General features: G+C 36.3%; 1 protein-coding gene and 1 long non-coding RNA gene across 3 annotated transcripts; both read left to right on the top strand.

Annotated features, from left to right (window-relative positions):
- The first annotated feature begins 10,302 nt into the window (after positions 1–10,302).
- Positions 10,303–370,557, top strand: LOC140754493 (uncharacterized). Of its 2 annotated transcripts, XM_073089515.1 has the most exons (6): positions 10,303–10,531; positions 51,201–51,237; positions 130,942–130,971; positions 231,817–231,850; positions 365,923–367,440; positions 369,150–370,557. In XM_073089515.1, the coding sequence occupies exons 5-6, from the start codon at positions 365,997–365,999 to the stop codon at positions 370,025–370,027; spliced, it is 2,322 nt and encodes a 773-aa protein (XP_072945616.1). In that variant the 5' UTR covers positions 10,303–10,531; positions 51,201–51,237; positions 130,942–130,971; positions 231,817–231,850; positions 365,923–365,996; the 3' UTR covers positions 370,028–370,557. The 2 variants fall into 2 exon arrangements, with proteins under 2 accessions (XP_072945616.1, XP_072945617.1); XM_073089516.1 differs by lacking the exon at positions 51,201–51,237 and having other exon boundaries at positions 10,303–10,535; positions 130,946–130,971.
- On the top strand, positions 227,249–228,405 carry LOC140754508 (uncharacterized). The gene is made up of 2 exons (XR_012103675.1): positions 227,249–227,458; positions 227,725–228,405. It is a non-coding gene; the product is annotated as an uncharacterized LOC140754508 (long non-coding RNA).
- Positions 370,558–487,587: the final 117,030 nt, after the last annotated feature.

Genomic DNA, 487,587 nt, shown 5'->3' with positions numbered 1-487,587 from the left:
GTTCTGCGAAGACATAAAGCTGAATGAAGGCTGGAAGCCCGACCTAATACGTTTGTTTATAGATATTGGCTCCCATCAAATACTTTCGACAACTCCCAAATAACAATGTGGATGTGTTCTATTTAGCTGAATTTATTTATTCTGTTTTGGTAGAATTGTGGAGAAGTAACGAAATGTGAGGTTTTGTTGTGACCTGGGGTTATGGGATTTATTCCAAAGGGTCCCGAGGTCGATTCTCGGGTGGGTTAAAGTCTGGTTAATGGATTTGGTCTTGGCATTTGTGGATTTGTGCATGTTAATTTTTACCCGACTGTGGAAGGTAAAATTTTCGAGCGTATGTATGTATCATTATCATCAACCCTTTTTACTTTTTTTATAAATGTCTCAGGTATGCAGGTTTCCTCATGATGTTTTCCTTCACCGTTTAAGCAAGTGATAATACGCATATAATTTTGAAAATAAGAGGTGCGTGCCTGGGATTTGAATCTCGGACCCCTCGATCGAGAGGCCGCGTTTCTTAACCACTGGGCTATCACTGCCTCAGTATGTATGTATGAGATATACATATTCCTTGGCATGCCCTTAGCCTAAACTGATTGACGGTACGTAACATATGGGTAATCGATGGAATTTTTCTAGATTGTGAGTGTGACATAGGATACATTACTTAACTTTTCATTTATTATTTTTAAGCTCAGTTGTTTTGTAACATATAAGTAAATGAGCATGCAGCACGAGTGACAGTGCCGTCTGTAATAAACCCCAGATAGATTTTATCTGAAGTCCGTCATAGATGCGTTGCTTCATCAAAGATGGAAAGTGGTGAATTTTGAAGGTGGTAGAACCCTTTGTGGTTCGACTCCGGCGGCACCACCGCTACACCTATTTCTACCTAATAGCGGCAGTGTTAGGCGCTGCTGTGTTCCGGTTTAAAGGGTGTGGTAAGGGAGACAGACTTTTCCTAGGCGTTCGAGCTTAGTCCTCAGGGGTAGCGGCGCATCTGTGGCCGACCTCAGGTAAGATTATCTAATCCTATCTGGGGTTGATTACAGATGTCCATGGGCTGCAGTAGCCACTTACCATCAGGTGGACTGCATGCTCGTCTGCTACTTCTATATTATAAAAAAAACGTATAAGTGTATCTCCCTTCCCACACCCTTGAAACCTGAACGCAGCGGCGCTTAACAATGCTGTTGTTAGGCAGAAATAGCTGTGGCGTTGGTGCGTTTGGCGTCTACCCAGGACAGAAGTAAGCGTAGAACATATTCTAATCAGCGTACAGGACTGCCCAGCAGTGGGATAACGCCATTAGTAAAATAAACAAAAAAGCAAAAACAAAAAGCGAACTCGGAACATAAAACAAAACGAGGCTAAATTAGTTGTTCAAAAAGTCCGAAGTCCTATGTTAATTAACATAGGCGCGGAATAATTAGCAGTTACACTACGCTCGCCGCCCGGGTTCGTCCGCCATTAGTCGCTAATGAGCCTCGTGACCCGTAGTGACCCTTGGAGACCCTTAGCGCACCTGGACCCAACGTTCTTTCGTGAATGTAAATGATCTAAGTTTTATTAACGTGTGTGGTATAATAGGTAATGTAGTAGGTTTCGGACGAAGTTAGAAGCCTGTGTTACTAAATATTGATGTAAATGATGCTGATTCAGTTTAACTCGATCTGCGTGGCAGAGCGGATACCGTCCTCGTCTCATTTGAAGCAGGTTCTGGATTCGATCCCCGACCAGACAAACATGTGAATGATGAATTTTGATTTCTGTTTTGAGCATGGATAGGTATAGGTTATTACAGATGTCCATGGACGACGAAAAGTGCAACCTCCTGCTTCTTAAATTTTTGAAAAAAAGTAAGACTGTGATGCACTTTTTTAATATAAAATAGCAGACAAGACAAGCTACAATCCACCTGATGGTATGTGGCAACTGCCGCTCATAGACACTTGTAAATAACAGTCGAGATTGGCCACAGATGCGTCGCTACCCCAAAGGACTCAGCTGAAACTCAAAAAAAGTATGTCTCACTTCAAACCAGAACGCAGCAGCGTTTAATGCTCCTATTATTAAACAGATATAGGTGTAGTGGTGGTGTCGGACTCAACCCACTCCGAGTTCTACCATCTTGAAAACTGGCAGTCGAACTACGAACATTATCGACAAGGCATAAACTATTAAACTAATAAGCGTTATAACGTTATGTTCCGCTGTAAGTTACTGGATGTAGATCTCAGTTCCTATTAAGGCCTTGAAGGGCCCAAACTTTGATCATTAGAGGCTAAGCGCGTGTACTGGGTCACCGCGAATACTGCCTGTGTTACGGTTATTTCGTACTAGCGCTTTAAACTTGTCTATGACGCGCGAAATATAAGATACCTAAAGATCTTAAAATAAGTTAGTTTTTTTTTTATATTTCGTAACCAATATCTATGTAAATTACAACTAATATCGTTTTCTCTGCATACTAGAGTTTGCTTCGCGTTTGTTATTGAGTTTGTAGTCCAATTGTTGGTTAAGTCACTGCCGCTCATAGACATCTGTAATCAAGATCATACAGGAACAGCATTGAAGTTCTACTTGCAGTCAACAAAACATGCGTTTCTATTCTCGAAATTCACGTAAATCGCATTCTAATTATGTATTTCTTCTCTCTTTTTTATCTTTCAAACCCGAACAGTTATACTGATGATGTAAGGTAGATATGTATGATGGTTATGGTGATGCTTCCAGAGTAGAACCAAAAGATCTATCAACACAAAATTAACAAGTATTATCTATCATTATAACAAGTATTATATATTATCTATCACTTTCATAAAGAATATTATTATATTTATTATTATTATATTATATTTGTTTACATTATATATTTATATTTTTTTATATTATACTTATTTATATTATATATTTATTATTATATTTATTACATATATCATTTAGTAATTATTAGTATTATTATTATTTGGTATGTTTTTTTTTCTGTTTTTGCACACTAATTTTGCCTTTCGCATGCACATTCCTGTCCCAGGGTTGCTGGAAGAAATTCCATTTTGGAATAAGCAATCCTTTGTACATCATTTCTTTCTCTTCTGTATTATTATCTTTTTTTTTTTGTGTACAAAAACTTATTAAATAAATAAAAATAAATAAATAAGTATCCCTCTTCCCTATATTATATTTTTGACCGAAATAAATGCGTGAAAAACCGCTAGTATGAAAGGTCGGTAACGACGTCTAGTCTATAGTTAGAACAAGTCGAGTGTAAGAAATATAAGTTTAAATGTAACGTAGTTAGATTGTAGGTGTTACATTTGCATAACTACATTTAGAGTAGAACTTTATAGTTCGGCACTACCGCCATCTCTGTGTCTGTTATAACAGTAAGGTAAGTTGTTCGGTTTATAAAAGTTGATAATTACTACAGGTATTTGAAATTAATAAATACGGGAGTTATCTATCTATACGCATATAAATAACATATGTGTAAAGATAGATAACTTTGAGGTAAGTACTGTGGTAGTTTGAAGGTGGTAGAACCCTTTGTGGTTCGACTCACCGCACACCTATTTCTGCCTAATTACAGCAGTGTTAGGTTCTGCTGTGTTCCGTTTTGAAGGGTGTGGTAAGAGAGACATACTTTTCCGAGGCGTTCCAGCTTAGTCCTCAGGGGTAGCGGCGCATCTGTGGCCGACCTCAGGTAGGAATATTTAATCCTATATGGGGTAGATTACAGATGTCCATGGGCGGCAGTAGCCACTTACCATCAGGTGGACTGCATGCTCGTCTGCTACTCCGATATTATAAAAAGTCATAAAAGTCATACTCTTCCCCTGGGAAGAGTTTTGGTTCTTAGGCACTACGCAAGGGAACACGGCACGCACCGGTGCGTTCTATTTGAGACCCCGGTGTTTCCCTAAGTGCACAATGTGACCACCGAGGGAGCTTAAATGAGTGAAATCCTACATAACTCGGTCTTTCCCCTAAAAAGCACGGAATACTTAAGAAGATTTCCCTCCTGAAACAAAAAGAAGGTCCATCCATTTTATTTTAGTGACATGAACTCACAACTACTACAACAATACCACAATTTGCAATATAATTTAAACAGTAGAACTACGACTCTCAAGCCTCTTACAGACTTTCCCTGTTACGTCTACATTTGTAGTCATAATCATGTCGAGTGTAAGACATTTGTAGTAAGTCACATAAAATAGAGTTCTAACATAAAATAAATTATTCCTCAAGGCATTTGTATGACTTCAGGTAGGAGACTTGTCCTGATTGGATTTGTAAGTTGTCTATTAGCGGTAATGACTACATAACATGGAAGGACTGCACGTCTAGAATTTGCAGGATTAAAATAAAACAAGTATTTTATAATAATGTGGTAGCAAACGAGGATGCAGTCCATCTGATAGGAAGTTGTCACTGCCGTCCATTTTTTTAATAATATAGGAGTAGCAGACGAGCATGCAATCCACCTGATGGTAAGTGGCTACTGCCGCCCATGGACATCTGTAATCAACCTTAGGATTAGATATTCCTACCTGAGGACGGCCACATGGGGAACGCCTCGGATGTCTGTCTCCCTTACCACACCCTTCAAAAAGGAACACAGCAGCGCCCATCACTGCTGTTATTAGGTAGAAATAGGTGTGGCGGTGGTGCCGCCGGATTCGAACCACAAAGGGTTCTACCACCTTAAAAATATTGACAGCTGTAACCAACTTCGTATAGAATATGAAGCTTATTTCTACCTAAAGCGATCACAGATGCGTTGGCACTCGTGGTTCTCATATATAAGGTATCTGGCATCCATACCCTCCAAAGAACGCAAGAACTTCCTCCTCAATCGAACCATACCTACTCATTTACCCTCTTTAAACAGGGAAGACTATGACCACCTGGACGCAGGCGCTGGAAAAGTACGGTCTAAGAGTCAGCAGGAGTAAAGCCGAATATCTAAAATGCGCATTTAGCGGCAAAGTGACACCTGAAACATTATACATTGGATCCACGGCTATCCCTGCAGTAGAAAATTTCAAATATCTGGGCTCTATGCTTTCATCAGATGCCAAAATCAACGCTGATGTGACACATAGGATCAACGCCGCATGGCAAAAATGGCGCTCTTTAACAGGCGTATTGTGTGATCCCCGCATGCCTATAAGAACTAAGGGCAAAGTTTATAAAACGGCAGTCAGACCGGCGTTACTATATGGCTCCGAGTGCTGGACAATAAAAAAGACGCAAGAGCAAAGAATACATGCCAACGAAATGAAGATGCTCAGGTGGGCGGGAGGTGTGACCAAACTTGACAAAATCCGTAATGAATACATACGCGGTAGTTGTAAAGTCGCACCAATCGCTGATAAAATCACAGAACAGCGCCTTAGATGGTTCGGACATATTAAAAGACGTAATGAAGACCATGTGGTAAATATCGCATTAAACCTACCGGAAGAGAAGAGAGGTAGAGGCCGCCCGCCTTTAAACTGGTGGTCAATTATCAAAAGAGACCTCAAGACAGCCCAACTGCCAGAAACGACAACCCAAAACAGAAGTGTTTGGCGCAATACTGTGAGGAGGCCCGACCCCAAATAAAGGGATCAGGGATGGGAAAAGAAAGAAAGAAACAGGGAAGACTATGCTATTACCTCGTGTGTATATGACTTTTATACAATTGGGTAAAATGTAAATATTTATTGTACTAAATACTTATCTATACTAATATTATAAAGAGGAAAACTTTGTTTGTTTGTTTAATTCTAATGAATAGGCTCAAAAACTACTGGACCGATATTAAAAATTCTTTCACCATTCGAAATCTACATTATCCACGAGTAACATAGGCTATATTTTATATGAAATATATTTGATAAATAGATTTTGAGGCGGTACAAAATTTGCCGGTTCAGCTAAGCAGTTTGTAATAAATTGGGACATTGTTGGTTTTTAAATAGGTATTTATTTACGGTAACTAATGTCAACAGAAAGTTACGCCCGTTAAAAAAAATACAAACAATTTTTTCACGAGAATCTTTACCAATTTTTTTTACCATTTTATTTTACCAATTTGCAGTGTTTTTGCCAGAAAATAAACTTGCAAAACTCTTAACGCTTAAAAATAATTAAATGGAAGGCAAAAGCCTTTGCCAGCTTAGGTTTTAGACAACTTCCCTATAACAAGATGTCAGCTTATCACAAAGATCTGCTATCTGCCACTTAGTGGAGAAACGGAAAATTGGCATACATTTAAAATTGGGTCAGCTGGTAGTTGCTGAGAACACAAAAAAACTTATCAACCGTGTCATATCTTGAATTAATGAAGCTTTGAAGTTTTTCTTGTTAAGTTTTCTGTAGTACTCGTAAACGTACAAAGGGATAAAGTATAAACCTTTGTTGTTTGAAAGGCACCGTGCTATGTATTTGCTTTAAAACAACAGTGTTAAGCGCTGCTTTGTTCTAGACTGAAGGGTTTGGTAAGGTAGAACCAATTAAGCCGGCGTTCTTTTTTTTTAGTCCTAGGTAAAAGTAGTAGGATGTTCCTGTAGTACCGGGACTAGAATAGGACTACGGTATCCCCTGCCTGTCGTAAGAGGCCACTATAAGGGGGCTTCCAGGGTTGCGGGCGACAAGAGTGGGAGTTCGAACCGTCCAGCAAGCAACCCCGGGAAGGACGGTGGTGTGTGTTGGTCACATACCGTCGTAAACACCAGGTGTGCGGGAGGAGCGTAAAGTGCTCCCCCCAGGGCAGAGCCCGGTCGGGGCATCGCGCTTGGAGGACTCCTGTTGTATTCAATTGGAGATGCCAGAGTACTCCACCAAGTGCTGAGAACGGCCACCGGGGGGGTTTTAGTGCGGTAAAAATCCCACATAACCCGGTGTCGCTCCCACGTCGTCGGGTACCTTTTGAAGGTTTCCCCCTTGCAAACAAAAAGAAAGGTAAAAGGTAATGTATGTTTGGCTGATTATGATAAGGCAAAAATATTTATAGACGACGTTTTTTAGTCCTTAAAGGTCTAAAGAAGGCATTTGTGGTTGAATTAAAGTATAAGGGTATATTCCAAACATATTTGTGATTGATTAAAGATATCTCTGCATATCTATTTACTTAGATAGTATATACATACGCGACAGTAACCATTTACTATCATTTGTTCGACAAGACTCGTCTTAAACTTTAGAGGTAGCAACACTTCTAGACCAATCTCAGGCAGGACTACGTCAAAAAACGTTTGCAACTTAAAAAAAATCCTTGGTATCACTTCGGTTACATGACAAATGTATGTATATAGGAGATAGATATAGTAAAGTGGAGTTTCATTTAGGCGTCACATAGCAGAGATAGCGCGGCATCAGCGGAACAGGAAGGCATAAAGAAGCGAGCGACTGCGTTTCGTGCGCGGAATATTACGTCACTAGCCTGTACCGTGGCGTTGCTTGCTATCTTGTGTTAGGGTAACAGAGGCTTGGGTTCGATTCCTGTTTAGGGGAAAATTATTTTTTCTTTACGGTCACATAACAGAGCAATATTAGTCAAATAAGAACGCATGAAAAAGTGATTGACTGCGTTTCGTGTGCGGAATATTACGTCACTAGCTTTCACCGTGGTGTTGCTTGCTATCTCGTTTTAGTGTTAAAGAATGGTGGGTTCGATTCTTGCTTTTAAGAAAAGTACAAAAAATAGAGATGTTAGTAAAATAAAAGGCATAAAGAAGCGAACGACTGCGTTTCGTGCGCGGAATATTACGAGTACGTCACTAGCTTTCACCGTGGAGTTGCTTGCTATCTCGTTTTAGTGGCACAGAGTTTTGGATTCGATTCATGTGTATAAAGAAACATTAGTAAGAAAAATTACAAAAAAAAAGAAATGTTAGTAAAACAAAAGGCATACAGAAGGGAACGACTACGATTCGAGCGGAATATCACGTCGCTGTATACGACCGCAGCGTCGCCTTTCTATAGTCTCCAGTACATCAGTCACGGGCTCTATTCCTGTTTTGTGTATATTAAAAATAATACTGACCATAGACTTAGAATTTTTTCGCTATGACATCCTATATCTATGATACTGACAATCCGCGTTTCCGAGCGATCTATGTCTGCTCTTCGAAATGTTCCGGGTTCGATTTCTAGCGAGATCTGGCTTTCAGTGTGATTTTTTATATTTTTCTGTACCAATAGTGCCAATCGGTATCATGTTACCAATATCAAAAGAATTTCAATATAGTATAGTATAGCATAGTATAGTGTAGCTTCAATGAATAGTAGCGACCCTTGATTAAAATTTTGTACAAAATATTTTCGTTCTGAAAATTTGTTGTCGAACTCTGCTCTACCAATATTTGACTTTGCTGTTTGTTTCAAACTTCGAACTTACAACAAAACTATTCTAACAAACACTGTCCGTGTAGGGAAACTTTCCGAAAATTATTTTGTATCGGTCGGAAACTTGTTAAAATAGGAAATTCATTAATATTAATATTTTTAGTTACTGACTTTATAACTTTTGTGAGGTACTCCTTATTTGTAATTTTAATTTCTTTGAAACAAACTTACATTGTGTTTAAATTTGAGTATTAAAGTGTATGACACTTCTACAACTTAGACGAATCCAACGACATCTCATACGTTAAAATCCGTCAAGCCGTTTCAATCCAAATGGCTTGACGGATGCATACCAAAGAATGAGATACAAACATGCATATGTTGAAAAAACATTACCCTCCACAGTCGGGCAAAAACATGTAACCGTTACTTTGTGTTTAAAACTTGTATCTGTACCCTTAGTATGAGTTTTTACGTTTTTCCAAAACTGATTGTTTTTGTATTTGTTTACGTATCAGCGCCTTTAGCCAAATGTTTGATACATTAAACTAATTGGAAATGTATGGGAAATATGTAAACAAATACAAAAACAGTAATTTTTGTAAAAACGTAAAAACTCATACTAAGGGTACAGTTTTTTTTTTTATAATATAGGAGTAGCAGACGACTATCAGTCTACCTGATGGTAAGTGGCTACTGCCGCCCATGGACATCTGTAATAAACCCCAGATAGGATTAGATATTCCCACCTGAGGTCGGCCAAAGATGTGCCGCTACCCCTGAGGACTAAGCTGAAACGCCTCGGAAAAGTCTGTCTCCCTTACCACACCCTTCAAAACGGAACACAGCAGCGCCTAACACTGCTGTTATTAACCAAACACTCAGTCGCAAGTGCTTAACAGTAACAGTACCCTGTTGTTACTCGTGATATCAAGACGATTTGAAAGACACCTCATATGTTAAATAATTTGGGCTTACCTCCTACGCACCACGTTAACCGCGGGGGCGGTCAAGCGCGCAGCTAACCTTTTCCAGTTTAATATACAACTATTTATTACTGTAGTCACATAACAGTACCCTTACCAGGAGTTTTTAAGTTTCGACAAATATGACTGTTTTGGTATTTGTTTACGTATTTGCCCATACAAATTCCAATCAGCGTCCTTAGCGGATTGTGTCAGAACTAGGAAATCGTATGGGCCAATACGTAAACAAGTACCAAAACAGTCATATTTGTCGTAACGTAAAAACTCCTCGTAAGGGTACATTTACAAAATGAAGAGATGCAAGCGGGGTTAACCGCCAGTGCGTAGGAGGGGTTAGAGTATAGCAAAGAATTTGACATACCTATATATTTTTTTTGATTTTTTTTATAATTGAACCTGACGATAAAGTAGACGTGCTACCTGATGGAAAGTAGTTAACGTCGCCTATGGACATTTGCAACACCAGTGGAGTCGCCAGTGCATCGCCGGGTTTGAAAGAGAGCTCTTTTTGCACCTTTTTTAAAGAGCCCATGTCATGTCCAGTTTAATATACAATTATTTATTACTGTAGGCACATAACAGTCAAAAAATTAAGAGATGCTAGCCGCGCGGTTAAGGCATACCAAAGAATTTGACATACCTATGTATTTATACAAACGCTCGAAGAATCTCAACCTCCTGCCACTTCTCTAAATAGTAAATTAAAATTTGGCATTGTGCAAGTGTATATATTGCAAAAGAACGGAGGTTTTTGCTCCACTTTACTCAAAAGTCCAATAACCTAGCCTTATTCACCGGATAACCCATTTTCTCGCGGCCACGGTCTAAACTTCAAAGATGCCTCAAATTGTTTCCGGCCAGCGGCTGCGAATTTTTAATTTCAATTTTAATTTGAATTAAGAACAGAATGTGTTGTTTCATAAATAAACAGGCGTTCGCGAGCCTACCGCAGTCACTCGTCAGTCGGTCGTTGGTTGTCGGAGAGGGTGCACGTCTTACCCGCTCACCGTATCATACAATATTCATTCGGAATTACGTTTAACCAAGTTAATAAACTACCACTTTCGTGAGTACGCGGGTGATTTGAACGTGTGAATAGTGGAATTGTAGTGCACTGTGAAGTGGTTAATTAGTGAGGTATAAATGAAATTAATATGTTTATAGTGTTCGTGTTCCTATGTGTGGTCGATTGAATTTGCTGTAAATAGGTAGGTGGCGAAGTTATTTTTAATTAGTCATTTAAAGTAGGTATTTTTTATAGTTTAGCGGTGAAGCAAACATCAAAATGTTATATCCGTTATAACGGTAACGAAAATATTACTCTCATGAAATCTATAAATATATTTTAAAAAGTTGTGAAACGCAGGTATTTCTAAATGTTAAGAAGAACTTTTTGGTTACAATTTACCAAAAGATTTGGGAGTAGTAAAATAAACAAATGAATTTAAATAAATAAATTAATAATTAATTTAATTACATATATAATTAATTTATGTTGAACACATATATTTTATTTCATTTGTTTAGTTATACTCGTATTTGACTGACTTTTGTCTACGCTCGGAATCGAACCTGTAATTCACTTAGTAACAGTAGCATTAAAATTCTACTAGAACTAAGTCGACAGTTCATTAAATTGAACTGCATATTGAAAAGCGACAATTCAGAACGTCGACAGAGCAAGTTTCTTTAAATCTAAAAAGTAATTTTCGTGCTATATTATATACTATTTTCATGGGGATTGGTCATCAATCATCATAATTGGCAGTACTATGGTGTCGTTTGATCCATTTTTGGGCCAAACTTTAAACCCAGACTAAGTCCCTGGACTTAAAATAAATTTTACCGAAATGCGATAAAAATTGTAGACCGTCATATCTTCGTCTACGATAAGATATTTTATAGTCGTAATGATTTACTTTAATAAATTTATTTATTTATACTTTTATGAGCACTAAAAGTACATATTACTTTCCAGAATATTTATTTTGTCTCAAACATTTATCATAAAAATGTTAATTGCATATTTATAAATCATATTCACATTGAAAATATTTACAACTTTAGAAATTTAGTATGGTTCTATGAATCCAGCCAAAAAGAGTCGACGATCGGAATCTCTACATTTATTTAGGTAATCGCTTGCGTGCGGCTCTACCGTAGAGGCTCTACGAGTCTACGGCAATCAGCATGCAATGTATGCAACCGTAATTATAAAACATGCAATTATCTTTCTGCTACGAGAATTTCGACTACAAAGGTCAAAGGTTTTCGATAGTTAATATTAAATGACTTTGCAGTGTCAACGAAGTTTTGCCTGACTTTTATTAAAATAAAATTATCTTTCTAATAACAAAAGCAAGTAAAATTTATTACCTCCAATTTTAACGTGATATACGGACGCCTCGTTATAATTTAATTATTTATGATATAGTATATTTTGGCTTTTAGAATATCAGTAATTAAAAAGTAAATGTTAAAAAAAATCTAAAAAAATACGAATACATTTTTTTAATAATTTTGTAAAGTGCTACTAATAATTATTTCTAGTAATGTTTTAGTCAAAAAAAAAAACCGCTTTCTACACTCACAGTTAAAGACATTTTATTCCTAGTAGATTTTTATAGAATTATTTTTGGCTTTAGACTAATGTTATTTCGGAATTGAGACATTTAATAACTCATGATAAGCGATTTCTAACGACAATCATTCCCCACTATTCGCAAGCTGTTTCGATATGGAGAAGGTAGGTTTAGCTCGAGACTCAATAAAAGGTATAAAATATATATTGTTAAAACACTCAGAAAGGATTCCAAATATATAATATTTTAATTGTATATAAATATCTATACAATAATACAACTTATTAAGATGACTTTTCATAACTCAAAGCAAGACTGAATATTCCAAAAATTTAAAAATAGAAAATGTATTTAACAGTGACGTATATTATTAATATCCATTATTTGTGTGGTAAGGGAGACGCACATTTCCGAGGCGTTCCAGCTTAGTCCTTAGGGGTAGCGGCGCATCTGTGGCCGACTTCAGGTAGGAATATCGAATCCTATCTGGGGTTGATTACAGATGTCCATGGGCGGCAGTAGCCACTTACCATCAGTTGGACTACCGTCAGTATGCTCGTCGGCTACTCCTATATTATATAAAAAAAACATTAATAACGTGGTATATACAAGACCCGTGTCATATGACTGTAACAATATGTATTGCAATATGATATAATATTGTGTTTTATGACATCATATTATATTCGCAAGTTACTCTACCGTGGAGACTATACGCTTACAATAAGGATCGGAATCAACACATTGTATTTTAATTTTATTTATCAAGTGTTTTAATCATGGATTTATTAATTAGACCCGAGTCGTACAATTGTGTTGTTTTTGAATAGCGGGTTTTTAAAATAGCTAGCTTTGGAAACAGATCCACTCAAGCGTTGGTATTGTAACGAGATCGAAATAGTGATTGAAAATTTTGTTTGTATGCCAACGCAATTAATTAAATTCAATGAATATTTTTAATTCCATGTAATTTCGTTTGTAACTATTTCATTTATTTTTATCTTTATTGAAAACGTGATGGGTTTTCAATAACATTGCAAAGTTTTTGTTAGGATTTTTTTAATATTTAAATATCGACAATCACCAGAAATACTTAAGATATTTAGTCAAAACCAAACTACTTCGTCATAGTCAATCAGTACCCTTACCATGAGTTTTTACGTTTCAACAAATATGTCTGTTTTGGTATTTGTTTATGTATTTGCCCATACAATTTCCAAGTTCTGACATAATCCGCTAGGGGCGCTGATTGGAATTTGTATGGGCAAATACGTAAACAAATACCAAAACAGTCATATTTGTCAAAACGTAAAAACCCATGGTAAGGGTACAGGTGCTTTCTCACTAGTGGAAACGGGTCTCGTCTCAGAGTGAGAGGCGTTAAGGCCATACTTCACCGCAATGATACATATTAAATTGGTAGACTTCACACCCGAGAACTTGAACTGACAACTTTTTATCGAACTCTTAGGTGAACAGGTTTTTTATTTACCATTTAAGCAAATGCTAATTAATACAAAACTTACATCCGCGATCGAAAGGCCGAGTTCCTAATCACAAGGCTGTCACTGGTTCCATAAACTCCACCTTCCACCAAATTATAATACGTTCTTCCAAAACCAAAATTTCGCTAATATTACCTGAGCGAAATAGCTTAAACATACAAGGGAGAATTCATTTAAGTAATGTAAAACTCATTATTCCTGAAAGACTATTTTATATAATAAAAGATTCAATAACAACTCCATTATTTATTTTCTCTGACAATCCATTCTATGACATCTTATTTTCCTAAAAACATATAATATCCTTCTTTCTTTTTATATAGTTTCCCGCTACATTGCTACTCACCAGAAATTAAATAGACTCTTATTAACAAAAAATAACTAAAAAGTATTGTAATGGAAATATACCCTTACAGTAAGTATTACTTTAGGTATAAAATGCAGCGGCTCTTTTATTCAAACTTCTTGTATTAATAAGCCTTGTAAATAAAGAGTCAATGATCTTAAGGCATTTCTCTATATTTATTTAAGTAATCGGTCGCGTGCTCTATCGTAGAGGCTCTACGGCAATCAGCATGCAATGTTCTCTATGCAGCCGTAATTATGTATGTAGCGTATAATTTTCATTTTTCATGCTCGTTTCGGCCGCAATTCTATTTGGTTTATCGTTTAAGGTTTTGACGTCAAAATGAAAATATAGAACACTTTTATCACTCGTATATCTGCATGTCTGTCTTTTTTTTATAATATAGGAGTAGCAGTCGAGCATGCAGTCCTACTGATGGTAAGTGGCTACAGCTGCCCATGGACATCTGTAATCAACCCCAGATAGGATTAGTTATTCCTACCCGAGGTCGGCCACAGGTACGCCTCTACCTCTGAGGACTAAGCTGGAACGCCTCGGAAAAGTCTGTCTCCCTTACCACACCCTTCAAACCGCAACACATCAGCGCCTAACACTGCTGTTATTAGGTAGAAATAGGTGTGGCGGTGGTGCCGCCGGAGTCGAACCACAAAGGGTTTTGCCACCTTGTTAAAACTTCAAAGATGTTATAACTTTAAAGAGATGGTGCATTTATGATGTTGTTGGATTCGTGTAAATTGTAAGAGTGAGATATTTTAAATAGTCTGTGTTTATATTATTTCTCTATTTGTAATATAAAGTTTACTACTTATATTCACTCACTCATCATATGATCACATGTGGCCTTATAATCATTAAAATAGCTGAAGAAATAAAAAACAGCGTTACTTCTTAAAATACAGAACCTTACATCTGACACAGTTCAAATTTATTTGTGTGATTTTAAAATGAGTAAGAATAATTATTCCTACACATATTCAAAAGATAATTGTGCCATTCTCAGGATTCTCCTGTGGAAAATAGTCATTAATATTTAAAAGTTGCAGTTACTAACATAAACTAGCATTTTTAATTAAAGTTCATAAATAAAGTCCCGTAGAACAGAGGTTCTCAACCGGCGACCATATTTTTATAAGACTGAGCAAATATTATGTGTTTCATCTGATGAATGGTTACTGCCGCCCATGGACGAATGTTATTAGACCAAAGGGTCTGCCGGAAGTCGGTCACGGATATTTTGTGACTTCTGAGGAGGAGGAGGATTTATAAAATGCAGTGATAGCCCAGTGGTTAAGAAACTCGGCCTCTCGTTCGAGCGGTCCGAGGTTCAAATCCCAGGCACGCACCTCTGATTCTTCGAAATTATATGCGTATTAGAAATTAATTACCACTGGCTAAAAACGGTGAATGAAAACATCGTGAGGAAACCTGCATATCAGGGGGATTTATATAAAAAAAAATGTCAAAGGTATGTGAAGTCTACCGATACACACTTGGCCAGCGCGGTGGACTATGGCCTAATCCTTCTCATTCTGAGAGGAGACCCGTGCCCAGCAGTGGGACAATAATGGGTTTGATGATGAGGATTAACTATCCATAAGTCAGCCGGAATGCAAATCTTTCAACCCATATGCAAGACCTATTTCATGCTAGAAATTCGTTTAGAGGTGGTCAAACTATACTGGGTCTACCATATTTCAAACTTATATTATTTTCTAGACAAATCTAGCAATGATCCATGGCGCCCGTCACCAATGAATATTTACAATACTAAATCGAGAATGCATCGTCGACATTGAAGGAGAGCTCATAGCCCTTCGGGAATACGTTGAAAGGAAGTGCATTCTACATTTTTATTCCGCACACTATACGAAATCCCAGAGAAATAAAATATGGTTTGCGAAATAGGCATTTAAATTTCAATTGAATTCGTTGTAAGCTGGTGCGACGAATATTGGTTTAATATTCTTTGAGATTGTCGTTTTTCAGAACGGAATATAATAAAGTTTATCTTATATATAAAATTCTCGTGTCACAATGTTAGGCGGATTATTTATTTATGTTTAAGTTTTATACTGCTGTAAACAACAATAAACTAAAAAAAAGTGACCGTACTCCTCCGAAACGGCTCTACCGATTTTCACCAAATTTTATATGCATATTCAGTAGGTTTGAGAATCGGCTACTATCTATTTTTCATACCCCGAAGTGATTGTTCACCCTTAACATTTTTTTATTTATATGGCAACACAATGTCTGCCGGGTCCGCTAGTTATTAATTAAATTTTAAATTGCAAGGTACATCTTCTTCTTCTTGGATGGAAATTAGTCACATTAGTTGCTTTGCTGGCTTTGAAGTACAACTCTTTTTATCTAACTGGGAAGGGTACCTAATGTTCTTCGACCGTTTACTTCACAGACCTGTATCTAAAAAACAAATACAGGTCTGTGGTATACTTATATATGCCTCATTCGTTGGCATGCCCTACAGTCCAAACGGCTTGACGGATTTTAACATATAATGTGTCGTTGAATTCGTCTAAATTGTGGGAATAACAGAGGCTATATTTTTCAACAGTTTGGTTTTGCACGACTCATGATGCGAAGCATCAGAGAGTGCTTTACGATCGAAAAATTTTTTTCGCTTCATTTTGGCGGCTATTTTTATTATTATAGCCTTGATAGTTCACGGAATCAAGATATTTTGCATACTATTGTCGAGATAATTTAATGGAGATTAATTCCATACTTTTTAAAAATTGATTTACTGCAATAGAATTGGAAAAAACACCAAAATAGGTCAAAAAATTTTCCTTTCCGTCATGTGTGAAACCTGAAAACACTGTAACTTGTGAAAAAATCCATCATTTGAGTTATTTTTTTTTAATTCTAATCGACGATTGTAGGTCACTGAATGCGAATGATTAATTAATTCAGTGTCGTTTAATTGCAATTAATAAAAAACGAAAACTACAAGACTGTATATCTATAGATATTATGTACATTTATTCCACCAGGGGCGCTTGTGCAGTACCTTCTTCCTAGTACAGCTGTTTTTTCGGCAATTCATTTTGAACGACTTAAGTTTTTTTTTTTATATTTCATAATTAAATGAGCATTATGAGTCGTGCAGTTTTGGATTTTCCAAACCTTTTTTTATATATAATAATCCACTAGTTTCATCTTTGTTTTAACTGCCCCATGTCATGAAGTTGTGAGACTAACTTTGGAAAAAAGTTCTTTCTAGTTAGTAGTAAAATTTTTGTAAAAAAATCTTAAATACAATTTTAAGAAAAGGTTGGGAATCGCTAGCGTAATCCACACTTATTAATATAGCTGTTGCAACTACAAAAGATTTTACTTTATAATCTTCTATCCTATTTATCCTTAGGGGATGAATTTTCAAAAATCCTGTCTTAGTTTTCATCTATACCTATTGTATAAGTAATTCCGGTTCAAGGTGTTTCTGGTCCTTTTAAATTGTTCATTTACTGTGTTCTGGTTTGATGGAAAACACTTGAAGGACGGTGCTGGCGTTCTTGGACTTCCGTAATCAACCCCAGTTTAGATTAGAGTCCTTTTTGAGGTCAGTTGCAGGTGCTACCCCTATGGTTTAAGTTGGAACATTCAAACTTCAAACCTAGCTATTCAGTAAATACCTATTACTTAGTGTTACTTTTATTAAGTTGATTTCGTACTTTAATTACATTAAAAAAACGTTCAAATAACATCACACTTATCCAGCGCGGTGAATTATGGCCTTAATCCCGCTCGCTCTAAGAGGATACGCATGTCCAACATTAGGACAATAATAGGATGCCCATTTGTAGTTCTAATCCCCTGCGCAGACATAAAAAAACTTGTAGCCACATACAAAATTCATAACTTGAAAACCAGACAACGCCACGATAATAACTAGTACAAACGCAAAACCGTTAACGTTGAAGCGTTCATATCTAATCATCATTATGCCAGATCGAGCCACACTAGGTGCTAAATTCGATTTGATGGAGAATCGGTTTGGTCTACCAATAATATCCTATAATGGTCCAATCGCGTGATGCACCATTCCCGGTTTATGTGTTAAGTTTGGATCGTAATTTAAGTTTACATGTAATGTGGTTCGGTAATTGGATCTGGAGTTTGAGTTCGTGGGAGTAAGTGATAATTAATTTGTGTATAGTAAGGTTAACGGTACATTTATTTTACAATAGACTGTTTTACTTGTTTTGTTTCTGATCATTTTGAAGGATTTCTTACATATTGTTACTGGAGTGCAGAGGGTAATGTTTTTCGAGCGTATACGTGTATAATTTTGTCTCATTCTTTGACACGCCTTATAGTGTAAATGGCTTGACAAATTTTAAGCAATGGTTGTCATTGGATTCCTATATATTGACATATATATATATATATATATATATATATATATATATATATATATATATATATATATATATATATATGAATAGCAGAACTATCTTATTTCTTTAAATAATTATTTTTAGTGAGTAAGGAAAATTAAACTTTATTTAGTTTTTATCATCTTAGTTCGCAGGAACGGCAACGCATGTAAACCTTTAGGTAGAACGCCTATTTATATGTTGTTGGTTACGGATATTCACGGGCGGTAATGACAAATTAACATAACATACAGACTCTACTTTTATTATTCTTCTATAAACAACTAAACAACCGTCAACCTTCTGCCTCCGCAGAATTTTTGAGTTTTTCGGCCACATTGCCAGGAGAAGAGGCGAGAACCTGGAAAAGCTTCTGGTAACCTTAAAAATTGAGGGCAAGAGACCCCAGGGGCGCAGTCCAATCCAATGCGTTTGTCTGACCAAATCCGCACAAATCTCGACAAAATTATATGCTCTACACATAGACGAAAATAGAGGCAGGTAGCGTGAGATCATAAAGAGAAAGATGACTAATAGAGACCACGACCCTCAGCATTGAGGAAAACGATGCAAGGAGGAGGATAAACAACTACAGACACTAACTAACCTGACAAATGCGAAGTAAAAACTACAATATACTAAACTAACAAATGTAAAACAAAAGTAACAACAACGTACTTATTGTAAGTTAGCAGTGCTTATAAATCGTACTGTATTTGCTTCATAAAGTTTACAGTTCAGGGTGTATCTTACAAAGCGCTCGAAATTGCATTTCGGCGCCGGCGGGGGTTGGAATAAAAACAGGAATGTATGAAACCCTTGGTCAGGCGGGATTGTTTAGCGATTGCATTTTTTATAGTTTTTTAAACTTCCTCATATTGAATAAGTTGCTTATTGTACTTTCTTCAAGATATATTGCAAAACGATAAAGCACACTCTTGGATATGCTCATGGCTGGTTAGTTTATATAACACTGGTAAGTGGACACTGCTGCCCATGGAAATCCGTAATCAACCCCAGACAAGATTAGTTTCCTACCTGTCGGCCACAGGTGCGCCGTTACTCTTGAGGACTAAGCTGGATTGCCTCGGAAAAGAAAATCTTAAGTGTTTTATTAAAATAACTATTATTATTTGCTATAACGGCGAAGGAAATCATCGTGAGATACCTGTACACCAGAGATCTGTTAAAAACGACGATTACAAATGTCACTGGCAGTAGCCACTTACCATCAGGTGGAGTGCACGCTTGTCTGTTACTCCCATTGTAGAATTCTTGTCAACAAGAACCTTGTGGGTAGAAGCAAATATCCACCAGAGTTGTCTTGCCAATGTCGCTTCGTGCGACCAGTCGTCGTCTTGCGCTCGGCGGGAGCCTACAGACGTTCTGTACGTGCCTTCTCGTCCCTGTTTTCCACGTGCTACCGCGTGTGCAGTGTGAAGTGCAGAGACTACTCGGGAAGATCAGGCCATGCTTGCTTCCTTGAGCCCCGTGACAGTGTCGTGCGCATCACCCCTGACACGATTCGAGTCCACAGATAGACTTGGATGGCAAAGTTGTTTGTTTTACTACTCATCTGCTGGGCCGAGGATTGAGTCTCTTACAGTCATACACCATATAGTTCACTTATATCCCCCCGTAGAATTGCGTGGCCGTGCCCTACCTACACCTCACGGTCTGGCCTTCGAGCTGGACCTATATTATAAAAAAAGCGTTTAAGCAATGTATCTAGTTTGGAAAAGCAGCTAAATCTTCGATCACTGATGCTAAAAGGAGCTTCGTCTGTTGGGCCCGTAACCATCTGCTACGTTATTCACGGGAAGAAAGAGACGGACGATATTCAACGTCTCCACACGTTTTATAATCTTAAATCTAAAATTTTATGCAAATTAATGTAAGACTTGATTTAATTTCAAAGTTTAACGACATCAACCACCCCTATCCTATTTCTATTTTGCTCTCGAATCGAACATTTCCGACAAAATTAGACAAAACTCGACAAATTATGAAGCGGAGGGCTCTCAATTTGTCTTAATTATGAGTAAGTGAGTTGGTGAACTTTTCGGCAAAGTTCAAGAGGCTTCCGACACTAGAATTTAGTATTACCATTAATTCGGAATGCAAATTTGGAGTAAAAAATCTTGCCAACTGCTGCAAAGAGATTTAGATTCATAACGGGTACAAACGGATTAAGATTTATTCATTTTTTTATTTTGTTAAGCATTATTTTTATATGCTACGCCTTTATTAATGAAGAAAGACAGTAAGCATTTTAAGTCCTATAAAAAGACTTGACTCAATGCTAGAGACTCTACAATTAAGACTCAGTTGTCGAGTCCTTTTAGTTTCAAAACGAACCGAATGTAAGTGTAGTTTTGAAGTCTATCTTCGATTTAAAAACATTGTCTGCCAACTTGTCGATGAGTCCTTTAGAGTTTTACAAATCTTTTAAGAAAAAACTCGGTTCTAAAGTTAAAAGACTTCAACAATCTTTAGTCTTATGACTCAAGACTTATGACTTTTCGTCGACGAGTCTTGAGGTACAAATGAGTGGAGTCTATTCAAGAGGACGTAAAACGCTGAGTCTCTTTCATTAATAACAAGTATGGTATATTTTCTTAATATTTATTTTTGTAGTTGTTTATCTAGAACTGTGTAGTATAAAACATAAATTAAAAAGCAAAGTGTTTAATAATATAAATAGTAACTATTATATATAATTGTATTAATTGAAACTTCATAGAATTGTTAATCTTTTTTCTGTTATGTATGCATCATTGTATTTTTTTTTCTTATTATAAGTGAATACTGGCAGATATGGCAAACGTTGTGTTGCTATATGAATAAAAAAATAAGGGTGAACAACTCTTTATCACTTAGGGGTATGAAAAATAGATGTAGCCGATTCTCAGACCTACTGAATACGCATATAAAATTTGGTGAAAATCGGTAAAGCCGTGTCGGAGGAGTACGGTAACTAACATTGTAACGAGAATTTTATATATAAGAATAAATCTCTAAGTGTTGAGAACGTTACCTAATAACAATATCAATTTGTATCACGCAAACAATTCGAAGCAAAACAAATCTTTTCCCTCTAAACTCGGAAATAAATGATTTCCTCCACTCGTATTCAAAGTAGTAAATAACCGGGCATCCCTTCAGAACTATTCATCCCCTGCCGTGACGCGGGCTGACGTTTATTTGCTTGTCCTGTTGTTTGACTAGTCGATTAGGGTTCTTTCCGAGGGTGTTAGGGATTTTACTTTGTGGTCACAAAGGTTTTCATTCATCCACTTAATTTAAGGAATTTACCAAGGTAACATTATTGTGGGTTTTGAAACGATTTCGTTTTGTGTTTGTAAATTCGCGATTCTTTTAGTTTGGGTAGATTCAATCAGCAGTATTATACTTTGTTGTTAAAAAAGAAGTCTTCAAATTTCGCAGTGTATCTGTGGGCGACTTAATCTAACAATACTTTTTGTACGAGGGTGGTCGAATCCCTTATGGTTGGGCTCCGTAGACACCATTGTCACACGTATATCTGCATAATAATAACAGTGTTAATCGCCGTTGTGTTCTGGTTTAAAAGCAGGGTGCGGTAAGGGAGACATACTTATCCGAGGTGTCCCAACTTACCACGTCCGCTTTTTCAATTACATAAAAAGATTCACATTCCAATTTGCTATTTTTATTAAATTACATATTACGAAGGAAAAGGCCTTCATATATAATAACTATACCCAATAGGCGTTTGGGAAATTCCAAAAAAAATTTGCTAAGTGAAATAGGCGTTCCGGCGTTCAAACGATTGCATTTACATACGAATGCTTGAAACAAAGTCGACTTCGGAATGTAAATCGGGGTGAAGCGAAACATTCGTTTTTTGTTCACAAATTTCTATGCAGTAACAATTAGACGAATGGATTTTGTTACGTGATCGTAATGTTGCTAGCTTCTGGATTTTACCCTAAAATTAGGGGAAAATGATTTATTAACATTTTTACGCCCATTAATTAATCCTCGGATATGTATCCCTCACCACACCTTTGAAACCGAAAAGCAGCAGCGCTAACGTTGCTGTTATTAATCAGAAATGTTTTTTTTTATAATATAGGAGTAGTAGACGAACATGGACTCCACGTGACGGTGAATGGCTACTGCCGCCCATGGATATCTGTAATCAACCCCAGATAGCATTAGATATTCCTACCTGAGGTCAGCCACAGATGCGCCGCTACCACTGAGGACTAAGCTGGAACGCCTCGGAAAAGCCTTCAAACCTTTCCTTCAAACCAAAACATAGCAGCGCTTAACATTGCTGTTATGCCGCAGAAATAGGTGTGGCGGTGGTGCCGCCTGAGTCGAACCACACAGAGTTCTACCACCTTCAACTATATAGAAACTCATTTATGGTTTAGGATACTCTACAGGTAAGATATCTCCCATATCTTAGTCTGTGCTCGAGTCACTCCCGAAATCCTCTCTAGGGCTCCCCTACTATTATCTCTGTTATTAAGCAGAAATAGGTGTGGCGTGTCTCCAAAGTCGAACCACAAAGGGTTCTACCATCAAAGTCTACGAAACTGTAAAGTACCTTTAATTAAACGAAGTTCAACGGCGGTTAACCTTGCGGAATTCTGCTAAAGATCCGGTGAATCAATCTTCCTTAATTAGGTGCTCTCAGCGATCGGCTGTCGGAAACGTCGCCGTAATACGCGAAGTATAATTGTTTACTGTTAGAAACTAAATGGACAACAAATAGACAAATGGACAACAAATTATTAAACCTGAAATATATTGGAGAGGCAAAAGACCATGCAGTATAATGGTCAGACTTCATAGCCGCCTATGGAACTCTATATAAAATTATGCACTTTTTGAACAAAAATAAATAAATGATAGTTTAAAAACTAAAAACCACGCTAAAATCGCACAAGGAAAATCGTTAATTCTGATTTCTGATGATCCTGATGAGGAGAATGGGATAAAATTATTAAAATCGTGTATTGTCATCGATACTTGATAATTGTTCTAAATTTTAAATTAATCGGACCGTTCAAAGTGAGTAAAAATCTAGTTTAAAGATTCTGTTATATACATACATACATACAACCCAAGCTAATAAAAGCGTGGTAATAAAATATGGGTTCTATGTATAGTCGATTGCAGATGCGTTTTCGCTCCTGAAGAGTAAATATTCATCTCCTGCGTCAGTCCTCCCAAAGTAATATTCCTGCAAAGGTTTAATGAGTAATTTTGAAGATGTATATCATTTATCCAAATATTTCGACAGAACTTGCGTTAACTTACATAAAACTTAAACACTATTTTTTTTTAATTTAAGAACCATGAAAATAATATTTTTTACGGAAAAAAATAAGTATTGAAATCGTTGCGTTCGTATTTTGCCCTTAATTTTTAAGAAAGCTAGGGTTAAAGCTCCCGGAGCTTTTACCGTGTCACGAGCAGATTAAACGAAATGAGCTTTAGGCGGTATGGTGGAACACTTTGGTATATCACCCTTTGTATTAAGTTGAGCTTAATCTTTTCTGAGGTGATCTGGGTTAAATGACCCATACCGTTATTAGGGAGCTTTCAGAATGTTTTGTGTTATAGCACAAGTTAAAGGGTCTGTATGTGTATACCTGTGTGTGTAACCGATGTAACCATATTTAAATCCTAACTAATATTATAAATGCAAACGCTTATTATTTTACGGCTTATTATTTTTCTTTTCATGAATTACATAGAAACTTTTAACATAAGTTTGTTTGTTTGTTACATTTTTTAACCGACTTTAAAAAGGAGGAGGTTTCTCAATTCGACCGTATACAGTTTTTTATGTTTGTTCGGGGATAACTTCGTCGTTTATGAACCGATTTTGATGATGTTTTTTTGTTGGAAAGAAGATATTATATCCAAGGTCCCACTATAAGGAAATCAGGGTTTAATGATGGCTGACCAGAGAACCGCAAGCGAAGCCGATTGTAAAAGCTAGTTATATATAAAAATAGATTTGTAAATTATAATCCAGACTTGTAGTTGACCTCATTCTCACAGTGGAACACAAATAAATATAATTACAACTGAAGGTTAACATACTGGTTCCCACAACCTGATCAATAAGCTATCGCAGTCAGTGGGATTATAGACAAAGTATGTGTAATTGGATCAGTTGGTAGTTACCTCAGGATTAAGGCTGTATTACCTGTGATTGAAACTAAACAACTGGCTTTATATGACTAGGGTTACCACCCTTTGTAGCCAAAAAGAGTATATTTACTATGATAGTAAAATTAAATGGAAGGTACGACTCCGGTGACACCACTGCCATACCTATTTGTGCTTACTAACAATAATGTTTATTTCTGACAGTTATGTTTCTGTTTGAAGCCAAATATAGTATATTTTACTAAATAGCAGCATATGACTATCTTGATAGTCAATTAATTAAGGTAGGAAATTAATAAAAGATACATGTGGTTCGACTACAGTGACACCACTGCCACACCCATTTCTGCGTAATAACAGCAGTGTTAAGTGCTGCTGTGTTTTATCTTATGTGCTTATCATCAGATGAAATCGCCTGCTGCTCTTACTTGTATATTTTAAAAAAAGCTATGGTGTTTGAAAGATGTGGTAAGGGAATACTTACACGAGGCGTTTCAATTTAGTTCGCAGGTATAGAAGCGTAAGTAACCGCCCTGAGGCCCCTAAAGTTGGATTACAATCCTATGCCCACTCAAAGCAACATCCATGGGAGGCAATGACCACTTGACACCAGGACACATATTATTTCATTTAATACAAAAACAGACCTACTTTTGCCTTATATTAAAACCGCGTAAAATGTTAAACATCGTTAAAAGTAAAAAATACTAAATGCATAGCAATTATTTGCATTCAAATGCATACCCCATTCCCTTAATGAAGTCCCCTCGTCAGCGTCTGTTAATTTTTAAACGTAGTAATTAAGTTGAGAAGTGCCTACTCCATAGAGTATATAGAGAAGTGTAGGTTTTAACGTAAATATGTCAACGTAACGTAATATTACGGTGAGTTGCACCGTAAGCCTTAAAGGTTGCGTTAAAGTTAACTATGACAATAACTTTGACGATAGCGATGGATAGCAATAGTTCTGTGATCCACCAAGTTTTTTTTATAATATACATAGGTGTAGCAGACGAGCATGCAGTCCACCTGGTGGAAAGTGGGTACTGCCGCTCATGGACATCTGAAATCAACCCCAGATAGGATTAGATATTCCTACCTGAGGTCGCCCACAGATGCGCCGCTACCCCTGATGACTAAGCTGGGACACCTCCGAAAAGTCTGTCTCCCTTACCACACCCTTCAAAACGGAACCCAGCAGCCCCTAACACTGCTGTTATTAGGTAGAAATAGGTGTGGCGGTGGTGCCCCCGGAGTCGAACCACAAAGGGTTTTACCACCTTCAAAAAACCAAGTTATTTGTCATTAACGTCATTTGTATCAAAATTTTTAGTTGAAACATACGGAAGTTGAAAAAAACAATAACTTTAACCGATCGAAATCGAGCATTTAATGTTAAGTGTTAGTTATGACGTGAAATTACGTCATACGTTTATTGAAATGGTGCAATTAATAAATTGTTTAACCATGTATTTAACGGTTATAAGGCTTTTGTAAGGTTGTGGTGCATCCCACGCTTTAAGTTATATTTTCGTGGTTAACAGCGCTGTTACTGTGTTCTGGTTTGAAGGGTGGGGAAAGTGAAATGAATTGTACTGACTAGTTAGCAGTGTCCGATTGAGTCCGATTGGCGATTTCCGGTCGAAATCGAAGCCGAAGCCGATAGTTAAAAAAAAACAAAAATCCAGATTTGTAAAAAGCGAATAATGGATACATATAATGATTTAAAAAAATCTTTAAAATCAGTGGTTTATCTTGCTGCCCAGGCGCATTTGTATCATCATCGACCCATTACTGTTTTACTGCTGAGCACGGGTCTCCTTTCAGAATGAGAAGGATTAGGCCAGTCCACCGCGCTGGCCAAGTGCGAATTGGTGGATTTCACATACCTTTGAACATGTAGGTTTTACGTGATGACGACCTTACACGCGTTGCCACTGAAGATTAAGACGGCCATTTAATTATGTAAGTTAGATGCAAGTGTCACACTCTTACCACACTCTTTAAACTATAACACAGTAGTGCTAAACTCTGCTGTTATCAGGCAAAAATGCGTAACGGTTCCCTTGGGAGTTAAACCACAAAGTTTTGTCATATATTTTTTTTGCAAATTCTGTTACATAAAATCAATGCAAAATACGAACGCAACGATTTAAAAAACGGCCACCATTACAGAAAACATTTTTAATGTATCAATAATTCAGTCTTTTTATGGTTCGCTCGCCTTCATGGTATCGATGGGTGCCGGGGGTTCGAATACGGAAGTAATTCTGAGCCCCTTTGCGTATTTACGAGAACGAAGGTACCGCGGTTAATTCGAATTAAAGTAATAAGAATTTGTTTACTCGACTGAATGCCTTTCCCAAAAGGTGTTCTAAAAAAGTTTTTAAAACGTATTGCTGGTAGATATATGTGGTATTGGTATATGTTGGCCAATTTGGTAGAATGTGGCTTAAACTCATCTCATTCTCTGAGATCCGAGCCCAGCAGTGGAATAATAGAGGGTTGATGGTTAGCAATGTATTTTACAATGTTTACACCATTTCCTTATAACATCAAATTACACTTTAATATAGTAACATGTATCATTTACATTGGTGTAATTTGTAGCCGACTTCCCAAAGTAAAAATTTATTTATTCATCGCGTATATTTTTTGTTTTTATTTAACATTAATTACATTTTCTTTTCACAAAAAAAGCGATTTAACTTGTATTTCCTTATCGTTATTTTACGTAACGCTTTACGATTGTCTTAAAACCCAGGTAAAGGCGTGATAATCCGTCAGTGCGCCGAATTACGTTTGACGACGTCTTATTACGACGTCTTTACGTCCCGAAAGCGTAAATACAAAGCGGATAAGAATTATCCTTGTTACAACTCATTTTAATAATGACGTGGGGTGGGATTAGATTTTGTGTATAAATAATAAATAAAACACAAAATTAGTTTTGAATATAAAAAAATAAGCTTGCAATTTATTCATGTTAACATATTATTTGACGGTATTGCTTAAATAATTTTAGTCCAAAAATATATAGATCTAATAAGATGTCGTCAAATCACTGCTGTCCCACTACTGGACATGGGTCTCTTAGAATGAGAAGGGTTAGGTCAAAGTCTATAGCGCTGGCCAAGTGAGAATTCGTTAAACACTTTTGAGATCTTTTTTAAAAACTCAAGCGTGTATTTATCCTCGCTGTGATTTTCATCGATAATTAATTTCTAATACGCACATAACGTGCTTAAATCAGAGACATGGGATTCGAATCTCAGACCCCCGATTGGGAGGCTACGTTTTAAGTATAGTTCGCGCCAAACTGCTAGTCCGCTCTAAAGTTGTTGCGAGCAGGTGTAATCATATAATTTGCTATAGTGACGCGATTCATTCTATATTCAAAGCGGACTAGCAGTTTTATGCGGACTATAGTATATAACTACATCTAATAAGTAAAATAACTAAATTCGCCCACAAAAAACTAGAATAGACGAACGGAGAGTTCTGCCTTGTTAAGAGTACAAAAACAAATTATAATTTAAATTAGTCTGGGCGTTTATTTGATGAAAAGCAAATTTTCCCAGTAATCAGTCATAACTCCTTATCTTAGGAGCCAGGCGCATTCAATTAAGGGAATCTGTCAATATTTAATTCCGTACGTTTCTTCGTAAAATGACGTCTTAACTGGTAGATTGATCGTTTTATATCGTTCGACTTAGCTTCCACATCTATTCCTGTCTTATAAAAACTGTGTCAAGAGGTGTTGTGTTTTGTTTGCGTGTGGTAAGTGACACTTAGTTTTCCGAGACAGCAATATATTTTTCGAGTTCAAATATAACTCCGACGTCCAGGGTTAATTACTGATGTTTTACGACAGTTACTTACCAGTGGGTATATTGCACGCTTTTTGGTACCTCAATTTCAATTGAAATTGAATCATCAACGTCATCAACTCATAATTATACCACTGTTTGACACGGATCATTTTTCAGGATTAGAAGGATTAAGGTTTATCCTGACGCGCTGGCTAAATGTTAAAAAAATCTCTCAGATATAAAGATTTTCTTACATACCGTTAACGTAAGGTATAATTAAATACTCAATACTAATACGCACTTGGGTTTGAAAAATTAGTGTGTGCCTAAGATTTGAACCCTGGATCCTCTGAGGCCGTGCTTCAAAGGCTGTTAAGGTACTGAATACTAAATATAAGAGAAAATGAATAGTGGACGTTTCCAAATCGCCGTGATATCACGTCATGTAGATTTGTACGTGATACGAGTCTAAACTACCGTCCAGGGGTCACTCGTAAAATATTACGAGCGAAAAATATGGACGAATTGAAATATGGGTAACGGGTTTGAAAACGTTTACGTGTAGGGGCTGTTTGGGTAATATATATTTTTATAATATAGGAGTAGCAGACGAGTAGTCTACCTGATGGTAAGTGACTACTGCCGCCCCTCTGCAATTAACCTCAAATAAAATTATATTCCTACCTGAGGTCGGCTACAGATGTGCTGCTATCACTGAGGATTAACCTGGAACGCCTCGGAAAAGTATGTCTCCCTTACCACACCCTTCAAATCAGAACACAGCAGCGCTTAACACTACTGGTATGAGGCAGAAATAGGTGTGGCGGTGATGCCGCCGGAGTCAAACCACAATGGGTTCTATCAACTTAAATTCTTGTAGTAACAACTAAAGTTAAGAGATCCGGTCCCAGCAGTGGGATATAAAAAACATTGCAGTCAGGAATAAACCGTGGTTGAATTAAAAAGCGTTCCACATCCAATTATTTCAGTATTTCCAATACAAATGCGTAGACTAAAAATAAAATAATCTCCAACAATGACAGCTGTCAGATATCACAAAAAAATAAATAAAAACGCTATATCGGATAACTACGGTGTCACGCAGTCAACCCAGTACTATACTAACTATGGTACAATAACTTATAACTAACTATAGTACTCTGAAACGATAATATTAGCCGCAGTGGGGTCGCATCGCAATAGTATTGAAGCGGCAACTATTAGGGGCATTCGCAGACTAAAGAAGTTAGATAGGGCTTTTTTCCTGTCACGCGGATAACGTTCGCAAGTCCTGAATGCACACAGGAATTAATTCGCTGCAATTTCTTCGCAACCTTCGTTTGTGTGGTATGTATTACAGAAAAAGTATCTATGAATTAATAGGACGTAAGTGGCATGAGTTTGGGTCACGTGCTAGTGTATACCCACGTGACAGAAAAGAGTGTCGTATAGTTCAGAAATTGACATTTTTCAGGTCCTGTGAATTAAAATTTGTGTGCAATGTCGCTGAATTCGCACTGGCGTTAATAAAAATGTGTAGAATTTTATCCCTGCATATAAACAAAAACCTTTAGCAATAGTAAATGAACAATCATAGGCAGAAATAGGAAAAACTTTGGAGTCTCGGGAACCACCAAAGATTTTACCACTTGAATTGGACATAACTAAAAAATATGAGATATTCACACAAAACCACGGCTTAGTCTTACACAAGTACAATTTGTGTTACAATACAATTTCCGCGCGGCGTTATCTTTTTATTTTAATCTGAGGTCGCAGTGCAGAAGGCACGGTATTCTGCCGTATTGTGCGGCATTTTTGTACTGCAATGGTAATTTCTGTTTGACGATTGTTCGATGAATAAATTGTTGCAAGACTTCTTGCAATGGACAAGGATTTAGATGCAATTGGCTACTGGAAACGACATGTAGCTTTTTCAAATAAAGATTGTTGTGGGAAGTGAAAGCCTAGTGATTGATACAGTGTGTTGATGAGAGTTCTTTAAGAAAGAATAATCTCAAAGGTGTGTGAGGTCTACCAATTCGCACTTAGCCTGCGCCTAAATCCTTCTTACTTTGAGATGAGACCCATGCGCCGCAGTGGGACAATAGTCAGTTGACGATGAGGATATTGTATTTATTTTTTTCTGTGAGTTTAAGTTTTTTTTTACCCGACTGCAGAGGATTTTGCGTGTGTTTCATTCTTTGGCACACCCTGGAACTTAAACAGCTTGACGGATTTAAAAATTGGGGTTTTCTCAGTCCACTTGATGGAACGTGGCTACTGCCACCCATGGACATCTGTAATCAACCCTAGATAGGATTAGATAATCCTACCTGAGTTCGGTTACAGATGCGCCGCTACCCCTGAGGACTAAGCTGGAACGACTCGGAAAAGTCTGTCTCCCTTACCACACCCTTCAAACCGGAACACAGCAGCGCCTAACACTGCTGTTATTAGGCAGAAATAGGTGTGGCGGTGGTGCCGCCGGAGTCGAACCACAGAGGGTTCTACCACCTTTAATCGTATCGTTCAGGTTCAGGTATCGTTGGATTCGTCTAAACCGTAGGATTTTTATGTTAAAAATAATTCTTTAATTACAACGATTTTGAAAATCAGATATGCTTGGATTCGAACCCCGACCATTTGTTTGTGAGGCTGAAACTTATGCTACTAGGCTAGTACAACTCCAAATTCATGTTTACTCCATTAATAAAATAAAAATTGTAGTAGTACTTTAATTAATAAAATGTAATTTACTGGAGTAGGCATTGAAAGCCTGCGTAATGAATTAATGGTTAACCCAAAAAATCAAATTCAATTTTTGATAACTATTCGTGTTTACAATCTACAAATTTAAATAGTATTAAAAATAAGTTATATAACGCTTTTTTAACTTACTATAAACTTGCGTTTGGCTCAACGTTACCTGATGTTAAGTGAGATGCAGCCTTTAATACCCGATCTCGGAGAATAACGTTTTTCTACGAGTATGAATGTATGTATATTTTTAAGCAGTCGGTTTTTTGTTTTTCATAATAATTCTGGTTTTATAAATAATTTTATTAAATACAGCAATTTTCAAGTATTTCATTCATACTAAAGGCAATGGCTGTCAAAATCCTGTCCTATCCAGCCTGTATTATCCGTGGAAATCTAAAAAAAACAAAAGTACGCTGAATGGCGCGATGTACACTGGCTGGAAGCCAGTCGCGGGGTCGGTGCGATAAAAAAAGAAACAGTTCGAATTTTAAATGTCTATGCCTGACGTACGGTTCTGGAACGTGACTCCGTTCTCGTACTGCAATTTTGAAGGCAAGTTAGTTGACGTTTTGCCTTTATTGCAACTTGAATGTACGCAGGCACGATTTGCGTTCTATTTTGAAGGTGGTAGAAACCTTAGTGGTTCGACTCCGGCGGCACCACCGCCACACCTATTTCTGCCTTATAACAGCAGAGTTAAGCGCTGCTGTCTTCTGGTTTGATTGGTGTGATAAGGGAGGCATAATTTTCCGAGGCGTTCCAGCTTAGTCCTCAGGAGTAGCGGCGCATCTGTGGCCGGCTTCAGGTAGGAAAATCTAATCTTATCTGGGGTTGATAACAAATGTCCATGGGCGGCAGTAGGCACTTACCATCAGGTGGACTGCATGCTCGTTTGCTACTCCCATAGATTAGTAAAGGTACTTCGCCGCCTTGAAATTGAATGAAGCCACAAACGGCTTATTTGTAAGTTCTTTTTTTGAATTAAATAAAGACATTTTTAGATATAATTTACGAATAAATAACTAATACTGCTTAATTTACATAATAAATAAATAATTATTTCAAATATTTTAGGGACATTTTAGCACGGAGACGTGGCAAAACTTTTTTACGCAACTATTTCAATTGTTAAAACTGGTTACGTTTTCTTGTTAGGAGTGAGTCATCTTTGCTAATCTATGGCTACTCCTATATTATAAAAAAAAAAGTAGTACACGATTTATAGTTACTTACTATTAACCTATTTAACTAAGTTATAAACAACCATGTGATTTTATACATATGATTTTATACTAATATTATCGCATAAACGGAACCCTATTACTAATCACAGAATTCTTTTGAACCGTAATAGATAGAGACTTGATATTTTTACAGAGTATATACAGGATGTCCCGTAAGTACCACGACGGACTTGGGGAGAACATAGGTGAGGGTCTGACCTCTCCGGGGAAAAAAAAATCGGTTGTCTGTAAAGTCGGTTTACTGACGATAGTTGAACGTGACAACGTCATAAGAAAATACTGATGGAATGGTTGCATTTTTCAAAAGAAAATTTCAATTTTATATGTTAGATAGATATTTTATATGAATATTGAGAAGGAGGTAAATAAGCGGAGGCCGATTGTGCCTCTTTGTCGCTCGTTTCGCGCTCTCGCTTGCACTTCAAGCCTTAAATGGAACGCCTCAGAGCGAGGTAACGCCGCATGAGTCATCTTTTTTGGTGCGTGCAGCCGGCTCCATCGAATTATAAGACGTTGTCACGTCAAAAATACCTTAGTAAAAGTGTCACCGTTTTGCATTATCGATTATATTATATATATTTTTTAATTCAGCCCTCTTTAGATTCTTTCGTTAACTACGTCTACAAATTTGTGAGGCAGTGTTAATTTTTTTTTAAATACTATCAGATATAATAGCCCTATTTTTTTCATGATTCCTTCACATCGTTTAACCAATTATTATAGTTAGTGTAGCCACTTTGCATAATCTTGAATTTACCAAAAATGTTTTTTGGATTTAGATTCGAGATACGATGTACGAGCTTCGAACGTGACTCTGACTTTTGAGTATCTTTTTTCGCTATTTTTTGTGGCTTTTAACGTATTGGCTGTATTAGCATAGCGTTAGCGTAAGCCAATAATTTGCCATTAGCCAATAAGGTTTAATGTTTAATGTACACGTACCGCACCGAGAGGTTTAAATTAAGTTAATGTTAGTTTTTTCCATATTACGTGTAGAGTTAAAGAAGAAAAATAGAGAGAGAAAGTTAAAGAAAGATACTTCTATATGTATCTTTTTTCTTTATTTTTTAAATATTTTTGTTTGCTTCTGTTATTTCATGTGTGTCACAATTATCCGAATAAAATGTTTCTTTCTTTCTTTCTTTCTAATTTGATGCTACTGTTATTTAATACTTACTCAGTGTGAAATTAAAGTAAATTCATAATTGCTGTAAACTTATTGATATGATATATAAAAATACATAGTTTTATTACATCGCGGTAATCCTTTGTGGTTCGACCCCGGATATACAACTTATTACAGGCTTTACAACAAGGATATACAACAGCGATAAACAGCAGTGTTTATCGCTGTTGTAGGTACTCTAGTTTAAAGGGTGTGGTAAGAAAAACAAATATTTTCAATGTATGTCTTTACGTTTCAACTTATTTCTCAGGGTAACTTATTTCCCATAGAAACCTAAGCCGTGGTTGATTACAGATGGTCGTGGGCGGCAGAGGCGATTGTCATCAGATGGACTGCATGGTCGTTTGTTACTTCTATATTGTATATACAGCAAAACAGCAAAATATTTATGAAAAAAATTATATAAATATTGTTTTTCGCTGAAAATATGTGTGGCGGTGGTACCTTTACTGAACCATGTTTACTGATTCCTTACAACTATGATGACATTCAAAAAGTGCTCTGTAAAGAACCTATTTTGAATAAAAAAAAAATGATGTGATTTGATTTGATTTGATGTACTTAATTTTCCGGAACCGTACGCTTCTTACATTGACAGCTTCTTACATTACTTCCTAGATATTCTTCCTATTTACGTTGAATTTACAGTGAATTTACATGCTTCCAGGAAATTCCTGGAAACGTGTTAAACTGATACTTTGCACTGCGTGTTGTTCCCACAGGAAGTGTGGGATAAATTCCGCAGTATGCAGATGTCACATTGGTGTCGTTCAAAGAAAATGAAACAGTCAGAAGGACTCTTTTACCTAACTTTTTTATAATATAGGAGTAGCAGACGAGCATCCAGTCCACCTGATGGTAAGTGGTTACTTCCGCCCATGGACATCTGTATTCAACCCCAGATACGATTACATATTGCTACCTGAGGTCGGTCACAGATGCGCCGCTACCCCTGAGGATTAGGCTGGTACGCGTCGGAAAATATGTTCCTTTACCACACCTTTCAAACCAGAACGCAGCTGCGCTTAACGCTGGTATGAGGCAGAAATAGGTGTGGCGGTGGTGCTGCCAGAGTCGGGAACCACAAAGGGTTCTACCTTCAAAACAGCGGAGGGTAATGTATTTTCTTAGTCCTCGGTGGCGATTCACCTGTGACCGGCATCAAGTGGAACCCTCCGCTAAATGAAGTTGATTGTAAATGTTTCACATCACATCATCAACCCATTACAGTCCCACTGCTGGGCACGGGTCTCCTCTCAGAATGAGAAGGATTAGGCCATAGTCCACCGCGCTGGCCAATTGCGTATTGGTAGACTTCACATATCTTTAAGATTGTTTTTTTATAAATCTCTCAGGTTTGCAGGTTTCCTCACGATGTTTTCCTTCACCGTTTAAGCAAGTGATAATTAATTTCTAATACGCACATAAATTTGAAAACCAGAGGTGCGTGCCTGGGATTTGAACATCGGACCCCTCGATCGAGAGGCCGCGTTTCTTAACCACTAGGCTATTACTGCTTTTTTTACTGTAAATGTTTATATTGTACATATTGGATACGGTTTACAACATGATCTGATATTGAGCGACTATTTTAACTAAGTACTAAACCAACATTTGTATCAATTTTGTTTTTATTTTTAGTGACATAGTCGGTTACTTTTTTTTTAAATGTTCTCCTTACTAGCAATATACGTGCAAGTACCCAATTCATCTATCATTGATAAAAATCAATAAACATTATATTTACATCAGAAAATTGAGTTGTTAAAATCTTGAAATTCATCCGTAAATTAGGCACAAAACGTATGAAATTCGTGTACTTACTCTACGGCATATGTCGCTAAAGCTCGCGGGATAACCGAAATGCATATTTATGATTCCCGTTTCAAAATATACAAGGATATTCTTGTGTAACGCCGTATTTTATAGAGCACCTTTGACTCGCAAATTGTTTTGTAAGCAAATTACATCGGCTTGTTTACGAGTATTAGGGAATAAAGTTCTGTAAACAACACCTTGTGTCGTGAAAAGTTATTCTTTATAATATAGTAGTAGATATATATGTAGATAGATATAAACATGCAGTCCACCTGATGGTAAGTGGCTGCCGCTACCCATGGATAATTTATCAATTCCAGATAAGTTAGATTCTTATCTGCGGTGGCCACAGATGCGCCGCTACTCCTGAGGACTCCTGCTAGAATGCCTCGGAAAAGTATGTCTATAAGTTATTTCAGTGCGATAGGAATTCCACACAACCCGGTGTTCGATGCCGTAGTACGTTTCGAAGGTTTCCCCTGTCACAACAAAGGTTATTGACGTTTCAAAAGAGTTTTTGAGGTAGGAAATAAATTAGAGATTACGCCTGAGGACTAAATTTGAATGTCATGGAAACTCTCTTACCATACTTTCAAACCACAACCCACCTTCTAGATACTGAATTTTTTTTATTAATAGTAGAAAATCGTTTGTAAATGACCACTTCTTAACAGTTGTAAAAAACGTCGAAAAGAAATAAATGTATATAGGTATTTTTTCTATAGGTCTACGGAGGCACTTATAAATTATTGTATGTTTACCGTCTGTGCCTATTAACGTGCCCTTCGAAGCACGGAAGGACGCATAAAAGCTATAAGAGGTCACGTAAAAGAATTCATATATTAAATATCGGACCCTACATTGTTCGATTTTGGGCCATTTCATTATACTTATTATATACATAATACATATATTTTTGCTTTTAGACTAAAATTATCGCGGAATTGAGACATTTTATTATGTAACGGGTACTCTCAAAACGTTTATCGTGAGTACCCGTTACATAATAAAATACATATATTTTTGTCTTCAGCAATATTGGAGTTTCTGGTTTGAAAACGATGGTTATGGTGATAATACGTTATGTCATCAAACCATTTTTGTCCCACTGCTGGGCACGGGTCTCCTCTCAGAATGAGAAGGATTAGGCCATAGTCCACCGCGCTGGCTAAGTGCGTATTGGTAGACTTTACATACCTTTAAGATATTTTTATATATATCTCTCAGTATCACGATGTTTTCCTTCACCGTTTAAGCAAGTGATAATTAATTTCTAATACGCACAAAAATTTGAAAATCAGAGGTGCGTGCCTGGGATTTGAACATCGGACCCCTCGATCGAGAGGCTGCGTTTCTAAACCATTAGGCTATCACTGCTTTTTTAATGATAATACGAGACGACAAGTCTCGTATTATCATATCAACTTAGTCTTCAGGTAGGACTCTATCTAAAGTTTATTACAAAAGCACATGAGCGGCAACAGCAGCTCGTTTATTTCTTCTATCAGATCAGAGGTCCTCAAACTTTTCGCTCACATAGACCTATCATAAATCGTCATCGAACCCATGGGGTTGATATAAACCAGTTTGAGCATCAACGATTTATTCAAAAAAATCCAATAGTTGGGAAATGATTAAATAATATAGCCTTAAATGTTAGAACCTTATGTTCTGACGGTATTCGGGCCAGCCTTGACGGCTGTGGTTGCCGTGACCACAGACTATCATCAGGCTGCGAATAGACCGCGATACTTTACACAACTTTCTCTATTATCTGTTTCGGGGAATTCTAAATTATATTCTTCCACTAAACTACGAAAATTTGACTGTGAAGTTTATGTTTGAACACAGCACCGCTTAACTCTGCTGTTATGAGGCAGAAAAAGGTGTGGCGGTGCCGCTGGAGTCGGACCACAAAGGGTTCTACTTTCAAGTTCGTTTATTATTAGTATGAAATGAATTATAATATCATTATTGTCCTATTGCTGGGCACGGGTCGGTCGAAATAAGGTATCTTGTTGATCAAAACGAATTTGTTCAGAAGTTTTATTTGCACTATATTTCTTCACTGAGGGTTTGTATTATTCTCTACATGAATACGGTACTACTGTTTAAATCCATCCACCAAATCTAATTGTAATTTTGCTTGTTTTGTAAAAACAAAATTTTGATATTCCTGCTTGAACCACTTGTGAACAATAAAGAAACGAAATTAGAGGAGGTAGAAAACGGCCTAAATTGCTTCGAGAAGAGCCTGGTATGGCCATGCCGCTTTTTTATCGACTTGGCAGAGGCACGGCCGTGCCCCCAGATACAAGTGTGTTCTAAATAAAGTTTAGTTACTCAAGTCCGAATTAATAGGCTTCAAAAATCTTTGACAAAATGGGATTCTGACCCCTGGGTCTAAGAGGCCAAAATTCACACCATTAACAATAGCTTATAGGAAGTCCGTGCCTAGCTGTGGCCGATTATAATATTACATTGTAAAAAGGTTAGACCACAATCAACTGAAATAAACATCACACAACAAAGTAAAATACCTTATCAACGACATAAAATGAAACTTCAACGTATAAATCTGCTATCACCCTTATTTTTCGCGTGGGATTTTGCCCAACTGTGGTTTTATTACGGACCCTTGTTAGCGAAAGTGTCATGCACAAAACATACACAACGCCCGACGCTGCCCGTTTAATTTATCATGATATTGTTGCCAAGCGGGTGAGTTAGGGTGACTGTACATGTGCGATTTTGCGACAATCGTATTAAAATAAATTATTAATCTGATTGTCGTAAAATCATCGCCAAACCTATTTCTGCACTACAAAGTATATATGTTGGTGTGTTCTGATTTTAATGGTTTGATAAAGCAGATAATAGGACTGCTACTAGTACTAGTACTAGTAGATACATAGTACTACTAGTACTAGTACACTATAAGCATAACGCAATTTCAATTATTTGACTCGTCCCGGCTTAGTTACCAAGAGTCAGTTATCAGAGGATTACAACTAATTTAGAAGAGTTATTTTCTACGAGTCATTAGTTACAGAATAACAATCAATCCCAAAAACATTATCAAAATTTCCATCTTATAAACAAAGGACGGATAGGTAGAATATTTCTAATAGCGAGCGTTAGATGATCTTGTATAAGTATCTCACTTACCAAAGCCATCAATGACGTCTAACCTCAACACAATCGTCCTTGATACTGTCGTTTTAAAATAGAAATCAGTACGAGTATACCGATGCACACATGTTACCAAAATATCAACGGTTACACTCCGGGAGTGCCGGCAGAAGTGAACACTTGAATATCAGCGTTGTGCATGTTTCATATTCTGGAATGATTAGGGAATAATTTAGCACGAAATGCTTGAATTATCAGTATAAAAGTACTATAATTTATGTGGTAATACAATATTCATTTATTGCGCTATCATATATAAACATGACATTTTTATCACATTAAAAATTTCATACTTCAGAACTATAACAACATCTTACGAATTTTCGATCAGGCCATACGATGCGAGTTTAATTTTTACTCATCACAAAAAGTGCACAACGGCGCTGAAGAAGTTTTGGATAAAATTCCGAAAAGCGCACACCGCCGATCAATCTGAAATTTGGTAGACTAACGTATTTTGACCTCCTGATCACGAATATCAACGAAAATTGGCGCAAATGCCATTTTGAATAAGAAGAACGATGGAGAACCTCTTTTCGTTCGGTGTGCATGATCGCGCATTCCTAACCGATTTAGACTATTTTTTTAGCTTTCCCCACAAAGCGGTATGCGCTTTTCGGAAGTACACCCCAAGTTTTCACTTCACAGTCGCAAGTGCATAAACGGCCTAAGTTACAGTTTTTAAACGCCTGACTCAGCGAAACTCGGCAATCGACTGTGAAATTTGTTGCTTTCAATGTTATGTAAAGAGATTCAGCGATTCCGAGGACATTAATAACAAGCGTTTACTTACTGTTTCGGAAGGGAATTTCTTTTAAATGTTTGCTCGGGCGGAAACGGCCATCGTTTTGCATTTTAATAAGGATGGAAGTTTTATTTACTTTGGAAAAGTATGTTTTTTGTATGTTGAAATTGGAAGCAAGTGTTGCCTTATCACGAGCTTTTAATGATAATAAAATATCATATTTGGCATGTAATTTTATGCGACCGCGCAGCGTCATAACGAATTGTCTGCTAATTTGCCTAATATGTTGTGCTAATATTTAAAGATTGAACAAAATACACGTTCCTTTTAATTAAGATGGATCCAATGTTTAAAGGTATAATTACCTTAATTCTGGTTCTATTTTGTTTATAATAAATGTTATGTACGACAGTAACTACTTAATTTGGGGTAGGGTGTGCACTTATTTTCTGCTTTAATTATGAAATACATGTACATACCATAGTACATTGAATAAAAGATTGACTTATATATAAGCCAATCATTTTAAATCTTAGGAACAGCAAAGCATCTTTGATCATCTTCATGCAGACCCTTTTTTATAGCATGGTTTTAGATTCCCCTTGCATCAGTGACGCTACCATCAGATCGACTGCAAACACGTTTGCTACTCCAATATTATAAAAAAAGAGTGATTTAGATATCTAGTATCCAGTACCCACGTAGAAACTCCTGGTAAGGGTACAGAACTACGGACATTACAAAGTCCCGACAAGGTTTATGAGCTGGACATCAAAATAAAATAAAAAATTCAAATTCAGCGCGTCAAAACCACTTCAAACGCTACGTACCTCTATATAAGTCTAAAGTCTAGTCTAGATAAAGCAGGGTTCAGATAGGATCTAGGGCTTTACGTGTTATTGTTTACTTTTTTAGTCTGTTGTCTGATGGACAGGTAAAGTATTTTTGTGAAATTAAACCTTAAATGTGGTCTAGCCTAGATAAGTCCAGTGCCTTGGTTTATTTCTTATTGTTAAACTACACACACCTTTGAGAATCTTTTTTAAAAAGAACTTTTAAACCTGTAGGTTTCCCAACCTGCCTAGGCCTGAAGTGTTCCTTCACTCTTTTTAGTTAAAATAATAAATAAAACGCTTTCTACACTCACAGCCCCATACTAGGATTCCCTGTGTCGTGGATGCCATGTACATAGACAAATACACAAACACCCAGACCTAGAAACAGAAATCTAAATTCATCATTTAGATATCTGTCTGGCCGGGGATCGAACCCGGGACCCTTTGCGCGTCAGACCGGTATGGTGACCGCTCCGCCACTGATAAATTATAATACGCAAATTACTTTCGAAAATTACAGACGCATATCTGGTATTGCAACTGATACCCCGAATTACAGGCTGAATTTCAAACCATTAGGTTAGGTTAGTTGCATTAGTCACAAACAATATTATGGCGACGGCTTACGTCAAAGGTGTGACGTTGATGCCACCGCAATGCCAAAAACCACCGATTTTATTTCGCGATAAAAAAATGTGAAAAATATGTGACGTCACGTCCGTTTGAGGATTTCGACCCCCTGCCCTTAGATTTTATCAGTCAGAGTGATTATCCCTCCCGTTTTTGTATCATATAAACCACCCCATGTATTTAGCGTAATCCCCGCTCTGTATGAAAGGGAACTGGAGAAACATAAAGGCGGCTAAGATAAAATCTATTGTATACACTCTGTGTACGTTTCTATCTGTGATTGCATCCTTTTTGAGATTGTATAGGCGTTATGATGGACAACAATCTGTTATTATGTACAAGCTCTGCCTACTACTTCGTGTGCGTGGAATCAAAATAGGTATAACATTAATTATACCTACAACGCCATCTATCAAGCTCACAGAGCACATCGGTAAACTCGTGTATACAGTACCCTGACCATGAGTTTTTACGTTTTGACAAATATGACTTTTTTGGTATATATTTACGTATTGCCCATACAATTTTCAATCAGCGCACCTAGCGGATTGTATCAGAACTATTGTGTTAGTAACGTTTAAATGTATTGACAAAATGGCGCTTTATGTTTTGTCTCTCTTTTTAGCGAACATGCGAGACAGACAAAAAATTTGAGCACTTATTTATTGTTACGTTTACTTAGTTTAATAAAGCAAATGCAACAGAATAATGGATTGAGTAAACGTAACGTAAAATTGTAGGATGTTTTGAAAACTCATGGTAAGGGTTCTGAATTCTCCGCAACGCATACGTAATGCAATATTATAATAATAACGCGTGTTAAAAATTACTTATTGACTTTAAATTTTAATAACTTTTTTAAAGTAAATCGATTTGAATGAAATAAAAACTAAATGGTAAGTCTAGATACGGACTATGAATATATTGACAACTCATTGAATTCAATTTAGTAGTTTTGGTTTGATGCTGATGATGTTTCAAACAAACAGACAGATAAAAATTCTAAAAATGATAGAAATTGTTACTCGTATTATTACTATTTCTTAGCTCTCCTGACTACTTTTTTGCAAATATATTCGGTGTACAGACCAGAAGTTAACATTATTATCTTATATAGAAAGATAATATCAAAGCTATTAGTATCCATTTGTTGAAATAGGAAACGCTAATTATTATCGTTAATGTAACTCTTTATTACAACAGAATAATCTTGTTTAATCCTAAACTCATTAGGGAAGTCCTTAAAATGAAAAAATATCTTCTTCCGAGCTAACTAAGCCTGTTCAAATACTAGTGGTGGAGCTTGTCGATACTTTTTATCGACACTTGAAGTTTTCTATTTGAGAAAAGAAAAGGAATAATTAACAGAGTAATTTTAATGTTGTCCGTTTCTCTAATTGATTCCTTGTTTTCTTTAGTATTTATAATAAATACTGAGTTTAATTTTTGCTTGTCTATGGTACTAAGTAATTATGAGTATTACAGAACCAACTTGAAACTGAATTGGATGATTATAGAAATTCAAATTCATTTATTTGTCAAATGTCAAATTCATTTAGTTGTAAAAGTGCATGTTTTGAAGATTTCCAACTGTATTTTTGTACTGTAATTTTTTCTTTGCTTTCATTCTTCCTAAATACCTACTTACCATTATACTTATACTTTTACTTTGTTAGCAGACACTATTAGTTAAAGGTAATATCGACGGCATGTTATATCATTTAACGCGATGCACACGGAAGACATCGATAAAATACTTTCGCCATAGCACATCACTAATGTAACGGCGTGCAACTAAATAACCTTTTCTTTACTTAGTTTTTCTCAAAGGGATTAGTCGGCTGCTTATTTTTATTTACGGAAACAAGGATTTCCCTTAAATGAATCTAATAAAAATATTTTATGAGTGTCATAAAGCTCTTTAAAGCTGTTAAAATGTTTATTAATAGGAATATTATCGTAGGAAGTTTTCAAAATATGGGAAAAGTTGTTAAGTCAACTTTGTATAAATTTAAGTTATTTTATGGGTGTTGCGGGATTAAAAGTGGATGTTTTATGCGTCATCTAAAGTTAGTAAAACTCTTCGTGTAGGCAGGGTTTTTACTCAACTACTAAGAGGGAGGGTAATGTATGTTTGAATGAGGGAGGTATGTTAGAAGGTGGTAGAACCCTTTGTGGTTCGACTCCGCCGGCACCACCGCCACACCTATTTCTGCCTTATAACAGCAGTGTTATGCGCTGCTATGTTCTGGTTTGAAGGGTGTGGTAAGGGAGACATACTTTTCCGAGGCGTTCCAGCTTAGTCCTCAGGGGTAGCGGCGCATCTGTGGCCGACCACAGGTAGAAATATCTATTCCTATCTGGGGTTGATTACAAATGTCCATGGGCGGCAGTAGCCACTTACAATCAGGTGGACTGCACGCTCGTCTGCTACTCTTATATTATAAAAAAATATGTTTCGGTATAGGATTGTAATATATGAGGATTAAAAGCTTTATTTTGAAGCAGTGGGTTTTTTGTTTTCATAATAATTTTACGATATTGTCGAGGCTTAAACAATATATTGATTATTGCTATATTATTGGGCCCGATCTGAGCAGATTTTTGAAAATATGGACTCTAGGTGTAGGTTAGATTAGGTTAGGCTATTCCGGGTGTTACGTCCAAGCCAAAACGTGCAACCAAAATTCAGTAGTATTTCAAACGTGTACATTCGTCTTTTAAACCTCCACCGTAGAGAACTATCTAGGGTCGGTTTACATGTTGTATGCTGATGGCTTGACATTAGATACCTACTCACACTATGTACTTACAAGGTACAAATATGTCAGTAACTTTGAAAAGTCATCGCCTAGTGGATTCATTATCGCAGATCGGTGGTAGAACCCTTTGTGGTTCGACTTCAGCGGCACCACCGCCACACCTATTTCTGCCTCATAACAGCAGTGTTAAGCACTGCTGAGTTCTGGTTTGAAGGGTGTGGTAAGGATGACATACTTTTCCAAGATGTTCCAGGTTACTCCTCAGGGATAACGACGTAACTGTGGCCGAGCTCAGGTAGGAATGTCTAATCCTATCTGAGGTTGAGGTTGGAGTGATGGACAGATGCGCCACTACTTACATGGACATATGTATGTCCATGTAAGTAGTGGCGCATCTGTGGCCGATATCAGGTAAGAATTGAATCTTATCTGGGGTTGATCACAGATGTCTGTGGGCGGCAGTTACCACTTATCATCAAGTGGACTACATGCTCGTCTGCTACTCCTATATTATAAAAGAAATGCTATTCGTACGCTAGCTCATCACATGTAAACCGACCATTAACGTAACCGCGGGATAAATGATTCATCTGGTGTTTAGGAAGCTGATCTGTATCCCTTTCTAACCTTTGGGAGGAAAAGAAATGGAGCAAAAGTTATTAATCTGCCGCTGGGGTTGGTGCACGCTGTATGAGATGCTAGCTTTGCGATAAAATGGAGATCTTCCCGTATTTTGGGGAGATTTTATCTCAAGATCGAGGTGAGCACGCGGTCAGTATTTATGGGTTGGAAGAATAAATAAATTTTGTCTGGGAAAACTTTCAAGGTTTCGTAGACTTTTTTATTATTCTTATTTTTTAAATTCTCGTGTCACAATGTTAGTTACCGTACTTCTCCGAAACGGCTTTACCGATTTTCACCATATTTTATATGCATATTCAGTAGGTCAGAGACTCAGCTACTATCTATTTTTTCATACCCCTAAGTGATAAGGGTTGTTAACCCTTAACATTTTTTTAATTATATGGCAACGCAACGTTTGCCGGATCAGCTAGTATTTGTTTTATAACATAGGAGTAGCAGACGAGCATGCAGTCCACTTGATGGTAAGTGGCTACTGCCACCCATAGACATCTGTAATCAACCCCAGATGGGATTAGTTATTTCTACCTGATGTCGGCCACAGATGCGCCGCTACCCCTGAGGACTAAGCTGGAACGCCTCGGAAAAGTATGTCTCCCCTACCACACCCCTCAAAACGGAACACAGCAGCGCCTAACACTGCTGTTATGAGGCAGAAATAGGTGTGGCGGTTGTGCCGCCGGAGTCGAACCACAAGGGATTCTACCACCTTCAAATTGATACTTTAAACGATTAAAGTGATACTTTAATCGTTTTATTTACACTTATTAACATTATTTTTTATATACTATTATTACGATTCAATTGATTAATCATGTAATGATTCTAACGGCATTTGGACCACTATAATAATTTCCGATTCAGCAACATTATCTCTATCCAACCAATAAGCACACGGTCGATAAAGTTAAACACACTTTATGTAAAACCGATGCAAATGCGTTTATCCGGTTGAAATTAATTACTATTGTCATTTGTAGAAACTAATTGAATGTATACGCGGATTTAGGTTTATGATTAAAACGCCTATTTCAGTTTAATTTATCGATATAGATTTTTTTAATTGAAATGACAAACAAGTATTAAGTCCAGATAAGTTTAATAGTGCCACGAATGTGAAAAGTGTGAAGTGAAGTGAAAAGTGTGAAGAAAATGTTTTTATAATCTGAAATAAATTAGTATTTATGAGTTTATTTTTGTTATTATGTGTTAAAGTATTTCTTTTTGTATATGTATTAATTCTTTACTTATTAGTTTTACTTTTTTTCTTTGTTTTTTTTTATTTAATTTACGCGTGTGGGCCCGTTGGGTGTTTTACAAAATCTGAGTAAAGTTATTTACCGGATTGTTGTTCAGTTATTCTTCGTTTTGAACTTATGTCATTTAGTTTAATATAAAGATTTAAACTCGGCGTTACCTAGTATATGACCTTTGAGAAGTTTTGGACTTTAGTGAAATAATAATTATAGTTTAAAAACTAAAAACCACTCTAATATCGTACAAGGGCAACCGTTAATGCCGTAGATCCTGATGAGAAGAATGGGACAAACTAATAAAATCGTGTATTGTCATCGATTCTTGACATGTGTTCAAAATGTTAAATTAATCGGATCTTTCAAAGTGGGTAAAAATTGAGTTCAAAGATTCTGTTACATACATACCTACCTAGATACATACAGGTCAAGCCAGCAAGATAAAATGCCCTCACTGTATATCAAAAACCTACTCTATATCCCACTTTATATGATATCGAAAAATCCTAATTATCAAGTAATTTAAATAAATTACCCCATACAAGTATCGTACTCGTATTATTACAGAATATTCACCGACAAAGTCACAAAACAAACTTCAGAAAGTATTAATGAGTGTTTTGCATATAAGAAGCCAAGTCGGGTCGTCCGTGCGTAAGCCCATAGCAAGTAAACCGTCACGTTATCCTGTTATTTCAAACTTTTCTTTTGATCTTTTTGTCGTTTGGAATATTAAATTGGCTCGAATTCTTTATAATTATTGGTATGAAAGATACTTGTTACGGATTAAATTGATATTTATTTATTTTAAAACAATTGTATATAATTATTAGTATAGAATAAAAACAATTGAAATTTTATAGAAAAATGATACAACATTACATAAATTGCATGTTATTTAGTAAATTGTTATATAGAACGGTTTGATAATATATGTAAAAAATTGATACGTACATATGATATTTTAGTACGAAGTGATATACAATAATATACATACGTATTGAAAGTGAAGGTGGTAGAACTCTTCGTTCTACTCCAAAGGGACCACCGCCAGCCCTTTTTGTGCCTAATAACGGCATGGTTTAGCGCTGCCGTGTGCATTTCTTAAAATGTAAGGCAGTAAGGGAGACATGTCATCCGTGCATTCCGACTTAGTCCTCAGGCGTAACAAATCTACTGTGGCCGACCTAAGTAGGACACTTATCTGAAGATGATTACAGATGTCCATGGGCGGCAGTAGTTACATATTTACTTACTTACACCAGATGGACTGTGTGCTCGTTTGCCATATTAAGTATATAAAAAATACAAAACCGGTTTTATCCCGTGTCTACATATTCTAGTATCATAAATTGCGGTTAATATATTACGATACTGATTAACAATGTTATGTTGCGTGTTTTACTTTGTGTGCGTCTGGCCTTTTTCTGTAGTCGACCTGATGACTATGTATTCTAGGGTTTGTTTGTTTGACCCGCTTCACCTAATTGCGTAGTAGATTAGCCCAAACCAAGTGAACTAAAAGGGCCAGTCAGTTTCACGTACTCAGGTTCCGTATGATCAAAATTCGACTATAATAGTTATAATGTGATATGGTTATTGTTAAGCTGTGAGATTTTTTTTTATTATAATTGGCAAAGTGCGAGTCGAACTCGCATTAGGAGGGTTCCGTACTCTAAAATTTTCAAGTGTCTATGTATTACGGTTCAGGAGATAGATCCCTGTAACAGACGGACAGACAATGGGGAGTTAGTAATAGGGTAGGTACATACTTTTCCGTTCCAGCTTAGTCCTCAGGAGTAGCGGCGCATCTCTGGCCGACCTCAGGTAGGAATATCGAATCCTATCTGGGGTTGATTATAGACGACCAAAGGCGGCAGTAGCCACTTACCATCAGGTGATTTGCATGCTCGTCTGCTACTCCTATATTATAAAAAAAGGGTTTTTACTCTTTGGGTATAGAACCCTAAAAACGGCCCCGTTTGTATTTACAGCCAGTAAACGTGTCAGACACGGGCAGTAGCAGACAAAATCATCATCTATACAATACTATTTCGAAGGCCCTAGTATACGCCGCTATGTTACTGAAGATAAAAACAAGTATACATTCTTTCTATACGATTACACTTTTTTATCTGTCCTTCTGTGAAATATCGCATAATGCAGAGAAAATGGAAACAACCAGTTTTCAATTAAGCTATAAGCTATGACATAAAATGCGCCTTTATCTAAGATAAATACCAGTAGAAAAGTTATAACAAAGGTAATTTTTTCTTACAATTCCATATATTAATAAACTCAGTCCCTTGTTACACAGAACAGCTTTGTTTTGATCTAATTCGCATATGTGTCGCGTTCCTCGCAAAGTACTATCCTAATTAATGTACTCTGTTGGAAGAAGTCATTTGTCTGTTTACTTAAGTACGTTTCATTAGCACAACATATATCTGCTTAATAACAGCGTTAAGCTGCTGTGCTCTAAAGGGTAAGAAAGACTTATATAAGACAGTAATATTTAGATTTTATGGGTAAAATGTATTTCTAAACGATGTCAGCTAGTACTTTCATTCTATCTGGAGTTGGTTACAGGTCTCCACGCGTGACAGCTTCGGTCATTTACCATCAGGTAGACTACATATTCTTTTGTCATTTCTACTTATATTATCAAAAAACAAAGAAGGTAAAGTAAGGTTAAAAAAAAGAATATACATTTACTTAAGTTAATTTAACCAGATAATGATTAAAAACCTAACTGCTTAAATACCACACCCACGAATGAGACTAATGCAAAGACACTTCATTAGTTAAAATCTTTAATGTCATTTTATCTACAGGGCGTGTAAAAATGATACATACGTATATGCATATATAAAACCGAAAACTTTTCCCTGCCCAGTTGAATAAAATTGTATTCAACACACTGACCAAAATACGCTTAAACAGTAAATACAGGAAGATATTATTTTCAACGTATTTTCTTTGCATACAAATGTCATCGTTTCTCAAAAGATGCGTAATTCGCAGTCAGTCCCCTGTTATTTGTACGGAACGCTTTGATCTCATTCGCGTATGTGCCGCTGCTCGCAAAGTCGATGTAAGACTATCCTAATTAATGTCGTACCCTGTTGTTGCAGGAAGTCATTCCTCTGTTTGCTTTGCTCGCAGCTTTAACTCTAGGGTTATTTAATGATGTCAGGATATGAGGCGATGACACAATATGGGTGGAACGTGTTAAGGGTGAAGTTCACACGTTAACTGTGCATGAAGAGGTGCGTACGTGTAGATTTCCTGTTTTATATCCCTTTCCTATTTTAAATGTTGGTAACATGACGTAAGGAAATTATCAATATGTTGAGAGTAACTAAATAATATTTATCCGCCACTATGCCTATTTCTGTTTGATAAGACTTTTGTGACCTGGTTTGTAGGATGTAGTAAGGCGGATCCTAAATAGGTAGAGATCCACAATAAAGGTAATTTGATTTGAGGCTAGGCCCACCTATCCATTAATTAGACCTAGCGTATTTTCGCATGACTGTGCATATCCTGTGTATTAACGTATCCTGTGTTATATTCCTTAGTCGCATGTTATAACATTCTCGAGAAGAAAGAGAATCGTTCTATTTAAGGTTAAAACTACAGCGCCATTGTTATGTTCTTTGTTATATAACTACATACTATGCTTTATAAATCATTCCCCTGTTATTTGTATGGATTGATTTTGCTTTGATGTTATTTGCATGTACCAAGAATTTCTCGTAATGTTGCGATTTTTCCGAAGAATTACACTCGGTTGCTTTAGGTATTTTTAGGTATTATCTTTACTTAGTATTCATTGTATAAAATAATATTATCATTGTATATATTATTTCATTTTAAGCTGGTATCAGTCCCCTGTTATAATTATTAAGGTGACCCTCAAGACATTACAGAGCCTGGATTTTATCTTCTTCCTTTTATCAGCATTCTTATAATACTTACAAAAATAAGACATGATTATCGTCTCACAAAATACTTATCATAGAAATCATTCCACTGTTGTTCACAGAATGGCGCAGCTGTCGTAATGACTTCGTTAATTAATGTGCACCTTGTTGTTTTAGGAAGTAAGCCCGTATATTATGCATAAACTTGGCTTTTCTCTGGATAAATTAGAATAGGAATTATCATTGAGTCGCCCTTTTGTCCTCGTAATGAAAGTATAAAGGTAACGTAGGGTTAATTAAATATATGTATTAGTTAGGGTTAAGTAAATAATGTACACATGATATAATATGATATATGATTTAGTTTTTTAGACATATTCTACATACATGGTATGGGGAATACGATTGTCGCTATTATTTGTAAATACATTTAAAGATGTGGCAGTGAAAGAGCCAGTGTGGTATGACCACTGCCACATGTATTTTTAGTGTGTTAGTGGTACCCACAGGAGTCTTAAAGGTTTGTAGTTTCATCACATGAGATGACACATTCTCGTTTATTGCTTCTATCATAAAAATATCAGTGTGAACATAAAGATATGTAAAATGGTATTCCATAAACGGATAAGAACGAATAAGAGTTTCACAAGCTTTTAAATATCAGAATTGGCTACGTTATCCAAATTGTTTTCTTGTCTAAAGATCTAAAGGAAATCTCAGACAGAGTCACGCTATGAGATATATCAACACAATGGCCTGGAATCGAGCTTCAAGATATTCAGAATAAGTTTGGTCCGAATTCGAATTCTATTTTATAGTGTCGATCGTGCGGCAAACTTTGTCTTATTGGTTCTGAAATAGGGTAGACATTCCGAAGCCCAGGTATGTCTGGACCTGTGCCAAGATTTTTGCATTTCGATGCGCAGATCTCCATACGAGATGTAACCGAGTTCCACTTATGCTGGAGGTAAATATGAAGATGATAGCGACCTATTCCATTCAAAATATCAAAATGTATGCGTCCTGTCGTGGAGTAGTGCATTCGTTATTTCCAAACGTTTGAATGACGAGGATTCAGTCGTTTGGTGTAGTTTTTTACACACAGTCGTTTGGTACTGGAAAAAATAATTCAGAATCTTAGCATTTAAAAATGCTTGTTTTATGTTTTTCAGATTTGCAAAAAGATATAGATAAAGTATATTCCAGAATAATCTAGTTCGATAAATAGGTAATAGCGTAGCGGTCACCAATCTTTCACCTGATGGTAAGTTCATTGCCGTCCTTGGATGTCTATAATCAGCCCCAGATTAGATTAAAGTCCTATCGGAGATGTGTTCCTACCCTGAAAGACTAAGTTGAAACTTCTTAAATAAATATGCTTACCTTACCGAACATTTTAAAGTGGCACCTCTAATGACAACAGAAAATATTTTAATTTTATTGACAACTAACATGAGGTCTAGTTTTTGAAATCGTAATGTCTAATATATAAAATTCTCGTGTCACAATGTTAGTTACCTTACTCCTCCGAAACGGCTTTACCGATGTTCAACAAATTTTATATGCATATTCAGTAGGTTTGAAAATCGGCTACTATCTACTTTTCCTACCCTTAAGTGATAAGGGTTGTTCACCCTTAACATGTTTTTTATTTATATGGCAACACAACGTTTGCCAGGTCAAATAGTTTCATTATATTATTTGAAGAATCACTCATGAATCTGACAACAAATTACTGTTTCCGAAAACCGCTACACACAGTAAAGTTTGTTTCACGTTTCACTACAATGATTTGTTTAAACATTTTTTTGGTAATAAACAGTTTACATGATAGCAGATATTACGAAACAGTTATTATCTCATGTCATTTATGTTGTACGTTAAAATTCGAATTTAAATACCGAAATGAATAATTATTAATTAAAAGCAATTATTTGAGCCGTGTTCATTAATCCGCTGTGGTTTTTGTGTTAAATGGAAACCTATCATTTTTGAATAGTTTTTTGATTAAATGAAATGATGTATTTTATTTCTTTTCAGATTGCATTCGGTTGGATATTTTGGGAATACATAATAGGTATGTTTTTATTATCTTTATAAAACTTAATAAAAACTTATTAATTATTTTATTATTAAATTCGTTATTATTCCACTTTATATAACATTGAAGCAGTAAAAATCACCAAGTAAAGTGCACCAGATGGTAATTTATGACTGCTGCCTATGGGTATCGGTGACCAACTCTACCAGAAGCATAGATTAGTAAAGATTACTCACTCCTAACAAGAAAATGTAACCAGTTTTGACAATTGAAATTTTCGTGTTTGTAAAATATTAAAAAAATGTAGTTTTTAGAGCATTTACGAATGAAACGATGTTTCTCCGCACATTTTTTTCTTCGATTTCGTGTGTTTGCACCACTTAACGGCACATGTGGTCATCGTTCCGCGTAAATTACACCATGACAGCCATTAAATGGCTGACACATTGTTAGCCATAAAAGCCATTTAATGGCTTCCTTCAATTACAAGGCGGTGAGATATCTATACTTATCTATGACCTGAAGCCGATCACAGGAACGCAAAACTGCTCCAATTTCTGCAATATTGGCTTTACCACCTACCACGTTAATGGTTAACGATGGCATGTACTATTAATGGTGGCAAGTATAGTGGATTGATAGTTTATTATTGGACGCGCACGAATCCTATGAGGGCGGGAGGGTGGTGTAGGCATCAGTGAGACATTAAAAGGTTGATGATGATTAATGATAGGTTTTTTTTTCTAAACATAGAAGTATAGAATCAGCTTAATAATAATAGAATAAAGAGTTTAATATGCGTTTAAGTTTTTAAGCGGCTCACAGATATCTTGCGGAAAATTTTATCGGCCTACCTAGCACTTAGGGGTGTTATTTATTAATAGGGTTGTCAACAGAATTCATTTAAAATATGTTATTTTTAATTACCTGTCTATTACTGTGTGTAAAACACAATCTGGCAGTAGCCACTTACCATTATTCTCCTGAATTATAAAATGGAACAATCAAAATATGCCCTGAAAATAAAATCTTGCGATTCAGTCTATACATATATAAAAATGAATGTCTATCTATATGCCCTTTATAGAATCGTTAACTATGCATTTGATTATGTGATGATCTATAGCAAAGTTGAGGTACGTGAGCCCACGAAGGTTTCTGAGTTGGTACCAATTTTCAACAGATGGCACCGCTGTCATTCCAATGAAGATTCAAATTTTCAGTATATAACTGAATATGTCATGTTATTTTTTTTAAAACGCAGGCGAAGCCACGGGCTCTACTAGTTCCTAATAGAAAAACCCTAAATAGGAAAGGTCAAAAATAAAAATATTATATTTATACAGGATAGCAATACTCAATTTTGATTTCCTCCGCAAGTTTTATTTATTTAATGTCTTTTTTAATTATCTGGCAACCCTAGCTTAGGTAGCGACCCCAAAGTTCCTAAAAGGATTACAAATAAGTAGATAGGTATCTCCAGTCTATTATATTTATCGGTGGTCCCCAGGCTGAACACGAGTGGCTATTTAAATATTCCACCAAGACGCTCGTCTCATTACAGGCGAGCGATTATTTTATGCGTAGTGTTTAAATATTACAAAGATCTTTACTGCACCTTAATAGGTTTCACATTAGTTTAGAACTTTGAAAGGGAGACAGACTTTTACGAGGCGTTCCAGCTTAGTCCTCAGGGGTAGCGGCGCATCTGTGGCCGACCTCAGGTAGGAATATCTAATCCTATCTGGGGTTGATTACAGATGTCCATGGGCGGCAGTAGCCACTTACCATCAGGTGGACTGCGTGCTCGTCTGTTACTCCTATATTATAAAAAAGAACTTTTCACTCTATTACCAAGGGTATTGTTTGTCACATTTTGCCGCGTACGTACAAAATGTGGATTGAAATTCCTTCTGAGGTATTCCCTGAGCGCTATGACACGGGGCTTTTCAAGAGGGGTGCAAAAAGAGTTCTCGTCCAAAGCCGGTGATGCATTGGCGAGTCTTCTGGTGTTGCAATGTCCATAGGCGCCGCTGACTGTTCCACCAGGTAGCTCGTCTGCCTTGTCGTTAGGTATAAATATAAAAAAATAATTCAGAGTTGAGGATTTGAGTATATAAGCTTTTGTAAGAATTTAGTGTTTTTATGTTTGTGTTATATAACTAAGTATTGTTGAAAATTTACGTATCATTCGTATCACCCCAACGCCATCTATTGTTGAGTCCTATAACTAAGTATTGTTGAAAATAATAAAATGAATAAAAATAAATAAAAAATAATGAACATTTGGTGGTACGGAAGCCTCCATTTGCGAATTCGACTTGTAATTAGCGAATTATTATTTAAATTCCATTTGTATTAAACAAATGGATTTTTTATTAACGAACGGTTTCAAATATTTCGAATTCAAAGTTTGCTTCTTATTTCACTGCAGGCATAGTATCCACCTTCAAAAGAAAAATACTCGATTTCGATTTAAAAGAAATGCATTGACAGCAAAACTTTATCCCACCGGTGTCGTATTTAACGGTACTTGTTTAATCCCACAGGAGTCGTAGGCAGAAAGGTTAGGTGTTAGGGATGTCGATTTGTGATCGATTGATCGGAAAATTCGTTTTTGGGACAAAACTATCGATCCTTTAAATCTATATTAAGCAATTTATTAACCACTAGCTGACCCGGCAAACTTTTACCGCCTTAAAATCTATTTATCAAATATATTTCATATAAAATATAGCCTATGTTACTCGTAGATAATGCAGCTTTCGAATGGTGAAAGAATTTTTAAAATCGGTCCAGTATTTTTTGAGCCTATTCATTGTAACCAAACAAACAAACAAAGGTTTCCTCTTTATAATATTAGTGTAGATAATATCGACATTTTTTTTTGTTTTTGTTATACAATTAACAAGATGGTGTTATATTAATCGTACCTACTTATTTTTTTGTCGATCTAATACCTGAGTTGTCTAATGAGCGAAATTTAAAAAAAATGGACGATCTGTATTTAAAAAAATCGATTCTCTAATTTTATATATTTTTGTAAATCAATTATTTTCTTCCAACTTCGAATCGAATCGGTTTAATCTTATGTATAAAATTTTCGCGTCACAATGTTAGATACCGTACTCCTCCGAAACGGCTTTGCCGATTTTCACCAAATTTTATATGCTTATTCAGTAGGTCTGAGAATCGGCTATTATCTATTTTTCATACCCCTAAGTGATAAGGGTTGTTCACCCTTAACACTTTTTTATTTACATGGCAACACAACGTTTGCCGGATTCGCTAGTCATCGATAATTTCAGCCCTAATCGCCACCCCTATGCGGTGGTAAGAATTATTACTTCCCTGTTTTGTCTCATGAATATTTTCTCGCGTACCGTCGTTAGTTACGTGTTACTGGTGAAAGTTCTTTATTATGTATATCAAGAACACTTATGTGTTAATACTGTGTAGACATCAAGTCAAAAGCCTTTGGAATTCTGTTAGCTATGAATCAATTTTGTGAACGTGAGAGTATCGTTTGTGGTTCGACTCCGGTAACACCACTGCCACACCTGTTTCTGATTAATAACAGCAGTGTCTTCCGGTAGCAACGCATTTGTAGCCGAACTCATGTAGGATTCTTATTTCACTTGATAACAAATGTCCATGGGCGGCAATAGCCACTTATCATCATATGAACTAACATTTTGTCTTAATAAAATTATCCTGTATATATTTATTTGTTTTGTTTCAATTGTATTTCTTTTTAATTTCATACAAGATTCTGGAAAACATGTTGTTGTAATAAAAATACGCAATGACGTTCTAACCAAAATTGCGGCTATATTTTATAGATTAAGGCTTTTTCGTGCTTGATTAAGTCTATGTTACCTCCAAAACAACCTTGAATTAACGCATTAGACTAAAAGCTTAAGTGAAACTTTCCATTTTTCAACGGAAAATTCTATACAATTTTTTGTTACGTTCCTTAAAGGTTTTTTTTATGAACCTAATTGATTATATGCTTTCTGTTTTATGTAATAAATTTTGGAGGAGCATTCTTCCTTATATTCTTAACGGTGGTAGAACCCGTTTTGACTCGGTGGTACCACCGCCATATCTTTTTCTGCCTAAGAAACAGTGTTAAGCGCTGTTGTGTTTTGTTTCAACTTAGTCAGATATAGCAACGCATCTGTGGCAGACTAGGAATCGCATCTTATCTGGGGTTGATACAGATGTCCATGGACGGCAGTAACCATACACCATGCACACTTGTTTCCTAATCCCATCTTATAAAAGCAAAAACGATAGATGATACAACCTAAGCAATTAGCGGTAACAATTTTAATTAATGCTAGAAGAAAGGCGTGCTACGTCACAGGCAATGTATGGCGGTATTCGGGTAGCTGGGCGAGGGGGGAGCGTGAAATTAGCAATCCAGACAGGCGGAACTAGCAGGTACATACATAAGTGGTAAACAGTTACGAATCCGTAAGCTATAGAGCTCAGGGATATTTGAAACTATAAATAGGATAAGAAAGCTACCTACAACGTAATTTGTCATTCAGGATTAAAAGTAAGTGGGACGGACATATTTAAGTCATAAAATACATAGTTTTAAAACCAAATAACTATTACGATGATTTTATTTGAGGAACAATTGATATATTTAAGAAAAACAGGCAAACAAAGGTATTCGATAATAAGTAGTAATTGACCGGATCGTCAACAACCCATTACTGTCCCACTGCTGGGCACGGGTCTCCTCTCCGAATGAGAAGCATTAGGCCATAGTCCACCGCGCTGGCCAAGTGCGTATTGGTGGACTTCATATACCTTTGAGATTTTTTTTTATAAAGCAGGTATGCAGGTTTCCTCACGATGTTTTCCTTCATCGTTTAGCAAGTGATAATTAATTTCTAATACGCACATAACTTTGAAAATTCAGTGCCGGGGATTTGAATCTCGGACCCCTCGATCGACAGGCCGTGTTTCTTAACCACTAGGCTATCACTACTTCCGACGTAGTAGTAATTGACCGGATATAGGGTAAAAAGGTTTATCTGCGATTTATTACCACTTGGTTGTAACTTGCTCTTAATAAAGTTCTAACCCCACTTATTTTGAAATATAATTATATGTCAAATATCAATCAATTGTAGATAATGTGATAATATTATTATTAAAGTTGAAAGTTTTCTAAATCTTACCAAATACCATAGTTAGTTATCGTACTTCTGTTAAACATCGCATGCTGTGACTATTTATAAATGGAATTACATGTAAGTTCTAGATATTAACACGTTCCCTGCGGCACAGATTTTTCTGTACTTTCCATTACTGCGTTACGAGTTGTTTTAAACCTCGTCCTATATCCGACATTGTGGCGGCACGAGGCGTGTTAAATCCCACCGCCCGAAGGAGACTAAAATCCTTTTTTTGGCGCCAAATAAGACAAAATCGACGGATTTTGTCTTGATTATTATTAACAATGAGTTGATTAACCTAAAACTGCCGCCGCCCTTGGTTAAATTCGTTACTTTAGATTCTATGGGTAAAATAAAATGTGGGTCTAATGCACCTCGGACCGCACTGAAAAATGGCAGGTTTCCATATAATTTAGTGATGGGAAAATAAATATCGATTTTATTTTATTGTCTTTATTTATCAACGTTATGGACAGAATGATTACAAAAAGGGGAAAAGTTATGGATGTTTTTCATTGAAACATTTCAGACAATAAGGTTTTTTGCAAACAGTGCATTCCGTGAGATTTTTTTTTTGGTTTTTTTGTCTGCCTCACGACATGTCAAGAATGTGCGGAGTTTTTCGTAGCATCCGACACATCTCTTCTTCTTTGGACCCTTATCGAGATGATGTGCTTTCTTTGCAGTGGATTCTGAAAAGTAGGAGCGAGTAGATTAGGGTAAAGAGTAATCGGAATACTCGGTAACGATTTTGCCTACGTTTCCTATATCAATAATGTAGCTACTTAACTTTTGTTTGAACCATAACAGGAAACGTAATTATCTATAATGTAATTTCTTACTATACGGATATACGCCTAGCCTGCCAAGTCTCACTACTGTAGGACTACCATGAGTTTACAAAAGTATTACTCGCTAGCGACTGCGTAAAATAAATGTATGAAAAATTGTACAGCGCCTCTGGTGGTTACTCGTAGAACTAAAATCCGTAGTGACGTAACTCGATACGTAAAAAACCTATCGAAATCAAATCGCTAGCGAATGTCATTATGATCTATTGCCATACAAATTCGGTCCCATGAGTCATTAATTTGACAGACGTTGTCAAGAAATACCGTAACGATAGTAGTTATGTTATTCACTAGCAAAATGACAATAGTTTTCTATTTACCATTTCTATAGTGGCGTTTCTATGCCAACTCATGGTAATGCTACTGGACTTTCACCTAGACAGAGTATATTTGTGACTTACCTGTTTTTGAAATATCTTCCTGTATTCTGATTCTGGCTCAGATTTTTCAACCGGTTTTTCTTCATCTTCCTCCATGATCAACTTTTTTCGGCAACGTTTCGACATGATAATTTTCAACATAAAGACAGCGGTCCTACTTCGTCGCTACGCAGCCTCGACTGCGTTGCACAACACTAACCACGTGAAGCTAGCGTGGGGTGCGGTACGAGGTGCGTGGGGAAACGAGGCGTTCCCAACCTCGTTCCGCACTGTGTTAGCATTATTATTTGTTCAGTGCGGTACGAGGTCTAACAAACCCGACATTAGGTTGGTGTACCATAGAACTAGGAATCAGTAGCACATCACAAACATATAGTATCACTCTCCTACACTGAACCAGACGGAAGTTATGCCTCTCGCACCACAGAGAAGTTAAAGTTTTTTCTTATCGCTATAACGACCAGACATGGACGAGGTGTTTTAAGCCGCGTTCCGCAGCTAACGTGTTAAGGACACATATTGTTACATCATAATATAACATGTATTTCTGTTAATAGTCCAATAAAATAAATAAATTATGTCAGTGATCTACCTTCAGGTAGATTAAAGTTTTTGCATAAAAATATCTGTATCTTTGAGTATTTTTTCATTTTCTCGACATATAGTTATCATTCAAATTAAACGCTTAACATTATTAAACAATTAAAATAAAATACTTCAACACATTTTTTTAATATGTACAGTACGACTCAAATGATAAAACGGGTTACCAGTTTCTGTATAAACGCACCTCGTACGTGAATGTCGTTTGTAAAGAAAGAACAAAGCCAGATAAATGATTGTCGTGTCGCGAGTAAATCCGGAGTCGCTCCAGGGGACTGAATATTGATTCGGAGTTTACAGGGTAATGTTACAACGGTTTTAATGTTTAGATAATGTGGTAAGGTATGCATTTATTTAGTTTTGTTTAATAATTTATGTATTTTAGTGTTTAAATATAAGAAGATTTAGGTATTTCGGTATTTGAGTTGTGTATTTGAGTAATGAGTGTTTGTCTATACGGGCATTTGAGTATAAGAGTATTTAGTATTTTAGTATTACGTGTTGAACTTGGAAGCAGTAGGAAATTATATGTTTTATAGGGATGTACCATAGGTACATCCATTTTGAGCCTCTGTGAGCTGTTGTGTTCTGGTTTAAATCCTGTAGTAAAACAAGAGGCTTACACAAGACGTTCCAACTTAGTCTTCAGGTAAAGCATCTGAAACTGACTTGAGTCAATCTCATATGCAGCATTATTCTAGGTAAATTGAATGATCATATGCTACTTATTTTTTGTAAAAGACAAAATAAAATGTTTATCGTGTCGTGAGTAAGTCCGTAAAGTCACTCCAGGGGACTGAATATTGATTCGGATTTAACAGGATAATGTTACAACGGCCTTAATTTTTAGATGTCGCGATAAGTTTTGTATTTAAGTGTTTTTATTCGATTATTTTCGATTCGATTATTCGATTATTATTTAGGTACTTGAGTATCTATTTGAGTATAATGTACTTAAGTAGTATTTAAGTTTCTTGTAGTTCGACTGGGGAAGTTTTACTGCCTTAAATAATTTGAACTTATACCTGCTGTGTTGTGGTTTGAAGTCCGCAAGTATTGAGTGAAAAGTAGTGATAGCCTAGTGGTTAAGAAACTCAGCTTCTCAATCAAGGGGTCCGAGGTTTAAATCCCCGGCACACACCTCTGATTTTTCAAAGTTATGTGTGTACTAGTGGTGTCCGCGGCTTCGCCCGCATATCAAAGATATAATAGGACATACATAAAACAGAAAATTCGTACCTTCGTTGGAATGACAGTGGTGCCATCTGTCGGTCTTACCAACTCCCAAACCTTCGTGGACAACAACTTTGCAAAAGATCATCACTTGATCCAATGCATAGTTTCCGATTTTATAAAATGTATATAGACAAATATTCATTTTTATATAAATAGATAGATGATCGACTAACATGGATAAGTAAAGTAACTGTAGGTAAATTATGAAAAAATCGAATTTCGATCTTCTGGGTTGAAATATCGATTCACTGAATCGATCCATTACTGGAGATCAATTAAAATAATTGTTTTTTTGGTTCAAAAGATCATTTCTCCGATTAATCGATCTCAGATCGCCATCCCATCCGTAGTTCCCGTGGGATTTCCGGGATAAAAACTATCCTATCTCCTTTCTCGGGTCTCAGATTATCTTTGTACAAAATTCCATTCAAATCGGTTCAGTGGTTTAGCCGTGAAGAAGAGACAGACAGACAGAGTTACTTCCACATCTATAATATTAGTAAGGAAGTAAGGATTTGCTGACGGATACATAATTTGTTTGATCCCGATAACCTTTTTTTTCGCTATCCTCGAAAAAAGATCGAAGATAGAATCGATTCTTAGGGCCTCGATTTTTTTGTGAATCGATTTATTGCACTTCGATTCGAATCGATTCAAAAATCGATCTTTTTCGGAAAGAATCGCCACCTCTAATATAATCCCAATAAATCTATATAAACAAATATAATGTTGCAACCGTCTTCGATTGCAAGAATTGATATTTTTAAACTCATGGTTATTTAGAGTATGCCAAAAGACCCACTAACGTAGGTAGGATCCATTACTGGAGACCGATTAAAAAAGTCGACTTTTTTTCGTCAAAAAGATCGATTCTCTGATTAATAGATCTAAGATCGCTATCTGGGATAAAAATATTCCTATGTCCATTCTAGGGTCTCAAGACTATCTTTGTACAGAATTTCATTAAAATCGATTCAGTGGTTTAGGCGTGAAGAAGAGACATACATACAGACAGAGTTAATTTCGCATTTATAATATTAGTAAGGATATCGATTAAAATAATCGACTTTTTGGTCCAAAAGATCGATTCTCCGATTAATCGATCTTAGATCGCCATCCCTAGTTCGCGTGGGATTTCCGGGATAAAAACTATCCTATGTCCGTTCTCGGGTCTCAGACCATCTTTGTACAAAATTTCATTAAAATCGGTTCAGTGGTTTAGGCGTGAAGAAAAGACAACCAGACAGACGGACAGAGTTACTTTCGGATTTATAATATTAGTAAGGAGTAAAGATTAAAAAATAATTATCACTTGCTTAAACGGTGAAGGAAAACATCGTGAGGAAACCTGCACACCTGAGAGATAAAAAAAATCTCAAAGGTACGAGTATGTGAAGACCAATACGCACTTGGCCAGAGCGGTGGAATATTGCCTAATCCTTCTCATTCTGAGAGGAGATCCGTGCCCAGCAGTGGGACTATAATGGGTTGATGATGAAGTAATTTATACTCTCAAATGCTCAAATTCGTATATGAGTATAAAGTACTTCAATTGTATTTAAATATTAAGTTTATAATTCGACTGGGAACGTTTCACTGCCATACCTACTGTGACTTTGACACAGCTGCTTTGTTCTGGTTCGATGTTTGAGAACTTACACGAGACATTTCGTCTTTGTCCTTACGGCAATGCATCCTTAGCTTACTCTGTGTAGGAATTCAACCCTATTTAGAGTTGATTATGTCCATGGTTAAACGCTTTATACACTTACAGCTTCACAGTAAGATTTTCTGTGTCGTGGGTGCCATTGACACAAAAACTAATACCCAAGAACGTAGACACAGAAACAGATCTAAATTTATTATTTACGTATTTGTCTGCCTAAGGAACCAGGGTCTTTCTGTGCGTCAGACCGGAATGGTGGAAACTCCGCCACGCTGCACGTCATACAAGAGACCTAGATGAATGCATATTTACTCATTTGCCATTTTTATATTGTTAAAAAATATTGTCGAATAGCGACTAAACCCAGAGCGAGTCGCTCCAGGGGACTGATTATTGATACGGAGTTTACAGGATAATGTGACGTCTGCTTAATATTTAAAATGGAAGGAAATATGGATAAGACGCGAATTTCAAATATTTTCAAACTCCACAAAATTACTGGCAAAGTTTAACGACTGCTGTCTAATGATAATATCCGGGACTGACGTTTTCTATGGATCGTCTAAATCATAAAGCACTTGCGATCGCGGTTAGGAATTGTATGAGTGACAGCTGGCAGTGGGGGCAAAATAGGGTTGAAGGGTTGTAACTAATAGATTTAATTATTTATTTATGAGAGAAAAAGCAGTGATACCCCAGCGGTTGAAACTAGGTCTCTCTATCAAGGGGTTTAAAGTACGACATCCTTTTCTTTCAAAGTAATGTGCGTGAAAGAAATGAATTATTATTTTACCACGGTGAACGTACACATCTAAGAGTCTTTAAAAAAGTTCTCAAAGTTGTGTAAAAATTCCTATTTAGTTTGGCCAGTGCGGTAAACTAGATCCTAAATTCCTTTTACTTTGAGAGGAGACCCGATCCCAGCTGTGGGACAGTAATGGAAGTAACGGATATCTTTCTATTCTCAGTGTGACGTCAGTACCAACTATCCATATTTTAACTGAAACAGAGTACAGTTACCCAGCAAGTTGAACTATAGTATAATGCAGACAGTAATGAAAGTTGTTACAATGTTTAAGGTCTTGCTCCATCGCACACGGTAAGCGAGAGGCGATGAAAATTATTTGTAAAACGTAAAAATACTATAATTGTTTTAATCGTGCTGCATACATTGGATGCGTTTGGGTCGTTTCATGTAAATTTAAAAGCGCAAATTTGAGTGTAAAGTATAAAGTACCGACTGTAAAGTATTATTTTTAAATGTAATATAAAACAGTGTAAAACTTTTTCTCTAAAGTGCACTGAAATCTATGTATACTTTAGTTGCATTAACGAAGAAAAAGCTATTTTATCGTTTATCGTTAGTATGGATCAGTGTGACATGTCCGTAATACACATAATGGGGGTAAAATAAAGCTGTTTTAATGTTATTGCAAGTTTTATGAAATTTACACACCGCTTTCTAAGCTTTCAGGTGCGATTTTAAAATATTCTTTAATGTGCTTTAAATAGTACAAAGTAGTTTTTATTTAATACACACATTGTAGATATTTTTGAAAGTATTAAGGGTTGCTCAAATTGAGAAAAGCTTAGTTTTGAACAAACTAAGCCTTTCTCAAACGTGTAAGTTTCAGGTGTTGTCTTAAAAGTCCGTTATTCAACATTCGTGTAGAAGTACGCAAACGTGATGCAGATTTTATCGTTTATCGCTCGTATCTGTGTATGAGACAGGTGCATAATATCATAATGGGGGTAAAATAGAGCTGTTTTAATGAAACTCATTGCGGGTTTTATTAAATTTACACATCCGGACGCTTTGTAAACTTCCAGTCGGTAGCGGTGCGGTTATGCTCCAGTTTCTAAATTAACGGAAATGGTTTATTTCTCTAGTATTCTCATAGAAGACAATGTTTTTGAATTAATGTTATTGATAATGGAATTTTGTACAGCAGTGACAGAATTCAAGTGGTAGAACCCTTTGTGGTTCGACTCCGGGGGCACCACCGCCACACCTATTTCTGCCTGATAACAGTGTTAGGCGCTGCTATCAATATGCGGTTGGCCAACGCGGTAGACTATGGTCTAATTCTTCTCATTATGAGAGGAGACCCGTGCCTGCTGGGCACATGGGAAAGTAATGGGTTGATGATGATGATTTTGAGAAAAGATGTATTTGTTATACAGGGTTTTTTATTTGTATTACCTATCATTGTTTAATATGGTATTATTTTACTTTTTAAAATATACTATAGTAGTAGCAAACGAGCACATTAGCCACCTTTAGCTATGGCGAGAATAAGTCAGACTTTTTACATTTGTTTACGAGGGGGAAACCTTCCAAAGGTAACCTATGCCGTAGGAGCGACACGGGGTTATGTGGCATTCTTACCGCACTAAAACCCCCTCGGTGGCCATCCTCGGCGCTGCGTTGAGGACTCCGGGATCTCCAAGGAAGGCAATCGGAGTCCTCTAAGCGCGTCGCCCCGTCGGGCTCCTCCCAGGTGAGCATAAGCTTGCCACATCCTCTAGTGTGTACAGCGGTATGCGGCCACACATACCGCCGTCCTTCCCGGGTTCGCTGGCCGGGCGGTTCGAGCTCCCACTCTTGCCGCCCACTACCCCGGAAGCCCCTTTTAGTCGTCTTACGACAGTCAGGGGATACCGTAGCCCTATTCTGGTCCCGGAACTACAGGGACAGAACAAGTCAGACCTAGAATAAATATACTGACTAAATCGGGGATGAAACCCATAACACTTCAGCTACGGTCACTCAAAGGCTGGAATGGAAAACAATAGCTTAACTGGACTAAAATAACAGTGTCCTTTCATTTTTGAATAGTATCACCTCCATAATTGTATGTATCATTTAAATATTTAATACATACGTAATAAAATGTTAAAATAAGGCTATTTACAAACTGACAAATTAAGTTCGTGGTAATACTTGTTTATTAGAAAGAACATTACAAATTTACAAGACGACTCGCGTGGCGGAGCGGTCACCATCCCGGTCTTAATTGCGAGTTCCAGAATCGATCCCCGGCCAGATAGATATCTGATGATGAATTTGAATATATGTTCTGGTCTGGGTGTTTGTGTATGCGTTTTATGTGTGTTCATAGCACCCACGATACAGGGAATCCTAGCGTGGGGCTGTGAGTGTAGAAAGCTTGTGAGTTTTTATATAAGTGAGATTCGATCTTTTTGGTTACGTTATTATTTGTATGTTATTAAATTTTACTTTGCGTAAATTTTTAGTTCATGTATTTCTTACAAGTATTTTTTTTAATATAAAAGGGTAGCTATAAGTTTGTCGGGTTAAAAAAAACTATAGTATGTTGCTCTATTTTGTTTGAAAATCTCGCGATATTTGAAAGAGATTCTTCAATTCACCGCCTCAAAACGTAAAGGTATTTAGAACAATAAAATCAGGCTTTGCAACTTAATACATCTACATCATCTATAAACAACTCAACAACTAGTAACTTAATGTTGCACACTCAACAAATTTCGTAGCAACATGAAGTTGCTAGCAAAATAGTGTTGCACACTAAACAAATTTCGTAGCAACATGAACTTGCTCGCAATTTAATGTTGCACACTCAACAAATTTCGTAGCAACATGAAGTTGCTAGCAATTTAATGTTGCATACTCAACAAATTTCGTAGCAACATAAAGTTGCTAGCAACTTAATGTTGCGTACTCAAGTTTCGTAGCAACATAAAGTTTCTAATGTGCGGGCACCCTAACCGTTCTTAAAACGTACGTCCTTGAACGCCGACCGCAATGCGGGCGTGCCTTTAATATTTTACTAACATTTCGTCACGTGTACTACCTTAGCTACTAATTTAGTTACTACGAAGGATTTAAGGTGTAGAATAATTTATTATATCTATAGGAATGTTGGTTGTACGTATTTACGTGTAAATAGATCACGTATTATATTACTTTGTAGTTTGAAATAATTATGCATGTTTAATAACTCGTAGGCAACATTATATTTATTAAATGGTATTAAATTTAATTATAAAAAGTCTGTTCCGTCGCGTATCAGTCGTACTGTTTGTACAGCTAAATCTAGATCTAGATGGCAATGTGTGGCATTGACAACTTGCCAGTAGATGGTCTAATCTAATTTAATCGGGTAAGCCTTTGCTGCGCCGATCCTAAAAAAATATTAATGGACTAGCTCATTCCTTCGTCCATCCATATGTTCGTTCGTTCGTTCGTTCGTCCGTCCGTTCATTTGCCTGTCCATTAGAAGGTAGAACCCTTTGTGGTTCGACTCCGGCGGCACCACTCCCACACCTATTTCTACCTGATAACAGCAGTGTTAGGCGCTGCTGTGTTCCGTTTTGAAGGGTGTGGTTTGTAAGGGAGACAGACTTTTCCGAGGCGTTCCAGCTCAGGTAGGAATATCTAATCCTATCTGGGGTTGATTACAGATGTCCATGGGCGGCAGTAGCCACTTACCATCAGGTGGACTGCAAGCTCGTCTGCTACTCCTAAATTATAAAAAAAATCTTTTGTCTGTTGATACATCAATCCTACTATTCTGAACTGATTCCAAAGATGCTTACAAAGTTTCACAGTAAAAATTAAAAAGCAGACAGAGTCAGGTGGCAAACTAGAGGTACTCTTGTGTACTGTATTTATAATTCGAACAATGCTCTTAATAAGCGAGTGCATGCTTCTAATATACGTTGAATATCTTCATTATTAATTAGCACTAATATTGTTGATCGAAGCGGAGTATTATATGTTTAATTATTATATGTTTAATTAAATTGCTTAATAAATTAATAATTAGAAAACTAAGAGGATTATTAAGATGTTTTAAAGTTAATTGTTGAAGTATTCGTGATATAGGTATTAACTGTAATCTTAAAAATGAAAAAATACACAGGTATAATCCGTGTCAGACTGCTAGTCCGCTCTGAAGTTGTTGCGAACAGGTATAGTCATACGATTTGCTACGGCGACGCGACTCATTTCTATATTCAAAACGGACTAGTAGTTTGGCGCGGAATTATACATACGCTATTATAACTAACTTGGATAATACATGTAGATTTATATAGTACAACACAAATATATAAAGTTGAAGGTGGTTGAACCTTTTGTGGATCAAATCCGTTGGCACCACCGTTACACCTAATTCTGCTTATAACAGCATTGTTAAGCCCTGCTTTGTTCTGCTTTGAAGGGTATGGTAAGGAAGACATACTTATCCCAGGCAATCCAGCTTAGTTCTCAGGGATAGCAATGCATTTGTGACCAAGTGGGAATTTAATCGTATCTGTAAATAAGCGGCAGTAGCCACTTACCAGCAGGTCGACTGCGTGGTCGTTTGCTACTTCTGTATTATAAAAAAAAATACAATTTTAAAACTAAAAATCAAATTAGTAACTTTGCGTGAACTTTCTCTAAGGCGCTTTCTCTTTCGCCTCGAAAATCGTTAACCCTGAAGATGTCGATAAGGACAATGGTACAAAATTATTAAAATCGTGTATTGTCATCGGTTTTTGATAATTCTTCAAAATTTTGAATTAAACTGAACGTTCAAAGTGGATAGAAATCGGGTTTAAAGGTTCCGTTACTTTGTTACATATATACATACATACAACCCTAAGCTCATAAAAGTGTGTTAAAAAAGAAGTCGGTTGTTTTTTTGTCATCACTTAAGTGTGAAAAAAATCACACTTAAGTGATGACATATTAATGTTTATATTAATATAATATATAAAAAAATACTTAATGAAAAAAACTTCAAACACACTAGTCGCCCCTACTATTTTTGAAAGTTCCCCTCGATTTATCTGGTCTAGCATAATCAGATCCTAATTTACTTATAAAAGAACCACCGTGGAAATATCTTTTTTCCAGCAAAAAAAGAATCATCAAAATCGCTTCATAAACAACGAAGTTATCTGCGAACAAACAAAAAAAAAATGTACATATATACGGCCGAAGTGAGAAACCTCCTCTTTTTTGGAAGTCGGTTAAAAATAGTTGTACATAGTGTAAAATTATCATAACAACCGTAATTTACATCCGTTAAAAAGCGTAGTAAAATAGCAACTTGACTCTTCAAAGTTGTTAAGTAAAGGTTAACGTAGTGGAAACAAGGAGTTAAAACAACATTAGGTGTTTCGAATCAAGTTTGTAATTAAACAAGCTGATCTCAAAGATGACGAAGACGGATCTGCGTACACTTGGGACAACATCGATAGGACAGTTTTAAGGCATCGTTTAGATTTACCGGGCCTTAATTTTTATAATAACAAACGAAAATAATATATTTATGCATAGCACCTTGGCGGAGCCCGACGGGGCAACGCGCTAAGAGGGCTCCGGTTGGGTTCCTTTGGAGATTGTAGGACCGAGGACGGCCACCGGGGGAATTTTAGTGCGGTAAGAATCCCACATGACCCTGCGTTGCTCCCACGGCACCGGGTACCTTTTGAAGGTTTCCCCTCGTGAACAAAAAAACGGTAGGGAGGAATTCTTGCGTTTCGGTGGAAGAAAGTGGATTCCTGCTGATTTACATATGAGGCGACCACCTTAATCCTAAGGCGTAACATCTTAAAGGTAGTAGTTTAAAGGTGGTAGAACCCTTTGTGGTTCGACTCCGGCGTCACCACCGCCACACCTATTTCTGTCTAATAAAAGCAGTGTTAGGCGCTGCTGTGTTCCGTTTTAAAGGGTAAAGGAGACATACTTTTTCGAGGCGTTCCAGCTTAGTCCTCACGGGTTGTGGCACATCTGTGGCCGATCTCAGATAGGAATATGTAATCCTAACTGGGGTTGATTACAGACGTCCATTGGCGGCTGTAGCCACTTACCATCAGGTGGACTGCATGCTCGTCTGCTACTCCTATATTATAAAAAAATGGCGATAAGTAGGCGTTACGAAGAAAATTGACTGCAGCACATCGTCACATCGATATCTGCCTAGCAGCGGCAGTGTTAATCGCTGTTGAGTTCTGGTTTGAAGTGTGTAAAGGAGTCATACTTTTTCGAGGTGTTTCAGCGTAGTGCTCAGGACCAATTGAGCCCGACCGCATATAAGAATCTAATCCTATAATGGACTGATTTCAGATGTCTATAATCGACAGTGACCGCATACCATTAGGTCGACATGCTAGTTATCTCCTTCAATATAATAATTTAAAAATACATACGAAACGACCATAAGTCTTATAAAAAGCTAAACATAATGCAGTGTACACGCGCCCTTACATACAATTTGCTTGCCTTAAACAATACCGAGGGATGTCGGCGTTGATTAATTAGATTTAGGTCCCGTATTTAGCTTTGATTGTCAAGTTGTCTAAAAAGATTCGCTTCTTGCAAATTGGTTTCGGGCGTAAGCGTTTCGTAACTTAGCCTGGGAGTAATGAGGTTTTTTGTTGGTATTTTTTTGGGAATGTTTTTTGGTGGAACTTACAACTCACACCCATAGATAAGTATATATATCACCGCCTTGTAATTGAAGGAAGCCATAGAATGGCTTAAACGGCTGACAATTCTCTCTGTCATGGTGTAATTTATTCGGAAAAATGCCGACATGCACAGTTAAGACGCAAAATCGAAGAAATATCTTTTAATTTGTAAATGATCTAAAAACTACATTATTTTAATATTTTCAAACACGAAAATAGATGACAATGACAATTTCTATTGTAAAACTGGTTACATTTTCTTGTTAGGAGTGAGTAATCTTTACTAATCTATGCTCCCACCAAAGACATTCTGAAAAGAATATTAATTATAATTTATTCGACTGCGATACCAGTATTGATTTATACTGTGTTCTGGTCTTGTTGATCAGGCAGAGGTACTGTAGGCATACGAATTAGCGTCCGTTTTTATCTACATAGATTAAACGTGACACGAGCCGTGTCAGATAGGTCATATTTTTCTAAAAATATTTTAACAGGCCCGACATAGCTGATGTATACGTGACTGTATTAATATAACATATAGAAATATTTTAATACATATTGTATAGGATAGGTGAATTCTATTTTGTTTGCCACGGAACGCGTCTGTCACGCTCTATGTAGACGTGAATTTTAGCTCCCAGATTAATTTATCTTCATCGTCTTAACGTGGAACTGGATTCAGATTTGTGTCCGATAGCCAAAACCTAAAATAACATCACAGATAAAATCACAGACAAAACTAATATTCTTTCAGACTTAATAACAGATTGGTTGGCTGTCACGTACCATCGTACTTATATGTAACGTAGTTTCATTTAATATAATTCTAAAATAAATCCGTATTATAATAATTCCCAATTATCTTCCAATTTCACTATGAACTAATGCCATTAATATAACGAGATTAAACAAGTTTTTCGGGTAGTGAATAAATAATCCGGCATGTTGTTTGGAGTTTTCCAAAAGTTGGCTAATGGCCGCTGTTTTGGTTTCAGTTGCGTGATTAAGTAAGGCTTAATTACCTGCTGGGTTTTGTCCTTACTGCGTGGGCTTTGAGCGCCCCTGGCAAGATTTGAGGTTGCGGTGGACTTTTTTTTAGATAAAATAGTTTTCATGATCACAAAATTTTGTTTGTCAAAGGTATGTCAAGTCTAGCAATTAGCTCTTGACCGACGCGGTGGATTGTGACCTAATCCTTCTTATTTCTGATAGGAGACCCGTTTCCAATAGTAGAACAGTAATGTGGATGATGACTCAAATTTTTAAATCTTGACGACTTTATTCCGATTACTTTTTAAAGATCCTCGATCGACGTCATATGAATACATGGTGTATGTATTTATGTATGTACAAATTAAATATTTGTTTTATAATCTAGAAGTAGCAATTAACCCCAAATAAGATTAGAGAACACAGGTCGGCCAGGTGCGTTTCGTTTCTTGAGGAGTCGGAACGTCGTTTAAGTATGTCTGCTTTACCATACCCGTCAAACCAGAACAGCAGCGCTGAACACTGCTGTTATTAGGCAGAACAAGGTACGACAGTGGTGCCTACAGAGTCGATCCAAAAAGAGTTGTAGCATCATCAAAATTTTCAATCAAAGCAAAATTCGCTTGGTCTAGTCACCTACGCTTTTTCTATAAGGGTAGTTATAAAAAAGCAAAATGTCATGAAGAAACAAAGCGTAATTTTGGTCATTTTCAATTAGTTCTATCGTCAACACGCAGAGTAAATTGAATCCACATAAAACATGGTACGTATATACTGTAACAAACTGTATTACCTCTAAATCAACCAACAAAACTGTTAAGTTATTTATCAAAATAGCTCTATTCTCGTTACCTTCCAGCGAAAATATGGACGATTTACATAAACGGTACTTTTAATGACATGCTTTCGCGTGACTGCAGACTGTTAAGCTGGTGACTTGGAATAAAGAAAAAGTAGAAGGCGTATTTATGTATGTAGTACATTATGCCTTGAAGATCACTTGTGAATTAACTAGGGAATTGTTAGAAGTCCCTGTAGTTCCGGGACCAGAATAGGGCTACATTATCTCCTGCTTGTCGTAAGAGGCGACTAAAAGGGGCTTTCGGGGTCGCGGGTAGTAAGGGTGGGAGCTCGAACCGTCCGGCCAACGACCCCGGGAACGACGGCGGTATGTGTGGTCGCATACCGTCGTGTACATCGAACGGTGGGGTGATTCAATCTCATTTGGGCGGAGCCCGACGGGGCAGTGCGCTGAGAGGACTCCGGTTGCGTTCCTTTGGATATCCCGGAGTCCTCTACGCAGCGCTGAGGACGGCCACCGAGGGGGTTTTAGTGCGGTAAAAATCCCACATAACCCCGTATCGCTCCCACGGCACCGGGTACCTTTTGAAGGTTACCCCCTCGAGAAGAAAAAAAAAAGGGAATTGTTAGAAAAACAAAAGACAAAATCAAAAGAAGTTGGGCCTAAAAATATACCCCATGTGAGTCTTATAGTTTAGCTTTAGACTAATTAAACGACACCTCATAAACAATATCCTCGACAGTCGGGTTAAACTTCAATTAATACTATCGCGGTTCTAGACGGCAAATGATTTAATAGGTGCATTTTTGTACCAGATAATAATTATGTCTACAAAGTGGTTGATAGAACGAAGGTTCTGCTACAGCGGCACCGATGTACCTACATGTTATATGCGTAGCAGCAGTCGTATGCTATTTACTTATATTTTGTGGCTTAACACGTTTCAGAACAGGCCAGGCGGATTGCTACAAAAATATGTGTTACAAAGTGTTAAGTTTGAATAAAACAACTGATCTGCGATTTTTAATTCGTAAATATCAATATATTGGACGTATGCCCAAACGGCTTTTTAAATTACAAAGTCACATTTATTGCGGAGTCTATATAATTTTGTTATTCTGCGGTCCCTAAGCCTCTGGGTATAGGGTATTTGCAGTATGGCGTTAATGGGAACACTCCTTCCTAACCGCGGATGTACTTGCCGTGGGTTCCCCGGGGAATTCGGGAACCATTATTTATAGCACCTCGTTGTGAATTGGGCTATTATATTCAGGATATTTCGTTAATATATGTGCTAAATACACCTTTGGAATTTTGAAAATGGAATGTAGTTTTTTTTTTAATAGAAAACGCTACTTCCATGTTATTACACTTCCATATGCCCGTTTGGGAATGCAGTTTATATGATGGTATGTAGCTATGATCGTCCATGGATATCTGTAATCAATGCCAGATTAGATAGGAGCCCTAGCTGAGATCGATCACAGATGCGATGCTACCCCTAAGGATTAAGTTGTTTTTTTTATAATATAGGAGTTACAGACGAGCATGCAGTCCACCTGATGGTAAGTGGCTACTGCCGCCCATGACGTCTGTAATCAATCCCAGATAGGATTAGAGTTTCTTACCTGAGGTCGGCCACAGATGCGCCGCTACCCCTGAGGACTAAGCTGGAACGCCTCGGAAAAGTCTGTCTCCCTTACCACACCCTTCAAACCGGAACACGGCAGCGCGTAACACTGCTGTTATTAGGTAGAAATAGGTGTGGCGGTGGTGCCGCCAGAGTCGAAATCAAAATCGTTGTATCGTCAAGGATAAATATGTCTTCCATACCACACCGATACACGAATACATATGTCCACGCATAATAGTGACGTCATAACATCAGGTGGACTGCGTGCTACTGTGTTTTTAACAACTACTGAGGGTAATGTATTCGAACGTATGTATGTACGAGTACATTTCATTCTTCGGTATGCCCTAATACCCAAACGGCTTGACGGATTTCAACGAGGTGTCGTTGCATCCGCTTAAATTGTAAGGCGACATAGATTACATTACCTCCCTTTTCAGTTAATTATATTGAAGAAAGATTTTTAGTTTTTATATACGCTTACGCTTTCTACACTCACAGCCTTACACTAGGATTCCCTGTATCGTGGGTGCTACGGACACACACAGAGACAAATACACAAATACCCAGACCCAGAAACAGATCCTAAATTCATCATTTAGAAATCTGTCTGGCCGGGGATCGAACCCGGGACCCTCTGCGCGTCAGACCGGCATGGTGAGCGCTCCGCTATGCGGGTCGTCAAATTATATATTAATGACTATTATGAAAAGTTGATAAAATATGTCTCTCCCTTACCATATCCTTCAAACTACCACACAACAGATAAATAAAGAGAATGTATTACATAAGCCACAACATAAATTCTTCACAAAAGCCAATACTAACTTCATCAAAACTTCTCAACCTTTTCAGATATAAAAAGTAACTTACTCCAAGGGACCCGATCTTTTGTAAAAGATATTCCAATAACTTTTTGTGGTGTTAAACATAAATCAATTTGCAAAGACAGCGAGATAGACAAACTTAGAAAATAGATATAGTGAGAAATTTCGAAATTTACAATTCAAAAGTTCGACATACCTAGCAATGGATGATAAGTTACTGATAATCCTAAATAATAATGAATTGTTGTTGAATAAATATTTTAATTTTGATTTTGAAAATGAGTAAGAAACCGGCACGGCGCATTCAAAATACCAGCATGACACACTATGTTCCGGCTTCGATTCCCGGTTAAGGCTACAACTAAATAAGGAATTGAGAATATAGTTCTGATTGCTTGCGTTTTTGCTTTTATGTAGAAATCAATATTGAAATGATTTAAAAATGACGATAGTGGAACTAAGTACTAAAATTGAAAATAAAACTAACAAACTGACACGTGGATTTAATTTATCTCTATTGATTTAAATAATTAAAAATAACAAGTCATTAAAGAATTTATCTTGTAAGATAACTTTTATTCATCTGTACTCACTAAATGAGGCTACGGAGGTTTAACGCTATCACAAGCCTCATCAACCCGAAGAATACATGAATACTTGGCTTGAAGCGTATCTTTTGTATACACCCCTCGTCACACGTCTTTACTTTGAGAACCATTGTACTTGCTAAGACTTTACTAAGGTACTCTTTGATCAATGTTGTTTTTAAAACTGCAATTATTTTATAGTGACAACAAGCTTTGAAGGTAGTAAACCCAAGCGCGTGATAAACTAGTTATTAAGAAAGCCACTTGATCGAGGGGTCCGAGGTTCAAATCCCAGACCTCTGATTTTTCAAAGATAAGTGCGTATTAGAAATTAATTATCATTATTATCACACTAAAAAAAACTTTAAAGGTATGTGAAGTCTACCAATACGCACTTGGCCAGTGAGGTGGACTATGGCCTAATCCTTTTCAATCTGAGAGGAGACCCGTGCCCAGCAGTGGAACAGTGATGTTGATGATGAGCTTCCCTATTTCCGCCTAATTATAGCAGTGGTAAGTGTCGTGTACTGTCTTGAAGGGTGTGTAAAAGAAAACATACTCTTGCGAGGCATTCCAATTTAGTCCTCAGGGATATCGGCGCAACTGTGGCCGACTCTGTAAAAATAGTGTTTATTGAAATTTTGCTAGTGATTTATAATAGACTAGCTGACCGGGCAAACGTTGTACCGCCTCAAAATCTATTTATCAAATATATTTCATATAAATTATAGCCTATGTTACTCGTGGATAATGTAGCTTTCGAATGGTGAAAGAATTTTTAAAATCGGTCCAGTAGTTTTTGAGCCTATTCATTACAATCAAACAAACAAACAAAGTTTTCCTCTTTATAATATTAGCATAGATATATTCATGTTGTTGCAATAAAAGTGTATAATATTAATACATGTATCTTTTTTAAGTGTAATAAAAACAAGATTCGATTCAAAATACTGCTAAATACTTTTACAGACTGAGTATAGAATCTAGACATCATGGTCTAACAAAAATTAGAGCTCTTCAACGTAGATAGTATATAAATAAAACTAACAAATACTCCCGGAAAATAGCCAATCACGACATCCAATTACCAGCCGGTACGGCACAGAAATATCTAGTACAAAAATATCTTATTTAAGAGCTTGTTTACGTCAATTTGTTACGTTGTTGGTATATAAGTGTTGGTATATTGGTGTTGTTGGTTTATGAAGGTAGTAGAACCCTTTGCGGTTCGACTCCGGCGGCACCACCGCCACAACTGTTTCTACCTAATAACAGCAGTGTTAAACGCTGCTGTGTTCCGGTTTGAAGGGTGTGGTAAGGGAGACAGACTTTTCCGAGGCGTTCCAGCTTAGTCCTCAGGGGTAGTGGCGCATCTGTGGCCGACCTCAGGTAGGAGTATCTGATCCTATCTGGGGTTGATTACAGATGTCCATGGGCGGCAGTAGCCACTTACCATCAGGTGGACTGCATGTTCGTCTGCTACTCTTATATTGTAAAAAAAAATATATATATATAAACCGTCTACTATTAACGCCTGTTATTTATAATCAATCTAACCATTGTTTTTCCTAGTAAATTCGAAATTTGTCAATTTTTGCTTGCTAAGTGAGTATTGGTAGATTCACACATCTTTAAATAATTTTCTCCACTGCGGAGGTTTTTCGAGAGTTTTTGTATATGTATGTCTTGATCCTGACGTATTTTAACATGTGCTTTGTCGTTACTTTAATAATTTTTAAGCAGTCGCATTTTTGTTTTTGTAATATTTCTTAGTTTATTTTACCAGTATATAACGGACGTAGGTCTTCAGGCTATGTATCTTCACCGTTGAAACAAGTAATTAATACTAATACCCACATAACTTCGAAAAATCAATGGTTTATTATTTCGTCTAAGAGGACCATCTTTTTTTTTTTTACGAGGGGGAAGCCTTCAAAAGGTACCCGACGACGTGGGAGCGACGCCGGGTTATGTGGGATTTTTACCGCACTAAAACCCCCCCGGTGGCCGTGCTCTACGCTTGTTGGAGAACTCCGGGATCTCCGAGGGAACACAACCGGAGTTCTCCAAGCTCGATGCCCCGATCGGGTTCCACCCTGGGGGAGCTGTTTTGGCTCCTCCCACACTATCTGGTGTTTACGACGGTATGCGACCACACATACCGTCGTCCTTTCCAGGGTTGCTTGTCGGACGATTGGAGCTCCCACTCTTGCCGCCCGCAACCCCGGAAGCCCCCTTTTAGTCGCCTCTTACGACAGGCAGGGGATACCGTAGCCCTATTCTATTCTCGAGACTACAGACAAACGCCCAATGCAATGACGAATTCTTTGAAGAATATTGCAGCAGCCTTTACGCTATATAAAAACCGTTTACTGCCTGTAGATCAAATAAACGCTCGCAATAGGGGGCCACCCTCGAATCCAGGTCACCGGACGAATCTAATTCCGAGCCATTTTGGACGAAATGTATTGGAACTCTTAGAGCCCGCGGACGGACAAATGGACTTTTAGAATGGAATTGTTGATGTTTTCTGTTGTCGCGTGGAATTGATTCTTAAAATGAGTTTCAGATATAGAAATGCTATAAGTGATAGCGTTAGTTTGATACTCATTCTCAATCGGGAGGTCCGAGGTTCGAATCTCATGCACGGGTCTCTGATGTTTCAAAATAACGTGGTAGAAATTTATATAATTTACTTAAGCCCTGAAGGAACATACACGAGGGAACCTACATGCCTCGGATTTCTTTAAATCAATCTCTCAAGAGTGTGTGCTGTCTGCCGATCCACGCTTGACCAGCGCGGTGGATTATGGCCTAAACTCCCCGCACTCTGAGAACAGACCCGTGTCTAGCAGAGGGACAGTAATAGGCTAACGACTGTAGTATAAGAAACTATTTTTCAAAAAATCACACAGCGCGTATAATTCCCAAAATTTCGACATTGCAACTTTTGCCTTTTAACGGTGCGGCACCGCAAGGCTTTTATGTGTTACAGTTCTAACAATTTCAATACTAGTTTTCTGTCTAAAATGACTCGGAATTAGATTCATCGGACTGGCGTCCGACCAAGTTTCATTAATTTTTTTAGCACGTTTGATATGTTTGCTTCGATATGTTATTTGAAAAAATTAGACAGTATTTGAAGACGAAAAGCTAATAAGCGCGATTGAGAGCTAGTAAATAAGATAGTACTATAAGATGGTGATACTATTCCGCAGAAACAATTCAGAAGTGATAAAACCCTTTGTGTAGCTGAAGACTAAGTCGGAATGCCTCGCATTTATCCCTCTCTCTCATCACAATTATTAAACATGAACCTAACAATGAACCTGAATTGAATGACTGTTTGAATAAAAATGAGCCGTAGAAATATAAGAATCACCTCATAATCTCTCATATCCCCTGAAACAATTTTCAAGTGTTTACTAGAAAATAAGCCTACCAATGAAACCGGGTCATCTTTAGCGTCAGTCCGATGAATATTATTCCGGTTTAAGAACAAAAATACATACAGACTTACATAGAACAGTTACTTTATTAGAAGACAGTTTTAAAGGCAACGTCGCGCGAATGAGTGCATTGAACTTAAGAATAATTATTATTTGCATGATGTTGAGTTATATTTTAAGTGTGTAACATCTTAAAAGAACAGCGACAAGATTATTCGTTATTATAATCGTCAACGACGTCATTTGCATTTTCTTTTTGTATTTGGTGTGCTTTGAAATTTTGATTGCATTCTACCTATACAGTATGTACGTTATTTTGTGGATTATAATAGTTATGCTTCCAAATGTTGGTTGAGGTGCTTAGTCTATTTTTTTTAGAAATGTGTCGGATCCTTCAGATTTCTTCGAAGGTTTTCTTAAATATACTCTCTGGATATCATGCCAAAGGATGCAATTTTATAACTTATTTTACACACGAACCAGAATCAATATCCAATTTTAAAATACATTTCAACGCGACAGTCCAGAACCATCGTATCCACAATGGAATTGTTGGAGCAAAAAGTCTGAAGGAATGCCCGCGGGCGCTAAGATTTCCAATACATTTCGTCTAAAATGCCCGGGAATTAGATTCGGACCAGCGCAAAGGTAGCATTCAATGGCAGCAAACACTTGAAATGGGTTTCAGAAAGTTTGTACGGCAATATACACTTTGATATTTCTAGTCAAGTGTAGAGTTTCAAATAATATTTCCAATCACTTCTCCGGTCGCAGTTTATTTTTAGAATTGAAAAAGTTTATTTCTGGAATTTCAACAACGTGCATAATGGATGGTACCCACTTTGGGCCGCAAAAATATTTATCTATAAATTAAGGATAGAATTCTTGATGTAAATCAAAATGATGATGATTCTTATGTTTTGATTTCACAGATGTAGAAAGGCAGAGACACTTTTGCGGGGTTTCGTCTTACTGTTCAGGGTAGAAATGCATATGTAGGTGACCACAGGTGTATATTTTGTAGATACACAATCTTACTTGAAATACATAATCTCCAATGTTCCTGGGTAGTAAGCACTTGTCTACCTTCAGAGTCAGAACGAGAATCAATTTCCAATTTTAAAATACATTTCAACGCGACAGTCCAGAACCATCGTATCCACAATGGAATTGTTGGAGCAAAAAGTCTGAAGGAACGCCCGCGGGCGCTAAGATTTCCAATACATTTCGTCTAAAATGCCCGGGAATTAGATTCGGACCAGCGCAAAGGTAGCATTCAATGGCAGCAAACACTTGAAATGGGTTTCAGAAAGTTTGTACGGCAATATACACTTTGATATTTCTAGTCAAGTGTAGAGTTTCAAATAATATTTCCAATCACTTCTCCGGTCGCAGTTTATTTTTAGAATTGAAAAAGTTTATTTCTGGAATTTCAACAACGTGCATAATGGATGGTACCCACTTTGGGCCGCAAAAATATTTATCTATAAATTAAGGATAGAATTCTTGACGTAAATCAAAATGATGATGATTCTTATGTTTTGATTTCACAGATGTAGAAAGGCAGAGACACTTTTGCGGGGTTTCGTCTTACTGTTCAGGGTAGAAATGCATATGTAGGTGACCACAGGTGTATATTTTGTAGATACACAATCTTACTTGAATTACATAATCTCCAATGTTCCTGGGTAGTAAGCACTTGTCTACCTTCAGAGTCAGAACGAGAATCAATTTCCAATTTTAAAATACATTTCAACGCGACAGTCCAGAACCATCGTATCCACAATGGAATTGTTGGAGCAAAAAGTCTGAAGGAACGCCCGCGGGCGCTAAGATTTCCAATACATTTCGTCTAAAATGCCCGGGAATTAGATTCGGACCAGCGCAAAGGTAGCATTCAATGGCAGCAAACACTTGAAATGGGTTTCAGAAAGTTTGTACGGCAATATACACTTTGATATTTCTAGTCAAGTGTACAGTTTCAAATAATATTTTCAGTCACTTCTCCGGTCGCAGCTTATTTTTAGTATTGAAAAAGTTTATTTCTGGAATTTCAACAACGCCATTATGCGTTATGCAGGTGGTACCCACTTTGGGCCGCAAAAATATTTATCTATAAATTAAGGATAGAATTCTTGATGTAAATCAAGATGATGATGATTCTTATGTTTTGATTTCACAGATGTAGAAAGGCAGAGACACTTTTGCGGGGTTTCGTCTTACTGTTCAGGGTAGAAATGCATATGTAGGTGACCACAGGTGTATATTTTGTAGATACACAATCTTACTTGAATTACATAATCTCCAATGTTCCTGGGTAGTAAGCACTTGTCTACCTTCAGAGTCAGAACGAGAATCAATTTCCAATTTTAAAATACATTTCAACGCGACAGTCCAGAACCATCGTATCCACAATGGAATTGTTGGAGCAAAAAGTCTGAAGGAACGCCCGCGGGCGCTAAGATTTCCAATACATTTCGTCTAAAATGCCCGGGAATTAGATTTGGACCAGCGCAAAGGTAGCATTCAATGGCAGCAAACACTTGAAATGGGTTTCAGAAAGTTTGTACGGCAATATACACTTTGATATTTCTAGTAAAGTATACAGTTTCAAATAATATTTTCAGTCACTTCTCCGGTTGCAGTTTATTTTTAGTATTGAAAAAGTTTATTTCTGGAATTTCAACAACGCGCATAATGGATGGTACCTACTTTGGGCCGCAAAAATATTTATCTATAAATTAAGGATAGAATTCTTGATGTAAATCAAGATGATGATGATTCTTATGTTTTGATTTCACAGATGTAGAAAGGCAGAGACACTTTTGCGGGGTTTCGTCTTACTGTTCAGGGTAGAAATGCATATGTAGGTGACCACAGGTGTATATTTTGTAGATACACAATCTTACTTGAATTATATAATCTCCAATGTTCCTGGGTAGTAAGCACTTGTCTACCTTCAGAGTCAGAACGAGAATCAATTTCCAATTTTAAAATACATTTCAACGCGACAGTCCAGAAACCATCGTATCCACAATGGAATTGTTGGAGCAAAAAGTCTGAAGGAACGCCCGCGGGCGCTAAGATTTCCAATACATTTCGTCTAAAATGCCCGGGAATTAGATTCGGACCAGCGCAAAGGTAGCATTCAATGGCAGCAAACACTTGAAATGGGTTTCAGAAAGATTGCACGGCAATATACACTTTGATATTTCTAGTCAAGTGTACAGTTTCAAATAATATTTCCAATCACTTCTCCGGTCGCAGTTTATTTTTGTGGTGGAGAAGTATTGCTTTTAATTTCAAGATTTTGTACGAGATGAATTTGATATATTATTATTTTAAAGCTTGATGATAGAACTTGACGTTTGATCACCTATTTGTTTGTTACTACTGTATTAAAGTTTTACTATGTGGTAAGACGGGGTCTCTCGAGGCGTTCCCATTTAGCGCTGAGAGGTAATAATGCATAAGGTCAATCTCTATATCTCCAAATATATCACAAATGGCCAGTAAGACATATTATTGTAAGAGATTTAGATAAGAAATGTAAAAGTATACTATTTTCAAACATCGTGAAATAAATTAAGAAGAAAACCTTTATAGCTGTATGCAAATAAAACAAAATAGAAACACCCTGTACTCGTATCTGTAGCTAAATTAATAAAAAAAGTTTAATTTGTGTCGCGGAAAAACTTGTGCTATATTCTTCGGTAAAATGGAACAAGCACATCCACAAACACCGGCCGGATGAAACAAAAGTTGGTCCAAATATTAGTATGAATATGCAAAACAGTCGACCCGCTGAATGAAAAAGTTTGGTCTCGACCGCAGCTGTAGCTACAAGTTCGGTATACAGGGCGTTTTTTGTTTGCAAATTTTTTTCGTACTTCTTATTTTGTCGTTATATTTTATTTGTTAGTTACATGATCGCAAACTAGTGGTAAATAAGTACCGTTTCTTAACAAATACTGATGAAAATAATTATTTGCGAAGCGTAAATTACGACGTGATTTGGACCAAATGTTACACATTAGTTAATGAAAAACATTGAAATAGATAATATTTATATCTTCCTTAAAATTTTGCTACATAAAAAATAAAAGGAGCACTCTGTACTTGTATCTTGCGGGTGAATTAATAAAAAAAGTTTGCTTTGTCTCGCGGAAAAACTACTATTTTCTTCGGTAAAATGGAACAAGCACATCCACAAACACCGGCCGGATGAAACAAAAGTTGGTCCAAATATTAGTATGAATATGCAAAACAGTCGACCCGCTGAATGAAAAAGTTTAGTCTCGACCGCAGCTGTAGCTACAAGTTCGGTATACAGGGCGTTTTTTGTTTGCAAATTTTTTTTAGTACTTCCTATTTTGTTACATTTGTTAATGAAAAGTATTGATAAAAATACAATTTAGTTGTAACAATTATGTTCAAAAACGCAATCACAAAAGATTGCGTTTTTTATAACACTTTTTGAAGTTTTTCCTACATATAAAATAAAAAGGAGCCCGCTGTACTTGTATATGTTGCGGGTGAATTAATAAAAAAGTTTGCTTTGTCTCGCGGAAAAACTACTATTTTCTTCGGTAAAATGAAACAAGCACATCCACAAACACCGGCCGGATGAAAGAAAAGTTGGTCCAAATATTAGTATGAATATGCAAAACAGTCGACCCGCTGAATGAAAAAGTTTGGTCTCGACCGCAGCTGTAGCAAAAGTTTGATATACGAGCTTTCGTACCAATTTTTATACCAGGCTTTTATACCAATAATTAGGGACATTAAGGATAAGCTTTCGCTACATTTTGGATTTTTGTATTACCTTTTCTGAATGGATTACTATTTGTTAGGTTAGGGTTGAATTTTAGATGTACAATGCCTTCGGTTACTGAGGTTACGGAGTTTGGTTGCTGGATTATAATCTATGTTATTATAATTAAAAAAAAAATAGTTAATTAAGAAAATGTCAAAGTGTAGCGTATCTTGCTGAACAACAACTCTTTTTTAGATAAATGTAAAACAAGATACTGAAGTTAATGCTTTATTAATTATATGTAAAAATGATGGCAATAAAAAAAGAGAATAATTATTATTTGAAAAAAAAAAGACAAACCCACTGAGTTACTTACCGGATCTTCTTAGTAGAGGTCGCGTTCCGATCCGGTAGTAGTTTAAGAAAAATATTGTAAGTGACAATTTGTAAGTGCCGTCGTCGGCCTATACAAAATAAATATATTTCATTTCATTTCGTTTCGTATAAAATGTATGTTTGCTTTTCCGTATCCGAATCCGAAACCTGCGTTTTAATCTGGCAAACCACTTCCAAGCTGATTGATTCCAAAATCGAATTGGTCTTAGACCTTAGTAAATATTACCAAAAGCTTTTTGCTAAGCTGCCAAGATCACACGTAATATATAAAATATATTAAAACATTGCAAACATTTAGAAATACAACTATCTTTACAAAAGAAAAAAAATCAGTCTCGGGAACGAACCCTGGACTTTTACCACATTTATACTACTTTGCGTTTTAATGTACAGGAACAGCGAAGAGTTGGCCAGGAGCCTAAATATTTAAAATATGACTGTATGAAAAACTTTCCCGATACAAAGTTTTGGCAGCTTGCTACACGATAATAGCTCTTATTGCTAACGTCTTGCTTCGGACACCTGAGACTTTGGCTAAGTAACTTCGCGAAGCCGGCTACTTTCGTAAAAGCCAAGGGTCTCGGCTAGGGTGACAAGTTTTTGTTTTAAAACAGGATAAGTCTATTTTTGGTGGGATAAAGAGCGTGTAGTGCACCTGTTGGTAAGTGATCACTACTCTTCTTGAATAAGGGTACTAAGTAGTCTGTCAAAACAGGATAAGTAAATTAAAAAAGGCGAAAAAACTGCTTTTAATGGAAAAAAGCTTATAGCCCACCTGTGTTAGGACTGCTCCCTACAAAAAAATCCTACAAATTCGTAACTTTAAATAGGATATTCTCTGCGGTTAATCGCTGATGCGGTGTTACCCTTGCACAGCTGTATGCATACTACCATCAGACTGATGTAGTCTTGCTGCAGTCTAACCATGAGGAGTTATATGTATACGTGTACGTTTTAATACATTTTATGGGCGTTCTTTTGCCTCTCTCCCAAGCATTATTTTTCATATAAGTAGCAGACGAGCATGCAGTCACTACACATCATGCGTGTTGTAATGATTAACACCGCTGTTATTTTGTAGAAATGGTTGTGGCGGTGGTGCCCCCAAAGTCGTACCGCTGTCTACCTACCTGTAATTTCGTCTACTACTAATTTCTACTATCTACTACTCTTTTCGTATTCCTAACGTTTCTTGTACGACAGTACTATTCAGTGCAAAATAACTCGTTTCGTGTTTCGACTGTCATCTAGTAAGCTTCTAAAAGCATTATTCATTCAGACATGATCAGTTCAGCAAACACTGACACAGCGAAGTGATTTACTCCATGTACTCAAGTTGAACATGTCCAAACAACTGTTTGTTTTGCATGTTTGCCTTATTATTTGCGAGACAGGACTTATTTAAAGTCCTGGACATAAATTTTACCAATTTAAATTTTACAATACAACATTTGTATTTTTAGTAAATACATTTTTCTTATATTAAAAACTTATAATTTTGTGATATCATTTTTTATTAGTAAACGGGATTTATCTTTTTCTTTTTCTTAGCTTTTAATTATAGACAATCTAGTTATTATTACAAAGAAAATACTATGAGTTGTAAAGTCATCGATTTGAGTTGGGTTTGATTTTTGACTCTATCGGAAGGGCTAAAAGTCGATGGATCGGCGAATGGACCGATGGATCGCTGAATCGATGGCCTGATCGATGGATGGTTAATGTGGGGAATGAACGGATTGACGATTAAACAAGTGGACGGATAAACTGATGAACCAATGGAACAGCGAACTGAAAGAATCGATGGGCCAGTGGACCGTTGGAACGATGAATGTATAGAAGTACTAGCTGCCCGGTAAAGGTTGTGTTGCCATATAAATAAAAAAATATTAAGGGTGAACAACCCTTATCACTAGGAGTATGAAAAACAGATAGTAGCCGATTCTCAGACCTACTGAATATGCATATAAAATTTGGTGAAAATCGGTAAAGCTGTTTCGGAGGAGTACGGTAACTAACACTGTGACACGAGATTTTTTTATATAAATGTCCGGTAGAATATTTTTCATACTTTTAAATAGTAGGTACTCTAAAGCCCTTAATCTTGGCTAAAATACTTTCACAGCGGTTTTCTATCTGCAAAGTTTGGTAATAAGCTGCCCTAACCAAACACTAAGCACTAAACTATTTTTCTAACTTATTATTAAGTTTTACATTGTTCATTGTTTAGTGCTCTTAAGAGTGAATAATAACGCCATTGTAGTAAGGATGTATAATAGATAGGATGTATAATAGATAGATAGGTTTGAAACTTTTCCTCTTAATACGTGGTTTTAGGCAAGATTTTTCCTCCTACTCCCCCTACCTTCTAAGTTTTCAAAGTTATGTGAGCATTTGAAGTTAATTATCATTTGGTTTAAAGGCGAAGGAAAACATCGTAAGCAAGCCTACATACCTAAGAGTTCTATGAAAAAGTTTTCAAAGGTGTGTTTACCAATCCTCATTTGGCAAACATGGTAAACTATGGAAAAAATCCGTGGTCAGCATGAAACATTAATCGGTAAAACCGTTTACCACTAATGTTTCTAATAAGCGATACAAAAAGTGTACTCTTTTTTATTATATTGCAGTAGCAGACGAGCATGCAGTCCACCTGATATTAAGTGGCTACCTCCGCCCATGAACACCTGTTATCAACATCAGATAGTAATAGATATTTCTACCCGAGGCCGGCCACAGAGGCGCCGCTATATTTGAGGACTAAGCTGGAACGCCCCGGATATGTATGTCTACCCTTCAAACCAGAACGCAGCAGCGCTTAACAATGCTGTTATTAGGTAGAAATAGGTGTAGAGGTGCTACCGGAGTCGAACCATAAAGGGTTCTACTACCTTCAAACTCATCTTTTACAATTTTTGTTAAGCAAAATCCATGTTCCATTCATTGACTCATTTATCCAAGGGTATTGCAGTTTACTCTGAAGCTACTCGTATGTTAGTTTCACAAAGTGAAGTTAAAATACGTTAGCGTAAGGTTTAGTTAATCGAGCAATCCTCGATCCTTTGTACTTAACCGCGGTATTCACTCAGACTAGCGAGCATTCCACGAACTAACTGGAATTTAACTAAACAAGGAAAATTCCAGTCAATTTCTTTTACGTAAAACTGATTTAACAGCTGAATAACATACTCTTACCATTCCGATCTGAAGCTCAGAAGCTTTCGGGTTTAATCTCCGATATTTTTATTAAAATAAATTAATAGAAAACAAGTATGCAGTCCACCTTACGATAAGGCACTTCTGCTTATGGACTTTAGTCTTCAAATCCAGATAGAAGACGTACCTAAGGTCGACCATGGACGTGTTACTACTACTCGCTACTCCAATTTAAAGCAGTCATATCCTAGTGGTTAAAATTTGTCTTCTCTATCGAGAGGGCTGATATAGAATCTCAAGCGTGCATCTGTGGTTTTTTAAAGGTATGCTCAGTAAAAAAATATTGTCACTATTGAACAAAAACATTATGAGAAAACTTACATGCCTGAGTTCTTAAAAGTTGTGTGACGGTGATCCCGCTTCTGAACTATCTAGGGTTATACATATAAAATCACTACCAAATTTTTTAGTCTTCAAATACACCGTCATCTAAAATATTACAAGTTCAAGGTCTGTAAGCACAGCCGTTTCCTTACAAATTGTCTGCGTACTTTGAACAGGTGTTGTGCCAGTTTTATTTCCAAGAAACAATGTGTTTTTCATCTGGAGAGACATTTTGCGAAGCTTATGCCCCTTTGTTTAATAATATAGAAGAAACAAGCGAGTATGTAGTCTATGATGATAAGTGGCTACTGCCGCCAATGGATATCTGTAATCAATCGTAGATAAGATTAGAGTTTTGGAAAGTTTAGAACCCTTCGTGGTTCGTCCCTGGCGGCACCACTGCCACACGTATTTCTACCTAATAACAAGATTGTTAAGCGCTGCTATATTATGGTTTGAAGAGTTATGCTAAGGGTGACATAAGTCTTCGAGGCTGACCTCAGGTAGGAATCTAATCCTATCTGGGGTTGATAACAAATGTCCATGGGCGGCAGTAGGTACTTACCATCAGGTGGACTGCATGCTCGTCTGTTACTCGTATATTATAAAATGAGTAAGGACTTAAGGTCGGCCACAGATGCTCCTTCTCCTGAGGATTAGGTTGGAAAGCGTCGGATTAGTATGTCTCCCTTATTACATTTTTCAAACCAAAAAAATAGCAAAATTTCACATCCAAATCGATAAATTACAAGAACTACATATTGCAAGGGTTTTGTTAACTTTAACATACTATTTTAATAGTTTAAAGCAAATTTTCTCAAGTTTGCTCCATAAATAAAATAATTACGGAACGTTTCTAAATATTTAGGTCCAAAGGTCCAACGCAAGCAATAAAAGCGGCAAGTAGTGAGTTCACTCGCATAGGGAGGGTTCTGTATGAATCGAGAAATTGAGAAACATGCTCTCTCATATGTAATAGACGAAAATAAATATGTACTAACTGAAAATATATTTCTTATAGCTTTTCTGAAATATATAAGCAAAGAACTATTTTCTGTATTTTTTAATTCGATCCTCAGTAGATTCGGAGATAAAAGAGGAGAATGGTCAATTTTTGGTCTCTTTCTTGAATTACTGTAAAACTATATACCTAAATATTATAGAAATATTACAAAAATATATTTGAAATGCTAATAACGAGCTCTTTTTTACATTTTTTATTTTACCCCGCAAAAGACACCCTTCATTTCAAAATTCGGTTGTTTACCTTCTCTGGGTTACAGAAAAACAAAGGATTATCAAAATTCTACTCATTTGGTCCAATACTTCTGGGGTAAATTGGGTGCGACAGATGGACAGACAGATGGACGAGTGACCTTATGTGTTCTGTTTTTTATTTTTTCGCATGGAACCCTAAAAATTGTTAGGGAAAAGTTTCACCATAAACGCTATAAGCACAAAACGTAATATCTCGATAACTTCCACTTAATTTCCGAATAAACAATAGTAATGGACGAAAGTTTTTTAATATTCACTCAGTTATGGTGCTAACGGTGTTATTACCATTGAAATAGGGACTGAAGTCCCTTGTGTGTTTTATATACACGGTACTGATCAAGGATTTGCTTGTGTCCCTTCACTATAAGTAAAACGTAACTTTGTGGTTCGACGAAGGGCGTGGTAAGGGAGACATACTTTTCCGAGGCGTTCCAGCTTAGTCCTCAGGGTTGGCGGCGTATCTGTGGCCAACCTCAGGTAGGAATATCGAATCCTATCTGGGGTTGATCACAGATGTTCATGGGCGGTAGTAGCCACTTTCCAACAGGTGGACTGCATGCTTGTCTGCTACTCCTATATTACATATAAAAAAGTAAATAATTTAAACGAAGTGATTAGGGTTTATATCTTTAGATAGATAGATAAAATGATATTTTTCTGTACAATATTTTTCTAAACAACCGGATCGTTCAGACACCGACAGACACAGACCGTGCCTTGATAGGAAAATAATAATTTAGTTCTTAGGGTTAGCGACGCTTTCACCGATCTCAGATAGGACTTCAAGCCTTTGGAATTGAACAGAAAGAAAGTTCGAACAAGTCATTAAAACATTGTGTAAAAGAGGGTGTCATGAAACTAGTGATAAAATTGTGAGGTATGAAGTAGCTCCAGTTCCACGTGCTGCATTAGCATAAGCTGATATTTTAAAACGTAGTTTTTTTCTGTAAAAAAACTATATATATGTGTAATGCAGTTTCTTTCATCGCTTACAGAAATACTTGGTGAAGTCGTGGTAGATCCATGACGCTGGAAAATAATTCTGTCAAGAGTCTACTTTGGATAAAATATATAAATTTTAATGTCTGCGGCTGGCAGAGCACTTACAATTAATCCGGTATACTCATTTGTTTCCACAAAAAAGTAGATTCAACCTTAAATATTCTAATTCAATTCGGAAGACGTAAATAAATCTAAATAAATACATAAATAAAATTCAATCGAGGGTTAGCTTACATACATTAACTTATACGAAAATTCGATACCTTTCCGGAGTGACCTTCTAATCCCGGGGCACGGTATGCGAATAAATTTTCTATTGAGAGAGGAATCAAAGCCTCTACGGAACCCACTAGATTTACTTAATGCTTACGGAACCCTTTGGCTCGGTTATGCTGGCAAGGGTAGCGATTAAGCGTGGTATACGCTTATGGGAATTTTATAGCTCGGAACGCTTCAAGATTGCTTGCTACATAGAGTTTTGAGTTTTAGGGAAGATTGTGAAAGTATTTTTTGGTTCTGTTTTTGACATGTAAGTAGTGGGGGAATTTTTCAAGTGGATGGATAAATCTGAAACTTTAAGGAGCTGTGAAATGATGAAAGACTAGTTACGAAACTGATTTTGATAGCAATTAATGCCGTGCAAAAAAGCAGTGATAGCCTAGTGGTTAAGAAACGCGGCCTCTCGATCGAGGGGTCCGAGGTTCAAATCTCAGGCACGCACCTCTGATTTTCAAATTTATGTGCGTATTAAAAATTAATTATCACTTGCTTAAACGGTGAAGGAAAACATCGTGAGGAAACCTGCATACCTGAGGGATTTATATAAAAAAAAATCTTAAAGGTATGTGAAGTCTACCAATACGCACTTGGCCAGCACGGTGGACTATGGCCTAATCCTTCTCATTCTGAGAGAAGACCCGTGCCCAGCAGTGGGACAGTAAGGGGTTGATGATGAATTAGTTACAAAAAATCCGTAGGCAGGAATCGGACTATGTTATGAGAAAAATAAACAATCTATATTTTTGGGAGATAGTGTCACTTAAAATGATCAAATTCTGTCAAGTAATGATATATGACACCCTAAAGGAAAAGGGTCGTCATAAAGGAAATACATTTTTTATACATATAGCGACTATATTACGGCAGTAGTGCTTTTTAAAGGAGAGTTTTGTCCGACAAAACTGTAATGGTTGATGGATGGATCATAACACTATTAAAAAGGTAAACTTTATAATATCGTCTTTGTAACTAAGGTAATCTTAATGTCAATAATGGGCCTAATATTAGTTGTTATTTTTACTAGTGTCATCATCAACCCATTAATGTCCATTACTGTCCCACTGCTGAGCAGGGGTCTCCTCTCAGAATGAGAAGGATTAGACCATAGTCCACGGCGCTGTGGACAAGTATGTATTGGTAGACTTCACATACCTTTGAGATTTTTAACCACCCATCCAACGTCCCACCTCGACCAACGTTGCTTAACTTACGTTTTAGTAATTTGAATGTTGATTACAACTGCTATTTTAATGTTTTTGTCACTAGCGGTCACCCATCCAACGTCCGACCTCGACCAACGTTGCTTAACTTACGTTTTAGTAATTTGAATGTTGATTGCAACTGTTATTTTAATGTTTTTGTCACTAGCGGTCACCCATCCAACGTCCGACCTCGACCAACGTTGCTTAACTTATGTTTTAGTAATTTGAATGTTGATTACAACTGTTATTTTAATATATTTTTGTCACTAGCGGTCACCCATCCGACTTTCGACCGAGCCACCATTGCTTATAGTACGTTTTAATAATTTTAATGTACATTACGACTGATAGTTTAATATGTTTTTGCCACTTGCGGTCACCCATCCAATTTTCGTCTGCACCCACCGTTGCTTAACTTACGTTTAAGGAATTTAAATGTTGATGTTTTTAAGCTATTGCATAGCTTCTATCGCGGGCCTTGAGCGTGGAGACCGAATCCAGAAATTCCGTAACGAAAAAAACTAACACCCACTCCGACCGGCACAGCGGTGATACTTTTTAGAAGCGATCTGTGCGCCCCGGGGCGCACACGCCAGTTGACGGGTTAATGACTTTTTGAAATATCACGCTTGCAATTTGCATAAGTTGATAAAAAATGCTATGCAATAGCTTTACCGCGGCAGTCTCCGAGTGCCACACGTAATTTTTTTTTTTATAAATATCTCAGGTATGCAGGTTTCCTCATGATGTTTTCCTTCACCGTTTAAGCAAGTGATAATTAATTTCTAATACGCACATAAATTTGAAAATCAGATGTGCGTGCCTGGGATTTAAACCTCTGACCCCTCGATCGAGAGGCCGCGTTTCTTAACCACTAGGCTATCACTGCTAGGTAAAATTCATCATTTAGATATCTGTCTGACCGCGGATCGGGGTATAAAAAATAGATAGTAGCCGATTCTCTGACCTACTGAATATGCATATAAAGTTTGGTGAAAATCGGTAAAATTGTTTCGGAGGAGTACGGTAACTAACATTGTGACACGAGCATTTTATATATAAGACGTTATTAGACACACTAATTAAATGGCTATATCTGTATGAACTAACCATAGTTTAGTGGTCTTGTGGACTTTATCTTGGTTGTGTTTTTGAAGTTCCAAACTTTCCCACTAAGGCGAAAAGTCAACTAGAGTTCAGGCCTTTGCCGCCACTGAATTGCTAAAGTTCACATAAGGCGCAGACTGTCTTGCTGCGGTCAAACTGAAGGAACGATTAATCAAAATTTCGAATTTTGGTTTAGTTGCTAGAACTGTGCTTCTAAAAAAAAAAAAAAAATTGGATTCAAACAAGTCCGTAGGTTTTTGCGCCTTGAAGTTTTTTGACAGTGCTTCGATTTAATATAACCAGATTTTTGATGTTTTTTTTTTCAAAACGCCGTTCTTTGGGTACGATTCGATTTAACGGGGTCTAAAGTTTATGCTAGCCTTATATTATTTTATTAAGATCTTCGGTTCTTACTTGACAAAAATTTGATAAACCTGGTTTTTGAAAAGTTTACACAATACTATTGTATTGTGTACAGAATTGTTTTCTTATGCACGAATTTATGAATACACACTCATTAAAACAGAAAGTTAAACAATCATGTGATAGGTAATAGATGTTATAGACTAGACTGGCGTTAAAAATTGGGTATACAAAATTTATCTTTTATTTAATTTATCATACTATAATAGGGCTGTTGGCATAAAATATGACGGTTTTGTGTTGACGGCCGTCAGAAACTGCAGAAGACCACCACTTATATTCTACCAGTACCACCGCTAGGTCTCGACTCGAAAGATGTTAAGCAACTGACCACTTTACTACCAAATGATGCGCATTCTCATTTACGATCTCAATTTCAAAAACAACATAACTATAAACATACGCTTTCAAGAGAAAGCGCGGAAATTTGTAAAACAATGGCTCACACAACACATACTTACCTTGAGTGCAGTTCAACGGAACTACGAATGTGCATTTAACTGGGGCACGTGTGATATGACGGACATGAAAAATATTTAAAGATATACGACATTAATGATAACACTATTTTTATGATATAGGAGTAGCAGATGAGCATGCAGTCCACCTGATGGTAAATGGCTGCAGGTCGTAGACATCTGTAACCCCAGAACTGATGTCGGCGACAGATATGCCACCACTGAGGACTAAGTTGGATCGCCTCGGAAAAGTATGTCTCCCTTACGCCTTTCAAACCAGGATATAACAGTGTTTAACACTGCTGTTGTTAGGCAGAAATGAGTGTGCGGTGGTGCCGCCCGAGTCGAACTACAAAGGGTTCTACCACCTTCATGAGGAACTTTACCATCAAACGAATTGCGTACTAATTTGCTATCTAAATTTCATAAAAAAACATAACTATATCAAAACTATAAACATACGCTTTCAAGAGAAAGCGTGGAAATTTGTAAAACAATGGCTCACACAACACATACTTATCTTGAGCGCAGTTCAACGGAACTGCGCCGAATGTGCATTTAACTGGGGCACGTGTGATATGGCGGAAATGGACATATTTAAAGAGATATCACTTATGACGTCACTATATTTTTCATAATATATGAGTAGTAGACGAGCATGCAGACCACCTGATGGTAAGTGGCTACTGCCTTTCATGGATATCTGTAATCAACCCCAGATAGGATTAGATATTCCTACCTGAGGTTGGCCACAGATGCGCTGCTACCCCTGAGGACTAAGCTGGAACGCCTAGAAAAAGACTGTGTCCCTAACACTGCTGTTATTAGGTAGAAATAGGTGTGGCGGTTGTGCCTTTGGAGTCGAACCACAAAGGGTTCTACCACCTTTAAAATGTATGTTCGTCTGCTTCTTCTATATTATAAAAAAGTATGCCTCACCACACAAATCTTACCTTACTTTAACGAAAAGAACCACCTTTAAGCAACTTCAAACGGAATTTCTACGACGGAAATGTAATAGAGGGAGCAAAGACATACTCAGGTGATTTACTTCAAAATTTCAATAGATTTGACTGAAGACAAGAAATTTTCAACTAAAACTCAAGAAGTACGTAAGTCCTGACCGTTATTTCAATTCCAACGACTTTGTTCAGCCAAGTTTGTTCTTGTAAGATCTTGTTACAAAAAGAGCTTTCACTAAAGCTAACTTTTCGCGAGAATAAGCTCCGTGAGACTTAGAAGTGGATGAAGCCTGCGAACTATTATTTGAAGTCTTTCATGGTATGTAAAGTTGATACTGAGCGTGTTTTAGAAATTTACATGTGATTCCGATTTGCGTATTAGGGGTGGCAACGCTAAGAAAATGTATGAAAATGTTCTTCCGGTATAACATCAGCGCTGCAGCGACGTTAGGTAGGCATCGTAGCGTCGTCGCGTCAGCCACTACGTTAGCCATTACGTTAGCGCCATTACGTTAGCGTCTTAACGTCGTTACGTTAGAGTCATAGCGTCGTCACGTCTGCGTCGTAGCGTCGTAGTGCCGTCACGTCTACTCACGTCGTGAAGTCATAGCATCGTCACGCTACGCCACATCATAGCGTGTCTTAGCATCAGGGTGATAAGACTTATGAGTGCCCCTAGCAAGATTAGATATAAGCGTCTTTGAAAAGTTTTGAAGTTTGCGTTCCCCGGGACGTTTTGTAGATAACGTAGTTTGCGTTTCTTATGTTGCAAAATATGGCCCCTGAAGGTTGATCCTGGCGCGCCCTTTAGGCTATAGCTAAGACGCTATTGATATGTGGCATTTCGGTCGGCAACTTGAGTCTTATTAGTGCGTTGCCCAGTCGGGCTCTGCTCAGGTGAGCTTCACGCCTGCCACACCGTCTTGTGCGTTCGACGGTATGCGACCACTGGGTAGGCGGTTCGATTTTCCACTCTTGCCACCTGAAACTCCAAAACTAAATCTTTCCTAACATCCAGTTAGATACATTTTTAGATACATTTTCATAGAAAATATATCATTATAAACGCTTGTTACTCCGCTACCCGCTCCGCTAATCACCACAATATCACCCAAGTATTCAGTCGGGATTCATAGGATTCAAGTTCGGCTTGCTTAACTGAAATATGGGTCCGACTTATGCGTGGCCCTTGATTTTGATTATGAAAGTTGTGATAAACAAGTCCATATTATGCGAGTCCTATTCTAATGGGACTTGAGGGCTTATGTGTCTTTGAAGATTCGGTTTGAGATTAAATTAATGGAGGTTCTAGTTGTGACATTTATCGTTTAACTTTGATGTCCAGTTTGAATAGACAATATTAAATAAGTTTCGTGATATTATAGAACTTTTTCTAATATTTGAGTAGCAGACAAGCATGCAGACCACCCGATTGATATTTGTAAACAATCTCATATTAAATTTGAATAGACAGACATACACATACTTCTCCGAGGCCTTCCAGGGATAGGGGCGCATCTGTGGTCGACTTTATGCAATCTAATCTTATCTATGGTTGAAGCATATGTTAATGGACTGCATACTCGTCTGCTACTCTTATATATATAATAATATTATAAAGAGGAAAACTTTGTTTGTTTGATTGTAATGAATAGGCTCAAAAACTACTGGACCGATTTTAAAAATTCTTTCACCATTCGAAAGCTACATTATCCACGAGTAACATAGACTATATTTTATATGAAATATATTTGATAAATCGATTTTGAGGCCGTACAAAGTTTGCCGGGTCAGCTAGTAACACATAAAGTAAAACTACTACTGTAGTACTAATAGAATAAAAATTCTATAAACTAACAACATGTACCTATTACAATCCTTAAGGCATGTTGCCGTATATATACAATAATTTTATTTATTCCTTTGTTTATTGGTGGTATTACAGTGTTACAGGTTTAATAGGAATGGATAACCCTTGTTCCAATTAACACCCCGGGGATAACAATGTTGTACATACGAGTATGTGTTAGTGCTATGTGTATTTGATGTATTAACACAGTTAATAGCAAACATGGTTGTGTCAAGTCTTGGTGTTGGGATGTCATTTGTAAAGTATAACCTTAGTCGGAAGCATGTAATTATTCTGAAGATAGGTAGCTACTGTCGTTTTTGGCTAAGATAAGGCTAAGGGTACTGTTTGTGGTGGCATCCTAGTGGTAGGTACTTGGCTCAATCTGAGGTTCGAGGTTTGATCCCTGGCTTTACAAAGTTATTTTCGTATAAGAATTTTTTTACCACTTGGTAGAACGCTGAAGGGAACCATCGTGATCAAACCTTTATGTCTGAGAGCTCTTAAGAACGTGTAGTCTACCTATTCCTACTTGGCTAGCCGTAGGACAATAATAGGTAGACATCGAAATATTTGTAGTCGGTCACAGACGCATTTATTACGTATGAAAGCTAATTTTTAACGCCTCGTATATTAATCTAATATATAACAATAAAAAAAAACACGGTATGTGTCGTCAAATTTGAGCCGAACGCACGCAATGTTGTACCCTTACTATACAAAATTATTCAGTCTTTTTACCCCTATTATATCTTAGTTATCTTTCCTCTAAAACAAAACTCTTTAAATTATTCAAATCAAATCAAATCAATTTTTTTTTATACAAAATAGGTTCTTTACAGAGCACTTTTTGAATGTCAATACAACTACCACCACTTCACAAGGTGTTTCGTTATGGAGAAGAAGCGCGAATTATAATGCAGAAGCTAATACCTCGGATATAAGAAACAGTCGTGATGCTTTTTACAAAAAAACTGTAAAGGTTTTATATGAAAGGTTGAACTAAGTTAAGTTGCGAAAAGAATCGAAACAAACAATTAAGAACATAATTAGTAAAGCGATCAATTGTGAAATTGTTAAGTTGACTAAAACGGCTCCGATCTTAAGAGCTTAAAAGCTTCGGCGACTTATCCTTAATTGTCCGAAGCTTGTTTCCAATTTGTTGATTAGCGGATTTGTTAGAACTTTTCAGTGTCTTTTACTCAACTGTGGAGAGTAATGTTTTTCGAGCTTATGTATGTATTTCTTTTTATTGGCATGACCTGTCAAATTTAAACGGTATTACGGATTTTAACATATGTAACGCAGTGATAGTCTAGTTAAGAAACTTGGCCTCTTGGTCGAGGGGTCCGAAGTTCAGATCCCACGCACCTCTGATCTTTCAAAGTTACGTACGCTTAAAAATCATTATCACTAGCTTAAATGGTGAAGCAAAACATACTGAGGAAACCTGCATACCTGAGAAATTTTAAAAGAAGTTATCAAAGTTACTCGTATGTGAATTCTACCACGACGCATTCGGCCAGAGCGGTGGACTATGGCCTAATTATTCTCATACTGAGAGGAGACCCGTGCCCAGCAGTGGGACAGTAATGGGTTGATGATGATGATGATGATGTGGTGTTATCGAGAATTTGTCGAAATTGTCGTAATAATATAGGCAATATTTTGAAGCGGGTTTTTGTTGTTATAAATATATTTTTGTTACAATAATTATGCCACTAAATATACTTACGAATTCATCGTTATGCTTGATTTACTCTAAATATAATCGTGTCTAGATTTACTCCAAATTTAACCTTATTTTACTAAACGCCTATCGCTTCTGTTTATGATATTCGGGTAATCCAGCTTTGTAATCGGCAAATTAAACCGATCCTATCAAAGACGTGCGTATTGTTACAGTTACTTTTACAATAAACAACAATTTAACTTTTCAATCCAAAAACATCAGTTTAATATTTTTGACAGTTTAAGCTAAGCTATATAATCCAGCCTAGAGTGACGATTAAAACGTTTCTACTTTCACGTGCGACAATTTAATCCAGTACATAGCAGAAACTGTTTCACACAGATTGTACACAAATGTAAATTTGGGTTTATCGACGAACACAATGTTGAAATCATATACACCCTTGTGTTTAGCAATAGTTTTACACACATACCCAGAATACAACACAAAACAAATATTTCAGCATTAGTAGTAATATATTGATGTGTATAAGACAATGAGTAAATTGCTACCCGCTTCTAATTTATATATGTTTTTAAGCCTCTTTTACAAAGCAACGTGGAACTCAACAAATCAAATATATCGGCATAAAAGTAAATTAGTGACATGTATAATACGATGATTAACTCGCTTCCCGCTTCCGCAGCACACGCTTGTGTTTAGCCATAGCTTTATAAACCAATCTAAAACACGACACAAAAAGAAAATTTCGGCATAAGTGTAAAACAACAGATGTAAGACGCTAATTAAATTAATAATGAAATCGCTTTCGCTACACACATTTGTGTTTAGACACGCCTTTATAAACCAATTGAGAATACAACACAAAGCGAATATTGGCATAAAGATAACATACCGACGTGTTAACACGATAATTAAATCGCTTCCCGCTCCCGCTTTACCCTTCAGTTTAGCCGTAGCTTTACGATCCAAACTAGAACACCACACAAAACTAAAATTTCAAGAATATCGGCATAAAAGTAACATATGGACTTGTATAACGTGATAATTAAATCGCTTTCCGCTCTCGCTTTGATCGTTAGTTTAGCCGCAGGTTTACGATCCAATCTAGAACATCCAGCGTGTTCTGTTTGGTAACAGAGACGGGTAAGAGGCTGGCAACGCTCCAAGCGGACTCTAGTAATGATTCGAACATTTCAAAAACAAGTTTTTGTACCTACTAGTTTTTGCTTACTACATTTATGTGTTTTGATGACGATGAATGTTGATGTGTATTTTTAAGTTGTTTAGTTACTATGTAAAGTTTTGAAGGTGGTAGAACTCTTTGTGGTTCGACTCCGGCGGTACCACAGCCACACCTATTTCTAATATAGGAGTAGCAGACGAGCATGCAGTCCTGATGGCTTGATTACAGCCGCCCATAGGCATCTGTAATCAAGCCCAGATGGGATTAGATATTCCTATCTGAGGTCGGCCACAGATGCGCTGCTACCTATGAGGACCAAGCTGGAACGCCTGGGAAAAGTATGTCTTCCTTACCACACCTTTCAAACTAGAACACAACACTGTTATGAGGCAGAAATAGGTGTGGCGGTGGTGCCGTCGGAGTCGAACCACAAAGGGTTCCACCACCTGAAGCCGATCATAGATAGTTTGCCATTCCTGAGGACTAAGATGGTCCCCTTATATGTGAATAGGATTATTCTTAACTGGGGTAGACTAACAATGCGTTGCTACCTCTCAAAAGTTGGCCTCATGTGACCTACCTTGTGTCTTGCCTACCAAATAACATCATCAACATTTATTATTTTCTGCCTACTAGGTTAGATTGTCAAATTTCAATGGTTGCTAGGCAAAATTTAGACAGATTGATTATAAATAACGGGCGAAAGTATCTTAGCTATAATATACGTTTAAAAATAGCTGCTATTACAAAGCAGAAATACGGGTGTCACCACGCTTGAAACATGGATGTTTCACTAAGTTTAAAAATAAATTCAATATTGCATCTTTAAGCATACTGAACAAACAAATATATAACATATAAGTAAAATTTGAAGGTGGTAGAACCCTTTGTGGTTCGACTCCGGCGGCACCACCGTCACACCTATTTCTACCTAATAACAGCAGTGTTAGGCGCTGTGTTCCGGTTTGAAGGGTGTGGTAAGACTTTTTCGAGGCGTTCCAGCTTAGTCCTCAGGGGTAGCGGCGCATCTGTGGCCGACCTCAGGTAGGAATATGTAATCCTGTCTGGGGTTGGTTACAGATGTCCATGGGCGGCAGTAGCCACTTACCATCACGTGGACTGCATGCTCGTCTGCTACTTCTATATTATAAAAAAAAAACAAGTTTTCAATATTCTCTGGGATTCCTATTCTCGTGCACATATCACAATTGATACATAATATTCCATATTGCTAGCATACTTTTGCTCAAAGCAAGCGATATTCATAAAGATATTATTTGCAAATACTCTTTATTTGAATACCCATTGACTCTGCTAATAGAGATATAGAGACATGGAGATAAAAATAAATTCAATATTGCATCTTTAAGCATATTGAACAAACAAATATGTAACAAATAAATAAGCAAGTTTTCAATATTCTTTGGGATTCCTATTCTCGTAACTTATCACAATTGATACATAATCCTTAGGGCTCGAACACAAAACTGCGATGCGACGCGATGCGAATTCGCAACGCAGAAAATTGCGATGCGAATTGCTGCGATGCGATATCGTGCGGCGTAGCGTCTCTCAGGGTGACCAACAACAACAACCACTGTGCGATGCGAATCAATTCGCAAGTTCTTGCGATGCGTCGAGGGAGCTCGCAGATTTTTGCGATGCGACGTCGCATCGCAGTTTTGTGTACGAACCCTTACTCCTTACTAATATTATAAATCCGAAAGTAACTCTGTCTGTCTGTCTGTCTGGTTGTCTCTTCTTCACGCCTAAACCACTGAACCGATACTCTGAGACCCGAGAAAGGACATAGGATAGTTTTTATCCCGGAAATCCCACGGGAACTAGGGATGGCGATCTAAGATCGATTAATCGGAGAATCGATCTTTTAGACCAAAAAGTCGATTATTTTCATATCATAATCGATTATATGTCATATTATTTTCTTTTAAACGCGGGCGAACTCGCGAGCAAAAACTAGTATTCCATATTGCTAACATACTTTTGCTCAAAGCAAGCAATATTCATAACGATATTATTTGCCAATACTCTTTATTTGAATACCCATTGACTCTGCTAATAGAGATATAGAGATATGGAGATATCAAACAGAACAAATCGTATTGTTTAAACTGAGCTTGGAAGCTTTTATTTGCACGGAATAATTAATGTATGTGTATTTCAGGAGGGTAATGTTTGGTCGTATATAATGTATGTATGTGTGTTCAATATGTAACGGTTACGCAGATAGTTAGTGACCATGTGCCATGAAACTGGATTAAAATATTGGTAATAAGGAAATTAAAAAAAAACGTTAATATCTCTTACATTGTTGTATATAATATTAATAATTTACTTTTCTTTTTTTTTGTAGTCGGTCAGTAACCACATCGAAATGCAAGAAAATTGTTTCATGCTAAAAAAGGTGTGTCGGTCGAAGCAAAGTGTTTTAAAAACCTATAATATTGTAAAGCGTTTGAATGACACTCAAACTAATAAGAAGGTGGAAGGAAATGGGTGGTGGTAGAACTCTCTGTGGTTCGACATCGGCGGCACCACCGCCATACCTATTTCTGCCTAATGCCACAGTATAAGGATATACAGTAATTTAACTCGGCCCTGTCCTTGAATTAGATACCTACGGTTGCGCTGGGCACGGTAACGCGTTAGGGCTGCCTGCCTACAGTTTTTTAATTACATCTGCATACTTGACTTTCTTTTTAATTTTTTGATTGTAAATGTTGTATTTTTTTATTTATACAAATGAATGCTATAGTTAATTATATAGAAAGTGTTGAATGAAAATGCATGTTATGTTTTTTAATATGTATATATTACGTAATAAAAACTATTCTTATAATTGGGTACTTGACAGTTACAACAATAAAATATGAAATATGTTCGGCATGATAGCTTATAAATGAACATAAATTATGCAAAATTTAGTTTAAATATTTAATAATAATTATAATTAGAGATGCACCGAATAGTGGTTTCACCGAATAACCGAATACCGAATATTATTCGGTTTAACTTTCACCGAACTGGATATTCGGCCGAATGATTCGGTTTACCAATTCATTGTTTTGCCGCGTAAACAGGTTCTAATATTTCTTTTATAGTGTCCATCATTGTCAATTTGCCAGTTACCTGTGTTCATTAAAACTTTGATTTAAGTTGTAAAAAGAAATACTGATTTGAGGTTTAAAATAAATGTTAACTATACTAACTTTAGAATCTATACAAATAATTAAAATTTAAGTGTCTGTTTGTAATGTCAAAATAACAACATTTTACTAAGACCATATAACATAAAAGGAAAATATAAAATATACGGTACATACGGTACTTATAACGAAAAAAATATTATTTCAAATTTGGTTTGTTCCGGCTAATCTTTAAAATGGCTGTACTGATTTTGATGGGACTTTCACTGGCAATTAGCTGATGTTATAGACAGTAACATAGGCTACATTAATTTTGGAAAAAGAATTAGGGATAAGCGCAAAAAAGTTAAATCCCATGAAAACTTCAGAGTATTTACACTTTTAACGCGGGTGAAACCGCGGGGCACAGCTCGTAAGTAATAAATATGTTCTTTTAAGGTTTCAAAATAAATGTTGATTTGAAGTTTAATTGCTTTATGTTATTAAATTATCATAGGATTTCTTTGACTTAAAATATAACATAAATCTTACATAAGAAGTTTTGTGTTTTAGTTATGTACCGTGTCGTGTATACACGAAAGTAGACATACCTACTCGAACCGAATATATTCGGCACCAAAACCGAATAATTCGGCCGAATACAAATACCAAAAAAGATGCCGAATACGCCGAAAACCGAATACCAAACGAATATTCGGCGCATCTCTAATTATAATCTATACTCCGATTCATAATTGGGTGTCCAAAATGTAAACAAAGGTGTTGACCTATCAAGAAAATACCTTTCAAATGGTAGTTTCTTATTTTTGACGATCTTAAAATAATACAACAATAATAAAATATTAATCTAAATAAATTAAGATCAATTCTCATTTTCTAATATTTATATTACCTTATTCAGAATAGTCCCTCGGCGGCATATCGCGCGAACAAACGGGTGCCGAAAGGCCGCTTAGCCACGCCCTCAGCCTTTGTTGCGCCGCGCGACGTCGAATAAATACGACGCGTGCGTTGTGCAAGCAAGCCCTTCGTTTATCAACAGTTTCGAGTTTTATTTTGCGCGGGAATAATAAAAGTTGTAGTTGTATTGGTCGAAGAAATAGTTTTATTCTATTAATTCAGAAGAGGGATAACCTCAACTAACAAGCTCTGACACCTGTCTACTGAACCAAAATTACAACAATCATACGTATTTTTTTAAAATATCAAATTGTATTAATTAAACACTAATCTAATTTAGTAGTAGTAGTACCTAGTAGATTAAGTATCTAGTATTAACATAAAAATCATTGTAATTGTCTTACCTTTCGGAGTTTCCAGGCAGTTTATAAAAATGTTATATCTGGATGTGTTATTGACGAATTGAAGCAACCAAAAACAACACAATATAATCTATAACTTTTCTTCGCCATATTATTCTTGAAACAACAAAATATCTTACAAAACCGTCACATCACCCGCTCGTCACCGTGGCACATTCACGAATGTTCGTGTACCGAGTTAGTACCGGCCCGAGGCGAGTAGGCGTGGCTTGCGTTTCGTGCGTTTGTATGAAGATAAAATACTGTATATCCTTATACTGTGCTAATGCCTAATAATAGTCAGAAAGGTGTGATAAGGGAGACGTACTTTTCCGAGGCATTCCAGCTTAGTCGTTAGCGGTAGGTTAGGCTTAGGTAGCGGCGCATCAGTGGCCGACCTTAGGTTGGAATCTAATTAAGATTAGATTCTGGGGTTGATTACAGGTGTCCATGGATCGCAGTAGTCGCTTAACATTCGGTGGACTACATGCTCGTGTAGCACCACCACTTGTGTCCACACTATTAAAAAAACAGACCAAACCCAGCTTTATGCCTGTATAGATTTATGACAAAGAAATAAAAAACTCACAATATTTAAATCCTTTCAGCAAAAATGTAAAACACTTGCTTTAAGCGCTACAGAGTTTCAGGGGTTTAATAAAACTGGCACATAGGTGCTATATTGAAGCGGATTTATTTGTGGGAAAACGCTTAAGCTATATTTTTGTTACCCAAAAGGTGGTTTAATAAATGGCTTTGCATAAAAATGCACAAACATTTATTACACTGCCTTTTTTACTCGGCTGCCAAGGAAGGGCTATGTTGTTTGCGCGTATCTTGTATGTACTAATCTATGCTTGTATGTTTCATCATCATCAACCCATTATTGTCCCAATGCTGGGCACGGGTCTCCTCTTAGAATGAGAAGGATTAGGCCATAGTCTACCGCGCTGGCCAAGTGCGTATTGGTAGACTTCACATATCTTTGAGATTTTTTTTTATAAATCTCTCAGGTATGCAGGTTTCCTCACGATGTTTTCCTTCGCCGTTCAAGCAAGTGATAATTATTATTTAATACGCACAAAATTTTGAAAAATCAGAGGTGCGTGGGATTTGAACCTCGGACCCCTCGATCAAGAGGCCGAGTTTCTTAACCACTAGGCTATCACTGCTCACACCACGCCGCGTATTTATTAAATACAAACATATTTTTAAATACATTTAACTAATTTTCCAGTACTAAAAGCAAGGCTTTGCGGAATAGTATAACGCTGAAGTCGTAAGTTACTCTTGGTAAATTATGCTTATGAGTGGAACAGATTGTTTTAACGAGATTCTGGACCAAACTTCAAGTTACAGTCCAACTTAACGGTTGTATTAAGTGCTACGAATGAAATAAGTTTAAGGAAATAAAGTTTTAATGAATGATCTTGTAGCAATTTTTTTTGTTTTAATTATTTTAATACTAGTAAAGATATTAAAAATGATGAAATTATAAAACAATCACATTTAAATTAAGATATAAACATAAAGATATAATCATAAATCCTAACTAATATTATAAATCCGAAAGTAACTCTGTCTGTCTGTCTGTCTGTCTGTCTGTCTGTCTGTCTGTCTGTCAGTCTGTCTGTCTGTCTGTCTGTCTGTCTGTCCGTCCGTCCGTCCGTCCGTCCGTCCGTCCGTCCGTCCGTCTGTCTGTCTGTCTGTCTGATTGTCTCTTCTTCACTTCTTCTTAAACCACTGCACTGTTTTTTATGAAATTTTGTACAAAGATAGTCTGAGACCCGAGAAAGGACATAGGATAGTTTTTATCCCGGAAATCCCACGGGAACTAGGGGTGGCGATCTAAGATCAATTAATCGGAGAATCGATCTTTTGGACCCAAAACTTCGATTATTTTAATCGATATTAGTAAGGATTGAACTGTAAACTATGTATTTGATCAAGTGATGATCTTTAGTAAAGTTGAAGGTACGAATTTACAGTTTTATGTATGTTAGTATGTTATATTATTTTCTTTTAAACGCGGGAAAAAACTAGTATTCCATCTATTCACTATTTATTGATTTTACGCTTCTTATTTTTAATCCTTTCCAATTTTTGCTTATCAAAGATCGTAATTTTACAATTTTGAATAGGCAGAAATTGTCATTTTTTCCAAAGTTTAATAGACAAAAATTGGTTAAGTTTGATATATGACGGGTGCTAGTCAACGACCAATCATTTTGATTTAGTCGTCAGTAATTCATAAATATTCTGTAATCATATTTTATGTATAGGATATTCATATGATATCCAAAGACATTAATCTTATCCATATCTCATATCCATTTATTCTTATTAATGTATGATAATGGTCTTATAGTATTTTTATTTTTCCATGCGTCTATTAGACTTTTGGTCTTAGTCTCAGTGGTCAAGTGCCACACATAGTCCTCACTTAAACAGTGTGGTCTTGTGCCTTTTGAATGCAAAGGTTTCTTCTGTGGGTTTCGTACTGACTTCCACTTTTCATTATTCAACCTGATTGGATCTGTACTTCCCTTGTCTTCTAATTTCTATTACTTAATTTAAATATATTATTTTCTTGGTATGTAATCAATAGGTGAAGGTGGTAGACCCCTTTGTAGTTCGACTACAGCGGCACCATCGCCACACCTATTACTACCTAATAACAGCAGTGTTAGGCGCTGCTGTGTTCCGCTTTGAAGGGTGTGGTAAGGGAGACAGACTTTTCTGAGGCGTTCCAGCTTAGTCCTCAGAGATAGCGGCGCATCTGTGGCTGACCTCAGGTGGGAATATCTTATCCTATCTGGGGTTGATTACAGATGTCCATGGGCGGCAGTAGCCACTTATCATCACTGTATGCTCGTCTGCTACTCCTATATTATAATAAAGAAAAGAAGGATCCTAATCATATTTTGGTTCATCTTTACATATCACATCAACATTTAACTTCAAAGCACTTTTAAGTATACTACGAGTATTATTTTCTCTAACAATTACAAAGTAAGCATTTCTTAAAACTATATTGTATCCAACTGAAACGAAATCCTTTGAAAAACCCCCAACTTCCCAATTTGTGGGTACACAATGGAAGGTCAGTTTATAGATAAGGCAAATTCCGTCTCCATTCGCGGTACAATCGCGACCTCTTTATCGAAGGCCTTTGTTGATTCTGCTATTTACGCGTCAAAGGGTGCGTTGGGTTCAGGATGTTTTCCTAAGATTGTCTGCGGATATCCAATTACGAAGGGCTCACGTGATAAGGTAATCAAATTTGTGGGGAACAGGTTATCTATCGCTTTAACTTTGTTTAGGTATGTTACTTTGTTATGGGAAAGTATAAAAAATCGTACGTGCGTATTTGTATTTCAGAAATTGACGTATTGTTTCTTGAAATGGTCGTCTTTTAAAATTTAGCTACCATAAAGAGTTGAGGTGAAATAATTCTCCTTTAAGGACACTTTCATTTTATAAAAATACCGACATTTTCAATTATTTTATATTGTTTAAAAGTTCCAGTACATGATTTTTTTATTTATATAGAAATATATGTCCCCATTCCACGTAGAATGGAGATTTTTGAATACGATTGTTTTTAGCTTTCATTCGTTTTTCTTTTATGAAAGTTCAAAGTGTTGTGTGTAGCGAAACTTTAACGGAAATCTGATTTATATTTTTTTAAATTTAAAATAGTGTAGTTAAATTACTAGCGTACAGTTCACCTGATGGTAATTGATCACTTCCACCCTCGGACATAATTATTCTTGATACCAAATATAAATATGGGGTATATACCCGACCACATTTTAAATCTCACAGAAAAAAAGTTCAAACATGTCGTTAAGCAAATGCTATGTAAAAAAACGTACTATAAACTAAGTGATTATTAATTTGTCTGACAAAACGGTGTGGTCTGAAGTAGTTCCAGCTTCATACTCGTATGTACCATTAGGTTAAATTTAACATTGTAAAAAACATTTTTGAAAAGATTTCTGTTATGGAGTTTCTTTCGCCGATTCTTCTCCATAGCGAAACACCTCTTGAAGTGGTGGTAGTTGTATTGACATTCAATAAGTGCTCTGTAAAGATCCTATTTTGAATTAAAACAAATGATTTGATTTATAATATGACCATACATCATTATGTATCATAAGTACTTTCTACAAGATAAAATTTTCTGTTATGTGGATATTTCTCAACCTATACATGAAAAAAGGTGGAACCAATTATAGAAATTATGTTAAAGGTATGAATTGTGACCACTTAGGACTGAGAAGGAAAGTCTGGGATAAGTACGTCTCGTTACCACATCCTTCAAACCAGAAAAAAGGAGAACTTAGGGAGATAAGGTTATCTTCCAAGGAAGAAAGCTTCCTTTTTAAGAAATTAAAATATATCACAACAGCTGAACAATCAGAACATTATCGGTTTATACTAAACCAAACAAAGTTGTTTCTCTTATTTACGGCTCAAAGGATGCGACGGGTCGCGGATGTTTCCTAAGATTGTCTGCGGATATCCAATTATGGGGACATGTGTAACAAATTTGTCCAGGAATAATGGTTTATCGATTCCAAACAAACTGATGTGGTCTGATCCTGATGGTGTTTTTAATTTGGAAAAGGGTTATTAAAGAAATATATCTACACTTATACTACGTTTATTGCATCATCACAGAGTGGCAGATTTCATTTAAATAGAGACAAGTTTTTTGATTAAAATATTACTTATAGTAAACGAACATGTATTTGCCTGATAGTAACTATTGCCGCCAATGGACATATTATGTAATTCTACCTGAGATCGGCTACAGATTAGTTGCTACCCGAGAGGATTTAGTTGGAAATCCTTGGATTAGTCTGTCTTCCTTTAAACCAAAACTTAAACTGTTTTTATTATATGGCAGCACATTATGGCAGCACATGGTACAATAGGATCCAGCCCCAGAGCAGAAAAAGAATTTCATAATTTATGAGTATGTTGCTTGGCGACGGATAGATGAAATCTGCTACATGACACGTTGGTCTGCTTAGCAATGCGCCATGCGATTTATCAATCTTTGTAGCAACAACGATAAGATTGGATAAGATTTGGTAAGATTGGATAGGATACGATTGGAATCCTACCTGTCGGCCACATATGTGTCGTCCGGTAGGCTAGCCCTTAGGAATATAACGCTTCACTTAAGTTCTTCTAGTTGAAGCACGTACGTTTCTGCTACGTTGTAACTTTATTTTATCCTATCATCATCATCATCATCATCATCAACCCATTATTGTCCCACTGCTGGGCACGGGACTCCTCTCAGAATGAGAAGGATTAGGCCATAGTCCACCGCGCTGGCCAAGTGCGTATCGGTAGACTTCACATACCGTTGAGATTTTATCCTATGTACTTTTGTAATATAAATCGTGTGTAATTTTAAGCACGCGCATATTATTAATATGAAATTCGTTTTCTTAACTTAAAACGTGACTAACTTCGAAATATGCCTTACTTGTACCAAACACAAAGTTTTGACAAGCCCGACATACTAATTACGGAAAATCCTTCAGTATACCATCTCAGCCCAAAAACGAAATTTCTCAATTATGATATGCACGTATTCTCAAAGTAAGTTATTTTTACCTGAGAAGGGTTCTAATTACGTTTGCGGTGGGAACGACGTATGATAAACTTGCAACCAATTTTCCTCTCGGAATCCCTCAAATAATTTTCTCCCGCATAATTCCAAATTCCCTTAGACCCACGAGGACAGCTTTCCAAGCTTTATTACATAATAATGTGGACCGAAAATGGCCCTTTGTCTCTTATTTGCAAAGAAAAAGGATAAGATATGACATTTGAATAAGGTTGGTTCCTTTGGAGGCCTAAGATCACAGTGATAAGGCTTCAATAGGCAAATTACTTTTGGGAAAAAAGGGACCAGGAGAATGTATGACGGGTTTGTTCTCGGGACGTCATTTTCTAAATAGCTTATGTGATCGACATATCGAACCTCGAATTACATAGAACCGAAAAAAATGGTAATCGTATGTTCCCAATGTATCCCCTGAAATTATGTGAAAACGATAACAACGTTTTGATCTTTTCTCGTGAAGAAAACCAAAATAACAAAGATATACTAGAATGATATTGTGGTTCTCACATATGGATGATTGAGGGAATGTTGAATTTTCTAGATCTAGAGATTTTATAGATCTAGTATCTGTAGTGATGAAAAGAACTTTTGACTTGATGACTTGTAGGGAAGTTGGTATCGACAAAACAGCCATTTGGTGGTTAAGAATAGCACAAATTTGGCTGTTCTTAACCACCACTTTGCATTTTGGTAAAACATTTTTTTTTTAATTAAGACATACTTATCTTTGGCGTTCCAACTTAACTTTACTTAACAAGGAGTAACCACGCATCTGTGCCAACGTCAGGTAAGACTCTAGTCTTACTTGAAGTTAGGTATAAATTTGCATGGGCAGAACTATACTTGTATATTAAATAAAAAATAATAAATGAACAAAGCAAAGCTAAAAACTTCTATTACAAAACAAAAGGACGTCGACGGCTTATTTATAATTACATCTTTTTCTAGTAGCAAGCATTATGCTTTAGTAAAAGTTTTAAGTAAAACCACGGGAACGTTTATAACTTCGGTAAATTTGTTATAACTTGTTTCATAACTACCGTCCCACTGAACTGTAGCTCAAACAGTTTTTATAGATTTTAGTTCGAGATTTAGTTAATCTTATTTCTAAGTCGCGAAGTAAACGTAGATACTTTTAAGTGGTAAGTCTCTGTAGATTTTATTATCACTTTTTTAGTTTTTTGATATTTGGTTTTTAACTTTATTCTAGGGATTTTTGTGTTGCTTTTTTAATATTTAAGGTTACAAGGTTGTTACTGGACGACGCTATGTGTCTGTCTGGAGTTGTGTAGTAAGTTCCGAGATTTAAAACCAACACTTCTGATTTTCAAAGTTATGTGCGTGTTGGAAATTGATTAAAGGATGAAGGAAAACATTTAGAGGAAACATGCGTACTTGAGAGATATTAAAAAAAGAGATATTCTAACGTATGTGAAGTATACTAATACGCACTTGGTCAGCGCGGTGTACTATGGCCCTATCCTTCTCATTCTGAGAGAATACTCGTGCCCAGCATGGGGCAGGAATAAGTTGACGATAACGTTGTCTGTCAATATACTCGTAGTGTGGTGATTAGCATAATTTACTTGAATATGTGGTAATTTGTTCACAATAGCTCGCAGTAATACAATTTTATACGATTTCATATTTTCTTTCTATAGTTCATTATTTAAGAGCTAACTTCAATTCCAATTACAATCCAATATAAAACTTCTATAATCGGTGCGACACTTTTCTGTTACTTGCTGAAAATCAGTTTTCCCAATGCGCTAAAAAGTGCAACTTCAAATATTTGACTCTCAATATACTGAAAATACTTTCACATCTGTTTGTACCAGAAGACAAAGCAACACTGCTTTAATAAGTATTCGTGCTCACAAGTGTATCGGGCGGGAATATCAGAATTTTGTGTTTACTCTTGTATGTCCTGTGATGCAAGATAGCAAGCGAAATGAAATTGACTTGTCGGGTACGATCGAGTCGTATTGTATAAAATGCGGTCCTATGATCCTCTAATCAACGATGTAGAATACTATCCCTGCAGTGAAGTGAAGAAGACACAAAGTGTAAGTAAAATAAAGTTGAGAATTAAATCGTTGAAATAAACAATTGGCCAAGTCACAGTTGATTCCGCGTACGAAAGGTTTGGTATTGCCAAATTTTCATTTATTTTTTATTTGTTATCATATTAGTTATAAAATTAGGTAAATGCGTTGTGAACGGAATTTACTTCTATGGCTGTTATATATTACGACTGTCTACCTAATACGAAAAATAGCTTATTTTGGAGATATTTATATTTTTAGTCATTGTTGTTATAGCTGCTACCGTTATACATACTCTGTAAAAAATTCAAGTGGCCATTTCTTATCGTTAAAGAGATAAGAGACCTGTGACAGACAGACAGACAGCAGAAGTTTAGTAGTAGGGTTCCAGTTTTTACCCTTTACGGAACCCTAAAAAGACATCATTTCTATTATTCGACCGAATTAAGTAAGTTAGAGTCCGCGCCAAACTGCTAGTCCCCTCTGAAATTGTTGCGAGCAGGTGTTATCATACAATTCGCTATGGCGACGCGATTCATTTCTATATTCAGAGCGGACTAGCAGTTTTACGCGGATTATACTATTGTCGCAGTCAATCCAAATATATACTATGCTACTTTTTACCAATGAAAAATACAGTCTACAATTCAACGTTCCATTTTACAGCTTATACGTGCCCATTACAGCTCCCTATCCGGAAATAAACACATTATTTACTGTCCATATTAAAATACATTTCCACAGCAAACTGTATGGGACTTATTAAAATAATGGTTGTAAGTGGTACGTTTATTCAGTGTTCGATATTGAATGTAATTGTTCGAATGGGCACTTATTGTGGGTTTTGATATCGTTCTGTTTTAAGGGCGTTGTGAATTGAATAAAGATGAAAATCTATTCAATATGTTCGATTTTGTGCTTATGGTTAAAACAATAGTCTTTCAGTCAAGAGAGTTGAGTTTACAGGATTATTATCATCATCATCAACCCGTTACTGTCCCACTGCTGGGCACGGGTCTCCTCTCATAATGTGAATGATTAGGCCATAGTCCACCGCGCTGGCCAAGTGCGTATTGGTAGTGTTAAAAAATAGGATCGTGAAATACTTTAAATAATAAAATATTATTTTCTTAGTTTAGACACATCTTTATTTCTCTAAATATTTGACAAGAAGTAATATATCATAATACATTACCAAAGAGTTTAGTAACCTATAACAATACTTTTTGGATATAAAGATTATAATATTTACTTATTTACAACACGCCTCCTTAAATATATAATCTTATAACATAACTATTACATACTAGTAACATATCTAAATCAATCTTAACTCTAACCTGTTCTTCATAAAACTTGCCTTATTTAAACTTTTAGTTAATATGTCTGCCAAATTAAATTTAGTATTAATTTTTACAATATCAATTATTTTCTTTTCATAGTTCTCATTTACATAATGATACTGAACTTCGATGTGCTTCGAATTCTTTGTAAAGTTGCCGTATTTAGCTATTGCAACTGCACCTGAGTTATCTACATAGAGTTTTATTGGATTACAAAATTTTACATCAAATGACTCACTTAGTAAGTTTCTAATAAAAAGTACTTCTGTTACTGCTTCTGACATAGCAGTATATTCTGCAAAAGTTGAACATTTAGTTACTGTATTTTGTTTACGTGATTTCCAATAAATTAAATTTCCATACAATCTAATAATAAAACCAGTTGTAGATTTTCTATCCACATTATCTCCAGCAAAATCAGAATCTACCATACAATCTAATATTTCAGTATCCACATTATCATTATAAGTTAAACTTAGATCCTTAGTATTATAAAGGTATTTTAATATTCTCATTGCATATTTATAGTGTGTTTCGTTATAGCAACTTTGGTATCTACTCAAATAATTAACACTGTATGCTACATCTGGCCTTGTGCCTGTACTAATATATAACAACTCACCTATTATATTTCTGTACTTAATAGTTTCATCTATTTCTCTAGCTTGTTCTAGTTTTAAATTTGTTTCCATTGGAGTATCATATAACTTAGTATTTTTCAGATCATATTTTGCAGCCAAAGATTCAATATATTTTGTTTGGTTTAGAGTCATTATACCTTTATCCTCACTATAATCAATATCTATTCCAACATAGCTTTTAACTTTACCCAAGTCTTTCATAATAAATCTTTTCATTAAACTAGTTTTTACCTCATCTATTTTAGTTTTATTTTTACAACAAATTAAAAAATCATCAACATATATTAATATATATATTGGATCTTTGCTTGCTCTATTAACATATAAACAGTTATCATAGTTACTTCTAACAAAATTCAACGTTTTAATAAATGTATCAAAACATTCGTACCATACTTTAGGACTTTCTTTGAGACCATAGAGTGCCTTTTGCAATTTGTAAACTTTATTGTCGCCAATTTCATAACCTTTCGGTTGATTTACATAAACTTCTGATTTTACATGAGCATTTAAAAAAGCTGTTTCTACATCCATCTGTTCTATAAATAAATTATTCTTACAACTGTATGACAATAAAATTTTCAAAGTTTGCATTTTTCCTACCGGTGAGTAAGCATTATCAATGTATTCATTTTGCTGAAATCCTCTCACAACTAATCTAGCTTTATAAATATTGTTGCTTTTCTTTCTGAAAACCCACTTAACATCTATAACCTTTTTATCTTTTGGTTTTTCAACAATTTGCCAAGTATTATTTTTATTTATGCTATTTATTTCTGAGTCCATTGCTATTTTCCATTGTTTATAATCATTGGAGTCCATCGCCTCCTCAAAAGTATTAGGTACATTGGCATCAATATAGTTAACATATATAAAATGTGAAACTGGATTACCATATCTAGAAACTGGAATTCTCTTTCTCTTTTCTACTACATTCTTGTCTCCATTATCATTTAAACTATCATCAACTACAAGATCCTTCAAGGTATTATTAAAATTAGTCTCCTCCGCATCTTCATATTTTTCATCACTTTCCTCATTTACTATTTCTTTTAAAGTTTGGTCTAATTCTAAATCTTTATCTTTTGGATCATCTAGTTTTTCTAAGCAAATTAGTTCAGTATTTTCTTCGATTACCTGTACATGCCTAGCATTAATTATTTTGTTATTTAATAGAACTCGATAACTATTTTCATTATAACCTACTAAAATACCTTTTTGTGCTTTATCATCCCATTTACTTTTTCTTAAAACTTCTGGAACCCTAACATACACTCTACTTCCATATATTTTTAAATGTTCGACATTTGGTTTTATTTTAAAAAATATCTCATAAGGTGTTTTATTTTCTACCGTATTTGCAATTGTACGATTTTTTAAATATGCTGCTGTTTTTATAAATTCAGGCCAATACCTTCTGTGAATTTTAGCTTCTCTCATTAAACACCTAGCTATGTCCATAGCAGATCTATTATATCTTTCCGCTACTCCATTTAATTCATGAACGTAGGGTGGACATGGTAATAACTCTATACCCTTATACCTTATAAAATTGTAAATCTCTTTATTTAAATATTCTCTACCATTGTCACACTGAATTTTCTTAATTCTTTGGTTGAATTTATTTTCTAATAAATTTACAAATTCTATGAAACAACTCGCAACTTCAGCTTTACTTTTAATACAAAATATCCTTGTGCATTTACTATAATCATCGATAAATGTAAGAAAATATTTCTCCCCACCATAACCAGTTGTATTATGTGGACCATTTAAATCAGTATGAATTAATTCTAAAATTTTAGTTGTCTTTGTTCTATTATTTTCAAAAGGCACATTACTCATTTTACTTTGTATACAATTTGAACATTTCATTTCTGTGCTTTCAATTCTATCAGGCAAACCATCTAATAATTTATTATTTATCAATTTATTCAAATACTGAAAATTGACATGACCAAGTGCCCTATGCCATTTTTCTTTCTGAGTCAAAGTTATTGAATGTGCATACATTTCTCTTTTGCATAAAAAACCTTTGATAGAATACAAATTGTTTATTTTATTAGCAACAACTATTAATTCTCTGCGACCATTATAAATTTTTGCATTTTCATTTTTTGCTACTATAGTGCAACTTTTAGTTATCTTTGAAAAGCTTAACAAATTTTGTTTAATGCCTTCAACAAAATAAACATTTTTTAAACATTTTTTAAATCTACATACTTTAGATTGTAATAGTTTTTAAAATAAATTTTAACAGTGCCTACTTTAGTGGCTTTTAACATGTTACCATCTGGCAGTTTTACATAAACAGGACTTTTCAGATCTATAAAATCATAAAAATATGTATCGTTTTTTATTATATGGTCGGTACACCCGCTATCTAAAAGCCAATTAATTTCACCATCATTATCATATTCTTGTGTTACCTGGTTTATCTCCGAATTACATACTTGAGCTGTCCATGACTCCCCTGCAAAGTTGTTTGAAGATTTACCACTGGACTGACCTTGACCCTTAAAATGTTTTTGACCTCTGCCTCGGATATGACCTCTATAATATTCACCGCTGTTGTAACCTCTCTGTGATCCTCGCTGACCTCTAGCAGTTTGTTGTGTTTGATTACATCTCTGCGCATACCAACAGTCCTTCTTGAAATGACCAGTCTTTCCACATACAAAGCATTGAGCGATAGTTTTGGTTGCAAATGTACTTATATTATTTTTCTTATCTAAGTCTCTAGTAAACATATTTTTCTCTTTTATTTTAGAGCATACATAATCAACTGTTCTTTGTTCTTCTGGAATTACATCGAGAAAGTCTCCAATATAAGTATAACTTGGCGGAAGCGCTCTTAGTAGGTATCTTAACTTCTCAGGTTCATTAATTTTTCCTCCAGCCGTTTTAAACTCATTTATTGTTTTCTCAAACTCCACAAAAAAGTCTTCTATAGTATTATAATTGTTTAGTTTCATCTCTTCTATTTTCCCTCTGCATATAATTTGCATGGCTGTAGACTGTGTTAGGTATATCTTATCGAACTTACTTAGCATTTCATACGCTGTTTTGCACTCTGTGATGTATTCCAATTGCTTGTCAGAGATTGTACTCATAATTATTGTCCTTGCTTTAAGATCCTTCTTTTTCCATTCTGTGCCGGCTTTTTCCATTTTCACAATGGCGGCCTCGTTGCATTCTATGTACTCCAACAAAGTTAACAATCTGAATTTCCAGCTTGAATAGTTTGCACCATCAAAAATAGGTATCATAATATCTTCAATCTTCGCTTGTTTAGCCATTTTATGACAGTAACGTTTTCCTAGCATTTAAACAAATTTTTATTTTCTTTCTTGCACGCGTCTTTTTATCACACTGCGTTTTTCTTGAAATTCTTATTCTTTTTATTAACCACGCTCTGCTACCATGTTAAAAAATAGGATCGTGAAATACTTTAAATAATAAAATATTATTTTCTTAGTTTAGACACATCTTTATTTCTCTAAATATTTGACAAGAAGTAATATATCATAATACATTACCAAAGAGTTTAGTAACCTATAACAATACTTTTTGGATATAAAGATTATAATATTTACTTATTTACAACAGGTAGATTTCACATATCTTTGAGATTTTTAAGCTATTGCATAGCTTTTATCGCGGGCTTTGAGCGCGGCGACCGAATCGAGAAATTCCGTAACGAAAATAAGTAACACCTTTCAACAACTCGGTTGCCTGGAGACTTGATATCCAACTATCAAGTCTCCAGGCAACCGAGTTGTTGACTGTCAATAGAAAAATATGGATATAATTGAAAAAAGTATTATTTTACATTCCTTATTATTTTATTTGATATTGGCGACGAGATGTCGAATGAACTAAAAAACAATAAGGAAATACGAGCCACATTACGTGGGTTAATGAAACGAACCGAAAATTACATTTCGGGAATAGAAAAAATTGACATTGAAGAAATAAATATACGACTGAATTCTTTACAAGAAAATTTGAACAAATTCTACGCGATTCAAGAAAAAATTGAATGGCTTACAGAAGAAGAAAATTTAGAAGAGGAAATAAAATACAGGTACGAATTTGAAGAAATATATACAAAGCTACAATTTAAATTTTTGAATGTACAAAAAGAAAATAATCGGCTAATACCTGAATGTTCTTTTATATCAGCAAGAGCGGAAGTTTATTTGATAAACTGTTAACTGTCAAGGCACGCTTGAGACGTACACCTAATACAAAAGAGTTATCACCTTATCAGTTAATGTTCGGCAGAGAGGTAAGAACCTATATGCATGCCTTATTTAAGAAATCCGCCCCACTATCCAGATTACATTACAATGCACCGCCAACGCAGGAGTTCGGACAAGGTGATAAGGTACAAGTCCGCAGTTACACCAACCCAAGAGTTAAATGGGAGTTCGGAGTCGTCATCCGAAGATTAGGTAGACTCCATTATGAAGTCAGAACTGAAAATGGCATACTGGTGCGCCGTCACCTTGACCAAATGCTGCCGGCGCCCCTGGTGGTGTAAGTGAAAATAGCGGTGGAGGACTGTTGGATATCAAGTCTCCAGGCAACTGATTTGTTGACTGTCAATAGAAAAATATGGATATAATTGAATAAAGTATTATTTTACATTCCTCATTATTTTATTTGATAACCTTAATTCGTCAACTTGAACACAGATGGCAGTAATACACATTTTTTTATAATCCGTGCAGAAATCTTAAAATTGCGTGAAGTATATTTTATATTCCCATTATAAAATTCAAAATTATATTACCATATTATCCAAATAATATGTTTTATCAACATAAGCTATGTTGAATTCTGGATTGATAAAATAACGTAAAAGAGTGTTTGTTATTTTTAAACGTACAATTACAACTGACAGACTTGACAGCACAAAATCAAAACGCCATTATGATTTATGGTACAAATAATTTGTGTACAAAGTGTTTTAAATATGAATAAACAAAGTGCATTTATTAATGAAAAATGCGATGTACCTGTAACATTCGGCCAAATGTCACAGGCACATCGCATTGATCCATTTATATTGCTGGTTGTTAATACTTTATGTCACTTATTACATACTTTTCTATTTTATATTTTAGAATGTTCAGTCTTGCTTGGAGTTATGAAATGTCAGCTGATATTTGCAATGTCTTATATAATGGAGATATGATAAAATAGTGGATAAAGATGTATTAATGTAAATGTTGATGATTATGGAAGAATATATTGTATTTCTGGATTCCTTCTGAGCGTTTTCATAGCATAAAAAATGCTATGCAATAGCTTTACCGCGGCAGTCTCCGAGTGCCACACGTATTTTTTTTTATAAATCTCTCAGGTATGCAGGTTTCCTCACGATGTTTTCCTTCGCCATTTTAGCAAGTAATAATTAATTTCTAATACGCACATAGCTTTGAAAAATCAGAGGTGCGTGTCTGGGATTTGAACCAAACCCCTCGATCGAGAGGCCGAGTTTCTTAACCACTAGGCTATCACTGCACTTACACTTACAACATTAAGTACTAGCTTTATTATGAAATTATGTACTTGAAGGTGGTAGAAAGTTTTGTGGACTCTGAAGGTATCACCACCACTACGAGTATTTTCGCCAAATAACGGCAGTTTTAAGCGCTGCTACGCTTTGGAGGTGGTGGTTAGGGAGACATATTGTTTTTTATAATATAGGAGTAGCAGACGAGCATGCAATCCACCTAGTGGTAAGTGGCTACTGCCGCCCATGGACATCTGTAATCAACCCCAGATAGGATAAGATATTACTACCTGAGGTCGGCCACAGATGCGCCGCTACCTCTGAGGACTAAGCTGGAACGCCTCGGAAAAGTTTGTCTCCCTTACCACACCCTTCAAAACGGAACACAGCAGTGCCTAACACTGCTGTTATTAGATAGAAAATAATAAGGGAAAAACAAATTAATTACTGTATTCTAAAATAAGGGCGACCGACGACATTCGACGACTGTCGTCGACTGTTGTTATTGTTGACTGTTGTTGTCGACGATTGACATGACGCGGGACAGTCCTGACACGACTTTCACAAGTGTTTAATTCCCAGTCGCTCGTGTGTTACCTCTCTAATAATGCAGTAATATCTTGATATCAAAAATAAAACTACCACGGGTATTTATTATAGTAGAAATAAGTGCTTAATAGTCGACGATACGGTCCGATTAGTTTAGAAATATTTTTCGAACAAATATTAAAAGTGAAGGGACATTTATTTTTGATTTGTGATATTAATATCTACTTTTATTATAGGGGTAGTGTGACCCTTTGCTTGACTACAGAGGCATCACCAACTTACTTATTTCTGTCCCACATAATAGTGTTAAGCGCTAATGTGTTCCGTATTAAAGAAAATTAGTTGTATTGATATCCTACCCCTAAGGGGTTGAAAGTTTCTTTAATCTGCTAATATGAGGTAAGGTCTATACTTATGATTTGAATTTCTGGTTAAAATTTATGAAATACCTTGTTCAACGTTTTTGTAAAATGAGCCCTTAAAGGGCAAAATAGGAGTAATGTTTGTAATATACCTATTATGTTAAGACTTACGCGTACGAAGTTATTAGTAAAAGCTAGTATTTATAAGCAATTTAGACATTGAGCTAGGCCCGTCTAGGTATTAAATATTGAACCAATTAAATTAGGACTCAACCGTCAAAACACAATCAATTATTTAACTGTCAATTATTGTTTGTAGAAAACTGAAGCCTGACGACTCGATATAATTGAACCTAAACCTAATTGTTGTTATTATAAGTTGTTTTCTATATTTTACCAAACTTGTTATTAAACTTCAAAGTGATAGGTGTATTAATAAGACATTCCCTTAAATTGATAACTATTAATATGGTTATAGTTAGCTAATATGATTAGTATATTTACCTAAATAAAATTTTGTTTATTAACGCACAATGCGTTATTTGTCAATTTTAAGGTTTTTGTAAAGAATTATCTGAGATTATTCTTCTTTCATTGCATCTTAAACTAGATTTAAAAATATAATTTGAAGTGGCAAACGAGTATGTCGAATACCTAGTAAGTGGTCGCTGCCGTCAATTAACATATTAAGTCAAATCTAGATAAGATAAGATTTCCACTTAAGGTCACAGGTGCTTTAAAACCCTTGACAACTAAGTATGCCTCTTACTACATCCTTTTTTTTACGTGGGGGAAACCTTCAAAAGGTACCTGACGTCGTGAGAGAGACGCCGGGTTATGTGGGATTTTTACCGCACTAAAACCCCCCCCGGTGGCCATCCTCAGTGCTTGTTGGAGAACTCCGGGATCTCCGATGGAACACAACCGGAGTCCTCCAAGTACGATGCTCCGATCGTGCTCTGCCCTGGGGGGAACACTTTTGGCTCCTCCCACACCATCTGGTGTTTACGACAGTATGCGACCACACATACCGCCGTCCTTCCCGGGGTTGCTTGCTGGACGGTTCGAGCTCCCACTCTTACCGCCCGCAACCCCAGAAGCCCCCTTTTAGTCGCCTCTTACGACAGGCAGGGGATACCGTAGCCCTATTCTATTCCCAGGACTACAGGGACAGCACCCTACAATCCAAAATACAGCAGCGCCTAACACTTCTTTTATTAAGCAGAAATATACGTGGCTTTGTCGCGTTCAAATCTTCAAAAATATTTTTTATTTATATAATCAGTTCACTTCTATTAAAATTGAGGTAGGGTGATATGATTATGTTATTCGATATGTTTGTCTCACCTCATACCGCGGATTACAACAAACGTATCATGTTAATACAAAGCCTGGCGCAATAAGGTTCATTTACTCTGAACAGATTGTAAAGTATTTGTTTCACCACACGCGAGTAACTGTTGAATGATAAGCGATAAAAAGTTAGGAGATATTTTAGTACTTTTGTTATAAAGGATGAGTTTTATGGTTCGAATTTTATGACACCGCATAAGATTAATTTCAACGTAGTCCTCAGGTATAACACTACATCCGACTTTGGTTTTCAAAATCTTTTGTAAGGTTCCGTTTTCAAAGGGATAAAATATCTATGGTTCTACTGGAGTGTTCGTGTGCGAGTTCGACACGTACTTGCCTGATTTTATTTAATCGCCCTTTCGAAGTCGTCGTCATGGTCAATCCATTACTATCCACCTTGTGGGCACCGGTCTCCTCTCAAAGTAAGAAAGTTTGAAACCATAATCCATCGCGCTGACCGATTGCGAATTGGTAGTCTTCATAGATACATCTTTAAAACTGTTTCAACGAACTCTCGCGCGTTTAATTTCATTTCAAGTGATCAATTATTTCTAGCTTATAGATACTCGTGCTCAATGAAACACGTACCTAAAGCTCTCAAGTAGTACATTTACACGCCTCACCACGTCACTCATGACGCAGAAGCATGAAATCTTTCGACAAAGCGGAAAAAATTTCGAACGCGCACTCCGCACTTATTTTATACGAAAGTTGGCAAAAAGAAAAACAAATGAGGCCCCCAGTAAAAAGGTTTTCGTAGCGAACTTTTTCTCATAAGAACGATTTATGCGCGACACACGGCTTGGTCGGATGTGGAGTATGGTAGAATCTTCTTCACTTATTTGATATGAAAGGAAAAAAATATTTAATATTTGGAAATTATTGTCCAAGCAATAATTTTATTTTATTACTATTTAACTAAATATTATGGTACGACGCTTTTTCACGTTAATGAAAACTATGCAAATAATACAGGTAATTCTGCTTTTGTCATACTAATCAACGTTTTATCGCAAATGTTAATGAATATCAAATATTTAACGAAACTATTTTTTTTTTATTATGAGCAAACATTTTAGACACCTCATATGTGTGTTAAAATCTATTGAGGCGCTTGAGCTGTAGAGCGCGCTAAAGAGAAATACGTACGCTTTAAAAACATTACTCCCCATCGGTAAATTTTCAATCGTTTCATTAATTGACTACATAAATACATTTCATGCATTTCAAGTAAATGAATTAAAAATTTTCTCCGCAGAGAAATTTATCAGTATCTAAACATGTCTGTCGGTTCCCCGTTCTACCAACCCGTGTGTGTAACGCCTGATGTAATTCGACACAACTTTATTCCTCGCGATATGAAACTCGAAGATACCGCCACATCACCCGCGGGGTACGGCGCGATACTTTTGTTTTACCTACCACATATCGCGTTATGATACGTGTCTTTCATACTGTGTTTTATTATATAAATATTGAGTCAATTAATTTAGTACTCAACCGTCAAAACATAATCTATTATTTAACTGTCAATTAGTGTTTAACTGAAGCCCGCTGAGTACTCGATATAATGGAATCTAAATTTTAGGATTATAAGTTGTTTTCTATATTTTGTAGAGATTAAACTTGAAATTTACATTAATATTAAAGCCATTTATTAGAAATTAATTTTCACTTGCTTACACGGCGAAGGAAATCATCATGAAGTTACCTGCACAAATGAGAGATCTTAAAAAGATCTCAAAGGTTTGTGAAGTCTATCGATAGGCACTAACCTAACCTAACCTAACCTAATCCTTCTCATTGCAGGCACGAAGTGAATACTTCTCTGATAATAATGTTCTCCGTTCTACCAAGACAAATATGTTCTCCATTCTGTCAAGCCTTGTTTCGTCTGATTAATTTGACACAACTTTATTCCTCGCGATATGAAACTCGAAGACACCTCCACATCACCCGCGGGGTACGGCCCGATACTTTTCTTTTACCACATATCGCGTTATGATACTTGTTGTGTGTTTTTATTATCTAAGTATTGAACCATTAAATTAGGACACAACCGTCAAAACATAATCAATTATTTAACTGTCAATTAGTATTTTACTGAAGCCCGCTGATTACTCGATATAATGGAACCTAAATGTTATTAAGTTGTTTACTCTATTTTACAGTGAGCTTGTTAGTCAACTTCTTAATTACACTTATATTACAGTTATTACAAATTAATCGACACTTGATTTAACGGCGAAGGGGAACATCGTGAGGAGTGAGCTCTGCATACCTGAGAGATCTTAAAAAAAGTTATCTAAGGTATGTGAACTCTATTGACACGCAATTGACCCGCGCGGTGGACTATGGCCCAATCCTTCTCATTCTGAGAGGTGAATGATACATTCTCATAAATTGATAATTATTGATATAATTTGAGTTAGTGAATAAGTTAGTATATTGCAAGGAAGTGGAATTACATAACACTATTTCTCAAATTTAAGATTTTGTATTTACTATATAAGTGTATATCACTACAATAATTATTTTTTCCATTCTTGTAACCCGTGTGTCGCCTGATGTAATTCGACATAACTTTATTCTTCTCGATATAAAACTCGAAGACACCGCCACGTCACCCGCGGGGTACGGCCCGATACTTTTGTTTTACCACATATCGCGTTATGATATTTGTTGTGTGTTTTTATTATCTAAGTATTGAACAATTAAATTAGGACACAACCGTCAAAACATAATCAATTATTTAACTGTCAATTATCGTTTCACTGAAGCCGGCTGACTACTCGATAAAATGGAACCTATAAATGGTATTATGATGATGTTTTCTCTATTTTAATGTACACTTGTTACTAAACATCAGTTATATTAAGAAGACATTTATTACAAATCAATAATCACTTGCTTTAACAGTGAAGAAAAACATCGTGAGGTTTCCTGCATATCTGCGATCTTAAAAATACTTCTCAAATGTATGTGAATTCTATTTATACAAATTGGGCCAGCGCGGTAGACTATGCCTTACTCATTCTCGTTCTGAGAGGAGACCCGTGCTCAGCTGTGGGTCAGTAATTGGTTGAGGATGAGTAAGACATTATTTAGCATAAGTTCAGTTAGCTAATGAGTTAGTATATTCAACGAAATTTATCATAATGTATTTCGATTAAATATAAAGTGTATTCTTAATGACAAATATCTTCTTCGTTCTGGCAAGCAGTGTGTGTCACCTGATGTAATTCAACACAACTTTATTCCTCGCGATATGAAACTCGAAGACACCGCCACATCACCCGCGGGGTACGGCCCGATACTTTTGTTTTACCACATATTGCGTTATGATACTTGTCTTTCATTGTCTTTTATGTTATGAGAATAGATGGCTTGTATTAATGCATACATCTTGTTTGTTAGTTATTAATATTAAAATTAAATGTACCATGGAAAACACGCTATCTTTTCATAGGATTCCTTGTGTTGTGGGTACCATGATATATACCTAATGATAACATTGTACCTAATGCTCGGGTACCTAATTATACTTTATTATAAATCTGATTTCATTATATTTTTCAAGGTGTTATAACCTTCTGTGATGCGACTCCGGCGGCATCACCGCTACACCTATGTCTGTCTGATAACAGAAGTGCTAAGCGCTGCTGTGTTTTGGTTTGTAGGGTGAGGTACGGGAGATATACTTTTCCGAGGCGTTCCAGCTTAGTCCTCAGGGGTAGCGGCGCATCTGTGGCCGACCTCAGGTAGGAATATCTAATCCTATCTGGGGTTCGTTACAGATGTCCATGGGCGGCAGTAGCCACTTACCATCACGTGGACTGCATGCTCGTCTGCTACTCCTATATTAAAAAAAATACTCTTCTATTATGGAAGCTACGTTATTTTCACAAAAAGTCTCTAACGACGCTCCACTGAAAACTCGTAAATATTTTTAACCTCACACCTACCTAAGTTTGCAACGACCTATATTCCCGGGGACATTTACACTAACAAACGACTGAAATTCAGGCCTATCTAGTTATAACTTTGTTTTTTTGTACTTGAAAAATATTTTGATGGTTACATTATATGACTGTTTTTTGTTATTTTTATGAATTGTCTATTGTTATGTATAAGGTTGTTTTATAAGAGACTTTTCTTAGAATTTTTGATCCATTATTTTATGGCTACCTTTTGCTTTTATTATATGAAACTAGTTTTTGCCCGCGGCTTCGCCCGCGTTTAAAAGAAAATAATATAACATACTAACATACATAAAATTGAAAATTCGTACCTTCAACTTTGCTAAAGATTATCACTTGATCAAATGCATAGTTTACGATTTAATCCTTACTAATATCGATTAAAATAATCGATGTTTTGGGTCCAAAAGATCGATTCTCCGATTAATCGATCTTAGATCGCCATCCCTAGTTCCCGTGGGATTACCGGGATGAAATTTATCCTATGTCCTTTCTCGTGTCTCAGACTATCTTTGTACAAAATTTCGTTTGTTTGTTTAAAATCGGTTCAGTGGTTTGGGCGTGAACAAGAGACAACCAGACAGACAGACAGACAGAGTTACTTTCGGATTTATAATGTTAGTAAGGTCAAGATGGTTCCGTAAAACCAAATTTTCTATTTTTATGCACAGTATTATGCTATAGAAGTACAATTAAATTTCATCAAAATAAATTGTGAAAATTTAAAGTGTTTATAGATTACGCTTTAAGAGATAAAGCCCTGTGACAGACGGATATGGGAAGCTTTGTATGTAATAGGGTCTTGTTATTACCATTACGGAACCCTGGTAACACGGCACAAGAAAAACTATGTTGCTCCATGCCTACAAAGTACAAGAAAAATAACAAACAACTGATAGCTAACCATTCAGTAATAACCTTTCAATCGTTATCAACACTGGTAATATTGACACGACACTGACAATATTGACATGGGTACGATTCAATTCCTTCCCACCCAATGTTTGACTGACAAACATTGGTACAAGTATTTGAGCCAAAATGTGTCTATAGTATTAGGAACCTTAATTTTTAATTTGTCGTTTTACCTCTTTGTTTAACGTACGAGTAGGTAACTCTCGCCTTTTTTTAATAAGTAGGTTAAACCTTCATTTTTAATTAGGTATCCTTTTTTATTAACGTAATTCTCGATGTTTTGTATTTTTATAGGTAGGTTAGGTACGAGTATATACTGTGATTGTAAATGGCCGCTGCCGCCTACAACTATACAACTACAGGTAGAACAGAGATTCTACTCAAGTGTTCTACTAAAACACCCCGGTGGCCGTCCTCGGCGCTGCGTAGAGGGCTCCGGGATCTCTAAAGGAACGCAACCGGAGTCCTCTTAGCGCGTTGCCCCGTCGGGCTCCGCCCAAGTGAGCTTGGCGCTTACCACACGGTCTGGTGCGTGCGACGGTATGCGACCAAACATACCGCCGTCCTTCCCGGGGCCGCTGGCCGGGCGGTTCGAGCTCCCACTCTTGCCGCCCGCAACCCCGGAAGCCCCCTTTTATTCGCCTCTTACGACAGGCAGGGGATACCGTAGCCCTATTTCGGTCCCGGTTGTAGTTGTAGTTACAAGGGCAGCGTTGCCACATCTGTGGTGCCACTAAGGTGGTCGCCTCATAGGTAAGTTAGCCGTTATTAGAGCACCACCCCATGTTTATCATGTCTGCCTTATAACAGCAGTTTCAAGTGCTGCTGTGTTTTGGTTTGAATGTGATAAGGGAGATGTGCTTCAGGCATGGCTCTATCTTATTTCGAGTTGATTACAGATGTCTATGGGCGGCAGCGGCTACTTACCATCAATTGGACGGCATGCTTGTTTCATCTCTGCGTTACAAAAAAGCATATCTTCTTTGTAACCAAAATACAACACCGCTTGACACAAATTTAGATAGAAATATACCGATGGTGCCGTAAGGAGCACAAAGGGCTTAAAGGTACTTTAAAGCATAACACGTAAATTAAACATGAAATGTCCTCAACAATTAAATATTTTAGCGTCGGGTAATTTAACCGTTACCAAGAATATTTCTTACGTACACCTGAATATTTAAAATATAAACCGAAAGAGGTTTATTCACCCGGAAAGGCAAAGGGCCGAGCCGTAATCCCGAGGGACGTTCCGCCCCATACCTCCTTTGTAATGTATGGACTGAAATCTAAATGTTACCAGTAAATATGCGTTAAATAAATCTTGGGAAAACCTCCACGTTTTTCTTAATTTTTTTATGAGCGATAGACTGCACTAATTTAATAAAGGCTATTGAGCCAAACAGGAAACAAAAACTATCGAGCGGATATAACAGGTTTTTTATACATAAACATTCATCCCGCTTCAAATTGAAACTGAAACTGATTGCTGTTTGACATATAGGTATATCAGAAAAAATATTACCAATTGGTAACAAAGTAATGGTACCTCACGGATGACACTTATCCTTTTTCTATCCGCGTCTGGTCTATAACTACCGTGCTATAGTTGAATATCTTTGGTCAACCAGCACTTGACCCTCGTAGTGGATTGTGACCTAAACCTTCCTCAATTGGAGAAAAGTTCCGTGGGACAGAGGTACAATAACCACAGTCGAATCTTTCTTAATCGATCTCTATATTCTATCTCATACGCAATATTAAAATACTAATATTTTATTACTCACTATTAATAAAAAAAACATTTTATGTAGCACGCATTTTCAATATAATACACTTGTATTACTTACAAAAAGCGGTTTTAGCACAATGTGTTCCACCACCCATAGTGTTCAACAGTTCGGCGGTCCCTGTAGGAACGCTCTCCCGGCTTTATCCTGCAATTTGCGAATCGCGATACCCGCGGCGTTTTTAATTTTCCATTCGTATCTCGCCTCTGGATTCTTTTGATGTTTAACATACATTATCCCACTGCTGGGAAAAGTTGCTCATGACTATGAGCAACTTTTCCCATGGGTACTGGGAAGCAATCATGCTCTTCAAATATGGCGTAGATTTTATAAGTTACAAGTGGTAAACTTGTAGTCCACCAGAAAAAAAACGCTTTCTACACTCTCAGCCCCACACTAGGATTCCTTGTATCGTGGGTGCTATGGAACAAATACACAAACACCCAGACACAGAAACATAACCTAAATTCATCATTTAGAAATCTGTCTGGCCGGGGATCGACTCCGGGACCCTCTGCGCGTCAGACCGGTATGGTGACCGCTCCGCCACGCGAGTCGTCAGGCGTCCACTCCCTTTCACCAAAACTCAGAACTGCTTCACTGCTGTTATTATGAAGAAATTGGTAGAGGTATAGTCGAATAGTCACCAATGGAATAGAAATCTTTTGTGAATTTTAAGTCAAGTCCAGTTTGTAAAATTTACAAAAATACGAGTTTTATCCGCTCCATCCTAAAAACTGACCGGCTCTCCTTATGACAGGCTAAGGTCTAAATCCGTGCAAAAAATGTAGAGAGACTCGATAAAGCCTTCAGAGATAGGATTCCCAGAGCTGTCGTCACAAATCCGATCAGCCGTCATGCGCTACGCTTTGGCACAGATTCTTTTAACAGTTAAATATTTGTACTAACTTGTACCGAAGCGTTGCTTTTGAATAATTGTAGCAACATTACAGCTATGAACCACGGCCGTATGAAATTCCCTCTTATTATCTTACGCAAAGTTGTTTGGCCATCATCTTTAATGATCTCCTTTCTGTTTGTTTCAGTATTTACATTTTTGTATTTTACGCCTGCGCGTTTTTCAAAACCAAAAACTTATTCACGTCTGCGTTCGCAGGCGGAAGAAAACACTCCGTTAATTCTTACTTCTCTTTGTGTCAGCAGATTTTTCAAACCATAACTCAGTAGCTTTACATTAAACTTGGAAGATTTGAATAGGTATGGAATGGTGCCGCTGTCACATCTCTGGTATCCATGACACGAAAAGAAAGACATATACTAAGTCTACTGTTGGTGGGCAGCGAGGCAGTCCCTTATTCTTCAAAGATAGGAAATTTTCAGCAGAGATGTCGGCTCAAATCCGATTAGTCATCAGCGCCTCAGATAGGTATCTCATCTAGGGTTGATTACAGATGTCCAGAGGCGGCGGTAGCCACTTACCATCAGATGGAATTGTTTGCTACTCTTATCTTACGAGTATATATAAAATTCTCGTGTCACAGTGTTAGTTACCGTACTCCTCCGAAACGGCTTTACCGATTTTCACCGAATTCTATATGCATATTCAGTAGGTCTGAGAATCGGCTACTATCTATTTTTCAAACCCCAGAGTGATAAGGGTTGCTCACCCTTAACATTTTTTTATTTATATGGCACAACAACGTTTGCCGGGTCAGCTAGTATTTTATAGAAAAACAATCACTACTTGGGTGAAAGTGGTGAAAACTTGAAAGTGGTATGAATATTAGTGTATAATATTAGGCGTTCGAACTTAGTATTTACGCAGCAACGTATTTACGACCCATCAACATGAAGATTTATTTGAGGTCAGGTACATATGTGTCTATGCGCAAATAACCTTTCAACATTAGTCGAGCTGCATCGTTTGCGTGTACCATATAAAAAGCTACACCAGATGCTATAAACAATACGTAGCAGATCTTAATGCAGCCCTCGTAGTGATCCAATGAATGTTTTATGGTACGTAGGCCGTAACGCGAGAACCATAGATCAGGGAAGAAACAGAGCGCAGCGTTGAATTTCCGATTAGTTACTGCCTACATAAACACGTTTATGTACAGAATATAAAGGTACTTTTACGAATGAGGTTGCGTTTGTAGTTTTATTATTCTATGTCGTGTTGATGTAACGAGATGATACATACACACGACGAACCGGGTGGTAGAGTGGTCACTATAGTTTGACATGGAGTGGGTTCCAGGTTCGATTCCGGGTCAGACAGATATCTGAATGATGAATTACGATTCTATCCTTTTTATTTTAGTACAGCTTTAGTGCGACTAAAGCTTAGCAGCAACTTTATTATTTTCATAAGATTTTCTAGCTTTTTCTTTATCGTTTTATCGCTTTATCCGTTCAATTCCAAAAGGACATTTACACTCCTGATACACAAAGTCTACGCTTCTTTCATAAGGCTCTCTTTCATTTGGACGACATAATATGCCATCGACAGCACGACAATGGCAGTAATTTACACTTACACTTAGATCGACACAACAAGTGAAGGATAAAGTGTTCTGTGTTATGGTAACTAGTATTCTCATGTATGTATAGTTCCCGCCAAATTGCTAGTCCGCTCTGAACTTGTTGCGAGCAGATGTAGTCATACAATTTGCTATGGCAACGCGATTCATTTCTATATTCAGCGCGGACTAGCAGTTTTACGCGGACTATACACAACACATATAAAGATGCCGACACGACATCTACATGCCGTTGCCGCCAACGACAGCTGGTGTCGAGTCTAGCCAGTCAGACACCGTGCTCTAAAATTTCACGATTCCACTGATGTCGTTGCCGATGCCGTGCCGGTGTCGTACCAACGAAGAAGCCCTTTAGAGTGAAGTCAACATGTTTCGACGCGTCTGCACGTTTCATGATCGTGTCGAAACGACCGCCATTTTTACTTTACAGTTCAGAGTGTAAACTTTACGTGTCATTCAACGACCCGCCTCTCAATTCTTGGGTTTTTTGGATGGCGCTTTCTTAAAAGCGTATTTCTTGCGAACAAGAATGTAAAGCATGGATATATGGGGATATATTTTGAATTTTTACTGCCATTTTTGCTGTTGGGTCCGTAGTTATGTTTGCTTTATGGTAATAAAATACGGCTGTGTTGTGGAAGACTGGTAAATCTTAGGGGTTTGTTTTATTTAAGGTCTTAGGAATTTTGGTTTAAAAGAAGGTGAGGCTTATCTGAGGCATTCCAACATAGTACTAAGTATAGTAATACATTTGTGATTGACTTTAACTTAAATTACATCCATTTTGCCAATGTATACGATGATGATGATGAAAAATTTATTTTTCATTTGTGGTGGCTCCACAATTATACCTTAAATCAATAATGTGTTTTGGTTTGAAGGTTTTGGTTTTGGTATTGGATACACGTGGTTTCAACTCAGTCCACAAGATTAGTAACACAACTGTGTCCAGTACCCTTACCATGAGTTTTTACGTTTTGACAAATATGACTGTTTTGGTATTTGTTTACGTATTTGCCCCTACAATTTCCAATAAGCGCCCCTAGCGGATTGTATCGGAACTATAGTGTCAGTAACGTAACATTAAATGTCTAAATTGACAAAATGGCGCTTTATGTTTTGTCTCTCTTTTTTGCGAACATGTGAGGTAGACAAAAGACTTGAGCACTTAGTTATTGTTACGTTTACTCAGTCTACTAAGCAAACGGAACAGCATAATGGATTGAGTAAACGTAACGTAAAATTGTGGGATGTTTTGAAAACTCATGGTAAGGGTACAGTATACTCCAATTCCGTTTTGAGTTGAATCTGAGTACTATTGCCTTTTTACCACCATACGTCCACTATGCTCGTTTGCTACTAAATCTCATAAAATATACTATTTAAAAAGATGCCTCCTACACACATAGTCCTCCTAGTCCCACAATAGGATTCCCTGTATAGAAGGTGCCATGGACACACACATAGCGAACACCCAGACCTTTTTTTTGTTTACGAGGGGGCAACCTTCAAAAGGTACCCGACGACGTGGGAGTGACGTCGGATTATGTGAGTATTTTACCCCACTAAACACCCCCCCTCCCTCCCCGATGGCCGTCCTCAACGCTTGTTGGAGAACTCCGGGATGTCCGACGGAACACAACCGGAGTCCTCAAAGCGCGATGCCCCAATCGGGCAGCAGTTTTCGCTCCACTCACACCATGTAGTGTTATACCGCCGTCCTTCCCGGGGTCGCTTGCTGGACGGTTCGAGCTCCCACTCTTGCCGCCTGCAACCCCGGAAGCCCCCTTTTAGTCGCCTCTTACGACAGGCAGGGGATACCGTAGCCCTTTTATATTCCCGGGACTACAGCGACATAACACCCAGACGTGGAACAGAAATCTAAATTCATCATTTAGATATTTGTCTATCCGGTAATGGAACCAGGAACCTTCCACACGTCAGACCGGTATAGTCACTACTCCCTCACCCACAAAAAAATTACAATTTTAAAATTATTTAATAAAGTTTTTCATCTAAAAATACTAGATCTTTCTATTATCTGAAATGTTAATATAAAGGAAGCTTTTTAGGTCCAAAAATGTTTGAATTGGAGTATTTTCGTAGGAAAAAGGTTCAAATTACTTTTGGGGTATTTTCATAGAGTTCAGGTTCTAAAGGTCGGGGTATTCATGAATAATTTGGGATCGTTTTAGCAATTACTGACCTTTGGGACGATTTCTTTTATTTTAAGGGAAATCTACTTGACACTTAACGGGATTGACGACAATTGATAATTGATTGACCGAAAATCGAAATTTGCCTGGTAAATTTTCAAATTCCTTTGGTAGGCAAAACATTGTATAGATTAGTTATTTATTGATAACGGGAATTATTGCCGTAGACATTTATCTATATGTCAATACAATATAAGAATAGCGTCATCCATGTCTTACTGCTAATTAGTAATAAGTTGTTTTAAAATATATGCCAAACTTCAGTCAATACTTTTCAAAAAAAAATTTAAAGTATAATGATAACAATTGTGTAACAAGAAAACGTTAATTAACCAAGTGTCTGTTACGTTTGGTTAATTAACTTTTATTTTAATTTGGAGCCTCCTGCTACAGGCATTTTTAAATGCTTACTAGGATGGCACCAATCACTGCATAAATAGAAAATATACAAAGAAATGTTTAGTATTAACGATGTTTTGTAATACCTAGTTATAAGCATTTCTTGAATAAATTTTTATTTATTTAAAAAAAAAAAAAAAATGTGGAATTAGTAAAATTTCATTATAATTTGTATTGAGTTATGTTTATTTATTTTCAGGTAGTTGCTGCTAAACATGGCGATTTAATGGTAAATATATTTATATAATTTTGTAAAAAGTTCTATATACTTTTCCCTAGTATTTATTCATATATTTTTAATTATATCTTCCTCATGAGATACGTATATGTCATAGACGAAGAATTTGTATTTTTTAAATTTATTTTGAACTTTGTAAGGGCCATCATATTGTAAATTTAAATTTTAAATCGACTCACTTTCTTTTTAGACTTCTCCTTTGAGAACGCCTTTGCGTGTGATGTTCACTAATTCATTATTAGTGCGGTAGTATACGGCCTAAATCCTTCCACGCAGACAGGAAATCTATGCTCACTAATAGAACAATAAAGGCTTGACCACAACATGCATATGCACTTCACATATGATACACTATGCTTTTGATACTCCCATTGTACCTACCGTAACAATACCCACTTGATTCGTTACACGTATGTGAACGTAAAACTAATGGATTTTTCATGGTGATTGCTACAGGACAAAAGATTTAACGGCCTACGTGAATGCGATATGGCATTTTTTTCGACAGGGGCGCTATTACGCAATGCTGTGTAGTATTGTTGTGCTGCGAACAATATATATGCCACTGGGAACCAGATTGCCTAAAGGCTTCCAACGGGGCTAAAGAATTTTGTCATATGATCATAAACTATACAGAAATAATTAACTTAAAAGAGAGGTAACAAATCTATGTCACTCACACAACTTAGGAGAATCTGAAGGAACTTCATATGTTAAAATCCGTTAAGACGTTTGAACTGCCAAGGACATGCCCACGGACAAGACATACACACATGCACATTGAAGGTGGCAGAACCCTGTGGCACCACCGCCACACCTATTTCTGCCTAATAACAGCAGTGTTAGGCGCTGCTGTGTTCCGTTTTGAAGGGCGTGGTAAGGGAGACATACTTTTCCGAGCCGTTCCAGCTTAGTGATTAGTCCTCAGGGGTAGCGGCGCATCTGTGGCCGACCTCAGGTAGGAATATCTTATCCTATCTGGGGTTAATTACAGATGTCCATGCGGCAGTAGCCTCTTACCATCAGGTGGACTGCATGCTCGTCTGCTACTAATAAAAAAAATACATACATACATATACTCAAATAAAACATTATTCTCGTTCTGAAGCAGTCGGGTAAAAATCAAATTTATCTTGCCTGTGGGGGCCCTTGCAAATTGCAGTTATACGAGTAAAACGCTTATAACGATGGAGACTATCCCCTTTAAGAAAATCACGTATCCACCCTCCGACGACAGTTGATTGAAATATGGTTCAAAGAGTATTCACTCGACAAATATCGTATTCAATTTTTGCATCTCCAACCTTTTGTGACCATGTGTCCACTTCACTCGAATGAATGGTAAGAAGTCATGCTCATTCAATGAAACGCTCTTTCTGAAATAAATTAAGAGGCTTATGCTCAAGTTTCTCAGGTGTTAAGCTTGCTCACTTATTTATAAAGAAGCAGCTCTTACGTTTCGGTGAAATGTGTCGGATGTCGGATTAACACTTTCTACACTCACAGCCCCACACTAGAATTGTGTCGTGGGTGCTATTGACACACACATAGACAAATACACAAACACCCAGACCTTCATCATTTAGATATATGTCTGGCCGGGGATCGAACACGGGACCCTTTGCGCGTCAGACCGGTATGGTGACCGCGCCGCCACGCGGGTCGTCAAAATTATATATGAGGCGACCATTATTCGAACTCCGGCGGCACCACCGCCACACCTATTTCTACCTAATAACTGCAGTGTTAGGTGCTGCTGTGTTCCGGTTTGAAGAGTGTGGTAAGGGAGAAAGACTTTTCTGAGGCATTCCAGCTTAGTCCTCAGGGGTAGCGGCGCATCTGTGGCCGACCTCAGGTAGGAATATGTAATCCTGTCTGGGGTTGGCTACAGATGTCCATGGGCGGCAGTAGCCACTTACCATCACGTGGACTGCATGCTCGTCTGCTACTCTTATATTATAAAAAAAAATATATATATAGTTCGCAACGCATTTGTGACCAGCTTCAGATAGGAAGACCGTTCTGTACGGTGTTGGTTGCTAATGTCTATGGGTGGCAGTGACGACTAGCCATCAGATGGACTGCATGCTCAGGGCCTAAGTTAGAACACCTCGGAAAAGTATGGCTCCCGTACCACACCATCAAATCAGAACACAGTAATTATAGTCGCCTATTGATATTTGTAACACCAGGAAACTCGCAACGCATTGCCAGCTTAAGAGAAAAGTTCTTATACACTTCTTGGAGAGTTTCATGTCATAGCGCTCCGAAAATAACTTAGGAGGAAGTTCATTCTACATCTTAAACGTTTGCAGCAAGAACATCTGTGCATACCGTAGGGGATCGCCACGAATCCAGTTGTTGTGGATGGAACTTCATCCATGTGTGAACCATTGTATTCATTTTTCATAATGTATTTTGAAAATAGGTTTACAAAATATGAATTGGGACTGTCCCCATAACCCGAAACACATGGTCACCCTCCCGAGACAGTTGACGAGAAATATAGTTCAAAGCGTGTTTACACGACAAATATCTCGTATTTACTTCTTGCATCTCCAACACTTTGAGAACGTGTGCTCTTCGCGTTCCATTGAGTGAATGAAGTGGTGAATGGAATGAAATTCGATTCGTTCACTTCATTCAATGAACTCCTTCTGAAATACTTATTCAAGTACTTGAATAAGTATTTAAAAAGTTAATCATAAATTCGTTATAAACGAAAAGATTAGGTTTGTATGATATCCTTATGAACAAGTATTGAATGAAGATGCAGTCTACCTTATGAAAAGTAGTCACTGCCGCCTTGATCACCAGTCGTAGACAATCTTAAATAACATTTAAGTAATTTAAGTTCTTCCAGAGTCTTTCCATGCATGCGTTGGAAGCTCTGAGGACTAAGGTGTAACATTCGCAACACTTATTTATATAGTGAAATAGGTCGGGTTCGAGTTCGAGTTCGGGTTCGAGTTCACACACACTCGCACGTACGCACGTACACAAGCATGCATGCACACACACACACACACACACACACACACACACACACACACAAACAAATACATACGTTCAAAAACATTACATATTAAAAATAAGGTTATCCATCATTAACATATCAAGCTATGTTCCCAGTGTCCTATATTTAAGAATGCGTCCCATTTATGTCAGCTTCTCATGACATTTAAACACCTTGTTACCGCGTCAAAGCAACGCATCCTTTATGTTTAACCAAATGAGGTAGTGTAGCATGAAACGAAATTATTGTGCTAGTAAAATTATCTTTGCGTCTAAAATTCCATGCAGGTAAGTATTATCATATTATGTACATATGTCTTTGTAGACTAGCCAACAATACCTCAACACTGTTTTAATGAAAAATATGTTTTTAAGACAAGCTTTTAGTTAAATGCTCAGAAAATAAGAAAATACTTTAAATGAAACTAAACCCATAAATACATTACATTACACGATGTTCGTGATATAAAGTCTGTCGCTGCATAGAAATTCAACTGCATAAAATATAATAATATATCTCCAACATAATTATATGAATCCAACGACTTTTCATAGATTATGTTGAAATCCGTCAACCCCTCCAGGCTGCAAGGCATGCCAAGATAGTGACATACAAACATACATACATGCATACGTACGTACATCATACATACATAAACATAAACATAAACAAACATACAAACACTCATACACACACACACAAACCTACACTTGAAAAACATTACTCTCCGCAGTAAAAATAAGGTTAACCATCATTAACATTTCCAGTGTCCTATACTTAAGAATGCTTCTCATGAAATTTAAACACCTTGTTACCGCGTCAAAGCAACGTATCCTTTATGTTTAACCAAATGAGGTAGTGTAGCATGAAACGAAATTATTGCGTTAGTAGAATTATCCTTGCGTCTAAAATTCCATGCAGGTAAGTATTATCATATTATGTACATATATTTTTGTAGAGTAGCGAACAAAACTTCAGCAGCCAGCACTGTTTTATAAAAATAATAGTAAATAATATATTTTTAAGACGAGATTTTATTTCAATGCTCTGAAAGAAAAATAAGCTTTAAATCAACTAAACCCATAAGTACATTATATTATACAATTTTCATGACATATAGGCTGTCGTTTCATAAAAATGAAAATAAAAAAATAATATCTTCAACATATATGAATCCAATGACATTTCATATGTTGAAATCCGTCAAGTCGTTGGGGATGAAAGGCATGCCCAAAAATGTGACATACATTAATGCATACGTACATCATACACACATATACACAAACAAACACATACACACACACACACAAACAAACATACACTCGAAAACCATTACTCTCCGCTGTAAAAATAAGGTCATTAACCATCATTAACATTCCCAGTGTCCTATATTTAAGAATGCGTTCCATTTATGTCGGCTTCTCATGAAATTTAAACACCTTGTTACCGCGTCAAAGCAACGCATCCTTTATGTTTAACCAAATGAGGTAGTGTGGCATGAAACGAAATTATTGTGCTAGTAAAATTATCTTTGCGTCTAAAATTCCGTGCAGGTAAATTTAATACATAATGATATGTATGCTTTTGTACAGTAGCGAACAAGACCGCAGCAATGAAAACTGTTTAATATAATATTATAGTTTAAAAATTAATAGAAAAACACGCTAAAATCGTACAAGGCAAATTTATAATTGTGATGATCCTGGGACAAAACTATTAAAATTTTATATGATCATCCTTGATAATTCATCAAATTTTTGAATTAATCTAACCGTTCAAAGTGGGTAAAAGTCGAGTTCAAAAATTCCGTTACATACCCAGACTCATACATACATATAGGCGAAGCTAATAAAAGCGTGGTAAAAAAATAAAAATAACTAACTATGCTATCTTTTAAATGTGAAATTTCAGCCCTAATTATTGTTATAAAATAAATTTAGTCTCTACTTGTCATTCTTTGCCTAACAAAAATGAAAATTTGACAATTTCTGATCGATAACGAACGAACTTCTTCTCCATAACGAGACACCTTGTGAAGTGGTGGTAGTTGCTTTGACATTCAAAAAGTGATCTGTAAAGAACCTATTTTGAATAAAAAAAATTGATTTGATTTGATTTTGATTTGATAGATTGATTATTAATAACGGACATTGACTCGGCAATGACCACTTACAGTTGCACTGCACTAGTTTCTTACTTCTTTAAAATACTCGCTTTGTGTTCTAAAATGAATAAATTAATATGTAAATTGTATCTGTTCTATATTATATATTATGTTTATTTGGACGTAACGCATTGCAGCATTTTACTGGGTTAACGAGACCTTTACGCCTTGTAGGTCACGATAAACCTGAATCTATATTGTGTTAACTTTTTTGCAACAAACCCATTATTGGTTAGGTTTTATTTTATTTGGCCGTATTATATCATCATATTACCTATAAAATCACGAAAAAAGTTTCAAGTCTTGCAACTTCTAATTAAGTAGTTTTTTCTTAATATAGGAGTGGCAGACGTGCATGAAGTCCACCTGTTAGTGAGAGGCTACCGCCACGATGCTAGATATCTGTGATTACCCAGATAACATTAGATTCCTACCTGAAGACCTTGGTGACTAAGGCGCTTCACACACTTAGTTTTACGCTTCAAAGTTTTTTTTTTTAATTTTTTTTATTATAATATAAGAGTAGCAGACGAGCATGCAGTCCACCTGATGGTAAGTGGCTACTGCCGCCCATGGACATCTGTAATAAACCCCAGATAGGATTAGATGTTCCTACCTGAGGTCGGCCACAGATGCGCCGCTACCCCTGAGGACTAAGCTGGAATGCCTCAGAAAAGTCTTTCTCCCTTACCACACCCTTCAAACCGGAACACAGCAGCACCTAACACTGCAGTTATTAGGTAGAAATAGGTGTGGCGGTGGTGCCGCCGGAGTCGAACCACAAAGGGTTCTACCACCTTCAAAAGTCCCAGGTGTGGGACTGCGGGGCAGCGGGATATAAAAATGGCCAAATAAGAGTCGAACGTGCTTATGGAGGGTTCCGTACCACCAAATTTTCACGTTTGTTATGTTTAGTGTTTCCATTTTCTAATAGATTAATTTAAAGGAGGCTTAATCCTTTGTGGTTCAACTCCAAAGGCTCCACCTCCATACCTATTTCCACCTAATAATGGCAGTGTTAAGCGGTGCTATGCTCTGGTTTAAAGGAAACGAAGATATACCTACTTATCTAAGGTACTTTAACTTAGCGCTCAGGGGTAATAACACGTGTATCAACCTCAGATAGGAAACTAATCTTATCAGAGGTTGATACAGATGTACTTGGAAATTATTCACTTTCCATCAGGTGGTATAATGTTTGCATGTGGGCTACGTTTGCTGCTACATTATAAAAATATAAAGCTTAAATCCCTTGCATGAATAGTTCTTACATACATAAAACCATGGATTGCGTACATAAAACCACACAATTTTTTTGTTTTCGGCGTCGCTCAGCCGAGACTCGAATCCGTATCACCGCTCATATCCGCATGAGTCGGTTTGCGGATTTGCATAGAATTTTATTGGGAACTGACGCAACTAGTTCTACGTATTGTTTGTTTTTTGGAAGTTTTATTTTCATTTTTCGTTTCGATAAATGAAAAGTTTTCGACCGTTTTCTAAACCCCTTTTTGCCTCCTCTATAAAAAGTATGTAAGATGTGTGGTAAGAGAGACAGACTATTCCGAGGCGTTCCAGCTTAGTCCTCAGGGGTAGCGGAGCATCTGTAGCCGACCTCAGGAAGGAATTTAATCTTATCTGGTGTTTATTACAAATGTTCATGGGCGGCAGTAGCCATTGACCATCAGGTGGACTGCATACTCGTCTGCTACTCCTATATTATAAAAAAGCTAAGTATTCTAGGACTTGTATATCTATCGCTATTATGTATTACATCGCATGTTCTGACAAGTGCCTGTTATGTCATGTCTGCTACGACGAGTTTATTCAATTATTCCCAATTCTTGGCATGTCATGCCAACTGAGCTGTTTTGAAGTTCACTATGTTATTATTTTTGTTCCTTTATATATTTTGTGGATATGTTATAGTTTTTTATTCACATTTTTTATAATATAGAAGTAGTGAATGCATGCAGAAACCTGTAACCAACTTCAGATTAGATCACAATTCTACCGGAGATTGGCCGCAGATGCGTTGTTACTCCTGAAGACTATGTTGGAACGCCTCGAAAGTGTTTCTTCCTTACCGAACACTACAAACTGGAATACAACAGCTCTACAACACAGAAGAAATTTAATATAACGCAATATAAATAATAGCAATATAAAGAAAAACTCGTTATGTGCAGTTTCCAACGCATTCCATTGAATGCGTTTTAATTTTCGTTTTAATTTTAAAAAATATATATTCCACACTGCACTTGTTAGTATGGTCCGCGCGTAACAGCCGCGCCATCTACATGCATAATGGAGCACCATCAGCAAACGAAACGTCGATTTGATGATGTTGATCTTGTTGTGTGTAAAGTTTATGATGCTTAAAGGCTACTTTTAAACTTTTAATACGAATAAATAAAATGTTTATAAATAAACTGATTAGCTTTTTTAAACAGCTTTGCATAAAACCGCTCAACAGTTATAGTTATGTTTTTTTAAATACACTTGTAGAGAGATGTGACTTAAATATTCTATTCTATTCTATTAATTATTCAATATGGGTATTCGAGTTTGATAACTGAAAGACAGATATAATACAGACTTAAGTATAACACTGTTTTCTAATTCATATTGCGGTATCCAAAAAAAAATAACAAATAAATTATTCACCTTCCTCAGTTAAATTACACACTGGATTTGAAAAATGTATTGCGGTGTTCCACTGAATTTACATTCCGACCCTGACGTTACGAGGTGCTTCTGAAGTATATAGAGGTTTCGCCTTAACGGCTTCGATTGCAAATGGCGTCACATTATGCATGTAGATGACAGGGCTGACGCGCGAACCATAACAAGTGCCGTGTGGAACGCACCTGGTATAATATCGTAAATTGGGAAACGTAATACTAATTCCAGCTTATTTTAAATATTATTATTATGGATTAATTATTTTCCAACTGCCATCTTCTGTGTACCAAACAGCGTTACTAGGATGTAAAAAACACTTTTTTACAAATATATATATATATATATTATAAATTATTATTATATATATATATATATATATATATATATATATATATATATAATTTATAATATAAAAACCGATTGTTTAAAAATGAACCCTAGATGTCACACTTTTTGAATTTAAACGAATTTAATAACATCTCATATTATGTTAAATTCGTCATGTAAAAGAATAAGACATACACTGAGAGGAGACGCGTGCCCAGCAGTGGGACAATAATGGGTTGATTATGAAGAGTGTCAATGATCACTAGCCTCAGAAATGCATGCTTACAAATATGTATGCCATTTATAGTTTACTTGATTATGAAAGCATATTGATGTTAAACGCAAAAACCGCATTGAAAATTAGTCCACACAATAATGGTTAAAGTTATTAACTGATTAAAATATATCTAACAAACCGGCAATATTGTATGTGGGTCAATTCCGTGCCTCGCAGGTGACATGACGTTAGACGGAATAAATTGTATGTATTACTTTTCCGAGGCGTTCCAGCTTAGTCCTTAGGGGTAGCGGCGCATCTGTGGCCGACATCCGGTAGGAATATCTAATCCTATCTGGGTTTGATTACAGATGTCCATGGGATTGAAAGGATTTTAAGTTTTACATATTAAGTTTTTTTTAATATATTGGAGTAGCAGACGAGCACGCAGTCCACCTGATGGTAAGTGGCTACTGTCGCCCACTTTGCTGGATAACCGGATGTTCATGTAATTATTAATAATAAATACTCGTATATTATATTCCGATTTATACATGTTTTTAATAGCTTGTATGCCAACTGGAATATTTGTATGTCTGTATGTATGTCTACCATAATATGACAAGCTTCACAGGAAGCTTCTATATCTGCTTATATAAACGATACCAATATGTAAAACAGAAATACTATTTGATTTAAATTGGTCCATACAATAGTGGTGACAGTTATTAACTGATCAACATATCCCTAACAAACCGGCAATATCGTATGTGGGTCAATTCCGTGCCTCGCAGGTGACGTGACATTAGACGGAATATAAATTGTAAGTGCCGCCGCAATATATCTTTCGACCACAGAGCTAGTAACGCGTAGAAAGGGTTCTTTATCGCCATGCTGGCACCACCTATTTTTGCCTTATTACAGCTATGAAGGTTGTAGAAGCCTTTGTGGTTCGACTCCGGTGGAACTACCACCATACCTATTTTTATATAATAACAGCAACGATAAGCGCTACTGTGTTACGGTTTGAAGGGTGTGGTAAGGGAGAGAAAGTTTTTCGACGTGTCGTGTCGTGTCTTTGTGCGGCAGTAATGACTTACCATCAGTTGGACTGCAAACTTATTTGCTACTCCTATATTATAAAAATTTTTCGTTTTATTTCATGTTTGTTAATATACAAAAAGGCTGAACTAATTTTGAAACAAAATTTATCAGAATCCATGGGTGCTTTTTTACTATTTAATTATTAAAAAACACAATTTCCAAGCAACCTACATAAATAATGTAACAAAATTACTGTAGAATTATTTGGTGGTGGTGGGTACCAAACGAAAGAAAATCAAGTAGAAACTAGTATGAGCAAAAGTTAATACACATCTATTTATTCTTTGGTCTGTGATCCTCTACAAGTGAAATGTAGATTTTTATGCCTAGGTCTAGGTCTAGGAGAGTATTTGAAAAATTGGTCCTTAGAACGATCTTTGGTTACAAATAGCTGAGCTTTTTGCTTTGATAAATAGATGGAAGTTATTCATCACTTTGCCTAGGTTAAAAGTTATATTGGGTATGAAAACGAAAATATATTATTTAAATATTTTCTATACCTATGTGTGTAATAACAGCAATGTGAAGCGTTGCTGTGTTATGGTGTGGTAAAGGTATACTTATACGAGGACGTTCAAACTTATTTCTCAGTGGTAGAAACCCTTCTATATCCGACTTCAAAACTCTAATTATATCTGAGTACAAATGTCTATGGGGGCAGTATCCACTTATCATCCGGTGGACTCCAATTTTTTTTTCATATAAGAGTTCATATATATTAAAATATAGAGCGTATCGGCCAAACAGCGTATTTGAAGGTGGTAGAACCCTCTATGATTCGACTCCGGCGGCACCACCACTACACCTATTTCTACCTAATAACAGCATTGTTAAGCGCTGCTGTGTTCCGGTTTGAAGGGTATAGAAAGGGAGAAAGGCGTTCCAGCTTAGTCCTCTAGGGTAGCAGCGCATGTCCCTGTAGTTCCGGGACTAGAATAGGGCTACGGTATCCCCTGCCTGTCGTAGGAGGCGACTAAAAGGGGGCTTCCGGGGTTGCGGGCGGCAAGAGTGGGAGCTCGAACCGTCCAGCAAGCGACCCCGGGAAGGACGGCGGTATGTGTGGTTACATACCGTCGTAAACACTACATGGTGTGGGTGAAGCGAAAACTGCTCACCCAGGGTAGAGCCCGATCGGGGCATCGCGCTTGGAGGGCTCCGGTTGTGTTCCTTCGGAGATCCCGGAGTTCTCCAACAAGCGTTGAGGACGGCCACTGGGGGGGTTTTAGTGCGGTAAAAATCCCACATAACCCGGCGTCGCTCCCACGTCGTCGGGTACCTTTTGAAGGTTTCCCCTCGAGAGAAAAAAAAAGGGTAGCAGCGCATCTGTGCCCGAGTTCGGGTAGGAATTTAATCTTATCTGGAGTTGATTACAGATGTTCATGTAGCTACGTATCATCAGGTGGACCGCATACTCACCTGCGAATGAGTATTGATAAATTATTATTTATATTGTCAAATATTGCATAGAGAAATAAGATTTTACCTGCTTGTGTCTGCCATTTGAAATATCTGTAGATATAAAGGACCTTACACGTGTCTTTATTATGTAAATACTGTAATTTTCTACAAATCCTTCGGGTTCATTAAGGAACGTATTCAAAGATAACATGGCATCGTAGGATACACAATATAAATACTGGAAATCTAGGTTCCACCGAAATCCGTCCTCAGATCAATCTTACGTCAAGTACCTTCCATTTGTCTGACGGTCTGACCGAATACTGATAAGCGAAAACGATTGGTTGGTTGGATTGGTTGGAACGGTTGGATTCTCGCTGGAGGAAAAATATTTTAAGATTTAAATTAATATTAAAATTCAATGTGTTAATAATTTATGTAATATTGAAGATTGATTATAAAAAATGTGGAATTGAGTTGTTGTTCCTTTTTTGAAGGAGGTTATTTAATTGATCCACAAAAATTGATTCAATAATCTAATAACTATAAACTGTAAAAAGATAGCCATTAAAAATAAACAAGATCTGAAATAGAAAGATAAAAAGAAAATACTTTTACTTAGAGCGAAGTGAATGAAAAAAAAAACAAATATTTTAGTACAATCCCTGTTTAAACGAAATGAGCAAAAAATACCCTCTGTAATTGTAAAATTTCAAGACTGGGATTTCTATGTACACAATAACAATTATTTTTTTATTCTTTTTCATCTGTCTTCACAGCGCTTATCTTTTCTCGCTTGTATCGATATGTTTCGAACTGGTATCGAATTCAGATCTAGATTGAGACGTTTCTAGGTACAAGAGGCTATCCATTTCGTGACAAATTAGAACTGATATACGGATCTAGAATGGAAGTGTATAGGAATGTATGTATTCTGTATGAATGGATAAAGCTAATTCAAACAAAATTACCTACAGTAAAACCTGTGATTTCTGTCTGTTTGGAAACTCACTCTTAATCCTCACGATTAGGTCCGAATCCTAAGCACCACCAATTTGTCAAAGGTGTGCCTTTTAGAAATAGATTATCACTTGCTTAAATGTTGAAGAAAAATGTTTGAAAAGGACGAAATGACCCAATTACTACCGTAATGCGGTTCTTGGGTTTTGATGGAAGAAAGTGGATGCTGGGTGTCTTATATATTTGTCTCTGTAGTACCGGGACCAGAATAGGGCTACGGTATCCCCTGCCTGTCGTAAAAGGCGACTAAAAGGGGCTTTCGGGGTTGTGGGCGGCAAGAGTGGGAGCTCAAACCATCCAGCAAGCGACCCCGGGAAGGACAGCGGTTTGTGTGCTCGCATATCGCTGTAATCACCAGGGGATTTGAGAGGAGCGTAAATTGCTCCCCCCAGGGCAGAGCCCGATAGAATGGTATCGCGTTAGGAGTGTAGTGATGTCGCAGGCTCTTGTAATTGTCTTACGCACACTACAGGAGGACTCTGGTTGTGTTCCGTTGGAGATCCCGGAATTCTCCACCAAACGCTGTGGACGGCCACCGGGGGGGTTTTAGTGCGGGTGTCTTACATATAAGGCGACCCGAGGAGTGGCAACCATTTTATAATGACCACTTACGAGAGCACTGCACGCATAAATGGACTGCACTTGGTTGCCACTAAAATAGAAAAAAAATATCAATGTACATATTAATTTCTTCTAACAGCGATGCCATATATTATTAGCCCACCCGGGCATCGAACTTTACAAGCGTAATGCTTAGAAGCACATAGTCTATGAAATGGTATGAAATTGAAACCGATAAGTTATTTCGTTATGCTGAAATAATTTTACATTTTCCAATAATTCGTGACCGATTCACCCAGGAATCGAACCTGAAACGCTTTGCAAAATAATATGGCGACGTGTGTCGAAGTATTCCAGATTTACTTTGAAAAGTGTTTCGAAAATATGTTTTCTGTATTCATCAGGTTTTCATTTAAGGACGGAACCATCCATTATTATAATATTCATGAGTTTAAGGACTTATACATGAAATTATCATTGTAATATTTTCTATGAATATCTTGTGCTTGTTCAAACCATTATGAGTCTGTAATGAGATTTAGGCAAATACTTATTATGTTTTCTCTTTGAAATGGAATCCAGGAATTGTATAGTCCTTGAGGTTTTCTCATCAATTAAAATACTAAAATTCGTGATAAGAATATCGTATTAAAGCTTTGCTTTATTCGTTTTTAAGACGTACATTTTTTTTCTGAGAGTTTAAGAGAAACTCAAAATTATACAGATAAAAGATTTTTTATTACTATCACATTTTATTATCATTTTTACAAATTAAGGAAGTATCAAGTGAAGTGTGGCTAAAAAAATATGCTAAAATGCTTGGCTATGCCAAGATCTTATGATTATTATTCTTAACTGGGCAAAAAAAAATCTCAAAGGTATGTGAAGTCTACCAATACGCACTTGTCCAGCTCGGTGAACTGTGGCCTAAACCTTCTGAGAGGAGACCCGTGCCCAGCAGTGGGACAGTAATAGGTTGTTGATGATATGATGAGGTTGTAGTTCCTTTACGACCACAATGCCATACCCATTTTTATTTCAAAATAATTGATATAAAATTTTATCATTTCGTAGTGCACATAAAATCGTAGACGCTTGCTACGCAACTATAAGCTACGGATTTGCTACAGCTGTGATATTGCGACGGGTACGTTCTGCTACGAACTGCTACGCTCGGGGCTACGTAGTCATTCACATAAATGTTTTCTGTAGCGCATACAATATTTATAATTGCCACAAATTTTAAAATTATACCTAATAAAAATAAGTCACAGCGTCCCATTTATCATCTTGAATTAACACAAAATAGAACAGGAAATCAACTTGAAGTCAATCATCAGTTTTGCTTCTCCAAAGATCTATTTTGGGGCCCTACATAAAAGCGCGTGGGGCAGACTTGCTTATGCAGTATTCCAAGCACATCCTTCAACTACAATCCGACTTAACTTTTGTATAAGAATGGAGTAGCAAACTAGCTTACAAGCCAACTAATACTAAGTGGTTAAGCCAATAATAAGTGGTTAAGCAAATAATAACTAGTTACTGCTGCCTATGGACATCTGCAATCAACTTCAGATAAGATTGGATTCCTACCTGAGGTCGGACTCAGAAACTGTTACCTTTGAGGACTAAGCTGGAATGCCTTGGAAAAATATGTCACCCTTGCTACGCACTTTAAACCAGAACACAGAAGCACTTATCACTGCTGTTATTAGGCAGGAATAGGTGTGGCGGTGGTACCGCCGGATTCAAACAGAGGGTTCAACCATCTTTCTTTTAATTTATCTATTTAACGATAAAATGCAAAGAAGGTCCGTCCGCTGATTGTAATTATACAGAAGCAGTAGCGCGTCTTGAATATTTTCGGCGCTCCTTAAGATGATTCAGATGATTTCAGGTTATTTAAGGTAGATTTAACATGGAACCACAGAGGATTATTTTATGAAGTTTTCTTTTATAATAAAGAAAAGTCAGTTGAGCATGAAGTCCACCTGATGGTAAGTAGCTACTTCTACCTATGAACATTTGTAATCAACCCCAGATAGGATTAGATTCCTACCTAAGGTCAGCCATTGATGCGCCGCTATCTCTGAGGACTAAATTAGAACGCCTCGGAAAAGCATGTCTCATTAACCAGTTTCTTCCAACCAGAACACAGCAGTGCTTAACGCTGCTGTTATAAGATAGAAATAGGTATGGCGGTGGTGCTGCTGGAGTCAAACCATTGTGGGTTGTACCACCTTTAAAACGGTAAGTATGGCGTTACTCAAGTAGAAGGTTTTATTTTAATTTACCTATTTAACGATAAAATGCAAAGAAGGTCCGCTGATTGTAATTATACAGAAACAGTAGCGCGTCTTGAATATTTTCGGCGCTCCTTAAGATTTATTATACAGTTGGCCCCCACTTTCAGTTAATTAGCGTTTCATTTATGATTTGAGGTTATTTAAGGTAAAACTGAATAATGGAAGAGCCTCCGTGGTTCGATATTTCATGAAGTTATAGTAACAAAAGATGTAGAATGCATAATTATTATTTTGTTTACCCTGCCAAGGAAGGGTTATGTTTTTCGCGCGTATCTTGGAACATCGTCTTTTTTTATTTGATCGGATCTAACAAACGGCTTGACGAATGTCGGCAATTAGGGTGTCATTATATTCATCTCAATGACCCGAGTGTCCTTAGATAGGTGTTAAAAAAATTCCAAATGACAACACTTCGAGATGACTGTTTGACTAAATGAGTAAGTTACTGTTTTTTTTTTTTTTTTTTTTTTTAATAATATCAGAGTAGCAGACGAGCTTGCAGTCCACGTGATGGTAAGTGGCTACTGCCGCCCATGGACATTTGTAATCAATCCCAGATAGGATTTGATATTCAGCAGCAGCGCCTAACACTGCTGTTATTAGGTAGAAATAGGTGTAGCGGTGGTGCCGCCGGAGTCGAACCACAAAGGGTTCTACCACCTTCAACTGTGTCAGAGATCAAAGCAAAGGGAACCCGTTGGACTATAGAGTGCTGGAATTTTACTCGTAGGTTATTTATATAGCGTAAATGAGCACTACGAGGATAAAATATATTGTTTGAACAACTTTTGTTTTGAAGCACATACGCACTATGAAACTTTGTATTTGGCTCTCTGGATAAAAATAATGAAACACCTATTTCATTGTTTTTGGAAATTCTACTACAGCCTGTGTTTTTTTTTCATAATATAAGAGTAGCAGACGAGCATGCAGTCCACCTGATGGTAAGTGGCTACCGCCGCCCATGGACATCTATAATCAACCCCAGATAGGATTAGATATTCCTACCTGAGGTGGCCACAGATGCGCCGCTACCCCTGAGGACTAAGCTGGAACGCCTCGGAAAAGTCTGTCTCCCTTACCACACCCTTCAAACCGGAACACCGCAGCGCATAACACTGCTGTTATTAGGTAGGTTGATTTGTGTAAGCGCGTTATAACAGTAACGGTCAGCGCTGCCGTGTTCTGGTTTGAGGGGTGTGGTAAAGGACACATACTTATCCCAGGGTTTTTAACTTAGTCCTCAGGGGTAGCAACGCTTATGTAACCGATCTCAGGTAGGAATCTTATCTGGTATTGATTCCAGATGTAGTGGTCCTTGGGCGACAGTAGCTATTCACTATCTTGTAAACTGCATATTTATTCGCTACTAGAATATAATAAAAAGTAATTTAAAATAAGTTATCTAGAGGCATATCTTGAGTAAATTACTGATGACCAAGTCAAAACAATAGAAACGATTTATTTGTTATATCGCTAACGAAAGCTGTTATTAACTACTTTTATTACCAACAATATCACGTTAATATAATTTAATCTTTTGAAAACCAACAAACGTTTTCATCTTTTTAAGGCCGTTGTTATCAGTTAAAATGAATTTCATCTTCTGTTTTTAACCGACTTCATGTAATATAAGCCTTACAAAGCAGGTTAGGCTCACCTCAATAGCCGCAGGCTTCAGTCGCCTTAAATTTTAAATGCGGTCTATATATTTTAAGGCTCGTGATGTAAAATAATAAGCGCGGTGTATTTATAATAAGGTTTTAGAGAGTTGGTCTTTCTTGCAATTAGTAAGTAACCGATAAGTCGGTACATCATTTCAAAAGTTGCAAACTTCAGTCTTAAATTTTAAATGCGGTTCATATATTTTAAGGTTCATAATGTAAAATAATAAGCGCCGTGTATTTATATAATAAGGTCTTAGAGAGTCTTTCTTGCAATTACTACGTAGCCAATGAGTAAGCAGCTCACCAAATTTGAAGCTACTGGCTAATAATACAAGAGTATTTTTTTCAAAATGGCTCTTTTAAAATGTATGCTGCATTATTACGTTATCTGATAGTGTTGCTCATAAGTATCTGCGAAGTAATGCTATATGACGGTATTGAAGGTGGTAGAACCTTTTGTGGTTTGCGGCGGCACCACCCCCACTCCTATTTCTACCTAATAACAGCAGTGTTAGACGCTGCTGTGTTCCAGTTTGAAGGGTGTGGTAAGGGAGATATACTTTTCCGAGGTATTCCTGCTTAGTGCTCAGGGGTAGCGGCGCATCTGTGGCCGACCTCAGGTGGGAATATCTAATCCGATCTGGGGTTGATTACAGATGTCCATGGGCGGCAGTAGCCACTTACCATCAGGTGGACTGCATGCTCGTCTGCTACTCCTATATTATAAAAAAATGATAAATTTAAGGAAAATTATTATATTAATGGAAATTAAATTTTTAGCTGAATTTTCATAAGAACAATTTTTGAATTTTTTAATAACCATATTCCGTCCAGGATATTTTTAGCCTACCCGTTTGCGATTTTTTTAACATGCAACTGATATACAATAGGTTTCACCGGTTTCAACAGATGGGTGAAGGTCCCTAATTCGGATCTTAGACAAGTAGGACGGAAAGGGATCGATATTTTGCTCAATGTAGCAGGCCCGATTGTCTGCTACAATCAGGCCACTGTGAAAATAATTGAATCAAATAAATAAACGAGTGAAAACGCCAAACAGTCATTCACCTACATTATCTAGATGCACGGGTGTGTAGCCACCAAATTCCGGGAATGTATGCAATTGCAGAGACACACGCAATATCTCCGCCAAGTCGAGCCAAAAAAAAGCGGCACGGCCGTACCATTCTTTTCTCGAAGCAATTCGGGCCATTTTTGACCCCCTTGTAAATTACACGAAACGTTTCAGTGTGCTGTTCACTCCTTCTATTTTTACATGTGTTGTGGTTTCGCGGTCATGCGCGGGAGGGTACGATAAACATTCGGCGAATCCTAATTCAAACCCGTGGATGGACTTGGTTTATGCAGGTTTGCACGCGCTTTGTGCATAGCTTTTATTAACGCAAAACGTAGATGTTTGGATTTTGCGGCAAACGCCTAGCGTGGGGAAACGATAAGAGAGTGTTTTTTAAATATATGAGTTGCAGAGGTCCATGCAGTACCTGATGGTGGCTACTACCGCCCATGGACAAATATAATCAACCACAGACAAGATTAGACTTCTAAATGAGGTCGACCACAGACGCGTCGCTACCCCTGTCTTCTAAGCTGGTTTTTTTTTTATAATTTAAGAGTAGCAGACGAGCATGCAGTCCACCTGATGGTAAGTGGCTACTGCCGCCCATGGACATCTGTAATCAACCCCAGATAAGATATTCCTACCTGAGGTCGGACACAGATGCGCCGCTACCATTGAGGACTAAGCTGGAACGCCTCGGAAAAGTCTGTCTCCCTTACCACACCCTTCAAACCGGAACACAGCAGCCCCTAACACTGCTATTATTAGGTAGAAATAGGTGTGGCGGTGGTGCCGCCGGAGTCGAACCACAACCGGTTCTACCACCTTCGTAGGTATGCCTCGGAAATGAATGTCTCCCTTACCATACCCTTCAAACCAGAACACATTAGCTTAACATTACTGTTATTCGGCAAACATAAGTGTAGCGGTGGTCCCTCCGGAATTTAACCACAGAGGTACAAAAGAGTGCCGTCTTTTGGCAAATAAAATGTCATGCGACTCCTCTGCGACGCGTCATCAACTACTGTATCTACGATACTCTTTACTACCATCGATAAAGTACCTTTAATGCAGTAGCTGAGTTACTCCCAGTAGTACATAGTGACGGTTACTTACACGGCCTAAAATTTATGATGTTCAGTAAATTCTACTTGGCCCACTTCCAAACTTATACGTATACATGTGTAGTATGAATAATTTAGAAGTTATAGAGTTAGGGACTTTGTCTTGCTCTTTCAGGTATTTGGGAATAAGATTTGACTCTGGTTAGGAGAGTTTTTTATGGCATTGAAGTAGGAAACGGGCATGCCATCAAGTGGTCAATGTATTCATGAAAAATCTGTAAGCTCATTATTTCCCATACCTTTCAAATCAGTTCTGATACAGTCCGCTAGGGGCGCTGATTGGAAATGTATGGGAAATACTTAAACCAATACAAAACCAGTCATTTTCACGGGCAAGGATTCTACGTATGACACACGAACATATACGGCAATCGCCACTTATTATTGGGTAGACTGATTGCTGTTTTTTTTTGTAAATATAGTATTAAAAATTATTAAATAGAAAATTAAGAGATTCTATGCTATTTTAGGTGCATTGCAAATGTAAAGCTTTAGGGCATTCTTCTCTTAGCATATGACAGAAACCCAAATACTTTAGATACCTCCTATTTAAAGAATTTGGTTTGACCTTGAATTAACCTTGTGTTTCCCGAAAAGTTTTAGAGACAATTATTTGTGGAGCCTCTCCCCTTAAGCATCGGCAAGAATAAAAACGATTGGTTTTTTTCGCCGACAAATTTCTTGTAATTTACACCATTGTCTTTTACCTCATTTATTTAGAAGTTACCATTATTTTGGGACACCCCTTAACAAACCTACAGCCTGTACAGAATATATATATATATATAGAATTCATTGTGCAGCACTGACCACTTACAATAAGTTACTTGTTTATATCTATATATACATATATAACTCAAAGGTGACTGACTGACATAGTGATCTATCAACCCACAGCCCAAACCACTGGACGGATCGGGCTAAAATTTGGCATGCAGGTAGATGTTATGACGTAGGCATCCGCTAAGAAAGGATTTTGATCAATTCTACCCCCAAGGGGAAAAAATAGGGGATGAAAATATAACTTCGTAACGCGAGCGAAGCCGCGGGCAAAAGCTCGTAAGTCATAACTAAAGTGGTAAAACATTTTCATAAACAAAACATTTACAAAAATAACTAGACTTAAATTTACATACATTTACAGGAATTGAATGGCCTACTTACTATAGGTATTATGATCTACCCTTCAAATGTTATTGGAAATGAAAATTGTATTTCGCGTTTTCTTCATGTTACCGTGGAAATGGCCGCAGGTGTTACATTTTCCGAATTGAATGCAACTCAGATTTTCCTATCAAAATGTCGTTATATTTGCAATATTTAGGTCGAAGGTATTTTTCTATATAGGTATATGTGTAATAATGTAACGTAAGCTCTGGTTCCCTTTTATTTAAAGTTATGGGTACTTATTCTACAATATTAAGTTATTACTTAGAAATGGTAAAGTTTTGCTTCATAACAGGACTGTAAAACTGCTGTGTTCTGATTATAAGAATAAGTAAGGTTTCATAAAACTATTACTGTCCCAGTGCTGGTCACGGGTCTCCTCTCAGAGTGAGAGAGTTGAGCCATAGTCTACCGGTATACTTCATACACCTTTAAGAACTTTTTTTGATCTGTCAGGCTTGTAGGTCTCCTCACAATTTGGTTCTGGGGTTGCGGGCGGCAAGATTGGAAGGTCGAGCCGTCCGGTAAGCAACTCCGGGAAGGACGGCGGTGTGTGTGCTTGCATACCGTCGTAAATACCAGACGGTGTGGCGAGTCCTGGAACTCACCTGGGTGGAGCCCGAAGGGGCAACGCGTTCAGAGGACTCCGGTTGCGTTCCGTAGGAACGGTAAAAATCCCACATAACCCTGTGTCACTCCCACGGCATCGGGTACCTTTTGAAGGTGTCCCCCTCGTAAACAAAAAATAAAAAAGGTCTCCTGACAATATATTCTTTCGCCGTTAAAGCAATTGATCATTATTGGGACATACTGCGTGGCGGTCGGTCACCATAACGGTCATACAAAGGGTCCCCGGCCAGTTAGAAATGAAAAAGTTGTATTTACATTTCTGTCTGGGTGTATGTGCATTCCTCTTTATGTGACCATAGCACCCACGACACGGAATCCTAGTATGGGGCTGTGAGTGTCGAAAACATCTTTATAATAACACTTGCAACGTATTTTATGTGCCAATATCCAACAAATCCCTGAAGCCATACCAACTTAATGATCGGAATTCCCTCCGCCATAAATATTTATTCCCACTGAAGAAGCAATCTCCCCCATTATTTTTCAATTTGTAACCTAAAGAGCTGTCATCGGGGCAGTTATCGTAAAACTCGATAAAGGCCTCCCCCTACATCTACATTTAGGTAAATGTATTGGTGGAAATACGACACTTAATATCGATAAAAAGGTCGTAGGTTACGTTTGTAAATTCTAACGTCTTGTAATATCATTGGCGTAACGTAATAAGGATGGAGGCCTAAACTAAGTACCTTTTAGTACATTGCTGCGTTTTTTGTCGCGTAAATGTGGTTATCTTTACTTACTTCAGTCGTCTTTTTATATATGCCTAGTTATTCACGTGTAAGCATTTACCCAATTATAATATATAGGCCAGGAGTTCTTTATTTGTCTAGTACATCTGGCTGTAATGTATGAGGCGATCATCGTAGTCGTCAGTGGCAACGCATCTGTGATCGGCCTTAGATAGAACCCTTCTTAAGGAATTAACTTCATTCTAAGGTTTTCTAGAGGTGCTATATGAATACCCCATGTATTAAAAAAGTTATAAAAAGAACTCCCATTCAAAGCCGGCGATGCATTGACGATTCGTCCCATGTTGCTAATGTCCATAAGCTATGATTATGATTACTACTCGTACTTTCCATCAGGTAGCACGCCTGCTCAATCGTTAAGTTAAATACGAGAAAATAAAAATAGTTACAGATGTCTATGAACGACAGTCCACTTAGTATCAGGCGGACAGCAAGTTTGCTACTTCTATCTTTAAAAATATTGTTAGAAATGTATTGAAATTATTTTATTATTAGTATTATTATAATTTATTATTTTGTGTTATTTTTATATTAATAAGTTCCCATTTATATAGTCACAGGCTGGAACGATTGTATGAGTTAGAATAAAAAAGAAAAAGAACGCGTCAGGACGTTCGATGTATTGTGCGAGGGAATAATAAATGTTGTAATGTTCAAGAAATAGTTTTATTCTTTCAATATGTAAAAACATTTGGTCATAAAATGAAATGTACGGAACCGCAGAAATTCCAGTACTTTCTCTCCAAATGAACTCCAGAATATTACCGCAAAGCAGTGATCCACGCAATCGCATTGAGGTCGGTTACATCTCATTTCGTTCATTCGTTCAGCCATTCCATTAATTCAGTTAGTCAGTTTTGCCCCTCGCTTCAATTTCGAAATTCCCGGTCCGAAAGATAGGTCGGGAGGTATTAAATGTTTAATTTTACTCAGCTTTTATTATCTATAAACGTTATGTCTTGGAGTTCAAGATCTATGCTTCGAAATGGGTGATTTGAAGTATTTTTCGCCTGATGGTATTGCTCTTCGAGTTCTATAGATAGATAGATAGATAGATATTCTTTATTGCACACTTCAATAGAACTTAACAATAGTACACAATTATATTAGTTAATTATATGCAATAGGCGGCCTTATCGCTAAGCAGCGATCTCTTCCAGACAACCTATGCATGGAAAAGGTAAGGAGGGTAGTGAGGAAAGTGGGAAGTAATAAAAGTAGTTAATATCTTCTATGCATATAAAAATACTTGTGCTCACTGACTACCTCAGTCACACCGTTACAGTGCCTAAAATATTGACAATAGAAGTGATAAATTTAGTCTACTGGTTTCTTTTATGACGTAGACGACTACTAAGGAATAATCTTTGATATTCATTAGGTAACCCTTAAGGTTTGTATATGAATTGAAAGTAGGTTTCCATGTGTTTATGATATTTTCTTACGCCATAATAGCAAAAATAATTGATTTTTAATACGCATATATCTTTGTAAAACCAGAGTTGCGTGCCTGGGATTTGAACTGCAGACCCCCATTTAAAAGGGCGAGTTTTAACAAGGCTATTACTATTTTAAAACTCAGACACCTTGAATTCGAATCAATAACTTCCGAAATCAATTTAATTTCATATATCATTATTACAAATCTCACGAATCCATCCATCAGCCTTTTGAGGTCCACTGCTGGACATAGGCCTCCCCTAATTGGCGCTACTCCAACCGGTCCCGTGCCCTTTAAATCCAGCGGTTTCCCGCCGTCTTCTCTCAATTCAATGAAAATCTGAAGTCCACACCAACATATTTTATATTATAAAGAGAAAATAAATAAGCAGATAAAATATTCATGCGATCCAGTATGTACACGTAAATCTGATCTGATGATTGATTGATTTTCATCTCACGAATATATCCGGCTATTATATATCTATTTCAATATCAATTTGTATAATACCTACCTGCATCCAGCTCTGAATGCTATGATTAGTCAAGCGAGAACACGGTTGGCATGGTTCACTAGTCACGACTAAGCGTTAATATTCGCACGTACTGCAGACGCAGTATGCTTATTTTTCTTAACACAATAATGTGAGAAGTATTATTTTTTGTTTTGTACCTGTTATCTTATTATTGGGATAGTTTATAAGTGATATGCATTATCTAATACGCATATGAACCCTTTGAATTTGAATTAATTACTTCCGAAATCGATTTAATTTCATATCTCACGAATATATCCGCTTATCGTCTATATATTTCAATATCGATTTGTATAATACCTACCTGCATCCAGCTCTGAATGCTATGATTAGTCAAGCGAGAACGGGGATGGCACGGTTCACTAGTCACGACTAAGCGTTAACATTCGCACGTATTTCAAATGAGGTATGCTTATTTTCCTTAGCAAACAAATATGAGAATACTTCTTTTATTTGTACACTGAATTACCTTTTTTTGTTTTGCACATGCAATTATATTAGTAGTTATATGTGCTATTTACTTCCGTTAGGATACAATTCGAAAAAAAAACATGTTATTAAGCCTATTAACATTATAATAAATAAGAAATTGTTGTGTACATTTTGTTTTTAGCCCATTCATTTAGGCTGTACGTTCTTATCACTTAGTCCTTTACAGTTTTATTGTGAACTTAAAGGACTGAGTCTTTAACAAAAATCCTTAACATTTATCGCTGTTTATAACTAAAATCTACTGGCTTCATAAAAAAAAATTGACATTCATTAGTCACTTAGTATCGAGCTTACGTAGTTATATATCACGTAGGAGCGTGCACATGGTTTTGGGTTATCGTATTAACTATTCAAAGTCCAGTCACATGCTACCTAACTCCATATCCAAGTTTGAATGCAGTGATTAGTCATGCGAGAACTGGTGTGTCGCTTCACGTAACACGACTAGGCGCTAAGATTTACGTGTACATACTGGATAGCTTGAATATTTTATATGCTTATTTATTTATTCTTTATAATATAAAATATGAGGTTGTGGACTTTAGATTTTCATTGATGGAACTAGGTGATTGTAGAATAGAGTATAAATCACTAGATAACAGGAATAAATATAATTAGATAAATGTAACACAATGGTGTTGATTTTTAAGGATATTTTATTAGTCCGTATCGAGCCCTTGCCGACGACTAAGTGTTAAAGCTCAAACTAAAACTGAAATTTAATAGTTTCATGTTTTTTTAGATATTATTAGCTTAGGCATATTAACGAGTTCAAAAAGGAGGTTCTGCATTCGACCATTACGCCTGTAATGTTTGTATATCCGCGATTTTTTTCAAAAACTACTTATCCGACTTGGATGGTATTTCCATAATTATATTCAACTAATTATTAATTTATTTAGGTTTATCAATAATTTGAATAGGTAGATGTAGGTTGATTTTTTTTATTGGACTTACAAAGAGAGTACAGGACTTGTCGAAGGTCAGGTTTTATCTACCAGTCCCTCCAGACTCCAAGGGCACTTTCAAATAACTAGAAACATTTGCTTGAACATCTCCGATATCTAGGTCCACTATTTCTTCAACAGTAAGAGATTTATTGTCATCCTTATCTGAAATGAATAAATGGTTAGTCACGCGCGAACTTTGATGCTGCGCTCCATTTGTCAGAACTATGATAACGATTATATGTATGTTTATTTGAGTTCAAAACTTTGATAAAACTTGTGGAAGTGATTTCAATGAAAATTGACAACTATGATTAAGGGTTATATTTATGTATTTTTTTAGAGTTAGGTGGATCTTGTAGGAATGGATCTCAATGAGAGTTACCAGTGCACTGTTGCCAGATTTTTTCAAAAATAACGCTGCGAGTCGGGTCTGTTTTGTACCTTAGCTACCAAAGTTCATCGTAGTTACACTGTCGTGAAATTTTACAGAAATACAATACGCAAATGTCATTCGATAGTAGCTCATTGGTGAAGCAACTAATGGGTTGCCAACCAAAAACTATACAGACAATAGTTCAACTATGAAAGTCCGTCTGAAACGACCATTTGTAAGTAAAAACTTAGGACTTTACGACACGACGTCGTTTCGACACGTTACAACGTAACGTATCATATTAGCACACTTACAGCCTATTCTTACTACTTCTTTAGTATTTACTCATACAATAACATTAAAAATATAATTATTAATTTTTATATAGTTTCCCATTATCGACTTTTATTAAAACAACCATTATTATTTTCAATATCATTATGATAGTAGAATAGAATATAATATCCTAAACAACTTTTAATGGATTAAAATTACCTAAAACAATTTCGAATGTTCGTGTAATCAATTTTCAGTATTTTGTATTGTACTAAACCCATTATTTGTAGGCCTTGAGGACTTTCAGTCATAGTAATTACCATTTCAGTACTAGTATTATATTATGAGGGACATTAATTGTCCCGAAACTCGTATAACAAACTATATTAAAATGGAAGTTTCAATGTGACTTTTGGCGAAGACAAAGGGTTTTATTATGTTTGGTTTGGGAGTTTAATAAAACAAATCATATTTTTATTAGTACACAAATATTTACAATTTTATACCTCAAACGTTGATCCGACAAGATAATTACTGAATGGACAATGGTGAACTACAAAGGGACTTACTTTTTAAAGTTTAACACTCTTGATTTTATTATGTCACTGGTTAATAAATATAGTTCAAAAAACTAAAAAACACGCTTTTATGATAAAATTAACTAAAAAGTAGAAAATCTAAATGAATCTAGGAATCAATTAAGGAACAGTAAATAGTATAATTGTGAAATAAATCTACAAAGTTTGAACGAAATCTGGCCGTTTAAAGTGGGTCAAAATCGCGCCCAAAGAAGTCGGTTACAAACATACAAACAAACATACAAACAAACATACAAACATACAGGTGAAGCTAATAAAAAGCGTGTAAAATAGGAATAAATTTCGAAGAATAGGTACAAATGTAAAATTTCTTATCGAATTCAGTAACTGAAAAATTAAGTTACAGCTTATTCAAAAAACGTTAAATGAAGGCTTCAATGCTATAAATGTGGTTTTTGAAACAAATTTTAAAACCGCACGTCGGTCATGCGGTTTTCGGTATAAAAATAGGAAAAAGTATTTTCGACAGAGCAATGGCGACCTAACTGACTAGGTGGTTGAAACTTTCTCAATCAGGGGTGCAAGATTCGAATCCCAGGTACCTCTGATTCTTTAAAGATGTGTGTATAGTAGAAATTAAATACCACTTGCTATAACGATGACGGAAAACATCGCAAAGAAACTTATACGCGAAAACATACGAAGATGAAACAGCAAGAGAACATGCAGTCCACCTGATGGTAAGTGACCACTGCATGTCCATGAACATCTTTAATTAACCCCGGATAAGACCAGAATTCCTACTATCTGAGGAGTTCAGATAAGTATATATCATTTACCACAATTAACACTGCTGGCATTAGGCAGAAATAGGTGTGGCAGTTCTGTATTAGAAGTCGAATCACAAAGGATTACCAACTAGAATTCTAATCTACACATACATACAAAATACACGATAGCTTCGCAAATGAGCCCCCAAAATCCAGTTTTGGTCGTTTTCGTGTTCACGCCCCAAATATCGTGCGATGTTTTGCTACCTTCTGGCTTAGTTTTAATTACTGCGACCTACTATATTAACTTAATTTAGGGTTGTAGGTGTACATGGTAATGTGCTATTTAACGCTGTATATATGTACATATGAGTATGTACTCAATATATGTATATTATGTACTAGTTTCATTGTAAAATGTTTTATTTTTTATAATATAGAAGTACCAGACAAGTATGCAGTCCGCCATATGGTAAGCGGCTACTGCCGCCCAAAGACACCTGTAATCAACCTCATATAAGACAAGATTCCTACATAAGGGTCTCCTTCCTTAGTAAGAGGGGTGCAAGCCATAGTCCACCGCGCTGGCCAAATGCGAATTGGTAGACTTCATACACCTTTCATAACTTTTACAAATCTCACAAGTGTGTGTTTTAAGTCACCATTTAAACAAATGATAATGAATGTAACTTTTAATAGGCACATAACTTTTAAAAATTAGAGGACTACCGGAGATTCTTTCTCGAATGAGACCGAGTTTCTTATTTTAAAGTATACTAACTCCGAGACTACTCGCTTCGAAAACTGAAACTTAAGTTTCATAAAGATTCGAATATATTAAGGTAAACACAAAAATATATCCATAAACTCGTTTATATTTCTGCAAACACTAATAAAATATTTATATATCACAGTTGCTTCATTTCCTATTTCAGTGCGAAGCATCGCGAAGCAATCGAGAAAACTTTCCGCTTGCTTCTGACGCTTCAACTCCGATGAAGCTTATATTGAATGCAAAAAGATTAATGCAGTTCATAGCGTATTATTTGATATAAATGCCTGTGTTATGGATATATTAAATATCATTATTTGCATTTATATCAGTTTTCTTTCTTTGTATTTGTATCATTGTTAACTTTTTATGGAGATTATTTTAATGGCTTGGGTTGAACTGTTACGTAATTCCGAGATTAAATATATTTTATCTTTGAATGTCTGACTTTTACATTAAAGGTTTCGTAGTAAAGATTGTTAAGAATATTTTCACAGAAATGCAATAAAATTAGATTCGTATAATATTACAGTTATCTTGAAGTAATATTATACGACTCTAATTTTATCATATTTCTATTTATCTATTAAGAAATGGCAAAACAGATACGATGATGTCGGTTTCTAGGACTTACTCTATAATATATGTACATATAATCTGTTAAAGTGATTCTCTGTATATTTTTTATATTGTCTATTCGGTTATTATATACATTACAATGAGTTTTGTGTCTCAAACGTGTGACACCAATATTTAATGGTGTAATCCGCCTAAAAGTTTTCTACTCAAAAGATAGAAATAGTTAATATATATATAGTTGTAGAGTTAACAGACTTGTTTTTAATGTTCAATGTCAGTGAAAATTAGATTATTTTCTGTCAATATAACAACAACAACAACATAGTTTACAAAGTTTGTCAACAACAAACTACAGAAAATGTACAATTACTTTTCTATTTCTGAGGGACAAAGAAGCAATTGAGAAAACTTGTCTCTCGTTTCTTAAGGTCTCGTTATACATGAATAAGTAAATATTGTATCAACAAACTTTTTAAGTACGATAGAAATAACATCATTACTATAAATTGTTATTATAAGTGTATAAAAGCTAGATAGTTATTATACTAATATAAAACCTGACTGCACAAGAACATAGCATATGGCAGTTCTACAATTCAGACGAATCCTCATATGTTAAAATCCGCCCCACATACATCGAGAAACATTACCGTCCGCAATCAGGCAAAATCTAAAACATTATATACTTATGTGATTGAACAATATATCTGACGCGTTCCCAATTAGTCCTTAAGGGTAGCAACCCACCTGTGGCCGGCCTAAAGCAGCACTCTAATCATATCTGGGGTTGATTACAGATGTCCATGAGCGGCAGTAGCCTCTTACCATAAGATGGACTGCATGCTCTTACTTTTAAGATCTTCCACTTGTAGCAATATTTTTCCATTTACCTAGAACACTTCCTTATTCTTTTTCACTTTAAATAAAATCCCAGTAGATTCAGCTCCATAAACATGTCCTCAGGAAACGCTCGCGAATGGAGTTATTTAAAGAAAATATTGTCTTTCAGTCGTCTATGGATTATTGAAAGCCTAGTCGCATTCTGCAATATTCATGAAGACTTCTCCAATACAAGTCATAAGCGGAAGCGAGTTGAAAAAACTTGTAGCTTTCTTAATGTAATATAGTGAACTTATGCTTCCATTTTGTGTATGCGTTATTTATTTAGAAATGGTTTAAAATATTAGCTAATAGATATCTTTAAATTATATAATCTTATAAATAAAATTCTCGTGTCACAATGTTAGTTACCGTATTCCTCCGAAACGAACGGAAAATATTCAGTAGGTCTGAGAATCGGCTACTATCTATTTTTCTTACCCCTAAGTGATAAGAGTTGTTCACCGTTAACATTTTATTTATTTATATGTCAACACAACGTTTGCCGGGTCAGCTAGTTACGTATATAATTACTATAAATTATATAATTTTGACATTAATCGCTGACGTTGGATTATTAATATTGGTTGTATTTATAGTAAAGAAATCGTGATCAAACCTACATACCTGCGAGTCATAACAACTTCACATTATGATTTGTGTAGTGGGTGCTGTGGATATATATTATTATATTACAACAAACAAACATCCAGACCCAGAAAAAAAAATCATATAAATTTGTTTGACCGGGGATCGAAACCGTAACTCGTTGAACGTAAGACCAAAATGAAGGCCACTAGTAATCAAATTGCATTGAAAGACGAATAATAATTCAGAATAGCATTAAGTAATGTAAGGCTGACTGCCCATTGGCTGTGATAGTTACTTATAGTCTGATTCAGAATTAGGTGTCCAAAATGTAAACAAAGAAATGTCACTGTCAAAATTAACAAGAAATTATAAACTAACAAATTCAACAAAAAACGAAAACTACCAAATATACACAATTTAACAAACGCGCTATTAAAACGAGAAAACATTAGACTTCGATCACAATCACGAAAATGAATAATATTAGCTACGAAACTTATAAATGACGGCACAAGAAATGTGTGTTACCATTATCACATTTTAATTTTCTACCATAAATCTTGTTTTTTATTATTATTACTGTATGGAAAGAAATTGAGGTAATATAAATATTATGAAATGTGAATTAATCCTAACTTATTTAGATTATTATTTTATTATTGTCGTATTACTTTAATATTGCCAAATATAAGAAACTACCATTTGAAACGTATTTTCTTGATAGGTCAACACCTTTGTTTACATTTTGGACACCTAATTATGAATCCGACTATAGTCAAGATGGCTGACATCTTGTCACTTAAGCCGCTGCCGCTCGAGTGCCCAATTTATTGTTTCAGCGACCGACGGCAAATGTTTTATTTTATTCGAAAAATCTAGCAATTGTCAATCTCAAATAGATGCATATGCACTTGAAGGTGGTAGAACCCGTTGTGATTTCTCCACCACCACCGCTACGCCTATTTTGCTTAATAACAGCAGTGTTGAGCGCTGTTGTGTTCTGGTTTGTAAGGTGTGGTAAGGGAGACATACTTTTCCGAGGCGTTCCAGCTAAGACCTAAGACGTAGCAGAGCATCTGTGGCCGATCTCAGGTGAGAATCTTATCTGGGGTTGGTTGCAGCTGCCCATGGACGGCAGTAGCCAGTTATCAGGTGAACTTCATGCTTGTCTGCTATTTCCATCTATATATATATAAGAGATTTCCACGTATATAGTCACTCATCACGATATCTCTGGAACCATTAGAGCTAAAGACTTGAAATTTGGTAGGAATATTCTTTTCACCGAGTAGAGGTCAGCTAAGAACGGATTTTACGAAATTCCACCCCCAAGAGGGGTTGCGGGGGGTGTTAATTAAAAAAAATTCACATTTTAAAACTACAGCTCTTATAGGTATGAAACTTAGTCAGGATATTCTTTTTGGCATGTTTGAATTTACTAAAAACTAATTTTATGATATTCCACCCCCAGAGGGGAGTGCGGGGCGTTGAAAATTAAAAAAAAAAATATCTTCCAATCTATCGCTTTTAAAACTCTGAAACTTGACCAAAAAATTTTATGAAATATAGCTTCATTTTATAATGTAGATGCGCACTAAGAACGGATTTTTTTATATTCCACCGTTAAGGGGGTTAAATGGGGGTTGGAAGTTAATATGAAAGTCCGTCAGTTTTAAAGCAAACTAGATGAAAATTGGTATTTAGCTTTCTGTTTTAAAGTAATAAAAATCTAATCTAAGGGTTTTTCCAAAATCAACCCTAAAGGTGGTTAAATAGGGGTTGACAGGTTATTTTAAATTTTGCCATTTTGGAAGCCAGCACTATGAAAGTTATTTTTTTTTTTTTTTTTTTTTTATATTTAACCTAACGATAAGGCAGACGGGCTACCTGATGGAAAGCAGTCACCGTCGCCTATGGACATTTGCAACACCAGAGGAGTCGCCAATGCATCGCCGGCTTTCCAATGCATCGCCGGCTTTAAAAGTTAGCCATTGCTTTGCTGGTTAGATATAAAATAACTTTAGTTCTACCGTTTTTGGAAAATCAACCCCTATGTGGGTTAAATAAGGGTTGTAAGTTTGTATAGAATTCCCCCAGTTTTGATGTAAACGCTATCAAAATCGGTATTTAGGTTTTCGATTAAAAATAATTAAATACTTATTTCACCATTTTTGGAAAATCAACCCTTAAGTTGGTAAAATAAGGGTTAACAGCTTATTTTAAAATTTGCCAATTTGAAAGCCAGCACTATGTAAGTTAGCCATTGGCTCACTGGTTAGATACAGTGGAACTATAATTCTACCGTTTAGAAAATGAACCCTTATTTGGGTTAAATAAGGGTTGTAAGTTTGTATGAGAGTCCCCCTGTTTTGATGTAAACTGTATAAAAATCGGTATCTGGGTTTCGATAGAAAATAATTAATCATCTATTTCATTGTTTTTGGAAAATCATCCCTTAAGTTCGTTAAATGGGGGTTGGAATTTTATTTCAAACTCCGTTAATTCGGTAGCAAGGACTATAAAAACTTGCATTTGGCTTTCCTGTTGGAAATAATAGAACTTTTTTAACACCACTTATGGAAAATCTATCCTCAAGAGGGTAAAATAGGGGTTGTAAGTTTGTATGAAAGTCCACCAGTTTTGAAGTAAACTGTATAAAAATCGGTATTTGGGTTTTCGATAGAAAATAATTAAACACTTATTTCATTTTTTTTTGGAAAATAATCCCTTAAGGTCGTTAATTGGGGGTTGGAATTTTATTCCAAACTCCGTTAATTCGGAAGCAAGGACTATAAAAACTTGCATTTGGCTTTCCTGTTAGAAATAATAGAACTTTTTAACACCATTTATGGAAAATCTACCCTCAAGAGGGTAAAATAGGGGTTGTAAGTTTGTATGAAAGTCCTCCAGTTTTAATGTAAACTGTATAAAAATCGGTATTTGGGTTTTCGATAGAAAATAATTAAACACCTATACCATTATTTTTGGAAAATCATACCTTAAGGTCGTTAAGTGGGGGTTGGAATTTTATTTCAAACTCCGTTAATTCGGGAGCGACCACTATGAAAAATTATCATTACAATCAATGAAGCATCTGAGTCACGGTTTTTTTTAGATTTTTAGATCAACCCTTAAGACTGCTATAGAAGGGTGTATGCATTATGCCTTTCTGTTTACACATCTGTTTCAGCATTTTAGCAACTCAACAATCAACCACCATTAGGGTACTATTTATTTTTTTATACTATAGAAGTAGAAGACGAGCATGCAGTCCACCTGATGGTAAGTGGCTACTGCCGCCCATGGACATCTGTAATCAACCCCAGATAGGATTAGATATTCCTACCTGAAGTCAGCCACAGATGCGCCGCTACCCCTGAGGACTAAGTTGGAACGCCTCGGAAAAGTCTGTCTCCCTTACCACACCCTTAAAAACGGAACACAGCAGCGCCTAACACTGCTGTTATTAGGTAGAAATAGGTGTGGCGGTGGTGCCGCCGGAGTCGAACCACAAAGGGTTCTACCACCTTTAGAAACCTATAAGTAAAGGAAGATTCTTTAAAAACCGTTGTTGAAGTTACTTCCTTTGGCGTGTCTGGGAAAAGAACAGAGTGCAGAGAGGTTTAGTGTAGGGTGAAATTCCACGGGCCGTCGTAACATATATTTTTAACATGGGAATGTATTACGCGTGTTGAAGTGCACATCGACGGTTTTTTAGGGTTCCGTACATAAAGGATAAAAACGGAACTCTATTACTAAGACTTCACTGTCTGTCCGTCTGTCCGTGTGTCACAGGGCTCTATCTCTGGAACCGTAATAGATAGACATTTGAAATTCTTACAGAGGATGCATAACGGTGGCCGCTATAACAACAAATACTAAAAATAAAAAAGTTGAAAACAAAAAGGGGTCCCCATACAACAAACTGCTATTCGATATTTTTCCAACTAACTTTTAAACCGTTAGAGGTAGACAGTTGAAATTTTCACAAAATGTGTAAATAAAAATTTTAGTTTTACGGAATGCTCAAGGTGCGGGTTGGACTTGCACTTGGTAAATTATTAGTAACGCGCAGACCCGCGGGCCACAAGGAAAAGTCGCGGGCCATACACCACCCGTGGGTGTCGGCTTGCCGACCGCAGGTGTTGAATTAGCTTTCAGAAATTTGATGATAAAGTATTTATTGATACATATGTTCATAGGAATGTTTTTGAAATTCTACTAAGGAGGTAAAAGAAGTGTTATATGTATATATACGGGAATCTTTTAGGTTCGAAGTTAGAAACGTAAAATTTCAGATAACGTCTAATCAGACAAATACACGACAACGTGGACGGGTGCAAATTTCATATATGATAATGTGTAATTTTGGTATACTGATTAGGTACATCGCAACTACTTTGGACACACTGCGTGCCAACATTTTGTCCTGCCGTGGGGTATGGTTGTGGTTATGCGTGGATTAGTGATGGTTATGTGATAGACACATAGACCTTGGATTAAAATTTTTGGGCTAGAACAGGGCTACAGTATCCCCTGCCTGTCGTACGAGACTAAAGGGGGACTTCGGGAGTTGCGGGCAGCAAGAATGGGAGCTCTAACCGCCCAGCCAGCTACCCTGGAAAGAACCACTGTGTGTAAGGCCGCATATAACATGGACGGTTCCTATAGAATAGAGTAAATAATAATTATTGTATCCTATATGAAACTTATATTTTAAAGAAAGTTTCATTACAGTCCACTAATTAGAATTTTAGTGTATGTTTCTGAAGAAAGCTTGACCAATTTAGTTACACAGTGAAGAAAAAAAGCTTTTATTAATTAAATATTAATGCTATTTTATCGTTAAAATTGTTAAAGGTACAAATTTACGATTACAGTTACGAGTATTTGTCTGTTATATCATATTTTTTACGCGGGCGAAGCCGCGGGTTCTGCTAGTATTATATAAAAATATTAGTAGCATTAGCCACTAAAAATCGCTTAATAGCTACCAGTTTCTCAAGCGATAAAAGCAAACGTGCGATCAGCCTAAAGGTTAAGTAAACGCATCGAGTTGATTAAAAAAAATCAAAATAATTTTTAAAAATACAACTCTACGTATAAAAACATACATCCATTAGTGGTAAAAAGCTCAATTTTCTTATAAAATGGCAAATATTGTAGCACGCTGAAAGCTCTGACGATTGCTTCGGGCGTTTCAGTGTTATTCTAACCTTTGAGAGTATTTATGCTTTACCGCAGAGTGTTAACAATGTAGAGTGCGTAGCTTAGAGCTTTTAAGCTATAAACTTATTTTTTTCTAAGCTAACTGATAAATTAATATTAATATTTATTGAGATAACACAAAAGTATTTACATTTTGTATAACTTAATATTCTTAACTATTTATATTATTCTACACTAATTTAACTATTATACACATAAACAAAAACATAATAAAAATAAATAAACTTTACTAAAGCAAAAAACAAGAGTGTTTTATAATTATCAAGTAAGAAGGGAAGGGATATAGTATTTTTCACTTCCCCAATTCGACTTCAACCCTCAGATTATATTAAAAGCTGATAGGGCCGTATGGGATACCAAAGAGTGAGACCCAAAAAAACATAATCCTCCATATTTGAATTAGTTTTTAATTTAAATTTAACAGCGGAATTTGTTCCGTTTTTGAAACTCATACCGCAAAATTTTAGTTTCGATACGGTACACGGGAGCGCTGTATGTTTGAAAACTTAAATGGCGACCTTTTTCGAGAAAACGTAAAATCTCATACTACTACAGTTCTCATATATATAATACATTACATGCATACACACACATACACACACACAATACTAGGCAAGTATCCATACTTATATTATTAATTAATGTTAAATTAGGTAAATTAACTTAAAATAATTATTGTACTGTATTTCATAAGTTTATATTGTTCTCGGAAGAGCAAAGGCTCCTAATACAGACACTGTGTCCTTAAAGGGAGGCTCTAGCCACTTACTAATGTAACACACCTTATGAAGTAAAATAAATAAAGGTTTAAAAAAAAATTAAATCTTGCTTGCGTTTAACCGCAGTGCGTGCTAAGCCGTAATGTATACTAGACGTGTACTGTACCTCTATATTTATTATCACTCCATGTTACATATGTAGACGGTTCTATTTTGAAGTCGGTTCCGCCTACGGGTTCTCGTGTAAACGTCGTTCTAAGCACTCTTCACTACGTGCTACGTTTCAAAATGTTTGCGATTTTTCGCCAACTCAGTGTGCGGTGACATTAAGTCAAGAGTTCTATTTTTTTAGAATATATAAGTAGAAAATGAGCGTGCAATACCAGGCGTTAAGTGGCACTTGCCGGTGTGGACTTATATTTCTTTTTGTGTGCACGATTGCAATCGGATGTAAAATTGCCGGAAGATGCGAGTTGTACCGGATTAAGTAGCAGCCCTATGAAGCTTATTAACTTGATGTAGATAATAATAAAAACAAAGTTGTGTATCAAATTATTTTAATAAAATATAGTCTTTGGCTCTACTCATTCACTCTTATGTTGTCGTCTTAGCAGCAATGATTGAAGAATAAATATTAAAATAGTTAGTTTGATAATAAAATACACTTATATTGCGGGTAGTATGCATCTAAAATCCCTATAAAAGGCTGTGATAACGTTGGCTCGGTTAGTCGGTTTGTAGTCGTATCGCAGACAGCTTGTAAGCAAGAGGAAACTATGTAAGATAAGTAATTGATGTGTTAAAGGTAAATATGGTGGTTATTATTTTAAAATACAAATATTATTGTGTAAAAGTAATCAAGTAGAAATGAGGTAAAATCTGTAAATGTTTATGTATGGTATAACCGATATTACACTTGTGTGATAAGCTTGGTTAGGTGAATATGTTTCGTATAAATAAACATGCTTTGTATTCATATTTGATTATATATTCTAACCTGGAGTAGTAAAAATGGTAAAAGGTTATTAAATGAGTATGTACTAACTGTGTTTCTTTCACTTAGAAATTTATTATTGAAAAAAAACTAAATAAATTATAAAATAAGGGTTATGATGAAAAAACTTTCTTAAAACATCACCAACATATTTATTAATTTGTATACGTATATTAATTATTTGCTACGAAATGTATGTTTCTAAAATACTTTATTCAGGACCCCAAGACTAGGTCATCTAATACAGAAGACAAAAACAGTACAAAGTGTTTCTATAACAACCTAGGTGTTGTTTTATAGAGCGCCTTCCATTAACCTATTTAATATAGCGCAAACAAATTATCAGCTTGAAAACATTTAGGAGCTCTACGTAGAGTATTTATCTAATACAAAGCTCGGACAATGTACATCTCAGGATCTAAAGATCACAAAGAGGTCCATTGTTATCGCTATACGCTTAAGTAAGTTTAGCGTATTTTAAAATATTTTTAGCGGCGCTAAATAAAATGTTAGTGGCAATATAAATGTTAGAACTTTAAACTTTTGAAAAGGTAATCGGTACACCTATTTCTGGCTTATAAAACTAGTAATAAGAGCTGCTACGTTTTTATTAGTCCGTAGTGTTTATGAGTCCGAGCTTCGAATACCAGGCTTGCACCAATGGTATTTTGTGTGTAATAGAAATTTATTGTCTTAGGGAACATCGTGTGGAAACCTTTAAAATTGACAGTACCTTACAAAATAAGCACTTTAATGCGTGTGAAATCTACCAATACGCATTTGACCAGCGCGGAAGACTATGCCTAAACACTTTTCAATCTGAGAAGAAACCCGAGCCCACCAGTAGGACAATAATGGCTTAACAAATAACCTTTATTATTATTCATTTTGATAATTATTCCTAAATAACCTTATCAGATCACTAATAAAGTTATAATAACAGATAACTTGGTTGTAATAACGGATAATTATTGTAACGGCTGTCGAATGACATCATTCGTAATTGAGAGTGTATTATATTATTTTTATATCCAGAATTATTTAAAAAATACTATGTTAATATTTAAACTAGTAATCCTTGAGCGTGTTTTTACCCGATTGTGGAGGGTAATGTTTTGAGTGTATGCATGTATGTATGCATGTCTCATTTTTAGGGTTCCATACCCAAGGGGTAAAAATGGAACCCTATTACTAAGACTCCGCTGTCTGTCCGTCTGTCCGTTTGTTACAGGGCAATATCTCCGAAACCGTAATAGATACACACATTATTTTTTACAGAGGATGCATAACGATGGCCGCTATAACAACAAATACTAAAAATGAAATAAAGTTGAATATTAAAGGGGGTTTACATACAACAAACCGGTATTTTACATTATTGCAAGAGTACAAATTTATGGACGGTGAAAAGTCATAAAATATTAAATGTGGAAAGAAATTACTTATACCTCGTACGTATTGGAATTCCACTGATGTCCGTTCGTTAGTCAGCATTAACTATGTTTGCTTGGCACCCCGAATGTAAGGCAGTGTAACCGACCACACCAACGGCGAGAGTGCGATGTTAAATGTATCGCTGACCGATTTAGTAAAAAAATCTTAAATTATCAGCTAGCAGTTGATATTCCGATGTTTAGCTCAACAAAGGTGATGCAAAGGACCTGGGACCCCAGGCGACCGGACACAATTATAAATGAATTTAAATCTGTTGTGTGTCTATGTGTTTGTGTGTCCGTCTTAGTGTATGTTATGATAGTCAAATTAAATTTTAAAACGCCTTATATGGAAGCTTATCAGCAAAAACAGAAAGCTTTGAAAAAAAATAGCATTGCATGACTATATCATATTTTATAGCATAATGTTCAAATAAAGGATTCTATCAACCTACTGCTATTTAATATGCTGCTATGGTATATTATCTTATTTAATTACTAGCTGACCCGGCAAACGTTGTGTTGCTATGTAAATAAAAAATGTTAAGGGTGAACAACCCTTGTCACTTATGGGTATGAAATAATAGACATACTGAATATGCGTATAAAATTTGGTGAAAATCGGTCAAGCCGTTTCGGAGGAGTACGGTAACTAACATTGTGACACGAGACTTTTATATATAAGATAGAAACTCGCTTACAGGTGACACTCGCTTCGTTCAATTTACTAGTAAAGTGTTCTATGAGACAGGTGACTAAAAGCCAATTAAAGTAAAGCCCAGTGGAATATAAACTGTGATTCCGGGCACCGGTAAAATTCTCAGTTCAGAATGGAAATGGAAACTCAATTGCCTATTACGTGAAGTTTTAATTTTACAGAAAATAGCGTTTTAATTATAATTTTGAAGGCGGTAGAACCCTTTGTGGTTCGTCTCCGGCGGCACCACCACCACACCTATTTCTGCCTAATAACAGCAGTGTTAGGCGCTGCTGTGTTTCGGTTTGAAGGGTGTGGTAAGGGAGACAGACTTTTCCGAGGCGTTCCAGCTTAGTCCTCAGGGGTAGCGGCGCATCTGTGGCCGACCTCAGGTAGGAATATCTAATCCTATTTGGCGTTGATTACAGATGTCCTTGGGCGGCAGTAGCCACTTACCATCAGGTGGACTGCATGCTCGTCTGCTACTCCTATATTATAAAAAAAAATGACTCTACTTTATAGGGACAAGTTACCTGATAAAACCGTCTAGCAAGCGACCCCAGGAAGGACGGCGGTATGTGTGGTCGCATAGCGTCGTAAACTCCAGACGGTGTGGCGAGCCCTGAAGCTCATCTGGGCGGAGCCCGAAGGGGCAACGCTTTCAGAGAATTCCGGTTGCGTTCCCTGGGACATCCCTTAGTAACGCTGAGGACGGCCACCGGAGGGGTTTTAGTGTGATAAGAATCCCACATAACCCTGTGTCGCTCCCACGGCACCATGGTACCTTTTGAAGGTTTCCCCCTCGTCAAAAAAAGGCCAGTTACCTCTTTCTATCTAATTCGTTACAAAAAACTTGATAGGTAATAGGTAGAACCCTCTGTGGTTCGACTCCGGCGGCACCATCGCCACACCTATTTCTGATTAATAATAGCAATGTTAAGCGCTGACGTGTACCGATCTGAAGGGTGGTAAAGGAGACACACTTTTCCAGGATGTTCCAACTTAGTTCTCAAGGTTCTTGTTAGGAGTGATTAATCTTTACTAATGTATGTTCTATCTCTTAAAAATATTAAGTTACAATTTCTAAATATCTCTAGACCTACAAAAAGGAAAAGTACAACATTTCTCTTAATGAAGAGCCCAAGTGACTGTCTAATATAGGGCTGAATACCCTTCTGTTTGCTGGCTTTGACAAAACGCAAAATGTAGTAACATCTGTCAGTCTTGAGTCTCAAGAGATCTGTCTTTTTAATAAAAATGTGATTCAGCGTTGTGTATTTGGGGTGTATGGTCTAAGTTATGGGATAGCGGCGATTAAATTAATTAATTAATATTTTATTCTGACTGTGGATTGTAAAATAAGTTAATTCTATGTAATGTGTAATATGTTAAATCTTTTCATATATGTTGATAATAAAGTCTTATGTATTTTAAGTGTATGTATATATATATATATGAGTATTTCTCATTTTGTGACACGCCATGCATTCTAAACGGCTTGATGGATTTAATGAGGTATAATTTATTAGTTTAAATTTTAGGATTATTATATAGGCTGCATTTTAAGCAGTCTCTTTAACACGCTTTTATTAGCTTGGGTTGTATGTATGTAGGTATGTTTGTATGTAACTATGTAACGGAATCTTTGAACCCGATTACTATCCACTTTGAACGATCAGTTTAATTGAAAATTTTGAAGAATTATCAAAAACCGATGACAATACACGATTTTAATAATTTTGTACAATTGTCCTTATCAATCTCCTCAGGATTAACGATTTTCGAGAAGGGATTGTTCAAGCGCCTTAGAGAAAGTTCATCGCAAAATTACTAGATTGCAACAATTATTGCTTTTTAGTTTCAATAACTGTTATAGCGTGTTTTTTAGTTTTGAAAATAATAATGTTATTATATAAATATTTGCATAAAACGTATTATCGAGACGAGACATAGTTCTTCATTGAGACGAGTTATATATCTTATGTATAAAATTCTCGTGTCATAATGTTAGTTACCGTACTCCTCCGAAACGGCTTCACCGATTTTCACCTAATTTTATATGCAGATTCAGTAGGTCTGAGAATCGGCTACTATCTTTTTCATACCCCTAAGTGATAAGGGTTGTTCACCCCTACCATTTTTTTATTTATATGGCAACACAACGTTTGCCGGGTCAGCTAGTAAAAAATAAAAGACAGTTCAAAATAGTTTATCGCTTCCATTTATACCATACGCTAAGTTTTTGCGAGCTCATACGAGTTTCTATCAATATTGTCTTACGAAGTCTATTTCAAATATCTCTCATATGAAATCTTAAATATGATGTTCTTGAAGGTAAATATTAAAACATCAATTGTTTTGGTAGCAAAATGAAAAAATCATGAAAACTTTTTCTCGATATAAAACTTTAATAAATAAAGGAAATACGTTTTTATTTTGGTTCCAAAGTATTTATAAATAATTCTTGTCTGCTTTTAATTTTAAAAGTAATCAAATATTACAATTACAAATAACGGAGTCTACGCAAAAAATGAATAATCTTATATTGCGAAGAAATGAAATTAAAATAAAAGTTTGTAAAAACCTACAACCGTGAATAAAAAAAACAAAATTGCTATTTAAAATTATAAAAGTAACCAAATATTAATAATAAATTTTAATTTGCTGCGAGTTGAACGAAAGAGACATGCATAGAAAAGAAAGAAAAAATAATAAATATTGAAAGAAAAGAAAAGTAATCAAGAAATACAATTCAATGTGTACCATTAAATTTCATTCATTCGGAAACTTTCAAAGAATGATATTATCGTATGAAGAACGTGAATATTAGCTCGAAGCTCGAAACTTCGGAAGTCTCCAAAGTTACTGTACAGGGCGCTCCAGTTAACTTATTAACAGGGTGCTCCGTTCGGTTATTAACTCATCTTACAATATAATGACGTCAGTTAATAATCATGCTGTGTTGAAAACAGAATAGTTGGCTTGGAAATTTTGATTTGGTGTTCGTGAAGTTAAGTTAATGTGTGTTTCATATATGTATTCTGTGTGCTTCTGTCGCCAACTTTAAATATATGCATAGTTGTATTCGTGCAGCAGCTGTTGATGTTGGATTCTGCCTTTTAATAATACATAGAAATACTATAACAGCAGTGTTATATCTTATAACTAGGGTGTTAGCCTTGTGAATTATTTTGAAATGTGGGAGGTTAAAGGATTGGGTTGCTCGCTGACAGAACTCTATTTTAATCATGTAAACTTTTCCCATTAGGACTGCATGCTTGTTTGTTGCCTTAATTTCATAAAAAACACATTGTTGCGATTAAAAAAACAACCTGTACGACCTTAACATAAGTTCTTACACTTTTGTATGCTTTTACTATTACTATTATTACAACAAAGATACCAATAAAATGGCGAAAATAATATATATATGTAATTCCACAACTTACAAGCATTTCTCTTTAAAACTACACCATGTATAACGTATAACTGGTATAATAATTAAATGAACACCCTCTATACATTGCAATACAAAGTACGATCGTGACCTACTTATTTGTTGCTGGCAATGTTAACCATAAATTAAATCCTTGTGCCATCAATTATTTATATATAAGTTGACGGCGCTGCTCCGAGGTTTGGAGTAGTTAATGCACGGAATTGATTGTTTACTGAATGTTAATTTGACTAATCAGGACGGTTTCTTGTGTACAAATAGTCATTTATCATTATAGACTGTAAGTATATGACAGGTCATTGCTTTAAGAATTTCCTGTGTGATATTTTTAACACGTTTTTTTTTTATTAGCTTGGGTTGTATGTATGTATGTATGTATGAATGTAACTAATTAAAGGAAATTTTGAACCCGATTTCTATCCGCTTTGAACGTTCAGTTTAATTCAAAATTTTGAAGAATTATCAAAAAACCAATGACAATACACGATTTTAATAATTTTTTACCATTGTCCTTATCAACATCCTCAGGATTAACGATTTTCGAGGCGAGATTGTTCGAGTCGGTCAACTATTTTTTAAGTAGCAAATAAAATGCATAAATTGTAATTGTGGAACCTGTCATTGCTAACACTACTGTAATAATTTATTGAGAAACTTATGAACTTGTGATTTTGTAGGCTTTGTCTGAGACAACTTTCTATAATTTATTATCTAAAATAGTTTTGATAAATTTGCAAACAAAATTTTATCATCGCTATAAATTTCTGAATTTAATTGAAGTTAAACAGTGTTGCCATTAATTAGTGCGTCTAATATTAGCGTTTAATTACGCTGACTCATGTTAAATTGTGAACTAAAATAGCTAATCGTGAACAGCATAATTATTTGTGTATATTTCAATTTTATTAAAATTATGAAGATGTTATTTGTGATGTCAGCTAATTCTGTTTGATGGTGTAATATTTTAGAAATTTTCGTTCTTATATATTTTTTAATTTAATTACTCACCATGTTGTGTAGCATGCATGTTGTATGCATATAAGAGATACATTTTTATCGAAAGCGTTCCAACTTAGTTCTCAAGAGTAGCAACATCTCTCACTAACTTCTGATCGGAATCTAATGTTATTGGGGTTGTTTACTGTAGCTACTTACTACTCGTACTTTAATATATACTACATAGATTAGTAAAGATACTTCGCCGCCTTGAAATTGAATGAAGCCACAAACGGCTTATTATCGTAAGTTCTTATTTATTTATTTATTTACAAATTTGTGTACACAGAACATAACAAAGAAATAGAGTATTAAAAAGAAATGTAGTACAAAGGACTACTTATTCCAACCTGGAATTTCTTCCAGCAGCCCCTATGGTCAGAAAAATTGTATGAAAGGCAAATAAAGTGTGCACAAAATAGATAAGTAGGATAGATATCATATACATATACATATATACAATTATATACACATAATATATACAATAATATATACATATGACAATATATACATACAAATATATACTTAATTATGACAGTGATAAGTAGTGCTCTTTTACTCTTCTTTTGAACAAAGAAATACTGTTGGAAAGACGAATATGGGGCGGTAGTGAGTTCCATAGTCTAACTGCATGAACGGAAAAGGAGCGGGAGTAGAAAGATGTTTTGTGAGAAGGATAATTAAGAAGGGATTTAAGATGAGATCTACAAGGTGCAAGAGAAGGACGTGTATATGAAAAACGGTGTTTCAGATAGGAGGGAGAGGATGGACTTTTCAGGATATTATAAAGGAGACAGAGGATACGAGTATTCCTACGAAAACGGATTGGGAGCCACTTGAGATCCTTGCGAAAATGGGAAACGCGATCGAACTTTCTTAAACCAAAAATGAATCTAATGCAGAGATTTTGCAAGCGCTCAAGTTTATTTAATAGCTCCTCTGTGGCATCCAAATAGCAAGCGTCCGCGTAATCTAAAATCGGCTGAATAAGAGTTTGAGTTAGAGAAATTTTTGTTTTAAAGGGCAAGAAACCTTGAAGACATTTAAGCGAGTGTAGAGAAAAGTGGACCTTGCGACTTACTTCTCGCACGTGTGAATCCCAAGATAAATTGGCATCCAAAACAACACCAAGGTTTTTTACTGTGTTGGATAATGGGATTGGAACGCCATCAATAATTATTGTTGGTAAAGTACTATAATTCAGTAAGTTTCGATGGTACCTACTACCAACAATAATTGCTTGCGATTTTTTGGGATTCACCAAAATACCAAAAGCTTTAGCCCATTCACTTATCCGAGAGAGATCATTATTTAATATGTTAATTTCACTAACGGCGTTAGGTACAGTGAAGTGACGGTATAGCTGTAAATCATCTGCGTAAAGATGGAAATTTGAGGAAATAATTTTTGTAATGGAGTTTATGAAAATAGAGAAAAGTAATGGAGAGAGAACGCCACCCTGAGGAACACCAGCAGTGAGCTCACACCAGTCCGAGAAATACTCCCCTTGGCGGACTCGCTGTGATCGTCCTCGAAGATAAGAATTAAGCCATGTAACGGCAGAAGATGAGACATTAATGGAACTGAGAACTCCAGAAAGGATGTCGAAGTCTACGGAAGTAAAAGCACTGCTGAAGTCCAACAGAACCAGTACGGTAAGAGATTTGTTCTCAATTGCCCACCGAACATCATCAGTGACATTCAGCAGCGCAGTTACGGTGCTATGACCGGGCCGGAAACCAGACTGGTAGGGGCTAAGAAGAGAATTATTAATTAGGAAAGTGGAAAGTTGCTTGCGGACAATGTGCTCAAGTACTTTTGAAAGAAATGGCAGGATAGAGATAGGACGGAAATCCGAAAAAGAAACGGGGTTCGTGTTTTTCGGCAAAGGGGTAATGTTCGCCTGCTTCCAGACAACAGGAAAGGTACAGGAGGATAAAGAAAAATTAAATATATGGGACATTATAGGAAGGATATTATCAAGGATTAATAAGATCATCTTTGAGCACAAATTGTCATTTCCAACCGCGGTCGAAGTTATAGATTTAATTGATTTTTTAACGTCTTCTTCTTCTTAAATTCTTCTTAAGTTCTTTTTTTAAATTCTTGACAAATAAAAACATTTTTAGAGAAAATTTACGAATAAATAACTAATACAGCGTAAATACATAATAAATAAATAATTATTTCAAATATTTTAGGGATATTTTAGCACGGAGACGTGGCAAAACTTTTTTACGCAACTATTTCAATTCTCAAAACTGGGTACATTTTCTTGTTAGGAGTGAGTAATCTTTACTAATCTATGATATACTATAATAATATTATAAAGGGGAAAACTTTGTTTGTTTGTTTGATTGTAATGAATCGGTTCAAAAACTACTGGACCGATTTCAAAAATTCTTTCACCATTCGAAAGCTACACTGTAATAATGGTTGTTCATGCTTAACATTTTTTTTTTATTTATACGGCAACACAATGTTTGCCGGGTCAGCTAGTATTATATAAAAAAATCTTAAATGTGGATCACGTGTCATATCGATATAATGACCACTACTTACGCCGATTTAAAATAACCATTCAGCCAACGTAAGCTTCTAATTGTCCTAAGAAATAAGTCATCAAATTAAATAGCCTTCAGCTCAAGACTAGAAAGCTAGTATATTTTTTTCCTTTTGCGACAGTCAAAGGGTTATGTTGTCGATTATATAATTATGTTTATATGTTTAGTGTGGGATCAGGCCTAAGCGGCTTAATGTTTTTCAGCATATAAGATGTTTTTTGTCGAGTGACACTAAGTACTTTAAAATTTCCGAAACACAAAATGACATATTTTAATTTGCTTTATAATCCCATCGTATACAAATTGTTTGCGCAATAAATTTTCGTTTTTGTGTACGACTTATTAATTATTTATTGTGACTAGGTTCTTACCAACGTCGCGTCAAGTGGCAGTTATGTAATAAAATATGACCTTCTAGATAATAACCGTCTACCTACGAAAGTATTAAAACATTTGATGTAGGTCACGTTTCGTGAAATAAATCTTGATAAAGCAAGGTCGATTGCAAAGGGCTGGTTAATGTCAAACATTCTGGAGTGGCAAGATATTAGGACTTTGCATGTGTCTGTAGTTTGGTATGAAAGGTCTTCTGGAGGTCTCAGGTTCGAATCCCTGGAACATATCTCTGATTTATTTAAATTATTTTTGTTCTTATTCGAAATTAATGATTTAGGCTTGCTTCATAATAACGCTTGCTAATAATGCTTGCTACATAATGTTGTAAGTAATCTACGTAATTTTATTTTGTTTTGCGTGTAAAGTCCACGTGGCGGACTACTACTACTGTTCTTATTCCTCAGAGGGTGCTGGGTTCGATCCCCGGCCAGACAGATGTCTGAATGATGAATTTAGATTTCTGTTCCGGGTCTGGGTGTTTGTGTATTTGTCTTTGTGTCTGTCTATTATACCTACGACACAAGGAATCCTAAGTGAGTGTAGAAATCGTCTTTTTCATAAAAACGTAAAAAAAACGTTAATTATGTATTTGGTAACCACCCAAAACAGTCAAGTCTACCTGAGGTCGATCACAGATGACCTTAAGACCTTCGAAATAAAACGCCAACATCCCATTCTTTACGACAGCTAGTAAGGCCCAACATGTACGTACAGACATTAACTTTACATTTTACGGTAGGGTACTATTTTGTCCAATAAAGACAAACAAGATATTTTACATTCCACCCGCTACTGTCAAATTCTAACCCAAGGTTTTTTGGAAATAAAGTGTATTGATAAGGTAAAACTCTATGAAACAAAATAACGAAGTGAAACGGAATGTAATACAATTGAACTAAAAGGAACAGAAGGCGACTGATTGAAATGAATCATAACGGCTCAAAACAAAATGGAACGGAATGGAACGGAACGTAACGAAAGAATGTGTAATTACAAATGTAATAACAATATTAAAACATTTTCAGCGTAAAAATTATTATTTATTCATATTTTGATTCCATGTAACTGTTCTTGCTACTTACATGAGTGACATCGTTTTACAAGATTTCTTATAAAATTGAAGTGTCAAACAAGTGCGCAGATTCTCAAGGCTGTTGACGACAGAGATTTCATCTTAGTACTAGGTTTTCAACATCTGTGATCCACGTAAAATTGAAGTTTCGTTAGTTGGCTTTTATTAATATTGAAGTAACAAACGAGTGTATGGTTCATCCTATCGTAAGTGGCTACAACAATCCATGGTCATCTGTAATCAATCCAAGATAGCATTACATATTTGTACCTTAGTTCGGCCCCAAATGATGACTGCTGACTAACTTGGAACGCTTTGGATAAATGTCTCCCTTTACGGCGAAACACAGTAGCGCTTAACATTGCAGTTATTAGGTAAAAATAGGTGCGGCTGTGGTACCTTTAGAGTCGAACCACAAAGGATTCTACCACCAAGTTCTCTAGCAGGAATTGCCACTTACGACGAATCTGTTGCTGGAAAAACATAAAAAATAAACTATTTCATTTGATAAAAAGGTATCGTTAAATGCAAAGTTAATGTCACACCATACGCTGCACGTTATGGGGCAGGTTACTGCTATCGTAAAAAATGGGGTCATGGCGTCCCTATGCGAGGTTCTGCTCTATGTTATATTTGCTAAATGTCAATGTTTTCTAGTTTATCGTAGAAAAAGCAAAAATATTTTTTTGGTGCAGATAAGTTGAACTTATGAAGTCAAGCGTGATCAATTGTTGATTGAATATTGAAAATGTATATATTATACAGTACGAAAATAATAAACAGATGTAAACTTCATTTAACACCTTTAAAATATGAATTTTCAAACAAATATTTCCCGCAATTACCCAAAAGAAACGATACAAAATATCATTTTTCAATACCCACTACATTATACCACCACATTATATTTTATATAAGTAAACATTTTTAAATTTGTCCTGTCTGTGTATACTGAGGTCTTAGTGGTCTTACTCAAATTAGATTCGATTTTTTCTGACTGAATTTATTCGAGACATATTTGACCGAGTGACCTAAATTTTAATTTCGTTAAGAAACCTACATACCTTCATAATATCCGTTAAAGTATGTATTAAGTTGTATACTTATATGCAACTAGCCAGCATGGTGGATATTCCCCGTCTAGTTCAGAGAAGAGTCTCTTGCTTTTGATAATGTAGGTTCGTGGTAGTAAAGGTTTGTGGTAAATTCCCGTACAAAATCGGAACGCAAATAAAACTCCGAAAGCAAGAAATAAAAGATTGATGAGTGAGACATTTATTTTATTCATTCATCAATTCATCAAAACCATTCAGTGAATGAATGGATTGAACGGTCAGAAAAGAATGTCGAACGAGATTCGTAATTAAAAATTGCAAAAAATGAAGCTTTGAGTAAACAGCTCGTAAATGTCTCGTGCGAATTTTTAGGCACATATTCATTACATAGACGTCATTAACCGATTATTGTCCCAGTGCTGGGCGCAAGTGTCTTCTCAGAATGAGAAGGATTAAGCCATAGTACACCGCGCTGGCCATGTGTATTGGTGGACGTCACATAACTTTGAGTTTTTTCTATAAATCTCTGAGGTATGCAGGTTTTCTCATGATGTTTTACTTCACCGTACAAGCAAGTATAATTAATTTATAATACGCGTATAACTTTGAAAAATAAGAGATGCGTGACTGGGTTCAATCCTGGACCCCTCAATCAATAGGCTGCATTTCTATCACTAGGCGATCAGTGCTAATATATAACGTACACGTACATTCTACTATGGGTATCTTAAGGAAACTCATATTTCCGTCAGTCGCGGAATAAAATGCAATAAAATTTATGAGAAAACTGCAAGCAAATATAGACAAATACAGGCAAGAATCGAGACGTATTTACGCATGAAAGTGCAATATTAAATGCATAATAATATGTCCATATCTGCATACTTCCGTAGAGTTATTTGGTTAGTTTTCTCCTGATGTCTATTTTGTGTACCATGGAAGGCAAAGTTTTTATTTGTTTTGTTTAAATAACTCTTTTGCTTCTTTTACTGACAGACGCAAAAGAGATAAAAATTCTAGGACCTCAAAAACATTACTCTCCGCATTTGTATAATTCATTTGTTTTGTATGATAATGTTGAGTATATTTGAACTTTCAAAGCAACTTTTAGGAATTTTGAAACGTGCTAAAATTATCTTTGGTTCGACTCCGGAGGCACCACTGTCACACTATTTTCTAAAAACAGTAATGTTTACTTCATTTCAAAAGGAGACATGCATTTTCGATGTGTTTCAAGGCTAAGAAACTGTTAAAACGATCATCCAGTACACCTCATGGTAAATAGCCTCAGCCATGGACTCCAGATATAACAGACCTACTTGAGGTTGACTACAATAGCAACGCATCTAAGGACTTAGTCTGAACGTCTCGTATAAGTATCTCCATCAACGTACCATTCAATTCAGAACCAAACAGTTAAAATTGTTGCTATATGGTAGAAATAAGTGCAGCAGTGGTGTCACCAGAGTCCAAACACAACGGCTTTACCACTTTAAATATGGTCGATGCTTCAAAGAAAAAAGTATATCGAGTTATAAAGATCAGCTAATCGTCAAAGGACCGACAAATTAACAAAATGACGGATTTAAGCAAAGCGCGCTAAAAGTAAATATTTAAGACAATCAAAACTTTCTTCATCGCCACACTTTCTTAATTCACGTTACTCCAGAATTGTTAAGGTTATAATTAACTTCAAAGTTTTGATAAATATTAAGACATTTTTTTAACTCCACTCCCATAAAAGTACGGAAGTAACTTCGGTAATAAAAATCTCCTAAAATTACAGTTTTCTTGAATGAATTGGTGTATTTTCCGCGTTAATGAACTTTGCAATGAAGCGTAATAGAGCGTGGTATAAAAATCGTGTTCTATTATGGATGTCTCAGAAATTAAATGAAAGTGAAGGAAAATATCGCATGGAATCCTGCTTTTGAAGGTATTTATGTACTGTGTAGAGTACAAGTGTACTCTTAGATTGACTGCTGATTGGTTACTTTGCTTGAGCAGCTTATCAACTGCTATCTATCTACTAAGCTATCGCTTTAGCGATTAACGCCCGTTATTATTAAGCAATCTATCCAAAGTTTTGCCTGTTTAAGGGCGCAATTTGAAAATTTCTTCATAATAGACATTTTTCAATATAATTGTATCAATGTTTAAATTAATATGGTTATTAATAATTTAATGAATACAATCAATACTTATGAATGTAAATTATGATAATGACATTTTTTTTCTTTATTAATGATTTGTAATAAGTCTTGATAATTATGATATTTGTATACCTGAAAAGGTGGAATATAGCGCACTATATGTAACTTTTTAATACCTGTGTTTTAATACCTGTATTCACGAATAAAGAGATTTGATTTGATTTGATTTGATTCAATTTTCAATCCCGTCGAGGAGAATGGGAAAAATTATTAAAATCGTGTATTGCCATCGGTTCTTGATAATGATGCAAAATTTTAAATGAATCAGACCATTCAAAGTGGGTAAAAATCGAGTTCAAAGATTCCGTTACATACAAACATACATGCCAAGCTAATATAAAAGCGTGTTAAAAACGTGGTAATAATGGAATTCAATTTAAAAAATGGACTTTATTACTGTTTTATTTATAAAAACATGCTTACAGAAGGTTTTACGTACTCATAAGTTAAAGCACAGACTTGTATAAAAGTATTTATCTACGTTACATAAGGAACAGCTAGACGTATTTATTTTTTCTTCCATACCTTTTTTTTTCCGAGGGGGAAACCTTCAAAAGGTACCCAACGTTATGGGAGTGACGCCGGGTTATGTGGGACTCTTACCGCACTAAAACCCCCCCGGTGGCCGTCCTCGGCGCTGCGTAGAGGACTCCGGGATCTCCAAAGGAACGCAACCGGAGTCCTCTTAGTGCGTTGCCCCGTCAGGCTCCGCCCATGTGAGCTTGTCGCTCGCCACACCGTCTGGTGTGCACAACGGTATGCGACCACACATACAGCCGTCCTCCCCGGGGTCGCTGACGGGTGGTTCGAGCTCCCACTCTTGCCACCCGCAACCCCGAAAGCCCCCCCTTTTAGTCGCCTCTTACGACAGGCAGGAGATACCGTAATCCTATTCTACTCCCGGAACTACAGGGACGATGCTTCTATACCTACCGGCTTAACCTACGCGATGTCTGCCGATATTGAAATTTATGTAAAATATATATTGTACTAATTTTTTTCATTATTGTATGAACGATATAATGAGCAAAAATATCAGCAAATTGTTGACAGCCGTTTAATGTTTTTTCAAATGGCACACTCTTAAATAAAGCCAAATGTTCCAGTTTTGTGCTTGAATAAAATCGTGTCGAAGAACGTAGGGTTGCAAATCAAATCAATTTGAATGAAGATGTACTCGAAAGCAAATGAAATTCCATTCTTTTTAAGAATGTTTCAACGTCACAATGAATATTTTATTTGGTCTTTCCGTTGCTTAGAATGGAGTTATTCAAAGAAGTCTCGAGATGATCTAGTTCTTGTAGCTTCTATTACGTAGGCAAATTCTTAAATAGTTATTTCTGAAAAGCGACCCTTTTTAAACTTGATGTAGTGTAATTCTTTAGACTTTTGTATACAATTTATAAATTTATTCTAAAAGCAGTAATAGTCTTGTGATAGGTATTTTCCCTTAAATTGGGGGGTCCGAGTGTCAAATCCCGGGCACCTCTGTTTTTTGAAGTTACGTGCATCGTCGTCAAATATTATTTTCCCACTAATGGGAACGGGATTCTTTCTTCAGGCGTGTAAGTTTCTTGAAAATCAGAGATACCTAGAATTCGAATGTTGTAAACCCCGGATGAGTGGCCGAATTTCAACCACTGACCCTTTTTCCTTCAGCTTGAGTCCTTTACACAGCGCCAGGACGGCCATAGGGGGGGTTGTAGTGCGATAAGAATCCACATAACTCTGTGTCGCTCCCACAGCACCGGGTACCTTTCGAAGGTTTCCCCCTCGAAAATGAAAAAAAAGGCTATCACTAAATATGTAGTTAACTACTTACCTATTACTTGATGGAGAATACAAACCCTAATTATACCGTCATTCCTTCCATAGAAACCGGATATTTTCAATCACCAAGTGTTTTAAGGCCAGCCGTAACACTTTGTTCAGCTTGTAAAGCAGTGAAAAGAACTAAAAATCAGTTCTAGTTTACGGTGTTGCGAGCGAAACGGACATTAAGTGAGATTAATAGTGCTGCCGGTCACCTAACAGTGTAACCAGGTGGCCTGATTTATCTAGGATGTCTTGGTTTTTACTGACCTCAATGAAAAATTAGTTTGGAATCTCTGATAGCAAAAAGTCAGTCGATTGTGTTGGTCTATTGTACAGTACGCTTACCAGGAGTTTTTACGTATCCAAAAATATGACTGTTTTGGTATTTGTTTACGTATTTGCACATACAAGCGGATACTAGCGGATTGTGTCAGAACTAGGAAATCGCATGGGCCAATACGTAAACAAATACCAAAACAGTCATATTTGTCGAAACGTAAAAACTCCTGGTAAGGGTACAGGTAATTTTGTGTTTGTCGATAGATGTAGGTACTTAAAATTATCGCGGATTATTAAGCTGTTTTTAATTTGTTTATTGCCGATAATTCGATTCAGTTGCATGGATCGTGGTCACTCACTCACAATTCAAGCAATAATGTATTTTAAAGATTGAAGGTAGACTTTTTATAATATAAGATAACAAATGAGTATTTATTTGCTGGTAAAATTATCGCCCTTGAAGTATTATCGCAACCTTGAATTGGAATAGGATTAGACTACTTCTTGTAATCGGTTACATAAAGTTTGACGACTGAGTTCATAAAGGTAAGGTCTCTAATATACGAGCTACGAGTAAATAGCCAGCACCGACGAACGTCGAAGTTGCCGTTGATTGCCGTCGACTATCTCCGCCTGTCGTAAGCAGTTGCTAGCGACAGTCGACGAATGTCGTCAGCGAAGGCTTTCGCTTGTATAAACTTACTCGTATGTTACTTCACTAAGAGTAAGGTCACATAAATATTTTAACCATATAAAAACGGTATAAAGCTGCTGTATGTTCGAAATTATTAATTAATATCATCTTCACATGCAAAGTCGAAAACTTCCCTGTCATTTCTATCGCGTGTGGCTTACAAATGTCCAATGTCCATGAGCGCCAGAATACTGAACATCAAATAAATTGCATGCTTAAACAAAATGTCTTTCCAACAGCAAAATCCTGCAAATCGTCCCATCGATCTGGCTATACCAGTGCTAGCTATTTTGTTTCCTAGCCGAGGTGAAGAGTGATGGGTCCTCATGAATTTTCATTTACGTGTTCTAGAACCTTTTATCTTTTTTAAAGGTACGCTTTTATAACGGTTCGATTCATAGCTCTACTGGGTCTCCGTGATGTTCTAGTATTTATGCATTAAAGTGAAGGTTTATTTCTTTTTTATGTGATTGCAGAGGAAACGAGTAGGGGATCCACTTAATGGTAAGTGGTAGCCTATGGATATATTGGTCGTGTGATAAGGGCATTGCAGCTTACTGCTTAAGGGCAACGGCGCGTCTGTGGCTGATTTTAGAAATATATTAGGTAGGAATATCTAATCCTATCTGGGGTTGATTACAGATGTCCATAGGCGGCAGTAGCCATTTACCATCTGGTGGACTGCAGACTCGTATGCTACTCCTAAATTATAAAAAAAATCTCGTTGAGAAGTCATAGATGGCTTGATAATCCAATCCACAAATGCCAATGTAGCCGTGGTTCAGTATGGTCCATACGTCTCCCAATTGGGGAATTTTCCCCAGGGATTCGCCCGGGAGCAGTGGGAAATTTAAAGAATTACAGCCAGATTTTAGACAGCTACTTAATATTACATATCAAAAATTTAATCATTACTCACAAAAATATTAACATACGGTCACTTCTATAAGTTTTATAAGTAACTCTACAAACAGTTCATACCTACACACTACAGTGTATAGTTACGGCTTCATGTTTCCCAATACCGTGACGACACGCATAACGCACGGGAATATATTGTGAGTGCGTGACACCTGGAGATGGAGTGGTATGCGCAGCTCTATAAATATATTTATTACTAGATTTCACCGTGACTTTGATTTTTGGAACTTATAAAGTTTTCGTGGTTCAATTGATTTTCAAGGGTTTGGAGGGTAATGATGTGTGATGTACGTTCAATGGCACGCCCTGCAGTTCAAAGGTCTTGTCGGATACGAAATAAAGCATGTGGGAATATAATATGAAGGCACGAAATACCTTCGAAGTCCGTGTGACTCTATAAATATATTATGTGTTACTAGATTTTAATAACAATAATACATAGTACAGTCGACTATAGAACATTAAAACATTTAAAACTGAATTAAATAAATTAATAGAAAATATTATAAAGTAGTCAGTAAAAGGTATTTTATGAGTTATGAATAACACGAGCAATGACGAGCATGCAGTCCACCTGATGGTGAGTGGCGACTGCCGCCCATGAATATCTATAATCAACCCAAGATAAAATTAGATTCCTATCTGAGATCAGCCATAGATGCGTTGCTTCCCATCCAATTTGACCATAGAAGCTCTTAACAGTGCTTTTAAAAAGCAGATAATATTGGTGTGAGCATTGTCGCACCATTGAGTTTGCAAAGTAGAATACCAAAGGTTCCGCCTTCAAAAAAGGTACATAAATGAAAAAGAAAATATATTTATTAATACTTTCTACGATATATTAACCCTATAATCGTTTATAACTACAATAGAGCCATGTATTAAAAGTCAATTCCGTGACGGCACGCATAACCAACACCGGAATATATTGAAGGTGCGTGACACGTTAAGGCGGTGTACGCCACTCTATAAATATATCGAACATAGCCTAATAAATCTGATGGTATAGGCTAATAGATTTGTAATTTTTAAGCGAAGCTTCAAATATTGATGTATTCAATTATATTGGCTACATTTACTGTAGTTTGTACCTATAAGTTTGCGCCTTTGGCAAGATTTCAATTTTGCACCCCTATATGAAGTTTGCATCTCCTGAGACCTCTAAAACAGAATGATCCTAATCAATCAATGTCGACGCCCTTTTTCGAAGACTAATATATAATTATAATATATTATTAATATATAATATATTATTGTAATATAAATTATATAGTTTTATAAATTAAAAAATCAGTCCGTGACGGCAAACATAACCAACACCGGAATATATTGAAGGTGCGTGACACGTTAAGGCGGTGTACGCAACTCTATAAATATATCGAATAAGTCATAGCCATATTTGTAGTAGTTTTAAAGCAAAAAATATTATTTTAATTAATTAAATTATAATAAACACTAGTACTAGTAGTTTGGTGATAATTGAGGGCTGATAATGTTAGTGTTCTGTTGGTTTGTGTTACTTCTAAATAAATGACAATTCTTAGAATAACTTAATAATTTATAGGCGGGGTACGCAGCGTCGTAGGACCATAAGCGTTTCTGGGAAGATCTGTTATTTTGTGCCACTGGCAAGATTTTAATTTTGTACCCCTGGCAGATTGTAATTTTGCTCCCCTGGCAAGGTTTGAATTTGATGCCCCTGAGGATTCTATCAATAGAATGGATCTAATCAATCATGACGGCCGGCAAACATAATTAACGCCTGAACTAATCAATCAAGACATAAGTAATGCCTGAATATTGAAGGTGCGTGACACGTTGAGGCGGTGTACGCCACTCTATAATTATATCGAATAAAGCCTAATAAATCTGATAGTATAGCCTAATAGATTTATAATTCTGAAGCGAAGTGTATTATTTTGATGTATTAAATTATAGTAACTATAGTCGTCACAATTTAATAGGCCCATTTTGACACATGCCATCGCTACGGCACTAAGCATGTGCCACACAAATCGATTACAACTCCATATCGAACTGTATAGACTACTTAATATTTTGTAAACAGAATATTTTTTTAGTATTTTTCTAAATCATCTTAAGATTTAATAAAAAAGAGAAATGAAAATAAATTATTTGGCAATTTAAAACAAAAATCAGAAGATTAAATAAAGACTGTCCGTGCTATCGTAACCTGTATTTTTTTTTTCATTAATCATTCACTAAGGAACAAAGTCTCGATTATTTTATTGTTCTTATGATGAAAAAGCGATAAAAATAATTATTGGTAATTCTAAGTTTCGATTATTGGAAAGTTAATCCATTATGCTTTCTTCCGAATGGTTTGAAGCCGCAAGCTGTAGCCGTAAATTGTCGTAAATTGCTAAATTACCTGACTGATATAACATTGCAACGACGTCCTATGATACTTTTTGATTTAGGATAAATTGGTTTTTGGACACATTAATTGCAATAAAATGTGTAATACAATTTATAAATTTTATAAATTATTCTTGTTAATAAATTATTTCGTAATTGTACGTTTAGAAGTATTTGACTTTCCAATTACGTGTTATACGTTCATACAAAGTTAGTTCAAAAATTTTATGACATTAGGATGGCATGTATCAAAATGGGCCTATTAAATTGTGACGACTATACGTTTAATGTAGTTTGTCCCTATAAGTTGGGTTATAATGCAGGGTTGCTCAATTTAGTATTACTTCTAAATAAATCAATATTATTAATATAAATTAAGTATTTAATAGACGGGGTACAGAGTAGTTATTTTTCACCCCTGGCAATACTTGAATGTTTGCGCCTCTGGCAAGATTTGAATTTTGCACCCCTATATGAAGTTTGCAACCCCAGAGACTTCTAAAACAGAACGATCCTTTTCAATCAATGTCGACGACCTTTTTTGATGAGTAATATATTATTGTAATACAAATTACATAGTTTTATAAATTATACAATCAAACCGTGACGGCAAGCATACGCTTGAATATTGAAGGTGCGTGACACGTTGAGGCGGTGTACGCCACTCTATAAATATATCGAACATAGCCTAATAAATCTGATAGTAAATGGTAATACATTTGTTATTTTGTAGCAAAGGGTATATTTTGATGTATAGTAACTACATTTTATTAAAAGTTATACCAACTTAGGTACAAACTACATTTAGTATAAGTTAGGTTATAATGAAGGGTTGGTCTTATTAGTGTTCTCTGTTTGTGTTACTTCTACGAGTAAATAAATGAATATTATCAATATAATTTAACTATTTAATAGATGGGGTACAGAATTTTGTACCCCTGGGCAATACTTGAATGTTTGCGCCTCTGGCACGATTTGAATTTTGCACCCCTATATGAAGTTTGCATCCTCTGAGACTTCTAAAATCGATCAATCCGACTTTTTTCGAAGACTAATATATTATTGTAATATAAATTATATACTTTTATAAATTAGAAAATCAAACCGTGACGGCTAACATACGCTTGAATATTGAAGGTGCGTGACACGTTGAGGCGGTGTACGCCACTCTATAATTATATCAAATAAAGCCTAATAGTACAGGCTAATAGATTTGTAGAAATTTTGAGGTATAAGGTATTATTTTGATGTATTAAATTATAGTAACTAGTTTATATCTAGTTAATGTAGTTTGCGGCTAAGTAAGGTGACAGTTGGTTTAAAATTTAATATTTCATAAATTAATCATATATTATGTCTATGTCCTATATATAATATATACTATATAATATATAATATATACCTATAACGTAGACTTACTACTATAATAAGTCTACGTTATATGTATATAGGGAATATAAATGCGACTTAAATAAAAACTTAGACGTATAGATTATTTTACAACTTTCCGTCCAGGTTAAGCCAAGCGATAATTAATTTCTAATACGCACATAACCCTAAAAATCAGATGCCTGAGATTTGAAACTTGACCCTTGACTGAGACCTCAAGCACCAACCTTTTACTGCCTTTTATCACATAACGATAACGATAAGCACTTTATCAATACGACAATAAATAGCCCACGGGATAAAGAACTCATTTATAACAAGGAATAACTCAATTCCGTGACTGGCATTCATAAAGGTTGCCCTACATCATACCTAAATGAATGGGGCTAGTCAACACGAAACGGTGACAGTATGTGCCACTTCTCTATATCTATTAGTTGCCTGTGTATTCCACTATACATATTATGTTTATTGTACGTTATACATGATAGAAAACACATAGAAAAGGAGTGACATTTACCTAATTACAACTCGCCATTTTGATTAACATTTTTATCCGATCAATTTAACCCATTATAAATGGTCATATTTAATGTTATTAATATCTAACTTCTTCTATTTTTTATACAGATATACACTTTGACAATTAAAATCATAGCAAAATATTTAATATATATCAACTATTTCTCCCACATCGTCGGGTGTCCTTCAAAAGGTACCCGACGCCATGAGTGTGACGCCGGGTTATGTGGGACTTTCATTGCACTAAAGGGGGGAGCAATTTACGCTCCTCTCAAATGCCCTGGTGATTACAGCGATATGCGACCACACAAACCGCTGTCCTCCCCGGGGTAGCTTGCTGGACGGTTTGAGCTCCCACTCTTGCCACCCGCAACAGGCAGGGGATACCGTAGCCCTATTCTGGTCCCGGTACTCCAGGGACACTATCCAGTGTACCCACCAGAGATTAAAATTTGACAATTTCTCGTTGTCAAATCTATGTCGATTTTTGGTAGTCAAAACAGTGGATAGATTGGATTTTAATAATGGGCGCATATATCAATTATATTGATGTAGACCGGACATAGACAAGATTTTCACTTGCTTCACACTGACACCATCTTGTATTTATTCAGAAAGACTCGTTGCCAATTGGTAATAACTCCTGAATGACACTTTTCGCCTCCATATCAGTTATATTGCTACTACCTGAATATCTTTGATCATATTTCATTTTAGTCACTAGTAGTAGAAGATCCGAAGCTAAGTCGAACTGGACCGAGCTGATAATAGAATGAAACTCATTTTATAACGAAATTAGTACATTGGGTAATACATTAAAAATGGGTTTGCTAAAAAAATCCTGGACAGGATAATTTTATTTTTTTTTTTGAAAAATTAATTTTCATTTTGCAGACAACCCTATATCAACGTGTTCACAATAAAACAGCGCTTCTACTGATATAAAATTTTATCTATTATCATCATGAGTGAAAGTACTTGCCAGCGAAATACCTGTTTATACCTGACCACCCAGTAGTTCGTCCACGTAAATAATAGGCAACCCAAAGCCTGCACATTCTGTATGTTTTTAACATTCACTCAGAATAGAAATTTCTTATTATCTTGATGTTGCAAAATTTAATTTTCAATTAAATTTTAATTTTTCAAAAAATAATTATAATTATCCTGTCCAGGATTTTTTTAGCAAACCCATTTTTAATGTATTACCCAATGTACTAATTTCATTATAAAATGAGTTTCATTCTATTATCAGCTCGGTCCAGTTCGATTTAGCTTCGGATCTTAGACCATAGCTTGTGTTATCTATAGGAACATTCTGAACACTATAAGGGTCTTAGTTTGCAATCCGTAGCTGCAAGCGGTTTGCAGTACTCAGTCACGTGAGTTATTTACGGTCCAGGTGGATTACAGCTGGACTTGCACGGCTTTGGGTTATTCACTCAATTTGACAGGTTGAATCCGCTTTTCGTCGAGTAAGCAGTTGGTTATATTTTATTGAGTTCACCGTAAAGCTTTTTAACTCAATCGTCCTAGACTACTTGAGGGTGCTGTGGAAAAGGTAATTTAAGTTTTTAAACACCCAGGCGTAGAAAATATCGTAAAATCGAATATTCGCTTGGTCGGGGATTAAACTCTCGACTCTTACTATTTTTCTTCTGGCATTTATATTAATATTAATCATCAAACCCCTCTTGAAACTCTGCTGTTCACACCTCTATTTAGAAAATGGGAAAATCTAAACCATAGTCCACCACAATATGGCGCTAATTTTGTTTAATATATTTCGATTTTTTTCTTATATGTAAAAAAATTAATAAATTTTCTAATACATACACAACCTTTTTTTTTTTTGTTCACGAGCGGGAAACCTAGCGGGGTACCTTTTGAAGTACCCGATGCCTTGGGAGCGACACAGGGTTATGTGGGACTCTTACCGCACTAAAACCCCCCCGGTGGCCGTCCTCAGCGCTGCGTAGAGGACTCCGGGATCTCCAAAGGAACGGAACAGGAGTCCTCTTAGCGCATTGCCTCTTGCCACCCACGACCTCAGAAGCCCCCTTTTAGTCGCCTCTTACGACAGGCAGGGGATATCGTAGCCCTATTCTTGTCCCGGAACTACAGGGATAAATACATACATAACCTGGACAAATCAGAAGTATTCGCATCTGGTATAAAACCTACCATCATATTTTAGTATAACATGATAATGCCTGCACACCAACGTAGCAGACACTTAACGCACTCGCCTTGCCCTACGTCTTTCATGTAAAGACAAAGAACCATTACCGCTACGCACTTCGTGTGCCAGTTTTGTAGTAGCTGACTACAAAGGCTTAATACGTGAAAGATTGTATGAGATGGTTTTAGGGTTCCTTGCACAAAGGGTAAAAACCCTATTACTAAGCCTCCGCTGTCTGTCGATCTGTCTGTCTGTACGTACATCACCGGGCTCTATCTCTGGAACCGTAATAGAAAGAAACTTGAAATTTTTACAGAGGATGCATAACGGTGGCCGCTATAAAGACAAATACAATAAATAAAAAACTTCGCTATACAAGAGACCGCTATTTTTCGGCGTTTGTCGCTTTAGTTCTTGAACTGTAATAGGTAATAAATTCAAATTTTCACAATGCATGTACTTCTATGGATGCTACGACAACATATACTAATAAAAATAAAAAATAAATGAAAATTGGCTGGTACGGAACCCTCGATATGCGAGTTCGACTAGCGCTTGGCGTATTAGTATAATGGAGTATGCAGTTTTGATGGTAATTGAAATAAATTGCAGTTTATGCGAACAAACCAAATTTTGATTATTTTCGCTTTTACTAATATTACCATAGAGCCATCAGAGCTGCTCAAATCATCTATTCAAAATGTTACTAAGCTAATAAATGCCCGAATTAGGTTTCTGATGCTATCGCAAAGCGTATCCGATTCCTAATTAACTTGGTTCACATCAAATTGAAGTAAAATTGATGTATTTAGGTACTTGCTCTATAATCAGCGTGGAAGATCAAATATTATCTTTCATTTGCGCCAGAAATTACTTTGGATCATCATCAACCCATTAAAGTCCCACTGCTGGGCACGGGTCTTCTCTCATAATGAGAAGGATTAGGCCATAGTCCACCGCGCTGGTCAAGTGCGTATTGGTAGACTTCACATACATACATATGAGATTTTTTTTATAAATTCCTCAAGATGTTTTCCTTCACCGTTTAGCAAGTGATAATTAATTTCTAATACGCACATAACTTTAAAAAATCAGAGGTGCGTGCCTGGGATTTGAACCTCGGATCCCCCGATCGAGAGGCCGAGTTTCTTAACCACTAGGCTATCACTGCCTTAGTTAGATAAACGTAACGATAAGGCAGACGGACATGGATCCCCCAATGCAGAGGCTTTGGAGGAGTTTTCTTTTTGCAGCTTTTTTGTTGCTTTCAGTACTCCTTAATATAAAACACTCATCTATACTTGTTAAGTTTATATACAAACAGATCAACTTGTAGATTTATCTAGATCAATACAATATGATAGTGTCGCAATGTGACTTTCAATGAATAATTATGAATGATTCGGCCCTGACTCGAATCATTCATCATTATTTATCAGTCAATAATTTTGTCTTATTTTCGAAGATTTGTCTTACTAGAAATTTATCATGAAGAGAAGTCAAATCAAGCAATTTAACTAAAGTTAATGTTTTATTTGAGAAGGTGTACGAGGTCTACAATTGGCCTTACAGTTGAAGTATGATCTCAAATTATCTAATTCTAAGAGATCCGTGTCCAAAAATAACTATAAAACCACATAAAAGTTATATTGTTACTTAGATTTATTTAATAATATCAGTACTGGGTATATTCCAGTAAGGTGGTTAGTTAACAGTTTCCCAGACAGCCCGCCGCGTTTACGCAACGTTAACGCAACATGACCGCTGCGATCATACAACATTGCATGCGGGAATTCAAAGGCTTAGTTTCGTACGCAACGACCACAGTACACGTTTGAAAATACCGATTGTGATATATGTAAATATAGATATACTAATAAAGGCAGCGATAACGTAGTGATTGACACAATCTCTGAATCGGGGGATCCGGGTTTCGAATCCCAGGCATGCACTTCTGTTTTATGAAATTTATATTAGAAGTAATTTTATTATCACTTGCATCGCGAGGAAACCAACATGTCTGAGAGTTCCTAAAATAAAGTTCTTAAAGGTAGCCAACGCTGTGGACAATGCCCTCACTCTGAGAAGAGATCCGTGACCAGCAGTGGAGACAGTAGATGGTGGACTTCACCTTTGAATTTATTTTAAGATTTCCCAGGTGCAAGTTTCCTCGTGACGTTCCTTCACCGTTAAAGCAAGTGATAATTAATGTCTTACGCGCCATAGATTAGTAAAGATACTTCGCCGCCTTGAAATTGAATGAAGTCACAAATGGCTTATTATCGTAAGTTCTTTTTTTGAATTCTTGACAAATAAAAACATTTTTAGAGAAAATTTACGAATAAATAACTAATACTGCGTAATTTACATGAATTTACATAATAAATAAATAATTATTTCAAATATTTTAGGGATATTTTAGCACGGAGACGTGGCAAAACTTTTTTACGCAAGTATTTCAATTCACAAAACTGGGCACATTTTCTAGTTAGGAGTGAGTAATCTTTACTAATCTATGTTACACGCATTTAATTTTGAAAGATCAGAGACCTGGGAATCGAACCTCGAACCCCCCAATTGAGAGCGTTTCAATCACTAGGCTAGCACTGTTTATTATATACGATATCCTTAAATATTATATACCTCTATATCGCGCAATCAATATTAATTTCGCATAATATCTATATTTAGTGTATCTAAATGATCTAATTGTAGCTATCAGTAGCGTATCGGATTTCTAATAACGTTCACGTTAGCACCTAATTAAAGCCTGATTTATTGTTAATCTGTTTAATTTAGCAATTTTGGTTAATCGGGCTTTGAATCTGTTTACACTGGGTTTGGCGATGTAATTAAACATGTCGAACTCATAAGTAACAATAACTGACTAATAACTGGAGTGTTAAGCGTTCCTGTGTTCAGTACCCTTAGTATGAGTTTTTACGTTTTTACAAAAATGTTTCGGTATTTGTTTACGTATTTGCCCATACATTTACCATCAGCGCCCCTAGCGGACTGTATCAGAACTGATTGGAAATGTATGGAAAATACGAAAACAAAAACAAAAGCCACCTTTATAAAAACGTAAAAACTCTTAATAAGGGTAGGTACTGGTTTGAAGGGTGTGGTAAGGGAGACAATTTTCCAAGGCCAGCTTAATCCTCAGGGGTAGCGATGCTTCTGTGGCTGACCTCAAGTTGGAATCTATTCATATCGGGGGTTGATTAGTTACCATCAGGTGGACTGCATGCTCGGCTGCTACTCCTAATAAATAACCTTATATTATGATAGCCGTTATTTGAGGTTCTAAACATACACACAGAGACAAGAACAAAAATTCATTATTTATTCATAAAGGCAAGAGAGATAATGGAAGAGAAAAGAAGGAAGGAAGAGTGAGAAGAACAGAGAAACAGAAATATATAGTAATAAGAGAATGAAAATCTGTAGGAGAGTGATTGGATGTAAGACATAATCGAAGACACAAGTCAAGCATGCAGTTCACCTAATGGTAAGTGGTCAGTGTCGCTCATGGACCTTCGTAACCAGTTCCATATAGTCACGTGGTTCTACAAATGCGTTGCTACCCGTGAAGACTAAGATGGTCGTTTCACATATAAGTCAGCCGGCATACACAAATCCACGCCCGAAATAGGTTTTTTCTTTATAATATAGGAGTAGCAAAACAACACTATAGGAGTAGCCTAAAGTGTGCCAAACAAGTATACCCAGAATGCGAGTTTTCTTTATAATATGACGAGCATGCAGTCCACGTAATGGTAAGTGGCTACTGCCGCCCATTGAAATCTGTAATCAACCCTAAATAGGATTAGATATTCCTACCTGAGGTCAGCGACAGATGCGCCGGTACCCTTGAGGACTAAGCTGGAACGCCTCGGAAAAGTATGTCACCCTTACCACACCCTTCAAAACGGAACACAGCAGCGCCTAACACTGCTGTTATTAGGCAGAAATAGGTGTGGCGGTGGTGCTGCCGGAGTCGACACACAAAGGGTTCTACCACCTTCAAACATGCACAAATCCACGCCCGAAATAAGTGTGACGGTACTTACCCGTTCAAATCATACTGGTTCTACCATACTTAACTTATTTTTTTACGATTACACACATTATATAATAGATTTATTCGGCATAAATTAAAAACTACGAGATATTTGCATATCCAAATATGTACAAATGATCTACAAATACGAAATGCAGAGTGTAATTAACATATAATTAACGCAATTCAATCGTGAATTTAATCTACAATGTTGCCAAATATGTTAATGGGTGGTATAAAGGCGGCGAGGGGTTATAATAATATGAAATTTTATGGTCTATTTAGTCTATAACAGAATGAATTTTCAAAATTTCTTAGTGTTCAAGTATGATGGAGTACGAATGTTTGAACACACTTTCTACACTCACAGCCCCATACTAGGATTCCCGGTGTCATAGGTGCCATGGACAGACACAAAGAAGATTAAAAAAACCATCCAGACTCAGAACAGTAATCTAAAATCATCTAGTTCATTTAGATATCTGTCTGGACCGGCATCGAACCTGAAGCCCTCTGCGCGTCAGACCGGTATGTTAAGCGCTCCGCCACGCGGGTCGTCAATTTATTGAAGGTGGAAAAGTGGAAAGTGGAAAAGTGGAAGTGGTAAAGTCCTTTGTGTTTCGACTCCAGAGGCACTGCTTCAGTCACCAGCAGTCAGACAGCGGAGCCACACCTTCCTCTCCCCAATTACAGCAGTGTTCAGCGCTGTTGCGTTCCGGTTTGCAGGGTAACAGGGTATAAGAGAGACATATTTATTCAAGGCGTTTCAACTTAGTCCTCTGGTGAGGCAATGCATGTAACCAACCGTACGTAGGCCTCTTATCGTATCTGGGACTGATGAACGATGTCCACGGTAGTCACTTACCATCAGTTGGAAAGCATGCTCCTTTTCTAGTTCTATATTATAAACAAACATGAACTGAAAATATTCAAGTTATACCCGAATTATTCATGCGATTTAAAATCTTGTCCACATAGTTTTTTATTTCCTTCTTGGTCATATAAAAAGTATACAGCACAAACTTGAATTACATTATTTCGACTATATATCAATAGCTTTTATTGTTTTATTATTGTAGCCGAAGTAATTTACGCTTTTATAAAGCTCCATTTCCGTCTCTGTTACTTGGAGAAATTAAAAGCTATTTTTAACTGTGACACGGCAGCGCTATTAAGAAAATGCACATAAAAAGTATGTTTTATAAACATTCGCGAATATCGTCTGCGCTTTGCACGGAATTGTGACTTTTACGTACGTGATTTTTCATTTAAGGTCTTATAAAAATACTCGTATACTATAATATGAATGAAGTTTACTATACGATAGTGATGGTACGCTAGTTTTTAATAATAATCCTATATAATTAATATATTATTGAATTTTATCTAAGGATGAGGAATAAGATTACTAATGACAAGTTTTTATTCATGTTAAATTCAAATATTACTGTATATAGACGTAAACATTTATCAGGTTTAAATCCAACCACATTTATATATGATAACGTTATAATACTTAAAACATACCGTAAAAAAATAATTATTAAAATCGGTCCACTAACGGTGGAGTAATTCGTGCACATACATAAAAAAAAATACCGGCCGAATTGATAACCACCTCCTTTTTGAAGTCGGTTAAAAAGTAAGCAAAGTCTTTTAAAACAGTTACTGTCGTGTATTTAAGACTAAAAAAACGTGCTTTTTCAAATAAATTATAAGATTTTATTAACCCGCACGATAAAGATCTCTCAGTCGTAGAATCTATAGACACACACAAAGACTACAAAAACACCCAGACCCAGAAAAGAAATACGAATAATTGAACCTGGGACTTTCGCTACATAAACCAATATATTTTTTCAAAGCAATTACTGTATTTTCATAAATGATTTTTGTCCAACACGTTACCATCAATTGGGATTTTTGCAAGCAAAATGGGTGGGAGTTATCCAATTTGACAGCTGTCAAATTGTAAGGGGATTGACGAAGGTTTGCCCGGGTACAGCCTACAGGCAATTTACATACAGCCTTTTTTAGGGTTCCTACATCCATAAAACAGGACTCTTATAGGAATACAAGCGTATGTTAAGCCATTTTAAGAAAACCTATTTTTTCCGAATTTATTGGATGTTCATATTAAAATTTAATAACATGAGGCTATATCCTTTCTCTCCTCCATAAGAGGCATTTCTCAGAGGTAACAACATATTTATGCCCGACCTCATGCCTTCAATCCTTTTTACGGTTGGTTTTATTATGTGTGTGTCATTTTATCCTCAGATAAAATGAGCATTTGATATTCAAACTTAATGAAAAAAAATATACACAAAGTCAAAAGAACCAACTGGTCCAGATTTTTGTCATTGCCACTTTTCTCATTCCGCTGATGATTATAAATAAAGGGAATATAACTCTTCAATAGTCACTATAAAATTGTAGCATAAATTAGATTCAATTAGATTAGATTTCGAAATTAAGTAAATTTTATTAACAATTTGCAAAAACTAAATTTTATTTTTAAAATGAATCATGATGTATAATTCCTTGAACCAAATAACAATATTTTTACGTTTGCATACATTACTGTTCTTGTCTGCTCAATTGCGGTATTGTTTTAAACTTAATGTAATTCTCGTATTTTGAACAGCAGACACGGACACCCTGTATATGGGTCCGCAAATAAACACCAATCCACATAGACAACACTACAAATGTTTGCGCAAACAAACGCTTGCCTTCTACACACTTTCTGTCTTTTACACAAACATTTAAGTTCGAGTCTCGTATTTATTTTAGATTTATATTTTTAGACGCTTCCAAATTCGTGGTAGTGTTTCGATAGTGATTATATGAGTCTTAAGTTTTTTACATTTTCTATGTTTTTATGAGTATTGTTCATATTTTGGTCAAAATATGACGTTTTATCAAAAAAATGTTGGCGAATATTAAATACGTAGGAGTTGTTCAATTTAACCAAAATCAAAATAAAATCGAGATATACGCATTGAGGTCAAACTTTTACGCCAAATGACAACTGATCTCGTGATACTGGTTAAAATATTACAAAATATTTTACATTTGTAAAGTATAATTTATGTATAAAACTTGTGCATCTTATAACAACGAAATATATTAACCAGTACAATTTGAGTATACAAAATTATACATCTTGTAACAACCAAATATACTTATACATCAAAAGGCAATTTAGGTACAGTTAAAGCAGATATCAGCGGTAACCGTTTACAGCATTTATGCAAAACAGTTAACAACAAACCGAACCAATTATGACCAAAGGATTCACTCATTAAATACAAGCGAGCTAATCACAAAGCGGAAATCCAATCTTGGCTGCAAGACTCCAGCGTGGGAATTTAAGGCAACATCGGAGAAGCTTATGAAACGAAATTCCCATTAAATATTCCGTTTTGATCGTTGGCGAATTCCGGGAATATCCTAGAGAGCATAATGAACAGAATCAAAGGGAATGGACCCGGTGGTGCGCGAAATGAGACGGAATCTAGAAATGACAGGCGTTATACGTGGCGGTCTGTGACAGACGGGCTTCGGGGATGGTGGTGAGTGAAATGTGATTGAAGTTGTACTTCGTGATGCGATTGAAATGAATTTTACTGATACAAAGATACAGCGTGCTCCGTTTCATTTTTATGAAATAAAAAGATATATTTTATTAATAAAAATGTAAACAGTGTTCCAGTGTATACTATACCATACTATCCTATACTATATAATATAAAGAGTGTTCAAGTGTAAATTTTTATGACAGAAGTTTCACAAGTTTTTGTGACGGGATAAAAATATTTTATTAACAAACAAAATACAAATAATATTTTTGATGTAAAAAAATATACAATAATGTGTAAAAAATCTCATATTTTTCTTTGTTAGGTACCTCGAATGTGAAAAGTAATTTGATCTTTTGTTTTCAATGTCTACAATTATAAAGGCAGAAATAAATTTATTCCGCTCGCCGCTTTGTCCAAATATACTCATAATTCATCCCATTGACGTCATAAACGTATCATGTATCCTACGTCAACAAACGTATTTGTCCGTGAATGACCCGTAAAATAATATCAGCCAATATTTTGAATGGAATCCATGTCTATCGCTCTGATATCCTATATCTCTGGAGAAACAAAAAAGCCTTAAATCCACTTTTTTTCTTGCTTTTTTTATTTTTTGTGAAGTTCAATAATGTTTTATTACACACTGGACATACGAAGATCGAATACTAGACAAAAATACTAATTTTTACAGTAATGTGCGTAATAGAAATTCATTATCATTGCATTTGTTTTGGTAAAAAAATCTCTAAGGTTTGTCTACTAATAGTCTATAAATCCTTGCTTGGCCTTCGTGGTGGATTATAATAATATTATTTAAGACCACATACGTTATTTCCATAAAATTGTGACAATTGTGATCATGAATATTCATATTTACTATACTATATATACTAGATTTAAGAGATTCCTGTACATGCCTATAATTGGCTTACATATAGGTATTATCTGTCTGGTTGTATGTTTAATGTAAATGTGTTTATATGTTTTGCTGTTGGTATGTCTAATTAATATATAAATAAATATTTATATAATTTTAGTATTACCCTAATTTCTATTTTAATTACTTATTTTATGTTATTTTAATTATATAACTAATGTCGTTTCTTCTTTGTTTACTTAATTAGTGTAAGTTTAAGACCGTTCTAATGAACTGAAATAAATAAATGACCTTAATCATTCCCATTCTTAGAAAAGACGCACGAAAACGTGTTGATAATATTTGCTGACCATTTTCACAGATCGTGTGTAGTCATCACGTCATATCACACGTAATTCGTGAGGAACGTTAAAGATCGTTCAGCAAGATGGTGATCTCTTATTCAAATTTACATTGTACGTCCAATCTGAATTGCTGATGGTCTTGTCTACAACATTCTTTTTGCTTTTGATATTTAGCGTTTCTTCTCTTACCTTGTTATTAGAATTCTATTTTTGGTTCGTATCTGTAGATTTCATCAACAAAATAAGTTTGACACGTTCTAATAAGAATAAGTTGAGACATATTTTATAATACCCGGCCAAGAATAAACATGACAAATATTTGGTCTCTTTTTTCTCAGAATTTCAATGTCATCGTCTTTAGTATCTTAATGGTCTAACCCAATTAAACTTCGGAATATTACACATCAAAAAATTTAAATGTCTTAATTAAAATAAAAGAAAAATCTCAATTAAAATTAAATATACCTCGTCGAACTATACTGGATTTAACATCTTAAAAAAATAGTATTTTTTTACATATAATATAGGAGTAGCAGACGAGCATGCAGTCGACCTGATGGTAAGTGGTTACTGCCGCCCATGGACAAATGCAATAAAGCTTCAAATCAGAACACAGCAGCTACTGACACTACTGTTATTAGGCAGAAATAGGGGTACCGCCGGAGTAGAACCCCTAAGGGTTCTACCACCTTTAATGTTGCTTCGTTATCATCATATTCTGATGACACTGTAAGTATGTGTTACTTAGCTTTTGAGAATAATTCTATTTAATCAATTACATTAATATTTAATATGCATAACATAGTATCGTAAATAATAACCACAATCTTGTCTTACTCAGCAAAGTCTGCATGCACGGCCGAGCGTCACTTAATATGCAACATGACAACGCAAGTTCACGGTTCTCTGGCTTTGATCTTGAATTACTCCTGTTATTACTGGTATTATAGTGTAATCTTTAGGCTTTTAGAAGTAGCACCCGACCATGCAATCTATTTAGATAGAATTTAAATCCTACCTCAGATTGGTCAAAGTGGCGTCGCTGCTCCTAAGGTCTAAGTTGGTACGTCTCTGATGAATATGTCTTCTTTACCACACCTTATTCTGTATATATGTTAGTGGTGTTTCGAAAATAATTCTATACAATTCATAACAGTAAAATTTAATATGCATAACATAGTGTCGTTAATAATAACCACAATATTGTCTTACTCAGCAAAGTCTGCATGCACGGCCGAGCGTCACTTAATATGCAACATGACAACGCAAGTTCACGTTAAATACATAAACAATATAATACATAAAGCATAAATTAATATTATATTTTATACATACATACATAAATATTTTTAAAATATAATAAATAAATATACATATAAGTGATAAAAAGGGAAGCTTTATTTGTCAGATGAGTGGCTCAGAAACTCTCGGACAAGTTTTTTTTAACGGCTTTGCTGTGTGTTTTCCTGATGTGCACGGGCAGGGCGTTCCAGAGCAGAACTGCCTGAACAGTGAATGAGAAATAGAAGAAGCCACTCTTGTGATGGAATGTGTGCTAGTAAATTATGGGACGACCGAAGCGTTTTATCATGTGTTAAATTCCGGTACTGGAAGGAATTCTTCTAATACGAGTAAGAAGGAGTATTGGTATAATGTAAGATAGAATAAAGAAGGAAGAATGCCCTAGAGTTAGGCCTCTGTCGAATAGTAAGCCATTTAAGTTCGCGAAATAGAGAGACATGATCAAATTTTCGAAGACCAAATATTAATCGAATAGAGTTATTGAGAGGGCGCTCTAGTTTATTAAGAAGTGCTGCGGCCAGATCTGGGTAGAACACATCTGCATAATCAATAATAGGAAGAATAAGAGCATTGACAAGCATTAGCTTAATCTTAACTGGAAGAAAGTGCTTAAGAGGATATAGTGATCGTAGTAGTAACTAACAAAAAAATATTAGTACCAGACACTAATTTTCCATGTGTAGAATCAATTTAGTTCAATCGAATGGAAACTTTGTTAATCTGTTGGGATTACTAATCTGGTCTGGATTATCAGACTTTCAATGTCACATTGAGAAACTATACCAAATACACGATAAACTGTTCAGACTACTACTTGATGGTAAGTGATCAATGATGTGTTTGTGATCATTTGAAATCGATAAAATGCTTGTTATGGGACGGAATTGAGGGATGGACGCATACGACTGTTTTTTTCGACAGTTTCGTAAATTGTCTTTATTATTTTAGACACACTAAAGGAATTTATAGTTTTATCTTAAAATTAATATATAATTATAAGGTTATTTGGAAATATAAATTAGACAATTTGTGCATACTTTGTATTTTAAAATTTCGATTGGTAAGAAAAATTTGGATAGCATTTAATAACAGGCGTTGAACATTTAACTCTGTATAAGTAAATATCAGACTAAGTTTATTTTTTGCTAAGCAATTTTTGGAAAAATATTAACAGCTAAACACGGACAAGGATATCGTTTTTATCTAATAAACGGACCTCTAAACCATTATTAAACCCCCGCAACGCCTTGAAAATTATAATATCCCCACAAGACAGTTATATTAGAATTCCCCGACATCTAGGCCACAACTTTATTTTCTCAAATGTCAGCAAAAGCGAGTGACGTCTCATTAAATGATATTTATTCATAGCCCGGCCACGGCAGGTTAGACCTACGTCGGCTTTGTAAATGATAGAGTTATGACTGAAATTCCTCTGCAAAGGAGTAATCTTTGAAGGTAGAATCCTTTGCGATTCGACTCCGACGGCACCACCGCCACACCTATTTCTGCCTTATAACAGCAGTGTTAAGCGCTGCTGTGTTTTGGTTTGAACGGTGTGGTAAGGTAGGCATACTTTTCCGAGGCGTTCCAGCTTAGTCCTCAGGGGTAGCGGCGCATCTGTGGTCGACCTCAGGTAGGAATATCTAATCCTATCTGGGGTTGATTACAAACGTCCATGGGCGGCAGTAGCCACTTGCCAACAGGTGGACTGCGTGCTCGCCTATTACTCCTATATTATAAAAAAAGGAATATCTAATCCAATCTGGTGTTGATTACAGATGTCCATTGGCGGCAGTAGCCACTTACTATCAGGTGGACGACACGCTCGTCTGCTATCCCTATATTATAAAAAAAAATCTACGTCAGCTTTGTAAACGTTAGAGTTATGACTGAAATTCCACTGCAAAGGAGTAACTAATGCCTAGGCTACGGCATTTCGGGATTTAATAAAGACATACCAGAGAAAATATCTAGGCTGGAAATATGTTGGCCCAATTTGTTAAGACGAGCTTGAGAGCTTCGCTTCGCTTTATAGAACGACAAGTTGAGGCAAATATATTAAAAATAAGACTCAATATTGTGTAATATTACTGACGGTAGAGCCATTTGTGACCATTTTATTTGTTTACGAGGGGGAAACCTTTGAAAGGCACCCGGTGCCGTCGGAGCGACGCAGGGTTATGTGGGACTCTTAGCGGTAAAACTCAGTGGCCATCCTCGGCGCTGCGTAGAGGACTTCGGGGTCTCTAAAGCTGCGTCCTTTTAGCGCTTTGCCTGGTCGGGCTCCGTCCACTTGAGTATGAAGCTCGCCACATCGTCTGGTGTACACGACGGTATGCGACCACACATACCACCGTCCTTCATAGGGTCGCTGGCCGGGCGGATAGAGGTCACTCTTGCCGTCCGCAACCCCGGAAGCCCCCTTTTAGTCGCCTCTTACAACAAACAGGGAATACCGTAACACTACTCTGGTCCCGAAACTACAGGGACAAACTTATCTGTAACCAATTGTTAAAGTAACTTTTACTAAATAGGTAACAGAGTCCCAACATATTTCAACCAAGCAATTAAAAGATAAATACGTTTACGTTTAAGGGTATAAATGTTAAAAAAGGTTCAAATGGAAGGTAAAATTTGGTGTCGGAATAAAATACGCAAGGACGATCCGATTAGCGTCGGGCAAACTTCGGATTATTTACACGTTCGTATTTTTAATCTATGGTCAACCGCTGGTTCTGTAAGGGTCTTGTTTGATGAATAGCGAAAGAGAACTTATTTATTTTATCACGTTTTTATTGTCTCGCGCAATAAGCCATCACTTTTACTTATTACTAGCTGACCCGGCAAACGTTGTGTTGCCATATAAATAAAAAAATGTTAGGGTGAACAACCCATTTCACTTAGGGGTATGCCAATAGATAGTAGCTGATTCTCAGACCTACTGAATATGCATGTAAAATTTGGTGAAAATCGGGAAAGCCGTTTCGGAGGAGTACGGTAACTAACATTGTGACACGAGAAATTTATATATAACATTTTATTTATTTATATTTTACCATCACTTTAATACATAATGTATTTCAGTAAAATTCTACTTTTTAGTGTGTTATAAACATGTGTATTATTATAAAAAAATATCTAAAATTCTAATTTATCTAAAATTCTATTTAGTTGATGGGATAGTGAATAATACTGTATTTAGTTATAAGCAAAGAACATTTTTTTTATCTGCGCAAGTTCGCATCAACATTGTTTGATAATGTAAGACACCCCACTCTCCCTCCTCCCTTCTCCATCTCCCTTAACACACTTTATAATATTCGCTTATAGTTCATCCCATCGTGGTGATCCGCTAAGTCGACTGGGAGGGTATATTTGTTTGAAATATCGGCCGTTCCCGAATCGCGTCCCTATTTATCGCAACGTTGCGAAATCGGTCCCTGTGCAATACATTTGTTTGTTTGGTTATACAAAGGGAGATAATTAAATTTGTATTTAGGGGAACAAATATCAACTAAATACTTTAATGGCTAGGTTTGTTGTCAGCTGTTTTTGATAACTATCTTTTGTTTCGTATGGAGTTTGTGTTTTAGGATTGTCAATTGTTTTAATAAGATAAATGTGATACGTACTTAAATATTTGTTTCATTAACAATGAAAAAGCATGTGTTGAAATTGTAATTAGTTCTTATTGATAAGCTTCTTTGTCAACTTATTCAGATTTTTAATTACTTTGACGACCTCCTAGTGCATTCTACTTACCTAAAAACGAATTTAGTTTTTTTGGTATTTTTGGTATAGTTGGGTGTTAAGCGGTGCTGTGTTCTAGTTTGAAGGGTGTGTGATAACTGAGATATATATTTACACAAGGCGTTCCAACTTAGTCCTAAAGAGTAACAACGCGTCCATGCCTGATCATTATCCTATCTGGTGTGGATTTTAGATGTCCATGCCAGGCATGGCCAAAAAAAAAGGCAGTGATAGCCTAGTGGTTAAGAAACTCGGCCTCTCGATCGAGAGGTCCGTGATTCAAATCCCAGGCACGCACCTCTGATTTTTTAAAGTTATGCGCGTATTGGAATTTAATTATCACTTGCTAAACGGTGAAGGAAAACATCATGTGGAAATCGACATACCTGAGAGATTTGTAAAAAAATCTCAAAGGTATGTGAAGTCTACCAATACGCACTTGTCCAGCGCGGTGGACTATGGCCTAATCCTTCTCATTCTGAAAGGAGACCCATGCCCAGCAGTGGGACATAAGGTTGATGATGATGGCCGACATGGGCACTTAGAATCACATGCTCGTTTGCTACTCGTAAGTAAAAAAAAACATTTTAGCTTTTTAAGAATATCTTAAAATATTAATATACTTAAGGTTAAGTTTAATAATTATGACTCTTAGGAGAAAATCCATTAAATTCCCACGAACAGTAAATTGCAACGCTTACACTCTATTTGGGGAACTTACTTTGACCAACAATCAACTAACTATACTGACGTGTTCGTTACTTGTTTAACTATTCCACCTTGTGTTGTTCTAGTATAATTATTGTGTGTTCGTTGATTAAAACATTATTTTAATTAATTCGAATAGTTTAGGCGCGCCCCGCGGCTTGTGTGCTTTAATTACAAAGTTAAGAATCATCAGGCGTGGTCAGTAGTTGGATGGGTGACCATGAGTGGTCATACGCGCTTATATATTTTGAAGGCACTATAAGTCATAGATTCCGGTTGTTATTATTAGATAGCCAACATTACATATCACTGTCTTGTATGGCATTGGTTACACATATCCATTGATGGCAGTGGTCATTTACCATCAAATGGACTGTGTGCTCGCGTTCTACATCAAAAATATTTTTTTTCCAAAAATACGAAATATACCAACGCGTTCCGGCCAGCTTGGTTGCCTTTACCCTTGACCCTTACTCTAGAATCCTTCAGCAGTGGGACAGTTATCGAAATTAATCGATCTAGCGGCTAGATTCTAGCCTATGTAATGGAATACAAAATAGCCCAGCGTTATTGCGACCTAGCTCAAAGGCATATCATGTAGCTGCAGATTAAATTACCATACAGATGAGTCTATAGGTATTTCGATGTGATATGAACTCGATCTGAATTCAATTTCGTTGCAATAAAATTTTTAAAAGTAAGCCCCTTAGGGGACAATTATCCAAAATCGGTTTTAGTGTTCATTTACCTTATTTAATTCAACTACAAACCACCAAAATCAACTGAGATTCAATTTAAAGTTGAACACAGATGCCTCGCCACTCCATAGGTCTAAGATGATTGCTTAATATGTAAGATAGCCGGCATCCATATCCTTTTAACAAAATGCAGAATTTCTTCACACTAGGAATGAAAAGTGGTATCCTTCCGATTTATTCATACTGGTTCTGCCGCCTTTCAATCAAGAAGTTTATAAGAGATAGCTAGGTAACAGTAATAGCCTACTGGTTGCGACGTTGCTTCTCATTCGAGGGGTCCGAGTTTCAGATCCCAGGCATGCACCTAGAATTTTTCAAAGTTATATGCGTATAATAAATTAATTATCACTTGCCCTAACGGTGAAGGAAAACCTCGTGAGGAAATCTGCATAGCTAAGAATCTTGAAAATAGTTTCAAAGATATGTGAAGTCTACCAATATACACATAACCAGCGTGGTGGATTAGGGTCTATTCCTTCTCATTCCGAAAGGAGACCCGTGCCCAACATCCGGTTATAAGGAGAAATGTTGCTAATATAATATAGATTAAAATAACTATCTCATAACACAAATACCACATTACGGATTATGAAAATTCATGAGCTAAAGGAAATAAGGATATCCTTTATTGCTTATCCGACAATAAATATTGACTCTTATTATCCCTTACATTTATTTTCATCAGAGTATGGATGAGAATCGTAATGACAACACAAACACAAAGAAAGACATGGCAAGTGTTACCCCATTTCTAGAATGAAATAAGTGCAGTGATAGTCTTAATTAATTTTGGCTTCTTATTTTTGAGTCCGAGGTTGAAGTTCGAAGCATCACTGGTTTTGTGCAAGTATAACATCAATGTTATGTGTGTATTAGTAATTATTTTCAAATAATTTTATAATATTAAAAAGTTTAAAAAAAATAGTACGTAAGTGTATTTTATTTTTTTGTATTTTTCTCAGAAAACTCTTTCATTAGAGATTCCTGTGATCCCCATGACTGTGGATGATTAATAAATTGCCTCGCAATCTTGGGCATCCATTATATCAGTCAGAGTCATTATATCATCCATTATTATCATCATTATATATTTTCAGTGTACATGTAAATTTCAGTACAATTGGTTGGTATTAACTGGATTAAAAGTCATTTTGGGCCTTCTCAATGTTAATATTAGAGATCATAATTATGTCAGATATGAACTGAATATTAAAAAAAAGGCAAAGTTATATTGTAAAAAGGGATATGATATAATATTATTTGCTTTTCGCTACTCTTATTTAGTCAGACGCGTCCTTTATGGCTAAAGAGGCAAGTGTCATTGGCACAGTAGCATTGAATATTCAGCTCACACTTGGCTCTTAAGCTAAATTGACCTTCTTAACAGCCACTAAATTTATCCCGCTTCCAGACATTTACGAGATCTTACTCCGGCTTAAGATCTTTTGCGAAAATTCATTTGAAATGTATTTCATAGTTGCATTGCAGTTTTTGACGTCATTCTTGTTTATCAAACATCTGATTTTGACAACTTTAGTTTGCAAAAATTGTTAAATCTTTGGTGGGTTGGTGGGGACCAGATTGAATATTAATAACGGGCTTTAAAAATGTTAATCTAATGAATTAAATGGAATTAAAGTAATGATAATAAACAAAATATCCGTTCATATTGTATTATAGATATATACTCTTATGAAAAGTGTTAGGGAGTTTCTTTCGCCGCTTCTTCTCCATAACAAAATGCCATCCGAAGCGGTGGTCAGTTGACGTTCAAAAGTAATTCTATGAAGAGACTATTTTAATTTAAAAAATCAATTTTGATCCAACTGCCTAAAAATAACTAAGTATTAAAAGAAAGAAAAAAAACTAAATTCCGCCCATCTTTATGTACTTTTTGGAAAGATTTGATTTTAAAAACTAAAATGTAGTAAGTCTATAAAATATAGTTAAGACATTCCTGGAAAGAAGATAAATCTAAAAACGACTCATACGTTAAAATCTAGGTCGTTTAAGCTGAAGAGAGTACCAAAAATAGATAAAAACTACACTCGAAAAACATTACCCCCTTGAGACAGATGTTGAAATAAAGAGTGTCACATGAATATTTTTCTTGTTACTTTTGTACGTGTTATAGCATTTTTAACGTGGAATTAATACTTATTATTTTTTTATAAGACAGACGCGATAAGTGGTTACTGCCGCCCATGAAAATCAGAACAGAAGGTATTTCTACCTAAAGTTTTTTTTTTTTATAATATAGGAGTAGTAGACAAGCTTGCAGTCCACCTGATGATAAGTGACTACTGCCGCCCATAGACATCTGTAATCAACCCCAGATAAGATTAGATTCCTACCTGATGTCGGCCACAGGTGTGTCACTACCCCTGAGAATGAGCTGGAACGCTTCGGAAAAGTATGTTTCCCTTACAGGTGTGATAGGTAGTGATAAGTACCTTTGCGGTCCAACTAAATTATCTTTATCTCTAATAATTTTCTCAATCAATTAAATGTAATAATGTTATATGCGTGTGTGTGAGCGAAATTGTTTCAAGATTATTGAAGAAAAGATAACAGTGAGTTAGTTACTTTTTTTAAATGCATTTTGGCACATGCAAGTGGCTTAATCCTATTTTAATTTTCCAGAGAAAGAGATGATATAAATAAATAAGGTTCTACATTAATTTTTAACACAAAAACATAAAAGCAACCAAAGTAAACAAACAGTAGAAAAAAAATTACAAAACAACACCGACTATAAAACGGACAATCAATCTCATTTTAATTTAACCGAGCCTGCATAGCCGAAATAATTACAATTACAAGGGAGGTCGGCTCCAAATATCTTTCCGAACCATTAAACTGAGCTAATGTTCCTTTTCATCATAATCCGAACGGATTACCATACGTTCAGCTCCTGAATTTCAGGCATAAATTATTCATAAAAAACTTAGTTACTGTAGCTGTGTTTGCAACTTTTTTAGCGCCACAATTTTAGAAGCAGAATTGTGAATAATCGAAGTGCTTATATCTGCCTTAATAATAACAGCGTTTAGTACTGTTGTATTCCGATTCAAAGGCGTAAGAATTCATAAGAGTACAAAGATGTAAGGAGAGTTTTTAAGGTTTAACCCTTTGTGGTTCGACTCTTGCGACTTGCGGTGTTACACGCTGCTGGGTTTTGGTTGAAGGGTGTGGTAAGGGAGACTACTGAAAAAGATACTTTTCCAAGGCATTCCAGCTTAGTCCTCAATGGTAGCGGCTCATCTGTGGCCGACCTCAGGTAGGAATATCTAATCCTATCTGGGGTTGATTACAGATGTCCATGGGCGGCAGTAGCCACTTACCATCAGGTGGACTGCATGCTCCTCTGCTACTCTTATATTATGAAAAAATGTGTATGGGCAGTTGCCACTTTGACTGCATAGACTGCATTTCCATTGCTACCTCTTTTTTATTGAGAAAAAACCTTTCTACTTTTATATGAGCTACCCTATGTTTAGTTCGTCTATAGTTTACGAAGAAAATGTAACAATTTGTTTTAGTTTATTCCGTACAACTGCAAAGTTAATCTTATATCCGTGTACGTTGCATTTGCTTACAAACGCTCTGAGGTAATGAGGGAGGCACGAATCATTCGGTGAATTGAATTCGGCGCGCTCGCCTCAAAGGGGAGTCCGAACTCCCAGAGATGTTGTATTTATGGTAATGTTATTCGAATATCATTGGGCTGGCCTTTACGTGGCTATGTAGTCACAGTTACTGATCAACTTGCATGGAAAGGGATACGAGAGACAGATATGAGAGACTGGAGAATTTGTTTAATGATTAAAGTTGTGAGAACTTTTCATAGTTTCAAAACAAGACTACTGGTACTGATATTTCGACTTTGTATCAGTAGTTTACATTGTTGCTTATAGCTTGAAGATTATAATTATAATTAATAACTCAGAATATATTAGGCTTAGAATCACGTAGCGGTTTTCTTCAGGCCCCGCGTCACGCTACACGAAACAGCTGTTTTCAAAACACGTACGGGTAATATATGAAAATGTATATACCTACTGAGGCAAAAAACGTTCTATGACTTCTCACTCTTACCGCAGCTTCAATCATAATATTTAGAATGTCGAAAACATTTATCATATTTTAACGTGCAATATAAATGACGAGGGTTCCAAAGATACGAAGTGAGTGCCTACAACAATTGCTACAAACCCGACCACTCGTCAGCAAACAGGAAACGAGGGTCAAATTGGAAAACAAAGCCAATTCAGCAGCCTAATGATCGCTTCCATAACTGGCAAGGCAATTGAAAGTCAGCCCTACTTTCGTATTAATAGGGGCCATAATTTTGAATAGTGAATGAAATTAAGATTCGAGGGCTTATTGTTCCGTCAATAAGCCTGACTATGAGTGCTTTAGGTTCGCCAAAAATGCAATTTTCACCGAGTTGTTAATTAAGTTAACTCGGTTATTAGTGGTTTAAAGGGTGGTAGAAGTATGGTTCGCTTGGGTAGATATTACAGCTACACCTGTTTGTAACGTGAAGTTCTGCTTTTCGGAAAATAGGTGTGTACCCCGGCTGACTTAAATATGAGGGCACCATCTTAGGCCTCAGAAATGGCAACGATTATGGCCATCTTAAGATGGAATCTGTGTTACGTGGCGCCAATGTCCATGTCCACGCCTATTTCTGCAGCAGAATCAACTCAGTCTCTTGTGTTCTAGTTTAAAAAATATAGTAAAGAAGATATACCTACTTTAAGGGCTAATTATTCCTCTAGGGTGGCAACGTATCTGTGGCCAAATAGGATTGAAATCTCATTAAAGAATTCGTATTGTAATACAACTACAAAATACTTACTACAATTTCAAAATGTTACAACTTCAATTTAATTCGATAAAAAATACGTTTCGTTTTTTCAAAAAACATTCGACCAAAAATAAACATTTCACGCGACAACACATCTCTGTCACATAAATATTTGGTACCTCCGGGAATTGGGAACTGGTGTAGCAATAAGTGTAAGTGAAAAGACTCAACGCCACTAATAATAAAATATATAAATAACGCTAAAACTCTACTCTACATTTCTCTGTGGGTGTGATAAATACACAAAGGACGAATATGAAATGGGCGTCACTCAGGATAGAAAGATTCATTTACATTTGCGGTAATAATATAATCAATTTTAAACAATATTTGCCTATGTACCAAATTTAAGAATTCTTCTAGGCAATAATTATAAAATTACTAAATATGGTAGGCAAAAAGTGGTTACAATTGATTTCTACTAACGGGTGTTACAATTATATATATACGTAGATTGATTCCGAGAAACTCTGTTTAAAACGCAAATCATCAATTATTTAAAAAATTACAATTAATTACACGCGTTTCCAAGTAGTCAATTTAACACAAATCAGATAAAACATTGACATCAGATTAACATTGAATTATTTATCTAATTAATCATTTTCATCAAAATTTTATTTTTATAATAAAGGAGTAGCAGACGAGCATGCAGCCCACCTGATGGTACTGCCACCCATGGACATATGTAATCTACTCCCGATAGGATTAGATATTCCTATCTGAGGACGGTCATAGATGCGCCGCTACCCCTGAGGACTAAGCTGGAACGCCTTGGAAAAGTCTGTCTCCCTTACCACACCCTTCAAAACGGAACACACTAGCGGCTAACACTGCTGTTATTACTGGTGCCACACCTATTTCTACCTCATTGATTGATTGAAGATCATTGAGATCATCAGACATGAAGTGATTTATTGCGCAAATATAAACATTATAATTATATATAAACATTAAAATTTGGACTTAATTTAAGACGTTTTTTATTTACATATATTTTTCGGTTTAAAGGCAAAAGAGTACCTACTCATCACTAGAATTTTGCAATGGAGAAGCAACGGTTTGTATTACAGAAGTAAACATTTTATTTCGCAAGTAGCTGACTGAACAGAGACAATGAAGTGTCAACAGACCGCTTCGAAAGAGCAAACATTGTAATTCACCTCCACTTGGTCTCTAATCTATTTCCATTCATTGTTACGGGATTGAGTTAAAGATATATATTTATCCAATACTTCGACAATGGCTAATCGGTGATTAATTCGGGAAATCTCGTTGATGTAGATGACTCAAGATTATGGGAGATAGCGAATAGAATCAAAATGAATTTAATTGCTCATAATAGTAACATTTTAGATGATTTGGAATGTTTGAAACTACATAGTATTGTAGTTTGAAAATAAAAGTGGATAAAAATAACTTCTAGAAGTTATATTTGTTATGGTGCGTTTGGGTAAAATAATGAAAGAGAATTTTTACAACACCGACATCTAAAACCGACACCATAAAGTTGGGTAGCAAATGGCGCAAGTTTTGCAGAAATGGCTGCCAACAAAGAAGTTCTTTATACAATGCGATGCCTTACAATACGGTAGGAGATAATGAGTCTTATATTTTTTTTAATGCGCTAAAGGAGGAATTTATGTTCTTACATGTGCACATTATTATAATTGCGTTTTTTAGGTTTGGAATTTGATTTGATTGATGATTTTGATTGAGTCTAAAGATTGGATGACTCTTTTCAAGAGTAGTGAAGGCCAGACACAATTTTCAGGACCTTGTTATCCAATTCAAACCCAAAAGGGATTGGTGAAAGAAGATATATATTAGTGGCCAATGTATTAGGTGTTTTGAAGCTGTAATAAGACTTTAAAAACTGTTGTCTAATGATAACAATCAGGGCTTTAGGTGTTGTCCAAACTATGTAAGCGCAAAATTTATCCACACATTTAATTATTGGAATGAACGTAAATAATGAAGTGTTTATGTTATTGGTAAACCTTAATAATATAGAGACGTCATTCTAACTTGATTACATTCAAAAACACTGCAAACACCTCATTTTCACGCCTTTCCAAGTGGCCAATTACACAAAAAAAGTTTATTGATTTTTCAAGAGCCTCCTTGCGCCGTTCCTTATAAGCCCGCCCTGAAAGGGGAATCGACAAAGTGGCTATTAACCTCATTACGGCTTCCGTTCACATGTGGATTTTATTTCTTTTCGAACAACTTTCCCGATGATTGCCCGGAACGATTAACGTTTTATAAAACAACCTCGATTGCCACTTTGCTCTTACTGTTATCGATGGACGATGATAAATTTACTCGCTAAAGGATTGGCTCTGAGTTAACTTGATTATTTTAGGGCGATGTGATTCATCTGCGGATTCGTTTGTTTCTTTAACGTTAGATTTTATGGTTCATGTTTTATAAAAAAGAACCCTTAGTATGAGTTTTACGTTTTTACAAATTAAATGTTTTTGTTTTTATTTACGTATTTTCCAAACATTTCCAATCAGTTCTGCTAGGGTGCTTATTGGAAATGTATGGGCAAATACGTAAACAAATACAAAAAAAAGTCATTTTTGTAAAAACTTAAAAACTCATACTAAGGGTACAGTAACAATGTGACTATGTGTTTTACTGTTTGTTTGTGACTTTTAATTATTGTTACATATCACTTTCTATATCATTAAGTATAGGGTTACTTATGACTATCAACTTTCAAATCAAATCTCTATTTCATTCATTCGCTTTAACGAGACGGTTTTATAAATGTATCTTTACTAAAGCAAGATCAATGTCCTAAGATATTGATTTTTTATGAAATTAATTTAATCAGTCTTTAATTAAATCTTTATCATTCCTTACATTTCCTAATTCAATGTAGCGATATCGTATAATAGCTTCTACATGTTCATCGTTAGCAGTGAGAGTATCTTCCCTCTCGGCTTTCGTTTTACCGATTGATTTTTATGACTGTACTTTTCGGATTTTCACCGTAACTGTTGCCGATTAGTCTGCGCTTTGTCTGGCCATTACTTTAATTCTTTGCGCTTTTAAAGTGAAGCTCAATGGAGCTATGTTGTTCGATGGATCCTCGTTATTGTGTGCTAATGGGTTTAGTGTTTGTAAGTTCTAATTTACTTGTTTCTTGTTCTTATTTTTTGGATGTGAACTGTACTTTTGTTTACACTTCATTTGCATATTAGCTGCCGCGTACATAGCGGATGTAATATAACTTTGTGCGTCTTGTGAAAATATTCATATCAATAATAAAATATTTTTTATAATAGGTTCAGTACTTTTAGAGGTAAATTACAAAATAATCTGCGGTCTTAATATTATTGTACATTAATATACTAATTAATAAATTAGGCTACTCTTAGTTTATTTTGATTACGATGTTAAATACTTGTACACTTCAAATGTAATTATTTTAATTAATTCACATATTTTCTATAGACTACCACCATCTTTGTTTAAAACAAGAACCACAGTCAATTCATTTAATTTCACACAAACTTCAGAAAAGGTGATGACGTCTAAGTTCGAAGTGAAATAAAACTTTATATCTCGTCTTTTCTAAGAATTCGCAATTTCAGACGAAGTTGTTACATAATAATGTCCTAGCGACCTTGAACTTCTGTCTGTTTATCTCTTGGTTTTATTGACACAAGATAATTAATCGGCCGTGGATTACTCCAGTTACATTATTCAGTTTACGATTCATAAAGTTGCAATGACTGAAGTAAACATAAATATAGTAATGACTTTGTTACTCGGAATCTTTCGAAAGTCCCTATAGTACCCTTTGGGGAGTTTGCTAATTAGCTTATAGTAAATTGAGTCATTCGACCAGCTCGATTAATAGCTTTATAAAGTAAAGGTTTTTGTGCTAATATCTAACAAATTAACCTTGTGTAGCCCATTTACGTGAAAAAAGACCACTTTTTTTAAATCCACAGCCCCACAATGGGATTCTCTACGCCATGCACACATACTCGTACGTAGATAAATACAAACAGTCAAAACTAGAACAGAATTCTAAATTTACCGTTCAGATATTTGTTTGGACGGAGATTGAACCCGGGACCCTTTGCGGGTCAGGTCGGTATGGTGACTTTTCCACCACGCGGGTCGTCAAGCGAAGCACGCCTACTTGCTTTTTCTTTATAAGATTGGGGTAGAAAACGCTTCTTACGCCGCTGGACTTTAGAAATACCTTTTGAAGATTAGTAGTTTGTTGACGTTCAAAAACAGTTCTAATTCAAATCAATTTTGAATAAAAGAGATTAGAAATTAAATTGAATTTTACTTGCAGTCGAATTGATGGTGAGAGGCCATTGTCAAATCTGTGATAAACTTCATATTGGTTCATATAGGTTCTATCTGAAACTGATCGCAGATGCGTTGTTATTTCTGAAGACTAAGGCGGAAGCTTGTAAGACTGCCGAAGTCCACACTCTGCCACCAAAACGTAGAAATGCTTTTTTTATCTTATAATTATACCTAAACGATGAAGTATACGGGCTACCTGATGGAAAGCAGTCACCACCGCCTATGGACATTTGCAATACCAAAGGAGTCACCAATGCATCGCCGGCTTTTTTACACCTTTTTTGAAGAGCCACATGTTCATTAATTTTTATGCAAAGCAAACTTGGTCTCAGGGATAGCGACGCATCTGTGGCTAACCTCAGATAGGAATCTAATCTTATCTGAAGTTGATTACAGATGTCCATGGGCAGCAGTTGTATTTAACATCAGGTGCCCTGCTCAATCGTTACTACTTTTATAATAATCTTCGCCAGGCAAAAAGTAAAAAACGATATATCAAGCGTGAGTCATAGTTATGACGACTTCGTTACGGGACGCTCGAAGTCCCAGTAGTGCACTTCGGGGAGTTACCGTTAATGAGTTATTGTTACTAGAGCTGGATCAGTTCGATTTGAAGGTTAAAGTTGATGTGCTAGTTCGTATATTGGTGTCAAGTTAGGAGTGGTATTTTTGTATAGTAGGGCAGACGACCTAAGGGTGCATGACAGACGTCATAATGACGTTTTAGTTTTCTGCCCGAACCGATTTAAAGTAGGCATAATCCTAGTTTATGGTGCCAGCGACCGATGAGCACTATCCATCCAACCTCGAATATCTATAATACCTATCTTAGGTTATGTATCTATTCTCGTATTATTGCAATTGATTGTTTAATATATAATTTAATCACCTCCACATACCCAAATGAAGCAGTACATCTGCCGATGTTCTGTATTAAGCGAAAAGGAGCAATTTGTCGTTTACAGCTAAGAAGATTGCGACCACATTGAACACAAATCTGATTACCGTTAAGTGCAGCTGTATGGATTCCGCGCCCTATTTTGAGAATGTTGCCCTATGTTTATAAGGAAATACTTAGGGAAGTTACGTACTGTGTTGGCCATTATTGTCCTACGATTTGGTAAGGGTCTCCTTTAAGAATGAGAAGGATTGGGCCATAGTTTACGGCACTGTCAAGTACGTGCGTAGACCTTATATGCCTTTGAGATTTTTTTTATTTTTAGGGTTCCATACCAAAAATGAAAAATCCGAACCTTATTATAATCAGTTGTGTCTCTACCCGTCCGTTCGTCATAGTCATTTGTATCTGAAGTTACTGGACTAAACCAATTGACATTTGGTACTCATATGCTTTTATGTGTCCCAAAGATGAAGGTATAACATAAACTAGTACATTTTGAATTGGGGATTGACTTTTGGGGGCGAAATAAAAATGAACGCAACTGGTTAAAAATAATTACCTGAAAAGGAAATTAGCCTATGTCTCTCCTATAATTTAGACGAATCCAACGAAATCTTGTAATTATGTTAAAAATCGTCCAGCCGTAGTGTAGCCGTGGTGTAGGCATTCCAAAGAACGAGACATACTTACCTAAAATCGTCCAGCCGTACCGTGTAGGCATGTCAAAGAACGAGACATATTTAATTATATACGCTCGAAAAACATTACCCTCTGCAGTCGGGTAAATACAATTATGGTTTTTATGGTTTAAGAAACTTTATTCTCATTAAGAATTACAAGAGATTCAGTTACATGAGAACATACATATTTGGTATTTATTCTAAATTACAATTTAGGTACAGTAGCATTACCATGAGTTGGCATAGAAACGCCACTATAGAAATGGTAAATAGAAAACTATTGTCATTTTGCTAGTGAATAACATAACTACTATCGTTACGGTATTTCTTGACAACGTCTGTCAAATTAATGACTCATGGGACCGAATTTGTATAGCAATAGATCACAATGACATTCGCTAGCGATTTGATTTCGATAGGTTTTTTACGTATCGAGTTACGTCACTACGGATTTTAGTTCTACGAGTAACCACCAGAGGCGCTGTACAATTTTTCATACATTTATTTTACGCAGTCGCTAGCGAGTAATACTTTTGTAAACTTATGGTAGTCCTACAGTTCAGCGTACACATTTATTATACTTATACATTTTCTCGTAACTAGTATTAATACATTTCTTATTAAATGCACACAGATTTAACATTATTCTAATAATTAATAATTATTATTATTTGGTGGTAGAACCCTTTGTGGTTCGACTCCGGCGGCACCACCGCCACACCTATTTTTGCCTAATAACAGCAGTGTTAGGCGTTGCTGTGTTCCGGTTTGAAGGGTGTGGTAAGGGAGACAGACTTTTCCGAGGCGTTCCAGCTTAGTCCTCAGGGGTAGCGGCGCATCTGTGGCCGACCTCAGGTAGGAATATCTAATCCGATCTGGGGTTGTTTACAGATGTCCATGGGCGGCAGGAGCCACTTACCATCAGGTGGACTGCATGCTCGTCTGCTACTCTTATATTATAAAAAAAAAAAACAATGTACGAGTAATACGGTACAAGTGACAAAAGCTAAAGAGTTTTGTTAATATTGTATTGTACGCATCAGACGGTTAGTAATGATCAGTGTTTTATTAAAAAAAAACATGAAAGTTTCTACCACGTTTCACGTCTATATTTGTTACATAAACGTAAATAAAATTCTACTTGAGTTTGCGAAAGGCCTTCACGAGCGTGTGGTTTCAACAAAGCCTTTTAATTAACTTTATGTTAAATATATAAAATTCGATTTAATATCTCAGTATATTGAAAAAGTTTTGAATTCCATCTCATTTAAAAATCGTTTATTTTCAATTAAATTTTCAATTCGCTTACAGAGTTGTCTTATGATAAGAGATAAGCGAGAAACGATAATCTTTTGGCGCTTACATACATATAAATTTATTGATTTTTGTAAGTAAAAAGAGTAGTAAGTATGTAGATTATTATATTTTTCAGTATGTATTTTTAAAAATAAATCCCTCTTTTAGGGAAAAAGAACTATGCCAATTGCCCAAAGCTCTGGTGTCTCAGACAACTTTTATCGTATTGGTTTTGTTTTTTTATACTTTAATCTATTTATATGTTTTTTTTTTTAGTTATTTTTATATAACCACCTCTTTTAAATATACATATGCTTTAGAAATAAAGATTGATATGTATACTTCTACATACAAAATCTATTATTTGACCTTCTCTTCATAGGTACGGTGGCGCGTGTTATGAAAAGGTCATACTGGACGACATCAATCAAATTAATTGTTATAATTAGTCACACTGTAACGTTACTAACGTTACTGTATACTTTTTAATTTTATAATATTCACTGAATAATCTGTTCTAAATATTTTGCCATGAGAAAAAACCAGAACAGCAATAAAAAATATATATTTTACTATATTATTTATTTCTTATTGTAGTATTTTTTAGCCTTCAGTTAATTGTCTTAAGGCGGTTGCGATATTCTATGTTAGAATTTGTTTTTATGTTTTAAGTAAATGGAAAGCATGAGAGTAATTTTAAACTCTTTTAATTTTTATCTCTTTCCGTTACTTATTGAAGGTGAAACAAGTGTCTTATTGAATACCATAAGTTAATTCCAAATTGATTCGCGCGTCAACTTCAAACGATTGTGTATTGAAGACAAACATTGCTGAATTCAGATATCCCGTTCAGCTGAAATAACTGAAGGGAAGTTCCCCAAATTACATAATAGCAACGCATCTGCCAGTTCTCACGTAGGACTATCGTGTCACAGCAATGAGCCATGAGCCAAATACAGTATCTAAGAGCAAGACATGTTTTGCTACCTTTGAAGACTAATTTGGAATGCTTCGTGTAATATCTCCCTTACCACGCTTAAAGGCGCAAATCAGCAGCGCTTAACACTGCTGTTGTTAGGCTTAGAAGTTGCTAGGTTCCGAAATAAGTGTAGTGATGGTGCCTTTGACAAACGACAAAGAGGTATAACCACCTTCAATTTTCTATAGTGTCCATTCTATGTCTATTACAGCTCTTATTTTCTTGGAAATATAATTGAAAATTATTTAGCTCGATATTCTATCTTAAAATAATTCAGTCATTTAGCATAATAGTCTTATTAAATGGTCATGTTTAAATCAAATTAATTGCTCATTCCATCGCTATCAGCTTTCGCTGCTTCAATGAGTTTTGACAGAGTCACAACTTGATAGCTGATAATATTTACCCGTTAAATTAATTCTTTAATATAACTTTGGTGGAAGTAACTCTTAGAAGACCAATGACATTTTGACGCCCTTTATAAAGTTACAATCAACGATTTGTATAAATTTACAAATTCAAATATTTTTACGATGGTGTTACGGAATAATAAAATACATGTAGTAGGTACATACAATTAAACTTGAAGAATATTTTAACAAATTATATAATATTAATTAGGTCTACTAATTTAATTCGTTTTAGTGTATGTATTTGTATGTAGAAACATTATAAAAAAAACCCTTTTTGCCAGACTACTTGAATATACTTATCATTCTTGTAAATCGTAAACGACAAAACAAGTATTCGCGTAACAAAAGATAAAAGGGAAATACAAATGACCGCAAAATTATAGTATAGGTCAATTTAAAAAATTACAATGATATCAAAAAATACATTAAAAAAATAAAATATTACAACCGCCAGGTAATACACAATTATTCATTGTCAGTTCGGATTATACAAAGCGAGTACGTACGAGACACTTACAGCGTTTTGCCACGTAGTAGACAGTCGACATAAGCCGTCCAGTTGGTAAAGCTACAATATTCCTTGTGTCGCTTGAGGCTGCGGATTATCTTAGTATACTATACGATACATCAGGTTTATAAGGTAAAGTCATGGCGTGTTTCAGACTAGACTCAACTTAGACGGGTCTCAGAAGAAATGACATGGCCGCATTTACTATAAAGTTGTATATTTAAAAATATTTATTACCATTAAAACACAGTACTTACGTCAAATTAAAACTTACACATGTGTTATTATAATGTAACTTTTATGATTAGAAAGGTAGTGAAAGACAACACAAATGCACACACACCGTTCGATTTTTTTATTAATTATTCATTAAATATGCAACAAAATGCGAAACGAAATGCGACATGCAAAGTAAAATATAATATTGGAGAGGTAAATGAATAAGCGATAGTGTTAACATTACAATGAAATCAAAAATATATCAGAAATAAAACTAACAGGTACTATACAATTATTCATTGTCAGTTCGGATTATACAAAGCGAGTACGTACGAGACACTTACAGCGTTCTGCCACGTAGCAGTCAGCCGACATAAGCCGTCCAGTTGGTAAATCTACAATATTCCGTGTGTCCCTTGAGGCTGCGGATTATCTTAGAACAGCAGGCCTATACGATAAAGTCGTGCTTCAGACCAGACCCGACTTACGCATCTCCGATATTACGAGTAAGTTGGGTGACCAAATGGAAAATCAACGGGAAATCGTTATTTACCTTTTAAGTAAGTCACATGTTTGTTACAAGATAAAGTTATTTATCGCGTGAAAAAAGATGTTTCTGTTTAGAGATGGAAATATAGTAATTAATATATTTGGACTATGGTTCAACGGTAAACAGTGGTAGCCTTTTTTTTTGTTTACGAGTGGAGCGGTGGGAACAGCAGTGGGAGTGGGAGCGGCACGGGGTTATGTGGGATTCTTACCGCACTAAAACCCCCCCGGTGGCCGTCTTTGGCGCTGCGTAGAGGACTCCGGGATCTCCAGAGGAACGCAACCGGAGTCCTCTTAGCGCATTGCCACATCGGGCTCTGCCCAGGTGAGCGTGACGCTCGCCACACCGTCTGGTGTGCACAACGGTATGCGACCACACATACCGCCGTCCTTCCCGGGGTCGCTGTCCGGGCGGTTCGAGCTCCAACTCTCACTACCCGCAACCCCGGAAGCCCCTTTTAGTCGCCTCTTAGGACAGGCAGGAGATACCGTAGCCCTATTCTGGTCCCGGAACTACAGGGACCCCGCGCCAAACAGTGATAGCCTAGTAATCATTTTTGTATTATTTCGAGGTATGCGGTTGAAATCCCAACCACTTAATTTTTTAAGTTATGTGCGTATAAGAAGTTATTATTAGTTATGCTTAACGGCGAAGGGTGTCGCGAGAACGTATTGTTTATAGACATGTTGTTATATGTACGAGACCTTGAGAGGTCTTTGAAAAACGTTTGACGGTATGTGAAGTATACCAATTCACACTTAGGGAACGAGATAGACTAGGTAGGCCCGACAGATCTTTTTTAGAGGAAATCCGTGGTTGGGCATTGCCAGTGCTAGCTCTATTGCTAGTGAGTTAATAACGGGTTATTGCATGTATGAATGAATAACCGGATAAAATAATGAATCACACGAGGAATCGAGGAAAACATGTTGCGTTGAAATTAATTGGAAGTAAAGCAATTAAATAAATTAACACTTCACGCTCAGAGTAACTTCTTGTATGGTGCGTGGAAATATCATTTAATTGTTTTGTATACCAAATATCTGTATCTGTTTTGTATTTTATTTCAAAAAAGTAACTGATAGAAAAATGTATTAAAACAGTTATGTATTATCTACGCTCAATATTTATTAATAGATTCTAATGTTTTGCGTACCAAAGATCAAAATTGAATAATTTTCGCCTACTAGAAATAGTCAAACTTCGATTATTGGTAACGGATGTTAGTGACTAAGTAGTTTTATAATTTATGTATCTATTTAATAGTCGCAAATTACAGATTTTTTAATTAACTTAAACACGATCGGGAGCCAACTTGCCATTGAAGTTAAAATGAGTGATTAAACTATCATCTAATAATATCAATATTTCAATGAATAGTCAAGTACTTTATATACAAGATAATCGAGAGTATTTTCCGTATGATTCACTTTTACAATAGTATATCTAGCCAACAGATTTCGCTTCGAAGTTATATCTAATCCAACGTCGGTCGTATAATCCATAGGCGCAGGGGACAGAGAATATTGTATCTGTCCCAAAGCTCGGGCTCAGCGTCGGAACACACTGACATCTGGGCACTGGCCGTTTTGTTGTACATATTGAGGATTGAGATAACAATTTACAGTGCTCGCAACAGCTTTTTTCGTTATATCTTAAAATAAAGTCGTTTTGGTAATACTACGTATAACATTTAAATAAATTTTGATTAGTTTTGATTAATTGTATATTTAAATTACAGCTTCCTCGTACTTGTAAAGGTTTGCCCATTGTTTGTTGGTAAAATTCCAAAACAAAAATATCAAGTTAAGTGACAGTGCTTTTAGGAAATTGTCTCGATTATTTATTCAGTTTCAGAAATGTTTCTATAATATTTTTACAAAATTGTTTTGTGTTGCTAAATTTTTCAAAAGACACAAGTTTTGATAACAATGTGCCGTTAAATATAATTATTAATTTCTTTACATAGGTATAGAACCAATTTCCAAATCCTTTGTTCTAATCCAATGTCCATCATATAATCCATAGGTGCAGGACATAGAATATTGTAACTGTCCCGAAGCTTTGGCTCAGCATCGGAACACACTGACATCTGAGCACACAGTGTCGTGTTGGATTATTACGGACTGAACCGCGATTCTGTACAGCATCAGTTGTTTTGATAACGCTACGAACTACTAGTACTACCACGCTACTACACTACTACTACGCTACGCTACTACGAGTACTACTATTACGCTAACAATAATAATAAAATTTAAGAGATAAAGATTCCACTCCAAAATCTTTTGTAGTGGATCCTTTGTAGTAATCCAACGTCCATCGTATAATCCATAGGCGCTGGACATAGAATATTGTAACTGTCCCGAAGCTTTGGCTCAGCATTTGAACACACTTACATCTGAGCACAGAGTGTCGTGTTGGATTATTACGGATATGTACCGAGATTCTGTTCTGTATCGATTAAACCGAGTATTTGTTACATGTTAAAAATTTCAAATATTTTTGATATACTTTTTCGAGTCATTCCAGCTTTATCCTCAGGGGCAGCGGCGCATCTGTAGTCGACCTCGGCTAGGAATATAATCTTATTTGGGTTGAATAGATTTCTATGGGCGGCAGTGGCCACTTACCATCAAGTGGCCTGCGTCCTCGTCTGATACCCTAATATTATTAAAAAAATTAACATGGAAATAAACTTAATTAAATACATATAAACAAACTAGTGGTGCCCGCGGCTTCGCCCGCATTTTAAAGGTATAATATGACATACATAAAACAGAAAATTTGTACCCTCATTAGAATGACAGTGGTGCCATCTGTCGGTCTTACCAACTCCTAAACCTTCGTGGGCTCTTGGACAACAACTTTGCAAAAGATCATCACTTGATCAAATGCATAGTTTCCGATTTTATAAAATGTATATAGACAAATATTCATTTTTATATAAATAAATAGATGGATGATCGACTATGATCGACATGGATAAGTAAAGTAACTGTAGGTAAATTATGAAAAAATCGAATTTCGATCTTCTGGGTTGAAAGATCGATTCACTGAATCGATCCATTACTGAAGATCGATTAAAATAATCGATTTTTTGGTTCAAAACATCGATTCTCCGATTAATCGATCTCAGATCGCCATCCCATCCGTAGTTCCCGTGGGATTTCCGGGATAAAAACTATCCCATGTCCTTTCTCGGGTCTCAGACTATCTTTCTACAAAATTCCATTCAAATCGGTTCAGTGGTTTAGCCATGAAGAAGAGACAGACTGACAGAGTTACTTCCACATTTATAATATTAGTAAGGATTAGTAAGGAAGTAAGGATTTGCTGATGGATTTGCTGACATAATTTGTTTGATCCTGATAACCTTTTTTTTTCGCTATCCTCGAAAAAGATCGAAAATAGAATCGAATCGATTTATTGCACTTCGATTCGAATCGATTCAAAAATCGATCTTTTTCGGAAAGAATCGCCACCCCTAATATAATCCCAATAAATCTATATAAACAAATATAATGTTGCAACCGTCTCCGATTGCAACAATTTAAATTTTTAAACTCATGGTTATTTAGAGTATGCCAAAAGACCCACAAACGTAGGTAGGATCCATTACTGGAGCCCGATTAAAAAAAATCGCCTTTTTTTGGTCAAAAAGATCGATTCTCTGATCTAAGATCGCTATCTGGGATAAAAACTATCCTATGTCCATTCTAGGGTCTCAGACTATCTTTGTACAGAATTTCATTAAAATCGGTTCAGTGGTCTAGGCGTGAAGAAGAGACAACCAGACAGACAGAGTTACTTTCGCATTTATAATATTAGTAAGGATATCGATTAAAATAATCGTCTTTTTGGTCCAAAATATCGATTCTCCGATTAATCGATCTTAGATCGCCAACCCTAGTTCCCGTGGGATTTCCGGGATAAAAACTATCCTATGTCCGTTCTCGGGTCTCAGACTATCTTTGTACAAAATTTCATTAAAATCGGTTCAGTGGTTTAGGCGTGAAGAAAAGACAACCAGACAGACAGACAGACAGACAGAGTTACTTTCGGATTTATAATATTAGTAAGGATAACGGTGTCTACACTCATAGCGCCGCACTGTATTGTGTCGTAGGTGTCATATACACACACAAAGACAAATATATAAACACCCAGATGCAGAATAGAAATTTAAATTTAACATTAAGATATCTGTCTAGCTGGGAATGGAACCCGGAACGCAGAACATGTCACACCGCTTTGATGACCGCTTCGTCACGTGGGTCGTCTCTACTTATTTGGATTCTAATAAGTCTATTTTCAATTACCTTTTTTTAATTATTTTGTAATATTACCTGCACCACATTTATCATTGAAGTTTGTCAAGATTTACCTTTTACGGAATAACCTACAAAAAGTTCTACAACCTTTTCTTAGCATACTATTACTCTACCAATATTCCTATACTCTTTACCGATACTCCCAAGATTATCTTTAAGAATTAACATTACATTACATTACAATGTAATGTAAGTACTAACCTAACCTAACCTACAAAAATTCTACAATATCTTCTTACCATTCTACCAATATTCCTACTTTCTCTGCTGATATTCCCAAGATTATCTTTTACATTTTAGTTGCTCTTAATGTAAGTAGCAACCTAATTTATAGCCGCATCGAAACCTTCCTCGTCATGGAGGCAATTTCCTCGCATACGTCGAGTACACTATTCGGAGCGACACATAATGAACGACCAACCTTATTCGTTTATTCTGTGGAGTTTATCTAGTATATATATATATATACATATATATAGGATATGTATATGTTACAGGTGAATGTATTGGAGTTAGTGTTTTATCACATTTGTTATTATGTTCATTGAAAAGTCGTATTCAGGCATACATATTCATTGCAGCTTTTTGTAGATTTCGATTTAGTTTCGTAATTTCGTTTTTGTAAGATTGTTTTGATCAATAAAATAGACCAGCAAATATTGTTTGTCCCACTCCTGGGTATAAGTATTTTTCTATTTTCTGGAGAGTACCACTATACTGGTTGTATCACTATTCACACCCGACGTTACATAACTTTCATCAGGTTGATCTATAAAACTCTATGCTGCACTGTTAACTACTTTATCGACAACTCATTGCTATGCCAATACTTCTGCTGAGTACGGGTTTACATTTCCGAGAATTCACACACTTTGAGAACTTTTAGAAGTCTCAGGGGTGGAGATATCCCTACACTGTTTTGCTATACCATTACACAATTAATTTCTAATAGGTACGATTAATTATAACTAAAAAAATCAGAGGTACGTGTCTACGATTCGAACTTCGGATCCCGCGATCGAAAGCCCAGTTTTCGCTAGGCTTCTACCTATTAGACGGTAGTTATGTAGTTATTAAGGCTTCGCACATAACTACACAACGATACTAATCGAAGTGCGTGCGAAACTACCGCGTCACGGAACTAATTTCCTCAGACCGACCGATACTCTATTTGGAGCAATACGTAATCAGGACCTAGCCTAGCCTTAAGAGGTTAGGTATTCTTAATACATTAGGAGCTCTTCGTTATCTTATATGGATATACTTAATTAAAATGCTATTAATTTTTTATAACATGTCAGCGCATCTGTGGCTATACTCAGAAGTATGATATCACCTGGTAGATGCAAATGTCTATAGCCCTTTACACCCGAGATGATATGAGCGTGAGTTTCACTTTAAAAAAAATCCCACGTGATAGCTTCTTATTTTTCGAAACGCAACCGATGCCGATCGATCGTGAGGAGAGTATCGCACGTGATACCGGCTAAGTGAGCGGGGTGCAGGCGGTCAGTTGTGCTAGGGACTCGTCCAAAGATGGCAGATTTTTTCGACCCGCGCACTGTCACAGGTATATAATTATTTTTGGTATTAAATGTTTAGTATCTATCATTAATTATAGCTAATTTGAAAGCTAAAAGAACACTAAATACGTGGAATTTAGTAGTTTATTTGATTAACTTGCAATTTAGATACAATTAGGTTGCAAATTTCAACTGTTACGATCGTGTGCCTACGGTTGTTGGTGCAGAATAACGTTTGATGAAAATGCTTTTATTGCTATTACCAGTTATGTGTAAGTTTCGTCAATATCAATTTTGTTTGTTTCAATTTTAGGGGTACATTTAAATGATGATCAGATTTTGCCAGTGCGGGGTGAGGAGAAATGTATCGGACATTGAAGATCTTCATGAAAGTGAAGAGCTTCAACCAAATAGATTAGAAGAGTTTCAATTTGAAGAATTGTGCCCTGAAACAGATCCAGAAGCACATGCAGACCCCCAAATAGAAACTGACCTAGAATTGGATCTGGAACTTGAGCCTGAACCTCAACCATCTACTTTAAAATCATCCCTAGAAATTTCTCCCCGCCGAGCATCTTCACGTCCAACACATCGAAAAAAAGCTAGGAAAAGAATACGTTTTCTGTCTTGAAAACGTCTATACATCCCTACCAACATCTCCAGTAAAGTTTCCAAAGAAATATTTTTCTTAATATTTTAATTATGAGGCTCTTGATATGTAACCAGATGCACAAATTTATATTATCTAAGAAGAACCGGTCGAAAACTTAATTTAATTGCAATAGATATGGCTAAAGTTTTCTCCATCTGCATTATCATTGGATGTATTCCCTAGCTAAGAATACCTACGCCTTGGAGACCTGGATTGAAGACGGAGGCAATAACGGAAGAAAGAAGAATGTTGATTTTCATAGAATTACGTAGTTTAGGTTTCATTGTCAAGACAGATTTTTTATAAAGACTAATGAAAATAAAGACAGTGATGTTAAATATCTCCAAATTGTTTAAATTTTGTAATATTTTTTGATAAAAATCTAATTTTTTTTGCAATTTTCACGATCGTGAGTGTGACAGTTCCCACCGGAGACTCACGATCGTGCGGGTCGATTTCTGGATTAAGTATAAACTCTGGATTTTTTTTCGTATTTTTTGTGGATTCCTTAAGCTATATAAAAAGCCGTAATAAACGTTTTGAATCGGAAATTGCGAAAAAAAATCTTCGGGTGTAAAGGGATAGGCGGCTACCCATTTAAGTAAGGTGGATTGATACTCAAAATTTTTAGAGTAAATATGTAACAAGCGATCATGCAGTCCACATGATTCTACGTAGTCACTGCCGCCCATGGACATTTGTAAAGCCCGCTCCACGTTCTTGCGAGAATCTCGCGAGAACGCGAGAAAAATCCATTTCGAATAGGCTCCATATTCTCGTTTCTCGTGCTTTTTTCGCGTTCTCGCGAGATTCTCGCGAGAATGTGGAGCGAGCTTAATAAAATCCAAGAGTGAGAGTAGATCCTTCTGAGATCGACCAAAGACGGGCCACCCTTGAGGACTAAGTTGACCTTTGTGTCTATTTATTACGGTTCAAGAGATCCCTGTGAGAGATAGACTGACAGCGAAGGCCCCTAATACTTTTACCACGTTTTTATCCTTTGGGTACGGAACTCTAAAAACGGAGCATAGATAACTTAAGCGTACTCAAACATTATCTGTGTCACGTACTACTGCGGTAGAGAGCTCCTTCTATACTATATACTTCTAGCTAGCTGTGTTTTCTTAGCATATTCTTAGGGGAACTTAACGGGACTTACGACTGATCTTGTAGAAGATTTTGTTTTTCGTCTGCAATACTACTCTTTTTTTATAATATACGAGTAGCAGACATGTAGTCCACTTGATAGTAAGTGGCTACTGCCGCCCATGGGCATCTGTAATCAACCCCGAATGGATTAGATATTTATACCTGAGGTCGACCACAGATGCGCCGCTACCCCTGAGGACTAATCTGGACCGCCTCGGAAAAGTATGTCTCCTTGATCACACCCTTCAAACCAGAACACAGCAGCAGTTAGCGCGTCTGTTATGAAGTAGAAATAGGTATGGCGGTGGTGCCGCTGGAGTCGACCACATAGGGTTCTATCACCTTAAGCCTCTCTACCAATTACTATACCAATCAGACTGGAGTGAGAGCTGACTGTGTTCTGGTTTCGTGTGAATAGCTAGATGTCGCCACTTCTTTTGCGTCATAAGACATACATCCAATCTGATTTTCGAAAAACAAGATAACCGGACGATTCAGGTTCGAATCGGATAATCAATACTCGAATCGAACCCTTAGTTCATTATCATTATTGTTGTTCTGCGGTACCGAGAAATAACGAAAGACCGCTAGAGAAATAACCACATTAACGAATAACTTTATTACGAATAACTTTATTAACGTATAAATCACGAATAACTGATTGGTGTCAAGGCAATAACCGGATGACGTCATCCAATCAGTTAAATGGAAAATATGCCGCGATCTCGTTTTCTTCAGTCGTGTGAAAATATACGAATATTATATTTTTTTAATGGGACACGCTGGGATTTTTGTTTTTCATTTTTTTTACATATTTTATATACTCTTAAATATCCAATTTTATAAATGACTAGCTTACCCGGCAAACGTTGTGTTACCATATAAATAAAAAAATGTTAAGAGTGAACAACCCTTATCACTTAGGGGTATGAAAAAAGATAGTAGCCGATTCTCAGACCTCCTGATTATGCATATAAAATGTGGTAAAAATCGGTAAAGCCGTTTCGGAGGAGTAAGGTAACTAACATTGTGACACGAGAATTTGATATATATGATAATGCGTTTTAAATGATCATAGTTAGCATCCCAATTGTCCTATTTATAACATTTGTCAAATCGTCACAAAACAAACGTGTGGATAAACCATTTGAATTTGTTTGTGTAGGTTTGCAATCACTTGTATTATAGCTTTTGTTCAAGCCAAACGTTTGTCGAGGTTTGGAGTTCGCGGCAAATGACAAGTGTAGTCATTGACATTTTGACAGATCTATTTCAGAGAAATGTAATCTATTTCTAGTGATGATTTTTATGTTGATAACATGGTAAATAAACGACATTTTATTTAACCAACTTCATATATTTTTTCACTTTACTTTCTCAAGATAGAATTTACTGAAAATTATGAGTTTCTTTCAACTACCAAAGATTTAATTTTATTAAAACACGTTAATTTACAATTTTGTTCTAGTTACACATATCGGGTTGATTAGAGTTTCATAAGACCTCAATTTAACATGGTTCTGCGACACAAATCTTCCCGAGAAGTCTATGTAATTTCATTTACAATCTGACATATGCCGCGATATACATATAAGAGACCTTTATAATTTCATTTACAATATTTTAGTACAACATTCTGATATTCCTACTCGATCCACTTGAAAATGAAGAACACAAGCCTGTGTAACACACAGGCGTCAAGTATGAAGGTTTGGTAGACTTCTCACCCCTAAGAATAATGTAGACCCTTTCTTCATACAGGTTTTACGACGCTTACAAAATATTATAGTACTAGTTTTTGCCCGCGGCTTCGCCTGCGGCTTCGCCCGCGTTTAAAATAAGATAATATGATATACTAACATACATAAAACTGAAAATTCGTACCTTCATTGGAATGGCAAGTGCGCCATCTGGCGAAAATTGGTCGTACCAACTCTGAAACCTTCGTGGTCAAATGCATAGTTTACGATTAAATTCTTACTAATATCGATTAAAATAATCAATATTTTGGTCCAAAAGATCGATTCTCCGATTAATCGATCTTAGATAGCCATCCCTACTTCCCGTGGGATTTCCGGGATAAAAACTATCCTATGTCCTTTCTCGGGTCTCAGACTATCTTTATACAAAATTTCATTAAAATCGGTTCAGTGGTTTAGGCGTGAAGAAGAGACAACCAGACAGACAGTCAGACAGACAGAGTTACTTTCGGATTTATAATATTAGTAAGGATAAGGAAGTAAGGATTACTATGTTGAGGCCTTGTACGCTTTTTTATAAAATAAGAGTAGACGAGCATGCTGTCCACCTGCTGTTTAGTGGCTACTGCCGCCCACGGACATCTGTAATCAACGCCAGATAAGATTCTTATCTGAAATCGTATCAGATACCACAGATGCGCCGCTCTACTCCTGGAGGCTGAATCGCCTCGGAAAAGTATGTTCCCTTACCACACCCTTCAAACCGGAACACAGCAACGTTTAACACTGCTGTTATGAGGCAGAAATAGGTGTGGCGGTGGTGCCGCCGGACTCAAACCACAAAGAGTTCCACCACCTACAAACTTCACTTATCTGTTATTTATATTAAAATGTCTTGTTTCAGATGATGCAGACGTTCTTCAATGAAATTTAAAAAGGTATTCCTTTGTTCTTCTATATTAAATTTTATGGACCTAAAATGAAATCTAGATTTCAATTTTCATACTAAAGTACTTTTTTATAAATTGGAAAAACTAAATGTGAATGCAGTTCACTATAAGTGACCTCTGTCAACAATCAACATATGTCGTTCACACCTTCATTGTCCCACTGTTGGGCATAGGTTTCCTCTTTGTGGAAGAGGGGATATAGGACATTGCCCACCATACTCAATTACTCACGTCCCACGGCTGGGCATAGGTCTCCTCTTTGTGGAAGAGGGCATATAGGACATTGTCGACCATGCTAAGTGCGATTTGGTAGATTTCACACAACTTTAGGAACTATTCCTTAATGTAATGTATTTTAATAAGTTTGTTATGAAGTACTGCGTTGGCTATTAGTTTTCCTGTTTACCTAAGAAAAAATCGAAGTGTTCGAGAAAAGTTATTATACAGGAAAATAGTGTTACTTACCGCAGTTAATCATGCGTTTAATATTAATTTGTCAGCGAAACTATGACGCCCTATAATATCAAAGTAGATAATACTCGATGCTAAATAGTAAATAATATATACTGAATTATTTATATACTGGAATTTAGTGAAGCACTCCGTTCTTCATGAAACTCGAAAAAAAACCTTTTGTTAATCATTTGTGTGATGATGATCTGCGTGGTGAAGCGACTGTACGTGTTTTATATAAGGTGGGTTCCGGGTTTGATCCCGGCAAAAATAATAATAACAATAACATCATTCATTCAAGACAATTGCAGCACGCACTAGGTACATTTTTTATATAGAGATACAATAGAAATGAAATTAGATACAGGACTGAGTGTTTGCGCATACATACTTGTTTTCACGTTGTGTTGCCATATAAAAAAAATAAAAATCTAACACACAGCGGTATGAAAAATGATGAAATTACTGAAATGGCTATTAAGAAGTAGGGGTTGGTGATAAAAGGGTAAAAATTTAGGGTTGTATGTATTTTAATGCTACATTATAAAAAATAAAAATAAAAATTCTTATATGTAAAATTCTCGTGTCACAATGTTAGTTACCGTACTCCTCCGAAACGGCTTTACCGATTTTCACTAAATTTTATATTATTATGCATATTCAGTAGGTTAGAGAATCAGCTACTATCTATTTTTCATACCCCTAAGTGATAACCCCTTAACATTTTTTTTATTTATATGGCAACACAACGTTTGCCGGGTCAGCTAGTTTTATATATAAGAGAGATACCGTAAGATAAAACATAATATCTTCATGTGTGACGCCTCACACACTTCTGCGTCTAGTGTGACATTTTATAAGAGCGCTTAAGAGACTTGGCATTTTCAATTTACAACAGACAACTCGTTACAAGAACATCCTGTTTTATTTAAAGGAATAGGAGAAATATAGGATGAAATATTGTTGCTCTCTAGCCATAATATTTTCTTGAAATTTCCTGGAATTTGTACTTACTATATACCTTTGTAAGTGAAAATAAGCAGTGATAGCCCAGTGGTTAAGAAACTCGGCCTCATGATCGAGGGATCCGAGGTTCAAATCCCAGGCCTCTGATTTTCAAAGTTATGTGCGTATTAGAAATTAATTGCACTTGCTTAATCGGTGAAGGAAAACATCGGGAAGAAACATGCGTACCTGAGTAAACTAAGTTTCCCAAGGTATGTAAAGTCTACCAATACGCACTTGGCCAGCGCGGTGAACTATGGCCTAATCTTTCTCATCCTGAGAGGAGACCTTTGCCTAGCAGTGGGACAGTAATAGTTGATGATGATGATGATGAAATAAAGAAATCGGCTTTAATATTTTATGTGTTAATCTTACTTTTAATTGCGAAAATATACAATGGTAAGGCCCTGTAGAGAGAAAGAGATACAAGATACGTACACGATGTATCTTTTAAAGTTTTACTATTAAGACCATTTCAGAGAGTGCTTTCATACCTACCCGTAACATTTCCCTTCAAAACACTTGGCACATCCATTTCAGCGGACAGAGCATTAGATACGTTATTTACGGCAACGTAAAACGGAATTTTAAGAAAATATTAGTACCAATGCACTTCCATTTGTGGAATTGAAGGCCGAAGTAAATGCAATAGCTTACGGTACGTTCCGATGTCAGGTATTTTACCGATTTCGAAAAAGTAGGTGTATTTGGCTGTATGTTTTTTTATGTTTTCAATACGTAGTAATAATTATTATCTAACCAACATATTTTATGACAATTATAAATAAATATTGTGTTTAATATTATAATAAGTGTTGTGGACGGGTTGTACGGGTTATAACTACGAAAAGATTTAGAAAGCAATATTTAACGTATTTATTTAGCAACTCAAATATATCGTGACAAGGCTCTCTGACAACTCCAAACTATTTAAAGGAAAATCACAAAACACAGATGAAATATAAAACAATATAGATATTATAAAAATAAACAATTATATAAATTCAACTACGCGTCTACAATAAGAATATAATTAATAATCATTTGCTTACTTTGCTTTACCACACCAATTAATAACACTACCACTGTACTACTACTAAGAAAAAGAATGAAAACGTTAGTTATAAATAGATTTATTAGATACCCTGAAATTATATATTAATTTGATAATATAAGAGTAGCAGACGAGCATGCAGTCCACCTGATGGTAAGTGGCTACTGCCGCCCATGGACATCTGTAATCAACCCCAGATAGGATTAGATATTCCTACCTGAGGTCGGCCACAGATGCGCCGCTACCCCTGAGGACTAAGCTGGAACGTCTCGGAAAAGTCTGTCTCCCTTACCACACCCTTCAAACCGGAACACAGCAGCGCTTAACACTGCTGTTATTAGGTAGAAATAGGTGTGGCGGTGGCGCCGCCGGAGTCGAATCACAAAGGGTTCTACCACCTAAATTTTGTCACGTCGTAAACAAAGAAAAATCCGTTCTTCTCTGCATTTGGTGACAAAGTATTCGAGTTGGTATATGAAAAAACAATAACAAAACCAATTCTGCTCCAAAAATCAACGCCTACGTGTTACTTAACCGATCGCGGTATCACTGGTGAATTTCTTGACAAAAATGGGCCAAGCCAAGTGAGATACCAGAATTTGTTCCCGGGATCCCGGATACCGAGTATTCCAGTTAACTTCAGGATTAAAATTAACAAATGTTAAGATTACGGAGTTAATTTTTTTTTATGTAGTTTGTTGCTAAGAATTTTATTTAACTTAATTTAGTATCAATATCTACCTGTATTTGTTTTATACCCAATTTAGACATTCATTATTTGTTTAAAAAAAGAAAAGCTTTTTGTTTTTTCTTTTTCTATTGTGTCAATAAAAAATAAAAAGCTTATGATGTAGTACTCCCGACTTTCCAGTACTTGTCTACAATCTTTTGGGATTACGGGATTATCTGTACAATCCCGAAATCCCGGGATTAGAAAGAGCAGCCGGGACCGAATTGCCTAAGTGCGACACTCAAATATGGGGAAAAATCCGGGGAAATATTGGAAAAACCGAGACCGGCGACTGAATGGTTCTTCACGCGGAATGAGAGCCATTCAGAGATATATCTGGGCAAAATAGTGGAGATACATTGTGGCCAACGCTTTTATTACGCGCCAAAATATCTGCTCATTGGACCGGCTGAGATTGGTAGCTTCGGCTACAAATTCACTGAGGAATTACCGAGGCATCGTATTTGTCAAGGTAAATAGTTCTATGGCGAAAAATGAAATGCTAATAGCATTTCATTTTAATAGTTTTAGATAGTTTTTTTTTTATTATATAGGACATTTTTATATACTATAGGAGCACCAGACGAGGATGCAGTCCACCTGATGGTATGTGGCTAATGCCGCCCATAGATATCTGTAATCAACCCCAGCTAAGATTAGATTCCTACCAGAGGCCAGCCACAGACGGCCACAAATATCTTGAGGACTACGGTGAAATGCCTAGGAACAGTATGTCTCTCTTACCACAACCCTTAAACCAGGCACAGCAGCGCGTAACACTAAGGCAGAAATAGGTGTGGTGGTGGTACCATCGTACCACACCGGTTCTACCACCTTCAGACAGTGATAGTGACAGTGGCGCTTAGAATCAGGCGGGCATGCAGCCCAGCGCAGTTCGTTTTAGTAAACGAAGTAGTCTTCAAACTTAGAACATAGATTAGTAAAGATTTACTCCTAACAAGAAAATGTAATCAGTTTTGAGAATTGAAATAGTTGCGTAAAAAAGTTTTGCCACGTCTCCGTGCTAAAATGTCCCTAAAATATTTGAAATACTTATTTATTTAATATGTAAAATGCGCAGTATTATATTAATTCGTAAATTATCGCTAAAAATGTTTTTTGTTTGTCAAAAATTAAAAAAAAAATAACTGTCAAATCAGCCTTTTTGTGGCTTCATTCAATTTCAAGGCGGCGAATTATCTTTACTTATGAAAGACTTATAAAAACACTTATTTTAACATACTAAAAACTGTAGACTAATGGAATTCATGTTAACACAACAAATTCGCCCAACTTGGAATAACTTGGCGGTACACCAATACTTGGCGTGTCCGTACGTTCCATCTAATTGGCATTCCGGGAATATCCGTTGCTTAACCGAAGCTAAGGCTAACTTGCGGTCAAGTTTCGTGTGTGATCATACTAAATTAGACACCAAAAGTCTGCTATTTAACGAATAAAGGACTGTAATGATGTATAAAGTGTTTTTTCTTTATTTATACGAATTTAATCACGTTTTTATGTTCACTTTTTTTTCTTACTACACTCATCAAACTGGAACATTGCAGCGCTGAACAAAGTTGTATTTGGCTATGATTTAGGCTTAGGCTTGAGTTGAAATCTATACTTAAGTACTTTATATTTTGCTTTTTTATGAGTGGTGTTGATTTCATAGTGAGGAAATCTGAAATTTTAAAAAAACATGTTCTCAACGGCATGTACATTCTACTTATTCGCATTTGGCCAACGCGCTGAGTTAATGCCTGAGACCTCTCTTACTCTGAGAACTGTGCCTAGCAAGGGGGCAATAATGGGTTGATGACCCTTCAAATGTCTTTATAAATTTATAATGGAAGTTCTAAATGAGCAAATAACACAACAATCGATCTAGTCTGCCTGGAATAGAAGCATTGAAAACTACACGGCTGAATACAACAACAAAGTAACTCGAAAACTTACAGATTCTACGCGACTTTTCTTTTCTTTTAAAACTGGCTTGACGCCACGTCGCCGGTTTGTTTTGAAAACTCAAAGAAAACTCCACGCAATTCCAAGAACGTGGAATATGGAATTCTACATAGGAAATTAGAAGAGAATCTCAATGAAGAATCCTATAATATCGAAAACAACGTTACTGGTATAATATAACTTTATTTTGACAGTACATACAAATTTATACATGATTTTTACACGTCTGTGTATAAGATAGAAACAATTGCCATATTCTTGAAAATCTAAATATAATATATAAATATCTAGCTTATGTTTCCTATTCCCGCCACACCTATTTCTGCCTTATAACAGCAGTGTTAAGCGCTGCTGTGTTCCGTTTTGAAGGGTGTGGTAAGGGAGACAGACTTTTCCGAGGCGTTCCAACTTAGTCCTCAGGGGTAGCGGCGCATACAGATGCGCCACATGCGATTAAATATTCCTACCTGAGGTCGGCCACAGGGCCGACCTCAGGTAGGAATATTTAATCCTATCTGGGGTTGATTACAGATGTCCATGGGCGGCAGCAGCCACTTACCATCAGGTGGACTGCATGCTCTTCTGCTAAATACAAATACAAATACAAAGTCTTTATTTGTAGAATAAGGTGTATACATTGGTGTTACAGTCAAGAATTTTCGCTCATTCTGCCATAAATGGCGTACAAATATAATTTTAAGTCGCATTTTATTCAAATTATTAAATTGTAGATACTAATTTCCAATATTATTAAAACGTTAATAAGATAAAATGTCAATAAGAATAAAATGTCACATAAAGATAAAAATGAATAATGTCAGTGGTATCACAATAGAAAATGTCAAAGAAGCATCAGTGGACAATAGAAGATTATTATTGTATTTATAGTTCAATGTTAAGACCAAAACATTTCAGACCACTCAGCAAATCATAAATAATCATATGTAACTATTCGTCACCGTAGTTGAGAAACTCGACTAGACTATAAAAACATTTCTCAATTAAATATGTTTTTAAATTTCTTTTAAAACTGATAAATTCCTCAATATTGCGTATATTTTTTGGAATTTTATTATACACCATAGGCGCTATTCCAAAGAAACTTTTTTGAAACCAACGACTTTTTGCTGGGATTGCGCACAACTTATCTTTGTGGCGTGCTCTTGGGATAAATCGAAATTTTTCGCTGTTCGTTCGTATGAAAATGGCGCATTCAAGAATGTAGAGTGATGGCAATGTGAGTATTTCATGTTTGATAAAATAAGGCCTGCACGAATCTCTCGGCTTGAAATCCCACATGGCCCTCATGCATCTTTTCTGTGATTTAAAGGCGAAGTCACGGTACATGGAGTTGCCCCAGAAAATAAGGCCATATCTTAGTGTTGAAGTCACAAAACTATGATAGGCTGTTAATACGACAGTTTGGTGGACAAGATTTCTTAATTTACGTAACATATATGAATATTTACTAAGCTTACTACACACCATATCAATATGATTTTTCCATTTTATTGCTTTGTCAATATGAAGTCCTAAAAACTTTATTACATCTGCGTCGTCAATTTTAGTTCCTGAGTAATTTATGTTTAAAATTGTATTATTATTAGTATTGGATGCTTTGTTACTATTAAAATTCATTATTTTCGTTTTTGATAAATTAATTTTTAAATTATTAATTTGAAACCATTGTATTATGTCAATAATTGATTTGTTAATGTCATTTTCTAATTCTCTTTCATCGTCATTTGTAAATAATATTGTACTATCGTCAGCAAATAGGGTCATAGGGTGGTGTATTTTTGCCGGTAAATCATTAATGTACATCAGGAACAGTAATGGCCCAAGTATACTACCTTGCTACTCCTATATTATAAAAAAAAATGTTTGCCAGAGCTAAGCTTGAAATTGGTTGGACCGTATTTTTAATACAGCTTTTGAAAAGGTAGAATATGGTAGAAAAAAGTAGAGCTACGAAAAGAGAAAATAGTTTATACCACATTCTAAAAATGTAAAATAATCTACATATCCAACGCAAATCTAAGTTACTTTTCTTTTAATTTTAAAATTAAAGTCTTTGTTACAAAGTACTTTATTATATCACAGACTCTACACTAACTAAACTTAAAACTCAACTCATGACTATTACGAAGTGATTCAAATAAAAAAAATGCAATTAAAACATCTTTATAAGACAAAACTAAATTGAGAAACTGTTTTCAACACTAAACCCCTTTTGTCAAAACAGAGGCCATTATTGACGCCGCAGGGATACCTCAAAGCGATTGTGGAACTTTCTTTTCTTTTCTTATCTTTTCCTTTTTCTTTTGAAACTAGCTCGGCGCCACTAGTCACTTTGTTTTGAAAACTCAAAGAAAATACTTTTAGCCTTTTGCAATATGGATGAACATTTGGATTAGTGAATCATATAAATTGTGTTTTATTTTGTGCATTGCGTTTATAATCAAAATAAATGGTTAATTAGTATGTGAGAGCTACTGCTGCTAATGGACATCTATAATCAATCCTAAATAGGATTAGAGTCCTACCTGAGATTGGCCATAGACGTGTTGTTAACGTTGAGTACTAAGTTGGAAAGCCTCGTTTAGTAAGTCTGCCTCTTCCTTTCTATAAAAGCAAACTTCGAATTTTTATTATTATTTGAAATGAAATGAAATTTTAAGTACTAGAATATGCGGTTCGATTCCGAAGGCTCCACCGCCACGCCTAGTTCTGCTTTACGCCTAGTACTGTTGAGCGCTGCTATGTTATGTAAGGAAGATGCATTTATCCTAGGCGTTTCAACTTAGTCTTTAGGGGTAAGACTGCATCTGTCGACCTCAGGTAGAAATCAAATCGAAAATCATAATTACATAATATATCCGGGAGCCGTAGTAGCAACTTATCATCAGACTATGCTTTAGAAAGTACGCGGTATTTTGGGTCGGGGTTTTTATGATTTTTAAAGTATATACTTACATAGATTGGTATAGATATCTCACCGCCTAGTAATTGAAGGAATCCATTAAATCACTGACACGTACGTAAAATGGCTGACTGTTTTCCCATTACGTCTCCGACTGTCATGGTGTAATTTACGCGGAATGCCGACATATGCAGTTAAGTGGTGCAAACACAACACGAAATCGAAGAAAAAGTGCGGAGAAATATCGTTTCATTCGTAAATGCTCTAAAAACTACATTTTATTAAATATTTTTCAAACACGAAAATAGATGACAGTGACAATTTCAATTGTCAAAACTGGTAAAATTTTCTTATTAGGGGTGAGTAATATTTACTAATCTTTGAGAATATAGTTATAGTTATGTACAACGTAGCGAAACCTTGTATAGGTTACGTGTATTTGTGTAATAAGCGTTATTTAACTAGCACTTTAATCGTGACTAATAAAGCTTATAGCAACTGTAGAAAAAATATTATATGCACGCCACATTTTCAGGTCCAATCAAGTGCATTTTCAAAGGCGTTATTAGTTATTACCTACTTCGTTCAGTAATGAGCGAAGCAACTAACATTTATTTCTATTTCAATCCAGATATTAACTTCTAAATAGAAATATATTTTATGAGGCTGCGAGTAATAATATTAATTGGATACTGAATCGAGCAGTAATTTAGCGTCATTGTATTTACTTATACAGTGCTAAAGTAAATAAATTAGTTTCTCTTATTATGTTATTTGCGATTTAATGTCTCGTTTTTAGTTTGGGTGATGTCGTTCATACTAATAATATGAATATAAAAGGATTCTGTTTTTCTGTTACTCTTTCGCAGCTAAATGACTGATCTAATTTAAAATAAATACTAAAAAATACTATACAGTGCACTTCATAGTGATACGACATGAATTATTATAAAATTAATTGTAAAAATCATCTCCTAAGGGGCCGAACTTGAAATCAACTTTATTATGCACGAAGTCTCGTCGAAGCCTAACCTAGAAATTCTAAACATTTAATTAATACATTTAGCAATAAACCTAAATCAGAACAATCATGATTAATGACCCAAATAAATCTAGATATAGCTTAGCTCCAGCTGCAACTGAACCGCAGCACCTACAAATTAATTTCGACAAACTAAATTCATTTAGACAAAGCTGTGGTTTGTCTAAGTTTGGACAGTTACTGTTTCTAGTTATAACATCTCAATGATTGTTATGTGATTGTTGTGTAAGGGAGATTTTACTTACTACACTTGGTAAATTACCATGCAGTCCTCATGAATTTAAATGGACACAGCAAATCTCATGGTGGTAGAACCTTTTTTCGTTCCACTTGTTATTTACCTCCGCCACATTTCTGCCTTATAGGTAACAGTACAATTAAGCGCTGCTGATTTCCGCATTGAAAGGGAGATATACTTTACACACCTTTTGTTAAAGAACTTTCAGGTACGCAAGTTTCCCAAAGATTTTTTCTTTCGCCGATTCAGAACAGCTTTATTAATATCTGGTAATACATAAATACACAGATCATCTTGAAAACAAAGGTTTGTGCCTAGAATTCGTACCTTGGACCTCCGATTTGAGAGATCTTGTTTCTGACTTCACTTCTTCAATTATGGTTATCACTGCTTCTTATGGCTGTATATAGTACATCACCAAGTATTGGTTTTTCTACTTCTGAAGACGTTCTCTTTCAGAACGAGAATGATTATAGCATTGTCCCTAAATGATCGAGTATAACTTCAAAGTTACGTTCATACAATATCCCAAAGTTCTAGAAATGCACTGCAGCCAGATGTTATTCATAAACCTGGGAGCGATGGCAACTGTTACAGCGCTTTGTTACGGAAACTTCTGTTGTTGATTGCACTTGTCTAACTGTTGAGTGTAGTTGAGTGTTGAATGTTGAGTTAGTCTCAACAATTTTATTGTTGATTATAGGGGATTTAGATACTTAGATTAAGTTTAGTGTAACAGGTGATTAGTGATATCCCAATATTATGATGCCTACTGCAACCATAAATCCAGCACTAAGTATACATAGGTTACAGCCTTTATTCTACTCCTGTAGACGTTCTCTTTTTCAGAATGAGAAAGATTATCACTGTCCTTAACACTGACCAAGTATAACTTCAAAGTTACGTTCATACAATATCCCAAAGTTCTAGAAATGCACTGCAGCCAGATGTTATTCATAAACCTGGGAGCGATGGCAACTGTTACAGAGCTTTGTTACGGAAACTTCTGTTGTTGATTGCACTTCTCTAACTGTTGAGTGTTGAGTGTTGAATGTTGAGTTCTACTCTATAATTGTATTGTTGAGTATAGTGGATTTGGATACTTTGTTTAAGTTTAGTTTAAGACCTGAATAGTGATATCCTAACAGTGTGAAGGTCACGTTTTTGTTTTATAAAATTGAGGTAAAAAACTAATATGCAGTTTACGTGATGAAAGGTGAGTACTGGCGTCCATGGGCATCTGTCCAGACGCGCAGAGGGTCCAAGGTTCGATCCCCGGCCAGACAGATATCTATATTAATAATTTTGTTGTCTGTTTCTGGGTCTGGGTGTTTGTGATATGTCTCATACAGACATCCTATGGTACCTACGACACAGGGAATACTAGTGTGGGGCTGAGAGAGTAGAAAGCGTTTTTATTTACTGTCGGGGACCATGATCCGTCGAATTTTGAAAAAGAATTGTTCGGTATTGGAAAAGTAAAGAGTTGAAAATATGACATAAAATAATTTCTCTTGAGAATATCTGTCACAGGTACGATACGTGTTAAGAAGTCTAGATAAAACTGATGGTGATGGATTAAAGATTTCAAATTGTGTTTTCGATGTAGATGAAGATACAAGAGAAATAAAGAACCTTTGAATTGAAAAAAAAATGTGAGCCGTCACGGGACGCCTGGCAGATGTGAAACATCGACATTATTTTGTAAAAGTAATATGCAGAAAAGAACATATTGTGATAGGAACTAAATATGTCATAATGATAAAATAAAATATTACGATTTTTTTCCAGATAACGATGACTATTTATTGAATAAACATTTATTTTCATTAAATACAAAAATTTACGAATTTATTTCAAATCGTGACTACTTAATTCGTTTAATCAGTGGTCGATTGCGCATGGCGACGCGTCGCCACACCGTACACACTACTGCATATAGACTGTATATATTACGTGCGGCTATAGATGTTTCACATCAAAAATATGTTATTAAAATATACAGAAAAATTTAAATTGGCTCCAATATATTAGTAAACTCAAGAATCTTAGCTAGTTATTTCAATATATTACTAAAATCGCAAATTATAAGTATCAATAATGAATGTTTCACAATAAATGCCACTATGATTAGAAAAAATAATTAATTTTTTAATGTTCATATTTATAACAAATAAGAAAAAACTTTCGTGCGCTGCACGCCATCAGCTGATTTTGAAATACAATTCTGTCAGTCTTAATAAATTTATTCTCTGAGAAGAATGAAATTAAAATTAATTAATAATTTAAAAACATTGTATGCAATGAAATTTATGTGAATTTTAATCTACCAAGATAGTAGATTTTACATTTGCTGGCGCTCAAAACACACCAAATATACGCGTGCTTAATGCACAGATAAATGCATACTTTAATTATAAAAAAAATAATTAACTTACTGATGACTTGATGGTGTGTCATAGTGTGATTTTGCTTTCTTTGCAGGAGGCTGATCACTTTCACTCTCTAAATTATCACGGTCAGACATTTTATTATTAGAAAAATAATTTGTTTTCAAGCATTGATCTATAACCTGAAGTTACGCCGCAAGCGGGCAAAACTTGAAACATACAAAATACGTCAAGTGGTGTAAAACGAGTTAAAACGACTCCAGTCGCTCTCGCGCGGCGTAGTAATACACACTAATGTCACTGAACACGTTAAACGTCATTATTTTAAATTTTAAGCCTCAAAATGCCTTCTTGTGCAATGCGTAAATGCAAAAATTATGCTCGAAAAAGAAACAAGCTTCATGGAATCACCTATCACACGTAAATAAAGAGAAATTATTAAATTTTGTTTATTTTTCGTGTTCGATCCGCCATGATTACGTGAGTAACCAGAAAGAGACAAAGTATGTTTTTGTCAATGAAAGTGATAAAGACGCAAAATGCATGGTCATAGATCAACAGAACAGAAGTGACATTTTATTGAAGCTCACGATGTTCATATGTCGTATGTTATAGTTTAAGATCCCACTGCTTAATTTTTATATTAGTGTGTTTTTAGTCAAAATATAACTTTTTATAGTTTATTTTAATAAAATAAAAGCGATATATGGGAAATTCTGTATCCTAATCTCTAAATTTTCTTCGATACCTGTGGTAAATAATAAAAAATATTACCATAAAATTTATTTAAAATTTCTTTAATTGAATAAATTAACATAAACATAATTTAATAAACAATCTTTGTATAGCCAGAAATTAATCCTCAAAAAGACCACGGTAAGATTCGAATCTTATATATAAAATTCGCATGTCACGATGTTAGTTACTTTACTCCTGCGAAACGGCTTTACTGATTTTCATCAAAATTTATATGCATATTCAGTAAGTCTGAGAATTGGCTACTATCTATTTTTCATATCTCTTAAGTGATAAGGGTTGTTCACCCTTAACATTTTTTTTATTTATATGGCAACACAATGTTTGCTGGGTCAGCTGGTACATAACATTTATAAAATGTACACAACTTTGCAATTAATGGTCGTGTGTAAAATAAAACTGAAAATAATAAACATAAATTAGTAAAGATACTTCGCCGCCTTGAAATTGAATGAAGCCACAAACGGCTTATTAGTAAGTTCTTTTTTTTAATTCTTGACAAATAAAAACATTTTTAGAGAAAATTTACAAATAAATAACTAATACTGCGTAATTTACATAATAAATAAATAATTATTTCAAATATTTTAGGGACATTTTAGCACGGAGACGTGGCAAAACTTTTTTACGCAACTATTTCAATTCTCAAAACTGGGTACATTTTCTTGTTAGGAGTGAGTAATCTTTACTAATCTATGATAATAAATATAAACAATTTTTAAATCGTATATTTTAAACCAGTCGATACATCTGTATAGATACATTCTTTCAAATTATATATTTATATAATAATAATTTATTTAGTTAAACTGTACTATAACATTTCTACGTAAACGATGTACTAAAACTATTATCGACAGTTTTGGACATTTTTTACCTTCTGTTCCATTATTTCATTGTCTTTGACAAGCATGCGTATCAATGGGAAAACCACCATACGTCCCGTTTTTAACGGGACAGTCCCTTTTTTCGATGCTTCGTGCCGTTGTCTCCGAAATGAACCGTTGCCATTGTCAATTAAGTAACAGTAAATATTATAATTATGAAAAAAACATGGGGTGCTCCATTTATCAGTTTTCATAAAGCGCCCCACATTTTTTGCACAATTATACTATTTACTTTTCCTTAAATGATTCCTAGATTGAAAATTATTTTCTACTTTTTAGTTAATTTTATCATAAAATCGTGTTTTTTATTATTTTTAACTACATTTTTTCAAGTAAAAAGTATTTGACATAAAAAAATCGATGTCCCGTTTTGACTGAAGTAATCATTGGTCACTATATTCCATTGTCAATATTTACGTTTGCGTACACTTGAAACGCAAGGTCAAACACTAGTTGTCTTTTTTATCACATTGTTCTAATAGCTCTGTCCCTTATATAACATTTGTCTATGTAGTTAAAGGTAAGCGTCGCCACGCCAGAAATCTTTTTTACGTGCGGCTATAGATGTTTCACATCAAAAAAAATCAATAACATACTTAAATATAGGCAGGTAATTTTCGCAAAACATATAACCATAATAGATAAAAATTCTTATAATAGCCAGGTCTTCATAAAATAGGAATTGGATTAATAGGCACCTTTATGGAATTTTGGATTTTGGTATATTTTTACATAAGCCCAACTGTATAGTTATTATATAAACTTATACTTAAATTTTAATTTTACCTTATGCCAGAAAATTATTCAATTGAAAATCTACGGCTATCAGTAGGATCCTGCTACCAGTTAAGAAGAAAATAGGGAACATGATAACCCGATCATAATTCTCAGCTACAGTTGAAGATATCTCCTCGATTAAGTGTTTGCAAAGCATATTATCTGTTGGTGTTCTTTACAGGCACGACACGACACCTACATAGTACGACAATTATCAGTGGACAGTTCATACTACGACACTGCACGAAATTCACTGGTCCGGCACGATATGTCGGTGTGGTACTGAAATCATAATAATATAATATGTTATGTACAATATTTTTCCGAGGCGTTCCAACTTAGTCCTCAGGGGTAGCAGCGCATCTGTGGCTGATATCAGGTAGAAATATCTAATCCTATCTGGGGTTGATTACAAATGTCCATAAGCGGCAGTAGCCACTTTCCATCTGCATGCTCGTCTCCTATAATTTATAAGAAAAAAAAGTATAATTCCATGAAATAAAATGAAAATTAAATGACATATATTTATTTTGTATAGGCCTGCGGTGGCACTTACAAATTGTTAGTTGCAATTTTTTTTTAAACTACTACCGGTTTGGAACGGGACTTCAACTGAGAACTGCATGAGGAATATTTGTTAAACGTACACTTCTCTTATCATACATATTTATCTTAATTAATAAATTAATTGTCCTTCAGTTAGTAAATAAGTTAAACATCGAGTTAGAACTCAACTATCTCATACGATATTGTGTCAAGCAAAAATAAAAATTAGTTAATGTCGTGCTGTCGCCGATGTCGTGGCATGTCGTGTCGTATAAAAGCCCTGCCTCGTATATCCGCAGTTCTCACAATAGACTGGAAACAATGTATTATGGACCGAATCAATAATGCATCAATTAATACTGAACTAATCAGCATTGAAGGGGTTAACAAAAGGGATTGAACGTGGAATTCAGCTTCAGTTTATCGAAATGGCGTCTTTAGTGCTATTGTACTCAATGCGTGTTCATTTCACAGGTGATTTAACTAATTAATTTATAAGCATCGTGACGTAAGCGTACTTAATAGTGTTTTAAAATATTGAAGTAGTCATTAGACGAGCATTCAGTCCAACTGATGGTAAGGCTACTGCTGTCTATGGACATCTGGGGGTTACTACTATCTCTTAAAATAATATTATTTTAATCATACATTCAAATTTCATACCACGACCTAGTTAAAGTACGAGTAAGATTGTTTTTATAATATTACAATAAACAGTTTTGTATTATGTCGGTCGAAATTATTAGTTCTTTTTTTGCAAGAAATTTAACTTTTTAAGCAAAATATGACAATTTCAGTTGGTTTTATATACAATGGATAAGCGAAAAATGAATAACGGTTTAAGTTTGTGCAACTGCGTATGACGGAATATTTTACTGTTTTGAGGAGGTCGTGGTACGAAATAAAATAATGTTGATGCAATATTGAAATAAAACTTTCCTGAACTATGGTTTTTAAAAGATGGTGGTAGGCCTGTAATCAATCCCAGATAAGATTACATTTGTACGGCAGGTTGGCAGGTACGCAGGTTGCGTTGCTACTCCAAAGGAATCGTAAGCTGGCACCTGGAAGTATGTCTCCCATGCTAACCGTCGTGGTTCAACCTGGAGGCACTAATCGCCATACTTAAACTGCCAAATAACAACAACGTTAAGTGCTGCTGTGTTTTGGTTCGATGGGTGTGAGAAAGGAAATATTCTTATCTGAGTCGTTCCAGCTTAGCCCACAAACGAAACATCGCGTCTGTGACCGACCTTAGGTAGGAATTTAATCTTATCTGGGGTAGACTTATCATCGACTGGATGCTCGTCTGCTACTCCTATAATATAAAAAAGTAGATTGCATGTTCGTTTTGCTACTTTCAAAAGTATCTTAAGTTTTTTTTTTATATTTGAACCTGACTATAAAGCAGACGTGCTACCTGATGGAAAGTAGTTAACGTTGCCTATGAACATTTGCAACACCAGTGGAGTCGCCAATGCATCGCTGGCTTTGAAGGAGAGCTCTTTTTGCACCTTTTTTGAAGATTCCCATGTCATAGCGTTCCGGGAATTCTTCAGAAGGAAGTTCATTCCACATCTTGCACGTCCGTGGCAAAAATGTCCGTGAAAAACGAACCGTGGAGGATCGCCACGAGTCCAGCTGGTGTGGATGGAACTTCATCCTTCGGCGAGTGGTACGATGGAGGAATGGTGACGTAAGCACTAGGTCAAATAGTTCCTGCGACGTTACCTTAAGTAATTACCTAATGGACCGTCATATAAAAATGGATTACTTGATTTAGTTAAAGAACATGGCTAGGCGGTTAACACAAAGGGAATTTAACGTGGAATTTGTTTCAGTTCAATAGTCCCTTTAAATGGCACCTTTATTGCCATTGTACGTTAGTGGGGTGAATTAACCAATCAATTGCTTTTGTCCTTCGCCGTGACTCTATTTTATAAATTGAAGTAGAAAAGCTAAAAGTAGAAAGGCATAGCATAAAAAGCGGTGCTAGCCTAGTGGTTAAGAAACCTTTGATCGGGGGGCCCGAGGTTCAAATCCCAGGTACCTCTTATATTTCGTTTTTCAGTTATGTGCGTTATAGAAATTATTTATCGCTTGCTTAAGCGGTGATGGAAAACATCGCGAGTAAACCTGCATACCTGAGAAATCTTAAAAAAATAAGTCATTCGACTTCACATACCTTATTTTTTTAAGATTTCTCAGGTATGCAGGTTTCCTCGCCTCGGTATTTATCTTACATACCTTAGTATGTGAATGAATGAACTTGCGAGCCATCTTATGATAAGTTACAACACCCTTGGACATTTTAATTCATCCCAAAACGATTGTTATATCGGACAGAGGTCACACTTATGTCATTTTAGGGTTCTGTACCGAAAGATGCCTTCAGAGTCAAACCATGGCCTCTCTTGTCTATTTTATTTAACATATATTTTAACATATATATAACATATATATAAGACCGCCGCCATACAAATCTTTACTAAAATTGTCACAAAATACAGTATGTATTTTTTTTATAATATAGGAGTAGCAGACGAGCATGCAGTCCACCTGATGGTAAGTGGCTACTGCCACCCATGTACATCTGCAATCAAACCCATATAGGATTTAGATATTCCTACCTGATGTGCCGCTATCCCTGAGGACTAAACTGGAACGCCTCGGAAAAGTATGTCTCCTTTACCACACCCTACAAAACGGAACACAGCAGCGCTTAACACTGCTGTTATTAGGTAGAAATAGGAGTGGCGGTGGTGCCGCCGGAGTGGAACCATAAAGGGTTCTACTACTTTCAAATGTAATATGATACATATTAAGTCTTACTAAGATTGACAAAAAAAGCTACACACAACTTTACACACTACATACCAAAACAAAACGTTCCTATTGTTATTCAAATAATGCGCATATGTTTATGGCTCTTCAAATCGTTTAACAAGTAACCAAGCACGATCATGTAATAAAGACGATGCGTACAAACATCAGGCAACTTCAGTGCTATCAAACTAGCTGAACCGTGTTGGGAATTATCTGGTTAGACTACACACGGGCGGGAAGGTTGGCTAACATCTTTTTATTCACTTATTATCATATTATATATCATATTTAATTAGTAACAGACGAGCATGCAGTCCACCTGATCGTAAGTGGATACTGCCGCCCATGGACTTCTCTAATCAACCTGATAAGATTATTTTCTATCTGAGGTTGCCCGTAAATGCGCCGCTACCTCTGAGCTGAAAGGCCTCGAAATGTATGTCCTTAAATTGCCACAAACTTGATCTGACTGCGAAGGTTAATGTTTTTCTTACACAATAATTTTATTACAGAAGTATTTTAGAGCTCGTAAGTGCCAATTATAGGCATAATCAATTAATCAATGTTTATATGAGTAAGTTTCTATAGTCAGCAAGCACAATTAGGGAAACATTGTAACCATGCATGCGTAGGTTCCATGCATTTATCAATTTACAATTTAGTACTCTTTTTTACCCTTTTTTTACGAGGGGAAAACCTTCAAAAGGTACTCCACGCCGTGGGAGTGACACGAGGTTACGTGGGATTCTTACCGCACTAAAAACCCCCGGTGGCCGTCCTCGGCGCTGGTTAGAGGATTTCGGGATCTCCAAAGGAACGCAACCGGAGTCCTCTTAGCGCATTGCCCTGTCGAGCTCCGCCAAGGTGAGCTTGTCGCTCGCCACACCGTCTGGTGTGCACAACGGTATGCGACCACACATACAGCCGTCCTTCCCGGGGTCGCTGACGGGTGGTTCGGGCTCCCACTCTTGCCACCCGCAACCCCGGAAGCCCCTTTTAGTCGCCTCTTATGACAGGCAGGAGATACCGTAGACCTATTCTACTCCCGAAACTACAGGGACGACAATTTAGTACCCAAAAATATTAATTTGCGCTACAAGTTAATTGTCCGTGTGTCCCACCGTTATTGCAATCCCGGGTATCGTTCAAACACCGGCATAATATCATAACATTTGAACACCGCTGTTAAATGCTAATGATCTTATGCTACTTGTACCCACGAGTTGGGTGTTTCATTGAAACTGGTAACTTTGAGCAAATAATGATAATTATTACATCTCCAAGTTACTATCTGTGTCATTAGTTGATAATGTTAGTATGTCAGTGAAGTGGTAAGGTTAATTAAATATCTTAGTCTATTTATGGGTCCCTGGTAGCCCTTTAGTTATTTCAATTAGATGTGCTTCAGCGAATTGAGGATTTATAGAGAACATTTGGAGAACTTTGAGGTATTAATGTTTCGCGATAAACTCAGGCATTCATATTCCTAACAAAACTTACCTTTTCAGTGTTTTCAGGATAATAATATGTAGAGCACAGTCCGGCATTTATCTTTCTTTACCATATTTAAATCTAAGGCATGTTTGCATTTAACGATATTTACTTTCAATACCGCCAGCAGTGATCACCAGCAGTGATAACCTACTGGTTAAGAAACTCAGCGTCTCGATCGAGGGGTCCGAGATTCAAATCCCAAGCACGCACCTCTGATTTTTCAAAGTTATGTGCGTATTCGAAATTAATTATCACTTGCTAAACGGTGAACGAAAACATCGTGAAGAAACCTACATACCTGATAGATTTATAAAAAACTCAAAGGTATGTGAAGTCTACCAATACGCACTTGGCCAGCGCGGTGGACTATGGCCTTATCCTTCTCATTATGAGAGGAGACCCGTGCCCAGCAGTGGGACAGTAATGGGCTGTTGATGATGATTGATGACTTTCAATATTTTCTCAAAAGATTGGAGAACTTATGAATTGTTTCCTCGCGATGTTTACCTTCATTGTTATTTTAGACATAGACATTTGTAGAATAGCTAGAGTGTCGTGAACCCATTACAGTCCAACTAGTGGGCACGGGTCTCCTTTTGAAGTGTGGGGTCTAGGCCATAATCCACCACGCTTGCCAATTGCGAATTGGTAGACATCACACACCCTTTAATTATTTTTTCCAATTCTCAAGCATGCAGGTTTCTTCATGGTATTTTCCTTCCTCGTTTAATAAATTGATAATTAATTTCTAATACGCACATAACTTTGGTAAATTAGAGGTGCGTGCCTGAGATTTGAACCTTAGACCCCGTGTGAGAGGCAGAGTTTCGTAATTACTATATATCACTGCTCTTATAATAGAATAGCCAGACCATAATCTTTTAATAAACAAACACGAGACACCTTTTTTAACGAGGGGAAAAAGGTACCCGACGGCGTGGGAGCCACGCTGCGTTATGTGAGATTTTTACCGCATTAAAACCCTCCCGGCGGCCTTCCTCAGCGCGTGGTGAAGAACTTTGGCATCTCCGATGGAACTCAACTAGAGTCCTTCGAGCGCGATGCCCCTCTCGGGCTCTGCCCTGGGGGGAGCAGTTTACGCTCTTCGTGCACACCTGGTGTTTACGACGCTATGCGACCACACACACCGCCGTCCTTTCCGAGGTTGCTTACTGGATGGTTCGAGCTCCCATTCTTGCCACCCGTTACCCTGGAAGCCCCCCTTTATTCGCCTCTTACGACAGGCAGGGGATATCGTAGCCCTATTTTAATCCCAGGACTACAGGAACGAACACGAAATATCTGCTAAGTCCTCTTAAACTACTATATACCAATTTTCACACATAATACCTCCAATATACCACCAATAATACTCCTCATCCTAGGGTTGTCTGGAAGAAACCGCTATTTTAGCGATAAGACCGCCTTTTGTATCGTCCAAAATTGTATGTTTTATTTTGTGTTCTTCTTTTGGGTATTTACAATAAAGAATATTTTTACTATTAATATTCTGGTCATGGCAACCTCACCAGGTATCTCGACAGCTCATCTACGTCAACATCATAAAAAATGCAGTGCAGCTACACATCAATACGCCACGCCGAGCGAAGACCTGCCAGATGGGCGCGTGTGGCAGATGTAATTGTGTTTGCAAAGTTACTTGTTGCGTGATCGGTTGTAACTTTGTTAACTGTGACATTAAACCTACGGGATGTCTGGCTAAAGATAATGTAATACGAATTATGAAGGTATAGACATGATCTATATAAAAGCACTGATAGTTGGTAAGAAACTGTGCCACTTGCTCGAGGGGTCCGAGGATCAAATCCCAAGCATACACCTCTAATTTTTCAAAATTATGTGCGTATTTGAAATTAATTATCACTTGCTTAAACGGTGAAGGAAAACATCGTGAAGAAGCCTGCATACCTGAGAAATCTTAAAAAAAATTTTTAAAGGTATTTGGAGTCTACCGATTCGCGCTTGGCCAGCGCGGTGGGCTATGGCCTAATCCTTCTCAACTGAGAGGAGACAGCAGCAGTGTTAAGCGCTGCTGTGTTCCGGTTTGAAGTGTGTGGTAAAGGAGACATACTCATCCGGTGCGCATGCGGTATGCGCATTTTTTGAACCTGTGCAGGCGATTAGCGCAAGATCAAAAATCAATTCTTTCGTGACATCGTAAGGCGCGTCATCGTTTCAATTGATGCCATGGCTACAGAACTGAACAACGTACGGTACACCGGAACGTCCCCATACAGACTACGGACGTGTGTTTGACCTGTACAGGTAAATCTGCGCAGGTAATCTGTCCAGTAGACTGCAGGGTGTATGGCTTACATAAGGTAATATAAATCTAAAACACTTTTAAGAAAAGTTACATACTTTACATGATTTTTCATTTATTCGTCTCTAGCACGGAACCCGATGCTCGTCGACAAAAAACTTCGCGTTTTTTCAGTTAAGATAAAAAGTCCTTTAATACATAATAATTCCAGGTTCTCAGCACCTCATTTTGGGGTTAAATACACAGTGGAAATAACCCCGCCATTACCGTGCTTATTTGTTCAGCGCAAAAGTCATTAAAACAACGCTACAGAAAGTAATCTGCTGTAATACTTGCTGGCTATTACACTCAGGTTTGCTCTTCAAGACTTCAAAGCCATGAGTGGGATATTCTAACTGCGAGCCAGGCGAATTTATATACAAATTATTGTACCTCCCATACTTAAGACAAGTGCGATAGTGAAAAACAGTTTTCAGTTGCGGATGACCTTGTGCTGCGAACAGGTTTTTTATAATACAGGAGTAGCAGACGAGCATGCAGTCCACCTGATGGTAAGTGGCTACTGCCGCCCATGAACATCTGTAATCAACCCAATAGGATTAGGTATTCCTGCCTGAGGTCGGTCACAGATGCGCCGCTACCCCTGAGGACTAAGCTGGAACGCCTCGGAAAAGTATGTCTCCCTTACCACACCCTTCAAACGAGAACACAGCAGCGTTTAAGACTGCTGTTATGGGGCAGAGATAGGTGAGGCGCTGGTGCCGGAGTCAAACTACCACCGTCACAGCTTCTTATAAGAATTGTCTCTTGTGCAAGATGAAATCTGAATAAATAAATAATGAAACAAAAGAGTTATATCACAAAATATAAAGAATTTTATATTGTAGTCATATGGTGCCTCGAATAATTTATTTAAAACATGAATAAACATGTTATATATGTTATTTCCAAACTCATTTATATCAAGAGGATAAATTTTAATGACCCGGTTCATTAGTTTCCTTAGTTACAGCTTGGTATCATTAGCTGCCATAATGATCATAAAATAAGAATATACATATATTTGTATTGTGCTAGCTTAGCTAGCTAGTTATATTTGTGTGTTTTCTTTAAAGATGTGTGTTATGGAGTATGTACTGCATCTTCGTCTGCTACTCTTATATTATAAAAAAAGTTATTAATTTGTGTGCGGACAGCATGAAGCAAAGTGCAGAACTTAACAATAACAGCCGTATACGTTCTGAAATTGTTTAGAGAATAGGAAGACAGGAAGGAAATATAAGAATATAAACGATATAATAATTTGTTAAAACTAATATTGAATCATAATAATAATACAGCGATAAGCATTGTATCATATGTATGATGTCTGACCGGTCTTATGATAGATTGTGTGTAGTGTTTTCGCTATGAATAATTAGTTGTCCTACACATTTGTTTTCGATTTTATAAAATAAAACAATGATTAATTCTTTTATTATTATTATTTCCATTTAATTCAGACATAGTCCAAATTTTGTTAGTATTTACATTGTACTTAAAAACCTATGTTAGTTGAATTTATGATAATTAATAAGAAACAAAAAATTAATAGTAACAAATGACAAAGAGAACAATACAACTAAAATTATTTTCTACGCGACATTTCCATTTTTACAAATACCGAAATTTATCATGCATTTTTACAAATACCGAAAATAAGACATTGTAAACTACTTATATATTTTTTTAACAAGCAAAAAGAATATATAGAGCGCCGACTTCAGAAATATGTACTAAACCAACATTTATTTGAATTATTTTTTACTTTGTAGTGACATAGAAGTCGGTTGTATTTTTTTTACGCTTATGTTTAGCGTGATGGTCAATCTGAAGGTAGAGGTCCATCACATATAACAGAACTTATTAATATCTTGGCGGAGATTGTTTTCTTTGTTCCTTCAAGAGGTCTCGGAATTCATTTAGGTATTCATCGTATGGTTTGAGGCGTTGCTGTATAAATTCACGAAAATTATGTTTGGGTTCACGGAGGTGTTTGGTGTACTCGACATTTGTAAAATCTATTGTAGGTTTTTCCGAAACTGACCCTTTTTTCAGCAGACTGAATATAACTGGAAAAAAATGAATTGGGAATAAATTGATGTTTTTAAGTCTAATTATAATATTGAAAATTGATGTACTAGATGGAATAAATATACTTCCAACACTTCTAATCTATACCAAAACGTTTATATTGTATTAATATAAAAAATACTTAATGAAAAAACTTACAAACGCACTAGTTGTCGCTACGATTTTCAAAAGTTCCCCTCGATTTCTCTGGTCTGCCATCATCATACCCTGATTTCCTTATAATGGGACTTTTGAAATATTTATTTATTTATTTATTTGATAATGGTCACTAACATACTGTTCACTTTTACATAATTACATACATTATTGTACTGCCATACAATTATGAGTGACGACATCTTGCCAAACATCGTAAGCTTTGCTTTTCTCTAGCTAATTGTATTCTCTTATAAATCTATTTATCGGAGCGTTACGGCCTAAGTTAGAGTCATATAAAATGTTAAATCTAGAGTATCTAGGCAGCTTGGAACAAAAAGTTAATGTTGACTATAATTCACTTGCATCTAGTAAGCCGTAAGTTTGGCGAGAAACATTCCGTTACTTATTCCAAAAAAAAAAACATTAAAATTCCGTTACTTATTCCAAAAAAAAAATCATTAAAATCGGTTCGTTTCGGAAGTTATCCGCCAACAACAATAAAACATAAAAAAACATATTTACAGTAGAATTGAGAAGTTTCATCCACTTTTAAGTCGGTTAAAAAATACTTACTAAATACAATTACTCCAACGATGAACGCTCCAACGCCAGCGGTATATTTGACACAAGACATGTTAGCACTACTGTTCGGGCGGAAGTGACCTTAAACTAAAAAACCCCAACCTAAATAACATGTTTCATCCTATTGTATGATGTGTGAAACAGATATAACGTATAACCAAAATTCTATAAATACAAGTAACTATTATGATTCATGGTGCGTCAACAAGGATAATAGTAAAATCAATTAATAAACCCATTGCTTACCACTGTCCCATTTTGAAATATATTTTTTGGCAGTGAAACTATTTGATGTTATTTCAATATATTTTTTTTAAATTGATTAATTTTGCTACTACTACATATCATCGAAATGGCTCCTCCTATAAATATGACACTGGCGATATGTGAAGAGAATATCCTCAATCCTTGGCATGGGTAAATGGGTACGATTTTATTAATGACTGGTTTGTTGCGGGTCCTCTGTTTAAATAAGTTAATATTAAGCCCCTTACATCTTATGGCACGATTTGATGTATAGGTATATTGATAGGTTGTCCCTGTAGTTCCGGGACCAGAATAGGGCTATGGTATCCGCTGTCTGTCGTAAGAGACGACTAAAAGGAGCTTCGCCGCTTTCCACGATTTTTCAAGTTTTTTTTATAATATACGGGGTAGCAGTCGAGCATGCAGTCCACCTGATAGTAAGTGACTACTGCCGCCCATGGAAATCCGTAATCAACCCCTAGATATTCCTACTTGGTCGGCCACAGATGCGCAGCTACCCCAGGGGACGAAGCTCGGAAGCCTCGGATAAGTATGTTTCCCTTACCACACCCTTCACATCAGAACACAGCAGCGTTTAACACTGCTATTATGAGGCAGAAGTAGGTGTGGCGGTGGTGCCGCCGGAGTCGAACCACAAAAGGTTCTAGCCCCTTCAAGTAAGATCTGACGCACTTACATTGAATGCTTCCATGAAAGAATCTTGTAAATATTGTGTGAACAAACCATTATCCGGTCTCGTCAAAAAACCTCGGTCTCTGCGTTTTGATGTACAGGTGTGATACTGGCTAGGCATCGCGCTTGGAGGGCTTCGGTTGTGTTCCATCGGAGAACCCGGAGTTCTCCACCAAGCGTTGAGGTCGGCCATCGGGCGGGTTTTAGTGCGGTAAGAATCCCACATAACCCGGCGTCGCTCCCATGTCGTCGGGTACCTTTTGAAGGTTTCCCCCTCGTAAACAAAAAAAAAGGCTGACTTACGCATGAGGTGACCATCTTGGTTCTCAGGAGTGGCTTCAGGTAGACCATACGTTTTTACGTTTTGACAAATATGTCTGTTTTGGTATTTGTTTACATATTTGCCCATACAATTTCCAATCAGCGCCCCTAGCGGATTGTATCAGAACTATAGTGTCAGTAACATAACATTAAATGTCTAAATTGACAAAATGGCGCTTTATCTATATATATAAAAGAAAGTCGTGTTAGTTACTCCACTTATAACTCAAGAACGGCTGAACCGATTTGGCTGAAAATTGGTGGAGAGGTAGCTTAGAACCAGGAAACGGACATAGGATACTTTTTATCCCGTTCGACCGCGTTTCCGTGAAGTCATTTTATAACTCAAGAACGGCTGAACCAATTTGACTGAAAATTAATCGAGGGGTAGCTTAGAAGCAGGAAAAGGACATAGGATACTTTTTATCCCGTTCGACCGCGTTTTCGTGAAGCATTTTATAACTCAAGAACGGCTGAACCAATTTGACTGAAAAATGGTGGAGAGGTAGCTTAGAACCAGGAGACGGACATAGGATACTTTTTATCCTGTTCGACCGCGTTTCCGTGAATAAATAAGAGTTGAAAGTTTGTATTAAAGTCCCCCAGTTTTGATGCAAATCTATATGAAAATTGGTATTTGATAGGATTTCGATAGAAAGTAATTAAATATCTATTTTACGATATTTGCAAAATCAACCCTTAAGTTGGTTAAGTAGGGGTTGGAATTTTATATTAAAATCCGTTAATTTGGAAGCAAAAACTGTAAAAATTTGCATTTGGCTTTAGAAGACACTTCGTTTAGAAATCGGCAGATTTTAAAGCAAAGTCTATGAAAATTGGAATTTAGCTTTTTAATTCAAAATAATAGAACACATTTTTCACCGTTTTTGGAAAATCAACCTTTAGGGTCGTTTAATCGGGTATGGAACTTTAATTTAATATCCGTTAATTTGGAGCACTAAGAAAATTATCATAAGACATAATGAAGCATCTGAGTCACTGTTTGTTTTTTTAGATCAACCCTTAAGACTGTTATAAATCGCCTTTCTATTTACACACCTGTTTCAGCATTTTTAGCTATTCAACAACCCGATTAGAGTACTATAAGTAAATAAACTTTCTTTAAAAAAAACCGTTATTGAAGTTATAGGTACTTCTTTTCGCGTGTTTGTAAAAAAAATAACAAAAAATACAACCGACTTCTATGTCACTACAAAGTAAAAAATAATTCGAACGAAATATATTGAGCGCCGACTTCAGAAATATGTACTAAACCAACATTTATTTGAATTATTTTTTACTATGTAGTGACATAGAAGTCGGTTGTATTTTTTGTTAAAATTTTTTTTACCCTTTTTAGTGATGACATAATAACATTTATATTAATACAATATAAAATTGTATAAACGTGATCATGACTTAAGGTACGGTCTGAATTTACATTGATTGGAACCGCCCGCTCGCAGGGCGCTATCGCGCCCTGCCCGCTTGGTTTTATATTGTCTTATGTGTTCCAACCTAACCTAACTAAATAGTCAATGATTTGCAATTTCATTAGAACCTCCTACACCAAATATCTTCAAACACGACTCAATTATTCCCATCGGTTGAGGAGTTACATATTTTGTCTCCGAGCCACATTATCAGACCCTTAAATAGTCAATGATGAACTGACTTTACAATTTCGTTAGAACTTACACCAAATATCTTCAAACACAACTCAAATATCCCCATCGGTTGAGGAGTTACATATTTTGTCTCCGAGCCACATTATCAGACCCTTAAATAGTCAATGATGAACTGACTTTACAATTTCGTTAGAACTTACACCAAATATCTTCAAACACAACTCAAATATCCCCATCGGTTGAGGAGTTACATATTTTGTCTTCGAGCCACATTATCAGACCCTTAAATAGTCAATGATGAACTGACTTTGTAATTTCATTAGAACCTACAATAAAAAATAACACAATAAAAAAATAATTATTAAAATCGGTTCACTAACGGCGGAGTAATTCGTGTACACACATAAAAAAAGATACCGGCCGAATTGATAACCACCTCCTTTTTGAAGTCGGTAAAAAAATAACAGAGTGCAGAGAAGTAGAGTGAATTTTATTTAATTGTATTTTTTATTTTCCTGTTCTCCTGTGGCCATTTCCTAATATTTACCAGTAGTTTATGGACATAATACATAAATTACACGAGTGAAACCACGAGGTACAGATAGTCACTCATAATTAGGTGGTACGAAGTTCACCGGGTCATCTAGTATGAAATAAAATAAAAGACACATTTCATTACAACTTTTATCAGCTGTTTAGTCAAAAATTGTTATTTGTGAAGGTTAAGTGTCACAAAACTGCAACGGCGAACTCATAACTTCAAACTGAAGCGTTTCGTCTAGAATTTTTAATAAAAACAAAAAATAATATTTGCAGTTATTTTCACCTGTATTTGTACTCGTATATTTATTTAGTTAGCAAGACTCGTTTAACTTGCCACCGTTATACTGACGCTACTGGGAAAGATATGAGGTTTTAGTAAATACTTAAATTAGACTTGATAATTCTACTGTACGTAGAAAATTAAATACGTAACGTTATGAGTTTAGAAACGCTTACATCCACTATTTAAAAGCAGAACTCTTTGTGGTTCGACTCAAGCGGCACTACCGCCATACCTATTTCTACCTAATACCGCAGTGTTAAGCGCTGCAGTGTTCTGTATCCTTACCATGAGTTTTCAAAACATCCCACAATTTTACGTTACGTTTACTAAATCCATTATTCTGTTCCGTTTGATTCAGTAGACTGAGTAAACGTAACAATATGTAAATGCTCAAGTCTCTCAGTGCTAATGCTCAGTATCTCTTTTGTCTGCCTCACATGCTCGCAAAAAAAGAGAGACAAAACATAAAGCGCCATTTTGTCAATTTAGACATTTAGTGTTACGTTACTGACACTATAGTTCTGATACAATCCGCTAGGGGCGCTGATTGGAAATTGTATGGGCAATTACGTAAACAAATACCAAAATAATCATATTTGTCAAAACCTAAAAACTCGTGGTAAGGGTGACTTTTCAGAGGCGTTCCAGCTTAGTCCTCAGGGGTAGTGGCGCATTTGTGACCGACTATTCTCTCTAATAATATTACCCTCCACAGTTATAAAGAAAAAGAGAAGCTACGCCTTTTCATAATCTTCTGAAGATCCAAAATACTCGTAGATTATTTTAATTAAAGTCAAATCTTATAAACATACATTTAGTTATACTAGTCTTGTGCAACGCCGAAATATTTAGCCCAAATAAACACTGAGTATAATCAGCGTAGTTATTTCCATGTCTACACTTATTTACTCGGCGCAAAAGCCATTAAAATTCTCCGCAGCTTAAGCAGCGCTACACAAAATAAAGAAGGTTTCTAAAGCGCTGTGAAAATAAACATTGGTAATAAAGGGAGTTTTGCTACATTTAAATAATCTCAGCCGCTGTAGAATTTAAAGAATCTCGTGAAGTCGTTCTAGAAGTAAGTAAGAGTATTTTTTTATCCTCCATAGTAGGATGTTTTGAAGGTAGAACTCTTTGTGGTTCGACTCCGGCGGCACCATCGCCACACCTATTTCTGCCTTATAACATCAATGTTAACCGCTGATATGTTCTGGTTTGAAGGGTGTGGTAAGGGAGACATACTTTTCTGAGGTGTTCCAGCTTAATCCTCAGGGGTAGCGGCGCATCTGTGGCAGAGCTTAGGTAGGAATATCTATCAAATCCTATCTAAGGTTGATTTTAGATAACCATGGGTGGCAGTAGCCATTTACCGTCAGGTAGACTGCATGCTCGTCCGCTACTCCCATATTATAAAAAGATACTCCTTTACCGACATGAAAACCGACTATGACAAAATTCGTCTACGAAATATTTCGTTTACGAAAATTCGTCTACGATGAAATGCAAGTACGCAAGAAGGGTTGACCTCGTCAGTAATCGTTAGGCAGGTCGCAAACGTAACTCAAAGCCTTGGCTACAAACTTCTGCCAATTAGGTAGCCACTAGCATACTCACGTTAAAGTGTTGAAGTACCTAACAGGGTCTTTCACACGGGAAACCTAACCAGAAAGATAATCATAATCATCAGAAAGATTTATAGAGTTTATTTATAATAAAGTAGTAGCAGACGAGCATGCAGTCCACCTGACGGTAAGTGGCCACTGCCGCCCATGGACATCTGTAATCAACTCCAGATAGGATTAGATATTCATACTTTAGGTCGGCCACAGATGTGCCGCTACCCCTGAGGACTAAGCTGGAACGCCTCGGAAAAGTCTGTCTCCCTTAACACACCCTTCAAACCAGAACACAGCAGCGTTATACGGTAGAAATAGGTATGGCGGTGGAGTCGCTGGAGTCGAACAACAAAGGGTTCTACCACCTTTAACGTGGATTTAATAGTTGAAATGGTATGCATTTTGAATTATAACAAAGGTCTCGTCGGTTTCAACAAAAAAGTATTTCTTTCAATTTGCGTAAAAAAATAAATAAGTTTAGTATTTTTTTTCTATCAAATTTTAATTAATATTTTTTTGCTTTCATCGATCTTTGGTAGGCATAGATGTTGTTCTTGTAGTCCCGGGACTAGAATAGGGCTACGGTATCCCCTGCCTGTCGTAAGATGCGACTAAAAGGGGGCTTCCGGGGTTGCAGGCGCAAGAGTGGGAGCTCTAACCGTCTAGCAAGCAACCCCTGGAAGGACGACGGTATGTGTGGTCGCTTCCCGTCGTAAACACTAAATGGTGTGGGAGGAGCGAAAATTGCTCCCCCAGGACAGATCCTGATCGGGGCATCGCGCTTGGAGCACTCCGGTTGTGTTTCGTCGGAGATCTCGAAGTTCTCCACCAAGTGTTGAGGACGGCCAAGACTTGGTGGAGAACTTCGAGTAAAAATCCCACATGAGCCACATAGGACGTGGGGTAAACATAGATTTGGATAGATAGATTATTAATAACCGGTGTTTTTTCCTCAGAGTTGAAACATGTCTGAGGCAGATCTCAAGTAGATCTTATCTTGTCTAGGGATCTTATCTAGGGTTTATTAGATAAATCTATAGGTGAGAGTGACCACTTACGACCAGGTGGATTGATCATATTATAAAAAGAAACTATTTTTGACCTATTAAGTAATTAAAGTAGACAGACACATCCGAAGTAAGTTACGTCTATCAAGGAGAACTAGTTAGAACCAGTTGAAACCAGAATAAGCCACGTGACTGACGTCTGTCAACGAATTCTGGTTTCAACTAGAAAGTTTGGGTTTGAACTATTCCTAGTTTAAATTTAAAGTTTCTTTGCACGACACAGGCAATTAATGGGCTTTGAACTTTGTTATTTTTATAACTAGATAATATGTTAGGTGATAAATGTGACCATTTCACTTCATTACTTATCACAATATGGGCTATAACAATAGTGTGGTAAGTATGAAATCAAATGAAAACTTTTCTTTAAGTACATTTTTAGAGAATTATTTTTGAATGTCGCAGTATTTTTCAAGGTGTTTGGTTATGAAGACAGGAGTCGTTAGTCCTCAGGAGTGACCCTCCTATTTCAGATTTGCAAATGTTGTTAGTAAAGGAATTGTTGTATAAATGAGGTAATGATAACACTGCCTGGGAAGTTTCTATTAAAATTTTATTATATTAAATGGTTTCAAGTATAAAAGGGTTTTTTCATTAACCCATCCTCGTCGCCAATAAGTTATTAATTGAATACACGCTATATTTATTCCAGACAGTGATGCCCTTACCTTGAATCTCATAGAAAAAAAGATGAAACGTGTCGTTAACGCTATGTAAAAAAGCTTACTATAAACTAAGTGATTATTACTCTGATAAAACGGTATGTTCTGAAGGAGCTCCAAGTCCACATGTACAATTAGGTTAAGATTTCCATGTAAAAAAAACATATATATTTTTTTGAAAAGATGTGTGTTATGGAGTTTCTTTCGCCTCTTCTTCTCCATAACGAAACACCTAGTGAAGCGATGGTAGATGTAATGACATTCAAAAAGTGCTCTGCAAAGAACCTATTTAGAAAAAAAAAAAAGATTTGATTTGATTTTCATTACCTTATTAAACAGTAATAATAAAAATGTGACGGTGACGTCACAATTGTACCAGAATTGTTTCTAGAAATTTTCCTGTTTGTGACATGAATATTTTTAGAGTCTACAGTTACCTGATAGTTCCGAATTTTCAGCAACACATCCACATCCTATTTTTGCGAACTATAAACTGCATTTATTTGCGCTTGTTATACCATGCAGTCGCGATGCGAAACTGGCTTAGTATTTGTAAGCCGCTTTCCGTGTGACTTATATTTAAACACTTATATTATATTACGGACATTACAATTATAATCTAATCTAATTTATAAATTATGATATTTGTGTGTATTATTTTGTATTTAAATAATAATAATTAATACTGTAACTTTATAATAATTTTGTAAGTCAGTAATGACAAAATGCATAGTATTGTATAAAATAAAATAAATAAATAAAATATGTATATTAAGCATTTCACAAAATAAATTTGATTTGATAAGTTTTACTAATTAGAGTTTAAGCAGTGATAGCGCAGTGGATAGGAACTTGATCTCTCATTTGGGAGGTCCGAGGTTCGAATACATTTATTTTGGAAAATAATTAGGGTTCCGGAATCCATGAAATCTCCCTAATATCTACACTTTCAAACACGAGAAAGACCGCAGGGCATAGTTCGTGTTATAATAAAATTATATAAGGCCTCTATAATTTTATAGTTCATGGAAAATATATTATGAGGTAAGATTATCAATCTAGACTTTTATGGAACGTAATAATACTTAATGAACTTCTACCTTATTTTATTAACTGTTAAAATGAGACATTTTACAACTAGTATATCATATAGTGGACAGATGAGATAAGGAAAATAGCGGGCACAGACTGGATAGAGAAAGGGAAAGATAGAGGAAAATGGGGACGTCTGGAGGAGGCCTATACCCGCAAAGGGGCTTTAACTTAATTATTTTATTTCTCGTTTTTATTACTAAACTTTTATTATATGTATCTAGGTTAGGTTAAAGATAAATAAAAGGCTTATTATTATTATTATTATATCATATAGTAGCAAAGTGGTGTTAATTACTCAATCTTAAGTCTTATGTTCGGATCCAGCACGCACGGCAAATTTTTGGAAGTTGCGTGTTTCAAATTGATTACATTATCACTTTAATTTTAACAGTGAAGGAAACATCGTGAGGTAATCTATACGAGAATAAAATTATTATACTCACTGCTAGGCATCTCTCAGTGTCCCTATAATTCCGGGATCAGAATAGCACTGCGGTATCCTCTGCCTGCCGTAAGAGGCGACTAAAAGGGGGCTTTCGGGGTTGCGGGCGGTAAGAGTGGGAGCTCTAACCGCCCGGCTAGCGACCCCAGGAAGAACGATGGTATGTGTGACCGCATAGCCTCGTACTCTCCACAAGGAGTAGTAAACTTCATGACCATCTGGGCGGAGGACGCGTTAAGAGGACTCCGGTTACGTTCCTTTGGGGATCCCAGAGTCCTCTAAGCAGCGCCGAGGACCGGGGGGTTTTAGTGCGGTAAAATTCCCACATCGTCGCTCCCACGACGTCGGGTACCTTTTGAAAGTTTCCATTCGTCAAAAAAAAAGGCACCTCTCAGTATGAGGCTGTAGCCCATAATCCACCGCGCTGCCAAGTGCAAATTGGTAGACTTCACACACCCTTATGTTTTTTTTAACTCACAGACATGTAGGTTCAGAAACGATGTTGTCCTTCACCTTTTTACAAGTGACAATCAATGTCTAAACATTGATTGAGGATACGAGCATATCTTTAAAAAATCAGAGGTGCGTGCCTAATTTGGATTTGGACCCCTCCAATAAAAGGCCAAGTTTCTTAGAATAGTATAGAATACTCTGTATTGCACACATACAGTTGAATTTTGACAATAAGCAATATAAATACACAGGTCAAGCAGTATGCAATAGGCGGTCTTATCGCTAAATACCAGCGTTTCAGGTGACTAAGCTTACCTGAAACATTAAAGCTCAGTTAAGCGGAGACTTTTGCGGTTAAAAAAAAATATAATAATTTTTTGTATACAATTTTATATTTGTGTTTTTTGTATATTTTTTTGCCAAATAAATTCTTCTTTTCTTTCTTTCTAAATAGCGATCTCTTCCAGACAATCTATGCATGAAAAAGAAAAGAGAGCCAAGCGAAGAAAAAAGGTAGGCGACGCACTATTTGCTTATTTATATTATTATTTTAGCGCAGAAGGTTGTATGTATTTTTCTTTTAATACGTTCTTATGTATATTGTTTTTTCTTTGTCATTCCTTCCTTCAAACATTGTCATTAAATTTTCATCGGTACTTCTGCTTTTTCTATGAATGTTCCTCAAATTCCACTAAACCCTACTTTTCTATATGCCTATCACCTATAGTGTGCGTGAAGTGAAGATAGTGTCTTAACTATGTATTTGCTTACCACAACTATAATTGATCGAATAACCGACTCATGCTACCAAAAAAGTCAAAATATCGACTATAAGAGCTATTACCCAGACAGATTTATATACACCGTGCAATTTAATTCTAAAGCAACAGATCTTATCTAAGCCATAACTACTCGTGGCAATTTTAAGCAATTAAATTTAGCCCGTAAGGCGGACCTATCTGGGATCTAAGAACTAATTCTGTGTTTCGTGAGACGAGGCAATGAGTTCGTGTAATGAAAGCTATTCACGCGAGCTATTTTGAATTTGTTTGAAGAGTTTCTTGGTGTCCGATTTTAAATTGTTATTTACGTGTGTCTGCGACTTAAGTTCGTTGTTTATTACATTAAATTTTATTGTTTGAAGCTTGTTTTAGTTTAGATTTTCTAAGTGTATAGTGTTTAAAGTGTTCAAGTAGTTTGTAAGGGAGGTAACACACGAGCGACAGTTCATATCTGATGATAGTGGGCGACAATCGATGACAAGTGGCAGTCATGATTAACGACAGGCGGCAATAATCGGTAACAGTCGATCACGACAGGTGGTCGTCTGTCGCTCGTGTTACTTCTCTACTCTTTCTACACCTACTATAACGTGTTTGTATTGTGAATGATTTAAATAGAAAACAATTTTTAAACTCTTTGAAATACTACAGACAACAAGTATACAGCTACTGTAAAAATAATACAGTCCTTCAAAATTTAGTCTTTTGTATAGACATAATCTGAAATTTAAGATCTGCAGACTATCTTCTGGGTTGAATCCCGTTGAGTACCACATCGGAGCGAAGAAAGACTGGATGTGAAATATCTAATCCTATTTGGAGGTGATGACAGACGTCCATGGGCGGCAGTAGCCACTTACAATCAGGACCGCATGCTCGTCTGCTACTCCTATATTATAAAAAAGTAGATGTGAAATATAGTTACAACAATAATAATCATTGTTCTCAGTACCAAATAAGTAAAAATCCAATTTGCCGTCAGTGCAGAGCTAAAGCGAATTTTAAAACAACAAACGTCCATTGCGTTACCGTTGTAATTATGACATTTATAATTCAAAACACTGACTTCTGCAGAATGCACCAGGGACTATAAGTAAACTGTTTTTTTACTTTTTCAACTTTTATATTTGGTTTTAGATGTAAAGGCCTTACGGCAAAGTCTACGACTTTTTTTGGAAGCTGATATATCGAAAATTTAGATAAATAAATATAGCAAAAAATAAACATTATTTTATGTATGTGTATATATGTAACACTGATACCATTTTACATTGATATAATGTAGGAAGCATGGACATAAAGGGCGAACAAACAAAAATTCAGGCCAAGAAGAAAAAAAACATTTAGCTGTTTACTTGACCGGGGATCGAACCCAAAACCCTTAGCATGTTACAAGCATGAAGACTCTCCACGCATTAAGTACTCTTGAACTTTATATTCCCCGCAAACTACAAAAATATTAAAGAAGTGTCAAAAAAGTTGAAACCAAACTAGTTCCATATTCTGGAGCCGAAACACATTTTTTATTTTTTTTAGTTATGTCACTTTTGCTTTGGGACGTATGGGTAGTGATGATGAAAGTGCCTTAATTCGCTTTCCTAGTTATCTTTACTTTGAAACGAGTTATATGCAGTAACTGTAGATGTGATCGAAATACATTATTTTAATTTTGTAACTTGTCGCATTTTTCTTGAATATGAAGATGAAATAAGCTAAATGAAGAAATAAGCTGGAATGCCTCGGAAATGTATGTCTCCCTTACCACACCCTTCAAAACAGAACACAGCAGCGCCTAACACTGCTGTTATTAGGTAGAAATAGGTGTGGTGGTGGTGCCAACGGAGTCAAACCACAAAGGGTTCTACCACCTTCACCTACTCTAAAACGTTTAAAAGGCCGTTGCATAGTGTGTATGGCACTGTTCATACTATTTATCAATGCAAACATGCATGCATGTACATTGCACATGCGTCAGTTTTAAAGGACGGCCTAAAATATATTGTCGCACTTTTCTAGTGTGTCACTTTTGCTTTGAACGTATGTGTGGTATGAAAATTTGATTACCTCACTCCGCTAATACAATTGTGTACATTGATGGATCCCTTTTATTTCGGGACCTTTGTAACCAAAATGTTTATATAACTTGGTCCAATAAAGATTGTAATTCGAAATGGCAACATTTTTATCAGTGTCTCACTTGTTTTCTATAATGTGTGAATGAGAAAAGTCTGTAAGTGTAATATTTTTAATGAATTTGAAGTTGCAATTTAAATCACTGACTGCGTGATTATCAATGGCTATACTACTTATGAAAATCTGCAATCAATCCTAGATAAAATCAGACTAAATCAGTAGTGCCTCCAGAGTCAAACAATAAGTATTCTATCACGTTAAAATTATAATTATATTATTTCCCACATCATTCAAATCAGAACGGCAGCACTTAACACTGCTATTTGTTAACTAATACTTAACTTAGAATATATCGTAAAATCGAATTAAACGGCACATCTGTTAAAATCCGTGAAGCGAAAGAAACATAAATATGTAATAACTATGAGATAAACCGTGTCTTTAATACATAATATTTTATTTAAGTGTATTTTTATTTGGGATTTTGTATTTTAGAATGAAATTATAAATATTTAAAAGAATAATTATTATTTCACACGGCATTTCCCTTATTATACAAACAGATTGTTAAAACTGTAAGATAATTAATTGTATATTTACGGTCTTATTCATAAAAAAATGCTTATAGAAGGTTTTAAGCACTCATTAGTTAAAGTGTTCGATAAGCTTATAAAACGTTCTATAAAATTGCTTATTCATAAACGTTCCATAAACCTCCTATAACTAATGTGTCGCTAAAGTCAACTATAAATGAAAATGTTGCCATTATAGTGAAGTTCGGCGAACAAATTGACAAATATCCATAGATAAACACCATTAAATGACATTATTTCGTACTAAAAAAATATACTGTCTTGACATTCTTGTCAATGCGTTGTCAATAAAACCAAATAACATGTCAGTGTCATTGTATTTGTAAATACCGCGAATTTAAAAATATTATTTGTTAAAATAGGATATTAAGCAAAAGTTGTTAAAAGATAAAGGATTGAAAATTGGTTGGATATAAATGTTTTGTTAAGTTTCGTTTTGTTAACATTCGCAATATCTTATGGCAGTAAACATTGTATTTCAGAAGGTGTACCAGGATCTCTGCGATCTAATTTACGATCATTACGTACGAGATCAATTATAAAATTTACTGCCGATTTATTAAAGCGATAACGCTTCCGAAAGTCTTCGTCGTTTAAAGAAAACGGATCACTCTTTGGTGCAATGTTCTTCGAAGTGGACGGTTTTCTAGATTATTAATAATATCTAAGCTTTGTAAAATTTGCATTGTAATTTGAAATAGTGATATAATAATGTTATTTATCGGATATTTAAATAAATTATTTCAAGTTTATATACAAAACGGACATTGCCATTTAAAATTTATTCAAAACATATTGTCAAATTAGGTTAGTAATCACTAATCAGCTGATGAGAGTCCGCCATCTTTGTCATAAAGCACTGTTATAGTAGGGTTCTGGCCTCTATAAGTTATAGAAGGCTTATAGAACGGTTTAGTGCCTAAAATACGTTTATGAATAACACTTTTTGACAATCGTACTATAGCAACGTTATAAGTGTGCTATAACTTTTTATGAATAAGACCGTTAACATATAATATTTTAATAATGTATTTTTATTTGTGATTAGTGTATTTCCAAATTAAAGTAGTTTTTTAAACAATTAAAAGAATAATTATTATCGCTCACGCTATTTCCGGTATTATAAAAGCAGTTCCTTTTCTTTAGTTTTTGTTCCGGTCACAAGGGTAGTTGGGTAGAGTGCGAAAGTGGTATTCGACTTTTAGTTCTGAGCGCGAACGGTCGTTACTGTGTATGTCAGTGTAATTGGTTCGAATTTGTAAAAGAAGCAAATAAATTATTGTTAAAAAGGTGAAGAGAGTGTTATTATTTCAACGTCTAACACATATATACACCAAAATCATTACCCTGTGCAGTCGGGTGAATATATTGTGACGTGAGTCCGGGCTAAGGAGTCAAACCTGGAAAGAACAACGTCTGTTACCTTTATTGGACCACGTGCTAGCTTGATCCTAAGGGTAGTGCACGAAAATAACATCCGTCTATTCTAATGCAGTTACTGACAGTGATGGATTTGTTTCAGGATATTTGGATCTGATGCAGTCTCTGGGGGACTTCAATAGAAAATGTCTAAGCTTCGCTACGACATTTGCGTTTTATTTGACACGTGTAATGCTATTTGGCAAATGTAATGCTGTTTAACAAGTGTCATATTTGCTTGGCAAAGGTAACATTATTTTGTAATGCATATTTAGGTGCGGGTGCGCCACCGGGCTTAAGGTTGTCACCTGACCTACCTACCGTTTCTACCTAGAAATATATGCGGTGGTACCTACGCGTTCAAATCCCACTGGCTCTACCACCTTCCAAAATTGGTTGAACGTTGTGTCTATTTTGAAGGTGATAAAATCCTCTATGGTTCGACTCGGGTGACACCACCGTTTTACTTAATTTTGCATTATCACAGCAGTACTAAGCGCTGATGTGTTCTGGTTTGAAGTGTGGTAAGGGAGACATACTTTTCCGAGGCACTCCAACTTAATCCTCAGGGGTAGTGGCGCATCTGTGGCCGGCCTCAGGTAGGAAACTGATCTTGTCTGGGGTTGAGTACAGATGTCCATGGGCGGCAGTAGCTACTTACCAGGTGGACTGCTCATCTGCTCCTATATTGTATAAAAGTGGAACGACGTTTTTCTCCGTAATGATACAGACACTCATGGAATCATATATCGATGAACACAAATATATTCAGTCTGCCGTGAGTCGGCGGATCGGTACCTGAATAATTGAAAAGTTAATTAAAAGTGCCTCGACAGTCCACATTCGGATTGTTTTAGCGAAAACAGACCAAAATAAACTAACATTTTTTATTAAACTAGCTTCCATTACTTGTTAACAAAAAAAAAATGTAAAGTAACTTTTGAAATATCATCAACAACCCATTACTGTCCCACTGCTGGGCACGGGTCTCCTCTCATAATGAGAAGGATTAGGCCATAGTCCACCGCGCTGGCCAATTGCGTATTGGTAGACTTCACATGCCTTGGATTTTTTTTTATTTTTTTATAAATCTCTCAGATATGCAGGTTTCCTTACGATGTTTTCCTTCACCGTTTAGCAAATGATATTTTTTTTCTAATACGCACATAACTTTGAAAAATCAAAGGTGCATACCTGGGATTTGAATCTCGAACCCCTCGATTGAGAGGCCGAGTTTCTTAACCACTAGGCTATAACTTTCGAAATATAACACGCTTTAAGATATTTTAAAACTTAACATTAGATTAAGTACACAAACATTTAATGGGAAATTTAATAAAGTAAAATATATTATTTCCAATCGGAATAAAGTTATACTTAAGTTTCTATTTATTTTGACTAAAAACTAATATAAGATTTAGCACCCTTGAAATATTTACGTTCCCGATAAAAATAAAAGAAAGTTTCAAAACAGTTTATTTAAGATTTAAGCAAAACCTGATCTATGGTCGAAAGCTATATATACAAAACGTGACCACAGGTTACGTTTTGTATATATAGCGGAACTGTCCTGTTGTAGCTACTCGAGCCTCGTGGCCCGAAGAACAACTTAATTTTTTTTCGATGACAAATTGATTGAGATTACAGAATTCATATTTAGTATTTTCAAGTGTTCAACTGTTTCACCCGACACCGGGGGTAACATTTATTGAACGTATTTTTTTTAATAATCTCTCCTAGCAGACGAGCATGCAGTCCACCTGATGGCAAGTGTCTACTGCCGCCCATGGACATCTGTAATCAACCCCAGATAGGATTAGGTATTCCTACCGGAGGTCGGCCAGATACGCCGCTACCCCTGACGACTAAGCTGAAACGCCTCGGAAAAGTCTGTCTCCCTTACCACACCCTTCAAACCGGAACACAGCAGCGTCTAATACTGCTGTTTCAAGGCAGAAATAGGTGTGGCCGCGGTGCCGCCGGAGTCGAACCACAAACAGTTCTACCACCTTTACATGTATGTTTACGTGTTCATGTTTCATTTTTTGGCACGCCCTACAGATTAAATAGCTTGACTTTTTAGCAAATGAGGTGTCGTTGGATTCGTCTAAAATGTGGGAGTAACGCAGGCTATATTTTAAGTCCGGTCTTTTGTTTTTGTTTATTTGTATACTCCACGACTAATTATTTTTATGATGTGGAAAATCAAACTTTGTCGCGGGTTAAAATTTAAATTAATTCCATAATATATCTTTTTTTATGTTTAACCAAAATTGTTTACAAAGCAAAGGAGTCCCGTTTTAAAGAACAAATTAAAAAAATCTACTATATTGTTACTTTATACACATACATTTAACTATATACATAGCACAGCCAATACGGGCCAGTAACAATCGCGGGAAACAAAAACTGCGCAACACAATGCAACAATATGCAATTTGTTTTTATTTTCCTAGTTCCGCTCTGTTTTGGTTTAGAAAAATGTTGTGTTTGAAACTAACCCGAAAACAAAGGTTTTGAAGGTGGTAGAACCCTTTGTGGTTCGACTCCGGCGGCACCACCGCCACACCTATTTCTACCTAATAACAGCAGTGTTAAGCGCTGCTGTGTTCTGGTTTGAAGGGTGTGGTAAGGGAGACATACTTATCCGAGGCGTTCCAGCTTAGTCCTCAGGGGTAGCGGCGCATCTGTGGCCGACCTCAGGTAGGACTATCTAATCCTATCTGGGGTTGATTACAGATGTCCATGGGCGGCAGTAGGCACTTACCATCAGGTGGACTGCATGCTCGTCTGCTACTCTTATATTATATATAAAAAAAAAAAAAAAAAAACAATATGTAGAACAATACTATATTTTATTTCGCCCAAAAGTTACCCCTCATTTAAAATTTCAGTTGTTTACGTTAGCGTTACGATATATCTTTGGATCACGAAAAAGCATATGAGTAACTCTCAATTTATTTGGTCCAGAGAAAATTACCTGTGACAGACGGACGGATAGATGTGTATCGGATGATGATGTTAGTTATGCGATGAGTGCTCTTATAAGTATTCTGGTTTTTTTATTTTTGTACGGAACCGTGAAAAAAAAAGATATTTTCATTTATAATATTCGTAAGGTTTGTTTTTATAACGTAGGAATAGCAGACGAGCTTGCAGTCCCAGGTGGACTGCAAGCTCGTCTGCTATTGGTTTGTAGTGGTGCTATTGGTTGGTAAGTGGCCACTGCCGCCCATGGACATCTGTAATCAACCCCAGATAGATTAGATATTCCTATCTAAAGTCGAACACAGATGCGCTGCTAACCCTGAGGACTAAGCTGGAACGCCTCGTAAAAGTATGTCTTCCTTCAAAAGAAAACACAGCAGCGTTTAACACTATTATTCGTAAAAAATCCTCTAATTATGATTTTTATATCCAAAATGATCTTTTGCCCGCGGCTTCGCTCGCGTTACGAAGTAATATTTTCATCTCCTATTTTATCCCCTTGGGGGTAGAATTGATTAAAATCCTTTCTTAGCGGATGCCTGCGTCATAACATCTACCTGCATGCCAAATTTCAGCCCGATCCGTCTAGTGGTTTGGACTGTGCGTTGATAGATCACTATGTCAGTCAGTCATCTTTGAGTTTTATATATTTAGACGATTTTACGTCTAAAATGAATGACGTATTCGAATTATTCTCTCAGTACTACAAAGAAACTATTTAATAAAAGTGAATAGATGTAGACTAAAAGCTAACAAATTGTTCAATTACGGCTTTAAGAAATTCTATTTGTATTTGTTTTATTACAATACTTGTTTTTGATATACATTTTGTGAACTTCTTAGAATAATTGCGTAGTTGTTCCAATTTTATTTAAAACAAAACACTATTAAGAACAATATAGAACAGAGAACTTGGTATAGGCAGCATTTCGAAAATAAATATAAGAGCGTTTACAATGTTTATTAAACAATGATGACCGGCGTCTGACGCGCAGAGGGTTCCGAGTTCAATCCCTGGCCAGACAGATGTCTGAATGATGAATTTGTATATCTGTTCTGGGTCTGGGTGTTTTTGTATTCGTCTTTGTGTGTCTCCATGGCACCCACGGTACAGGGAATCCTAGTGTGGGGCTGTGAGTGTAGAAAGCGAGTATTTATATTTAATATTTTTAATGAATTTTGACATATGGATGTGCTGCCATTATTAAGATTTAATATGTAGTAAATACAACGAAACAAACCTAATTCTTGTATGGAAACTATTTCTAAGCTTGTCAAGTTTTAAGCTTTTTACCCCACTGTAATGAAGGGCGATGTTTTCTGTATGTAGGTATCTAGCAGTCGGTTTTATTTTTTTATAATATATTTTTTGGTTGATTTTATTTATTTTTAGTAGGTAGTTTTTTGGACCCAATCCAAAAGATCGATTCTCCGATTATTCTATCTTAGATCACCATCCCTAGTTCCCGTGGGATTTCCGGGATAAAATGTCCTATCCTATGTCCTTTCTCGGGTCTCAGACTATCTTTGTACAAAATTTCATTAAAATCGGTTCAGTGGTTTGGGCTTGAAGAAGAGACAACCAGACAGACAGACAGAGTTACTTTCGGATTTATAATATTAGTAAGGATGTGTTACTATTTTTGGAATCTTTTCAAAATTATTTCATTCAATTTTGTTAAATTAAGTAAGTATAAATTATTTACTATTTCCGAAATAAATATAAAAAACAATGTACTTCACATTACATAGAAACTTCAAATTGGTCCTCCGAGCCGGATGCTGAAAAACAAAATGGCGGCCTTTGTTACGTCACATACGGTAATAAATGCACGTAACATCCCGTGCCGTCATTGTTCACGTCTACTGAAAGTTCCACCCATATTTTGTTAGGACCTACAAGAACTAATCGATTTTGATTAATGGCGTGAAAATAACCCTTTTGTATTGAGCGCTATATACAATGGGTAATGGATTTTTGTACTTAGTTCATGTAATGGAGAAGTTTGTCCATAGACTACATATGGGAGATAGAAGGCGGTTGCTCAGGCCCTTAACGTAACAAACAATGGTACCGAAGACCCTACAGTTTTTTTTTGTAGCGTAGACGTATAACGGGCATATAGTCTACTTGATTGTAAGTTGTTTTTTCCTTTAGAAATACGTTTTTTGAAGGTGGTAGAACCTTTTGTGGTTCGACTCCGGCGGCACCACCGCCACACCTATTTCTACCTAATAACAGCAGTGTTAGGCGCTGCTGCGTTCCGGTTTGAAGAGTGTGGTAAGGGAGACAGACTTTTCCGAGGCGTTCCAGCTTAGTCCTCAGGGGTAGCGGTCATCTGTGGCCGACCTCAGGTAGGAATATGTAATCCTATCTGGGGTTGATTACAAATGTCCATGGGCGGCAGTAGCCACTTACTATCAGGTGGACTGCATGCTCGTCTGCTACTCTTATAAAAAAAAAAGCCTTGCTTTCTGGTATTTTTAAGCCGCGACGTGCTGTGTGGTAAGAAAGGCATAGTTATGAAAGGTGTTTAATTTAGTCCTTAGGGGTATCAACGTATTTATAGCCGACTGCACATAGGATTCGAATCTTATCTGAGGTTAATTACAGATGTCCATGGGTGGCAGTGACCACTTACCATAAGGTGGATTCTTTGCCAGTTTGCCATTTTTATTGTAAAAAAATGTAAGAAAATGTAACCAGTTTGGACAATTGAAATTGTCACTGTCATCTATTTTCGTATATCAAAAATATTAAAATATGTAGGTTATAGATATAGGTTTACGAATGAACCGATATTTTCCCACACTTTTTTTCGATTTCTTGTTTTTGCACCACTTAACTGTTATTAATGTAATGCAATTATTTTTCCTTACTCTAACGCATTAGGTATAAACCTGTAATGTTAGCTGTACATATGATTAAAATAAATAAATGTCGGCATTGTTCCGCGTAAATTACACCATGACAGACATTAAATGGCTGACAGCCGTTTAAGTCATTTAATGGCTTTCTTCAATTACAAGGCGGTGAGATATCTATGCTTGTCTATGATAATGAGATAATTGTTATTATAAATTTCCGTTCTGGGTCTGGGTGTTTATGTAGTCTATTTATGTGTCCATGGCACCCACGATACAGGGAATCCTAGGGTGTGGATGTGAGTGTAGAAAACATCTTTTTTTTTTAAAACAGTTAAAGTTTCAATACATTTGTGTTGTTACAACAATAGTCTGTGGTATCTGAAATAGATGGAAATGAATAATTCCATTACTACCGTACATCTCATGGCATGATTCATGACCATCCAGCTTAATTACCTAACTGGATGATGGATTGGTCAATTCGATATCACACTACGTAGGCAGTATCCATCCAAACTATCGCTTCGTTAGCGTGAACGTGTTGGTAAATGGATTATAAAAGCGATATGTAAAACGAGTTGCCTTGTGACTAAACAAATTAAAGCATTTTAACGTTTAAACTGACTGACTTACGCTCTAATGTTTTGGTTACCAAAAATTGTCATTTCACAGTTTCTTCATAGTAGACATGGTCTTCGACCTTTAGTAGGTAAGAATTGGATAGATTCAAATATTGCAATTTTTTATAGGAAAAAACAATCTTTCAAGTAGGTAAGTTTTTAAATTTTCTATCAGTTCTAACGATTGAAATGAGCGATTGAAACAAAATAATATATAAAATACTAGCTTATAAAAATACTAGCTGACCCGGTAAACGTTGTGTTGCCATATAAATAAAAAAATGTTAAGGGTGAACAACCCTTATCACTTAGGAGTATGAAAAATAGACAGTAGCCGATTCTCAATTCTACTGAATATGCATTTAAAATTTTGTGAAAATCGGTAAAGCCGTTTCGGAGGAGTACGGTAACTAACATTGTCACACGAGAATTTTCTATATAAGATTTATTTTATTTAAAGAATTGGAATAATCATTTCCGATGCCATAATAAAAGCACCCATTGATTTTGGTATTCTTGATGTTGACGCTATAGTCATTTCCCTCACGAATAACATTTTCGTTAGTATTGGTATTCTTCACTTCATCGGGAGTAATACATGGTCTGGCCCCATGAATAACTTTTTCTTTAGGTTTGGTATTCTTCTCTTTATGGTCACCAATCCATGGTCTGGCCGATGCACCTTTTTGCACCCCTGTAAAAATATTATTTGTTTTTACTTTGTTTATACGTTGAAATAAATATATCTATTTGTTATATAAAATCTCTAAAATTAATAATTGAAGTTACCAAACCGATACAAAGCTATCAAAACTGAGAATTATTTAATATTTTAAAAACATTAAACAAAACTTGGCAAATATCTCCAGGTGCAACTTCTGTATGCAGATGCATTTTTTAGATCTCAGTGTACTATAGTCTAAAATATTATAAAATATATGATTCGTATAGTCCGCGCCAAACTTCTAGTCCGTTCTGAAGTTGTTGCGCGCAAGTGTAGTCAGAGAGTCAATGCGGTCGAACACAATTACAAGCATATACTCTGTAGCAAAAGTAAGGGCACACTAACGCAGTTATGTCACAAAATAAAAACTAAAGTTTTTTATTAAAGTGAACGAGAACGGTCAGGGGTCGGGTGGCGCGGGGATCCCGCGCTGTCTTCATCCCGCTAATATCTATAATTTGCTGTTGCAACACGACTCATTTCTATATTCAGAGCGGACTAGAAAATTGGCTCCGACCCTACTTACATGAAACCGCGATGAGTGCGAGGGCGAAAAACATGAGGAGGTTCTTGAAGTACAACATGTTGGGAGCAGTTGCGGGATGCGTCTGTGCTGCTAATGAGCCATTCCCGTATATTTAAAGGTATAATTCTATGACGTATGCACGATAAGAAAATAAACTTTTTTTTCCTTATCATGCAGGTCATAAAGGTCAAATGATGAATGATCTATTTAAAATGATGAGTAATCGTATTGTTTTCGTGGTTACTATCTATTATTAATGGTGGTAGAACCCTTTGTGGTTCGACTCCGGCGGCACCACCGTCACACCTATTTCTGCCTAATAACAGCAGTGTTAAGCGCTGCTCTGTTCCGTTTTGAAGGGTGTGGTAAGGGAGACATACTTATCCGAGGCGTTCCAGCTTAGTCCTCAGGGGTAGCGGCGCATCTGTGGCCGACCTCAGGTAGGAATATCTAATCCTATCTGGGGTTGATTACAGATGTCCATGGGCGGCAGTAGCCAAATACCATCAGGACTGTATGCTCGTCTGCTACTCCGATATTATAAAAAAAAAAAAAAAAAAAAAAACCTCCTTACCTTTTCCATGCATAGGTTGTGTAGTGTGTGTAGGATTCATAGTTATATAAGTTAGGTTAAGCTTAGTATTAAGTTCCCCTATATGGGCCGATGCCCTGAATCGCCGAAACGTCGCTCTGTTAATGCGAGTACAGCGAGTGATGGCGATCAGGGTTATACGGGGCTATCGCACGATCTCGTGTGAGGCAGCCTGCGTGCTAGCGGGTTCTCTGCCCTGGGATTTGGAAGCGAGAGCCCTCGCGTCGCTACGTCAGTGGCGTGAGGAGGCGCACCGATCCTGGGGCCGCCCGCCCGCACAGCAGGAACTGGAGGGGCACAGAGCTGAGTTGCGTCAACGGGCTATCGAGACGTGGAGGTCCAGGCTGGCGGATCCTAGTGCCGGCTTGCGGACAATCGAGGCAATTCGTCCGATTTTTCTACAGTGGTTGCGTAGGCGATTCGGCGTCATGTCCTTTCGTCTGACTCAGATACTCTCGGGACATGGTTGTTTCGGGAGTTATCTGTGTCGGATCGGGCGGGAGCCGACGGCCAGGTGTAATCACTGCGACAATTGCCTCGATGAGACGGCCCAGCATACGCTGGAGGTATGCCCTGCGTGGAGTGCGGAGCGCAGCGCGCTCAGCTCTGTATTGGGGGCCGACCTCTCGCTCCCGTCCGTGGTTCACGCCATGGTCGAGAGTGACAGGTCGTGGCAGGCGGTGCGCTCCTTTTGCGAAGCAGTAATGCTCGCGAAGGAGGCGGCGGAAAGGGCCAGGGAAGCTATGTCTGCCCAGCCAATCCGTCGCAGGCGCACGGGACGCCGTAGAGCGGCTTTCGAAAGCCGCTCTTTCCCCGTTCCCTGAGCCCACGGAGGCGGATTCGGGGGAATCCAATTCCGGTCTTTCGGGCTCGAGATGTCGTGTGTGCGTTCCGCACGCTCTTCTCATGAGGAATATCTCTGAGAGAGGCCCCTCCCTCTCGGGACGTGGCTGGCGTTAACATCAGCGCCGGCCGACGTTGTCGGGTCGCGAATGTAATGCTAACGCTTCTCGCGACCCGGCATCAAGCGTCCAGTGGAACGCCGCGGAGTTTTAGTCGGTAAGAGTCCGACATATCACTTTCGCTCCCCCGGGCGGAAGTGAATCCATGAGGATTTCTCCGCGTAAAAAAAAAAAAAAAAAAAAAAAAAAAAACCTTAGTATTAAAGTTAAGTTAGTAATAATAAAGACTTTATACAAGTAACACGCCTGTCAATACCTACAAGCCTGCTCCTTCACTACATGGCGACCCTGCCTGGCCGGTGCGCGTGTGGCGCTGTCACGTTGCACGCGCACCGGGAGGCGTTAGGAACGGATAAAAATTAAAAGTATAACAGTATAACAAGAACAAGAAATTAAAATTTAAAATGAAGCTTGAAAGTCACATACATTATAGAAGAAGTGAAAAAAAATAAGAAAAATTGAAGATCACGAGGAAAAGAAAAAAAAAACAAAATGAAGAAAGAAGGAATTACGCATCAAGAAGTTAGTGGAAGAAAATAAACGATGAATGAAGATCAGCCACATCTACATCTTGAAAAACATAAAATATAGAGGAAAATGTCTTCGAGCCCCTCAATCATTTTAAAACGTAGACGAGAAATTAAGAAGACTACAAAAAGAAGATCTACTCTTCGTCATAAATGGACACCAGTCAGAGTAATTTTACTGCCGACGAAGACCAACCCTTGCAAGAATCCTTGGCGTAGAAGATCGGCTCAAGACAACTGGACACGACAACCCTGGTTACAGTCATCATACAGCAGGTATCGAAAAAAAAACAGCATAAAAGTAATTATATTGATTTTAAAAAGATAATTTGTGTAGTATAATATAAAGTAAATACGAGTATATGAACCAAATTTTCCGTTTCTGTATGTGTTAAATATGTATTAGTCAAAGTTTAATTAATTTCTGTTGCAAAATGATTGATGATTTTTTTTAATCATATAAATTTCAAGTTAGATACTATGTTGTTATTTGCATAGTTATTTTTTTTTTTTATTTTGAATGTTTTACAAACCACATTTCATACATTTTGTTTAAGAAATTGATTTAATGTTGTAAAGTAATGAGTAAACCCAGATAGTAACAGTAGTTTCACTCAATCCGCGTTCTAATTACGCTTACTTGCAAATAGTTCGTTACGAGTCTTATTACCCATCCTTTATGGGAATGGAATTTGTTAGTTTCGGATTGCAAGAGTGATGCAATGCCGGTGCAGTTTCGTTTTACATGCACACTTGTTTAATATGTTCCTTTGTCTATTTTAATAATCACATCGTTATGAATTTAGCTATCTGTTAATTTGAATTTGTATTATTAATGTTTTTATGAGTTATGTTTATAAAAGTTAAAGGTACATGTTTAGAAAACTATGACTGTATGTAAATGATTATTGTCTTTGAAAGTATATTGATTGATACTGAATAATTATGACAAGAATGTAAGTACGAGAAATTAGGAAGGATTCCATTCGTAAGTTAGTACTTTTGGTAACGATCGGGATTGATCCCCCGAGGATTAAGAAAGTATTAACATGCGTTTGAAATATTGTGTGTTGTATAAGTTTTATTTAAGTTGGTTTTATGAGAGGAATAGTAGTAGAATTCTATGAGTGAAAGAAATAATATATTGTGTTGGGAAATCTTGATCATACTGTACGCGAGCCGTCTGTGTGAAAGAAATCCAGAGGTAGAGATTTATGAAAGAATAATGAAATGATTTGAAAGAGTTTAATACTTTAGGAAGAGTGAACTTAACCCTCTTTATGCCATGTTCTTGATCATGTAGTTACGCGAGTCGTATACGTGAAAGAAATTGTGGTTGGAACACTGAAATGAGAAATAGTAATGAGGGAATGAAATAATGTAATGATTAAGGGAAAGTAACCCTAGTACGTACTATAGAAGTAAAGGAAAATGTGAAAAAGAAATTAATACTATGTTAAAATGTAATAAAGATATAAGGAAAGGACAAAGACTGCGATAATTATGGAATTGAATTATATAACTGGAAATAATATAAGTAGCTACATATTAACTCGGATTTGACTATTGGTACCTAAAAAGAAATATATCTAACAAGAAATGTATACTTAATAAGACTAAAACGCATAAAACGTCAGCGTAACGTTATGTGTAAAAATGGATATGACAATATTTTTTTCCGGATTTGATTTTTGTAACTAAGTTAGTAATCTAAGATCTACATTTAACGTAAATAATAATATTATATTATAATAATTTAGTTCGTAAAAATACTATTATCTGTTATCTTTTTATTCGTTTATGTTATTTTTACTTTGCAGTTTTTATATTTGTAGTCTTAACAAATATTACACCATCCTTACTATGTATTATTTTCAAAATTTTGAGTGCATTTAAAAAAAAATATAAAACAATGATTTTTTTTCAATAACCCGTGGAGGTGTAGTGTGTGTAGGATTCATAGTTATATAAGTTAGGTTAAGCTTAGTATTAAGTTAGTAATAATAAAGACTTTATACAAGTAACACGCCTGTCAATACCTACAAGCCTGCTCCTTCACTACAGTTGTCTGGAAGAGATCGCTGCTTAGCGATAAGGCCGCCTATTGCATACAATTAACTAAAATAATTGTGTACTATTGTTATGTTCTATTGAAGTGTGCAATAAAGAATATCTATCTATCTATCTATCTACGTCATGAGTGTATGACGTACACATGACCTGTAAATAAATTTTTCATATAAAGTACAAATTTAAGGAATAAATTAATTAGGGTTTCCATTTTTTATTTTTTAGGTTTACTATAAAATATCCTTATTGTTTATGTATACGGCTATATTTTTAAATATCAATTTAAAATAATAAGTAATCGAATTGTTTAAGTTTCTTTATCAAATGGAATTATTTCACTTTCTATTACGTCATGATTGTATGACGTATTCATGACCCGTGAAGGATCTTTTTCATATAAAGGTCAGATTTTAAGAAACAAATTAATTAGGGGTTTCCATTTTTATTTTTTAGGTTAACTATAAAATATAGGTTTATTTATACGGCTATATTTTTTAATATCTACTGAAAATAATGAGTAATCGATTTTTTTCAGTTTCTGTATCAAATGGAATTATTTTACTATCTATTTCGTCATGATTGTATGACGTACTCATGACCCGTGAAGGAACTTTTTCATATAAAGGTCAGATTTTAAGAAATAAATTAATTCGGTTTTCTCTTTTTATTTTTTAGGTTTACTATAAAATATACTTTTTGTTTATACGGATATACATTTTTAATATCTACTTAAAATAATGGTAATCGAATTGTTTAAGTTTCTTTATCAAATGGAATTATTTCACTATCTATTATGTTTTGTTGTATGACGTATTCATGACCCGTAAATGAACTTTTTTTTCATATAAATGTCAAATTTTAAGAAATAATTTAATTGGTATTTCCATTTTTATTTCTTAAGTTTACTATAAAATACACTTTTTGTTTATACGGCTATATTTTTAAATATCTATTTAAAATAATGAGTAATCGAATTGTTTCAGTTTCTTTATCAATTGGAATTATTTCACTATCTATTACGTCATGGTAGTATGACGTACTCGTGACCCGTAAAGGAACTTTTTCATATAAAGTACAAATTTAAGGAATAAATTAATTAGGGTTTCCATTTTTTATTTTTTAGGTTTACTATAAAATATCCTTATTGTTTATGTATACGGCTATATTTTTAAATATCAATTTAAAATAATGCGTAATCGAATTGTTTAAATTTCTTTATTAAATGGAATTATTTCACTATCTATTACGTCATGATTGTATGACGTACTCATGACCCGTGAAGGAACTTTTTCATATAAAGGTCAAAAAATAAGAAATAAATTAATTGGGTTTTACATTTTTTATTTATTAGTTTTACTATAAAATATACTTTTTGTTTATACGGCTACATTTTTAAATATCTATTTAAAATAATGAGTAATCGAATTGTTTAAATTTCTTTATTAAATGGAATTATTTCACTATCTATTACGTTATGATTGTATAACGTACTCATGACCCGTAAAGGAACTTTTTCATATAAAGGTCAAATTAAAAAAAATAAATTAAATGGAGTTTCTTTATTTTTTAGTTTTACAAAACTTTTTTAAAAAACTTTTTATTTTCTTATCACGCATATAAAGGTCAAATGACGGCTATATTTATAAATATCTATTTAAAATAATGAGTAATCAGTAATTTTCCGTGTGTTTTTCTACCAAATTTAATTATTTCACTATCTATTAGGTCATGTCGGCAAGTTTTCCTTATTATTCATCTGTGTAATTTTATTACCAAATTTTAGGAATAAATTAATTGTTTTTTTACAAGCTTTTATTTAACTTGCAATTTAATATGTATGTATGTTAGTTTCGGTCAAATGTGCAAACTAAATTTGAGTCACTTCCAGGTACTCGATTGAGCCGAAATTTTGCAAACATGTGTAAGTCGCATAACAATGCAAAATTATAATGATATGGAGCTGGTCTGATAATGAAGGAAGGTGGCAATAACAACTCTCTAATAAAACAACGCAATCCCATCGAGTTTGGGCTTGTTTGATTTGTTATAAAGGACTTTTTTCCTAAATGGTATCCAGGGTCTGATATAAGAATAGAAATATAATTATAACCAAGATATCGTTTACTCTGTCCCCGATAATGCTACTTAAAAGTAACTCCCAAGAGCTGTTACCCCAAAAACATTTTCCTGAAAACATCCGAGGCGAGTAATCATAAACTTTTATCAGAACTGACTAATGAAGCTGAAGTTTTGTGAAATTATTTAAGCGAAAGTAATTCACGTAGAACAAACAAAAAATTCCAAAGTCGAAGATAAACAGAGCGTCCGAGGTTGAGGAAATCTTGTTGTTTCATAAATTTTCAATTTCATACCGCCGTTGTGCCTTTCTACAGGAAACGTGTGTTGTGCAATTTGTGGGTAGCAGCGTTGGTAGTTTTGTAACATAAAAGTGAAGACTTCTTTAGTGCCGTTGCGCCATTTTTGTGATGAGTAAAAAATGTTAAACTCACGTCAGGACAATGATGGCCTGATCGAAAATCCGTAAGATGGCAAAGCAAACTGCAAAAGTCAAGATGTCATCCGGTGTCAGCATAGAAAAAATATGTCAATGGGATTCAGTTTCATTTTTTATTTAGTAACAAGTACTGTGTTTCAGTTGTAGGGAAACACACATATATAATATATTAAGGCATGTTAATATAATTGTTAAAGTTATTTACAAAGTAAAATTTTAATAATTATCATATTATTTGTGAAGACAGTGTTACTTATTTCAGACGAAGCTCATTTGGTTCTTCATAAAAAAGCACGCTTGTCATTCATCACTTGCACCAAACAACGCAGGTAGGTCAGCGAACATTCGAAAGTGGCAACAAAACCTGAAATTTCTCGGTTAGCACGCCCCGTGGTTCATATTGCGGCATAAATCCTACAGAATACATTCGGGGAGCCACGGCGCAAGTGTTTTATTACTGGGTTGCTTTAAGTCTTACCTTAAATTTTTTAAAGTAAAAGTCTACTGGTTGTAGCTGTTGTTGTTGGGAATGTAATTGCAGAGGTGATGTTACAAACAAGGTACAAATAATATTGCACAAGGTCATGTTTGTTCTTCTAACAAGGGAAGACTTTGGTAAGGGAGACATACTTTTACGAGGCGTTCCAGCTTAATCCTCAGGAGTAGCGGCGCATCTGTAGCCGACCTCAAGTAGGAATATCTAATCTTATCTAGGGTTGTTAACAGATGTCCATGGGCAGTATCCACTTACCATCAGGTAGAATTTCTCGGTTAGCACGCCCCGTGGTTCATATTGCGGCATAAATCCAACAGAATACATTCGGGGAGCCACGGCGCAAGTGTTTTATTACTGGGTTGCAACTTTAAGTCTTACCTTAAAATTTTTAAAGTAAAAGTCTCCTGGTTGTAGCTGTTGTTGTTGGGAATGTAATTGCAGAGGTAAGACAAGATAATGTTACAAACAAGGTACAGATAATATTGCACAAGGTCATGTTTGTTCTTCCAACAACGGAAGACTTTGGTAAGGGAGACATACTTTTACGAGGCGTTCCAGCTTAATACTCAGGAGTAGCGGCACATCTATGGCCGACCTCAAGTAGGAATATCTAATCTTATCTAGGGTTGTTAACAGATGTCCATGGGCAGTATCCACTTACCATCAGGTAGAATGTCTCGGTTAGCACGCCCCGTGGTTCATATTGCGGCATAAATCCAACAGAATACATTCGGGGAGCCACGGCGCAAGTGTTTTATTACTGGGTTGCTTTAAGTCTTACCTTAAATTTTTTAAAGTAAAAGTCTACTGGTTGTAGACGTTGTTGTTGTTGTTGTTGTTGTTAATTGCAGAGATAAGACACGATGATTTTTGTAATCACATGGTTAATTTGAAGCACAGATACTATCGCACAAGGTCATGGTTGTTCTTCTAATAAAACGGAGTCGAACCCCAAAGATGGTAGAACCCTTAGTGATTCGATTCCGGCGGCACCACCCCCACACCTATTTCTGCCTAACAACAGCAATGTTAAGCGAAGCGCTTGTGTTTTGGTTTGAAGGGTGTAGTAAGGGAGACATACTTCTCCGAGGCGTTCCAGCTTAATCCTCAGCAGTAGTGGCGCATCTATGACCGACCTCAGGTAGGAATATCTAATCTTATCTGGGTTGCAACTTTTAGTCTTATCTTACAAATTTTAAAGTAAAAGCGTACTGGTTGTAGTTTGTACACGTGTTGGGAATGTAATTGCAGAGACTATCTTACTAGATTTTTGTTAGCACTTGTAAGTACAGAGAATGTCATGAGAGTTATTGTTTGTAACTTCAAGATCCACTTTAAGATCATCAGCCACAGATGCGCCGCTACCCCTGAGGACTAAACTACACCTCGGAACTACACCCTTCAAACGAGAACACACCAGTCCTTAACGTTGCTGTTAAGAGGCAGAAATAGGCGTGGCGGTGGTGATGCCTAAGTCCACCCACAAAGGTACGTTCAAATTAGTGAGCTAATACGCAAATCCGAACATTTCCTTGATGAACGTGGCCTATTTGTCGCCCGCATCGTGTTCAATCCTTGTCAATCTGTCTACATGTGGACGTAATTATCCATTTGTATTGGTGATAAGACTTGATTGAGCCCATTCACTCGAATAGCTAGTGGTTAAAACAGCCTCTCATTGGGAGTCAGAGCACCTACGACTTTTTAAGGTTATGTGTTTAATTAATTATCACTTACTGTGAAGGCGAAGGTAAACAGCGTGAGGAAACCTATACAATTCAGAGATCTTAAAGAAAAACAATAATATTTTCTCAAAAGTTTGTCTGAACGAATTCCTACCAACTCTCACTTGTCTAGCGCAGTGGACTGTGAAGTCTATCAATTCGCACTGGGCCAGCGTGTTGTAAATCCCTCTGTTAATGGAGACATGTTCCCAGGTGGAACGGTAATGGGTTGACGAATTCACAACGTTGCCATTTCTATTCATCACTCACTCATTTGCTATTATATGTGAAAGATAAACATATAAAAAATATTTACTTAAGATATATTTTTTTGAACTCATTTATACCTAGTAGGTACTTATTTTGTAGGACGAAATAATGTGCCAAATTACGTTAATTCTGAGGAATTGGGCATTCCAAATTAGTTCGTGTAAAAGTCAACGCTTTTATCAACGCCTATTGATAACGGTTTTCCAAGAATCGAAGGTACGACCTATCCCATATTACTAAGGCACTTGGTAAACCAATAGCGAGTAATGACCAAGCGATACGTACTATAAAAGTAAATATGACGGTATTTTGAAGGTGGTAGAACCCTTGTGGTTCGACTCCGGCGGCACCACCGCACCTATTTCTACCTAATAAGAGCAGTGTTAGGCGCTGCTGTGTTTCATTTGGAAGGGTGTGGTAAGGGAGACAGACTTTTCCGAGGCCTTCCAGCTTAGTCCTCAGGAGTAGGAGCGCATTTGTGGCAGCCCTCAGGTAGGAATATCTAATCCTATCTGGGGTTGATTACAGATGTCGATGGGCGGCAGTAGCCACTTACCATCAGGTGGACTGTATGCTCGTCTGCTACTCCTATATTATAAAAAAACATGACCCTTTGTGTAAGATAATAACGAGCGAAATACTTACAATTTATTTATTTTAAAACTTAACTGTTAATTCACATAACATTTTACCTTTATATAGTTTCAATTACGCACACACTTATGCTCACAGTAAAGCAAAGGAAACTCTCCTACCTGGGCCACGTTCTTTGACATCCACGATACAATCTCCTTCAGCTCATAATGATGGAAAAGGTCACTGGAAGAAGGAAGGTTGGCAGGAGAAAAAAGTCGTACCTTTTTTTTATAATGTAAGAGTAGCAGACGAGCATGTAATCCACCTGATGGTAAGTGGCTACTGCCCCCCATGGACATCCGTAATAAACTCCTGATAGGATAAGATATTCCTACCTGAGGTCGGCCACAGATGTGCCGCTACTCCTGAGGATTAAGCTGAAACGCCTCGAATAAGTATGTCTCCCTTACCTCACCCTTCAAACCAAAACACAGCAGCGCTTAATATTCCTTTTTTGAGAAGAAATAGGTGTGGCGGTGGTGCCGCCGGAATCGAACCACAAAGGGTTTCGATCATCTTTGGTGTTCGATTCCGTTTTGTTAGAAGAACAAACATGACCTTGTGCGATAGTATCTGTGCTTCCTGATTAAGTTGGAACGCCTTGGAAAAGTATGTCCCTTACCACACCCTTCAAACCAGAACAGCAGCGCTTAACACTGCTGTTATGAGGCAGAAATAAGTGTGGCGGTAGTGCCTCTGGAGTCGAAACACAAAGGGTTCTACCACCTTCAGAAACACAGTCACGTAACATCAGAGAGTGGACCAAAATAGCCAGCGCTGCTGAGCTATTCCGCAGAGCTAAAAGCAAGGAGGAGAGCAAGAAGCTGATAGCCAATCTTCAATAGTTAGAGAGGCACTTTAATAATACAACTCTTAAAGCAAAATAGAACAATCGAACAACAAAGACGGAAATAAATGAACATAATTTGTACCCATAAACGTATTGTATAACTACATTAAGTAAATGCGCAATCTCTTACCGCTGGTATTACACAAAAGAATTCCCATCCAACTGAAGGTTCAGTAAACAAAGCGTTGATTTTCATTGTACTGCTATTTGCCGGGAACAGGTAACGGAATAGTTGTAAAAGTAACAGCATTTACAATAAATAATGAAGTTCTAGTCTGTTAATGTCTTGATTAAGACAATATAATACACATATTTTATTATATATGATTAAAATTGAAAACAAGAGTTAAAATGGAAATATATCAATTATAGCAAATGAAAAAGTTCCAGCTGATGGTAATTCTGATGGTAAGTAGCCACTGCCGCCTACGAACATTTCTCAAAACTTTTCCGAGGCGTCACTACATAGTCCTCAAGGCAAATAATGCGTCTGAGGACAACCTCAGGCAGGAATGTAATCTTATCTGAGATTGATTACAGAAGTCGATGGGCGGCAGTAGCAACTTACCTACTTAATTTTGAGTGTCACAGAAAAAAAGTTCAAACATGTCGTTAAACAAACGCTATGTATAAAAGCGTACTATAAACTAAGTGATTATTTGACTGACAAAACGGTGTGGTCTGAAGTAGTTCCAGCTCCACATGTACCGTTAGGTTAAGTTTAACATTGTAAAATCCATTTTTTTTAAAGATGTGTGTTATGGAGTTTCTTTCGCCGCTTCTTCTCCATAACGAAACACCTTATGAAGTGGTGGTAGTCTGACATTCAAAAAGTGCTCTGTATTACCTATTTTGAATAAAAAAAAATTGATTTGATTTGATTTGAATTAAAAAAAATTGAGTGTGACCAAAGTAGGAAATAACGACTAAAATGGAAATACACCTAATTCTTACTTTAAGTGTAGCAAACAAGCCAGCAGCCTTTTTTATAATAAAGGAGTAGCAGACGAGCATGCAGTCCACCTGATGGTAAGGGGCTACTGCCACCCATGTGCATCTGTATTCAACCCCAGATAGGATTCGATTTTCCTACCTGAGTTCGGCCACAGATGCGCCGCTGCCCCTGAGGACTAAGCTAGAATGCCTCGGAAAAGTCTGTCTCCCTTACCACACCCTTCAAAACGGAACACAGCAGCGCCTAACACTGCTGTTATTAGGTAGAAATAGGTGTGGCACTGGTGCCGCCACAAGGAGTTCTATCACCATCAAATGGCGAATAGTAACTGGTTCACAATTGTAGCACTTTTTCCCATTGTATCACTTTTATCTCGGACATTCCTGAGCGTAGTCTATTAGTCGGCAGCATACAAGCTCTCCCGCAATCTCATTCCATTATGGGGGCCGCGGGGAAATCAATACATCTATGAGTAACGTTTCTTTCTACTTCAGAATCTTATTTAGCTCTGTTAGTTCGAGAATACTATTGTATTCCATGTTAAAGTTCAAAGGATTGATATTACCTCTTCTTTGTTGCGTTTTGTTATTTTTCCAAGTAAAACTTCTTTAGGTAATTTTTAAGTAACTTACTTATATACGTTTTTTTGAAAGGAAAATGTTAAGTACCTATTATATTTTGCTTACCATAAATTGATTAAGTTAATAATTAAGTTAATTAAGGTAATTAAGTTTATAATGCCATCGTCAGCCCAATGTCGTTCTGCTAGGCACGGGTCTTCTCGTAGGGCGACATGGTCTAATGCCATACTTAACCGCGCTAGCCAAGCGTGGTTATAAGACCTCACACATCTTTGAGAACTAAAGAACTCTCGGGCCATTAGGTTCAGTCACATTTTCCTTTACAAGTTGAAGCAAGTGATAATAATAATAATTGTTACTTTTATTATAGATAAAATAATAGTATTGCCTATAAACCTAGTTAATTATTGTGAGTGACCCTGTGTCTCTTTGCAAATGTTAATTAACACAGGGAGGCGATAAAAGCTTTTAACATTGCAAATGTAAAAACAATGTTAATGTAATCAACTGTATTGCACAATAAAAGTCTAGAACACGCCTTAAATTTTGTTTCATGTGGAGAAATCAGAGGAACTAAGCTTAGAGATGCCTTGAACCATGCCTTGTTGAACCTTTTTTAGTAGAATATAGCATTTTTTCACTGCTGTTATAAGTCAAAAATAGATAACTATTGCAGTGGTAACTAAGTAGGTGAATTATATTGTTTTTTTTTTCTATCTCAATATACAAGTAATTGAGAATTCATTTCGAGTTTGCGTTCCAAAAATAAAATTCGACAAAATCTAAAGTAATAATCTCAGTTAAAGATATTAAGACTCAGTTAAATACAAAAAATAGACCAAAAATGGTAAAAAAATATTGTAATTACTATATTGTAGTTTGTATTAACCTTATATTCACGTACTTAAAAATAACGTTTCATTTTGCAAGCATGAATAAAACCACTTATAGAATATGAATTATACTTAAAAATACTTAATCATCTACACGTTGCCAAGTAATTAGCGAAGCGCAAACGATCGTTCAATTAACCGCTTTCCGCTCCGAAGCGGAATGTTTACGGAATTAAAAGTATCTCGCAGCACGTTGGTTTTTCATTAAGTTCTATAGGATTTTTAACTAATGTTTCCTTTAAAGTACGTGTACGTTATGTAGGGATGTGACTACTAGTGGAGAAAATAGATTTTCTTTTGCAATATCAATGGATTTGTAATCTAGAATTTATTTTAAAAGGGCTTGAAATTAAACCCTATGTTACTCTCTAAATTTGGACGAATCGTACAACACTTCATATATTAAAATCCTTCCAGATCTTTGGGCTATATATTATTTCATAGAATGAGATATACGCTGGAAAAACATTACCTTTCACGGTCGGGTAAAAAGTCTGAGCATTGCATTTTGCTGAACATTAAATTTGTATCCCAAAACAATTGGATTTAGATAAAGGCTAACATTTAACATCACTAATAATAATATTAATATATTTCAATTACTATATTCTAGAATACTTAAAAATACTTAATCATCGACACGTTGCCAAGTAATTAGCGAAGCACAAACGATCGTTCAATTAACCGCTTTCCGCTCCGAAGCGGAATGTTTACGGAATTAAAAGTATTTCGCAGCACGTTGATTTTTCATTAAGTTCTATAGAATTTTTAACTAATGTTTCCTTTAAAGTAACGGAAATGTTTACGTTATATTATATTAGTAGGGATGTGACAAGTACACAAAAACGATATTCATAAATATTAATGTGTAAACTAGTAAATGCTATAAAAAAAATAAACTGCGTAAAATTAAACCTAATACTATGTTACTGTGTAAAAAATACTATGTAGTAATATATATATGTTAAAAACCGTCAAGATCTTTCGGCTTAAGGGCAAGCCAAACAAACGTTGGAAAAAACTTCCTTAGTCTACTATGGAAATCTGAATTCTCAATTGGCTTATGAAGGAAATTTACTTCTTCATCAAATTTACTCTGTAATTTGAAATAATACGGGTCAGAAATTTGGTACTAGGAAGACCGCGAGTTACTGACCGCTCATTTAAATAATCAATTATACCTAATAGTCGTGATGTTTTTCACATCCCTAACGTTGTGTAGATATTTTCTATAAAGCTGTGTTTTATCTTATTTACTGTGAAGCGTCCATTTAGTATGTTTTATACATTTTTACCCTTATTAGTGACATTTTCTCACGTAAATGTGATTAAAGAAAATTTGATTAATTTTCATAATCTTCTAACGCTTTCCTAAGTAAGAACGTTATATTTTTTTAACTTGTTCATTAGCGTTTACTGACTTTAATTTCCTGCCATTATTACTAAAAGTAAAATTTATACGGAAGAACCTTGAAGTAAAGGTTTGAGAACATCCAAACTTCCCACCAGTTTACCTGAAAATATCTTCAAAGCGGAGAAATCTCATCTATAAACAGAATGTAAGGAACGTGACCTTGAACGGAAAGTAAAGACATAAACGGAAACAAAATGGAGGCGAATTTACGAGAGAAGTTGTTTCGTAACGGAAAAATAAATAAGGAATTTCAAGTTTTTTTATGAACTTGCGTCTACCTGCCTTTCATTTCAGGCTTTTGATCAATCAAAAGTTTTTATACAATAAGAACAAGAAGATAAATTTGACACTGAAAAAAAGATATAGTCGGTTTTGGAAAAATCTTGTTTTAGGATTCAACATAATGTCAATAAAAAGTTTTTTTGGTTTAAACTTAAAGTTAAAGTTTAGATAATTTAAATACAAATCAAATTGAGCCTTTAGCTTAACATGGTGAAATTGACATCACTGCGCAACATATACGTACTGTAGGTGTTAAAATAAAAAAGGTGCAAAAAGTTCTCATTTTTGTGTACTCTTTGATAACTCTTAATACATTTATTAAACTCCTCACCAGTTTACCTGAAAATATCTTCAAAGGGGAGACGCGTAATCTGTAAACAGAATGTGAGGAACGCGCCCTTGAACGGAAAGTAAAGACATAAACAGAAACAAAATGGAGGCGAATTTACGAGGGAAGTTGTTTCATAACGGAAAAATGAGTAAGGAATTTCAAGTTTTTTATGAACTTGCGTCTACCTGCCTTTCATTTCAGGCTTTTGATCAATCAAAAGTTTTTATACAATAAGAACAAGAAGATAAATTTGACACTGAAAAAAAGATATAGTCGGTTTTGGAAAAATCTTGTTTTAGGATTCAACATAATGTCAATAAAAAGTTTTTTTGGTTTAAACTTAAAGTTAAAGTTTAGATAATTTAAATACAAATCAAATTGAGCCTTTGCCTTGAAATGGTGAAATTCACATCAATGCGCAACATATACGTACTGTAGGTGTAAAAAAAAGGGGCACAAACTCATTATTTTTTGTGTACTCTGATAACACGTGATAGATTTATCAAACTCCCCACCGGTTTACCTGAAAATATCTTCAAAGGAGAGACGCATAATCTGTAAACAGAATGTGAGGAACGCGCCCTTGAACGGAAAGTAAAGACATAAACGGAAACAAAATGGAGGCGAATTTACGAGCGAAGTTGTTTGGTAACGGAAAAATGAGTAAGGAATTTCAAGTTTTTCATGAACTTGCGTCTACCTGCTTTTTATCTCAACCTTTCATATAACAATATTTATTTTGAAAATTGTTGACTATTTTTGCAGCGAAAAGTTAGTTGATTTCGGAAATTTTAGAAGTTAGTAGATTTTGGATTTCGAATTCTCGATTTTGGAATTAGCGTAATCTCAAGACAAAGTTTAAATGAATTAACTCGTAATTGAACTGAGCCTTTGGCAACAAATGTTGTAATATACATCACTGTGCAACATATTCGCACAGTTCTAAATTCTCTCGCAAAAAGTTCTAAATTTTGTGTTTGTTCTTTGATAACCCTTGATAAATTTATTAAACTCCCCACCGGTTTACCTGAAAATATCTTAAAAGGGGAGACGCGTAATCTGTAAACAGAATGTGAGGAACGCGCCCTTGAACGGAAAGTAAAGACATAAACGGAAACAAAATGGAGGCAAATTTACGAGCGAAGTTGTTTCGTAACGGAAAAATGAGGGAATTTCAAGTTTTTACCAACTTTACTCTTACTTAACATTAATATCTAGGATTTTTGATATCGTTTTAATATAAACAGAAGTTGAGGACATATTGGTATTCAAATTATTAGCATGGCATTGCTCATATGAAATCTTAATACATCAAGAGGTTTTTAGAAATAGCAAAACAGCCTGTAATCTACTTGTTGGTAAGGTTAAACCACGTTAATCAAGCGTAGGTTAAATGGAAGCTATCTAAAACTGTAAACATGAATTTTGAGCATCAAATTTTCACAATTTTACGCAAGCTACTTAAATTGTCAAATTTCTTATTTTTTTTTATAATATAAGGGTAGCACACGAGCATGCAGTCCACCTGATGGTAAGTGGCTGCTGCCGCCCATGGACATCTGTAATCAACTCCAGATAGGATTAGATATTCCTACCTGAGGTCGGCCACAGATGCGCCGCTACCCCTGAGGACTAAGCTGGAACGCCTCGGAAAAGTCTGTCTCCCTTACCACACCCTTCAAACCGGAACACAGCAGCGCCTAACACTGATGTTATTAGGTAGAAATAGGTGTGGCGGTGGTGCCGCCGGAGTCGAGCCACAAAGGGTTCTACCACCTTCAACCTTACCTTAAGGGTTCTTATCACCTATGTCACATTCACTAATGTTCCCTTATACCCTTCAAATCAGAACACAGCAGCGCGTTATAATAGAAATAGGTGTGCTGTGTCCCTTCGGAGTCGACCCACGAAGGGTTCTATCATTATCAAAGTACTCCCACCGTCCTACTTGTTTAAGTATACCTAAACAATTTAATTATGACTATTCAAAAATAAAAACTAAAATTAATTTATCAGGATATACTCGTAGATAACGTAAAAATATATAAGCATTTGGATTGATGAGCTCTTTTTTGAAAACTGCTACAATTGTGGTTTGAATTTAACGATTCACGATTGACTTATAACATAAAAATTGTGGAGCAATTCTCATCTTTAGTCCCTTGTAATATGTATCATTATTGAGTGCTGTTTTCGTGCCAGGTTAGTTAGCCAAGTTATTTCTCTTGTTACGATTCTGTAGATAAATAGTATGAAAGCACGAATGGTATGTTTTATACTCTGAGCTTAGAATATGAAAATATATGGAAGCCGCCTTATGTTATTCATAAATTGAAATATATCGAAGTTGGTAGAAATCTTTTATTTCTACTTACCTAATAACAGTAGTGTTTAGAGCTGCTGTGTTCCGGTTTAAAGGGTGAACTCAACCAGAAATGTTATTACTGCCAATTTGATGACGAACTGATCGAAATTAATTAATTATGGATTTAAATTGTCAAAAATTAACCCACTATACCTATTACAAAAGTCGCCAGAAAAGTTGCCAATTTCGCTTGTAAGGCAAAACTAGTCGTCGCTCGCCTATCATACTGTTGGGAATGATGGTAAGAGTAAGAAAATTTAATCGTTAAAAGCGGGTATTAACTAAAAGTGGGCGTATAAAAGGGCACTGTATACCGTCTTTTTTTTTTTTTTTTGTTTACGAGGGGGAAACCTTCAAAAGGTACCCGGCGCCGTGGGAGCGACGCAAGGTTATGTGGGATTTTTACCGCACTAAAACCCCCCCGGTGGCCGTCCTCGGCGCTGCCTAGAGGGCTCCGGGATCTCCAAAGGAACGTAACCGGAGTCCTCTTAGCGCGTTGCCCCGTCGGGCTCTGCCCAGGTGAGCTTGACGCTCGCCACACCGTCTGGTGCGTACGACGGTATGCGACCACACATACCGCCGCTCTTCCCGGGGTCGCTTACCGGGCGGTTCGAGCTACCCACTCTTGCCGCCCGCAACCCCGGAAGCCCCCTTTTAGTCGCCTCTTACGACAGGCAGGGGATACCGTAGCCCTATTCTGGTCCCGAAACTACAGGGACAACTGTATACCGTCTACTGGGTAGTTGTTTCCCGATCTTTGTAAAGAACGTTACTCTACCAGTTTTGTTGCTCATTTGCGTTTAATTGTTTTTCTGTTAATTTATGTAGGAAAAGTTAAGTTTCTCGGCTTATAAAAAGTTGGTTTTTAAATAATTTCCTGACGAGGTTCTTAATAATACATTAATTCTTTTGTTCTATCATTATGGCATTATGCGCCTTCTATGTTTTCTATATTCCAAAACTGTTGCTTCGTTGTGGAAATGGTGAGATTTCTACCTTATTGCGATGAAACCATTAAGGGGAACCTTTCGTGCAGCGTTTGAGGCAGAAAGAAACGATATATCTTGTGATATTTTGTTTTTGAAGCAAAATACAAAGTTTATTTAAATTGGTTCATTATTGGCTTTAAGTGGCAATGAAGTATTTTCTGTGGCAGACTTTTTTTTTATATTTCGTGTGGACTATATTACAACTTGTTGGTAAGCAAAGTTGTTCTGATTTTTACCATTGCTCAGAGGGTATCGGGTTCGATTCTTGACCAATGTGTGTAATGTGTATGACTGTTTATTTTTGTTTGATGGTATGAACATTTTTGATTTTCTAATCGGAGGGCTGAATAGTTTTGTATATAGCATTTTTCTCATTTTGGCTTTATGACTTTTATACTTACCTAATTTGTTGTTAAGTATACCCTTTTGAAAAAGTATTTTTAATGATAAAAGGCTAATAAACCAACATTTTAATCTTAAACGTTGTTTGTTACAAAATAATATTCAAATAGTATTTATTCAGTGCCCAAACATTCAGTGCTCAGAAATTGGGCATAATAGCAATTTGAGGATAGACTTTAGGAACTTAATCTTCTTTTATTGCGCTAGCATTTGCTCCAATTTGTCTCTCGGCTTTGTTCATTGTTCTCATTCGGAACGAATTTCCAAAATGCTTAATGCTCACTTTAATTTTCCTTTTAAGCGTTGTGGTTACGTCGTGGTACATGTTAACTGATATACAGAGGAGTCCGGGTTCGAACTCCGGCCAGGTAAATGTCTGTTTTTATTTAGATTTTTTATCTAGAAAAACAAAATACCGGACGATAAAGCTTGTATTACTCCTATAATTTAAATGAATCTGACGACACCTTTTTTAGGAACCTTTGTGGTTCGGCTCCAGGGGCCACAACCGTCACACCTATTTCTACCTCATAACAGCAGTGTTAAGCGCTGCTGTGTTCTGGTTTAAAGGTACGGGACATACTTTATCGAGGCGTTCTAGCTTAGTCCTCAGGGGAAATAGTCCCAAGTAGGGATATCTAATCCTATCTGGGTTTGATTACAAGTGTCCATGGGCGGAGAAGCCACTTACTACCAAGTGAACTGCATGCTCGTCTGCTACTCCTATATTATATGAAAAAAACCTTACATGTTAAAACCCGTCGAGCCGTCCAGGCCAAACGATAAGCAGTCGTATAAAAATATTAACACATAGCTAATTTAATACAATAAGATATTAACTATTTGCCGCAACTCAATTGCCCCTATTTGAGTGAGGCCGATTCTCCCCATTTAATTAGGGCAACGTCGGCCCTTTTTTGCCCGGTGTAATCTTTGCCGTTGTTTGATTGTGCTTTTTATAGTTCTTTCTGGGAAAGGAATTTTCTAAGTTTTACTAATTTCGCATAAAATTCCAGGAATACGTATTATTATGCTTTGTGAACGACTAGTTCAAAGTGACTATGTACGCGTAAGTCATAAGACGCTTTCTACAGTCAGAAGTTCCACAGTAGGAGTCCCTCTTTCGCGGGTGTCACACACACAAAGGCGTAGACCCAGAACTCAAATCTAAAGTAATCATTTAGATTTATTTGTTTAGCCGGGGATCGAACCCGGAACCCTTTACGTTTCAGACTAGTATATGTGTGTCTGTGGTGCCTCCAGTGTAGAACTACAAAGATAAATACAACCTTCACAGATAAAAAAATGCAATTTGAACCACATACTGTGTTAAAGAAATTATGTTTAAAAAGTGCAATTAAATAACATTAATCGCAAATTCCATTAAATTTCCATATAATTGACTTCCAATACATTTTAACAATTATTATTAAATCGATTATAAAATAAATTGAAACATGAAATTGATATTATATGTTTTCCGAAATATTTCACATGAATAACAAACAGGTATGATTCTGACAACATTGTAATAAATGTTGTTATTGTGTTAATTTTACGTAATGGAGCTTAAAATTACCCTTAATTGGGATATACTGATCATCCCCACTTATTGTCATTTATATAAACCCCAAAAAGCATAAGTTCTACCTTTTTTCTAACGAAGGAAAAACCTACAAAAGGTACCCAGTGTCATTGTGGAACTGTGACGCTCTGATTATCCCATTGTTTCACACAAATATTGCTAATATAATTCTATAATATTACTAGCTGACCCAGCAAACGTTGTGTTGCCATATAAGTAAAAAATGTTAAGGGTGAACAACCCTTATCACTAAGGGATCTGAAAAATAGATAGTAGCCGATTCTCAGACCTACTGAATATGCCTATAAAATTTGGTGAATATCGGTAAAGCCTTTTCGCAGGAGTACGGTAACTAACATTGTGACACGAGAATTGTTTAATTAAAAAAACCTTTTCCCGCGGACTAAATTGTGAATTTTAAACCATTCTCATGTCCCCTTGAATATACACAACAAATTTCATCAAAATCAGTCCAGTCGTTTAGGAGGAGTTCAGTGACATACACACGCTCATAAGAAATATATATATAAAGATTATACCACTTTACATACAGGTAATGTCGCCGGCAGACACGTGCACGCACCCATGTGTGCATGTACACACACAATCACGCACATACTCACACACACAACACCGATATTAATGTAAATCATTGTACAATCCCTGGACATCGAATCCTCATTCACAACTACCCAAAACCACAAATTGGCACTCATATGAGCCTTGTTGGTATAAGAGTGTTTTTTAATATGGGAGTAGCAGACAAGCATGTAGTTCACTTGATGGTAAGTGGCTTTTGTGGCCTGACAGATATAATCGACCCCAGAAAGGATTAGATATTCCTACCTGAGGTCGGCCACAGATGCGCCGCTACCCCTGAGGATTAAACTGGAATGCCTCGAAAAAGTATGTCTCTCTTACCACACCTTTTAAATCAGAACACACCAGCGCTTAAGACAGCTGTTATGAGGCAGAAATAGGTGTGGCGGTGGTGCCACCAGAGTCGAACCACAACGGGTTCTAGCTTCAAGTTATGTAGTATATGATGTATTGTGTGTATAGCTGTTGGCATGTTAATAAATAGTCAAAAAAACTCGTCACCCAAGAGACGTGCACAATAATCTTTAATTTCAAACTTTTGTGTGCAATATATCACAGAGTTCGCGAACTTAAAGTTTAATTACACCCGCCGGCTAACCCACTTAGGCCACGTAGGCGAATTTGTAACCGGACTGAATTTGCCGCGATTAATAAAATTTGCCGTAATTTCACGGATTTTTAACGAGACTTGTTGTTGTAATAAATAGTATTTTAGCCCAAGAGCCGACAGATACAGAGTAAACAAAATGTTAATAATAATAATGATATTTGTGCCCGTTTACTGTGATATAAGAACCACTTTGTTCTTTATTAAAGGGACAATAAAAACAATGTATATAATTAATGTTTTCATAGACAGAAATGAAAAGAGAGAAAAAATAATTATGCATTATCATGCTAATTCTGCTTTCGAAATATTTTAATAAATACTTAGGCCAAGTTGGCGAATTTGTAACCTGACTGAATTTGCCGCGATTAATAAAATTTGTCGTAATTTCACGGATTTTTAACGAGACTTGTTGTTGTAATAAATAGTATTTTTGGCCCAAGAGCCGATGGATACAGAGTAAAAAATAAGAATAACATTTTGCCCGATGACTGTAAAATAAGATCACTTTGTTCTATAAAGAACACTAATTTGCACTTAAATAATTCAGTGCAAATAAAGACATTGTATAGTATTGATTTCTTTTCGACTGCGGAGGGTAATGTCTTTTAGCATATATCTGTATCACGCCTGCAACCCAAAAGGCTTGAAATGCTCGTGTAAGTTGTGGGAGTAACTATTTAAGTAGTCTGTTTTTTTTTTTTTTTTACTTGTCCCTGTATTTCCGGGACCAGAATAGGGCTACGGTATCCCCTGCCTGTCGTAAGAGGCGACTAAAAGGGGCTTCCGGGGTTGCGGGTGGCGAGAATGGGAGCTCGAACCGCCCGGCCAGCGACCCCGGGAAGTACGGCGGTATGTGTGGTCGCATACCGTCGTGCACATCAGACGGAGTGGCGAGCACCACTCTCGCCTGGGCGGAGCCCAACGGGGCAACGCGCTAAGAGGACTCCGGTTGCGTTCCTTTGGAGATCCCGGAGTCCCCTACGCAGCGCCGAGGACGGCCACCGGGGACCCCCCCGGTGGCCGTCCTCGGCGGTTTAGTGCGGTAAGAATTCCACATAACCCCGTGTCGCTCCCACGGCATAGGGTACCTCTTGAAGGTTTCCCCCTCGTAAACAAAAAAAAAGAAGTCTGTTTTTTACTATACTAACTAGTGATCTCTATTGAATCAATTATATTCATATATTTACTAACCAGGAAACGAATCTAACACCACATGACAGCTAAGCCAACCCATCATCCTTAAACCCTAAAGTATTATGAACAACCATACATTATAAAGTTATAAACTAAAAGTTTAATTACATCCGCCGGTTTATCTTTAAAGTAACACAGCAAAATTTACCGCATAAATTACCCATTTAATAGTTTGTTGCAAACTTCTACCTTTTTATCATTATTATGGGCCTAAGTTTTAATCCGTTGAGCGAGTTTTACTTATAAAATGCCTGTCCTTATTTTTCTTTTTAACCGACTTCAAAAAGGAGGTGGTTATCAATTCGGCCGGTATTTTTTTTTTATGTAAGTACACGAATTACTCCGCCGTTAGTGGACCGATTTTAGAAGTCGATTTCTGAAGTCGGCGTTCATATTAGACACGCGGGTTACATGGTTATCCAACGAAATATATAGAGCGCCGACTTCAGAAATATGTACTAAACCAACATTTATTTCAATTATTTTTTACTTTGTAGTGACATAGAAGTAATATACAAGTAATATAGGAGTAGTAGTCGAGCACGCAGTCCACCTGATAGTAAGTGGCTACTGACGCCCATGGACATCTGTAATCAACCCCAGATAGATTTCTGAGGTCGGTCACAAATACGCCGCTACCCTTGAAGACTAAGCTGGAATGCCTCGATAAAGTATGTCTTCCTTACGACACCCTTCACACCAAAACGCTTAATAATGCTGTTATTAGGTTATAGGTGTGGCGGCGGGGCACTCCCGGTGAATCCTGCGCTGTCGCCCGAGTTAAGGATTCTACTATCTTTTATGTTTTTGTTTAGCAATATATCTAGAAATTTAAAGCGTTTACTTCACGCGCCTTGTTGTCATATGTATGTATGAGAGTCAATAATTGCAACTGAATTTTAAATCCCAACCAATTTAGTTGAAATTTTGCTTACACGTCTGGATTGGATCATAATGCGTGTTTAGAGTAGTAACGTTATTCTAAACCCAATATGGCTGACTGGCTAAGATGGCTCTCTACTTATTATTGAGCACCGTCATGTCAAAATACGGATATGGACTCTTGCAACCGACTCCATATAGAACAGGGACTCTAGCTTGTGGACTGCGGACGAGTGCTACTAGCTTACCCGTGGTCCCGAGAACACCGTGAAGTTTTAGCCGGTAGAAGTCCGGCATATCCTCTCCACTGCCACCGCGGCAGAGAGCAACCCACGCGTTTCCCCACGAAAAAAAAGCAGCTCTATCTAAAGACAGATGTGTTACCCAGGATTATGATGACCACATGTAAGTCTTTGAAGGTGGTAGAACCTTTTGAAGGGTGTGGTACGGGTGACATACTTTTCCGAGGCGTTCCAGCTTCGTCCCCTGTCCATGGGCGGCAGTAGCCACCTACCATCAGGTGGACTGCATGCTCGTCTGCTACTCCTATATTATAAAAAAAAGTCAATTATCCATACCCTTCTACCAAAACGTCACAACTACTAGAAATAGTTGTGACGGTACCGCACCGGCTCTACCTTTCATGATGTATTGCAAATCATTTTATATCCAAACCTTTATACAACAAAAGTTAGCGAACCAAAATTTACAATATTCGCATGTTTGGATACAAACTTTACGAAAACCTATTTTCGTCACACGGTAATAACATCCTGGTTATTACGGGCAAACTTTTTTGTAAAACTTTTGTTTTATGTCATTGTCACGGGTTTTATGGAAAAGCGATCAGGATTATATAATAAAATGTGGGTGTATTAAAAAAGTTGGGAATTTTAATTAAGCCAGATTTCATATTGGATACTGTAGAACAAAATTGCGTGTACACGCCGTTTTTTAACACGCTTTTATTAGCTTGGGTTGTATGTATGTAAGTATGTACGTAACAGAGTAACGGAATTTTTGAACTTTGTGTGGGGTGCTTTTCGAAAACTGATAAGTGGAGCACCCCACGCTTTTTTCAAAATTATACTTACTGTTCCTTAATTGATTTCTAGATTGAAAATTATTTTCTACTTTTTAGTTGATTTTATCATAAAAGCGTGTTTTTTAGTTTTTTTAACTATATTTATTTATATAGAGGTAGCAAAGGAGCATGCGGTCCACTTGATGGTAAGTGACTGCTGCATATTGACATATGTGTAATCAAACCCAGATAAGCTTAGAGTCCTGAGGTCATAGATGCGTTGCAACCCCTGACAGCTAAGATGAAACGCCTCGGATTAGTACTCGTATGTAAAGGAGACATACTTTTCCGAGGCCTTCCAGTTAGTCCTCAGGGCAAGCGGCGCAGCTGTGGCCGACTTCAGGTAAAAATATCTAATCCTATCTGGATTACAACAAATACCCATGGGTGGCAGTAGCCACTTACCATCAGGTGGACTGCGTGCCCGTCAGCTACTCTTATATTATAAAAAAATAGTTCTGGTAACTCGCAGTCCTAACCTTTATCGCAGTACCAAATGGTCATTACTTTAACCTTATTACAACAAAGGGTGATAAATTCAACTTAGGCAGTTAGTTAAAAGGCTGCAGTTGTTAAGGCAAACTAGGTCAACATTGAAGTTACATTTTTCAAAAGATAAAAGATCAAAGCGACAGAAATAGACAACATCGTTATAATAACTCATAGTTGGAAAAGAATGATTCTGAAGAGGATTACCATTAAACATCTACCTCTAATTTTAACCATCTAGGGATATCGTCTACAGGTCATTAGTGTCCCATTGCTGGGCACGGGTCTTCTCTCAGAGTGAGAGTGTCAAGGCTGTAGTCCACCGTGCTGGCTAAGTGCTGGTTGATAACTACACACGAAATCGACCTCGGGTTTCTTTTCACTTTGTTTTTTTTTACCCTGCAAGGATCATAATTTGAAAAACAGAGGCTTTCTATACTCATAGCCCAACACGATTCCCTGTGTCATGATTGTTATGTACATTGTACACATACATAGACGAACACACAAACACCCAGACCCAGAACTGAAATCTAAATTCACCATTCAGATATTTATCTGACCGGGAATCGAACCCGGAATCCGCGACCGGACCCGGACCGATATATTCGCCGCTCGTCCGGGATAGTTAGCAACCAAATACTGAGAAGGATACTAAAATACCTTGCTTTTTCAAACTTGTATTGTTTAGTCAATTAACGAAGTTATTTGAAACTTTAAAGGTATCAATTGACCAAACCAAAATAATTTAGCCCAATCTAATTCTCATTGATTAAAAATCATTTCATTGTTTTTGTTATTGTATCCAAAGTTGGCAAAGGAAGTGATCGTGAAGCCTAAAATTGTTGAAGCATTCGGAATAACAATAGACCCAAATAATTCCAGGAAGTCTTTGATCTTGGCATTTAAGGCCCCATTAGTTCGATTCCGAAAACAAATAGAATATATTGAAGTATTTGTGTAATAGAAGAAGTGTTTAAATATACTTATTTGAGTAGTTTTCTTTTAACTTTTTGTTATGTATGGTAAATTGGACTGGCTTTGTGCTGTTTACCACCCTGCTCCAATGTGGTGGTAAGGTTACCCACTCACTACTATTACATAACAAATAAAAAAGCTACACTCAACACTGCTCTTATAAGGTTGTAACAGGTGTGGTGGTGCCATACTAAAACAAGGACTCTTTAAAAACACTAAGTACTACTTAGCAAATAATAGCCAAATGTGCTAGTGAGGTACCACCACACCAACTTCTAACGTAAAGCAGTCGTGCGTTTCAGTGGAAAGCCATTGATTCCAGCTGACTAACACTCAAGACGATCATCTTAGTCCTCAATAGTGGCAAGACATGTATGATCGGCTTCAGAAACCCTTGTCTACATGGAGTCGGTTATAGATTTTCATTAGCAGAAGTAGCCATCAGGGGGACTTCTCGCTTGCTACTTCAGTCTTAACTAAAACAGAATCCCAAGCGGACTGTATCAGAACTGATAGGAAATGTATGGGAAATACGTAAACAAATACAAAAACAGTCATTTTTGTAAATCGTAAAAATCTGTTTACTTTTCTTCTTGTTTTACTGTTTACTTTTTCAAAAAAAATTCTAAAAACCTTTTCATACATTCACAATGCATCCTGTGTAATGAACCAAACTAAAGTAATAATATAAAGTATGGTAACAGATAAAACTGGGTTACATGAAACTTTGCAACTCGCATAAAAATAGAAGTTTTGAAGTATTGTGCAAATATGCATGGCTGCCACAATAGGGGGTTGAAAAAGGGGTGCATTAAAATTATGATAATGGAGTCTGAAATAGAAACTTTTGATCCTATACACAAAACGAGGGAATTCTTTGAAATATTTTGATTTGACGGTGACTTTTGTAAGTTTTTATAATGAGTTTCTAAATAATAGCATGAGCTGTCTGTGTGGTTTTTAGGGTTCCGTATTTAAAGAGTAAAAAAAATATCCTATTACTGAACATCGGCTGTATATCTATCTGTCCGTCTGTTACAAAATTGCTACCGGAATAGATAACCACTTAAAATTTTGCAGTGTGAATTGCTGCTAAGTAAAAAAACAAAACTAAATAACCAATAAAGGTAGATTTAAAGGTCCCGTAGAAGGACATTAAAAGTAGATTTAAAGGCTCCGTAGAAGAGAGGCTCCGTATAAGAACCATACTGAAAGAAGGCATTTCTCCGAATTTGACGGCTTATCTTTTGAACTATAATAAGTAAACATTTTAAATGTTCACAATGCCTAATCTATACCAAAACACAAATACTAAATAATTAAAATAATATACTAAATAAAACATGTAGAAAACCCTTAATAAAAAATTTTGAATTTAAATACCAAAATCAGCTTCTTTGGATAAAAACGATAATGCGCTGACATTCCTTTCTATTAACTATATCGGGCACCCGAGAATCCAATTCAAATACGGCAATTCTGCAGAATGAGAATCGGGCTCAGTAGAAATTAGAAACGACTAGAGCAGGAATCCGCTTCTAGTGTGATAACGTCGCGGTTAGTGAAGTGCAAAATGAGAATCTATTATATATTCACTAATGTTTTCTTTATATACTTTCGATAGGCTAAAGTTTCCATAATGAAAATAACGTACATTGAATTTATTTCGATAAATATTTGCTGATTTCCAATTATAGCATAATTTCTTTTGTAAGATTATAGAATTGCGATTGATATATTTTATAGACTTATTTAAATAGCTTACCAGAAGAATTATCCGCAATGTGATGTGATTAAAACATGTGATGAAAATTGTATGAAAATTTTCCGAAATAAAACCTACCGCACTGAGATAAACAGTAATTCTCGCATCCCATAACCCGAATAGCCCCAATCATACAATTGCGGAATCTCAACAAAATGAGAATCGACTCAGCAAAATGAGAATCATCTCAACAGAATGAGAATCGACGTCGTCATTGTGATGAGCGGGGTTCCGGTTGTCAATGCCAGGAAAACGTGTGCCCATTGAGGGATGAAATGAGTGTCCTTTCTATAGTACCTATTGTGCTCCCAACGCCGCACTCGGTCTGAAGACTACATGTTTATAGACAAACATATTATTTATCTGTATATAAGGATCTCCTTTGAAGTTTTAACTTATATTTTAATAAAGAGATAACAAAAAATGCAAACGAAGTCTCTCTAATAAGATGGGTTCTATTACGTTCAAAACTATGTCTACTACTAATAGTTTCGTACTACGTTTAACAGGTAATGTAGTATGTAGTATATTGATTACATCAATTTCGTTAGCGTAGACATTTCGGATACCATATATAATATAACATTACAGTTATTACGTTACTATGTAATAGTATATGGTCGATTAAACTTCGCTCTGCTTGTTTAAACATCACAATTTTATTTAATATACAAGTGATTATACACGATAACAGTGTTGTTAAGTTACTGAAAAGCCACAGGTTCATGAAATTAAAGCTATAACACATATGTGATAAAAACATATCGTCACAACACAAACACAAATCGCTAGAGAAACCAATCCAATGAAAAATTAATCCTATATAAATTGCGTTACGGATATTTATGAACGACAGTCTGGCGCTTGTCATCAGGTGGACTGCATTATAATTTGGTACTTTATTTGCAATGATTGATTGATGACGATACGACGACCCGCGTGGCAGAGCGGTCTCCATACCGGTCTGACGCGCAGAAGGTCCCGGGTTCGATCCCCAGACAGACAGATATCTAAAAATGATGAATTTAGATGTCTGTTTCTGGGTCTGGGTGTTTGTGTATTTGTCTATGTGTGTGTCCGTCGCAACCACGACATAGGTAATCTTAGTGTTGGGGTGTGAGTGTAGAAAGCGTTTTATGAAACAATAAAAATAAATAGAAAAGTAGCACCAGAATCTTAACACTTAGAAAACCGATTCGCACCAATCGATAGCATTTAAACAATCGCTCAGAAAAGGTTCGAGCATCAGATTTTTCAACACTTTAGAAAAAGCTGAAATTTTGCCTATAAACGATCAAGTTCTAGTGGAGTTAACACAAAATCCGAAGTGAAAAGTGCTTTTAGGCCGTTGTCGGAAGTGAAGTGAGTTAAACGAACATTTTCCAATTAAAGCAAATCCATTTTTGCGTTCACAACTTGATTTTGTGCTGGAGCAACTTCGGAACAATATTTTGTTCTAACTCCTAGTAGAGTACTGTATTCACTACTTTATTTGAGTAGACGACTAGAGTTACTACTACGAGCAAGTAGTCCACCTGATTGTAAGTGGGTGCTGTCATGTACATCAGTAATCAACCACAGATACGATTCCTATTTAAGGCCTGAGGGCTTAGTTGGAAGACTTTGAATAAGCATGTCTCCACACAGCAGCGCTGAACATTGCTCTTCTTAGGCACAAATAGGATACGAAATCACTCATAAATATTTTATTAGAAATTAAACATTACTAAAATAAAAATTTAAGTTTTGTTTTCAAGATCAAGTCATTTTTGGTTTTTCTTACCATTTAAGTGGCGAAATGGCAGTGTTGTCTTGAATTTTACTTACTGCAAGTATTGTTACTATAGTGAAAGAATGAATGAATGAAAAATTAATCTCATCCACGTAGAACTAGATAAAGCGGCAGTTTTCCACACCACCGAAGTACTCAACAATAGCGTCTCTGCCTCATTGTTCGATAAGTGACGTCTGGATACCGGGAAGGGGAACACGATACTTGTATAGGATACCATTACTATCTGACATACTAACGTTATTAGTACACAAGCTATTTTACCCAGCGGAGGGTAATATTTGTAATCGCCTTCTCATCAGTACTTAATTTTAGCGGTGACATCTTAGTATGAGTTTTTACGTTTAAAAAACTGTTTTTGTATTTGTGTACGTATTTGCTCACACAGTTCCAATCAGCGCCCTCCGCGGATTGTATCAGAACTGATTCCACTATTACTTTGACACCATCTTAATTCACACGTCACTCATGTCTATCAGTACCTAGTATATTAGTCTGGATATAAAAAAACGATTCCCGACCAAATAAACTCAAATTTAATTCACGAAGCAATCATTCCTATAAAACTTCAAACCGAATAATATACCTCACTAAAAGTTAGGAATCCCATTTCCGTGTGTCTGTCAGGAGCATTTTTTCCAATTAAAGCTCTGGATGCAGCCGTTCCCTCGGGAGCTCCGGCTTCTTGCTATTACTCCTGCAGCCGTGTTATGTAATGAGGTTCTATTGCTTGTGAAATTGGCAACGATCACGTAATCTGTCTGCGGAATTTTCGCAAGTTTCTCTTGTAGATTTAATGTGTTAAGTGTAAGTAGTTCGAACAAAGTCTTGAAGAATGATATTCTATGCGATCGGAGTATAAGCAAAATCTGATAGTGTTTTTATAGGCAAAATCAATATTTCATTTGATTTCAGTTTCCAGTAGTACGGCAGAAATAGGCAGGGTTTTATTTGTACATAATAACAGCAGTGTTAAGCGCTGCTGTGTTCCGGTTTGAAACGTGTGGTAAGGGAGACATACTTTTCAGAGGCGTTTCAGCTTAGTCCTCAAGGGTAACGGCGCATCTGTGGTTCTGTGGCCGACCTCAGCTATGAATCTTATCTTATCTGGGGTTGATTACAAAATTACCATCAAGTGGACTGCATACTCGTCTGCTAGATATTCTTTTGTTAAAACAGGGCGCAAAAGTGATGTCATCGGACATACCATATTCTGACATATTCTGTTACCTACAAAACACAAATTGTTACGTAAAACTAAATCCATCAGTTGAAACGATGCTCGCAAAATTTAATTAATGAAGTAATTATTTTTCGTTCACAAGTAATTAAAACGGGCGCTTCAGCTATTGGCATGAAGAATTTCGTCTCAATTATAATTAAATTAATGAAAAAGAAGGGTTGCAAGCTTCAACAACAATTTCGTTTTTGTTAAAATTCGTTTTTAAGCCACTTAATTTTTTCGAGACAAATTGCTTTTTGTATGGCGATTAAGATTCTCGACTGGTCATGATTACGAGTTCAAACGATATCTATCATATATCATATATTAGTCTTATTTATCATAAATCATTAAAGTTTATCCCCGTAATAGATAATCCAATGATTATAAACTACAGTTTTAGAGCCCTTTGATAGACGGACAGACAGCGATCTTAGTAATATTCATTTTTGCTCTTTGAGTAAAAATGAATGAAAATCCATCCCAAAATAACTGAGTACCTACTTAGGCAAACATAGAGAAATCGGGCTTTAAATTCTAATCTATCTTTTGTCAGGATCCGCAATTTCACTATAACACAGGTAAGGTAATTCTTATAAGCACCAAAGTTTGTTACAAACTCCAAACTCCTAATCACGTGTGGCTTGATCAAAAGCTATGCCACCAGCCCTTGTAAACCAACACAAAAACGTTCTATCCACATGTTTAAAATTGTGACAGTTTGGCAAGAATTCAAACACGGCATTCCACAATATTATCTTTTCTCTCGCCGATCTAAATTACAGTATTACAATAAAACTAAGCGAAACGGCGTACTCGAAGTATTATTCCAACGTTTCTTATTCCAAGTATTGCTAAGTTCGTTAAAATCGACGGAGTGCAAGATGAAAATTGGTTTAAGTCTGCCCTGAATAAGTACGAGAACAAGACCCGGTTCCGCCATTTTGCGTCCGGAATAAAATAATGGGTTCGCTCTGGAATGATGTTAGGCAAATGTTTGAATTACGAATTCCGTGTTACCGACGCTTGTAGTAACTTCGGTGGGAATGTTTTGTTGCCATCTTCGAGCGATTTGTTCCATTGGTAACGTTTTGGTAACTGGTTTTTAAAGAGAACTCACAATCGCATATCGACTTCTTTGTGATGTTTTTCGTTATTTCTAAAGCAATAAATAATGGTCAATGTCAACCAACTCAATACTGTCTCACTGCTGTACCCTTACCATGAGTTTTTATGTTTTGACAAATATGACTGTTTTGGTATTTGTTTACGTATTTGCTCACACAATTTCCAATCTGCGCCCCTAGCGGATTGTATCAGAACTATAGTGTCAGTATCGTAAGATTAAATGTCTAATTGACAAAATGGCGCTTTATGTTTTGTCTCTGTTTTTTGCGAACATGTGAGGTAGACAAAAAGACTTGAACACTTATTGATTGTTACGTTTACTTAGTCTACTGTAGCAAACGGAACAGAATAATGGATTGAGTAAACGTAACGTAGAATTGTGGGATGTTTTAAAAAACACATGGTAAGGGTACTTGGCGCAGGTCTGCTCACAGAAGGAAAGGTCAGAGGGGCGAAGGCCAGTTAAGAAGTCCACAACACTAGCCACGTCAGAATTAATAGACTCACGCCCTTTAGGACTTTTTATAAAGTACTCTCTGGCATACAGGTTTCCACGCGATATTTTCCTTCACCATTGCAGCAAGTGATCATTAATTCATAATTTCTAATATACAGGAATAGACAATTTCCTAAAAATAATGTACCTTATTAAATATTCCAGTATAGGTGGTAATATAGGGTTTTGCACTGACTTTCCTCTTGATTCTGAAGTGACGCTTAGACAAATTATTTATTAAAACTTACAAATAATATAACAATTTGCAACCACCAATGCCAGTATTTTAAGACCTAGTTAGTATTTAAACAGTTAAACGTAAGTTCATTAATTCATGACCAACCAAAGCTCCGGTCAAAAGCTCAACTAACTTCGAGCATTTGCATAATAGAAATCCGTGGAACAAACGTTTTTATGAGCTTAAATAGCCGTGAAAGCTCGAACTAGGTCCTGATTTAAACAGTGGGAGAGCTTTTGCTTGTTTTCTCTGTTTGTGCTGTTATAATCATCTGCTAATTAATGTACCATTGTTGGGTAAAGGTCTATTTGCATAATTAATAGGGATGACGATTCTTTCAGAAAAAGATTCGAATCAAAGTGTAATAAATCGATTCACAAAAATATCGAGGCCCAAATAATCGATTCTCCAAAAATCGATTTTCGATTTCGATATTTTCAGCTAAGAAAGGGCGAAGATAGAAAAAAAACAGGTTGTCAGGACCAAACAAGTACTGAAATACGTATACGTCAGCAAACGTCTATTGCTAGATCGATTAAAATAATTGATTTTTGGCCCAAAAGATCATTTCTCCAATTAATCGATCTTAGATCACCATCCTTAATAGTGAAAAGAATTAAGGTTGTAACCCATTAGGGTGGGCATACATTACCTATATAATATAGAATTTCCATTGTATTTTATCTTGAAGTACCCAATATTAGTAATTTTGGAGATATTGACCGCTATTTGAATCTACTTTCAACTTTCAACTATCCGGATTAGGTTTAGTTAGGTAGGATGAGGTTTATTATAATAGGATAGGTACCGTACCTATCAGACCGGTATGATGACAAATATTATTTACCTTAGATATTTTATACAAATATCAGTATCACGATCATAAAACCATTTTGATATTGTTTTAATTTATTTTAATAGATTATAGATACTAAAATTGGATTTACACGCAGTAACGGTTATGGTTAAAACTCGGCTTCTCAATCAAGGGGTCCGAGGTTCAAATCCAAGACCTCTGATTTTCCAAAGTTACGCGCGTATCAGTAATTATAGATCACTTACTACAACGATGAAGAAAAACATTGAGAGGAAACATACAGTCCTGAGAGTTCTAAAATTCAAGTGTCTATCTATTATGGTTCAAGAGATAAAGACGGACGGTCGGATAGACGAACATACGGACAGACAGCGGAGTCTTAATAATAGGGTTTTGTTTTTACGGAACCCCACAAAGTACTCCAATGCGTTTAAAGTCTAAAATTCACACTTGACTAACGCTGCACTAAGCCTAAACCTCTCTGAAAGGTAACCTGTTCCTAGACAATAGCGGGTTGACTCCGTCTCAAATTTGAAATATTTTCACAAACTTCAAAGTGTAATGTAATTTTTTCACGAATGTAATGCACAGGCGCCACGGAGTTCATTATTCGTCACAAAACTCCACGAAATAATGCCTGAATGGACCCTCGACAGTATTCGTGCACCTTTTTGTTACAAGTGCTATTGTATAAATACAATACTGTAATACAAATTTTGGTCTGTATTTTGTGGCAACCACGGGTTAAATGTGATGATATTAATATTTGTGGTTGTAATAGTCTGTATATTTACCTAAATATTTTTATATTTACAATGTGATGAAACGTCGTGGTTTCAATTTTATTCTTAGTGACAATGTATTTGTAAATAATTTTTGGTTTAACTCCAATCTAGTTTTTAATCGAAGGGCCCGAGGTTCAAATCCCAAACACTCCGATTTTCCATAGTTTTGTGCGTACTAGAAAAAAATTATCACTTACTATAACAGTATAGGCAAACATAGAAAGGAAACCTACACTCCTGAAAGTGCTAAAAAAAGTACTAAAGTGCGTGTCAAGTCTAAAATTCACACTTGACTAACGCTGCACTAAGCCTAAACCTCTCTGAAAGGTAACCTGTTCCTAGACAATAGCGGTTTGACGCCGTCTCAAATTTGAAATTTTTTCACAAACTTCAAAGTGTAATGTAATTATTTCACGAATGTAATGCACAGGCGCCACCGAGTTCATTATTCGTCACAAAACTCCACGGAACAATGCCTGAATGGACCCTCGACATTTGTATTCGTGCACCTTTTTGTTACAAGTGCTATTGTATAAATACAATACTGTAATACAAATTTTGGTCTGTATTTCGTGGCAGTAACGGGTTAAATGTGGTGATATTGGTAATACTTGTGGTTGTAATAGTTAAGCGTTGTGATAAAATTGTGATAAAATCGTGGTTCCAGTTTAGTGACAGTTACAATTTCTTTTGTGACAATATATATGTGATCGACTAATGCTTTAAATACAATCTTCTTTGAAGTTAAGAAATATTTTGGTGTGAATAATATTTTTTTTTAAATGAATTATGTACTCTCGATTTTCGATATGGTTGCTAATATAAAACCTTGTAATAACATGAATTGTATTTGTACCTATATCAATATTGAACAGTATAATTCAAGCAATATTTTAACACGGATTTATAACAAAAATATTTTAAATAATATATTTTCGTATTAAATGCTGAAATCGATAGATTTAAGTTACATATTTGTTTACTAACCGCATACTGGATAACATCATCAGCCCCAAATATAATAAAAAATAATAGAGATCGTTGTAGGAATTACACACTGCTACGCGAATATAAATGCATTTCAAATCAATTAACACAAAACATCAGTCCCAACTCCAATATTTTTACTCTAAATAAATATAATTTGAATACTAAAATATTATTGTTTGTATTTAATTATTCCACGAATGTAACGCAAAGTCTACCGAGTTTATTATTCATAGAAAAAACTTACCCCTGAATGAACACTCGATAGTTGTATAATAAAAGTGTCATTGTACTGAATTACATTTGTATTCCGAAATACATATTTGTATTTTTGTACTTTTTATTGACGTTTAAGGGTTAACTAAATTCTAAATATTATTGACATACTTTTGTAATTTAGTGACATTACATTTTCGTTTTATTGAAACCATTGTTAATGCTAACTTAATTTAAACTATTGTTTGAACTATTTTGTTGTCGAAGGTGGTAGAACCCTCTGAGGTTCGACTCCGGCAGCACCACCGCTACACATATTTCTGCCTCATAACCGCAGTGTTAAACGCTGCTATGTTCTGGTTTGAAGGGTGTGGTAAGAGATCCATACTTTTCCGAGGCGTTCTAGCTTAGTCCTCAGGAATAGCGGGGCGTCAGAGGCTGAGTTCAGGTAAGAATATCTAATCCTATCTGGTTGATTACATTTGTCTATGCACGGGAGTTAGTCACTTACCATCAGGTGGACTGCATGCTCGTCTGCTACGTCTATATTATAATAAAAAATATATTAAATTGGACAAAAACCAATTATTTTTACAATAACTATAATTATTACAGTTTGTTTTTGTAATACAATCAAATAATTATTTCACCCCTTGTATAATATTAATATCACTCATTCATACTGAAGTTTTTTTGTATATGAAATGTAGAAAGGTGCAATAAAATAATAAATAAATAGTACATTATTATTTTGTGTTAATAATAATTATAGCTCTAACGTTAATAATTTTTCTATTGAACTATAATTATTTTGTAACTAGACATCCGATTTTATTTATCTCAGTTTTAAGCAAAAATAACTTAGAAATAGCATTCTTAAATGAGTCATTTTCATGCTACAAAAATATGAATAGAAATATAAATAAATCCAGATGTTGTTAACCCTTTCACTGCGCAGTGTTTCAAGTGACAGATAGCACGTCACGTCGCGTCACTTTTCACTTATGAACCTCGTAACACTACGCTGTGCTACTAGAATTTATTGTTGCGTATTTTTCATACACTCGAAATGTTATTTTATCTTGACAAATTTGCACTCGATGTATTTGTATTTTTTTTATAAATATCAAGTGATAAATGTGCAAATCGATAGATGTTAGGTGTCTGTAACTATAGATGCTATATATTAATTCCATAAAGATAACGAAATATTTGACATTGAAGAATATGACAAGACAAGTGATGTTCTAATTTAGTCCTCACGGGTAACAACTCACCTCAGATACCTTCAATTCTATTCTTCCTTAACTGCAAATGTTTATACAGTAATCGCTTATTGCCAGAACAGCACCCTGGTTTAAAACTGCAATTTCATAAAATGCTCATAGTTTGCATAGATTAGTAAAGATACTTCGCCGCCTTGAAATTGAATGAAGTCACAAACGGCTTATTTGGTCCAATAAAAACATTTTTAGAGAAAATTTACTAATAAATAATTAATACTGCGTAATTTACATAATAAATAAATAATTATTTCAAATATTTTAGGGACATTTTAGCACGGAGACGTGGCGAAACTTTTTTGCGCAACTATTTCAATTCTCAAAACTGGTTACGTTTCTTTGTTAGGAGTGAGTAATCTTTACTAATATATAGGTTAGGTTTAAAGAATTTATTCTCATACAAAACAGAGTTTCATTTATATATGATATATGATAGTGCATACTATCATATATTAGTAATGAGCTAATGCTAAATCATATTCAGGCTATTTAGGCCTCTTTCTAGTCACAGGGTCTACACACGCACGTTCGTATTACTTGCACGCGTGAATTAACTTGCTGCGTTTACTTCGTACGTGTCACACATATGACAAGAAAATCAACGGTAATAGGGCCCGCGTGGCGGAGCGGTCACCATATCAGCCTGACGCTCAGAGAGTTCTGGGTTTGATAGCATCCGCGACACTATGAATTATGCGGCTTTAAGTGTTTAAAATGAAACAATAAAATGCAATTGGTATCAAATTCACACGCAGTCACAATCCCGCGTGACAGGAAAGAGCCTATCAATCGTAATTAGAATCAACGATAACAAAAGCAAAACAAATGAACATCGCTTCGAATAAATAGTGACGTCGCAGTAACGAGAGCTGATCCGTTGACAATAGAAAGTGGTATAAATATCGTGAATCAGATCCGATGTTCAAGAGATACGGAGATCAACAAAGGCTCATCTAATTGGTGCCAACTTAGCGAGGTCGAACCGATAGGGCATGTTCTGCTAATGAAGATGAATCTGAACTGGGATAGATTTTGTTTTTCAACTCGTATTAGTGCTTATTAGCGAAGTCTCTTTAATTATTTATAGTTATATTGTTGAGCGTATGCATGTCTCATTTTTTGCCATACCTTTCAGGGCCAAACAGCTTGAAGGATTTTGTTGGGGTGTTGTTGGAATCGTCTAAATTGAGGGAGTAACATATATTATATTTATAAGCAATCAGAATCTTGTTTTGATAATATTTATCCCCGATAAGATTAGAACCTTACATGACATTAGCAACAGATGCGTTGCTATTCTTGGACTCAATTGGAAAGTTCGGATATATATCCGGACCCCTTACTTATCCGAACACCTTTTAAACCAGAACACAGCAGCGCATAACACTGCTGTTATAAAATGGAAATAGATGAGACTATGGTGTCGCCGATTTTGAATAAATTATTTATGGTACGCCAACACTACAAGTGTATCGCATTTTAACTATTAGAGCTCCGAACGTGTATAGAGCACGTGAGTCATCAGAAAAACAACTGCAACGGAGATGCAGAAACTGACAAAAGTTGGAAGTTCAGCGGGGAGGTATCGTTCACACTTCATTCGTTATTTCGCGGTGACACACTGCTGTAATGAATAAACCGTTATAAAACTTGAACTTTTAATGTGTATTGACGTATATTTACGACTACGGCGTCGATACATGTCCATCAACATTTTAAATAGAAAAGTATACCTTTTTTTTTTGTTCGAGGGGGAAACCTTCAAAAGGTACCCGACGACGTGGGAGCGACGCCGGGTTATGTGGGATTTTTTGTTTACCGCACTAAAACCCCCCCGGTGGCCGTCCTCAACGCTTGTTGGAGAACTCCGGGATCTCCAACGGAACACAACCGGAGCCCTCCAAGCGCGATGCCCAACGGGCTCTACCCTGGGGGAGCAGTTTTCGCTCCTCCCACACCATGAAGTGTTTACGACGGTATGCGACCACACATACCGCCGTCCTTCCCGGGGTCGCTTGCTGGACGGTTCGAGCTCCCACTCTTGCCGCCCGCAACCCCGGAAGCCCCTCCGCTCCCTTTTAGTCGCCTCCTACGACAGGCAGGGGATACCGTAGCCCTATTCTAGTCGCAGAACTACAGGGACACCGCGCCAGTAGGCGCTATCGACGCCTACGGCGGCTCCTTCTCCGCGCGGGATCGGCCCGCTCCCTGGCCCGTTCGGCGTCCTCTTTAGCGAGCATAACGCGGTTGCAGAACACGATCACGCTATCCCACGCTTTGCCAGAAAGAAACATATACCTGGTTTCAAAATCATATATATATAAAAAAAAAAAATCTCGTGTTAAGTACCGTACTCCTCCGAAACGGCTTTACCGTTTTTCACCAAATTTTATATGCATATTCAGTAGGTTTGAAAATCGGCTGCTATCTATTTTTCATACCCCTAAATGATAAGGGTTGTTCACCTTAACATTTTTTTATTTATATGGCAACACAACATTTACCGGGGCGGCTAGTATATATATAAAAAATATATAACAAAGGCACACGAGAAGATTATATACGAACGTGAACATAACCGGATAATTACTTTTAAGTCCTAAAATAGAGATCATAAGCCACTGAACTCCAGAACAACTGTAACCAAGGAAGAGAAAATGGCTAAAGTTTAAAGTTCAGCTCCTACGCTGTCTCCGTTCACACTTCATTCGTTATTCCGACATTTATGTGAACATACTGCTTGAAAGGATAAGAACTATTTTAATTAAAATTGAAGAGATAGGTACTCGTTATAATTATCCTTACTTAATACTCATATCAAATTTTGATCTTATATTATTACTAGTTTTTGCCCGCGGCTTTGCTTGCGTTTATAAGAAAATAATATAACATACTAACATACATAAAATTGAAAATTCGTACCTTTAACTTTGCTAAAGATCATCACTTGATCAAATGCAAAGTTTACGTTTCAATCCTTACTAATATCGATTAAAATAATCGATGTTTTGGGCCCAAAAGATCGATTCTTCGATTAATCGTTCTTAGATCGCCATCCCTAGTTCCCGAGGGGTTTCCAGGATAAAAACTACCCTATGTCCTTTCTCGGGTCTCAGACTATCTTTGTACAAAATTTAATTAAAATCGGTTCAGTGGTTTAGGCGTGAAGAAGAGACACTCAGACAGACAGACAGACAGAGTTACTTTCGGATTTATAATATTAGTAAGGATAACAAAGTTCAAAAGCACGGAAAGGAGCAATTTCATTATCATCCCGTTATTCTCCCATTGCTGGGCACGGGTCTCCTTTAGAATGAAGATAGGTTTAGGCGATGAGATTTAGTGCTGATTGGTAGATTTCACACATCTTTGAACACATTTTTTTACGATTCCGAAGTCTTCTCAGCATGTTTGCCTCTACCGTTAAAGCAAGTGATGACTATTTTGTGTATCCACAGGTGAACCACCTGTCATAAGAAATATTATGGTGAACATTACAAAGGTAAAATATTTTTGTCAGACATTTTTACTTTTATACTGTCTGGTTCACTTAATTGCATCAATAGACGTGATAATTATATTAAGGCACGATATTTCGTAGTTAAATTTGTCGGAAGCTTCCAGTAGCTATTTTTGTTCCTAAATGAAGAGAAATGAGACGGTTACTGGAATACTTACTGAGTTTAATATTTTATGATCTATTTTACTTGGTAATAGAAATAAATGTTACTATAACAGAATTGTTATGCACCTACCGTTTCGAGGACTTCAAACTATTGTGTTAATATTTATGTCCATTTATAGCGAGTCTCCTTTCAGAGTGTGAGATTTAAGACATAGGTTTATCGCACTAGGAAAACGAATTGGTAGATTTCACACACTTTAATGACTTTTGTTTAAAGCATTCTTAGGCCTCTCAGGTTTCTTCACAATGTTTTCGATACATATACAACTACTACAAGTTTTCCAATGAATATAATATTAATTACATAATTATTATAACACCAAAAACTCCGAGAAGCTAAAACCTAAATTATAGCATATATCAGTCCCACAATTTAGACGTATCTGATGATACGACACATGTATAAGTCCATCAAGCTGTTTGGGCTGTATGGAATGCCAGATAACGAGACATACATACATACTAAAATACACTCGAAAAACTACTATGTGGTGGTAAATCTACAAATTAAAATGAAAAAAAAAATAATGTCATTTATGCATACGTTCTATCGGCCCGTGTGTATCAACATACAAAGCGGCTCTCGACGACATATTTCACGTGGCGCTTGCAGTTAAACTTAGTGGGATATTCCATTAGAGTTTTTGGAGCTGAGAATGATGAGAGTGCTTACGGTATATTTACTGAGCTCTTGCAAAGTAGTGCAGTATTTTTGATACAGTTTAAAATAACTCCAGCTCCACTTGCTGATTTTAATTTTGTGTCGTGATTTTTTATGAAAAGATGTAGGTTAAGGATATTCTTTAAGCTTTTTATGATTACCTGTGAAGTGGTGGTAGATTATTAATGTTAAAAAGTTGCTTCTCAATTCAAAAAAAATTGAACAAGATTTCCTTGAAAAGTATTTGAAATGTGTCTAATAAAAAACAAAAATAAAATTAAGAGTAATAATATTCGTAAGTCATAAGTCATAATTATTTATTTGCATAAATGTGGTTAGTAGGTTGTACAGAATTGGAAAGTTTCTCACATTTGCCATATTTGGCGTGCAAAATACATTTTTATAGTGTTAGTACAGCATTGTTCAATTTATGTCAATTATATAATAGAATAAAATTATGATTAGGGCATAAATTATTTCAGATTATAAAAACATTTTTCAAGGAGCCACTCACGTAATTTCTTTTTAAATTTATTTACAGTTAAATTTTTATATTTATTTGGTATTTTGTTATATATAGTAACACACATATGATATGCGGTTTTAGACTACGTACATATGGGCGGCGAGACCTTTTATAATATATAATATTAATTATTATCATGTTAATTTTGATTGTCAATGTGGAATTAATATTTAGATTAAAATATGGACGACTTCCGGTAGTACTTCAAAACACTTTGTTAGTCATACCAAATAAAATATATGAATTATAATAATATTAAAATATTTACTCTCGTATTTTTAAAACAATATTTTAAACATAATGTTATTTTATTAATAGTTAAATTTATTGTGAATCACGTCACTTGTTATAACAAAACAAGTGATGTGAGAGGGTAGTATTTACGCTGTTTGTCACTCGAGTAGTATTTAAGTCCACGCGCTGGTAGAGCGTGATTCATTCGCATTTAATCAGTCGTGTAAGCCATTACTCTGCCCGAATTGTAAATAAAAGTGAATAAAAGTGATTCTCATATTAAAGACGTTTCGTTCAGTTTATTAATAAAGTGCGGTATTGGGATATCGCCGACATACATATAATACTACGTACTACGTACATATAACTTATTAGGAAAAATACAAATAATCAACGAAGTTAATATTCGTTATAACTGATATACCTACTATAAAAGGGAAATTAGAAAAAAAAATGTTTAACCTTAAAAATATCAGAACATTTTATGTTTATAGAGATATACAATATCTCTAGAATAAATAGAGATATACAATAGAATATCTTTTAAACTGTAACGTTAATTAATCTTTAAACTTCAAATCGAACAGTAATTATCAATATAAATCTATCAATATAATCAATTCAAACAGTATGTATACGATACAAAACATTAAAAATAACATTTTATTTTATTTTTTAACGTTATTTATATCACACATTGCTTTTCAAAGTATGTCAATCGATCTAGCCGTGTGTATCAAGTGTATGAAGCGGGTCTCAGCAATATATTTCACAGTGTTTGCAGTAAAACTGGGGATATTCCATAGTTTTTGGAGTTAAGCGGAGAGTAATGAGGATGCTTACGTTATATTTACTATCTTCCGTACTGGTGCAGTATTTTTGACTAGTAGGGTATATTTATAAGAGACGGGATGGTATTTAGCTTCTAGTCGCGTCGTTGCCAAACTGTCACGAATTCAAACGTATGGATAGAACGGTTGATCTGATTTGTGTAGGTTTGCAAGCGCTTGTAGCATAGCTTTTTAACATGTCAGTTCATGAACATGTAGGGTTTTGGGGTTTGTGGCAAAGCCAAGTGTGTGTGGTCATAAGATAAATAATAGATACCTCTTATACAAAACTTAACCTAATATTTGCAGCAATGTAAAACGCAAAGGGTTTTACATTGCAGCAAACATTTGGTTTGGTTTTGGTTGGTATTTTGGTTTGAAGGATGTGGTAAGGGAGACACACGTCGAGGCATTCCAGCTTAGTCCTCAGGGCGAATGGCACGTCTGTGGTCGACCTCGGGTAGGAATATAATCTCATCAGGTGTTGATTACAGATGTCCATGGGCGGCAGTTGCCACTAACCGTCAGATAGCCTGCTCGTCTGCTACTATATTATTATTTTAAAAAAGTAAATACGTGGATTGAATTCTTTTACTTCATAAAAGCATAAAATTTTCATAAAAGCTTAGATAGCGAGTTGCGTGCGAAACCATATATCGCGATAAAATATGTGTATTCAAGTTATTTAGGGCAATGGGGTGTAATCGACACCGGCAAGGTCGTAACACGATAGGGTAGTCATGCGAGTAGGGAGCATATGTTGTAGGATGTTATGAAATGGACAGAAACCTGTAAGATGTTGGGCATTTTGATAGAGGTATTTTGTTTTAGGTTCCGTATCCAAAGGGTAAAAATGGAACCCTATTACTAAGTCTCCGCTCTATGTCCGTCTGTCACAGGGCTCTATCTCCTGAACCTACTATTTTTCGACATTTTTCACGTTATTTATTGAACCATAATAGGTAGACAGTTTAGATTTTCACAATGCATGTACTTTAATGGATACTTTAATAACAAAAATTAAAAAAAAATGTGGTGTTGTACCCAGCGTAAGCGAGTTCGACTTGCACTTGACCAATTATTGTCTGACCAGTTATATCTCGTGGCCTAAGATATCCGCTGAACAGAAAGATTTTCTTTCTATGATCGGAGTTGAAAACAAGCTTGCCATCCACTTAATTATGCTCAATGCTGCCTATGAACATGTGAGATCAATTCCATATAGAACAAATTCTAATACATACTTCATATATGAAATGAAATGAAATATATTTTATTTTGTATAGGCCAACGGCGGCACTTACAAATTGTCAGTTACAATATTTTCTTAAACTACTACCGGATCGGAACGTAACCATTAATAACCAATCTATCCAATGTTTGCTTACAAAGGATCGACATTCGACAATTTGTGCCTACTGTGCGCAAAATCTGGATCGATCCATTATTACTAACAGGCTTCACCTAAATCTTAAATTCACTGTCAAAATGTACGAAAATTAATAGACGTATAAACGTCAAGTAGAAAATAATATAGTGGAGTATAATAATTATTTACGAAGTGTGGGTAGCACCGTGTAACTTTAACGTTAACAAAAACCTAACCAACTGTCGAATCTACGGTAAAGTATTTAATTGGTTGCACTATTTTAGCTAAGGTTAACATGAAGTCATAATTAACGCTTAACGTTAACCGGTCGATTTCGGTCGGTTAAAGTTATTGTTTTTCCATACTTCCGCATCTGTAAACGTCCATTAAAATGATAGCAACACAAATGACGTCTTCTTAACTAATATAATAAATACGAATGTGATTTTTTCTTTTACATTTTCATGCCTCACTACATAACCGATTTTCATGAAATTTTGTCATGAACGTTGTCAGGGGCTCAGAAAAGAACTAAGGGTAGCTATATCTTAAAAAACTGTTCTTGAAGGTTCGATAAAAACCTCTGAATGCAAGCAAAGCCGCGGGTAAAAGCTACTAAAGAATACTTTGGTGCAACACAAAATTGGTAAATTGTATCGCTATCGCCAAAGTTATTGTTATAGTTAACTTTAACGCAAACTTTAAACGATTACTGTGTAACCCACCATAAGACTCTGTGTAATCTTGTCAGCGTGTCTATAACGTGAACTAATACGGATTAACTGGAGTGGAAATTGTCGATATCAATCAATAGATATTAATTTATGATGTGGACCGTGACTTAACAGATTCTGTGTTAATAGCTTCCTGTTCCGAGGGAAGGGGTAATGATCTTTTGGAGTCAAGGGTTCGAATCCAGTGCGCGAATTGCTGTTTTAAGAAAGTTTAGTAGATTTAATAATAAAATTGGATTAAGAATAACAATTTAAATTTAATGTTATCGATTTTTCGAAACTATGGTAGATTTAAGTGGCTACAATGGAGCAGAAAAATATCTCGAGAGTCATAGATATAGTACTAATAACGTCTTTATTAGTAGTATATCGATAGTGAGAGATGGTGGTATTACCTGGATTTTTTTTTAATTATCTTTTTATATTTTTTTATATAATTTAAGTAGGGAATAGCGCGCTTATTGATTAGATGTCAGTATTTTCTGTGGACATAGTAATATATCTGATCAACTCCAATTGGAGTATTTATTTTCCTACCGATTCAATAACATTTCTAAAAATGATTTTTTTCACTTGAATATGATTGAATTGATGACAATAATCATTTAAAAATATTGAAACTTATCTTGTATGTAAATATATTACTCATTTAACGTATTGCTTTCATGTAAGTCTCAAACACTTCCTTTAAAACCTAAATTACTATATCTTACACAAGTTAACTAAATAAGGAGTTGTACCTTTAGGGATGATAAGCAGAAGCTGAATCATTGGAGGTAATCAATCATTGATTAATATTATTCCCGATGTCCCCGTGTTTGTGTAAGTCAACATAACTAATTATGGGTTTACTTAATCATAAATTATGGTAACTTGCTGTGAATTATGGTCTCTGGTTTGCAAGGGATCAGCGCAATAGAAAGCTCCTACCTTTAAGAGAGATGCCTGTGCCCAATTGACGGTTTTAACGGGGGAGCGGTTGGTTAAAAGAAAACAAAAACATATTTATTAGAAGGCTTTTTAGTTTCTGTACTTGTTCATACTTTTTGCACGTTGGGAAAAAGGGTTCAAAATGTATTTTTAACGGGATTGGAAGTTGCTCGCGCCGATTTAACACATAAATAATTGTAAAGTACATACACAAAACCACTTACGTACATAGGTACATGCATGTTCATATCATCACCATCCCATTGCTGTTCCACTGCTGGGCACGGGTCTCCTCTCATAATGAGAAGGATTAGGCCATAGTCCACCGCGCTGGCCAAGTGCGTATTGGTAGATTTCACATACCTTTGAGAGATTTTTTTTTATAAATCCCTCAGGTATGCAGGTTTCCTCACGATGTTTTCCTTCACGTGATAATTAATTTATATTTATGTTGTGTTTAGAATGCTCATATGCTATATTGTAAAAAAACTTAAATGTTAATTTTTTTAAATAAAAAATTGCCAGGAAAGTTGTAACACATATTCTTTGTAATAAATCAATCAAAATGTTAAATCAACAAAGTGAAAAGTGTGAGTGGTGGATAATGTCACCTGAATCGTCTGTATAATGACGCATAAATTGATGGGATGATTAATTAGGACCCTAAATTAGGTCAGGTGTCTTACCACTTGCGAGTAGCGAGAAGCGAAGATTTCAAATACTATAATTAATATCATCGCAGCATCGTCATCATCATTATCTTTATTATTCGATTCTTTACGAAATCGAAGTATAAATGCATGAATCCATTTGTTTTTAGTGTCAAAATATCAAAAATTTAATTATTCAAATAATAACAAGTGATTATACTTGGTAATCATGGTTTTTTTTCTGTATATAAATAATTAATATCAATCTAGAATTATTTTTTAATCATTATTAGTAATATTTTTGTAATAACTTAAAATCCTTATTTTTCATTATTTTCTGTTATCCTCTGTGCATTGTTATTTGCGCCTATAATTGAGGTAACACTTGATTTGTGCCTTGTGATAATTTGTACCTTTATTTATTGTTGGTATACCTTCTTGGTGCAAGAAAATAAATAAATAATGTAGACTTCTGTACTCGATCTGAAGCTGATTACCGACGGGTTGCCTCTCTTGAGGACTAATAAGAATGTCTCATACGTAAGTTCGCATTCTTCCCCTCGCTAAATCTGTTTTACACTAGAAATAAATGTGGCGGTGGTACCATACTTGCTCTTTCAATATTCATTAATTACTACACCGCTTGTACCATAATTATTTCCACAACTAAGATACGACTCCTGTTCCATGTAGATATATGTTGGTACACACCCTAGCGGCTAAAGGGGGTTGGAAGGCGTGGTTTGCCCCCGGCCCCCGATCCTTGGGGGCCCCTAAACGCTAAAAAAGGTCGTCAAAAGTAAACAAAGAAAAAAGGTCAAGGATCACAAGCGAATGGCGATATGACACATTTGTCATTTTGTAAAATCAAATCAACTTTTTACATAGGGGGCCTCCATTCATCTTTCCACTCCGGGTCTCCGACGACCACTGGGTCGGCCACATATCCATGAGATTAGTAAAAACAAAATGTTACATATAGCGAATTTTTTTAATCCCAAAATTTCCATAAAACATAAAGACCTCTCAAACGGTGAGACAAAGGTCTAAGGTTGGTGTCAGCAGAAATCGCCATTAAAAAGGGTGACGTGACATCCTCGGCTTAATATAAAACGATTTGGGGATCCCGCAGAGCCCTTCAATCCTTTATATTCCATATCCACTTGCTGGAATCCGGCTCGAAGGACCAGATCCCATACTTGATGCCCTGCATTTAATCATTACTGTTAGGAATGTTTCCGGATATAACCGGATATTTCCGAATTTAATCAAAAGGAATTAGGTCAGCCTTGTAACGGACGATTGTATAGAAAATTACATTTAATGTGTGAAATGACATGAGTTGACCTTATAGGTCATGCCATTTGATCATTTTTCAGTGGTAGACTCGAAAATCTTAGAAGGAAAAGGATTTAGGCATCCAACAACGTAAAATTCAAAACTTTTGACTGCAGTAGGTGCTAAAGAATGAGACATACATACATGCATACATACATACACACATACATACAAACATACATACATACATACATACGTACATACATACATATATACATACATATGCCCAAAAAGCATCCGTCCGTAGTTGGGTAATAAAAGTTCGTGGGTGGAGACGAGGACGAGAGATATCAATTTGGTTACAAAAATTCGATATGACGTCATCAGTCATCCCGAATGATTTACAGGACACGGATCATCCTATCCTCGGAGGGTTCCCGTGAATTTGTCAGATGAATCTGGTGACAAATGCGTTTCGACGTAATATGTCCCTTTGGTGTTATTCCGTTTCTTTGGGCAATTTGATATTTGGTGGAATTGTTTTATTTCTTCGTGCTATCTTTCGTTTTGTTATGAAAGCTTTGAAGTTTTTTTTTATGTTGAAGTAGCATATAAGCATGCAGTTTACATAATATGAGTGGTTATTGCCCATTTTTTTATACTGGACCGCCGCCCATGGACATCTGTAATCAACCCCAAATAGGATATTACTACCTGGGGTCTAAAGGCAGAAATAGGTGTGGCGGTGGTGCCCCTGGAGTCGAACCACAAAGGGTTCTACCACCTTCAAATTGTAATGGTCATATGTAATCAACTCCCGATAAGATAAAATTCCTACCTAAGGTTGCTAGGGATGAGGACTAAGTTAGAACACCTCGTTTAGGTGTGCCTCTTTTATCACATCCTTCAAATATCCTCTGTAGTTCGAAAATTAGTAATTACTGTAAAATTAGTAATTTAATTTGAAAAAAAATACATTATAGTTTTTTTACCTGTTTAACCCTTAAAGAGTCGACTTTCTAAAAAAACCTTTCTGCTTGCTTATCTACATCGTATAAAGAACTTTGTGTAAAATTACCTAGTGAGCTCCGCTTTGAAGGGTGTGGTAAAGGATACATACTTATGCGAGGTGTGTCAACTTAGTCCTGATGGGTAACAACATATTTCCCCTAGAGAGATGAATTTCCAAAATTCCCTTTTCTATGATCATTTCCCTTGTATAAAGAACTTTGTAACATTACCCGCTTCTAGACCCACTAGTAAAACTGTGCAATCGGTTAGTTAGTGTTAGTTTCATTAGTTAGTTAATGCCGCTCTTGTTATGAACTATAATGAAATTTTGGCCCGGAATTCGTTGTAATGCTATTATAAATAACCTTCACCTACTTCAGATTTCTCGCGTTAGCACCATTCCCCGAGGCGTAGAATCACTTAACTGTGTAATTTAGCTTGAAATATTTACAAGGTAGTGAAATTAGTTTGTTTCTGTCACACCTATTTCTAGAGTGAAGCTGTGCTTCGTTTCGGTGAAAGGGTATGTATGCCGACTGACTTACATATGAAGCAAACATCTTAGATTTCAAAAGTGGCAATCTGGCAATCGCATCTTTTTTTTCCTTCTCGAGGGGAACCTTCAAAAGGTAACCGGTGCCGTGGGAGCAACCCGGGATTATGTGGGACTTTAACCGTACTAAAACCCCCTGGTGGCCGTCCTCGGCGCTGCGTAGAGGACTCCGGGATCTCCAAAGGAACGCGACCGGAGTCCTCTCAGCGCACTGCCCCTTCAGGCTCCGCCCAGGTGAGTTTGTATTACCTTTGGACCAGAATAGGGCTACGGTATCCCCTGCCTGTCGTAAGAGGCGACTAAAAGGGGGCTTCCGGGGTTGCGGGTGGCAAGAGTGGGAGCTCGACCCGCCCAGCCAGCGGCCCCGGGAAGAACGGCGATATGTGTGGTCGCATACCGTCGTATGCACCAGACGGTATGGCGAGCGCCAAGCTCACCTGGGCGGAGCCCGACGGGGCAACGCGCTAAGAGGGCTCCGGTTGTGTTCCTTTGGAGATCCCGGAGCCCTCTACGCAGCGCCGAGGACGGCCACCGGGGGGGTTTTAGTGCGGTAAGAATCCCACATAACCCTACGTCGCTCCCACGACACTGGGTACCTTTTGAAGGTTTCCCCCTCGTAAACAAAAAAAAAAAAAGTATAATTACCAAGTAAAAAATCTTAGGGCGAATTCCAAACATTTTCGTTTATTACCTAAAAAGCGTTGTGTTACTAAGCAAAAAAAAATTGATGTAATAGATTTGCTAATTTCGAGTAAAAAAATATAGCGTATAATTTAAGTAGAACACATATTTACTTTGTACAAATGGAGCATGTTATTATTACTAGCGTAGGAATATTTTGATTATGAAGATAAAATTAAATATCAAGTTAAGCAAGATTTTGTAGATTTTTTCGTAACTAGTTCCAAAAACTCATATTACATCGCTAATATTTATTTTGTTCTTATATCTATAGGATATCCTTAAATTAGAATTTAGTATATTCCTTACGATGTTTTTCTCAAAGTTGGATATTAAAAGTGGTTGCCATATGATACGTTTTCTGTTTGTTACCATCTAAGGTAAAAATTAAAATATTTGAAATAGAACTCTTTGTGATTCGACTTCGATGGCACCAACACTACACCTATTTCTACTTAATAACAGTGTTCAGCGTTGTTGTGTTATGTTTTGAAGGTTTTTTTTTTTTATATAATATAGAAGTCACAAACGAACATGCAGCCCACCTGTTGGTAAGTGGCTACTGCCGCCCATGGACATCTGTAATCAACCCCAGATAGGATTAGATATTCCTACCTGAGTTCGGCCACAGATCCGCCGCTACACCTGAGGACTAAGCTAGAACGCTTTGGAAAAGTATGTCTTCCTTACCACACCCTTCAAAACAGAACACAGCAGCGCCTAACACTGCTGTTATTAGGCAGAAATAGGTGTGGCGGTGGTGCCGCCGGAGTCGAACCACAAAGGGTTCTACCACCTTCAAAGGATAATCGAGGTATTCCCACTTACGCCACAGGAATAGCAACGATTGAGGTCGACCCCAAGTTGTAGATAGATTTAAAATGTGATAGTATATTAATTACTCAAACCATGTCACTATAGGTAACATTTGGCGTCTGGTGACAATTGGTAGGTTGACGACCCGCGTGGCGGAGCGGTCATCATATCGGTCTGATGCGCAAAGGGTCCCGGGTTCGATCCCCGGCCAGACAGATATCTGAATGAATTTAGATTTCTGTTTCTGGGTCTGGGTGATTATGTATTTGTCTATGTGTGTGTCCATGGCACCCACGACACAGGGAATCCTAGTGTGGGGCTGTGAGTGTAGAAAGCGTTTGTTTGTTTTTTTTGTTTATTTGAGAAATAGGTCAAACCTACCATCTATAACTTAAATCCGAATTAGAAGTGACGATCCCCTAATTTCTGAAACTGCGAAACTTTGGAGAATGATTTATTTGAACACTACCGATTCACGAGTCTTTCAAGAGTCTTGTAAGGCTTTTACATTAAAAGCCTTCGAGTTTAATCATTGATATGTAACTTAATCAGCGAAGTTACTTCTTTGCTCTTGTATCTAAATTCAACTTGAAATTAATTTCATAATATAAATACCCTCTAAGTACTTTTTAAAACGAAAGTAAAATTATCAAAATCTAATTTTTTTAAACTATAAAGAAAAACAATTTAAAAAAAACCTATACGAAACTCTACGAAAGACGCATGCCTAGTGGAACAGTAAAGATTGACAATGACAACATTACACCACATCGCATTACGGCACGTCACGTCAAATAAATTATGTCTTCTCACGTTATGTCGCGTTACGTCAAATCACATCACAGTACATTCATCACATTGCGTTAATATCGTCACGTTACGATACATTTCACTGTATTAAATTACCTTACAGCTTTGACACGTCCAATCAACTTACGTCTCCTAACGTTACGTCGCGTTACGTCACATCACATCACGTTACAATCATCACGTTGCGTTAAGGTTACATTACGATACATTTCACTATATTAAATTACCTTACAGCCTTATTCATTTAATATGGATATAAGAACTAACCGTTTTACGAGCAATCCTTTTGTAACAATTCTTTGCATCAGCGATGTTAATTCCAGTACATTCCGAGTTTTAATATTCCTTTTAGACCTCGCTTTGTATTCAGCTTTGTATCTGGGTTTCTCGATTCTTTTCTTTTTACTTCCTAGTTGTAATTTACTTCGCCACGTACTACTGTTATTGTTTTATACATAATTGATATACCAAAAAGGAAGGAGTATTTTTACTCGACTACGAAGGTTAATGTTCTAGCGTATCTTAGTGTAGCTTTGCGTGGTATGCATGACGCTTCCTCTATTCATAGCCACCGGTTTTTTGTGTCAAATATCTAGCTTCAAAACAAATTTTTGAATTCATCATTTAAATATTATTTGTTTGACCGGGGATCGAACTGAAATCCACTGCGTGTCAGTATGGTAACTGCTACACCACGCGTATAGTAAATTAACAAAAGCTTGAATTCGAGGCACGCACATCACATTTTTAAGCTATGCGCATTTAAAAGTAATTATAATTTGCTATAAAGGTAAAGGAAAACATCGTGACGAAATCTAAACAACTCACTTTACCCTTACCATGAGTTTTTACGTTTTGACAAATATGACTGTTTTGGTATTTGCTTACATATTGCCCATACAATTTCCAATCAGCGCCCCTAGCGGATTATATCAGAACTATAGTGTCAGTAACGTAACATTAAATGTCTAAATTGACAAAATGGCGCTTAATGTTTTGTCTCTCTTTTTTGCGAACATGTGAATCAGACAAAAAGACTTAACTTCAAAGGTTTGTGAAGTCTATCTATTGGCACTTGACTAATGCTGTGGAATGTGGTCTTATCCTCAGAAGAGACCCGTGCCCAATGGGACAATAATTGATTGAGAACGAGAGTGGTCACTTAATGCATCTGTGTTTATATAAAAAAGTACCCTAAGTATTTTTATTTTCCTATACCTTCAGTAACATCACAGAAATTTTGACAAACTTTTTGATGGTACCCTCGTCAAATTATTCTAGCGTGATGCACGCAATATAAACTTGACATCGTAATTTTGCCTAAATGAAAAATGATTGTTCTCGAAAATATTCAAAACGAAATATCTAAAATCTAGGCATTTCTCAATTGACATTTGAACTCTGAAGGACGTATGGAATAACTGTGTCAATAATAAATGAAGTTGAATTTGGCAATTTTGTGACAATAATATAAACAAGCTGTACATGCGACTTCGTTCGCGTGACGTCATCTATAATGACTGTGATGGGGCTGCCACGTTACTGCAGTGCATCAGGAATGTTTACTGAAGCGCGTGTAGATGATTTCTATGCGATCATACGCAAGAGGATCGCATCCCTGATGCGACGTGTGACTGGCAGCACCAACAGCCTCGTAAGCGTCATTAGTAATAAGATCAACAGCCCAATAATGAGCCACTGGAATATGGTGCACGTGATCTCCGCGGGAATGTCGCATAGAAAATAATTTTAGTTGTATTGTCATATTTGTTATTTATTATTATTACTTTTTATTTCTTATTTTTAATTATAATAAATTTTACTAACATAGGTTTCTAAGTACAATGTAAATACTAACAAAATATGGACTATGTCTGAATTAAATGGAAATAAAATAAATAAATAAAGTTTACAGAACACACCCACATATGAGGTGTCCTGGATTTATCTTAATTGGGAGTAGCATATGGTATGTTTTTAAACAATGGAGGTTTTGTTTTCATAATTTTAGGGTTACTTAGAAGGTTGAAATGGGACCCTTATACTAAGCCTCCGCTATCTGTTCGCATGTTATAGGGCTATATCTTAACTTTAAAATAAATGGGGGTCGCCGTAGATGAAACCATTATATTTCTGCGTGTTCGCTTTATCTATTAAACCGATAGTAATAACTACTACTTATTTATCTAATATAATAATTATATTAGATAAATAAGTAGTCAGTTTAAATTTTTACAATGCACTTACTTGTATGGCTACTAAGATAACACGTGTTAAAATAAATAAATGAAAGTCAATGAAAATTTGGTGGTACGGAACCCTCCGCTTACGATTTCAACTCGGACATTATTTTTCTAGTTCATTGCCATTTTTTTCCAGTTCACTCCTTATGATACGAGTAGCTAAAAGGGCGAAACTTATTAAAATTCGCCAGTCAAGCGTTTAACTTACCTAGTATATCATAATAAATGTGTAGACATTTATCATTTCTATTGTTTCTAGTTACTTTGATCTCATTTCGTTTATTTTGATATCATATTTTTGATTCTAAGTAAGTTTGATATTTACACGAATTGCCCTTATAAAGGTCAGTGAAATGAATAGATGTGTAATTGTATTGTGTTAGCTTTTACCAGCAACTGGTACATATCAATCCTAACATCCATCCATCCATCCATCCATCAGCCTTTACTGGTCCACTGCTGGACATAGGCCTCCCCTAGTCTGCGCCACTCCGACCGGTCTTGGGCCGTCTGCATCCAGCGGTTTCCCGCCGTCCGCTTCAGGTCGTCAGTCCACCTGGTCGGGGGGCGTCCTGTACTCCTTTTGCCGAGACGTGGTCTCCATTCGAGGACCTTCCGACCCCACCGGTTATCGGTCCTGCGAACTATGTGGCCAGCCCATTGCCACTTCAGCTTGCTTATTTTGAGAGCTATGTCGGTAACTTTCGTTCGCCTACGGATTTCCTCGTTACGAATTCTGTCGCGTAGGGAAATACCGAGCATAGCTCTCTCCATAGCTCGCTGAGTGACTTTGAGTCTTCGTATAAGGCTCACAGTGAAAGACCACGTCTCGGCACCGTACGTCATCACTGGCAACACACACTGCTCGAACATCTTCGACTTCAGGCTCTGAGGTATCTTGGATGAGAAGATGTCACGCAATTTCCCGAACGCTGCCCAACCGAGTCGGATTCTACGAGTGACCTCTTTCTCGAAGTTGGACTTACCCATCTGGATTATCTGTCCCAGGTAAACGTATTCGTCAACAACTTCGAGTGTGACGCCATCTACAACGACCGGCATGGGTGTGACATGGACGTTAGACATGATCTTCGTCTTGTCCATGTTCATCTTAAGACCTACCCGTTGAGAGGCGTCACAGAGGTCATTGAGCATGGTATTGAGGTCCTCCAGCGACTCCGCCATGATGACGATATCGTCTGCGAATCGAAGGTGAGTGATGTATTCGCCATCGATGTTGATGCCGAATCCTTTCCACTCCATCAGTTTGAACACGTCCTCCAGTGCAGCGGTAAACAGTTTTGGAGACAATACGTCACCCTGTCTCACACCTCGCTGCACTTGGATGGGGTTCGTACTTCTGTCGTGTAATCGGATCGTCATTGAGGCTGCCTTATACATACACTTCAACACTTCGATGTATCGATAGTCGATCTGGCACCTCTGGAGTGACTCCAATACCGCCCACGTCTCGATAGAATCGAAGGCTTTCTCATAGTCCACATAAGCCACGCACAACGGCAGGTTGTACTCCTCGGACTTCTGTACCACCTGCCGCAGCGTGTGTATGTGGTCCATGGTGCTAAAGCCTTTTCGAAAGCCGGCTTGTTCGGGAGGCTGGAAGTCGTCAAGCCTGCGAGCTATTCGATTGCAGATGACCCTCGAGAACACTTTGTAGACATGGCTCAAAAGCGCAATGGGCCTGTAGTTCTTCAACAAAGACGTATCGCCTTTTTTTAAGAACAGTACCACCACGCTTTTGCTCCACGCCTCCGGTGCTATACCCTGGCTAATGACGGAATCGAATAGCTGTTGGAGTGCTATTAAAATCGGTTTGCCACCTGCTTTTAGCAGTTCCGTTGTTATTCCGTCTTCGCCAGGGGCTCGGTTGTTTTTGAGCTGTTTGAGGGCCATTCTTATCTCGTAAAGGCTGACGTCCGGGATATCTTCGGTATAGTGCCGGGTTAGCGTGGCTCGCTTGTCAAAGACAGGTCGTAGAGGCGCACGCGAAGTGGTATATAACTGTCCGTAGAACTTCTCAATTTCTCTCAGAACTTCAGGCCTCGTGGCAACTGTGGTGCCGGCATCCGTCCTCAGCTGCGTCAGCAAGCTTTGCCCAACCCGCAGATCCCTTGCGAAGACTTTGGAGCCTTTATTTCGCTCAATGCACTCTTTAATGCGAATAGCATTAGAGAGGCGCAAGTCGTGTCGCATTCTATTAAAGATCTGTGCGTTGAGCCGCCTGTACTTAGACAGTGAAGCCGGAGACTGCACACACATTGCCCGCCGCTCTGCCATAAGTCCGAGTGTATGGGCTGAGAGCCTTTGAGTTGTTCTTTTGGAGGCGGTCTGGTAATACTTCGACCCCACCTCACGGACAGTTTCTACCAACTTGGTGTTAATATCGTCAACATCTACGCAACGTTCTAGGCATCGCAGACGATTATCGAGCTCGAGTCGAAAGTCTTCAGAGCCCTGGACCTGGCAAGGTGTTGGACGAAGTATCGACTTCATAAGGCGGGACCGTTCCAGCTTGACTTGGATATTTAACGTGCCTCTAACCATCCGGTGATCGCTTCCGGTTTTAAGCCTATTGATCACAGAGACATCGTTAAATATATGCCGTTTGTCCGCCAATATGAAGTCAATCTCGTTTTTGGTAGTACCATCGGGACTCATCCAGGTCCACTTCCTCTGGGGCTTCTTCTTGAAAAAGGAGTTCATCATATAGAATCCTTCCTTTTCCAAAAAGTTAGCCAGCAAGTGGCCTCGATGGTTCCGATGACCAAATCCAAAAGGCCCCACCTTCGACTCATCGCCATATTGGACACCTAGTTTTGCATTGAAGTCCCCCATCACAACCGTGAAGTACGATTTTGAGGTATGTATGGCTTTTGATATGTCCTCATACATAACCTCAACCTCGTCGTCGGAGTGTGTCGATGTCGGCGCATATACCTGTATGACCTTCAGCGAGTATCTTTTAGATACTCTGAGTATAAGGTATGCTACCCTTGGCGACACACTCTTGATCTCCACTATGTTGTTGACGAGGGATTTGTTGACGATAAACCCGACACCACCTTGGGACAGATGTTCGCCCTCTCGGTGATAGAGCAAGTTACCGGATTTTAGGATCGTCGAGTCCTCCCCCTGTCTTCGGACTTCAGACAACCCTATAATACTCCAGTTTAACTTGCCTATCTCTTCTTCCAGCTCATATATCTTCTCATCGTTCCTCAGAGTCCTGGTGTTATATGTTGCCAGGTGCAGCAGTCGTCGTTTATGGTAGCCCGATCTCTGCCGGAGATTCTTAGCACCCCCTGCCCCGCCGTAACCGTGACCGCTACCGTAGCCAGGAATAGCGGGGCTGCCGGGGACTGGGGGCCGGGGTTTTGTTGCAGCTGCCATTAGGGGGTTGTTGCCATAGTCACCGCGCTTGGCTGTGCGTGTTGGTGACCGCAGTATGGTGGTAAATTCACAGAGAGACGCTGCTGCCCATCTCCTGGTTTTTGTCCCTTAGTCGACTCTTACGACATCCACGGGAAGAGAGGGAGTGGTGCTATTCGCAGCCGGCACCACACGGCATGATATCATATAAACTGATAACCGTTTTTTATCCCCTTAGGGTCGATTTTCCAAAAACGATGAAATTGACGTACTATTATTTTTAACTAGAAAGCCGAATACTAAGTTTTAGAAAGCTAACTTCAAAATTGTCGGATTTTTATACAAATTTTCGGCTCCTGCTGTACGAGTATAACCCCTCAGGGGTAGATTATCAAAAAATCCTTCCAGGTGCATACATCAAAAAAGGAACTTATTGTTCAAATTTCAGGGTTTTATCTTTAGTACTTTAGGCTCTTCGATGATGAATCAGTCAGTCAGTCAAGACAAGTCTTTTTACAAATTTATTATTGGTAATTGTCAGGTAAAATAATTTTAACCAAATGGGGAAAGTAATTCTTCTTACGCATGTATTTACAAATATAGGTGCATATGTCTCATGTTTTGTCACGTCTTACAGCCTAAACGGTTGGACGGATAGTCTAGTGGTTAAGATTCTCTTGATCGAAGGGTCCGGTGTTTGAATCCCAGGCACGCACCTCTGTTTCACATTTTGAATGTTATATGCGTATTAGAAAAGTAGAAATTAATTATCATTTGTTTTAACGGTGAAGGAGGAAACCTGCATATCTGAGCAATCGAAAAAAAACAAAAGTATGGGAAGTCTACTACTACTACTACTAATAAGTCAATACGCACTTGGCCAGCGCGGTTAACTATAACCTAATCCTTATCATTCCGAGAGGAGACCAGTGCGCAGCAGTGGGACAGTAATTAGTTGATTACGATGATGGTATATGAGGTTTCGTGGGATACGTCTAAATTATGGAAGTAATAGGCTATCAAAACGCCAATCACCTAAAATCGTTAGTCCGCTGACGTAAGCTCGTGCTGATGCAGTTTGAATAGTTAATTTAGTTCGTAGTGATTGCCACTCGATATTAATGCTTCGTAAATCTATGTAAACCATATTACTACTAGATTTGAATACCAACTAGTCTGAAAATCTTCGATTTTTTTTATTTTTACACTTTTTTTTTTTTTACACTCGCAGTCCCATACCAAAATTCCCTGTGTCGTAGGTGCGATGGACACACACAAACACCAAGACCCAGAACAGATATCTAAATCCATTACTTAGATATCAGTCTCGCCGGGATCGAACTCGGACCCTTTACGCATCAGATAGTTATGGTAACTGATCCCCTTGGGGGTAGGAATTTTATTTTACACAAATATTGCCAAACACTATTATGTTTTATTATTGAAAAACAATAATAAATATAGACGGTTAAAATTTCTGTTTGTTTTTTTATTTGAAACATATTTTTAAACAAAAAGAAAAGAAATGTATTTGTACTGAACTACATAGTTTCTTGTTTGACTATGCGTTAGTATGCATTTTTATAACCGCGTGTGTGCAAAACTTAAAAAAAAGTTAGTCCCATATAATATACAGGCACTAGACTGGCCGTGCGATAATGTATATTTTTATGAGCGGATATTTGTGTGTAAGGACTTAAATATACCTAGTATACAGGCTACAAAATCTATTTTGATTCACGTAATTCTCCATACCTCATCCTGCCCAATCATCCCGAGCAGTGGGAAAAGTTATAAGGCAACAAAGTTTACATTTCTGCAACATAAAGGCAATAAACCCTTTAGTTGCAACCTCGCCCGTCAAACCCGCGATACGTTGATGCAATTTTAATACGTAATGTAGCGATCGTACCGATTCCCACTTGATATTTAATGCTGTTATGAATACAGATTTATAAACGTAAACTACATTGTAAATAAAATGAGGTTTGATTAATATGAGTGAAGCACGCACAACCGCGTAACATAATATATGTAGAGAGTTGGGTGTGGTTGGGTTTTCGTAAATCATACGCGCTTTCATAAATGAAATTATAAATATCATTCATTGTGACTGTCGTTCGACTAAGAAAGCAACACCGCCTAATAAGAGCAGTTAAGAGCTGCTGTGTTCTGGTACGGTAGGTTTGTCCCTGTAGTTCCGGGACTAGAATAGGGCTACGGTATCCCCTGCCTGTTGTAAGAGGCGACTAAAATGTTTGAGGTTGATTGCAAATGTACATGGACGGCAGTAGCCCCTTACCATCACGTGGACTGGACGCTCGTCTGCTACCCCTAGAAGTATTATAATAAAATGTTATGCGCTGCTGTGTTCATTTTAAAAGATTGGTAAGAGACATACTTATTCCAAAACGTTCCAACTTATTCCTTTAGGGTAGTTAGAGTAACGCATGTGGCCGATCTCAGGTAGGAATTCAATCTTATCTGGAGTTTATCACAGATATCAATGGGCGGCAGTAGCAACTTTTCATCAGGTGGATTGTATGACATTTGACACGGTCGTACATACCTTTTAGATCACTTAGTTACACGATTTTCTATGTTATTTTAATGAAATTAACTCTTAAACCTTTTAGTTGTATGAAACGTCAGGGGCACGACTGACGATATAAGTTTGGGAGAGCGGTGAAAGCGGTATTTAGAGCGTGGTGAACTAAGTTCAGCACTGCTGTAGTGTGTGGATAGGGTGTGGTGTCAGTGTCAGCGGAAGGATCGTAATTGAGATGTTTTGCTAAACATAATTATATTTCCTATTTTAATAATAAATGTTTGAGTAACTTTTAACAAAAGATTTTTTTCTGTTATTATTCAATTAAATTATCGCTACACTTACTTAATCTGTGAGATAATGTAATATTTAGAGAAATGTTAGTATTTCCATGGATTTTCTTTCTCTCGTAAAGAAAATATTTAATATGCTACTTGTAGAATGTTGCTTGCATACTAAGTAAATTTAGCATAATTAATTCCGTTAATTATGTTACTAAGATTTCATGTTCTGATTCATATCCAGTGAATCACCTAGACAATAAAAAATCAAAATATAATTAAAAGCCATTAAATTTAAAAAACTTACTTTATTTGAATCATGAACTATAATGCAACATAAACCAAATCTTTATAAAAATATCCTAAAATAAATTTACAAGCACACGAGTCGTGACGTCACAACTCATTAAACTACGAATTATATCGAAGCTAAGGCTTGTTCACTATGAGGCCAAAACTATCGAAGGCCTGATTATTATGAAATGGAACAAGTTTGCGCGTGATGAATTAAGTTTGGTTCGCTCGTTATAACATGGTGCAGTATTGGAGAGGATTGGGTGTTTGCGCAAGTTATTGACGGTAGCGAGAGCGGAAGAGAAAGCGATAAATTGAAATAAATTTTCATCTAATATGCACACAGGCAAAGTGCATTTAAAATGTGATAAGTGTTTACTCACTTTTGGTCGCTCTTACACATTATATATCTGTAGTCTTCTTCTGTTTATATATAATCTGTAGTACTTAGGTATGTAATCTAGCATGTCGATTTAATAAGCGTTTTCAAGCATTTTTGGCACTAATAATATCGAAGCTAAAGCTTATTCACTATGAGGCCAAAACTATCGAAGGCCTGATTATTATGAAATGGAACAAGTTTGCGCGTGATGAATTAAGTTTGGTTCGCTCGTTATAACATGGTGCAGTATTGAAGAGGATTGGGTGTTTGCGCAAGTTATTGACGGCAGCGAGAGCGGAAGAGAAAGCGATACATTGTAAATGTTTACTTAAGGTATCAAAGAAAAATGCGTTTTAAAGGTGTTAATAGCTTATTTACTTTTGGTCAATTTTATAAACACATAAAATAATAACATATAAATGCAAACGACATAAAACGATACTTAAGGACCATAAATAAATTACGTCACCAAAATTCACCTTTTTTATTCCTGCCCGTTCTTATCATAGTTGACAAGGACTTTTGTGGGTTTCCACTCCCCTCTAGAATTACCTTACATATTTTAAATGGAAGTGTAAAAAATGGAACGTTGGTAATAATTATTATTTGTATTATTATTTTAATCAAAAATTTCATATTTTATAACCTTAGATTTTGAAATGATAAGTCACAAGCTTATGACTCTTCCCACCAATCCTAACACAGTATCACAATTAGTTGACCGCCTCCCTTCCCCTTTTTGATGACCTTTTAAAGTCAGTTGCTATCCATATAATTCTAATAGGCACTAAAGTTGAAATAGAAAACATAAACGTAATCATTCGTTATTTACTTTTGTAGCATGAAACTTAATTTACACTAACTTAATATACATACTCGTAGTAATATAAAGTCAGCTGCAATACCAAAGTGTATTGTAGATAATTATTAATTGTGATACTGCTACAGCTGAACAAAAGTTCTATCAGTGCCAAGTATCCAGATTCCAAGGATATCCCATGTTAAATGGATTATATATAATAATAGTTTGGAATGAAACAAGTTAACGCGTTGTGAATTAAGTTCGGCACGCTCGTTATAACATGATGCAGTATTTGGAGAGGATTTGCAGCTGGCGCGAGATATAAGCGCGAGCGAGTTTATGTTTTGAGTTAGTTAATACAACTGATATGAGGTTTATGATGTTGAATTATATAATAAAATATTAAGTAAATACGTTTTATGCTTATAATCACACAAATTCCACATTTCCACAGATTCTACTTAAAGGCGATCATAGCCTTGGCACTCTTGAGACTAAGGTAGTAGCTTCATATATAAGTTAGCCGGTATCCACCCTCTTACTCAGTGTGGATTAGTTATTGGGTTACCGTGAAGCTAATAACTGATTTACGTTAGAAATAGGACGATAGGATTAGCAAACCGAGATTAAAACCTGGAATCCATGCATGTCACGTCACTATAGTGTGTTCCGTTACATACCAGTCGCCATCATCATCAAATAAGCACAAATATTTTGCACCACAATAAATGGCAAATCTATAGTGCTACAGCAAATTCACGTAGGTAAATTAATATAATACGCTAAAAGTCAGAACTTAAGCAATAATCGCTAAATAACCCGCTAGAACACGCACCACGCCTCCGTTACTCAAGCTGTGAGCTGCGACCCACATTAATTCCATTTTGTTAATTCCACCGGCCAGCAGACACGGCGTAATGCTTGAATAAATATCTCTCATTATTTTACAGATCCTCACATATGAGTATTATTATTTATACCTCCATCATTTATGTGGATGCAGTGTTTGAGGTCAGCGCGACCAATTTGGAAAATCGTGAATAAAAGATATAATAAATTGAGTTGGTATGAAATCGGGGTTTCTCTTATTATGTACTATATTATTATGACTTGCCAAACAGATTTAAGCAGAAAGAGCTCTGCTGATGACTGACTGCTGGCTGATGTATATATGATCCAATCACTTTAGTTTGTAGGAGTGACAACTCATCTGTGGTCGTCTTCCAGTAGAAGGCAATAGAACCCTTTGTGGTTCAACTCCGGCGGCACCACCGCCACACCTATTTCTGCTTTATAATTGTAGTGTTAAGCGCTGCTGTGTTCTGGGGTGAAGCGTAAGGGTAAAGGAGACATACTTTTCTAAGGCATACGAGTTTGGCCCTCAGGGATCGCAACACATCTGTAGTTAACTTTCAGTAGGAATCAAATCTAATTATCTTATCAGGAATCGATCTCAGGTGTCCATATTTTGACATATTTTTTTCTTCGGTTATTTTCAGTTAATTTCGAGTGCCAAGTTTATAATCCTCACGAACAACACCTCCAAGTGAAAAGCCAGATAATTAACGAAATGAGTCCTCAGAATTTGTCATAATTTTAATTAAGCGCTGCAATTAATAAAACGTACTGCCGCCATAATGTGAGTTGTACTTGAATTAAATTTTGTAAACTTAGTTGGATCTAATTAAATCTGTGAGATTAAACTGACTGTTCACGTGTGCTTTAAAACTGATGTTCTGTAACTGACTATTCACGTTCTCTACTAAATAGTGATGTCCCTTAGATTTCAATTATGTGGGTATTAGAAATTACTATCACTTGCTTTAACGGTGAAGGAGAACATAGTGAGGAAACTTACATGCAGATATTTTGGAGAAAAATATTCTGAAAGGAATGTTATGTCTACCAATTCGCACTCAACCAGCGCGAACTATGACCTAAAATTCTCACTCTAAGAGGTGACTCGTGCCCAGCACTGGGACCCGAATGATGTCCCCTAAAATACCGGATTTTTTTTTAAAGGTAAGAAAACTAATAGCTTCGTCTTGGTAGGTACCATCGCTACATCTCTTCTTAACATGAAGCATTTCTTGCGTTTCGACGGAAGAGTCCACACTCTTATGTAAGTCTCGAAGCTTAGTCCTCAGTTATTATTTTAGTCCTCAGAAGTATCATTTGGATCTTCTGTTCTGTATGGAGTTGTGTATATGGGCATGGGCAGTAGCATTATTTACTTGGCTTAGCATCATGAGGACTGCAAGTTTATTTCTTAAAACTTTTTGAAAATATAAAATATTCTCGTTATTTCATTATAGGATAACAACGTTTCAGTTTTCACTTTAGTCTCTGACAGAATCTTAAGCCTTACCTTATAAACTTTTAGAAAATAACAAAGAAACTTCGTAACAATTCTTTGTACGGTCCTTTGATGTTCAAATTATAAGATCTTATACTCGCATGAATCCGTAATGATCTGGAAATTGATACTTTTGGAGAAAGACACGATATTAAACATTTTTTATTTCAACGTTTGTTCCTTTTCTTTTCTTATAATGAAGACGTAATGAGAGGGATGTGTTTTTCTTTCATTTTATACGATTTGGTGATTTTTCTCATACATTTTTACTTCGTAAAAAATAATAACTGTGTTGTAATTTTTATGTTGTCACATGTTTTGTATGATACTATTGTCACCATCACAATTGCCTTTTAGTAATTGTGAAAAATTGTGGTTTGATTTGAAGGTTATCGTAAAGGTACTAATATAAGAAGTCCCAACGTCGTCCTCAGGCTTTTTCTAGTCTTACTTATTTTGAGCCTACTCCTTTGTTTTGTCCTATTTAGTACTATAAATACTATTCAGTCCCTCCAAAATCTTACCTACCTTCCAACGCGCATTAGACCAGCATGGTAGAGTATGTTTTCACTTTGCCCCAGTTTTGGGAAGAAACCTATGCCCAACACTGGGACAAAAACAATTACATCTAATCAAGTTCCCACCATAGTGGCGAACCTTTATATCAAATAGGCTTAAATGCTCACTGAAGTTCATAACGCAACCGCAGAAAAAATAAAAAAATAATACAAAATCATTAATTACAATTTACCGCGCAATAAAGCGGCACATTCACGCATTACCGTTGCCCGGAGCGCGGTAGTATTTATGTGGAAATATTGTGAAAAATTAAAGCAGTAGCCTAGTGGTTAAGAAATTCTACCTCTCATATGGAGGGTCGATGTTCCAATCCCAGGAATATCTATGATTTTTCAAAGTTATGTGCGTATTAAATGCTCACTGAAGTACATAACGAAACCGCAGAAAAATTAAAAATTTAATACAAAATCATTAATTACAATTTACTGCGCAATAAAGCGGCACATTCACGCATTAACGTTGCTCGGAGCGCGGTAGTATTTATGTGGAAATATTGTGAAAAATTAAAGCAATAGCCTAGTGGTTAAGAAATTCTACCTCTCGTACGGAGGTACATGTTCAAATCCCAGGAATATCTATGATTTTTCAAAATTATGTGCGTATTAGACATTAATTCAATTGCTTAAACGGTGAAGGAACAATAACACTGTTGTTAGTAGACAGAAATAGATGCAGTGGTAGTCCTGCCGGTGTTTACACCACCATACTCCTGCCTCATAACAGCAGTGTTCTGGTTTGAAGGGTGTGGTAAGAGAGACATACTTTTCCGAGGCGTTCCAGCTTAGTCCTCAGGGGAATCGGCGCATCTGTGGCTGACCTCAAGTAGGAGTATCCAATCCTGTATGTAGTTGATTACAGATGTCCATGGGCGGCAGGCATTTACCATCAGATGGACTGCGTGCTCGTCTGCTACTCCTATATTATAAAAAAGTCAACCCACAGAGGGTTCTAACATAAGGATAAAACCTAGTATTACATAACAATCTTTCAGAATTAACCCAACTAGCAGTAAAACAAGATTCCGGAAGAAATACATCTTAGCTGGACAGTTTCCTCCACATGATGGAGTGCTCGCCATTCTTTTCCTTATTTCACTTACTTTGTACTAACTAGTTTACCGCATAACGATAGCAAAATGTAAGCTTTAATAAGGATAATCTTTGGAACGCTTGACCCAATTTTGGAATTTTCAGCTAAATATAGGACTTGATACGTGGTACTATAAAGGGGGATTATGGCGGGAAAGGCAGATGATGAGGACAATGTATGTGGTGTGTGGAGATTCAAATCTTTCAATGGAAATACACCTTTTTCGTAATTTAAGTAGTAGTCGATCTGATGGTAAGTGGTTACTGCTGTCCATTGATAGTAATAAACCCGCGATAAGATTAGATTTCTGTTGAGCTTGGCAATATTTGCGTTGCTATCCCTGAGGACTAAGCTGGAATACCTTGGAAAAGTATGTCTCCCTTACCACACTTAATAAGGATAGTCTTTGGGAACGCTTGACCCAATTTTGAAGGGAATTTTCAGCTAAATAACAGCTAGGTACGTCGTATCATAGACTATGTTTATAGTTTTCCCGCTTACAAGTGAACAAAATTCACCCTTACAACTGAACAAAATTTACCCGTAATATAATATAGGCTAATCAAATGAAGTGGAATGTATTTATTTAATATAGAATTAGGCACTTCAACTATCAGCTACAACTTTTGAGGGTTCCGTAATTAAAGGGTATTGAACCGTAATAGGTAGAATTTAATGGTAGTGGTAGTGTTAGACGCTGCTGTGTTCCGGTTTGAAGGGTGTGGTAAGAGAGACAGACTTTTCCGAGGCGTTCCAGCTTAGTCCTCAGGGGTAGCGGCGCATCTGTAGCCGGCCTCAGGTAGGAATATCTAATCCTATCTGGGGTTGATTACAGATGTTCATGGGCGGCAGTAGCCACTTACCATCCGGTGGACTGTATGCTCGTCTGCTGCTCCTATATTATATAAATGAAAGGTAGACATTTACTAAATAACAAATACTAAACATATTTTTAATAAATACTGGTACAGAACCGTTCAGGTGCGAGTTAACTTGCACTTGGCCAATTATTTCTTTTACTATTATAGGCTTGCAGCTATAGATAATTTAACAATATTATTTACGAATTTCTGACTTATAATGCCTGACGGGTTAAACCAACAAAACTCTATAATAAATTTTGTGTCATAAGTGAAAAATGCTTTTGACATTTAGACGAGGGTAAGTGAAGAATGTATCGAGAATCCAAAAATTGAAATATGCCGAAGATTTATTATATTTACTTGAAAACTATCTTAAACTTAGATTTGAACGGGACAAAGTATCTTTTGAGGATGATATAGGGTATGTACTTAATAAAATTGAGTTTTTGTGAAAATCTAAACTTAGTTTTAAGTCTGTATTAGAGTAGATATACTTAAAGAGATTTTTATACGATTGCAATCGACTGCAATCGAGCTTGCAATCTACCTGATGGTAAGTGACCACTGTTATCTCCATATCCATACCTATGGATATCTCCAACTCTATACAGAACATGTTAGGATAGTCGCTTCATATGTAATTCAGGAATGGAACAGTATTGGTGATGATGATGATAATAAGAATATAAGTCAGCCGGTATCTACAGACTACACCCTTCCACTGAAACTGGAATGGAATCGTAATCGAATCCTGAACTTTAATGCATAGGTAGGATGATCACAGGCACGGCAATTTTTTTAAAGTTGTGTGCGAATTATAAAATAATTATCACTTGCTTAAACAACGAAACAAAAAAATTGGTGAGCAGACCTACATGAATGAGATTTCTTTGAATAAAATTTCTTATGGGTGTGTGAAGTCCACCACTCCGCATTTGGTCACTCTCAATCTTAAAGGAGAACCATGCCAAGCAATTTTTTGTTTGTATAAAGTAACAAGTGAATAGGTACTTTATGTAAATTACAATCTAGCCTAATTAAGACTAATGAGTAATTCTACCCTAACTTAATCTGCTAAATAATCATATAATGAAGGTGGCGTCCTATGACACTGCACTTTGTTTTATCACATAAGGGAGTACACGCATTGTTCTTGTGTTCTTGCCTTATTCGTGGTAAGCAGTGAGAAAAAAGCTTAGGACAAAATTAAAGGTAGGTATCCTCAGAAATTCCAAGCATCAAGTTCTCGACCAAAGGCTACCTCGCTTACTCAAGTAATTGTCAGGTGACGTATTTACGACTCGGTTAGAACTCGGGTAGCCCGACTTGGAACCCGAGTGATTTATGCGGCCCCAGTCGGGTCAGGGGACTTTTTTGGTAAATGGCGGTTTGAGTGTCCTTGGATCCCTACAATATTTGGGTGGGATGCCCCTGGATTGATTATCTTGAAATTATTTGGATTGTAAATTGACTGGTTAAATTTGGGATTAGCTTAAAAGGCACAATCTTTGATTTGTTTAATTTTTTAGCATGCTGATCATTAAAATTGCGCTAAGTAGGAATCGGACTGGGTTTTGTACCATTAATTTTTATTTATTTTTTATATTTAGTATTTTATCAAAGCAGCTGTAAAAGTGGTAGTGGTTAAGAAACTCAACCTCTCGAACGAGGGGTCCGAGATTCACATCCGAGGCATGCAACTCTGATTTTTCAAAATTATGTGCGTACTAGAAATTAATTATCACTTGCTTAAACGGTGAAGGAAAACATCGTGAGGAAACCTGCACATCTAAGAGCTTTATATAAAAAATAATCTCAAAGCTATGTGAAGTCTACCAATACGCAATTTAAAAAAAAAAATTGCTACGCTCGCAAAACATAACCCTCAACAGCCGCATAAAAATAAAGAAAAAATCAGCAACTCTATTCGCTTGATATAATATTGGAGGGTTAACTTCAGTGTATCCAGGTGGTTGATTCTGCACCGTTTAGTTCGGGTTCGAAGTTGATGATTGATGGCTTACGTTTTTCATATTTCGATAACACGTGTGGAAGTGACTGGGTAAGAATTCATTATTTTACTTGACTGGGTATGTTTTACGCACTTTTCGTATCGACTTTGCTATTTTTTTGAAGTTTGTACGTTTAGTACGATTTGAAGGTCGTAGGACCTGTGTTTCCCTCCGACGGCAACACTGTCACCCCTATTTCTGCCTAATAACAGCAGTGGTAAGTGCTGCTGTGTTCTGATTTGAACAGTTTAAAACCGACGCGTTCAAGCTTAGTCTTCAAAGGTAGCAGCGCATGTGTCCAACCTTAGGTAGCCATCGAATTTTATCTTGGGTTGAATACAGATATCCATGGGCTGCAGTGACCACTTACCATCAGATGAACTGCACTGCTTTTAAATCAGAATTATCTATTTTTCGCATAACACTGCTAATATAAAGCAAAATAAGTGTTATAGTGGTACAAAGGGTTTGAAGTTTTTACAAGTATATTGCATTTATTTAACCGCTTCATTCTATTTTACTTTAATGTAATGTGTAAAGAAATTGCCATGATAATACAATATGCCTGAACAAGAGTAGGTACAGAATATAGTTTTGTTGAGCCATTTTTATACATTATCCTAGGACATTTCATCAGTGCGAGGTGTCCACATAAATTGGTAAGTGCTAAGGATTTTTTTCACAAAATTCCGTTGATATAACAGTAAAAACATTATAGTATTCAAATAGTAGCAAACGTTACCGCAAAGGTAATATCAGAGGTATATATCATGTTGGGGCGTCCGATGCCACATTACCCACGTTTCTTCACCAAATGAGAAAAGAAAATTGAAGAAAAGATTTAAGACACGTTTTACCTCTTTTATTTTTGGTCTAAATGGATTTAAAGGTAGAAGGATTTAAAAGTGAATTGCGTGGTTCGATTCTGGAGGAACCAACTTCACATATATTTCTGCTGACAATAGTTCTGCACTGTCGAGTTCTGGTTTGAAGGGTGTGGTTAGGGAGGTATACATATCCGAGGCGTTTCAATTTAGTCCTGATTTTATGCCCGTATTTAATACTCAATCTGTCCTAATTGTACCTACGAAGGATTGAAATTCGACAATATCTAATATTAAATTCTCATAGCAATGTCGATCTTCAGGAAAAACTTTGGATAGTATGGTTATTAATAATTGACCAAGTGCACGTCGATCTCGCACCCGGAGGGTTCCGTACCACCAAAATTTTCATTTTTTTTATTTTCAGTATTTGTTATTATAGCAGCAATTGAAGTACACTTATTGTGAAATTTTGAACTGTCTACTTATTACGGCTTAATAGATAAAGCAAAATACGGCGTAAAGTAGCTTAAGAAACAGCTATGGCGACTCCAATTTTTTTTTTTTTTTTTTTAGTATTTGTCATTATATTTGTCACCATTCTACATACTCTGTAAATATTTCACGTGTCTATCTATTATGGTTCAGGCGATAGAGCGCTGTGACAGACGGACAGACAGCGGAGTCTTAGTAATAGTGTTCCGTTTTTACCCATTGAGTACAGAACCCTAAAAAAGACCAGAAGATAATTTAGTATGTATTTGAACATCTTTTTTCTTGAAAATCTTGTGCTATAGTCATTCGATAGCGCACTTAGGGACGCGAAAGCGTAATATCAGCGCTATATATCATGGGGGAAAGATCAGATGGCATTAGGGAAAACGTTCTTTAATCTGAGAAGTGGGAAAGTAGTTTTAGAGAATTATATCATGTGCAATTGAATATCTTCAAGAATAAATCTCGGTTGGCTAGCCATTACCATTCTAGTATATCGCAGACGGTTCCGGGTTCGATCCTCGACCAGGTAAACACATAATTTAATTATAGATCTAGATGGTTTTTACACCTCTTTCCGTCTGACCGCAGCACTTATGACACAAACCACTTGAAGGTGGTAGAACCCTTTGTGGTTCGACTCCGGCGGCACCACCGCCACACCTTTTTCTACCTAATAACAGCAGTGTTAAGCGCTGCTGTGTTCCGTTTTGACGGGTGTGACTTTGGACCCCCAATTGAGAAACCACGTTTCAACCACTATTCTATTACGTTTTAATAATAGGCTATCACTTCTTCATTTGCAACACAAATCATAATAACATAAATTTGCTTTCATTTGCTTTCATTTGCACATAAGTGGAATAACAACAGTTTCAGAAAATTTATATAAGTCACGAGTTGGTTCAAATATTCTACTTAATAGAAACCAATGTTCTGCAATAATAGTTAATAAAATCACTGTTTGTTTAACAATCCAATGAATTTTTGGCTAGACGCCAGATTTCTGTGACGTTCCTTATTCAATACCCGTTTTCACAAGGAGGATAATCGAATTGCATTTATATTTAATTTCTTTTTACCCGACTGCCAAGGAAGGGTTATGTTTTTCGCGCGTATCTTGTATGTTTGTCTTTCTTTATTTGATCCGATCTAAGAAACGGCTGGATGAATTTCAACAGTTAAAATGTCATTATATTTGTCTCAATGACCCGAGTGTCCTTAGATAGATGTTAGTAAAAAAAAATCAAAATGGCGGATTTTTGGCGCGAAATAGTAACACATTTAAAAAAAAAAGTTAACCGAACCTATCGAGTAGGGTATCAAATGGAAGGAAATTAAACGGAGATTATAAAAACATATTTGTATATATATAAAACAGTAAGGTGACTGACTGACTGACTAACTAAATGACTTTTTCATTTTTCAGAAATCAACGTACAGCCTAAACCAAGGACCTTACAGTTCTGAAATTTTGCACACAGGTTCTCTATATAGCTTGAATAAGTACTAAGAAAGGCCTTTTGGAAATTCTACCCTTAAGAGGGTAAAATAGGGGAAAACAGTTTTTTTTTAAATCCTTTAATTTTGAAGCAACTACTATAAAATTTTGTATTTGGCTTTCTGGATAGGAACAAGGACGCACTTATTTATCCCCCTACGAAAAATCAACCCCGTAGAAGGTAAAATAAGGGTTAAAAGTTCATTTGAACAATCGTCAATTTTGAAGCAAACACTATGACATTTTGTATCAGGCTTGTTGGATAAAAATAATGAAATGCTACCTCTAACGAGGTAAAATAATGACCGAAACTTTGATTTACCGAAGTTATATATTTTATAGACCGTAAATGGTGAATTTTTTCGCGAAATAGTAACACGTTTTAAAAAAGTTAACCAAATCTATCGAGTATGGTGTCAAAATAAAGGAAATTAAGAGGAGATTACACATACATTACACATTACACATATATAATATATCTTATATATAAAATTCTCGTGTTAGTTACCGTACTCCTCCGAAACGGCTTCACCGATTTTCACCAAATTTTATATACATATTCAGTAGGTCTGAGAATCGGCCACTATCTATTTTTTTACACCTAAGTGATAAGGGTTGTTCATCCTTAACATTTTTTTATTTATATGGCAACACAACGTTTGCTGGGTCAGCTAGTACATATATACTCGTATATACACATCGAGATGATTGTCTGACTAAATGAGTGAGTTGCTGTGCCAGAGATCAACGCAAAGGGAAACCGCTGAACTTAAGCGTGCTGGATTTTTACATATAGGTTCTTTATATAGCGTAAATGAACACTACGAGGATAAAATAGGATAATATTGTTTTAACATCTTTTGTTTTTGAAGCAGACACCTACTATGAAACTTTGTATTTGGCTTTCTGGATAAAAATAATGAAATGCCTATTTCACTGCTTTTGGAAATTCTACTTCAGCCTTTTTGGTGCAGTCGGGTTTTTGATTTTTTTAATTAATTACTTGTTGATTTTGAGATCTTAAGGCGACGACGGCATAAATGGACAAAAAGGGACACCTTCTAATGCCCGTGATTAATAATCGATCTATCTACTTTTTGATTGTCAAAGATTGAGATTTGACAATGACTGGTAACTACTACAAAAAACAAACAAAAAAAGTTTTCTAAGGTATGTGAAGTCTACCAATACGCACTTGGCCAGCGCGGTGGAGTATGGTCCAATCCTGCGCATTCTGACAGGAAACCGGTGCCTAGCAGTGGGAAAGTAAAAACTTGATGATGTATACCTATAGAGAATTTGTCAAATGTCTGTAGTTGGCCAAACATTTAAATCAAATGAGATATATTGGAAATCGAATCGAAATGAAATATGGTGAAATCACAGGTGAACGGGATTGGAACATGGGACCGCTCGATTTACAGTCCGAGTTTCTACCACTAGTGACTAGTCTATCACTGTCAAAACCTTCGAAAAAACAGTACCCTTAATATGAGAACTGATTAGAAATGTATGGGAAATACGTAAACAAATACTAAAACAGTCATTTTTGTAACGTAAAAACTCATACTAAGAGTACTGAATATCGCTTAAAACTGCAGTTATTAGGCTGAGGTATATGTGACGGTAGTACATACGGAGTCGTCACTGGTTTCGACCATTTGAACAGAACTTTATTTTTGAACTGAAAAACCGCTAAAAGCTCTTAGAGAAAGCTTACATTAAATTTTATTTCCATTTAAAGGAACAAAGGAACCATGATCTGTTTTATTCTCGGAACACGCTATGCCCGCGGCATTGGTTGATGTGATTGCATTCTACAAGCTCTTTAAACGTTAGGGAAAGATCTTTTCTTATCTTTTTAGTCGGAGCTTTTACCTGGTGGTTTTAAACGTGTTTAGTTTTACAAGCGTTTTAGTGGTTGTAAAAGTTTTTACTGGCTGCACAAAAAGTTTTAAATACGGAATAACCTCATAATAGGGTGTCTCCAAAACATCTGAAATATACCATAATAGGGTTTTATGTTAGAAAAATACTAAAAATTGTCTTCCTGTTACATTTCAATCGATAAAGCGGAAAAGTAGCGGTTTTTTGTATGGCGACCCCCAATTATTTTAAAGAATTTTATTTTTAGCATTTACTGTACTATCGACCACCGTTATATTTAGTCTTTAAAAATTACAAGTGCCTATATATTACCGTTCAGAAGATAGAGCTCTGTGACAGACGGACAGACAACGGCTTAGTAATTTAGCTCCGTTTTGACCCTTAGGGTACGGAACCCTAAAAACATAAATACTTGCCCTTGGACGATACCATTTGATGTAGTGCTAACCTTTGGTATAACAGTAATTGCATGTTGTCACGGTATAGCATTATAAATGGAAATACGATTTGAATTTTAATTGCAGCAGAATGCAATGTAAAATTGTTTAACTTGAAATTTAAATTTGACTTGTAATAACCACAATTGAAAATTATATGCTTATGAGCTAGGACTTATGAGACAAATAATAACTAAAGCGAATTTGAGGATCAGACTCCGTGTATATCTACAGTCACAGAACGTGTCAGATATTTGAATTCTTTCCCAATGGTTTCGACTTCTACCTCACCTCTATTTCTACCTAACAGTTTTAAGTGTTGCAGTGTTTCGCTTTGAAGGGTACGGAAAGAAATACATGCTTTTACGAGGCGTTCCAGCTGAGTCCTCAGGGGTAGCGGCGCATCAGGCCGACCTCACGTAAGATATTAATCTTATCTGGGGTTGATCACAGATGTCCATGTGCGGCAGTAGCCACATACAATTAGCTGGACTGCATGCTCGTCTGCTACGTCTATAATTATTATAAAAAAATCGAGAGTAAATCACAGATTGCTATGTACGGCATTAGCCATATACATGTCTTCAATATTAGAAAAAAATACTTCAGCTCTCATCGTGTGGGAAACACACCCAGCAGTGGGACAAATTTGCTAGTTACCCCTACAGGTCAAACATCAATCATAATTCAAAGCCCATCGTCCATTCTTAAGGGCCTTACCCTTAGTTTGTTTTCTCCTCACGTCCATTTGGATTTCGTAATGCGAGGGCCGCTTTCCTATTGTCCAAGGAACATACAATCCGCAGTAATAACAGTAACAAGGGCTATCTGTGCCCTTCGCATTACATACATTCAGGAATAGGGTGCGGTTATATAGGTGTAGATGTTTCGGCGTTTTTGGGGTTCCGTATTCAAAGGGTAAAAACGGGACGTTATTATTAAGCTTCCGCTGTTTGTCCATCTATCTGTCTGACTATTTTCCTCTCTGTCATTCTATGTCAAGGTTCTATGTCTTAAACCACAATCGATAGACGTTTTACATTTTTACAATGTATTCTATTAAATGCACTGTAATAACAAGTAAGTAAGTTTAAAAACAAAGAAAATTAAAATTAAAATTAAAATTAAAGCAGAGTTAAAAAATAATTATAAAAGGGGACCTAGGTACGGAAAATTTTCGGTACAATGCATCGTATTAAGTAGATATGTTGAATTTCCTCAACCCATCTACTTCTATTGCTATTTTGTTAACAAATGCGAAAAAATGAAAATGAACATTTTATAAGGAACCCTCCTAGTCCAAGTTTGATTCGTACTTGGCCAATTGGTCTTATGTAGATTTGGAGAAATTTTACTCATAGCAACCTGATTTTCCTTAAATGTTTTCCTTCACCATTAAAGCAAATGATAAGTAATTTCTAAATTGCACTTAACGCGTAAGCGACTGAATTCTAAACCACTAAGCTATCAGTACAGTACCTTGGGTGGTTGTGTGGTAAGGGAGACATATTTTTCCGAAGCGTTCCAGCTTAGTTCTCACGGGTAGCGGCGTATCTTGGCCATTTCAGGTATCTGATCCTTTCTGGGGTTGATTACATATGTCCATGGGCGGCAGAAGCCACTTACTATCAAATGGACTACATACTCGTCTGCTACTCCTATATATAAAAAGTACCAACAGTAGGTAGGTAGGTACATACATAAATTTGGAAATCTCCGTGTTCCATACAGGAAGCGTTATATTATTTATAAAAGCATTGCAAAGAAAATTGTTCAATATATCATGTTACGGAGCGGAGTGTAGCACGTTGATAGCTTAATAACGGTAATTTACTGGAAATAATGATATAGTGATAAACCCGACGCTCATGGCTTCGTGGTTAGTGAAAAGTGTATTGCACAACAAGTTAGAAAAAATCTAATACAATATCTGAATACCAAGTAACTCAGACGATAATGATTTTGGAAGTAGTAGATCTCTCTTTGTAAAAACAAAGAGAGATCTACTACTTCCAAAATCTTCTTTTGACTTCAATATTACAAAAGTAATATTGAAGTCAAAAGAGCATGCAGATCTGATGGCAGGTGACGGTTGCCGCCCATTGACATCTATCATTAACCCCAGATAAGAGTCCACTCTGAGATCGCCGATTTTATAACTTTTAATGAGAACGTAAAGAAGAAATAAAACTCAAAACAATCATTTAAAAGTATTAGAAACTTTTTTTTTATAATATTGCAGAAGCAAACTAGCATGCATGCATGTGGGTAAGTGGCTATTTCCACCCATAGATCTGTAATAACCTAGATAAGACAGGAACACCTAAAGTCGGCCACAGGTGCGTTGCTACCCCTGAGGACTAGGTTAGAATGTCTGGGATAATTATGACTCCTTTACTAACTCTTTTACTAACAACAGTACGAAGTACTGCTGCTGTTATGCCGAAAGGTAGCGATGGTGTCTCCAGAGTCGAACCACAACAACCTTTTTTGTTATCCATTATTACTAAGAAAATGGAGCAGGGATATCAGAATTTTGCGCGAGTGAATTTGCAAGATGCAAAATCGAAATTAGAATTTTCGAGAAAATTTGAATCACAGTACCGTATCAAATTACGACATGCTTAGGGTATCATACCCATGAAGCAAATAATGTTACCTGCAGAGCAATCAGAAATAATGTTAAAATTTAATAAATTTTGTGAATCAATATTAAAATACAATAATCTTCATGCTGGTCATATAATACTTTTACCTTTGACCAACTCATAATTACCTTCCAAATTAGGCAACTTTCGCCCAATTAATATCAAATTACAACATCTTATCAATCATTGAAACTTTGGATCTCTTCCGGATTCTAATAGTATCAGTTCATTAAAAGCAAGAACTTCGGTAATTAGCAAATAATAATTAGGCTCGATGAACGCGGAAAAGTTTTATATTCACCGATTTGCTTTTGATTTAGGTTCCTACAAGTTTGGAAGCAACAACTAATATAATGTGAACAGTCCTGGTAGGCGAAACTTTTGCTGAAACAAAAACGAAAATATACCTATTCAGTAATGTGGAGTACAATAACACAAGGATAAGTTGGTCTACTGGCTACTGCTGGATCTGATCCCTTATAACCTAATGGGCAAAACTGAACCTAATCTAATTCATTTTTATAAGATCGAACTAGCAAAGAGCCAGTTCAATGGGTAAATGGCGATTGCCATCCATAGATATCTGTAGTGAACCCCAGATAAGATTAGAGTTTCTTCTGAGAACTAAGTTGTAACACCTCGTATAAGTATGTCTTCCTTACCAGACATATCAAAGCAGAATACAGCCGCGTTTAACATTGCTGTTATGAGACACAACGGTGTGACTGTGGTCCTGCGTCGAACCACAAAATGTTCTAACACATTTAAAATTCATAATATGTGGTACGAGTCTGTACCACATATTATGAATTATATATTATGAATGTCTGTGGTATTTGTTATATTTTTATTATTAATATAATTTTTCTAATAGCAATTCTTGCACATTGGTGGAAGAGTGTGGATGCCAGCTGATTTGCATATGAGGCGATTAGGCTGTTACCGCCTTTTATATGGAGTTTTTCACAGAAGTGCAACAATGATCACTTCTCATCACGTAGAATGCAGGCTCGTATACTACACCAATCACATATACATTATATAATGCTAGTTTTGTCTTACGTTGAAATACCAAAGGAAAAATCAACAAAATCTGTAATCAGAACAAAACAGTGCTGCTCAAAGCAGAATCACCCATCAACTTTTATTTTATCGCAAACGTTTCAATTCGACTTGCAGATACACTTCGTATTTTCAAAGCTTTATAAAATCAGTGCCAAAATCTCAGAATTTTTGATTCTGTACAGTGTTAGTTTTCTATGTCGGTATCTGCAAAAGTTTTCCATCACGTTAAGTGCCAATCTTTGCTTGATAGTAATCTCGTTCGATAGCGAATATCCGTTGCGTGCCAATTCCAATTTACTGAGTGTCTCTATCTAGTTCATGTAGTATAGTCAGTGTAGTCAAATCTATTTCCACCCCTAAAAGTTATTCAAACACCCTCTCAAACCTTCGAACTCGTTGCCAGCCTGAGTCTAATTTAGGACTGAGAGGATCGTTAATATGCCTAACTCTTTTACTATCAATCTAACGTTTTTTCTCTTGAACTCTGTCTGACGACTATTTTTGAATATCCTCTTCATTATTAATTCAGCTTTCTCGAGCTCCAGCTTTTTTCCTAAACTTTTCTGAATTTTGCCGTCTACAACCGGCTAAATTGTTAATTTAAGAACAAAAGCTAGACTGCTTACAAAGGTTATAATAGTTCGATAAAGGGCAAAGTCATTCAGCTACATAGTAGTCATTGAACAAACATGTGGAAAATTGCAACTGAATATAATCAATTACGATTATAAGTTGTTGGGAAATACATGTCAAACGGCAATCAATTCAAGATAGTGTCAGAGTAAAGCAGGAAGAAAGTATTTGTCTGAAAATCTGGAGGATTTCCGTTCTTTACTCGTGAGGCTGTATGATCAATTGATCACGCCTGAAGAGCAATTTGGACATAATATATAAATGGTTACAGTCATACAATTTACGGTGCGTTTATACCATACATACAACAGTGACTACATTTACAAACGCTTTCTATTCAAACACAATCCCTCTATTACAGCAACCAAGCAAATCAAATAAATAAACGGTTTAATATGGTGTTTAAGCAGAACTTCAAGTAACCATATACATCCCAATAATTGTATAGACAATTCCATTGACTAAAGTAGTCCACAGTCACCAGTAGATGCCATAACAATGTACGCCACAAACGTTAATACTCCGATCTTGAAGCTCTAGACCGCACTACTGAGGTCGTTTTGAGGTACTTGTGATTGTGATGCATCTTGGTTAGATATTTAGATGTTATGTGTATTAAGAAGATACACATACAATCTGTCTTACTATTAATTCATTTTAGATAGTAAAAAAGATGATGATATGATATGATGATAACAATATATAAAGGAAGACATTTCTATTTGTCACTGACTAAACTTAGTTCGAAGAATTGAAGGTAATATTCGTCAATTTAGTAAAAGTTTTTTCGGCAAAAACTTCTAGGATATATTATCCTTTCCTCGCCTATCCAAACCTCTCTAAAACGCAAGACGCCAGTAGCCGCTTACCATCCAATTGACAGCAAGTTCATTTACCACTTCTTATTTTTTTATTATACAGGGTGAATTTTTCAAATAAGCCTTCAGGGCCAAATCCGAAACTATAAGGATTAGCGAAAAATGCTGAAAGGAGTTACGAGGCGGATTTTGATTTAAAAATATACCTCTATATTGTTCCACTATCTGATAGTGTTGCTTATACGGATCAAATTCTGTTGACTATATAACGGTTTTGTGGAGCCTATCTACCTTTTTGCTTACTTGCTTGACGATGAGAAAATAACCCTAAATTAATTCAGTTCCGGGCTTAGAACTACAGTTGGCTGCAAGCACCATACTAGTAAATCAAAAATGATCTTTGGACGAGTACAAGTGACCGCATACATAGGTACACTTTTCGAAGTGGGTACCTATTCGTATGATGTGTCTATCGTGTTCGAAATTTGAGATAATACGAATACTGAATGGATAAATGTAGGTAAAATTTGGGTAAAATGGAATAGAAACTATATTTTTTTTATAATATAGAAGTAGCCGACGAGCTTACAGTTCACCTGATGGTAAGTGGCTACTGCCGCCCATGGACATCTGTAATCAACCCCAGATAGAATTAGATATTCCTACCTGAGGTCGGCCAAAGAAGCGCCGCTACCCTTGAGGACTAACCTGGAACGCCTCGGAAAAGTCTGTCTCCCTTACCACACCTTTCAAACCGGAACACAGCAGCGCCTAACACTGCTGTTATTAGGTAGAAATAGGTGTGGCGGTGGTTCCGCCGGAGTCGAACCACAAAGGGTTCTACCACCTTCAAAATATTATATTTGTGAAGAATTATTCACAAATAACATATTTATAAATAATTATGAACGGATAACACTTATCAATTTTCCACAATAAATAAATAACGGAAGAAAAAAACTGTTTATGACTAAAATCTACCTTTAATTATTATTAGAGCAAAGTAAATAATAGAAATATTTGGTGTAAAATTCAATAAGAGAACGCGATCGTCACATTGATCATACGTTGAAAATAACAACCTTTATTTGAGCTTTGATCACCACAACGTTGCCCTTAAAAATTACAATAAATATTGTTTGGATACATAAGATTGTTAAGTTGTTGATTGTGTTATACTAATTAGATGTTGCTTGAAAATTAAAATTCTGAAATTGTCTTTTACTAGTACACGAAAACAGTTTATTATTCATACTGAAAAAGATAAGATTGATTGAAATATCAGATTAATTTACTTCAAATTTGGCAACATTAAGCTAAAAGTTTAGAAATAAATAAGACTTTTAATACTTTATGAAGACAAAGCTCATTCTATAAATAGTCTGCTTCGCGGAGAATTCTCGATTCTTTTACATCATGAAACTAACATTGTATCTCAGCGAATTTTGAACATCGCACAACTTTGTACAAAGGGAAACTTGGGGTTCATGATTTAGATGAAATTCCAACTTTGTGATCTAGATGTTAGTATGTAGGTACCACGAGTACAGTTTTTTCGTATTCCAGTAACTCAACGCGTACGTAACAAAGTTTCTGTTTTACCGAATTTACTTCTGAAAACCAATACGATAGGAGAAATGTATTACTGTCACTTTTTAATAAATACTTATAACCACATAAAGACATTTCGGAAGTCGATTTTGGTATTCGTTTTTGTATCGATATAGATTTTGGAACGAAGTTCCTTGTCGCGCGGTACGCTGGGTAAGGGGGCTAGGCGAGCGTCACGAAAAATTCTCACGACACTTTTAACTCCTAAATATTGTTAATTTATTTAATTATACCTCCTATAATACTTATTTCTAAACGAAAGGAACTTCGTTCCAATTGAGTGTAGATATGAATTTAAAATCAAAGTTGCTAAAGATTACCCTAGATCTAGCGATTTCGTTATTAAAGAGAATCAAAGAGGTCTGTTATCTAATCAGCTTTCTGTAAGAGCACTTTGTGAAATAGTTATAACATAATAGATTGCGGTATAACTAATCCGCTATGAAGCGTAGGAGGTACATTATTCTCGAATCTCATCCCAATGAAACCTTAAAAGCACGCAAATGGAAATTTCGTTTCAAAACAACCCATTTTCACGTAAAACCCTCTACAAAGGAACTTATTTTAGCCTCTGATTTTGTTTCTGTGAAATGTTTAACCGCGTTTTGTAGAATGCTATCATCTTTTAATTCCTATGTAATGGAATAATTACATTAAATATTTATTTTACGCATTTTTATTTTTCTACTTGACTAAATTTGGAATGACTAGATCTTTAGCCGAAAAAAACATTACTGACATAGCTTTCAAAATCAGGTAGCTTAAGTAGCAATGGGTTGGCTGACTTTCGACCAGGTGGATTAACAACCTTAAGGGAGGTTACTGGACGTCGACTCCCGTTGTTTGTCACCAGACATTGCCAGCGACAGTCGCCGCCTGTCGCCCGTTTATTAGCTGCTTAAGACGCCAATCAGCAGAGGTCTGTTTGAGAAAAACAAATACATCTGTTTTTGGATTTCTAGGCATTGAGTCTCAATTTCTTTCTTTTGAAACATTGAGTCTCAATTTCTTTCTTTTGAAACATTAAGTCTCAATTTCTTTCTTTTGAAACACGTTATTGTATTTTATTAAGAGTGGAATATATGCTGATACTTTACAGCACTATTACTCATTTTCGATTCACATTATGACTGATCTATTATCAATTGTAAGTATATGACCTGTAAATAGAACCCCAATCACCTGACAAATAATTTGACGGAATTCTGACAAACCTCATTACGTTTAACAAATAAAACTGGTTCCAGCGAAATGATTAATGTACTGTGTTTTCTAAAGCGTGGGGAACAATTAAAATACATTTAAGGCTTCCATGTCTCGAGCTGTCTAAGTACGTACTTCAATGCTTTGTTCGAAACAGGCAACTCTATGACACAATAAGCCTTTATCTTTTATTAGGGTTCCGCATAAAAAGAGTAAAAATTGAACCCTATTACTAAGACCCCACCGTCTGTCTGTCTGTCCGCCTTTCACAGGCTTCAACCTTAATAGATATACACTTGAAATATTTACAGAGTATGTATAACGGTGTCCGCTATAACAACTCATACTAAATATAAAAAATTAAAATAAAATTTAAAATAAATACAAGAAACCACTATTTTTCGGCGTTTTTCGCTTTACCTATTTAATCGTTATAGGTAAACAGTTCAAATTTTCACCATGCATTAACTTCTACGGCTGCTATCATAACAAATATTAAAAATAAAAATAAACGAAATTTTGGTGGTACGGAACTCTTGTGCGTTTGTTCAAGTCACACTTAGCCAATTGTTCTACGAGGCACTATTTATCAAAGTATTTTACTTTCATGTTCTTTTGATTTAATAAGCTTTATTTTGTACCATTTGATGTGATGTAAATGTAAGACTTGTGACAAATTGCTTTCGTATTCGACAAGACTTGTTATAAATTTGTTTTGCTTAATTTTGTGAGCAATATTGTATTTTTTAGCTCGACTTGGCGGCGGCACTGCCTTGCCTTCAGATAATTTAATATTATGTTGATTTTCATAAATGTTTAAGATAGAGAGAAATATTAGACAGGCATGCGATTTATGGTTTTAAACAAATAATCGTGAATAATAGTGATCGTAAGAGTATGATATTTTACATTAGTTTCTGCAAACTAATAATTAAATTATAAGAAACTTCATAAAAATCGTAAAAATAAATATTTGGATTACCTGATACCCAAATCTAAGAATTTGAATGATGATTTTATATGTATCTGTTCTGCACCCTTACCATGAGTCTTACGTTTTGACAAATATGACTGTTTTGGTATTTTTTTACGTATTTGTCCATACAAATTCCAATCAGCGCTCCTAGCAGATTGTATCAAAACTATAGTGTCAGTAACGTAACGTCAAATGTCTAAATTGACAAAATGGCGCTTTATGTTTTGTCTCTCTTTTTGCGAACATGTGAGGCAGACAAAAATACTGAAGTATACGGAACAGAATAATGGATAGAGTAAACGTAACGTAACATTATGGGCGGTTTTGAAAACTCATGGTAAGGGTAATGGATATTGCTGTTATCAGGTGACAGAACCATTTATGATGCCGTCACACCTATTTGTATATTATAACAGCAGTATTAAGCGCTACTGTGTTCTGGTCTGAAGGGTGTGGTTAGGGAGACATTCTTATGCGTAGCATTCTAACTTATTCAGAGGTAGCGAAACATCGGTGGACGACTTCAGATAGGACTCTCTTATATTGGGTTGACATCAAATACCCTTGGGCGGCAATAGCCACTTACAATCTGAAGGTGGTAGAACCCTTTGTGGTTCGACTCCGGCGGAACCACCGTCACACCTATTTCTACCTAATAACAGCAGTGTTAGGCGCTGCGGTGTTCCGGTTTGAAGGGTGTGGTAAGGGAGACATACTTTTCCGAGGCGTTCCAGCTTAGTCCTCAGGGGTAGCGCACCTGTGGCCGACTCCAGGTCATTAACAACCCATTACTGTCCCACTGCTGGGCACGGGTCTCCTCTCATAATGAGAAGGATTAGGCCATAGTCCACCGCGCTGGCGCAAGTGCGTATTGGTAGACTTCACATACCTTTGAGATTTTTTTTTTTTTATAAATCTCTTAGGTATGCAGGTTTCCTCACGATGTTTTCCTTCACCGTTTAGCAAGTGATAATTAATTTCTAATACGCACATAACTTTGAAAAATCAGAGGTGCGTGCCTAGGATTTGAACCTCGGACCCCTCGATCGAGAGGGCGAGTTTCTTAACCACTCGGCTATCACTGCTTTAGTACGACTCCAGGTAGGAATATCTAATCATATCTGGGGTTGCTTACAGATGTCCAGTAGCCACTTATGATCAGGTGGACTGCATGCTCGTTTACTTCTTCTATATTATAATAAGAAAGCGTGTTAAAAAAGGCCCATATTTATATTGTGCTCCAGTTTCCAACATTTAACTTATGTAATACCCAATCGGTATCACAAGGCGGCAATGCCGGAGTTTATTTAACGAGTTTCAAAACGATGTTACCGGGAATTTTCCCAACTTTGTCCACTGTCAGTCTTCGAAATGTTTCGGGTGGTCTGATGTACCCCTAAACTTTTGTAAATTGTAAGCACATTTTTTTCAAAGTGGCTGTTATAAAGTATTTAAAAGAATGAGCATTTTAGGGTTCCGTACATTAAGGACAAAAACGGGACTCTATTACTAAGTCTCCGCTATCTGTCCGTCTGTCTGTCCCAAGACTATCACCTGAATCGTAATAGATGCACACTTGGATTTATACAGAGAATGTATAACGTACGTCGATACAACAAAAAATACTAAAAATAATAAAATAATAAAAGTATTTGAGGGTCACCATACAAGAACCGCTATTTTTCGCCATTTTTTGCTTTATATATTATTTCTGGAGTTGATTACAGATGTTTATGGGCGACAGTAGGCCTGCATGCTCGTCTGTTATTCATATATAATAAAACTAGTGGTGCCCGCGGCTTCGCCCGCATTTTAAAGAAATAATATGACATACATAAAACGGAAAATTTGTACCTGCATTGGAATGACAGTGGTGCCATCTGTCGAAAATTAGTCTTAATAACTCCCAAACCCTCGTGGGCTCTAGGACAACAACTTTGCTAAAGATCATCACTTGATCAAATGCATAGTTTCCGATTCTATAACTACTTACGAATTAAAAATTAATTAAAAGACCTTTTCCACGGACTAAATTGTGAATCTTAACCATTCTCAAGTCCCCTTGAACACACACAACAAATTTCATCAAAATCAGTCCAGTCGTTTAGGAGGAGTTCAGTGACATACACACGCACATAAGAAATATATATATAAAGATAATAAAAAAAACTATAAATAAAAATGGGTACGGAACCTGCCCTACATGTGCGTGATCCACTCACGCCTAGTCAATTACCTATTCTTATAAATACTTTTGTAATAATTTGTCTCGCTACATTCTTCAAATTAGACTAAAGGAGCACTATTTACACATATTTCTGCCTGATGCAAGGCAGAAATATGTACGAAGTATATATGGCGTAGGCAGAATTACGAATGGTTCTGACAAATACTTAATTATTTTCGATTCGTCGCCTCATAACCCAGTTTCCGGGCCAAGGTTCTATTTGAAGCAATTATTCGCGTGACAAATAAAACTTTAATATAACCAGCCGTTTATTGTCAGTGGAATACAATTCATATCGAGGCCTTTGTAGCGAACTAACTAAACCTTGCGCTTAGCTGTGGCTCTGGATAACATTAATTTCAATGGTTGTACCAATATTTTTTTTCATAATATAGAAGTAGCAGACGAGCATGCAGTCCACCTGATGGTAAGTGCCTACTGCCGCCATGGACATCTGTAATAAACTCCAGACAGGACTAGATACTCCTAGATAGATAGAGGTCGGCCACAGATGCGCCGCTACTCCTGAGGACTAAGCTGGAACGCCTCGGAAAAGTATGTCTCCCTTATCACACCCTTCAAAACAGAACACAGCAGCCCTTAACGCTGCTGTTATGAGGCAAGTAGGTGTGATGGTGGTGCCGCCGGAGTCGAACCACACAGTATTCTACCTTCAAACCATTCCCATTGCGTGGTTATTTACCACTTAATAATTCAATACACGAAAGAAAGACCGTTTCGCGTGCATTTTATCGCATGTGTAAATAATGGCAAGCGTGGCTAAAATGGCGCGCACGCACACAGATAAAAATAGTTTATGGATTTTGTCTATGAAAACAGTTTATAGTGACCTAAATAAGTAATTTATAACAACGCATTAGGCGTCATTTTTATTTACAGATGTTGAAAGCACAGTAGAAATACAACAGTATGGAAACTCCATATAAACCGTTCGAAACGGCACACTCACACAAACATACGCATCGACGAGGCCCCTAAGCGGTTTTCGCAGTGCTGCAGTAGCGAGTGTCGCATCAAAACGAGCGGTTACGTTAGCTATTTTCGCTATTTATTAACCATGAGATGCACTGCATAGAACTTGAATAATATAAAAAAATTTAATTACATATATAGGTATATGCAAGATACCTCCTATTGAAGCAATTTTACCCCTAGTGTGGGGTAGTTAACTTTATTGTACCCGAGATCTACTATTTACTAATAACAGTGTAATTCTTCCAATCGCAAATTTAACTCACTACCCTATAAAAATGTAAATCTAAAAGGTAAATGTAACATCAAGCCCAAATATTTTTCCAACATTTGCATTTCAACAACAAAATAGTCTATGTGCGAGTCAAACTTGTACATGAAGCACATAATTTCTTTTCGCATTTCTTAATTTGGTTATTATGATAGACATAGAAGTTAATGCATTGTAATCATTTAAAACTTCCTTCTTATACCCGCCTATCGTAATAGAGTAAAAATAAAGCAAATTAATTTCGCAATATTCAACTCCTAATATCAGCAAAATGGAGTCAAAAGTCGCATTATAAACTTCAACAGCACGTTACACTGTGGGATACACGGTAATTTATAGCCGAAACATTTGCTGAAAACTTTCCTGGTGGAAAATTTCAAAATGAAATCACGACCTGACATTCCTAACCACCATATTAAATCACGGCTGAAAAATTGAGGCTGCGCAAGGATTTTCACACGAAAATTTCATACTTTTCAGCGAAATTAAGGTGAAATCAGGTGTTAGCTTTGTTGCTTGTAATAGTTTTAGGTTAAAATAGCTTGTTTATTATTTCACCACGATCAATGGGACAGTTTATCTGCGCAGATTAGCCTGTACAGGTCAACCGCACGCCGGTAGCGTGAATGGGGACGTAACGGTGTTAAGTTCTATTTGCGATGGCATCCCATGGCATTGAAGACGATGACGCGTCATACGCTTTGAAGGTGGTAGATCCTTTTGTGGTTCGACTCCGGCGGCACCACCGCCACACCTATTTCTGCATAATAACAGCAGTCTTAGGCGCTGCTGTGTTCCGTTTTGAAGGGCGTGGTAAGGGAGACATACTTTTCCGAGGCGTTCCAGCTTAGTCCTCAGGGGTAGCGGCGCATCTGTGGCCGACCTCAGGTAGGAATACCAAATCCCATCTGGAGTGCATAAGGTGGACTGCATGCTCGTCTGCTACTCCTATATTATAAAAAAAATACGGTGTCATACGAGGGAATTGATCTTGCGCCGGTCGCCTGCACAGGTTCAAAAACTGTACATGTCTATTCCCACACATAGGCCGGTCTATCCGTGCAGGTATACTTGAACAGGCCTGTCTGATGCACCGTAGTGTGTATGGCAGGCATTAGGCAGATACCACATGAGCTATATTGAGAATGAGCTTTGATCATCGACAGTTTAAACAGTCACTCGTGTGTGAAAATTAATTAAAATAATTTAAAAAATTCAAATAGCCGTATAGCACACAATACGCTCGTGTCATTTTTTAAAAAGATCGCGGAAATAAATAGCAAAAATAGCAACGTGACCGCTCGTTTTGATGCGACACTCGCTACTGCAGCACTGCGAAAACGGTTGAGGGGTTTCGTCGATGCGCATGTTTGTGTGAGTGTGCTGTTTCGAACGGTTACTCGGGTAATATATTCGTATTACATACAGATTTTTAACATTTTATATAAAAATATGCATTAAAAACATTATTTATATAAACATTATAATAAATAAGTAATACTTAGGTAAATGATAAACTGAAGGCACTCATTAATAATACAAGACTATGGAAAATAAAATCGTGAATGGATTCATGGAAAGCCGCAAAACCGTGCTATTGATTTTCAGGTCAATTCTTACTTGGAGGCAAATAAAATCATTTCAGACATAAATTATTCTACGTAAATATGTACTTTATTTAAAAAAGTGCGTCAACTATATGAATATGTATTAAAGGGTTTTTTGTGGATCTGGACATTTGTAGTTTTATTATACTTATTGCGTCTTTGTATACATAGAAACAATGTATGAATACAATACGAATACGCACACAAATACAGTGTATGAATATAGGAAGTTATTATTGACTTACAAATATTACCAAAATAGAATATAAAATCCCTTCGTCTATTCAAAGATACATTTTTAACCATTTTCTTTTATTGTTACAGATCACATATGCGTCCAGCGAAGAAGAAAATTCAGGAATGCGCCGACACAAAGAAATGACCAGCGACGTAGCAAAATGGGTCACAAATGTTGGAAGACATGGCTGAAGATCGCTTGCACGCTCATATTTACGACGAGGACAATAGCTGACTTCACGACAGAATGCCAAAGACCATGTGATTGTCGGTGGCAGTCTGGCAATAAAGCTGCGATCTGCTCAAACTCCAGTTTAAAAGTCGTACCTGCAAACCTTAGCAGCGATATACAGATACTCGATCTATCTAACAACAATTTACAACAATTACATCAGGAAGCGTTCAAACGAGTAGGCCTAAGTAACCTTAAGAAACTATTCCTAAAGGACTGTAGCATAGACGTCGTTCACAAAGCGGCGTTCACGACTTTAGCAATTATGATAGAATTAGATTTGTCCAAGAACAGAATACGATACCTCCACCCGGACACGTTCAAAGGCACCGAGAAACTAAGATTAATAAACTTAAGCAACAACTTTATCGACAAGTTAGAAGACGGACTGTTCCGTAACTTAAAGTTCCTCCAGAAAGTCGAGCTGAGCAATAACAGGATAGTCAGGATCGGGACCAAGGCGTTTGTGAACTTACCCCAACTGAAGATTATTAGAATTGACGGCAATAATCTCAGCCACATGAAGCCGGAAACCTTAATGGGGTTACGGAATTTATCCGGACTCGATTTGCACAATAATCCATGGCGCTGTGATTGCAACTTGCAAACGTTTAGAGATTGGGTGATTAGTCATAACTTATACACTCCGCCGACTTCGTGCGCCGAGCCAGCATCGATACGGGATAAACTTTGGAATGAATTGGATTCATCTAACTTCGCCTGCAGGCCTACTATACTGGAGCCGTTGCCTTATGCTACTGTCAAAAGTTACGATGAAAACGTGACTCTGGTTTGCAAAGTTGTTGGGAACCCTCCACCTGAAGTGGTTTGGCGATTTAACGGGAAAAACATTGAGATGAGGTCGTTTGGAGAGATTCGGTATACCGTGTCTGAGAATACGATGGATTTGATACGTTGGATGAACTTAACCATAATTAACTCGAGGTATAGCGACAGAGGGAACTATACATGCGTGGCGGAAAATCCAGGGGGTAAGGACGAAAAGACCATAACCCTAGTACTATCAAAGTATGGTGGTCCCGGTACCATAGCCGGGATGGACACTGATTCCTTTGCTATTCTAATAGGATGTCTAACGGCAATAATTATCATATTTGGAGGAATATTAGCAGTTTGTTACTTTACATCACAGAACAGCGAATTAAAAAGACTGATTAAAAATGACACCAGGTCTTCTAATGGGGATGCTCTGATCGAAGGTTCGGTGACCTCTGAGGTAGAGAAAGGGCCAAAACCTGAGATCAATCCTGTGTCAAAACCTCCGAGGAAGTACGAAGCACCGTCCATAACCAGTGAAGCTACTGAGATGTCAGAACTTAATAGAACTCTACTGGATAATGATTCTGTATTAGGTAAGTGATATACTGATATACTAGTTTATAATTATATCGTAAAACATATTATTATAAGAATCTATTATAGTACCTTCCACTTTAATACATCTCGTTAAATACAGCCATGACATATTTTGTAGATTAACAGGCTTATAAAAATAGAAATAGAACTTAATAGAAAAATAATTCTCATTCGTTAGACGAATATTCGCCAAAATATTCATGTTATATAAACAACTTCTATAATTCTATTGAAAAGACGTGAAAAACACGAATTTCGTATGAATGAGTTTTGCAAATAAATGGACGAAATTACGGGGATATATTCAGCTCGTATAAAATGTAAGCGTATTTTATTTGGTACATAAAAACTCACTATTTTTATATGCGAAATAAAATATCGTTGAGTGTACTTCGAAACCATTTTCTCTAACCGCTCGATTTGCTAGAACAACACACGGTTCATTGTTTTTTATTTCACCGTCGTCATAATATTTTTCCTTTCATTGCTTCCTTTACCCTATCGGGAAAGTGCCTGTTAAATATTTACTCTTATTTCCTTCACAACATTTGTTAGACCACGAGAAGAAAATAGTTCATTCTCAAAGAAACCACATTTCACTCGGGACATGAAAATGAAAAACATATGGCTGCTCGCTGATTCATTACTTCAATTAAATTTTTCCAGCTTAAATAAATTCCTTTCAGTTCTCACCATTCGAATAATCCAGCTACGATTCTTAAATTGAATCGCAGATAGTTAACGAGGAGAGGAATTAAACGCAAACTTTCAAACTGATTTATGTTTTAAAACCGCCATTATGGATTTATTGGGGTAACGCAAAATCTGCGGAAACACTCACAGTGTCTGCAACGACGGAATAATTTCTCATAATTTGAGAAATTATTACGCTCAACTATTTTCAATAAAACATTCTTAGTTCGCATGCTTTGGTTGTTGGACCATAAAATTTAATGAGGTCGACCTTCCTTTGTAAATTCTCGATTGAAGTTGCAAAACAACAGTGGCGTGCCAAATTTTCGGAATGTCAAAGAGTTGCAATTAGTTTTTCTTCTGAAAAATTTCGCTCACTCGACTGTCGGATAAAAAGGATCCAAAAACGGCAACCAATTGCGAGAGACTTTATTCCCGTAGAATCTGTTTCGAGCTTTCTTTTAGATGTCTTTGTTGGCGATGTTTTCGAAGTTTAAAATGGAATGAGAATAGGCATTTACTGAAGTATTTTTATTGTTCTGCATGAACGCACACTGTCAGCAAACGTAACAATCCAGTCCAACTTTTGTTGGGATGTTTCGTTGAAAGAAAAGTTTTAAATATTCATTTATAGTCCAAAAGTGTAGATAGAGTAGACCTTAGGGAAAAATAATAATGTACGATTTTTTGTATCTAAATGTAGCCTGTGGCCTTGGGAAATATACCTTGGACACTGCCAATCGTATTATTTAAATTGATCTACAGGAAGATCAATGGCCTTAAATGTGATATATAAATCATGGCTTATAATATTTTATTAGCCGCCACAGATCAAAAAAAATATTATACATAATTTTGTCAATGTTGATATTTTTTCACTTCCGTATTAGTATTATTTCATAGTTATTGAATTGTGTATTTTATTAAGAGATTTAATTAGCCGGTGATAGTTCTTAAACATACTATTTTAGTAAATATTTTTCAAGAGATTAATGCAATATTTTTGTTACAGCATCGACGGAAGACAATAGTAGACATCAGGAGCTGGAATTACCAAAAATATCAAAAGAGATTCTGATGGACAGACTATCTCAGGAGCATCAAGCGTATCCTCCCGATCTTCTCTCATTTCCTCTCCGAGGTAGTTCTCAGCAAGTGTCTCCAGCTGGTGGTACCTTAATTGACAGATCAGCAGCACCTGCTGAAAGTCCGACAAAATCCCCGGGATACGGTGTATCTCCCATAAGTCCAGCCCTATATAGCAGATTGCAATATCCAAGCGCTTACCAAGGAACTATGCCTCTTATGAATCCTAAAGGCTACGTCACCCTGCCAAGAAGGCCACGAGTCAATGTACCAGACAATTCTTTGCGTCCTCAAGTATTTTCGACATTGAACGGAGTCATACCATACTACGACAATTTCAATATGAAGTTGTTCGGACATGGTGGAACTTACTACAGCCTAAACAAAAGTGAAATGGACCTAGGTCCAGTCACTAAGTCGATAAATTTTAACGACGGGTCTGAGGATATTGAGCCAGCTCCGTCTCCGGCGCCTGGTACCCCGCACGCGACTATACCCAGAAGTAGTTTGAGTTCTCCGAACATCCACAATCAGTTACTAGCTTTACAAGCGATGTCGATGAATGCAGCTGCACGAAGCCTGAAGTCGTCGGAGCAAAGGCCTTTGAAGGTAACATTAGCAGAGAACGAGAGCCTTTTGAAAAACCCCGCACGGGATCTACGGGGATACAGTGTAAATGTAGTTAGTGGAACTTTAGGTAGGACAAGAACGGTATCGAATCCGCCGGCGAAACCTAGAAAGCGGAATTCGACGGATCTTATGGAACCATTTTTAAATACGATTGAGAATGCTACTCAAGTTTAAAAGGTTTTAGTGATTGATACATAACTAGTGATGGGATAGACTTTGTAAGAGTAATTTAAATTCAAATCATGTAATGTGGATACAGTTAAAGTGCACAATTTTGTATACGTACTTAATTAGATTACAGATTTTGTATTTTTCTTTTCTTTACCGTTATGATTAAAGTTTATTGTCATGTTCTCTGTTATATTAAAAGTGTCAGCTATTATATCGCAATTTCATAAATTGCATATTATTTTGCATTGTTATCCGTCTCTTTCGGAACCTTTGATTCGTTGGTGAATAATTTAATCCAACGTTCAGAGGAGAAATGAAAAATTTTAACAAAAGATATGAAACTGAAGGCCTAAGCAATAAAGATTGCTTTTTCGTTGAGAATAATGGGAATATTTTTAATAATAACCCGGCTTATGGATCAAGGGTGAATAAAGAATGATTTAGGCATACTTTTTATGAATTTTAGTTTGTTTCGTAGTAAACGATACTCTTTTGTTTTCGGGCAGTTAATGGGTACATTTTACGAAGCCTAATTAGGGTATGACAATGTCAATGACAATGTCAACTACAAAATGAAAATATTTTTCGAAAATTTCTAAAATATTGGTTATTGAGGAGTCTATTGAGCTCAGTGTGTCTTGCGATTTAATAACAATAGCTTATTAACCATTTGCGAAACGTTTCGGTTCGTGCCGCACTAGCCGGCTGGCACTCCTTTATAATGGATGATACGTTTGTTGTAAGTGAATCAAACGAAATAGGCGTAGCAAATGAGGAGATTAACAATATCGAAAAGGAAATAGAGTGCAATGAAAAGCATTTACTTGAGTTCGATGTAAACAGTAAGACATTAAGAAGAGAAGAGCAAAGTACGTCAGAGGAAGGATGGCACACAGTATCGCGAGGAAACAAAGTAATACGAAAGGATAAACAAGATGTAGATCCACAAGAAATTCAGGTTATCGCATCTTGTATTACTGCTATGCCGAAACAATTTGCTTTAGCCAGACTGTTTAAGCAAAATAACATTAATGGGATTAGACAAGTTAAGTATATTCATCAGTACAAAATTCTTATTACTTTTGAAAATATTAGTCACGCCGATATATTTATACAATGCCAGGCTTTTTGTGATCTTGGTTGGCGATGCCGTAAAACAACAGAAGTAGGTATATCTTTTGGAATTATTAAGAATATTGATCTAGAGATTACTGAGGAAGATATAATGAAAAACATATGTTGTGATGTTGAAGTTTTATATGCAAAGAGACTAAATAAGAGAAATTATAATGATGGTGCTGCTGCTGGATGGATTCGGTGTGAAGTAATTCGACTAGCTTTCAGAGGTCCTGCGTTACCTTCATATGTCTTAATTCATGGTATGAAAGTAAATGTGATACCGTATGTTTTTCCTGTTACTCAATGTTCTCAATGTTGGAAATTCGGCCACACTCGCTTACTTTGTCCATCGAAAAAGGTTGTGTGCCCCAAGTGTACTAAAAACCACGAGAATTGTGAGTCTACATCATATAGGTGTGTTAATTGCAATGGAGATCATATGGCTCTTCAAAAGATTTGTCCAGTATTTAAAAAAGAAAAGAAATTAAGAGAGTTAATGTCGGAATTTAACTGCACTTATAGGAAGGCCCTCTCATTATATGTTCCTCTTTCTCCGATTCTTGGTAAGCAAAAACTACAAGATAAGATTCCGATTAAAAATTTGAGACCTCAGAAATCACAAATAGAATTAAACTATGATATTGAAGATACCGTTCAGCCAGTTCAGAAGAAAAAACTGATGTCTGACTTGTTTGTTGCTTCTGAACAAAGCTCGTTTAAGCAAGTACATGATCCTAAAAATAAAAAACAAAAGAAGCCTCTGCGTTCAGCCTCTTCCCCTATTTTGGCTCCGCAACCGATGGATTCCGTATCAAACAAAGAGTCGGATGGTTCTGAAGATGATGCGCTTACCAACGGCGAGGAACACAAGAAAACTAGGTTCTCTAATTGTATGAGTGGTATAGGTTTTGGTAGGTTATTGTCTAAGTTATACAAAGTAGTGGTGAGTAGTGATTCTTTAGAGGTTAAAATACAAAAAATGGTTAAATATAGCTCAGAATGGATTATATCTATAATAGTTAGCGGTTTGTCAGCGGATTCCTTATTTAACTTTTTTGGCAACGATGAATAATTACATTATTAATACAAATGTAAATATTTTGCAGTGGAACTGTCAAAGTTTACGTTCAAAGCAATTACCTTTAGAATCACTACTTACACAGGAAAAAGTGCACATAGCTGTATTATGTGAAACATGGCTTGAACCTCAGAGTTATTTCCAGATCAATGATTATAAGGCGTATAGATTAGACAGATCAGATTCATATGGTGGTGTAGCTATTTTAGTACATAAGTCTATTAAGAGCATAGTCTGTCCATTACATTGCCCTAATATAGGCATTGAAATATTATATGTTAAAGTTCTTAATTGTCAATATATTCAAAATATAATTTCTATATACTGTCCATCAACAGTACATACGACTCAAAATGACTGGGATTATGTATTCTCAATTGTTAACAGAAAAAGTTTAATATTAGGCGATTTTAACGCTCATCACACTAATTGGTCTAACAGGTTGGACCGAAGAGGGCAACAAATTCTTGATTCCATGTTAGAATATAATTTTATGTATTTGAATAATGGTAACCCAACCAGAGTACGTTTTGTGAATGGCTTCATGCAACAGTCGTCCCCCGATATTTCTTTTGTTTCCACAGATTTAGCAACGTTATTTTCTTGGAAAATTACTAACGAATCTCTTGGCAGTGATCATCTTATTATAAAATTATCTATCAGCTTAAATATTCCGCAACAAGTAATCAAAAAGAGAAATTTTAAAAATAGTGATTGGAAATCATATAACTCATTTATAGAAAATGCATTTACCGGCTTCTCTATTCCTTTATGTGCGCAGGAATTTTATGATAGGTTTGAATTCATCCTACAAACAGCGGCTAAGAGATTTATTCCTTATAAAACAATTCCTCAACATATAACTAGTAAATTTAGCCCAAAACCATATTGGAGTGCGGAGCTATCAAAAGCTGTTGCTGAGCGTCGCCTCGCCTTGGCTAATTTAAGAAGGAGCCCATCTCCTGTTAATTTAGACATTTTACAAGAAAAAATTCGCATCGCTCAAAAACTTATACGGTTGGCTAAATCAAAGTCGTGGCAAAATTTTTGTACATCTATAGATGAAACTACTTCATCTAAAGAAATGTGGCGTAAAATGCGATGGGTAAAAGGTCATCATCCAAATACATGTAATTATAGCGTAGATAAGGATGTAGCGGAAAAACTCCTTAGTTCATTAACACCCGATTATGTATGTCCTCCTCAGCCACAATTCCGCTCTATTAACATTACCCTTGAATCTGAAATTACTATTCAAGAATTAGAAAATACGGGGAAAAAGACTGATACTGCACCAGGCAGTGACGACATATCATTTTCTATGATTAATCACCTTCCACTAATTGGAAAGCGACTTTTAGTTAAATTATATAATATTTTTTTGAATTCTGGTTATATTCCTACTCAGTGGCGTCAGATTAATATAATACCTATACCCAAGGTAAACTCAGGCACATTTCGTCCTATTTCTCTGATATCATGTTTATGCAAAATTTTCCACTCCATTTTGAATAAGAGGATAGAATGGTTTTTCGAAAAACACAAGATTTTTCCTGATAATATGGTAGGGTTCCGTAAAAATCGGTCATGTTTTGACAATCTTACAAACTTAGTTTCTAAAATTCAAATTGGATTTTCACAGAATTTATTAACAGTTGCGTGTTTCATTGACATAGAAAATGCGTATAATAATGTTGATGTGAGAAGTTTATTATGTTTATTGGATCAATTTGGGGTGGGATCCAAGATCTGTTTGTATCTTTGGTCATTTTTAAAAGACAGACATCTAAGGGTATCGGTTGATAGATACGAAGTGGTTAGACACGCTAGTGTCGGACTAGCACAGGGAGATCCTTTGTCTCCTCTTCTGTTTAATGTAGCTACTATTGATATTTGTAAAAACATTCAAAGTGTAAATATTTCTCAATACGCTGATGATTTTGTTTTATACGTATCGAAAAATAATGTGAACTCTGCGTTTAGAGAACTTCAGATTGCCTGTACGGAGTTAAATTTAATTTCGAATAATTTGGGCTTAGGAATTTCTCCAACAAAAAGTAAAGTGTGTATTTTTAAAAAAGGTGGTTTTAGATCTTCCCCAGAGTTTAGGTTTAGTAATCAATGTCTTCCCATAGTTAACTGTATTAAATATCTCGGCTTGTGGTTAGATAGTCCCCTTATATGGAGAAAACACATTTCGGAAACAATTGAAAAAATATCTAAACACTTAAATCTTTTAAAAGTTCTTTCAGGGCCAAGCTGGGGAATTCATCAAAAACATTTAAGACGTTTATATTTATCAATCATTCGTAGTAGAATTGATTATGCTAGTTTTCTGTATGGCAATAGTTGTAAAACAAATTTGTCTAAAATAGACAGGGTTCAGAATCAAGCCCTACGTGTAATTGGTGGATATGTTCGTAGTACTCCAATTCACGTAATGGAGAATGAGTTGTATATTCCACCTCTTCACGTTCGAAGAAATTATCTAGCAGGAAAATACTGGCTAAAATGTAAATCTCAAGTTAATAATTATTCAATAAGTTTATTGGGAGAGTTAGCGTTACTTAATAACACTCGATATTGGTCAAATAAAACTTTTCCATTACTCATTAACTTTCAAAATTCTTTTGGTTCTCTACCCATGCATAAAAGTGAAGTGCTTGAGATGTTTTCTTTGGATACCTGGGTCAGTAATATTGATGTGCAACATATTATATTTGAAAATATTCCAGAAATTGATCGTGCCAAACGCACTTATGACAACTATGCTCTTAAAGTCATTTGTACTCGTTTCATTGATCGAATATACGGAGGATGGTATCATATTTTTACAGATGGATCTAAAAGTAAATCAGGGGCGGGTTCAGCGTTATTAGATTCTAAAATTGGATGTCACATGAAGCTCAAGATTGATTCTGATATTTCTATTATGCACATTGAATTGATTGCCATAGCAGAAGCATTAGCGTATATTGATTCCATTAATTTTGATCACTTTGTCATTTTCACCGATTCTAAAAGCTCATTACAACACTTGGTTCGCTGTACCGCTCATGAGACAGGAATACCGATTGCCTATGGTATATTAGAATCTATCTTGAGATTAAAAGCTTGTGAAAAAAAAGTAGTTCTTCAGTGGATTCCATCCCATATACAATTAAAGGAAAATGAATATGTAGACTTATTGGCAAATCAAGCTACAACAGACGGAGTACCTCTTCCTACACTACCTCTTTATTGGGACCACATCAAAATTATTAAAAAACAGTGCAGAACTTTGTGGCAGGAATACTTCGATACTAGGTCTTGTGAGAAGGGAATCTGGTATCGAACTATTCAGCCACAAATATCAAAATTTTCGTGGATCGATAATATACCTTTTAAAAGAAATTGCCTAAAAACAGCGCTTAGGTTACGTTCCGGACATATTCCATCAAATAAATTTGCATTTTTAATGAACAAAATTACGTCACCAAATTGTGAGGATTGTGGTGTGATTGAGGATGTCACACATATTTTGATGGAATGTGTTCGAAACGAAACATTTCGGAATTTATATTTGGGAGTAAAGTCTGCACATGTTGGCTATCTGAATAGCATTCTGGCTTCCCCGATGTCGGAGGAAGCTAGGGTGCTATTTAGGTTAGCTGACTTAGGTTTATCAAAAAAATAATTTGGGTTCTATTCTATTTTTTTTTATTATTATTTTATCTAAAATCATATTCAAATTTGGTTTATTCAAAATTGATTAATATGGATTTTTTTTTCGAACATTAACAAAATACCACCGCTTTGGATAGTGGTTCGTTATGGAGAGGAAGTGACGAAAGAAACTCCGTATGTGCGCAATTTAAAATATTTTAAAAGTATGTACTCGTTTTATACAATGTTATGAGATGAATTGCTTAATAGTTTGTTTGTACGGGATGATGTGTTCGCCCAGCGAAAAAATCCCACTTTTAATTAAAAATAAATAAATAAATAGGGTAGGAGTCAGTTCTGAGGATTGCCACAGATACCTTATTACCAACGAAAGGTATTTTAACCCTTAATACAGTAGTGTTGACTTTTCCATAGGTTATACTTTGGACCACAATCGGCAATTTTTTTGACAACACGGGCCATGTAACGACACGAGGTAATAGCAGGCCGCATTTGGGATTGGTCAGGAAAAAAGGTTGTCACGAAATTTGCTCTGTACCTATAAAGGCACATCATGAGGTGTGCATACTAGGTATACAATGCGACGCCACAACTATCTTTAAAGAGTTACCATAACTAAGAAACTACTTTTAGTCTGATCATATTGTACAAAAATATTTTTTATTTCATATCACAATGTTATACCTACTGAGCAAAATCTTCTAATATCGTAAAAATCGTATTTTTTATTAATTTCTGTGCTTATGTACATTCTGTACCTAAACCTTTCGTAGTTTTATCATTTATTAATTGGATACTTGGTAGCGTCATTCTTCGTAAAATACTTTTAATGTATTTAGTAATCGACCATTTTTTAGTTTTTCTGTAAAGGAATTTGATGATTATTATTTTACTAACTTTATGTATCTGAAGTATATTATTGATATGTTAACTATGTGTATTTTTACCAAAAATGTTTTAAAGTGAACTACTTAGTTAGTAAATATAGCTAAGAAACTTAAATAAAAGAAAAATAAGAGAAAATGTCAAATTTTAAATTCAACTAAAGTTTAAATTTGTTTAATCTACACATAATATCTTTGAAATATTTAAATTTGTGTTCTAAACAATTAAATTATGTATATGTTATGATTTAGTTATGTTATTTTTTATTTCTTTTTCACAAATATAATTTAAATCAATGTTAAATTATTCAACTGATGCATACCCACACTGTTCAATGTATTATGATACAATTCAATAGAATAGGTACATTACATTAAAAATCCGCAACCCCTTTCTTTATTTTTTCTTCGTATTATAATTTTTATCGTTTATTGCTAATAAAATAACGTTTTGTTACACTAAAATACGTTATTTAAATAAACTATGTCTATAATTGTAAAATAAGAGAAAAAAAAAAAACAACTTTATAAAGCAATATTTGGCTGGACATTCTTTATATTTTTATTACAGCTTTACTACGAAATTAACACTAAAATACTTACATCACTACAGACAACAATATAACAATAATGTATTGTTAAGGTGGTAGAACCCTTTGTGGTTCAACTCCGGCGGCACCACCGCCACACCTATTTCTACCTAATAACAGCAGTGTTAGGCGCTGCTGTGTTCCATTTTGAAGGGTGTGGTAAGGGACACAGACTTTTCCGAGGCGTTCCAACTTAGTCCTCAGGGGTAGTGGCGCATCTGTGGCCGACCTCAGCTAGGAATATCTAATCCTATCTGGGGTTGATTACAGATGTCCATGGGCGGCAGTAGCCACTTACCATCAGGTGGACTGCATGCTCGTCTGCTACTCCTATATTATAAAAAAAAAAAATAATGATAGAAAACATTTAAATTGTTTTGCGTTTACATGTAAAGGCATAGATTAATCTTACAATAGCCATGATGACAAATTTTGAAAACCCCATCTATAATGTACGTACATGTGTACTGATTCCAAAAATCGTATTATTTCGGTAATAAATTTAGTATTAACGGAAATAATAGCATTAGCATTAAGCACGAAAACGCTCGCGAGTGTCATGGCGTCCGTTGGTGACGTCACACTAGAACATCTCATATAAAATTTCAAGCAATTCAGTGACATACCCAAAAATGACGTCATTCGCGCCCCGATTAGCGTTTCAGACAAGATGGCACTGCAGTAATTTATACTTTTATTTCATTGAAATCTTAAAGGTTTTTTTAAACCGAGTCATTTTTGAGAATCCTTTCTATACATATATTATGTTTTGTTAAATCATTTATTCTTTGATTTTCTAATACTGTCATCATGCCAATTCTTCATCGCAAAAGAAAGTTGAATAAGTATGGGTATTAATTAAAACAGTGTGCGCCGAAGTTGGTCTTCGTCGCACGAAGGTGAACTTCGCAACTTCACCGCGATCGGATTTATCTCTTCCTGTCGCAAGTCAAATGCACCACTTGGAAGTCGAACTTCCGCTCGGAAGTCATTCTGCAACTGTGCTTCCGAAGCATTGAGACTTAGTGTTAGTTGCGCTGATAAATATACTTGTCTCCGAGCGGTTGGGGCTTATAATAAAATCAACAGATATTGAGTCTTGAGATTTTTTATGCTTAGATTTTATACTTGTTTGAATAAAATTACACTTTAATATGTCTTTATTATGAAATATATATTATTTATTTATTTCTTATTAATGTCATGCGCTATGACTCTCTGTGTTTTAAAAGTGATAGTACCCTCCACATTTCTGCCATAAAATAGCAGTGCTAAGCGCTGTTGTGTTTCGATTTCAAGGGTGTGAATAAGGGAGAAGAATCAACTTGGCCCTCTTGGTTAGCAACACATCTGGGGCTGACATAGGTAGAAATCTAATCTTATCTAGGGTTGAGTACAGCTGTCCATGGGCAACAGTAGCCACTTACCGTCATTCCTATATAAAACGCAACTCTCGTACGGTTCGTCGACAAATACATAGCAGGTTATGCATCAGTTGAACATAGATTTAAATCATAGACACATTTAGTAAAACAGATTTAAAATTCCCATATCGATTTGATGCAAGCAAGAAATTGAAAACAATATATTTGATCCATTTTATGGCATCTATGATTTAATTCTATGTAAAATTTTGAAGCGATTACAAACATTTCATTAATGATTCCAATATTGGTGCTTATGAGAATAATAAATGAATTGCATTAATAACTATAATATAATTGTAAAATAAAATGTATAACTGTATAATATAAATCCTTGTAATCTTCCAAAACGCTTTGTTTGTATAACAATATGGTTATAAGCCAATGATAATATTACTATAGAGATGGCGTGGACACATCTATCGGAATTACTGTATGCAAATTTCTTAAAAAATGGTTCTAGTTTGTAATGTTAAAATTAGTAAAAATTATCACAAACATAAAGATTAATTTCATGTAACCTATTTTTTATTGTTTAATATTTAACACTTAATACGAATATTATCACTTCTGTGGCGTTAATATGAAAGATATTGTTATTTAAGATTTTGTTTTTATATTACATGTTAAGTGACTGTAATTTTAATTTTGGATTTTCGATTTTTAGAACCTAACAAATATATTGCAAGTTAATTTATGTGTAATTGTTCAGAATATCTTGTATGATTCTAGAATGTAAAATTTGATAAATTTATTTATTAATATAATTACAGTAATCAGATAAATGTGACCATACCCTAATAGTTACGTTGTATAATTATATTTCCAAGTTTTCTTACATTAACGTATTTATAGAGGGAATATTAGAGGAATGGTTTAATAAATTAAATTAAATTAATATATTGACTAGTTGAGAAATATGTTTTGTTTGTAAAAATGTAAATATTATTGGAGTTATTGGTGTGATTGGCGGTTTGTATTGAGAGAGTGTAAGATGGACCAATGGATTGGATAACGAATGTAATGATAAATAAAAGTTTTAATTACTGATGACATTTTATTTTGTGTACTCCTATTTTATCTATACTAAGTTACGAGTATTTTTATGAATTCTTAAGAAAGTTAAGTAAAACTGACAGAGTTAATGAAGGAGTGAAGTATTCACATACAGATATATATATATACTTAAAAGGACAATTAAGAATATAATACACTCTTAAACGTAATAATTATAATATAAGGTAATTTTATAATAATATTACATTTCCTATAACTCATTTTTTTCAAGTTATGTATAAAATTAAAAAAATAATATAGACCCAAAATATATCCAAAAGACTAACAAATTAGCATAGATAAAACATTCGTAAACCGTATCGTATACATAAATTACACACACATGTCTCCCAAAAACTTACATTTAATAATTTTTATGAACAACATAATGCAAGCTTAGAAATTACACACGTCATTCAGACTAGACACTAGCATTGTGCTAAAGTTGGTAAACGACACTAGGAACAGCCTACATCGACGACAGTCATCACCTGCTGCCTCGCTAGCAACTGCGCCGACCGTCACCGCCTGTCGCCAGCAACAGACGACCTACCTACCGACCTGATCACCGCTGAATACATCGAAACGGCACTCACGAAGATTACCGACATTCGCCGATATGCACAGTTGCCCATGTAGTAGCTCAATGTCGTGCATGAGGTAGCTCAATGTCACTGGTGTAGTAGTTCAATGACGTTCGTGTAGTAGGTCAATGTCACTTATGTAGTAGCTCAATGTGGCTCGCGTAGTAGCTAAATGTCGCTCATGAAACAGCTTAATAACGTCCGTGTAGTAGTTCAAAGCGGCTCGTGTAGTAGCTCGATATTGCTCGTGTAGTAGCTCAATGTCACTTGTGTAGCAGCTCACTGTCGCTGTGTGCTACATCCTTAAAATTGTCACCAAAATCCTATAAACTTTCCACCAAAATTGCAGAATAGATTGAGTAAAAAATCTATTAATGGCGCACAAAATGTAGGTAAGACAGATGATGCATTAAAAGCAGTTATTATCTTAACGAGGCTCCCTTAAAGAATGGAGAACGAATTTAGGTCTAGGGATGTGCGGTCGAAATGTATTTGAATACGAATACGTTACACGGAAATACTTTGTTTAGTTCATTCTGTGATACTGGACATAAGTCCATCTCTACTATAGTGGATATAAAAACTCGACATAGAGTAGGTTGTACCTGAAGTCGATCATAGATGCGTTGCCACTCTTGGATACCAAGATACGAGTAACCGTCGCATATGCAAATCAGCTGACCCATTCACGGTCTTCACCAAAACACAAAATAAATTCACAAACAAGCTAGACATACGTTTGGCGATAGCATCTGCCCAGTCCATCCAAACTAGATATATATATATATATATATATATATATATATATATATATATATATATATATATATAGACTACACCCGCGTTTCCCAACCTGTGGTCCACGGACCCCTGGGGGTCCACGGTGTTATCTTTGGACCATACATAAATCGCTCATTAAATGCAAGTTTTAATAAATTAATAGTAATATCCTGTGATTCAGCATTGAAACGCAAATTCAAAGAATCTTCACTATCAAGTTTTTAGGTGAATGTAAAACAAGATTATAAGGAGATTATATCGGACGAAGCACTGAAACATTTACTGCTTTTTTCAACCACATACGAGTACCTATGTGAAAAGGTATTCTCTACTTTTGTTTATACAAAAAACAAATTACCTTCTGTATTTTTTTTTATATCTGTTATAACTAAAATAAATACCTTTTCCGTTTTTTTTTGCTGTTTATTTTATTAAGGGGATCTGTGAAAACTGTGCTTGATTTCCTAAGGGTCCGTGGTATGAAAAAGGCTGGGAAACGCTGGACTAGACTATGATTCTAGTAGAATTCAAACCTTCCAATAGAATTTTAAAGGTGGTAGAAGCTTTCACCTATTTCTGCCTAATAATAGCAGTGTTAAACGCGGATGTGCTATGGTTTGAAGGGTGTGGTAAGGGAGACATACTTTTCCGAGACATTCCAGCTTAGTACTCAGGGGTAGCGGCGCATCTGTGGCCGACCTCAGATAAGAATCTAATCTTATCTGGGGTTGATTACAGATGTCAATGGGCGGCACTAGCCACTTACCCTCAGGTGGACTGCATTTTCGTCTGCTATTATATTATGAAAACAAAATAAGCTTTTATGGATACAATAAATCTTGTTTCAAAAATCACAAGGCACATCCCTAAACCGCTAACTCGGTTTTGGCGGCGTTTCTGAGTGTTGGCAACGAATTGAATTAGAGGTCTTTTGTCTGTCCGTGCTTAGTGATGGGTCATTAGGCCTTTGGTACGTACTGATTTTTGTGTAATTAAAACACTGCAAACTAGCATGCAGTCCTTCTAGCAGAAATTTACGTATTTGGCTCTGAACCTCGTATTTTAGTTTTCATAATTTTAACACGACCTCATTTTTTGAAATTCTAATGTATCTAATGTCACTTGTGAGATGAGGCGCCGGTAGAAAAGGTGAAAACATTAAAAATATAATTCGCCTTTCTTTTTTTAAATTAAAAAAATACGTTTTACCTAGTCACTCACACAATTGAGGCGAATTAAAGGACACGACTCGTATGTTAAAATCAAAGCTACTAGGGCTAGGACTATGCCAAATAATTAATATGTGGATAGAAATATACGCTTGGAAAACAATCATCAACAACCCATTACTGTCCCACTGCTGGGCACGGGCCTCCTCTCACAATGAGAAGGTTTAGGCCATAGTCCACCGCGCTGGATGGAAAACAATACGGAGGGTATATTGTCAATTGGGTAAAACTTTACCTTCACATAGCAACCGGGTAAAATATTACCATCTCTCTGGTACAGTCTGGTAAACATATTACACTTCTTCTAGCTCAAATGGCTAAACCATTAACCCTATTTCTGATGCAAAAATTAGAAGTAGCACAAAAAGTATCTCCAATTTTCAAAAATGCAAATCAAAATTAAGCCGAGAAAACGGGTAATTGGAGAAGAATTTATTCGTACAAACTCTTAAAACTTTACGAGGCTGCAGAAAGAGGTTTTTTTGTTTCCTCATCAGAAAAGCCGGTTCTAATGAAATGTTAAATTTAACTGGTGGTCGAAATAATTGAGGCGAAATTAATTAGACACTGAAATTCCAATCCGCTTTATAATTAAAAGTGTTTTTGAAATTCCCGCATTTAAACATTTCCAATTTAAGTATTTCTAAATAATAATTTAGACATTTTTTGATGATTTGTGAAATTGCGGAGGGTAATGTTTAAGATAATGGAGTTCTACCTGAGGTCGATCAAAGATGTGTTGCTACCCCTAATGACTAAGTTAGGAAGCCGCGGAAAAGTATGTCTCTTTTACCACACCCTCAAACTAGAACATGACGACCCGCCTGGTGGAGCGGCCACCATACCGGTCTGACGCGCAGAGGATCGTGAGTTCGATTCTCGCCCAGAAAGAAATTGAAATGACGACTTTAGGTGTCACCCACTTAGAGCACCCACGATCAGGGACTCCTAATGTCGGGCTATGAGTGTAGAAACATTTTAATGTTTTTTTTTATATTTTATAGAGCAAACTGCATAACTGCAGTTATAGAACACAAATAGGTGCGAAATTGAATCACAAAGAGTTCTACCGCCGAATCCATTTTGGTTTTAGATGTTCATATTGAAATCCAAGATAAGAAAATCCAAATATAAGTTTATAAATCGTTTACTTATATTTCCGAGAAGAATATTTCTCGCAAAATTCCAAATATTCCTTACGGATAAATCCCAGGCGAGGCTTTTAGGTAGCGCCGATGCCTTGCAGCATTGAATTCAGCAAATAAGGAAAACATATCATGGCAAGAAATCGAAAAAGCTGCAGAACGCTGAATAAACGGAAAGGTTGAAAAATTGTTTTTTAACGTAAATAATTTATGAATTTGTCAAAATTTTCTAATTTCCTGCTTTTATACCGAACCACATCTTGACAGTCAGCAAAAAGTTTAATAAGACGTTAAAAAAATGTTTAAAAAAAGCGTCCTATAAACTAAGTGATTAAAAATTTTCTAATTTCCTGCTTTTATACCGGACCACATCTTGACAGTCAGCAAAAAGTTTAACAAGGCGTTAAAAAAAGGTATGTAAAAAAGCGTACTATAAATTAAGTGATTATTTGACAGATAAAATGGTGTGGTCTCAAGTAACTCTGGCTTCACGTGTTCTCTCAAATACGTCTTCTTTATCTTACTCTTCAACCCAGAATACAGTAGCGCCGAACACCAATGGTATTAGACAGAATTAGTGTGGCTTTACCTTAAAAACTTCATTACAATTGAGATTAAAAAACAAGTGAAGGAAACCTTTTTTTTTAATCTGTCATGTTACACTTATTTAGGCCGGCGATGCATTGGCGACGCCTTTTGTGTTACAAACGTCCATTGGCGACGGTGACTGCTTTCCATTAAGTAGCCCCTCTAACTTATCGTATATACATACGAGTATATGATGTATGGGGAGTCCTATGCTATCAGGGAAGTCTGTCGTAATGGGGACCCAACTTAAGTCCACCTGAATATGTCACCTCTATGTCATACATGGGTTTAACAATGATTCTTTTTTATTTTTTGTCCCTTTCTTTTATTTTATTTGTGTTGTATTTATCCGAATAAAATGTTTCTCTCTTTCTTTCACAATGAAATGAATAAGATATAAAAATATAGCTCCAGGCATACTTGGAGTACTTTCAGGATCAGTGACACAGGTCCATGGTCCTTGACAGTTTATGACACGAAATCGTAATAATGAGTCGAGATAAGAACTTTAAAACAAAATGTCGACAGTGGCATAAAATAAACGAATAGGAATGCAGCCAAGCCAGAAATGTCATGTTTAGTGCAGGTATTCCATATTTAGTATAACCACGCTTTTAAATCGTAAATTGGGATGACCACAGCTATAAGATATTGTTAGATTGAAATTAATTAAGCAGTATATAAAATGATGGCTACTCTATTCAATGAAGTAGTTGCTACAATATTAACTTTTGTTTATAATTATAGTGTTTACATCCACATTATTTGTGTGTCACATAATATTCCGCCTTATGGCAAGTAATTATAACCGTTAATAATACTAAAGGATAAGCAAATGGAACCAAAATTGTCACAATTCTTGAATGGGGAAACGATTGGAAATAGACCGGTAAAACAGTGGAAAAAATAATTTGATATGATAAGTTACTGACGTACCTAAACAAGATACGTCAATAACGATAATTTAAAGAACAAAAACAAACAAACAGTTTGACATATTGAGAACGAGCTCCAAGTATTTGGTAGTATCAATGAGGTAGTTTAACTATTTTTCTAAACTATGATTGCGAAAAACGTCATTATGGACCTTTTTTTTGTTTTCGAGGGGGAAACCTTCGAAAGGTACCCGGTGCCGTGGTAGCGACACAGAGTTATGCGGATTTTTACCGCACTTAGACCCCCCCCCCCCCCCGTGGCCGTCAGCGCTGCGTAAAGGACTCCGGGATCTCCAGATGAACGCAACCGGAGTCCTCTTAGCGAGCCGCCCCGTTGGGTTCCGCCCAGATGAACATGCCGCTCGCCACACCGATTGTTGTACACCCGTTCTTCCCGGGGTTGCTGGCCGGGCGGTTTGAGCTCCCAGTCTTGCCGCCCGCAACCTCGGAAGCCTCTTTTAGTTGCCTCTTACGACAGGCAGGGGATACCGTAGCCCTATTTTGGTCCCGGAACTACAGGGTCATTACGGACCTAACAGATAATATGCTACTTGACACAGCTGCTATTCGCCTTTCTAAGACTTTCCGCATTTTATTGCGGCAACCAAAACACGTTTTAGCGACTTCATCAACACTACATCACATTTTTCTTCTCCAGTTGAATCTAGCGCTCAAAGGTGTGCGCGTTTGCTTCAGCATGTCTTCATGCTCTTAAACTAATTAAAACTCGGAATATCCCGCATAACTACATAATCTGGACACTCTACACGTTCGTAGTCTTATTTCCTACACGAGATACGTCTTGTTCAGTTTAAAATTCCGTCGCAGCTTAACATTACTAAAAGAGCATGTTTCGGGGATAACTCGAGTTTCCAGTGTAAAATGACGTCATTCCAGATTCTTGTTGGAATTTAGGGTATTTAATTTTGATGCAGTTGACTACCTGGAATTCTGTTGGGATATATTGCGTTTAATTATATTATTTTATAGAGCAAACCATAGATTAGTAAAGATTACTCGCTCCTAACAAGAAAATGTATCCTTTTGACAACTTTCACTGTCAATTATTTTCGTGTTTGAAAAATATTTAAAAAAATGTAGTTTTTAGATCGTTTACGAATGAAACAATATTTTTTCGCACGTTTTCTTCGATTTCGTGTCTTGCTGCGCATGTCGGCATTATTCCGTGTAAATTACCTACACCATGACAGCCATTAAACGGCTGACAGAATTGTCAGCTGTTTAAGTTCAATTACAAGGCAGTGAGATATCTATGCTTATCTATGGAGAAAACAAGATCATCCATTTGGTAAGGCTTATTGGTAAGTGACCACTGCCGCCCGTGATCATCTGAAATCAATCTTAAATACAATTAGAGTGTGTACCTCGTCGTCAACCTACTACTGTCCCAGTGGCATGAGTTTCCTTAGAATCAGAAGAATTAGGCCATAGCACACCGCGCTGGCCAAATGCGTAGATATTGGTAGATTTCACTCACCTTCAAGATTTATTTTTAATCTCTTAGCTATGCAGGTTTCTTCACGATGTTTTCCTTCACCTTCAAGTGATAGTTAATTTCTAAAACTCATATTGAAAAATCACGAACCATTTTTTTCATTTGATATTCTTGTCCAAAGTAGTAGACTAAAGATTCCACCTATTTTTTAGTCCATTATTCGTTAATATTATTAAACGTTTGCTACTGGCATTCTTATAACCTTTTATTTAGTAATAATAAGATACATATTTTCTTAACTATTAACATGGATAAACACCCAACGGTATTAGCTTAGGTGTTTATAGTAATTATCTAAGATGTAAGGTCGGTTTATTAGCTTAAGACTTTCTTAATAAGAGTCAGCACTTATTAACGTGATGATAACTTTTTATGATACGACTATCGCCATCTGTACTATACATAATCAAAGTACTTTAAGTTTAAATGAACAGCGCTATCTGGTGTCCATTTTTACAAATTATACCTGAACACGTAGATGAGTAAAGATATCTCACCGCCTTGTAATTGAAGGAAGCCATTAAATGGCTTCAGCGGCTGACAATTCTGTCAGCCATTCAATGGCTGTCATAGTGTAATTTACGCGTAACAATGCCGACATGCGCAGTTAAGTGGTGCAAAAACACGAAATCGAAGAAAAAGTGCGGAGAAATATCGTTTCATTCGTAAATGACTATATTTTTTAAAATTTTTCAAACACAAAAATAGACGACAGTGACAATTTCAATTGTCAAAACTGAAATCTAGTTTTGCCAATTTAAATTGTCACTGTCTGTTTTGTCTCTTGTTAGGAATGAGTGTAATCTTTACTTATCTATGCCTGAACAACTGTAACTTTTGATATATGATGGATGGGTTTTATAGGTTATTTTTGTCTGGTTATTTCGTTCGAGTAGATGGGTTGCCAATTTAATTATATTTATTATTTTTTTAATAAAATTGATGTAGCAAATTATATAAAAGGCATGACGAAAATAAAAGTAAAGTTTTAATGCAAACAATAGCACTTTGTTCAACCAATTTTGAATTAAGTGCAAAAACATTCGCACGTGTCATGGCGTCCGCTTGTGACGTCACGCCTTCACATGCATACAAAAGTTCAAGCAATACGGTGACGCGTGCGGTATGAAGCTTTTAAGGATAAGCGTTTTAGACAACATGGCCAACTTCAGTAATTTAAAGCCTTATTTTATTGAAAATAAAAAAAATATCTTAATTCTTCTGCGCCAGTGACCTTGAATAAAAACTAAATCTTATATTAAAACTGTGTTAATTTTTAGAATTCCTTCAATACTTACACTAAAATAACATTTTTTGAATTCTTTAAAACTGTTATCCTGCCTACAATAAAATTGAACTATGATGATATGAGATAAGATGACTACGAATAGTAAGAACTTATTGCTCATACAACATAGTACCTAGATAATAATAACTAATTTTAGTAAAATATCACAGTACGAACGTCATTAGATAGTAAGGCGTTTAAAAAACCAAACCGAAAAAGCTAGTTTCCAATAAAGTATCATTATTCCCAATGAGTTATCATTTCAAACATAATTCAGTTATACTTTATGGAATTCCAGAATTCCAGATTTTGTACAACCCTATTATTAAGAAACTTGTGAACAAAGCGCTGGAAACTTCCAGTTTTCCACAGAACAAAATGAAATTCGCCTCACTCGGTTCAGATAAGCGGAGAATATTTCCAAGAACTTAAATCTACGATCTTAAGACAACAATGGATATGAAATTAAATTTGGAAACTAAGATACAAGTAGAATAGTACTTGTATGAATACTAGAAGTGAACAGCAAGAGAAGACGTTTCTGTAAGTCTGCTTAAAAAGTCTCTGTAAAAACGATAAAAATAAGAAGAAAAAAGAAAAAAAAAATAGTTTATTGCTTTCAAATGGAGTCTACAAAATAAGTGGCAAGGGCCCCTGTACTGAGTTGAAAAACCTGTGTTACTGGGTACCCCGCTAAAGAAGAAGAAGAAGATCATAAATAATAAAAAATACATAAATAACAAAAAATCTCAATTTAAAATAATATCAAGAAACATTTCAACCTGAAAAATTACATATTAAATTTAAGTCATTTTCATTTCTTTAAAATAACCGCATTATATCTTATACTTAACAATTAACATCTTAACATTCTCAACAAACTATTTTCTTATTCGAAAATCACGTGAAATAATTTGTACGCTCAAAATAAACACTTTAGATTCTTACAATATTAACAACTTAGTACTTCACTTTGTCTTACAAGATTATTTCCAAACTATTAACCGGATATAACGAGAAAATTCCGCATACCTCAGCAATTAACATGACAACGAAATTTTAACGATAGAAATAGCCGGATAATCCAAACTTATTAACTGTACAAATCATACAACATGCATTTTACACAACAAAAAACAGTAGGAATCTCTTATTATTTAAAACTATGTAAGGTACTTTACTTTTGAATTACAAAAAATACTTAACAAAATATTATCCAGATATGTCTAGATGATTCCGTATATGTGAAATATTAACACCACTGTTTACCGAATTGCCCGCAACGCAACAAGATTTTTTTTTTTTTTTTTTATATAATATAAGAATAGCAGACGAGCATGCAGTCCACCTGATGTGGCTACTGCCGCCCATGGACATCTGTAATCAACCCCAGATAGGATTAGATATTCCTACCTGAGGTCGGCCACAGATGCGCCGCTACCCCTGAGGACTAAGCTGGAACGCCTCGGAAAAGTCTGTCTGATATATTTATAAAATTAAAACCCGATAGAAACGAAACTGTGTATATTGCAAAAGTAAAAATCATACAGGAAACAGAACATATTGTTTTTCGGAAGTCGCTTTATGTCTGTCAGGTTATAAAAAAGGCAAAGTTTTTGCACCAACAACCACATTTCAATTTTTAACAGTAATGACCAAAACCCAATCCAAATTTCATTAGATACTATCGCAGACATACAAACTTACATACATACATAGCGGTCGAACACAGAACCTCATTTTTGAAGCGGTTAAAAATAACCGGATACTCCACATTACTTAACAATAAACATCACACGAAATGCATTTTGTGCGCTCAAAACAAAACACTTGAGATTCTTCTATTGTTTACAACTTCGCAAAGAACTCCACCTTTATTCCACAGAAAATACTTTGCAAACAATTATCCGGATATAATGGAACTTGAGGTCGAGTTGGTGCTTTAAGCGTAAAATTACAAGGATTTGAATTTTAAATGTGAAGCTTGACTTCCAAAAATTATGTTAAAATATTGATGTAAACCTGGTGGTAAGTGCCTGGAGGGAGAAAAGGATGTCGATCACACCGGAACATATACGCAAAATTTATATTACATATAGTATTTTCTTTTTTTTTCCTCAGAGGTTTGTTTTTTTAGAAAGCAATTTGAAAATTTGAGTTTTTGGGGGGTTGTTAAAAGTACAGCATATTTTTCTAGGACTTTTTAACACTAAACTGTGATATTATTGACTCCTGCAATTTTTCGCGACTTTCCGCATCCCATTAGGAAATGGACCACCATTTCTAGATTCTCTATTCCTGAATCACGCTATCGAAGATTTCTCGACTTCTTAGAACCAAGACAATGGGGACACGTACTGAATGCTTGGCGGGAGTTCTCCGTTTGTCATTTTTTTTTTTCATAAATTAATATAAAATTTTCTTTTCTATCGATTCGATCTTTGAATACACTACTTATAGACCAGGGTCGATAATTTTTGAAACCAAAAAAAATTACAATAGAATGAAACCCATTGGAAAAGGAGGGGAATATGATCAAAATGAAAGGAAAAATAAATTACGGTCGATCCGAGTTCGGGAAGTGGGAGGGGGTGAGTTTTTAAGGGTAAAAAATGGTTTATTTTGATTTCCGGCTAAACTACACGTCCTATGCGAAAAAGTTCAATGGCAAAGTTGTAGGTAATAAAAAGATCTACAACTTTTGTATTTGTAATTTTTTCACATAACCTCAAAATTTGGGTGAAAAATTCAAAAAACCAAGTTTTTGGTTTTTTATTTATATCTTATTCAAAAATTATTTTTTTTTTTTACGAAATTTGGTGAAAACTTACCTTATTATGTCCCAAATACACTGTAATTTATTTGATTAAAAATATTTATTTTTTCGCCTTATTTTCACTTAATATCAAAAAAGCACCCTAATTTTCAATCGAAAATTCTGACGGCAAAATATCAGCTTTTTTCAAAAAGTTTGGGGGCTTTTTGTTCGTTGAAATATCTACTTTCTGATGGTGTAAAAAAAAATATACATTACTATAGGAAATGTTCTCAGAAAATGCAAAAAATTGAAAAAAACCCAATTGTATTTATTGTCGATTCTCTTCTTGCTAGACTCCACTAAACGATTCAAAGCTGATTTTTTTATTTCATACACTTGCTTGTCATCTGACTTATTGCAGATTATACAAACAGATCCATCCATACTGATAATCTGAAAAGACAAAATTAAATTAATAATGCCTTCAAAGTTTTATCATGAGTATAACTAAATTTGTTTGTATAAAATAAACGAAATTACTATTTTTTATTCTTGTACTAAAATATCATTCAATTTTAATTTTTTAGGTTATGTTATGTTAAACATACTATTTATGAAAGAAAATATTACTATTTTTATTTTAAAGTTGATTAATATAGATTAAAATACAGATTGTATTTACCTTGCTATGTAGATTCCAAACGATTTTTGAATAAAGTAAATTTCTCACAATTCACTTAGAGTAACTGAGCCTGCACGTGTATTTTTAAAAACGATGTTGTACACTGCTCTGTATCTCGAATACTGGCTAACGGTTTTTACAGCTGCTATGAAATAGCAGGTATGTAGTAAGGCCTAGACCCTCCTAGGTCCGTCCCCACTTCTCTATGAAATAACTTACAATGGGCTAAAATTTACCGAAGGTCACTCAGGTATATATATTATATGAGAACATTTCCTATAGTAATGTATATTTTTTTACACCATCAGAAAGTAGACATTTCAACGAACGAAAAGCCCCCAAACTTTTTGAAAAAAGCTGATATTTTGACGTCAGAATTTTCGATTGAAAATTAGGATGCTTTTTTGATATTAAGTGAAAATAAGGCGAAAAAATAAATATTTTTAATCAAATAAATTACAGTGTATTTGGGACATAATAAGGTAAGTTTTCACCAAATTTCGTATAAAAATTTTTTTTTTGAAAAAGATATAAATAAAAAACCAAAAACTTGATTTTTTGAATTTTTCACCCAAATTTTGAGGTTATGTGAAAACATTGCAAATACAAAAGTTGTAGATCTTTTTATTACCTACAACTTTGCCATTGAACTTTTTCGCATAGGACGTGTAGATTAGCCGGAAATCAAGATAAACCATTTTTTACCCTTAAAACCTCACCCCCTCCCACTTCCCGAACTCGGATCGACCGTAATTTATTTTTCCTTTCATTTTGATCATATTCCCCTCCTTTTCCAATGGGTTTCATTCTATTGTAATTTTTTTTCATTTTTTACTATTTTTAAAGGCTTCGGCACTGGTCTATTATGGGACCGATATGATAACCGATTCATCAAACATAATCATAATTTTATGTTATACAGTAAAAATTTAAAATTTAAATGAAAACCAAAAAAAACAGTGCATCTGTGTAAACGTCAGCCCTTACAATACGGTGTGACATGAACATACTTCACCAGGGTGTCATAGGCTCGAATAACTTTAAAATCGATTAGCGAATTCCCAATTCAACTTCCTACGTGCTACAGAAGTGCCGTAATAAATTCCCGATGAGGGAAGGGCTGAATGGGTGTTTGAAAGGCACCATTATCTTTATTGTTCGATGCCTTTCAATAGGACGTCTCGTTCTGTTTGACGCTCTTTATTCCTTTTTGATAAGTTTATAAATATTTCATATACTGGTGATGTAAATGTTTTTCTGTTTCGCATAGAATTTAGACGATGATTTCACCTTTGAAAAGTACAAAGGAATTGTTTTTAAGATTTTTTATCTAAGGATATTTTTATCTTTTAGGAATTGTTATTGAGATCGCTCAGGAATGTAGGTTTCCTCACGATTGCTTCACTATAAGCAAGTGATTATCCCTGGTATCATCTAGGTTAATATAATAATTATCAATTCAGATTTCGATTTCAAGTCAGCACTTCCAAAGGCTGAGACCGCACTGCGATTAAACGCACGCGTTTAACCGCAAGACTGAAACCGCTAAAATATAAAACATATTGCTTTCTATACAAGTGCACGCACTAGTGACTTTTTCAGTCGACTGATTTATTGTTACATTTTGATCGCGGCTTGTTTAAAGCGCGGTTTTTTGTCTCCCATAGTAATTGTATGGTGGGGCATTGATATAAACTAAAGATATGTTACTAGTGGGTAAAACATGAAATATACAAAATACACCAATTGGAGTGAATCGACTCCAGCCGCTCTAGCGGCGGCGTAGTAACTGACACGTATGTATGTCACTGTATACGTTTAACGTCATTATTTTAGTCTTCTAAGCCTCAAAATGCCTTCTTGGGCAATGCTTAAATGTACAAATTATGCAAAAAAATACCCAAGATTCATGGAATCACATTTCACAAGTAGATGAGGTGAAATCATTATATCTTGATTGTTTTTCGTGCTTGGTCCGCTATAATTACGTAACTGACAAAATAGAGATAACGTATTCCTTCCACAAGTAGTAATAGAGAAGCAAAATTTACGTACATATTTACGTATGAATGAATGAGTTACTTTGGGGTAAGCAAAAAGAAAAACGTGTATTTGTGTGTTTAGTGTAACACTTATTTGTGTTGTTTTGTGGGCAGGTAACATATCTATAGTTTTAAATATCATTGGTTTTTTATTCAGTCTCTAACCCCACAACACGTGCTGTTCGCCTGAAATCTATGATGAGACTGAAATAAAATTAAGCCAAAAGAAAACCGCAGTGCGTGTTCGTATGCGTTTTGGCGTTTTCAGCTTTTTTTATTCAGTCTGCGTTTAATCGCAGTGCGGTCTCAGCCTATAACAGGAATACAAGTATAAAAATGGACAAGAAATGTCATTGACAGGCAACGAACTGTAAAGATAATAAAATTCAAAGAATGTTCATTCAAGTTATTATAGATTCCGAAGTTGCGTTACGAATGAAAGGTATAATACTGTCAAAAGTTCAAAGTTACAAAGGAATTGATTTTTAACGAACTTCAAAAAAGGAGAGTTTTTTTCAAATAAAACACACACACACACGCATCACTCACGCACGTCATTTCTGTTTTTTTTACAAATAAAACACATACACACGCAAGTCCTTTCTGTTTTTTAGTATATCTCTGGAACCTGTTAGTGGTAGCAGCGGCAGTGGCAGTGACAGCGGCTCTGGCACTGCCAGTGGCAGCGGCATTAGCAGTGGCACTGGCAGTGGTAGTAGCAGTGGCACTGGCAGGGTTGTAGCAGTGGCACTGGCAGTGGTAGTAGCAGTGGCACTGGCAGTGGTAGTAGCAGTGGCACTGGCAGTGGTAGTAGCAGTGGCACTGGCAGTGGTAGTAGCAGTGGCACTGGCAGTGGTAGTAGCAGTGGCACTGGCAGTGGTAGTAGCAGTGGCACTGGCAGTGGTAGTAGCAGTGGCAGTGGCAGTGGCAAGGGCAGTGGTAGTGGTAGTAGCCAATCGCGCAAGCCGCGTAAATAAATCGCACCATGTAAAGGGAAACTATCTTAAATAGCTAAGCTATAAAAGACATTACTACAAAAACTCCTTGTAATACAGGCCTGAAGTTATGTTAACGGCAAAAACATTTAAGCAATAAAAAGCAGGCACGACATAAAATTATAACTATGCAAGCGTTATTATATTAGAGGTTGCACGGTTTAGCACGAAAGGCTGTTAGGCATTTTCACATGAACGATTTAGAAGACGGAAAAAATTACAATAAATGTAAGTAAATTACAATTATCTTAAACCTTATATGAGGCAATTATTAATGTACATTGCAAAATATTAATATCAGTCATGAATTCATTTTATAGTAATAGTCAGATGCATAAAGCGAGTTTATTTATATTAAAATATGATTAAAGATATTTTTATTATTACAAGTTATGATGCTTATAACTAGTAATAAAATATCGTAATAGTTATAATATTTTTATATTTAATTTCTGCTACCTACTGACATAAAAAAAAAATAATTATGCCCGAAGACACTGTAATCTCAAACCATAAGTTCACTGACTGATAATAATATATTTAGCTACATGTATATCATAACTACAAATAATCTTTCTTTCCATTGCACAATAACCATACACTTATTTGACCTAATAAATATTATTGTCAGTTAAAACTGCCTATATAATGCAGCGTCTTTTCCTCATGCGGTTCAAGCCTAACTTATGTTGTCTTGAAGTAAATTTTCTGTGAAAGTTTAGATGTATGCCGCAGCCAGTGAAGACGGATTCTGCGGGTTTTATCCTGCTTCATCTAGCGTCAAAGTTTATGATAACAAAGATATGCTGAGCTCAGGTAAGCTTTACCACACTTTAATAAGTGTAGTATTTCAGGCATTATATAGCAACTTGCAATATTAACTAAGCATACAGAAATTTGCTATTTTATATATCGTAGCCATAGATTAGTAAAGATACTTCGCCGCCTTGAAATTGAATGAAGCCACAAACGGATTATTTTAGTAAGTTCTTTTTTTGAATTCTTGACAAATAAAAACATTTTTAGAGAAAATTTACGAATAAATAACTAATATTGCGTAATTTACGTAATAAATAAATAATTATTTCAAATTTTAGGGACATTTTAGCACGGAGACGTGGCGAAACTTTTTTACGCAACTATTTCAATTCTCAAAACTGGGTATCGTAGCAGACGAGCATACAGTCCACCTGATGGTAAGTGGCTACTGCCGCCCATGTACATTCGCAATGAATCCCAGATAAAATTAAATTTCTATCTTAGGTCGGCAATAGATACGCCGCTATCCTAGGACTAAGCTGGAATGCCTCGGAAAAATATGTCCCCTTACCAAACCCTTCAAACCAAAACACAGTAGCACTTAGCATTTCTATTATTATGCAGAAATAGGTATGGCGGTGGTGCCGCCGGAGTCGAACCACAGAGTGATTACCAAAGCAAATATCGTAATCGTATAGGTATTTAGACCAGTGATAGCCTAGTGGTTAAGAAACCCGGCCTCTCGATCGAGGAGTCCGAGGTTCAAATCCCAGGCACGCACCTCTGATTTTTCAAAGTTATGTGCGTATTAGAAATTAATTATCACTTGCTAAACGGTGAAGGAAAACATCGTGAGGAAACCTGCATACCTGAGAGATATAAAAAAAAACTCAAAGGTATGAGAAGTCTACCAATACGCACTTGGCCAGCGCGGTGGACTATGGCCTAATCCTTCTCATTATGAGAGGAGACCCTTGCTCAGCAGTGGGACAGTAATGGGTTGATGATGATAGGTATTTGGGATTTGAACCTCGGATCACTGAGAGACCAAATTTGAACCACTAGACTATTACTGCGGGTGATATTACTATTTTATTTCAATCTACGGATTATGTACATACAGAAACCTCTAAAACGAATTTTACAATTTCATCCACACTGATAAAGTCATATGATGTAATCCATTCATATAATAAGAATGTAGGCTTTGTGTCTGTACATCGAATATATTTGCAAAAAATATAGGAGAACTGAGAATATTCAATAATAACAATTACTGTAATTCTCAGGTTTTCGTCTGTCTGTGTGTTTAAAATCGCGTCACACAAAACTACTAAATTACATTCAATTAATTAACATCATATTCGTATATTATTTCATTCTAATCGAACCACCCTATCAAAAGTTATTACAATTTACAGACACTAGTTTTTTTTTTCAAGATGGCATTGTACAATTAATGTTTTCATATATATAAATACTAGCTGACCCGACACACGTTGTGTTGCCATATAAATAAAAAATGTTAAGGGTGAACAACCCTTATCACTAAGGGGTATGAAAAACAGATAGTAGCTGATTCTCAGACCTACTGAATATGCATATAAAATTTGGTGAAAATCGGTAAAGCCGTTTCGGAGGAGTACGGTAACTAACATTGTGACACAAGAATTTTACATATAAGATATTCCACGTATATTCGTAACACGCGAACGAAGTCGCGGGCACAACTCGTATATCATATGTGTATTGTGTATGTTATGAGGAAGTTCTGATGTATGCTAATACCGTGGATAGTGGAGGATCTTCGCGAGATAGAGTTAGCGGGTTTATCAAGTTTAATACAACGTTTAAATTACTCGTAATATAGTTACGTAAGCTTAGACTTAGTAAATACCTTCTGGCAGAGATTATGTTATTTCAGGTGTAATGGTAGAATTAACGGTATAATACTTGGGCCTTATTATGTACGGATATTCGTTATGTAAGATAAAATCTTTTTTTTATCCGATGTAGAGGGTAATGTTATTAGACCGTATGTGTCTATGTCTCGTTATTAGGCACGAACGGCTTGACGGATTTTATTAATATATGAGGTGTCGTTGGATTCGTAAAAACTGCGGAAGTAAGTAAGTAATATATTGTCTGACACATTTATAATCCATGACCAGCTGACTACTTACCATTGATACTACATGGATTGTTACTCCCATCACATAAAATAAAACGTGGTAGAATCTCTGATGGTCCGACTCTGGAAGCACCACCGCAACACCTCTTTCTGTCTGATAGCATCAGTGTTCAGCGGTGCTGTCTTGTGTGTTGTGTGTTGTGTTAAAGATATACTTATCTGAGGCATTTAAACTGAATCCTCAAGGATAGCAACACATCTGAGCCCGCCTTCAGGTAGGACTTATTTTATCTGGGGTAAGTACATATCCACTGTTACATGTCCGACAGTAATCACTTATTATGTGGACTGCTCATTAACTACTTCTATATAATAATAAATAAAAATCCGATAGAGTGGTTTCCACTACTCCATTACATACAAATGTAAACCTACACTAACCCGATACCGGTTCTAATCTCTACCCGAAAGGCTTTCCGAAACATTTTCCAACGCAATTCGCTGCCCCATATTTCAGCTACATTTTTCAGCGGGGACCATTCGAAAAGCCAACACTGCTAAGCCTACTCTACATTTTTGATAGAGTGCCCCGCTCGCAACAAAATATACGTAGAGTTGCGAGCGCTAAAATCTGAACTGTATCTATCGTTTGGTAACATGTTGGTTGATTTTAGCGATGTAGAGCAATAGCTCTACAACAACAAAGGTTGGGTGCGTGTGTTGTTTAAGTAACTCTACGATAAAAACTACAAAACCGGTGTTCCTAATAGCGGTAGTGTGGTAGCGGTGTGCTACAAAATTTCGAGGTCCCAGGTTCAAATGTACGTAATGCTCTACAAGATATCTACAAAACTCGTGACTCTAATGTGGTGGTGATGTAGTGGTGGTAGTTTGGTGATATTACTTGAGACCCCAGTTTAAATTTAAGTAATGCTGTACAACAACAAACTATAAAATCTCTGTCCCCAACGGTGAGGTGATGGTGTTGTGGTGTGCTACATAACTAGTTGAATCTGAGATTCAAGTTCACAGATTTTTCAAAAAAAACATCATATATTTACCCCTCATTGGACCTTTAAACAACAAATGGACCACCCGAACCCGAGCAGCTAAGGTTTAAACAGCTGCTGAGAAACTTAAGCTACTAATTAGTAGCCTACAGTAGCCTATAGTACTACTATAGTACCTAATAGATGGTCAGCCTAAAAGCATTATATGAAGCAAAATAATAATTCGATTTCACTGAATTTAATTTTATACAAAATGTTTTAGGTACTAGTGTATACAGACAGTAAGAAACCAGCAAGAAATGCTCCTTATACTCGAAGTCGGTTAGCTAAACAAATATTAGACGTTTACACCGTACGACACGACATGTTGACACAACAAGACACGCTCTCTAATAGCCGTAAGAAGTTCCTGTTAATTTGTGTAATAGAAGGGCGTGCCGCAATGTGTTTCAATTAATTAACGTTTTATGTTCTACTGGTCGTGGAATTAGGATACTGGAAGGTGCATAAGGTAAAATTTGGCAGGTCGTTTCATGTACTAAATGTATTTTTTTGTAAGTTATATGAATGTGGTAGTATACGGTGTGTCGACTACAGTGGCACCGCCGCCACACCTGTTTCTGCCGAAGAAGCAGATGATTTCACATACTCATTTTTTTATAAGTTGTATGAAGGTAGAAATCTTTACCACCGCCACACCTATTTCTACCTAATAAAAGTATTCTTAAGCAGCGCAGTGTTCTGGTTTCAAGGGAAGACATACTCTTCCGAGGTGTTCCAATTTAGCCCTCAGGAGTAGCGGTACATCTGTGGCCGACCTCAGGTACGAATCTAATCCTATGTGGGGTTGATTTGAAGGTGGTAGAACCCTTTGTGGTTCGACTCCGGAGGCACCACCGCCATATCTATTTCTGTCTAATAACAACAGTGTTAAGCACCGCTGTGTTCTGGTTTGAAGGGTGGTGTAAAGGAGACATACTTTTCCGAGGCGTTCCAGCTCAGTCCTCAGGGGTAGCGGCACATCTGTGGCCGACCTCAGGTAGAAATCTAATCCTACCTGGGGTTGATTACAGATGTCCAATAGCAGCAGTAGCCAGTTACCATCAGATGTACTGCGTTCTCTTTTTTACTTTAATCTTATATAAAAGTGTATATAACTAAACCCAAACCATATTTTAGGCTATTTTTATGACAAATACATATTGTCTCATCCATAAACATAATTCCATGTCACATATTGGCCTTCAGCGAGTGCAAATAACACGAATTAGTTTTGTCTGTGGGCCCTGTGTTCATGTAAATACAATTGACCGAAGCGTTGATAGGGGTTTTAAGTTAATTATAGTCGACAATTTTTCAAGCGACACGTCGACAACGTGACATATTGTGACACGCGTGGCTTGGGGATGTTTGTAATATGTCATTTTTTGGCAATTTAACACTTTGTGTCGGTTTACGTTGAAAATGCAATTTTTTATGTTAGGATAATTCTTGTTATCCAAAATGAAATTTATTAGTTTGAAACAAAATTTCATGGTACACATTGTTTGTTTTTTATTATTGTTATTCTACACGTATACAGACAACATGAGCATGGAATCTGTTACGATGGAAATGGCTTCAGCCTCCCATTGGACATTTGTATTCAAGTCTAGATGAAATGTTTCACCGATATTTGATACCCAAGTTTGGCCACAGTCATCACAGTTACTACTAGTAATAGCCTAGAAAAGCTCAAACCTTAATCGAGTAATCCAAGGTTCAAAACCAGATATGCGCCTTTGAATTTTCAAAGTTATAAGTCCGTATAAGAAATAAATTATCACTTGCTTTAACGGGAAAGAAAAACACCGTGAGGAACCCTACAAGCCTGATTTGACGGTGGTAGAATCTTTTGTGGTTTGTGGACTCCGACGGCACCACCGCCGCACCTATTTCTATCTTATAACAAAATGTTAAGCGCTGTGTTCTGCTTTGAAGGCTGTGGTAAGAGAGACATACTTTTTCGAGGCGTTCCAGTTTAGTCCTCAGGGGTATTGGTGTATCCGTGGCCGACCTGAGGTAGGAATCTATCTGGCATTATTTACAGACGTCCATGGACGGCAGTAGCCACTTACAATCAGGTAGACTTTATGCTCGTCTTCTACTACTATATTACATTTAAAAAAAAAACAAGTAATCATGGGATGACGACACCAACTAACACGCAAGTAAAATAATCATGGATTGACACCACGCAAGGAAATTGCGGCTACAATTTAATAGTAACAATAGAGATGCCTAAAATGACCTCCCAATTTCAGATCTGTAACACATGGCACCATTCAACGCTCCATTTTATCATAAATGTCCATTAGTCCACATCCCATTCACAAGCGAAGCGAAAATTGATATAAATGACGCCATTTTCTTTTATAAAAGCCATAAAAATGTGGTCAATAGTTGTAAGTAAATGAAAATGTAAATCTTTTCAATTCCCCAAAATTTATTTAAAAGCAGAGCTGCAATAATGGGAAGTAAGGCTTATGGTTGGTGCAACTGTGTCGAATGATACAAAAATGCTTTTGGATAATTTGGATTAAAATTGGTTGATCGTAAAAGGCTAAGTAAAACGCCAAGCGAAGTATAAAATTATATGTACACTATCACAAAACAAAACTTATTACAATATGATTATTTAATCATAATCGTATTACATAATATTATACCTTTTTTTTTTGTTTTCCAGGGGGAAACCTTCAAAAGGTACCCGACGACGTGTGAGCGACGTCGGGTTATGTGGGATTTTTACCGCACTAAAACCCCCCCGGTGGCCGTCCACAGCGTTTGGTGGAGAACTCCGGGATCTCCGATGGGACACAACCCGAGTCCTCCGAGCGCGATGCCCCGGTCGGGCTCTGCCCTGGGGGAGCAGTTTACGCTCCTCCCGCACACCTGGTGTTTACGACGGCATGCGACCACAAATGCCACCGTCCTTCCCGGGGTTGCTTGCTGGACGGTTCGAGCTCCCACTTTTGCCGCCGGCAACCCCGGAAGCTCCCGTTTAGTCGCCTCTTACGACAGACAAGGGACACCGGAGTCCTATTCTAGTCCCGGAACTACAGGGATACCGCGCCGAGGGGCGCTATCTGCGTCTTCGGCGCCTCGTTCTCCGCGCGGGATCAGCGCGCTCCCTGGCCCGTTCGGCGTCCTCTTTTGCGAGCATAACGCGGTCGCAGAACGCGACCACGCTATCCCACGCTTCGCCAGAACGGACCATCGCTGCAACTACAGTCTCCGACATAACATTATACCTATAAATCGATAATAATGTAATAATTATAACTAAGATTCTGCCAAAGTACTCGTATCAATAAAAAAATAATAAAACGCCGACTAAATTTCTCAGAATTCGTCGGTTTCTCGGAATGTTCGTCGCAGGCACTCCCTAAGCGGCGTAGTGGTAATGGCTGTATTAAGTCCATCGACGCGAGTGTACCAAATGGTCGGCAGCGGAGCGGGACAGGGGATGACATGTATCTAATAGACTGAACATTAGATGAGTAGACTGTAAATAACTATACGTTCTAGGTGTTTGCGCGATTGTCTTCTTCTCCATAACGAAACACCTTGTGAAGTGGTGGTAGTTGTATTGACATTCAAAAAGTGCTCTGCAAAGAACATATTTTGAATAAAAAATTTCGATTTTATTTGACTTGATTTGTCTTTATGTGTATCCATGGCACCTACGAGTGTTGCGTCTTTTTAATTAAAAATAGCCATATGCTGTCCACTTGATGGTAAGTCGGTAGCATTGTCAACTCATAACTGTTCCACTACTAGTCACTTTTTCCTTTCAGAGTGATATGGATTTAAAGCACAGTCCACGGCGTCATTAAGTGCGAATTCGTGGATATCGCACCTTTGAAAACTTTTTAGAACTAACGTATACGTTTCTTCACGATGTTTTCTTTAATCATTTCTAATATTAATAGAACCTCGAAACCCTCGATAGAGGGGCAGAGTTTCAACCAGTGGGCTATTTTTTTTATAATATAGGAGTAGCAGACGAGCATGCAGTCCACCTGATGGTAAGTGGCTACTGCCGCCCATGGACATTTGTAATCAACCCCAGATAAGATTAGATATTCCTACCTGAGGTCGGCCACAGATGCGCCGGTACCCCTGAGGGCTAAGCTGGAACGCCTCAGAAAAGTCTGTCTCCCTTACCACACCCTTCAAACCGGAACACAGCAGCGCCTAACACTGCTGTTATAAGGTAGAAATAGGTGTGCCGGTGGTGCCGCCGGAGTGGAACCACAAAGGGTTCTACCACCTTCAAATTACTACGTTCGAAAGGATTTATTGCAAAAATAATAATAAACTCCTACCACAGATTTGCTCACACTCACATGCATTTTGGAGTTACTTCGGCACGTCTCATTAAACAAAAATAAGTTATTCTTAGTCTTCATACAACGAAGATTTAGGGTCTATAAATCTAGAATAGAAGCTTACAGCTTGTCTACTAACTCGTAACTATGTACAAACTACGTATAAAGTTTGCAACGGCGGTGCGGTCGAGAGTTGGTTTGGAGAATCTTTCTTGGAGGCGTTATTCCAGCTATGGGTGCTCAAACCCTTTTTTTATAATATAGGAGTAACAGACGAGCATGCAGTCCACTTAAGTGTCTACTGCCGCCCATGAACATCTGTAATCAACCCCAGATGGGATTAGATATTTCTACCTGAGGTCGGCCACAGATGCGCCGCAACCCCTGAAGAATAAGGTGGAACGCCTCGGAAAAGTATGTCTTCCTTACCACACCCTTGAAACCAGAACACAGCAGCGCTTAATACTGCTGTTTGAGGCAGAAATAGGTGTGGCGGTGGTGCCGCTGGAGTCGAACCACAAAGGGTTTTTCACCTTCAAAGTTCTGCTTAGGCTTCATACAAAGCAGATTTGAGGTCTATAAATCTAAAATAGAAGGCTTACAGCTTGTCTACTAACTCGTAACTATGTACAAACCACGTACAAAGTTTGCAACGGCGGTGCGATCGAGAGTTGGTTTGGAGATACTTTCTTGGAGGCGTTATTGCAGCTATGGATGCTCAAAATCTTCCTCAGCTGTGTGAAGAAATTGACCAGGATTTTGACATAAGAAAATCTAGTAGCTAGCTGAAAACTGTCATATTGTCACTTTAGTTTTTTTTGATATCGACGTAAGAAATGAGCATGGTCCTGATGGTAAGTGGTTACTGCCGCCCATGGACTATAAGCAGCTTCATTTAAAACAAGGATTCTATCTGAAACCGTTTAACAGGCGCGTTTGGCCTTATAAGGGCTTGTCGTCTCATTGGTTAGTTAATCAGTATCCATAATTCCACGCCCTTCCAATAAAACGCAAGACATGCTTCACGATACAAATTAGTGTGGTGGTAGTATCTCCCTCAGTAACCCCACACTAATTATAACACAATTTTATTTTACACTCAAAATATATAACGCCTTAAATCCATTAGCTTATATCGAATTACGGTATAAAATCTTGCACTTCTAACCGTATAAGCCACAATTCCCCAAAGTGACATCCTTATAGGATCCATATATCTTTGAAATCACTGATTCGTCGAGATGGTGCCCCTAAAGACCTTATAATGAGGTCTACTGGGGTTCGTACTGACACTAAGTATGTGTATTTTGATACTTGATACGACTGTGGATATGATTTTGTAATATTTTGGAGGACACCGATTTTGTATCTTAAATTTTGTGTTTTGTAATATTTAAATAATATTGAACTTATCCGCTTGTCAAATTTAATGTAAAATTATTTAAATAAAACAAATCTCATACCAAAAAATACTTCATCATCATAAACCTATTATTATTGTCCGGCTTTCCTTTCTAAATGTAAAGGAAAAAATACTTATGTGGAAGAAAAAAATATTATTGTAAGTAATGTATTTATTATTGTATTTTAATTTCTAAAAAGACATTGTAATTTATTTCTTTAGACGTTTTTCGCTCATTTTTTTTATAATATAGACGACGTAGAGACGAGCATGCAAACCACCTGATGGTAAGTGACTACTGCCGCCAATGGACATCTGTCATCAACCACAGATAGGATTAGATATTCCTACCTGAGGTCGGCCACAGATGCGCCGCAATCCCTGAGGACTAAGCTGGAACGCCTCAGAAAAGTCTGTCTCCCTTACCACACCCCTCAAACCGGAACACAGCAGCGCCTAACACTGCTGTTATAAGGTAGAAATAGGTGTGGCGGTGGTGCCGCCGGAGTCGAACCACAAAGGGTTTTACCACCTTCAAAACATATTTAAACAGATATCAACATGGGACTGTCAAATATACGGTTAATTTTCAATTCTAAATAATCACAGATCTCGTCGTATAAATATTTTTATCAGTAAATTTAGATTTTTATATATACTCGTAATTAGGTTGTCCTAGCGTCTCAATTCGTCGTCTACATATTTTTATCAAACATTAAATTCAGGTTTTAGGGATAATTAGGAATTGTCCTAGTATTTCGCATCACATATCCACCCTACTAAATCTGTTAACGTGTATACAAGTACAGAGCTCCTTGGGGCATAAGTAAGCCTTTCTAATTTCTGTAGAACATTTTGATACTTAGGTTAAATACATTTCTACCACAGTTCTAGACCGAATTATTATATCTATGCACATATTTTACGGGCTAATAATTTTAGACGGAGAAAATAAATCCAGATGTCTGAGCTGGGATCGAACCTGAATTCGAAAAAGTAATGAACGTCAAATATGTTATTTATTTTAATGAGGACTGGTGTAATGGAACTATTGTATATTTCTCTATCTCTTTGTAAAGGAGATTCCTGGAATTCACGGAATTCCAGGGACCGTGTACGGTACAAATTTGGAATACCTGTTATAACAACTAATTACAGAATTAAATAATTTAAATCTTATCTGACTACCTTATAAGAAACCCATAACCGCCCACATTTATTAAATCATTATGTATGTAATTAATACTATCGATAATTGATTCAACAAATCAGAAAACTTTAATATAAAGAAGAAACTCGTATAAAAACGAATTTTACTTCGTATCCTACAAAAGTTTCATGCAACAGCACACATTCACTCATGTACCAAAAAAGAGTTCGCACTTTTTCGCGATAAAACAATATTTTAACCAACGCCATGTCGCAACTTCCGCCGTGCGACATGACAGTGTAAGCTGACGGATGACAGCGCGTTTTGTCGTTGTTTGTATTAAAAACAGCCAGATTTCACCTCTATTTTAGGATTTACTAAGCACATGAAGTTTTATAAAGTATTTTATTTATAAAATAAATATTCTCTTTTTAAGTAAGTCGATATTTCGATCCGGTTGCACGAATTTTGGTCACGTCACAAACGCCACATTTCATGCAATTGGGTGAAAATATCGGCATTTATATAAAATGTATATATATTTAATTATCACATCATATATATATATAGCTTAAGCTGTTCAAGTTATTACATAATTCATACTGAAATGAAATCGCAACAAAATGCTTAACCAATTTTAATGATTTTAAATATATTTCATTTCATTTCACAGATTGAAATAAACTGTATGTTTAAGATGTAGAATGAATTGTATTTGTAGTACAGACTGTCCAAACTAAACTGTTGTCCTACTTGTAATTACACACATGGTCACCCCTAATGTAATGCCTTCATCCTTCATATTATCAAACCAAAAGTATTACATTCACAATGACATAATATTCACCAAACAGTCTTATTTTAACTCGAAAATAACAAAAAACGAAACTTACTTATCCAGTATTAAACGACAGCTTTAGAGATTTACAAAACACTCAACATTCTATTGACTGAGACGAAAATCAAAATAAAAGGAGATCACTTAAAACCTCTCTAAGACGTAGATTTTATCTCAAAATCCAGCTCAAGAACCGAACGAGCAAATAAACGACATTTTTTATTTGGATTTCACGACGCTTAGCCGAGGATTAGAAATCAAAGGATTCTTAAAATTGGAACGGTCCTTAAAAATATTCGGAAAAAAATGTCACCTTTCAACCTGACGGTAATTGGGTCTTTTTCACAAATGAAGCTCATTTAAATTGCACCGGCAGAAAAATTCTTGCGAGTCATCAAATAGATTATAATCTTTAAATATCCCAATATGTCTGTCCAGGATGTCTTTGAACCCGATTGACTTACGCCTGTTATTAAAAATCAATGTATATTGATACATTGATTTTACTTTGCTTAAGGAAGATTGAATTTCGCGGTGTAAGAGTCAGATGAACGTATCTACATTTTGTCAATTTTACAGGAGAGCAAAAATAGTGTGACAATTCGCCATTTCAAACTTTGCCAGCTGATTAATAGATATTATATACAGTTATGATATTGTGATGATACAGTGATGACTTTGTGGACATACAATAATCTATGATTAGAAACGTATTTTTTGCAAATACATTCTTATAGGTCTAACAGTTAACATGATAATTAAAACTAATTTAACGGTACTCATAATACGTTATTCTGGTTCAGTCAAAAGTGGGTCTTATGTTATTTCTTTTTTGACGTGACAACGTCTTAAATTAGGTTGCGGCTGGGAGTCACTTATGAAAAAGTGTAACGCCCGGTAACGTTACGATGAGTCACCGAACGAGAGAGAGGCCCGCCGAATGCCTTGCGTCTCTCTCCCACTCAACTATGATCGGTCTGCCGCGCGCGCAGCACTAGAGAATTAGGCGCATTGAATCGGCGCATGCTTGTGTCTCTGTCTTTGTCTTTCTCGAACGTTCTTGGCGTTGGAAAAACAAGAAAGCGTCACAATACAAGTTCACACGTGTGGTTAAAGTATCGTCAGCTGTGTCTGTAGTGAAAATATGGAGTGCTTAGATTCGTCATTTATCATTTACAACAACTACAACAATAAAGGTAAATAATTGTACACTGATATTTCATTATCGTAAACTATGATTGATTGATTAATTGTTAGATTGACACAAAAGTTGAGAAACTGAGTTTATAGGTTATGTCATACTATTGATAAATGTTGATAGTGTTAAGTAAATTATTAGTTTAAAATTAATTAATTAATTAATTATTATTTTACAAATTTCTTTTGAAAAATGCAACCATTCCATCAGTATTTTCATATGACGTTGTGACGTTCAACTATCGTCAGTAAACCGACTTTACAGACAACCGATTTTTTTTTTGTAACTTGTGAAATGTTGAATATAGCGTTACGTCGTTTTGCCATTTAATAAAGGACTACATTGTGAACCGTTTTGTGATTTTTATTTTTTACAGATACGTTTATCTGACTCTTACACCGCGAATTTAACACTGCATCAGCATATATGTGATCAGCTTAAGGTAGAATCATTTGCTTATAGGGAGCTGGTTGCAGATTTCCATCAGGTGGGGTGCATTTTCGTATGCTATAACAATGTTATAAAGTTATGGCATCGTACGTTTTTGAACGATTCTACCTCCCCTGCCACCAATTAAGGATACTACTACTTCTATCAAGATTGCATATCCCTATGCTTCCCCAAATGAAATAAAGAAGACTCAAATGGCCACACCATAGCACATCATGAATCAAATGACACCACCGCCATGCCTATTTTTGCCTCATAACAGCAGTGTTAAGCGTTCTGTTCTGGTTTGAAGGGTGTGGTGAGGTAGATATACTCTTCCAAGGCATTCCAGCTTAGTCCTCAAGGATAGCGCTGCATCTGAACCGACCTCAATTTCCTAATTGTCTAATCTAATCTTATCTGGGGTTGATAACAGATGTCCATGGGCGGCAGTAGCTTACCATCAGGCGGACTGCTAGTGTGCTACTCGAATATTATACAATACCACGTCTTTACTGGTTATTTAACACTGCCTATATAGAATTTTATTTACTGAGCAAAGTTGGCTCTTCCAATAGATATTTGATTTGTTGAAAGTCCGTCACCATATTGAAGTTTAGTTCACTTTGAACTCCATTCCGTTGGACTAAAGTTAGTTTTGCTGAAACAACGCACTCTTTGGACTAGCAAAGTTTGTACGAAGTGACTTTTGGACTTAAAGTTTTACAATAGATTCAAGCAAGAGCATTTTGGATGGAATTTGAAAAATCAACTTTTGAAATCTTCAATAGGTTGTTCGTTTATTAAACTTTTATAAAGGAAACATTTATATTAATACTAGCTGACCCGACAAACGTTATGTTGCTATATAAATAAAAAAAGTTAAGGGTAAACAACCTTTATCACTTAGAGGTATGAAAAATAGATAGTAGCCGATTCTCAGACCTACTGAATATGCATATAAATTTTGATGAAAATCGGTAAAGTCCTTTCGGAGGAGTACGGCACATTGTGACACGAGAATTTTATATATCAGATTGTATCTTCTATGGAAATACCAAACATGAGTTTTTAGCGGACTGTGGAGAGTAATGTTTTTCGAGAGAAGAATGTCTCATTATTCGGCATGCCCACAGCTCAAACGGCTTTACGGATTTAACAATTTTGCTATTCTCATATAAGTGGCGAATAAATTCATTAAACATTACATATGAGGTGTCGTTAGATTTGCTAAGTTGTGAGACTGACACAGATTATATTTTTAATCAGTCGGATTTATTGTTTTTAAAATGTACTACTTATGTAATCTCACACTCATTGGTACTCCTAACCATTAATATCTTGCAGTGGACTATAGCATAAACCACTCTATGAGATATTGACTATGAGAGGCGACACGTGCCCAGCAGTGGGACATAGACACTGTCACAGCAATAATTCTTTAGAGTGTATCAAAAGTTAGAATTCGAGCTACCTACATAATTGTGGTTCGTTTATATGGAAATTTAATGTCGACACGCTATCAACAGATTGTGGCTATAAACATAATATAGCACACATTGTATTGTATATATTTCAGCCATATTTGGAACACGCAACATTTCTATAACCTCACGCACGTTTTTTGTTTAAGGTTAACTGCTACAGTAAAAGTATTCGCTTAAACTAGACATTTTATTGAAGACATCGGTGACAAAATTATAAGTCTCGAAACTAAACAAGCACCTTGAAGTATTCAAACCCATTGACTTCTTTTTACTTAATATAGAAGTAGCAAACGAGGATGCAGTCCTGATTGTACAGGCTACAGCTCCATGGACATCTGTAATCGATCCCAGATAAGAGTCTTTCCTGAGGTCCTTAACTGTGGCAGTTGCGATGTTACCTCTGAGGAATAAATCAAAACGCCTTGAATAAGTAAGTGGCAAGGAAGACTCCTTACACCCTTCAAACCGGAACGCAATAGCGCTTAACAGCACTGTGAGTAGGTAGAAATAGGTATTGCGATGGTGCAGCCAGGCTCGTACCACAAAGGCTTCTACCACCTACGGATTCTTTTCATGTAAGGAAATTAAAGTTGAAGTTTCAAAAGTTAACCTAAAATTGCTTCGTATACTAAAAAGCAAAAATTTGTCAAAAAAGTGAATTAACACATAAAGGAGGTTTTAATAAATTACGATAATGACCCGAGTATGTGTGTGAGGTTTATTGCGCGTCTTTAAACGTGTTCTAATCCTTACAACGACAATAACGTTGCGAGTGATTGCGACGTCATAAATCCTTAACGTCAGGGGTGTGCCGAAATAATAACTTTTTTTAATATTGTAATTGTTATATATGAATTATTTGTTATGTTTTTTTGAGATTATTGTAGTAACCAGAAACGAACTCAGTTTAAATTTCGAGAGGAAGAGTGTCTCCGTGCGACGCGTTTTTCTAACTTATTCTGACCAATCCTGTATTTTTTCATATAATCTAGCCAATAACATTTAAAGATTTTAAAGATTGATGTTCTAGTGGTTAAAAATAGTTACAACGACAATAACGTTGCGAATGATTGCGACGTCATAAATCCTTAAGGTCAGGTGTGTGCCGAAATGTATTTTTTTCCTATTTCATACTATAATTGCTATTGAGGTTATTGACCTATTCCGAAATGAAAGTCTATTTTTTAGAAATATATACACATACACGGGCTCGCGAGTATTTGTATTTTTACTTGGCACCTTTTTAATACATGTCATCGTCAGCCCATTACTGTCCCACTGATGTCCATCAGTGGGACAGTAATGGGCTGAAAGCCCTTTCAATTTAAAAATAAGTCTAAGTAGTTTAGTTAACTTCACACACTTTTAAAACCCTTTATTACAAATTTAATTATACGAATATTTTACTATTTCATACTTTTAGAGCGTTACTTTTACATAGTCTTTTAGTTTTAGACGTTTTTGTATTCGATTAAGCGTTAATCATTCTACTAACAGATTCAGTTAAATATTTCCCTGGATTGAAGCAGTATGTACACAGCAATCACAGGAAGCACATGGAAAGGTTATGCGGGTTTCTTTGTCAGCAAACTCAGTAATCGATCTGTTTCGTGGTCTTGTTTATTCTGTGTTCATGTCGGTCCGCCGTGTTGCATGTATGAATGAGAAACAAATTGTGACTTTAAAAAGCTATCGATACTTTTTGCTTATAAATAAGGATATATAAAACTATGGATACTTTGATGTACTACCCACAGTCTGAATAATAAGATGTATTAAATTACCCGCCGTTTGTATATTGTGAGATTGCATCCCGCCAGTCGACTCAGGTCAGTTCTAATGCAGTTGCGGCGAGAGACGAACGTGTTGCAATATATCGAAAAAATGTAATGGCTGTTTGGCTCTACCTCTCTTATTTCAATCACATCGAACCTTCTATAAAACAGTGATTGGCACCCTACCACCCTATTGACACGGAATTGTCCGATATAAAAAATTCGTCAAGATAGAAAAAAATGTAGATATTCGAAATTTGACTTTAAAAAACTATCGACACTTTCATGTGCCGATATTTTTTTCGATACTACTTATGAGTATTTTATCGACATATTCTATTCGACCTTGTCCCTAGTAAAAAATGTTTTTAATTGGTCGAGATTGGATTGATATGGCTATAATGTTGTCAATAAAATTTTAATCGCTTCATACATGGTATTTATTTCGTTTACCGAATATTATAATTATTAAGTGGTTTTAAGTGTTTATGTACCAATATTCTGTTATTAATTTTATTACACCTAACATCCAATCAGCGCCTCTAGCGGATAATGTCAGAACTTGGAAATAGTATGGGCCAATACGTAAACAAATACCAAAACAGTCATATTTGTCAAAACGTAAAAACTCATGGTAAGGGTAATGTATCTCTCATGTTAACTTTGACAGCCGACCGCCTGTCATCACTCGTCAGTCGCATATCAGCTATCTATCTGTCATCTTAAGGGCTCTAACGAATTAATTAGTAATAGTATATTCTTTAATAAATCGGTTATTTATCGGCGGCGTATGACTTATGTGTTAGCTTACCTTCCTAAAGATTTGCGGATTAGTGGCAACCCTAGCTTAGACACGAGTTACGAGTCTCTTTTATTGTCCCGGAAACCTTATGAGACTCGTCATGTGAAAATTTATTGTTACATCTTACTTCCTTTTATTCTGTCCATCTGTACGTGATACCTTCACGTATACAAAGTAATGTACGGAAATTATATTGGCCCTTATTAGTAACAAATAAGGTTCATATTGGTGTGCTAGGCTAAGGTCATGGTAAATTTAACATTTATTGTATTACTTATCGAAAATAAATATGTAGTTTATAAACTAATCATCATTTTCAACTTTTTACAGTCCCACTACTGGGCACGGGTCTGCTCTCAGAATGAGAAGGATTAGACCATAGGCCACCGAGCTAGCCTAGTGCGTATTGGTAGACTTTACATACTTTTGAGAACATTTTTTTAAAGATCTCTCAGGTATGTAGGTTTCCTTACGATGTTTTTCTTCACTGATATAGCAAGTTAGAGTTTATTTCTAAAACGCACATGACTTAAAAAAAATAGAGGTGCGTGCCTGAATTGGAAGCTCCGACCTCTTGACTAAGAACCTAAGTTTTAAACACTAGGCTATGAATTTTTTCTAGTATTTGAAATAATATAGGTAGGTAGGTATATATAAAATAATAAATATGAAATGAAATGAAAAACCGGAGCTGCATGGGAATCGAACTCTGTAACTTTACATTCCAGTTTTGGAGACTAATTTTCAACCACAAAATTATCATTAAATATGTGAGAAATAAAGGAAAATTTTAAAACAATTCTTTATCCATGCTACGAGTATCTAATGGTGCTAACATTATTACACAAAAAGCATTTTTCACAGATCATTTTTATTAAATTGCTCTTACAGGAGACTGATGTAGCCTAATTATTCCCGGTCGCAAATTATAAAGGACATTTTGAATAAATTCAGAAAGACAGCTCATTAGTAAACTTATCTTCTAGGCTTTTAGTTCGTGTTTAGGATTTCTTTAGGAAGATAATTTAGGCACGTGTTACACAATTTTAAGTTATTATTGAAAGAAGTTATAGCCCGGAGTTATTACGTCCACGCCTGGATTCCAAGGTTTGAATCTGCGGTGGCCATCCTGGGCGTTTGGTGGAGAACTCCGCAAACTCCGATGAAACATAACCAGAGTACTCCACTTGGATATCCGGCTCTGCCCTGGGGAGAAAAATGAATGTACGCTCCACCCACATCATCTAGCGATTATAACGGTATGCAACCCACAAACCGCCGTCCTTCCCGGTGTCGCTTGCTGGACGGTTCGAGCTCCCATTGCCGCACGCCACCCCGGAAGCCCCCTTTTAGTCGCCTCTTAATACAGGCATGACAGGCAGGGGATACTATAGCCCTGTTTTGGTCCCGGTACTACAGAGACAAGGTTTCTACCACCTCAACTGTTATAAACAAAATTAATTTATAAATAAAATATATTTCATATTTTTATATTTATCACAATATAATTAACACACACCAACACTCCTTAAACTTTTTGGACCTTTTTGGTCCTCTAACTATCTATTGACATACGGGCAGAAACTTTATGGTTAAAGTTGTTAATTTGGGATTAACTGAAAGTTTAATTTGATCCTCGTATAACAATGGTTTAATCCTGAAATTTATGTCCCCAATTTAATACATAAAAGGTTTGAACAATAAACTTAAATTAAATTTAAAGAGTAATTGATCTATCTGCAATGAGATTTATTGTAAATTCTAATGTTTTATTCGAAATAGATCCTTTACAGAATTATTGTTGAATGTCTGTTGTCTCATTAACCCATTACCGAGAACTATTAATCACTTAGTCCAATTTGAAACAGTCATTCAGTCAGTTATCATACTGCATCGGTCAGTCAGCTTATCATCTTGCATCAGTCAGTCAGTCAGCTATCGTACTGCATCAGTCAGTCAGTTAGTTCATCACACTGTACCAGTTAGTCAGCTTATCATCTCGCATCAGTCAGTCAGTCAGCTTATCATCTCGTATCAGTCAGTCGGTCAGATTATCATCCCGCATCAGTTAGTTTATCATACCACGTCAGTCAGTCAGCTTATCATTCCGCATCGGCCAATCATTCAGCTTATGAACCTGCATTAGTCGGTCAGCTTATGATCCAATATCAGTCATTCGGTCAATTTAACATCCCGCATCAGTCAATTATTTAAGTAAGAGTAAATAACTAGAAAATTAGAAGCAAAAAAATATTCACAGTTTAAAGAAGAGAATTGTCTTCCAAAAGGTGAACTTGAAGGTGAATAGTGAAGGTTAACGCTAAAGATTTGGAGTAGGGTACAAGTCGCTGTAACTGTCCCTAAGCCCGTCGTAACAGTTACACGACAGCTTGAGGTACTTCTACTTATTCAGTAAGTTTATACCTAATTTTGTTTCAACTTCTAAGGAATATACAATAAAATAAAATATAAATACTGTTTATTAATGTACATCATGTCGATCATCTAGTATTTTTTTAATACTAGATGATCCGGTAAACTTCGTATCAACTAACATGATTATAATATAGAAGTGTTATTAGTCCATGACCTCTCTAAAGAATAAAGATGTCTAAAGAATATACAATAAAAATAGCTGACCCGGCAAACGTTGTGTTGCCATATAAATAAAAAAATGTTAAGGGTGAACAACCCTTATCAGTTAGGGGTATGGAAAATAGATAGTAGCCAATTCTCAGACCTACTGAATATGCATATACATTTTGGTGAAAATCGGTAAAACCGTTTCGGAGGAGTACGGTAACTAACATTGTGACACGAGAATTTTATATATAAGAAAAAGTATAAATACTGTTTATTAACATACATTATGAAAATTAAAGGGGTATGTTGGCGTTACCTTTTAGGTAGCGATCGCTTCCTGGCTAACTTTGACATTTTTTTAATACTAGATGATCCGGTAAACTTTCTATCAACTAAAATTATTATAATATAGAAGTGTCATTAGTCCATGACCCATTATTTGGCACTCCATGTAACCCAAACAACTTTACAGAAGTTAAAATATATTTTTACATATTATATTTATTATGACATGTCGTTAGATACGTTTAAATTGTTAGAGCGATAAATATAGTCTATATTTTTAAAGAGACAGATTTTTAAAATAATAATTCTCCAGTTTTAAATACCGTCAAAGTCACAATTAAGAGTCTTTTAAACTTAACAGAATAAGAATTAAATAAATACAGTAAGTCCAACTTAGTAACTTCGTAATGAGGGACCTCCAGACCATTTGTGTAGGGTAAGTGCCCCAGTGACGCGCCCTTTCAACTTTTATACTCGTAACCAATGATATATGAAAACTATAGATACGTTACATGCATACTAAACAACACAAAAATGGAGGAAAACGCGAGTGCTATGACACACACATGCACAATTTTCATTTTACTCATATTACTACATAGACAAATATTCTATAAGGGACAGAGTTATTGAAACAATATAAAGAAGACAACTAGTGTTTAATATTGCATTTCAAGGTTCATTCATACGTTAATATCGACGTAAATTTTGCTCGTAATGTTACTTGTGGAAGGAATACGCTGTTTCTTCATTGTCATCATATATGTTCGTAATCTTGGCGAACATAACACGAAATCAAAATATAATGATTTCTCCTCATTTACTTGTGATATGGGATTCGATGAAGCTTCTATATTTTTGCGCATAATTTGTACATTTACGCATTGCACAAAAAGGCATTTTGAGGCTCAAAAGTCTAAAATAATGACGATTAACGTGCATAGTGAACATATGTATCAATTACTACGCCGCGAGAAAGCAACTGAAGTCGACAAACACCAATTGGTTGCTTTTGCCCGATAGTAACATATCTTTACTTATTATATCAATACTCGTAACTATTTCACCTTCAGCAAATTACTAATCACCTTCATTTGGATTTTTCGTAGACTTGTATTGACTTTTATTATCGGATTGAATTTAGTTATTCACTCGGATTTGCAAATTCACGAAATGTTTAAGGTTGAAACCCTATTAAGGGTATCAAAATGAAATAACGAACCCTTACGTCATCTCTTCGCTGTCCGTCTGTCTGTCAATGTCCCTTTTCAGGGACTGTTATTTCGACCAATGGAAATGAATGGACTTAAATATGTATATGTATATAATGTAGTACTCGAGAAATTTACTTCCACAGCTGAACATGAAATATTAAATATATTATTCTCATTTTGTATGTTATATTTTAAAGGTAGAACCCTCTATGGTTCAGCTCCGCTGGCACCATCGCGGCCCTACACTGATTTCTGCCTAATAACAGCAATGTAAAGCGCTGCTGTGTTTTGGCTTTAAAGGGTGTGGTAAGGGAGTCATACTTTTTCGAGGAATTCCAGCTTAGTCCTCATGACTGGCGGCACATCTGTAGCCGACCTCAGTTTGGAATCTAATCATATCTGGGGTATCTATTACAGATGTCCGTGGGCGGCAGCAGTCGATTAACATCCTCTGCTTCTCCTATATTATTATAAAAATATATCATATAATTCAATCTCGTAGGTACCTTTAATAATACAATGTAAAATAAAATAGCTAGAAAGTTATTTTAAACTGTCTAGGTTTAACAGAGACAGTCTTTTGAAAAATGAGTTCAAAAATTTATTAACATTCTATCCAATTCACGTACATATTTTAGTTACAGAAGTATGCAGCTTCGAAATGTTTGACAAATACCAGATTTTAACGTCCCTACGTTCAAACTGTTAACCAACTAGTAGACCATAAAGAATCTATCACACGCGCGACAGTTAAGTCGACGATTGTCGCCGCCGGTCGCTTATTGTCGTACAGTTTTCGTATCATACGACTACGTACCGAAGTCGTATGTTGTTGTATTTCGCCACTTATTGTCAGAGACTTTCGCCGACTGTCGCCGCTTGTCGTCAGTTACCGACGACCGATAGCAGTCGCTGTCGACACACCGTCGACGCCAGTATAGTCCGAGTCAAACTGCTAGTCCGCTCTGAATAAAGAAATGAGTCGCGTCACAACAGCAAATTGTAGATATCAGCGGGACGAAATGTTGTGGTCGACCTCATTAGTTCTCTGACTACACCTGCGCGCAACAATTACTTCAGAGCGGACTAGTAGTTCGGCGCGGACGACAAATAACGAATAAGCGACGGTAGACGACATGCAAAGTCGCTCATGTGCGCCCACCCTTACTTCGTTTATGAAAACGGTTTGTCAATAAAACATGGTGTAGTCGCCAACAAAAGTTTCAAAAACAAGTTATAGAACAGCGCTTGTGGCTTTGTCTGAAAATTACATCTCTAGTTCCAGTTTTCGACAATTTAGACCTGATCGCAATTATTTCGCTGACCAGACTATTCTATCTATTGTCTGACTTTAATTTGAGGATTTCAGTTCTTGATTAAAAGCCACGGAGTAGATTAATTGAGTTTTAGGGACAATTCTGTATAACAACTTCAGTGGTGTTCAATTATTGTCTCTATATTGGGACGCTTTTCAAGGAAAACTGAGGGATTGAAGCTATTCATCATGTCCAAGCGACAATTATAGGCATAAGGGATGTTACATACACCCGAGCGACATAAAGCAAATATACAATTGACAATTCATCTCTTCACCACCTGTTTTAGACTTAGATGGTGTAAAATTGTCATAGACGTTAGTGAGATTTAAAGACTAAGTCTTAAGTACCCAGACCCAGAAATAGAAATTGAAAACCATTTACTAATTATTATTTTTGTTTATTTATATAAAAAGCAGTGATAGCAGTGGTTAAGAAACTCGGCCTCCCGATCGAGGGGTCCGAGGTTCAAATTCCAGGTAAGTACTTGTGGTTTTTTAAAGTTGTGTGCGTATTAGAAATTAATTATCACTTGCTAAACGGTGAAGGAAAACATTGCAAGGAAACCTGCATACCTGCATACCATACAAAATCTCAAAGGTATGTGAAGTCTACCAATATGCACTTGACCAGCGCGGTTGACTATGGCGTAATCCTTCTCATTATGAGAGGAGACCCGTGCCCAGCAGTGGGACAGTAATGGGTTGTTGATGATGATTTATATAACTTATCATTTACTTGCTAGGTCATTGAACCCGGAAACCCGGTCATTGACCCTGCGTGTCAAAACAGTGGTATCTTAAAACTGCATTATATGTTAACAAAACTAATTCTAATTCTAAAAACTCCTGTTACAAGCACTGTACGTATTCAAAGAATATGTTTAAACCAACAAACAATTGACGTAAATTAACGATCTCTTTGAGAAGCTCCAATCACGTGTGAAACAAGCATCCTCCGGAATATTGTTTTGTACACAATATTTATACGCTTGGAATGGATCCAATGATATCCCATCTCTAAGGATGTTGTCACCTAAGAGTAATTATTAAGAAGTACTAGTTAATATTACATATTAGTGGTAGACTAGTTACTTTGAAATATAACACATATTAGCGTGGTAGCGACTTCCCGCTACCCGTCATGAGATGGCGCTGCTGAATCACGCTATCGAAGTTTTCTAAACATCTTGCATATAAACAAGCTCCAAACTGAGACTGTTGGAGCATGGCCGCTCCCCGGGTATGATCTAGCCCGGCGTGAGATCTCCCTTTGCCAAAGCGTAAAACATGTTAACAAAATTTCAGCGCTTTTTAAGTTTTTTAAATTAGTCCGTAGGATTAAGGAGTCCCCAAGCTGACCAGGTCTAATCCATTGGACAACCACTAACATAAAGGACAAATATCTACTAGTCCATAGGACATCATATTCCTTCCGACTCCTTAGTCGTAGGATATTTGTAATGAAAGGGGGTAAAACTTTTCATAGTTCTAAGCATTTGTTAATTGCCACAATTTAGATGAATCCAACGATACCTGATATACCTATTCAAAACGCAAAGCCATTTCATAAACATTACCCTCCGCAAAGTAGAAAATAACATTAAAAGTGTATTTCACAGTTTCCAATCATGTGAAACAAGCAATCGGCCGTTATTGTTTTGTCTACATGAGCGTGCATGTTCCAATATTCATGTGGCTGGAACTGCTCCAAGACGATATCGCATCTCTAATAGATGGCATCGTACTGTGAACTTTTTATTTAGGTACTTTAAAAATACACAACTTTATTCGGTGTATACCATACCATGACAAACGTTTTTTTGAATATTTATAATGAAATAAATATTCAAAAAAAAGTTAAAAGGATCAAAAGGTGAGGCGATAGTAGAAAGGTGAGGTGAGTAGCAGACGAGCATGCAGCCCATCTGATGTTTAGCTACTACCGCCCATGTACATCTGTTAAGAACACCAGATAAAATGTGATTCCAATCTGAGGTGGGCACAGATACGCCGCTACCCTGAAGACTAAGCTGGAATCCCTTGGAGAAGTATAATTTTCCTTACCACACCCTTAACACTGCCTTTAATAGACAGAAATACACGTGGCGTCAGTTACTCCGGAGTCGAACAATAGCGTTATACCACCTTAGCGTAAGCATTGCAAAAATGACCTCATCCTTGTAAATATAGCTTGGCCTATGCTACAAAACATCCCATTAATGCTAGGCAATACCTAATAAAGATGTCATTGCGTAGCAGACATTATTGCAACAGCATAATCTCACGAAGGAGAAATTGTGGCTTATAGACTTGAGCATACAAAGCATTCAGAGGATAATATGGAATCTGGAATTACATTTCTATTTCCATAACAAAGGACAGTGACGACTTATGACGTCATATCTTGGCATCATGCATGCTACGCTGACAGCCGTGAACGATGCTATCTCCTTGGACATGTTCCAACACTATGAATCTGTGATGGGTCTGTAGTGTAATCTTTCAGAAACAATTGCTTAAACGCAAACTATGGACAGATTTACTGGGTGTTTCCATTTGGGTACTGAACTCTAAAAATATTGCCAAGTTAGTTAGGTGCTAGCTCTTCGTCATTGTCGTTAGCACATTGCTGTACATTTTTTTTTTTGTTCACGAGGGGGAAACCTTCAAAAGGTACCCGACGTGGGAGCGACGCCGGGTTATGTGGGATTTTTACCGCACTAAAACGCCCCCGGTGGCCGTCCTCGGCGCTTGGTGGTGAACTCCGGGATCTCCGATGGAAACCAACCGGAGTCCTCCGAGCGCGATGCCGGAACGGCAATGCGGCCACACACACCGTCGTCCCTCTTGGGGTTACTTGCTGGACGGTTCCAGCTCCCACTCTTGCCGCCCGCAACCCCAGAAGCCGCCTTTTAGTCGCCTCATACGACAGGCAGGGGATACCGTAGCCCTATTCTAGTCCCGAGACTACAGGGACAAGCCCATTGATGTACCTACCAATGCTGAGAAAAGATCTCTGAGGGTGAGAGGGGTGTAAGCCATCGCGTGGGTAAAGTGCGAAATGGTAGTCTTTATACGCCTTTAAAAAAATCACAGGCCATTTTTCAGCCACTAGGCTATCACTGCTTAGCTAGGTCATCATCTCCTATTTGTTTTTAATTTAAATTATACTTAAATAATTGAAAAAACATAACGTTGTACATTGTCACCACACGTTCGAATCTGAAACTCATTCAAGTCAAGTTAAAAGGTCATAGACGCCAATTTCCTAATGACGTCATCACAAAAGACTGTACCACAATTGACTAACAACAATACATGAGCAACGCATAAGTCTTTGTACACAATAAGTAGGTGGATAATCTTTTGAACCACTACATATTACCATTGGAACTACAGAATTACTATAAAAATAAATAACTACTTAAAATACAGTCTGTGACACTTTAACAATTTGTACGAATCATACGACACCCCAAATGTTAAAATCCGTCCACCTAAAATCCTCCGCAGTCGAGTAAAACATGTCTCTTGTAAAAAATTAATTTAAAATCCCTCCATCCAAAAAATTGACTTATTTACGTTATACTTTTTGTATTTTTGCTACAGAGTGGCATGTGATACGAGCATCAAATTTGGTCCAGTACTTTAAAAATCTGGGACAGACACGCAGGTGACCTATAATTGCTCCCTTTATTCGTACGGAACCCTAAAAATCTTTGTAAAAATGTTTTAAAAAATCCCGTCCAATAATAAAGGACCGTTCGTTAATATATTCTATGCAATTTTATTGGACGCGGCACAACACAATGAACGTTTCCAATATGAACACACAAAAACACATTGACACAATGCGCCCATCGTCCGTTCCGCACCGGTGGCCTTTACAACACGCTGGTGGTAACTGGAAAACGTTTAGACTGTTTCAAATTGAAATTCTTCCTTTATACGCGACACCGCAAGTATGAGCGAAATATTTGGGAATAGTTTCGCGTACGCCATTTTGTGCTGGCGGCCATTTTGTTTAAAGCATTCCTATTAAGCTGGACAGTTGAATTTTTTGTTATAACGGTTTATAATTATTTAATATTAAAGGCACAAAATTTTCATCGAAAATGATTCAGTTACTTTAAATTTCTTAAGGGATGTGCTCCATTGAAGGCATTTTTTATAATATACGAGTAACAGACGAACATGCATTCTACCTGATGGTAAGTGGCTACTGCTGCCCGTGGACATCTGTAATCAACTCCAGATAAGATTAGATTCCTACCTGAGGCCACAGATGCGCCGCTACCCCTGAGGACTAAGCTAGAATGCCTCGGATAAGTATGTCTCCATTACAATAAATATATTACTTATTTTTTCTTTATAGAACTTTCGTGTGATGCTCAAATAACAGACAAGCTCCTCATAATATTAAAGACAAGAAATTTGAATATATTCTAATGTGATCTTAATTTAACCCTAAATTATGCGACACAAAGGATTTTGTCCAAAGGATTATACCGGAGTATAAAGCGTAGAATTAACAGACCTAAGCTGAGGTTGTGTTAATATATTCTGAAATCTTTAGGTAACTCACACATCCAACTTTTTAAAATTGAGCTGTTAAACACACTTAATAATAAATTATTATGCTATTAAGAAACTTAACGAATCTAAGTCATTTATTTCATTATATTAAAGTAACATATGCAAGCTGAACAACTGAAATATAGTTTTAATTTTTAAATATAATAAGTGAACTGATAAGTGATCAATATAGAACACAAAAACAATGTGTCTACTCCCTTATGTGAGAACAAAGAAGTGCAGTGTCAGAGGACGCCACCTTCATAATAATATGATTATTTAGCAGTTTAAGCTAGCGTAGAATTACTCATTAGTCTCAAATTAGGCTAGATTGTAATTAATATAAAGTACCTATTACCCACTTGGTACTTTCTGGAAGCAAAAAAAAAATCAAATAATTATTGAATAATTAAAATTCAATTGTTGGTCATTATTTCCAATATCCATTAAAATTAAAATATATATTTTTTTAACTCTCAAATTTATGTTCTAAAATATAATTGGAAAAAATATTCACATAATTAAATTACCTGATAAACTTCGACAACCACAACGTAATTCGACAAAAGTTTTGTCGTTACATTTACTTATTAAATCACGTTTGTCGTAGTTTGCTGTATATATCAGTTGGTGTAACGTAAACTGTAATTGATTTAGCATTAATGCGTAGGTGCAGGCCATTAAAATACCAATGCCGATACCCGCACGAGAGGGTTAACGCTCTGTCGAACAGTACCGAACTTCATTGCAGGGTTAAGTACCTCACTAGCACTGACATATCCTAAATAGTACTATATTAAGCATAATCAAGTTATTTGAATAAAACTTTCTTTTTCTGAACTGAACTTTTTTAGGGTGGTAGAACCCTTTGTGGTTCGACTCCGGCGGCACCACCGCCACACCTATGTCTGCCTTATAACAGCAGTGTTAAGCGCTGCTGTGATCTAGTTTGAAGGGTGTGGTAAGGGAGACATACTTTTCCGAAGCGTGCCAGCTTAGTCCTCAGGAGTAGCGGCGCATCTGTGGCCGACCTTAGGTAGGAAATTCTCGTCTGCTACTCCTATATTATTAAAGAAAATGGTATAATTAACTTATGATGCGACTATCTTAGTCTCCAGGAATGACAACCCATCATTGATTGGCTTTACGTAAAACCTGTTCTATATAAGGTGGATCACACATGTTCATAGGTGGCAGAAATCTCTTACCATCAGATAAACTGCACCTTCGTTTCTCAAATAAAAAAAAATGAATAAACCAAAAAAAATACTGAGACAACTAAACTAAGCTAAAGTATAAAACTTCGAGAATACACTTTTCGAAAATGAAACGGGATCTTTTCCCAACAGTGAGAAATAAAATTGTCAGTTGCGACATCCCTAGTTCGCAATGATTTTACAAGTGGTTTGCAGATTCATTCACTACTTATACTGCATGAAATAATAAAAATCCATTTCATGGTGTTAATTCCCGTATTTACCGTGTGTTGACCCATCGCATGAGGTTATTCACACCAACCTCCAACCCATAATTACCACGTAATGGGTTCTCGAAATCACACGCCATGGTTGTTACGTGTTTTGTGTCCTTTATTACATTTTTACGGTAAATTAACAGCAATTTTGCAAATATCACAAAGGAATATTAATATTCCGTACATTTAGGCTTCGTACCGTACCGTTTCCGTCCGAAAGAGGTTTAGGCCATAGTCCACGGGGCTGATCAAGTACGAATTGATAAGGGGACATTTTCATTCTAAATGAAATCAGTCTTTATTTGCAAATTAGGTAGAATAATGGGCGTTCAAATTAATATAATGTCCTCTTATTTTGCTAAAAAACATGCAAATATACAATTATAGATATTATATTATTATCTTAATATTACAATATCTTTTAGAGTCAGTTTTAATATCAATATCAATATTTAATATATTAATGTGTAGCCATTACCCGCTACGTCAAAAGATAGCGCTGCTGAATCACGCTATCGAAGTTTTCTAAACATCTTGCATATAATACAAGCTCAGAACTGAGACTGTCGGAGCACGGCCGCTCCCCGGGCATGATCACCTAGCCCGGCGGGAGATCCCCCTTTGCCAAAAATGTATACACATTTAAAACTTTTTTTAAAGAACTCTATAACGTCACGATGTAATATAACGTAACTCTATGACGTCACTCTATTCCTCACGATGTTTTCTTTCACTCCTCACATAATTTTGAAAAACTAGAAAACTTTTTTTTATAATAGCATACAGTACACCAACTGGTAAGTGGCTACTGCAGCCCATGGACATCTTTAATCAACCCCATATAAGATATCATATTCCTACCTGAGGTCAGCCACAGATGCGCCGCAACCCCTGAGGACTAAGCTGGAACGCCTCGGAAAAGTATGTATCCCTTACCACTTCAAACCGCAACATAGCAGCGCTTAACACTGCTGTTATGAGGCAGAAATAGGTGCGGCGGTGGCTGGAGTCGAACCACAAGGGTTCTACGACCTTCTAGATTAACTATCATTAAAATCAAAATTCAAAGCATTAGACTATTAATGAAGTATTGAAATAACATTAACAAAATGTGTTTTCCTTTCACAACAACAACAAAACTTCCTAGAATATTATGTTAAGATGTTGTTAGAAGAGAATTTAGGCTATTGTTGTAACCTAGCCTTTCAAGATTGTTTAGGTAACATAAGATAAACACTTTGGGTCTAGAGTTCAAGCACTCAAGATCTCAAGTAATAGCAAAGATAATCAGGTTACAAGTGTTTATATTTTGGGATTGTTTTTGAAGGAGTTATGTTTTGCGGCGAGATGCAGCAGCCAGGATACAGAAAGACCGAATTACTTATATATATGTATTTAATTAAAACCGAATATTACAAGTTTTGGATTAAATCTAACTATCCTAAGTAACTTGCTGGGGCAATGTTAGCGCCCATAGTGCATTCCCACGTTCGGGACGGATGATGGAAACAGAGCGGTGGTGCGGAGTCAGCGTTCCCACGGCACGGTGGCGGTGCAGGATCGGATGACTTATTGATAATTATGTTTAAGGCGAATGCCTAACTATGGTGGTTAAGGCCAATATATAACAAAGGTAGAGTCTGTGGTTCGAACCGGCGGCACCACCGTCACGCCTATTTCTGCCTAATAGTGGTTTTAAGCGCTGCTGTATTCTGGTTAAAATACCAAATAATACCATGGTAAGGGAAACATGTGCTTCCATGGAGTTCTAACCTAGTCCTCAGTTGTTACAGCGTGTCTAAACCTACGTAACCTACCTCATTAAAAAAATTAAATGATTGTCCAGGTCCATAGGTAGCAGTAGCCAATTACCGACTAGACTGGTTGCAAAACGCTTTTTAAATATTTTTTGTTTAAGGACCTGCTCAAACCTTATCTTAACCCTAACAAAACAAAACACTTACCTTTATTGAGAACAATAATGTTAAATTCAATTAGCCTAAAGTTCGAAAAGATATAAATTCAATTACACCGAAAATTCAGATTCAACGTCATATTATGAAAATGTTTCGAACTAGCACTCTATATATGTAAACTTCTTATTTACGTGACTTTACATCTGGATTTGAACCTGGAACGGACGTTCCTACTATTTGTAACTAGACGTCATTGAAAAATGAAAACATCATAAATTAATCCCGAGTTCAACGCCCTCTATCTCATAATAGCGTCAAACACAAAAGGAACAGACAGGCTTTGTTAGCAACTGTGTCGGGAGATGAGATAAACCTTTGAATCTTGAATAGATATAGATATAGATATCTTTTGAGCACTATGAAGATATTGGATGAAGGCATATTGTAAGAAAGTGGAAATATTTGCATGTTAAATGAAATATTTTGTGCCTCTGCAATTAGTGTGTAACTACAAAAAAAATTTTCGTGCATATACTTTGGAAAATTTTTGTATTTTAATTGAAGATCTTATTTTATAGGAAACTAGTATTTGCCCGCGGCTTCGCCCGCGTTTAAAAGAAAATAATATAACATACTAACATACGTAAAACTGAAAATTCGTACCTTCAACTTTGCTATAGATCATCACTTTATCAAATGCATAGTTTACGATTCAATCCTTACTAATAACGATTAAAATAATCGATGTTTTGTGTCCAAAAGATCCATTCTCCGATTAATCGAGCTTAGATTCCCATCCCTAGCTCCCGTGGGATTTCCGGGATAAAAACTATCCTATGTCCTTTCTCGGGTCTCAGACTATCTTTGCACAAAATTTCATTAAAATCGGTTCAGTGGTTTGGGCGTGCAGAAGAGACAACCAGATAGACAGACAGAGTTACTTTCGGACTTATAATATTAGTAAGGATTATGATTTTTTATACACTCATAGCCGCACACTGGAATTGTATATGTTACTTTTTAACCGACTTCAAAAAGGAGGAGGTTATCAATTCGGCCGGTATCTTTTTTTTTTTTTTTTTTTTTTTTTTTTTATGTATGTACAGCAATTACTCCGCCGTTAGTGGACCGATTTTAATAATTCTTTTTTTATTGTGTAGAGACGAGCTGCGAGTTGGTCCCATTTAAATATGGTTAGGATCCATCGATTGGTTCTGGAGAAAAAGAGGGGAACTCCTCCACCCATGTAAATATAACAGCCATAACTTCGCCATTTATGAACCTATTTTAATGCCTTTAATTTCGTGTGTGGACAATTGCTACAAGTTGGTCCCATTTAAATATGATGAGGATCAGAGTGGGTTCTGGAGACAAAATATGTAACTCCTCAACCGATGGCTATAATTGAGTTTTGTTTGAAGATATTTGGTGTAGGTTCTAATGAAATTGAAAAACCAGTTTATCTTTGACTATTTAAGGGTCTGATAATGTGGCTCGGAGTCAAAATATGTAACTCCTCAACCGATGGGAATAATTGAGTTGTGTTTGAAGATATTTGGTGTAGGTTCTAATGAAATTACAAAGCCAGTTCATCATTGACTATTTAAGGGTCTGCTAATGTGGCTCGGAGTCAAAATATGTAACTCCTCAACCGATGGGAATAATTGAGTTGTGTTTGAAGATATTTGGTGTAGGTTCTAATGAAATTGCGAAGCCAGTTTATCATTGACTATTTGAGGATCTGATAATGTGGCTCGGAGACAAAATATGTAACTCCTCAACCGATGGGAATAATTGAGTTGTGTTTGAAGATATTTGGTGTAGGTTCTAATGAAATTGCGAAGCCAGTTTATCTTTGACTATTTGAGGATCTGATAATGTGGCTCGGAGACAAAATATGTAACTCCTCAACCGATGGGAATAATTGAGTTGTATTTGAAGATATTTGGTGTAGGTTCTAATGAAATTGAAAAACCAGTTTATCTTTGACTATTTAAGGGTCTGATAATGTGGCTCGGAGTCAAAATATGTAACTCCTCAACCGATGGGAATAATTGAGTTGTGTTTGAAGAATGTTGGTGTAGGTTCTAATGAAATTGCGAAGCCAGTTTATCATTGACTATTTGAGGATCTGATAATGTGGCTCGGAGACAAAATATGTAACTCCTCAACCGATGGGAATAATTGAGTTGTGTTTGAAGATATTTGGTGAAAGTTCTAACGAAATTGCAAAGCCAGTTCATCATTGACTATTTAAGGGTCTGATAATGTGGCTCGGAGACAAAATATGTAACTCCTCAACCAATGGGAATAATTGAGTTGTGTTTGAAGATATTTACTGGTTCTAATGAAATTGCAAAGCCAGTTCATCATTGACTATTTAGTTAGGTTAGGTTGGAACATATAAGACAATATAAAACTAAGCGAGCAGGGCGCGGCAGCGCCCTGCGAGCGGGCGGTTCCAATCAATGTAAATTCAGACCTTACCTTAATTCATGATCTCGCTTATACAATTTTATATTGTATTAATATAAATGTTATTATGTCATCACTAAAAAGGGTGAAAAAAAATTTTTAACAAAAAATACAACCGACTTCTATGTCACTACAAAGTAAAAAATAATTCGAATAAATGTTGGTTTAGTACATATTTCTGAAGTCGGCGCTCATATTAGACACGCTGTTTACATCGTTATCCAACGAAATATATTGAGCGCCGAATTAGACACGCACACATATTAGACACGCTGTTTACATCGTTATCCAACGAAATATATTGAGCGCCGACTTCAGAAATATGTACTAAACCAACATTTATTCGAATTATTTTTTACTTTGTAGTGACATAGAAGTCGGTTGTATTTTTTGTTAAAAATTTTTTATGTGATACACACAAATAATAGTACAAAAACAAAAAACACCCAGACCCCGAATAGAACAAGTCGATTTGGTATCTGTCTGGCCGGTGCTCGAACCCGGAATCCTCTACATATTAATATAAAGACTAAGAACATTAATAAAACGTAATATATGTATTATGATATGAAAAAACTAACTAAAAATGTAAAAATGTCTATCTTTATATATATATATATATATATATATATTTCTTATGTGCTTGTGTATGTCACTGAACTCCTCCTAAACAAAACAAATTTTCCGTTTTATGTATGTCATATTATTTCCTTAAAATGCGGGCGAAGCCGCGGGCACCACTAGTTATTTAGAAGAATCCAACAAGACATATGTCAAGCCGTTTGCCCTGTATGTAGTATGAGATATATGAGTACATACATACCTACATATTTATATACAAACTAATATAAAAACATAACCCTTAATCGTGTAAAAATTCTAAATGTTCTACATTATAATTCATAGCAATTTAGTCATGTAAATGATTACAGGCCACAAATCTATGCATGACTTCTGGTTGTAACAGCTTGTTTATTCCAGTGGTCATATGTTACTGTTGGGTTAACCCAGTTATGTACATTAATTAACTAATACGCTACACCGAGTATTTGACTATATTTTTGTTATTCTGTTTTAGTTCCAAACTACATGTTTTTTTATATAATAATATAGAAGTTGTAGACGAGCATGCAGTCCACCTGATGGTAAATGGTTACTGCTGCCCATGGACATCTGTAATCAAACCCAGATAGGATTAGATATTCCTACCTGAGGTCGGCCACAAATACGCCGTTACCCCTGAGGATTAAGCTGGAACGCCTCGGAAAAGTATGTCTCCCTTACCACACCCTTCACAACGGAACACAGCAGCGCCTAACACTGCTGTTATTAGGTAGAAATAGATGTGGCGGTGGTGCCGCCGGAGTTATAAGACAAAGGGTTCTGCCACCTTCACAATATATGTATATGTACGTAATATGTTCTACTAGTAGACTAAAATAGTGATAACATAGTTGTTATGAAACTTGGTATCTCATTCGTGATGGCTGAAGTTCAAATCTCAAATCTCAGGCACGCACCTGATTTCTCAAAGTTACGTGTGTATTAGAAATTAATTTTAACTTGCTTAAACAGCGAAGGAAAACATTGCTATGAAACCTGCTCGTCAGAGTCAAAAGTTTATTTATTTATTTAGAACTTTATTATACCATAAAAAATGGTATAAAAGGCGGACTTAACGCTAGAAGCATTCTCTACCAGTCAATTTGGGTATAGCAGAGATTATGTGAAGTCTACCAATTGGCACCTGGCCACCGCGGTGGACTATGGCCTAAACATCTCACTCTGAGAGGAGACCTGTGCCCAGCAGTGGGACAGTAATGTGTTGACGACGACTAATAAACTAAAGCCTATTTGAGTCAAATCAAATAAGTTCATTTTTTTTAATTCAAAATACGTTCTTTACAGAGAACTTTTTGAATGTCAATACAACTAGCATCACTTCACAAGTTGCTTCGTTATGGAGAAGAAGCGGCGAAAGAAACTCCATAACACATAATTCTTTTTAAATACGAGCTGTGCCAATGATTTCAAAATAAAACGTCATGTACAACGCCATTTATAAATTACATCGATAAACTCAAATTCTCTGCTCGAAATACGAAAAAATACGATTGCCTTCAAAGTTTAAACTGTAATAGCTAACTCAAAAAATCGTTCCACTTCTCAATACTTACTTAAACGGTGAAGAACTTTGCTAAACACTTAGCTTCACGCTGAAGTCTAGCATATAAGCCACGGATTTAAGTCATGAATAAGTCCAAGCGCGGCTTAAAGTCTAAGCTGGTTTTAACCTCTCTGTAAATCAAACGTTGAAGTATTTATTTCAACACTTAATTCTGAACCGGGACTTACAGAGTGTACTTGATTTTTTGCGAAAAGGAATTTTAACCGACTTGTAAAATAGAACATTACGATAGAAGAGTTATGATAGCGTAGTGGTTACATTTCGGACTCTCAGTCAGGAGGTCCAAGGTTCGAATACCAGGCTGATTTTAAAGTTGCTTATTAGACTTTAATTAGCACCGATTGCTAGAACGGTAAAGGAAAACATCATGAGAACGCTGAAAACGTCTGAGAGTTCTTTAAAAAAATCTAAAAAACTCAAAAGTCTATCTATTTACACTTGGCCAGTAGAAAAACATTACCCCCCATAGTAGGGTAAAAAATCTAAATATCAATTAAATCGTTCACTATATTACACGTTCAATGTGTACAAACAAACATAGCAAGTTAACAAAAGCTTCTAAAAATCTGTTTTAATTTACTTTGACCGTTTAATTCCCATTCCCACGTTCCGGATTTGTACCATTAACAATTATACAAGCACTGGACTGAGTACAGACCATTAGGGAACTCATTTCAGACCGAGTCCACATAGAAGGATTTATTTCAACCTTTAGCACACCATCGAAACAAAAAATACAAGTAATTTACACAGAATTTCAAAGATTTCCCTACCTTTTTTATTATATAGGAGTAGCAGACCACCTGATGGTAAGTGGCTACTTCTCCCCATGGACATCTGTAATCAACCCCAGATAGTATTAGATATTCCTACCTGAGGTCAGCCACAGATGCGCCGCTACCCCTGAGGACTACACTGGAGCACCTAGGAAAAGTATGTCTCCCTTACCACTCTTCAAAACGGAACACAGCAACGCCTAACACTGCTGTTATGAGGCAGAAATAGGTGTGGCGATAGTGCCGCCGGAGTCGAACCACACCGGAACACCTTCATTCGTAACTAAAAGTCAATAATAATTTGAATAATAATAATAAAAATATTGATTAAAATATAGCCTATGTCACTCCCATAATTTAGATAAATCCAACGACACCTTATATTTTAAAATCTGTCAAGTCGTTTGGTGTGCCATAGAATGAGACGTACATAGCACACAAGCTCGAAAAACATTACCCACAGTCAAGTAAATCATAACAAATTACACACAAGACTGAGAAATGTACAAGTTATAAGCTCTTGCTAAACTCAATTCAATTACAGCATTCAATTCTCTTTATTTTGCTACAAAAACGGGCACGGATTTGTACTATTAACAGCTACAAGCTACAAGCAGTTAAAATACAAGTCATTACGGTGCAACATTCCACTCTATAAATTCTACGCTGAAAGATTTATTCGAGCACTTATTCCTGAAGCGGGACTGAAATTAAGAACTAGAATTACTTATTATTAAGAATTAACTTTGATTTTTGCTAGCTATTACATAAAATGATCTATGTTATCTACAAGTCATTTTTGTCCCACTGTTGGGCATGGGTTTAAAAATAAATTGGTTTAGGCACTAGTATACGATGAATTGGTAGACTTCACTTTTGAAAACTTTTTTTAAACTCTTCTTTTCTGGTCCTTTTGAAGGTTTTCTCACGATGTATTCCATCAAAGTGAAAGCAAGTGATAAATATTTTCTAACACACACACACATAGATTAGTAAAGATACTTCGCCTTGAAATTGAATGAAGCCACAAACGGCTTATTTTAGTAAGTTCTCTTTTTTTAATTCTTGACAAATAAAAACATTTTTAGAGAAAATTTACGAATAAATAACTAATACTGCGTAATTTACATAATAAATAAATAATTATTTCAAATATTTTAGGAAAATTTTAGCACGGAGACGTGGCAAAACTTTTTTGCGCGACTATTTCAATTGTCAAAACTGGGTACATTTTCTTGTTAGGTGTGAGTAATCTTTACTAATCTATGACTTCACTTTTGAAAACTTTTATTAAACTTTTCTTTTCTGGTCCTTTTGAATGTTTTCTCGCGACATTTGTCATCAACGTGAAAGCAAGTCATAATTATTTTCTAACACACACATAACTTCCAAAAATCACCGGCTGGGATTCAAACAAGCGTTCCAACTTAGTCTTCAGGGTAGGTACGCATGTGTGGACGAACTCAGAACTGTAATTATATTTAGTACTTATTACAATTTCTATGAGCGGCCTGTTTCTACACAACTTGTATAATATGAACTGAATCAACTTTAATTTGGACGATACGTTAATACGAGTATCTAATATGCGCGCAAATTCGTGCGTGAAAACTACTTTTAAACAGGAACAACACATTTTACAGATTATATAATGCTGGATATTATGTTTCTCGCCAAACTTACAAATGGCTCACTAGATGCAAGCGAATTAACTTTTTCCGAACTTTTTCCCTCCTTCTAAGCTGCCTAGATACTCTAGATTTAACAATTTATATGACCCGATGTGCTACTCTAACTTAGGTCGCAACGCTCCGATAAATAGATTTACAAGAGAATACAATTCGCTAGAGAAAAGTAAAAATTTAGATCTTTTCTCCGATAGTTGTGAGCAGCTGCAGAAAAAGATTAGTAATTTATTTAATTAATTCATTTTGTCTTCTAAATTCATCAATTATTTATTTTCCCTTAATTAATATACGAGTATTACCTATTATTATTATTGAATTATGAATTGATTGTAGATTAATTATCATATTTTTACTTACGTTGTTTGGCAAGTTGTCGTCACTCATAATTGTACTGCCATTTGGTATGTAGAGATTATTCAATAATGTATGTAATTATGTGAAAGTGAACAATATGTTAGTCACCATTACCAAATAAATAAAATAAATAAGTAACATAAGAAAACGCGATAATATGTTGGGTTAAAACATAAAACACAGTCAAATATCAGCAAGATAGTTTGTATGTAGATTTGTTGCCTACATGGGCGGAGATTTATGTTGGAGCTATATAGAGCGGGGATATGTTTCGTTTCGGGAGTTATTTCGGTTCAAGCTCGGCTTGTCTCTATTTTCAGACGAGGAAATGAGATCCTGTGCGAATCACACTTTATTTTAGGTGTGTCTTGTGTTATCCGACGAAATGGATGTATATGTAATAAAGGGAATAGGGTCTATGTTAAGAGATCTGGTAATGTTCATAGAAATATAATCAATCTTAACTTTTGCATATGACATTTCCTTATTGGACAATTTGTTTAGTAAACTAATTTTATTTTTATTTATATACAGCCCAAACGGCTGACGACTTCTGTCATACCCGTCCGTTGGATTGTGGCAGTGATATAGGCTACATAACTTCCTTAAGGTATTTATAATAATTATAATAATATAATAATAATTATAATAATAATAATTATGTAACATCATGAATGTGGTAGAACCATCTGAGATTCGACCCCGTCGCCACTCCTATTTCTGCCTAATGACGGCAGTGTAAGGCATTGCTGTATTCTGGTTAAAAAGGAGTGATAAGGGAGATATACTTCCCCGCGGCATTACAACTTAGCACTCAGGGCAACGCATCTGAGGCTGAACTCAGGTGGCCTCTAAACTTGTCAGGGTTTGATTACAAATGTTCACGGGCAGCAGTAGCCACTCACCACAAGGTTGAATGCATACATTTGCATACTTCAATATTATACAAAAATGGCAGTCACCACATAATTATTATGATAATGTAAAACTAACAATGTGGGTAGTTTACAATCCTTTTACAAGAAATAATTACAATAAAAGAAACACACTTTAGGTAAACAGAGCAATCCTGGCAAGTTTGTTTCTTAATCCTGACTTCCATTTACACTGAGTACGGGGATAAATCTTTTAGCGCTTTGAATTTATAGAGCGCTTTCGTTCAAGTTTCTCTAATATACCCATGTTCTTACTTTTTTTGTATTTCTCTTTTTTAACTCAGTTTTTAAATAATCTTTAAAGACAATTTAAATTTGAATTTAGTGTACATTATTTTATAAATAATGTCTCTGAAATAAAATTTAAAAACAATAAAAATAAAATTCGCTTTATATATTTTTAACATTATTTTATAGATGAATAGATATTTAATTCATTATTTTTTATTTAATTGTTCTTTTTATTTTTTATTATTCTTGTGTTTTCGTGTGTGTACAAATTCCGTGTTTTCACCCGATTTTCTAGCAAATTTAAATGGTTCAAACCGAACCATCTATAGGTCAGCATTAAGCTTCGGAGCATCGCTTGCACAGCTCTCCACCGCTTCGTCTAGAGGAAGCATAATATTGACGCGCATCAACGCGCCGGCAAACAAAAACTACGTGATCGTATATTAGTTAGCAAAGTGCTTTAAAATATCTGATAGGAAACTTGCAGCTACTTTTATACGCTTTCTACACTCACAGCCCCACACTAGGATTTCCTGTTTGGGTGCTATGGACACACACAGATACACATCACAAACACCCATACCCAGAAACAAACCTAAATTCATCATTTAAATGTGTCTGGCCGGGGATCGAACCGGAGTCCCTCTGCGCGTCAGACCAGTGACCGCTCCGACATGCGGGTCTTCGAACTACGGCTGAAGAACTAGTATGATTCGATCTAGAAGGTACCACCATACCTATTTCCTTTGTAAGGTTCTGAATCTTCGTGGAAGGATGTGGATGCCGATACCGATCTGTCACCGTCTTTAAATAGAAGTTATTCTATATGGAGTTAGTTATAGATGTCCATGGGCGGCAGTGATCACTTACCATTATGTGAAGTGCATGCTAATTTTCTCTAATCTTATATTACATAATGCCAAGTGCGAGTCTAACTCTCACACTAAGAGTTCCGTACCACCAAATTTTCATTTATTTTTAGTATTTGTTATCATAGCAGCCATAGAAGTAAATTTATTCTGAAAATTTGAACTACCTACCTATTACGGTTCAGATAAAGCAGAAACGCCGAAAAATAGCGGTTTCTTGTATGGCGACCCCATCTGTTTTTAAGCTGTTTTTATTTTTAGTATTTGTTATTATAGCGGCCACCGTTATGTAATCTGTAAAAAAATCAAGTGTCTGTCTTTACGGTGATAGAGCCCTTCGACAGACGGTGAGATTGACAGACAGCGGAGCCTTAGAAAAATGATTCGTTTTTTCCTTTTGCTTACGGAACCCCAAAAACGCCGCCCCAAAAATTACTAAAATTTAGCCAAAATATTTACCAGCGAGCGTTCAGCACAAACTAAACTAAAGCATTAAATTTCAAGGCTCCATCCAAAATGTTTGCCAGCCCGCCACAACCAAACAAATCGATTGGGCAAACCAATTTTGAACGAACTCAACATGTTGGCCAGTTAGGAAACTCAACAGGACTAGTTTTTTAACAAATTTAGCTGAAATAGGAATTAATATGACTACGCTTATAAACCCACATAATATATAACTTAATATGTATGTTCCTATGATGTCTTCTGTGGGATTCTTTTCTAGAAAACTAAATAAGCAAACAAGCGTGTAGTGCATCTGATGACAGTTGAACATAACCGCCTGTTTGTAATATTTTTTTTTATAATATAATAGTAGCAGACGGGCATGCAGTCCATCTGATGGTAAGTGGCTATTGCCGCCCATGGACATCTGTAGTCAACCCCAAATAGGATTAGATATTCCTACCTAAGGTCGGCCACATATGCGCCGCTACCCCAGATTACTAAGCTGGATTGCCTCGGAAAAGTATGTCTTTCTTATCACATCCTTCAAACCAGAACACAGCAGCATTTAACACTACTGTTATTAGGCAGAAATCGGTGCGGTGGTGGTGCCAACGAAGTCGAACTAAAGATGGTTCTACCACCGTTTTAAAATATTAAGACCGTCATCTTAGGATGTCTGCCATATTTGATTTAGAAGTACATCTATACTAATATTATAAAGAGGAAAACTTTGTTTGTTTGTTTGATTGTAATGAATACGCTTAAAAACTACTGGTCCGATTTTAAAAATTCTTTCACCATTCGAAAGCTACATTATCCACAAGTAACATAGGCTATATTTTATATCAAATATATTTGATAAATAGATTTTGAGGCCGTACAAAGTTTGCCGGGTCAGCTAGTCACTAAATAAATTTTATATTTCCATCGTAAACAAACTTGCATTTCATTATAAAACTTCAGTTAAATCGATTGGAGTTAACTGCACGGGTGATAATACCTTTGCAAAAGGTTTTTACCTTTTCCAAAGAACGTGATACAGATTTAATTACTTAAAACTTGGAGTCAAGTGAACTGGAGGGATAATTCGTTTGTTATCTCGCTTAGATTCATGGCTTCCTGAAGTGGTTCATAGGAATGAAGAAAATTTGGAGACGGTATGTAGACGTACTCATAGCTCGTTGGCGATTAATAAAAAAACAAATAACGGCCATTGTAAAACATGTTCTTTCATACGTTAAGTATGGAAAAATATATTTTAAGTTCGTTCGCATAACACTGCAATCTCGTGGATACTGCCGTTTGCTTAATATTTGCTTTTGCAATCATATTAAAGTAAAGATCTATTTCTATATTTTTTTCCAAAATTCTAGCCTCAGTAATTTTGGAGACTGGGAGACTGAGGCATGGATAACATTTGTCTATCTAAATATATATAACTCAAAGGTGACTGACTGACATAGTGATCTATCAACGCACAGCCCAAACCACTGGACGGATCGGGCTGAAATTTGGCATGCAGGTAGATGTTATGACGTAGGCATCCGCTAAGAAAGGATTTTGATCAATTCTACCCCCAAGGAGATAAAATAGGGGATGAAAATACTACTTCGTAACGCAAGCGAAGCCGCGGGCAAAAGCTCGTAATTTATAAATGCAGTTTACACAACTGTTTTTTATTTTTATTTCGCCCCCAATTGATACTTTCGTATTTGAGACACGGGATTCGAATTCCATCCCTTGCCAACATATATAATAATGAAGTTAGACTTCTGTTGTCTTCTGTTGACTTCTGGGTCTAGGTGTTTGTGTATTCGTCTGGTTATGTGTCCATCGCTCCCATAACACGGAATCCTGGCTTGGTGTTGTGAGTGAAGAAAGCAACGACGATGTCTTCACACAAATATAATTTTACAATTCAATCGTGGTACTGTAACGATGCCCATTTTCGATGAATTTACATTACACAAGGCAACATACGTCGCTATCTAACTTGATTCATCTTCAAGGGAATTGAGATTTAGATAGACAGTACCAAACATCTTGACACAAAGCCTATCTATGTGTACAATTGCATAGTCCGCGCCAAACTGCTAGTCCGCTCTGAATATAGAAATGAGTCACGAAGCCATAGGAAATTATATGACTACACCTGCAACAACTTCAGAGCAGACTAGCAGTTTGGCGCGGATTTTACAGCGTGAATTTTGTAAGTGGGCTGCATGGCAAAATTGGAACTTGTATGAATTAATGAGAAATGAAGAAAGGGACAAGGTCTATTTTGATAAAATTGAAACTGCATCGTTAGTTTCTCAAAAATATTTTTAGCTCAATTTAAATACAATACAACTTTTCACACATTCTCATACTAATTCTTCGCATTATTTACTTATTCACGTAGTTTCAGATTTCGCCACCCAGGCAGCCTTAAAAAGTTCTCCCTGTAGGTATACAATACAATACACACACACAAACACACACACACACACACACTGTGTAATACTTTAAACATTTGTATCCAATGTTTTTCTATGTACAATATTGGATGAGCGGGGCCTAACACAAGTAAGTAATATTACTTATCAGGTGGGCTCCAATAACTTTATATATAAGGAAAAACATTGTAGAGAAATAAATAAAATGATTGATTGATTTTAATAAAACGCCTGAAACGCCTCATAATTTCACATCTATTATACTAAAACCAGAACTAAAGTTGTAACTAACTTTCAAATGGTCTATAAATATGGATAGGTACTATTATTGTATCCTACGTTGTTCGTTCTCGGCATGGTAGGATTCAATAAACTGGAAGTGAGGAGAGAAATCTCGCTCACAAAGTACATATTCCAAGTACGGCGGGGTGAACTTGACAACCCAGTTATATTGAAAGAACTGAAGTTGTGTGTGCCGGATAGAAGCGTGGAGCGCCGGCGACGTCCGCGTCTTCTGGCGTTGCCACACGCACGCACCAACCTGATGCGCGACGCACCCTTAACACGAGCATTGCGCACACTTAACACTATAGCAGACCATATCGACTTGTTCTGTTGCACACTTGGAGAGTTCACGAGGGTAGCCTTCCATGTAATTGAAAATTATTAATTAGTTTACTTGTATATATTATGTATATTGTATATTTTATGTAATTTGGACGTCAATTATTGTTATTTTTAAGCTACACTAACGCATTAGGATTTTTTTTCCTGTAATGTTAGATGTAAGTTGTGAATAAATAAATAAATAAATAAATATTTAATATATATCATTATATACATACATAATTAAGTAGCAAACGCTTCCTTGAAGACCCATAATCTATTACTAAAACCACAACAAGAGCATGACCACCGAAATTGGTTCCACTATAGAGTTATTACGTATTGTGATGGAAACTGTTAGCAATTGTGCCTTTGAAATACGCTTTCAACACACAGATTCATAGTAGAATTCCCTGTGTCGTAAATTCCATGGAAATTCAATGTGTTTATTAAATATAGGTCTACGGCACTATTTACATGTTATCATTGTCACAATAATTCTTTTGTGTTCTCAAACCACCAATTTGGCTTTCAAATTTGTGTGAAAGGAAGACTTAAAACAATGATAACAACGAAGATCACACATCAACAGCTTAATTAGCCCTAGAAATTTTGATCACTGGCGGTCATCTGGCCGAGGATCGAACACGAAACCCTTTGCGCGTCAGACCGGTAAGTATAGTGACAACTACGCCACAGTATTTTTAGGTTTCATATTGTCATAGACACTTGAAAACTGCTATGCTAAAAATATTTATTAAACATTGTTCTTAAAAGATATTTTATTTGTTCTGAGAATTAGTAAAAATGTTTAAATTTCCTGGCTTCATGTAACGCCACTCGTCCAACTTATTTAATTAGTGCTGTGTAAACGCGACAATCTGACTCCGGCCGAGTTTAATGTTTCGTTAATCGCCAGTAAAGTCTGTAAGCTATGTAACGTTTCGTTTCGTTACATTTAATTAACGGAATGGTTTTTTTGTCTACCAGAATTTTTAGGTTTCACGCAAGTGTCACACTCTTGAAAACTGTTCTTAAAAATATACTATTAGAAAATTCTATTGTAATCTCTTTGATGACTCTCTTGTATGATAAAATATGATTGCATATTTCCATGATAAAAGCGAGATCTAGTGAACGGGTATGGTTTTAAATTAACAGCATTTTGAGCGGGTTGTACCATGTAACTTTAACGTTAACATAAGCCTAACTAGCCCTCCAACCAACGGTTAAGTAATTCTTGGGCTTCACCATTTTAGTTATGGTTAAAATTATGTCATTACTAACACTTAACATTAACCAGTCGGTTGCGGTCTGTTAATTTTATTGTTATTGTCAACTTCCGTATCTGTCAACATCGACTAAAATGAAGATAATAATAAGTAACTTGATGCAATACAGAATGGTTACATTCCATCTCTATCGTCAAAGTTATTGTTATTGTAAACTGTAAACAGGCCTACGGTGCAACCTACCCTTCGTGAAAATATCTCACCCCTGTAACATTCCGATTCCATAGCGTAATTATAAGTGTCTGAAAGATTTCACGGTGAAGCCAACTCGACTTAAATTATGGGGGTCTTAAATAATGGGTATTTCACCATAGCGTTCTATTAAAATGAGACAACGAGCAGGCTTCTTAACTGTGATTTATACTACAGCCCTTAACGTATAACCGATATACATATTCTTAGATTGATAGAGATTCTACACTTACCTTTGCTAACAAGAATTGATAATCTTGCTTTGTTCAATACAGTAGCATATACATTTTTTTATAATATTGAAGTAGTAGTCAATCATGTAGTGCACCTGATTGTAAATGGCTACTGTCACCCATAGACATCTGTGATCAACCCCAGATAACATAAGATTCCTCACTGAGGTCGGCCACAGATGAAATAAGCTGAAATGCCTCTGAAAAGTATTTATCCCTTACAAAACTCTAATACCACCAAAACATAGTAGCTCCCAATTACTGTTACTGGGAAGAAAGAGGTGTGGTTGTGGTGCCTCCGGAGTCAAACCATGCAGGGTTCTTCTAAATTTCGTAGTCGATGAATAAAGCAGGAAAATACACGCCTTCTCGTCAATTTAATTTTCAAGTCATCCCCTATTACTGCGAAAAGAGGAAACGGTACCATGGTTCACGAAACAGGATAACATAATTGTTTCCTGTACAGTATATCCAACATCACAAAGCTGCAACGAATAATAATAAATGTACAGTCACTTCCGTAAGTTAATCACAACATAATGCATACATTTACAACATCTACATGTAGGTTCAAATCTAAAATGCTTAGCTTTAAAAACCAGTCTACGTCACCGGTCTGTACACATAGGTAAAAATCTACGATATTTTGATTTTTTCATATAATATTGAAGTAGAAAACGAGCATTCACTCTACCCGATGATAAGTGACTAGTGCCCATGGACATTTGTAATCAACCCCAAATAAGATTCGACTCTTACCTAAGACTGGAAACAGATTCTTTCCTACCACTGAGGTCTAAGCTGGAATGCCTAGGAAAACTATGTCACCCTTACACCCTTTAAACCAGACTACAGCTCGCTTAACACTGCTATTGTTAAGCGGAAATAGGTGAGTTGTTGGGCCCTCGGAAGAAATGTCAAAAAGAGTTCTGCAACCTTCAAAATTAATATAAACTCATCTACTTTGTCAAAAGTTACAAAATGTGATTAAAAAACAAGAAAAAATATAAAAATCCATACCAAAATGTATTAAAACAAAACCACAGCCTGGCAATAAAGACTACAGCGGAATCATTAAAAAAAGCATTTTTACTGGCGGCATTCTTCAAGCAAATGAGAGTAATTTATAAGGGAACGTAAGCTTTATAAATATTCACGTAAGAAACGATGTCCGGCGACGACTTATTACGTAATGGATAGACAAAAGATATTAAAAGAAAACTAAAGGCAATAGGCATTTAAAATGTCACGATAGTTATGTATTGCTGATGCACAAAATAATAATTAGAAGTCATATTAGGAAAATAATCTACCTTATTTTGTATAGGTACTTCTGAAAACAATTATTTTATTAAAAAAACTCAAATGCTACGGAACACATTTTTAACAATGATAAAAGTGTAAGAAATTGATTCAAATTATTTATTTATATATTTTAATTTGTAATTCGATTTGATATGTCATAAAGATATTAATGCGTTGCATTTTTATTAATATTGTCTAATTAACATCAATATCTTCATAGACATAATCGTTGAAATTAATCTGTTTTCACAAAACTTGCATACTGAAATATAATAAATACAAGTCAGGAGATTCCATCACTTTCCATCACGACACGTAATTGACACAAAGAGGTAATTTATGAAATCGCTGGATGTCTGCGACAGTTACCGACTCTAGATACAATGGAGACGCTTTCCAAGTAATAATTGGACCTAAAAAAATTAAATCCATATTTTTCATGAAATAAAATTGAACTAACTTCCAAACACTTCCTACATACTAGTGATTAACTGCAAGGGCGGCTAACCGCGCGCCTATAATCTCCTCATCATTCTATGATGATTAAGTGGTGACGATTAAGATACAAGATGGTGCATATAACACTGGAAAACCACCTAGCTAAGCAGTTAGCCGACCCGCGGTTAACTGCTAGTGCTTTTCACCTTCGCCTTTAGGTTATAAAAAAGCATATGAGTACCAACAACATATTTTGTCCAGTACTTTGGGAGAAATTGACTATGACAGACAGACAGGCAGACACACGAGTGACTTAGGTATTCCGTTTTTGCTTTTCATACGGAATCCTAAAAAATAAACTAAAAGCCACGCTAAAATCGCACAAGGAAAATCGTTAATCCTGGCGATCTTGATGAGAAAAATGAGACCAAAGTTGTTAAGTTCAAAGATTCTGTTACATACCCAGATAACATACAGATAGTTGCATAATTGTGTAAAGTTCAAGCTAATAAAAGCGTGGTATAGTCCGCGCCAAACTGCTAGTCCGCTCTAAAGTTTTGCGAGCAGCAGATGTATTCATACAATTTGCTATGGCGACGAGATTCATTTCTATATTCAGAGCGGACTAGCAGTTTAACGCGGACTTTAACGTGTTAAAAATAATGTATGCTTAAACTCGTGCAAGCTACATTTTTATACAGCAGTATTATGGCAGATACCCCCTTCTAAACAATTTAATTTCAGTACCGATAAATCTTACGAACAGGTTGAGAATTGGCTGTCTGGAGTAATTGAATAATTGGCTGCGTCGTGGAGTGATCGATTCCTTCATTACGGGATCTTAAAGACAAAGTGTGATTGAGGATGCGGTTACCATTAACAAGATATAAATAATTATTTTGGCTTCTATTAATTAAACTTAAATTTTATTTAAAGTTAAATAACTTTAAATAAAAAAATAAATTAAGTATTTTAAAGTAAAATTTTAAATATTGTAAATTGTAATTATCATTGAAATATTAATAAAATTTAAAATTAAATTTAAGTATTTAAAGTAAATATTTTAAGGAATAATATTAAGTTAATTTTAAGTATAATATTTGCTTTAAAAAATGCATTTGTCATTTAAATGACTGTGTTTCCTAAGTGTTTTCTAAACATAAATTACATTGTACTTACTATGTGCCTTGCCGCTTATTTGAAAAGAAGAACAACTTCTCAACGAAAAGCTATTTTGCAAAATCAAATCTAATCAAATGTATTTATTTTCAGATAGGAGAATTTTCTTACAAATAATGCATATAGTATTAAATCCGTCCGTCTATATTTTTGTACATTTCTGCAAAATTGATAAAATGGAAATAAAAATAATGTATAAAATTATATTCTCGTATTTATTCTCCGCCGAAAATAAATAAACTCTTTCTGGCAACGGTGGCAAGCGATCCGCCAAATAATTTAATTTCCACTCAAATAAATAAATCCTTACGGTGGCTGCTCTAAAATTGGCTGTCTCCATAATTGAATAATTGTTCGCTCGTGTCGCAGCTAAGTGATCGATTTCGCCTGTACCTGAACTGTTTGGAAATCCTCCACGTAATATATATTGTGTTGTAGTGCTCATCGCAATGTAATGGTGCACAAATCTAGCTAGAAATAACTTATTATAAAAATAACAAAATATAAGACGTGTATCTATTACGGTTCCAGTGATAGACAGCGGTGACTTACTAATAGAGTTCCGTTTTTACCCTTTTACGACTTAAAAATAATTTACTGAAAAGGGAAGATTGGAAATTGTATGAGCAATTACGTAAACAAATACCAAAACAGTCATATTTGTCAAAACGTAAAAACACATGGTAAGGGTACAGTTTAGACGAATCCAACTACACCTCATACGTCTGTCAACTTTCAACCCGTTTGGAATGTAGCAAAAGAATACCACACAAATACATAGGTATACATATACTTTTGAAAAACATTACCCTCCGCCGTCATATAAGTATTATTTTTTACTCATTTTTCTTCCGAGATAACTTGCATATTATTAATAATCGATCTATCCATTGACATTGTCAAATTTCGATCTATCGTTGGCAAAAAATAATAATATCATGCGTTAATTTATTTAACTCATTATTCTTTCCCTAATTGGTGCAAAAAACATTATTCACTGCAGCACATTACCATCAGTTGGACTGCATTTTAACTTGTCACTTTTCACTTTGGCCTATTTTAAACAGCGCTAGTGACGTGACACTTCGGTTCTTTATTAAATACCTTTTACGTTTGTTTCATTTCGCAGACACCCAGGCTACTCGACTTTCAACCTTATTTACTTATATATACTACTCACGTTACGCTTTGAAAAGCATACTGTCAGTTTGAAATGAACTAAAAGCAACTGCTATTTTAAACTGTTTAAATTACGTTTAATATGTAGCTTATATTTATAGGAAACTGTAATCATTTACTTGTACATTGAATAGTCTAGTCAACAAGTTCAAAAACGTGAAAAATACAGATGGAGCTTCTAAAAATATGGTATATGGCTCATATGATTCGAAATGACGTAACGAAAAATGTATCTCAAGGATTTTATAGCATAAAAAGGACTTCAGATTTTTTGTTAATAAATCAAAAACTATTAAGAGTTAAGTAATTTAATAAGAAGATCTTGAAAAAGAGCAAATGTACAATAAAATACCCAAATTCCAGAAATTCTATAAGTATTATTTTTAAACTTAAAGTTTACGCTGAACATAGTTCTCCGCACGCCTGTTACGGCATACCTAATATAATTGCCATTTAGTTGAATTGAGTTTAGTTTTTAACACGCTTTTATTAGCTTGGGTTGTATGTAGATATGTATGTAACTAAGAAACGGAACCCGATTTCTATCCACTTTGAACGTTCAGTTTAATCCAAAATTTTCAAGAATTATCAAAAACCAATGACAATTCACAATTTTAATAATTTTTTACCATTGTCCTCATCAACATCCTCAGGAATAACGATTTCCGAGGCGAGATTGTTCGAGCGCCTTAGAGAAATCATCGCAAAGTTACTAGATGTGGGGGCGTGGGCGCTTTTCGATAACTGATAAATGGAGCAACCCACGCTTTTTCCACAATTATACTATTTACTGTTCCTTAATTGATTCCTAGATTGAAAATTATTTTCAACTTTTTAGTTGATTTTATCATAAAACAGTGTTTTTTAGTTTTTTGAACTACATTTATTACACTTTAGGTACGGAACCCTGAAAATATATCATGACGAATTTGTCACAATTTTGATAATGCATAAACCCGCTCACAAAGTAAGAATGAAATGGTTTCAAAACTGTGACGTATTGAGTGTCGAAGGAATATGAAAGCCTCGCCTATTTGTCACGCAAAATGGAATTGCTAGAATTGGTGTTAGGATGCGTACATACTAGAGCGTTTACTTGTAATAATTATTGAGAAATTTTGTTCCGTAGATTGATACCATTGTCACAGTTATTTACTGTTACCCTAACAATTATGAAATGAAATGAAACGAAACGGGACGAGACGTGACGAGACGAGACACGAGTATAACATAAAAATTAAAATTAAATAGTTAAGTCGTATTAAATTATTACATGTCATTTTTATTTACAAAATTTTAAGTACGGAGAAGTAGCGATAACAGCTACATAAAAAAGATGTTAACAATACAACCATATCTTAAAAAAATGCATTAAAAATGCAAGTAAAAAGTATATTGACAAATATAAAAAAAAGTAAAGCCGTATGGTATAAACTTATTAGCAGACGTGCTACTTGATGGAAAGTAGTCAACGCCGCCTATGGACATTTGCAACACTAGAGGAGACGCCAATGCATCGCCGGCTTTGTATGAAAGCTCTTTTTGCACTTCTTGAAAACGATTGTCATATAGACTTCTACGGTGAGGTAGGTCAGGCGTTTCGATGTAAGGGCGTGGATGCAAGATGACATATCAGGCAACAATCGTAGTACTCGGGAATAGCAACGCATTTGTTATGAGCTGCTGATGGGGGCAGGTCTTCACTCAGTTAAAGAGAATTCAACCTAATTTACTGCGCTAGCCAAGTGCGAATTGGTAGATGTCACACGCCTGTGTCCATCTGATGTCCTTCCCGATTATCACATGTGAAAATTACTTTATAATTTGTACATAGCTTTGCTAAATCAGAACTACGTGCCTGCGATTCGAACTTCGGAGGCTTCGATAGAAAAGTGAAGTTGCTATTACTAGTTATAGTCCGCGCCAAACTGCTAGCCCGCTCTGAAAATGTGGCGAGCACGTGTAGTCATACAAGTTGCTATAGCGACGCGATTCGTTTCTGTATTCAGAACGGACTAGCAGTTTTACATATTATGTAGGTGCAAGTCTAATTTTTCCTTACGTTACGGTTAGATGCTCTTGTATGTACGCACCTTTACACTTAGACATAATATGTCTTTCTCAAACCGCAGTTAAGCCTCGGTAGTTTGAGAAAGGTTTAGGGTTCTGTAGGGCGCTTGATTTATTTACTGTGATGTTCTCATCCCCGAATAATAACGTAGCTATGAAAAATTATATTTAAATGTATATAAGGAGAAAAAGTACAATAAAATAAGTAAGAATATTGAAAGAACAATGTACAATGTGTATATATTTTTTTATCGTTTCTAAGAGTAACAGGATTGTTGAATGCTGCTGTATTTTGCAGGGAAGGGTGTGGTAAGGGAGAAATACTTTTCCGAAGCGTTCCAACTTAGTTCTTAGGGGTAGCAACGCATCTGTGGCCGATCGCAAGTCTTCAGGCCTATCTTATCTAAAGTTGATTATAGATATTTATGGGCGGGTAGGATTATAGATATTTATGGCACTAACCATCAGGCGGATTCCATACTCATTTACTATCTCTATATTATAAAAATTACTAATTGTTATAAAAACAAAGAATATATTTCCCACAACAAATCTAACGTGACTTGAAATATTAAAATCCGTGAAGCGGTTAGGCTGTAGGACATGCCAAAGAATGATACATACATACAAACGCTCGAAAAACATCACCCTCTACAGTTGTATTCACTCCAAAAACATTACCAATAACAGTCGGGTAAAAAATCTTCAACAAAAGATTAGCAACAATCTATTCCTAACTACGACCACTAAGTTCTATAAGCGAATCAGTTTACGGCAAGACGTCGACAATCTTCATAAAATCCGCGTCGGTAATCAATTCAGATCCTAAGCAAACAGCCGCTAATGGTGCACGGCCCTTAGGGAACCTAAAATAACAAGAGCGACGTGATTTGCTTAGAAATTGCATTTATTAAAGTTCGCCAATAGACAAGGTCAAGATTTCGTTCGCGATAAAGAAAATTTGGTTTAAAAAACTATTTATTACTAGTTTTTGCCCGCGGCTTCGCCCGCGTTTAAAAGAAAATAATATGATATACTAACACACATAAAACTGAAAATTCGTACCTTCATTGGAATGACAGTGGCGCCATCTGACGAAAATTGGTCGTACCAACTCTGAAACCTTCGTGGGCTCATGGACAACAACTTTGCTAAAGATCATCACTTGATCAAATGCATAGTTTACGATTCAATCCTTACTAATATTGATTAAAATAATCGACTTTTTGGTCCAAAAGATCGATTCCCCGATTAATCGATCTTAGATCGCCATCCCTAGTTCCCGTGGAATTTCCAGGATAAAAACTATCGTCTCTTTCCGCCACAGATTTTTGCCGTGACCACGATCCATGCAAGCTGGGTTGAAATATCGGCAAAAGATATAAAAAACTGCGTATCGTAAGTACCCGTTACATATTAAAAGACTTCAAATAATTACATTATGTGTATTTAAATTAATTTGCACTTGTTTAAACTTAAGAAAAACGCAAGGAAACCTGCGTACCTGAGAGATATAAAAGTTCTCAAAAATGAAATCTACCAATTCACACATTGCCAGCGCGGTTGACTATGGTTTACATGCCTCTCATTCTGATAAACGTGTGTCCAGCAGTGGGACAGTAACTGGTGGACGAGGGACTGACTGACAGATAGATTCTAAATATTTAAAAAATGAACGTAAATTGCATAAACATAGTATTCTTATTACGTAGAGATGAAATTTCGTCATGAAACTTTATAAAAAAGTTTCAGAATAGTTGTACAAACCAGCCTTTGAGCAAGGCTTAAGTTAAAGCGAGTCTGGGATAACGTAATATAATTATTCTGGTAGTTTTTATCAAAGCCTTTACCCCGCGTATTTTGAGTAAAACCTTATTAACTGAGTATAAAGCGGAGATTTGGTATTTCACACGTCGTCAAACCATTACTGTCCCACTGCTGGGCATGAGTCCTCCCAGAATGAGAAGGGTTGGGTCATAGTCCATTGCTCTGGCCAAGTGCGTATTGGTAGGCTTCACAATTCACATACTTTTGAGAACTTTTTTTAAGGTCTTTCAGGTATGAAGATTTCCTCACGATGTTTCTCTTCATCGTTAAAACAAGTCTTAATCAATTTTTATAACGCACATAAATTTGAAAAATCTTAGGTGCTTGCCTGGGATTTGAACCGCGGCCCTCTCGACCGAGAGGCTGAGTTTCAACCAGTAGGCTATTATTGCTCCTGTCCATATAATATAGTGAAGAATAAAACATAAAAGGTTAAAACATAGAATTGTAATAGTCTTTTTTAGAACATTGTGGCAAGTGAGCATACAGCCCGTCTATTGATAAGAAGCTATTGCCGCCTATGGACATCTGTAATCAACCCGAGATAAGATTAAAGCCCTCAACTCGGCCACAGATGGGCCAGTGCCTGTTTCTGGGTGTGAGTGTTTCTATGTGTGTGTCCATGGCACCCACGACACAGAGAATCCTAATGTGGGGCTGTGAGTGTGAAAAGTGTTTTTTTTTATATAATTTATTTCTAAAATGTTATCTGAAAATGAATAGTAGAAATTATAACGAAGCTCTAAAAAGTAGAAAAGGCTTTCAAAATACAAGACAATGTTAATTAATTACTGAAAATACGTAAAGACGTTTTTAGGTCACTTCCCCGAATTTGAATATTAAGATCAAAGTTAGTTAAGGGTGTATTAGTCTTTACAGATGTACTGACTTCAGTCGGAATTACACGAGAACTTTAAAAGACCCTTAAATCTTTGTAATGGCTCGATATCTATAATTACCGGCCCTACGGTCATGACTTCAAGGTTAGTGTCGGTTTATGTTATAAGAGGAAGCGGGTATATTTTTTCGACGGCAAAGAAGGGTTGGTTTTCGCTACCTTTATGATTCTAATGTAATTTTTACATAGTATACAATGAAAGTAGCACACGAGCATGCAGTCTACCTGATAGTAAGCGGCTACTGGCGCTCATGGACATCTGTAATTAACCTCAGATAGGATGTCCCACTCAAACTCGGCACAGATGCTTTGCTACCATTGAGGGCTAAGGAACGTTTTGTGTAAAAATATCTCCCTTACACCCTCCAAAGCGGAATACAAAAGCGCTTAACACTGCTGTTATTAGGTAAAGGAATTATAATTTTTATGAAAATGTACTCGTATTTTTATATTTTCAAATTTCCAATACTTACAATTACCTATCTGCATGCTAAAAGACTTAACCTACACATAAGATCGCGTTCCCCTACAACTTGGACCAATTTCATCTTAATTCTAAACTTTCGCAGCACTAAACTACAAGCAATAATTCACAAACACTGATAACAGTCCGATATTCGCTAAGATACTCCTAGTTTAAATTAGATTGGACTACCTTACTTCGTTAGGGTAGTTCTGATAACCGTAAATGGTGGTAGGAGTCACATACTAATCTGAGGCGTTCAATACCCAATAATTATTAAAATGCTCAGAAGGGATTCCAGAAATACAATATATTCGTTCATTATCATCAACATTTACAATAATATAATATTTATCCATATCACACTTGCATTACAAAAGACATTGCAAAAATCAGGTGACATTTCATAACTCAAAGCAAGACGGAATATTCTAAAAATATAAAAGATTTATTTATTTATTGTTAATTAGAACGATACATGAATCACTTACACTAATTAACATGTCAAATTCAATGTCATAATACAGAGGACTGAATTACTAAATAGAATAAAAAAAATATATTCAAAGGTGGTAGAACCCTTTGTGGTTCGACTCCGGCGGCACCACCGCCACACCTATTTCTACCTAATAACAGCAGTGTTAGGTGCTGCTGTGTTCCGGTTTGAAGGGTGTGGTAAGAGAGACAGACTTTTCCGAGGCGTTCCAGCTTAGTCCTCAGGGTTAGCGGCGCATCTGTGGCCGACCTCAGGTAGGAATATCTAATCCTATCTGGGGTTGATTACAGATGTCCATGGGCGGCAGTAGCCACTTACCATCAGGTGGACTGCATGCTCGTCTGCTACTCTTATATTATAAAAAAAAACATAACAGCAATATAAGTAAAATTGTAACATTTAAGAATTAACAAGAAATGACAATAATTAAATAATCTATGTCAGTAAGAAATTTCTCTTACAGTCGTGAGCGACAGAAAAAGATCTCAATCCGAGAAGAACGTCGGATTGCTACCTGGAATGTCCGTGGAATGCTGGATCCAGGGAAATTAGAAATAGTGGAAAAAGAAGCGGAGTCTCACAATCTATCCTTGCTCGGCATAACAGAGACTCATATGAGAGGGCAAGGACACAACAACACCTCTAACGGAAACACCCTATACTTCTCGGGTCCTTCGGATTCTAGCACTAATGGCGTCGCTATTTGGGTACCACGCCAACTAAACCATCACGTTCTGGGCTATAACCCAGTATCGGATAGAATAATAACCATGACACTTAACACTCGTCCATGCAATCTAAACTTAGTAGTAGTATATGCCCCCACAGCATGCGCTAAAGAAAAGGTTATTGATGAATTCTACGCGGAACTTGAAACCATACTTTCAAATATACCAAATCGGGAGATAACACTGGTCATCGGTGATTGGAATGCTAAGGTTGGCAACACAAGTGTAGACAATCATGTCAGGACGACGGTTGGAAGATACGGCCTTGGAGTCAGGAATGAAAGAGGAACCAGGCTGCTAGAATTCTGCATTGATAAAAATCTGACCATAATGAACACCTGTTTTCAACACCACCCACGACGACTCTACACGTGGAAATCACCTGGCGATAGGTACCGAAACCAGATTGACTATGTGATAATAAATAGTCGTTGGAGGTCATCGGTTTCAAATGTTAAGACCTTTCCTGGCGCCGACTGCGGCTCTGATCACTGTCTACTTGTTGCCAATTTTGCCTTGCGTCTTAAATCGATTAAAAAACGTGCAATTACGAGACCCCGCACGTTAACACCTTCGGAAGAATTACAATTTCGCAACGAATTAAGCCTCGAGCTTGCTAAAAAACCACTTCCTACGAACGCAAGTGCAAATGAAGGATGGACTCACCTTAAGGACCGCGTATGGACCACAATGGAGAAGATCTCCAAAAACAATGCTTCGCAACATGCCTGTAAAAAATCATGGCTCTCTATTACCACCTGGAGAGCAATAGAAGAGCGCAAGAATTTAAAAACCCGAGGACCACAAAATGAAGATGACCGGGATAGATACATGGTGTTAAGCAGGAGAATCCAGCGGTACTGTCGTCGCGACAAAAACGATTTCGTTGAGCGAGTTTGCCAAGAAATAGAAGATCACGCAAATAAAATTCAGAGCGCGGATCTTTTTAAAAAAGTAAAACTGCTCACGAAACAATTCAAACCCAAATCATGGGTCGTTGAGGACGAAAATGGCACACCACTTCAAGACCTAGACGCAATCACGGAAAGATGGCGGAGATACTGTGAGCAGCTCTATAGAAATCCATCGGAGCCAACACCGTCCAAGCCTTTATTTAAGTGGAAAGATCTTGACCTTGAACCTCCCATACTACGGTCAGAGATTATAGCTGCGATAGCTGCGCTTAAAGCCAAAAAAGCTCCTGGACTGGACCAGCTAATGGCAGAGATAATTAAGGCCATGGGTCCATCAGGAGAGGACGCCCTATACAAAATATGCGACAACATCTGGCATACTGGCGAATGGCCAAGCGATTGGACAAAATCCGTTATACTACCACTGCACAAGAAAGGGTCTATGGCCAAATGCGACAATTACAGAACCTTGGCTCTCCTATCCCATGCTAGCAAAGTGATGCTACATATCATCAACAACAGGATCCGATATTTCTTAGACTGGCAGATTCCACAGGAGCAGGCAGGCTTTGTCAAAGGAAAAGGAACTCGCGAACAAATACTAAATATTCGCCAATTGATAGAAAAGTCCTATGAGTTCAACACACCTATCATCTTGTGTTTCATCGACTACACTAAAGCCTTTGACTGCGTCGTTTGGTCAGCCCTGTGGAAGGTGCTGGGAGAACTCGGAGTACCTACTCACTTAGTAGCTTTAATACAATCGCTCTATCTGAACAATCAGGGCGTAGTAAAGATTGATAAAGCTATGTCCGGGCCATTCAGCTTTGAAAAAGGTGTAAGGCAGGGTTGTATTCTATCCCCCATTCTCTTTAACGTTTACGGAGAATACATAATAAACCGCGCATGTGAAAACTGGAAATGCGGTGTCACAATAGGGGGCAAAAAAATCACCAATCTCCGCTATGCGGATGACACAACTCTTCTAGCTGCCAACGAGACCGAAATGCTAAATCTCCTTAAGAGAATAGAAAGGATCAGCTTAGAACTAGGTCTCAAAATCAACCACACCAAAACAAAACTGATGGTAGTCGACCGTAGCAATCAACTACAGCTCTCTGGCGCTCTGAATCTGGAAACAGTAGACGATTTTATCTATCTGGGCGCAAACATCAGTAATACAGGCTCTTGCGAAAAGGAAATTCGTAGACGTATAGGAATGGCCAAAAATGCAATGACCCAGCTGCAAAGAATATGGAAGGATCGCAACGTCTCACGAAAAACCAAAATGAGACTGGTTAACACACTTATATTCTCCATATTCAGCTACGGGTCAGAGACATGGACCCTAAAGAAGGCCGACCGAGATCGCATTGACGCTTTCGAAATGTGGTGCTGGAGGAAAATGTTGCATATTCCCTGGACTGCATTCCGCACCAACAACTCCATCCTTCGAGAGCTCAATGTGCATACCAGACTCTCTTCTATATGTCTACGAAGAGTACTGGAGTTCTTTGGTCACATTGCAAGGAAAGACGGAAACAACCTGGAACAGCTAACGGTTACCGGCAAGGTGGACGGTAAGCGCCCGAGAGGCCGTAGTCCGATAAGATGGTCGGACCAAATCCGTGCGACACTCGACACGAACCTGCACGAGGCTCTTCACGTAGCAAAGGATAGGCGTAGATGGCGTGACATCATCCAAAGAAAAATGACTCCATCACGGGGGGATCACGACTCTCAGTAATGAGGAACACGACGCGAGGAGGAGGAGTAAGAAATTTACTATTACATAATAAAGTAACTGAGAATGTAGGAGGTTAGAATATATCCTTAAACTTCCTGCCATCTATCAGCAAATAGAACGAAGTCAGGATATGCGTCTAGAAGACTTGTCAAACCAGCGAGGGCACGAGGTATGGGCGAATTGGCATGTGCGAATTATCAAGATAAAAATATAAAATAGAAGAAGTATTTAAAATTGAGGTAAATAACAACTACCAATTATGTAGTTGGTATAGTCCCCACCAAAGTGCTAGTCCACCATGAAGTTGTTGCGAACAGGTGAGGTCATACAATTTGCTGTGTCGACCCGATTCATTTCTATATTCAGAGCGGACTAGCAGTTTTACGCGGACTATACATGGACCATAGATACAATATTATCCTACTGCGCACATTAGTATAATATATCTATGGATGTGTCTGTAACACTGTGGAGAACTAATTCTATCTGGGATTGATTACAGATATCTATAGGCAGCAGTAGCCACTTATTATTAGGTGGATCTCATGCTCGCTTGCCACTTTCATATTAGGAAAAACCTAAAACGAGATTATAATCTAGGTCAAATGAATATCGTATGGTCTGATAGACTGTCGGGCTGCCGGCGCCGCGTGGCTAAATTGAATGCCGCGCAGCGTATGATCGCAATCAGAGTCGCACGAGGATACCGGACAATTTCGTATGAGGCGGCCACAGTCCTGGCGCGGTTTCCGCCCCTGGACATTCTGGCGGATATGACCGCAGAGATCTTTTTTGAGATCCGCGGTCTCCGCCAGAGGGGCCATCCTCCTAACGATGGGACGGTCGAAGTACTCCGGATGAGAGCCAGCCGGCGCGCCCTAAGACGCTGGCGTGATAGGCTGCAGGAGCCACGGGGCGCACGCCAACGCGTGGTCAGTGCGATCCTGCCCAGCTTCCGAGCCTGGCTACAAAGGAAGAAACGCGTCACCTACCGGCTGACACAGGTGCTCACCGGACATGGCTGCTTCGGTGAGTACCTGCACAGAATAGGCAGGGAGGCCTCAGCGCAGTGCCACCATTGTGGATATGCTCAGGATTCTGCGCAGCACACGCTCGAGGAGTGCCCAGCGTGGCAGGCCGAGCGGCAGATCCTGGTGCAGCATATAGGGCCGGACCTCTCCCCGGAGAATGTGGTTGCAGCGATGGTCCGTTCAGGCGAAGCATGGGATAGCGTGGTCGCGTTCTGCGACCACGTTATGCTTGCAAAAGAGGACGCCGAACGGGCCAGAGAGCGCGCCGATCCCGCGCGGAGAAGGAGGCGCCGAAGGCGTAGATAACGCCCCCCGGCGCGGTTTCCCTGTAGTCCCGGGATTAGAATAGGGCTACGGTATCCCCTGCCTGTCGTAAAAGGCGACTAAAAGGGGGCTTCCGGGATTGCGGGCGGCAAGAGTGGGAGCTCAAGCCGTCCAACAAGCAACCCCGGGAAGGACGGCGGTGTGTGTAGCCGCATGCCGTCGTAAACACCAGGTGTGCGGGAGGAGCGTAAATTGCTCCCCCAAGGGCAGAGCCCAATAGGGGCATCGCGCTCGGAGGACTCCGGTTGTGTTCCATCGGAGATCCCGGAGTTCTCCGCCAAGCGCTGAGGACGGCTACCGGGGGGGTTTTAGTGCGGTAAAAGTCCCACATAACCCGGCGTCGCTCCCACGTCGTCGGGTACCTTTTGAAGGTTTCCCCCTCGTAAACAAAAAAAAAAAAAAAAAGGTCAAATGAATATTTCAGAACGTTAAAAATCCTTGGAATTAAAAGGAGTTACTGACTATTTAAAAGTCTTTCTTCCTAGGCTGGCCTTAAAACAAAAAACTTTTTACTTGCGCCTACCAGCTTTAAATATTAATATCGTAATAAGGGGTTGACGGTAACAACTTGAGAACTTTGAAAGGATCTAGAAATAACTGAATAATAATAAACCTATTAGAATACCTAAATGCCGTCAACCTGACAGTAAGTGGTTAGTGCCGCCCATGGACATCTGTTATGAGCCGACCACGTCGTTAGGCCTTCTACGACCTTCAACCTTAATAAAAAAGACAAGACTAAGTTGGAACGCCTCGGAGAAGTATACCTTTACCATACCCTTGAAACCAAAACACAGCCAGTGCTTAACACGGACGTTATTTGGCATAAATAGGTGTGGCGGTGGTGCCGCCGGAGTTTCACCACTGACCACACGTACCTCATATTTTTTTACCATCTGTATGGTAAAAATATAGGTATTAGATTATACGAGTCATCATCATCGTCATCAACCCATTACTGTCCCACAGCTGGGCACGGGTCTCCTCTCATAATGAGAAGGATAGTCCACCGCGCTGGCCAAGTGCGTATTGGTAGACTTCCTTTGAGTTTTTTTTTATAAATCTCAGGTATGCAGGTTTGTACACGATGTTTTCCTTCACCATTTAGCAAGTGATAATTAATTTCTAATACGCACATAACTTTGAAAAATCAGAGGTGCCTGGGATTTGAACCTCGGACCCCTCGATCGAGAGGCCGAATTTCTTAACCACTAGGCTATCACTGCTTTTATACAAGTATATAATCTGTATTTTATATACTTTTGTAATAACATATTTTGGATTCTCCAAAATCCTCAAGAGCCTACTATTGTAATAAAAACTTGTAACGTCAACAATTGCAATGAAAACAACAACTCACCTTTAATTATTTGGCTGTTTCCCAAAATGGAGGATTATTACTAGCTCCAAATAAAATTCGTAGATCACAACTTTTCCGACAGCGCTTCTCAAAGCTCGCGTAAAATTATCCAACTGTGTTTCTCAAACTCACACTAATTTACCTAATGCTTACAATAAGCTGTTAACTAACTTGAGTATCGAGAATGTTTCAAAGACTTCCTTTCAGACATAGATCAATCTAGTAATTGGAACTGGATCTCAAACTTTCGTTTTGTCTTTAGACTTTGCAATTCAATTAATCAGTTAATCTGAAGCCTTCTCGACTTTCAATGAGTACTTTACACCAAGTTGTGCTTACGTTTAAATTAATGCCCAAGTTTAAATTTTAAACTAATTAGGAATGCTTGATATCTATGGCTTTGAGGGTTAATAAAGTGAACACTAAAAGTGGTGATTTCAGAGCCGAATCTTAAAAAGTTTCACATAAATATAATTAAACGTGGTAGAAGCCATTGTGGTTCAACTCCGGCGGCACCACCGCCACATCTATTTCGGCCTATAACAGTAGTGTCAAGCCCTGCTATGCTTTGGTTTGAAGGGTGTGATAAGGGAGACATACTTTTGCAAGGCGTTCCAGCTTAGTCCAGGGGTAGTGGCGCAGTCTGTGGCCGAGCTCATGTAGGAATATCTAATCCTATTGTTGATTACAGATGTCCATGGGCGGCAGTAGCCACTTACCATCAGGTGGACTGCATGCTCGTCTGCTACTCCTATATTATAAATACACACATCTATTTTTATATACAAAGGTGTCTATTTGACCTGGATTCGAACCCTGGACACTACACGCCGAGCTCATAATTATAACTATTGGGTTACGCATTGACAGTGTTAAGTAGTTTTAACCTCATTGTTTATGCATGACTTTGTAATTAGGTACAAATTGGTTCACTATTTATAATATTAAACAAGCTCTACCTGCGACTTCGTTTATTCCGAATATAAGATCAATTGCCATTTATAAGGCACCGGCAAACTAAAATTCTCAGCAAAACCGCATCATGCAATAATATAAAACAATACGTCTGTCTTTAAATTGGAATAACTTTTGATAACGTAAATCGATTTGAATGAAATAAAGACTAAATATTAAGTGAAGATACTGAATTTTATTATATTATTAATCCATGGAACATAATTTAGTAGTTTTCATTTAAAGCGATTTGAAACACACGGACAAATAAACAGGCAAAATGTGTAAAAAATGATATCATTACTTATTCTCAGTTCTCATATTTCTTTAAAAAATTATTCGATGTACAACCCGACGCATACATTCTTATTACATAATATTAAATGTCAGTAGCAGTATCAAACTCAAAGTGCCATCACCAAAAACGGGCGTGCATTCGACAAGTGCAATCAAATGGAAATTACGGAGCCTTCGAGCTAATACGCGTTTACACTATCCAATCCGGTATTAAAACCGTGACAATATCAGCTATGTGAACAAAGCGTAAATACTGTGTTGGTTTTTATAGCTTCTTACCAAACAAATATGCACATGTTACTGAATGTGAAGGTAAAGTCTTTTGTGGTTCGACCCCACACTCCGCCACACCTATTTCCGCACAAACATGAAGTCCACTGATAGTAACTGAAATTGAAGGTAAAAATCTGTGGTTCGAGTGCAGCGGCACCACCGCCACATCTATTTCTGTCTAATAACAGCTGTGTTATGTGCTGCTGTTTTCCGCTTTGAAGGGTATGATAACGTACTACCCTTTACCAATTTACCACGTTCCATTACCACCATTTGTACGCACCATTGCTACCCTAGAAGAGTAAGTCTCTTCTAGGGTAGCAATAGGATAGCATCTGTAGTCAAAATTAGATAGGAATTTATTCTTATCTGATATTGATTAAAGATGTTAAAATACACAAAAGCTCTATAAGAAAGGGTACTAATTATTATTTAAATATGCACTGAATATCAAATTCTTAAAGTTACCGCACTATGTAGATTACTGGGAAACTTCCTAACGACTTAAGCCAACTTACACGGATAAGAATTTCGAAGGCTTACACGCTCCAGACTTTGTTGGGAATACGCGAGACTCATTTATGTATTGTTATTATAATTTCTACGTGATTTGTAACTTACTACAAGTGTAGGAACATAAACAACGGAAATAGATCTTTTTTAAATCAAAATGTTTTTTTTATAATATAGTAGAAAACGAACATGTGGTCCACCTCATGGTAAGTGGCTACTGCCGCCCATGGGCATCTGTAATTAACCCCAGAGGATCAGATATTCCTACCTGAGGTCGGCCACAGATGCGCCGCTACCCATGAGCAAACGCCTCGGAAAAGTATGTCTCCCTTACCACCCCCTTCAAAACGGAACACAGCAGCGCCTAACACTGCTGTTATTAGACAGAAATAGGTGGAAATATGAAAGTAATAAACTATTTTTTTATAGGTGTGGCGGTGGTGCCGCAGAATTCGAAACACAAAGGGAGCTACCACCTTCAAATGATGCAGTAAAGGTGATAGAACGGTCTGTTGTTCGACTCCGGTGGCACGACCACCACACCTATTTCTGCTTAATAATGGCGCTGTTGCTGTGTTCTGGTTGGAAGGGTGTGGTAAGGGAGACATACTTTTCCGAGGCATTTTAGCTTAGTTCTTACTATCCTATTACTACCCTATCTCCCTTGCCACAGCATCACTACTTTTAGTAGGTAGACAGTAAGTTTTAGTAGGTAGGCTAAAGGTGGCGTGGAATCACAAAGAGTTCTACCACCATCAAATACGAAGGTATCAAGATTGGTAGGTAGCATAACACGCTTAATAAAACCTTTTTTTTTTTGTTAACGAGGGGGAATCCTTCAAAAGATACCCGACGCCATGGGAGTGACGCCGGGTTATGTGGGATTTTTACCGCACTAAAACCCCCCCGGTGGCCGTCCTCAGCGTTTGGTGGAGAACTCCGGGATCTCCAACGGAAGACAACCGGAGTCCTCCTAACGCGATGCCCTTCCATCGGGCTCTGCCCTGGGGGAGCAATTTACGCTCCTCTCACATCCCCTGGTGCTGGTGATTACAGCGATATGCGACCACACAAACCGCTGTCCTTCCCGGGGTAACACGCTTAATAAAACCTATCGAAAGCCAATATGTGCGTATGTATGTGCATATGTACAATGTACATGTGTGCATATCTGCACCTAAATATAAAAGGCTATCAAAAGCCTATATGTGCGTAGCTATACACATGTATGTACAGTGTGCATATGCAGAACTGTTTAAAAACCACTAAGCTGTTTAATTGCAACGAACAGATGGCATGAAGCCAGTTCCGTAAATTTGTCCAGTGAAGAGTGTCTCCAATGATTTATACATATATGTGCTTATTACGCTCACGACTGACGTATATTAAGCGTAAGTGCAGCTTGACTGACGAACTGTACAGAATAGTTTGCTTACAGAGAAATTATTATAAACTAGCTGACCCGGCAAACTTTGTACCGCCTCAAAATCTATTTATCAAATATATTTCATACAAATTTAGCCTATATTAATCGTAGATAATGTAGCTTTCGAATGGTGAAAGAATTTTTAAAATCGGTTTAGTAGTTTTTGAGACTATTCATTACAACCAACCAAACAAACAAAGTTTTCCTCTTTATAATATTAGTGTAGAAAAGCTGACTGAAATTATTTATTCTATCACTTCCGCAATTTATTTTTCTTTGTGTTGTAGGGTGTGCCAAAGATATTGAAAATACATACATGCGTTTGAAAAATATTTCCCAACGTTATTTTCTTTTTTTATTTAAACGGCTTGAAGAATTTTAGCACACAAGGTGTCGTTACACAACGTGAGATTGGCCAAAGATACGTTGGAACTCTTGAGGGCTAAGTTGGAACACCTCGGATAAGTATGTTCCCTTATTACACCCTTTAAACCACAACATCAGCACTTAATATGGTAGGAATATGAATTGCATTATTCTACAAATCGAATTATAATGTGAAACAAATGAGCATTTTTCATAATAACTGTTTCAGCGATCTGAAAGTATACAATGAAAAAAAACATTATTACTATGAATACCATACGGTTTTATTTTAAAGGGAAATATTTAATTACAATGGATAGAGAAATTAAACATGTGATATAATTATTATGGATGTTCCTCGTTTTCGCGCTTACGGATTTAGTTTTCAGTAAATAAAAATGCGGCAAATAAGCATAATAATATGCGAAACTTGACTGACGGACAGTGCACAGACTAGGTTATATACAGAGATATCACAATACATTTAATTTAAAATATTAATTACAATCGAAAATATATTTTCATTTACTTTTAATAAATCTAATAATTATTTTTGTTTCAATAGTGAGTAATTATATTATTATCTGCATAAAAAAATGTTTTCTTTTCATTTATTCATAAAAACTATTTTTAATACATCATTGTGTATGAAGTAAGCATTACACAAATTTAAACAAGAAGAGTTACAACTATTAGTTAGAGTTACATTCACTTAAAAAAGATTTATTGAAAAAATATTTAAAAATAGAAGTGTATAAAGGGTTATCAAAAGCATTACTGTAAATTGAAGTGAAGAACTACCCAATGTAAGCTGCAAATAATCTGCGAGAACATTACACTCACGCTTCGAACGTATATTAACGTAAGTGCAACGACAGACGGACAGCGTACAGAGTAGATTGACACAGAGGCATACATATTTCCGTAATCTTATTTAACGGTTTCCAAGTTTCGGTAAATTAAATGCAATATTAAAAATAAATTATGTTTTTTTTTATAACATAGGAGTAGCAGACGAGCATGCAGTCCACCTGATAATCTGTAACCCACTGCTCTCTGTCTGCTATTACTATATTATAAGTAAAGAACGTAGACTAAGTGATAGTAATATGAATATGTCAAAACATTTAATTCACAATTAATTCAAATGAAATATTCAGATTTAGGTTACATAGAGTAGCGAAAGTTCAGAGTCAATCATATTTATTATTTTTTATAGACAATAGTTAGATTTATAATACTCGTACATAGAGTAGCGTACATGCAGAGCCTATCATATTTATATTTTTTTTAAAACATATATTGATTAATTATAAAAGAAGATAGACAAAGCTATTAGCTATTCAGGGAGAAATATGTTTTATATGCCACTTTCTACACTCACAGTCCCTCACTAGGATTCCATGTGTCATGAGTTCCATGGACATATATGGCGTATACACAAATTAGCACTTGTATTCCGTTTTGAAATGTGTGGTAAGGGAGTCATACTTATCAGAAGCGTTCCAGCTTAGTCCTCAGGAGAAGTAACGCACACAGATGCGCATACGCTACCACAAGGTAGGTAGGCGACCTCAGGTAGCAATCTTAATATTATCTGAGGTTGATAACAGATGTCCATGGGCGGCAGTAGCCACTTACCATCAGTTGGACTGCATTCTATCTTGCTCCCAAGTATTTCATCAGTATACCATGAGAGTATCTTTAAAACACTTAACTCACAAAATTATTCAAATCCTCACCTTAACACCGTAACGCTTCCTTTCTGAATTAATTCACAAAAACGTAACCCGTAACTGCCGGCACCTCTCCATTATGTAAACGTTGAGTGATCCGGAATTTCTAGCCAGAAATGCTACGATCAAACAGAATACTAAAGGGTCTGAAGTACCCATGAAGTGGATTTTAAAATTATATTTACCATGTTTTTACTATAAGGTATTGAAGTTAGTTTTTAGAAGGTGGTATCTCTGTGGTTTGAGTACAGAGGGTTCTACCATTTATTAATGCCTAATAACAGCAGTGTTAAGCGCTGCTTTGTTCTGGTCTGAAGGGTGTGGTAAACACAGCCGAAGGATTCACACTTACTCCTTAAAGGTAGCAATGCATTAATGGCCGGCCTTTGATAATTCTCTAACATAATCTGGGGTGGATTATAAGAATACCTATATGTTAAATACCACTTACCTTATAAGGCAGACTAAAACTTATTTGCTACTTTAGTAAAAAAAACTATCCACTTCCACAAAAATGGAAGCTAGAAATAACGCCTATTTCAGTGTTACGTATAGGATTCCGTTTTACCTTTTAGGCCCGGAACCATAAAAACTATCCCTTCCACCGAAACGCAACTGCTACACACTAGAAATATGTACCTTGTAGCGACTTTCCGCTACTCGTCAAGAGATGGCGCTGCTGAATCGCGCTATCGAAGTTTTCTAAACATCTTGCATATATACAAACTCCGAACTGAGAATGTTGGAGCGCGGCCGCTCCCTGGGCATGATCACCAAGCCCGGCGGGAGATCTCCCTTTTCCAAATACGTCCCCAGTCGAAGCATGCACCCCCCTTCCTCCCTCACCACACCACACTATACCCCGATTATACCACCATTTTAATGGGTGTGATCTATGCCCCCAGCCTCTGTGTCCAGCCGCTCTGTGCAGTGACAGCCGTCCAACACACGCGGCACCGTGATTAATGCAACTCGTCACACCCCGATGTTGCGAACAAATAACTAATTAATTATATGCACATCACTAACTGTTGCAGTTGCACTGACACACATTAAGCATGTAGGTTAAATCATTATATATACCATAATGGGCTTTCTACACTTATGAAGGTATAGTCCGCGTAAAACTGGTAGTGCGCTCTGAATATAGAAATAAATCGCGACGCCATACCAAATTGATTGACTACACCTGCACGCAACAACTTCAAAGCGGATTAGCAGTTTGGCGTGGACTATAATACTCTACCACCGTCACACCTATTCCTGCCTAATAATAACAGTGTTAAGCTCTGCTGTGTTCTTATTTGAAGGGTGTGGTAGGGTAGGCTTTACCGAGGCGTTCTAACTGACCCCTTACAAATAGCAACAAGTCTATGACCGATCTCAGATAGAACTCTTATCTTATTTGGGATTGTTTACTGATAGCCAATGCCATTTACCATCAGGTAGAATGAAGTTTGTTTGCTTGTTTTCTTTAACATACACGTTCAATCACCCTTCAGAGCTGAAAGGTCTTGTAAAGAGCTTTCTCACTTATTGAAGATAGTAGAATGCTTTGTAGTTTACAGGAAACAGCGTCACACCTATTTCTGCCTGATAACAGCGGTGCAATAACAGTTATAGTAATAACAGGTCTTAGAACTAAGAGGTCCTCTCATAAGCTTTTTGCATTCATTGCAGGTGATAGAACCTTGTGGTTCAACTCCGGAGGCACTACCGTCACATTAACTTTTGCCTCATAAGCAGTGTTAAGCGCTGCTATACTCCGCTCTGAAGGGTGACGTAAAGGAGACATACTTGTCGAGTGCAACTCAACCCTTATCCTTAATCTGTAGCAACGCCCCTGTATCCGACCTTTGGAAAGAATCTGATCTTATTTCATCTCTTATCATCTGAACCTAATAACAACAATGTTAAAAGCCGCTGTGTTCTGGTTTGAAGAGTGTAATCAGTTCAGCTTAGTCCTCACGGGTAGCGGCGCACCTGTGGCCGACCTCAGGTAGGAATATCTAATCTTATCTGGGTTTAATTTCAGATGTCCATGGGCGGCAGTAGCCGCTTACCATCAGGTGGACTGCATGCTCGACTGCTACTCTTATATTATAAAACAAACTGCGTGCTTTGCTACTACGATATTACAAAAAAGATAACAGCTGCTAATGAAAATATAAAACGTTGTGAATCACTAAACAGGAACCGTCCCTCAGTGTTTAGAGCTTAAATTTTAAAGGCTCGTAAACTTTATCTCGCCGCTTCAGTAAGCTCGCAGTGTTATATTAAAAGTTGTTAGCGCTTTCTATTATGTGCAATCTTTTATTATTTTGTCGCTAACTCTTCAAGAGGGAGTAATAATTCTTCACACGTACTTTCTTTAATGATGTTATTGTCCCACTGGGCACGGGTCTATCAGAATGAAAAAGGTTTAAACCGTAGGCTACAATGCTGCCCAATTACAAATTAATAGACTTTGACACTTATAAGAACATTTTTTTGTCAAATTCTCAGGTGCGTTGTTTTCTTCACGACATCCTTCATCATTTAAGCAAATGATAATTATTTTTAATACGCACATAATTTCGAAAAATTCGAATTGCCTATAATTCGAACCTTCTAATTGAGGGTCCGAATTTTCAGCCTATCTATAACTTGAGAAAATAAACAAATCACCCTTAATTATCACACATAATATATGTATGTACATAATGTAATACAAATCCTGAAATAGGTGTTTAATTAGTTCCAGCAAACCAAATACTAAGTGTTTAGAGCTTCCTTCAAATTTGGCTCATTTTCAAACAATCCTACAAATGAAATATCAAAAAATTCTTCCTTATTAGGTATATCATAGGGTCCCTGTTGCCCTAATTTCACGCTCTTATTTTCAGTACCCTTAGTATGAGTTTTTACGCTTTTACAAAAATGACTGTTTTTGTATTTGTTTACGTATTTCCCATATATTTCCAATCAGTTCTGATAAGGTCCGCTAGGGGCGCTGATTGGAAATGTATGGGCAAATACGTAAACAAATACCAAAACAGTCATTTTGTAAAAACGGTAAATCTCATACTAAGGGTACAGTAGTTTAAGTTCTACAATGATCAATAATTCAGAAGTCTTTTTATACATATAGAATACCATCAAAACAGAATCCTTATAAATGTAAACACATAAAGGTTCGTTCCGGTACGTCAACTTGCCGGATATCCGGATACGATTTGCATAGTGCTTTGAAGGCTTTCACGGAAACGTCTTTTGATCTTCTACTGCTTTGTTTTTGTACAAAAGTAAAGATTTTGTGAACACTTTTGTTTTTGATTTACATTATTATTTGATTTGATTTACTTTGAAGGTATAACCCCGACTTCGATGGCACCACCGCCCTATCTTTTTCTGCTTAATAATAATGTTAAGGGAGAATAATTATCCGAGGCGTTCCAACGGCGATGCACACCATAGATAGAACTGTAATCCATCTGGGGCTGTTAATATATGTCTATGGGCGGCAGTGGCCACTTACCATCAGCTGAGATGCATGCTTGGTTGTTACTTACTAAAAAAAATCGGTTGTCTGTAAAGTCGGTTTATGGACGATAGTTGAACGTGACATCGTCATAAGAAAATACTGATGGAATGGTTGCATTTTTGAAAAGAAAATTTTAATTTTATTTGTTTGATAGATATTTTGTATGGATATAGAGAAGGAGGTAAATACCTGCGGAGGCCGATTGTCGCCAATTCGCTCAAAATAATCTACATATCTGTGTGACCGGGGATCGAATTCAAAAACCTCTGCGCGTCATACCGGTATGGTGACTGCTCCCCCACACGGGTTGTAAAAACCTTTCTACTACCTTAAACAGTTCGTTATAGTTCATTAAATGGTGGCGTATATTCCTAGATAAGCCTTAATTAGAAAATGAGGTCTCCTACGTTTGGGACGTAATACGGTTGGTGGAACTAGAAAAATGGCCACTAACATACAAATGATCAGCGCTCCGGTCCTACAATCCCACAAAGGGAATTGCGGTTATGAAACGGGAGTCAAGTGGCAAAATACTATAATTACACAATACACAGATTTTATCGTGGTAGAATCCTTTGTGATACGATTCCGGTGACAACATCGCCATACTTATTTCTGTCTAATAATAGTAGTGTTAAGCGCTGCTGTGTTGTGGTTTGAAGGGTGTGGTAAGGGAGACAAATTTTAAGAGTCCCAGTTTATCCCTCAATGGGCGACGGCGCGTCTGTTACCGGCCTTATTGTATGTAAATTGAACAAAGTTAATCAACACCAGATGTGATTAAATACCTATCTGAGGACATCTGCTGAGAACATCCCACCTAATGATAAGTGGTCACCGCCCAAGGACATCTGTAACTACGTAACTTCATATAAAGCAGGGGTAGACTCCTGAAGCCGACCACAAATATTTGCGACTCTTGTGCACTAAGATCCTCACATTATATAAGTTAATCCGGTATAGGTGGTAGTGGTGCCCCGCTAGTCTAACCATACATGTTTCACATCGACAAACAACTTTTGAACATCTTATGACATTTTATAAGATATCGTGTTTGAAGACACCCATGACATTGTATTTTTTTTGTATGTTCGTGTATATTTTGGGATACAGCTCCTGGTCCACTTCGCCCTGTAACACATAATAATAGCCTACGAAAGGGCCCCAGAAAATGTTTCCGAGTTAATCCAATTTACTCCCCGCACTGTCATGTAGGTACGAATTAATACAAATCGCGGTGTACTAACGCGGACACTGCGGCCCGCTATTAATTTTAATTAGAGAAATACGAGATACGTGTTCCAGTGACATAATGTGACCTGATTCTTTTGAGCTCGGATCTAGAAATCGCATAAAACTTTGTGATTTATTGACACATTAATGAAATTAATTGAAAATAGTAATAAAAAAACCGACTGCCTCGTTATAGTATTATTCTTAAAATTTAGCCAAATCAAACGACACCTCGTATTTTAAAATCCATCAAGCCGTGCTAAAGAATGAGACATATACAATGAACATATGCTCTAAACTCGAAATAAGTCGAAACACATTACCCTCCGCAGTCGGGTATTTTTTTTAATTCCTTATAATAAACATCCAAATGAAAACGGACGTTCTTGCCACGGACGTGTAAGATGTGGAATGAGCTTCCTCCCGAGGTATTCCCGGAGCGCTATGACATGGGGTCTTCAAAAAAGGTGCAAAAAGAGCTCTCCTTCAAAGCATTGGTGAGTCCTCTGGTGTTGCAAATGTCTATAGGCGACGTTAACTACTTTTCATCAGGTAGCACGTCTGCTTTATCTTCAGATTCAAATATAAAAAAGAAAAGCTTTCAGTTAAAAATAGATACATGTACTCGTAATTTAAAAAAATCTAACAAATGTCTTACTTCCCACCGATTGAAAATGTAGGCAACTTTTCGAAGGAATAATTAATAAGGAATGGAAACTTAAAACAAGTATTGATTAAGGACTGTCATAATTACAAGGTCTTGGGCTTAATTAAATATCATTGTTCTATTATTTTATGAATAGTGAAGGTACCCTTTTTTCGATCGGCGTTTTACAAAGTAAATTTTGTTATCCTATACTAAGCGACAAATTCTTATTTGTTAAAAACTATTGTAAAGTATTCTAATGGTACTAGATAATAATAAAATATTTATTGATGGCAAGTGACTACTGCCGCCCATCGACATCTGTAATCACATATAGGATTAGTCCTATCTGAAGTAGAAAATGGTGTGGTGGTGAAAAGGTTTATCAACAAAAGGCATTTTAGTAATATAAGTTGCAGTACACCTGGTGGAAAGTAATTTAAAAAGATTATTTACATACTTATTCTCATTTGTATTTATGATAATAGTAATAAATTATTATAACCATAATCACATTGAAACACACATAACACATATACACAAGTTGCAGTTGGCTAGCGATAGTATTGAACTTTATAAATTAACTAGCTGACCCGGCAAACGTTGTGTTGCCATATAAATAAAAAAAATGTTAAGGGTGAACAACCCTTATCACTTACGGGTTTGAAAAATAGATAGAATATTTGAATCTGCGATGGTAGCGAAGTCTGTCGAATCCAATGTGAAACATTCCAAAATAAAAAACTACTTACGAATTAAAAATTAAATAAAAAAAACTTTCCCAAGGACTAAATTTTGAATCTAAACCATTCTCAAGTCCCCTTGAACACACACAACAAATTTCAACAAAATCAGTCCAGTCGTTTAGGAGGAGTTAAGTGACATACACACGCACATAAGAAATATATATATATATATATATAAAGATAAATCTAAATGAAACTAAATTATATCATCAACTTAGATGCAATATTGCTTTGTATGAATTTCTATTAGTTCTAATTAATAAGATTATAGTAACTCAGATACACTTTAGGGAGTGTTCAGTTGCCTATAAGCCTATATTACAAGTTTTTTTACTCAGTTTAAACATCTGACGATAGTTAATTATGATAAATAATTTCTATGAAGATTACCCCATTAATATCGTAAACTATAACTTTGTAATGATTCATGAAAAAGAGAATTATTATTATTAAAAAAATATTACTGCCTAGCTGACCCGGCAAACTTTGTACCCCCTCAAAATCTATTTATCAAACATATTTTATATAAAAGATAGCCGATGTTACTCGTGGATAATGTAGCTTTCGAATGGTGAAAGAATTTTTAAAATCGGTCCAGTAGTTTTTGAGCCTATTCATTACAATCAAACAAACAAACAAAGTTTTCCTCTTTATAATATTAGTATAGATAATAAAATTATAAATGTGAGTGTAGCAAAAACTATTTGGACCAAAAATAAATAAAAATATGACATACACCTCCAAAATAAATTCCTTTTTACAAAAGCATGCAAATTTCCGTATAATTTTTCTATTTTCCCCGAATACGGTCACTTTGGTTGTTTATGGTTATCTTGTTTCCATAGAGGCTATGAAAAAATAATCCCTTGCTTTATGGTCCAGTTTACGAGGTCATAAAATGTTCATTATTTCTTCAGTTGCTGAGGATAGCTCTCGACGATTTTGACCTTGTCTCGTGTTGATATTACATGAAAAGCCATTCAGGAATAAATTAAAAAATTATTGTCACCCGAATTATTCAAGATGAATTCAAGGTGGTACAACCCTTTGTGGTTCGACTCCGGCGGCACCACCGCCACACCCATTTCTAGTTAATAACACTAATGTTAAGCGCTGCTGTGTTCTGATTTGAAGGGTAAGTGAGACATACTTTTCCGAGGCGTTCCAGCTTAGTCCTTAGACGTAGCGGCGCACTTGTGGCCGACCTCAGGTAGGAATCTAACCCTATCTCGGGTTGATTACAGATGTCCATGGGCGGCAGTAGCCTGCGTAGGAGCCTGCGTAGGCAGTAGGACTGCGTGCTCGTCTGCTACTCCTATATTATAAAAACGACTATGGAGGCTGTTTTTCGTGTATATATCTTATATATAAAATTCTCGTATCACAATGTTAGTTACCGTACTCATCGATATACTACTAATAAAGACGTTAATGTCATTGTACCGTACTCCTCCGAAACGGCTTTACCGATTTTCACCAAATTTTATATGCATATTCAGTAGGTCTGAGAATCGGCTACTATTTATTTTTCATACCCCTAAGTGATAAGGGTTGTTCACCCTTTACATTTTTTTATTTATATGGCAACACAACGTTTGCCGGGTCAGCTAGTACGTATAAATTAATGTACAACGTATATATACAAACGGCTTGACGGATTGCAACATATGAGGTTTTGTTGGATTTGTCTAAATATTGGGAGAGAAATGGCCTACATTTTTAATCTTTCAGATTTTTGTTCTTATAGTAGTCTCTACTTTATGTTTTTTTAGTAATTGAAAATTAAGAAAATAATAAAACACCTCTAGACCTATTGGGAATCTTTAATAAATGCAATGTCTAAGCGAATCACGTCGCTCTTATTATTTTAGGTTCCCTAAGTGCCGTGCACCATTAGCAACTGTTTGCTTAGGATCTGAATTGATTACTGACGCGGATTTTATGAAGATTGTCGGCTCCTTGCCGGAAACTGAACTTAAGTGGATGGTAACAGTGTTTAAAGAAATGTAGTTTACTCTGTCCAGTAAAGGTTATTAATAATAATTAATAATCAATCTATAGATTTTTTGAGCACCAAAGTATGTACTTAGTATGTAGAAAATTAACGGAACTTCTTGCTATGATGTGACATACATAGGATTTGTTCCGCACTAAAACTCCCGGCTGTCTTCGGCGTTGAGTAGGGGAATCCGAGGTCTCCAAAGGAATGCAACCGGAGTCCTCTGAACTCATTGCTCCATCAGGCTCAGCCTAGGTGAGCACGATACTCGCGACTCCGTTTGATGTCTAAGACGCTATGCGACATATTCAAATACCGCCGTCTTTTACGAGGTCGCTGGCCGAGCGATGCGAGCTCTCACTCTTGCGCCCGCAACGCCCATTTTAATCACCTCTTACAACAGGCCCTGCCGTTATACCGTAGCCCTTTTCTGGTCCCGTAACTACAATGACATGACCTGAAACTCTGTACATATAGCAGATAATAATGTAAGTTAGAAATAATCTGTTAATATTATTCAAAAATCCTTCTTCAAAATTTTAAGCTCCAACATCTAACCGACACCTGATGCTTTCTTCAGCTCGTGACGTCATCTTGATTTATGACTTCACAATGAGGAGCGGTAATTGTGTAAACTTCATTAGCATTTCGCGGGGTCTCGGGTTTAACATTTTGACTGGCTTGGCGCCAAAATTTAATGAGTGAAATGTTGTTAATTTTACAAAATGATAATTTAAAATTTAATAAATGTAAGGCCGAATGATGATAAAGTGGCAGCGGAGTTGATTTTGAACTCTGTCCAGGGTTCGAATCCCAAGCACGCACCTCTAATTTTTAAATTATACGCATATGAAAATTAATTATTACTTGCCATAACGGTGAAGGAAACCATCCTAAGGAAACTCACACACTTGAAAGTTTTTTTGCAAAAAATGTTTTCAAAGGTTTGTAAAGTCAGCACTTAGAGAGCAGTAGACCAAGTGGTAGTGGCCTTAGACTCTCACTCTGAAAGGAGACCCGTACCCAGTAGTGGGTCAATAATACATTGGCCTAATACGAGTCGAGCTCCCACCCCTTCAACATGGTATGAAACCTTTTCAAAATCCGTCATGCCAACCAAAGAATGAGAAATACATACATACATCCGCTCGAAAAATATTACCCTAGGCAGTCGGGTAAAAATTCACCAGAAAGCCTAGACACTCGTCAAATAAATTCACATCTAGGGATGTGCGACTGGAAAAATCAATTAATTAATAATCGATTCTCCTTTTTCCAAGATAAATCCATTATTAAAAAAATCTATTAGAAGAAATAACAAATAAATTATCGTTTAAAAACTAATAAAATTTGGCCAAAAAAAGACGATCGTCCCTGAAATTAGATGACAATAAAAATCAGACAGTAGTCACGATTAATTTCTCTAATTCTCGATTCAAGCAAGACGCAGGGACTCTCCTTTCATGACCCGCATGTTGACGGATACTAATTCAAACAATCGATTAAAAAAACAAATATTATTTTTTTTTTATAATATAAGAATAGCAGACGAGCATGCAGTCCACCTGATGGTAAGTGGCTACTGCCGCCCATGGACATCTGTAATAAACCCCAGATAGGATTAGATATTCCTACCTGAGGTCGGCCACAGATGCGCCGCTACCCCTGAGGACTAAGCTGGAACGCCTCGGAAAAGTCTTTCTCCCTTACCACACCCTTCAAACCGGAACACAGCAGCACCTAACACTGCAGTTATTAGGTACAAATAGGTGTGGCGGTGGTGCCGCCGGAGTCGAACCACAAAGGGTTCTACCACCTTCAAACTTCTTTTCTAAATATTTTTTAAATATTTTTGTGTAATAATCCACAAAAATATTTAATTGTTGAAAAATCGATTATTTTCACATCCCACAACCTTTGTTTTCGTGCCTCCATCGCAAATCCAAACAAGATAAGGTCGGATATTTCATAGATCCGGTTCTATGTGGGCAACGCAATTCCAATGGAACATAGGATACCTTGAACAAATATCGGACGAATAGACCACTAGGTTATGTCATGGACGAAGTAATCAAATAGACCGCTAATAGGATTTTTTTTAATAGAGCCTTTGAATTTGATGTTGAGTGAAAATGTTATAGGGCACCGATTTATAACATGGATGGACTAAGCAAAAAGACTATTTGTCGGCAACCCATTACTGTCCCATTATTAGGCATAAGGCATGGCATCTCTCTTTTAAAGAACTCTTATAGTATAGAACTCTTTTAAAGAACTCTTATGTATAGGTTTCTTTATAATGTTTACCTTAACCGTTATAAAAAGTGATAATAATTCAAGGAGGGATCCTTGAAATATTATCATTTTTTATCCTGGGAGGGGTATCCTAGATACATACCCTAGATATATACCCAATAGCGCCTGTACTTTCAATCTAAGATATTCCTATATATTAATTTGTTAAAATATAAATTGTTTAATTAAAAAAAATACAATAAGTATTATTGAAAAAATATATTCTGCAAAAAATTCACTTCAAACAAACAAAATATTTTGAATTTTACTTTTTGAACTTTAGGAGTCTATGTGTTAATACGTCTATGGACCATAAACACAATAAACAATATCCCGCCAATTCATATCCTAGCACGTTTCTGAATTTGTCTAGAACTATGCTATTTTGTAACGAAACACGAACTGAAGGTAAACCCCTTTGTAGTTCGAAGTTTGGAAGGACCACCGATTTCGGAATATGTAAACTTTTTTTTAAATATAGGAGTAGCAGACGATCATGCAGTCCATCTGATGGTAAGTGGCACATCTGTAATCAATTCTATCTGGGGTTGATTACAGATGTCCATGGGCGGCAGTAGCCACTTTCCATCAGGTGGACGGCATGCTCGACTACTACTCTTATATTATAAAAAAAAATGAACCCCCGGTAAAATTAGATATTCCTACCTGAGGTCGGCCACAGATGCGCCGCTACCCCTGAGGACTAAGCTGAAGCTGAAGCTGAGCTCAAACCAGAACACAGCAGCGCTTAACACTACTGTTAATTGACAGAAATAGGCGGTGGTGCTGCCGGAGTAGCATCAGAAGGGGTTCTACCACTTTCTAAACCTCATCTCGGGTTGATTATATATGCCCATGGCAGCAGCACTGACCATCAGGTGGACTGTATGCTCGTCTGCTTCTCGTATATTACACAAAAACACCGCCAACACCTGTTTCTGCCTAATAGCAGCAGTGTTAAGCGCTGCTGTGTTAAGTTTTGAAGTGTGGTAAGGCAGATATACTTATCCGAGCCATTTCAACTTAGACTTTAGGGGTAGTAACGTAGCTGTAGCCAACCTCAGTTCAGAATCTAATCATTACGTACATTCATCATCATCATCATCAACAACCCATTACTGTCCCACTGCTGGGCACAGCTTTCATAATGAAAAGGATTAGGCCATAGTCCACGGCGCTGGCCAAGTGCGTATTGGTAGACTTCACATACCTTTGAGATTTTTATAAATCTCTCAGGTATGCAGGTTTCCTCACGATGTTTTCCTTCACCGTTTAGCGAGTGATAATTAATTTCTAAGACGCACATAACTGAAACATCAGAGGTGCCTAGGATTTGAACCTCGGACCCCTCGGTCGAGAGGCCGAGTTTCTTATCACTGCTTTTATATACATTAGCCACATAAAAATATAACTTAATTCTCAAATTTTCCATAATTCGACCATTACGTAAGATAGTGTAAATAAAAGATAAAATGTACCAAATCCCTTCTATTGGCACAAAAGAGCCACTCAGATAATAATGCCTATTGTAATAGTAATTTGGCAATTGCCTGAGAGGATCTAGAATCTAGAACATCGTTAGATCTGATAAGTACTTGAAGGTCCTTACTTAAGGCCTAAATTAGGCAATAGAAATCGAGATTACAGATTACTGTGATTTACGCTACTAATTTATTTATTCTTCATTCGTTTGTATTATTATTGAGGACTTGCAAAAATATATTTTTATTACCTGACTGTGGAGGATAATTTTTTTTGAGACTATGTAGGTATGTATGTTTTTTTTTTAAAAAATAATATAGGAGTAGCAGACAAGCATGCAGTCCACCTGATGGTAAGTGGCTACTGCTGCCCATGGACATCTGTTATCAACACCAGATAGAATTAGATATTCCTACCTGAGGTCGGCCACAGATGCGCCGCTACTCCTGAGGACTAAGCTGGAAGGCCTCGGAAAAGTATGTTTCCCTTAACATGCCCTTCAAAACGGAACATTGCAGCGCCTAACACTGCTGTTATTAGGCAGAAATAGATGTGGCGTATAGATGTGGCACAAAGGATTCTACCACCCTGTATGTACTCGTATGTATGTCTCATTCTTAATCACGCCTTACAGCCCAAGTGGACTTCAACATATGAGGTGTCGTTGGATTCGTCTAAATTGTGTTAAGAATCACTGGTAATATTTTTAAGTAACCGGATTTTCGTTTTTATAATAATTGCTCGTTATAATATTATAGAAGAAGTATACTAGCGTAGTTTGCTATTAAGAAAATAAAATGAAAAATTGACTTGGATACATTTGTCACTACTCAAAAAATAAAATAAAAAGTATAACACAAAATATAAGGTATCTTGTTTAGGAAATTATTCATTAAAAAGTTTTAATTCCTTATTTAGTTTTTTAAGGAAATAATTTTCAAAACCCTTTTCTAGTGTTTTAACTATAATAGGTTTCTCCACTTCATTCACCGTTACAGAAATGACAATTAACTTTACTCATAACTTTTATGCTTAATGGGGTTTGAACATGAGACCCTCGAAACGCTAAACTCCTACCCACTATGCTATAACCGATGATACAGTTAATAAAAACAAATGTAATCCCCATACCATGGGGTAACGAGCTTACAGTGCAGAATAAAGCCAAATCAACTATCTGAAGCCTTATAGTTTATTTTTGCTTTCCATCCATCGCTGCTTTGATATTAAATTTTAACGAACGAAGGATTAAGTGTCCATGCACACTGTTATCCGGTTTCGCTCCGGTGTGGTTCCGGTGCTTCGGTACCGGAACCATTATTGAAGTTATATTTGTATAGTAATATTTTTATTGTAGTTCGTACAATCTATCGTCATTTTAATGTGGTGGTGCCGTCCATGCATATCAATAACCAACTCCAGTTTCTACCTGAAGCTGAACACAGATGCGTTGCTGCTTTTAAAAAGCAAAGGGATCTTATATGTTATTCTGCTGGCATCACTTCCACTGAAATTAGTGTGGCTGTGGTCTGATCGAACCAGCTCTATCACCTTTCAAATATTTTAAACTATTTTTTACCCGTGGCTTCGCTTACGGTGAAAGGTTTTTACCTATACTGCGGGAACAGTACTTTTTTCGTGTTAAAAGGTACACAATGTCCTTTTTTGGATCATGTGTGTGTTCAAAATTGTATGACAATCGCTTTGATAGTTAAAGCATGGAAGCGTAGCAAAACAAACACAAAATCTCACTTTTGCATTTATAATATTAGGCTCCGATTTTTCGGAACACCGCGAACACAGGCTGAACGTTAGTGAGGGTAGACCTCAATTCAGCTCACGTACGAATACAGATTGTACAATGCAACCAATATTACTCTTATTTTTACAAACAATGGAAAGAAAATAGCAAATCAATTATTTCCAGAGACTGAAGTTCATTTTACATTTTATTTCTGATGATACTATTTCTATTTCTATTTTCATTTCTAAAGAAAATGTCAAGGGCGACAAACTTAAATCTGGTTTATCTCGAATATAGTTCTTTTTACTATGCTTTTTTAATACAAGTTTGGAGTAGCAAACCACTTTGAAGTCGGCAGAATCATCTGTGGTTCGACTCCGGCGGCACTACCGCCACACCTATTTCTTCCTAATTACAACCGTGTTATGCGCTGTTATTTTTTGCTAGAGTGTGGTAAGGGAAACGTACTTATCCGAGGCATTGTAGAGGTAGCGGCGCATCTGTGGCCGACCTCAAATAGGAATGTCTAGTCCTATCTGGGTTTTATATAAAAATCTATATAAAAAATCTTATCTGGGGAAGATGACAGATATATTCACGGGCGGAATTAGTCACTTACCATCAGATGGACTGCATGCTCGTCTGCTACTCCTATATTAAAATATTTTAGGTATTCATCTACATTTTCACACTTTATCCTTTATTGCTAACTAGTTTGGCGAAATAAATAGGTTATTTGAAGTAGTCATTCTGCCGACCCATTTCTGAGTTCGTGCTTAGAATGGGAAAAGCGAAAATTGTACTCGATTTTCATGCAAAGGTAACTGTATTATCGACCACTTATGGCCCTTTATACAGCCGTTCATTCGTATGAATGTATTTTCCGGTCGTATGTGACTGTGATTGGGCGTTTTTTTCATTGGGACGACAACGGCACGGCACGGGACCGATGCTGTCAGAACGCCTATCCATTCTACCGCCAAGCGTGCCAGATTTTTTTACTGTGACTTTGCAAAGACGTTTTAATGACAACACGACGGATGAAGGGATGATATTGATCTGCGAATAATTGAACAACGAATCGATTCTAAAAAAAACAATTTGTTATCGACAAATTAATATACCTATCTATAAGAGCTCTGCCTTTTAATAAGCAACAAACATTAAGCTCCAAAAGTTGAAACCTGTTCAAGGTTTCAAAAATACCTATACACTCAACCCACCCATAATTAGATTAACGTCGTAAAGTTTCAAAAGTAGATGAGCACTATAGTGTCAAAAGTAGCTGAACAGTGACATAATATTAGTGCCGTAAGCCATCTTGCACATTTTTTTTTTTTTTTATAATATAGGAGTAGCAGACGAGCATGCAGTCCACCTGATGGTAAGTGACTCCTGCCGCCCATGGACATCTGTAATCAACCCCAGATAGGATTAGATATACCTACCTGAGGTCGGCCACAGATGCGCTGCTACCCCTGAGGACTAAGCTGGAATGCCTCGGAAAAGTATGTCTCCCTTACCACATTCCACCCACTACCACCCTTCAAAACGGAACACACCAGCGCCTAACACTGCTGTTATTAGGTAGAAATAGGTGTGGCGGTGGTGCCGACGGAGTCGAACCACAAAGGGTTCTACCACCTTACTTATGAACGTTTGGGTGTATAGGTATTTTCAGAATTTTGATCTGCTCGTTTACAAATGACGCTGACTGTACATACACTCGCGGCGTATATGTACGTACTATCGGTTTCGTGTCGTGTCGTATCGATAAAGAAGAGCCCATTGATTGGTCGGGCGATGCTTTTGTAGATTTCAAAAAGGTGGCAATCACGTTATTTGCATATGTATGCGAATGAGTCAAGTTGATTGCTACAGTCTTACAATAGTTTGCTACATTTTTACTACAGTGACGTCATTCTACGTCCAACATGGCAAATGCTTCAAAATGACGGACGAAATATTTTTTATACGACTCCTTTGATATGAGTATAGAATGAAAGGTTTTCTTAGAAGACTACGAAGAAGGCTTGTTTTCAAAATATAAAATGTACATTTGAGGTACATTCTTCTAAATTAAGGTTAAGGAAAGACTAAAGACCTGTATGAGAGAAACAAAATAAGTCTGCCCACACACCAGCCGATAAACCGAAACAAAAGATCATAACCGACGTTATGAATAAAAGGATCCAAATTTCATTGTTTGCGCTGATTACACCAGTCCATCCGAACAAAGGGCACTCGGCAGCGAATCGGAATAATATCTCCTTAGGAAAATCTCTCAAGAGCACTTAGGCGCCGCAAATACCATTTTATGCCCGATCGTTTGGTCGATCGCTCTTCATTTCCTTGCTGGGATGAGATCATTTATCCCCCTGATCCGCCCTGAACCTCCCAAATGATCCCAACTTTTTGACTAACTTTTCAGTTTTCCGTTCCGATAATTGTCGGATGGTTTATGGTTTTTAAGGTGTCGCATCCGGGAAGGTTCGCGTCAAGCTATATTTCGTTTTATTTCAACTAAGTTTTCAAATTAATTTATTACAATAAGTGATAAATTTATTAATAAATAAACGTTTTGTAATTTCGTCGCAACTACATTATTTTGAGTGAAAAGCAAAAACTAATCTCTCTGGAAATTTTTAGGTTTCTGGAAAAAATCATTAATATTCAGAACTATTCAGCCAACACTTTCAAGATTGTATTTTTAAAATTACATTTTCCTTAGAATTGAACTATTGCAATATAAAGTTATATTACATTTATTTTAATAAAATGATTTTTTTCTTAGCCTAACAAGGTAAAGGATAAGAGACAGACAGTTAATTTTACATGAGTGGTATTGTATGCAAACTGCAATTATATGAGCATTAGCTACTCTTATGTTTTGTGATTCTACCAAGGATTGGAACCATAGAAGAGAAAATCAAGTTTCTGTTCCATGGTTCGAACTCAAGAAAATACTCTATTAGTTAATCGTGCGCTTGCGACACGTCCGTCTCACGCCGCTACCGAAGTAGGACTGAATTGAGTCGACCCATGGGTTGCAATATTACATTTAATATACGAGTACAAATGGTGGGTAGTACAATACCTCTTATTTTTTACCCACATACATACACTACTGTTAAAATATAGGATCGTGAAATACTTTAAATAATAAAATCTTATTTTCTTAGCTCAGACACATCTTTATTTCTCTAAATATTTGACAAGAAGGAATAAATCATAAAATATTACCAAAGAGTTTAGTAACCTATAACAATACTTTTTGGATATAAAGATTATAATATTTACTTATTTACAACACGCCTCCTTAAATTTATAATCTCATAACATAACTATTACATATTAATAACATATCTAAATCAATCTTAACTCTAATCTGTTCTTCAAAAAAGTTGTCTTATCTAGACTTTTATTTAACATGTCTGCCAAATTAAAATTAGTATTAATTTTCACAATATCAATTATTTTCTTTTCATAGTTCTCATTTACATAATGATATTGCACTTCGATGTGCTTCGAATTCTTTGTAAAGTTGCCGTATTTAGCTATTGCAACTGCACCTGAGTTATCTACATACAGTTTTATTGGATCACAAAATTTTACATCAAATGACTCACTTAGTAAGTTTCTTATAAAAAGTACTTCTGTTACTGCCTCTGACATTGCAGTATATTCTGCAAAAGTTGAACATTTAGTTACTGTATTTTGTTTACGTGATTTCCAATAAATTAAATTTCCATACAATCTAATAATAAAACCAGTTGTAGATTTTCTATCAACATTATCTCCAGCAAAATCAGAATCTACCATACAATCTAATATTTCAGTATCCACATTATCATTATAAGTTAAACTTAGATCCTTAGTATTATAAAGGTATTTTAATATTCTCATTGCATATTTATAGTGTGTTTCGTTATAGCAACTTTGGTATCTACTCAAATAATTAACACTGTACGCTACATCTGGCCTTGTGCCTGTACTAATATATAACAATTCACCTATTATATTTCTGTACTTAATAGTTTCATCTATTTTTCTAGCTTGTTCTAGTTTTAAATTTGTTTCCATTGGAGTATCATATAACTTAGTACTTTTCAGATCATATTTTGCAGCCAAAGATTCAATATATTTTGTTTGGTTTTTCAACAATTTGCCAAGTATTATTTTTATTTATGCTATTTATTTCTGAGTCCATTGCTATTTTCCATTGTTTATAATCATTGGAGTTCATCGCCTCCTCAAAAGTATTAGGTACATTGGCATCAATATAGTTAACATATATAAAATGTGAAACTGGATTACCATATCTAGAAACTGGAGTTCTCTTTCTCTTTTCTACTAAATTCTTATCTCCATTATCATTTAAACTATCATCAACTACATCCTTCAAGGTATTATTAGAACTAGTCTCCTCCGCATCTTCATATTTTTCATCACTTTCCTCATTTACTATTTCTTTTAAAGTTTGGTCTAATTCTAAATCTTTATCTTTTGGATCATCTAGTTTTTCTAAGCAAATCAGTTCAGTATTTTCTTCGATTACCTGTACATGCCTAGCATTAATTATTTTGTTATTTAATAGAACTCGATAACTATTTTCATTATAACCTACTAAAATACCCTTTTGTGCTTTATCATCCCATTTACTTTTTCTTAAAACTTCTGGAACCCTAACATAAACTCTACTTCCATATATTTTTAAATGTTCGACATTTGGTTTTATTCTAAAAAATATCTCATAAGGTGTTTTATTTTCTACCGTATTTGCAATTGTACGATTTTTTAAATATGCTGCTGTTTTTATAAATTCAGGCCAATACCTTCTGTGAATTTTAGCTTCTCTCATTAAACACCTAGCTATGTCCATAGCAGATCTGTTATATCTTTCCGCTACTCCATTTAATTCATGGACGTAGGGTGGACATGGTAATAACTCTATACCCTTATACCTTATAAAATTGTAAATTTCTTTATTTAGATACTCTCTACCATTGTCACACTGAATTTTCTTAATTCTTTGGTTGAATTTATTTTCTAATAAATTAACAAATTCTATGAAACAACTCGCAACTTCAGCTTTACTTTTAATACAAAATATCCTTGTGCATTTACTATAATCATCGATAAATGTAAGAAAATATTTCTCCCCACCATAACCAGTTGTATTATGTGGACCATTTAAATCAGTATGAATTAATTCTAAAATTTTAGTTGTCTTTGTTCTATTATTTTCAAAAGGTACATTACTCATTTTACTTTGTATACAATTTGAACATTTCATTTCTGTGCTTTCAATTCTATCAGGCAAACCATCTAATAATTTATTATTTATCAATTTATTCAAATACTGAAAATTGACATGACCAAGTGCCCTATGCCATTTTTCTTTCTGAGTCAAAGTTATTGAATGTGCATACATTTCTCTTTTGCATACAAAACTTTTTATAGAATACAAATTGTTTATTTTATCAGCGACAACTATTAATTCTCTGAGACTATTATAAATTTTTGCATTATCATTTTTTGCTACTATAGTGCAACTTTTAGTTATTTTTGAAAAGCTTAACAAATTTTGTTTAATGCCTTCAACAAAATAAACATTTTTTAAATCTACATACTTTAGATTATAATAGGTTTTAAAATAAATTTTAACAGTGCCTACTTTAGTGGCTTTTAACATGTTACCATCTGGCAGTTTTACATAAACAGGACTTTTCAGATCTATAAAATCATAAAAATATGTATCATTTTTTATTATATGGTCGGTACACCCGCTATCTAAAAGCCAATTAATTTCACCATCATTATCATATTCTTGTGTTACCTGATTTATTTCCGAATTACATACTTGAGCTGTCCATGACTCCCCTGCAAAGTTGTTTGAAGATTTACCACTGGACTGACCTTGACCCTTAAAATGTTTTAGACCTCTGCCTCGGATATGACCTCTATAATATCCACCGCTGTTGTAACCTCTCTGTGATCCTCGCTGACCTCTAGCAGTTTGTTGTCCTAGATTATATCTTTGCGCATACCAACAGTCCTTCTTGAGATGACCGGTCTTTCCACATACAAAGCATTCGGCTACAGTTTTGGTTGCAAATGTACTCATATTATTTTTCTTATCTGAGTCACTAGTAGACATATTTTTCTCTTTTATTTTAGAGCATACATAATCAACTGTCCTTTGTTCTTCGGGAATTACATCAAGAAAGTCTCCAATATAACTATAGCTTGGCGGAAGCGCTTTTAGTAGGTATCTTAACTTCTCAGGTTCATTTATTTTTCCTCCAGCCGTTTTAAACTCGTTTATAGTTTTCTCGAACTCCACAAAAAAGTCTTCTATAGTATTATAATTGTTTAGTTTCATCTGTTCTATTTTCGCTCTGCATATAATTCGCATGTCTGTAGACTGAGTAAGGTATATTTTATCGAACTTACTTAGCATGTCATATGCTGTTTTACAATCAGTGATGTATTCCAATTGCTTGTCTGAGATTGTACTCATAATTATTGTTCTTGCCTTTAAATCCTTCTTTTTCCATTCTGCTTCAGCTTTTTTCCATTTTCACAATGGCGGCCTCGTTGCATTCTTTGTACTCCAACAAAGTTAATAATCTAAATTTCCAGCTTGAATAGTTTGCGCCATCAAAAATAGGTATTACAATATCTTCAATCTTCGCTTGTTTAGCCATTTTTATGACAGTAATGTTTTCCAAGCATTTAAACAAATATTTATTTTCTTTCTTGCACGCGTCTTTTTATCACACTGCGTTTTTCTTGAAATTCTAATTATTTTTATTAACCACGCTCTGCTACCATGTTAAAATATAGGATCGTGAAATACTTTAAATAATAAAATCTTATTTTCTTAGCTCAGACACATCTTTATTTCTCTAAATATTTGACAAGAAGGAATAAATCATAAAATATTACCAAAGAGTTTAGTAACCTATAACAATACTTTTTGGATATAAAGATTATAATATTTACTTATTTACAACAACTACACTTACTGTTAGGTAGATACACTACAATTTTTCATTATTGTGCAAACAATTCCTCATTCGCTACTCGTTACACAGCCGGTGTGAAACACGACCCTTAAGGATATATTTAAGGCCACCGATTCGTTTCAATCATCGCCGATTTTCCGATAGCCTCATTATGGCCGGAAGATTTCATTTAAGTAATTTTATCATCGAAGTTTAAGTAGCTCCTTTAAGTTACTATTTATTTATCAAAGAAATTGATTAATTTATTACAAATGAGATGTTTTATATACATGCAGTCAGAATTTAAGGGGACAACTGAATACATGTAAAATTCTTTTAATTTATTTAATTGAACCTTACCTTAATACTGCCTCCTACAAATGGTAGTCTGCTACTGTTTCTACAAGGTTTAAGATGATGGACTCTTTTGTGGTTTGACGCCACCGCTACACCCATTTCTGCCTAGTAGTGTTAAGCGCTGCTGTGTTCTGGTTTGAAGGGTGTGGTAAGGGACTTTTTCAAGACATTCCAGATTAGTTATCAAGGATAGTGGTGCATCTGTGGCCGTCCACAGTTAGGCGTCTAATCTTCTCAAGGGCTTATTACATGTATGTCAATTCGTGGCAGTACCTAACTACTTACCATTAGGTGGTGCGCACGCTGTCTGCTACTCTTTCATTAAAAGGATGAAAAAGGATTGAGGGATTGTTGTTGAGAAGGTGCGGTTTATGCCTGAAACCCTGATGTCCAAAGTGAAACACAAAAGATCTGCACTCACAGTACTTAAATTAGGTATTGGCAACACAACTAGGCTATAAAAATATGGCAATAAAAAACAATATATCGAATGTTGGCAAGTTAGACTCGAGAACATGAGGTGCAGATAAGCGGCATCGCGCGCCGCATAGCTGATCATTTCCGGCGCAAGATGGCGTCGTTTGCGCTGACGCTTACGGGTGTGGTGGAAGTGATAGCGTGGTTGTTTATAACTAATGCCTTATTAGGTTGCATGCCTGGGATTAGCACCTCGGACTTCGAGCACAAGCTTGGAAATTATTTGTTTACTTCTGTCACAAACATTTACAGGAAGCTTCGCCTACTCAAAGTCAAAGATTTCTATAGGAAGCCTTTATCTAGCAGTAGATTTCTAAAAGCTGAAGTGCTGTTTCTATTTGGTGCTTAAAAGTAGAAATTACTACCCTTTATTTAACAGGACTAGAAATAAACATAAAATTAAATATTGTGACACTCTATTCCAAATTATGTATAAAAATATTGCTCATACAGCTATCCTATTTTTTAATTTATAAAACTCATTTTAGCAAAATCTTAACAAGTGAGTGAGCATTCAATATAACCTTATTTTATAACGAATGTAAGTGATTTAACGTTGAATTGAGGGTAGGTAGTTCATTAATGACTGTTTCTCTTCTAACCGCAGCCGAACAATCAGCTTCGAGCAGAAATAGGTCGCGTACATTGACGATACGTAAACACTAGCGAAGATCTGTGGTTAGCACGACTTAAGAGAATCTTCCGCAAAAAGAAATTCCCAATACAGTCAATTAACGCCTACAAGTGTTTTGTCTGCCAAAGATAAAAAGATAGCAATTTCTGTCTGCAACTTTGAAGGTGGACCCTTTGTGGTGTAGCCGACGTCATGTAGGAATCTCATCTTGTCTGGGGTTTATAATAAATGTTTATGGGCCGCAGTAGACACTTACCATCAGGTGGACTGCTCGTCTGCTGCTCCTATTATGTAAAAAAAATATCACACTTCGATCTTGCGTAGCAAAAATGAATATTTATTAATTACTAGCTGACCCGGCAAACTTTGTACTGCCTCGAAATCTATTTATCAAATATATTTCATATAAAATATAGCCTACGTTACTCGTGGATAATGTAGCTTTCGAATGGTGAAAGAATTTTTAAAATCGGTTCAGTAGTTTTTGAGCCTATTGATTATAAACAAACATAGTTTTCCTCTTAATAATATTAGATATATTATATACGTAGAATGAAAGCTCATATGTTTAATTTTCAAAGTAACAAGTGAATCGCTTCCGCTGTCACTCGCACCACAACCAATTCCTCAAACCCGTCTCGGTTTGCCGTGGCAAATTGAATCCTCAATCGATTGTCAACTTTAGCGCACACGTTTAAGCACAAAAGTTGTTTACACACAACTTTAGCTAGGTGAAAGTCATTGCGAGGGAATCTAGACCAGAATGCATGTATCCAGACTTCGGATATTGGATCCGACGGGTTTTAGATAACTAATACTTAGTGCTTATGATGTCGATACAGTTCTACGATAAAGATATTGGATTATAAATCTGGATACGATATTAAACTATGTTTCTTAATATCCTAACTGTAGTTTAGAATATAGCATAGTCTACGGCCAATACCTAATCTGCACATCAACTTAAGGTATTGAACATTTAGGATACTTATGCAGTTACTACTTGGAAGCAAATAGATTAGAACAGTTTCTAATCACTTTTCTCAATCAGGGAAATCTGAAGTTGGAATCCAAAATGGCCATCATACGGACTAAGATAAGCCTTGCCAGTATGTAAGACAACCGGTATCCACAAATTTTCGCCGAAACATACACGATTGCACCGCCGCGATAAAATTATACTGGTTCTACCATCTCAGATTTTTTTTATAATATAGGAGTAGCAGACGAGCATGCAGTCCACCTGATGGTAAGTGGCTACTGCCGCCCATGGACATCTGTAATCGACCCCAGATAGGATTAGATATTCCTACTTGAGGTCGGACACAGATGCTACCCTTGAGGACTAAGCTGGAACGCCTCGGAAAAGTCTGTCTCCCTTACCACACCCTTCAAAGCGGAACACAGCAGCGCCTAACACTGCTGTTATTAGGTAGAAATAGGTGTGGCGCTAGTGCCGCCGGAGTCGAACCACAAAGGGTTCTACCACCTTCAATTCAAATTATGATATTTTTGTAACATAAGATGCTCTGCGTTAACAAGTACTTCAATTATATATGGCATAGGTGGAGAAGTGGATAATGGAGTACACAATATACGAAGGATACTTATTTTCTGCATATTACAATGGTTATTAACTATTCGTAACAGTACTAATACCCATTCCCTAATGTAAAGCTTCGCGGTTTAATTTATTTCAAAGAGCTATCCATCTGTTCTTAGGTCGTCTGAAATTGCAGATAAACTTCAAAAGATTTGTGGAACCATTTTAGGATGTGCACACAAAGGAACGGATTACAGCAGTAACTGGGCTGTTAGAAAATGATAATAGTTTTAAACGTTATGATTATCCTTCAATTTCCATGTCCGTGTGGCATGATTTTATTTGATAGCAATTTTTTATGTTTTGGTAGGTACTGAAATTTATTCCATAAGTATAAAATGTGATTATCAAATACAATGCAAAAAAATGTTATAAACCTAGGAATGTCAATCAATATTTTTTTATTTTACTAAAAATAATCCAAACTTAATTTCAAAACAAGCCATCCATTCCAGTGCTGCTTGCAATATACAGAAATGAATATAACAGTATACAAGTTTTTTTACATACCTAAGTACTGAAGCTGAGTTTTAATTTATTTGTAAATAAGACCCTGGATTTGCAATATTAAAAAATATTTCTGTTGATCTACAAATCAAAAAATTTGGGATTCACTCAAACCTCAGTTTAATATTTAAAAAATAGCGGTATAATTAATTGATATATGAAGAAATGATAAAAATGAAATAAAGTGTTTATTAATAATAAGCGTTAGTTGACTGCATTAGAAATAATTTCTCTTAAGTCGTGCCAACCACAGATCTTCGCTAGAGTTTACTTATCGTCAATGCACGCGACCTATTTCTGCTCGAAGCTGATTGCTCGGCTGCGGTTTGGAGGAGAAACAGTCATTAACGAACTACCTACACTCAATAAATCTTCCCCTTCCCCTCGTATTCACTTATTGTAAGCACGCAAGCTATTCATTAAAAAGATAATGTTACTTGAAAAAACACATGGCGAAATATTTATTTTAAAATCATGTAAAATTCAAATCATAATCTATCTATTTCTATATTTTATTTATATCAGCCATTGAATTGACTGTATTAAAAATATTTCTCATAAGTCAACTTAGGCACTAATTCTCCCCCCTTGTGTTTAACAATCATCCTGATTTTTATATCAAAAAGAAAATTATAAAGTGTTTTCTAAAACTTCTTATCATGAAAAGAAAATTTAAAAATAAACCACAATTACTACTTATCCGTTTGTAATACATTAAAATAACAGCATTGGTGATGATTTCGCTTAAGTCGTGCCAATCACAAATCTTCGCTAGTGTTTACGTATCGTCAATGCACGCGACCTATTTCTGCTCGAATCTGATTGCTCGGCTGCGGTTTAGACTAGAAACATCTACCTACACTCAATTCAATGTTAAACCTACATATACATGTGTTAAAAAAAATAAGGTAATTTTTAATACACTCCTGTTCAAGTTTTAGCGATTTTTATAAATAAAAATACGAGCACTATTTTTTATTACAAGCTTTTATTCAACTTGACTTTTCAGTTCGTATGTGAAGGTTAAATTTTACAACTGAATTTTAAACCAATTAGTCCAAATCGTTAAAGCTTAAACTTTGCACGCACGTTTGGTTTCGACGACAATGCATGATAAGATTAGTGCCGTCGTTTTAAAATCTATATAGCGGGTGCCCGAAACCAATGACGCAACTAACCAGCCTACCAAAGGTGCACCTTGGATTCTTAGTACATCTTCTACGTCATCCGCGTGCAGATTAAGAGTGGTCTTGATCAGATATCAATGACTGACTTATTATACACAAAATATGCAAAATAGGTTTACTCCTGCCACAAAAGAAACAAGGATTTTACCGTCGTTACCAGGTTTTTATAGTATAAAAATTAATTTTATTTCCATTGATAACACTACAAACAATAACAATCTAATTCCCCAAACATTATCAGTGATGTATAGCTGAAGATAGGACACTTATTTAATGTCGTAAATTATGACGCGTCAAGCAAATGAAGCGATTAGGCATATGGGACGCGTTCCGAGTTCAGCTTAGTAATGGAATTATTGTTTTGATACTTTGATTTTTGTATACTATTAAAGCCAACGGGCAGGCTACCAACTGATGGTAAGTTGCTATTGACGCCAATTGACACCTGTAATTAAATCCAGATAAGATAATAGTACTACATGAGGTCAGCCATAGATAATTTGCTACACCTGAGGAATTATAATAATAATAATAATATAATTTATTCACCACAATTGCAGTACACAGTACAATTTTTAAAACTAAATATACTAAAATAAAAATTAAAAAAATAAATTTAAGATAAAAACAAAAATCACAAAAAAACAAAAATAATAACAAGAAAAAAATAAAGAAATAAAATCTTGAACAAAACAAACAAAAGGCAATAAGAAAGCAAAGGTTATAATTATCTAGTGCTGTTAAAGTACTATGCGCTGCAACAATCGCGAAAGGGAGCAAACTCAGAATTATGC

This window comes from Epargyreus clarus, unplaced genomic scaffold, assembly GCF_041222505.1.
Source record: "Epargyreus clarus isolate Ecla_fem2 unplaced genomic scaffold, WU_Ecla_fem_2.2 ptg000029l, whole genome shotgun sequence".
NCBI lineage: Eukaryota > Metazoa > Arthropoda > Insecta > Lepidoptera > Hesperiidae > Epargyreus > Epargyreus clarus.
The sequence above is the reverse complement of the archived record's forward strand: the minus strand, read 5'-3'. Positions and strand labels throughout refer to the sequence as shown.

What these genes read in the sequence shown, in the direction of transcription:
- LOC140754493 (XM_073089515.1), top strand. Translation starts at nt 365,997, where the DNA reads ATGGGTCACAAATGTTGGAAGACATGGCTGAAGATCGCTTGCACGCTC. An exon ending in GGATAATGATTCTGTATTAG is followed by an intron (nt 367,441 to 369,149) that starts GTAAGTGATATA and finishes TTTTTGTTACAG; the next exon opens with CATCGACGGAAGACAATAGT.